Source organism: Meles meles, chromosome 3 (genome assembly GCF_922984935.1).
Source record: "Meles meles chromosome 3, mMelMel3.1 paternal haplotype, whole genome shotgun sequence".
In the NCBI taxonomy this organism is placed as follows: Eukaryota; Metazoa; Chordata; class Mammalia; order Carnivora; family Mustelidae; genus Meles; species Meles meles.
This window is the reverse complement of record NC_060068.1, coordinates 176,962,477-177,539,192: the sequence shown is the minus strand read 5'-3', so window position 1 is coordinate 177,539,192 and position 576,716 is coordinate 176,962,477. Positions and strand designations below refer to the sequence as shown.

At 45.1% G+C, this 576,716-nt stretch overlaps 1 protein-coding gene, 1 long non-coding RNA gene and 1 other non-coding gene across 12 annotated transcripts; 2 read left to right on the top strand and 1 right to left on the bottom strand.

Annotated features, from left to right (window-relative positions):
* Nucleotides 1-95,351: 95,351 nt before the first annotated feature.
* Nucleotides 95,352-561,029, bottom strand: SEMA5A (semaphorin 5A). 10 transcript variants are annotated; one of them, XM_045998962.1, is made up of 25 exons: nucleotides 560,563-561,029; nucleotides 544,957-545,077; nucleotides 502,509-502,591; nucleotides 456,337-456,406; nucleotides 400,986-401,183; nucleotides 357,638-357,737; nucleotides 341,027-341,072; nucleotides 265,927-265,989; nucleotides 255,146-255,244; nucleotides 253,352-253,565; nucleotides 237,563-237,848; nucleotides 234,387-234,522; nucleotides 227,825-228,029; nucleotides 199,444-199,651; nucleotides 183,893-184,010; nucleotides 174,751-174,932; nucleotides 168,455-168,598; nucleotides 159,093-159,240; nucleotides 122,497-122,722; nucleotides 119,232-119,450; nucleotides 111,245-111,415; nucleotides 109,319-109,474; nucleotides 107,953-108,000; nucleotides 103,051-103,262; nucleotides 95,352-99,753 (listed from the first exon to the last, which is right to left on the bottom strand). In XM_045998962.1, exons 5-25 carry the CDS (start codon nucleotides 401,104-401,106, stop codon nucleotides 99,634-99,636), a joined length of 3,222 nt encoding a protein of 1,073 aa, XP_045854918.1. In that variant the 5' UTR covers nucleotides 401,107-401,183; nucleotides 456,337-456,406; nucleotides 502,509-502,591; nucleotides 544,957-545,077; nucleotides 560,563-561,029; the 3' UTR covers nucleotides 95,352-99,633. The 10 variants fall into 10 exon arrangements, 9 of the variants coding, with proteins under 9 accessions (XP_045854918.1, XP_045854919.1, XP_045854922.1 ...); XM_045998963.1 differs by lacking the exon at nucleotides 544,957-545,077 and adding an exon at nucleotides 517,149-517,184; XM_045998966.1 differs by lacking the exon at nucleotides 544,957-545,077 and adding an exon at nucleotides 100,634-100,667.
* A 164-nt stretch (nucleotides 561,030-561,193) lies between these two features.
* LOC123938621 lies at nucleotides 561,194-564,268 on the top strand. Its single transcript, XR_006817751.1, has 3 exons — nucleotides 561,194-561,511; nucleotides 562,397-562,518; nucleotides 563,908-564,268. It is a non-coding gene; the product is annotated as an uncharacterized LOC123938621 (long non-coding RNA).
* LOC123939559 lies at nucleotides 563,739-563,809 on the top strand. Its single transcript, XR_006817924.1, has one exon. It is a non-coding gene; the product is annotated as a small nucleolar RNA SNORD123 (small nucleolar RNA).
* Nucleotides 564,269-576,716: the final 12,448 nt, after the last annotated feature.

The window sequence follows — 576,716 nt, the reverse complement described above, 5'->3', positions numbered from 1 at the left end:
ATACCCACTTGCAATTAAAAAAAAAAAAAACCTCTGAAAAGTACAATTAGAGGTGAACTATCTCACCTTAAGGAAGATCACTTACAAAAAACAGAGAGCAAACAAACAAAAAAACCCCACCTTATGCCTTACATAATACAGAATTATGGAAGTATAAATACTTCCTCTCTAAGTTTGTCAATAAGTCAGGCAGGGCTGCTCTCGCTGGCTTTATTAGACATTATATTGAAGAGCTCATTCATCGAAATAATGCAGGGAAAAGACATTTTTAAAATATAGATTGCAAAGGAGGAAATAAAATTGTCCTGATTCAGAGCTGACATGAACTCATCACCTAGAATAGCTAAAGAATTTGCATAAAAGCCAGCAGAACTAGTACACCATGTTAGCACAGTTGCAGGATCCAAAGTCAACGCACAAAATAAATACGTTGTATACAAACATACATTATATAGAGAGATAAACAAGTAAACACTAGGGAAAAAATTAAAACATTCAGAACTACATGCAAAACATGAAACAAGGACAAATATAATGAAAATATTAAGGACCTATATGATGAACACTATAAATAATTGGTGAGAGAAATTAAAGACCTATATAAATGAAAAGATAATATTTTGTCACTGAATTGCAAAGCCCAATATTGTCAAAATGTCGATCCCCCACGAAGTGATCTATGGACTCGAGGTAATTCCAAATCAAATTCTGGCAGGTTGCTAAGGAGACTGCATATTTGATAAACTATTCCTATTATCTATGTGGAGATGCATATAAATTACAATTGACCAAACAGTTTTTAGAAAGGAGTACCAAACTGGGCAACTGACACTACTTTGTTTCAAGACTTCTGAAGGAAGATGTGGTATATAAATGCATGCGGTGGAATGTTCCTCGGCTGTCAGAAAGAAAGCTGACCGTTTGCACTGACGTGGATGGAACGGGAGGGGCTTATGCTGAGCGAACTAAGCCAAGCAGAGAAAGACAGTTATCATATGGTGTCACTCATATGTGGAACATAAGAAAGAGTGCAGAGGGTTTTAGGGGAAGGGAGGGAAAAACTGAATGGGAAGAAGTCAGAGAGGGAGACAGACCATGAGAGACTCTTTTTTTTTTTTTTTTTTGGATTTTTTTAAAATTTCTTTTCAGCATAACAGTGTTCATTGTTTTTGCACCACACCCAGTGCTCCATGCAATACGTGCCCTCACTAATACCCACCACATTGTTCCCCCAACCTCCCACCCCCCGCCCCTTCTAGACCCTCAATTCTATGGTCAAGTAATCTTCAACAAAACAGGAAAAAATATACAGTGGAAAAAAGACAGTCTCTTCAATAAATGGTGCTGGGAAAACTGGACAGCTATATGTAGAAAAATGAAACTTGACCATTTTCTTACACCGTACACAAAGATAAACTCAAAATGGATAAAAGACCCCAATGTGAGGCAGGAATCTATCAGAATCCTAGAGGAGAACATAGGCAGTAACCTCTTCGATATCAGCCACAGCAACTTCTTTCAAGATACGTCTCCAAAGGCCAAGGAAACAAAAGCAAAAATGAACTTTTGGGACTTCATCAAGATCAAAAGCTTCTGCACAGCAAAGGAAACAGTAAACAAAACAAAAAGGCAGCCCACGGAATGGGAGAAGATATTTGTAAATGACAGTACAGATAAAAGGCTGATATCCAGGATCTATAAAGAACTTCTCAAACTCAACACACACAAAACAGATAATCATATCAAAAAATGGGCCGAAGATATGAACAGACACTTTTCCAATGAAGACATACAAATGGCTATCAGACACATGAAAAAATGTTCATCATCACTAGCCATCAGATGAAAAAATGTTTATCATCACTAGCCATCAGGGAGATTCAAATTAAAACCACATTGAGATACCACCTCACACCAGTTAGAATGGCCAAAATTAGCAAGACAGGAAACAACATGTGTTGGAGAGGATGTGGAGAAAGGGGAACCCTCTTACCTTGTTGGTGGGAATGCAAGTTGGTGCAGCCACTTTGGAGAACAGTGTGGAGATTCCTCAAGAAATTAAAAATGGAGCTTCCCTATGACCCTGCAATTGCACTACTGGGTATTTACCCCAAAGATACAGATGTAGTGAAAAGAAGAGCCATCTGTACCCCAATGTTTATTGCAGCAATGGCCACGATCGCCAAACTGTGGAAAGAACCAAGATGCCCTTCAATGGATGAATGGATAAGGAAGATGTGGTCCATATACACGATGGAGTATTATGCCTCCATCAGAAAGGATGAATACCCAACTTTTTTTATCACCATGAGAGACTCTTAACCCTAGGAAACAAACTGAGGGCTGCTGGAGGGGAGGTGGGGGGATGGGTTAACAGGGTGATGGGCATTACGGAGGGCATGTGATGTGATGAACACTGGGTGTTCTATGCAACTGATGACTTACGGAGCTCTACCCCTGAAACTAACAATGTTCTATATGTTGGCTAATTGCATTTAAGTTTAAAAAAAGACTTATGATAGAGTTGTGGTTTTTTGTTTGGTTTGGTTTGGTTTTGGTTTTGTTTTGTTTTGTTTGTTTTTTTAAGGCATTGACTAGTGATTGGAAGTAAAGAGCATGAACCACATGAAGCTGCATTTTAGCCATAAGACTGCAGAAATGATGATCTTTTGAACTCGAGATTCCAGAAATGAGGATTCAGCCAGTGCCACACTGGAACCATCAGAGATTGCCACTATGACTGTGGCTCACCTGTGCTCCTGGCTGCAACCAGATGGTGGGGGCAGGGCTGGAGGCACATCCCCTGCAGAGGTCCAGGAAGCCTGAACCCCCCTGTGGTTCCAAAGAGCTAAACCTCCCCTAGCCTCACTTTGCTGATCTCTTCTACCTGCCCTTGGGAGACTTTTCAAAATTTTCTGAATTCAAAATAGTTTCCTTTAAAAATTGCAGAGGCATGTTTTATGCATAGAAAACAAAACAAAAAAAAACACACACACATAAAGGAAGAGAGTAGGATTTGGTGACTGCATAATAAGAACAAACTCAATAATATTTTTCTAAAGCCATGAGTGGAGATACAGGCAAATGCGAGAGGAATGCTCCATGAATATTTAGAGACCGGTTTGGACTGAATCTGTAGGGATGGAAGTCGAAATAGAAGTTGCCTTCGAGCTGCTGAGCAGGAAAGGGCACTGGGGAGGCTTCGCATTCTCAGGTTACAAATCCGAGTAAAGATGTCGAGTGAATTGAGCCCCATTAGTTCACTTCATTCAATGCCTACTTTCCCCGATAAAAGAGCAAAAGAAAAAGTCTGGGAGCATTTCTCTAGCCAGATATGCTGGGTGAGAGAAAACACAAAATTAAATTTGGAAATATTTTCTTTTCCTGTAAGAATCTTTCTTCTTTCAAATAGATCTGAAACATGCTAAGGAGGAGGCAGGCTTTGCTTCCTCACACAGTTCAGTGGTCTTGTGCGATCCAGTTCAATGAGAAGAGATATCAAGTTATTCCTCATCAATGAAAGGCCCCGCAGCCCAGGCCTGGAGCTCTGCGGAAAGGTGTAGGGAACACCTGTGAGTCCACAGGCCATGTGCCCAGGAACTTGCAGGGCCCGTCTTTATTGATCACAGCTACACACTCTCAGATGGCGGAAGACACAGGCATCCCACTTGCAGGTGTACGTGCTGGCCAATTTTTAATCACCAGGATTGCTGTGGATCATGGAACCCTTTGGACGCCAGTTCTGTCTCTGACAATCAGTCTTTCACCTTTAACCAATGCTGCATTCAAAAGAAATATTCAAAGCGGCAGCAAATTAAGGAAGACCAAAATCTAAACGATTGTGAAGCTATTCTCTACACAGATAGGTCTGTTTTTTCACCTTGCAAAGCAAATCAATATAGGACTTCTCATGAATTGGACAGATCGGAAATTTACGGCAGATTACTCAGGGAGAGACCACCCAGCTGGCTAGTGTAGAGGATGGAGATCCTGGGCTCTGGGAACCAATGTTCCTGCAAGGAGATGTGGTTGGATATCCCCAGTGAGCAATTCCTAACTCATTCCAGACAAGCAAAATATTTAGAGGAAGCACAGATGAAACTGACCTCGCAGTGACTCGGCATAATAGACAGTTCTTTCTTGCTCCCGGAAAGTACAATGGATGCATTCATCTTCATGCTGTCATTCAGACGTCCCTGCCATGGCCAGCTCAGCCATGTGCAATCATCCCAGGTCGCTGTATTGGCGACTCCCTGGCTTATGGAGAAAGAGAAAGAGTGGACAGTCTATCTAAACGCTCTTAAGAGTCAAGACCAGAAGAAGCATAAATTACATCTGCCCACATTCAGTTTGCTATAAGTCAGTGGCCCCACTGAAATTTTAAAAAAGGTCCAGCCAAAATAGCTACATTATGGAAGAGGTGACTGAGTCTTTGGTGGCCAGTGAGCAGTCTCAACCTTAGACTTTTTGAAATTATGTTCAAGACTATTAAAGCAGTTAAGGTCCAAACCAGGAAATGCTTGCCTTCAACATCAAAATATCAAGAATTATTAGATTGGATTATAGAAAATAATATTCTACAAAGACTTGTTTTGAGGATAAAATAATTTCCACTTTAAGGGAAGAGCAATAAACAAAATTTAATCGGATGTGAATCAAGAGAGCAAAAAGGGAACAGATGCCAGTATTTCCTAATTAGGGAGAGTTCTTAATTAGGATGTGAGTAACTAATTTCTTTATTAAGACATTTGAGCAGAATTGTTTAAATAGGTACAAAGTTTATTGTCAAGTGACTGTTTTATTGAACTGTAATACAAAACCTGTACAAATCATAAGTGTGCACCTCAGTGAATTTTCGTAAGATGAATCTCCTATGAAATCAACACCCAGGTCAAGATAAAGAACAGGACCAGTGGCCCCCTCCCCAGCCCACGCCTTCTCTGCCTCACAAAAATCACAGTGCCAGGTAAAGTTAATGGCTCCCTAGGCTCTATCCCAGCCTGCTCTGCAATTAGGTGTCATCATATACCTGGGTATCAGCCAATGGTATGTGTGTCTAACATCTGAGACATAGAAATGGCCCATAGGAACCACTCTCATTTGATTCTTCATGTTCTTTCCCCCCATCACCCAATATATGGACCTTGGGAATCACATATTCGAGATAACAGAAGCACAAGAAGGAAGGAGGCTAGGCTCCTGAACCACCTGTTGAAAGAGAAGAGCCTTCTGTCGATCATGAGTACCAGTTATGGGATTTAGATGAGTGAGAACTAGCTTATTAATTCATGCTTCAGGGGCACCTGGGTGGTACAATCTGTTAAGTGTCTGACTCTTGGTTTCAGCTCAAGGTCATGGTCTCAGGGTCACGAGATCAAGCCCTGTGTTGGGCTCCACGCTCAGCGCGGAGTCTGCTTAACACTCTCCCTTCCTCTCCCTCTGGTCTCTCCTCAAATAAATAAATAAATCTTGAAAAAATTAATTCAGGTTTGAGCTCTGTTTGTGTTTGTTTGCAAGAACAGCTAGAGTCACCTTAACTAGTTAGTGCACCTGCTGCGGGCACACACAGCCAGCTGCCCGTGGCCATCTCCTCTATAGGTTCAAAGGCTCCTCAGGCTAGGCTGACCCAGAATTAAACCTGTTCCTTCTTCCCCATCTCAATCTATTTCAGTTTCTTCATCTGTATACAATCCACTCGCACACCCAAACGTTGGCCTGGAACCATGAGACACCCAGAGTAACACCACTCCCTGTTTTTGTGGACTCTTCGCCCCAAGTATCTCTCGTGCCCACCACCTTCTCTCATTCCTCATCATTGCCTACTTTGGGTCCTTAGCATCTCTCACCAGAACATTCTTAGTATTTCTGCTTTCTGATTGCTCACTGTATGTCATCAGGGTTCTCCAGAGAAACACGACCAACCGTGTATATAGATACATAAGAGGGTATTTATTATGAGAATTGGCTTATGTGATTATGAAAATATGTGCAAATATGCCTCCTGCAAGCTGGAGAATCGGGAAAGCCAGTGACATTAATTTAATCTGAGATTGAAGGCAAGGGGAGGGGGTCGCTGGTGTAAGATGCAGAGCCAAAGGCCTAAGATCCAGGATCCCTGATTCTGAGGGCAGGGGGAAAAGATGTCCCAGCTCTAGAGGGTGTTTGCTCTTTTCAGCCATTTTATTCTATTCATGCTCACAACAGATTGGATGAGACCCACCCACAATGGTGAGGGCGGATCTTCCTTACTCAGTCTACAGATTCAAAGGCTCATCTCTTCCTGAAACACACGCACAGTCACACCCACAAATAAAGTTCCACCAGCTCTCTGCCCAGTCATTGGACGTATAAAATTAACCATCACCCATGCATCTATTCCTGCTATAACATAAATCACAAAAATCATTATAAACTTCAAAGTCCTTCAGTGGTCTTTAATTTTAAAAAAAGTCAAATATATAAGGCTTTTATGATCAATCATAACTCTCCAAGCTCATCTCTTGACACTTCTCACCCACCTTCCCCCACACCTAACCACCAAACCCATCCTATGACTCGCCAGTGCCAAAGGGCTTGCTCTGCCGCCTCAGGGTGTGTATTGCCTGGAGGCCTTCCTCACTCTGTGTTCTCTGCCTGGCACACGGGGCACCATTTCATGAACTTCTGGGTAATCTACTCAGAATTACCCATTACCATGATCTCCTTTCCTTAAAAGGGAGAGAAGTTTATTAAAATGATCTGCTTCTTATTTTAAAAGCATCTGTCTCCCTCTCTCCTTCCCTCTCTGTCTTTCTTTCTCTCTGTCTCTCTCCATACACTTTTCCTGGCCATACCCATTTTTCCAGGCATTTCTGATCCTGGAGTCCCATTCCGCTTCAACTCCCTTTGGATTCACACCAACACTAGGGAAACCACCATTCCAAATGTGAAGTTCCACATTCCTTAACAATTCAGTTCGTAACAACCTGGCTTCCATGTCTCTTTCATGCTCAAATATTTCCTTTGATTTCATGACGTAATTTTTTTAAATGCCTGTAGTCTTCACCATACCTCATCTCCTTCATCCATGTCATGGAATACTTGAATTCTACCTTGAGCTCAATCCCTGCTGCATTGACAGGGCCCTTTCTGTGTGTCTGGGACTCTTGCTACAGCTTCACTTCTGTGACTGGCCCCCAACAAAGGCTTTCTTGCAAGCCCTGCCCTGATTGTCTAGGTGTCTGGTCAGCGCCCTTTGCCTGGATGTCCACATGCAACTCCCCATGGCATCACACAACACCCCGGTCATCAAGACCTCGCAGCTCTTCTCTGGAAACCAGCAACCATCTGCATGTGCTCAGGGGCCTAAACTCATCATATCCACACAAACCCACTTTGTCTACCTGCTGATGTCCTTCTTCACCTTCCACTCAGCTTTTGAAGTCTTGGGTCCCTCTTCCTCCCCTCCCCCAAATTCCTCTACCCCTAAATCTCTCTTTTATCCCTCTGCCTCTGTCTCTATTCCTCACCACACGATTTTCTGTCCAGATCACCTGTCTTCCAGCCTATTACCGTTGCTTCCTTTCAACTCCCAAATGGTTGCCAGAAACATCTTTGTGATACGTAGCTGGGGACGTCACCATTCTGCTTATAATGCTCTGGTGGCTCTCTGTTGAATGGAGAGTAAATATGGGCAATCTTACAGTGGTTCCTGGGTATATAACTGAGTAATAATACCAGTATTTGAGCTGTATTTGAATGCTTCCCTACTCTGCTTACCCCATGTGTCTTATCCCAGGGGCCCTCACAGTATTTGACCTTCATCTGAGCACACCATGCACATCTTCACATATCATTCTCTCTAAAAAACCAAAAAATCTCTCTGGTGCTCCTTTGAAATCTCAAGCTATTTTGAAAGACACGACTCAGATATCATCTGTGATGCCTTTTCATGCATCATTTCTTTGTAGAACTGCTCCACTTTATTACTGAATGTAATGACATATATGCATGTCTGTCCTACCTTCTAAAATACGACCTCTTCCAAACTAAGGACACCATGTTGTCCCCAGTGCTTACAACAGCACCCGGAAGTTCTTTGTAGATGTTTGAGTTAGCTCCTGTTAGGCACTTAATCCAATTTTGCCTTACACTTCTCTGTTGGAATTGAAGATACTTCTAAAGCAAAGCCAAGAAAACTTGCAAGATGTCATTATTGACTTGGAGAAAATGTTCTTTATTTGCATTACTATTTTTTTCAGGGTCTCCTTTCCTCATGAAGGCTGTAAGGTAACATTCAGCACAGGATGCCCGGCTACCTGAACTCTGAGCTAATGGTTTCTGAATGAGATTTTAGTCTATTAAAGTACTTTCTACCCCGAAACAAGATGATTGACATATCAACAGAACACATACTGCATTTGAAGTTGAAAATTCAAGCCAAGCGAATTGCTTGAAATAAGCAGTGGCTTAATCTGTAGATAAACAATGGCATGCGTAATGGCAGTCCTAAATATAATTTTGTGCACTTTAAATTAAGTTCTTAGATATCAACTTCATGAAGATAGGGGAAACCCATGACAAATACAAAAAAATCCAGTGAAGATAAAATGGCAATAAAAAAGAACAAAAACACTGATGGTCAATTAAATCAGGTTCATGTGAAAACCAGCTGGTATTCTTGCCTAGAACAAAGGAGATAATGTAATGTATACAAGGAACACTCAGTAGTTGGGTGCACCCCAGGCAATCTACAAAACCAGAGACTTAACCATAGGAGAATATCGATGCAGTTTCTATATCAACCAGAGGGAGAGCAAGAACACCAGAATGCATCACAAGTCCTTGAAAAAGTATTCAAGGAGGATGTGACTGTTCCTTGCATGGAAACCATCAGAACACTTAACATGAGAATTTTGCCAAGAATTCAAGTCTTGAATTGGATATACCAAACTTTCAGCCTCTGGGTAGCCTGTATTATGAAGGACGAGAGCTTGATCATATCACCTTGGTTGTTTAACAAAAATATACTACTCTGAAAAGAAGAGAACAATTCTTCATACTGAGCAACTGTAACTTTTCTTTTGTCTCCCTGTATATTGTTTTTTTCCACTACCATTTCAACTAAATCACATTTTCTTCCTAATTCAGTGCTTGGATATGGTTATCTATTGGGATAAATATTATTCTGTTGTTAGTGTTGTTCCTCTTGATTCTCTAATTTAGATCAACCATTCAGATGAACCATTTCCACTTCCTGTGACCTGATGCTAAAGGGCATAGCCTGCTCCAGAAATCTATGAAATGACACCATGATTATATCTTTCCTCTGTAATAGTCCTTTGCTTCTTCTTGAAGAAGAATTAGCCCTTTCTCCAAATGTTCCCCATTCACAGTGTTGACAGGACCAGAGGCACAGCACAGAAGGAAAGAACGAGATCTGCATAACAGAAAAGGTGTGTATTTCTTTTCTTCCATAAAGAAGTCTGATATTTTTCATCTTGGTAATTGAGTTTTTTTGGGTAATTAGCTTTCAAAGAGAAGAGCTGGTTTTGTATAGGCTATCTTAATTCACTTTTTCATTTTTTCATTGACATGAAGATTCTTCATTTGTTCCTTTTTAAGATAGCAGAGTAATTAATCTGCATCATTTTCATCAATGAACTCCTGTGATTTTCCGTAACAAATTTTTACAGTAGTTCTGTCTTGTGAGCAGATGGCTCAGAATATTTCATTACTGACTCTGTTGACTTGCTTTCTTTCTCTCAATTCATTCCTACAGCTTCTTGGGGAATTCCTTATGACCAGTTGACTGATAGTGTGAAGACTCAAATCTCGTTTACAAGGGAACCTGCACAGTATTGTAACTAGTAACACCGGAAAATCACACCTGCAGTAGTATTATAGTCCCACTTGGAGAATTTCCTTTTACCGCTGCCCTTAAAGATCACCTCTAAGTGTTGTTGAGGTGAAGAGGCCCTCTACCCTCACCTGTGCCCAACACAACCTACCTAGACATCCAAGAGCTCTGAGACCTGCTGTGTCTCTCCATGAAGCAGGGGAGCAAGAGAATCCTCATGGGGCTTTGCATGCAGGGCTCCATCAAGTGGAAGCTTCCCCAGAGAGAAAGACAAAGGGGCAGCCTTGTTCCTTTGTTGGGACACACAGGACATCCCTTAAGAACTTCCAAAAATAACCGGGGGATATTTAGGAGGAAGGACTGCTGTTCCATCACTAACACAGAAGGAATTTATTAGGGTTACGGCTAGTCACCATGTCATTATTTCACACAGTCGGTCACTGTTCCACGAGTGTTCCTGTGATGACAGCTGAGCTGGTTTGCTCCATTCATACAGACGGGCTTCACTGTCTCTTCCTTTGGAAAAAGGGTGGAAATATAAACTGTGATAACCTTTCCAAAGAGCAATTTAACAATCAAATAAAAAGCCTCAAATATTGCCTAGGTTTGACCCCATAACCGCATTTACAGGAAATGTCTGAAGACATATTCGCAGAGCTATTAATCTCAACCTTGTTTGTAGTAATGACACTTGGAAACCACCTAACTTCCCATAAGCAAGGATTTCACATTCTTGACATGGAAACCATGAAGCTACTTGACATGAAGGAAGAACGCCTAACAACTTGTTGCATGAAACATTTTTTCTTTTCTCTTCTTTTCTTTTTAAGATTTTATTTATTTATTTATTTATTGCAGAGGGGGAGAGGAAGAGGGAGGAAGAAAGAATCTCAAGCAGATGCTCCACTTAGTGCAGAGCCTGACATGGTGCTTGATCCCATGACCCTGTGATCAGGACCTGAGCCAAAATCAAGAGTCAGACACTCAACTGACTGAGCCACCAGGCTTCCTGAAACATTTTCATGTATGATGTTAAGAGCTGAAGAACAGGTTAAAGAGCTCCATATTTATAAAAATATGTATATATATCCAGTAATATACATATTCCTTACTGGAACAGACACATTCTGAATATGGATTTGCCTTGTCAACACCACCATGCAGAGACTCACAGAATCCTAATCTATCATGACAGTGTTCTGCACCATGACATATCTGAACAGGACCTCACTTCCCTGCAGTAAGTACAGCAATGGGCCATGTCCATGGAATGAATTGATCTCACATATAACCTACCACTGGAAGCAGGTAGACTAATTGGATGGCACAAAGGTTAACTGGGGCTTCTGTTCTGGCAGCTCTTTGAACACATTACCCTAAGATAACTATGTTTGCCTTATATGATGCAGTATTTTCTTTGAATAAGAGATCACTGTATGGTACTTTCTCCCCCATAATTGGAACACACGAGTCTGGGAAGCAAGGAGTGGATGTAGGTCTGTCTCCTGCTGATGTGATTCCTAATAACCAACTCACAAAAGTTTTACTCTCTGTCCCAGAGACATCGAGTTCTTCTAGTTTTGATGTCTTATTTCCCAAAGGGTAATGGTGACACCAGGAGGAACGACAATGTTCATTGAATTGGAAAATGAGCCTGCCATCTGGACATTTTGGTCTTTGTATGCCATCGAACCAACAGAGATAAAAGGAGATACTCTACCAGGTGAAATAATTGATTCCATTATCAAGGGGGAAATTTGATTGCTGCTACACAATGGCAGGCAGGGAAGACTGTGTCTGGAGCCCACAGGTATTCTCTGGACTAATGCTTCATACCATCATGCCCTACAGTAAAACTGAATGGAAAGTGACAGTTATCACCATAGTAGAGCTTTTCAGTATTGATACTACCTATACAGGGATGAAAGTTTGGGCCACTCCATAGACGGGGAACCCTGATCAGCTTATGTTGTAACTGAGGGCAATATCAATGGAAGAAAAGAGCCAGAGATATCAACTACAGCCTTGTGATCAATTTTAAAATGAGGATTATCATATATCTGCATAGCTCCTTGTATTATATATATATATGTATATATATATATACACATATATATTTATATTATTTCGATATGTTAAATATTTTCTCTTTCTCTCCTCTTTCCATTTTTATTCTTATAGAGCAGTTGTTGGGGGTAATTTTACTGTCTTCAGTTGTCATTTTGAGGGAGGAATAAATGGGCCACAGATACACTCTTCAAAGTTCGAGTCTCAGTGCTGGGGGTTGGGCGCCCGAGTTCTTCCACATTACCTCTTACTTAGGTTATTTCCCACAGCCCTAGAGTTCATGTTTGCAATTTACATCTCTCATTCTTATATGCCTTAAAGTTCTCTTTACCCCTTTGGGATGTTAATCCAATTTCACCATTCCTTGTGGGTGGATACGAAAGCACAGCATGTCAAAGATATGGAGGCATAAAAGCAGTGTGAGGGTTATGTCAGCAAAAATGCCAGAGTAAGGACTTCCAAAAGTTTGCCTCTCCATCAAAGCAATGAAAAACTTGGCAAAAATTGTCAAAATCAACTTTTTTAAAACTCTGCAATTAAACTAATAGCTTGCAGCAATCCAGTGAACATTTACCCCAGAAAAACAGCTAAATCTCAGGAAGAATAATGAACTTCGTGACATTTCAACTTATCATTCCCATCCATCCACTGCTGTCCAGCTCCATGACAGCCTGGGAAGATAATGGCCCAACCTCCCAGTACCAGAAGGAGCAGAGCAGGACTGGAAATCTCCCATTTGAGAATTTCCATTTGAATTTGGGCATCATTATCTGATCTGAGTGGTGTTTTATTGGAAAAACCAGAGGTTCCAGGCAATTATGGAAATACCTCTACAGTCCTTAGCAGAGCACTGAGCTAATGGAAGGAAGACTTGAAGAAAGATAGACTTTACAGAGATAGATTTGAAAGTCAATAAACAAACAAGACCACAACAAACGACGACCACAAACCTTGAAAGGAGTGAGAAACTGATTTCCAGAATTGCCAGATTGTATTATCTGAAACATCCTAGTTTAAACAAAAATGGCATGGACAAAAATAAGAGAATACTGCCTGCATACAGGAAGAACAGCAGCCCAGAGAAACCACCCCTGAGCAAGACCAGACCCTATCTTACTCAACAAATACCTAAAGCAGCCATCGTCCATATTCCTAAAGGACTTAAGAAACTGTGTCTAAAGAAATGAAGGAGGGGTGCCTTGGTGTTGGTATGTTAGACCAAGAATAAAACTGATCCCATGTGCCTTCTGCCTTGCAAACAAAGAATGACAGAAAAAGTCACATTTCTCTGTTTCACGTAAGTGAAATCTGCTCGGCCCTTCATCTGCTGGTTATTGGAAAGTCACCATGTCACTTATAGTGACTATGAGTGTTCTTTGCCTCAATCCCTACCTGTATGGGTTCTACAGAATCCCTGGTTTGTGTTGCCATAAGTCAGGCTTGCTGACAGATCATAAGTCCACGATGCCTTCTAGAAGATACGGACACAGAGTCTGTTTGCTCCATTACAATCAATGGCTTCACTCTGCACCAAGCATGGGCTTTCCTCACAGCCCTCAGAGTGCAGGTTCTGAGTGTGTGAACTCCTCCCACACATCACAGCACCTGTCACCTCAGTACATCTCAGCATGCTCAGTTCATGACCCAAGTTTAGGATGGCCACCTTTCCCTTCCTGAGCCAAGGTTACTTCTGCTGCCTCAAAGCTAAGTATGCCTCTTACTGCTAGAAAAACCCAGGATTGTGACCTTTAATGGACCAGAAGAACTGAAGCTATTCCCCCACTGCCTACCCTCCAAACCTCAGACCTTAAGAACCCAAAGGGAAGCCTTTAAACCATAACATAGGAGTCAGGGAAGGTTCTGCTTTTTTATTCCCTGGTGAAGCCCCAGCTCCCCCAATACCAACACCACTGGAGAATAAATAAATAACACTAGTAAGTGTTCTATTTGATAACTCTGCACATAGAGATAACTATGCACATAGAGACAGGTACATGTAAATGCATTTAATGTACTTTACACCCGGTGTTTATTTCTTCAGTTAGTCCTCTTTACAAGAACTTTAATTTTTTTCAGGCAGTCATTATATTCAGGTGATTTATCAGAAGCTTATTCTAGCCATCAACCATTGATTCATCATTCAGTCATTTAACAAATTCTTCCATAGTCCTTAGGTTATTCCAGATTTAAAAAAAAAAAAAAAAACATTAGTTCCGAGTCAGGGGACCAAGATACCCTTCAACGGATGAATGGATAAGGAAGATGTGGTACATATACACAATGGAGTATTATGCCTACATCAGAAAGGATGAATTCCCAACTTTTGTAGCAACATGGATGGTACTGGAAGAGATTATGCTGAGCGAAATAAGTCAAGCAGAGAGAGTCAAGTATCATATGGTCTCAGTTATTTGTGGAGCATAACAAAGAACATGGTGGACATGGGGAGATGGAGAGGAGAGGGAGTTAAGGGAAACTGGAAGGGGAGATGAACCATGAGAGACTATGGACTCTGAAAAACAACCAGAGTGTTTTGAAGGGACGGGGGTGGGTGGGTGTGGGAGGTTGAGGAACCAGGTGGTGGGTAATAGGGAGGGCACATACTGCATGGAGCACTGGGGGTGGTGCAAAAACAATGAACACTGTTACACTGAAAATAAACAAAAATAAATAAATAAACAAAAATAAAATAAAAGGCACAGGTTTGGAGGATACAGCTTGATAAGTTTTGACATATTTGTATGCCTGTGAAACCATCACTACAATCAAGAAAGTAAATATATCCATTATCCACACACACAAAAAAATAGTTCCATAACTCATCCCCCTTTGCAGAACTGCCCCCTGACCAATCCAAGCCAATCAGGTTCAGCCTATTCCCATTGCCACCATTGGGATCTGGAGTGGAAACGTGGCACCCCTGGACCTGTGAAGTATAGGGACTGGTTTGCTGCTGGCTTCAGAGGCAGTTCCTGTGGCTCTTTTAGGGAATGCCCAGGGCAGCCCTTTCCATCTGCAGGTGTGAAAGAGGATCATGGGAGCTTCAGGTTCTAGTGATTCCACCCTTGGGAACTGACCCTGGCAGGAGCAGGATGTGGTCCAGGAACTGGAGAGACAGAAGGACTGGGTGCCCTGCAACTCTCTGAGCCACGGGCCCATCAGCACCAAGGCCAGCAGCTCTTTGCCCTCCCTAGGAGTGAGCCTGGGGGCTTCCTGAACTCCTTGCTAAGCAGTTAGTGGTGGCTTTAGCTCTCTAAGGGCTGGCACACCCCCACATGTTTCACAGGCCCACCAAGCTGAGGGAATCAGCTTGTTCTAATTAAACGGACAATATACATTGATAAACAGAAGGGCCCAATGGACCGAGTCTGGGAAGTTTGTTTTGAATAGGAGACCAGCTCCCAGAGACAGGCTTGACTTTTCATTACAGGCAAATTCATTATTTCCCCTGTCTGTGCTTTGATCCTTCCTCAGTGTTAACATTCATAGGTAAGAAAAATTCCATGGGACTTGGTGAACATGCAAATGAATGTCAATACTCACACAAAGTCAATTATAATTAAATTTATCATGCTTGGTCTGATTCATTATGGAAAGTAAGTTTTCACACAACTTTGAATTAATTCTAGAATAGAATTTTGGTTTCCAGTTCCCGCCCTTAAACCACTATTAACTGTCAGCCAGTGGCTGTGATTAAAATACATTCCATTTGGAATCCAGCTAGAGGAGTTCCCCAATAGAAGTAAGAGGAAATGAAATAACTTGGCATTTTCATAGGCCTCTTTCACATCGTATATCAGCAAAATTACTTTTTAAAAATGTGTTTAAACCTCAGCTTCCCAATCAGTCCGTCCTTGTCTGGTCATGTTTCTAACAAACATATTGAACCAACACACATCTTCCCAATTTCATGAATGAAACCTCACAACTTCCAGCAGATGAAAAAAAGTCAGGTAACAATGCAGCTCAAAAGACACGGCTCTTCCTAGTTGGCAAGAACCAAGGCTAAGCTAATGATTATCGTTTAGCCCTAGTTACTTTTTTTATATAATGGGGGGAAATTTATCATTTGCAAGATTTATGGGAGTTAAATAAGATCATAGTTATAATAACGGTACCATGGGTGTCTCACGGTAGGTGTGTAATTGCTACTTGTGTTCACCTTCTTTTCTGCTCACAAACTTCCAAAACTAATAGCCATTCACTCCTGTAGTCAAGTTTGGTCCTCAACTTCACTCCAGTTTAACCTTCAGCTTTGCCTTCAACTCCTCTCCTACTAAGTCCTCCGCTCTCTCCAGAACCATCTCTGGATTCCATTTTCCATACACTGCAAGTTAGCACCTCCGGCCATGCTTCTGCTCTCACCGCTCTCCCTCTTGGACAGTCTCTCCCTCTTGTCTGGCTCAGGCACTCTGACAACCCAGTTTCCAGCCTGCTCCCTCTGGAAATCTTTCCCATCTTCAGCAGCTGTCCCTTGGGTCTGCTTGCAAAGCTGAGCCTTGTCTGTGAGTTCTGCCCTTCCTCCTTGTCTGTCTGGGCTCACTCATTTGGTTCCACACTGTGCTCAACTTCAAGGGTCTGTTTTCTCGATGATTACACACTAGGTTTCTTGAGAGCAGGAAGAACAATATAATATTCTCTCTCATACTGTTTCCACAGGAACTTAGGGTGTATCTAGTCATTAATGTTTTCATTCCTCGCCTATTCCCAGAGACGAGATAAATTAATTCATTCTCTCTCTCTTTCACTCTTTTTCTTTGTCTCTTTTCTCTCTGCTTTGGTAATTGAGCACGACGTTCTTTATTAAACATGACAGAATTGAAGAAGACAATACTTGATTTGGACCTCTGTATTTTATGAACCACAAAATGAAATTCTAAGATCAAAATTGATCACTGGCTTCAGAACATATTCAGAAGCTATTTTCAAAATGATGAAGAGAAACTGAATTTTTGGTGACTCCTGGCGTTTCGTGGGTGTCATCATTTTCTTGTGGCAGCAAGGCTAGATAGCACCAGGGTAAGTGGGATCTAAAGTGTCTGGTTTAAAACTAAGCTCTTACTAATTGAGTGACTTGGGCAAGTTCTTTAATTAATGTTGATGAGTGTCATACCCCTATCTTTAAAATGTGGTGATTATTATATTATGTACCTTGTAGGTTTGTTGTGGCCAAGAATCAAATAAGAGAACCCACCTGAAATACTTAGAACCCAGCCCAGCAGGTGGCAGGTGCTCACTGCTATCACTGCCCTGTGCTGTGCAATGACATGAATCCTCCACTGGGGGCAGGGCAGGTAACAGATGACCTACCCCAAGGCTGTCAAACAGGGAAACAGAATGGAAAGATCTGGAAGCGGCCACCTCCTGGTATAAGCAAAATACCACAGCTGTCCACCATTGACGGCAAACAGGTTTCTGAAACAATGGAGACTGAAGATAATGCATTGCATTTTCTGTACTCCATGTGATATGACTTGATTTCATTCTGTTTATGTTTTACTTCATTTAGTTTATTTCATTTTTTGGTTGACATATAGGTGACATACGATGTCACATTACTTTCAGGTGGACAGCATAGTGACTGGACAACTCTGTACATCACGCTCTGTCCACTACAAGTGCAGCGACCTTCTGTCACCATACAATTATCACATAATACTATTGACTAAATGGCTTATGCCATACCTGTCACCCACATGACTTACTCTTCTCCTAACTGGAAGCCTGTACCTCCCTCTCCCCTCCCCCCATTTGCCCATTGCCCCCTGCAACCATCAGTTTGTTCACTGTATTTATGAGTCTGTTTCCATTTTCTGTTTGTTCTGTTTGCAACATGGATAGACTGAGAGGGTAAGTGAAAAAGTCACGGAAAGACAAATAGCATAAGGTTTCACTTCCATGCGGAATCTAGAAAAATCAGCTTTTATTTTTAATTAGCAACATTATTCCTCCAGAACACTCAGAAACTTATAATTAATTAAAAAGTAAGCTGCCTACTTTCACTGTTAATTACATTACCTGGTCTATACAACATAGTTTAGTAGGAAAATATTAACCTGGACTCTAAATCCTGCTGGAAAAATGACTGGCCTCGTGACCTTAAAAAAGTAATTTTCCTTCAGGAGACTCATTCTCTTTATTGAACACCACACAAATTAAACAGCTGACCTCACTACCTCACACATTTATTGAGAGTTTGGACTGAAATAATTTACATGAAAGATGTGTGAGAACTTTGAACTACAATAGAAGCACAAAGGTCTATCAGGAAGTTGAATTTACAGCAATGTGTTTAAATTAAAATGTTCCTGGTGACAGATTTTCACTGGGTCAACCACTCAAAGTTTAAACAGAGCAAAGGGTTATGACTTTAGTCTGATGCTGGCTTTTTGGAATTCACATTTAAATCAAACCAGATACTAGGATGAAAAGTGGCTTTTTCTTTTCAAATCTCTGTAAGCTAAATATTAATGAATCACTTTTGATTTGTGCTTTTTGTGTAGGAATAAGACACACAGCCATATATGTACGTATCACCACTATTTGGAAAATCCATGGGGAAAAAAAAGACATATGTTTCTGCTAGAAAACAGTAATCCAGCCATTATTTAAGTGGAAAGAGAATGTACATGATTCTGGATCTTCAGCTCTTCTCACTGTTTCCAGTTTCCTATTCCCAGAAGGATTTCCCTTCATGGCACAGCAGAAAAGCAAGTGTTGTGGCTGTGTGGTTCAGTCCTCTGTACCTGCTGTGGAGGCAGGAGATGACAAGAACCCACAGAGAAGCAATGTTGTTTTACTCTGTGCTGCTCCCATGCTGTCCGTGTTGGCAGAAGCAGAGGGGAGTCACTGTTTAGGATCCTGACCCCTGCTGCTTCCTCTATGACATGAGCACGATGGGGCCACCCTTCACAGCACTGCCATAAAGATGAAATGAGAAGTCACAGCGTCCTGGAAATCCGGTGTGTGGATTCTCTTTCCTCAGTGCCTCCCTGGATGGTCACTGCCGACTGCAGGCACCTGGACTAGACAGGATGAGGGCATCCTAATAGGACAGGAGGTTCCAGAGGGCACGTCTGTCATGAAAAAAATGTGCTGTCTGTATCTGTGTTTTCCATGAGGGCTTCTGTCTTTTAAGTATCACAAAGCATACAGAGCAGCAGGCAGAAGTGCCTTCTTGGGGTTTATCCAGAGTGAAACAGACTGGGGAACAGTTCCATCTTCCCCCACAAGGGGAGGTAGAGAGTGCGAGAGGGATGTAGGAGGGTAAAGGAAAGAATTGTAAACCTCAGACACTTCCTTCTCCCATGAAACCTCCCCAACAGCCAGTCTTAGTGGCTCTGGAAAGAAGAAATTGAGAGACAGAAGAGATTTTCCCCATCATACAAAGAGTGTACATGCTCCTGGTTGGCTGGGTTCAGACTAGATTTTTGGAAGAACCTGGCAAAAGAGGGGACCAGCCCACCTGCAGGCACCCAGTCACCTGGGTGAGAGGAAGGCAGGCGGGGGGGTGGGAGGGGATAGTTACTGTGCAGAGCCACAAAGCGTAGAAGTAGGGAGAGCATCTTCTTCATTGGGAAAGGCAAAAGATATCTTCCTTTCTTCTTGTCAAGGTCTTTATCATTCTTCTCCTCAGTAGGCTGGAGCTAACAAAAGGATGCCCAGCCCCTGCAGCTCAGAATGAATTGACAGGTGGCCCATCCGAGGAAAGGGTTTTGATGAAATGCTTCTCAGTCAAACCACTCACCTGGTAAAATGCCTCCTTCTTCACTATATGTCAGATCTTAGTCTCTGCCAGAGCATTTCTTGGCCAGCACAAGCGCACGCCTTTACATGAGAGATTCTCATTGTTGGATAGGAATGAAAGAAATATTCGTTTAGTGAATTTGAAACTACAGAAAATGGGACAGAAAATTGGCCAATTTAATAAAATCTACTTCAACACTTATCATAGAACAACTAAATTTATTCTGGATGTTGCGAGAGGACACTATTAGAAGAAAATTTATTTTCTAGTTGAAATTACCTTTCAACTAGAATACATTTGTTGGCAGCAATGAAAGTCTTTCAAACCAAGAATATAATGATTTGTAACTTAGCCAAATTCAGAAGTCCTGGTTTCGTGAGATGCAATCAAAGTCTCGATGTGGTTAGAAACTCTGCCTCAGAATGGTTTACAAATCAAACTGACAAGCAATTGTCTCATCCATATATTATTACTATTAAACATTTATAATTGAATTCTTGATTTAAATACCTTTCCGTTGCATGCTTTGAAGAACACTTCACATAAATAGAGAAAAACACTAGACAATTTGAATATTATGGCATAAATGTTTTAATAGATTTTTGGAACACTGTGATTTTGCAGACGTGACATTTATAGCTTAATATAAATTCTGAATACAATAAAGTAAGATGTATGGCATTGGGGTTTATATACTTAAATATTAATCTAAGTTGCCTGACACCGGGTATGGTAGACCAGCTACACGCATGTCCAGGGCTGCAAAGCTAGAACACACAAAGCAGAAGTCTCCTGCAGAAGTCACAGAGAAGCTGTGCTGACTCCATAGAGAACTGAGAGCTGCAATCTTTATATCCTCACCAAAAAGAGGCATAAAAAATCGCACGCTAGCATACACCAGGCACAGCACTAAGGACTGGGCATGGATGTCGTACTTCATCTTCAGGATTCCTCAATGAAACAAAAGCAGGAGTCAGTAACAGGAGGAGTAGGGGACCTGAGACTTGGCTTAATGAGGTGGTATCAGAAATGACTCCGTGCCATCCAGGAAGCAAAGTGAGAGTTTCTCAGTGGACCGTATTTTATATACATATATGTATGCCCCAAAGAGTTTCAGTTCTTCTGAGCAACCTGCGTATTAGTGTGGCATAATGATTAAGCAGCAAAGGCACTCAGGAGGAGAGAGAATTGAATAAAACGAGATCATAAAACTAAGTTTTATGAGGCCTCCCTCCACGGCCCCCCAGCAAATGTCAGGTTTAGATCAAACACGTGATTCCATCTTGGCCCGGCAGCATTCCATGTTCAGTTGGGCCCATGATTCACTGAAGCAGAAGCTGAAGGGTTTAGGTCATGGGACTTTTCCGTGCATAGCACATGGGGGTTGTCTGGGGAGACAGTTAAACTCAATATAGTTCTTCACATGTGCCTAAGGAAACTCGAAGGAAACTCTCTACCGCCGGATTCTCTACTACGCAAATTCTCAACGTGAAACTTACATGGTGCTAAGATATTCGAAGTATTCAATGACGTTTTTAATCTCATTGGTTATCTCAGAAAAAAAAAAAATGTGTTGGGATTTTCCCTGAGGCTGTAGAGGCGCCCACCTATAAGAGCAGGGAGGGACACCTGGATAACGGATAGTGTATTTCTTCCCGCCACGTGTTCCCACTGAAAGTAGAAGGTTATACCCAAGAATGTCCTAAATGAAGAAGTCAAAATTATTACTATTACCAAACCTTAACCCTTTAGTATATATCCTCTTAAAAAAATTTTTGGATGTTCTAATGATATCAGAAATGTAATAGTTATCTCAAGAAAAATCACTTGTGCTATTATTTGAATTACAAACTAAGTTAATTAGTAGCTATTTTTTCCACAGAACACCTTTTCTATTTGAAGAAGTAACTGATAGACCAACTATGGTTATTCAAACATAGATATTTGGCAGATACCTTCTTTAAAAATGAGTAAAATGAGATATTTGCTCCAAAAGAAACAGCTGACGATATTTGTTTCCAAGATAGAATGTGAACTTTCAAGTGAAAATTAGAATTTTGGAAAACTTTGTGTCTGCCATCGTGAGCTTGATCAATTCCCAATGTTTAAAAAATGTTCTTAGGAGATTGATAGTCATATTCACAAATGTAATTATTTGTGCTACATTCATAACCTGGCGACTGGCAGTAGATATCACGCTCACTAACAAAAGCTGATTGAGAGGATTTGTTAACTTTTGGGGAGTATGATGTGGTCTTGAAATCCAAACACTGGAAAATTCGGGTAATATACTCTCACAGGGAAACACAGAGGACCCGTGGAAACCAACCCCCAGTCAGACCACCAGAATAGAGAAAATTTCTTAATTCAGTTTGGCTAAGGGTTCTCACCAGCGCCATAATCAGGAGGGGCTAGAAACCATAGCATAACCAACTTTCTTTTTTTATATGGAGCCATTTTAACATGGATACGATTGACCCCATGCTGTGTAAACATTGCCTGAGGGAAACTGGTTCTCACCAAGTGATGCGGGCTCAGTCCGACTGAGAGAACCACACTGACTAGGGACATGGGTGTCCTGGCAGATGAAAGCATGAATGTTGGGAAAAGAGGTACTTACACAGGAGTCCTGGCTCTGACAATAACTCTTCGATGACTTAGACAAGTTGTACCAACTGCCATTTTTCTTCTTTCATATCAGGATAATATATATCGTTACTTAATTCACAGGGGTGTGGGACGATGAAATGCAACGTTCTGACAAGAGCACCTGGAACAGGGAGAAAGGCAATCCACGCTCTCTGTCAGCAGCATTTTTGTGGCCGGAGTGGACCAAGCAGAAGCCATCTTCCTTACAGTTGTGGCTCTCAAACTTGAATGTTCTAGCACCCTCCACAGGACACTCTGGGCTCGCCGTAACCTGGTGCCCCACTCTTTTCCAGCCTTAGCTCCCCCCACCCCATGTCTGAACAGACTTGGTGAATCCTCTGCATGATTGTTGCCTCTCCACAGCTCATGCCCTTTCCCTCTCCAGATAAAATAGAGCAGCTGTGTTCCTTCATCGGGAGCCTCACGGACAGCTAGAATGAGTGCCCCATCATTGCCCTCTGTGATTCCTTTGCTACAGAATTGTTCTAACGTGCGCCTTTGTTATAAATGAACATGCCCAGCTGGTCCTTGACACACAGAACTCTTCCTGCACTGAAGTGAGAACATTTTCTCAATAAAGTGGTGTATTATCTGATGGTCTCCTGATAGCCGTGTCTTTGATATATAAAGGGGTCATATCAAGTGATAAGACATTGCAGCAAACAATATTGTTTTCTTCATTAATATGGGAAAAAATTGGAGTAAAGAGTCATTTCACTCTTTTGATGCAAGTTCAATATAATGACAGAAGAAACCAATAACAAATATACTCTTAAAACATTCAATAAGCAATCATATTTATGTTTATATAGATTTTCAGGAACCATTTTCTGAATTTTGTTAACTTACCAAATTATTCCATATGTCCAGTCCCTGTAAGATCAGTAGTACTTTGAAGGCCAGATTTTGCATGTATAAAAAGATAAAAACAAGTCAACTGAAGATGTGATCTGATTGCCTTATTCAAGCTGGTTTTACTTCACATCAAAACCGATCATTCTCTCTCAAGTAGATTGTAAGTTATCTCCATTAATATGTAGACAAACCAGTAAGCGCTGCTTGAAAATCTAGGGGCATAGCTAGGAGACATGTGGAAATCAAGTGTTTTATGTGATCATTCTTTGATTCAGTGTAAATGCATTTGGTTCAACTGAGTGATTTACATGCATGAACGCTTATTATCATACGCCTGACATCATGCGACTTATAACAATTTGGAAGTTTGTATGAATTCTCTTGCACAATAGACCCACAGTGTCCTTTAAGGAAGTCACCACTTGAAATTTGAAATGTCCTAGTTCTAACGGAAATGGGCACGTAAGCATAAGATGCACATGAGATGTAAAAACCAAATGTGCAAAGAGTGTAAAACAGCTCATACAATTTTTTATACTGATTGCATGTTGAAATAATATTTTCAATGTATTAAATATAAATAATAAATAAACAAACAAGTAAATAAATAAAATACAGTTTGTTTGTTTTTAAGGAATGAGTATTGGCTTTGGACTAAGTCATGGACACCTGTCTTCCTATTCTAACCCTAACATGTATGGCTACAGGCAATTTCAATCATTTCTCTGACTTGGTTTTTGTCCTCTCTGAAGGAGGAGGAGATTGTTTGTCTTTGCATTGCTGAGGGAACTAAAGCTGATGCAGTATTCAGAGTGCCCAGCAGAAGCACTCATTCTTTTTCTTTCTTTTTTTTTTTTTTCTGTTCTTTAAATGTCATAGACATCTATGATCTCAGACATTGTAGAGGCTGCATGGGTGATCCCCCTTCCTCCTGTATTAGGGCATGGATAATATGGTATTGATGATGGAGGCAAAGAATGAATTAAACAATGAGCAGTATTTACTGGCTGGCAGATCATTGCTGTAAAGAAAATTACTGCACATGGACATAAAACCCTGCATTTGAGATGTCTGTGAAATGGGCATAATTGCCCACTTCCTTTCCCACAGGCACTTGTAAGATGCAATGAACAAAAGCACTTTTAAATGCACATGTGTATGCACATGAAAGATATTGATTTATTCTGAGAATCAAAGAGAAATTATAATGTAAGTGAAAGACAGGGAACGAACTGTAAAAATACTCTGACTTTTCACAATCTTCCAGGGGTTCCCTTGAGGACTCTGGAACATCACCATTGAGCCTCCACGCCATGCATCGTGTCAACCAACAATTTAACAGACTCTGCCCTGGGCTCGGCAGGTGACAAGCAGGATGGCCACCCATGAGCAAAATGCACATTCCTCTACCTTCAGGACCCCTCAGTCATTGACCAGACAAGAAAAGAAGCAAATTTTTAGCTATAAATGTCTTATAAATGGCAATGCTAGGAGTTACGAAAAGGAAGAGCAGGTGGAGGGCTCTGATTCAGACTGGGGTCAGGAAGTCTCTGCCAGAATGATGTTTACATGATGGGCAGGGTGGATGGAAGGGAAGCCAGTGCGGGCAGGCAGAGGCACTATAGGTAGGGGAACAGCAGAAGATGGAGTCTGGAGGGTTTGGGGGCATTGAGAGGGCTGAGTGGAGTCATACATGACCTTGACGGGCACATGAGGGATTATTTATTTTAGAACGCTGGCAGTGGGATTCCATGAAGAGCTCCCAATAGAGGAAAGGCAGGATCCAGTCACACAATGGCAAGGTCACTCTGGCTACTCTGCGCAGAGCACAAAGAAGCAGAGCAGGTGGGTGAAGCCAGATCGGTGAGGATGGCTTCCTGGTACGAGTGTGAGAGAGGGAGGACAGCTCTGCTGGGAGGGGAGGAAGGAGGACAACATTCTGGCCACAGAGATGTGAGGGGGGAAAAGAAAGAGGAAGGGAAGGAAGGAAGTGGAGTACAGATTTATTTTGAGGTAGAATGGCCAGGTCGGTTTGCTCAAATAACAGCAGGCAGCAGGGGTCACCTCCCTATATGGAGAGGAAAAAAAACAAAAACAAACAAACAAACAAAAAACAAAAACAAAATCAAAAAGGTGTAAGCAAGAGGAAATAACATGAGCCCTTGCAAAGAAAGATTCCACTGGACTAATACCTTTGGCAATGGTTTGCAAATATGTTTTGAAATGATTAGATAACTCTCCACTTTCCTCAAAGGAAAAAAAATAACAGAATACTGGCAATTTTTCAAAAACAAATACAAGCAAAATATTGGATGATGCAAAGAGAAGTTATTGGTAATTACTGCACTCAATAGTATCATTTCGTTATTCAAACATGAATTACTGTCATCATAACTCTATCAGAATAATTTTTAGTGTATAAGGTTTTGTGATTATACTTCAGCAGGATTATCATACATTTTCATTTGCCACTCTGCTTTTCTAGTTTTCCTACATTTATTTTGTGGAAGTAGTTATATGTTGTCTTCCAAAATGTTAAATATCCCGTAGGTATATTACCCACCCCTCTATTTGTATTTTTATCTTATTTTCTTTTGTTTATTATTTGCTTTTAGGGGAAAAACATTACAAGAAATGACAAGCTTTCATAACCATTTTAAAAATAGGGGTTTATAGGATGATACTTCTGTGTAATCTTGATACACTAATAATAGCATTATGACTAGTTTGCGAAGGAAGGGAGTGAGGAAAGAGAACTTTCCTCTATAAATGCGTAAATTATATGCATAAATCATGCAGGATTTTAAAGTCAATTGGCCAGCTAGCAGTGCCTGTGATAAATGTCTTCAGGTTTTAGTCATCACCACATTTAAGCTTGTTATCTCCTCTGCATTATTAACAGAAACCCAATTATCCCTCCTCCAGCTTTATCTGTGCTCATGGTACTCCCTTCTGGGGAGCTGGACAGGGTGGAAGGATGCGTATTTTCTTACACGAGGTGCTTAAGCCACCTATAATTCCTTGTCCTCTTGGTGATCTTCTCCCAATAAATGTTTCCATATACTCCTTCTTTTTCAACTTATCCTGTGATTGATTCTTTCAATAATGTACGTTTCATTCACCCAGACACACATAAAAATAACTTCTAGTTTGCTCTATGGCATCGATAATAGGATCACTGCTATGGCTACATGCTACCAGTAAGGATGCCTCCCACCAGCCATGAAATGCAGTGATACTAGCAGCAGACTGAGTCAAATTTCATAAGAGTTTCATCTGCCTTAAGATCTCGGATTGTGGTTGAAACAGCAAATGATTAAGAATCAATAAATTACATGGAGATTCATGGTTTTCCTCCTTACCAGGAATTTCATGAGCCTTCACTAAGGTACAAGGAATAAGGCTCCCAAATTCCCAAGACTGACTTTGTTGGGACCCTTAGCCCACCCTGAGAGGCACGCTTGAGAAAAGAACCAGAGAATGAATTATCTCAGCTTCTCTTACATGTTTTCAGATTGGTCAGAACCAAGCAAACCTTAAGCCACTCTGATTAGGATCAAGATGTCAAATGTAATCGAGTCAAGATGGCGGGGAAGTAGGAGGAGGCACCATTTCAACCTGTACCCTAAAGTGAGCTGATTACCTACCAAAGAACTCCGACCACCCATGAAATCAGCCTGAGATCAGAATTATACACGTCTGGATCTCTACAGGAGCAGAAGACGCCAGTGGCAGGTAAAGCAGACTGGGAACGTCCGACTGATATTGGAAGATAAACAAAAGGGGGAGGGAGCCACCAGAGGTGACCGATCGGAAAGTAACACCCCAAAATGAGAGTGCTCTGTGTCTGGGGACCAGCATTAACTTGGAATCTGGTTGAAAGCACTCAAAAAACAAACAGCAAAGGATCGCGGGGGTAATAGTGGGAACCTGGGCGGTTAGGGTCAGGGACCTAAGTCCCCGGACCCAGGACAGCCTCCCCTGGCGCGGAGCCAGAGAGTGCGGCGGAGAAATCAGGTCTCCGTCCCTGAGCCACCAGTGCGCCTGAACGCCAGCGCACCCGAAAACGAGTGGGGTCTGGCTCCTGTGAGGGGCTGGGAGCCTGGCCAGACGGCAATCCTGAAACGCACGCGTCCCACACCCTCCCTTGGGATAGGTGCTCATAGGTGCTAGCCTGGAGCTCTGGCAGCCGGAAAAACCAGACATTCCCAGCCCGGGCAGCGGGAAAATCTCAGTGTGCGATCTCTGCTTGGAACCTCTCTGGCGGTCTGGAGCTGCCCAGAAAGCCACCGCTGCCCTGGTTTTGGGTACAACGAGGAGCTCCTGCATCCCCAGGGACAGTGACTCAGAACCGACTCTGCCAGAAGCTTTTGCAAAACAGTCTGAGGCTTCTCTCTGAGAGGGAGGTTGGGGTGCTGTTTGCTCTCCTCTAAACCTCCAAAAACCATCAAAAGCTGTCAAGGCGAGAGAAAGCAGATGAAAGAACATAAAAATCCCCAGAGAACAAAAGGCTGAAAAAAACAGTTTCCTGAAAAAAAAAAGAGCTCACCCCCTTGAGGGGAGCGGGAGGACCTAACTCAGGGAACATCATTGTCTGAAAACCCACGTGGCAGGCCCCTCCCCCAGAAAACCAACCAGGAAGGAAGAAAAAAAAAAAAAAAGACTACAAGAGAACAATCACCACTACTTCATAAATACAACTTTTATTTTTAACTCTTTACCAATATTCTGGTTCTTTTTTTTATACATACAGATAATTTTTTAACCTATTTACCATCACACTGAGATGTCCAGTACATCAAATTCTTTAATAACCTTCTAACCTGAACTTTTTGATTCATACACCCGCGTTTTTCTTTTGTTTTTCTATTTTTTTAATTCTTTTTTAATTTTAACTTAGTTTAGTCTAGTTTATTCTTTTTAATTTTTATTTTCTACTATACATATAGAGTTAAACTTCAAGGTAATCCCCTTTCCCCAATCAATGCTACCCCTATAGGCAAACCAGTTTCTAATCCCCCTGTAACTTAGGAAACTTGAGTCCCTTAACAAAAACATCAAGATACCTTCAGGAAGAATCAAAATAACCTTCCTCACCCACACTGAGAATCTATAACCATTCTCCCAGTTTTTCCTTCTGTCAGTGTTTCTGTGAATTTGTGTTTGTCCTGATAATATATAAACCTTATACTTGGGGTTCTTTCTGATGAGGTTCTTCCCTTTTTTTTTTTTTTTTTTTTTGCTTATATATACATATTTTTTTTCTCTTGTCATATACTTTTATCACTCTTTTTGTCTGTCTGTTTTTGTTTGTATATTCCACAAATCTTACCTTGTGGCCCATTTGGGCTGAGCCTTCTCTTTTATCTTCCCTTTTTTTCCTATCTCTCTCTCTCTTTTTTTTTCCTTTTTTCTTTCCCCTTTTTTTTCTTTCTTCTTCTCTATTTCTTTTTCTTTTCTTTTTTCTCTCATTTGGGTGGGGAATCCTGATTGCACAGAAGCGTTCCAGGGTGCACATTGACTGCACCACAATCGATAAGTCCAGCTGCATCTGTTTAGTCATCTCTTACCAAAATGACTAGGAGGAGGAATACCCAACAGAAGAAAAATACAGAGGATGGGCATTCTGCAACAGAGCTAATGGCTATCGACATAGACAATATGTCAGAAAAGGAATTCAGACTAACAATTATACAGGCAATAGCTAGGTTGGAGAAAGCCATGGATGACCAAACAGAATTGATTAGGGCAGAACTGAAAGCCACCAGGGATGATGTTCACAATGTTAGGGCAGAACAGAAAGCCACCAGGGATGATGTTCAAAATGCTCTCAATGAGTTCCAATCCAATCTAAATTCTCTAAAAGCTAGGGTAACTGAGACAGAAGATAGAATTAGTGATCTGGAGGACAAACAGATAGAGAGAAAGGATCAGGAGGAAGCCTGGAACAAACAGCTCAGAAGCCACGAAAACAGAATCAGGGAAATAAACGATGCCATGAAACGTTCCAACGTCAGAATTATTGGAATCCCTGAAGGCGAGGAAAAAGAAAGAAGTCTAGAAGATATAGTGGAAGAAGTTTTCTATGAAAATTTTCCCAATCTCACGAATGGAAACAACGTTCATGTACTAGAGGCAGAAAGATTTCCTCCCAAGATTTTAGATTCTCGAAAGTCCTCACGGCACCTTATCGTTAGAATGGGGAATTATGTTTCAAGAGAGACCCTCTTAAAAGCAGCTAGGACAAAGAAGCTTCTTACATACAGAGGAAAGCCCATTAGAATAACGTCAGACCTTTCCACAGAGACCTGGAAAGCCAGGAAGGGCTGGCAAAATATATTCAGAGTACTAAATGAGAAGAACATGCAACCAAGAATACTCTATCCAGCAAGACTGACATTTAAAATGGATGGAGAGATAAAGAGTTTCCAAGACCGGCAAGGCTTAAAAGACTATGCAACCACCAAGCCGACACTGCAGGAAATATTAAGGGGGGTCCTATAAAAGAGAAAAAATCCTAAGAATATCATTGAACAGAAATATAGAAACAATCTATAGACAGAAAGACTTCAAAGGCAACACGATGTCAATAAAAACCTATCTCTCAATAATCACTCTCAATGTGAATGGCCTAAATGCGCCCATAAAACGACACAGGGTTGCAGATTGGATAAAACGACAGGACCCATCCATATGTTGTCTACAAGAGACCCATTTTGAACCTAAGGATACACCCAGACTGAAAGTGAAGGGATGGAGAAGCATCTTTCATGCCAATGGGCCTCAAAAGAAGGCCAGAGTAGCGATTCTCATATCAGATAAATTAGATTTTAAACTAAAGACTGTAGTCAGAGATACAGAAGGACACTACATAATTCTTAAGGGACTATCCGACAAGACGATCTAACAATTGTGAATATCTATGCCCCCAATATGGGAGCACCCAATTACATAAGAAAACTATTAATCAAGATAAAGAGTCATATTGATATGAATACAATAATAGTGGGAGATCTTAATACGCCTCTCTCAGAAATAGACAGATCATCGAAGCAGAAAATTAATAAAGAAATAAGAGCATTGAATGAAACATTGGACCAGATGGACCTCATAGACTTATACAGAACATTCCACCCTAAAACAACAGAATACTCATTCTTCTCAAGTGCACATGGAACCTTCTCCAGAATAGACCACATACTGGGTCACAAAGCAGGACTCAACCGATACCAAAAGACTGACATTATTCCCTGCATATTCTCAGATCACAATGCTTTGAAACTGGAGTTCAATCACAAGGAAAAGTTCAGAAGGAACTCAAACACCTGGAAGCTAAAGACCACCTTGCTTAAGAATGCTTGGATCAACCAGGAGATCAAAGACGAACTTAAACAATTCATGGAAACCAGTAAGAATGAAGACACCTTGGTCCAAAACCTATGGGATACAGCAAAGGCGGTTCTAAGGGGGAAATACATAGCCATCCAAGCCTCCCTCAAAAACATTGAAAAATCCAGAATACACCAGCTGTCTCTACACCTTAAAGAACTGGAGAATCAACAACAAGTCAAACCAACTCCACATGCAAGAAGGGAAATAATCAAGATTAGAGCAGAGATCAATGAGGTAGAAACGAGAGATACAGTAGAACGTATCAATGAAACTAGAAGCTGGTTTTTTGAAAGAATCAATAAGATCGATAAACCATTGGCCACACTAATCCAAAAGAAAAGAGAGAAAGCCCAAATTAATAAAATTATGAATGAAAAGGGAGAGATCACAACTAACACCAAAGAAATAGAAACAATCATCAGAAATTATTACCAACAGTTATATGCCAATAAGCTAAGCAACCTAGATGAAATGGATGCATTCCTGGAAAGCTACAAACTCCCAAAATTGAACCAGGAAGAAATTAACAACCTGAATAGACCGATATCTAGTAATGAGATTGAAGCAGTGATCAAAAACCTCCCAAAAAACAAGAGCCCAGGACCTGATGGATTCCCTGGGGAATTCTACCAAACTTTCAAAGAAGAAATAACACCAATTCTCCTGAAGCTGTTCCAAAAAATTGAAGCAGAAGGAAAACTTCCAGACTCTTTTTATGAAGCCAGCATTACCCTGATCCCCAAACCAGGCAAAGACCCTACCAAAAAGGAGAATTTCAGACCAATATCACTGATGAATATGGATGCAAAGATTCTCAACAAGATCCTAGCAAACAGGATCCAGCAGCACATTAAAAAGATTATCCACCATGACCAGGTGGGATTCATCCCTGGGTTGCAAGGTTGGTTCAACATTCGCAAATCAATCAGTGTGATAGAACACATCAATAAGAGAAGAGAGAAGAACCACATGGTCCTCTCAATTGATGCAGAAAAAGCATTTGACAAAATCCAGCATCCGTTCCTGATGAAAACGCTTCAAAGTATAGGGGTAGAGGGAACATTCCTGAACTTCATAAAATCTATCTATGAAAGACCCACAGCAAATATCATCTTCAATGGGAAAAAGCTTGCAGCCTTCCCGTTGAGATCAGGAACACGACAAGGATGCCCACTCTCACCACTCTTGTTCAACATAGTATTAGAAGTTCTAGCAACGGCAATCAGACAACAAAGAGAAATAAAAGGTATCCAAATTGGCAAGGAAGAAGTCAAACTCTCTCTCTTCACAGATGACATGATTCTTTATATGGAAAACCCCAAAGACTCCACCCCCAAACTACTAGAACTCATACAACAATTCAGTAACGTGGCAGGATACAAAGTCAATGTACAGAAATCAGTGGCTTTCTTATACACCAACAATGAAAATACAGAAAGGGAAATTAGAGAATCGATTCCATTTACTATAGCACCAAGAACCATAAGATACCTGGGCATAAACCTAACCAAAGAAGTAAAGGACCTATACTCAAGGAACTACAGAACACTCATGAAAGAAATTGAAGAAGACACAAAAAGATGGAAGACTGTTCCATGCTCTTGGATTGGAAGAATAAACATTGTTAAAATGTCTATATTGCCTAGAGCAATCTATAGTTTTAATGCCATTCCGATCAAAATTCCACCGATATTTTTCAAAGAGCAGGAGCAAATAATCCTAAACTTTATATGGAGCCAGAAGAGACCCCGAATTGCTAAGGAAATGTTGAAAAACAAAAACAAAACTGGTGGCATCACGTTACCCGATTTCAAGCTTTACTACAAAGCTGTGATCACCAAGACAGCGTGGTACTGGCATAAAAACAGACACATAGACCAGTGGAACAGAGTGGAGAGCCCAGATATGGACCCTCAACTCTATGGTCAAATAATCTTCGACAAAACAGGAAAAAATATTCAATGGAAAAAAGACAGTCTCTTCAATAAATGGTGCTGGGAAAACTGGACAGCGATATGTAGAAGAATGAAATTCGACCATTCTCTTACACCGTACACAAAGATAAACTCAAAATGGATAAAAGACCTCAACGTGAGACAGGAATCTATCAGAATCCTAGAGGAGAACATAGGCAGTAACCTCTTCGATATCAGCCACAGAAACTTCTTTCAAGATATGTCTCCAAAGGCCAAGGAAACAAAAGCAAAAATGAACTTTTGGGACTTCATCAAGATCAAAAGCTTCTGCACAGCAAAGGAAACAGTCAACAAAACAAAGAGGCAACCCACGGAATGGGAGAAGATATTTGCAAATGACAGTACAGACAAAAGGTTGATATCCAGGATCTATAAAGAACTTCTCAAACTCAACACACACAAAACAGATAATCATATCAAAAAATGGGCAGAAGATATGAACAGACACTTCTCCAACGAAGACATACAAATGGCTATCAGACACATGAAAAAATGTTCATCATCACTAGCCATCAGGGAGATTCAAATTAAAACCACATTGAGGGGGCGCCTGGGTGGCTCAGTGGATTAAAACCACATTGAGATACCACCTAACACCAGTTAGAATGGCCAAAATTAGCAAGACAGGAAACAACGTGTGTTGGAGAGGATGTGGAGAAAGGGGAACCCTCTTACACTGTTGGTGGGAATGCAGTTAGTGCAGCCACTTTGGAGAACAGTGTGGAGATTCCTGAAGAAATTAAAAATAGAGCTTCCGTATGACCTTGCAATTGCACTGCTGGGTATTTACCCCAAAGATACAGATGTAGTGAAAAGAAGGGCCATTTGTACCCCAATGTTTATTGCAGCAATGGCCATGGTCGCCAAACTGTGGAAAGAACCAAGATGCCCTTCAACGGATGAATGGATAAGGAAGATGTGGTCCATATACACAATGGAGTATTATGCCTCCATCAGAAAGGACGAATACCCAACTTTTGTAGCGACATGGACGGGACTGGAAGAAATTATGCTGAGCGAAATAAGTCAAGCAGAGAGAGTCAAGTATCATATGGTCTCACTTATTTGTGGAGCATAACAAATAACATGGAGGACATGGGGAGATGGAGAGGAGAGGGAGTTGAGGGAAACTGGAAGGGGAGATGAACCATGAGAGACTATGGACTCTGAAAAACAACCAGAGGGTTATGAAGGGGCGGCGGGGGGGTGGGGGGGGGTGGGAGGTTGAGGAACCAGGTGGTGGGTAATAGGGAGGGCACGTACTGCATGGAGCACTGGGTGTGATGCCAAAACAATGAACACTGTTATGCTGTAAATAAACAAATAAAAATAAATAAATGGGAAAAAAAATGTCAAATGTAGTCATCTTCCCTCTGGATGCTTTAAATTTGGATAATTTTAACTCCTGGGGATAAAACACAGCGTGTTGAAAATCTTTTTCTCTATAGACAATGGGAAATTGCCCACCCCCAATAAATCTGATTTTGTTTCTTCTCATGGTTTTATTCTCTGTGTTGAGCAGCATAATTATAAGGACATACTGTATGTAGTTTATTTTCTACTAAAGGCACAAATTAAAATTACCCATAGTAACATAACATAATAAAATAAAATAAAAATAAATAAAATTACCCACCCATAGTTCTAGAAAGGTGGTATAACCCTCATCAATCTCTCGTTTTTACTTTATCCACCCAGCAACACTGTGAAGGAGGTAGAGTAGTATTGGCTCTGGTTCACAGATGAGAAAGAGACAGAAAAGTTGTGTGTCTCCTCAAGGTCTTAGAAGCTTGGGAGAGGTGGAGACAGATTCAAGCCTAGATGTCTGACTCCCACTTCTGCTCTCTTTCCCCAGTAACATGAGCCTCTTCACCACCCCTTGGTCCCTGCCGGCTGACAGTACTTTGGGGCAGAGGATTTGTTGGATTAAGGGGTAAAAGTACATGACAATCACAAATTTATTTAAATGATATTAGCGCCTATTTCTATTCTATTACTTTGTGTTGATGTGGCTACATTTCCAACAGTCATCAGTGGATTTTAACTCTTCTGATAATTGTAGATCAGACTGTTGCCATCCAACCCTCCCACCAAGGACAACTAGAAACAAAGACAAAAGGTAGGGAAACGCCTCTTTGAAGGCTTTGCCGAACGACCAAGACAATATAAGCGGAGATCCCAGAGACAAAGTACGGAGAATTAAATTCACCATGAAGCACTATTGTCCCCGTCAGTCATTTGTGAATTAGAAGCTGAGTTTACACTGGTTATGAAGCCCGTCAGGTAAATGACGGTGAGAGGTGAAGAAGCTGAGCAGTTTCCAGAAGTCTCATTGCATCAGGAGACTAAGAATGGAGTTCGGGTCCCAGCATAAAAGAGAAAGCCAGGAAATTAACCCAGGTATTCAGTGGAAATCCTGAAGGGCTTCATACATGAATTAGGAACAAGCAGAAATGGACCAAATATCAGATAATAAAGCCCAACCTCTGATCAGCCAATCCCTGGTCAGATTTAATTTATCTTTAGCTTCTGAGCCACCGGGTCCAAACTTTAATTCACAAATGCATCTAGGGGAAATTGGTGCTTCATGATGAGTCTTCCTATCAGAAATAGAAATAGAGGTGCCTGGGTGTCTCAGTCAGTTAAGCATCTGCCTTAAGCTCAGGTCATGATCCCAGGGTCCTGGGATCAAATTCCACATCAGGCTTCCCGATCAGCACGGAGTCTGCTTCTCCCTCTCCCTCTCCCTGCCACTCCTCCCTGCTTGTGCTCTCTCTATCTGTCAAATAAAGAAAACCTTTAAAAAAAAGAAAAGAAATAAAAATAGATCCTTTCCAAGGATGATAGCAAATAATCTTTATAATGTTTTAAAATATGTCTGGCATTAAATTAAAAATTACTTAGCATACCAGGAGATAAGACCAAATGACAGGGAAAAAAAGGAGAGAAAAAAAAACAACAGAGACTCAAGTTAAATCCAAATACTGATATTAAGGTAAGTTTTCAGGGGTGCCTGGGTGGCTCAGTTGGTTAAAGCCTCTGCCTTCAGTTCAGGTCATGATCCCAGGGGATCGAGCTTAGATCAAGCCCCACATCGGGCTCTCTGCTTGGCAAGGAGCCTGCTTCCCTTCCTCTCTCTCTGCCTACCTCTCTGCCTACTTGTGATCTCTGTCAAATAAATAAATAAAATCTTTAAAAAAAATAAAGTGTCAGACACAAACTTTAAATTACATACATACACATACTAATATGATCAAGAAATTGAATGACAAAATGGAGATTATCAACAGAGACACTGAAACCATTAAAATGAATCAAATGGAAAATTGAAAATGAAAAGTACTATAAATATAATTAAGAACATAATAGATTGATTTGACAACAGGATATTTAGGGCTGAAAAGAGTTACTAAGTTGTAAGACAGGTCAAAAATAATTTTTAAAATGAGGCAAACAATGTTAAGAGTATAAGAGATATATATTACCTTATTAAAAAAAAATCCTGGAGCACCTGGGTGGCTCAGTTGCTTAAGAGTCTGCCTTTGGCTCAGATCATGATCCTGCGGTCCTGGGATCGAGTCCCACATCCAACTCCTTACTAAGTGGGGAGTATGCTTCTCCCTCTGCCTCCTGCTCTCCCTGCTTGTGCGCGCCCTCTCTCTCTCTCTCTCTCAATGTGTGTTATAATAAATAAATAAGTAAATAAATAAAATCTTAATATAAATAAATAAAAAAAATTTAAAACCCCAACACACATTTAATTGGAGTCTGAGAAAGTAACAAAGAAAGATAACGGGGGGAAAGCAATAACAGAAAGATGGAAATAACAAGAAATTTCAAAATCTGATGTGCGACATCAGTCCACAGTTTCACAAAATAAAATACATACGAAGAAAACAATTGTAGAGAGAAACATACACACCAGCATGAAAGATTTTTAAACTTAAGACAAATGGAAAATTGTAAGAGCTGCCAGTGGAAAAAAATACATAAAACCTTCAATGAGGACAAAAGTTTTCACAGAAGGTTTCTCAACTGAAACAATGCAAACCAGACTGGATAAAACCTTCCACCTGCTGAAATGAAATGAATGCCAAACTAGAATTCTGTATCCGTCTAAAGGATGGATATTCATTAGTTTTTTCTCTCTAGTTTCTTTCTATATTTGCTAGCTTTTAAAAGGCAAAGTAATTTTTAGACAAAGAAAAACTGATAGAATTTGAAGCCACATACTAAATAAAATTATCCTGAAGATCTGTAGATCACAAAGATACCAGTAGGAATAGAGCAACAGAAAAAATAAACACGTGGGGAAGATTCTAAATCAATATTAATTTTCTAAAACCATAGTAATGTTTTATTGAGTTTTATATATCTAGAATTTTGAAATATGTAGCAACAATAGCACGAAATAGAAACAGAAAGGAAATGGAAGGACATGTTCTAAGTTCCTTGATGTAGTAAAAGTTGAAATCACAGATTCATGTTGTCAACTCTAGACCAGTACTTCTAAGCCAGGGATGATTTTTTCCCCCAAAATAGAAATTTCTGTAGACTTCTATGGTTGACACTGTTGGAAGGAGGGTGGTTGCTTCTGGTATCTACTGGGTACAGTCCAGGGATTCTGCTACCCGTTTTACATTGCAAGTAACAGTCCCTGAAAACATTTAAGCCCAAAATGTTAACCATGCTGAGGCTGAGAAGCCTGCTTTCTCTAGGGTATCCACTAAAGAGTGATTCAAGAAAACCTAATGATAAGCATGTACCATCACCTGGCAAATTTACAACTTAGATTTATACCCAGAAGTCATGTGGACATAGGTGCTCCAAGAGATGTATATAAGACTGTTTCAGCAGCATTATTGGTGGAAGGAAGGAAAAAACTGAAAACAACCCATGTGGTCATCAACAGTAGAATGTCCAAACAAAGTATCATTTATTTCAATCATAGGGTTGGAAAACTACACAGCAATGAAAATGGATACAAAGCAATATGAATAAGTCTCATTAACACATAAGCACTGCAGAACACATCCTTCTCTACTTTCCTTATAAAAATTCCAAAAATCATCAAAGCTTAGCTACAGTACAGGAAGTGAAAGTAGTGTTTTCCAAGTCCAGGAAGAGAAAAGGTTTAGTGCTAAGGAGGGCAGAGGGCGATGTTCTCTTTCTGGATATGGGTGATGTTTACACTGCTGTGTTCAATTTAGGACAATTGATTAAACTGAATACATATAATTTCTTCACTTTTATGCATATATGGTATACTCCAGTTTAAAAAAAAAGATGTCTTTGAAAATGAGCAAGTAATGAAAATTTGAGGCCCCCTGTTCCCAGAGCAATACCTGGTACGCTTTTCCAAAATCCACAGTATTTGTACCAATCTAGAAACCCTTCTGCACTCAAATCTCTGCTTTTGCTAAACTCCAGCTGGCCAGTTTGCTTGGTTTCCCCATAGTGATATTTTATCTTTCCCATGGTGCTGGGGGAAGAAGGGAAAGTGTGAATGGGGGGAAAAACCACCTGCATAGCATTGTCTTGAGTAGTGAGCCATAGAGTGGAGACCTCCCACGTGATCGGCGTAGCACTTGACTCAGGCAGTCAAGTTAGACTATTTTGGTATATGCTAAGCAAAATGCTTCAGAATTCAATTTTTATTTTAAAATAGTGTGACTCATATTTATAACAATAGTGGCATCATTCACTTATAAATTTACTTCCCTGGGAACAATAGCCACAGTATAAGACTCAGGTGAAATGAGTTTCCAACTCATTAGCAACTGAATTAAAAGATCAGAAATCAACCATTGAGACTATTTCTAGTAAGATGTAAAATAGAGAACACATACTCCTATAAGTATGAGTAATGCTTTTATAAAGCTAGCTTTTTCCTTATTCTTTTAAACATCCTTCTCTCCGCCTTATAAATATGGAATGATGTGAAATAGAAATGACTGAAAGCTTTTCCTCCAAATCAAAAGTAGAGATTGAGTTATATCATCACAAATTTGTTCCTTTGCTCGTTTTTTACTATTAAAAAACTTATGTGTTTGTCTTATGAAACCCCTGAGCTTTATAAGTCAGGATATAAATCTAACTCTACTAGATTCTTACAAGAACAGTATGTGGTAGATACAGAGGTAAGTTTTATTCCAAGGACAGTTTCTTTCTATATTCATTATAAAAATCATTGCTAAAATTGTGAATTTAAATAAATGGTGTATTTTACAATAAAGAAGGCAAATATTTAGGAGAAGATATCTTTAGATTAAAATAAACATCAAGGGTGCCTGGGTGGCTCAGTGGGTTAAGCCTCTGCCTTCGGCTCAGGTCATGATCCCAGAGTCCTGGGATGGAGTCCTGTATTGGGATCTCTGCTCAGCAGGGAGCCTGCTTCCTCCTCTCTCTCTGCCTGTCTCTCTGCCTACTTGTGATCTCTCTCGCTCTGTAAAATAAATAAATAAAATCTTTAAATAAATAAATAAATAAAATAAACATCAAAAACTAATGATGTTCTACTATATATTGGCTAACTGAACATAATAAAAAACAAATACTAAAAACCAAAAAATAGATAAATAAATAAATAATAAACATTGGGGCACCTGGGTGATTAGCATCTGACTCTTGATTTCAGCTCATGATCTCAGGGTCATCAGATCAAGACCCACATCAGGCTCTACACTAGGTGTGGAGCCCACTTAAGATTCTCTCTCCCTTTCCCTCTGCTCTTCCCCCCTCTCTAAATAAGTAAAATAAAATAAGTATTCCAGAATAAAATGAAATTTTATTCCCTCCCAGGACATTTGAGTCTCTGTCCTATAACAAACTCACTTTTCCATTCTCTGGATTGTTTTTACTGTTTTCCCTTCTCCTAAAACTCTACCTCTATCTCTGCAGAAGCTTTTCTTTCTATAGTCACTGGGCATTTAACCATTATTGGATCTATGTCAGATATCACCCATTCAATACAGAGTTGCTTTCATTTTATTCACCATTTCTGTCTATTGCCCTGCCCATTGGGAGCAGGTGCTCCTGGCTCCAGCTAAGCTCCTGCCCAGGTATCCATCCCAAAGACTCGTCTATACCACCTCTTCTGTCCTCAGCAGCCCTGATCCAGCAAGTATTTCTTTCTGCTCTAGACTCAAGCTCACCTTCTTTGTCTATTCATCAGCATGTAAAATGTCAAGAGTCTCTTATCCTTAAAAAAATGCCCTTGGCTTTATGTATTCCTCCCATTACTTCTTCCATTTCCCACCAAAAACTTGCCCACGTTTGTTCCTTCTGTTTCTTCACCACTACTCCCCAAATCACTTATATTTCTCTTTTCTTCCAACACACCATGCACTACCTACCCCATGTGAGACCCCGCTGAGTCAATGTAGCTGTACCCACTGAGTGTGTCACTTCGCCTCCCACCCCGCACTCGATCCTTCTTCCCAGCGGCACCATGCTCTTCGCAGCTATTCGAGCCAGAAACTAGCAAGGAGCGCCACTGAGATGGGAGTCAGTATCAGCTTCCTGTTCCACTGTCTACTCCTCTCGGAATTCCGCTGTGCTTCAGGGATGGGGTAAACGCCAAGCACATTTTTAAGGCTTTTAAAATAGTTTGCCAATTATCTCTGACAATGTTGTAATCGTTTATAATTCTACAAGAGTACAAAAGGGCTAAAGCTGGTGTCAGGATATTTTCAGTCTCTTTTGTCTTGACCAACATGGTGTGTGAGAAATGGTCTTTTTTTTTTTCTTTTCTTTTCTTTCTTTCTTTTTTTTTTTTTTTTTTTTTTTTGAATCCCTGTAAGACTCGATTCTTTTTCCACATAGCTATTGACCCCTCCTATATCTGGGTGTTTGCATTGTCACACTTCATTCATTTTCTTATTATTATGTCAACTTATTGTTTTGTAAACACTCTAAAGATGGATATGAAGCTTTTGAATTTTTTTTACCAGTGAAATATACACTGTTTTAAGTCAATATATGTATGTATAAGATAAATAAAGTTAGTTCAGTGTATAGTAAAAAAAATCACAGTATTGTCACTAAAAAAATATCAGCATCATTATAGCCGCCAGCTGTTGGACTAGGCAGAGAGTAGCAGGGCCATGAATCATAGTCTAACTCAGATGAAATGTGTTGCTGGTCCATTCCAGCACAGACGTTCTATTGCTTCTCAGTGAAGTGAGTTACTGATTTTTGTCCGTCCTCAAGTCAAGGAGGCTGTAGTCTTACTTTACAGTGACCTGTGAGGTGCTTCCAGTCTCTCCGATATGGGTGGTCCGGTCATGTTGACGAGTGTCCATGTGTCCCTCCTGTGGGTCTCAGGTGAGGACATTATTGGATAGTGGGGGACAGGGAGCAGAAATGAACAACAGGGCTGTCCCATCAACCCCCAATGCCCATGACCACCTAAAAGTTACTCTTTCTTTACAATTATGTAATCTAAATGATAAAAAGCAATGATATGCAGAAATCTGGACTAAACAAGGAATTGTTTTCAGCTCCTGTCAGACACCTGCCCTCACCCCAGCTCCCTACATCCCTGCCTGGAAGATGTGGCTGACCTCCCAGCCTTCCTGCCTCCATGCTCCCTCCCAGTCTTTTACAAAGTCATCTTGGAAGTCTTCCTAAACCCTGACTTTGGAGCTATCACTCGACATACCATAAAGAATAAGAAGGGTAGATTCAGGCTGTGGTTATTCCACAAAGAAAGTATTAGCTCCTTTTCCAAGCTTATGAAGATCGTAATACCATGAACCCTCTCTTTTACATAGGAGGCTGAAGCATCTTAGCACCGCCTTCAAAGACCTTCCATCTCCAGACATATCTTTGCCTTCCTTTCACAGACATGAGTCCCTATCCCCACCACCAACTACCCCTAAAGTGCTGAACTCAGCTCTGCCTTCAGCATTTCCCAGTGTCCTGGCTCCTCACTAGGACTCCATGTCCCACGCTGTGAGAACCCTGTGTGTTCTTCTTCCCATGCCCTAACTCTGTTTGTCCTCCAGCCCCACTGTCCCTGAGGAACTCGCATGCCCAGAGTAGCTGTGACCCCAGACCCTGGATCAAAATCTCACAATGTCCACTCTCTACGTATGACTAGACACGTGTTGTCTGTGTTTTATTAACTAGTTGCCAGAAGGGCAGCTCTCAGCAGGACACCTCCTTTCCTTTGTTCCTGGGCATTCCAGGTCTGGACAATGGTCACAGATCCAAAACTAGGTCCCTAAACCTATCCCTCAGCCTCACAGACAACAGGTTTCATGGTTGCCTCCTTTTCCCACCTGGAGCTGTGGCTGACCACCTCCCACCTGGATTCCCTCACATCCCTTCTGGGTCCCTATGTTCCATCTTCCCATACAGTCTGTGGCTCAGTCCCTACTTAGCCATATATGGCCATGACCTAACCAAGAGCCCACCCTGGGTGTCACAGCTCTCCAGGTGATGACTAAATGCAGACTTTATCCTGATCACCCCCTGAGCCAGGGGCCCCACCCTCGGGATTTCTGAGACTTGTAGAGAGGAAGGGGTTTGGTGGGCTCACCTGCCTTCACTGAGCACCTCCTGTGTGTGGAAGAAGGCAGTAGCCTGAAGAAGCAGAAGTCATGGGAGCTTCTTTTCTCTGAGATGCCTTCCTCCACCTGACAATACAATGCAATACAATTAGAAAACATGACTGGGAAATCCAAGCTTTTATTTTGAATTTTGATCCACTTAAGATGGCTTGTTTCAGTGAGATCAGTACTGCCTGCCTTCCTGAAGAAGGGTGTGCAAAAGCAAGCTGTCACTGCTATTAGTTCCAAATACCCCTAAGACTGGTGTGAACACAGTAGGGTTTACTTTCCTCAAATGATAGGAAGTCCAGAATTGTAGTCCATTTGCTCAGGGACCCAGGGTCCTTCTGACATCCCATTCCAGCATGTGGCTTCCCGCCTCAGGTGACAGGACAGAAGCCAGTTCACATTCTGGGCAAGGAAAAACACAAAGGGATAGTTTTCTTCCGATGAGCATTGGTGCATGGGGTATGCTGCCTAACTGTCCGGATGTGTGTTTCCGGCTCACACAGGAAGGGTGCATGAGTGTTTTAGCTGGGAACATGTCATCCCTCCCTCCAGATAACAGACTCTAGTTAATAAGAAAGAAGGGAGTAATGAATGCCGGGTAGGCAAAGCAGGGATTGTCTCCATGGGCTTACTTTCCACACCCAAGTTAACAAAAATGGAACTCATGCTGTCATAAAATTGTATATTGTCTGTGACACCATATGACAAACAGGACTACCGTTGCATTGTTTGTTTTCTTTGTGTCAGCATCAGATAATTAGGCCAAGCTCCAACTTCATATTAATCAGCTGGAACCATAAGGGATGATACTATTTTTAGACACTTCACAAAGGCAGCATTTCTGGAATAAGACCCGACACGTTTCATTTTTGCTGTTCATTAACCGTTCATCTTCGTCAGCTCTGGAGGTTCTTGCGGTGCATGTATTTCTCATGAACACGTGTGAGTTTGGGATCCCAAGACAAAAAGGAGAGAAACAAAATCCCTACTTTGCTGCTCTGTATCCTCCCTCCTCAGCCCACATACAAAATTCTTACAGAAGAGGAGGCACATATGAGAAAAAAACAAAAGGCCAGATGGCAAGAAGTTCTCTGACGTCTGATTCACATTGGTTTGAGAATGGAAAAAATGTCTTACCTCATTCGAGTACAGAAGCTCCTCTGATTAGTTCTTATGTGATTCTAACACATAAGACACTGATAAAATATTTGGTTTATGAGTTAAGATATTAAGCATTTATAACAGTTTACTCATTCAGATCAATTCACACTGACTTCTTACGAAGTCTGATTATCTAGATCAAATTGAGAAAGAAATTTTGTAATCATGCAGTTACTGTCAGGGATGTAATTTGCCAAAATGGATAATGCAGGTAAAAATGGCTTCCATTTCATGCCTCAATTACCAATGTTCACTGATCTCTACAATTTGTGTTAAGAAGATGAGACAGAAAATTATGCAGTCCAGTCATGTAACAATAATGATAACCGCTGAGAATTCTCGTTTCTTCTGATTTGGGCATGTCATTTCTTCTTTGATTTTTCTAAAAGAGAATGGGGTAAAGGCTTACTGTTTTCTTCTAACATTTTTTCACCAAACTTGTAATTATAGTGACCAGTGAAATAAGTTGAGACTATTGTATCAATAGAAAATAAGAAGAATATCAGAGCAGCGGGTGTTATACTGAACTGATGAATCACTGAACATTATATCAAAAACCAAGGATGTACTATACCTTGGCTAATTTAATTTTTAAAAATTTAAAAAGATAAATGTGTGTGTGTGTGAAATACAAAAGGTTAAAAGTAATCAGGGTGAGTTTAAAGAAAAATTGATAGTGATTACCTTACATCCATCTAGCTCTGTAGTTCCTTCTTGATTTATCTTCTAAGAAGCACCTGTGTATATATTTGGCTGCTGTCTTTCATGATAATTAAGATGTCTGGAATTCCACTTTTACTCAGATTATTTTGTATATTGTATCAGAGTTTTCTTCAGCTGCAGGTAATACAAATTGAATGAAGTGATTCAACCAAGTACATTTTCTCCACAGGCCATACCAAGGGAAGAGGTATACATCCTGGATGAGAAGAGTATCACCAAAGTGAACTAGGGAAACATGTTCCTTCTACCTTTCTGATCTGTGATCCTTAATGGATGGCCTTCATTCTCATGCTCATGGAATGGCTGCAGTGCCTCTAAGCCTCATCCATATTCCAGGCAGCAAGAAGGAAAGGGAGAAAGAGCCAAAAGAGTGTGCCAGCTAAGCCTGACCCTTCTTATCAGAGAAAATAGTGGCTTTCCCAGAAGTCCCCTCCACCCCTCCCCCAAAAAAGTCTGATTACTTCTTATTGGACAGAACTATGTCATAAGGTCACCACTAGGTGGAAGGGAGTCTGGAAAATTGAGATTGTTAGCTGAACACATGTCTGTTCAAGTAATATAGAAGATTCCTTAGAACTGGAAGAAGAGGGGTAATAAATATTGGGTAAACCAATCATAGTATCTTTCAGTTTCCTTTGTGGTTAGAATATACTTATATATTCATTTTTACTTAATAATTGACACTGACATGAATTTAAAATTCATAAATAACTAATTAACTTCGTAGTTATAGCTAAGATTGGTAATACTTATGGTATTGAGTAGAGGGATCTGTGAACTGGAAGTCCTCAAAGGGAGGCTGACTAGGGTGTGGAAATGCTCACAGGGTCAGTGGTACACCCTGGTAAAGATCTCCATCCTCTCTGTTCACTGGGTACCGTGGTGCAAGAGTACGTGGTGGGGTGGGCAGGAAGATGCAGTAGTGAACTGACAAAGAAGAGGCTTGCAAATTGCAATGTGGAGGAAAGAGATGTATAGAATACATGTGTATATATCCACCCAGAAAGCAGGGAAGGGAGAGATGGGGAGACAGAGGTACCCAATGACAGTGTCAGAACCCCTGATTTAGTGATGCCTGATGCTATTTCTGCTCTCAGAGGCATTAAACTCTAATTTTATAGTAAGCTAGTTAAACTCTGTTTAACAGGTACTTCTTCTTTCCCAATTGCCAAATGGATAACCAGCTGTCCACATTTCCCTTTGAGGGATCTTTCTTTCAGCCTACATGGGTCATCCCCAGTTTAGGGGGGGAAAGAACAGTCCAAGTGCAACTATTACAAAAAATAAAATGCGCATAAATTCACTAACACGCAATTCTCAGCCATCAGAGGACTGTTCCTGCAGAGGTCTGCATAGTTCATCTTGAAGTCATGCTTTGGAGAATGGATTTATACTCTTTTTATCTGGAAAATTTGCTCGCTTTCCCCTTGTTGTATCTGTTTATCTTGGTGTTTTTTGCCAATGTAAAACAAATTCAGATTCTTAGAAGAGTTGATATTTTCAGATCACATTAACTCATCTTGCACCAGGAAGATAAGCTGGGCTTCAATCTGGGATCACACACGGGATCTTTCTTTCATATGGCAGTCCTAATATGATCAGGTCACATGGCTGTTGTAGTCTAACCCACCACAACGGTGGAAATGACATCTTAAAGAAACACTTCTCTCCCACTTGGCTCACTCTTTTCTGGGTCACCGTGCGCATGAACTCAGCTTTCTCACTATGGCTTTGCACCTTAAAATACAACCAATTTATTCTATGTTTAAAACATCCTTTTTAAAAAACTTTTATGATCTTTGGAATTCATTGGCCATGTTTCACGATGACAAGAAAAGCGCCTCATTATATGACGTATATATATATTCCATATTCTGTACACAAATTGCCAAAAAGTAATTTAGCAGCATAAATTGAGGACAAGCAAATTTACACATCTTGAAATAAATGTTGAGTTCTTTTACTCCTTGAATAATTTTTCCAAAATTATTTTCCTTCTGTCCTAGGACTTTAAATCTGAGAAAATCAGCCTCCTCTGCCCTCCTTCCACACACCTGTATTTAGCAGGGCAAGCTTAAATTTCTGTTCATCGTTTCAAATGTACCACCACCTCTTAGAACATTTATTTATGACCAGGTCAGTATCCAGACCCCCCTCTCTGCTGGCGTTTGGCATCCCTCAAATCCAAAAGTAACAGCTAATTTGCAGGCCATATGGTTTCCACTTCTAACTAGTTCTGCACCAGATTTTAAGAACCACTTAACTAAATTACTGTTGAAAACTATCAACCTTAAATTGACACTATTAGAGCCAAGTATTAAAGCCACATTCAATGACTTGACTTGTTTTCATTGGGGCTTCACGAGGTAGAAAAGGTTTGTGTGTGAGATTAAATGATAATCAAATTATTCTTTGATCTTCTTTCCCATGGTGTGGACATCATATGGCTAGTCAGAGGTCATGCAGGTTGTTCCTGAGCTGGGACATTATTTTGATCTAGGTGAAACCAGTCATATGTAGAGTAGAAAAGTTCCCTCTTGAGAAATCATCTGGAATGCATGTATTAAAGTTTCATTTGCATGACACTTGAGAAATCTGTGAGCCCCTAGCGAACTTTTATTCATGAGTCTGCCAAGAATGTGGCTTTAAAGACATAGTTGTGGGGTCTCCAGCAATTATCTTTGGAAAAGCATGTAGGAAAAAGATACAGTTTTATGAAACAAACAAAAAAAATGGCTGAAAGAAAAATCTTCAAAAAGTCTATGCATAAATAGACAAATTCACACATTAAAAACACTAGAATGAATTGTCAAAGAATCAATTTGAATGTACTTTCATTATCAAAGAGGACTCAGGTCAGAAATCCATGGAGCTTTGTGAGGAATGTATCCAAGAAGCCCAAACCAACCTACTCTGGCACACTGGACACATCTGGGAAAGACTGTCCTGGGGAAACAGCAGATAGGACCCAGGCTCTAAGGGAAGTCATGGCTCCCTCCTATGGCTCCCTGTCCAACAGAAGTTAGGAAGTTTGACCCTCAAGAACTTAGAAAGGAAACACAAACCTACTGTAAATTTAACAAGGACTTCAAGCCAGTAAGTTGGGAGTGTAAACCCGGTATAATTCCCATCAACTGTTTACTAGGAAAATCAACATTTGTTGAAATAAGACTAATTTAAGAAGAGTTTCTTGATAATGTCTGCAATGAAATCAACCAAAGTAAAAACACATAAATTGTGTTAACATAACATAACAATAACATAACTCTGTGGAGACATCTTCTGAGTCTTAATGACTTAGTTATCTTCATTCATCTTGCATCTTAGTCAATTCAGTAACTTTGTTATTTTTATTATTACCAATAATATTGAAGGAATGTTGCTATCCATCATTTCACACACAGCTTAGTCACAGTGATGAGGTTGTCACAATTTCTGATTTTACAGATGAAGGATCCAAGACTTCATTAGTTCTTGTAAAGTGTCCAAAATATACATGGTAGATGATGGCAAAGATTTGAGTCAGGTGTCTGAGCCCCGATCTAAGCTTTGTGCACCAATATGTCCCTGCCTCTCAAATTTCCACTGCTTATTACCTAGGATTCAAACATTGAGAAGCATCTTGAAAGTAAGTTTTTAATTCTACCTCTTTGGGGTATTGGACTTGTATAAGTGTAGAAAATCTTTGCTCTGGGTGTTTTTCTCTTAAGGTGTTTAAATCAACTTTCATAGCATGGGTTTAAAGTAAATGTCCATAAGACCAGGCAGGTAACCTGCAGGTGCGAGTTCCCTGAACATAAGGAGATACAAGAATGAGGATACACACACACACACACACACACACACACAGGCCAAGCATTCAAATACACTATGATAACACACTATACTGGTCAAAGAAAAGCTTTCTGCCACCCAGGTTGCTCTTGTGGGCAAAGGGCTTGTGACCCTAGATCTGATGTCTGTAGTAAAATCAATTGGTAAAACTGCTCAGGGAAAATTTTGCTCCAAGCGCAGATACTGAAGAAGATTCAGACTTTGAGGTGCATTTGAATGTTCTAAATAGGTACAATGTACATAGATAATCTTTCACAAGATTGAAAAGGAAAACTCTTGGAATGGAAGAATAAAACCAAGCCGTAATACAGATGGGTAGGCATATTCTAATTAGATGCATTTGTTAATGGTGTTACTGCTCCAGAATTCTAAGTTTCCAGAGGTTAAAGTCCTTTATTCTTTATCCTTTATCCTAATGAGAATGACCTTCAATTGTTAAAAATGAAAACTAGTAATGCCAAAATGGGACACCCAATTCATGCAAACTTTCTGAGCATTTGACTCTATTCTGTGGCATGTTTACCAAGGAAAATAAGATTTCTCACTTCTACAGTTCATCTCTGTTTAAATTGTATAATATCCTGGTGATGTGTCAAAAATGACCAGGGATTATATTTACCACCGTTGGGCAATACTAAGGTGTTGACCCAACCAGCAGTTGGGTCTAATCATGACCATCATGATCATTCACAATGTAACTAGGTCTTGAGAATCACTGTTTTGGAAGGAAAAACGTTTTAAATTTGGACTTCAGCTGTTTTCTGTGTTGTCTGTACCTTTTATCAGCAAAACATACTGACTGCATGAATTCATATCAATTTTCTACTGTAGATGGAAAAATGAGACTTAAAAAGTGGTACAATTGCACCAGAGGTTGTCTAGTGTGGACAGAGCCAGAGGAGAAGGCTATGTTCACATGGAGGGTTAGAGTGACATATTTACATACTGAGGAATGCCTACAATTGCCAGGAAACCACCCACAGCTAGGAAGGAGCAAAGGAGGATTCCTTCCAATTTTCAAAGGGTTTATGGTTCTGTCAACACCATGATTTCAGAGTTCTACCCTCCAGAACTGTGAGACAACACATGTCAGCTGTGGGGCACTTTGCAACAGCCCTGGAAAATGAATGCAGTGGAGAACTACAAACGAACCTCATCAATGCTATTGCCCGAGACATTGCCATTTGGCTTTGGCTATCTTGGTATAGTTTTTAATAACATTCCTTAGATCTCAAAAGTGCCCTGTATGGATGAAAGTATTATGCTTTGTATCTAGCCAACTTCCATAATCTTTATTTCCAAACATCCCCCTTCTTAAGGGGGTGTGAGGGAGGGGTAGGGAGAGTGAAGAGAGAAAGTGAACAGCAACTCATATGAAGGGGTAAGTTGTTTTAAATCTCTGAGATAGAAAAATATAGACGATGCATACTTAGTTGAAGTGTAGGAAAGCTGGTTGCTTCCATTCTTAGCTTTCATCTGCTTGTGAGTGTCTGAGCTCTCTAAACACCCAGTACCAGTAAGTGGAAATTCAGGTAAAAGGAAGGGGACTGGTTGTGGGTTGAGCTCCCACTTCTGACCTCTTGCAGGTGAGGGCCGACTTTAGTCAGGGCCATGCTAGGTGTCTTAAACTCTGAGAGAAACACAAGGTCTTATGAGATTGAGAATCAAGAGGACAGACTCCAAAGTGAACATGGCAGTTGGAAAGAGAGGAAGGAACTGCTGAGAAAACACAGTGGAAGAGTGGCAAATTCTGTGCATCGACTCTGCCCACAGCCCTGGCTGTTTGCCCCACTCCTCCCCCACCTACTCCCATGGAGCCCTGCATGTAGACTGAGCTCAGCTCAGCTGAGGCTCAAAGAACAGAACAGAGATTTCAGCTGCTGCCTACTTCTAGGGAGATGGGGTAAGGAATTTGAATTGAGTCCAAACATAAAACTAAATGAACACTTTTGAGAGAAATAGACAGGAATTCATAGTTGTTATGATGTCTCAGTCATAATATCTAGGATACAATCCAAAATTAGCAGATGTACAGAGAAACTCGTGCTAGAGCAAAGGCAACCCACAAAGACCTCATTCCCTGCAGATTTCAACAAAGAAAGTGAAAGGAAGCAAAGCCTCAGCTAAAATCCTGGGGATTGCTAGCAGGTACAAGCTAGTCAGGGCCCTCTGCCTCCCAAGTGCCCACGACATTTTGCTTTCTTTTTCAGAGGGCCACTGTTCCAAGGCCTTTACTTGGACCCTCATCAATGCACACATCATGCTTTGTATGCGGAGTGAAGGACAAGGATAGCCTAAGTGGGGAGAGGGGGGAGGATGATGGAAAGCAGCCTCTTCTAGGTAGTAAGTTTGTCTTTCCTTTCCTTGTAAGTTTGTCTTTCCTTGAGGACACAAGACCTGTGTGCGAGCTGCTGGAGGTCAGCTTCTGAGCTATGGTGACTCTGTGGTTCATTTACTGAACCTCTGTGGGACGGAGCAGTGGAGGCTACTGTGTGCCTGTCAAAGACAGAGCATAGCTCCATCTACCTCTGTGCCATATTTTTTAGTTGCCTCATTAACTTCACTTTGTGAGAGCTAAAGGGCTCTGGAGATCATCTAATCTATCCTCATCTTGTAAGAATTAGTCCCAGAAGGTTCAATATATTCACAAGGTTAGACAGCCAGATAGTGTCAGCACTGGGTGTGGAACACCACGTCTCGATTACCAGCACTGTGTTCTTTGGGCTTAGTCACCTCCCACGGATCGATCACTTGATTAATATATTGAATGTAATGTGTATCACATGCCTCCTAGGGGCCACGAATTGTCCTGGGGGATGGAGGTGCATTTGTGATGGTGACAGAGGAGGTCCCTGTCCTGAATCTGTACTTGCCCTTCTGTCTTGGAAGTTATCTGTCTCCTGACTTGGAAGCTGGTTGTCTCATTGATTCAATGGATAAATACATTATTATAATTTTCACTTCCCATAGAGGAATTCCATTTGTTGGTTTTCCTAATGTTTTATCCCTCTGCCTCTGTTAATCTTAAAGAAGTTAAATAAAACTAGATGTTGCAAAAAAAAAAAAAAAAGATACCTATGTAACCTTTGCTGTAAGTAGGCTTGCTTCTAGGCATTACTCCTTTCATTTTTGCTGAGTCTGTAATCATTTATTCATGTGACACCTGACCCATTGAAGGCAATTTGAGTGTCATCCTCAGAAGACTCTAGCCGTTGGGTCTTCCATACGAGGACCTGGATATTGTGCAGCAGAGACCAGTTGTCCCTGATGTCCATCGTTATTTAAATTCCAGACGCACAGACTCTATCATCATAATAAATGTTTGTTTTACACGGCTGAATCTTAGAATATTTGCTACACAATTTTAGTAACGATTCACTATTTATCCCTTTATAATTTACCTAATGTTGATTATTTTGCCCTCCACAGCTCAGGACAAGAATATGATTTACGACTCTTCTCCCAACATGTTCATTAGCGAATAATGTAAGCAGATAAATACATATTTGCTATTTAAATTTACATAAATAAACTGTAGGTGTTTTTCTATATCCAGGGTCTTCAGAACATTTCTCCATTAAGATTTATTGTATCTATTAGGTGCAGGTGAGATGGGGAAAATGTTTTTCTCACACCTGCTCTCAAATCCTGCCCCCCTCCCAAGTCTGAGGTTTAACTGGGCTCTGGTGCCTGTGTGAGCACTTGGCGGTAGGCCCTCAGCACACTGCTGCTGCTCTGCCTCCCTCCACACAGAAGATCTCGTCTTCAAAAGACACAGAGTTCTAAGACCGAGTCTAAGTAATTTCCATATCAACCAGAAATCAGAAGGTATGTGGAAAGTGAATTCAAGTCTGAATATATAATCTTTTTTTAAATTTACTTAAAAGTAGGCTTTTATATAAATTCTAGAGTCAAATAAAGACATCGCAGGCTGTCCTTTGGATCGCCTTATTTCTACGGACAAATTCATATTTTTGGAGTCATTCAGCATTTTTATCATAATGCCCTTTATTCCGAAGCCAATGTCGTCACCTAAGTGGCAGTCCAAACTGCGTGACTCTGGTTATTTGTCAACTGTTATTCATGGCTGTATCTTTTTCATATTTTCATTAGCCTCAGATTTCTCTCTAATTCCCTGACTTGGCATAACATGTCAGTTTGATTTCCTCACCTGAGTTGTCAAGGACGCATTTCTGCAGATGATAACACGAGACACAGATTCTTCCAGAGTCGACTTCAGGGGGTAAATTTTAGTGCTGTGCTGAAATTATGGTTCTTATGGGCTCTGCTGAGGCCAATTTAATTTCACTGGTATCCTAATTTATAAGAAACAGTGATATAAAATAGGAGCTGGTAGACACCTGGGGTGTCTAATCAGGGTGATGAAGATGAAGTGAGTCAACTTGCCCTTGGTGTTAACGAAGCCTGGACACCTAATTCCCCAGTTGGAGAGAGAAACATTTTTCTGGGATGCCTGATAGTATCTCTCCTGTTGTGACTGGTTATCTCGTTGTCTTCAGTGAGGGAAAATCCTGTATTCTTCCTCTGCAAGTGACCCACATCATTGCTGGGTCACTCTTGAAAAGAGAGCTGAACTTCTCTCCAAACTTCTCTATTTGCATACCTAATTTCTGCTGCCATTTACTTCTTTTTTTAGTTAAAAAAAATCTGGAGACTTCAAATATCATGACTCTATGCCATCTTCTTTACAAAAAGGCAGGACATCTATCCGTGGTGTCACTGGCTTCTCAGGGACGCCCATCTGCAGTGAGCAGAGTTGGAGCTGTTGTAGCCAGCGATCTGCCTGCGTGTTGAGTGCAGCTGAAGTTGTGTGTGATCAGGGAGTATTATAATCTGATCTCAGTGCATTGAATGGACCATTATTAAAAGTGGAAACCATGAATATTCTATTAATTTATTTATTCACTTCTTTGTTTTATATTTAATCTGGCTTTCTGAGAAGACCTGCTTTGTCTTATATGAGGCACATTAGATGTGAAGCAAATAAAAATGGGATAAGATCTTTTCATAAAAAGAGTCTAAAAAAGCAAAAAGTAGATATGAACTAGCGAGAAAATAATCCTCACACTTAAGCTGCCTTACATCATCTCCCCTCTTCAGATGGCTGTTTCATTTGCCCAAATTTTGTAGTAGTGTTGGTCTTGCATCTCATGTGATGGGCCATCTGTAGTGGAAATGGGACCAAGGTCATCATCACAGGAGCTTGGGGAGAGGATTATCATTGAAGATGAAAGAAGCCAAAACAAAGGCATTGTTTTAAAATCCAGCTTAAAATGTAAAGCCTTAAAATTAAAAAAAATCCTAGGGTGCTGGGTGGCTCTGTCGGTTAAGCATCTGACTTCAGTTCAGGTCATGATCTCAGGGTCCTGGTGTTGAGCCCTGCATCAGGCTCTGCACTAGGTGAGGAGTCTGCTTGTCCCTCTCCTTCTCCCTCTGTCCCTCCCCCAACTTGTGCTCCCTCTTTCTCTCTCAAATAAATAAATAAAAGCTTAAAAATATATTTTTAAATCTCTTAAATCTATTCAAATATACTGCCTAATTTTAAGGATTCAATGTTTATTTCACTCAAAGTATTCTAATTCATAGTCTCTTACAAGATGCCCATTGAGACCACCATTTTCAGGTGAGGAGTGAGTATTTAAGTGAAGAAATGACTTTGTAGAACTGTGATGGGCCTTGGTGTTTGGCACTGGGATACTCAGGTGGAATTCTCTTCCTTATTTGAGTCTCAGGAAAAGTCATGGTGTGATAAAAATTTGTTGAAATCAGAAGATGTGAAGAAAGGGTCTCCTTTCTTTCCTTCTATATGACCCAGTGGAAAGCTAGCTGCCCCTCTCTGTATTAAGCCATCACTTTTTACCATTCTCTTGGAAATTAACAATTTCTCTCTTGCATTCTTATATAAACACATAATGAATTATGGCTCCTCGAGAGCAGTGTCTATGATCATCTCGGATCCCAAACAACCCCCCTAACAATGCTTCGCCCGCAGTTGACTCCCCACAGTGGTTTCTTGAATGTGAAAGGATAAGTTCCAGGATGCTCACAGAAGCTTTTAATCCCCATCTCTATCCTCACCAGGGCAATAGCAGCCTATGAACAGTTCCCTTGTATTTAATAAAATTTTTCCAGAACATGAAAAAAATGTTTTATTTGTCATAATACACAATTGTGTTGTAAAGATCTGCTCTCTGCTTTGTTGATAAAACATACTTTGCCCAGACTACTGGCTTTTATTGATGGCATGCTCTTTATTTCAGCACTCCTGGTTCTCTAGAATACTCCAAGCCCACATCAGGTGCAGCAGAGTCCCATGAACTAGTGATGACCCCAAGGAGACAGGTGTATTGATACATCTCCTTAACCTAACCAGAAGATTAGCCTTGTCTATGGGCAACAAGGATGAAAATAAAGACAGTGCAGACCACAGGTCATGAGTATCTGTGGCTTCATGTGGCTTGGGACACTTCATGCCCTCTGCCTGACTGAACAGAGAGGGGATCTTCTTTGGACCTGGGTGACAATGGGAGGAGACAGCTCACATGGATCCTCACACACAGGCTGTTCCATGTGCTTGAACAAATACACGCTCGGGAGACCCCATCCCAGGAAACTGAGTGTGAGAAGATGGGGGTCTCAGCCCTGACTCTGCACATGTGGGATCTGTAACCTGGAAAGTCACTTTGCCACCCCTGCCTCAGTTTCCTCAAGGGTTTAATGAGAAAAATTACCAGGTGGAAGAAATCAAAAAAGCATTATCAATATATATTTATTGTGTGTTTTTTCATTCTAAAGCATAGACACTCTTCACATTGGTTTTGCAGTAGAAGTCACCCTTCCCAAAGATTATGGAAATTTTGTAGCCTATATTGTGGAACTCAGTTTCCTTTAAACATACTCATCTCTAATACATATCATGTGTAAGATATAATTATACAATGTAGGTACTTTTTGTAATATTCTTATGATTCAATTACTGATATAGTAGATTGTTACAAGATGCTTACATGTCTAAGACACTGCTGTATGGGATGGTTTGAGGATACTTGCTACCTCAGTCTTTCTTCTGAGTTATTACAGTCTGTGGGAGACATTGCACATACAACTAACCATAAAACAATGCACTGAGAGATGAATACATATAATGGTGCTTCTTGGTCTACATTGTTCATTCTTAAACATTAAATTTATGAGTCCTCTCTAAAAATCTGTAGAAGACAAAAGCGTGGATGATATTGTTCCAAATTTACCAATGAAGATATAAACTCGTGTGGTGATGCCGCATTTGATAAATATTGTCAATGTTAATCTTATTTCCCTACTGCTTGCTTCATTTTCACTTTTTGTTCCTCTATCTATACCAAGTCTTGTATTGTGTGTTTCCATTTTGTTCTATATTATGTCCGTTGAGCATATGAGGGAATGATCCACATGAATAGATGGCAGTGTAGCCAGATAAACCTCCATTCGAGGGAATTCCATGGACTGACAGTTGGAGGTCTACAAGAGGGGCAACCAACCTGTGCGAAGGTCAGTGATGTCTGGGTCTCCTTTGTCCCCATTCCCACCACCAACCAAACATACATGAGGACGTTCCTTATCTTATTAAATCATGAAAGTCAACTTTGCTAACTACATATTCCAAAGTCAGTTTTCCACCCTGGATAGCTTGTACATCACATGACTTCTTCCTAACTTGTATTCTTCAAAGACCTAAGATAGCATTCATCAGACTTTTGACAGAGCATAACCCAATGGTGTTTGTCATGAATTTGTCTATATCAAACCCGCAAGAGAACACCTGTTTCCTGTATGACCTCACCAAGTAATCCTTGTGATCACCCTGATAACTGACAAGAGCTCACTGAGGAAGACTTAGAATCCTCACGGGTTTGTTCTGATACAAAAAGGATACATTAAGGGGAACTCTAGAAAAAAGACAAAATGTGAAACATAGAATGGTCAGTGTTCTCTGATTGGGTGCTGAAGCCTCAACAAAAATGAAGATTCCAGGAGAGCCTCCTTCAAAGATTCTACAGGAAAAAGATAAGAGGAAATGTCCACTGCCACTCAAGGCCTCTGAAAGTATTGTCCCTACATCCCTCCATATCCTGCTAGGTCTTCCCCACCCGCTCACACCACTTTCATTCCCCCGGCTCCTCCTCCTGACCGTCTTCCAGGCTACATTTCCTTCAGAATTCTCTGTGTGTTTTTACTTGGAAGCAGGAAAAAAGTCATACTGAATATTTCCCCTTAAAATTTCTACATCTATAGAGGGTAAACTCAAACCCTAGTCAAGGGAGGAGTTGAGGGTTTTAAAAGTATTTTCTTGACTTTAGAAAGTATTTCTGCCTATTTCAGGAAGACAGACAACTCAGTGACAACTCAGGATTTTGTCAGATCACTGTTGTCCCAGATGGCTATTTCTGCACCAACTAGCTCCGTTCATCTTAGGCCCTGAAAAAGACAAGATGGTTAGAAGTAGCACAGTGGGAAATGCCAGGAGAGGATTTAATCTAGCTGCACGTAAAACAAAAAATGACATTTAAAAAAGAAACATATTACATAAGGTCAATTCTGAAGTCTTTCCCTTAGGTTCAGATTGGACAAAGATACAAAATTATAAACAAAATAAAGATCAGTAACTTTTTAAGATGGACTTCAGAAATATCTCAAACAATATTCTGGGACATAGAAAGAGCTGAAGTCAAAACAGATGTGTTCCTTTTAAAATGTGTTCATATATTAATGAGCCTTGAAAATGGAATTTGAGATTGCCCGTTTAGAAGATTTTGAACAGTTGGATAATATTTTTCTAAAAGCCTTAGAAATTATTTGCAAATCATTATCTGATAATGCATTGGTTTTCAGAATATATAAGAACTCCTAAAACTCAACTATGATATGACAAAAAAAACCCAAGTCAAAAATGGACAAAGAACTTGAATGGACACTTCTCCAAAGAAGACATACACATAGCCAACAAACACATGGAAGGATATTCAGCATCACTAACCATGAGGGAAATAGAAATCAGTACTGCAGGGAGATGTCACTTCAGACCTATTAGGATAGCCATTATCCAAAATATAGGAAATATACGTTGGTGTGCATATGGGGAAATTGGAACCCTGCTGGAGTGATGGTAGGAATATAAAATTGTGCCGCCATTGTGGAAGACAGTATGGCAGTTCCACAAAAAAATTAAACAGAATTATCATGTGATCCGGCAATTCCTCTTTTACTAGTATGTCCTGAAGAATTGAAATCAGGGGCTCAAACAGAATTGTACACCAGTGCTCACCAGCATCATTTGCAATAACTAAAAGATAGAAACATCCAAATGTCCATTAAGATGTGAATGGATATGCAAAACACCCATCCGTACAACAGAATATTATTCAATCTCAGAAAGGAATGAAGTGAGGATACATGCTGAGAAATGGATAAAGCTTGAAAACATCATGAGAAGCAGAATAAGCCAGACACAAAAGGATAATATTATATGACTTGACTTAATTATGTATATAGAAAGGTGACATGTGTAGAAAGTAGAATAGTGACCACTGATGTGGGGTCGTCAAGTGTGATGGTCAAGAAAGAATTCTAGGGGCACCTGGGTGGCTCAGTCATTAAGCATCTGCCTTCAGCTCAGGTCATGATCCTGGGGTCCTGGGATCCAGCCCCGCATCGGGCTCCCTGCTCCATGGGGAGCCTGCTTCCTCTTCCACTACCTCGGCTGTGTTCCCTCTCAATAAATAAAATATTTTTATTTTATAATAAAATAAATAAATAAATAAATAATTTATGAATAAATAAAATATTTTATTTTATTTATAAATAAATAAATAAATAAATAAATAAAATATTTTTAAAAAGAAGAATTCTGGAGATGGTATATGGTGCAAAAAGGTGCTTTTGTTATAGTGTGGGGACAGGACCCGTGGGCAGGAAGAGCTGCACTGCAGTTGTGAGGAGTGACTAATTATACAGGCTTGCTATCCTACGGAGGTGAAAGTGACACTAGAACTCCAGGACCTTGAACCTATAGGTTCCTGGAGGTCTGGCTGTTACAAACATTGTGTTCTTCTTGTAAATCATGAAGATGGTTACAAACTGTAGTGGAGTTTCATGTCCTGCATGACTGCTCTTTACCAGCTGACCATTGGCTTCTCCCCTGCCTTTGTTCTTAGAATCCTGTGAAGGTGCTTATTAACACGGAATTGTGTCACATAGCCTTTATGTCATGTGTATTTTTCCACAAGTTTTTAAAGGTAAGAAAAAGGGGGTGCCTGGGTGGCTCAGTTGGTTAAGCATCTGACTTCAGCTCAAGTCATGACCTTGGGTTGTTAGGAGGAAGCCCCACTTCTTGTTCAGTGGGGAATCTGCTGCTCCCTCCCACTCATACTCTCTCTCTCTCTCCTGCTTTCTCTCAAATTAATGAATAAAGACTTTTTTTAAAGATTTTATTTATTTATTTGACAGACAGAAATCACAAGTAGGCAGAGAGGCAGGCAGAAAGAGAGAGAGAGAGAGGGAAGCAGGCTCCCTGCCGAACAGAGAGCCCAATGTGGGACTCGATTCCAGGACCCTGAGATCATGACCTGAGCCAAAGGCAGCAGCTTAACCCACTGAGCCACCCAGGCACCCCAAATAAAGACTTTTTAAAAGATAAAACAAAGATATAAAAAGGACCTAGACAGTAAGCAGGCAGGGAAACAAATGTATAGCCTCCTACATATATTAGAAAAAAAAAAAAAAAAAACCTGGATTCCAAAATAAAAACAGAAGGCCCTCTACTCTTTAAGAATTTGGAGGCTATGCATAAGGACACTTGTAGACATAATGAGTAGAAGGATTACTGGGAGGACTCATGTTCCACACGTCTAAGAAACAAAGGACAACTTTCCAAAATCTTTCCAAACATTTTAAGCTAAAGAAAACATCAGCACCCCCAGATTCCATGCCTATATTCCCAAAACATCATGTTGAATCATATAAGCATAAGTGTAAGATAACATGACTTTCGTTGGCATGAGTGTGTCTATATCTACCATCTATGTGGATCAAGGATGACTTAGAACATTTCTGATTTGTGCTCAGTTCTTAATTTATAAAAATGACTTAATGACAACATGTAAAGGTCAATGCCATTGAGTGAAAAGTTTAATGCTACAGCTCCCGTAGAAGTGTGTAGCATGCCTGTCATGCAGGGTCAATGGGGGAAGCACCAGGGGCAATCAGGAGGAAGAGGGGAGAGAGGGGAAGGCCAAGACCAGAACCTTTACTGGAGTCTCCATGGGAAGGGCAAGGCAGAGAAGAGTAACAGTTCAGGATTTGCTGATTTTAATAATTCCAGCTGACTTGGGGACATAGGAGTGATGTTTAGTTGTATAAATAAATATATGAATATATATAAATATAAAATATAATAAAATATATTTTAAATATTTTAATAAATAATTATTAATTATTAATAATAATTAATAATAAATAAATAATAAAATATAAAATATGATTAAAATATATATAAATATATATATTTTATATACATATATATGTATATATATTGCCGATTTTAATAATTCCAGCTGGCTTGGGGACATAGGAGTGATGTTTAGTTATATAAATAAATATATAAATATATATATTTTTTATATACATATATATATAATTATATATATATAAATATATAAAAAAATAATTCTGGCTTGGTGTGTGAGTCAAAGGAGGTGGTTGGGGGTATGGACTTGGAACTGGGGGTCCACATATGAAGGTCAGGCTACTGACAAGTTGTTTACTATCTCTGGGAATTGGCTAACCCTTGGAAGGGCAGCATCTCTCTAGCCAGAAAGACCTCAGAAACATCAAAGCATCATAATATGGAAAATTAAACACGTATTAGTATAATCAGATCCCTCGGAATTCCAAAATCACTCAAGTAGTGGACGCTTGTAACAGTTCTGTCTTGACAGAAGCTATAACTGCTATCATTATACACATTATATACATCATTAGCACAAGGGTGCCTGAAGTACCACCTCTATAAAATGGAATGAGTAGAGATCTACCATGCAAAGGGAACAACCGATAACATGTGTGGCGGATGGACCAATTTTCGAAGTGTTCAACAGTTCTACACCTGGTCAAATTATAATTGATCTAGTTATCAATACAACAACACTATTTATGTAAGATTCAAAATATAAACAAAGAAGAAGCTGTATTTCCAGAAGCTCTATAAGCAAAAGACTCCCCAGACCTAGGCAGAATAATTTTGAAAAGTCCTTAGGACACCTGGGGCGTCTGGCTGGTTCAGTCAGTTGAGTTTGTGACTCTTGATCTCTGGATTGTGGGTTCGAGCCCTGCATTGGTTATAGAGACAAAAACAAAACAAAACAAAACAACAAAACAAAAAACAAAAAGGAGGGAGACAAACCATAAATGACTCTTAATCTCACAAAACAAACTGGGGGTTGCTGGGGGGAGGTGGGATGGGGAGAGGGGGAGCGGGCTATGGACATTGGGGAGGGGAGGCGAACCATAAGAGACTATGTACTCTGAAAAACAACCTGAGGGTTTTGAAGGGTCAGGGGTGGGAGGTTGGGGCAACCTGAGGGTTTTGAAGGGTCAGGGGTGGGAGGTTGGGGGAACAGGTGGTGGGTAATGGGGAGGGCACGTTTTGCATGGAGCACTGGGTGTTGTGCAAAAAGAATGAATACTGTTACACTGAAAAAAATAAATAAAATGAAAATAAAATATACAAAATGAAAAAAAAAAAAACAACCCAAACTTGAAGGGAAAAAAAGTCTTTAGAACCCAAGACTGATTTTTTCCAAAATAATCATGACCATTCTCAATGTACAGCCTATGAAAGATTACAGTCTGCCCTAAGGTGTGAACTGGACAACACAGCAATCTCATGGTGTTGTGATGATGGTTTTAGAATCTGAAGTGCCCACTCCCCTAACAGATACATCAGATATTTCCATACAAAATTCTAACTTAATATTGTTTATATGTCATTTTCAGATGAAAAGTAGCAGGCTTATTCTGCAATAATACACCTGCTTCCCTTCTGAAATTCATCCTTTAACTGATTGCAAATCATCTCAAATGATTGAACCTATGGCCTTCACTGGGGCATGTTAAGTCATTCAAAATAAAAACGGCAGATGTGCACACTCATGGTCTCTATGCTTTGGGAATACTTCATGGCTTCAGAATGCTGTGGAAACAGGGTTCTTAACAGTCATTAGCACCCCTGTGAAAATGGCCAACAAATATAGGAATTCACTGATGTTTGATAATAGCCTCCAAACATGCCATCCTAAAGGTAGAGGTCCATAAGAGGGGGAAAAAAGAGAGAGAGAGAGAGGGAGAGAAGGAAATAATTTAGCAGCCCTTCACACTAAACATGCTCTTCTGACTAAAGGACTTTTTATAGAACAGAAAAAGACATTGGTGGAAAAACTGAAAGGAATCACAGTTTAAGGGATCTTTTTAACAAATGATTCCAAATAGATTTGACTTTCCTCCCTCTATGGGCTGTGGATATAGACTAGTCATATTTATTTTCTTAGATTGAAACAATCCCGTTAAAAAAAAAAAAAAAGTCTTGGGACGCCTGGGTGACTCAGTCAGTTGAATGTCCAACTCTTGATTTTGGCTCAGGTTGTGATCTCTGAGTGGTGGGATTGAGCCCCAATCAGGCTCTGTGCTGAGCTCAGAGTTGGCTTGGGATTCTCTCTCTCCCGCTCCCTTTCCCCCCCACCCCCTATTCACTCTCTCTCTCTCCCCCAAAATAAATAAATCTTAAAAAAAAAAACACCTTAGTACTCATAGTGGTTTAAAAATGATAATACACTGTGTCCTCAGTTAGGGAGTTGCAATTTACATTATCGCAGTAGAGTGATAGAGGGAAGCAGTTTCTGGGAAACTCATTGGTGATTTAGTAAAAGCTTCCTCCGTTTATCAGAAAATCCCCGGTCCTTATAACCCGAGTGTCTCCAAAGTGCAATCAGCAAATAGATTCTTGAAACTAAAATTATTTAAACTCTCAGACTCCCTTGAAATCTCATGGCCTAAAATACTACCCTTAGCTTTCATGGCCCTAATGTTTCTCCCCCTCCAAAATTTATATACTGAACTGGTCATTGACAGGCCCGTGTCTGAAAAATTCCTCCACGGATCCTCAGCTCCTATATGTCACAGTTGATGTAGCAGAGTACTGCGAAGGAATGCTGGTATGCCTAGTCCTCTCAGGGACTCACACGTGGTGTTTTCCTTCACCAATCACATACTTATGCCCCTAAATATCTAAAAGTAGATGAGTTGACGTTCTGACCTGTCTGGTAAGCATCATACCTTGTACTCACACCTAGTCTAATAGTGATTAAATTGCAAGGAGTTCATTTTTAAAGGCGTGTTTCCCAATTGAAACAACATCACCCCTTCTCAAATGACGAAAGTGGGAAAATTAAAGATCTTAAACTGAGGTGCTCCGAAGAGTTCTAGAGGCAGACGGCCCATGGAAGTATAATGACGACATGGGATATTCCGAGGAAAATCAACAGCTTCTGCCGGAGACTAGCAGAACAGATTCTTTCGCATTCCGAGGGCCACCGACTGTGACTATCTCCTCTGCATACTTCCTCTGGACTTATGCTTGAGTTTATGGTACACATTTTTTACTTAAATAATAGCAACTTACCTAAGTCTGTGTTTTCCTACCATCACTACCCTAATTCTGAAATTCAATTTTCACAAGTTATTGCTAATATAAACACTCTGAAGAATTATCAGGCATGTTATTCTTTGCCAATTCTTAGGAAAATTCAAATAATGGTTATAATTTCAGGTAAGGTTGTTAAAGTACATTTTGATCAAGGATATTCAAATTGCTAATTATTCTTTTTTTAAAAAGATTTTATTTATTTATTTGACAGACAGAGGTCACAAGTAGGCAGAGAGGTAGGCAGAGAGAGAGGAGGAAGCAGGCTCCCTGCTGAGCAGAGAGCCCGATGCGGGGCTCGATCCCAGGACCCTGAGATCATGACCCGAGTGGAAGGCAGAGGCTTTAACTCACTGAGCCAACCAGGTGTCCCCAAACTGCTAATTATTCTTAACAAATGGTAGCCTGATTAACATTCAGGACAGGGCAGCTATAATCTTACTTGTATAAAAACCATAACTCAACCTGATCCCGCAATTTTATCTGTTCCTTACCATCCTTTGATGGTTATTCGTGGTGTTTCTTTTGTGATAATATTACAAACCAAAACCCCAAAAGACTCAAACATTTGCAACCACATCTTTGGCTATAAAATGACAGAAATATAAAAAGGTGTTCAGGCCTATAGAAAACTAGAGAAGGATGTAAAAATATGTTTATCCAGTCATGAGTCAAAGGCAAACACAGGAGGAAATGTCAGCCCACGAACTCTCAATCACACTTCTGTAAGTGAAGCCTTAACATTGGGGACCCTCAGCACAGCTTTGGACAGGAGGGAACCAAAAAGGGAGATTCCGATTAAGCGTTCTCTTACCCTCTGGAAAGTGTGGAGAATCCTGAAATAACTCTGATGACAAGGGGCCACTGGAACCAGTGTTCTGTACACTTTCCAGAACAATGGCAACCCAGCCTCATGACATCACTTTTTAAAGCCAGTGACAGGGTCCGTTTCTGGAAATCCACCAGTTGGCAGCATAGACACGTCAGGAGTCACCCTTGTGAAAGCCAGCTTGTCAGCACCCGGATAATAAAACCAACGAAATGTCTTTAGGCTCTGCCTTTCGAAGTCCACCAATCTCTTCCCTTACACAATTCTCAGACTCCTACAGGGGATCAAATCCCTGCTCTGCTGGGAGAGATTTTTCCCACAAGCCTCTTCTCTGACTTAGGATGTCAAAGTTCAACTTCGTTGAGTATTGGCCTCTTTCTTTGTCAATCTCAAGAAAAGATCTCATTGATTAGTTTTTACAGTGAAGATGCTGTGTTTTTGGTTTCTTCTAAATATGTAGACAATGCAAGACAAAGGAAGGTAGAGAACAGGTTTACAAACTGGTGGTTAGATCCATCAAATGTTTCCAATTTCATCACGGAAAAACCTTTGTCTACTTAGGAGGGGAGCAATAAAAAGATAACAATTTCATTAGAGAACGTTCAGAAGCACTTTCCTGGGTTTCTTTTAAGAGAAACAAGAAAGCAGACATTTCTCAGAATAGTCCTACCTTCAGGGGATTTCTGGTTAACATGCTGTTGACCATTAGTACCTTTTGAGGTCTTGTCTTACTCTGCTTTCTATACCTGTATAAACTTTGTGAGCTCAGAGTTTATCTATCTTCCTTTATAGCTTTGCCTGAGTTTATATGAGAGAAAAGCAAATGCAAAACTTTAACATGAAAGATGGTTGTATATAATATAATATATACAGTATAATATATATTATTATGTAATATATATTTCATATGACTATATATTATGTGGTATCATATGTCCCAGATATTTTTTTCCAGAATAACTACTTCCTTTTAGATCTGATGAAAACACACAACATCCTGCCTTCCCCTCCATTCTCCCAACACACAAATCATAGATGGGTAACAGATTCAAACTCTTGTGGAACAGAAAAATACTGGCATTTAGCCTTCTTTTAAAGGAAAGGCATCAAGGAGTCAATAGATCATCCAATAAATTGCTTTAAATACTCTTAGACCTTAATTCATTTGTTATTTACAGACTCATACCTGCTTCTCTAAAATTTGAAAAAGCAAAAGCAAAAGAAGAGATGATCTCGTAATAGAAAGTATGTAACACTTAATTCCTCCCATTGTGGGGATAAGACTTGAGATTCATTCATATGATGCATGAACTAAGATCCATTAATACACTATTTCTTGCAAGTAAAAGTAATGTAGTCATAGATAGAAAATATTTCCTGAAATGTTATTCAAATGTAACTTAAACTTTAATAATGGCTTAAACTTTAAATGATTCATAATCACTAATTACGTGATACAGGGACTGAGCTGGTTTTCTATACTGGCATAATTTAAGAGATAGTAAATACACTTAATAATTTCAAACGTTTCTTTAATATCCTGGTTAACATTCTTGTTTTTAAATTGCATTACTGCTTAGAGAATATGGTTAAATATATTTTCCCTTCAAACTCTATCATAACAGTTTGCACAGTTATAAAAAGAGCAAAATTTCCCCCAAAACTATAGGCAGAGTAGGAAATATGCAGTTTGAATAGAAATAAAAGATACAATACATATTCCAAGTATACTACAGGTTCACCTCCTTTGAGACCTCAAGTCATGGTTGGCGTGGAGTACAAGACTACATGTAATAGACCCTTTGAGACTGATGTAATCAGAGGACACACCTTTCTGAGAAAATCAACCAATTACCACTACGTGTAAGTTGTACATTTCAGAGACACGGACATTTGCAGTATCAATTGGCATCCCAAGAGGAATCAGATATCACATGGAGATGGGATATGTAAAACGATGTGTGTAAGGTTAAGCTAAAGCCAAAGGGGGTGTGTTAGTACCCTGAGCTTTGCAACTGCAAGGACCTATGACCATATATAGGCATATGACATGGGGAGAGAGCTGCTTCCAGAACTCAAAGAGTTGAGAACACCCGAAAGGAACAGTGAACTTGAGTGAAGGATCACGGTCACTGTCACCACACCGACCAGCAGGCAGGGAACTGTAGGAGTAAATACTCAAATGTTTTCTTCCAGATGATGATCTGCTCCATCGCACAAGTTCAGTCGGAAGCTGGAGGACAAGGAAGACTTTGAAACAATCCATAAATGTCAGCCCAAGAAAGCACAGCAGAGTGGAGAAGGACAAAACCAGGTCTGGGGATACATATGGAGGGTATCCAGCACACTAGCTCAGCTGCCCTTCACTCACAGGGGAGCTCCTCTTCAGCTGGCAGCAAGAATGTCACCTCTCCACTGGGGCCATCCTCTCTGAGAGGCTACCTGCTCTTGCAGCCCCTGATAGTGACCACACGGTGTTCTTTCCCTCCTGGAGAGTTGCTCAGTGTGACGTGGCCATGAACAGAGACGCTATCCCGTTCATCACTGTCTCCCCAGCACCTGGCATAAAGTGTGTACAGTGAATGTTTGATTGAACAAACATATAATCTATTGGTATAATCATAATTTTTAATATGAATGTTATAAAAAGATTTCTCTTTAAGTGGAGAAGAATACTTATAGTAGACCTTTGTTCTTCTAAATACACCACTAGCGCTGTGTTTACTTCAGGTGACAATCTCTGTTTTTTCCTAAGATCCATTTCACAGGGCTTTCGGAATTTTGCATTTCCCTGCCATCCATTATTACTACATGTCCTCAATCAGAGACAATATCCTAATGAAGCTTATCTGTGATGAGGAAACTCCAAGATTCCTGTTTCCTCCTAAATCCTGTCCACGACCCTGTTTATCCTTTGTTCCTGGTCTGGTGATGTGCCCTCCCCCGCCCCCCGACACGGAGTAAACCCTTTCACTGGTCACCGAATTCGTTTTTGACCAATCTCTTCAAATTAAACTAAAATTAAGATCATTTTCAAGTAGGGATGCCTGGGTGGCTCAGTCATTAAGCAGCTGCCTTCTGCTCAGGTCATGATCCCTGGGTCCTGGGATCGAGTCCCACATCAGGGTCCCTGCTTGCTGGGAAACCTGCTTCTCCCTCTCCCACTCTCCCTGCTTGTGTTCCCTCGCTTGCTGTCACTCTCTCTGTGTCAAACAAATAAATAAAAACTTCTTTAAAAAAGATAATTTTCAAGTAAATTCCTTAGATGAATGATTTAAGGATCCAGTTCTATTGCCAACACACTTAGCTCTAGCAGTTTCCCCAGCGAAGCTGGGCTCTAGTATTCCTTGGTCTCAGGGCTGTTCTGTCTCCTCTGTTCCCTTCCTGGGTGTTTCCCAGATAATTCCAAATCCCTCTGTCCTTTATTCTCCTACACAAGCATGTTTCCAGAGTGCCACTCACTACCTGAAGTGACTTTTTTCAATCAAAATATTTCTTCCAAACAGACTTAGCATGAAACTCAGTCCATTGTAATTATCAATGGCTATTAATTTGCAGATGAAATAAGAGCTAATATTTATTTAGAGCCAGCTTTTCTTTTTAAATTAACTCATTTAATCCTCATTAGAAACCCTATTCAATAGCTGCAATTATTAATCCCATTCTGTAGATGAGAAATCCAATATAATCAATTAATTCCATTGCAGTAGTGTACATTGGCTTGGCGCAGCCTGAATCAATACCCAGCAAGAAGAATGAATGGATGACCATCAATTTGGTTCTAATGAAGACACACCAGCTGGCTGGTTGGGAAACCAGCTCTGTACTGGGTAGCAGGGGAACATAATTAATTCTGAGGAATAAACACAAACATCTCATTTTCAAGGATTGGAACACCGTGGCTAGGAGCACTGACTGTGGGGCAGACATGCTTGGGTGGTGATCCTGGCCCCCTTGGTTATTAACCATGTGACTTCAGGAAAGCTATTTAACATTTTGGAGCTTCAATTTTCTCATCTGCTAGTGAGGATAATAAAGGGACATACTTCAGTAAGCTCCTTGGAAGAATTAAATTAGCATATGTGGGTAAATATTGAGGAACAGGGGCTCCTGGGTGGCTCAGTTGGTTAAGCATCGACTCTTGATTTTTGCACAGGTCCTGATATCAAGGTTATGGGACAGAGTCCCGCACTGGGCAACTTGCTCAGCGGAGTGTCTGCTTGATTCTCTCTTCTTCTCCTCCTTGCCTCCACCCGCTAGCTTGCACACATGCGTGCTCTTTCTCTCCCTCAAAAATAAATAAATAACTCTCCAATATTGAGAAACAACTTATAGCATAGTAGTCTGCAATTCCCAATTCAATTTTATTTACCAAACACATATATAACATTTATTGCCTCCATTTGTTAAATGCTAAAGTAGGGATATAGCTTCAGGCTAGTAATAAAGTTTCTCAAACTTTCATATTTTAGGAGTCTATATTTCTCACGGAAAGGAAAAAAAATTTAAAATAAAGGTCTTTTTTTAAAAGATTTTATTTATTTATTTGACAGACAGAAATCACAAGTAGGCAGAGAGGCAGGCAGAGAGAGAGAGGAGGAAGCAGGCTCCCCCCAAGCAGAGATCCCGATGTGGGGCTTGATCCCAGGACTGGATCATGACCTGAGCTGAAGGCAGAGGCTTTAACCTGCTGAGCCATCCAGGCACCCCTGAAAATAAGGGTCTTTTTCAGCCTAGTAGAAGACAAATCAGGAAGGTACATTTTAATGCTATGAATGAGCTTGTAAGTTTTTAGCAAAAATTCTACTGAAACATATATCTGTTCAGAGGTTTGTGAGACTGATTTGTCTTGGAGGTATCTAATCAACCACCTGGTGCTCTTAGAACAAATGCTACAAAGATGAAATAATCATCACCTTAAACATAGTACTCTAATATTTTAATTAAGGAAATTCAAAATCTCTTCCCAATGGGTTTGATTTAACATTATATTTGATAGTTTGTATTATCCAGAACTGGTAGGCAGAATAATTACGCTCCCCCAAATATGTACACATACCAACCCCTAATACTTATGAATAGGTTATGTTTATGGTGAAATGGAGTTAAGGTGGCAGATGGGGTTAATGTTTGTTGATGAGGACTTTGAGAGATTATATTGAGGTATCCAGATATGCCCAATATAACCACAAGGGTCCTCAAAAGTGGGAGGAAGAAGGAAATAGGAGTCAGAGAGAGTATGTGATGTGAGACTCAACCATCTGTTTCTTGCTTTGAAGATGACGTAAGAGGCCATAAACCAAGGAATGTGAGTAGCCTCTAGAAGCTAGAAAAGGCCTGGAAATGGATTCTCCCCTACAACTTCCAAAAAAGGAATGCAGCCCTGCTGACAGCTTGATTTTAGCCCGATGGAGGCCATTTTGGATTCTTGATCTTCACAACTGTAAGATTGTGTGGTTTAAGATATGATCCTTTTAGTTATTTGTTACAGCTGCAAAAGGAAACTTAGTATACACGATGTTCCTCCATCTAATTCTTTATTTAATAGTTGAGGTTTCTAATCCTTTGAAACTATCAGTTTTCTTATCTTAAAAACTGGAATAATTTCTATCTCCTGGTTTGTAAGAGTATGAAGCATATATATAATGTTAAATCAAACCCATTGTGAAGAAATTTTGGTAGACAAATCACTCTCACAGACCTCTGAACTGTGGAATAAAAAAAAAAAAACTTACAGAAGGCCACCCCTTTGGCTCAGTCAGTGGAGCATGTAACTCTTGATCTTGGGATTGTGGGTTCAAGCCTGCATGTTGGGAGCAGAGATTACCTAAAAAGAAAAAAAAAAGAAAGAAAGAACCAACAGAACATGTCATTCTCATACTTCTTGAGCTGTCATTCTGCCTATATCTTGAGAAAAAATAATAAGTATATCACCTCAGCCTTCAAACCCTGATAGCATTACATTTTTTATATGTTCCAGAAGACATTAGATTACAGGACAGAGAAGTGGATCCAACTGGGCCAAAGACTGAAAAATTGGTGGCTCATCAGCCATTTCAACCCTGAAGATGCATAGAGATGTTGACCTTTCTTACGTGATTTTTTTATCCTTTTTTTTTTTCAAATTTCTAAATCAGTTCATATTGAAAAATCAGGAATCTCAAGGTTTTGTTTTTGTTTTTGTTTGCAAATAAACATCATGTGATAGTTGTTTGGCAATACTGGCCTATTTTTCTGCAAGCTGACAACATGCAGAAGGTGAAGAGCAGCCATCCAGTTGATGGGAGAATGCTTCTCAGCTTTGGTTCTGCTCCTTTTATACCCAGCCCATTTAACTGCCAAGACCTGATAGATGTTTGCACCTGGGCCCCTTATTCTGGGCTAATATCCCGGAACATACCAAGGAGAGTGGCTCCATCCACAACCTCTGTAGAAGGAAGGTAGTACATGGAAGGAGGGGAGAAAGCCTGTATGCAGCTTGTGGGCAACTATCGAAAAGACAAAATGGAGACTGTCCACTTGGGTTTTGAAGGACAGAGAGACCTTATGAGTTTAGAAACCTAGAGTGAGAAGGTGTGAGGCATGGAGAGAAGGGAGTGAGGCCCAGGAGAGAAGGGAGCTAGAAAACTTAGGGTTTACTGATTTTTTTTAGTAGAAAATCAGCTAAAAATAAGAACATCTACTAGTAACTGAGCATTTCTAGGTGTTGAACTGTGCGTGGACATTTATAGGGGAGTCTTCCAGAAAGAGCTTAGGGGGCAGTGAGGGTTTGCTCAGACAGGAGGACAAAGGGAGAGGCTCATTTATTTGTGGGGACCCATGGAAGTCCTCGAAGAACTTATGGAAGTTATGGGGATGGGACTTCGGAGCAAAGGAGTGATGGCCATCATTGATACACCCAGGACTCTGCAATCCAACAGCTGTCAACTATATAAAGAATTCATCACTTACACTGCCCTGCCTATGATTTTGTAATTGAGGTGGTTTATACCAGCCATACAAATGGGCTGAAGCTTCTCCCAATTGAGTATCTTTTTATTTTATCAGCTTCTTTTTAGCATGCCTCAAAATTTTCAAAAAGTTATACAAAGAGTTTGGTTTTTTTTGTTTTTGTTTTTCAAAAAAATGATTCCTCCTTCCCAGCACCAGTGAAGGTCCTTGGAAACAGGAGAGAAATATAAATCAGAATAACCTTTCTAAAGGGCAATGTAGCAATCAAGTCAAAAGCCTCCTATACGTGCCTAACTCTGACCCAGTAACTTCATATCCTTCATTCTTAATATCCTAAGACATGCTTACAAAGCTACTCATCACAAACTTGTTTCTAATGACACTTGGAAACCACCTAAGTTCCCCCAAACAGTATACAGTCCGGGCAGGGGAATTACGCAGCCAATTAACATGACAGAAAAGCAAAGAGTTTTCTGCCTGGAATATATCCATGCCTGATGTTAAGAGAGGAAAAAAAATGGTTTAAGCGGTATTTAAATCCGTGTTTATAAAAATATTTGCTCACTCCTAATAAAATGAACATAGATGTTAGCAGTCATCTCTGGATGACAGGTGTGTATGGCAGGCTCTGCTTTTTATCTGCATATTCCTGATTCTGCCCTTCTTCCCAAAAGAATCTTTCCTTTCTTTGGAATCACAATGGCAAAGAACATTTTCCAAAATCTCTTGTACCTAGAGGTTTGACCAAAGGAGAGGGTTCAGCAGGCTGCCAGTGGCTTTCCTGGAGGACCAGTCACTCCCTCTCAACCCCCCACCTTCTTCCTGTCTGGGGTAGAGGCAGCCGTTGGAGTTGCAGAAGGGTAAAGACCACTTGCTAAGAAGAGTAGAAAACTCTCACATGCAGGTGCCATACACATTTGTGCACAGGTACTTGTGTGAACATATACTTTCATTTCTCTGGGAGAGCAGTCTTTGGGTTGTATGGAAAACACATACATAATTGATAAGAAAGTGAGAAATCATTTTCCCTGGAGGCTGTACCATTCTGCATTCCTATACCATAATAGTAGATGATGGACTGGAGCTAGATCTGCTGACTGCTAGTCCAAAGATCTTTCTTCAAAATTACCCTCTCCTAAATTTACTTTTCAATATGTTCTTAGGTATACTAACCCAACATTTTCATATAACTGTACTGAATGAAGGCCATCAAATGACTGACATTTGTTATCATTTTATTATATTCCCACATCTAGGTGTCAGCTCCTTCTCATCTCCTAGATCTGTGACTCAACATCATTTCTACTTTATCCAAGTTGGAGAAACACAGTGAGATGTACAAAAGGATGTCATGGAGGTTTCCCAGCCAGCAGCAAGCAAAAATGTGGCAAGATGTGGAAGTCTCTGGGAGAGCTGGTGATGGATGTTGCTAAAATCTCAAATGATGGCTTCAATCTTCAGAAGATTTCTTGAAAGGACTTAAAATATCTTCTTAGTAGATGTTGAAAACTCCTGTACTCCATTTCTCATCAATGCATCCTTCCCATGAGCCCAACAGTGATTTTTCACAGACATTTGACATTCTAGATACCGGAATTCTTTATAGTTTCTGTGACTTTGAGAATTTCAAAACTGTAATATAGAATCTCCATCCCTTCCAGAAAGTAACATATTTTTGTCTACTTTATTAGATATCTATTTTGATTATTTTGGGCAGACATTTGGAGGAACATATGAGGCAGAAGTTCAAGATCTTATGAATAAGAGCCATTTTTCACCTCATTTATCCCTGTTGAAACAGTGGAGGGAACTTACTAAACAAACAACAGTCTTGAAAAATACTACAGTTATCTTCCAAAAAGTTCAAAGAGGTAAATTCCCCATACAAAAATCATGTTTCTGTGGAACTATAGAAATGCATAAACAATGAATTCCGTAACACTTTAAAGAAATTTAAAAAATAAGTAAATAAAAATTAAAAAACAAAAAGAAGAAGAAGAAGAAACGACACTTTTTTTAAGAGAGAGAGAGGGAGAGAGAGAATCTTGAACAGACTCCACACTGAGCACAGAGCCTGAGACAGGGCTCCTTCCCATGACCCTGAGATCATGACCTGAGCTAAAATCAAGAGTCTGACTCTTAACCAACTGAGCCACCCAGGGGCCCCTAGAAACACTGTAAGTGATATTTTGGTCACATTTAAGGTAAGCTAATTTAACAAATAGACCTCAAATTGCATGATGTTTCAAGCACCAGGGAAGTTTGGTGTGCGAATGTACCCTTCCAGGTCCATGAGGGGGTAGGGCTGGGGGTGGGGTGAGAAAGGAATGGTTGATACATCAGCAACACAGATGAATCTTAGACTGATCATGCTGAGTCTTAAGGTCTCCGGTCCAATCCCTGAGTTGACACAAAGCACCTCCAACCAGCACATGAGAGAGACTTGGAAACACTCACACAAGGAGTGGTACATACCATTTTCCACTGCTCACATTCCATTGGCTTGTTCCCTGGTCCCCCTTAAAGGCACCAGGATAGGGAAATAAAGTCCTTCCCAGAGTAGCAACTGCCTGGACACAACTCCAACCTATGGATGGGGCAATAGCAGTCTTGGATGGATAGTGAGCTCTGTTTCACAATTTACTGGTCAAAGAATTTGTCATTTGTTCAATTGATTTCTAGAATATCCTAGGACATTAAGACAAGTCTTGGATTTTTTTCCCTCTAGATCTTTTCTTCTCTATTTTTTCCAACTGCCTAATGCTTTCATTTTTATCAACAGCATTCAGTCTAGGCAAGAGATGATAAAAGCCGGTATCTGACAGTGTTTTTAGATTGTGCTTCTTACTCTGTCTCTCTCTATTCCCATCTTCAGCCTTAGGTGTACATTAAATCTTCACAGTCCTTATGTCATGATTCCTAACTCCCATTGTGTATTTCACCTCTGTGGTTCTTTTTGCCTTGAATCCTCAGTTCTATCCTCTAATTACTGACTTCCTGTCACTAACATCTAATTTGCCCTTTACCCTTTGAGATATTTTCCACATCTTTTTTTAATTTTCATGATTCCTCTGAATTTCCCTCTTCTTTGTGTACCAACCCCTACTCTTGACTTACAGAGTCTATTCTATTAACTTTTCAAACATATTAATTATACTTATTTTTAAATCCTTACTGCAGATTTGAAATAGCTGCAAACTAGAAATAACCCAAATGTTCACCAACTGATGACTGTATCCCTCCTAGAAGGATGTTCTCTGTGTGCTTACGTTCTTTCTTTACCTTACAGCACTTTGGGGGTGGGGCTGTTTTGGGGAGACATACTTTGCCTCCGTTGTGAGATTTTGCAGTGAGAGAGTTTTATAATTTATCTGTCTCTGCCTGGTCCACAATATTTTATCAGTTACAGACTAAATTTTTGTCCATCAGCATTACTGAAGCATATAAATAATACGAAATGAATTTTAAGGTAAACTTTGATAATCTTTGACAAATAAATGCAATAATGTAACCATAAAAGTAATTTCTATTACCCCAGAAATTTTCCTTGGAAACAGTGCATTCTCTACCTTAATCACTAGCCCCAGGCGACCACATATCTATTTTCTGTAACTACTATTTTGCCTTCTCTAGAACTTCGTGTAAATGGAATAGTAGATCATGTAATGTCCCTTGTGTGTGCTTGCCTTGTTGCACTTAGTCCGATGCTCTTGAAGTTCATTTACGTTGTCATAAGTATCCATAGTTTCTTTTTATTACCGAGCCCTATTTCGTTACATAGGTATACTGCAATTTGTTTATCATTTGCTAGTTGATTGCTGGATGTTGGGCTATTTTCACTGATTTGCTACGACAAATCAGATGGGAATTTTGCATACAAGTCTATGCACAGACGTACGTTCTCATTTCTCTTTGAGTAACTAGGATGGATTTCTGGATTTTGTAATAAACATATGTTTAGCTGTATAAAAAAGATTTCCGAACTATTTTCCAATATGACTATTCCATTTTGTATTTTCACCATCTACGAAACTGTTCTCTTTACTCCACATTCTCACCAATACATATCGTCAGTGTTTTTAATTTTAGACACTGCAGTCGGTGTGTAGTGGTATGTCACTGTGGTTTAAAATTGCGTGTCCCTAGTGACAAGGATGTCAACTGTTTGTTCATGTGTCTCCGCATCCACATCTCTTTGGTGAAGTGCAGGTTCAAATTTTGTGACTTATTTGTTGAGGTTATTGACTTCTAAAATTTTTTTAGTATTCTGGATACAGGTTACTTCCCAGATTTTTTTAGCAGATATTTTCTTCTAAAGTATGGCTTACCTCTTTTATTTCACTAACAGTGTCTTTCAAATAGTGAGTTGTTTCGTTTGTTTTGTTTTAAAGATTGTATTTATTTATTTATTTAATAGACAGAGAGAGAGAAAGAGAGACAGTGAAAGAGGGAACATAAGCAGGAGAGCGGGAGAAGGAGAAGCAGGCTCCCCGCTGAGCAGAGAGCCCAATGCTGGGCTCAGTCCCAGGACCCAGAGATGATGACCTGAGCTGAAGGCAGAGGCTTTAACCCACTGAGCCACCCAGGTGTCCCAAATAGTGAGTTTTTAATTTTGAAAAAGTATAATTTATTGTAGTTTTCCTTCACAGGTTTTGCTTTTTGTGTCCTAGAAATCTTTGCGTGACTCAAGTTCACAAAATACTTTAGTCCAGAAATTCTATTGTTGTAATTTTTGCCCTTAGAGCTGATACATTTTGAATTTTCTGTATAAAGTATAGTTAATTATTGTGAATTATTTTTCTGTATGTATAAATCCAATTGTCCCTGAAGAATTTTTGGAAAGAACTATACGATTTGTTTCATAAAAGGCCTTAACTAGGGGTCTATTTCTGGATCTAAGGAATATACTTACATGTCCCATCCTCCCTTCCACCATGCTGCTGCCCATGACTATATACTATTACTACACATGTAATACATATACAGTACACTGTTTCTACTTTATCTTTAAACAGCCATTTATTTATCTTTTAGGGAGATGAACTTTAAAAGTGCCTTTTCTGTTACCTATACATTTATCATTCCCAGCACTGAATATCCTTGGAACCATTTTCCCTATCTGGTGACATCTTTTCTTCTTTTTGAAGAACTTTCTTGAATGTTCCCTGTGGTTAAGGTTTGTTGACAATGGATTTTCTTTCATTTGCATGAAAAAAAGTGGGTGTTTTTGTCTTTGCTTTTAAAACCTATTTTCCTAAAAATAGACAGGATTTCTTACCAGTGGTTCAACCATGTCATTCCATTTCCTCCCTTAGCATAGTTTCTGTCAACAAGTCCGATGCTCTCTTAGTTTTTTCCCTCTATATAATGTCGTATTTTCTCTAGGAGCTTTCAAGACGTTGTCTTTATCAATGGCTTTCAGAAGGTTGGTTATGATGTTCCTTGCCATTTTCTTCAGGTTTCTACTACAAAAAGTTTGTTGATCTTCTTGACTATGTGGGTTTATAATTTCCCTCAAAGGTACTACATTTTTGGACATTATTTCTTCAAATATTTTTCTGCCCCTTCTTGTCTTCTATTCTTTTCAGACAACAATTACATAAGTGTGAGACTATTTGATATGATGCACAAGCCACTGATACTTTGCTTATTTTTCTAGTCTTTTTTCTCCCTTTTCCTCATTCTGGATATTGGCTATGGCTATGTCTTTAAATTCATTAACCTTCTCTTCTGAAGTGTATTTTTTATTCCAGGTGGAACTTTCATTTCTATCTTTTTCATATAATATGACTATATATTATATGACTTTCCTCATCATGTACATGTTCTCCTTTTTACTTTTGAGCATTAAAAGCTTATTTATATTCACCGTTTTACTTTTCTTATCTGTTAATTTTATTATCTATCTTTATAATTTCCAAGCTTAGTTTTAATCAATTGGTTATTCTCCTGGCTAGAAGTCATGTTTTCTTGCTTCATTGCATGCTTGATATTTTATTTGTGTTGCTTAATGTTGAATTTTATTTTATTACTGTATAGAGTATTGGGACCTCTCCTGGTCTTAGATTGGCTTAATCACTTCAGGATTTGCTTTTAAATTTTGTTAGGGAGGGTACAGAGAAGATTTTGTCATTATAGACTAGCTTTCAGCATTTATTTCTGTATTAGATTTTTCCACATCACATAGCTATAGGTTCTTCTTTCCCATGGACTAGTTTTCCAACCATAGGGCGGAACCAGTTCCCACATAGGCCTGCGGTTCCTATGTTGTGAGAACAGGTTTTTTCTCTTTATGTCATGGATAAGACTGTCATCCAAGTTCCTGACCCCATGCAAGAGGCTCAGTTTCAGTTCCTTCCAACACAATAATTCAGTCCTCTCAGAAGCATTACCTAGTTCCAACTGTACCCACCTCCTTCTCTGCAAAGATATCTACCACCGCAGTTATAACCTGCATGATCTTCGGTTTTAATAGAATATTTAGTTTAAGGGATATTAGACACTTTAGTAGAACTTTCTGGATGGTAAAGTCTTAAGGATGACAACTTTTCTGTAAATGGATTGTACTTCTTTAGAAATAGTTTTTGAGTATGCCCAGAGTGGACAGCATGAGAATAGGGGATTTAGGATACACTGGTCACATTACTTTTCAGGTATTATGACAGCCGCGCAGAGCAGCTTTTCCAATGCAATGTAAGAAACATGATAATTATCTTTTTAAGAAAACCCGAATATTGGCTGTATTCTCTGTAATGAGCCCATTTGTGAGTTTCCTGTGTTAATTCGCTTCAGTCTGTCAAAATTTTGTGAATAACAATGCCCAGTTATGGCAGTATGGATGTAGGAGTGAGACTTGCCTGGATTTTCCCCCTAAATCCCTTCCTCTCCATTGTTTCCAACATCGAATCCTTTTCTGTTCATTACCCATGTCCAACTTGGCAAGGTGGTGAGTTGTCACCCCTCAGGGTACTACAAACACATTCAAAGGACATTGATCTTTGTGTCAAAAAGGATGACCTTCACAAGCCCCCCAAATTTTTATACAACCCAACAATAAAAATTATTACCTAGGTCCCAATTTAATTTTATTACACTGTTGAAACTTGCTTTCTGAAAAGCTTCCAGAAAATACACAGACTGCATTGGAAAGTGAACAGTGATGGGTTTGAAGATACACAAGACAGTTGGCCATTTTCTAAGCCCTGAGCTCACCCTGCCTCCTGCTCTCCAGGTGGTCGTGGGGACAGCTGCTGACTGCCAACCACCAATGCAAGCATCAGCCCTGCCCAGGGCCCTCCACTCGCTCCTGACCCCTGCTCTCTCCTTCTTCCTCTCTCCCTGGAATTGCAAATCCTTTTCCACTGGGAGCCTCCGGCTCTGTGGGTGCACATCCCGTCCCAGCAGCGTCCTCCCGCAGCAGCAAGCTGACCTGGAGGGATAGACGGAACCAGCGCCCTTGGCCCCGGTCACAGCTCAGCAAAAGCAGGTCTCCCCGTGCCTCGGCCATCCCTGCCCCCTTCCGTGTCCTGCACATCCGTGGTTCATATGATTGTTTTACCTAAAAAAAGAAGAGGTCCCCACAACTGACAACTACAAGAGATCAAAGTCACTTGTCCTCAGGTTGAGAGTTGCTTTTGTGTTTTGACAAAGGCACAGGAAGTCCACCCACCCCCTGCTGTGGCCTCCTCCTGACCTGACTCCCTTAGCCTCCTCGCCCCGCCCCCCACGCATGCTGCTCCCTCAGACTCCCCTGCCCCAGCCTCCCTGCACCACCCTCCAGCACCCTCACGGCCTCTCCCGGACCAGCCTCCTGCTTTGCCAAAAATGCCCCACTACTGTTTCATCCCTGCCTTTCATCTGCTCCGTTCCTGCCTTTTCCAGTAAGTGACCTCCATCGCAGCGACCTCCCTGTTCCCTGACCCACTCAGCAGCTCCCCACAGAGCCGAGGCCTGGCCCTGGCCCAGGCCGTGGTCCCAGAGCTGGTCCCCGCAGCCTCCTCAGCCGGTCCCGCAGCTGAGCACACTCAGCCCGTGGTGCTGCCAACGAGTAACCGTCCCCAAGCAACAAGGAATTCCAACCTCACCAAGTCTCCTTTCTACAGAATTTTACATAAGGATTTGAACTTTCAGAAAGGCTACCCAACCATAGATTTGTATTTGCACGTGGCTGCTGGGAAAAGTTTGGATCCTGCTGAATTATGTTTATCCAAGTCCGTGCCAGTCCCTCCTCCGTGATGAGGGAGTTGGATGAAGTCCATTGGCCTGATTTACTGAGCGGCCTCCGTTCCGGGAAGCTGCCCGGATGGACTGTGGACGGAGAAGGGAACAGCCCTTCCCTCAGGTGTCCTTGACGCATGAGGACCCCTTCTCCAGGGGCAAGTGCGAAACTCACGGACAGGTCTGTTGTGCCTGCCTCGTGCACCTGTCACTTCCCACCTGCGCCAGACTTTCCTGGAGGGGCTTCCTGGCCCCCTCCCCACACGCGCAGTGATGGTGTCGTTCCGCTTAGGGACAGACCCACCCACGGTCCCCCACAACCGCAGACAGCGAAACGAAGGTGTCCGGTGAGTGCGGAGTTCACTCACCCACCGTCACACTCACCTCTAGCCCCGGGGAGGACGTTCTCTGACCCGGTTCCTTGGAGATCCAGGGGGCAGCAGGGGGGACGGAGCAGGTGTGCTCACGGGGCAGACGGACACCCGCAGCTCCCGTCACACCCCACCCACTGCGAAGGTGCGCGTAGGTGCTCCACAGTCCTCGGGGCCACACAGGTGCTCCGGGGGTTCCCCCACAGGTGCTGCCCAGCACCTGCCCAGACGCTCCACACATCTCCAGCCCGACCGCCCTGTGCCACCCGGAGCATCAGAAGCCCCAGGGCTGTGTTCATGGGCTGGAGCCCCTGTTCTCCTCACCTGAGTCTACTTCCCTCCCTAAATTCAGTAACTTCTGCCCCCACGTCTGCTTGGAGTCGCACCACGCCACACACCCGTCTGGGAAAGCCGGTGGTGTCACGAAGGTGCGGCCTTTGCTCCCCAGTCCCCAGGTCTTAGAAGACAGAAAGCAAGGGGTTCCCCACAGAAGTGGAGAGAGCTTTCCCCCCAACTCATGTCATTCCTCACCGCGATAGCAAACCTGGGTTTAACTTGCCGAGACTCACAGGTCTCTCGCGGAGAAGAGCTCCCTCAAGGGCCTGCCTGCTTGGCCCCAGCAGACAGGGCCTCCGTTGTAGGACTGGGGGAAAGGCAGACCGCCACTTTGTCTGGCCTCCCTGCTTCCTGCCCTCTCCTGCCAACACCCGCGTCTGGCCCACCGCCCACACAGCCAAGACTCCAAAGCATACTTATTCCTTCCTTAAAACACTTAAAAATGTCTAACCCCACACAAAACATTTACACAGAAGGCCCTCTGTTGATCTGGGGTCAAGGTCTCTGACCCTGTGGAGACCGACACGATTCAAGGTCAATGTACCATTCTCCACGTCACCTGCCCTACCTGCAGCCCTCCTCACCCACGTGGCCTCTCGGACCCTCTATCTTTGCTCATCCTGTCCCACCTTGGGGCCACCTGGTTTCTCACCATGGCAGGCCCAGAGCCCTCGGCCGCCACCCCTTCCTACAGCAGGAAAGAGCGTGGGGACCTCTGTCGTCCTGGACATAGGGAAGACCTGGCCTCTTCTGGCCTCTTGCTGCTTGCACAGGACTGGGGTCATGGGACTCACAGCTGTGTCTACGTTCAAAGGGCATAGACGACGAGTAAAGAAAGAAAGAAAGAAAGAAAAGGGCGGCGGGGGTGGGGAAGCACAACAGGGTAACCAGGAAAAAAAAAAAAGCAAACTAAGTAGTTTCTGAAGTGTTATCCCTATTCCATGTTCCTCTCAGAGAAATCACTGAGCGCCTTCCAGACACAGGACCAGGGGCTTTGCCGACATTCCTATACTCCATCCCACAACCCGAGCAGTGGATACACTCATCCTCCTTCTAAAAAGAAACCTCATCTCCCAGGCTCTGGCCGATTGTCAAAGACTCTACCCCCTGGATCCCACGGCTGATGGGCACCCAGCCTTGCTGCCCGAAGCTGCTGCTGCTGCCTGTCACCTAGCTGCTTCTGGACCCGGCTCTGTCCCCAGTGGGGGGAGTGGGGGGTGGGGGAGTAGGTTGGGGGTTGGGGTTGGGGGAGGGGGAGGGCATCAGTGCACGGAGCCCCCACCTGCTTCAGTCTTGGCGCATCACAGATTCCCAGACTTTGGGTTCTTTTGTTGGCGGCTTCCTTAGGAACTGAATCACAAAGAAAAATGCATGTTTATGTTTACTTTGGTTTTCTAAGAAATTTTCTTTTTCGACTGCTCTCAAACACCAGAATTTGGCAAAGGTGACTTGGTAAACTGTTAGGGTGTGCAAGGAAAACCCCACCAAATGGTTTCAGTCCGGCTGGAGGTGAAACGTGCGCCTTTTCCCACCGTGCCTCTTCCTGTGGGCCCCTCCATGCCTGCAAGACCCTGCTGTAAATTCCAGGATCCGTGATGTTTGAACTTGGGTAGCTTTGACCAATTTTCCCAATCCTGATGTCCAGGAAAGCTTTTGAAAATAGGAAACAGTGAAAAATCAAACTGAAAGATCAAATGGGGATTCGTACAGCCGGACCATAAAATAATGCTTTCATCGGCGGATGTTCCTGTCATCTTCTCCAGAAGCTAGGTGGGATGATGACAACCTTGGTCCCCATTTTCTGAAGGGAAGTTTGAAGGCTAGATTTTAGGCTTTTTTTTTTTTTTAACCTAACCTCAGGGCTTTCCATCGTCATCTCTCTTGAAAATACAAAAGGAGATTAGAAACAAGAGCAGGCAAACCACCTATCTTTTAAAAAGCCTCTTCTTTCTCCCGTTATGTCAAGAGCACAGCCCATGGCGATCAGCAAATTTACCTCCTGACCCTGGCCACAGAAACCCTATCTTTTCTGTAACTCTTGAACAAGTTAAAGCATCACACACTCTTTGTTTCAATAATACATACTAAAGGAGAATATTACCTTAGATATACAGAAAACCTTCCTCCCTAAGAGTTGTAAGAATAGTATGTGTTTGAACAAGTCTTGCTGTCATGATGCGAGGACAGAGAGCAGCTCTGTTCTAACAGCTTATTCTGTAATCCACGGAACATTCAAGACTCTAAACATTTCCCTTCCCACGGGCACCTGTACAACGGATAATCATGACTTATTTATGTGTTGTGGAACTCTAAACCGCCCCCAAATATGCCTCCAATCCAACTGGTCCACTCCTTCCCCATGATGGACACATGTCTGTTCTGATATTCAGACCCTTAGTCTGAAAGCACATTTCCCCTCTTCCAATGCCGTGGGATTTTTCTTTCTTCTTCTTCTCCTTCTTCTTTTTTTTTTTTTTTAACTGTACAACATCCCAGTTGCCACAGAGTGTTTAGTAAAATTCTTTATATATTATTCACATTATCTTCCCATTTGTAATAAAAGCAATAATAGCGACGACATATTGGTTGAACAATTTGTATGTGTCCGGGCCTTTTGCTACATGCTTTTCCTGTATTATTTCAATGAATCACCCAAATAACCCTATGTTATAGATGTATTATACCTGTTTACAGATGAGAAATGAGGTCCAAAGACGTGAACAGCCCCAAGGTCACCCACCAGCAGGGGACAGAGGGGATGTGGGAACTCAGCTCAACACCACACCCTGCCATCAGGGGTCCTGGTCCTTTGGAAGGGAGCGACATGTACAGTTGTCTTCCCCGACGACTCTGCCTTCTCCGGATCCAGCCAGCAGCGGTGAGGAGCAGGTGGAGGCTCAGTGCATCAGTGTACATGCGCAGCAGGGGCCTCACTGGCATTGGCCGTGTCATCTTCTCAAATGTGGCCAGATCAGTCATTCCACTGCAGCCGAGACTCCTTTCTCTTTCCATTCTGATTCCCACTCTCTCCATCACATTTCCACTTCTCTCAGGTGGTGCTGGAGTGGCTGTGGGCATTGCTGGGCGGGGGGGTCCTATGGGGAGACTGAGCTGGGGATCCGTGTCGTCTGGGCTTGGGGAAAATGTATGTGGTTGGCAGTCACCACCCTCTGCCATGTCCTCCACGTGCAGACAGAGGGGTGAGGCTGGAGGGCCGTCCTGCTGGGCAAAGCCCCTGAGGTCCGACAGTGAGATTTGATTTCTGTGAGTAATCGTCTAGTTATCTCAGCTCGCCCATAAATGAAGGCTGTTAGAGACGTTCCAAAATTTGGACACTTCAGTAATCTTAGAAATAATTTAAAGATGTTGAAATTTTACATGTGATTCCATGTACCGAGGTGACATTGATAATAGATTGACCTCGACTAACAATTGTTTTCTATTCTCAACATGGGGAAAGATATTGTGAAAGTGTTACATGGTGAGTCAAACGGTGCCAACCAGACGTGTGGGGAACTATCCCAGATGTGTCTGAGGCAGTTGAGTAACACAAGTGCATTGTTGTTTCTCTTGACTTGATTAGATATGTAGATTCTATCCGATTTTTTTACATTGGAAGTTTGTAGGGATTTCTAAATCTAAATAAGTATTTTCATTCTCGATTTTGTACCAGGAATTTTATATTCCTTTTCTTTCAAAAGGCCCCCTGAGTTACAGATACTTCAGATGCTTTAAAAACGGGATCTGGGGGCGCCTGGGTGGCTCAGTGGATTAAGCCGCTGCCTTCGGCTCAGGTCATGATCTCAGGGTCCTGGGATCGAGCCCCGCATCGGGCTCTCTGCTCCGCAGGGAGCCTGCTTCCTCCTCTCTCTCTGCCTGCCTCTCTGCCTACTTGTGATCTCTCTCTGTCAAATAAATAAATAAAATCTTTAAAAAAAAAAAAAAACGGGATCTGTCCCTAGGCAGGTGCTGTAAAAATGTGTATTTCACCCTGAGTTAAGTGAAAATGACTACAAATCCACGAAAGATGTTTCTCCAGATTCAGAAAGGAGTCCTTCTAGCTGCCATGCTTACATGAGTGTGTGTCCCCTTGTCTTTCTGTTTGCTAACAGAAGCAATTTCTAGATTCAGAACAGAGACTGGCCAGTTGTGTTTACTTGTGAGTGTGTGTTCACACCCATGTGAGCCTTCTCTCCTCATCGTGTCCCCCCCGCAGCCACCCACTCCCAGCACACACCTCCTGAACACCTTCTAGTGCTGGCGTGCAGTGGGCCACCGGGTGGAAATGAGAGAAAGGCAGGGGCGTCCCTACTCTTCGGGGGCTGCCGGTGGAGGGGACACAGAGTCTCAGGGTCACACGGAGAAAGCTAAGGCAGCCTTGAGGGTCCTGAAGGGAGGAGCCTGCTGGGAAGAAGACCTGCCCCTTCCGCTCTGTTCCTGTCCATTCGCATACTGCCTTTCTCTCTTTCTCTGGAGGAAGTTTATCATTCCTGGAGCCCAAACTGTCTGATTCTCCATCTGTCGGTCTGTCTGACCCTCTCATTCTCTGTCTCTCTGTACTCTTCCTTCTGCCTCCCTCCATGTCTTCCCATTTTCTCCCTCTCAGGCTGACATTTCAAAGCACTTCTACATAATTTTAAATACCAGGATTGTATAGGGTTCAGGTGCTCAGACATTTGTAGGAAAGCTTTGATCTACCCATAGGCCACCTTGACTTTGTTTCACTCATAAAGGGAACAATCACACCTCCTTCCATGAGCCAGCAGGCTACTCTGAGGATTCCACTCCTTAAGAGATAAGCATGCACTTTGGTTTAAAAATCTATCTATCATCCATCCATCTACCCATCCACCCATCTACATATCATGTATCTATAATTATTGTATTTAGTGCTATTAAAGACATGCAATTTTTTTTCATTTTTTTCTTCTGAAATAAATTAAATAAAGAATTTAAATAAAGAATGGCAAACTAAATATTTGGAGGAAATGAATATGTAGTACAAAATTTTGGGGGAAAAATACCTCAGAACATGTGCTCTCAATAATCTAAACTATTAAAACGGGAAATATTTCAAAGACCTGAACTCATGTCAAGGAACAAACTATTTAGGGAGTTACCATGGGCTTCGGGTGACCCCATCACTCCTGAACTGAGTTTCCCTGGTGGTACGATGTTAGCCATGTTGTGTTATATTTAATGCGTGGAGCCCCTCTCTGGCTGCATTGTGAACCTCTGAGGGCAGAGAATAGAATCAATCCCTCTTTGTTTCACCACTGTTACTCCTGAATTAAGAAATTTGCATCTTTGGATGGACTCGGTTTGCTACTCCTTGCTTGACACACCTTAAGCACGGAGTTTTCCAGCATTTTCCAGTGTAGCCAATTATCTTGCTGGGGCTGCCATAACGCAATACCATAGATGGGTGACTTTAATGACAGACATTCATTTTCTCACGGTTTGGAGACCAGACGTCCAACATCAAGGCAACAGCAAGTTTGGTTTTGGTCAGGACTCTTCCTGGTGCCTGGCTTCCTTCCCACTGTGTCTTCTCATGGTCTCCTCAGTGAATGTGCAGAGAGAGAGAGAGCAGGAGAGCTCTTTGGCATCTCTTCTAATAAGGACACTTATTATACGGGTCAGAGCCCCACACTTATGACCTCATCAATTATTTCCTTCCAGGATCCTTCTCCTAATACAACCTCACTGGAGGTCAGAGCTTCAATAAATGGATTTGGGCAGAAGGAGTAGAAAGTATTCAGTCCATAACAGCTTAGTGAGCAGAACCAGACACAAAGTCCTATTTTCACATCAAACTGGGACTTGCATGTGTGTCCTCATTCCCACTGCTCCCAGCACTTTGCTGACACAAGCTGGATTTCCAATTCCCCCAGCTTCATTCAGGTCAAAAAACCACTCAGCTGCAGAGCCAGACATGGACATGATGGGCGTGGTCTCACTCTGAGTATTTGACTTTTTTCTACATTATTTTTTTCTCAGTACAGTCCTAGTCCTCTTCTCATCTCCAAACACAGACACACATTCCAAGGTGCTGCAGTACGCCACGCTCAGGGAGGCTGAAGCCCCCAGCTTCTACCGGGAGGCTGAACTGATGGAGAGCACCACAGCCTGGCACCCAGCTTACAGAACGCTTTCCAGGAGGATTAATGGCCAAATGGCTATTCTACGAGCGCCTGTCAGTTCCCTGGATTATGATCTACCGTGTTTCAGGGAGACTTTCTGTTCTTCCCCTCAGTCCCTTCAGGCCTAATCACCTTTGTGCCCTCAGCAGGTTGGATCACCTGAAACGTGTCCCCTGTCCCAGCTTCTCAGAGAATGTAATGACACCACTTGTCACGCAACCCCAGTGACCTCTCACTGTTAATTTCCTGCTCTAGCAACTGGCCGTCCAGTCAGACACTGCTTCTCCCTCAGACACCTTTTTGAAAGGTGTGGGATAAGGACGATAGAATATAATTCCTCAGGGCGTTGTCCATTTCTGGAATCCATAATGGATTCTACATTATGCCAGCAAAGCCAGAGAAGACCTAGGACTGTACATATAGCATGCTGGACTGCTCTAGAAGGAGCTGTTGCCCACACCGCCTGACGTGACAGCACTTGGACACAGGGCTCACAAGTTCTAAGGGTATAGGTGAATCCTCAGTGAGGCCTGCTCCTCCCATCTTCCCAGGTTGTGTTTCTGGTTCTAAACTTAATGAGAAAAGCATCAGCACCAGGAGTGCCCTTCATGATGGTCCCAGCTTAGGGCAGACCAGGAGAACACATCAAGTAAGGACAGAAGGAAGTTGGTCTGCTTGGAAGGTTTCTGAGAGGGGACAATTCAGAGAGGACCAGGTTTAATTTAGACTGTATCTCATGACCCTGACAGTCAGAAGAACCTTCTGGAGGAGATGATGCCCCCTCACTTTCATCCCAGATTTGATGACCATAACATAGCTCCCTGACTGAAGTGACCTACTGAAAACACATTTGTTGATTTCAACATGGGAAATGCAGGGGTGAGGAGGCAGGGCAAGGAAAGGAAGCCAGAGGAGAGGAGGGCAAGGATGAAGGGAAAGAGTGGGAAGGACTGGGGCGCCTGGGTGGCTCAGTGGGTTGAGCCTCCGCCTTCAGCTCAGGTCATGATCCCAGGATCCTGGGATCGAGCCCTGCATCAGGCTCTCTGCTCAGCGGGGAGCCTGCTTCCTCCTCTCTCTCTGCCTGCCTCTTTGCCTTCTCATGATCTCTCTCCTTTCTCTGTTAAATAAATGAATAAAATCTTAAAAAAAAAAAAAGAGTGGGAAGACTGTGAGGTTTAAGGCATAGATAGTCCTTAAATAGTCACTGGGGAATCCTGAGGAGTGGAATACAGTGTTATCTGGAAACTTCAGTTCCGGGCATTCATCCAATGTTTCTTTTATTCCCATCAGCTTCTGCCTATTGCTAGCTCCTTCCCTATGCAGTTCAGATATTCTGGTGCATCCCTCTCGCTAACTACCTACCAGGATCAGCACCATCCTGCTTCAGTGTCCTTCTCTCCCATCCAGCCAAAACTCAAAGGGACAGCAAGCCTTCTTAAATTCTAAAGATCCTTAATCCTTAATAGAAAAGAAAAGTAGAAGGTGTATAAATAATTTAGAACAACTGTTTATATAATGAGAAAAAGTTAACATCTATTTTCTCATCTTTCTGGAACTGACAGACTAAACTTCTTTAGCAATTTTCTACCAGAAGTTGATGGTGTTTGAAATGTTAGACAAAAATAGTGAACTGTGTTTTCCATATTTTGACTCAATTACTGAAGTGGATGAAGTGGAAATCAAAATGACAGATATTTAAATTCTGAAATATGGGTTTGGTTCTTTGGACTTATCTAATCAATTAGTGCTAAATGTCTAGCATCATATAATTTTTGAATTCTAATTTTTTAAATAAGCATGAAAATCAGCAGAGTTTATATTATCTTTATGATTCAGGAGATTTGTGCTAAAAGTCTTCAAACACAATAACCTCTTTTAGGAGCAAAACAACTACAGACCCTACAGAAATGCATCATGCCACCCTGGACTGGGTACTACTTTATCTTGTTTTCAGCCCTCTGTGTATTTTGAGGAAAACAGACCTAAATAATCTCAACCTCAATTTTCTCATTAAAATATAATAACTGGGGCTCCTGGGTGGCTCAGTTAAGCTTCTGACTCTTGATTTCAGCTCAAGTCATGATCTCTGAGTCATAAGATCAGGCCCTGCATTGGGCTCTTCACTCAGCCAGGAGTCAGCTTGGGATTATCTCTATCCCTCTCCCTATACTCCTTCCCCCACTTGTATGCTCTCTCTCTAAAATAAATTTTCTTAAAGAGGTATAATAACACTTTAAAACCTTTGAAAAATTAATAGAATGATGTAGAATTCTTGCTTTGGGAATGCAGATACAATATCCATCTCTCATTTCCACGTTTGGTTTGACAACTGAGCAAGTTCTTTGTACCTTCGACATAAATTATAAAAACAAAATGATTTATTGTTTTTTTGAAAAGACTCAGAATCAGGTATTGCATTTTTCATAAAGAAAAACGGAGTAACTACAAGTCTGTATGCACTGGATGAGATAAATAATCCTTAGCTAGTTTCAGTCCTTTGTTTCCCACCTGCCTCCCTTGCCATGAAGAATAAAGGAAACCTGCCTCAGTTAGAATCTTTACATCTACTTTTGCTAATTCTCACATCTATCCAGGCCACTTCTTTCCCAAGTATACCAGTTGTTCTAGCAAAGTATTTGCAATTTATCATAATTATTCAATATTTATGAGTGCTGGATATAATGAACGTTTCCAAAGAATTATGTCTTAATTAGTTTCAGGTATGAGCAACAGCACAGCTTTCAGGAAGAGGAGAATGACGACCCCAAATTGTGTAACTTTTACACAAATCTTGTTAGTTACTCAGTACAGTAATGTTCAGTTATAATGGGATTGTTCCCCATCAACAGGCTAAATGTTGCTAAAAATAGGCTTTCTTCAAGCAGAATGAACCTTTTCCCTGTTTATGGGATTAATTGGCTTAAAATACCAGTTTGCATTTATTCAAACTTAGAAGACATGGAACGTAGGATGCCTGGGTGGCTCAGTTTGTTAAGGATTTGAACCTTGATCTCATCTCATGTCTGGATCTCAGCACTCTTCATCACAGGGTCATGAGTCCAAGCCTCACATTGGGCTCTACTTAAAAAGAGAGAGAGAGAGAGAGAGAGAGAGAACTTGTTTCAATTAATTGTTGAATTATAGCTGCCAAGATTTGTGAAAGGATGCCCTCTTTTCTTTTGAGAAAGGCCCACCAAACCTGGATCTCATAATGTATTCTGGTCTCAGGAAAGAGAAGAACCGGAAACATTGTTTTCTCCTTGGAGGAGAGTTGAAGATCTACAAAGCTCGGTGGGGGAGAAGCAAGATGGGAAGTGAAGCCTATAAGTGCCTTTCCCGTTTTCTCCATTTTCTAACCAAATGTAGGGCCATCAGATGATCTTTAACACAAGGTGATGATGATCTCTTTGGGACTGTGTAGGTGCCATGCCCTCTTCAATCTCATGCATTTACTCCCTTCAACTTCTTTCTCCACAGAAGACCCAGAGCACTTGAGAGAACAGATCTTGGCATGAACCACACCACCCATCCTTTCATCCCCACCTTTGGGTACCATAGTAGAATGTTGTGGGATTCCCAAATGTGTGTGACCATGCAAATACCTTGTTTTGGCTCATTTATTTTTAGGTTATCTCTAGATTCTAGAATAAGAGTTGGAAAACCTCCTAAATACAGAATCAGGACAGTATTTGAGCAAAGGGAGTTGGATAAATGCATTATCATGAAATGTTTTCTAAGGAGCTCATAGACATTAAAGTGATTAATGATGACTGATACTCTCAGCACGAGTTTGAAGATTTCTGCTTTTCCTCCAGGTGAAGGGAAGCTTGCAGACCCTGAGGCTGAAGAGAAGAGAACTCTCAATGGGGGTGTGCTGAGCCGAGTTTGAACCTGCCTCTGTGCCATACCTCCTGGGGTCTTCAAGGGCCCTTCCCTCTCTATAAATTTAGAGGACTTCACCACTGTCTCTCAAACTTAACTTCACACTAGGAAATTCCACTCTTTCAACAAAACAGATTCTTGGCACTTCCAGCAGGGAAGGAAACAGAAAGGATAAAAATATGGAGAAAGTCACAAAGGAGAATGGTGTTTGGAGGTGTTAGGTGAAGAGGGCCCTGTGAGCTGTGGCATTGCCTTGCATCCACTCTCTGAGGGCTGTTTGGCCACCTGCTGCCCAATGACAGGATTTTCCTGGTTCCTTGATATGGCTACCACCCTCCTTCTCTGAGGGAAGGAGGGTATGTAGCCACCAGGGGGTGCCTGACCCTGGAGGGCACTAGGACCTTGTAAGAAACCAGGAATGATAGCCAGTCTGCGGTGGGGAAGGAGGAAATTAGAGAGGAAAACTGTAGTTGGGCTTTTTTTTTTTTTTTTTATTTGTTTATTTACAGCATAACAGTGTTCATTGTAGTTGGGCTTTTGGCTGGAATGTTACCCTCCTCCTGACTTTCTGAGGAAGGACAGCTTCTGAACCCACTCTTGGGGTGCGCAGTTGACTCTCTTTGGCCATCCGAAATCAAGCCCACACCCGTGACCATCAGAAAGTCATAATTCAGCAAAGTTTTCTCCGTACTCTCTGGTGAGACTCATTTTCAAAATATTAGCAGAAGCTTTTCAAACTAGAGATGAACACTTACAATTCTGTGTACTGTATGAGGAATAATTTTACGAGGGTTCCTCTTGGACTTTATTTCTTCTGTTACACTTTTGGTATCTAGGCTCAAGCGCTTGGCATCACCAAGAACACACACACATTTATCAAATGCTGTCTTGCTTCAGCCCTGGCTCTGACTGGGATTATAGGGGTGAGAGCTTCAGACTCTTTCAAAGAAAATGTATGCCAAGCTGATTAATGAGAGAATAGCCTGTCAACATCGTTTTCTGTTTTGTTGTGTAAACCAAATCAGATCTCATTTAAAGATAAACCAAGTGCAATTCCAGAAAAATAATACTATTTCAGCTATTATTTTAAAGACATTTTAACGACAATTTCCTTTTACACTAAATAGCTACATTTGTGCAGTCAGACACTCAGTCATTTCTGCTCCCTTCACAAGCTAGGTGCCAGGAGACACTTCAAATGGAAATTTACATTATATATTTCAAATAGGTCGGAAAAAGTACTTTAAATGGTATTTCCATTTTATTTTTTAAAGAATGAAGTAGACTCTAAAAAGAGGAGTTGGTTACATATGCATTGTGTGAGAATGTCTAAGGAGCAGAATTGGATCTTTGTAAATACAAAGATTCTGAGAAACAATCCCAAGAAAGAAAATTGTGGTATAACACTTAGGTCACACGCTTTCTAAACAGCCAACTGTAGGTTCTTCATGGAGTCCTTTCAAATTCTAATATTTCATAAACTAGAGATACTCAGAACCCAAACTGAATTGGTCAAGGATGGGATCTTGGTGATATTTAAAAACAAAACAAAACAAAAAACTCTCAGATAATGTGGAACCTTAGCTAATAACCTGTGTTCAGCAGGGACAGAAGAGCCTTTCCCAAGAAGCTTAAAGAAATTATTCTTCTGGGACACTTTCAGCACTAAAGGATATCCAACCTTCTAACCTTCTAATAGGAGAGGGGTCTTCAAACCGTGTAGTCAGCCTGTGTGATCTGGGCAAAATACAGATTTTTAAAAATTAAAGATTAATATTTCATTTCTTGGGGTTAAGAATAGTTTAATTGTCATTAACATGCTTCACTATACATTTTTACTTTATTATATTAATTTTGGCCTCCATATTAAATGGGCTCTTTCAGCTTTTTAGCCAATTAAAAATTTTATATACACATGAAATTACACACATTTTTATATATAATATGTGAATACACACACACACACACACACACAGAGTTGGTCCTTGAACACAGGTTTAAGTTGTGCAGTCCATTTATGTGTGAATTTTTATTTTTTATTAGTACAGGACTGTAAATTTTCTCTTCTTTTTGATCTTTTTAATAACATTTGCTTTTCTCTGGCTTACTTTATTATAAGAAAAGGTACATAACACATACTGCGTAAAAAATAGAAGTACTGATCAACTGTTTCTGTGACTGGTAAGGCTTCTGGTCAACAGTAAGCACTAAATAAAGTTTTTTTTTTTTTTCTCCTGGGGGCGTCAAAAGTTCTATGGGGGTTTTTCAACTGCAGGTGCCAGCTCCTCTAACCGCCACATTGGTCAGCTGCACATTGAACAGTCAAGAAAGAGAGAAAGAGGCCAGGGCATCGTAGACACTGCCTTATGAATGTGACTCCCACTCAAGAGAGGTTTTCCTGGGTCAGGATTCTTCTATGTTCACGCTGATAGTCAGCAGTTAATTTGAGAAAAACCTTCTTTTGGCAAGAAATAATGGAATATGGTGTGCTGGAGAGAAGATGAGTAGAACTTAAGGAAGGAATCATCAACAGTACCTGATGCCAACTCCTAGCGAATTAAAACCCTAGCTGGTTTTCCTGGTCATGTATCTCCTGTTGCCCACAGGAACATTTCTAACACTTCTCGGTTGCATTGCAAAACCATCATGAACTTAGTAGGGCCGATCTTGGCCACCACAAAAGAGGTCTTGGGGTCAGAAGAGCAAACAGGCGTTGGATGGGGGGTTGCCCAGAGGGCTGTCCAGTCTCAATCTGATGAAACCCTCTTCAAGGAGCTGTCACGCCTTAACACCTCTGGAGGCAGAGGGACGTTGAGGCAAAGAACAATCCCACTAAATTGTTTCCTAAATGGTAGGATTTATTTCAATGCTCACATACAATTGAATGAGACAAACTATTTACATAAAACATAAGTACAAAAAATATAATACAATTTATACTGTACATAATCAGGATTCTCTTGTGTTGTCTGAAAGATGTTGGCAGATAGAGATGGTGCGGACGGGGTGCTATGGAGGGAAGACTGCACTCTTAGTGGCACTCACGATCATTCTTCATGAATTTTTTGTTTAAAAAACTGTTTAAATTGGTTTGGATTACAGAAACTGGCAATTACAAGAGCAGTGAGTGAGCACGGCATTTCCCCTTCTTAATAACAGATCATTTTATCTCATGTTTGCTTTCTGGAAAGTTGGGACCTACAGTAGGTGTGGGTTGGTTTCTGCTGATTGGCAGGTAACCCCGCCCCCTACCCCCAGCCAAGCCTCTTCTCAAAATTTCCATAACTGATCCAATGGAGTAGCACATGAGCTCCCTGCCTGGGATGTTCACAAGTGGTATCACAAACTGATTTTTGAAAGCAATGTATCTGTCAGGAGTCATTAAACAACTTTCTTGGATATAGACTTGGACAGCTCTCGAGTGAGGATTTAAGACCAACGAACTGATGAACAGAACACATAAAAGTGAAGACTACTGGAAATGTGTATTACACATTTCTAACAACAAGGTTTTTGTTCCAATGAAACCTTGAAAACCGAATGTAAGGACAGGGGGAAAAAGTGCACCCAACAGCCCTATGAAGAAAGTTCTGGCACTTCACAAAATTTCCAACAGGGCAACTGAAACTCCGGTTCCTCATTTAAAGGAAGAGAAAGGCCATGTTGCCTCATCTAACGAGTCCCATTCTGATTACTAATACATATTGTCTTTTAAAAATTAATTTTTAGGTCAAGAACTTTCTGCAAGTTTCCCAAGGGCTGAGCTTGGCTTTGGAGAAGGTTCAGTGAAAAAATGAAACAATTCCAAATAAGTTTATTTTGCATCACAAAACAGCAAAAGCAACCTAACACAGAAGGAGGCATTTAATTTCATACCGTCTTCATAAATCACGTCAAGGGGCATAACACACAAGCTTTGTTACCCACTTTTGAAGAATGCTACAATGAACCACGTTTGTGTGTTTTCTTTGCAGATGACGTAGAGCTTCAGTGGTGGATGGAGGTGTTGGGGTTGAAGGCTCAAACTGTGCTTTCCTTCAAATGGCAGAAGTTCAAGTTCAATGTTGGCCAACAGTCACAGTATAAGAAAAAACACTTTTAGCCGAGAAAACACCATTAACTTTCCTACTCCAAATTAAGGTTGACAACTTTGTGTACTTGTAAGCAATGTTGACATTGACTTAAAACACACACACACACACAGTTTTAGGTGGTTCTCATTCCACTCAGTGTATCCATGTCAGCTGTCACCAGCCTGATTTTCGTCTGTGGACCTGCCTGAAGGGGGACAGTAACAAAGCTTCTGACTTCCATTGGCAGCTCAACGGCAACCCTATCATTGGTCCAAGGTGTTTTGTGGAAGATGTATAATTAAAGTGATGAACACACCTCTGCCCTGGTTCTGGTGCCACCTGCCCTGCCAGTGGGGCAGACGTCACATCTAGGATGTGCTCCTTGGGTCATTTTCCATTCCTGAGATCAAAGAGATATAAAAGAATGATTTTCTTCAAGGTGAGCCAATCAATCCTCTGCTTTGAACTAGAACCAGTAATGTCCAGATGCGATGATAAATCACCATCTCAAACAAGGCACTGGCAACTTTTTATGGCAAATTAAACCATCTGTGCTTACGGAGGATGGCTAACGATGCTTTCTTCTCAACGACAGGAGAGGAGGACAGTTTGGGATTTTCCAGAATCCCGATTTTCCTCCCAGCTCATGTTTATCGAGCACTTGAACCCGTCTGAACCACCATTTGAACTACCATTCACCTCACGTTTGGACTGTGTGGCATTAAGCTGTCACAAAGCTGAAAAAGAAAAGGTCATGTTGCCACCACTGGCCTCGGATTTCTTCCTAAATGGGAAGAGATGGAATGGATGGCACTACCTGTCCAAAATGTTGGTTTAAGAAATGCTGCAGAGCGGTTTCCTCTCTCTACTTTGTTCCTTTCAGGATTTAAAATATCCTTGGCTGGTTACCCTCATCACATCAATACAGCAAAACCTGTTTGTTTGAACAAAAATTGATCCTGACTCCAGTCATGGGTAAGAAGCTTGACTGCTCCGGATGGCAGAACGAATACGATCTTTTGCAAATACTGTGCGGCAGCGTACACCAGGAACTGTACACTTGGTATCAGGCTCTGAAGTTGGTTTTGATGATGTTTTAAGTCCCTGTGCACTGTAAGCTACATTTTCAAGAGAAAACAATCTCCATTCCTGATGCTTTTGTAACATCTACCAAATTTTTGATAATGTGATGTATGATAGATGAAAAAACCTTGATCCATCAGGTCCCCAAAATACATATAACACATCTTTAATCTAAGTCCATTAAAAAGGGGGTACAGAATAGTCATTCTAGAAATCCCTGCCAATAGTCCAACATTGCATCTAGTTCACTACTTTTCAATTTCCAAAAGGAAAAGCAAGGATTCTAGCAATTTATTTCCCTGTATTTTATCAGGTTATCAAAACAGAAAATAGGAATACCTTGAGTCAGTGTTTGTAGAGTTACAAAGCATCTTTCAGTTATTATTAATGACCTCAACTGGGGAGAATATCAGAAATAAATTCCAAATCTTTGATCTTCCATGGTAATGCACTGAGCAGTAATTGGCATTCCCTTTTTTTTTAATTTTTGAAGATTTTATTTATTGAGAAAGAGAGAGAGAATAAGACATAGAGAGAACAGGAGAGGGGAGAGGTCAGAGGGAGAAGCAGACTCCCTGCTGAGCAGGCAGCCTGATGTGGGACTCCAGGATCATGACCTGAGCCGAAGGCAGTTGCTAACCAACTGAGCCACCCAGGGACCCCTGGCATTCCTTTTTGCGCATTCTTCTGGTTAAAGTGACTGCTACTTTCCGTCCTCCCATATCACGCCCATTGTCCAGGGAAGCACGGCGCTCAGCATGGCTTTGTTTTCTGATAACAAATCATCATCGGTCATCAAACCTGCAGTGCTGTGTCCTCCTATTCTCACGAGGTGACAAGAATGGCCAGGACATAACGGAGACATGAGAAGGGGTGAATGTATTGGGCATGCCAACACAATCGAGAACTCCTCTTTGCCTCCTCTTAAAAGTACCTCAGAGTTTGCGTAGGAGTTACGGTTCTCATTGTAATTCTCACCTTCAGGAACACTGATTATTGGAGGTCTATGCTTAGGGAAAGTCCGGCTCTGTGGAGAATGGCTGCTTCGAGGCAGAAGCCATTCACTGTATCCCCCACTGGTACCTGTTGTCCCTGACTTTCAAGATGAAAATGCTGAATTCAATGGAGAGTGCCCATTAAATGCCAGACACCAGAAAACCCCAGTGGAGAGTAAAAGACCTCCTGAAGGTGTTTTAACACTGTAGGGGACATGCCCACGAGTTATTCTGAAAGCAAGGAAAATGCCATAAAGAAGCATCAGGATATTCGTGACCTCAGATGCTACCAAGACTACACCTTCAGTGTGCCTGATGGCAGTGCTTATGCCGAATGATGAGCTGAGTGCAGACTTGATATCTATTTAACATAAAATCTCCTCCATCTTCCAGCAGACCCCTGTGTATCCTGGGGACACGGTATTGCCCCGCTGAGACCTTGTCCCTACCTGGGAAGGCGGTCTGACCCATGGATTCTACCAGAGCCTCCAGTGGAAACCCTCACCATCCTGGGCTTTGAGTCCCACGGCCCTCACTCCTGTGCAGATAAATAAGGAAATAAGGCCACCCTGGGCTGAAACTCCCGCCCTCAGGGAAGAGTCCAGCGCCGGACTCACAGAACTGTGCACGCATCCCGGCTCCCCACCTGGGACCGGCCCTCACACTCAGCTCGGGAGCCACTGGGTCCCCATTTTCACCTTTTCTCACTTTTGCTTCTCTTCCCTGTGGCATCACTCCGTGAGTCCGTGGGACCAGACCCTGGTCCACCCCGAGCACGGGGGCGGACCTTTGCCAGGGACAGGGGCAACTCCAGGGCAGGGACGCATGTCCCCCACTGTCCATTCCTCAGCAGGCCCTGAGGCACCCCCGCCCGCCCCGGCGCACACACAGGGAAGGGCCACTCGCTTTCAGGACACACCTGAGTGGGCTTGCTGGACGTCCCCGCGGGAGTGGGGCGCAGAGACCTCCCGAAGCATCACGGACATGGGCCTCCAGCGAGCCGGGCAACCGAGCGCGGAAGCACGGGGTCTGCTGGCGGAGGGGCTTCCGTGGGGCAGAGCTGCTCCCAAGTTGCAGTCCCATCGCTCAGGGGTGACGAACCTACGTTCATGCCAGCCACTGGTCCACTGTGCTCCTGGGGAAAGCTGTGCTGTGGTCTCCCTCTGTAGGACGGGGGCCTCCACAGGCTGCGCATTCAGGGCGGGTATGGCTCCGGCTGGAGAAAGGACCCTGAGCAGCCCCGCCTCTGGGAATCACTTCCAAAGATTTTAATGTGAGACGAAAGCCACGTTCCTAATGAAAACAGGCAAACTTGAGCCCTACCCAGAAATAATCCTAGAGATTAAACTGAGATCAGTGTCATTGGATGTTGGGTTCAAAGCGGGGTGTGGCTTAAAAATATTAATCCCTATCTGTGCTGCTTGTACTGGGAAGGAAGGAAGGAAGGAGAAAGAAGTAAGGAAAACAAGGGGAACGAAGGAAGGAAAAGAAAGATAAAGACAGGGAAAAAAAGTCATTCAGACACTTACAATGTGACCCACAGGGAAGGCAAAGGTGGCCGCCTCCAGGAGAGCGACTTCAGGGAGGACACCCGGGCGCACGTGGGGGGCTCCCCTGTGAAAGCCAGCCTGGGGCTCAGGCACTAGCCGGGGGCACGGCGGGGAGACACACAGCTGTGAGCAAAAGACACAGAAGCATGGAAAACCCGAAGTTACTCCATAGCTGCTTAAAATACTTAGAATATAGTTAAAATTATTCTTAACCAATTGAAATTCTGTGAAATGAGAATGAGAGGGAGAGAGAGAGAGCGAAGCCAGAGTCATCTTCCTTTGAGTAGAGTTTCAGAGGATGAAAACGAGAGCATTTTTTTGCAGTGACAAGTTCCAGGACGTATAATCCGCAACACAAAAACTCAGTGTGGAGAGAGGGCGCCACCCCCGTCACTGCAGGAACCCGACTGGAGCCCAGCGTGGACTTAGAAAGCATTTCCAGTCAGGTCCAGCGATATTTTCTCAAAATATTAGTATTCCCTTTCCCAGGGCAGAGAAAATGACCTTTTAAGCTTAGAAAACACTGGAGGGAGGGATTCAAAAGCAGCTACAATGTGCTTCGCAGGGAGGACATTTTTCTTAAAGGAAAGTGACGCCCAAGTTCAAGCATCTGGTCCAAATCTAGCTGAGGAACAACGGGGAAACCATCGGGCGGAATTTCACCTCCTCGGTATGGACTTCGGCTCTCCGTGTCCAAGCAGAGCGGTCCCACACAGCGGAGAAGCCGCACAGGACAGACAACACGGACGCCTTGTTGGAAAGATCCAGAACACCACTCCGGTGTCTCTCCAACCTCCGGAGACCCCCAACGTTTAAGTTGGAATTTTAGTAGAATAGCTTGTGAACATCTGGCTGTAGGAGAGTATTTCCAATACAATAATACTCATGACTAAATGTGGGATTTTCCCCAACATGCTCCAAAATTGTGTCTTTAAATTGGCTAGGATAAAAACATAGGTGCTAAAAAGCCTGTGCTCCTCATTGGCCGTACTGTGGTGTCCACGGACCAGAAGGTTCACTGTGCAGTAAGAACCTGATTGACTGTCCACATCGGTCGTCATCGCCGCGCCTGGGGGGTGTGGGGGTGTCAGATGAACAGTTCCAGTCTTTCGGAAATTGTTCAACCAGCTGTATCCGTTGTTTATGAGTAAATTCTCCTGCGTTGTTTTCCTTTGCAAGGACTTCTTTGAGTAGTATTATAACACTCTGAAATGCTTAGCGGGGATCAATGCTCAGAGCCGCAGGGATCACTGAAAACCTTACTTCTCTGCTCTCTCAAGGTACATCTTGAAATGCGGTTGCCTCAGTGCAGGGAGAAGTGGGAGGGGGCGGAGGAGAGGGCAGCACTGAGAGAAATAGAAACACAAGGCACCAGAACTAAATGTGTCCTCCTCACCTGACCCGGAGGCAGCAAATGACAGCCGGGTACTTGGGGCTTACGTCAATAGGTACACCGATGGGCTGCAGAAAGCCAGCTTCACTCCTCAGTCATGCGCCGGGAAGGGGCTGATGGCCACGCACTAGTTCCGTCAGCACACAGGACATACGAAGTTGCTCCTCCTTAAAGGTCAGTTCTTCTGATCCTTTCTATAACATGGAAAATTTTTTTTAAAAAGCTGGTTTCAATTATATTTCAAAGTGTTTTTTAATACCTTCCCTCATTGGTGTCATGGATGTTCGTGATCTTTCCTTGCAGGGACAGAGAGGACGAGGAGGCGATCCAAATGGTGAGCGAGTGGTGGTTTTCCAGATGCCTCTCCAGGACTGGACAGGTGGGCTTCCGGGCCAACCGCGTGACAAGCGGCTCCTGGGAATGCCAGGAAACCCAGAAGCGAGAATATGGCAGCGAGCCTTCAGCATCATGAGTAAGGCTGGACCCTTCATCATGTCTGAGCCTCTGGCCTTTACGCTCAGCTCCGCCAGGGCTGACACGGGAACAGCATCAAGGCTAAGGGAGGGATGAGCGCGTCGCACCTCATACCATCATCACCTCTGCAGACACAAGCCAGGGTGAGTCCCTGCCCTTGCCCAGGTGAGAACCATTCCAAGTCCAAATGCACAAGTTGCTTCCGAGGATTCCACAGAATTATCCAGGTTGGGAAGATGGGACATCCGTGGTGAGTAACCATACAGCCACATTCCTAGCCCTCATTTTACCAAATACTACAGACCTAACACTCTTTGTGGCAGGAGGGGGACCCTCGTCGGAAGTGTCTATTTTCTTGAATAAAAACATCATGAAGATTTATGCTCAAGAACAGGAAGACATTCCTATTTCTAAAGACTCCGTCCTATGTGGGTGGTACATTTATTAAAAAGCGCAAGAAAACCACAGACTTGTTAGAAAAATGGACCAAACGGCAATAAAAAACAAAACAAAACAAAACAAAACTATAAACAAAACTTCACGCCATGGCTCATTCGACAATGATCAAGCAGTTAGACCAGATTTTCACAACATCATATCTAGATTTTTTGTTGCTTTTCAGGATGTCTGCTTTGGGCAGCAATGGGACACTCGTGGCTTGAAATGCACTTGAAATGTATCCAAACTTCATCTCTGAAGTCTTGGAAACATGGGCAGTCATGGAGCACAGGCCTTGAGGAACGGGGGATTACGAGAAGCCAAAAAGAGAACAGCTATCAGTACTCATCGTAGTTATTGAGATCTGTAAAGTAGGCATTAGAATAGGTCTTCCCGGTGAGATGCGGGTTGAAGTACTTGTTTCTTTCCTCTAGGATCAAGTTGTTTTTATTAAATGCCTATAAAAAGTAAAATAATAAAAGAGAGAGAGAGAAAGAGAGAGAGAGAGAGAGATTTAAGAACATTCTACAAGCAGTATTTCAGAAAGAGAACATAACAAGGGGATGATTACGTTGAATTTGAACTCCCTTCTGAGGCTCCGTTGTTCGAGACATGATTTCCCACTTACTTGCTTCCTCACTTCATTTGACTTCCCGAGGACCCGCCTCATGACCAGAATGAGGTTGGCAGGTTTTGACAAATAGATCTTGAGAAATGGAAACCTTCAACAAACCTAAAACTCCTGTGATTTCGAATCAACAGACACTCTGAATGTTATGGGGCAGAGTACAATTTAAGCTGCTTTCTGATGATCACAGACAGGTACATTAATAAGAGATTTCAAAGGAGCTTATTTAAGTAAATGCATGAAATTTCAAATGCCCTGATTTCTCTCCATTGTCTACAGATGTCAGCAGGTGAGCATGTGATGAGAAAGCAGCCCCCCCCCGCCCTCCAGGCGGCCACCAGGGGGCTCTGCAGCCTGACAGGGGGCAGCGTCTGCACTTCTACCCAAGGACCCTGCTTAGTGGTTTCACCGTAAGTGCCTGTTTTGCTTTTCCTGGGGCACCTTTTTTTTTTTTTTTAATTTATATTTTTAATTTAAATTCAGTTAGCCAACATACAGTACATTATTCATTTCAGGGGTTGAGCTCAGTGATTCATCTGATGCCTGTAACGCCCAGGGCTCATCACATCACACGCTCTCCTCACTGCCTGTCCCCCAGTTACCCATCCCCCACCCACCGCCCCTCCCGCCACCAGTCAGCACGGCCAAAATCAACGAGACAGGAGACAAGAAGGGTTGGCGAGGACGAGGAGAAAGGGGAACACTCTTACACGATCGGTGGGAATGCCAGTGGGTGCAGCCGCTCTGGAAAACAGGACGGAGGTTCCTCAGGATGTTAAGAATAGCTGTCCTGGGACCCCTTTTAAAACAAACACTTAGAGGGCCATTTGCGTGGCTCGCTCACTTTAATGTCCAACTTTTGATTTTGGTTCAGGTCATGATCTCAGGGTTGTGAGCCGGACTAGTGGGGAGTCTGCTTGAGATTCTCGCCCTCTCCCTCTGCCTCTCCCTGGCTCATGCACCCCTTAATTAATTAATTAAGAAAATAAAAATAAAATAGCCACTTAAGCGTTGAGCCTTATAGCCACCTTATAAGCAACAGGTGCCTGTCTCCTGCTCACTGCTGACCAGGGATGGAGTACTGCCCTTCCCTGGGCTCACTGGGATGGGTAAGTCATAATCCCTGGGACCTGACTTCCTTTGAGTGAGTGCAGGGACACTGTGCCTCCAGCCAAAACAAGCCTGGGGTTTCCCCTTCCCCAAAGGGGGAGCTGGGGTGCTGAGGGGGCCGCCTGCTGATCCCTGTGTGTCCTGTACTTTCTCATTCATCAGGCCATAATATGCATGTTATTGCGGGGCTCAGCTATGGGCCCCCCGACACAGGCTACTGTAGCCACTTCCGACATGGATGCCCTTCCTTATGAAGTCATTTAAAGCCACCTACACTTTCAAAATGCAAACTCTGCCAGATTGAGGGTGACTATTAAATAAAGGACTGACAGAGAGATGTAGGTTAGTCAGCAGAGGCCAACTGTCCAAGACTGGTCTGGGCAAGGTATAGGAAGGAAGTTCCAGAAGGATCATTAGAGACTAGACAGCCATCAGTGCCCTCAGAGCAGAGAAATTTCTTAGTATCTAGGTGGCTCCTGGTTCTCAAGTGAGATCGAAGACCAGCTCAATTATCTTGAGACACTTGAAGTAACACACAAGTTCATAGGTTGGCATCACATCTCGAGGAGCCCCACTCTTGGATGCTGAAGGCTTGTTTGAAAGGTTCTTGCTCATAAAAGGAGCTTGTGTTCCTCCTCATATTCCGGGAGCTCAGTGCTGAGAGGGTGTGGGGGCATGTTATTGGTGTCCTCCTTCAGTCCCTGGCCCGAGCACAGGATTAGCATCAGGTACTGATGGGCTCTGGATCCTCGTGTAAGCAAGGCCTGGGGTTGGCCCTGTCGCTGTCCCAGTGTCGGGGAAGGGGCCTCATGATAGGAGGGAAACAAGAGGACGCTCTGGCCCCCAGCACGTAACTTTCCAAGCACGTGAAGTCGTAAGGGCTGAAGACGTTCCATATTCCCACGTGGGAAGGAAATCGAATTTCAAAGGAAACCATCATAGCAGAGAGAGCAGGAAAATGCTCCCTGAGAAGGTTTAGGGGGTCCCACCAATTTAAGAGGAATATCAAAATGGGAACTTCCTTCATTCACGTGGGTAGTAGGACACATGCGGCAAAGTGGACAAGAGCCCGATGTCCTTCCCGCTACACCCCCAACTCCTGCATCTTATCCCCCTTTAAGTCTCACAACAGAGATCTGACAGTCATATTGCTATACCCATTAGATGAAGATACTGAGGTTCAAAGAATTAACTAACCTGCATTCTACACCCTGACGTACAATGCCTCCGACAAAAGCCACACTGACTTTGCCAGGCACTATTCAAGGCACTTAGTGTAACTATTTCATCTGCTTCTCATGATCTCCAATTTATGAGGAGAAAACAGAGGCTCAGTGAGTGTCAGTAAGTGGCTTCATGTTTACCCTGGTGGTGGCTCCTGGACTCAGGTCTGCCTGCTCCAGAGCTGATGCCCTTTCCGCTCCTTCTTCCTCAGAATAAGGAGACTGGCCACCGACTCTGTTTCTGGGGTGAATGCTGAATTCATCACCCAATGGGAAAATTTAACAGAAAACTTCGTCCCACACTAGTCACAAAGCGTGCGAAGCTGAAGAAGCTTCATTAGGTGTAAAACTCATTTGAAGATAGTTTTTCTAATAATGTAACAATTTTTCTCAGGATGCCATCCCGGCGATTCCTGCCACGAACCTGGATATCGGACTACCCCACCCTGGTTCTCGTTACCGCCGCCGTGTGTGTACAGGTCCTCAGCCTGGCGCTCTTCCCTTCGGCAAGAGCCCTCTTTGGACATGGAAAACACAGGAGAGGCAGAGCTGGACATCGGCTAATGACCCAGTATCTTCCAGAATTTCATCTGCTGTTGTTTCCAAGTCCTACTTTTAATCCACTTCCCCACAGGAGGCGCCATCTTCTTTGCAGGCGAAGCAAAGCTAAGATGGCGGCTCGTCATGAGGGGCGCCTGTCATCTTGCTCCCCAGGCTTTCACCTAAGCCGCCACCCCCCAGCTTGGTCAACCCCTCAGGCCCCTTCCTTGTGCCTCTGTCTGCCGCTCCCTTACCTTGATGGCTTCCACCGAGTCGTACTTGTCCAGTTTGTTGATGTGGTTGGTTATGCTGGTGTTGAGAGGGGCGGGAGCGACAGGGTGGATGACGGTGGCGTCGTGGGACTGCTGCTGGTACCGCTGGCAGTAGGTGTAGATGAGCAGTGTGAGGAGGCAGCCCAGGATGGAGCTGCTCAGCCCCACGGCGATCATGTGGAACATGTTGAACTCTGGGAAGACAGCACCAAACGTGATGCACTTTGGAAAAGAACACGCCCCTCGACAGTGCACTTGGATGAAAAGAGCGAGACAAAATAAAAGGCCCACGACCTTCCTTTGAAATGTCATGGCCACCCACACACTCCCCCACGGGGAGCACAGCATATTTTAAGTGAAGGCTCTTATGAACTACAACCAGTCCCTTGGAGATCACCTTCGTACCCTGGCAGAAGCATCTTTTTTCTTTAAAGGATTGTATAATCCTGCTCATCTGTTTCAAGTGCAGCACGATCTCTGGTCTAGGGGGTTCCTAGAGAACATTTTTTCCATACTCTTTAGCAGGCGGAACATCCCTGCCTGCAGTCTACGGGAACAAGGTGAGAACGCATCGACGGCTTCCAAGTACTGTTCACAATTACTGCGTTTTGGAGACTTTATAAAAAAATGGTTTATGCCAAAGAAATAAATGACTTGTGCCAAAGGAATAAAATATGATATTTTAATGGTTATGAAACAATCCTCTTTTACATATTTTTTTCTACTCAATAGGATCTTTGGGTTATTTTCCTTGAGTTATGAATACAAGACGTTGAAAAAAATGAGCAGACATGGATTTATGTCTCTAATATGGGACTGGCTTGAGGGACGCCAAGGTCACATAACAAAGACCTTGCCATGTCTGCATCACAACCACATAGAAAAGTAAACGTTCATCATGTGTGATAGAACGCCATACAAGGACGGTGTTAAGCCTTTCTTTCATGGGATAAAGACAACGTCTGGGCAATGGTCATGAAGCTGGGCCTAGTGAAAATCAGGTGAAGCAGAACATAACCTTACTTTGTCTACTCTGTTGGCGCCAGGTGGCTAACCTGTCACCTATGCGTTACTGGCCTTGTCCCTGCACAGGGCACATCCCAAGGACGGGCTTTCCTCCCCCACGCTGTCCCCCCCACACATACCACCAGGGGGCGCAGTGTCACCCATGCTCTTCCCTGATCTGTCTGTCCATCCTGCACCCAAACAGAACTATTGGAAATGCCTGCGAGGCACACTGTGGACACCAGGCAAATCACACAGAGTCACACAGAGGTCCCCAGGCCCTCAGGGGAAGAAGGCCTGCAAGTTTGTCCCTTGATCCAGGCCTTAGGGTGTTTGTCCCACAACTACCCTGGCGCCTGCCTGAATCTGCAGCAGAGGCAGGGTGCCCTCACTGTCCCCACACCTTCACACCTCTAGGCCGTGTCCCTTTGCTACTCCCGGATGCCGCGTTCCTGGGACCCCTGAGAGACAGAGCTGCCTCCCCAGGGGAGCGGCCAGCACGCACGGAGGCGGGGCTCACTGGAAGCTGCAGCCCCCCCACCCCCCCCCCCACCCCCGCCTCCATTCCTGACGCAGGTGTCCAAGCCGGCAGCTCCAGGCCCGGATCATCCAGCTGGACGTTACTAGAATATTCCACAAGCATCACCTCCCCCACCTCCACCTGGTTCTCACTCTTGATTCTCTGGTCCCTGATCTAACAAAATGGAAGCAATTCACGAATCTCTGACCTTCCCGGATTTTGTCGGAAGCCTCCAGAGCTGGACAGCCACCCTCCCCTGGACGGGTTGGACCAAGCACCCGGCGGGCAGCCCACCAGCCACCCCCAGAGGTGTCCACTAGAACACGAAACTGTGCTCAAGGCACGCGAGAGCCGATGTCACACGCGCTGTCATCGTTTGATACTCCAGCCACTCTGAGTCCCCAGGGTCAGCGCCCCCTACGGAGAAGAGGGCTTTCTGCGGCACAGACAGCGTCCGATTATAACGTGCGGAACGTATGGTGCTCGCCGTGTGCGGACACTTTGTCATCCGCCCACGAATCATGGGTGCGGGTGCCCGGGGAGGCTGGGGCCAACCGACATCTTTGTGAGGATTATGTAGACTCGGTGTCTCGTGAAACTAAAAATAGCTACACTGAAAAATTTCAGTAGGCCTAGATTTTTCTGCATAGGGAAAAACAGTGTCTATTATATCTCTTTTGAATTTGCTTACTGTGGCTCTATGCTTTGAACATGCTTTTTTTCCCTATTGTTTTGGTCAGGAAAGCTGGACGAGAAACCAGCTACCCACTTGGCTCCACTGGATGATTTCCTTTACAAAATCTGGTTGATTTCTCTTCATATGGAAACAAAAAAAGACATCTGTGTTGTCTTCCTAAACATCCCAAAACATTTTGCCAGGTGACTCTTCTTACCCATCAGACCTACAGTCAGATCTTGCTTAACCTGACACGTCAATGTTAGCGGCTGGAGATCTAAGAACATCAGTTGTGAATACTACAGAATGAGGAATGTCCCTATGATTTAATCATGTCAAGGCATGACTTGGGGTTGGGTAGCCAATCAGCCCATCTGACTCAGACACACAGAAGCAGCATTTTAGGATGGGAATGGACTTTGCACCATGTTCTCCCAGATGCTCAAGGCCCTTGAAGGTCTCCTGTATCCTAACCCAGAGGGGGTTGGATGGGGAAAGTGGTTTTTCAGTCTCTGGCGGGCATGGGGGACCCGTCAACTCTGCAGGGATATCAGCAGACCAAGTTCTGTCTTGACCTCATGTAGGACAGGGGCGTCCCTTAAAAACTCTGCTTCCCTTTGGACATACACAGCTTCCGAGGGCAGCAGGCCTCCCTGGACCCTGGGTGATGTCCAAAACTGTCTCCGGACCGGGCTGCTGTGGCACCAGCCCTCCAGCCACAATCCTTCCAGATACCCACTGCCAGGGTCCTTCTCAGTGGTGCTCTGGCCTTAAAGCGCCACTCAGATCCCACTGCCTGGATCCCGAGTCTGGATCCACTGCCGACAACATGTGCTGACTCCGGCCAGCGGCTTCCTCGGACTCTTCTTGACCTTAATGCAGATGACAGCGCAGGGCTGCGATTTCCAAAACCAAAATCTCTGGAACGGATTTTTCATCACTCGCCTGGCAGCAAAGCATGACCCGACCCGACCCTCTTGCTGCAGAACTAACTAGAAGCAGGAGAAGCATTAGCAGCTTTACTTGGCCCACACATCATGAGGCGTCATGAAAGAGACTCGTTACAGAGTGTGGACCTGGGCACTGCCGAGTGTTACCTAACAGACATCACACGCCCCCAGGACCCATCTGAAATCTGAAAACCGCTGAATTCTAAAACCCTTCTGTGTTTCCAAAGGTTTTATGTTAAAGAACTGTGGTTTGTGGAACCTACATGAACATCCTTTGTGAGGATCAAATAGGACACTTCTTGCCATTTGATACAGTGGTGTGGAGTGACTGATCTAAAAATATTAAGGGACCCTTATGGCTATGATTATTTTTTATGGGAACTAGAGTCTATTCTTCTTCTCTAGCTGGATCCCAAGTCAGTGACTGCCAGTCTGTGAGCTCACTGAACCGATGTAGGTCAGACACCAGACACAGCACGTCTCAGGCACTGGGGTCTTTTACGACACAAATGCTGGTTCCAGAAGGGTTAGGGCTATTTGTGACCCCATGGTCATCTCAGTGCCCCTCGCAGAGCTCACAGAGTGGGTACACCACAAAGATTAGTTAGTTAGATTAACAACTAACTAAACAGACAGAATGCAACAGACAGCGCGTAATTCATGTAGTTAACAGCAGTAAGTACCTTCCTCAAACACACTCACAGAGCTCCGGATTCCATTTGAACATGCAGACCAGAGCTTCTGCGACTCCCCCCGTGGACTGGATGATGGTAGGAGTGGTATTTACAGGTCAGCGGCCACATGGAAGATTCTGTGGTCTTGGGTGGATATTGGCTCTGACTACCAGAGGCGGACAGAGGATGGGCATAGACCAGCGGACAGTCAGCCCCTCCCGCCCAGGCAAGGTAAACACAGATAGTCAAGTCCACATTTAGCAAGAGCTGGAACCAGAGAATGTGAGTTTTGTCATTCAAGTTTGCAGAAAGTTTAAAAACTGCCTCTAGAGATGTCGTTCTTTTTTTTTTTTTTTTAAATAATTTATTTATTTGACAGACAGATCACAAGTAGGCAGAGAGGCAGGCAGAGAGAGAGAGGAGGAAGCAGCCTGTCTGCAGAGCAGAGAGCCCGATGCGGGGCTCGATCCCAGAACCCCGGGATCATGACCTGAGCCGAAGGCAGAGGCTTTAACCCACTGAGCCACCCAGGCGCCCCTAGAGATGTCGTTCTTAACCATACGCCTCATCATCGTGTTGTCACTCCAGCAGTCCAAAGGCTTTATCAAGGCTGGATGCCACATATTTGAACTATAAATATGCAGAAAATGCTTGAATTGAGTTTTACTCGTGAGAAATTTAACTACAGCTAATATCAAGATCATTGGTTCGTAAAGCTTATTAGCTTCCACCGAAATCACCTGAAGAGCTTAGGAAGCCACGGAGACCTAGGCCCCATTCAGAGAGGTTCTGATCCTGCAGGTGGAGACAGGCCCGAGAATGTGCATTCCTGCAGCCCACCACGGTGCTGCTGCTGCTGCTGGGGGATACCACAGCTGGGAAGCACCGATTCAGACGTCAAACACCGACTACTCGCAATCATACTACAAAGCATCACGTGTCTGTATCAAGGGCTTCTCCCCTCCATTCTTCTTGGGCCAAACATCATATGAAACATGTGGGAAGAGAAATGATTTTTAAAATTAAATCAATTAAAATTAGTTAAAAACAGTAGCTTACCCCCACATCGTTTCTCTTCTACGCTACTGGATCTCGCCACAGATACCTCTGGAAAAAAAAAGAATTAATCACAATGTGTAAAGGGTGTTGGGAAGAAAGAGCACATCACTGATTCATTTACAGATTGTCTAACGATTTCAAGTTTTATGTGAGTCAAAGTTCCAAAAGCCTGATTACTTGTTTTAAAAAAAGGTCCTATGTTTCTTTGTTTTAAGCAACCTGAGCTGTATTTGGTCAAGGTCGTCTGGATTGGGAAGGAGCGAGATTCATTATCATGGAAAGAAAAGGTTACAGTCCTTTGGGTTGACACCAGGGCACTAGTTTCAAAATAAAGGCCAGAGCATGTGCCGATTTTCTGAGGGGACCAACCCACCAGAGCTCCAAGGAAATTGCCAGAATAAATCAATCTCCCATTCAGCACCCACTCACGCTTTTTGCCCTAACACACATTAAATACCCAAGTAAAATGCCAACGAGAGAACAGATCCTGGAACCGGTTTAGCCCATAAGGATCAAACACCATTTCGGGGAACCTGAGATGTTATTCTCTCCTGTACTGATTTTTTTTGGTGGGTAACAAGAAGTAGCAATATGTCTACGGTCCAAAAAGAAAACAACACAGTAAATACTTGTAGTTCTATACCATACATGATGGGGGTGGCTTATAAGACTAAAGCTAATAATTCTCTCTAAAATATGGTGACCCTTTCCGTAAGTGGAAGAAAACAAGGTGATTACCTATTATTACCTTTTAGGATGTTGGTCTCTGCTTCGGTCTACATCACCGCCCTAACGTCCACTGCGGACGTACACAAAATGCCTTGGAAGTGTCAAATACCATATGCTTGCACATGACAGATGACTGGCGATCATCAGTAAATGAACACTGATTTCGCATGGAAAAGTCCACAGCCCAAGGGCCGGCCAGTCTCCTCTCCAAGACGAGACCCACGGGAGGTTTCCGTCTTCCCAAGTAAACGAAAGTTGCATAAAGAATTGCCCTTTTTATTCTGTACAGACACACGCACACAGCACTGCAAAGGCATTTAACCTAATGTCAAAATAACAAGATAATCTATTTTGATATTTTGAGCAAAATCGTCTCACTGTGTTATAGTCAGTAAACTGTAGGAGATACTGTGTTAGAAAAAAAGCTGTTAACGCTCATGGCCCAAATGCAAGCCCAAACCCACAGTTCTCTGTAAATCTACGGTCTAATTACCTTGAAACCACAAGAGTTAAGAGAATCATCTCTGTTTCACCAAACAAGACCTCCAAGGACAGATAAAACTCCCACTGAGGACTCATTTCCTCTCTAAATGACAGAAATTATTTGGTCCACACTGACAAACCTCTCTGCCCGTACCTGGGATGTAGTTGGAATCAAAGCCACATGGCCGGCTCTCGGTGGTGTTTCCAGAACACTGGCTGCCCACAGGGAACAGAAGGATGCACTGGCGGGCACGGACCTGGACCCCAGACGCGTCGCACTCAGACCAGTCTGACCACTCCGACCAGCTCTCTGCAATGACCGGAAGAGGGGACATGAGACAACGATGCCCCGAGATCAACCCACCTGAAAGCACCATAGGTCGCACACATGACTCTAATTGTCACATTACATTGTAATGGGTCCGTGTATAAGTAAGACGGACACATACCCTCTGAGCACTCCAGTAAATCAATTCCACATAGGCATGAATAAAAGAACTTGGAGACCTTTGATCAAAAATAATGTGCTTTTCTAAAGTCCATGTTATTTTAGTGTTTTAAGGCCATTGTAATTGGACACCCGACACGCTAATCCATGAGGTCCAGCTGTGCAGAGACGGTCAGTGGTCACGGAAGGGAAATCTTCGGTGCGGACCCCGTTTCCCACAGGGCAATGCTCGTCTGTGAAGAGCAGCCCTCAAATGCTCTCCTGCCAAAATCTTACAGGCCACAGAGCTCAGGCAAGAGAAATGATGCTGCATCAATGCAAGAGCCCTGGTTGCTGGGAGGAGTTTCGAGTTCCTTCTGTCGCAAAAAATAGTTCTGCAGTCGATACAGCAATGTCAGGCTGTACATGAGGCAGGACTTCTTCTACCCCAGGTGTGTTGCTGCCTCTGTGCCCGAGATCAGCGCAGGAGTCTGAGGTGAAGGCCCAAAGCGAAGTGATCTAAGGCCACTTCACTCTCAAGTGGAAAATTCGCTCTGATTCATGAAATTCAACCTGGCTTACAGATGTTCGAAAAGAAAACAACATTCATATTTTAAGTAAGGAGGTCAAAAAAAATGTGCTCTCAATATGATTTGGAAATACTGAACAAATTAAAACGATTTTTTTAATGCTGTTCGCTTTTTTGTTTTTCTCAAATTTCTGTACCGTCTTCGTGTTAGAGGGAAAATCTGGAAATCAAACATGTGCCTGGGTCCATTGAAGAAGTGACATTTTTCCTTAAAAATGTGTAAAGTACCAGGTTTGGGGATGACCGTGAGAATCTGGTTTCTAGGCATTTTTCAATATAAATGGAACCTTCCAGAAAGACCCGCAGGAGCAAGTTAAAAAATGAAAAGTGGATGTTTCCATGTCAAAGTTAGACTCAGAAGAGGGGGTCTCATTTCCACTCTAAGCAGCCCCCCCACGTCAGAACAAAGCAGATTACTGGACGAGGACACCGCTGCAGTGTCCCCACTGGGCACCTGTGTCAGCCAGCTTCTGAACTTGGGTTCCCCACCTCCCTCCCTGGAGCCCCTGGACCGGAGGCCAAGTCCTCCACAAGGGCTCTCCTTGCTCTTCAACCTGATTTTCAGATCCCATTACCAGGTTAAACCATTTAAAAGTGCACTGGGAAGGAAAAAATGAAACATGATGGGGTCGGGAGGGAGACAAACTGTAAGAGCCTCTTAATCTCACCAAACCACCTAAGAATTTCGGGGGGTGGGTGGGGAAGGGAGAGGGTGGTGGGGTGACGGACACTGGGGAGGGTATGTGCTATGGTGAGTGCTGTGAAGTGTGTAAGCCTGACGATGCACAGACCTGTACCCCTGGGGCAAGTAATATGTGATATGTTAATAAAAATAGTTAATTAAAAAATGCATTGGGATGACCCGCGTCTGTTCCTAGCTGTGACACCACGGTGAGAACTATTTATTCTCTGGTCGAACAAGGTGGTATGGCATCACTTCAAGGATAATAGTGCGGGATTGGGGGGTTCCCTTCTTTCAGTTTGTGCTCCTGTAGGGTCTCATCAGTTTCATCACTTGTAAATCAAGGAGGGGAAGGGGCGGGCTAAGCCGCTTCGGCACTTACCCGGGCAGGGCTGCGTGTTGCACAGCGCCTCCTCCGTGTGCAGCCCCAGGCAGATGTCCCCTCCGTAGGCTGGGGCCGGGTTTGTGCACGAGCGCGTCCTCATGTAGTGCCCACCGCCACACGTCGCCGAGCACTTTGACCAGGGAGACCAGCAAGACCAGACGCCGTCCACTGGGAAGGGACACAAAGTCACAGCACTTGTGACATCTTGAGCTGACCCACTGGATGCGGCCGCGCACGGAACGTGCCTTGCAGGACAGCTCGGGGCGCACCGCGCACGGGGGTGAGCCCTGGTGTCTGGGCTCTCCTGGTGAGGAAACCAGCTTGGCTGATTTCTCCCTGCGCTCTGCGTCCTCAGTTCCTCCTACCTGTTCTTCTGGGCAACAGATCTAAACCCATAACAGGCAAGCATGAAGACAGCCGAGGAGAGCTAGGGATGTAATATAAAGTCCCAGTTTCCGGGGAAGGACCACAAGCCACGTCTGTGGTCATTCACGGGAAGGCCAGCTAGCTTGCTCTCACCTTTGATAATCGCACCATCCACCCAGAGCCAAGGATAAGCAGCTGCAGTCATGGGCTTCCTTCCTACCTGGATTACAATGGGCTCCACGACCCGGGGCATCTAACCGGTTCTGGGAGGAACGAGGATGGGTGCTCTGGAGACGCAGGCGCCAAACTACCAAACGGAGCGCGAACCGTGGTGACTCGGCAGTGCGCCTCTGGGAGGGACCAAAGCCACGAATCCCAACATCCACAGCCAGACGTGGGGATGAGTAGGGAGGCAAGTTTTACAATGTGGACACGAGGCATGACTGGTTCCATGACTGCTAGTAACCCGGGGCAGGTGTCCCGTTTGCCCCAGCCTGGGCCCCTGACACCCACACACGGGCGAGCTGAGCACGGGCACCTGCATCCCGTCTGCACATGGGACCTCGATGCCCGTCCTGTGCTAGCTGATGCTGCTGACCTGGCCCCCCGCGCTGCCCACGGTCTCTGGTGCTGTCATATCCCACCCGCTCTTTATCAAAGTCCTGAAGGATGCCTCCTCTTCTAGCCACCCCCATTTTTTTCCAGAGTCCCAGGAGAGAGCTGTAGGACTCGGTCAGCTCAACAAGAGACTCATCAGTAGGCAAAAAGAGTCATCACCACAGCGAACGACAACAAAACCCAATGAGAGGCTCACCGTTACCATATGTACATAATTTCATAGTTTGTTTTCTCCATATCCTACATAAAAAGAAAACAGAATGGGGCGCCCAGGTGACTCACGTGTTAAGGCCCTGCCTTCCGCTCAAGTCATGATCTCAGGGTCCTGGGATGAGCCCTGCTCCCAGTAGGGAGTCTGCCTCTCCCTCTGCCCCTCCCCGTTTGTGCTCTCTGACTCTCCTTCTCACAAATAAATAAATAAAATCTTAAAACAAACAAACAAACAAACAAACAACCAGAAGCCATCGTGAGAAGCAATGCCAAAGTCATTCAAGGTTGTTTTGGCTAGAATCACATCATTGGTATTTAATACACGCAGCATGATTTAATGCATCTCTGTGGAGTAATATTTTCCTTTAGATACAGGCATGGGTGAAAACGCGAGCAGGAATTTCATTTTTATGATATTTTTATCTGCCAAAAAAGTAAAAGACAAAACAGAAATGAAACATTTGAACCCAATTTTAAAGTGAGTTTTGACCTAGCTGGGAACTTTGTGATTCAGAAGTTTCTACGTTTTCCCTGGTAGGCGATAAGGTGGATGGGGAAGTTAAGAGGGAATCAGTCGGTTATCGGCCACTGGCTGTGGTACCAGTAAAAGGAGGCAGAATTGTAAAAGGTTCAAAAAATCCCTTCCACATCTATTTTCACTGGGGGGGCGCCTGCCGCCAGCTTCTCTGTCGGTAACTTGGGCTGAAGCTTGGCCTCTGGCGCACATGCTTGTACACCCCAAAGGGCGCCCATACATCACAGTGCCTTAGAGGAACAGGTGTCAAAGAGTGTGGGTGTCTGAATGTGCACAAGACCGTCTGAAGCTCAGAAGGCTCTAGAGCCTCATCTAGAACCGGACTTGGAACCAACCACGGGATCTGAGGGTTCTTCACTTTTGCATCTCATGATAGACGTGCTGACCAGTGTCCAACGGGTATGTTTAACGATGCTCAGTATCACTAACTATCCATATCCATGCAGTGCAGGTCAGAACCACAGGAAGACATCACCTCACACCTGCCAGGATGGAGATTACAAAAAGAAAAACAACAGATCATAATGTGGGTGAGGATTTGGAGAAATCGGATCCCTTCTCTGCTGGTGCAAATGCACACCAACGTGGCCGTTAGGGTCAGCACAACTGCGGTCCCTCAGAAAATTGACAACAGAATTACTGTACGATCCAGCAACACCACTTCTGGGTGCAAACATCCAAAAGAATTGAAATCAAGACCTTAAAAAAGATCTGCAGTCCCATGTCTGTTGCAGCGTTGTTCACAAAAGCCCACATCCGCGCTGTTCGATACCATGTCCACAGAGAACAGTCCCGTCTTGTGCACTTAAGGATTTGTGAACAGGGGCCCTTGCGTGGCTCGGTCTGTCGAGCACACCCGATTCTTGGTTTTTCTCAGGTAATGATCTCGGGGTCATGAGATCCAGCTCCTTGCTGGGCTCTGCGCTCAGCATGGAGTCTGCTTGGGATTCTCTCTCTCCCTCTCCCTCTGCCCCTCCCCTTGCTCTCTCTCTCTCTCACGTAAATAAATAAATTAAAAAAATATATATTTTTAACAGGATGGTGCCCATGTTCAATACTCTTACAATAAAAAACTTAAAAACAAACCAAAGATTGAATTTTTCATTCATAATCATTTTTTTAAAATTTTTCGTTATTACTTTTTAAAGATTTTATTTATTTATTTGACAGAGACACAGCGAGAGGGAGGGGAGTAGGAGAGAGAGAAGCAGTCTTCCTGCTGAGCAGGGAGCCCGATACGGGGCTTAATCCCACGACAGTGGGATCACGATCTGAGCCAAAGGCAGATGCTTAACAGCTGAGCCGCACAGGTGCCCCTCATTCATAATCATTCTATAATCAAGCAGCAGTAATAGTCACATACTAGGAAGCCAGTAAGCTGATGTCTAGAACCTACCTTGTGATATTTCAGATAGTATTCACTCCTATCCACATTTCAACTAATATTCCAAATATTACCTCATCTAGTCTGATCAATGCCACTCACCCATACATACCACTGTTGCCTTGGTATCGGGAAAAATTCCCCTGGCACAGTCCTGTTAATTGGTTATCAGAGTGCAGTCCTTGTTCGAAGTGCGAACAGTTTGAGGGCACATGTGTAACAGAACCCAGTTGCTAGAACACTCCCACCTGCCAGTTTAAACCATTAAGATCGCATCTACCGGTATCAATTTCAACTGCCACTTCGTTGTCCTAAGGGATATTTTCAGAACTGGGGGAAGAGATGCTTCCAGTACAAAGGGAAATCAGAGGAGAATTCCGGCCACTTTACTCCCTCAGGTAGTGGCGCTGTTCTGCAATCGCCCGACGTCCCCAGACCAGCTCGACCCCACTCCTCCCCTCCTGCCCCCAGACCAGCTTGACCCCACTCCTCCTCTCATGCCCCCCGAACGCTGTGCTCCCATCACAGACCACCGCCTCCTCTTGGAGCACAGACGGACTCTGGATGCAAGGGGGACGGTGCTTTGTACGGGATGAAAAATGATCCTGAATACTGAAGAAGGAAGGCTGAAGTATTTCCCAAATAGAAAGTGCGGAGTAGGAGAAGCTCACAATATTGCCTCCACTGCCAGGGAGCCTGCAGAGCGCGGGAGGGAAACGGGAACTTGGAAGCCAAGGAAAGAAAACGAGCCAGCCACCATGCGAGGCACCGAAGCCTCCTAGCCCGCCGCGTGAACGATGCGGGACTAACACGATAGCCGCACTGGTGGAAATAACAGCTCACACATCTCACCACCACCACGGGGGGTTCCAGAAATATGGGACTGAAGCACAGAGGCGTGAGGACGCAGAGGCAATGCGTGGGGGGCGGGACCAGCAGGCTGAGCCCAGGACCCGGCACTGTTTAGGGTTTTGCCTAACTCTGATCACCCCGTCATTACAAGTCCAACGGGAATCTCCTCCTGGCCCAGAAAGACCAGTTCAGGGAAAGATCAGACACATGCATCAAACTCAGATCCATGTTTCCTGCAAGGATCAAGGCAATTAATTAAAGGGGATTATTACTGATCAAGTGAAATTCACAGATTAGGTCACTTGATAGAGGAGGATGAGAACTCCTGCTCTGGCTGACTGCTCCACCCACCACAGCAAAACAAGAATGACGGCCCCAGAAAGTACGATTACTAGCAATCTGAAGAGCAGAGCAGAATGAAATGATTAATGTCTGAATGTCAGGCATCCTGGGGGCTGGCAGAGACATGAAGTCTTGCCTTCCCAGTGCTCCGGGACGTCAGTGTACGTGACACTGTTTCCTCAGAGTCCCAAGGCCTGGCCACACAGGTCTCCACTGTAGGACAGCCGTGCTCTGGACTCAGAAATTTCCTGCACCAGCTGCCCTCTCCCCACCAAGCAGCCTTGGCGCTCCTTCTGGACAGAACCTAAGTCTTAGGATCCTTTTATGGCACTTACAGTTTACAAAACAGAGCATAAACTTGAGGACTTCATGAAGAGAAAGGCACGGAGCCTTCTCGACTCATCACGGATGTCTAACACGTTCTCTACAGAACACACAGCTGCCCCGACTCATCCTTTTCATTCAGAGTCTGCGCCTCCATTAGACTGTCACTCATTCTGCCTCCTCCCTCATACTTACGACTCCCATATATACATATAATTTTACTTGAACTTGAATATTGCTCAGGAACAGAGAACTACCTTTGTCTCCACTTTGTAGGCCAAGGTCTAGAATCCTTAGTTATGAGACAAACATGGATTGAAAAAAAGGAGTGAAGAAAGACCAAGCTATTTCTCAATGTTGGAGGAAAATTATGTAGGTGAAGTTACGAGCAGATCAACCCACGTAAGGGGAAAAAGAATCATTTCAACAGGATCTCTACTTCAAACCCTTATGGCAGCTCACTATATAAATTGGGATTGGAGATCAAATTTTTCATTGATTGATTTTATGTTCACCTAGCCTCAGATTTATTTTCAAATCCAGTCATAAGGAGAAAACTAGTTTTTAAATAAGATGCAGTGCCCATTTGTAACTGTTCTTTATGGACCTAATAGAACTGAGTCAATTCGCAGGGAGGAGAAGGTCCTAAATGAGGTAAAAATAGCCCTATTACTGGCAGAGCAGCTTAGCACCCACATCCCTGAACGGTTCCAACCCCTCCTTGCCAAGTTACATCCTATCATGCATTTAGGAATTTTCTAGAAGGTGGGAGAGAAGATAGAATTCATCCAACTCAGTTCCCTGAACTGGCCCATTCCCGAGAGGAAAGTGACAGGGGCCACTCTAAATATTTCCACAACCCTCTATGGAATCTTGGCTTTCAGAAAGAAAATGAGGATGGAGCTATTTCAAGACATGAAGGTTACATATACACGATATTGGCTTGACCATGAAATCAACTCAAATAGAAACAGCCACCAGGTCACGTGTGTCTCTGAGGCCGGTCTGAGTCTTGCACTCAAGACCCGAAGCGGCCTCCACGCATGGAGGAGTCTGCATGTTCTGCTGACAGTGATGAGGTCACATGTCTGGAGCCTGGGGACGCGGGGGTGGATGGAGGGATCCTGACATTCCCTTGTCACTCTCCCCGTTAGGTTTATAACACGGATCCTGATCTAATGATGTCACCACCAAACTCTCTCCCAGTGCCAGGGAGGAATGCTACTCTCCGTGCTGGGGCTGTGGGAAAGAGCTGGTTCTGTGACCTTTCCCAGCCCCTCCACATCACTTGGCTGGGAGAGTCAAGCGTCGGAGGGAAGAGTCTCCTGAGGCTGGAGAAATTCAGGCAGAGTCGGCCTAGGGGAAGCGTAGCAGTCATGGGAGCAGGGGCATTATTGGGCTCCTTGCCGCAAAGCTGAGAACTATGTATTTTCAGTTTAATGTACATTAATTCATCCATCCATCCAACGATCTATCCACCCACCAATTCACCCACCACCCACCCATCCGTCATCCATCCACCCATCCACCATCCATTATCCACACATCTTCTAGTCATCCTCCCACCCATTCATCCATCACCCATCCATCTTTCACCTGTCTGCCCATTCACCTATATTCACCCACTAAGTCATTCACCACCATCCATCCATCATCCATGCACCCGTCCATCCATCCACCAATCCAACCATCACCACTCAGCTACCTGCCCAACCATCCATCCATCATCCATGCACCCATCCATCCATCCACCAATCCAACCATCACCACTCATCTGCCTGCCCATCCTTCATCTACCCGTCTTTCCACCTATCTAGCCACCCACCAGTTCACTCACCATCCATCTGCCCGTACACCTACCACCCACCCATCCACCCGTCACCCATCCATCCATCTACTCATCCATTCACCCATCCAACAAATACTCACTGGGTACTGCCGCAAGCCAGTTCCTTGCTTAAGGAGCTCCAAAACTTATTTGTACCTACTGAAAAAGATGCTATGCTCACAGGTTTCTGGACCTTTAAAAACACTGGACCTGGTGTTTGGAATGACACACCGCCCCCGGTATTCTTATTCCCCTTGTCTATTTGGCCAACTCCTGTCTGGCCCTCAGAACCCAGCTCAGGGGCAGCCTGATCAGGGTAGCTGCCATGGCTCCGGCTCAGTGGGTCCTTGGCTGGTGTAGCCACTATGCCTGGTCAGCAGCCCAACAGCCAGTGACCATCCAGGGTCGACATTATTCACAGGATGTCTCCTCACGAACTCTCGGTTCCTTTCTGCCCTGGACCATATCGCTGCGTCCACACACACCCTGGTGCCCGTGGGCGAGCCAAAATTGTTTGCTGACAAAGTTGAACAAAGGAAGGAAGGAAGACCGAGTAACCCAGTGCTTGTTCTCTTGTCCTTCCGTGAACGATCGCTGATGGCTGTCCCATGCGTGCCAGCCTGTGCAGGGAGCTGGGGGCACTACCGTGAGTGGGACCGTCATGGAGGTCCCTGATATTCTGGAACCGTGATGAGGCAGAGTCCGAGGCAACGTGCAGAGCCCTAGACAGTGCTCGGGTGGCCGTGAGGCATGGATGAGGGAGCCTCTCGTTATGGGAAGATCAGGTGTTGCTGAGTCAGGTGCCGGGGCTGCTCCCAGGGCTCAGCAGGAGGAGCACAGAGAGGGCCAGCGCGCTGACGACGACAGCCAGCCTCAGGACTGTGTGTGCACGCAGCGTCCTGTCCAGGAAGACGGACGCTCTTTAAGCTGATTTCCTAGCTCTGTGCTCATTTCAGAACCCCTGGAATGAAATGTCTCCGGAGGAAGACCCAGGCAACACAGCCTCTGGCCACCTCCAAGAGAAAAGAGCGTGTGTTTAGAGAGCAGAACTCAGGACAAAATGGAGCCCTGCTGACTGAGCACACGAGGGCCACCAGTGGGTCACTCTTGATACCTGTCACTCTGGAGGAGGACACAGTGGTATGAAGGGAGGGCAGTCCTGGAGGGCTGGGCCCATCAGTTTGGGAGGAGGCCAGCCTCCAGCTTCGAGGACACAACCCGTCTCTCCGCTGCACCGCTGGGCCCACTGCTCCATCAGGCAGGATGCCAAGGGCCGGGGAGCCCCCCAGGGGCTCACGAGAATGTGTTAGTTTCTTTAAAATCAGCAAAAATAAATGAATATAGCCCAGCCTAGGTTATAGATGTCTCTTTACCAAGGCAGGCAGAAAATACAATCTGTGACTTTACACTAAAATGTTTAAGCTCAAGCACAAAGCCCGGGAAGTCGAGCAAACCTCCCCAAATTAGAAGGTCATCCAGGGCCCTTGAATTTCCAGATGTTTCCCAGATTGCTCAATCCACTCACCTGGGCAGGGCAAAATGTTGCACTCCTGGTATTCCAGGGATGGGCCCAGGCACGGCATGCCCCCGTACTTGGGCTCGGGGTTGTTGCAAACACGCTTCCGGCTCCGAATGCCCCTGCTGCAGTCACGGCTACACTGTGACCACGACGTCCAGGCTGACCAGGCCCCGTTGACGGTGTGGGCGGAGAACCTCCCAGCGCGCAGTAAATCCCCAGAAAGACCTGCCAACGAGACGGCCGAGTGCGGCTCTGTTAGCAGTTCTGAGAGTACCCGGAGCCCCCCAGCCTTCCCTCTCTCTCAGCTGCCTGCTTCGTTCTGCACCTACACTCCCCAGATCGGCTGCATATTTTTCCTACTTCGGAAGAAAGGAACTGCAGGTGAATGATGATCTGTGACTCAAGCTCCCTTGTCCGCGGCTGCTTTTACATAGCGGGATGCAACCAAGAACTTGACTGGTGAATGTGGTCACATCCTCACGCAAGTAATAGGTCTTGGGTTGGTAGGTCACTCGTTTTAATGAGAAACTTCTTACAAAGGAAACACAACTTCCTCACTTCCCTCGGGAGTTCTAGAGCATTCTAGAACAAGACAGGAGGTGAGGCTCACCGTGGGGGACATGCAGCTGCAGAGAGGAAAGTGTGGCTCGAACAGTTTCCTCAACCCGTCCCTCGCCCTGTGAGCCTTTCCACAGGGAATTCGGCTGGTGAAAGACGCAGAGCTCACCCCTTCCCGATCAGGCCCCGGAGACGGGGTCCATCAGGAACCCCGCAGGGGGCAGAGTCCATGACCCGGAAATGAAGACGTCCCTGAATGACTGTGCCAAGGGGTTTGGGCCCCCGTGAAGTGTGGGGCCCGGTTACTCGCAGCTGGGTTGCCCCAGGTGCCCGCATGGCTGCAGAAGCAGTAGCCACAGTCGGGAGCTGTCTTGGAAGGAACCGGCTCCAGTCCTTCCCGTGTGTCTGATCTGTTCTGAGCTCTCCACGCTCACTAAGACGTTTCATGAGCCACAGCCAAAATGCCTGTTGGCTGTGATGAAAATGGCTACTCACTGGCAATATTAGCAAACACTCTTGAACCGTGGCAATGTGACGCGGGTTTAACAGGAAACTTTTGAGACGCCCGGGTGGCTCAGTCGTTCCAGCATCTGCCTTTGGCTCAGGCCATGATCCCAGGGTTGTGGAATTGAGTCCTGTATCTGCCTCCTTGCCTTGTCAGGGAGTCTACAGCTCCCTCTGTTTGTGCACACACTTTCTCTCTCTCTCTCTCTCTCCTCCCAAATAAATAAATAAACAACTTTATTTATTAAAAAAAAAAAAAAAACAGCTCTCAAAGTATGCCACGAAGTTCTGGGGAAGCGACTATCATTGAAAACAAACATCAGCTTTGGTTTTGTGTGTCTCTGAGAATAAAAGGGTAAAAAAATGTATGTTCAGAAAAGACAATGACAGTCCTGTGTGGAGAAACATTGACACTCATTGTCTCTTCTTCACTTTGGTGTGGTAAGAAATAAGACAGTTCACTACCTGCTCTGAAATGAGAAAGTTAAGTGCATGAATTGGAGACAGGGTTACCAGGACTTGGAAATAAAATAGAGGGAGCCCAGTTAAATCTGAATTTCAGATGAACAACGAGGAATGTTTCAGGGTAAGTATGTCCCAAATATTGCATGGGGCATACTTATCCTAGAACAGATTCATGGGGCATACTTATACTAAAAAAAAAAAAATCTGAGAAATATCTGAAATTCATCTTTAACTGGGAATTTTGTATCTTATGGCACAATCCCAATGTGAGATGAAAAGACTGTCCCTTGCAGAACGTAGATCTTTACGATGGGCCCTCAGTATCCTCTTGGTATTCCAGCATATGTCTTTTCTTCTTACCGAAGCAGTATTTGACAACATGAGTAGGAATGAAGATCATGTTGCTTGACTTTCTGCACGTATAGGTGTTTGCTTTGTTGGAACTGTAGACGTAGTCCCACAAAACTTTTCCCTAAGCAGAATTTTTTTTTTTCAAAAAGTGATGAATAAGCTTGTATACAGTTGCTGAACTACAGTGATCAGAATGGTCTGAGGTCCGGAGATGGTCATGGTCAGGACCTACAACTAGGAGTGGCTCTTGGTGGCAATGGCCAGGCCTCCAAGCTCGCAGGCTGGCAGACCCCTGCTGCCCCTGCTGCCCAGCAGCTCCCCAGAGGAGGCAGGGAGATCGGAGACAGGAGTGCCGCTGCTCCACACAAGAGCTCCCCTCCGGCAAGGCAGGAGGACGCTGATCACACCCCCGTGAATTTATCCTACCCACGGCAGCCCGACGTGGTAGCTCGCTACCTCTGTGCTCAATAAGGCCACCCACTCTGGGGCCAAGGAGCCGTCTCTAAAAGTGACACAGATGGTGACTGTACTTTCCATGTCACATTCATGTCGGGAGAATAAGACAGAATCAGAAATACAAAGGCGCCGAGAAATGTTCCCGGTGGTCTAGTGCACGATGGTACTCTCACTGTTCTCAACACATCGTGCGCCGAGAACCACCTGTGAACACCTATCTTCTTTTTAGAATTGGAAAGCTCCTGTTAAAGTGGGTGAGAGGGACAGAAGAGATGAAGAAGAAAGAAGAAGTGGAGATTTGGGTGAATGACAAGGCTCACCCTCTTTCCTGCAGTACAGAAGCTGAGCTCCAGGGGGAGCAAGTGAGTTATGGAGGAGAGATGCCAGTTAAGTCACAGGACCAGATAGGGTGCGTCTCCTAGTCTACCTTAGAGTTGTCCCTTCCTCATCCACATGGTACTGCAGGGATGAAAAGGACAGAGGAATCTCAAAGACTATGAAAGGATTCTCACATGGTGAACTTTTGAGCAGAAAGATCCCTCTACAGACAGACGCTCTTTGTCTTGGTCCAGCTCAGGGAGAATTAAAGCAAAAGCTTATTTGCAGCTTACATGTTGGGGGGCCAGAAGATTTATGGAAGACCACTGAGCCTTCCTCAAGATATTTCCTGATCTTAAATCTCCCACCAACTATCCTGGATTGCTAATGGATAGAGTGTTACTGTGAGGGCTGAATTCACAGGACCACCTCGGTACAGATGTCTTTCTCATCAACTGGCTCTCAAGCCGGTTCTGAACGAGTGGGGGTCATTGTCAGAAAGATGGCGCCAGAAACAGTCAGAAGGAGAACATCCCCTCCCCTCTCCCTCCTCGGACCTTAGAGTTGGGATCAAACACCCCTCTGCGGGAAGGGGGTAGGTCCTGGGGGGGCCGCTCACCGTCCGTGGAACAGCCGCTGGTTCCGTCGCTGGAGCAGTAGCGCATCTCGATTCTCTGCCTCCCCACTTCCAGCAGGTTTGGGTCAGGCAGGCGGGCTTTGCAGGTATAGCGGAACCGTTGCTCGTAGTGGCCCCCGTTGTCCGAGATGTTGACGGGCGTCCAGGGCGTCCAGGGCGTGGTCTTCTTCAGCTCGGGGCACGGGTTGGTGTTGCAAGGCTGGTACTCCTGGGCGAGAAGATGGCATGTGCTTATGGTGCAAGCATCAGCGGAGACCCGCACCCACGCCTCCTCCCTTTCCTGGAAGACGGGGCTCTCTGAACCTCATGTCCCGACACCCATCTGTTACTCTACAGTCAAAGACACAGTGCTGTTTAGCTGGGGCTTTAAGAGCCTGCTCAGCGTTCAGGTCGACTGCAGGAGGAACCTGCAGTTTCTCCTGCGTCAACAAGGAGAATGAAACAATACATGTAACCAGATGCAAAGAAGAATGGTGAGTCCATAAAGAGCCCCTTCCTCTGCGTTTGTGAGTAACCCAAACTGCTGACTGCTCGATGTGAAGCTTAAGTGTTTTTTAAAAAAGGCTAAAAGTTATGGAGCCAAACATTTTATCTTGGACAACATAATACTCAGTTTAAATTCAATGAGTATTTTAAGCTCTGGGATGGCAGACTGTAAGTGTTAAGAGTAGGAGAGTCTCCAAATAACACAGAGAGTACAGAGTAACTTCTAGTGTGTAACTTTTCACAACATTCCCTGGTTAGTCCCTGGACAGCATTTCTCAGTTTCTCGTCCTTTCCCTCGCCACAGATTCCTCCCCGGCAAGCACAGGTGGGGGCGTCCCGGTTACTGAGCAGCATACGTTTGAAGGTCTGGCAAATGGGGCATGTGTGAGGTGGGGGTGTGTGTGTATGGAACTGATTAAGGTTCTTAAACATTTATTTGTCAAGAATTCTAAACATGGCATCTCCATAAAAAAGCACCACGTATGAAGGGTACAAGGTTTGACCTTGGACATAGCACCGTTCATTCTTCCATTGGACAATAAATTTGTTTCGTTAGAGGGAAACCCACAACATATGATGCACCCATTATGACCATACTTAAAAATGATTTTTATTGATGTTAAACATATATACCAAGTAAGTGTTAAGTAGCCCTCTAAGCTTTTTTATGGAAAAGAGAAACATTCTTTCTTTCTCCGTATCTTGTAGTTAAATATTTGCATATTTAGTCCCTAGTTCTAACAACCAGAATTTTCCAGGATCAGGCATTATCCATTGACTGTGCCTATGGAAGGAGAGGGTTTGGCCCTTTACTCTCTCCATCCCTGTGTCTGCAACACTGATGAGGACTTCCCGTCTCCCACCATCTTAATGCAATTACATTGTCCCCTACGTTACATCAAAATCCTGTGTTTGCACTCATAACTAGGGGCACAACATCCACAGCTGGGGGATGTGATAAACCGATGGGCTCACTAGTCTTACCCAGGTCCCTCGCACACCAAGGTTCCTGGGGGTGGTCGTTCAGATTCTGTGAATCCATCACCAATTCATCTCCCCTCCCATCGGGGATGTAGGCACAGTAAGAACTGTCCTTGTGGGTTTTTGCTTTGAAGGAATACTCCTTTACTATGACAGTCGTGTGTTTCCAGTAGGAGAGAGAGTGGCCATGTGTCCACACCGCCAGCCCTATCTGGAAGCCTATTAACATAGTATTTTGTCAGTAATCCAGTTACTATAGCTATTTTTCTCTACTAGTAGTCCAATTAAAAAGAAATTCCTAAGTAACAAAACCTAGGAGAGTTCCTCCTGGTGGTGACATCACAAGCTTTCAGCAGGAATTATGGAAAGTGGTCACAACTGCTTCTCTGATTTCATATCTTCTCACCATTCCTTCCCCATCCACATCGGTCTGCCTTCTCTCCACCCCAACACATACCAGGAAGATTGATGACTCCATTCCCCTTTGTTTACAGCATCTTTTATTATGATATTATTTGGATGCTGCCTCCCAAATGGAAAATAAAATAGTCCCAATGAATGCCATAAACCCAATCGTGTGAAAAACCAGGCAGAACACGCATGAGCCCTCTCATCTTCTCTTGAAACGGAGGCCACACGATAGGAATGAAATAAACCTATGTCTGGGGTCTTTCAGGTTTATACCGTGATGGCACCGCCATCCCCGGGTTGAAAATGCCAGATGCCACCATCCTCCCCTTCATCATCTCAGCCTGGCAGGACACGTGGCCAGGGCTCGTGGCTGAAACTGACTTGGAACACACGTGGTTTACGGACCCCTGCTTAAAAATGGCAGGTGTTTGAGCACTGACAAGCCCGTCAGTGAGATCCCCCGTCTTAAGAAACAAACGTAGAAGATGCTCCCAGTGACTCTCCGCTTCCGTACACGAGAAATGCCACCTTTTCTATGGAGGTGAAATTTCATTTTTTGAAATACATGAACAGCAAATATATTTTAAAGCTGGCTCAAGGGGCTGAGTTGGTCTCTGTGGGCTGGTGACATGTCCCGTGAGGCAGAGATGGGCACGGCTCAAGGATACAGATCGATTTGGGCTTATTAGCCCTAGCCTCTGGTAACAAAGTTTTTCTTCCGTGTATTGTCTTTTCATCATTATGAAGCCTACCTCAAGACTCAGAACTTCCCTTTCATCTGCTTCTTGAGGTTTGATTGTGATGCATTCATTTAAAATATCAAATTACAGGGACCACTGGGTAGGCTCAGTGGGTTAAGCATCTGCCTTAGACTTGGGTTGTGATCCCAAGGTCCTGGGATTGAGCCCTGCATCAGGTTCCCTGCTCAGCAGGGAGTCTGCTTCTCCCTCTTCCACTCTCCCTGCTTGTGTTCCCTCCCTTGCTGTGTCTGCATCAAATAAATAAATAAAATCTAAAATAAATAAATAAAATATCAAGTAACGAAATGCTGAGAAATGGTATGACCAATCAGTTTGCTATCAGTGACCCAAATTATGAAGTGATTTGATTCAGTGGTAAGTCGTTCTACGGCTCAGCCGAATCTGGACGCGACAATATCCTGATGACCCACCGGAGTCACTACCCGACTTTGGATCATTATAGTTAATGCTAAAGATAGAAATTATTTTCAAAGAAATTTCAGGGACTAGTAACTATTACTTGTCACATAAGATTCCTAATATTCAGGTGGAAAATATTAGGTGACAATGGTTACTAATACCAGTTCCACTTCTGGGTATACAGCTGAGGAATCTGAAATCAGGACCCTGGAGTGGTATCTACACTCCCCTGTTCATCGCAGCATTACTCACAGCAGCCAAAGAATGGCGGCAAAGCAGGTGTCCGTCAACAGATGAATGGATAAGCAAGATGCAGTATGTGTGCAAACATAATACATAATATACATACAGTGGATAATAATAATATACAATATATACTATATACTATATATATATATACTATATACTATACTATATATACTATATATATATACTATAATATATACCACTCAACCATACTGTATATATATATACCACTATATATTATAATATATACCACTCATATATATATATATATATACTATATATATATATATATATATATACTATATATATATACTATAATATATACCACTCAACCATAAAAAGGAAGAAAATCTTCCCATGGATCCAGGCTTTTATGCTCAGGTTACATTATTTGGGTCTTATGGGGACCTCTAGGCTAACTGCCAGTGATAAAAGTTATTTTCCTCTGGATACATTTCATTCTAGAACATTCTCTGGCTTTCCTGAAGAACGAAGGAGGAGCACAGTTACCAGGTTGTCGGTCATCCTATATTTAAATTCCGTTTCCCTACAGGCACACACGGGCAGTGTCATGATACTCCACGCAACCTGCGAAGGAACACAGCACCCAAGCTTGGAGGTCGTCCCCGCTTCTTCCCAGGACAAATGATTCCTATATTCATCACAGGGTGGTTATGAAGGTCAAATGAAATTATTAATAGACAAACACTTTGTAAACCATGAGAAGCTCTAGGAATGTAAGTCATTGTTATTACTCTATGAGGAGGCCAAAGTCTAATGGGATATTCTGTCCCATTTCACTTCTCTTGATACCAAGTCACTGAGAAAATGCTGAAGCAAAGAACTGATCCCAAATCCCAAGTACTATTTTCAATTTATTTCGGCAGATTGGTCCAACATTACCACTTAGAATGAAAATCTCTTGTTTGGTCCCTGAAAAATCCCTGCAATAAGTGGAAAGAGTAAATGATATTTTCTGTATAAAGAAAAGAAAGAGGGGCACATGGGTGGCTCAGTGGGTTAAGCCTCTGGCTTTGGCTCGTCAAGATCTCAGGGTCCTGGGATCGAGTCCCGCATCAGGCTCTCTGCTCAGTGGGGAGCCTGCTTCCCCCTCTCTCTCTGCCTGCCTCTCTGCCTACTTGTGATCTCTCTGCTAAATAAATAAATAAATACTATTTAAAAAAAAAAAAAAAGAAAGAAAGAAAGAGCAGATGGGAAGTCCAGAGGGATTCTCTCACCACTGCTTAGCTTAGGCCCTCGGCAAATATCTGTTGAAATACCCACTTCACCCACCATCAGCTCGTGTTCCAGTGACATCATAAACGTGAAGGGCGGTCGGGGCAGCAAGCTCTCATCTAAGAAGAGCCAAGTATGCTCGTGGAGAAGGCTGTTCTACCCAGCAGCTGGAGATCGGCACCTCTGGCAGGAGAAGCCAGAGAGAGCAAGCTGGACCCCAGAACGTGGAACACGGAGGCAGGCACACCATTGTCCCCGACTGCCATTGCCAAAATGGAGACGGTTCATGAAAGACAGCAAATGGGCCCCAAATGCTGGCTGGGTGTGAAGGAATCAAGGATTTTCTGAAGCCTCTTGGGTGAGGAAACAGAGCATAAAAGCCTTGTCTGGAGTAAAAACTCACGTGTGAAAATGACCTTCTTTTAAAAAAACAATTCACCAGGAGGCACCTGTGTGGCTCAGTGCGTTAAACATCTGCCTTCAGCTCAGGTCATGACTCCAGGCTCTTGGGATCCAGCCCCCCATGGAGCCCTGCATAGGGCTCCCTGATCGGCAGGGAGCCTGCTTCTCTATCTCCCTCTGCCTGACGCTCTCTCTGCTTGTCTCTCTCTCTCACTCTGTCAAATAAATAAATACAATCTTTAAATTAAATTTTAAAAAAATCTACCATTTGCAACAACTTGGATGGACCTTGAGGACATTATGCTAAGTAAAACGAATCTAGGCGAGAAAGACAAATTCTGCTGCGATCACTTCTACATCCAATCTGAAAAGGAGACTCAGAGAAACATAGAGTGTGGTTGTTACCAGGGGTTGGGGCAGGGGTAGGAACAGTGGTGAGGTAATGGCCAAAGGGTACAAACTTCCAGTCATGAGGGTAACAAATTTGGGGATCTAATGGATGACATAGCGATTATAGCTAATAATATTGTAGCATGTAACTGAAGATGCCTAAGAAAGATGTTAGATGTTTTCACCTCAAAACAGAAATGGTAACAATGTGATGGGACGGAGCTGGTAGTTAATACTAGCGGTGATGATTTTGCAATATATAAATGGATCAAATCAACATGAGATACATTTTAAACTCACAGAAAGTGATGTATCAATTATTTCTGGAAAAAAATGAAGCTGGAAAATATAAGATATAAATAATAAAAAATTTTAAAAATTTTTAATAAATTAAAATATATAAAAATAAATAAAGGAAACCATCAGTGCAAGGAGACAATATAAGCAGAAGGTCGAGAACAACAAAAAACCCTGAAACTTATTAAAGCAATTTTGCACAATTCTCCAAATAGGTTCCCCATGTATTCTCTGTCCCGGTCAACAGTAAGAGAACCATCCATTTCAAGTTTAACCCAGGGGCGCCTGGGTGGCTCAGTCCGCTGTGTGTCTGTCTTTTGCTTTCAGCTCGGGTCATGATCTCAGGTCCCGAGATGGAGCCCCACATCGGGTTCTGTGCTGAGCGTGGAGTCTGTTTTGAGATTCTCTCTCCCTCTGCCCGCCCCCCGAAATAAAAAAAGAAATAAATCTTAACAAAATAATAATAATAACGTTTAACCTTGGAGCTGGGAAGTACCTGTAGAAATAGACTCTGGGGTCCATTCCCTCCTCCCGTCTATATTGGTCCTTTCCTAATTCAGGGCACTGTCACCTCAGGCCTGGTTCATAGAATCAAAGCATGAATTTCACTGAAATTTGTCTATCTGTAAGCCTGCTTTCACCCACAGACTGCAAGTTTGTCAAGGGCCAGAATTTTGTCACATTTAATTTACATTACCAATCTTAAGTATAGTATTTTTTTTTTTTTTTGGTGAATGTATAAATCATACTGATCAATTCACAAATAAGTGCATTCCGAGGGGATGTGCATAAACTTGGGGAACAAATTCAGGTGGTTAAGATGGACTCTGTGTTTTGCTGCTTATTTTTCCTTTGAACAATACTGAAATACCTACGTTCCGCAGGTTGAACGTAAAACAGATGGTGACAAGTCAAGCAAAATTTTGACAGTGTGTGCGCAGCACAAACTATGAACACGACCCTTACGCTCACGTCATCAATAGCTGAATACAGGAACTCAATTTTCTCTCACAGGGAATACTTATGGTTTTTGCATGCATCTATCAAGTTCTCTTTCTGCATCAAAGGTTGTCCTGTTGAGACAGAAAGCCATTCTGCACAAGACGAATAAGGAAGAAATGCCGTTGTGTTTGCAATGGGCCAGAGTGCTCCATCAAGGGCACAGAAGCAGGCCTGTGGCCCCTGACAACTGGGGCAAACAGCAAAAATTGACACGAAGTCCTGGAAACGAGCTTCGTGGTACCCAGTAAGGAAGAGAAGTGAAAGAGATGTGATGGGTGCAGATCGCTAAGTCACAGAATGACTTCTGCTTCCGACCAAGATGGAGTAACAGAAACAGCATTAGCCCTCTCCCCCAAAATAACTTTAAAAAACGTATGGAACAACAGTTCTTAAAACATCGGACGCTGGGCAATGATCGCCAAGGGAGGGGAAACATGAGGCGAGCCCCCCAAGTGACCCAGCCTACAACCTTGATGAGGGTTCCAGGCCCTGGTCGGGGAAGGAGGAACCAGGCTTGTAGACTAGAGACTGAGGAGACAGAGCTGAGAAGGGGAGGAAACCAAAGGGGTTGGGGTTCTCAGACGGAGAGAGATGCGCAGAGGGAACGCCAGGGTTACGCAGACATCCCATCTCAACTATTCAGTTGGGAGCAAATCTGTGATATGCAGGAAAACCACAAGAGTAGGGAAAAGACCCACCTGCAAAGATCAAAGGGAACAGTGCACATCCCTCACACAGGCCAGGCGCAGTGCTCACTCCTAAGAGCCAGAGTGAACAACCTCACAATTCACCGAGCATTAGTTAAGGACCAAGAAGGGTCTTGCTTCTGCAGTGGGAAAAATCATCCCAAACTCTGTTCCAGTCTCAATTAACAATGCCTAAAGCAAAAGCCGGAATGTTCATTCTGGTTTCACACAACTTGATCATGCTCTGAAGGAAAGCTCTCACTTAATTTCAGGAACACAAAAGTGTGTCCAAGACACCCCAAAGGAAAAAAATCACATTGTCTTGAACGTAATTTAGAATGACCAGATATGCAAAGAAGCTGCTGAAAAACACGAGGTCTTATGAGGCGAAAAAGCAGTTCAACTGAAATTGGCCCACAAATGACAAAGATGACAGAATTTGTAGTCAAGAAAATTAACGTGGTTGTGCTAACTGCGTTCCATGTGTTCGAGCAGCTAGAAGACGGAACACGGACGTAGAGGCAGGGAGGACCCAAGGAGGAAGTAAAATCGACCGCACACAACATTTCCAGAGAAGTGAAAGGAGAGATCACATCTCAGGTCATTCTATGAGGCCCGCTCTAATCCGGAATCAGAGCCAGACAAAGACATTACAAAAAAGAAAACTGCATGTGACTATGTACCATGGACGTAGACACAAAAATTCTTGACACTATTTTAATAAGCAAAGCTCCAAACTGTAGAAAAAGTTTAATAACTGTAGAAAGGGATTAAGTGGGGATTCTGTTGGGGACGCTCAGTTGCACTAACCTTTGAAATTTGATCAGTGTAATTCACCATTTATTAACAGTCTAGAAAGTAAACCTGTATGATCAGTTCAATAGATGAAAAATGTCATTTGATAAGATTCAAAATTCCTTAGAGAAACTTTTCATCAACTATGAAAATAAAAAAAATTCTCCAGATCTGATGGACATGTATTAAAAATATATAAGCAACATCTTACTTAATGGCTAAAGCCTGCATGCTTTCATCCCAAGATCAGAAACAAGACGAGCATATCTGCCCCTTCTGCTTATAGTCAATACTCTACTGACAGTTCTCTCTCACACAGCTGGGAAAGAAACAGAATTAAAAGTCATTTATAATGACAAAGAAAAAGTAATTATCTTTTTATTCACAAACATTGTGATTGTATATGTAGAAAATACTATGGGATCTATCAGAAAGATGCTAGAAGTAATGTTAGTTTATCAAGACTTCAGAATACAAGATCAATAGAACACATTAATTTCACTCCTACATACTAGCAAAGAACAATCAGATATTGAAAGAATGGCATTGACAGTAGCATCAAAAATATGAAACACTTAGCAATACCTCTCACAAAATGTATTCTTGACTTTATACTAAAAGAACACCAAATCCCTTCAATGATCTATAGAATCAATGCAATCTGAATCACAATTCGAGAAGACTTTTTTGGGAGAAAATATTGACAAGCTGGTTCTAAAATTCATGCAGAAATTAAAAAAAATATCTAGAATATCCAGAACATTTTGGAAAGGAAGAACAGAGCTGGAGGACATCCACAACCTGACTTTAAGACTCATTCTAGAACTACAATAGCATTCTGTGGTGTCAGCATCAAGATAGAAAGACTGAGCAACGGAATTCTGGACTGGAAAGTCCAGAAATAGACCCACACATATATGGTTTACTCAGTTTTGATGAGGGAGCAAAGGCAATGCAGCAGAGAAAGTAGAGACTTTTCCGCAAATGGAGCCGTAGCCATTGGATAGCCGTCTGTGCAAAGAAGACTTTTGAAAGATAACTTACTCCCTGCTTGGTAACAGACTCAGATGGATCATAGACCAACTATCTAAAGCCCATAAAACCTCTAGAAGAAAACCTAGAAGAATCTCTCCATGAGCTTCAGTCAAGCAAAGATTTCCTAGCTACAATGCTAAAAACATTACTCAGATAAGAGAAACAAAGACAATTGGAATTATTCAAAATGGGGAACTTCTGTTCTTTGAGAGGAACCCTGCAGAGAGAGAGGCAAGCCACACCCTGAGAAAGAATATTTGCAAATCAGATAAAAGACTCATGTCCTTTATATGTTTTAAAAATTAAAATTCAACAATAAAAAAACTTAATAGAAAAACTGTCAAGGATAGCAATAGACACGTCACAGGAGAAGACAGATGAAAAAAAAGCGTATATAAAGATTCTCAACATTATTCGTTAGAAAAAAGAAAATCAAAACCATAGGGAAAATACCACATACCTAACAGAATGGCTAAAGTAAACAGAAAACCCAAACCTGACACCACGAAATGTTGGTGACCTTGCGAGGACCAGGAACCCCTCTCCTACTCTGCTGGTAGATATGAAGCATGGCACAATCCCTTTGAAACTATTTGACACTTTCTTAATAAATGAAACACACACTTACCACATGACCTTGCCATCTTCTTCCTAGATATTTACTCCCCAAAAAGAGAAAGTAAATGTCCACCCATATACTGGTACATGGACATTCTTAAGTTTTACTGGTAATAGCCCAAAATAGAACCACCCATATGCCTATCTATCAGCAGGTGATTAACTAAACGAGTCATCTTATATCCATAGAAGGGGATCCTAGTCAGCAGTAAAAAGAAATGAATTGTTGATATGTACGACATAAAAGAATCTGAAAATAATGCCCAGTGAAAGAAGCTGGCTGAATGAATGACTCCATTCACATAAAATGATGGAAACGGAAACTAACGTAGAACCAGAAAGATCAGTGGTTGCCTGGGCCCGGGCAGGTGTAGGAGGGAGGGGTTAAAAAAGGTACAAGGAAACTCCAGGGTTGATAGACGTGTTCATTAACTTGATGGTGACATGGTTTCATGGATGAACACAGTTGTCAAAATGAGTCAAATTTTATATTTAAATGGGCAGTTTATTGTATGCAGACCATACCTCACTAAAACTATTAAAGGTGATATGTCCACAGGAAAACCAGTCTTTCTCATAAGCGGTGGTTACCTAGCTGACTTGAAGCGAGCCTCAAAACAACGGTGTGTGCACCCACGTGCACACATTAAAACCACAGTTCTGTTTCCATAGCATTCACGCTGGAGTACTGGCAACTGAACGGACGTGACCAGTGAGAATTTGTAGACGAATGCTTTATGAATGCAAAACGGGCACCATGGAGCCCAACGGCACCTGCCGCCATACACATCTCCAAAATGCAACTTTCTATCCACAACCAGTGTAGCAACTCCTCTCACAGCACCCATACACACATGCGTCTCAACCGCAAGCTTTTATGATCTTATTTCTCTTACCACGAGTTTCTTTAGCTGTGGTGCATTTTCAATGCGCACGAGTTAAAATCATCTTCCATGGTATTTGGGTAAGTTGTGGAGTCACCGGAGGGCTTGGTGAAAGAGCCTGGCCCCAAGGCCAGCTTCTTACTCTCTAACCAAGGTCAGATGGTACGTGTATCTTACTGATAACAAATCTGTCGCCACCTGGGAAGTGTGCTAGTCCATTGGGGCTGCTACAGGGAAACACCACAGATGAGGATGCACTCCCCTCAGCTCTGGAGCCTAGGAGCCTGACATCAGGGGGTTAGCATCATTGGGTGAGGGCCTCCTTCTGGGTTACAGACTTCTCTTGCGTCCTTGCATGGCGGAAAGGGTAAGCTACGTGTGTCTGGGACCTCTTTTGTAAGGACGCTAATCCCATCCATAAGGGTGCCACCATCCTGACCTAATCACCTCCCAAAGGTCTCACCTTCTAACACCATCCCGTTAGGCATTAGGTTTTCAACACATGAGTTCTGGGAGGGGACACCGACATTGAGCCTACAGAACGTCTGCCAAAAAATGGCAAATCACGGGTTACACAAGGTGATCACAAGACACTGTACACATTTCGGACTCCGCAGCTGGGTTTTGGGTTAGTCCCTTGGCCTCCAATAATCGTGTGTACACTTGAATCGGTTTCAGAGAAGGTGGAAAATTTGACCCCAAGGCTAACTGACAGTCTGCACCAGCTTCCGTTCAGAGAGGCTGATGATTTAGGGGTTTTTATGAATATTCCTCATTTCTTCGATTACTATTCCCAGTTATCAAAAGCTCAGTGAAATAAAAATGGCATGTTTTAAATTTTTTTTAAAGGTTTTTTTTTAATTTATTTGACAGAGAGAGATCACAAGTAGATAGAGAGGCAGGCAGAGAAAGAGAGAGAAGCAGGCTCCCTGCTGAGCAGAGAGCCCGATGCGGGACTCGATCCCAGGAGAGATCATGACCTGAGCTGAAGGCAGTGACTTAACCCACTGAGCCACCCAGGCGCCCCAAAAATGGCATGTTTTAAAACGTGAGAGAAACACTGGGACACGAAGTATATTTTAAAGTAGGAAATTGCATCGTTCCAGGCAGAAGCTGCTTGCATTTCAGCGAGTTTCCTGAATGTAGCTACAGCTCTCTCAGAAACCTTTAGAGTCCCAATTGTTCGCCTGGGGTCTCCCAGCCTGCGAGTTTCTCCAGGGTAGAGCCTGGGGTTGATGTGACTTTCTTCCGCACTGGGGGACTGGCATTATCTCTGGCTCTGAGGAAGAAGAGGGCTGGGCTGCCCAAGCTGGGCTTTCGAATGTGTGCATTCACTTTCAATAAGCCCTCATTCTGCATGTTTTTTTGTTTGTTTGGTTGGTTTTGTTTTAAGTGCAGAAAAGCAAGCAAATATTCCTGTGCTGTCTTACTAAAAAAGATATGTGTTTGTGCATGCACCAGATTGTGTGTGTGTGTGTGTGTGTGTGTGTGTAAATGGAGCTGGCTTTCCTCCTTACACATTATTTTAGGCATTCTTTTTTATAACACTGTAGAAAGCCCAAGAGAATAAGAAAATCAGCAGTGTCGTTGGGAATCGTTATTACAGAGGCTGTGATTTGTGGGCAGGCTATAAACTTACAACTCAAATGAGAAGATCCATTTACTTATTTTATTCTCTCACTGTAATGCCTTTAAATTCGTCGTCTCTGAGAGCGAACATCAAGAATTCAGACAGCTTTTTTTTTTGGCAAATACAGTGCAATGAGAGGAAAAACTACTTTTAGCTAGAAGTGAAAACCTATCATTGGGAAGAGATCTCCTTCCCAAATCAACAACTGAAAGGGGTGACCTGGAGCAAAGGCGTCCGTCCTTCCCCTGCACCCCTTCATTGTTGTTGTAACGCCTGCTCTCTGCTTATTCAAGTGGCAAAATTTGTAAAGCTACCTCACAAAGACCCAGAGTACTCAGCTCTCTCGTGCACTTCATCAGGCATAGGGATTGTGTGTTCAGGTCCCAAGAGTAGGGTCGTCCTCCTTGGAGCCTTGGGAATTGCCTGGTCCATTTTTCCATGAGTCACCTGCACTCTGATACGTCAATCACAGCACAGTTACAGTCTGAAGAGCACTGTGACGGTAGGCACCCAACATTCCCATCACCTGATGTCATGCCCTGTGTATCCCCTCCTCGTGAGTGTGGACAGGCTTCGTGAAGCTGATGGGATAGCGACTCTCCTGATAAGATCTCTCTCTCTCTTTTTTAAAGATTTTATTTATTTGACAGACAGAGATCACAAGTAGGCAGAGCGGCAGGCAGAGAGAGAGGGAAGCAGGTTCCCTGCTGAGCAGAGAGTCCGATGCGGAGCTCGATCCCAGGACCCTGGGATCATGACCTGAGCTGAAGGCAGAGCCTTTAACCCACTGAGCCACCCAGGGGCCCCGATGAGTTCTCTCTTAACCAAGACAGTCTTGTAGTGGACAAAAGAGAGATTTGCCTGCCGTTCTTCAACAACTGGAGAACTTGAAGGAGGACCCCGCCTCGGAAAGGTTGGCAGTTGCAGCCAACACCTTGATTTCAGCCTAAAACTCTGAGAGGAGGAGTCAGTTAAACCGGGCCTGGACACCCAGGCCACGGAACTGTGAAATCATTAATCGTGTTATATTAAGCCACTAAATTTGCGTTCATTTGTTACACAGCAACAGAAAACCCATACACACGTATGTAAGCATGCATTTATTTGGTATTTGTACACGAGAAGGAATCTATTCCATGACCCTGCTTTTCCCCCCTAATTCTCCAAGGATTCAGTTTAATACAGGATTCAAATGAAGTTGAGTTTTCTTAATCTGATCTCTGATCTCCCAGGGCAAGAAATTGGAAGGATTAGATTCCTTCATGGAAAACTCATTATCTTCCTGCTATGATATTCTTCTAATTTTTTTCTTATAGAAAGTTTTGGCTCAAAGTTTTTTAAAAAAGTGACCATTGTTTCTTATTAATAATACCTAGGAAAGTCAAGATGTGAATAAGGGACCTGCAGGCTATGTACTGAGTTGAGGTTGGTTGTTACAACTCATGTTTTATTAAAGATGCCTGATACCATCCAGAGTTAATTTTCAGTCTGCTTTATAGAATTGCGACAGAATATTCCTGTGTTGACAATCAGATTGTACTTCAATTTCACCAATTCCATTAAAGCTGTAGAGTCAGTGAAAATCCACTATGCTTGAGAGAAATATATTGGGTTAATGCCTTTTGCGTTAAGGGCATAAACAGAATTTAAAAGGGTGTTCTACGCATTCTGCAAATGAGCTTTTCCCCAAGTGTGTCTCTGTAGGACGCAGATGGGTGCCACAGAGAAAACCGTGTGCTGTCAAGCAAGAGAGAGGCCATGGGTTCAACAAAGTTAAATGAGTTTCTTCAAGGCAGGAGTGATGAGAGCTCATTTTGGGAAGCAGAACTAAGGGGAGCACACATTACCAAACACAGCTGGGGGAGAAGCTACCTGTAATCAAAGAAGTTCTCAAAGTTAAGAGCAATTTCATCATTTATGATTGATTCTGCAATTGACTTCATTGATTCAAAACTGAAACTAGGGAAGTCGCCCCTCTGCCAAACTTAACTAGGATTTTAAAGACCGGGGATGCAGTCTTGTGTTCATAAAATCTTAAGCCCATTTGCCTCTATGCTCTAAAAAGTCATCTAAAATATCCCCTTCCCTCAAGACCTTTGGCAGGTGGCTCTCCAGTAAGTGTATCATGATAGAGGGAGCTGGCCTGTCATTAGTTACACTCCTCAAGCAACTTCTTCTCTGAGTTCATTTATACGTGGGCTGGTCAGGTTTTATTGTGAAATCCTCTTCACTTCCAAGTTCATGTCTCTATGTGATAATCAGGACCACCAGGTCCGTCCAGGGGGTCTACTCCTTTCAATCCCTGAATCTAGTACCTTAGCACTCTCATCTGTAAAGTGGGCATATAAAGACACATCGTGATGATTGGGGAATGTTAATGAGATAATACATTTACAGAGCTTAGCAGGGAGCCTGGATTGTGAGGCATCTTTGGCACAAAGGCCCGGCACTGAAAATGGGTTGCAGAACATGAAAATAGTAGGAGTTCTTCAAAGCTGGTCAGGATAAAGAACATGAAAATATTAGAGGCTCTCCAAAGTTGGTCATTAGCAATTAAGAAATCATCCTCTCTCAGTGTGGATGGTCTCAGTAACTCATAATTATCCTAGCAGGTCATACTCAGGGGAATGGATTTATCTAACTAGTAAAACAAGTTTAGGTTTAACTTCCATCCAAGTTTCCATGTATATACATCATTTCACTCCCTCTGTCATGTGATCATCTAGTGGAAAATTGTCTTCAAAATTTGTTCCTATCTGAGTCTCCATAAAGTTGGCTTTTTATCAGTTCATGTTCCTTAAATAATCAGCTAAGATGTCATCCCCTAAAAAGTAGAACATAAAGTAAGAACATTCATCTAATCTAAAATCATTACATCATGAGTGATACATTCGAAACATTCACTGCTAGGGCCAAAGTCCTTCCGTCATTTCATCTCACCAGTATGGAAATTGAACACTTGGGTGTTGTTGGGGCTCTCCAAGCTGGGAGATTATTAATGGGCCTGGGAAATGGAAAACATGTCCTATCAGCATCTTTGGCTAATAATTTAAATCACAAGGGACTGTATTATCATTACCATTATTATTGTTTTACTCTTCTTTTGGCCAATTTACTGTGGGAAAGTAATTAGTTCCTCAAATAAAGATCCTTAAATGACTTTCTGTTTATAATTCAGATTGTTTAATTAGAGTTCTATTATCTGCTGAATATTTCCTGCGAAAACTTATGGTTAATGACCTACATATCTTAATTACAACATTTATATTTTTGAAATTAAGAGTCACAGTAATACTGTCCAAATGACCTTTTCCATTAACAGGGTAGTTATGAAAATAGAAGTATCATGTTATCCATTCACCCATCCTCTGGCTCATCCATTCATCCATCTTTCCATAATCCCTGTTGGGGCAGTTATGCCGTGTACAAAGATGCTAGGTTACAGCTTTGAGATTTTAGATGTTGCTGGTGAAACAAACAGGGGACGTCCAAGGGAAACACCCATAAGAAGTTAAGCCCACACCAACTACGTGTTATGGGAATTAAGATGCAGAGGGAAATAATCGGAAATAACAAGAGCGTCTAGTAACCAACTGCATTACGGCCAATCCCACCGGCCACTCAGCCTGGGATTCTGTGTATGACTGACCCATTCCATGGCAAGGGGTGCTGGCCTCACAATCACAGTACCAGAGCAGGGACACAGTCAACACTTCAGATGCCTTGAGTAACCAATTCTGGCTAAATTATCCATGCCCTAATAGTAGAATGTCACTGCTAATGCAAAACAAAATGAAAAACCAAATACAATCTTGGCTGCCTTAAGAAAAGTTTAATGTCTTGATCACAGAAAATAAAAAGACTCACTAGTTAAAATATAAGTTGTCCAAACATCGGGTTTTTATCCTTATTTTTTTCTTAATGCAATTTAAAGTTTTTGTGCCTCAGTTTTATAAATGTTTAAAATATATGCACAGGTCCCTGCAATAATTCTAATGGAAAGAGTAAAGTACAAGGAGGGTGTGCCAAGGACATGTGGTCACAGGTTATGGTCACTTTCATTCCAAGATCCAAGGCCTGGGTGGGCTTCCTGTCCTCCGTCATCATTCTATTGCCTTTCCTCCCCAAACTGGGAGCAACTGTCACAAGAAACCCCCCAGTCTCCCAGTAAAAGAGATGCCTTTCCCATCTGAGGATAAAGGCTTTGTCCTTTCCTGCTAGAATCACCATTCTAGCACAGTAACACAAACATACAGTGGCTTTAATAGGATCCTTCCCAACTAAATTGTCACAAAAGGGAATATTCCATCTAAATGAAGTGACATCATAAAACAATAATTTGTCTAAGACCACTACTGACAGAGTTATTTCTAAGATTTATACCTTTGTCTTTCAGATCTTAATTTAATGGCTTCGTGATTTCTTGGGGTTATAATTAGATTTACTCATTACTGACATACTTTTGATGTAGTAGACTATATACATATATTTTACCATAGCCTGAAAACATTTCTCACATCTGCTTATATTTTGTTTATTTTTCTTACCTGTGACCAAGTTTTAGGCCACAATTCTGCTACGTTCTATGCCCCACTTCTCAAGGGCCTCTCTCTACTTCTGTCTCTGTGACAGATGGAGACCTGATGGCCTGGCTTACCTGAGCACGTACCAAGAGAACTGTAAGACCTTGTGAAGACAATGGAGTCTCTGCCACAAGCCTGGACAGCCAAATGCCTCCAACTCACCTTCTTCCTAAACCGGGCCTGGCTCCCGGCCACGTGCTTCAACGTGGCTGCTCGGCCACGAAGGACGACTGCGGAGGCATTAAACATTCACGATGTTGAAACCAAACTTACAAGTTAAACACTTCTAGACTCGAATATACTTAACATATGGTGATGACATGGAACAGCTGATTAATCTGGAAGTGTCCCATAAAAAATAATCGTCCAAATCAATGTTTAAAGACTAGGCAACACTGTGGGTTTTCATCTGCCTAAATATGATTAGGAAATCATTCTGCTGGAAATTCCTAAAATATAAAATGGTGATTACGTCAGGAAGTAAGTAGATTTCTCCCAACTCCATATTTTAAACTGCAGGTATGCATTTCTCCGGAATCATGCTGCACACCCATTCCTTAGCTTTTAGCCACTCAAACCCTCCCCCCTTATTGGTGCTAGAAACACACTTATATAGGAAAATATAAAAACTCATGATGGAGGTCACTTACGTGGAAGTTACTTGAAAGTTATCGGAGCCACCAAATGCAGATGCAATGCTATCATTCTAGAAGGTTGCTTCTTTAATAAGGAAGGGGTGTTTCTTATTCAAAGCCATCATCCAGGCCCAGGGAGAATGCCCCAGTTAAAATAGTTAGAATTCTGTACCGCGGATGATTTTAAAATTCATTTTCTTATTCTAGGAAATATCGCAAAATTAAAGCAAGAGTATTGCCTGCTTTCTGCTTCCATTTCTATTCATTTAGGCAAGAAAATTCTACAGCTTGGCAGAATAAAAATGTCTGTCCTCCAGAATATGACTAACACATCTCTAAATTGTTGGACTTTCTTACAAATAGAAGTATACAGAATAAAAAAAAAATAAGTGATACGTTGGGGTGAATGTAGACATCTACGTTTTCTCTTACACTGTGACAGGAATAATTTTAGTTTTCTTCTTTTAGAATGTTAAAGGTTTGTTAGCTTTATTGCGCCACAAAATGTCCCAATTCATGCTCAGACAGAACATTTCCAGCAGAGGAGGGAGATGTCAGGTTGGTTCACCCACGTGGGCAGGCAAGAGTGACAGCGGCAGCTGGAAACCTAAATATCTCTTTATTATCTCTAATATATACTTACATATAAAATATATATAATTCCACAAAATGGCAATCAAATTAGTATGCAAGGGGGCTCTAGAGTAAGAGATCCGGAGGGCGGGCCGAGGGGCCCAGCTGAACAACACGGAGCTGATCAGTGTTGATTGCATTTCCGTGGCTCCATGTTAGTCGGGGGTAAAGCCAGAGTCCTCAGTTTTCCAGATACTCAAAAACTCAGGCCAATTGTGTTGTCCCAAACCCCCGCCCCATGCCCTGTATCCCAGCCCCGCGGCACCATCTTGAAGACCCACAAACATAACGCCATGGTTGCAGGCCTCTATGCCTTTCTTCTAAAGCTTGTTTTCCTCAATTTACCCCCAAATCCCGCTCCCTCCTTGCTGCTACCCTTCTACCCAATCCTGGGACAGAAAGGACCAAGGACAGAGAACCACAAGGACCCATCTGTCTGCATGGGACAGTGAGACTGGTGCAGAGGGCCGCTACCAATTTCTCGTTTTCCCGTTCCTCGCCCAGACTGGACACCTGCCATTCGTCACTCAGCAGGTGCTCAGCCGGGGTCTGACCTGCCAGCACTTCCTCAGGCAAACACGGCACAAAGGGGCTCCACATGGGACCATACCGGGATCATTTTCAGTAACTTTAGCTCGCTGGTGTCCAAAATCTCTAGAAATACTCAGTAACTTCTCGATCAATAAATAATATACAAACATGGAACAATCAAGCGGCTAGGGTTTGGTGCGGCCGGGGCTAGGAGCCCCTCCAGCAAGCACCCCCCCCCCCCCGCCATCTGCAAGGGCTCAGCGTGATGCTATTCGCCAAGCCCAGCAAAGAGTGAATGTCACCCTCCATGTGATGACCAGCCATTAACTAATCGTGTCTGATCTTGGAGACGCAGCTAAAAGAGATGGCAGGACTCCTCGGGCTTCATTCGTCCTACCCTTGACCTCACAACTCCTCTTGTTTTTTGCCTTGGTGTACTGAATTGGCTGTGATCTCCAGCACAATACTGAACCTTAGAAGGGCTGGAAGGAATCCTTAACTTTTCCTTGACTTTAATGGAATAGCTTCTAATCTCTCACCACTTGGCAGGATGACGTTTGCTATAGTGTTTTAAGAGGCATCCTTCGGGTTACAGCTATTCTTGAAGGTTAGAGAAGCTCTCATCCACGCCGTGGTGACTTTTATTTTAACTGTTATGAATGCATGCTGCATTTTATCAAACATTTATTCTGCATCCATAGAAATGGCTTTAACATTCTTTCTCTGTTAATCTCATTAACATAAAATGTCTCATCCACTACCTTCTCCACTTGATCACTGTCCTGTCGGATCATGAGTATGAACCTATGAATACAAGTGAAATGTAAATACTTATATGAGTATAATTTATACTTATACTTAAAGCCTGATGAGTGGACATTGTACAAGATGGCACAATATGCCGATGGCACAAAGGAAGATTCTGGCTGGGGGGCGCGGGCGATCAGAGGGCTGAAATTCAGCCTGCATCTTTTCCTGAGCCATGAGCCTTGGCATGGGGCTGTCTGCACTTCAAGGAAGAGGCGCCATTCTTTCTATAGAAACATGCAGTCTGCTGGCTCAAACCCAAGCCTGTGGCGCTGAGACCCCTGGGAGGGGAAACTTGTTCAAATTCACACAAAGGAATTGAGGGCCCCTGGGTGGCCCAGTTGGTTAAGCTCAGATCATGATCTCAGGTCCTTGGATCGAGTCCCGCATCAGGCTCCATGCTCAGTGGGGAGTCTGCTTCTCCCTCTCCCTCTGCCTGCTGCTCCCCCCTGTGCTCTGTCTCCCACCCTCCCTTTCTCTCTGACAAATAGGTACAAAAATCTTAAAGTACGCGCACACACACGCAGACACACACACACAACAAATTCACAAAAAGGCACTTTACAGGTGACTAGGACTCTCCGCTCTCAACCTTTTTTTTTTTCAATTAACATATAATGTATTGGGGCGCCTGGGTGGCTCAGTGGGTTAAAGCCTCTGCCTTCGGCTCAGGTCATGATCCCAGGGTCCTGGGATCGAGCCCCACAGTGGGCTCTCTGCAGAGCGGGGAGCCTGCTTCCTCCTCTCTCTCTGCCTGCCTCTCTGCCTGCTTGTGATCTCTGTCTGTCAAATAAATGAATAAATCTTAAAAAAAAAAAAAAAAACTATAATGTATTATTTACCCCAGGGGTACAGGTCTGTGAATTATTTCTAATCCTCACAGACAACACCATTTACCAAGCCACTCAACCACTAGACATGTTATCCCGAGAGAACTCGCTCTATTGGCCCTTGCTTTGAAATAGCCATGCCTCTCTGTCTGTGCCCGGAAGCCCTACTGTCCATGAGCTATAGCTCTGCAGCGTCAAATGCCTTTCCTCTATTCAGACACATGACCATGAGAAACAGCGCCCTTCTGTTGAACCGAGGGTGAGAGGCACAAATCAAACACACATCGTTGAAGAACGGACTCTTCTCCGTGCCTTCCATCAAATACAACGGCCTTCTTGAGATACCGTTTCATCTCTACTAACCGGTCCAAAAATGGAAGAGTTCTCCCTTGATCTGAAGGCTGCCAGTGCATTTCACAGAATTCATTGAGCAGCTACTTTGTGCTGGGCACAGAGAAGGCTAAAGGTGCCGTGGAAAGCCACGGAGACAGGGTGTCTGCAACTGGGGGCTTGGAATCTTGCAGTATTCTCCACAAGGGAGCCCCATGTCATGTGGTGGGGAGACCGAGGCAAACAAGCCTCACTCCGCTTTCTCCACCCTCAGCCTCACCGATGATTTCATCCTGAAATGCTTCCTAGACATGATTCACAAGGAAAAACCAGGCCAGGCAAATATCTATCTTCCGCTGAAATGTAAATAAAATGCCTTCAAAGTGCCAGAACTGTAAAACTTTTTTCTTATAATACCATTCCTGCTGTAAATATTTCTGTGGGAAGGCTGTCTTTTTTAATGTGAGTACTTATGCTGAAGATTAATTCAGATTCCTTTCAAACGGAGGAGGCAAACCCAGTAAGTTTATAGTAAACTCACATCCGCACAGGGGCCTCCCTATGCAAATAACAGCCTAAAAGCAACAACAACAACAAAAAGCCTAAAAGGGGTTACAAATTCTGCTAAGGAACAAAAAGTAATTATCTGCTGGGGGAAAAAATTATCCATTAGTTACATTTTTTTTCAAAGACTCAGGTAAAAGGTACAAATAAGATGGCAGAATTTTTAAATCAACAGTTCATATCAGGATGAAATTAGCGTTTCCCTTGGTCAGACTCCTCTCATCATGCTGTGATTTGTGGTGCCCATCTAAGAACAATGTGACCCATGAGTGCCAAGGATGACAAGATGACGTGAGGGTGTGAGAAGCCCTGAGATGATGATATAAAATGTGGGCACCCAAGTAAAAGCCTGTCAAACCCCTTCATGAAGGCACACACATGGAATCACACCTCACAAACACCCTAATGACTTCTTAAAATGGTGACATGGCAGCTTTTCCAGAGAAAGCCATCCCATGTACACGAGGCTTACTGGCTCCTTCCATTCCCCAGACAGGTACCTGTACCCTGGATTCAACTGTGGGACTTTCTAACCTGAAGCCACTGCTGTCCGGCTTAGTATTTTTCTCCTCCCAGCTCTTGAGGACAGCAACCTACCCAGAGTCTCACTCCACCCGGCCCACATCCCAAGTGCTGGCTTGAACTCACAGTTACTCAAGACTTGTTTGTTATGGGGACAGATCTGGACAAGACGTGGGTTGGTGTGTATGGAGTGCACCGAGGGAAATAAGACAACGTTTGATTAGCCGGCAAGTTGATGGTCTAAAAAGGGCTCGGGATCCCTAGTACATGGAATTCTTATTTACAGAAGGGAGCTCAAATATTGGAATCTGCGCCACTTTAAAATAGTAAATTCAGATTTTCTTTTCTAACGAGGTGCTCCGCATTAGTTATACATACTCATGTCTGGCCTGTGGGGATCTGATAAGGTCTTGGAAGGTCACTGCCAAGTATAATCTAATATCAAGACCAATTTTAATGAACTTCATACACAATTACTGCAGGCGAACTGTTTTTCAGTGCTAAGCTCGCCTCGTCTGGAGCAACCTTGTAAGGCTAATTAGAAAGAATTTGAAATAACTTAAGAACATGAACAAGAAATAAAATGTTCATAAGCAAACATCATGGGAAGAAAAATTAAATGTGAAGTAAAGGCAACTGCACTGGGCTGCGGGGAATCCCTGCGGACGAGAAGACCCGCCACAAAGTACGTTCGTCGTACAAGACCGAGGAGAAACACAGAGCCGACAAGGGCCACAGAATCCATGAGAACAATCACTTCATTGGAAAAGATGCTGACTATTTCCCCAAACTGCCACCATCTTTAAAAAAATTAACACATGAATTTAATAACTAGGTTTATTTACCCCTTTATCCTACGTTCTGCTAGATGTTGAGGACACAATCATGAATAAAATAGATATTGTTCCTGACTTGAAAATCTTAAAATACATTTTTGTTGTTGTTAGTTAGTTAGTTTAAAAACAAATTAGTTCATCCCATCATTGGTGATGGGACTTTCCTCTCCAAAATAGGGCTAAACCCAAGTTTATATGACATATTTGTGGATGCTGACCTTAGATTTAAGCTTTTTAGGTTGGGGAGCAAGCGCCTGCTAAGGTTGAACCAATACTGTGGGAAAGCAGCGTATTTCAGAATAAGGACCGCACACATATGGACCCTCACGTATCTGCATCCACGACACGCATATATTTCAGATTAGATAGTGTTTATCTTTTTAGTAAAACCAATACTTTTTTTTTTCACTGCCAAGGAAAAACAATGAAAACCTGATGTAGCTTAAATGTTTGAAGTCAGTAGTGGAGTTGTACTGTGTACAACTATGTATTAACCCCACAAAGTCAAGCCTATCTACGATCTTGGAACTGCAATAGCAAGTCAACGAGAGCCGAGTAACCAGCACCTTCAGCCTGGAATTGACAACCCTGTGGGAACGAATCAACTTGCTTTCCAAATCAGTGTCTTCCTTTCAGGTCCTGGTGAATTCCCTACATCCTCCAATCCACAACCTTCACGCACGCTCCCTTCACAGAGAAGCTTCCATTCCATCTCACCTGGGCCAGGTCCTGGCCACATCTTGCGGGGCTGTTGGCCCATCCGGCCAGAGGGTAACCTCTCTCTGCACTCTTTGGTTCCTCTTCCTTGTTCCACTGGCATTCCTGACTTGTTCCTTACATTCCAGCCATGTGATCTGTACTTTCTTCCTAGGCTGGGGACTCAGCTCTTTGAGGTTAGGAATTTTATTGTATGTATCTGCACACCTTCCCTAGCACCTAATACACTTCTTTACACACAGTAGATTCCCAACATTTTTGGCCTATCGGGTCTACAGATGCAAAGCTCTGAAAATTCTACACGGGATGGGATGACCAACATGAGTCAGGGACTGAAGCCACTGAGGGTTTGCTTTCTTTCCACGTGTAAAACTATTCAGAAATTAACAATATCGTAGGAGATTACACCATTAGAGAAATTAATTATCAAGGACGACACATGTAACCGGCACAGATGGCGAGGTCTTATCACTAAAAGCTATTAGGAGTTGTGAAGACAAGGGAAAGAAATCAATTAAATAAGTTTCCTAACAAAATCTGCCTGGCGAACATCAGAGGCCCCTCTTGATGTCTGGATCCCATCTGTTGGCTCTACTATTTTTGTCTCGCCCTGTTTCGAGAGGCTACAGTTCACGTGCTCCTGGTTCCACAGGCGCAGAGCCGGGAGAGTTTCATCAGGTGGATCCCTCAGCTTCCTTCTCTCCGCTGGCACCATTCCCTCCTCCCACGCGATGACCCTCGAGTTCCTCTGAGGACTGCTCTCACACTGGGGCCATTTCATGGGACCAGGATAGACCAGAACAGATGTGGGAAATGTTTCACATCATGACAGAAGCAAGATGCCAAATGGTCGTGTGTGGGATGTGACTTTCTCACGCAGCATGGCTTTATAAAATCATGCAAGAATGTGGCCTGGTATGAGCCAATTCTATCTTTAAGGGTCTTTACTGCAACTTTCCCTTCAATCCAGAGTCTCCTGAGATACTGTAAGTCAAACAGATCTTGAGAAACCATGCCATGGAGAGAAACGGGGACACTACTGTTCGAAGAATGTTCTTGCGGCATACCAGGAGACCACAGAGCAGAACAATTATGCTTTTCTTTTTTTTCTGAGAACTTTCAAAGGCTTCCACACATCACCTTGTATTTCTGCTTCGAACTATTAAAGGGAAAAAAATCTAAATGTAGCAGGAGCCTCGTATGGTTTTCCTTGTATTTCATAAAAGGTTCCAAACAGGGCTCTAGCTCTTACACTTCAGGACTGGGAGCATTTGGGGAAGAAGAAACCACGGCATCTGCGAAAAACAGTCAACGTTTGAAAACCATTTTTTCCAGTTCCAACATCTGTTGCTTCCCTTCCTTACTTAATTACAAGTTGCTGTGAAAATTATTATGTATGTGAATTGTTTTAACAACCAAAATTATACACGTTTAATAATTCCACGGAGGGCACTCGGATGAAATAATAAAAAAGTGGGAAATGCAAATCTTCAGCAAAACACAAATTAAACCATATTGTTGATATAATTAAACATGTATGTTACTTCTCTAAGAGGAAGATCTGCCTGCCGTGAGCCAAACCAAATGACAAGGATAGCGGGATCAGACTCATTGGAAAATCCTCCGCCTGCATCTGTATACGTGGGAACTATCTATACAGCAGGTCCCATCCTTGCGAGTGAACACAGGTATGGACAGAACCCACCACCAACAATGAGACAATGAACGAACTGGTGTAGGAACCACCTGGGGGGTAATCTTCACAACGGAAGCCTGATTCTGAAGCCTCGAGCAGGGATCCTGGGTCCCTAATCCCCCCTGCTGTCCCCACAGCCCATCACAGGGTAGGAGCTGAAGTCATTCAGTCATGTTGGAAAGAAAACGAGGGGGGGGCGATGGATAAAAAAATCGAGATGCTCAGAGTCTCGTCACATCAGCGTGCGTTCAGGCAAATCCCCATTAAGACCGTGACGTACGCAGGGCTCTGCCAAACTGAGTCAACCAGACGAGGATCACACAACAAGAAGTTCGATCAATTCAGGAAGCGACAAAAGTCTTCGATCGAAGGCATTTCTCTCCCTGTTTTCGTTTGCTTGTTTGTTTACTGGATTCTGGAGTGTTTCAGAAAGGCGTCCGCTGAGGCACTCTGTCCACCATTGTCATGGCGACCCCACCCTTCCCCAGCTCCTCCATCCCTCCTTGCATCGACCCGGGGCCTCAGAGCGGGAGGGTGGGGTGTGAGGAATGTTCTTCTCACGCATTCCTCTCCCAGCCCCAGCCGCACAGGGAGGTCTTCCCTGAAATACACATTGTTAGAAGAGGAGGGTAGCCGGAAGGACCCAAAGAAGCCAGTGAACGTGACAGCCCGTCCCTGACGCTAACAGCGCATCAGGCCCGGAGGTCCTCGTCTCCAAATGAGACAGTGTCACAGCATCTGAAGGCCAGTCTGGGTGGACAATGCAGTTGCTTTTTAACTGCAAGAGAACATTCTCCTTCGCTGCAGGGCGAGTGCCTGATGCGCCCGGAAACAGACAAGGCGAGCTACGGAAACTGACCACACGTAAGGACACCACACTACGGGACTCCAAGAGCCTTCTCTCCGGATAATCCACGATGAGCCCGAAAGTGTCAGCGGGGCTGCCGTCAGAGACTGAAGCCGTGTCTGGAAAAGAACACTCGCTGATTGTGTCCGAGGAACTTGTGCTGAGGCGCACGTTTAGAAAGTCACGTTTAATTACACGTTTTGCGCACGTTTAGAAAGTCACGTTTAATACACGTTTTGCTGCAGTTAAAGATCTGCATTTGCAAGAGACCTGAGTTTTCCACGGGCTGAGATCTGTTACGCCTTCCAAGTCAGTTTCTTGTGTGCGAATTCACGCAGGCCTAGACAGATTTTCAGACTCAGGGCCATTTCATAGAAATTCTTATGACTGTGAACACTTACTCAGTGACTGTGTTTTCATAAGTAAATTGTAGATGTTCTCGTGTCAGGTATTGGAAAGTCTGTATCATGGAATTTATTGGTTTATAAACTGCAAAGGAAAAAAAAAATCTGCGTGGGTCTCACCTAAGGCACTTCCACAGCAGAAAACCGCTCTTCAGAAAGCTTCTCCTTTCACTTCACTTTGCAATCACTGCATCTGAATTCTTACAGGCAGGAAGAGGCCTGATTTTTTAATAAAGTCGAAGAAATCTGTGCAACTGACTCGTCTAACACTATAAATAAAACATTTTTGTGAAATCCTCCAGATCTCCAGACCAACTGCCATTTCCAGAGATTGTAGATGATAATTCATGCGTCCTAGAGGCAGACTTGTGATGGATTAATTCCTATCATCCATCATTTTCTTTTCTCCCCATTGGTGTCATGCCCCATTCCTAAACTTCATCCCTGAGCGCTCAAGGCTACATTTCAGCAAACTTTCACTTCGGCGCCCGGCCTGGCACGCCGGTTGATTTTGTGTACTGATACTACCTTCTTCAAAATGCTCATGTCTCTCTGAACAAAATAAGGTATTTTTACTCTGACCCTCATTCACATTTGCAAGCCCTTCCCTGAGATAGCTCCTAACAAAAGAAAGCAATTTTTTTGCATTCCCATGCTAACGAAGATATAATAGCAAGTTTCAGCCAGGGAGATCAACCGCTTCTCTGTGGAAGACTATCTGGAAGTACAAGTGAATGCGCTTTACAAGCAAGGTGCAATAGAAGGGTTCACGCTGTGACCTTCTTCATGAAGGTCAAGATCATTTGTGGAGGGGTGCCTGGGTGGCTGAGTGGGTTAAGGCCTCTGCCTTCGGCTCAGGTCATGATCCCAGGGTCCCAGGATCGAGCCCTCCGTCGGGCTCTCTGCTCAATGGGGAGCCTGCTTCCTCCTCTCTCTCTCTCTCTGCCTGCCTCTGATCTCTCTCTGTGTGTCAAATAAATAAATAAAATCTTTAAAAAGAAAAAAAAGATCATTTGTGGATCTTTTGCGGAGCTCATGGGAATCACAGGAAAATTCTAGACCACCTGCAACAAATACACCAATCAAGAAAGAGCACGCCTTTTAATATCCATTGTGAAGTGGTTTTAAGAGGCAGCATCCAGAGACTGGACAGGAGTAAGAAAGCTTGGGGGGTTGCGGGGGGTGCCCACCCCCCTTCCATCCTTGAGGATCTGGGATTCCATGGGCTTCTGGGGGGGGAGGGGCAGGAGCAGGTACAGCAGTTAGGATGGTCTTGACTCAAACCAGCTAAAGTGATGGGGAACGTGGGCCTCACGTGGTGGGCAGTCCCTAGCAAGGGGGAGCCCCAGCTCTGCCTCTCTGCTGTGCTAGTTCCTTCCCTCAGCCCCAACCTGATGCTCACCCCCACAGGCTGTCAGCAACGGGGAGCAGCCTTCCAGCTTCACCTGCGGGGACCTCCCTTCCCGCACCTCTTATTGACGGAGAACAGAGACCTTTCCCAGGACCCCCTAACAGCTCTTCCCAAGGGAAGAACTGGTCCACTGGAGGAGAACCACTGAGCTACATGAAAATGCTGGATGGAAAACAAAGCGCGATCTGCCCAGGAACAAGCATCGCCGGCCACCTGATGATGGCTGGCAAGTTCAAGAGTCCGCAGGAGTTCAGGAAGCAGGGCTGAGCTCCAGTTACGGAATGGCAGCTTCGGAATTCCTGGGCTCACTAGCCCGTTGGAGCACGCTCAGGTCTGGGATTCAGAGCCCGGTGTATCAAGGGCTTTTGGGGCCCCCCACACGGCAGCCTCTACCCCATGATCCCAGCTGTGGGCATGGTGTGGGCAACTGTGTGCCAGCCACGTCTCCCAGGGGCACAGGTCTCACTCCCATTAGGGTCTCCTCTGAGCCCCCCAGGGACTAGGCAGCCAGGAGCTTCCCTCAGTGAAGGGGAGCCCATGAGGCCCGGCGCTTATGACAGCCGTTCCACAGGCTTCTCAGCCATCCTGGAGGGTAACTGCCCTGCTGTTCACAGCAGTAGCCTTGGAAACAAACCCTAATACGGGCTTTTGCTTCCTCCCTGCCTTGTTCCCTCATCCCCTGAATCATGTAGATTCAGCTCCAGGGTAAAATATGTGATCAAGCTCTGTTTTAGCTCAAGTTAAGACATGAGGCTTGCCCGTCTCAGCACCTCTATGAACCCGAATGCAGTCCAAAATGGCAGGGGGAAATTGCCCCATATATTGCTGAGGCTTTGAAGAACGACTGTTTTCATGTGCTGCGGTCAGGGCTAAGGTGGCCCTGCAGTCACGCATACTGCATGCAGGCTGTGCACTGTCCTTCTGCAGGGGTCCTACTCACATTTAGATGACCTTCAACACCCCTTAGATTTATGCAGTACACAACCCACACAACTGTATATAGTGGCTTTGGAGGATAGTGACTGGTGGGTGCCCCACCCAGAAGCATCTGGATATCCAGGCCTCCCCCAGGTATCCTCTAGCCTCTCTGACTCTTCAATTACACTCTCAGAAGCCACCAAGGGTCATCTGCTGTTCTCGGTAAGTGATAACTGATCGCTTCTCTTCAGCTTTTAGTGAATGATTCACTTTTAAAGTGAATGATTCACTTTATCAAATCTGTTGTGGACCATAGTTAGGCAAAACAGATTTCCATAAGCACATTTGTGTTTATGGTAACATCAGGAAAAGAGCAGCCTTTTAAACTCTGCCCTTTTAAATTATTTTTCAAATATCAGACAAGGCTACTGAATTTAGCTGGACATACACAGGCCATCAGTATGGATGCCTGGGCTTGAGTTTGGCCGCCCCTCGCATGAGCTGGGCCCTCACGTCTCTTTGTGTCATGCTCCCAAACCTGAAAAATTGTTATTCTAATAATAATACCACATCTGTGGTTCACTGGCAGGGATACATAATAAAATCCCTAAGAAGTTCCTCAAATAATTCCTGGCCTGCAGAAATTACAATGCTGGTGCTGAAAAATACTACTTTTCCTATAGAAGTTCTATATGCTTTCAGCTGAGTTAGAATCCAGTACTTGATTTTATCTAATTTCACCTATTACATTTTGTTTAAGAAAACTGGGGCATTTTAGAAGTATGACATGGTATTTTCATAAACAATGCACAAAACTAGTTGTACCTACACTAGTCGTATCCAAACTAGTTGTATCTCAACTAGTTGTACCTTGTAGAAGGCCAACTGGCTCGTGAGAGTAAGTAAAGCGCCCAGACTCGCCCATAAGCAGGCTGCTCCAGGAACCCAGGTGAGGAGGCAGCGCCTGTGATGGGCCCTCAGGAGGGACACAGCTGGCGCCAGCAACCAAACGCGCGGAAATGGATCTTGGCCCAAAGGGAAGTCACCCTTTTACCTGCAGCCTAGCGGGGCATACACGGCACGCATGGAACAAAGGAGACAAAAATAAAAGAACAAAGGGAAAACCCCTCAATGCACCTTCTCATAGAAGGGTCCCTGTCCCCCACAGCAGAACTGCGAATCTCGGGGTAACCGGTGTTCAAGCCGCCCGTGAGCACAAAGGAAACGAACAACCACAGAGAACAAGAAGAACCCGAAACTACCGTGTGTGCTCACTTTCGTGCCCCCGACTCCACGTTTCTTCTGGCCCGCGGCTCAGCTGGAGAGAAGCAGGTGCCCTTGCGAGGAGGCCGAGCTGCTCCTGCGGATGGTGTGGTACTGAGAAATAAATGGGGTGCCAGCGATCCCCGTACTGATCTAGGAGGGAAGGAAACGAGCCTTTCTGCTAAGTGCCTTTGAATATATCCACTTTTGTGGGTGGGGGGAGGTTAGCTTCTGCCGGTTAATCTCACAGCGCTTGCCTCAGTATTTTCTGAGGAGGCTGCAGCACCTGGACCTTTCTAGCATCTCGGTGCTGAGCAGCCCCAGGGCGGGTGCTAGCTCAGCCAGCAGCAGGGCTCTGGCTGCCAAAACTCCTCTTGGGACGCTGGTTTTCCCGTTTGGAAAATCAGGAATGCGTGAGATGACATTTTGCAAAATTTTGCAAACTCCAATGTGTTCCACAAACCTGGAGTATTTTGTGACAGTGCTATTATTTTCATCTGTAACAATCTATTTAAACTTCCTGGGGGCCTGGGTGGCTCAGTCGGTTAAGCATCTGCTTCAACTCAGGTCGTGATCCCAGGGTCCCGGGATCGAGTCCCGCATCCAGCTCCTTGTTCAACCGGGAGCCTGCTTCTCCCTCTACTTCTCCCCTCTGCTCATGATTTCTCTCTCTCTCTCAATATAAGTAAATAAAATCTTTTAAAAAAATAAACAAACTTCCAATTGCCAGGTTTTGCTTGCTCCTAAATGTATCTATAGTTCCATTATTTAACCCAAACAATTTTCACTATGTGCTGTCAACTCTGGTTAACCTTTACAGAATCCCTCTGACGGGGTGTATCGATCTTAATGTCTTTCTTCGTGACCTTTCAGGGTCTTCTGTAGGCTGCCTCTTTTGTTTCTAAGAAACAGACCCTCTCGTATGCTTCCTGCTGAGAGCATAAATCAGCGTTTGGTCAACTTTTACACTTTGTGCGACATTTCCGTAATAAATACAGCGCTAGCGGTACGATGTCTGTTCTGTCTGAGTTATCCTTGTTGTGTCTGACCCTGCTTTAGCTCTACTCTCTCACCCATCGGCTGAAACCTCCGAGGAACTCTGAGTTACAATAATTTGGGAAGCAAGTCCATTTATAGACCATAACATTGTGATGTCCTTCCTTTCATGGATTGTAATTTTCAGCCAAAACATAGAAGACTTGCGTTCTGCACTCATCTTCAGTTACTTTCCATGGCCGTGAGAATCTCTACAGTCTTTTGAAAATCAAGGACGCTAATGGACAGGGAAAGCTCCTCTTTCTTCTAAGATCCACTTTGTACTCAATAAAAGGAAACGAAAAATAAAGTCCTCTCATTTATTAACGAACATCCAGCAAAGGAATTAGGCAAACGGAGTTACGTCATTTAGTTCAATGTGTGCGGTGAGCCAGTTCTCAAAATGCTGGCCCAGTCTCCCACCAGCCATTTGCTACTGGACAGGTTCATTAATCTTTCTCAAGTTGAGTTTTCTATCTCTAAGTGAGGCACTAATGAAATCTGCCTTGCTGGAATACAGGGAGAATAAACATAACAGCTTTTAATTGCTTAGCATAGTTTACAATATACAGTTGATACTCACTCAAAGTTCCATCTTCTATTACATAACACAGAATGCCGACCTCTCACAACATGCCTAAATAACAACTCCAGTGTGCTTTGTTATAATTTCATTTCAGTATTTCGTCAGATGCTATGTGCTCAGCTAGGATTTATAGGGACTTGGTTTAACAATTATCACGATGGTTGCTAGGTATCACCCAGAAAAGGTTAAAAATGAAACAAAAATAGGCCAAAGATCATGAACCCCAAAATGGCTATTCTGAAGTGACCTAGCTATTTTAAATTAAATAATTATCCCTTTGACTTGTCAGGGCACTGATGGGACGTAGGCTCAAAGCCGGGTGGCAAAACTCCCACAGACTCTGTTGCCCCTCAGCTGATTGCTCACAGTGGGGAGGGGGCTGGGGGCTGGAGAAGAGACTCTAATGGTGGCAACTTCTCCCAGAGGTACTGCTGCTCTGCAGACAGGCTCCGTGCCCTCTGACAGGTTACCTACCTGGGCTGTCTATTTTCCTCCTCCAAAAGCATTGGTAAAATCACATTCCCAGAGCTGCTGTCACTGAACCAAAGACAAATGGAAAGTACCCAGCTCTTGGCGGCTATGCGTTCAGTATCTTCATTTCTCCTGATTTCTCTCCTCGACCATCCAGGGTTACTGGGAGCGTTTTATCAGGTAACACGAGACTTTAGTCTATCATAGCATGACTAAAGAGTAACTCCAGTATGTTTAACTATAATTTTGCTTTAATAATTCATCTGACGTTACCCCGTAAGGATCTGTAAGACGTGACATAATTAGCATGACGGTTACTAGATCGTATCAAAACAGGTTAGAAATGAAGACGACCGTGGGCGTTCATGCCTCAATATTTCAGTCGGGGACGTGGGTGGGAAAGGTGGAACAGCATCTGCGGTGTCCTGGTGACTCTCCCTACCCTGCCATGCTCCCTCTCTGCTCTGTGAGGTCACATGCGTGTAGGCACGTCATGGAGGAGTAGTGAGGTACAGAGAAGCTCACACAGCTGTTTGGTTCTAGAGATGCTTACTTGGAAGTGGACAGGAAATGTCTGTCCCTTAAATGTCCTTGTGTGTCATCAAGAGTCTCAGTATAAACTTGGCTGAGGACTCAGGCCCTAGGGAGGGACAGGTGCTGGAAGCGGTCACTGAGTCACCTGCATACATGTGCCCCCAAGGTCCAGAGAAGAGATAGCAGGATCAGAGAATCGGCAGCATCAGGGCCCCGGGAGCTTGGACACTCACTGGTTTGCCTCAAACTTGCACTGAGGAAGATAGACATTAGGACCGTGGTGGGCCCCAGGTTCACACCACTTCTGGCTACACAAGATCCAGGCCTCCACTCTGTCAATCAGCTCTCCAAACAGCCTCAGCCTCTTCAAGCCACCAACCCTTCAACTTTCAGAACTTTAACCCCTCAACTTTATTTTTTTATTATTTCATTCTATCTTATTTTGCTGCAGTAAGAACATTTAACATTAAGTCTACCCCCAAAACTGTGTAGACACTGAAGGTACAATGTCGTATAAGCGGACCTCTAGAACTTGCTCCTTTCGCTCCCCCGAAACTGCGCTCATTGATCAGAAACTCCGTTTCCCTCCCCATGCCCCTGCGGGGCTCCTTGATTCCACCACCTTTCCCCTTTTTGAGTCTATGAATGTGATTATTGTGGATACCTCATGTAAGTGTCACCGTGCAGTGTTTGCCTTTCTGTGTCTGCCAAGTTCCCGTAGCATGATGTCCTCAAGGTTCATCTGTGTTTCGCACACCTTGCAATCTCCTCCTTGTAAATGCTGAATTGTATTTGATCATTTGTACACATATTTTCTTTATCCACTCATCTGTCAATGGACATTTAGACTTGCCACACTTGGCTCTTATGAATAGTGCTGCACCGAACACAGGAGAGCAGATACCCCTCTAAGATCATGCTTTTGGTTCTTCTGGATGTGGAGGGATTGGAACCCTGGTACCTTATTGGGGGGATGCAAAACAGTGCAGCTGCTTGGGAAAACAGTATCGCAATTTCTCAAAAAGTTAAAAATGGAACTACCTTATACTGAAATCAACATCTTGAAGAAATGTCAACATTTGGAATTTTAAGAGTAGGGTTTCGAGGAAAAAGATAATAGCTTTAAAGGGAGCCCTTCACTTGTCTGAACTCAACTTCTTATTGAGATTTATTTGAAGGCTTGGAGATTTATTTGAAGACAAGAACATATGAATTTCACAGATGACACTTGGAAAATCTTTTCATAGTATTTCCATTTTAACATGGTGGAGCAAAAGATTCTCATCTTTTATATCTTGTTCATACTTGAACTTAAAATCAACTCTTTTTCTATAACTGCTGTAGTCCTCAGGAATTCAAGTTCTTATCGTTTCCACAGGTGTGTCTTTTACTGTGTCAAAAACATGGTGTTGGCTTACTGTCATTTTCGGTAAGCTTGACTTGGTGAAGCAGCTGGAGTCCAGGAGTAACAAACAGAAACAAGGGTAAGAAGGAAAGGCCAGAGTCTCTCAGGCATCACCACCTTTGATACTCATAGTTGTCCTGTGGGGGAAGGGACTCTTGTCCCCTTCTTGGAGGAAAAGACTGATTTAGAAATGCCACATGAGTCATCAGCCATATAGACATTGGCAAGTGGGTAATCAACTTCATGACTCAAAAATCAAAATGTTACTACATACACGTAACAGCTATTACCTTCTAGAAGACCTCCATAAAAAAAGGAACCCGCTTCGGGGCTCAAGGTTTATAAACTATAGCAAGAATCTGACAATCAGCATATTACTTTAAGTGACTATCATTTTAAAATAAACTTAGGGATTGAACTGATGGGATCCATTTTCTCAGCCACCCAACAAAGCCAGGCCCCTCTGTCCTCCTGCTTCTGTCGCTCACCTGGCATTAGTGTCTTCAAAGAGACAGGAACTGCAGTAAGTGGGAAAAGCCGCAGGAGAAGAAAAATAAATGCTGCGTTTCTATCATAAAAGAGCAGAATGCTCAAGCGCCTGGGTGGCTGTCGGTTAAGCGTCTGTCTTTGGCTCAGGTCATGACACCAGAGTCCTGAGATGGAGTCCCACGTCCGGCTCTGTGTTCCATGGGGAATCTGCTTCTCCCTCTCCCTCTGTGTTCTCTCTCTCTTTCAAATAAATAGATAAAGTCTTAAAAAATAAAGGAAAAAAAAAAAAAAAGCAGAGCGCTCCATTGTGTCTCAGTGATACTTTCTTGGAAGTACATGACCGAGAAGAAAAAACAAACAACTCCCCCCGCCCCAAACTAACACACCGAAGAACTGACATGAGGCTCATCGGAGACACGCATGACATTTGTCTGGATTTGAAAACTGATGTTACATTTGTTGCATAAACTATATTCTGCAAATTTGGACACAAAGCAATAAACACATTAACACTTCAGGAAGACATTCAGTTTTTACATTTACAATCAGACGTATCACACACACACACACACACACACACACACACACACACTCCAGTGACTAATAGATCTCCTATACTCTCCTTCACACAGTTCTTTCTTTCACTGAACTGTTAATAAATGTAAGCATTGAAGTCAATTTATAATAAGAAAACAAATGACCTGAAATGTTTTCTCTAAGTTCTTTGTACTAGAAAGTTTTAGAAACTAAAGTGCAAAGTCGACTCAGGTCATCCAGCCCTTTAGAATCCCAGCTGATGAGACGAACCTTGACATATGAGTGGGGATCTCCATCTCTGGCGGTGAGGCACCAGAAGAAAGAAATGATGTATTTCAGCAAAGAATAAAGTTACTCCATTTGAACTGCTTTCCTAGAGCAACTGAGTGTTCATAGATTTACTCTGCACATTTCAATGAATAATTTTCAGTTTCAGCATCTGAAATAGTGATACCTTTATCATCCCAAACTGGCACTGAAAGTCTTCATTTATCATTCCAAACTGACCACTCTTCATGGCCAGAATTAAGGCCAGGCCAACCCAGAAAGAAGTGCTTCTAGAACCAATACGAGCTTCTATTAAAGCGACGGCAACAGAAGGGGAAGGAATCTAACTGCGAATCCCAATAACAGAAATCTCCTCGGGTTGGGCATATCTGCCAAAAATGCCCCTACCCTCTCCCTCTGTCTGAGTTCTGCAGGGCTCTCTGGAAGGTGTAACCATGCTTTACCGCAGCACGACAACATCGCTCTGCCTCAGGGACAAGGTTATGAATGCAATGCAAAGGACAACTGGAAAGATCAGTGAGGAAGGAGGCCAAGCCAGACCTTCTGGTGCAGAACGTCTGCCCCAGCACGCGCCCACCCACCGCGGGCTCTCGGGGGGCCGGCGCACGGGAAGCTGAACGAGGTGGAAGCCAGCGGCCTTCAGCACTCAGTCATTCTTGCAGGAGGCGCAGGAACAGGAACAATGGGCCTTTGGAAAAGTGCTTGCACAAGGGGAATTTTATTTCAGGGTTTAGAGTGTGAAAAGAAATACGACCTGCTATGGCAGAAGAAAAACAAAACTGTAAGTTGTCTTCGATTCCCTCCGAATTGGCCCCAGTGTGTTCTGACAACAGCTCCATGAAGTTTCTCAAGCCTCAGAGCATCTCAGTTCTACACCTTAGCATGGTTCAGCGTGGAGACCTTATATGCCATTTTCCCAAACTGAGTGTCGTGAGCAGAGGTAAGCAGACTGAAGCTCTGTCATAGCTCAGAAATCAGAACTGAAGAACTCTGGGGGCCGTTTTTCCCAGAAGTAAATATTTTATTCAAAAAGCCTCCAAGCTACTATGAACTTCCGCTGTTTCCTCCAAATATTCTCATCAACCGGAGAAACTTACATGATTTACAGCACATAGTGCATGCAGAGTACCTTGTGCCTGGGGATGTCATGTTTACAGAGCATTTCATGTTTGTAGAGCATCTAGTGCCTGTTGAAAACCCAGTGTTCACAGAATATCTGAAGCGTGAGAGCATGTTGTATCTGTAAAGCATCTACTGTGTATAGAGCATCCAGCTTACAAAGCATGTAGTGTTTGCAGAACACCTAATGCTTGCAGTATATCAAGCATATCCAGAGTACCCCCGTGTTTGCAGAACACCTAATGCTTGTCATATATCAAATGTATGCAGAGCACCCAGTGTGTGCTGGCTCGGGACATGGGCTGGGAACAACGAGGTCCGTACTCACCACATTACAGCCTGCGCAGTCAGGTCCATTCTCGCAGGTCCTGCGGCGAGCTTGAATGCCGCCCCCACACTGGGCTGTGCACCGTTCCCAGGGACCCCAGCCTGTCCAGAACATGTGCGGGGGGCACAGCAAGTGTTCGTTGCAGTATCTGTGATGGGAAAACCAAGAGGAAAAGGAAGCCGTTCAGGGCAACATGAAGCCACAGACCTTTCCATGGTCTGTCCCTGCACGGATGTTGAACACATGGGCATGCTCCGCGTGGAGGGCTCTGCATGTGCGGAGTGGTGGCACGGTAGAGGGGGCAGATGTGGTGCTGGCCATGCTGTGAGGGCACAGACAACGGGATGCACGGGACACAACGAAGAAAATGCTAAACTCACAATGCAGGATGGAGCTTCCTGTGCAGCCAATTAGAGGAGAAACAAACAAAACAAAACCCTTCAAATAGGCACCCAAAAATGGGAACACATAGAGAACATCTAGGCAGGGCGTTTATCTTCTAAACACAGACACTGAAAGATAAAGTAGGTTACGGACATAAAGTCAGCAAAACTGTATTTAGAACTCATTTCTCATTCTTGAATAGAATAAGGTGCACAATCCTATTAATACAAATTAAAGTTAAAGCCTGATTTTAGCAGGAAGCCTCATGCCATATACTTCTTAGGTTATTGTATTTTTAAATTTACCTGCAGACTCTCAAAATGACGTCAAACAACCTTAATTTAAAAGACCACCAGTTATTCCAGGAAAGTTGAATAACTATTTACAAACAATGGTCCTAGTTCTATACTCTGTACTTCTAAGTATACATTCATATTGTAAATTACTAGCCAACTACACAAGGCCTTCGTTAGCCTTAGATGAGTCAAATTTCTCCTCGGCCTGAACACTACAAGTGAAATGAAGCCAAATGAGAGAAACGAATGAACAAACAAACAAGCAAAAACACCAAGAAGGAAACAACCTGGCATTCTTTAGGTTATAGCCTCTAGGGAGAAGGAGATTGCTCTGCCCATAAGCAAACTTAGCAAGACATACGTGGCCTTTCGAAGGACTATTTAAATTTAGTTATCCACCTTCCAAACAGAAATTTAGCTTCTAGAGGACAGCAGCATGCAAGACCCTGTCTGACATGTCTCTCCCCATCTGGATTCCGACATGAGGCAGAGAGACTCTCATCTGCGAGGCTATGTCCATCACCTGCAATGTCATGGTTCTTAATAAATGCTGAATCCTGTAGGGCATCACGCAAGGGGTGTTACCAAGCACGTTTCCATACGACAGGTGTTTACCACCCAAGATGAATATGGGGAAATGGACCCAAGCCCAGAACAGAAAATACTCTCTTAATGAGTAGAAAGTAAGGACAAATGGTAGCTGGTTTCCAGAAACCAGGAGAAGTCATTTGGAGAGTGCAGTTTCTAGATGGCAAATGCTGATAAGACTCAAGTGTTTTTCTACCAAACCGGAAAACTCTGGAGGGAATGTGAATGCTTCAGAGCCAGGCCAAGCTGAGGGGAGTCCACAGGATGAGGCAAAGTGAGCAAAGGCCGCCACTGTGGAAAAGAACAGAATACAGAAATGGGAAGAGTGACGGGAGAAAGGTGACCTGGAGAAGAGAACAGAAGATGGTGATGGGAAGTAGCATCCCTACCTTTACGACAAGGGAGGAAACACTTGAAATTCAAAAGTCCCACAGAGCTCAAGAGACAAAGTAGCACCGTCTGAGTTCGAGAGTAGAGACTGGGCTCCTGGGGTTTCTGCTTCATCCGACCGGTGGCCTGGAGCTCCCTGAGATCTCCAGAGCTCTTCATGCGTAAGTGTGGGGTCTGGTCTTCAAAGAGCCCACCAGCAGGAAGAGCGGAGGGGGCAAATGCCAACCAGGAGAGAATGGACTGCAACAATGCCAGGAAGAGGTATGTCCAAGTCCAAGCTGGATGGACATGATGGTGGCGGAAAGAGGAGGGAAAGGGACACCCTTGGGTTCGGCAGAGTGGAGCAAAGGTGTGGCAACCGTGAGTGCCGAGAAAGACCAAGAGGCGAACAACAGAGCCACATGTCAGCCTCCCCTGTGTGGGAACGTGGGAGACACATGTCCTTCTGGGGACAGAGAGCTGACAGGCCATGGCCGAGAAGCCTCCAAAGGCCAGAACCACTAAGGCACATGGTTTCGTTTCTCTAAACAGTCACATGGAAGACGAGTCAGTGGGACTGAACAGTCCTTTCTCTTTCATCTTCTCAATTTTTAAGAAAGAGAAGCATTTGGTTTCCCTCTTCCAGTCAGTCATACATACACAGCCTCCCAGGGCTCTGACTCTCAGAGGAGAAAGGGAAGGACTTTTCTAATTACGACAGAGGGACCTCTAGGTAGGAGAGCCCAAACAAAACTGAGGGGACAACAGATAAAAAGAGCTAGAGGTCGGGAAGCATGGGCAAACACGCAGAGTTGCAAGAAGGAAATATCCTTGACTGCCCAGGGACTATGAACACATGTGCCGAGGCACGGAGCGTCCCAAGAGGAAGGTGCCCTTCAAGGACATGTTTGAGAGAAAAGAAAACTCAGACCATCAGAGCTCAGAGCATTTGTTTCAAAATATCCATGGCTGCCTTGTCGCACTGTGGATAGACTGAGACGTAGAAGGCCACCTCCCGTTTCCACGCCAATACACCCACATTTAAACGGTATAAACGACCAGGACTTCTTCCCCTCATTGTACTTTACAGGAACAAAAACAAGCCATAAAAGAATACGGAGGGCAAAGGAAAATCTTGCTAAATATGCTTATAAAATACTTGGTTTCAATAAAAAACACAGCAAGGGAGCTACCATTTTCCGATAGTGAAATACATCACGGTGCACAAATACTTTCTCGGATTTGCCTACGCAGGCCAGCTCTGAAAACACCCAGCACATTAGAACAGCTGACTCTGCAGCAGGAGAGCCTGAAAACCACGTGTAGCATAGAACTGGCAAGCAGTGTCAATAAATGATACAGTTGGCTGCATTTTAAAGTTGTCTACCACTTGCCTTCCATTTCTCTCTCTTCTCTTTTCACAGAGGTCCTGGGAAAACAGCGACACCAAGATGTGTGACTAAGTCACCCTGTGCAAGGTAGGTCGGGAGGGCAGCAGAAACTGTAGGCTAGCCAGCGCAGCCCCTTCACGTCTGGGCTTTCACTCACAAATCCCCCCAGGAGAGTCTGGTCAGAGGCAAAGCCCCAACCCTGGGTTTCCCGCAGTTTCATGTTAGCAGGGTCCCTCTGACCCCCTTGCTCTGCCCCCCTAACCAACACACGTTCCCAACAGAGGGTCTCTTGCGAAACTACCATTGACTCTTCAGCGTCTTTCTTGGTTACAGACAACAAGGGGGATCGGAAGTTAGTAACCTTGGCGACTCCGCGTGTTGAAGGATTTTTACTAATTTATGAATCAAATATCTACACAATGGACTGGCCAATGGCTCTTCATGTCTCTAGTCCTCCGCACACAGCCAGATTTGCCACGTAACACTGGACACTGCTGACACTTTATTGGCTCTCCTGGATCTCTATACCTTAAATCACTGCAAGTCAGATGTATTTCATGATGCATTAAAAATTAAGATTTTAATTTTGCCCATGACTGCTCATTCTCATTTTGCATTTAAAACTGAATTAATAACCCAGCAATATTTCTCTGTAAATTATCAATTTTTCCATAAAGCTTGTCTCTGTGAAGAGAATTGCCTTTCATAACCCCATGTGGACTAGATTCTCGCCACTGTATCCTTTCTGGTCTTATTCTTCATGCTGCCAGATGCGTTCTGCTCTGGTTTGGTCTGTGCTAATTTCTCACTGCAGCCCCTGCCAGTTCTGAACCAGTCAGGACCCCGTCAGAGCCATCTTCTCCTGGCTCGGCTCAAGTGACCGTCCCTTTCCTGGGACATACTGGAATAATCAAGTCTCTGTGGTACTGGAGAAACTATGCATACACCGAGTTCCCCCTACTATTAACTTTTACTCCAGGAGAGAGCTAAGAGAACCCACTAAGGGAGAGGAATGACTTATAAGGGAGCAGTATGTTGCCTTGTTAAGCAAACACACCCCATGGAGACAGAGGAAAATATAATTTTAAAAAATGATAAAAAATAATCAAATAATAAAAACCATATAATAAGCCCCCATTGGTTCCCAGGACTCTTAACTTTGATAATACAATGGGGGCAGACTCTGATGTGGTCCCCATGCTCCCACCTCCTAAAGTCACACCTTGTGTGATCCCCTCCCATTCAGTGTGTGTGGCTGGGCATGGGGGGTGGGGAGGACCTGTGACTTTCTCCTAACCAACAGAACATAGTAAAACGACAGCATATCACTTCCATGATTGAACCTACATAAGACTGCAATACCCCTTATTTTCAGGAAGGCTCTCCTCCTTCCCCAGTTCCACCGCTATGAGGAATAAAGCAGTCAGACCTGAATGATGTAGGTGGCGAGGGACGGAGGGAGCTCTGGCCCACAGACTCAGTCTCATAGCATCCGAGGAACTGAATGCTGCCGACAACCATAGGATTTGGGAAGCACACCCTCTCCGGTTAAGCCTCAGATGAGACCACAACCATGGTCCACAGCCTGCCGCAGCCTCATAAAATCCTGCAGCAAAGGACCCAGGGCTACAGTGTCCAGGCTACAAACCCACAGGCCCCTGTCCGGCCCTGAGTCGGTGGTAACATTGTTACGTAATGCCTTCTGAAACAGATTTTGGTGCCCTGACATGCAGTGTTCCTGGAGAAAATACTCAGAAATGTGAACATGGCTTTGGGACGGGGGAATGGGTAGATGCAAGGAGAATTTTGTAGATCAGGCAGAGAGACTTTGAGGATGCTGCCTGTGAGGCTTTAGAGGGAAACAGGATAAGAACTAAAACTCAGCAACAAAACCAACCCAATTAGCAAACAGGCAAAGGACGCAAGGAGACATTTCCAAAAAAGTAGACAAATGGCCAATAAGCACAGGAGAAGATACTCAACATCAACAGCCCTTCGGGAGATGCCGATCAGAGCCACAGTGAGATAACTGCTTCATCCCTCTGAGAAGGAAGGGAGGGAGGGAGGGGTAAGGGAGGGAGAGAGGGGGGAAGGAAAGAAGGAAGAAAGGAAGGAAGGAAGGGTGGGTGGGTTGGCAAGGGTTTGGCGACACCAGAAGGTTCCCGCACTGGTTCAGGAACGTACAATGGTGAAGCCACTGTACAGAATGCTTTGGCGACTCCTCAAAAAATGAAACACAGAATTACCATAAGACCCAGGAGGTCCACTTTTAGGTTTATACACAAAAGAACTGAAACAGGGACTTGAACTTACACTCATATGCTGATGTTTACTGCAGCATTTTTCACAGTAGCTCCAAGGTAGAAATGACCCACCTGCTGACTGGTGGGTAAAGAGGTAAATACAATATGAGATGACCATCCAGTTGAGTATTATTCAGCCGGAAAGGAGGAAGGGAGCTCTGACACATGGTCCGGCGGGGGGTGGGGGGGGGACCCTTGAAAACATTATGCTATGTGAAATCAGCCAGACACAAAGGTGCAAACGGCATATGGTTCTATTTATATGGAATATCTCAACTAGGCAAATTCATACAGAAAGAACATAGGTTAGAGGTTACCAGGGTCTGGGAGGAGGGGAAAATGGGGAGTCACTGCTTACTGTTCACAGGATGGGAGTGATGACACGTTGGAAATAGATCGTGTCGTAGTTCTATGACACAATAAGTGTTATTATTGCCACTGAGCCGAACGCCTAAATTCAAAGAGAAAAATTCACAGCAAAATGGAATGCCAAAATCCAAAAGAGGAGCCCAGGATTGGAAACTAGGGGAAGGAAGAGCCTTGCGACACGAGGCCGAAAGCTTGGAGGCTGTGACTGCGGTTCTGTGGAAAGCGGGACACGGCAGTGTGACGTGCCAATGCCAAGGACATTTCCAGCAAAGAGTTGGAGCTGCTGCCCAGTGTCTTCTTGCTGCGTCTGGTAAAATGTGTGAGGGAAAGAAAAGAAAAACTGCAGGAAGGAGTAACAAACAGGAGGGACCAGGATGGACTAATTTTGGAAGTTCTGAGTCTCTCCTGATGGCAAATACACCACAATTAATAAACAGCTTCCAAGCACTGTGAGGAATGGTTGGCAGAGAGAACAAAAGCCGGAGATAGGAGGACACAACCTTGTGTTAAAACCTCAGGAAGACCAAAGGATCAAGAGTAATTTCAGTTTCACAAAGGGTGCTCCCAGGTCAGGAGCGAGGGTGTGCCTCACAGATGGTCTCCAGCCACAGGGTGCGGTCCCTCAGCCGGCAGGAGGCTCCCCCGCTGGAGAAGGGCTATCTCAAAAAAGATCTGTGGGTGTGGATCTGTTTACTAGCGTAAACCTCCAGGGAATCCACAGCCGACCCATAAAGTTAATTTCAGCCAAAATACCAGCTTGCGCTGAAACATACGGAAAAAGTACAAATGGAATGAGGCTTCTAGAATCCAGATTTCTCCTGGCAGGAAACAGGTTGATACAACTATCCAGTCGCAAGCACATGCTAACTTTCACGAAGAAGACAAAATGATTCGGGAAGCAGAAATGAGAGCCCAGAAGGCAGAGCCAAGAACCGTGCAGAATTACACACAGACCTTAAAACTTAATCCGGCAACTCCCAACACGTGTCTGGCTATATTTCAGAATTTCTATGGAGCAGGGATTCCTCTATACTTTCCATCCTCCCCCCGCCCCAGAACAGAAACGTCTGTAGCTTTATCCTTGCCTCTCCGGCCACCATATGTTGGGTGTATTGGTGGCAGATACCTCGACTGGTTTTAGGAGCTGACAGACTAAGAGGAACGACCCCCAGAAAGCCTCATTCATATCTGAGCCTGATTTAAACAATAAGGTTTGGAACCTGGGGAGATGATTTAATGCTATGAAACTTCTGAGGACCTTGGGAATAGGTGAAATATATTTTGCATACGGAAGGGACATGAATGACCGAAGGACATACAATAGACTGTGGGAGATACTCCAAGGTGACCCCAACGATCCCGGTATTCATGCCCCACATAATGTCCCCCTCTTGAGTGTAGGCAAGGTCTGTGACTTCTAACCAACAGAATACAGCAAGGTGACGGCATGTCCCATTGCAATTGTGCCATATAAAACCATAGTGCCCATCCTGGGAGGACACTTTTCTCCTTGCTAGATTTGAGGAAGAAAGTGACCATATTGGGAGAGCTTGTTTGGCAAGAAATGAAGTTCTCAATTTGACAGTCCACAAGGGACTGAATGCTGACAACCACCGCGTGATCTTAGAAGCTGCTCTTTCCCCAGTCGAAGCCCAGATGAGACCACAGCTCTGGCTGAGCAGAGAACCCTGAGACGTCACACTGACGCTCCTCATCCATGAAGACTGAAATAATAAATGGGTGTTGTTTTACGCCATGAAGTTTTCGGAACGATGTTTACACAGGAAGAGAAAATGAAGGACAGGGAGGCCAGAGTCTCCTCGAATCTTGAGTCTAGTGCTCAAATATATTTAAGGGACAGTGTTCCCTCACATTACGTGGGTGGAGACACCTCCCACATAACACAACAAAGAAATCTTGGAACGGTTTGCTTATGAAGACCAAGAAACAGATATCACGTTCTGGTTTTTCTAGATTTCATGAACCTCTTGATAGCCTGCTAACCCTCTAGAAAAGCCGTTCAATGGGGAAGCTTCAGTTTTATAAATTCTTACAAAATTCCTATCCTTACCAACCACCCGTGTGTTATGGACATTCAAATATTCCTCCATGTACAAAATGTTTATCTTGTCCAAATGAGAGTGTTCCTTTTTTTTTCTGTAAAAAGGGAACATTTTAAGTCCCCCAAGCATGCTAGCCATCCTGATTTTTCCCCGTACACGCAGCCTTACAAAGAACCATACGTGCACACAGAATGTACGTATCTGTTAGCTGCAGACTGAAAAAGGATGTTCCTGTGTGTTCAGCCCAGGAAAGCCGCTAACAGGCGTCAGATCTGCAGAGGCGTTGGCTCTGCAGGGCAGGCTCACACCGATGAAGGTGACTTTGCCCGAATGGGCTATATTATGCGACGATGTAGAAAATTTTAAAACTTCCAACCAGTTTTAAATCTTGCAAAGTTAAGAAATAGCAGGGAGACAATTCGCCCATAAACGACTTTCCCACTTATCAACTGGTGTTGGATCGGAAAAGACAGACTTGCAGAAGACTGTCTCAGGGGACTGCTTCAAAAACGACCAACCTTGCTTTGCAAAAATCATCTTTCATTTTCCTCTGAGACAAAAGGAATGAAATCTTAATTGGCAGTTTAGGAACACAGTGAAGAAAGAAAGGAATGATTCTCCCAGGTTGTTCTGAGGTCACAATCAATACCCAGCAGGGAACTATCTGTACTGTAAACCTACTGGTTTTGTCTCTATAAATATTGATTACAAAGCAAATAACCGCATACGGTATTTTTATAAGAGGCTCTCACCGAACCCATATGACCAGATATAATCCTTACTACATTTTAATTAAAAGGCCTCAAAAGCCATTTTGTTTCACACGGATCAATACAGTACGTTTCTATTAGTATGGCGGAATAAAAATCCAGAGCAATGTGAGATTCGCCTGCTTGGATTTTCTCCCAACAATCATAAACTAGAATGTACTTTACATATGCAAGAAAGAGTCAACCATCACGACTGTAGATTTTATGGTGCCAAAGCCTAATGTCTGAGTCGATGGAAAGCAACAAGCTGTGTGACTCCAGACTAGACAGAACCTTCCCCCGCTTACAGTAACAGGCGGAATGGGATCTGGGTTCTCCTGGGTCCTACCGCAGCTTCCCTGAGGAGTTAATAGAGGAGTGTGTGGTTATCATACAGTCAGACCAGGACTATGTTCTCACCTTGTTCCAGCTGCTTGATTTAGTTCTGATGGAAAACTCTACTTCATCTGACTGCTACTGTGGGGATCCAAGGCTGCCTTAGGTCCTACTTGGAACTGCAGCTTTTGAGACCGGGTCTAGTTGAAATCTAATGAGTCCCCAGGGAGGCCAGCCCAGAGGTGTCCACTGTCCCTGCATCTCTGCTCCCTGGGGAAGGGCTCAGCTGGCCAGTCTTGCGGGCACTGCTGCCTCGGCGCTGGGATGCGGTTAACACGAGGCTTCAATCAAAATTAAAGGATGTCGGGAAAAGAACAGGGCGATGTGGCTCAACAGAAAGGGATGCCACAGAGAAGCTAAGCGACATCCCAGACTAAGCCCGCAGGGAACCCGGGCCACACTGGAATGGCAGGAAGGGACAGGACCGCGGTGTCGGGGCCAGAGCTGCGCCTACCTTTCCTCGCGATTCTGTCCCACACACACCCGGCCCCCGTGCCGGGGAGTGGGGTTGCTGCAGGACCGCTGGCGCACCTGGAAGCCGATCCCACAGGTGGTGCTGCAGGGAGACCAGGAGGTCCAGGGCGTCCAGCCTCCATTCCTGGAGAGAGGAAGCAGCGGGGTCACAAAGTCAGGTTCACAGGACGATCCCCGCGTGCACCCGCCTCCAGTGACCTTCTCCTGTCCCGCGTGCAGACTGCGGGACTGTGGGCTGGGAAGGGACAGGGAACCGGAGCCACAGGACAGGATTGGACATGCTGTGTCACAGGATTCTGGGCTCTGGGGAGATCCTGCTCCTGGCTGTCTGATTTTAGAGCTCAGGGCGGACCTTGGGCAGTAAGCTTACTGTGCACTAAAAATAAGGTACCACATTAATTTGTTCTATATCAAGCTATCCACAATAATTTGAATATATAATTCCTATCATAACTTCAATAATTGGAATACATAATTTTTATAATAATTTCGGAAAATTTCTCTGAGGAAATTCTGTATTAGAAACTATTAAAAATTTTTAGTTATGAAAATGTTTAACTAATGAAAAATAAGTCTATTTCCTTGAAAAGCAATTAGAGATAAATCCCTGAACCTCTAGAGTCTATGCTTTGACTTGTAACATATCATTTAGAATCTGTAAAAAGTGCACATCTGAACAAAATAACATCTAAAACTACCTATAATGCTCACTTTTAAAATCTATTAATATCAAAGAAAATCAGTAATTCTCTTGATAGAATTCATAATGTCCAACGAGCGTTGTAACGGCCAACGCTTTAAAACAAACTTTATTAAAAATGAAGGGAGGGTACCTTAAATTCAGATTCTTGGCTATTTTCTCACAGTTTGACAAAGATACAGAATGTACACAAGCAGTGCAAATTGCACATAACTGTATTTATGTTGTTATAATATGACAGGCATACAAAACATAAAATTAAAATAAAATAAACAGCCTGTTTAAAAGTGGTTTATAACATGAACCACCACTGACCGCTAGAGGAGGACTTTTTTTTTTAATATTGTACTTTTCCCTTGAAATGCCTGTATTCAGAATGTTTATAATTTAAATATTTCCCTTAGTAGTTAGTCCCTGCCATTAAAAAACAAATTGTTAGCATCTTTAAAGATTTTACTGTCAAAATGTCTGTTAAATCGGGATTCCAGACTCCCATGTGAGCAGCCCACGGCAGCTGGGATCTGTTTACACCTTACTGATCACACACGCATTTCTATACTATGTTATCCGCAGAGGATTTTCTTTTCCACGGGAAAAAAATCAACTGACATTAATTCTTATTTTCATTTTATACGTTCCTTTAAAAATATGCAGGTCCACAACTGTGCCATTGAAGCTCGAGGTATAAGCAATATTGTGAACATGTAATTTCTATAATAATTTCAAATGAACACTCCTCTGAGAAAATTCTTAGTATATTTCATATTTCTCTATTTTCTGAAACTTCATGATATAAATAAAATATGTAGCAATGCTTTGATGTATTATATGATCATAAAGCTGCTTTATGATCATTTAACCAAGTAATCACAAAGTAAGACAAATCCAAGTTTCTCGTGAAGTTAATTACCTAATATCTTATACCCTGTTACCTATGCAATTTAAAAAATTACCCAAGTAATTCACTTCATTTTCTAAAAAATAGTCATTTCAACACACATGAAATGACCTTTTTACTTTCAAAGTTTCTTTAGAAGTTGGCAAAAATGGCTCGATGGTGCAGGAGGCTCTCCTTCCAAAATCGTGTAATTTTTAGCTTTGTTTAATTCTTAATTTCTTAAACCTTTTAACAAACATGACATCTTGTGATATTCTATTTACAAGACAGGGAACCTTTTGTAGACAGAGAAGTGGGCCAATGGAGGTATTTATAAATAAGAGAAAAACAGTAAGTGAAGAACTCCCTGAGTGCAACTGTCTGTGTGTGTGTCTGCTGTATGGCCCTGGGTTTGCAGTCTTGCAAATGCTGCTTAGAAGCAGACATTGGGGGCACCTGGGTGGCTCAGTGGGTTAAAGCCTCTGCCTTCTGCTCAGGTCATGATCTCAGGGTCCTGGGATCGAGTCCCGCATCGGGCTCTCTGCTCAGCAGGGAGCCTGCTTCCCCCTCTCTCTCTGCCTGCCTCTCTGCCTGCTTGTGATCTCTGTCTGTCGAATAAATAAATAAAATCTTTTTAAAAAAAGCAGCAGCAGCAGACATCGTAGCAGCCATGAAGCAGCACCAAGAGGCGGACCGATCATTTCAAGGATTCAATCAGTCCACAACAACCCACTTCTGCCTTTAAAGCATCACTAACAGGGGTTCACTTATTCAATTACTAATCTTAAAATAACCACCAATGGTACTGCAGGTCTGCTCGGAGGAGGACATTTCAACTATAACCGAAGCCAGTCACTCAATAAACGAGCTGCACTCGTGCACTTGATTGTCCTTTTTTCCGCGAACAGTATCACAGGGAACATTCCTCACTGACCACTGCCTACAAACTCAACAGTTCTCTAACTTCTGTAAAGTGTCTCCCATGCCTGGATGGCAGCCGTCTCAGCCTTATAGAAGGAACCCTACGCATAATGCAATGTTGATACGGCTGTTTTCTGAAATCGCATAAAAATCTAATGTGTGTAGTTCATTCAACCAGGTGAAGTGACCTGGGCTGGCCTGAGGAGGAGAGCAGAGGGCACAAGCAGGTCCTGGCACTGCGCGGTTCCTCATCCGACCGGCCTCTCCTCCTGGGTAGGAAGCACCCTGGCTCTCTGGGCTCCTTACAGTGTGATAACCCAGTCTGATCTGCGGCGTGAGGGACTGCCCAGAAGCTTTTGCATTCTACACGGCCTCATGGAAACAAGATAATGATTTTTAAAAATACGGTAAATTAACAAACAAGTGAGGAGAGTGCCTGAAGACTAATTCCAGCAGCTATCCTGGTGCTTGTTTCAAGCTAGAAGCTGCTGTGCCGTCCTGGCACACGGGGGCAGGGGAGAAGGTGCACCCTGAGTGCAGTTAAACAATGAAGCAACCACAGGACAAGCAGCAGGAAACAGGAAATCAACTCAGTGCATCCCTGTTGGAACCGTTCTCCTGGTTCCTCAGTTCCAGAACAACTGGGGTGCTCTGGGCTTAGATAACGCTGCAGAGCAGAGCTTTGTTAGGGACTGGGCTGCTTCTAGCCCCAGCTGTGGAAGCAGGGAGTGCTGGATGCCACGCCCCCCGGCGGGATGCCACGCCCCCGGCGGGATGCCACGCCCCCCCGGCGGGATGCCACGCCCCCAGCTGGACAGAGACTCTCATTTCTCCAGGGCCCTGGGCTAGGACCTGTGGCTCAGACGATGGAACCACAGTCAAGGGCTGCCCCATGTAGAGGGCTCCCTGTGCAATCAGCTGAGTCCTCTTCAGGCCGACTGCACTGCTCAGTCCTCCCTTCCCTTGACCTCCTCCCTTCCCATGTGGCTATATTTCTCTCTGTCCTATCTCTCCCAATGTCTCCCTTCCTCCTCCCCTACAAACTAGAATTCAAAAGTGACATGATGTCATGCGGATGCACTTTCAAATAGTCATTTCAATTATAAAATAAAGCCAGATTTTTCTGATCGACAGTAAGTCTGACTTGGCCCGGTTTGGAAAGTCTGGCTAAGCGAATTACTTTATATTGTGGATTTCATTTCATACATTGAATGACTTCAATCTGCTGCTCCAGGATATTGAGAAAATATATTTAAATGATGTGATGTGATGTGATAAAGTCATTTAACCAAAAATATATTTATGGGGCGCCTGAGTGTCTCAGTCGGTGGGGCGTCCGACGCTTGATTTTGGCTCAGGTCATGATCTCAGGATCTAAAGGGCTCTGTGCTCAGCGGGGAGTCTGCTTTCCACCCTCTCCCTCTATCTCTCCCCCCATGCAAATAAATAAATAATCCTAAAAAAAAATTCAAAGACATATTTACAAAATGTATTGCATTAGCACCATTTGGAAATTCTCAACACTTTCTGAGTATATTGGGTAGGACGAAGTGTCTATACACACTGAGTAACAGGTTTAATTTGGAATCCTCTGATCCGCCTTCTGAAAGGCTCTCTGATGTGCGGCTCCGCTCGCACTGAGGGAGTACCTGTCAGTACCGAATGAGGGAAAAAGTTGGCTTGCAGGTTAGGTGGGTTGCGATTTTTTGCTTCCAATAAAATTGAACGCCAACATCAACAGGTTATCAACTGATACGGGGCAATAAAGACAATCTCTGGTGTTAGATGACCAGGGCTTTGACAGAGGACTTCAAAAGAATTCAGAGAAGTGAGGGAAAATGCTGTCATCTTACGTTTCCATCAATGTATGGAAGCCATACCTGTCAGTGCTTGTAACTAGAAGAATAAAAACCTCAGAATGGAATTGATGCTAAGCCCTCCCTGAATCAGAGAAGAGGTTACATTCATGCCTGAATAGGAAATGTGGCTGGGAATTAAAAACAATTTCCCAAAGAAATGGATTTCCAATAAAACCTCACTTTCTATTGTTAAAAGATTGTCAAAACATGTAATATTCATGATTTTTAGATTTCTTGTATGCTAATTTTCAAAACATATATTTAAAATGTAAAGCCTAGGGGTGCCAGGGTGGTTCAGACGGTTAAGCATCTGCCTTCAGCTCAGGTCATAATCCCAGGGTCCTGGGATGGAGCCCTGTGTTGAACTCCCTGCTCAGCTGGGAGTCTGCTTCCCTCGCTGCCTGCCACTCCCCCTGCGTGTGCTCTCTTTCTCTGACAAATAAATAAATAAAATCTTAAAAAAAAAATAAAATGTAAAGCATGCGGTTATAAAATAAAAATTTTGTTTTCAAATTTTATTCATATAATTTGTTTTCATGGTAGTTGCAGGGTGGTAGGATATAGTGACCAATATAAGACTTCCACCTATAAATGTAATATATGAGGATATGATTCTACAAGGGAAAGAGAATAGAAATAGGGAATTAAGGAAAAACATAAATTTTTTAAATGTTAAAGTAGAGCCTGCTCATCGATTTTTTAAATGGGCAGGTAGGTATGAAATCACTAAGACACCAAGATTCCATTATACATTTAAATAGTTATGTAACAAGTTATATCTTTGCAACTATTAAAATTTTTGACAAAAAAAAATTATATGCCAATGTGCAAGTATTTGAGGGGTATCTAGGTCGGCAATATTCTTTTGGGGGCAGAAGAGCACGCTGCTGTGAGGAGATGGCCCCAGGGCACTTGTACCATCTATGTACAAACATGGCCAATGCACCACATGCATGCGTGGACACGTGAGCTCCAGCCGCTACCCCAGATCTGTCCTTTACAGCTCTGGGAACACAGACTCCATCGGTAGCTTCTGAGACTATCAAAACTACATGACTTTGCTGCTCACACTCCAGAGGCAGAGTGCATCCTGCTTCCCAAATCTGCAGGAGGGGCTGCTTACGAGTACATGGGCTGTCGGAATAATTTTCCTCTGATGCATTAAGTGACACTAGGCTTGGGTGGCTGATACGCTATGCGTGTGTCTTTGTGCAGGGCTTGGGTACAAGGCTGGGGGCTTTCACTCATGAAGGGTCTGCCTAAATAGCAGAGGCTCCCTTTCCCGGGTCTGACTAGAAGGTTGGCTAATGTGCCGCCAGAAGCGTCACATCTGCTTTCCATAAACCTCCACGTGCGTTCATGTCAGCACGCCTCAGGGACGGGGAGCTGGGACTCCGTCACTCGCCAGAACTGGCTGTGTCATCTACCAGGTGTGGCCAAATCTGATTTCCGACTTGCTTTCGTTCTCAGGAACCCCCTCATGGCGAGGTCACAGGCGAGGGTCGAAACATTCATGGGCTTCTGGACACTAATGTGGGCAAAGGGAAAGGCCCGTGAAGAGCCCCCTCTGACCCGCTGGCCAGTTCACCACAAACGCATGTGTCCTCCCAGGAGGGACCTAAAGTAGCCTGAACGTCCCAGAAGAGGATTTTGATTGACATGGACATTTCCCTCCAACAAGCCAAGAACACCGTGCACATTAAAAATATGTTTCCTGATCCAGGGATGAACATAGTACCCAGGTTTCGATTTGTAATCTAATTTATAATTTACAATCTCCTTCCGTAGATCACGTAATTTTACGTGGCGAGCGGCTGTCCTTCGCCACCTCTCTTGAAAAAGGAAGGTCCCCAAGAGGACTTCCCGCCCGTGCGCAGTCTGCGTGCACATGTGGGCGCGCAGCGGTGTCGGGGACGCACCTGGAGCAGTTGGCGATCTCCACGCGGGGGCCCTCGCACTGCCAGCCGCCGCACTGGGGGGCCGGGCTGTCGCAGGAGCGGGTGCGGCACAGGCAGGACCCCACGGCGCTGCCGTCCGTGTGCGTGCAGGGCGTCCACGGAGACCATGCGCCGAAGTGCCCGTCCACCGTGAGATTCCTCGTCTAGGAAGAGGATACAAGCGAGGAGGTCAGCCAGGGTCAAGGCTGTAAACAGGCCAACTGCAAGGTTATATGTCAGAACACATGTGGAATACTTTAATGTTGCCATGAAAGAGGTATCTCGTAAGAACACAGCAGAGGTCACTGGTGGAGACAGTGCTGGAGGGATTGCGGGGGGAGGGGTGGGGGAGGGGAGGGGCGACTGCTAATGGCTGGGCAATGAGGTTCACACCAGATTTGTCCACTAACGTGAGAAACCCAAAGAACAAGCAGAACTAAAGTGAAAAATCACAGATGTGCGATTCTGCTGCATTTTTACATCCCTTAAAAAAAAAAAAGGCAGAAAGTTCAAACAGTTCCATTTCAGACCTGGCCTAGCTCAAATGTCACTGCAAATGGTCAACGTTCAATTTATAGCGGATTAAAGCAACCGGGCTGTAGGAGTCCGTAGGCACATCCCAGGCGGACGGGTCTGTAACACCTCCGGCCCCGCAAGGGCTTGCTGGCGGGCAAGGAAGGGCTGGGTGTGGAGCTGACCCGGCGCTGGTGTAAGGCCCAGGGACTGAGTTCTAAGCGGGGCAAGGTGGTAAGGAGGTGCGGCTGCCCAGCAAGCTCCGGACTGGGATGGGGATTTAGGAAAGCACTTTTTTTTAAATTTTCTTATTTTCTTTCTTTCTTTCTTTTTAAAGGTTTTACTTATTTATTTGACAGAAAGGGAGAAACAGTGAGAGAGGGAATACAAGCAGAGGGAGTGGGAAGGAGAGAAGCAGGGAGCCTGATGCCGGGCTCGATCCCAGGACCCTGAGATCATAAGCTGAGCCGGAGGCAGACGCTTAAGGGACTGAGCCACCCAGGCGCCCCTGGGAGGGCACTTTTACAGCCCCGCCATGCTCACGGAAGAGGACTCCATGGACAAAGTGATTCATTCTTTGGAGGCTACAAATGTACCTGTCCTTTCCCATTTCAGAGACGTGCCAACACCCCGTGAAACGTGGGTGAGCTTTACTTTCGTCCCATCATTTCTCCAAACACAGCAGACAAAAGTCTCCAGGAACCGCGTTCCTTTGCTGTGACGCGGCTGGTGGGTCATCTCCAGCCGCAGCAGTATGACCCTCTCCCTCTTCCCTCCCTGTCCGTACCGTAACCCTTCACATCCACCGAGGTGCATGAACATCCAGAAGCCCCGCCATGCCTGGCGCTCTCCGAAAGAAGCAAAGAGGAGGGTTTGGAGCTGGACTCGAGGGGACTCACCGGGCCCGACCCAGAATGGGAGCGAACACACAAAGGCAGATTTTTCCCAAGAGGAAAATATCCCCGTTTCCAAGGTCCCTAGAGCCCCGTGCAGTCAGGATAAAAACGCAGCTCCTACTCGGACCGTACGTTGCCCTGGAGCCTTCAGGGTTTCCTTGGAGAACAGAGCCGCTGGGGACAGAGTCAAGCCACTAATTCCTCACACAAAACTGTCCTTCAAGCAGCAAAGGCCTTGTCACTGGGGGGTTCCCACATCCATCCTGCACTCACTCTCGTCTCTGGTCCAAACGGCTCCTGTGCGGGGACAACCAGCCACTGCCTTCGCTGAGACGGAACAGAACTCAGGCCAACGAAGCCCCACGTGGAACCGAAGGCCTCTCAGAGACAGAGACCAGGTAACGGAGGCCGAGTGAGGGGCAGCGCCTGGGGAAGGGCGGCCTGACAGGGCTGTCACAGGGACAGGAACCCCAACCAGAGCTACAGCCTAAGCTGGAGGAGGGAAAGGAAGAAAGACCCCAGTTTCTCTGCTCCTGCCCATGTCCCCTGTTGTCTAACCCCCAAGACAGCAGGGAAGCCTGGCTGGGGTGGGGGACAGGCCGGCAGTAGGGCAGGTTGGGCCTCGGGGCAGGGAGTGGATGGGGAGGGGTGAAGACCGCCCAGTATGGTGAGGGAGGGAGGGGGCGCTACTGGGATCTTTGAAGGCTTACAAACCCCCAGCAGAAGCTTTAGAAAGGGCAGACGGAAGACAGATCAGAGGAGTGGGGCAAGAAAGACTCTCTCAAACCCCCCTGGCATCCGTTCTTCCCTCTAACACAGCAAGGAAATGGGCATGGAGACTGTTAGGATCTCTTTAGCTACGGGAGGTTCTGAGGAAATCTGAAACCCCAGGCAGCACAGAATGTGGAGAAACTGAAGATTTGTGAGGCCGGGCGACACACCACGATGATGACGCATGAATGAGGATGGAACAGAATCATCCAGATTGTTGCAAGGGGACGGTTTACGACGGAAACACATTCAGACTGCACGGTCGTGAAGCCAAACTCACAGTCAGCTAAACGTCGTGAAGGGTGGTTAACAAAGACGACGTCAGTGTAGGACAGATACAAGTAGAAACACTGAGAGAGAGAGAAGCAGGCAAGTGGACAGACAGACACGGGGGTGGGGAGGAACCGGAGGACGGGGGTCAGTCTGCAGGTCGGTAAGTCCTGGGGAGGTCAGGTACAACACGATGGCTAGAGTTCACTCACACTGCTGGCTGGACATCGGAAGATTGCTAAGAGGGGAGGTCGTCTGCGGAAAGACCTCTGGGTGGGGGGTATCTGTATGAGATGATGGGTGTTACCAGAACTTACTGGGGAGATCATTTCACAGTCAGGTAAGTGACGTAACTATGCTGCACGCCTTCATCTCGTGCCGTGCGGTCAATGACATCTCAGGAAAATGCCCAGGCAAAGAAAGAACCCTCTGCACTAGACATCCTTCCCCCCAACCTCTGGGCACTGGCAGGAGAGAATAGTCTCTAGGCCAAGAGATATTATGCATGTTCTCTGTCTGACTGTCTGGATGAGCAAAAGATGGGCCAATAAAGACAGAGAAAAAGAGAAAGAACCTGAAGTAACTGGCGATAAATGAAAGAATGTTGTGGAATGAGGTAGAAAAACATAGAAAAGGGGCACGTGGGTGGCTTAGTCAGTAAAACCTCTGCCTTCAGCTCAGGTCATGATCCCGGAGTCCCAGGATCGACCCTGCATCAGGCTCCCTGCTCAGTGGGGAGTCTGCTTCTCCCTCTGACCCTCTGCTCTCTTCTTCTCTGGAAAATAAATAAATAAAACCTTAAAAAAAGAAAAAAGAAAAAGAAAAGGATGGAACAGTTATTACAATAAAAACACTGGAAAGAGAAAGAACTGTTCCGGGCACTTGTCAGTAAGAGTATATCATGATTGCCATTTGCAGGGTAAGGGGGCGCTTTCTGTTTTGGCCAGAGGTGAGGTAGCACATGGGTGGTCAGACTCTCATCGCTCTTAACCCCCCCGCTTTTTGATGCTGAGTATCTTAGTTTGAGAATCTTCCTAGGGAACAGATCTGTGAATAATGGGGTAGGTTCTGCTACTCCCCTTTCCTGCATGAGTAAGTATTTTTATATTTTGTTAGTTTTCCTTAGAAATCAGAAATAAAACTATCTAGAATATTTTATCCTTGGTTGTGCTATCTCCAGATTTCTGTCAAGTGACTTTGTATTTGAGGTATGTGCTTCATCTTACTAAGTATTATATAGTAAGACGTATATAGTGGTAGTGTAGGCCAGGCACTGTGGTGAGTGATTTCCACGTCTTAACTCTGCAGTGCCCACAATGCCCCTGGTACCTCCATCCATTTCACAGAGAGGCACACTGAGGTTCAGACAAGGCTCAGTTCATTCAGTCTCACTGGTTGTGAAAGACCCAAGAATCGGGCTAAACACGCTAATCCAGAGACTGTGATCTCCACCGCTTCATTCTGTAATGTGATTCATTGATCCTTCCCTGGGGAGAGTGTCATGGAAACCAGCACCGTACACTCTTATCCCTAACTGTATAATAGCAAAGTTCCTCCCACCTGGGAAGTAATGGATTCCCAAGTGCTAGCCAAGGAAGATTCAATTCCTATTAACAAGCGTAATCCATAATCCTGCGTTTGAGTCACTCATGCTCATTAATTCCCAACTAATCAAGGGCGTAGATGCATCCGTCGGGTGCCGAGGTCCCTGGAGTGTATTGTGAAGGTGTTCTGCACTCCACCGCTTATCCTCATGCTTAAATCAAAGTCTTCTATCTTCCACTAGTATGTTTTCTCAGGCGTCAAAAGATCTTCATTTATTTTCAAAGTTTCATGTCGTTTTGGTCAGTGATTGTAATACAACAGGATATTGGATGTGCTCTGGGGAAAGGACTGGCTCATGTTGTAATGCCAATGGCATTCCTAAATGTCTCTCCATGAGCGAACTACACGAGGGAGAGCGAGCACCTTCGAAGAGGAGTGAGCGGGAGTGCTCTGGGCTACGAGAGGTTGGGCGGATGGGGCAGTCTTTAGAATGGAAGCACTGATGCCTAGCTGCAGCGTGATCCTGACATTAAATGAGATAATCCATTGAAATGGCCTAACAGAGCACATGGTGTAGACACACAGTTAACCTCAGCTCCGTCTTCCTTCCTTTACCGTAGATTTAAGTACAAAGTTTGAAATAACTGAGAATAATGTGCAAGGTGACCACAGGGTCACCTATGGGTGGGTATACATGTCTGTCCCTGCTCTGGGGAGACGCTGGCAGCTGGAAATGTCACTGTCTCGTAGAATGGGCCGAATGTCAGAAGCACTGGATTCACGTCCTGATTTCTTTCCCAGTGCAATTTTAGAACCTTCTATAAACCCCTTAGATGTGCTCCACGGTGTGGCCCTCTCAGTGGAGGCTCTGGGCTCAGTCCTTGCTAAATATCTTTTCACTGCAAAGGTGTTGCTTGCACCCTGTCCTGGGGAGGAGCCGGTCACTGACGACATCGAGGTGCTCGCGCAGTATACGGCCGATGCGTTCTGGAACAGGGAGAGTTCCAACGCACGGGACAGTACGCTGGTGGCCGTGTCCGCACAAAAGATGTGGGAGGCATTCGGGCATCACTAAAGCCCGGGGACATTCTTCAGACAATGCTCTCTTTGCTAAGCAGCACGGCGAGTTGCGCAGGACATAAACAAGACCCGAGTCACTCTAGATGTGTAAATTCAGATCCTGCTGGGGCACTTCAAATCTCTGCACCTGAGAATGTTTTCGATTACAAGTACATAAGCCGATACGGTCCTGTCTCCTGGACAATAGAAATCCATGAGCATTTTTAAATGGGGATCTTGTGGAAAGTAGACCTTTTCCAGCGCCAAGTCCCCAGGAGGGCTTCCGGGGGCCCATCTCCAGACACCGGAGGATTGCCTGGGTTCTGAGCACACCACTGACTTTGGGGGACTCCCTTGTGCCAAGTTCCTGGTCTGAAGTTCATGAACGTTTACTTGGTGAGATCCCCCAGACTCTTCTCGACCCTCATCGTACTCCATGTTCGCCTAAATCCCACTGCGCTCCGTCCACATGGCGGAACCCCCGCTTTCGTTATTCAGCTTGTGCTTTTAGGCTGGATGTGAGACGCTCTGGTCTCATTCAAAAATCCCTCCGCTTGACTCCTGGCCTCCCTCTAGTTGTCGCCTTGCATCCCCGCGTACGTGCACCTGATCTCTGCTGGTCCACCGAAACCCCCTGAGCGCCAACCCTATGCCCCCACACGGTCCCATTTCCACTCCAACAAGATGAAAGAAACGATCACGAACCGGGAGAAACTCGCCAAAGGGCAAGCACGAGTGCGCACGGGAGGGCAAGGAACTTCTCGCCCAAAGAAGGGGGTTTCTAGAACGTTTACCGCAGACGACAAAACACTTCAGTTCTCCTTAAAGAAGTTAGGGGTAAGCAATATCTCTGGTATTGAAAAAGTGAATATATTCACAAACCAAGGAACAGTGATCCACTTTAACAACCCCGAGGTTTGGGCATACCTGGGAGTGAACACTGTCACCGTTGCTGGGAGGTGTTATTTTATACTATACTGCTTTTTATTTTATTTTATTATTTTTTTAATAATTTTTTAAAATTTCTTTTCAGTGTAACAGGATTCATTATTTATGCACCACACCCAGTGCTTTTTAAAATTTTGTTATACACAAACAATGAATCATGGAACATTACATCAAAAACTAATGATGTACTGTGTGGTGAAAAACATAATAAAAAATAAAAATAAAATTTTGTTCATGGATCTCATAAAATCTAGATCGCTAATATTTTTAAGGCCAAGCCCCTTGGACACTGCGGCTCTTTTCAGTTTTTGCTTATACACAATTCATTCTTTGCAGCTAATTAAGTTGAAGAAGTCTGGGAATAAAGTTTGAAATAAGGTTAAAAAGTTCTTTGCATAGGGAAAAAAAAAATCCCTCAGCTTATAAAGCTTAATTTCCTTTGGATAAAGATATGTAGGTAAAGAAAATCATTTAACTGATTATTAGATTTTTTAATATACATATGTATGTGTATTTATACTTATAAATAGTAAACATCTCTGAAATGAGTTTCCATCTTGCAATCCATGCCAGCATATTGTTTCCTTATAAAACAACAGTGGCATATTAGAAATGATGAAGTACAGTAGATTTGGCCAATAAACTCAAACCTTTCTTCTATTTTAGTCAAAATAAAAAAGTAACACAGAAGCAAAATTATATTTAATAGCTTTCAAAAATACCTAAATAAGACTGATCTGTAATAATGCTAATAATTTTCATCTAGCTCATTTCTTCCTAAGAGAGGTTTTTAGAAAGAGATATATAATTAATATAGTTACTAAAAAAAGAGCCAAAAAAACCCCAAAACACCCAACCCTACAAGGGCGCCGGGGTGGCTTAGCTGGTAAGTGTCTGACTCTGGGTTTTGGCCCAGGTCATGATCTTATGAGATGTGAGATCCAGGGGCATCATCAGGCTCGGAGCTCTGTGGGGAGTCAGCTTGATGATTCTCTTCTGCCCCTTTCCCCACTCATGCATGTGCTCTCCGTCTCTCTCTCTCTCTCTCAAACAAATAAATCTTAAAGAAACAAACAAAAAAACCCTACAGACCCAAAATGGAGTTTCTTATGCTAGGCCCCATGACACCAAACTGAGACTTAATTACAGTTTTGGTCCTTCTAGAAAAGGAATCTTAAACGAATCAGGAAATGTCTGATTAACACTAGTTAGGTTATCTGCCTGGTGGACCCGTCATCCACTAAGGAAAGTAACTTTGCAATAACCAACCTGACTTTTTGCCTAGTATAATAACTTCCTTACTCCTGCCTATGAAAGTCTTTGATTTTGTACAGCTCCTCAGAGCTCCTTTCCATCTGCTAGACTGGATGCTACCTAATTGGAATTGATTTTGTTCAAATAAGCCCTTAAAACTGTTTTTATCGTGTCATGTTAGTCACCATACAGTACATCATTAGTTTTTGATGTAGTGTTCCAAGATTCATTGTTTGCATTTAACACACAGTGCTCCCTGCAATCTGTGACCTCCTTAATACCCATCACTAGGCTTACCCATCCCCTCAACCCCCTCCCTTCTAAAACCCTCAGTTTGTTTCCTGGAGTCCATAGTCTCTCATGGTTCTTCTCCCACTCTGGTTTCTCCCCCTTCATTTTTCCCTTCTCCTAAGGTAAACTCTTAAAATTTTTAATATGCCTCAGTGTATCTTCTTAGAAACTATCTTTACAAGTAGATGTCTCAGATAGCCACAAAATCCCAGGTCATACACAGATGGCCTTACTGCTTAAGAAGAACTGTGATTATATTCTTCTACTCTTTTTGCCATTAAAAATGCAAGGTCAACCATCTATGAGAAAACGGCTCTGATTCTTCAAAAGTAAGGTGCCCATGATGTAGAGCCGTGTTTATGTTTTCTCTAGCTGCAGAGATTTAAGGTGAACATCTTTGTGCTTTTAAAGAATTTTCAGAAATGAGAAAGAACTTGGCACAAACACTGGCATATTTCTAATCAATTTAAGAATCACTGAAAAAAAGCTACATAACCCAGCGGACCAGCAGCAAACCCCATCGCAAAGTTCAGCTCAGAGCCCGGAAGCAGTGATCTCACACCTTTGCAGTAAAAGCCTTCGATCTCGTGCCCACCCTTGGGAGATGAGGCTGTTTTTACTAATCCTGGCCTTCCTCATATCACGTTGCCTGATGTTCCCCCTCACAAACTGAAGGAAAGCCTTTTTAGGTTTAGGTAAGGAAAAGAGCGGGTGACCACCCAGATGCCAGAGGCAGTTCTACTGGGAGCAGCAGGGCAGATCTCAAGGAAAGGAATGTGCTGCTGCTTCTTCCCAGCTCTCCCCTGCAGAGGTGAGCCAGCTCTGACAGTCACAGGGACCAGCAGCTCTGCGACAGCACAGTGACTCAATCGGTTTCCAAACGCGTGGAGGTTAATAGCTATTGGTCATATGGTCTGAGGCCAGAAAAAGAGTTTGAGATTATTGCACGAAGAGTTCTAAAGACAAAGGAAAACAAACAAGCTGGCTCCTACATGTGGGCCTCAAGCAAAAAAACTGGCAAAGGAAACTGTTTTTCCTAGATTTCGAGAACTGGCTCTAAACAGAAGTGAGGCTCTTCATTCTGGGGGCTCACAGTCGGAAGGGCCGTCACGCTCTTTCTCCCAGGCCTTCCTGTGACCCTGAGACTGTCCCACATGGGGCCCAACGGTTAAGGCCTTTATTTCATTGTTTTAAAAGCTCTACTTATCTCAGTTTCTAGAATTATAGCTTCCATGGGAAATTGGTGGGTGTGGAAGTCACTATTTTATTAATGCTAAAAAGGGCAAAAGAGTCCACATCCATCTCGAGAGAAAACCCAAGAATGAAACAGAGATATGACACCCCCCGTGCAAAGCAGCAGTGTTTTCTCTTACGATATGTCTCTCCAAAGCAGACAAAAAGCATATGGCAGCATCCTGTGTGGCTCTAACGAAAGCTCAGAGGGGAACCAGTTGAGAGAGCCCAGACCAGGTTTGCAAGGAAGGTTCCAGATGCATGGACGGGACATGGATTAGGATTCAGGGCAGCTGGGTTCCCACGGACGGTGCTTTCTGCGGCTGGAGAACGCGCACACTTACAGGACAGATGGAGGTGCTCTGCTCCCACTGCGTCATGCTCAGGCTCTCCTCCAGGCTCGTGCATTTCTTCATCACCATGTCCCAGCCACAGTAAGGGTCCTGGGCCCCAATGCAGGCGCTGCAAACACACACCCAAAGGTCAACAGAGAGCAGCCTTACCCACGCAGTATCAGACGCGAGCTCAGGTGAGTCTTGCCCTGATGAACTGACTTGGGAACTAGTTAGGAGAAACCAAGTTTCAGCCTGCACACTAGAGAACAATGTATGCATATGCCCATAAGTGTCTACTTAAATCAATTAACTTTGGTTGAAATACCTCTGTTTTTCCTACGGTACAGGGCAGACGACTGAGGGACCGTGTGTACCAACATGAGCCTTTTGGCGTCATGAATAAAGCTAGTCCAAATTTTCCAGTGCTTAAAAAGGCCAGATGTTGTCTTCACCACCACCATCAGCAGCATCAGCTGCATCCCCTTAGCAGCAGGCAGTCTTTGCTGAAAACCTGTTATATCTTTCAGACACAGCTTTTATAAGATGCATTATTTCCACTTTATCATCATCACCGTTATCACCATGACCCCCATCACCCTCAGAACCACCAACACCTCCATCATCACCACCATCATCTCCAACATCATCACCACCACCACCACCACCAATATCAGCATCACCACCATCACATCTACCACCATAACATCCCCACCACCACCATCATCATCACCACCATCACCATCATCATCATCACCGTCATCATCACCGTCGTCACTATCATCACCATCATCACCATCATCATCACCACCATCACCACCACCACCAACAACATCATCACATCTACCACCATCACTATCATCACCATCCTCAACCATCATCACTACCACCATCGCCATCACCATCAACACCATCATCACCATCATCACAACCATAACATCCCCCCCACCACCACCATCATCACCTCCACCATCACCATCACCACCACCATCACATCTACCACCATCACTATCATCACCATCATCACCATCACCACCATTACCCCCACCATCACCATCACCATCACCATCATCACCACCATCATCACCACCATCATCTCCAACAACATCATCACCATCACCACCACCATTACGTCCACCACCATCACCACGACCGCCACCATCACCATCATCACTTCTTCCACCACCATGGTCATCATCATCACCTTAGTAACAGATGTTATTTGTTGAAACCTACGATAACGTATCAATGTATTATATCATTTAGACACTTCACTCTAATGAGGGAGGTAGTATTTTGACTTCCTTGATAAGAGAACTGAGGCACAGAAGATTTAAGAAATTGGCCCAAGGACAAACAAATAGACCCCAAACCCTTCAACATGGTCAGTCTGAATTTAGTAAAATAGGAAACTCTTCCTTTTGGGTACCATCGCTTAAAAATAAATTAAAAATTTCAATTTAATAGTAACTGACTGTAGCTCCAACTGCAATATTCAATACGTTATTTCAGAAGTATGGCAGATGGTGGGTAATTTATTTTGGCTTCTTTGGCGAAAGAGTTCATGCAGCACATGGGCATTGCTAGATGAAGAATTTGGCCCTATGTTGTCAGACCAGAGAAGGTGTTCGAGGGTGGGGGAAGCAGACAGCGTGACAGTGACTGAGCCAGAATTATACAAACGATGACCCCACAGGCAAGCAGGGCATTGAAGACCTGAGAATTCACTCTCTGAAGGGGCCAAGAGGTCAGATGTGCAGGAAATGAGAGAGAGGAAAGGCAGGCTAGTGCAGCACGAAAAGTGCTAATGTCCTCTTAGAGGGAAGGGGCCCTTCGGGCTGGGAGAATCTGTTAGCGGATTACCAGTGAACCAAGAGCAGGTCTAGAAATCACAGCCAAACTATCAAACATGGACCAAGGAGGTAGTATAAGTAATATTAAATTGTTAATATTAATGATACAAAATAATCGATTAACATATCAAATATGAGCATCACAAATCAAGTACCGTTCTAAGAACCTGGTCTCGTTAGCTCATTCCACGCTCACAGAACCTTACAAATATAATCTGTCGATTAGCTCCTGCCTGCCTTTATTTTAAGTGAAATAAATGTAGTCTTTAAAATGCAGAAACCCGTGCTCGCTTCGGCAGCACATATACTAAAATGCAGAAACCCAAGCAGAGAAAGACGAAGTTGAAGTCCCACAGCAGTGGAAGATAGCGCAAAAGACAATAAATCAAGCAATAATGGTAAAAACTATTATTTATTGTTACTATGGAATTATTATTAATTTACCACCCGAAGAAGATCAAACAGAGATGGTTACTACTGGCTCTTCTCCCAGCAGGACTAGGTTGGGTGGAGAGGGGCGGGGGACAGTTGCCTGTCACCACAGCCTCATTGGAACTTGATGGTGAGTGAAAGGTAAACTGAGGCACATTAAAATTTTGAATTTGGTAGCCCAGATCAAAAGTGCTTAGGAGGCTCCCCTAACAGGAGGTAGGGGAGAGAATTTTATGGAGAAGATTTGGAAGCAACCCAAGGAAATTATTGGATTGGCTATAACTTAAATGGTGGCCTTATTGGGGAATGCCTGGTTGACTGGGATTGGTCATTCCAAAGTTTCACTTTCCCAGATTCGAGTGTGGAGACTGATATTGGTTTCAGTCTGCTCAGGTCAGCTACCAACGCTCTGGGGCCACCCCAGTCTAAGGGCCTCTTGTTGAATTACCTTACCAGGCATACAGTAGATGCACATGAAAAACACAGACAAAACAATTACTACCAAGTACATGCTTTCTAGGCACTATTCACACTTTTATTCATTTGGGGGATATTTTCTCTGCACAAATAGTATTCATGCATGGATACGTCTCTATATACATATATATTTTTATTTTTTTAATGAGTAGAGTTAGATATAACACACACAAAGGGACTGTTCCCATAGCCTTCGGTGTTGTTTTTTTACACATAAAATTATGTTGTCACATTTTTTTCTTGCCAGTATATACAGCTCTACCTGATTCCTTATGCGGCTGTACAGTATTCTGTTACCTAGAAGAATCAACACTTATTTAAATCCTTTAAAAGCAAGGTTGTAATGTACACTTTTGTATGTTTTTTCTACATGATAAATTTCTGTACATGGCATTGAAGAGATAGAAGTTATAGGTATTAATGATTTTGTACCAATCAACAGTTCAGAGGGGAACTCTTACTCCTCTCCCTATTCCATGCTAGACGTTGCCTTTTTTTTTTTTTTAACTTAGCCCTTTCTGATTGATAAAAACACTCTTCTAGCTCTCTGATCTATTTGTTCAGTTGTGAGATTAAAATTTAGTGTGTGTGCGCGCATTAACGGATTACCTGTATTTCCTTTCTTGTAAATTTCCTATTTGTAACCAATTCCTGCTTTTTGTTTCTTTTGGATTGAGTAACTGGCTTCACTCTTTTTATGTAGCCATTGCAAGTGAAAATATCCATATTAGAAAATTAACCCCTCTATCAGTAATGTTTCAAATACTTTCCCTACTTGTTATTAAATATTTTTTCTTGAGCTACAAATGTATCAAAATTTTATGGTGTGAAGTTTATGAATCTTTTCCTTCACAGCATCTGAAATTTGTGCCATATTTTGAAAGAGCTTCCACACTTAAAAAATCATAAAAGCATTTATGCAGGATTCCTTCTGATCCTTTTATAGTATCATTTCATTAGCCTCCTTGTCTGTGATCCACGTGAAATGCATTTCTAGCAACTCTCTTTTCCTCCCTCCGTTTGTTGAATTAAAACAAATAAGCAAACAAACAAACAAACAAAAAACTATATATTTTTTTTAACCTAAACTTCCCAATCCTCACACCCACACAAGCAGACCTGGGACTTAAAAGTAACAAGGAAGCTGTGTACGGTTTCTTTTTCCTTTTTCTGCCAAATTCAGACAACATCTTTTTTAAAAACAACTTTACAACACAGAGGGTGAGCATCAGCTTCTGAAATTCTCTAGTTCTTGAGGTTTGGGAATATGACTTTTAATAACTTATTTTTAAATAAAAGTTCACTGCAATGATCAGTTCCCCAGAGGAGAATTTGACCTGTGTTCCTGTATTGATAGTACGTAAAGTGTATCTCACATTTCTCAGTTTAAAGAACTCATTATTTTTAAGACATACAGTTGATTTATTATTTTTTTTAAGGAATAAGAGAGAGGAAAATAAACCAGTGAATGTATAAGACAGGGAGGTGTGCGTTTTCGTATCTACAAAATAAGATCTTTCACATACTGTCACTAAGCTCAGGGTCAGCAAATTGTCCCTGTGCAGATGTTATTCTGTGGGAAGTTATCAGAAATCTGAAGACCCCTCCACTGTGAGACAGATCCAGGCACAGTGAGAACCAAGAATGCTTCTGCATCCTGCTGTGACTCCCTTGGTGGCACAGTGAGATGTAACCCACAGTGCCCAGGTCTTACTGAGCCCACCCACCATACTGACTCCACAGTGGGTATCACACATGGGAACGCTCTCTGCACATGATCCCATCTTCACACTGGTGAGCAAGCAGACAAAGCTACACTTACAGAATGATTCAAAAGGCCTGAATTCCTGTTAATGTTTCTTATTGAAGCAACATGAACATTAGACAAAAACTAAAATTCCCCAAACAGGAAAATTCCACCAACCCCCTCACTTTGCCCCTGGCCTCTCTTTGTAAATCTGCCTGCAGGACCTAAACAATGCCACAGGGTTACACAGGATGTTTAAGCTGTTTTCAATGAAAAGCTGCTTGTAAAAACATCTCTTTCTTCCCATAATGTTGAGGGCTTTGCACATTCTTAACATTCCACTTATCCCTTCAACTACTAAAACTCCTCTCCAGGCATAAATACCCATTCATTAAAAATTCCATTTATAGATAAGTATGTTTTCCTCAGTCACAATATTTCAGGCCATAGCAAAATTCAAATGAGCCCTACCTTTACTCCAAAGTATACTTTAAGAAAAACATATGATCATAACTCATTGCTCTGGGAAGGCGGGTCTTTTAAAGAGACGGCGTGGAAAATCACAGATGTCTTATTAATATGGCCATCGTGAAAGAAGCTTTTCTTCATTGCACTTTGAAAATGTTTTTCTATGATGAATCTTTTTAATAAAAAACTTTCCACATTTTGTTAATAACCTTAGATTATTCTCACTTGATATATTGCTTTGGTATTTGAAAGTACCTGAATTCAGAAAATACGTTGCTCAGAATCTGAAATTTTAATTTAAAAACATATTTATTGAGAATATGTTTTAGAGCTAAAGGTCTATTTAGACACAGGCCTTAATTCTAGAAGAAGGATAAACCACTTTCCCTTTTCCGGGACAGTGATATTAAATGTTTAACTAAACACTTCCTTTAAATTTTAAAGTTTACAGTTATGCTATTTGCTAATTTGGGTGATAGGAAAAAGAGGTGTATTCATGAAAATCTTCTACTGTATTTCTAGGCAGCTGGAGACAATTCCTGAATACAATCCTCTCGCATGTTAGATTATCTAAGTGTCAATGTCTTTATTTGACTTGTTTCTGTTACGCTAATTTTCATTAAGTCAGCTTATTCTTGATCTTAAGAATTTTTGCTATATTAAGAAAATGCATTCATTAAACATGAGATTTTAAGTGTTTCCTGCATTCATTCATTTGGGGCATACTTACGAGCACCTGCCATGAGCCAATCTGAAAACAGTGGGGGCACCATGGACAGCAAAGCAGACACAGAATTTACCCTTTGTTTTCGAAAAGGAAATAAACTCTGAAAAATAGCAACAACCATTTCCAAAGGAATAACCCAAAGAGGGAAACGCTGTTTGGATGGATGGGTCTGGGGTCAGGAAATACCCAGGGAGTGGCATTTAAACTGGCATCAGTGAGATGAAGAGGAATGATCCATTTGCCATGGCTTAGGAAAAACAGAATAGTCAGCAGCAAGACAGACATGGGGAAGGCCCTGAGGTGGGAGGGAACTTGGGGAGTTTAAAGAGCGAGATAAATGGAGGCCAGACTTCGGTTGAACCTTGAGGAGAGGAATGGGCAGAGAGCCCCGGAGGTCCAGTCAAGATTTAGGGTTTCCTGGTAAGTGCTGTAAATTTTAAAACACTGTGCAAAAACTGCGTGTCTATTTACTTAACATATCTCTACTGTCCTCGTGATGGTAGTGGGATAGACAGATTTCTGTTCATGAACGATCTTTGCCCTAATTCCTAACACGATCTGAGTTGTCTTATTCCTAATGACCAAAGTCACTCTATACTTCTGAATCTGCTTTTATTTTAAGATTTGCATTAAAAACACTGTCTTACTAGAAATAAGACTGAAACATTCTAATGAGACAGGACACTGTTTGAGGAACGCACTGGAAGAGACCACACGTCTTCCAGTTGGTGAACCCACCCGAAACATATACTTTCTTCCGTTTCTGCTCCCACAAAACTGGACTGATAATAATCACCTCATAGGACTGCTTTGAGGATTAAGTTATATCATGTAGCAAATCAGAAAAAGTCATTTTGGGGGATGGGATACATATAGTTATTCTAATTAATCTCTAAACATAATTGTGTATTCTGAATTGTGTATTAAGAATTCTGGGGTGTTTGAAAACATTCTAGGCCAAAAATACTAAATCTGAAAATGCCACGAGCTCTTTATTTGAGCAGGCAATGTGACACGCCACACTGCTTTCTATTAAGTGGTGTAAAATATTTTAACTGCACATTTGGATATATTCACAGTGGTATTTTTGACTACCTGGCAGGATGCCATGTGTTGAAGACACCAAGACCAGGAGTGAACTTTCAGTCTCGTGAGGAAGGCAAAGGACGTTCATGAATGTTGCCTGACAACATGAGGAGGGCTAACCACCAAGTGAGAAGCTCAGACAATGGTGTGACAGGACGCAGAGGACTGAGAGGTAGACCAGAAGGATCCCGGGAAGATGGCGTGTGCAGGCTGGCTTCTGAATGGAGTTGGATGGAGTTCAGCTGAGTGAGAGGAGAATCCCTGTCATGACAGCCCCAGGAAATGAGAGAGTCATGTGTCTCTGGCATGATCAGGATCATGAGCAGAGCAGCATGACTGGGCTGAGGTTTCCTTAAGATTCCTTGGAAGCATACTGATGTGAATAAAATGTTGGTGTTTTGCTTAGGCAAGAAAAATTTGGCAGGGGTGGATAGCATGTATCAGGTTGTGAAATCTACGAGAAGATTAATTTGTAATTCCTAAGAAGAACTGAGATACAGCTACAATGTAATAGCATTTAAAAATTTCGGACACATGCCAAGTAAACAAATATATAATTACTGGTAAAAATACCTGTTTATACTCATTATGCATCACTTGCTAAAGACATTTAATAGTAATTCATGTTATATATTATGATTTGCAGATGAAATTAATGGTCTAGAATTTCAATTAGTCACTAACTTTAATATATTAAAAACTATTCACTATTGGCTTATCATTACAAGATATTGATTAAATACAATGATTTTTTTACATTTAAATTTGCTTTCAATATGTAATAAGAATATTTGATATGTATTGCCAGTAATGCTAAGTGAGTGGTTTTCATTAAAATCTTAGTAGGTGGATATAGCACTCAAATTTTCCTGAAAAATCTGTTTTAAAACTGAACAAGACTGATACACATATTATGAAGCATTTCGGGAAAATCAAGACTGAAAAAGAAATAGTTAAAAGAGTAAAGAGTATTTGAAATAAGCAAAACAGGAGTGCTCCTGGGAGTCTAGCAACTGTCATCAACTTGGGCCATCAGCTTCAGTTTCTGACATGACACAGACAATCCCACTTCCCCCACTTGTCATATACGGCACCTGAGTTGTTTCTCTTACCCTCCCGGTAGATCTCAATTGTCATGAAATTTGTCTTTTCGCAAACATAATGTCTTTCTGCAGAGGCCAAGTGTGCCCCCAGGATGAAGCTGTCCAGGGAAGGCAGGCTCAGCTGTGATCAGGTCTGTGCTCAGGACCAAAACCAGGACAAAGAGGACACACGGAGTACTGATGACCCAACATGAGCCCTTCGCAGCTCAGGGATGTTGAAGTCACTGGGGGGAACAAGGACCAGAAAACACTGTGTCCAACTGCCCAAGAGGGAAAGAAAAGTATCTGTGGTCACTTCATTCAGGGAAAAGCCTGCCCTTTTGGTATTCTGTGTTCTCTCCTCTACAAAACAGAGGTACTGAAAGGGCCACAGTGTCCTTGCCTCCCCTGCCAATCAGAGAAAAATGAAGACATGATTACTCTTTGCCCATCTCATGTTTCTTTGAGAGAAGCCCTGCTGTGGCTGAGTAGATGAGGGTTTCATGGGCAGAATCAGAAGACACCGGAGACTATGAAGAGTTGTCAATTATACTTGAAGGATGCCCAAGGGGTCAAGGAATACACCTGAACTCTTACACAAACCTTAGGACAGTAAGTCCAGAGAAAATATTTATATTACACTGACTCCTTATAATTCACCCAACTTAACAGTTTGCCCATGAATGAGTCATGAGGCTTAAATGCCAATGTCAGAGAATCCCCCCGTAAGAACACAGCTAAGCCCAAGGGAAGAACTTCTCTCTGTGTCAGCAGAGCACTTCTGGAAAGGGTGGCATCTACTCTGGGTTCCCCCGTGCCCTCCCCAACCTGGTGACAGCAGCAAGGAGCGTAAGCACTTGGCTCTCCTTACACCTGGCCCTGTCCAACCTCCCTCCATCAGTTGCCTGAATCTTAGCCTCTCTGAGTAGATAGATATACGACACAATGAGGGACTTGGGACAAGGAATTACTGAATATCCCCGACAGAGGCTCCTACCAACTGCATGGAGCCATGCTGACAGAAGGTAAGTCAGGGTAGAGTCCTTCAAACTGCCAGAAAATGTATTTGCCAGACAGACCAAAGCCAAGGACATAATGTAGTACCAGGAGCAGAGTCTGGCCTGACTAGCCTTGTACTTCTCTAAGTGAAGTGGTTTAAAGGCAGAAAGCAAATTCTTGACAGGTTCAGGTGATATTAGCCAGAGGTAATGGGTAGTACACCTCGACAAAGAAGGCAAAGCACATATACAAGAGCTATTTGACTTTTCCCCCTTTTCTCTCCTCTCTTCCCCCTTCTCTCTCCCTTTCTCCATTTCTTCCTTTTCTTTCCTTCCCTCCCTCCCTTCCTTCCTGCCTCTCTCTTTTTCCTTCCTTCTTTCCTTCCTCCCTTTCCTTCTTTTTCTTCCCTTCTTTCCTTCCTTCCTTTTCTTCCCTTCCTTCCTTCTTTCCTTCCCTCCTTCCTTCCTCCATTCCTTCTTTTCTTAGATTTGATTTTTAGTTCTATTTAGGACAGAGAGAAAAGTTTAAACTAACCCTTTAACAGAGTATGAAAGGCGTGAAGAAATACCATTCACTAGCAATGCCAACTCAGCAGGACCTCCATGAGCAGGCTGGACTAGGGAAGCAGGAAGGGACAGGAACCATCATCTACTGAATTCTTTCCCCGTCCCAGACCCATTATGTGCTCTTTGTCTTTGTGCTCCCAGGACCATATTGAGTGGTTTGCTTATAATCACACACCATGTAAAAGCTTATCTAGGATCCACCTGAATCTGAAGCTCATGATCTTTCCATACACAAGCACTTTAGCAGGCACATGGGGGGGGGGGGGTTATTTCCATAAGAATCATTAATTCATTGGATTATGCTGCAAATAAAAAGCTTAAGGGAAGCTTGGTGTGTAAAAGCCAAGGTGCTGCGGGCCAGGATAACTCAGGTGCAAGGATCTGGAGTTGAGAACACCGCTGCAGCCCAAGCTTACCCACAGAGCTCTCTACCCAGCTTTAAGTCGGGGAGTGCAAAAGCAGGAAGCTGGGCAGTGGACATCTACTTATTGTGAACTCTCTGGCCGTGTTTCTCAAGCTCAGCCGAGGTACAAAACGTTGGTAATGACACCAATTATCTGACTTTATACAAGTGACTAGAACACACATTGCCATTTAGGAAACCAGAAACATGCTCTGTGAGGAAACTGAACAGAAAGCTGAATCCCAAACTGCTGGCTGGCTAACGCATCACCAAGGAAAGCGGAGAGCCTATCCTAGTAGATTTGACCTATGGAATATTTTAGTGCTCTTGCTTGTTCTTAGAAACTGTGTTCTCCATGGCTACAATAATATGATTACATTAAAGTATGTGACCAAAAGGGGCACCTGAGTGACTCAGTCAGTTAAGTGTTCGACTCTTGGTTTCGGCTCAGGTCAGGATCTCAGGGTGGTGGGATCGAGCCCTGCGTCAGGCTCCGCGCTTGGCAGGGAGTCTGCCTGAAGATTGTCTCCCACTGTCCCTCTTGCTTTCTCTCTTGCTCTCTCTCTCAAATAAATACATCTCTAAAAAAGATTTGATCAAGAAAAAGAAAAAAAAAGATACTCATAACCCCATGGTTGTAGAAGCAGCTCATGATATCGCTACAAGATGGTGTTCACAAACGTTCTTTGCTTTTATTGTGAAGCTGAATCAAAATATGTGTTTATATCATTGCCAAAGATGGATCTGCCATGAAGCTAAGGAAGCTTAACCTTCTTTACTTCACAAGATTCGTTAAGGAGCTAAGACTGGTCTTTGACATTTTGTGTCCATAATTGTGATATTCTTTTCCTTAGCAAGACCCCCTCCCAAACCGTATAAACTTCAGACTTCACAAAATCTGTGTCTCTCCCTATTACAGAAAAAACAGTAATATGACTTATGCTTCATAAATCACTAGTTAAGTTTATGTATGCTCATCTCTATCTATCACATTTTAACTGTTCATTTTCTGACCTACCGAGGACCTGGAGGTATTAACTTGTGATTCCACTAAAAAAATAGCATTTCAGCCAAGCCCCTCTTACAGTGTGTTAACTAGATGTTGGTGAATGTACTTTGTCTTTTCCTCCTATTTTTTAAAGTTATAATGATGGCATATACATACTACTGTTTTGCTTTTTGCTTTTTCCAGTTATTATCACATAATATGTATGTCTTCATAGTCATCATATTTTGGCTTCAGAAAAATCCACAGAGTGAATACTCCATTCAATAAAGTATATGATAACTGGTGATTAATTCTCTTACTATTAGAAATTTAAGATTGGAACACTGGCTGTGATTCAAATATAGCTTAAAAAATAATTGAACAGGATGTCAGGCCTGAAGATTAGGTCCTGGTTCAGTATAGGATCAGATTTTAATGATAAATTGATTTTGGGATAAGGTCTAAGGTAATTCTAAGGTCCTTTGGCTCAAAGCCACAATAGATATTCAGGAGATTTTATTTATGCCAGAATTACTCATTAGACTCTGAGCCCCATGGAGACAGGGTCAGGGGTGCCTCATTCGTCACCCTACACTCAGGGGCTCGCTTGGTGCTTGGCACATATTAAGATCAATAAATATATTATGAATGAATTAACAAAGGAAAATCACAGTCTTTAGAAGCTAATCCAAAGTCAATGCAAACAAAAACTCAAGACATTGAGACTTGGAAAATATCAAATTCATTTTGAAGGGAGAATATTTACTTTGTAAATTGAGTATATGTCAAAATTCCTTCTGAATGTTTATGTGATTCATAACTGAATGGCTAAAGTTGTCTTGCTGGAAGCTGGAAGACCTTAGGGGATCCTGCGATTTCTCTCTATACATTGCATTTCTCCCGCAAGACAGACGCTGTCTGTAGACGATACTTAAGTAATAAAGGTACTGACATGTAACTCCACATTTTCAAACTTTGCTCTTTCAAGCAATACGTGTTCTGCAGCAACCTAACTGCCTAACCTAACTGCACTAAGCTAACTACTAATCTTCTTAATGAGTGTTAATTTCTTTAACTAAATGACATTATTACACGCTAAATGAATTAAGAATGGCTAGACATCCATTCACGAATGGAGCCAATCTCTTTCTTAATCGTTCCATATTTCCCTCCAGTGTTATAAAGCAAAACTTCTCTTCTAGACTAGGACGCTCCCAGACTCCAGCTTTCTTCTCTCCTCAATTAGTTCTTCTTAGTTTATTTATTTATTTATTCATTTGACAGACAGAGATCACAAGCAGGCAGAGAGGCAGGCAGAGAGAGAGGAGGAAGCAGGCTCCCTGCTGAGCAGAGAGTCAGATGTGGGGCTTGATCCCAGGACCCTGGGATCATGACCTGAGCTGAAGGCAGAGGCTTTAACACACTGAGCCACCCAGGTGCCTCTCTCCTCAATTTGTTCTTAAAATTAAGCAAAAATGAAATAACAAATACCTAAAGGCCAGGGGCATTTGCTCCTTTAGCTAATGTTTGATATCACTACACTTTTCTATAAAGGGAGTTTAACTGTTTCGTGAGAATTTAGGTTTACTTTATAGATTATGAAGTGAAATAGCAGAGAGGGGAAAGGTACCGTCCATTTGTAAATCTGATAAATGTTTACTGACCCTCTCTTGGGCGGGGCACCATGCTGGAGGTCACACACACTGGGAAAGACAAAGCCCCAATTTTGGCTCATGGTCTGATGGGCTGAATGAAACGTGGCCTGGCATGCAGTGCTCAGAATTCTAGTTTCTGTTCTAGGCCTGTCTAGCAGCTAGTCTCTGCTGACACCTGACCACTAGACTGATGTCCTCATTGTCCCAGGGGCAAGCACAGTGAACTATAAGACAAAGTCTGGACCTTGGGGTCAGAGCTCCAGCCTGAACCTGGGTTTCATATTGAATGAGGTATGTGACCCTGGGCAGGATGCAGGCATCTAAGCCCCCATCTCCTCATCTAAAAATGGAGATGACAGGTGACTTGACCCTCAGGGTATAGTGGTGACAGGAAATGATGGAAAGAGCTAGCACAGAGCCAGATATGTAACAGAAACTCACAGGACTCTATCAGTTGTTATCATTTACAAACATCTTAAGAGACATCAAATTGTGCATGGCCTTTCAAAAATGAACACTAAAATTTTTTTTTTCTAAAATGTGAATACGATTTGGAAGGAGATAGGTTCTTTAGTTAAGCTCAGTTTTTCTTGTTAAGCATTACAAAACTCATTTATAAAACTGATTTTTCTAATAAGGAATGAAATTAGTTATATTCTACTATGGAATATATATTTAACAAAGAAATTATTGCTCAGTTGTTAATTGCTATCCTGTTGCTACTCAGTATACTTCGTTAGTCGTATTTTTAGAAAATTAAAATTGCTTTTTTTAAAAGATTTTTTATTTATTTGAGAGACAGAGATCACAACTAGCCACAGAGGCAGGCAGAGAGAGAGGAGGAAGCAGGCTCCCTGCTGAGCAGAGAGCCCAATGTAGGGCTCGATCCCAGGATCCTGAGATCATGACCCGAGTCGAAGGCAGAGGCTTTAACCCACTGAGCCACCCAGGCGCCCCTAAAATTGCTTTTGTAAAAAAAAAGAAAAAAATCTTTTCCCATAATGCATCAAAAAAATCTGGTCATATAGATATTAGTTTCTGAAAAATGGATACTTTTCTGCAGCTAGTGTTAATGGGGGATGTTCTCTTGTCTTTCTACTGGAAAAGCATGGCAAAGAAACATAATGGAAAGAATCCACAGAAGTGCTTGGGTTTGAGTCTTCACATTTTTCTTTTCTCAAATGGAATACTTGAGGGTCAAACACAATCTAGCCCTGAGTGTGGGGACACAGAACTCCACAGTCTCTCCGTTTACAATAAAGTTCTAATTTCTCAAGGCTCTTCTCCGAGCGGGTAGACAAGAAAACAGCAGGGAGATTCAGCTCTGGATATAACTGTTAATCATCTCCTCCCCAAAACATGAGGAAGACAGGCAAGTGGCCTTATTCTCCTTGCAGGAGAAAGGGGAACTTGAACGGCATCCGGGCTGCTGTGCCTGGTGGCGGCCGGCTCCTGTGGTCTCCCGACTGGGCTCCACGTGCGGCGGTGCAGGAGCTGAGGTGGGCGCCGTGACAGCTCGGTTCCCAGACCTGACGCAGGAGTTAGCTTCTCAGGTGGCGGTCACAAGGACCTGGGCTATTGTAATCCTGACTCAGCGAGGCAAAGTACCATGGAAAGGATAAGCTGCCTTATCGTGCAAGCCACAAACTCTCACTCTGGCCCCAGACACACCATACATACAGCACAGGCCTATGTCTTCCTGCGTGTTATCTGGAGTCACACCCCGTCCCCCCAAAGTCCGTGACAAGTCAGAGCTCGCTGAGCTGTGGTTGGAAGACTGGGCCCCTTCCCCAAGGGGCATTCCAACTTTCGACAAGCTTGCTGGCAACATCCCAAGCCTCCTGGTCACCCACTGACCATCAGCAACTGGGCAGAATCATTCCTGCACCAGGTCAGTAGGGAACCCAAACCAGAAAAAATTTCAAGCACCCATCAGTTAACTTTAGGAAACAGGTGTTATATAAAAGATAATTGCTAAAAAAAAAAAAGATAATTGCTAATACGTATCACTGTTATCGTTCAACGGCATTATCGCTAACCATCATCGTTAGGGAGATAGTCCCTTACAATATCCCTCAACACCCTGATACCAAAGGAGGTCCCATATATTTCATTGTCTAGAACCATCTAGAAAGGAATATTGTAATGGTTTTTATTATACACAAAAACCTCCCTTCTACAAGAGAACGCCCACTTTGCAGAGTGCTCTAAATTTTAGACCATATGCACTATGCCATTTGATTCTATAGCAATTTTCACATTACATGAAAAAGTGGGATCTAAAATACTTTACAACCAGGTCAAGAAACAGCATGTGCAGTCTGTCATGTGACTGCCAGTCTATGAGTCCCAACGCCCAGGCCATGGGGCACCTTGTTTGAGAAAGTATGACCTGTGTGAGTGGTATCTGTGAGTGATATACCCGAACAGTCCATTTCCATACCTATTCTGCCCTTACAGACTGCACTGGGGGGTGGAGTTACCGAGATCGTTGACCCCTGAGAACACATGAGATGATTATTTCCCCAACGGCAATCTTTTTTCGGGGGTCAGAGCCCTTATGCAATATTCCAACATTCAAGTGCTGGTCAGGTGTATCGTGTACTTAGTACTTGTCATTTCCGGACCACCTGGGCCTGCGCTTACCCAAACTGGGCTTCAAAGACCACTGTGGTCCACAGTGGACATCCCATGGCCAATGAGAATTGAGTAGGGGTGAGGGAAGGTGCCTCAGGAGAGAGGCAGTGTCCCAAGAGAGCTGGTGCTAAGGACAGTACCATGAGAACTGCCCCAGGGAGGGATGCTGCATATATTACATAAATTCCTATAAAAATAAACTCATACAGATTAATGCAGGAACACCAAGTATAAGCATTACTGCTGAGTGTCATCATGCACAGAAGAGCTTATTTTAACCCTGACAACCGTTTACAGATGTCGTAATGGCCCCTCTGTTGCAGATACTGGCGGGTTATCCCCAGCCCAGTAAATGAGTTTGCACTGACATTTCTGCACCCTGGGATGCAGGGCTCACAAGAATGTTCACGTTCTGAGGCCATAAACCGCCAGGGTTGCCCTACCTGCGCGTGCGGTAGAACGGGCATCTCTTCAGTGGGACCTTGGCCACGTGCTCCTGCAGGCCCACGAACAGGGCGCTCTGGCTGTGGAGGATCTGCAGGCTCCGGATGGGCTGTCCCCGCCGTTCGGGAAAGAGCTCGATCTCTTCCAGCAAACAGCTGCTGGCAGCCGGGGCCAGGGGCGCCCGCACTTTTTTAATGGTGCCGTAATCTGGGAGGGCAACAGGGAAGGAAAAAAGCAAAACAAGGTGAGCAGGTCTCGCAAGTCACTCCTCCCCCAAGCAGCCGTGCTTCTCTAGCCTGGCTGCACACAGGATCATCTGAGGGGCTTTTACAAATGCCAACACCTGTATCCCACCCCAGGCTGTTCAGTGGTCAGTGCTGGAGGTGGGGCAGGTGCCAGCAGCTGGTACAGGGCTAGCATACAGCTGGTGACAAGAACCTCTCAGCCACCGTGTGCTTCACCCAGTTCCAAGTCCAGACACCTGGAGCTCAGGAAAGCTTCCTGAGGCTCCAAGTAGCCAGCTTGGCTCCATCCCATTAGAGGACTTTGCAGGAGACTATCCTGGATTCCTAGCATCAGAGAGAGGTGCTGACCTTGCCACCCAGCCAGGACAGACACCACACGATGGGCAGCCGCAGGTACATGGGGCAGCAAGGAACACACCTTCTCTTTCCTGCCTTGCAAGTCCATTCTGGGCTGTCTCTCTTCCTCCTCTGTCTAGAACACTTCCTTCTCTTTCTCTCGAATGCGTGCTTTAGGATGCCCTTCACTGTCTCAAAGTCCCAAATTCTTCTCTCTTGTACAAGGGAACATCTGTTCCCGGGCTGGTCTCTTCCCTGCCCCAGGTTTTCTGTTCACCATGTGTTCGTGCTCACCTACTCACAAAAGCATGGCTCTGAGTACGGCCTCTGAACCAGGCATCTCCCCAGACTGGCTGTGAAGAGTGCAGAGAAATGTCCTTTCAGCCAAGGAGAGGCACAGCATGGCCGATGCCATGTGTCAGGGACACAGACCCAAAACACACACTAATGTCGCCGGTGCACTAGGGTGAGGCCCTTGGTGTCAGCCTACAAGCCCAGGGCAAGACACCAACCCACTAGGAGCACCTCCTGAAGCCATCATCAGGCTCCTCTAATCAACCCAGCAGAATCCTGATTTTTCAAACCATTACAATTCTCACCCCATACACAGAGAGAATGAGGCCAATGAGTTATTCCAAAACCAGAATTAAATCGAGAACCTTTGGCTTTGAGGCTTCCTATCAATCCATACATCTCAAGAAGACTTTGGACAGGAACATGTTTCAGTTTTCCGTGCCTAATGGAAGTCCTCAGAGACTTAGAATGCTTCATTTCAAGAGAAAAATACATGTGCAGACGTATATTGTCCTGAATTTATTTTACAAAGTATACTAAAAGCACATATCCAGGGAATCCTTATTGATTATGAATCAACTTCATCATAATGTGTGCAGTATTAGTAAAGCATTGCCTAATTTTGTCTCCAGCTGCCCGGGTAACTGTCTTCGTTTTGAGATAGTTCAGGCATAAACAGAGTGACGCTATATGCTGGGAAGACAAGAAATGTAGGGGCTGTCTTGGAGGAAAGTGTGTGTGTGTGTGTGTGAGAGAGAGAGAGAGAGAGAGAAACAGACAGACAGAGAGGCAGCCTATCCAACAGGCAGCAGACATTCTAACAAATGAACATCTCGTAGATTGAAGTGTGCGAGGGAATGTGTATGTCTTCACTACAAAAGTCAACTGAATTTGGACTTGATGACCACAGCTCCTAACTGGTGGGAAATTCAACCTCAGTGATGCGGGGGTCCCCCCACCCTGCAGACAGCCAAGCATCCATAAATGGGCATAACACCAAGACATGACGGGGACAAGATGGGAGCTTCAGGGAAGGTGACTTCAGGGCGGATGTCACAACCACAACACCCTGAGAGAAGGTCCCCCCCAGCGGACGGAAGCGCCAGCACAGTGCGCTTGGCCACCCTTAGGGAGGTCCTTCACAGATGTCTCTGTGACAACAGAAGACATTGTCGAAGCCAGGGGATAGGTCGGCGAACCAGGGGCTGCCATCACCCTGTGGGCAGCGAGGTTCGTAGGAGCCCTTAAGTGAGAGACCCTTGCAATGAAACAAGGACATTTTAGAGCGATGCCAGGGTGAGTGTGGGGACAGGACGGGGACAGGGCAGATGGAGTCCAGCAGGAAAATCGTCATCTTTGGACTACTGACACACGACAGTCACGGGAAATGTGGGTTACGGAACAAAATGCTCTTCAACAGTTGAACAAAGACCTTGAAGTTTATGATTTATATTGTTTATCGATGTTTGTTATTTATACTGCTGATGGACTGCTAGTCTGAGAAATCTACCAAATGAATAATAGTTCCACTGTCGACATGCTTACAAGCACGTCAAATTATTACACAACTGCAGGGAAAAACAAATTTTAAGAGATGTTTAAGGACTTGATTTAAAGGAATAGCCATCGTTGGTCAAAACATTTCCTTTTTTTTTTTTTAAGATTTCATTTACCTTTTTGACAGAGGGAGAGAGCAGAAGCAGGGGGAGCGGCAGGCAGAGGATGCGGGAGAAACAGACTCCCTGGTGAGCAGGGAACCTGACACGGGGCTTGATCTCAGAACCCTGGGATCATGACCTAAGCTGAAGGTAGAGGTTTAACCCACTGAGCCACCCAGGAGCCCATGGTCAAAACATTTCAATGCCTACTTCTGCACGTTGTGTATCGCTTTCCAGCAGATGGGATCGAACCCAACGGTGGGGCTGGGCTCTTCGGAAAACAGAACTTGGTGTGGGCTCATGTGCTTGTCCACCATCTGTGCCTCTGCAGGGACTCCTCCACTCTCTCCGGAGTCCGGGTAAACAAGGAGCTTCTAGAAGCGCCTCCTGCCTTTGGCACCGGGACGAGCCCATGTGGACCCGAGGTGACCTTGTAGGAGGCTCTGTTTCAGTGAAGCTTTTCCTTCCCCGGCCCCTGCCTGGCTCTCATTCTGAGTTCATACCTTGCTGCCTTGGTGGAGGACACCGTCCTCAGCTGGATGCTTCCAGAAGACTCGCTCTACTCCCCTGTGTCTGAAGTAAGCGTCAGGACCTGCACGTGACCACGCAATAGACCTTGTACATGAGATGCCACCGTGGTCCCAGGTCTCCGGAGGGCTCCCTCGCACCTCCATGTCTCCGTGTGCTGGGCACAAGGGCACCTGTAGCTCCACGAGCCCAGGAGGCCCCAACCTTGCACATACAGGCTCTCTGCCCAAAGGGGCCGCCCGCCACCTTCCTCAGACTGCTCTCCTTGTGTCCTTGCTCTGACAGCTATGGGGGGCTTCCCTGTGCCCCTCTGCACACCCACAGGCAGAAGCTTCCTCCCAGGGTGTCTGTGATGCCCAGGTCAGGGCGTTCTTTCACTGTTTGTCTCTCACTCCTGCTCTCTGCCCTCTCTTGGGGGCACAATTAGGTCTTGTCCTTTTCATCTCCAGGGCCACTTACTTTTCTTTACATTAAAAAAAATTTTTTGGGGGGCGCCTGGGTGGCTCAGTGGGTTAAAGCCTCTGCCTTCAGCTCAGGTCACGATCCCGGGGTCTCGGGATCGAGCCCCACATCGGGATCTCTGCTCCGCGGGGAGCCTGCTTCCTCCTCTCTCTCTGCCTGCCTCTCTGCCTACTTGTGATCTCTGTCAAATAAATAAAATCTTAAAAAAAAATTTTTTTAAGATTTTATTTATTTTCTGAGAGAGAGAGAAAGCATGTGAGAGCATAAGCAGGGAGTGGGGAGGGGCAGAGGGAGAGGGAGAGGGAGAAGCAGGCTCCCCACCGAGCGGGGAGCCCAGCGTGGGGCTCGATCCCAGGACTCTGAGATCATGACCTGAGCCAGCCAGGCTTCTTTTCACTTTTTAAATGAGTGACTGAGTATCACGCTGTAGTCCAAAAACATTTTTGTAATTGAGGCACGGAACACTGCCAGCTTAAGGCCCCCGCACGCTGCTCTGCCGCATTTATCGGCTGCGGTAGGATCAGCCCGCAGCACACGGCCAGCTGACACCTCTACCTGTCACAAACAGATACATGCTGAACTGCAGACTACCCCTGGAATTCTGAGGGATCTATTTCTCCTTGGAGTACATCAAAACAAAGAAAAAGCAAGCTTGGGTCATCCTGCGTTTCAGGAAAGAGAAGGCACGGGTTGAAGGAGCCACGTTCCCGAGTGCCACGACGCTAACGTGACACCAGTGTTTGAAGCATTTGAAGCAGAGACTCTAGAATCCCCACAGCTGCCACTGGCCTGGTGGGTGGCCACCCGACCTTTCATGCTCCTCAAGTTCCCGTGGAATAGTCGCTCCTCGTTACTTGATATACAGTGGAAGCTCTTGCTCTGGAACAAGGATCTGGAAGAGACCGTTGTCTCTTTCTGTGACAGAAAGGCAGAGGCTGGCCCATAAAAGAGATGATGTTCAAAATGCAGTGGCTCCCTGGTCGGTCCCAGAGAGCACTTAATTTCTTATTGCTGTTTCCGCCCTGTAACATTTATCAGAGTTTGATTATTCCTCATTTACTTGTTTTGTGGCTCCTGTGCTTGACCAAAGCACCCCGGGGGCAGACACTGCGTCACTCCTGTGCTCCGATGTAGGCGGAGTGGCCGCCGCTACGGCCTGTACAGAGTGATCAACACGCTAGGGGAGAAACTCACCGACAAGTAGGGACAAAAGTGTGGAAAGAGGGAATGGGAACGTCACTATTATCTGCGCGTTTGCTGGAAAAAGTCCCGGTGAATATTCGGTCAGTGTGAAGGCAAAACAAGAAACATTATTTCCCCACGGCGCACATGTCAGTGGAAGTGCCATCAGCGAACCAGAACAGAGAAAATCATTTCAATTGGTTTCATCTGGTAAAATATTAACTCTGAAAATCTGCCATTAAAAATAAAAGCGTATGTACCTCCCATACACCGAAAATTCAATACTCTACTCAAAGTGACTTGTGGGGGGAGATTAAAAAACAAACAAACATACGCCAGTATCAAAAGTTCAGAAGTAACAGAAGGAAAAGCAATGACTCATCGAGGTAGCAATGCGTACATGTTTACTGTGCACGCGCCGAAGGACAGCATGAGACCGGAGCCCTCGGACCATTACTGCGAAGGCGGCTCAGGGCGTACTGTTTTACAAAGCCAGAGACTTTATTCTTCACGGAGACCGGTTATAATACTAGAATTTTCTTAAATAATAGGCAATTGGTTAGGGGTTGCCTCGTATCAACCTTGGCACACAGCTCAAGTTTTTCTTATGATTTTCAGAGGCATAAGCAAGAAACGACCCAGGTCAAGTCAGCCTCACAGAAGAAGCAGGTTACGTTTTGTTTGTATGCCGAACCCAGCTTTGTCCGCTCAGGGACTTTTTAAGATTAGTTTCCCTTTGTTTTGGGGGTTTTTTGGTTTGTTTTGTTTATTGCTTTGTTTTGTTTTTAACACAAGAAGTACTTAGAACTTTCTCAACCGTTCTTTAAAATTCTGATGATTCGCAAGAAAAGAAGAACTTGGCACTTCCGGTCACCTGTGGCTCAAGTCCCCGAGGAGCTAACACAGACACAGGAATGGCCCTGCTTTGGTGCAAACTCTCGTAACAGTTGCTTTTTTTTTTTTCAAAGTGTCAACTACGAAGTCTGTCGTGGACACAAATTTGAGTCATTTTGGTAGCTTGTCTCCCTGATTGAAAACCAAGTGCTACCAAGGGAGAGACAGAGCTACTGTGAGATCTCTAAGACCAATCAGAGCTGATGGTGTGGCTGTTATTTGAAAGACATGAATAGCCATAATCACGTGGAAATTCCATTCTCTATTGTACTGAGTAACTTACACCAGCCTCGCTTCAGCGGGACGAACCGTATGTTTATATCAAAGGAGGTTACCATATTGAATAAAGGCTGCCCACTTAAATTTAAATTTTAGATAAACCATGAATCATTATTTTGGTAGTCGTATGTCCTACTCAGGAGTATTTGTATTTATCGGAAATGGAAATTTAATTGGATATCCTGTGTTTTATTTGTTAAATCTGGCAACCCTGTTACACCCACACTTCATCTGGTCATCTCAGCCAGCTAGTTAAGATGTAGCGAACACAGCTCACCCTTAATGAGTGCGGGTTTGAACTGAGCAGGTTCACTTACATGTGGATTTTTTTAATAACCACAGTACGATAATGTAAATGTATTTTCTCTTCCTTATGGCTTTCATCTTTTAAAGATTTTATTTATTTAGTTGACAGAAGGAGGAAGGCAGAGCACAAGCAGGGGGAGCAGCAGAAGAGGAGGGAGAGACAGGCTCCCTGCTACGTAGGGAGCCTGATGCGGGGCTTGATCCCAGGACCCTGAGATCATTACCTGAGCCAAAGGCAGACGCTTAACCAACTGAGCCACAGAGGCTCTTATCATTTTCTTAATAATGTTTTCTTTCCTCTGCCTCACTTTATTGTAAGAATACAATATATCTTACATCTAACATAGAGTATGTGGTAATGACTGTCGTCATTGGCAAGACTTCCGGTCCATGGTAGGCTCTAAGTAGTGAGGTTTGTGGGAAGTCAAGAGTCATGCAGGTTGTCAAGTGCACAGGGTGTGGGTGCCCTTAGCTCCCTGTTACCCAAGGGTCAAGTGTCCGTGCATGATTATTCTTACTTCATAGATGAGAAAATTGAGTTTCAGAGAGTAGAAATGATAAGAATTTTTTTTAAAGATTTTATTTATTTATTTGACAGAGATCACAAGTAGGCAGAGAGGCAGGCAGAGAGAGAGGGGGAAGCAGGCTCCCTGCTGAGCAGAGAGCCTCATGCGGGGCTTGATCCAAGGACCCTGAGATCATGACCTGAGCTGAAGGCAGAGGCTTTAACCCACTGAGCCACCCAGGCGCCCTGAGAACTGGTAAGTCTTTCTGATAAGGTGCACTTTCTTGTAAGGGATCCAGACATGAAATAAGTTTTCACTTCAATGCTAATGAACGGGGATCAAAGATTGTAACCAGGAATTTCAAAGTAAATGTTAATTCAAAGCTATTGTTGAGAAAGCAGTGTCGTGCATAGGAAGAGGTAAGCTTTAAGGAAATTGTGGCATTCTCTTTTTATTCCATGAACTCAGCTAGAAGTCATAAAACTTAACCAGTTGGGGGTAACATTCTGATCCAATGGGAGTTGCCATCGGATGCCCACAGGAAGGACACGCACAGGGGGCACCTGCTCCGGGGGCACCTGCTTCAGGAGGCATGCATTCCCCTGGTCACTGGGACCACACTACCTTCTCTTATGGGCCACGCGGTTGCAGGCACAGTAGGGCAAACACAATGACTGACGTCCCTGCGCCTGTATGCCATCTGTCTAGCGAGGCATGCAGGCCAAATTCAAATACGTGCCTGAAGATGAAAAGAAGCGCCACAGACACTCAGAAGGTGGTATTTCTGGGAATCAGATCGACAACTACCCCATGAAACGAGGACCATGCAAGCACTGTCACCAGACCTGACCCCACACAAGTACAGGGCTTCACTAACGCGCTTGCCAGGAGTAAGAGAACCCTCTAGGGCCTCAGTCAGCAGAATGCACATCCAAACAGTTCTGGATATTGATTTCTGTGGGTGACTGATGATATCACTGAAGACCAGAAGTGACTCTGATGGCAGGTAGAAAACACAAGACGTAAAACTGGATGATTGTTATCACGGAGATAACTCATTTCAACCTCAATACTCTGACCAAAGGAAAAAGCGAAGGTTGTAAAGAAAATGGTTTCAAATTTGGGACATCTTCACGTAAAGGAGTCATCAGTTCAATTCTAAAATGAATGAGGGGCTGCTGGGGGAAAATAGTTATGAAAAACTTATCAAAAGACTGGAGTGTTACTTGAAAAGGACATAAGGAAATTCCCCCAGAGAATTATAGGCACAAGAAATAATCCATGAAACCCCAAATCTTGCCCGCCCCCCACAAACCTCTACCCTACAGGAAAATGTTCTACAGCAGATGGGGTATTGAGCACTCCATGGGAAGAGTAAGTGAAATGAGAACAAAAATGAACAAAGATAAATGTGGTTTTTAGTAGGAAAAAAAGCAAGTATTTTGGCTTCAGTGAAAAAAATATTCTTAGAATACAGTGTAGTGGTAATAAGAGCTTCCAGGACAAATTCCTACCACGTTTCCTGGGACCAAGATGACTTGCTCATGGCCCCTGCGGAAGCAGCAACAGTGATTAAAATCCACAAAACCCTCGAGAGCACATATGCCTACAGGTGGGAACTGAGAGAGTTTGTCTGGACCAATACCATCCATGAGAAATGTATTACAATCCACATAATTTTAAATTTTCTAGTGTCTACATTTAAAAAGGAAAAACAAACAGGGAAACAGGTGAATTAATTTTTATTATCAATTTTTATTTCACCCAATGTATCCAAAATATTATAAGATGTAAAATTATCGTATGTAATTAATACAATACGGAGATGTTTTGCCTCATTTTAGACTAAGTCTTGAAAATCCAGTTTCATTTCAGACCAGCCACATATGAGGTGTGCAGGAGGCCCCCGAGGCTACAGCTGTGGTACTGGACAGGCTGGAGATGCACAGAGCTGTCCTTGGTGCTGCCCAAGGCAGCCAGATGGACACCTGTGCCCCCAAACAGGCGTTAAGCTCATCCTCATGAGCTTCATGAACTGTCCGCTTCAGCCTTAGCATGACAAGCTTCACCGGATGGCCTTACACATTTGAAACCTGCCATATGATTTCCCTTGAATAAAGGATTCCCCTCCATACCACACCCGTGTACTAGTCTAACTGCTTCCTGTTGCAGTAAGATAACCCAGGTATCTAAAGGTTAATAGCTCATGATTATCTAGCTAGGAAAGAAAGCCCTGGGACTAAACCTGGCCCCACAGTCCTCATCTCCCCACCTGGCTTCACCTGCTGACAGTCTGTCCACGAGCAAGTGACAGATGTCCTGTGAGAGAGAATTCAATCACTGTCAGATCATTGCAGATACTTATGGGTTGCCACAAGGCAACCATAACCATTAGAGAAGGTTCCTTCCTGTTCTTTCCTCTATAGAGTTTTCATTCTAACTAGGGCTCAAGCTAGTCCCCACTCTTGGGTGGAATGTAGTTTCTGAGAAAAGTATCACTTTTCTGAGAAAACATATGATCCTGGGGTCCTCCCAGACAGAAAAGGTGTGGCTGACATGACTGATCCTTTACCATCCAATCAACATGTCACAGCTAACACGAACAACAACAACAACAAAGTAACCACAATTAAGCTAACAAGGAAAGAGAAGTACAGGTGTGCAGCCTGATGTACAAATAGGAAAATACCGACCACCTTCACTTTCCTAATTCAGTTCGTTTTCTGAAACTAACAAGACAAATCCATAGGGAAAATATGAGAGACCCCATTGGAAGGGCCACTTGTAACTGCAAATGGTCTATCATCATTATTTTTTTTTTTAAGATTTTATTTATTTGAGAGAGAGAGCAAATGATATGGGAGAGGGTCAGAGGGAGAAGCCGATTCCTCACTGAGCAGGGAGCCAATCTTGAGACTCTGTGATCATGACCTGAGCTGAAGGCAGTCGCTTAATCAGCTGAGCCACCCAGGCACCTGTATTACCATGTTCTCTGAATTAAAATTCTAAATGATCCCAGGATATTAGAGAAGGAGGGGACATACAACATTATTTTGAATTTTTCGGTGAGGAAAGCAAAGCCCAGAAAGGTTAGTAAGTGCCAAAGTTCACATTCTTGGGCCAGAATTTAGATCCTCTTCTTCCCAATCAAGTGCTGGTTATTTCTGTTTTAAAAGTATGGAACGGGCAGGGCACCTGGGTGGCTCAGTGGGTTAAAGCCTCTGCCTTTGGCTCAGGTCACAATCTCAGGGTCCTGGAATCGAGCCCCACATCAGGCTCTCTGCTCAGCGGGGAGCCTGCTTCCTTCCCTCTCTCTGCCTGCCTCTCTGCCTACTTGCGATCTCTGTCTGTCAAATAAATAAATAAAATCTTAAAAAAAAAAAAAAAAGTATGGACGGGGTAAGATGCAATCCCCATAAGCGTGCATCGGTATCACTACAGCTCATGAGTTCTGGAAAGGTCAGGGGGACTGATAAGGGGTGTATGAAGTGACAGTTGTTAATCAAGACAAAGATGAAGCTATGATTTAGGGACATGTGCTTACCATAGAGTTCACTAGACAGATAACTAATGTGTAAGTGGTGTCAGACCCAGAATTGATCTGACTTCTCTATTAAGCTGGGGGCTCTCACTTCCAAGAGCTCAGGAAGCAAACAAGAGAATAATCTGATAACAAAAATGCCTCCTATTTCAGTGCTATCTTTAAAACAAGAGGACTTAGATTTATTTTTTAATTAATTAATTAATTAATTAATTAATGTTTTGGTAGGCTCCAAGCCCAATGTGGAGCCTAACATAGGGTCTGAACTCACAACCCTGAGATCAAGGCCTGAGCTGAGAAGCTGAGATCAAGAGTTGGATGCTTAACCCACTGAGTCACCCAGGTACCCCAAAAGATATTTAAGCAATAAAGCTTACAAGCAGAAATAAGACCCTTAAACCACTATTGGCTGTATGTAATGTTAGCTCTACGTAATGTGAGCTCTGTTGTTCATCATTCAGTTATTACTGGCTGAAAATTAGCCATATTTTTAAATTTGGGGACAAATAGCTAATATTTTTCTAATTTTCAGTTTTTACTTTGCTTACTAATATGGACTGAATCATTTTAAGGAGATTCAATTTTGCATCTTGATAGAGGTGGTCAAGTACAACAATCAGCCATTTGTTATGAAAATAAGCCTTCTAATAAGATAGGGAGTACTACGGGTTAAAATATGTCCCCTCAAAATTCATGTTGATGTCCTAATTCCTAACACCTCAGAATGTGAGTATATTTGGAGATAGGGTCCTTAAGTAATTGACACAAAATAAGGTCCTACGGGTGGTCCCTTACCCATATGACTGGTGTCCTGTGGGCACCAAGAGGAGGAAATTAGGACACAGACAGGTGCACCCCCATGTGGGGACCCATCAGGAAAACGGCCATCTGCATACCAAAGGGAGGGGCACCAGAAAAAAACGACCTCGCTAACACCTTGACCTCGGACTTCAACCTCCAGAAATAAGTGGGAAATAAGTTTCTGTTGTTTAACCCTGCCAATCTGCGGGACTTGTGATCTTTGTCACGTAGCTCTAGCAGGCGGGTACAGGGACTCCAAGCCAAGAACCGGAAATACAAAAAAACGATTTTGTCAGCCAGATAATTTGCTCAAAGCAATTTCAAAATGACACCATGAATTATTGTCCCGTGTCTCCTTAAGATATCATGACTCAAATTCAAATGCAAAGACACTATAAATTATAGATTTGACTCATTTTTTTACCTTGTATGATCACAGTGTAAGATTCATATTAGTAACAGCCTAATATTTTCAAATACTGTCATTTATTCCACTTAATCCCCTATATCTATGCTCCTGAGCTAGTAAAGCAGCTGGAGATGATACATGACATGTACCGTTGTGAAAAATGGATGCATTTTGATAAGCATTATAAAATAATTCATATAGATGGGGCTGTTGCTCACGACCTTTATGCTAATGGCTCTGCTGCTCTTTGGGGGAACATCAGAGAAAACCCAATGAGCACTCAGGAATGAACTTTCCAGGATCTGAGGAAAAGGTCACTGATGAGAATGGATTTCTTTTTGGAGGGATTCTGGAATTTTAGTCCCACCGAAATTTCTGAAGTTTATGAAAACAGATCTCTCTCTCTCTCTCTCTCTCTCTTTTTTTTTTTGGAAAGAAGGCAGGAAGGAAGAAGGGAGGGAGAGAGGGAAGGAAAAAAGAAACATGGTCAGCTCGATGTAACAGTTACTACTGCTGTGATTAAAAATGATACTTTTTGAATTTTCATACTTGTATATGAGCAGACAGCCTTCTGCCATTCACTAAAGCCTGGACAATGAAACAATTAAGCTTAGACAATACTTAAAGTAAAATTCCTTATGCTCCATGTGTGAAATGGCTTTAATTCGATGAACTTGAGAACCCTGAACTATGAAAAAAGACCCAGAGAAATGGATTCTTCTTAAGAACAGGAGCTGTAGGGGCGCCTGGGTGGCTCAATGGGTTAAAGTCTCTGCCTTTGGCTCAGGTCATGATCCCAGTTCTGAGATTGAGCCCTGCATCAGGCTCTCTGCTCAGCAGGAAGTCTGCTTTCCTCTCTCTCTGCCTGCCTCTCAACCTACTTGTGATCTCTGTCAAATAAATAAATAAAATCTTAAAAAAAAAAAAAAAAAGAAGGCAGTCTGTCTCTTAAAAAAAGAACAGGAGCTGTAAGCACTTCCAAAGCACACAACAAATATGTATTTCCTCTAAGGTGCAATAAAAAACTCAAGAGGCTAGAATTGTAACTGATCACATATCATACACACACACACACACACACAATTCTGTGTCTTGTGAAAAAAAAACAGTCATAAGAAGCAACGAAAGGGCTGGTTCAGGAAAATGTGGGATAAAGATGCAGAGATTATTGCAAAGCATTAGACGTTTAAACATAATCTTGACTTCATTCTCCTCTTGTTATGTCTCGATGTTTCATTTCATTTTAGGAGTGTTTATTATTGAGTTTACTCTGTGCTGAATCCCATACAGAAATTAGACCCCTGAAACAGACACATGGCAATTCTGACAATGATTTCCTGTGACCGCCTGGAGACCCACTCTGGACACCAAGACCACTAACCGGGAAGACTAAATTATTTTCTTTCCAATTGTGCATTTGACTCTCTTTGATTCTCGGCCGCTGTATCCAAGAAGCATTTTTAGTGTTTTGTCTCATCGACCCAGAGTTACTGCAGATAAAAGGAAACGTTTTGTGTGTTTGCATCCGTTACTGTTCCAGGCATTATCAGTGAGGTAATGATGAAATGCCTTCTTCCACTCCCTGGGCAGCATGTTGCCATAGCAACAGATCATTATATAAAGTTCATCAATTCAGCTGGTCATTATCCCAAAGTAGCAGACAGCTAATATGTATGGAAGTTCTTTCTTTTAACTCCTAATTGGGTAAATGAATTAAACTGGCTTTGGCACTGGGAGTTCAGCATTGCACTTACATAAATAAGAGGGAATTAAAAGGGGAAAACAGGTCTTCAATGGTTACTATATGCTCAAAATGGAGATTTTAATCAATTCAGTTTATCAGGTCCAACTAATGGCTCCCCCCCTCAAAAAAAAAAAAAAAAAGAATATGTTATTCTGCTTAAGTGTCTTAGTCATAAATTACATGCAACATCATTTGATCCCAAAGTATTATTTTAAACTATATGATCCCATCCTTGCCCTTGGTATAGAAGTTCCAGGGAGGCAGATCTTGGGGCAGGTAACGTGGCTTGTTCACCGGATCTCACTGGCACCTGGAATGGTGTCTGGTATACAGCAGGTGCTCAAGCTGAGCACAGGGTTCAGAGTGTGGACTCTGGGGCCCAATGGCCCAGCTTAGACTCCCAGTTCCCACACTTATAGGCTACGTGGCCAAGAGCAGGCTGGTCACATCTCTGTCTCCATCACCCAGGGGTCTAGCTCCCAGGTTAGTGGACACACAGTGAGCTCCTCTATGCAGAGGGCTTGGCCAGTGCCTGGCACAGAGGGTACCTCATAAGGACCCATAGCTACTATTTTCTTGCTACTTCTAGCTTATGGACTATAAGCCCTATTCCAGGTCTGCCTAAAATGAGCAGCCTGCTGCCTCTGTCTGCTCTCGCCCACCCGAAGCCGGAGGGGAGATGCTACCTTTGTCCCCAACACCCTCTACTGCCTTACAAAAAACCATACCAAAACCAAACACTCCTTTAAGCATGCAAAATCAGAAGCTAATGATTCTAGGAAGTTTATCACTGGAGTTTCCTGTGAATAAAAACAGGAATTACAATTAAATTGAGAGCGATCAATCGCGTCCTCTGGGTGTCCTTTTGAAGCTCTCATCTGACCACACCACTTGCATCTGACTTTCATCGTTCTGCTAAGGAGGCAATTCAAGTTTCTAGAAGGAGATTACTTGCCTTGGATTTATTGTATCTAAATTGCAAAACAGCCACCCACTTGGCAGAGTGTGCAGCCCTTCCCTGATAGTCACCAGGCGGGAACAGAGTCTAAATCAGCCTCACACCCCAGGGGTGAAATTTACACTGCGTCCGGTCCCATTAGTGTGAGTTGGGACTGTTGAGAAAAATCCTTGCTAAGCACTTTTATACTTTTGCAATGTTAATTTAAAAGAAAAAAAAAAGAGCTCTCTCCTCAATGGAATAAGAAAATGATTTTCTTGGGGCACCTGGGTGGCTCAGTGGGTTAAAGCCTCTGCCTTCGGCTCAGGTCATGATCTCAGGGTCCTGGGATCGAGCCCAGCATCGGGCTCTCTGCTCAGCAGGGAGCCTGCTTCCTCCTCTCTCTCTCTGCCTGCCTCTCTGCCTACTTGAAATCTCTGTCTGTCAAATAAATAAATAAAATATTAAAAAAAAAGAAAGAAAATGATTTTGTCGTTCTTCTGAACTGCTACATTTTAATTATGGATAAGTGGCGCGTGCTCCAAGCTATTGTAGCTGCGATATTCACGTGCTTCCCCCGGGCAGGACCTTACCCATTCCTACGACTTCAAAGCTGAGCCGAGATCTCTACTCCTGACTCAAATGTTTCTCTTCAGCTTCAAAAAACGATTTCCAACTACCAAAGTGTCCACACGCAACAGGAATACAGCATATTCGAAATTGGGCTTTGTCTGCTCCCCTTTGACTCAAATCTGTCCATGCATCTGAAATCCTGAATTCATTTGTTAGGATAAAATTGTCAATGTGATACATCCTACCTTTTGGCTTCATTGTTCCTGTCTCTCCACCCACAACTCCAGAGAATTTAAATTTCTCACCTCTCAAACACCCCCTGTCTTTCTAAGTCTTCCATATTCTGTGCCTTTTAGGAAGATCTGTCCGTCCTTTCCCACCAGGCAACCATCTCCCCATCTTCCAAGATACGCTGACAGCGCGTGAGCAACACACTGAGCACAGACAGGACTCTGTGAGCCCAAGACCAGGCACTTCTTCACAGAAGTTATGGGGAAAACTGTGGATGTCCGAAGGCATGACAGTGGGATCTGAAATAAGGAACCAAAGGTCTGAGGGGCAGGAGAGCCCCAGCTGGACCCACTGCACAATGTCCCTGTGCAGGGAAACAGGCTCGCATTGGAACACTTCTGAGACGACGGGCCCCACAGCAACGGGCAGCTTCCTGATCCCTGCAGCAAGCTGGCTTCCACGCTGACTTTTCAGTGTGGCTCCCCAAACCATCCATGGGTTTAGTTTGTGATCATTGGGGCATCCCAGCCAATTCTTACTCACTCAGAAGGCAAATTATGAGTCTTAACAAAATTCACTGTTCTTCCATAACTAGGATGTGAACATCTGAGGGACAGCCCAAACCTGACGCCAGTGATACATCGTCCAGCCACGAAGGCCATGGTGAGGGTCTCAATCACACAGCACGAGACAGAAAACCGGGAGTGGGGAGCAACAGGTCGGTGTCTGGCGACAGAGCAGGACCAACCACAGGGCAAGCGAGCAGTCTCCTGATTCCTGGGAGGAGAATGTGTCAGAGGAAACAGTTTTAACACAGACACCAGAGAAAAGACAGGAACCGCACTCAGGAGAGATGTCAAAGTCTCTGTCACCAAAACTAGGCGAGAGGGCAGAGTCCAGCCAGGGTGTGCTGAGCTGGCAAGAAGCCTGTGTCCTCCTGCTCCCGGCATGCTCTGTGCCCAAGGCCAGGACGGAATCAGAGGAAGCCACAGGTGCAGGTTAAGAACCTGCCTTTGAAAGTTAGAGATTCCTGAAGATAAGCTCCCTGGAGAATGATCACAGGTCAGCAATTCAATAAAGACCAAGACAACCGGCTTTTTATCCAGGCCATTCAGAAATAATTAATGCTGCCCACAAGTATTTTTTTAAAATGCCACCACTGTATAATCAAAAAAATTTTTAAATGAAAGAAAAAAATTGTTTAACTCAAAAAGCAGCAACTCATTATGAAGATTCCCTTTAAAGACACAATTTATCAAAGACAAGTCAAGGCCACATTTTCACATTGAACCATTGTTCTTTTGCTAAAGACAAGGTCAGATTTTAAAAATTAATTAAGTGATCATAACACGAGGACCAAAATGAAGCTTCTACTCTGATAATTAATCTTAGAGATCACTTTCAATGCTAAGGGTAGACTTTTTTATTATTTCAAAATCCCATAAATGTATTTGACTATTTAGACAATTAATTATTGGATTTTTTTTATTATTGGCACACATATATGAAAATGGAGTCCTCTAACCCCTTTTCTCTGTTCTAAGAGTGTGAAAACCATCTTCTACTCAGGGTTATTCTTTTTTTTTTTTTTTTTTTTAAGATGTACTTTTTTATTTGAGTGAGAGAGAGCAAGACAGTGCTCCAGCAGGAGGGGCAGCGGGAGAGGGAGAGAAACGCAAGCAGACTCTATGCTAAGCATGGAGCCCGACTCGGGGCTCGATCTCACAACCCTGAGATCGTGACCTGAGCCAAAACTAAGTTGGTCACTTAACAGTCTTAATAGTCACTTAGTAGTCACTTAATCGTGCCACCTAGGTGCCTCCATTCAGGGCCATTTGAAGGGACTTCCGCTGACCGCTAACAACTCTCAGTGTTTCAGCCTCACGTGGCCACAAAGCTGCACACATGTTTTCTAGCTAAAGAAACACATTTTCCTGGAGCAAATTCTCCCTTCCTTTCTTTCAACTCAAGTCTAATCCCTCAAACATCAAATCACATATGCCATCAGTATTTTTATAGCCAGCTGGAACACAAGACTTAGATTAAAACAGATTACAAGAGCCACTCTCTTGGACCGTGTTTTAATCCCAAAATGCTTTAAAATATTCAAACTGAGTTAAGTTTCTGCAGTCTTCAGAAACCCAAAATGTGAAGATAATTATCCCCTTGGTCAGAAAATTAACTAATTTGCATTGAAGGCTCCTAAAGGGTGAGATAGAACCAAAAGCTCAGAGTTTTTTCCTTTCATATTTGGGGTTAAAATAATGACAGTGGGCTTGGCTGATGAGGAGAATAGCTGGACAGACAGAGGGACACAAGCTTTCCTACTTTCCATCTGCCTGTAAATTCAGCAATCACTCAGCATACCGTAAAGTCAGCCAATGCAAAACAAGGGAAGGAACTTTTACTTCACATTGATTTTTCTTTGGTCTACATGCGTAAGCACCTACAGAATTTTAATTTCAGGTATTCTTGATTTAGGGGTTGGTTAGGTGCAGGCTGTCTCAATCCTTCACAGAAGGTCTCATCAGTAAAAGTCATGTCCTCAACTTCTCCAAGCAGATACTTATTTACGTCAGATTTGAATCAGGTCAGGGTGGCATCTGCCACAGAGGACATTAGCTTGGAAACTCATCCCACTCTTAACACCATGAGAATTGTATACGTCCTGCCGAAGAACCCCTGCCACATCTTTTGTATGGGCAATTCTATGGAAAGACCATAAAACACCCTACTTAAGGAACATCAATGTGGCTATCTCTGTTTCAAAAGGAAAGAGGGGTGGAAATTTTAGAAGTCAACCAGTAATTCAACATTCTTTATCTTTTTTTAAGATTTTACTTATTTATTTGACAGACGGAGATCACAATTTGGCAGAAAGGCAGGCAGAGAGAGAGAAGGGGAAACAGGCTCCCTGCTGAGCAGAGAGCCTGATGCGGGGCTCCATCCCAGGACCCTGGGCTCATGACCTGAGCCGAAGGCAGAGGCTTTAACCCACTGAGCCACCCAGGCACCCCGATTCAACAGTCTTTTAATCTGGCTGTGAAACCAGGTTATTTTTTTAAAAGACAAAACGAAAAGAAATTCTTACACTGACATCTCTGCACACGACAAACACCGTTTCCCTCCGCCCAGAACAGGTCTGTTTGGAGCCAGGCACGCTGTCAGTATTTGCATCACCGCACTGAGCGGTTTACCCAAATCTCAGTGTGCTGCGGGCGTCCTGGAGGAAGGAAGTGTGGGGGGCTAATTTGCCACAGCGGTCTGGGGCAAGCCTACTTCCTATAATGCGTTCCAGGTGGGAACTACAGTATCAGTAGATACGCCCCACTCCCCAAGCTTGGCACTCTCTTCCCCCCAGGTCTGTCAAATCCCTTTTACACTAAGGATTTTGCTATCCACATTTCCCCTCCAGAAGGCTTATTTGCAAAGAAACAATGGGGTGTGTTTTCTTCCTGTTACTCTACAGTGTAACCACTTCTGGATGAAAGCCAATATATGATGTCACTGTGAATGACCTTCTATCTAGCCGTGGAGATTGTACTTATTCCTTCCTGCTCCTTCTGAATGCCTGCCGTCTGCTTTAGAACTGGATTACCCGGAGGCCAAGGCTTAACTCTGCTCAGCAGTGGCCCGTGCCACTCCTCCAAGTTAGCGAGGAGGTGCTGAGGTCAAGAACGAAGAAGGCGGACATCCAAAACCAAGGTGGAAACACCCCGAGGAGTGATCTGGCTGCCTGGTCGGATGGGGCTCTGCTGCGGCCCGAGCAACCCGTCCCCGCTCCAAGCCCCAGTTGCTGTAGCCGACATCATGGTAGAGGAAATCATCACAGAGAGATTTACTCTGAAGACAACGTTCCTTTCCAGGGCCGGGAGACCACAGCACTGTGGCCAACTGAGTGGAACCTGAGTTTTCCTAGCACATAGATTTCATTTGTTAGCATAAAAGAATCAAATTATTCCCGATTTTATGGTGCTAAGAACTATTTACTTTTCTGACGTCACAGCGCAGGCAATGGCTGAGTTGGGCCCGTTGAAGGCAAGTCCACCAATTACTCGAATGCCCGCCTGCAAGGGGCATGTGTGGCCGAGATCTAGAATTCTGTTCCCCGCATCCTCGAAAGAATCATGAAGCCTCATCCCGGTCCTCTGCCTTCACAGAGGACCACACCAATCCCGAAGCTGTGGACAGTCCCTTCCCGAGGGACTCCTGAATGCTGCCCAGTGATCCTGGGACCACAGAATGTCGGAGAGGTGGCGCCCCCTGGGGGAGAGACATGCCCACCTCACCGCCTGCAGGGTGACAGGCGGGTTCTCCAGCCAGGGTGTGTCTTCGTGTCCCTCAAGTCAGGAAAAGAACATGCATTGTGGTCACAGTACAAAGAAAGGACAGGAGACAGAGAGAAGGGGATGCGCACTGTTGACATCACCACTTTGCAGTTTCCACAGAGAAAGGCTTCCTCTGCAGAAGTGGAGATCTGGGGCATTGGGTGGACGTGACTAAAATCTCTTTGGAGCTATGACATCACAGCCCACAGAAACGATGACATCCTCCCCGGCCTGCTGTATAAACAGGAGGAAGCAGGTCTGGGAACAGGAGACTATTGTACTTAAACTCTAGTAATCGCCATGAAATCTTCTCGAGATACGTGAGCCATGGGCATCAGCCGGGATTTAGATGAAAAGACGTGGTAAAGAGACATGGTTTGTGTTTTTCTGTCCACAGACAGTCCACAGACTGTCCACAGTGCTTTACTACCTGGGGCAACTTTCGGTCAGTATCGACCGTGTGAATGAGCAGGAGGAAGGCGGGAAGACTCAGCACAGTCTCAGGCACGAGAAGGCCGAGAATTAGAGAGCGGGCAAACGGGCCACCCCAGAGTCACGGGGCCTCCTGCCCCACATTCAGAGAAAACTGGGACATCCACTCATTTGTAGCACAGAACTCCCTCTTATTTCGTGGTTGGGGAGCTAGGTGTGAGTTCCTCAAATTATTCCGAAAACGTGTTTAAAAACAAAACGCATTCCAACACAAGCATGAATGTTCCTGTGTTTAGTAAAACCAACCGATCGCTTGTTCTTACGCCATTAGAAGCAGCCTGGCCTGTATTAAACTGTTTTCAACAGTACACTTTTCATTTTAATTGGGCCTGACATAAACTAATAGGAAAATACCAATTTTGTCCATTGAGTTCTAGTCACTGAGGAATGTGAAGGGAACAGGAGAAAGCCAGGCTACGCTTGGAATTTGGTTGTGAGACCACATGCAAAGTGGCGAAGTAGCCTCGGGGGATTAGCGTCCTGGGGCCACAGTAACAGAAGACTACATTCTGGATCACTTAAAGCAACAGAAACGATCTGTCTTGCAGGGCCAGTGGGTGGAGGCTGGAAATCAAGGTATCATCAGCAGGGCTGTTCTCCCTTGAGATTCTGGGCAGAACCCTTCCTTGCCTCTTCCCAGCTTCTGGTGGTGGCTGTCCACCACTGGTCTTCCCAGGCTTCCGGGGGCACGTTCTGGCCTCTACCCAGATTGTCACATGTCCTTGTGTGTGTGTGTGTGTATGCCCTCCTCTTAAAGGGACACCAGGCCTATTGGATTAAGGGTCTACCCTACTCCAGCGTGACTTAACCTTAACTACTTCCGTCTGCAAAGACCCTAGTTCCAAATAAGCTCACATTCTGGGCTACTGGTGGGTTGGGACTTTAACATGTCTTCAGGGTGGACATAATCTAATCCCTAGAGCCACATCACTGGGATTTCCCACACTGCTATTATTCTCTATGATGATTTTATCATTAGGCACAACATTTATTACATTGTATCTAATGAACTACGTCATGCTTCCGTCTAGCCTCCAGGAGGAACCCTTTACACACCGAGCAATTCTGGTGAGGTTTGCATTTTCAGTGTCCAGTGAGATGGACGGAATTAGGAGTGACTGCTGAAAAACTTTCCAACATACGATCCGCACAATATTATGTTTGCTCATTCCGCCTAAGTAGTTGCAACTCGATTATAAATATTAAGGGAGACAGCTTTTAACAATGGTAACCCAAGGGGCGCCTGGGTGGCTCAGTGGGTTAAAGCCTCTGCCTTCGGCTGAGGTCATGATCCCAGGGTCCTAGGTTCGAGCCCCGCATCAGGCTCTCTGCTCGGCAGGGAGCCTGCTTCCTCCTTTCTCTCTCTGCCTGCCTCTCTGCCTAATTGCGATCTCTCTCTGTCTGTCAAATAAATAAATGAATAAAATCTTTAAAAAAAAAAAAAGACAAAAAAACAATGGTAACCCAAGTGTATCAGTGTTTGGCGGCCACCGGGATCTCCCCAGAGTCTCTCAAGTTTTGTGTATTTCAGTCCAAGGGACTATTGGGGCCCGCCCTGCAGTCAAGGGCCTCACCTTCCTCTCCGCATATCCCCTTCTGCGGGGCTAGAGAAGGAACTGGAAGAAACTAAACACAGAGGGAGAAAGTCAGGAGTGGGATTTCAGCAGGCCCTCAGCCAGTTGCCAACTGTTACTCTTTTTTTTTTTAAGATTTTATTTACTTATTTAACAGAGACAGGGAGAGAGAGAGATCACAAGTAGGCAGAGAGGCAGGCAGAGAGAGAAGTGGGGGAAGCAGGTTCCCTGCTGAGCAGAGAGCCCAATGCGGGGCTTGATCCCAGCACCCTGAGATCATGACCTGAGCCGAAGGCAGAGGCTTAACCTACTGAGCCACCCAGGCGCCCCACCAACTGTTAATCTTAAAGGAGAAATTCTAGAGTGTAAAGAAAATTGTTTCTTTCTGAGTTTTTCTACTAGCTCATTTGGGAAGCATTACTGATATCTGAATTTTAATAATGGCTGGTAGCAAGTGACAATAAATATGCCATGTTCTAGATTAAAACTGTATTTGGGGGGTGCCTGGGGGGCTCAGTCAGTTAAGCGTCCGACTCTTGATCCTGACTGGGGTCATGATCTCAGGGTCACGAGGTTGAGCCCCACATTGGGCTCCACACTGAGCCCAAAATCCACCAGAGATTTTCTCTTTCTTCCCCCTCAGTCTCTCCCCCCAACTCCCATCTCCCATGCCCTTTCTCTCTCTCTCCCTAAAAATAAATAAATAAAATCTTTAAAATATATATGTATTTGGAAGAAAAGAAAGGGACGGTAGGATAAGGCCATTGGCTCTATTTTCTCCACGGCACTCCCGGAAAAGCCACGGGAAGGCATGAGTGCTGGAGTCCCATCTGCACGGACGTGACTCCTTTCTGCTCCGTGGGGTGAGGGAACCCCAACTTCTGGTAGGCTTCGGAACGTCACCCACTCAGTGACCCCTTCTCCTGCCCAGCGGTCCTTCTCAGTGAGATGATTCCATCAGAAAGGAAATGGATTAGCTTGTTTCCTCCCACGCCCTGCATCTCCCTAGTTGAAGCTCACCTCCCAGGGATTTAGGCCGCCTGCGTTTCTGGGTTGCATCTCCCCGTCCCTTTTGCACCCGCACAAGAAGCCAGATCCCAGACTGATGGTGGCACGTCTCATCCCAGTCTGGAGGTGGCAGGAGGCCCTTGGCCACCAGCTGGGAGGCATCAGTTGGAAGAATCCTGCAGTCCTGCCAGGAATCCATCAGCCAACTGGGGCCTGAGACACAGCAAATGGCTGAGGGCCTGGGATGAGAGAAGCGGAGGACTTACTTGGAGATCTGTTCGATGCGCAGGCCGTCTCTGAGTTCTCCAAACACGCTACGCTTCACCAACTCTCAGAGCCCTTGCTACCCGTCATTTCCTGCAGGATGCCTTCCTTTCACTTCGTTGGAAATTAAAATGGATTCTCCTCCCAACACCCATCCTCTTTCCATGACTTCTTCCCGAGGCTTTTGTTCTGTTTTTTTTCCCTTTGACTAGAAATTAAGGCTTTCTGGTTTTTTGTTTGTTTGTTTAAGATTTTATTTATCTGACAGAGAGAGACAGAGCGAGAGAGGGAACACAAGCAGGGGGAGTGAGAGAGGGAGAAGCAGGCTTCCCGCCCAGCAGAGAGCCTGATGTGGGGCTCGATCCCAGGACTGAGCCACCCAGGCACCCCAAGGTTTTCTGTTCTTAAGGTAAGAATCAGAGATGTCGCATCCCTGAATTCTCCCTGCACCTTTCTTTCTGAAGGGAGGATTAGCCTAGAATAAAACCCTTGAGTCACGCTTCATTTTCCTCCAATTATTATATATGTTGTTTTGCTAGAAATCTGGTATTGAGATGTCCACTGCTGTATTTTGCTTTGTTTTGTTTTCCTTTCTTTCTCAAAGCTTCTCCGTCATTTGTTTGGCAGAATTGAGGCAGGAATTTGTCTTGTAAAAGACACCCCTGGTGTTCTGATGCCTGAGATCTTCTCATCTGGGGGAGTGTCTGCCTGTTTCCTTTAATACTGGTTGAGCATAATTTTCATGACTCACATTTCTTTTTCTCAGAATATTTTAGACCATGTTTCAGAGATTTATGCAGCTGGATTGTATTCTGGGGCTCCTAACTTGTTTCCTTCTCCTGAATGCCAATGATTTATTGATCCTTGGAATTTAAAACGTAACCTGGCTACATGCCATGTTCATTTACTCTGAATCAATATTGCTCAAACATGGTGGGGTCTTGAAATTTTCAGACTCAATCTTCCTTTATTTTGGAGAAATCATTCCTAGTAACTTTGCCTGCCCCATCAAGACATTCAAGTCCTATTAGAGATCATTTCTGATTTTTTTCTGCCATATTGCATGTGTTTGTGAGTATGTGTGTGTGTGTGTGTGTGTGTTTAGAGAGAAAGACAGCGCACACCCTCAAGCAGGGTGCGGGGTGGGGCAGAAAGGGAGGAAGAGAGAAAATCCCAAGCAGGCTCCATGCTCAGCACCGAGCCCAGTGAAAGGCTCGATCTCATGACCCGGAGATCATGACCTGAGTCCAAAATCAAGAGTCAGACGCCCAACTGACTGAGCCACCCAGGCGCCCCATTACGTGATCTATTTTAATCATTTTGCACTAGCTTGCTGCATCTTAAACATTTTCCCCCAAATCAAGTCCCAGGTGTTTTGTGAACTCGTTAGCAAATCATACCAGCAGCTACTGAAACAAACAGTAAACATATTGATTAGGCTCAGGCTGGATAACAGATTTCATATCAGCATCAAACAGTCAGGAACCAATCCCAACGCTGTCGGTTTCTCACCACAGAGAAAGGTAAGGTCCATCTGTTATAGAGAGAGTCTAGGTCAAGAAAACTATTATTTCATCCAGAACAGCACGACGTGAATATGGTCCAGAAATGCCCAGCATCAAGTTCACCTGGGGACCAGTTAGAAATCCCAGCCTTCTGCATAATGGAGAAACCTGTCAAATCCCATGTTGTACACCTGAAACTAATGTAACACTGTATATCAACCATGCTTCAGTAAAAAAAAATAAAATAGAATTTAAAAACTAAAATAAAGTTTGTCATTTGTTATTAGTTCATCTCTTGTTCTGAACACATATTCCTGTGTGTGTGTGTGTGTGTGTGTGTGTGTGCACGCGTGTGTTTGTGTGTGTAAAATCCCAGCTCTCTGTACTATATCGGAATCCAGGCTTTACCTATTCTCGAGCTGAACAAACACTGGCTTAAAATACTCCCGTAGAATAGTCACAGTTGGGAATGAGGGAATAAATAGTTACAGAAAAATAAAATGGACGGTTAGTGGCGGCGGCAGAGGGTTCGAATCTCTGGGACCTGCTTCCTCAACAAGCACAAGGGAGAACAAGGGAGCAGAAGCAGACTTATGCGGTAAAGACACACATTCAGTTAGAGACACACCGGAATGGAGACGAAGTAAAAAGACAGTAGTACACTTCATCCTGGAAGGGATTGCGGAAACCCAGAAACTAAATGGTATTTCCAGGGAGGCGGCATGAAATAGAACCACCAAGACTATGGGCAGAGCCTGAGTCACGGCCCCCTGCAGGAGGCAGGCAGGAAGGATGGAGCCAGCCAAGGAGCAGCACGGACGCAGAGTGCCAGGGAGCTGCTGTTCGCCAATCAGGCGAGGAGGAGAATTAGAGAACACACGAGCGGTCCACACGATTCTAATTTTGTCTTTGCAGGGGGAGCTGAGCAGCTGTACCGATGTGAGACTCAGTCACTTACAAAGTCTAAGTGTGCATATATATGTCTTTTATTTGTTATTATTATTAATTTTATTTTAGAGTGAGAGAGAGCGCATTCACGAGCAGGGGTGGGGGATGGTGAACAGAGGGAGAGGGACAAGCCAGCTCCGTGCTGAGCACAGAGCCTGACACAGGGCTGGTTGCCAGGACCCTGAGATCACGACCTGAGATCAGCAGAAATCAAGAGTCAGACACTGAACTGACTGAGCCACCCAGGCGCCCGCAGGCACAAGTACTCTAAAGGTGTTACCATTTGCCATTTTGCCTCTTGCTCTGAGAAGACCTTCAGAAAAATAGCTCCTCAAACAGCAGCACGGTCGTGGCCCAGATAATGAGCCTAGCCCTGGCTGGATTCCCAATAAGAGAGAAAAGGGAACAGACCAACGACATGCCTGGGAAAAGCCCACTGACTCGGTGGGGTGGCGGCCAGCAGGGAAAAGCCATTCGAGCTGCAAGAAACACCAGGAACTGCACTATTAACAGGGTCTATTTCACTTCGATTTTTAGATAATACTGACAAATAAAATAAACCAACTTCCAAATGGCCGTTGGCAGGTTTTCTCCAGGTCCTGTTAATTCAAGTAAAATCAAGGGGTGAGTGAATAAACTTATTGCCAGACCTGAATTCCCAAGCCCAAGACAGCAAATTGATTTCGTTAGCGAGTGAGGAAGCACTCTGCCTCACGTTCGCTCGCACGGAATGATACACTCACGCTGCAGCAGCGAATGCTCACAAATTCCTGCATGAGGTCTGGCCGGAGCTGCGGTGGGACTGGAGGGACCCCAGCCATGTGTGCTGAGGATCAGCTTTACCGCCAAAGGGGAGGGCTGTTCCTGGCTTGTCTGGATGGAAGTCTTCTGGGAAGATGTAAATAAAGGACCGCATGGGCGTAAGCCTTCAGAGTTTTAAGTCAGAATCTCTAACCCTTGTCATCCCTGCTTGTCGGGAAGTTGTTCAGCTCCTTGCAGGGTTAGTGAAAAGAGACTGGCATTTCAGACTATTCTTTCCAATATTCCATTCCACATCTCAATTCCTGGGAAATAAAGAGGAAACCCCTAGGCTGGACCATTAAAAATAATACCCTTTAAAAATGAATTTTATTCTAAATAAAAACTTAGGAAGAAAGGTATTTCCTTCAAAATGTTAATTAATCAGTGATGTAAGAGATACATGAAGGGGCTCCTGGGTGGCTTAGTCAGTTGGGCTCGAGTGTCCACCTTCGGCTCAAGTCATGGTCTTGGGGTCCTGGGATCAAGTCCCGAGTCAGGCTCCCTGCGCAGCAAGGAGTCTGCTTGAGAACTCTCTCGCTTCCTCTCCCTCTGCCCCTCCCTCAATTCATGTTCTCACTCTAAAATGAAAAAATAAACCTTAAAAAAAATAAAAGAGACAGAGATGATCTGTTTCCAGCACGTGAGGACACAGCGAAGAGACGGCCTCTGTGAATGAGGAAGGACTCTCACGGGGAAACAAGCTGGTGGCTCCCTGACCTTAACGTGCAGCGGTCACAATGGTGAGTAACAGATTTGTAACGCACCCCCCCCCCCCCCGGTCTGCGGTGTTTTGTTCCAGCAGCTGAACTGCCTGAGACACGGTCAAAGCTGAAGTACGGGACTGTGCCGTTGCCATCAGAGATCCCCAGAAGCTCCTACGAATCCTTATAAACCCAAGGAAGCAAACATTGCCTTCTTACAGCCTTGGCCGTGGAAGACGTCAGAATTCTCAGGCTGAGGCCTCAGGCTGCCCTGCCCGCACCCCCCAAGGCCTGCTCAGGACCACCTCATCTCCCCTTCACCATCCCCCTCCGGGTACTGATAAGAGAGACTCAACAGCCTCCTGGAATCCCAAGGAGACTCTGTTCTCTGTGGCTCCAACCTTCAGAACACTTATGAAGAAAAACTAGGGAAACTTCTGGAAAGATCCAGTTTGCTCATTCTTCTATCTACCACACACCAGGCACCCTGCGGGCACTGAGCATAAAAACGGCAGAAAATGAGCCACGCTGCCTTCCTACATAGTAGTGAACAAAACGCATGCCGCAGCAGTAATTCTCCGCTTCTCTGGCAACACACAGCAAACTTCACCTCCCCGTCCCGCAGGCCACATCCGTCCTCTTCGAAGCCTCGTCATGGATGCGCCCCCTCACTTCCTCCCCGCCCCTCCATCACACGGACCCTTGTGGGCACCAGTGGCCCCCTTGGGTGATCTCAAGGTCACATCTTTGTCCTTACCTTACCTGAAAACACGGTGTCCCTGCCCAACGCTGATCACTTCCGTACTTTTGATGCTCCCCTCTTTCTTCAAGGCCAAGTGTTCCTCCTTAGTGAGCTCTCAGCTTCCACGTCACCTCCTAGGAGAGGCCCCCCCCTCACCAGCCAAGGACAGGAGCCACCCTGGCTCCCGCTAGCCACGGTATAGGCCTGTCACACCGCCCTGTCGTTTCCTGCCACGGCAGAGGAGGACGTTCCAGTCTGCTCCCCTCTGACCCATCACGGCTCACATGAACCACGAAATAGTCAACGTTCAATAAATCTTGGTGTCTTTATGAATAGAACCAACCCACTGATGGGTATAAAATATTATACCAAGGGGAGTTGTGAGGACAGAGGGTGCAGGCGTGGGGGCGGGCTCCATGTGGGGGGCTTGTGCAGGAGGAGCTGAAGACAGGGATTAGCTGGACAGGTGTGGGAACCGAGACACCGTCCCGGGGCTGGCCTCGGGCCCCTGCACTCTGTGACGTAAACCAAGACGGGACCTGCCTCCCGCTGGTGACACCGGAAAGCACACACGTTCAGATGCGCTCGGTGATTTGTTCAACAGTGCAGCCTGTGTCTTTTCTGAAACAACGTGTTGTCTGCCCCCCGGACACATTCCTCCAATGCTTCTATCTACATCTCGCAACAGGAATGTCCTGGGAGCACTGCTTTGAACCACACAGAAATCCTGGCGACAATCCCAGGATAATATCACAACCAACAAACGTCCTCTAACAAATTCCATCGTCTTAAATTATCCCAATGAAAATGGTCTTGCCAAGAAAAAACTTATCCTGTGAGTAGTTAAGAAATAATAGCGAAGAAATCAGGCATAGTCATTGCGAGGAAAACTAGGACCGATGTAATGCAAAAAAGACAGTAATAAGACGGAGTTTCCCATGAGGTGCACGGAGGGTGACGAGGACAAGGTTATTCTGTGGGTCTTTCTAGGGGAGGACAGACTCACGGCTTGACACTGAACGTGCACCTTTCGGATGTAAAACACGGAAGCGAGAGAGGGTCGAAAACTCGGGAGACGTGCCCACTCCTACCTGTGGCCAGATAGATGATGTGCACCAGCATGTCCCTGCCCTGTACCACGTCCACGGCCATGTGGGAAAAGCGGCTGTTGTCCTCCATGAAGGTGGGCACCGAGGTCACCGGCTGCACCACCTCGTGCATCAGAATGAACTTCTGAGCATCCTGCAGGTTCCTCTCCGTCAGGTTCACGTACAGGCCTTGGTCCACCGTGCCACACTGCAAGGGAAATCAGGTCATTACGGGACACCCATGGCTGGTCCTGCCACCTGGCTGGAGGGGACACGGAGGCTGAGTCGCTGCCTTGTGCAAACACAGGCGTTTCTCCATTGCCCTCGAACTCCCTGGCCTTGGGTCCCTCCCCTTCCACATTTGAACTCATCGCACTTGGGGAGTCTTTATAAACTCCATCCTAAATGGATGATCGGATGTTAAAAAATAAAGCAGAAGTCAGTACTGGCTTTAACTTGAACACAGGTGCACTCCCCATCACCTGTCTGGCCAGGTGCCCATGATCCTGTCTGTCCGATAAACCAGGTCCTCAAACAGAAGACCCAGCAGTCAGAACATCCGACAGATGCAGCACCTCCCCTACTGGAAGGGTGAGTCTATAAGCAAGATACGGATTCCGCGGAGATAGAACTGGGCCATTTTTACCCATAAATGCTGTAATCTGATTCCAGTCTTTTCCACCTGGGTGCAAGACACTGTTGCTTTGTGCTCCTGCTCCAAACAGGGTGAGGGAGGATGGGAGATGGCGAAAGGGGAGGGTAAAAGAAGGAGGGAAGGAGAGAGACGTTCAGATGGAGGCACTGTGGTGAAGAGGAGTCTGGGAGACGGGGTGTGTGGGGGGTGAGGGGTGGGGGTCAGGATGGGGGATGGAGAGCTGGCCTGGCGATTGCTGAGAAGTGAATTCAGAGCTGTGGTGTGCAGAGGCGAGCAGCCCGTGCATAGGATGGATTTTGGCGAGGACGAGCAGTCAGAGGGGTGGGGAACAGAGAAAAAAAGCTCTTCTGGGGCAGAGCACACCATCAGAAAATCTTCCCCAAACTTTCTCCTTTCTTTTCTAAGCTTAAATCCTGGTGCCCACAAAGGCAGATTGTCGGCAGAACTTCCCATAAGCAAGGTCGATGGAAACGGCCCTCTCTGCCGGAACCAGCCGAGCCTACCGTTCATCCCACGGCCTCTCTAATGCTTGGTTTCATAACAAGGGAGAGGTGCAGAACTGTAGGATGGAAACGGCCTTTTCAAAAGAATGATCTTTTGGGAGCCCCTGATGCAAAGTTCTTTCCCTACTGTAAAACGATAAGCCGGTTGTGAAATTAGAGATGAGCAGAGAGACACGGATCCCAAAGCTGGTCCAGAGCATCGTCCATGTCACACTCCTGCAGGGGCAGCCTGTCTGCCCAGTGACAGGACCCCATGAAGTCGGGGGAGAGGTCAGCTCTGCGCCCCCGAGAGCCACACAGTCACAGGCAAGGCACTGCCTCTCGGCCTGTCTCCAGCTCCAAAACACTTGCTTGGCTCCCTCCACCGGGCAGGGGTGAGGCCGAGGGAGATCATCCCTGGAAGGCATCTGTAAATTAACTGGAAATGCCAAGGAACAAAGTGGTGTGCCTGGCACAGAGAAGCGATTCAGCCAGTGGCAAACCCGCCTTGTCACAGGACAGCAATTCTACGGTCCACTGAGCCGCCGCGGCCGGGGGAAACACATGAGTGAGTAAAGGACAGAACCAGCGGGGGAAATACACAAGCAGCTGCTAGTGGGGCAGGGGCTGAGCTGGGACATCCCCGTCCATCCTATTTAACTGTAGCACTTACGGGACAGGGACACTGCCTGCCCGCAGAAGTGTGACACGATGAAAATTCTCTCCCAGACTTGGTCTGAGGCCTACCCCGGTGAGCTCTTGTTCCGAGAGGGACTCTGGCAGTTTTCTCTCCCTGAAATCAACAGCAATGTTGAAACCCAGGTGGCCCTTCTCTGTCTACCTGCCGGGAGAAGTTTTACACCCAGGCTTTGTGTCCTGTGCACAGTATTTTTTTAAAAAAACTGGCATCACAAAAACCGGGCGTCCTAGCACAAAACGGAGGACCTCGCGCTGCTCTTCAGGAATCCGGAGGTCTGCGAGACCTGAGAGGCCTTGGTGAGCTAGAGCTGGGTAGTAGCAGACCAAGGATCTGCCTCTGTCCTTTGTACCTTGGTCCCCTTATCTGAAGTCATCAACCAGAACCGCCACTATAATATTGTGATTTGTACGAAATATGGATTTGGTCTCCGTCCTCTTTCTGACACAGAGCTCCTTCAACTAAAGGGTGGAAATTTTCTAAGTGCAGAGATTGGTCAAGGTGCCTTTTGTCATGTTAATGAGGTGATGCTCAGGCCACGCCCCCAGGTAAGCCCCAACCAAAGGATGGAAGCCGGGTTGACAGGAGAACCAGTCCTGTGATTAGAGGGTGGGAACTTTCAGTCCACCCCTGATCTCCAGGCAGGGGAGAGCAGCTGGAGGTTCAGTTCAATCACCAACGGCCAATGATTTAATAGACCGCACCTGTGTAATGAAGTCTCCGTAAGACTCCCCAAAAGGACAGGGTTCAGGTGGTTTCTAGGCTGGAAAACACGTGCAGATCAGGAAGGAGCGGTGCTACGTCCTGGGTGCCTTTCCCCAGACCTCGCCCTGTGCTTCTCTTCCAGCCAGTGGGTCCAGAGTTAGGTCCTTTTATAAAAAACTGGTCATCGAGTACGTAAAATGTTTCTCTGAGTTCTGCGAGCCCCACTGGTAAATTAATTGAACCCAGACGGGAGGTCATGGAAACTCTCCACTGATAAGCCATGGGTCAGAAGCACGGGTAACGACCTGGCCTTAATTAAGATCAGCCCCTGAAGTGGTGAGGGGCTAGGTAGGAGCCCCGTGGGGCTGATCCCTGCCCCTGTGAGAGCTGATGCGACGTCCAGGTAAACAGTGCCAGAACTGAGCTGAATTGTGTAACGTCTTGGTTTACTTTGCCAGCCTGTAATAAATAGCTCACCCAAGGATTCTTTTTCAACTATTCTGAAAGCTATTTAGATTTATAGTATGTATTTATTGGCTCGTAAGTAACCCACCTAGCTCTCTAATGGGCTGCAAATTCTCTAGCTGTGCCTTGTGCACTGGATTCCCGCGGTATCTGCGTGACACCTTGGGGATTCGGTGCAAGAGGGAAACGATACAAAGAATCATCGTCCTCAAGTGTGTTACAAACCACAATGGTTGTCTTGTAAATGCTTCCAAAATTAATAAGGGTCATCATTCTCCTAATTTCTTTAATGCCATAATATTTGCATTTTTGTTTGTCTCCAAGACAATAGACCCGGCTTACGCAGCAAGTCCACGGTCACCCAGCCTCATGCTCAGGTGCCGGATCTGAACGGTACTCTTCCTCCCGTCCTTGCTGCAAACCTGGTCCGTGTATGAGAAGGTCCTGAGGACGCAGCCGACCCCTTCATTTGCTCTAGCAATGGCCTCCTTATCTGCCTGGCCACTCTTAAGGGTCTGTTTTCCATTTTGGCTCCATCATTTTTGATTGGTGGTTATCAAAACTGCACAGAAAATTCTGGAGTCTGTCCACTGGATCTGGATGGTGTTTCCTGTTACTGACCAAAGCTCTTCCTTGGGAAACTCAGGGCCAGGAGGACTTCGGGGACTGGCACTGCCCACGGTGGTTTCTAGGTGGCAACTGATACAAATATTAAATATTTTTCACTCTTCTATTGTTTTCAACAGTGAGATTTCTGTATTAAATCTAGGAAAATGATGCACTGTCCCTCCTAACCCAGTCTTCCTCCTGAACCTGAAGCCTACTTCTGCTCCTCTAACTAATTTCCTGGTTCTAGTTACAAGTGTGGCATAAAATTCCAAATGTCAGTAGGCAAACAAGAATCAAAAAAATCAAACCACTTCTCACTGCTGGTTACTGCAGACAGAAGGCTGTTTATATGTGACTAGGGGAGGGATCCCTGGCTCAAAGTGTATTCCCACCTTGTGCCTGCTAGGTGGTCTCATGAGTGTCCGTCAGGATGCCTGCGCTAACATGTTATCAAATGTGGTAAACCGAAAGAAAATCCTTGGGACTTAATTGTACCAGAAATTACGTAAGGAATCATCATCATCTGAAACTTTCGTTCCCTGGAAATCTTAAATTCTACCCAAACAGAGTTCAGCCCAGCTAAGCAAGCTTCCTGCCTGGAATGCGGACCACATCTCTACAAGCTTCATCTGGTTGAAGGCACCTACTCCCATCTCATAAACGTGAGTGAGCCCTCCGTGCGACCAGACGTCCGTGGCCTTTGGAAAGAAGGGATTTCGCTGTGTGCTACACATACATCCAGACAAAGGGCCTAAAAGTTATCCACTGCCTGGAGGGGGAAAGGCATCACGGGCTTATTAAGTCACCATTCATTGTGAAGACTTTTGCAACAGAAGCATCAAGGCATTAAAAGTAACCTGTAAATAGAGTGAGCGTCTTTGCTAATTTTTTTTTAACCGTCGGGATTTTACCAAGAACTTTCTTAAACAGAATGATCAATTTCACCTTCAGGATTTTACGAAGGGACTTCATGAACGTTGCCCCCCAGCATCTGGGACAGGGCGGAATCTGGGTGCAGACATTCAGCAGAGGGGCAAACGGTCCGCCTTGAGTTCATACTGACATTATTAAGGGCTAGGGCTACCTTAGCTTCCGTTCCTGCTGAACTGTTGGCTCCCCTGACCCGTAGTAGGAATCTGTCTAGTACCGGACTTTCTCGGTAGCGGGACCGGGAAAATACGCACATGCCTCAGTTTCCCGACTTCTACCGTATGGATGACACTGCCCTCCTCACAGGGCTGGGGAGAAGCATATGACCAACATCTAACACAATGTGTGCCGCCCAGAAGGCACCCAATAAATGGGCCCTAAGAGTCATCCTCTCCGGACACCTTCTACAGTCAGCAAGGCACCTTATCAGGATCATCAACCTCTGTCCCTAAAATATTCCTGTGCCTGGGTATCCCACCTTTCTCGTCCGATGGGTGAGAATGAGAGAAGGAAGATCCCAAGGGAATGCTCAAGGAAACAGGAAAGAGCAGGTAAAAACCATCGGTCCACCTCAAACCCCATGCTCTTAAAGAAAAATTAAAGTTTAGAAACACCCTTTTGCAAAACGATTAGAGCTGAATGGTTCCTGCCAAGGCCCAAGGAAAGTGTAAAATCACGGAGCCTTTCCACGATCTCAGTTTTCTCAAAAGCCAGCGTGTTGCACTGATCAACCAACCTGAACTTGGGGGCCTGCGCCCAGAGGGCGGTTCTAACACTCACGCGTTGGGGTAACCGAGGCTTCCTTAGGCATAAGAGGCTGGGGTTTCGCATCTGAGGCCCGAGTTTGGGATCTCGGCTCAGCGGAGCAGCCAGACTCCTCGGCCTAATTATCCGCCCTGGGGCTCGGCACCCCTCTCTGTCTGTGGGAGAGTCGGTTACCGATCCCGGCACCGTTGCTACCGTACAGGACCACCGCAGAGTCAGAACGCGGTGCCACTAAAAAGTACACCCCGAGCGGGAGGACGGTGATGCCAGGCGCCTTCTCGTCAGAAGGGAGGCTGCGTAGACCGAATGATCGTGTCTCCCCCCAGTGTGCAGCTTGAAGGCCCAACCCGGGTGTGCCTGTCCTAGCGGAGATGCGGCCTCCACGGAAGTAATGAAGGTTAAACGGGGTCGCCAGGGTGGGGCCCTGACCCCCCAGGATTAGCATCTCTCCCCTTCACTGAGGAACGGCCACGTGAGGACACGGTGAGGAGGTGGCCATGTGCAAGCTGGGAACAGAGCACGCACCAGACACTGAACCGGCCAGAACCTTGACCTCGGACTCGCAGCCCCCGGGACTGCGACACAACACAGGTGTGTCAGTCACGCAGCCCCGTGGGTGGCATGTTGTCTGGGCGCCCATACCGACCGGACTGAGCTAACCTGAGAAAATCACGTGATGTCTTCGGGCCTCAGCTGCCCCTGAAATCGGGGAGGAGAGTCAACGACGTACAGGGCGCTCCGAGCTCACACACCCCGTGATCCTGGGACCCACACACTAACGTGCTGCCCCGCCCCGGCTGCACGACGGCCTTGCGCACCACGACAGGAAACCTCGCCACGGCCACAGCGAGCACGCTCGTTCTGTTTGCGCCTCTCCCCTGCCCTGTGCCCAGGCCCCGTCCACGGCGGTGGCGTGCGTTCGGGAGCACGTCTTGTGGGGACACAAAGCCCACTGTCCCGTCATCACCACTCACTGAAGCTGGATGCCCAGCCTGCTGCTCCAGGCTGTCCTTTCGCAGTTCAGCCTCGGGCATCCCAGCCAGCAAAAGACCCCTTTTCAGCCTGGGCATGTCTGTTGACAAGGCCTCGCCCCTTCCGTGAGCCAAGCCGAGGCGGGGGGTGTGTGTAGGTGAGGGCTGGGGGTGAGGGTCCCCAGTCGTGCTGGGCAGGTACCCAGCTTTCAGCTGTGCAAGGCCTGTCTACACAGGGTGCTGCTTTCTAGGGGAGCGAGTGCCCCACCGGCCCCCTTAAAATTACCTGGAAGTTGGGGTTGGGGTTGGGATACGGCAGCCAGGCGGAGCGTGAGTTCTCCTGGTACTTGAAGGGCCCGTTGAAGGCCTGGGAGATGGCGCTCAGGTTGAAGACGCACACAGCCGAGGCGGCGATGCTGTTCCTGGGGGGCCGGGGAAGAGAGAGGGGGGCAGGTCAGACAGCCCTGGAGGACGCTGCGCGGAGCAGGCTCCTTCCGATGACCTCAAGATCACCATCTCCCAACACCCCAAGGGCGAAGTTGAGACAGAGATGGGAGTGCCTCTGCGGTTCCTTTGTGGAAGCCCCAGCATTTCGGGGTGGAAGCAAGACTGTTTAGCAATTATGACACTTCTAATCCTGCCGGACGGACGCGTTCGCTGAGCCGCAGCTAGAGGGACAGAGGACTGTGAAGTCGGGCACGGGAGGCCTTTTCAGGGGCCAGAGCCTGTCCCCAGTCCAGAGTGGCTCTCGACCCAACCATTACTCTGGTTCCTCTAGACGGTACTGGGGCACGCTGCCGTTGTTGCTGTTGCCTGTTTTTTAATCCCCAGGGAGTGGGGCACCTGGGGGGCTCAGCAGTTAAGCCTCTGCCTTCAGCTCAGGTCATGATCCCGGGGTCCTGGGATCGAGCCCTGCATCGGGCTCCCTGCTCGGTGGGAAGCTGCTTCTCCCTCTCCCATTCCCCCTGCTTGTGTTCCCTCTCGCTGTCTCCCTCTCTCTCTGTCAAGTAAATACATTCAATCTTTAAAAATAAAATAAAAAAATAAAGTCCCCAGATAGTTGTGTTTGTAAGCCTTCAAAAAATAACTAAAAGCATTTTGCAAAAAGTACCTGTCAGAGACCCTTCCTCTCTCTCTCTCTCTCTCTCTCTTTTTTAATTTAAAAAGAATTTTCAATTCAAAGGGTCAGGGGAAGAATGTGACATAGGAAATCTTGAAACCTCAAATCCAAGTTCAGGCTCCGCAAAGGGGGCTGTAAGGGGAGATTCTCAGGAGCGCAGTGCCCTCTTATGAAGTGTGGCGACAGCAAAATCTTGTCTGGTTAAGTAAATCTGTACTTTCCAGCACAGCTCTGGTTTCTGCGCTCTGGGAGCCGCCGTTTTTAGACAGCCAGGACCGAGAGAGCAGAACCTTCTGAGAGCCCACAGTGCAGTAGGACTGTCCTTCCTCCCGCGCGACGCATGGCCAAGGGGCTGAGACAACCACACAGTCGTGGGGCAGAAGGAGCTACACCAGTGAGCTTTGTCCCCACTCCCGAGGGCTCTGAGACCATGACGGGCCCACAGAGGCAAACCAGAAGCATGAGCAGAAGCACTCGAGTGCTTAGCCAGTCTGACAGCCGCCGACAGAGAGCCGGGGCACAGAGCCGGGCCGTAACTGCCCGTGATCATCACTTTCTCTCAGTTCAGAGCAAATCTTGTTAGGAACGGGGTCATCTGTCCAGAGGGTAAGCTCAAGGCTGAAACACAAGAAGGAGGAGAGGCAGTGTCCACTGTGGGACTAGAAACGGAGTAGCAGAAAGCTGTTCCCAAGACCTGGGGATAAGAAGTATTCCAGCTAGAAAGGGATGATCTAGTCATTCTCTGCTAGTGTAAACGTTACGTACTGGGGAATTTCCACCACAATGGGCATCTCTGACATGACACATTCATCTAGAACAGTCTAAAACTTATTTTCGTGAGTATCTAAATTGGCCATTCACCATTGGAATGGCCGAGACACATGACTTTTAAAATTGTTCGTTTTTGCCCAGAGCCGGGGAAATGGAGAGCTAAGTAAGCCAGGCGCCCACTGTGCGTGAAACGGATGTCAGTTCAGCAACCGGTCATCCGTCTTGGGCAGCCAACACTGTTCCTTAAACCAGGTTTTGGAAAGCAAATCTACTTCAGAAACTGTAAATTGATTTTTTAAAAGAAACTTTGCAAGGAAGGAAAATAACCGCCAGAGTTGAAAACTGGGCTTACAACACGATGGTCACGGTGGGGTACGGGTGAGTGGGGAGCTTCCGTTTCTGTCTCTTCTTCTAACCTCACGTCAGAAAGAAGACTCTTCGTGCAGCGAATGGTACAGCCAAGCGGCTGTTAGCATTAAACTCAGCGGGGCAATGAGGGAAAGAGCAACAGGGAAAGATGATCAGATGAAGTGAGGCTCCAGCAACTGCCACAGTCTCCCTGGACTCTCCCAGGACTGTGAGGTCTCCCAGGACGTGGAGCCGCCCTCCATGCTGAATCCAGGACAATCCCAGACACGCCAGGATGGCCACTCACCCCGTCCCCCTTACCAGCAGTTGCAACCCACCCTGATTCAGGTGTTCTGCACACTGTTCAGTCACCAGATTAAAGATCAAAGATGGTCCAAAGTAGAGCTCACACTAAGGACCACGGGCAAAAGGGAACCCAGAGTCTGAGTATAAAAAGGTCAGCTCTCACCCCTAGGTGTGGGCTGTGATCCTTTCAGGGCACAGCAGCTAAGGAAAGGAAATAAGTGTGGGTCATGCCACTCTTCTAGACGAGGAGTGAAAGAAAGACCAGGAGACTTCCCATGCTTTCTTTCCCTCATCCAAATTTTGCCAATTCTGGAGCTAAGCCTATCTCCCCTCAAGAAAAAAAAGTCGTTATAAGTTCTTCAAGAATACTTTTAAAGTATCGTCATCATTTTAGAAATGCCTGCCCAAGTTAGCCATCTCTGGGAACAATGGTTTAAAACGTAGCCCCAGGAAAGACAGAATGTGCATTTCACATATGAGCAGAGAGCCAGGCCTGAGTAACATTATCTCAGAGATCAGACTCTTTTGAGACAACCCCGCCTTCATTATGCAGAAATGCATGACTTGTGCGTAGAAAAGAAAATGCCTCTGATCATTTAGCAGCATTTCAGAAAGTGTCCAGAACACACTGGCAAATCAGGAATGAGAAATTAATAGTCAAATTAATTTGATGTGACAATTACCTAAGGAGAGATTGAAACTTTTTTGCTTCACCTTATTTTCCTAATACCAGTCTCAGAAATCACAGTATCGTTGCATAATATTTAATTCATATTCAAACATTTGTTTGGCCATCAGCCCAGTAAAACAAGAAAGATTTCTTTTAAAGCAACTTCCAACCTCAAAGGTCAAAGCACAGTAGACTCATGCACCATGAACAGAGGAGCAGGGACAGAAATTTCTTCCCAGTCACTTACACATTGGTGGTGAAGATGCCGTAGATCAGATCCAGCTCAGGCAGGAAGAACGTGCTCTGCAGCTCATTGTAGTAAAAGGGGACTTCCCCGGGCCGGGAGCAGTTCAGGCGAGCCTTCATGAACGTGGTCCAGGTGTCCTCCAGCAGGAACCGCCCCCCGATGTCGTTCTTGCAGAGCCGCGCAGCCCTGGAGAACACGGTTTTCCCACAGTCATGCTCCACGGCGTTTTCTCGGAAAAAGAAGTAGGTGAAATTTCCGATGTCATAAGACGACACGAAGTTTGGTTCTGGAGGCCAGAGGAAAGAAGGAAAGTGTAAACGTTCATCAGTGTTTTCTTTGTGTCTCGCCTCCTTGGTATTTTGTCCAAGGTGATGTGGGCTTGTGCAGACAACACCAGGTTCTGAGGGAAGAATGGGGACCCCGTGAGCAGCTTAGTGATCTATGCCAAGGGCAGAACTTAGGACACAAGTTCCAAGCGAGGAAAAACTGCCTGCACGATTCCACACGTAAGCATCCTGAGTGAACGCAGCACTCAAGTCAGAGAACATTAACGGTGTCAAAAGTCTGCAACACGCTTGAAAGCAACATACACTAGTCATTTACACATTCTCACATGCCCCTCAGAAAGCGCGGGAAAAAACGAGATTAAACATGCAATGCGATTCAGAATATAAGGGTCTGGTATCGTGTTTGTATGTGTAGAAGACGACAGAATTCTTACATCGTACTTGTATGCAGGAATATGACTGACAGAATTTATGTGCTTTCAGTGAGAGCTTGAAGATGGTTTTCATCTGTGAAAACTGAAATAAACATTGAAACTATCAGGTTAGTGCCCTGAATTCGCTATAGCGATTCCAGTTACTATGGTGACCATGGAACTGTGAGGACCAGCTCTTATTTTCTTATTTTGGTGTGGCTGGGGAACCCACACAGAAAGAGGGGAGGGTATGGGGATGGGGTCATTGCCCTCCAGCTTCCTCATCTCAGAATTAGCTAAAAAACAGGGATTCCAAAATGACAAAATGATGGCAAAATATGTACTTAATCACCAAGCTCTTCAGGTGTTTGGAAATTTAGAGTTTGTCAACTGATTTTCACATATACCATTCAAAGTGTTATCTTCGTAGCTTCCAACTTGAGTCCACTGATGATCGAAAGGATAGCTCTTCAGACACGGAGAAGCCTTGTCATTTATCTTTAAGAATTCTAATCACCAGGTTTGATTCTCACTCTTTTCTCTACTGCTAGGGGCCTTCTATTCAATTAGCAAGTGTCTGAATTTTACGGCGCCATTACGATAATATGGCAATAACCTTTCGTGTTCAAAATTAATGGAAAGATACACACAACCACTATATCCACAAGGACGCATTTCAGGGACAATTAGCTTTGGGGGGAAATCAATTGGCCTTGTACTTGGCCAGATCTGATCAACATATCCAAACAGACATGCTACTGGCAGGACAACTAAGTCTGGCTACAAGACAACGCTTTAACATGAAAAGTTAGACAGACAACAAGCTCACCTCAGATCTGAATGTAGACACAGAGGTGGTATTGACTACTATTCTTCTTTTTTTTTTAAGATTATTTATTTTATTTATTTGATAGACAGAGATCATAAGTAGGCAGAGAAGCAGAGCGGGTGGGGGGGAAGCAGGCTTCCCGCTGAGCAGAGAGCCTGACACAGGGCTCCATCCCAGGACCCTGAGATCATGACCTGAGCCAAAGGCAGAGGCTTAACCCACTGAGCCACCCAGCACCCTGACTACTACTCTTCTATCCAAAAAACCATTTGCCAATTTTCAATTAATAGGTATATTAGGCATCGCCACAAAATGTCTCATTTTAATTCAACTTTACATTGCAAAGGTGTAAGAACGCCTCTAGGTCGTGTATGTTGTACATGCAACGTCTTCTTCTCAGTCCATGATATTGTTCCTAAGTCATTTAATTACATCAAGTAACAGACTTCAATAAGGACCGTTTTTCATTTATAAACTGTCAAACATCCTGTTAGATCACTGTTGCGTAGGCCTGGAACGGGTATAAAGGAAAGCTGATTGCATTAAAACGTATAAGATGGAAGTTGGACGTATTTTCTCTACAGTATGCTTTCATATCAGAGAGATGCTCACAGACACAGGAGGTGACTTGTGTTTGGGGGGAACGTACAGCAAAATGATGGGGAAATTTCTGAACCCGTGTTCAATGAGCCTTGAAAAAAGAAATGACTCATTGAAGAAGACCTCCAAAGCAAAGATAGGGAAAAATTACAAAACTATATTTGGCTTCTAAAGCAAATACTGGCTTCTATGTCTAATTCTAAAGGGAAGACTAAATCATTTCAGAATACGGCCTGTACCCAGGCTCCACAACCAGACTGTAGTTTGATCATTATACTAAACATAAACAACAAAAATTATCACGACCATCATGACAACAGCAACCACAGATCTGATCTAAGATGGAGAAAACAAAGAAAGCAGGTATAGGACTGGATGTGACCAGCCTGGGGTCATGGTGACCAGCACACATGGGTGAGACACAGGCCCAATCCACAGTTTATCAAACACCCTCACAAAGACCGATTCCTGCTACTACTTTGAGGACACAACCGCCTGGAGACCACAGTGTGTGTCTCTAAGCAAGCCTAGAGCAAGAAAACAAGAAGCTGCGAAGACAAACGGGTCTGTCGTGGTTTCTTCTGGTCAAAGCAGAGTCCATAATTTATTAAAAATATCTGCAGAGGGCTAATGCTACTGTGTCAGGCCCTACACTCAAAGCTTCGCTTTCGTAGGCTTGTTAAACCCACACAAATCATAGAGGTAGGTGCTGTGTTATTAGGTATTAGTCAACCATTCACGTTTGTACAACTAGCCACGGGGGGCATGGGGGTGGGGGCTTAGGACCTGAATCCAGACAGTGCGACCACAGAGCCTAGGCTCTGACCATTACACTATGATGGAAAAAAACAAAAACCAAAAAGCAGTGGCTGCAAGAGAATAATTGACTATATTAATAACATCCAAGAATCACACTTCATATTGTGGACAATGCTTTAAAAATCAAAGCGGGGAGCAGGACGACAGGAAGACAAATACCCAGATGAAATTTACCCTGCAGCCACGAGGGCCATCAGGAATGACACCAAGAAGAAAAAGCAGGAGGAAGGAGCCCACAGTCCAAGGGTTTATTAGACGAGAGCACGCCGGCAAGCATCTGCCCAGCTTGAGAGATGACGTTGCGGATGGTGCCACCACGCCCCAGAGAGCCAGCGAGCGACTGCTAGCACGTTTACTGTCTGTTCCATCGACCAGCCTCCCCGGACGCCTCCTAGAAGGGGGGTACTGGCTAATACCATGCGGAGCGGCCCATAGCTTCCTCTCTCCACCGAGAACCTCTAATAGCTCTCCAACCCCCCCCCCCCACACACAATTCTATGATAGGGCGACAAAGCACATTTTAGACAGAAACACTCACATTTTCTCCAACTGAGAACACGGGGGAGAATTTGTGCTTGGCGTGTAGTAGATGCTGTTCTCGAATACACCACACAGCGAAGGGCCACTTAGTCAGGGAGCTAACGGACCCTTGAAAACCCATCGTGCTGTCCTGCAATGGCCCTTCAGGATGATGACTGGTCCCCAATGGCAGGACCTGCCGTAAAACCAGGAAGCTCCGTTTCCTGGAAAGCAGAGCCTCCTGAAACTCTGCCAGCATCCTGTTCCTTTTCCAAAGACAATAAAAAAAGCCGGAATAATTGCTAGACAGACAGCCAAATATCTCCCACATTTGTAGATACAAATCTGGAGGCAGGGGACGTTTGAATCATGCAGGCAGTGTAACAAGAAGCGTACTGTTTCCCTTCCATTATCAAAGCGCTGTCTCTTGTTAAAATGCAATTCACCACAAACTAGTAATCTGTCACTCCTGAGTGAACGGAACAAGTCATAAATCAGGCGCTGCCTTCTTGTCTACAATGAACATGAGTGTGTGAAAGAGAGACCTGAGTGGTCTTTTCTTTATGGTCATTAGAGCTACACACGACGAGAAGGTGTGCTGCCAATTCAGGAAAACAAAACACAACGAAAGACGTGAATATATGTCAGCTCGTTATAAACATATGGACGGAGAAGCTGTTTTTTCTCATGATTGGAAAACGTGAAAAGTCATGCATTACACAGCATCTTACAAAATGAGTCCTGCCATAAGAGGAAATAATTTTTCATGATATAGGAACTTTTATTTTATACATTTACTTATTAGCGACCATGCAGACAGGAGTAAGAGAAGAGATCCATGAGATAATAAACATGAGTATGAGAAGAAAAGCGTCAACATTTTGGAGAAGATTTTGACCAGGTAAAACCAGATGGAGAATATCCAAATGGAAACTTCTGTTCTGCCTTCTTTCTACTGTAACATCTCCTGCAGCCGTTTGGAGGTACCTTGTGCGTGGTGGTTCAGTCTGATGACTGACGCATCATCGACAATTTCCTGACACAGAAATATTTGTCCAAATTAATGCCAATGGGTATTGAAGACAGAAAGGAATCCCATTTACCAACTCTACAAAAGTCTTACTAGAATCAGAATCTATCATAAATCCTTTTTTCAATCAAAAGCCACCTTGGAATATACTGGCCAAAGTCTGAGTAGATGTCTGGGCATGGAGCCCATGTGGGCTGTGGCTCTGCCCATCCCAGCTCGAAACCCTGGGCTGGAGCATGGACATCTGGAGCGTGCTTTTATCCTGTATGACGTTTTGGGGGCACAAAAGACTTACTTTGTCGTAAGGATTAAAGAGACCGGTATACAGTACGATTCTAATAAATGGTGCCTATAATTATTATTTTGTAACTTACTCTTGATTTCCCTCCTATTTTTTAAATATTTTATTTATTTATATGAGAGAGAGAGAGCATGAGAGGGGAGAGGTCAGAGCGAGAAGCAGACTCCCTGCTGAGCACGGAGCCCTATGTGGGACTCGATCTCGGGACTCCAGGATCATGACCTGAGCCGAAGACATTTGCTTAACCAACCGAGCCACCCAGGTGCCCTTCTTGATTTCCCTCTTAATTAATTTATATCTAGTAGGACTCTACATAATGACCGTGAATAATCAAACATGCAAATGTTAAGCTTAAGGGTGACCAAAATTTGAGAAAGATACTTAAAGCCATGCTGATTGCAAGCTACTCCACAAACAGGAAAGAAGTGAATGGAAACAATCTTTCCACAGGACACAGTGAAACAAATTCCTTAACTTGTTGATGTCAGTCACTACCAAAACCATCTCCGTTTATATTTCTGGATTTCATACCCTCTCTCTCCATGCACATTCTTTCCCTCATTACCCCTACATGAAAATCTGCTGCAGAGTGTTCCAAAGTAAACTAATTTCATCTAGGTATTTAGTAAGCATGGATAATTACACTAAAATTAAATTAGATTAAGTACAATGTGGTTTTAAAGCCACTGATGTACCAAAGCTTTCCCCAAGATTTCCAGTAAAATACAGACAGACAGATGGGTAGATAACCCATGCCTGTATGTGTGTATGTGTATATGCGTGTCTGTGCGTGTCACATACGTACACACCGTATGGAGGCGTGTGTATGTATATATGGCTCAACACTGCCACCTACTGGCTGTGTGAACTCCGTTAAGTTCTTTCCCAGCCCACATTCTGAGTCCTGTTGGAGTGGTTAACACCACGCAGCATGTATCACGGGGGAATCAGAAGCAAAGAGTGACAAGTGCCTAGCACTTAATTGCTAATCATCAAAATATAGTCACCATTTATTTACATATGCGAGTTAAAATATAAATAAGTCTATGTGCATATACAAAATATGTAGATTAATATAAACACACATATCGGTAAACCTATCAGTATTTATTTAACAAGCTAAATCATAAACGTTGCATTCGGTATACTAAATTAGGGTCTTGGTTGCTCTTGGCAGATTGTGGCACCAAACATGGGGGCGGTGCGGTAGCCAGAGCCCCGAAAGCCCCGGAGCCCTCCTCCGTCATCAGCTCCTCGCCCACCACCCACGGCGGGGGCCAGCGGTGCTGGGCACTGGGTGTGCCGGCAACTGACAGAGCGCATGCCCTCCGGACAGTGAGGAAAACAAACCCGAGAGACCCAACAGACCAACAAGCCATCACCAGGAGGACAAGAACACTGAAGACCACCAGCGGCGAGGTGTATTTAAGAACTGGAGAAGGAAAGGATCAGAGAAAAGGCAGCTGGAAGGTTGGGGAGGGACCACCGGTTCAAGAGCAGGAGAGACCACAGCTACGAGGACACCCCAAGAGAGGCCAGGAATGGAACAAAGGTCATGTCGGAATGAAGGAGAAGCCAGGACAGCAGCCCACACAGGAGCTGGGATGTTGGCTGCCCCTGGAGGGTCACTTAAGAGTCTGAAAGAGAAGTGGACGAGCCACGTTCCTGTGGGTATCGTGACGGCAGTGGCTAGGGAAAAGGGGGATGGGGCATCAAGTGTGTCCTGGGTGGTCACTGCTGACACTCAGATCCCCAAGTCTTCACTCACGGAGCCCCCAGCAGAAAGAAAGCCATTGCATCAAACCAGAAAAGTGGTACCAGCCAACTCGATTCCTTCTTGCTCCCACAGGAATTTGACCCATGAAAATGTGGTGTTTACGGGTGCCTGGGTGGCTCAGTCATTAAGCGTCTGCCTTTGGCTCAGGTCATGATCCCGGGGTCCTGGGATCGAGCCCTGCATCAGCCTCCGTGCTAGACGGGAAGCCTGCTTCTCCCTCTCCCACTCCCCCTGCTTGTGTTCCCTCTCTTGCTGTGTCTCTCTGTGTCAAATAAATAAAATCTTTAAAAAAAAGAAAGAAAGAAAGAAAGAAAGAAAGAAAATGTGGTGTTTGCATAGACTTGCTGATTCTAGCTGGAGCAGGCAGTACCAAGGGGACCTGTGCCGTCTCTCCCTAAATGACATCGGCCATCCCATGTGAGGTCTCACCCTGCAAGCCCGAGGCTCTCCTCGGAACTCTCCCTCCAGGTCTCAGGGAACTTCACTAACTGGCTGTCGTCCACATGCTCTCACTCAAAGTGTCAAACACACCCTTGTCTGTTCTCCCTCGCTCTGTTCCAAGCACAAAGCTTCCCCAGCCTTTCCCTTCTCCAGGGAGCATCTACCATATCATGCGCTCCTAGGCTCAATTTGTTCAAACTAATTTCACAAAAATGTATTTTTGAACATTTTCAAAACAGAAAGTTTCCATTTACCACGTTCATTATTTCCCTGGTTATATTTTCAGCGCAGCAGTTCACTTCTTTTAAGGATGAATCATCGAGCCTCCAGAATCGTGAATCAAAAGCCGGGCGTTCTTTTTTTTTAATTGGCATATTAACTTGAATTCAAATATTTTAATGTTGATAAAATAGTTCTGAGGAGGAAGGGAACAAGAAGTGAGAGCTCGCTGGAAAAGGTATCGGGGCTGTGGGAGTACGTGCTTAGAACACGTCAACCTGAATAACGGCGTGGTCTTTGTCGCCTGAGCTGACCTGGGCCAGGGCAAGACAGAAGCCCAAAGAAGAGAGTCAGCGATCTAATACGCAGCAGTGCATGCCAAACGCGAGAGGCCACTGAGGGGATAGAAAGAGCTTAACAGAACAATATGGAGACAAATTTACTGGAACACATACACCTGGGGATCTTATAAGCAGGATGACAATATGATTTATGAGCCAAAGGGGAGTGCTCTGGGGACAGACAGGGAGCAATGTTATAATCCTGCCAGGGTGGCAGGAGGGACCTCGGGCTGTCACAGGGCAATGGCTCATGATCTCTAGACAATGCCCTGAACCATTTTCCTTCCCGGTGATGAAAGTACTAGAAAATTTCTATACGATCTGTTATATTGTCTCTAATGGGATGTAACTTCTCCATGTGGATTTCTGTTTGGTTGGATGCACGTCGCTCTATGACTTAGTGTATCAAGTTGGTGCCTTTGGCCACATAATACCTTGGTCGGGGAAATAACGGCTCACTCATCCATTCTCTTCGGAAATGTGCAAATTGAAAGTCCAAATGACTGGCGAGTACAGAGCTGTCACCACAAGACGGAAGGGACTCTGCGCTCCACCACGTTCAGGCGCTCAGCACAGAGACCCACCAGAGCACGACACTGCTTGCAAAGACTACGACAAGAACCGATTCCTTCCTGTCACTTAACCAACTTCTGGGCCCGCGAAGGACTCTTTTCAATTATGCCACAGGCTCTTCTACTTTGACGCCAGTAATCCCCGTCCCTGTCATCGCTTTTTGCAAGTTTTGAGCAATAAGGAAACCCTCCTCACCTTCTCCAGGGTCCCTGCTGCCCCTGTTCTGGGGTAGCTCGAGCATAAAAACGTGGAGCTCGGGAAGAGGGAGGCAGATTATGATGCTGCTATTTCCTAAGATGTGGATGAAAGGAGGGGGAGGAGGGAGCACGTGGGGGCGTGGACCACTAGCTCTGGAGTGGGTGTGTTTGCAAATCCTGGCTCACATACACATCAGCCTCGTGGCTGTGGTTCAGGGGGCTAGACCCTCTGACGGCAGCTTGCACACCTGTAACAGAGGGACGGTGCCATCTCCCTTGGGGGATTTTGTGGAGGATTACAGATGGCATGTGTATGGAGTCTCCCATCGACCTGGCAAGTTCCAAAGAGCCCCTGCGATCCCATGAAGACGCTCAGATTGGGTTTACAGCACAATTTCCAACAGACCTGCATCCCACACAAGATGGCCAATCTGCCTGATGTCCCACCAGTTAGAAAAGGTTGTTCTCCGTGCTCGGTCCCATGTCCCCCAACTGCTCGCAGGCTCTAAGCCCACGACTCACCACCCTAGCGAGCGGAGACCTCACACGTTAAGAGGTCAGACTGAGCCTTGCAGCTGCGGTCCCCAAGAGAGCTCACTGTTCACAGTGACACCCCTCTTAAGCATCTCCTCAGATGCCCATTTAATAAAATATAAAACTAGGGGCACCTGGGTGGCTCAGTGGGTTAAGCCTCCACCTTCGGCTCAAGTCATGATCTCAGGGTCCTGGGATTGAGCCCTGCATCAGGCTCTTTGCTCAGCAGGGAGCCTGCTTCCCCCCTTCTCTCTCTCTGCCTGCCTCTCTGCCTACTTGTGATCTCTCTCTGTGTCAAATAAATAAATAAAAATCTTAAAAAAAAAAAAAGACAAAAACTAGGCTACTAACTAGGCAATCGTTGTTTTTTAAATTCCAGTTTCCTGAGCTTTTCCTTGATAAGGAACTACACAACACTTCACTCCTAGGCGCCGCTTGTCTGTACTTGGCCTGTTTTGTGAGGGCTGCCTCTGATCCATGAATTTCCTGCTCTAGCAAATGTCCATCCAGGGAGCCCCTAGAGCAGAGAAGCCCAGTAGGGAATGTGCTGTGTAGACTCTGCCAAGTGTGAACGAACTCACTGTCCCCAGGACGAGCCCAAAAGCGTGACTCTGGCCATGCCTGCGGCTCTGGGAGGAGGCATCCGCTCTCAGGGAGAAGCACTGAGCTCTCCACCAGGCACCTGTCTCCACGACGAGGAGAAACAATTTCTCCTTGGGTTAAGCAAAGAGGGGATTTTCTCCCTCCAAGTAAATTATCTTTAATCACGAGGAGGTTACTTGTATTTTAAAGACCTCAAAGAGTCTATTTAAGGCACCGGGAACATCATCGAAGTATTTCGAACCAGGAGAAGTTGAGATGGTTACGAAAAGAGTTCTCCTGGCTAGAACCATAATAGCTCATATGAAATAATATTGTTAAAAAGAGAAGGCCGTTGATGTCAGGTCTGTCTGCTTCCACATGAGGTCCTGGTTGGAACCCGCGGAAACAGAAGGAGCTGGGGACCTCATCAGGACAACTCCGTGGACGGGCAAACCCTTCCCTGCAGAGAAGGAAAACCAGCAGTTCAACGAGGGTTAACAAGACGATGTCCATGTAGAATGCCATGCCGACTTCTTAAGACTCATTGATGAATTAGTTTTTCCAAGTTCCCAGAGAGGTTTTTTTTTCCCCCTCTGTGAAAGTATGTAGTTCCCTCATAACCAACAAACTGAATTTGCATACTATAAATTTGGAAATGTCATTTTTCCCTTTATCATGGGTTTATTGTTTCCCCAATTTGATTGCCAATTTCTGGAAGGTGAGTTTTACAGCTTCTCTTTTTTAAGCATTGGCCATTAAACATTTATTATCCTGCCTTACAGTAATCATTTAATAAAGGTTATTAACGATGAGTATTTTAATGCATTAAAGTTGTTAAGGTATTTCTCTAAACACATAAATTTGTTTTCCGAGAGATTTTGGCACAGGAGGATAAATCTGATGTTGAAACTTGCATTCATTGCGGAGCACATAACTCAGAGTTCCAAATTCCTCCAGAACAGTATCTAATCGATTGCACTGCATTTGATAACGGGATAAATAATGGTTGGGAAGGAGTCACAGGAGTGACGTGTCTCAGTGAGATGACGAAGGAAGCTTTTTTCAGATGTTTGGACCTGAATCGGTTTCAAACACTCAAATCTCTTTCTTTCTTTCTTTCTTTCTTTCTTTTAATTCTGGCTTACAATTCCTATGACACGTTCCCTTCGTTTAACAGCACCATTCATATTTCTACGGTTTACATCTCCTACTCATTCAACAAACGGTGACAGAGCTTCGACTGTGTTTCAGACACCGGATGAGACGCATGAGGATGGCTCACATATAATCCCTACCCTCAAGGAATTCGTACACTTATGGGGCAAGCAAAGAAGCAATTCCTCCTCTAGCAACTGCTTTATTCAGAAAATACTGAAGCGAGCTTACTGCGTGCCCAGCACTGATGCAGGACACCTCGGTGGACAGAACACGTTAGTTCGCCGTCGGGGAGCCTCCATTCTAGGGGAGGAAGGAGACAAGCACTGAAGGGCATAGGAGTTAAGGATAAAAGCTGAGCACGGGAAGAGGGACCAGGAGGGCTTCGATGGCGTCCCTTCACATAAGGCGGTCGGGGAACGTCTCATTGCGAAGCCCATCTGAGCAAAGACGGGAAGGAGCTAAACCAGTTGGCCGAGTGGATTTCAGGTGGGGGGAGCTTTTCAGGTAGAACAGGGGCCAGCAAACAACAGCCTGCGGCTAATCCCACCCGCTAGCCGTAAATGATGCTGCAGGAACACACAGCCGCCGGGAGTGAGGCCGCTATGAGGGAGGAACTGAAAAGCTTCGATGGGGACACCATGGACCACAAAGCTTAAGCAACCGACTCTCTGGCCTTTGCTGATCCCTGGGAGACAGCCAAGAGCCAGTGGCCCTGTGCAACATTTAAGAGGCCAAAGCAGAGGGAGCAAGGGGTGGGAAGAAGGAGTGAGGACACAGGAGTAACGGGAGGCCGTGGGTAGGGCCTTGGCTCTCTCTGCAGGTGGAACCGGGACTCTGTGGGTTCCCAGCGCAATCGTGGCCAAGAGCGCCAGTGTCTGAGCACACTCCCGTGTAATGCAGAGAAGGGATGAGCGATCCAGCCGAGTCCCAGAAGCTGAACCTCTAACTGGAGCCAAGGGAGGCGGGAGCGGGATGTGGGAGGAGGCAAAATCCAAGGGAGGTGAGGACATGAAGCCCACGTGCACAGAAACACGGTGGGGAAGGCGTGGCGCTGCGCCTCCCCCATGGCGCACATGGGGAACGTCACAGGAGTCGGGGCAGAGCGGGCAAGCGAGCTGAGCAGTGGGCGAGGACTGACCCACACACAGCCCAGAAAGAAGAGCGGGGTCGTCACCAGAAATGAGGGGCCGTGGTGGGACGTGGCAACATCTGAGCATTTCGTGATCAGTCCCGCGTCGTGGATCCCGCCATCCCCCCAACATAACATAGACTTAACCCCCCAGGACCTGCAAATGAGACCTTGTTGGAAACGGGGTCATGGCAGACTGAATTAAGTTAAGAGGAGTACGGCGGGCCCCTAATGCAGGATGACCAGTGTCCTGACATGAAGATGGCCACGTGAGGACGCAGACAAGCAGAGACGAGGCCACGTGCACGAGGAGACAAAGACTGTAGGGATTGGCTACAAGCCAGGAGTATCTGGGGCTACCAGAGCTTCAAGAGCGAGGAAGGGGCCTCTCGTATAAGCTTCAGAGGCTACTGCGTTTGTCCTGTATGAGGTGACTAGTTGAACTATGGAAAGGGCCACTGTGTGTATAGACAAATCACCGCACGCACAAACTCACCACAAGCACCACACTGAAGACAAAAACGTGCCAACCACAGTCGGAAGGCCCCATCCTCCAGACCTCTCTCCTGAGGAGGCAACTCTCTTTCAGCAAACAAAATTGTTGGCAAAACCCGAAAAATGGCCAAAGCAAAGCAGTGAGCTCTGGTCACCATCACAGGTGCGCAGGTTACGATCACTGACAGCCTGGGATGAGTAAGTGATGAACCCTGGGCGTTCACGTCTGTGACCAAGTGTCATGAAACCACACCTTCCTCGATCAGCAGGCCCCGGGCTTTCCACCTCCCCAGAGTGGGAGCTCACGTGCCCAGGAGGGCCCCGCCTGCCGACCCCATGGGGGTGGCCCGTGTTTCCTCCTCATTCGGCAGGTCAGAGCCTGCGCGTTCTTAACTGGACACCCCAGCTCCGGGTTTTCAGCACCCGCTCAGCTCTACCAAGAGTAAATCCGAACCTCGGCTCTCCGCTTGCTCACTCCATGCCCTGATTCTCAACCAGCTGAACACTCTGTGAAGATTCTAAACGCCTCCGTGAATGGGTCCCTAAAATCTCAACAGGAAGTAGGACCCTTTTTTGGATACTGCAGAACTAACTTCATTTTCAGCTTGTTTGGGTGTCTTTATTGTTTTTGTCTCATTGAAGGGGAAAGACATCTGCATGTTTTTATAAAAAAAAATGGCAGTTGTCGCTAGAGAGGAAGAAATCTGAGGCTAGAGGAAAAAAAAAAGGGGAACGAATAACAAATACAGGAATAATTTCAAGTCAAGGAAGAAAATGACTCCAGAGCACAGTGGGGATGGAGACCAGGGCATCTGGTCACGAAGCAGATGGGATGCAAAGTAGGGATTCCAGGGAGGTCACGAAGAACACAGGCCCCTGCTTCCTGGCTCAGCAGGTGGGTGAGAAGCAGAACTAAGTGGGGTCAGAGGCCAGAATCTGTCCTGGATGGTCCATCAGAGACAAAACCAGGGCTAACCAGTTCAGTAGAAGGCACTGCCCCAACAAGGCACAGGAGAGGGAAGAAACGCTCAACATCGAGCACTCGGTGCTCTCTGCCCTGGGAGCGAGGGCCTTCCTTCGTAGGCCGGTGGGGGTGGGCAGGGCTGAGGGCAACAGGGCGAGTTGGTGTCACGGAATCGAAGATGACAAGTGGTTGAGTGCTGACTTTCCCGCGGTGACTGTGGACTCATGCGCAATGGCTGCACTTGTAAGATTCTACATATATAAACAGCAGCACAGTCTAGGAAGCTAAAACGTGCTTCATCATGTTGAACAAATAATGACGGCATGCGACAGAGACTATGGTAAGCAGGGTTAGCTCTCCCACGGCCCTTCCCCCATCCCCTGACTCAGAGAGAAAGGGGTCCACCCAGAGGTTAATGGAATCAGACCATCTGATCAGCCAGTGGGTATCAGAGTCACATGCAAAGAAACAGTCAGTGTTTTTAACTCATGCTATAACCTGAATTATCAAGGGGCCACTTCTGGGGGGAAAAAAGAGAGAGAGAGAGAGATTGTATTCCTAATTAGTTTTTACTTTGCTTTGGACAAACTCTAATTACAATGCCTTTGGTTGGGGGGCAGGTAATTTTGATTTTTAACTGGAAACTTTGCATGGTCAGTAAAAATCAACAAATGAACAGAAAGAACTTGAAGCTAAACAGAGGGAAGCTTCAGGGCCCAAAGGGGTCTGAAACCAGTTCAACAGAAATAATGTTCATGAAGAAAAGCTAGTTGGAACTTCAGTTTAGGAAAACAATTCATCGTGCCCTTTGGAGGGTGTAGAGTCATTTAATTACTGGAGAAAGTTGATGAGGATCTTGTCTTCTCCACAAGGAGTCTTTCAAAGGCAACCTGTGGCTGATCTGACTATATTATTTGGAAAAATGTTTGTGTCGTGTTTATATACACATACACGAATTAATGTACGTAAATACTGAGCCTAAACGAGTCGTTCTCAACCAGAGGCATCTTCTTCCCCAGGAGACATGTGGAAATTTCTGGAAATTTTTTTATTGTCCCAACTGGGTACAGGGGGACGCTATTGCATCTGGTGAGTACAGACCGACTAGAGATGCTGCTAACCATCCTACGATAACCAACCGTCGTGCACCACCCACACATCGAAGAATTATCTTTTCCAAAACATCAGTACTACTGAGGTTGAGAAATTCTCATCTACATAATTAGCTTGTACTTGACAGAAGGTCAGTAAATCTTTGTAGAACTTGAAAGCTCAAAATAATAAATAGGATAGGGCAATTGCAAGATTTCATCTTTGTGCAGGCTATCAAACAAAGGGATGACATGTGACGCACGTATCTATCTGGGACATCATGCGTGTGATGTGTGTGTGTGGGCGTATAAGCGTGTGATGTGTGTGTGTGTGGGCGTATAAGCGTGTGATGTGTGTGTGGGCGTATAAGCGTGTGATGTGTGTGTGGGCGTATAAGCGTGTGATGTGTGTGTGGGCGTGTAAGCGTGTGATGTGGGCGTATAAGCATGTGATGCGTGTGTGTGGGCGTATAAGCGTGTGATGTGTGGGTGTGGGCATATAAGCGTGTGTGTTTGTGGGCGTATAAGCATGCGTGTGATGTGTGTGGGCGTATAAGCATGTGTGTGTGCGTATAAGCGTGTGTGGGGGGCGTATAAGCGTGTGTGTACGCACGTGGGTGTGTGTGCAGGCACATTCACGTAGGCACATACACACACACGGAGGGCTCGAGTCCAGCTGGCACACCTCCCTCAGGACATTGTACGAAGCCAGCCTCTATTCTGACTGCTTAGTGAGCACATGACCAATTTCCAGTCCAAGACTGAAAGGACATCTTCTGGGGGTTTCTGTTTTCTTTAAAAAAAAAGAAAAAAAAGACACAAGAATCTGGCTTCTGCTGCTGGATATCGTCACACCTGGGTGCGGTGCCTGAAACCGCATGAGAGATTCGGCACCCCCAGCGGGGTCAGTCCGAGGACCACACTGCCAGAACGTGGACGGCAGAGTGACCAGGGACGCTCATGCCATCGAAGGAAGTAACTCCAAGTAACGTGCACCCCAATGCCCTGGGGATGTGATTTGAGACTTTTTTAAAACTGATCAAGCTCTTTGGAGCTACCCGTGTGGCCCAACACAGTCTGTTACCGAGTGTCTGACAGTTTCATGAAATGCTAGCCGTTTTCCTGCTTTTAGATACATAATGAGAAGTTAAGGAAGAATGCACACCCGTCCACAGATAGCTGCGATAAGACATCACAGTTCCTGAACTTCGGACAACAGTGTAAAAACCAGCTTAAGTTCGATGCATGGCCATGTCAACGTTAGCCCTGTTGTTGCAGTCGCCAGCGTTGACAACGTCTCTTCCCTTCTACCCCGAAAGAGCTCCCCACCGACGCCCGTCCACACCGATGTACAAAACAAGTGACATTCTGATTTTTTGAGAAATGAAGAAATTGTTTCTCTTTGGAAGTGGCGACAGCTTGCTTTTCAGTACAAGTCACCAGGGTTACAGACAAACGAAGGGGGGACTGCCCGTGACCGGCAGACTCACCGTTGAGCCATTTGGAGTTATACTGCGCCGTGCGGAGTGGAGGCAAGATCCCCAGGCTCCGGTAAATGGCGGGATCCCGTCCTGGAAAGTCCATGGCTGTAGCGGCGTACAGCTCCCCGCCGGCCGTCAGAAGAGCCGTGGAATTGTGCTGGGGACTGTAGGGGCAGCGGGCCATGCCACTGATCTGGTCGTGGATCTCGGTCAGGTTATTCAACTGCGGGGGAGGACAGGAGAGACGAAACTGATTATCCCCCATGAAAGTCCTAGATCAGCTTGGCCCGACCCGCAAATGACACACGTGCGATGACCTCTCTGGGGCTCAGGACAAGCCACGACAGAGGTGTGCACTCTGACTTTGACGGAACACCCTGCGGTGGACTTGGCAGGAGGGGCCACCCATCAATCACCCCCCCACCCTCCCTTTGAGCTGCCGGACCTCACACCATGACACCCCCCCAGAAACCGAAATAAGATGATTGCACGTGGGTCGCACTGGTAATGCATGGGCACTGCTGACTTTCCACATCAATAAAGAAAACTTCAATATCGAGAGAAACACAAACCGCAATTAGATTACATGCAATTTTATCACTGTAAGGGAATAAAAATGCTCTAAAGAGCCCCAAACTATGCTCCCAGATAAGGACGTGTGCTACTTCGGACTGCATAGCTCAAATTTCCAAGACGTTATTTTATCAGTTTTCAGACACAGCCCACGCGGGGCCCTGCAGGCATCTGGTGTGAACCCAGCTTCTCAGATGCTGGATTCTCAACAGATCCTTGAACAGGAAGAGTTCCATGGGCTTCTTCGTTCTGACCTGGGAGGTAGAAGAGCACAGAGGCCACACAGCCCCCCCACCCCGCCACAGCTCGCTCTGCCCTCAGTCAGCTCCAGGCCAGCCACTTCAATTCTTTATACCTCAAACTCTTGTTGAAAACAACAGGGACCCAAAGGGTAAGTACCACATGGGGTAGAGAACCACCAGCCAAGTCGGTATGAAGCATTGGGAACAGGGCGTGACACCGAGGGCTCTCTGTGGGCAACACTTCCCTCCTCCTCCTCGTCCTCCCTGTATTTCCAACAATCACCAACTCAGTTATTGGAAAATACTGCAGATGATCGAGTCAAGCTTTGAGAGAAGTGATGTCACCGGGAAATCGACATAACACTATTTCTTCATCATGCTCCCCGCGGAACATCTAACCCCTATCTCGAGTCAGGAAGATGCACGAGTGTTCTGAGGACCCCACGATCTACGGGTGTAAGACACAGGTGCCAGGAAGTCCCCTGCCCAAAAGGCAGGTGAAAAGAAAGGAAAGAGGACAGGGTGGAACTTAGCTCTGCCCAGGGTTCGGGCTTCATGTGTTGGCTTCGTTTCATTTTTCTGACATTGCTCTTACCCAACTGGTCAAGTGCATTTTCATCATTTGGACTATGATTTTAAGGCCATTTACTACTTGTCAGTATGTCTACAGTAAGCCAGGCTAAAGGAAGAGTATGTTGGGGATTACTCTTCAGGATCACTGGTGGGGAAAAGTTGGCAGAAACAGTTTAGAAACACACTGAAATTGAATGAAACAAGCCAGAGTTCCTTCCAGCTCTTTGTAGCCTAGTCAGGGTGATTAGTAATAAATCAATACCTCAAATATTTATTCCATTTAAAAAAAAAAAAGACGTTTTCTTTGATTGAAAAAACAACTCCTTAGCGGAAATGCATGTAAAACTACAGCTTTCACAGAATGTTTGGATTTTCCTGGTATTAACTTCTGTCGAGGTTCCAGATGAAGACCTACCGAACGGTTGGTGCAGACAGGCGTGAAGGCGTTGGTCCCGCAGGTAAATAACCGGTCACCACCCACCAAAAGCACCCGGATGTAGTTCTGACATTCCTCCTGGGGGGAAGGGGGATATCACACGAAACATGTTAACCAGCCTGAACACAAGAGGAATGAAAGGTGAATGTGAATCAATTTTGACTGGCTGATAAATTATATGGTAACTGACCACTAAAAACAAAAACGAAAAGCCTTAGATATTGAACCCCCCCAACAATAAAACTGTTAAATAATCTGACCTTCTCTATCTGCACACTTGTTCAGTAGAAGGTATTTATGAAGATAAACATACACATTCAATGAAATCCTCAAAGCGTGTATCTTTTATTGGTGAGTGTGCTTTCATTTTTAACTGTACCTTTTAACGGTGCAAGCCCGAAATCACCTTCGATATGTGTTAGGAAAGTGAATAAAAGGAAACTACTGGATGCCCCTCATGAAAACCTGTCTTAGAAAACTTTCCAGGACTTGGAAAAAAAATGTTACAAATGCTTCTCCAAATGTAAGGATCACATGTGAAACTCTGTAAACAATTTGGAACAAGTTTGAGACAAACTTTTCAAAGTGCTTTCCCATACATAGTGAGAATCTATAAACATTTTTAAATTTTTTGATGGAGAAACAAAAGTGTAACTACTAAGGAAAGGATGTCCAGAACATGTGGGAGAAACCCCAGGCTGAGTGATGACCCAGAGTTGAATGTGTTTTGTGCTTGCAAAGCACGCATAGCAAATTTGGGCACTGTCATCATCGTGTGTGGACTTCTGAGCCAGAAAGCTCCTCATTCATTCAGTAACCATTTACTGATTAACTATTCTTTGGTCGACGTGCTAGAAGTCACAATCTCGGCACTCAGCAGAAAATGAAAATACCGGGCCACAACCACTACTACGGAGTTGTGCAGAGAAGACTATTACTACCCCCAGAGGGAAGGGGAAGGGAAGAGATGGAGGAAGGCTTCCCAGGAGGTGACATCTAATGTAGGTTTTAAAGGAAAGATAGAGGATGCCTGGGTGGCTCAGTTGGTTAAGCCTCTGCCTCTGGCTCAGGTTATGGTCGCAGTGTCCTGGAATCGAGTCCCACATCCCTGCTCAGCAGGAAGTCTGTTTCTCCCTCTCCCTGTGCTGCTCCCTCTCTCTCTGTCAAATAAATAAATAAAATTTTAGAAAAAAAATAAAGGAAGGATAGAATTTAGTGAGGCTCCCGGAGGAAGTGCCCTCTGACACTTAAAGGATTTAACGACCTAAAAGGGAAAAACGCATCCCAGGTGGGGGGAGTGGACTGTCCATGGCACCAGGCTTGGGAATGAGGTACTTCCGTCGTACATGGAGGAGGTCACACATACCCTGCGCAGACAGGGGCCCCCTGTGCCCAGTGAATTTGAACTTTACTCTGAATGTGAAGGGACTCGCTATTTGTTTCCCTGCATGAAGTCTGACCTGACCCAATGTTGAAGGCTGCTCAGTATAGAAGCTAAACTTGAGATAGGGAGATTTCAGTTCAGGAGCCAGACAAGGGAACCACTTCCTTCACTGGGTCTCTTGTCCTTTAGTGCCCAGACTGGGCGAGGGGTGCGGGAGGGCACGGCGAGAACAGAGTGAACCAACAGAACGTGGTGAGGAGCCAACCAAGTGGACAGAGCCGATGTCATACGACCCACAATGGTCCCCGTCACTCACTGCCCTGTGTAAGGAGCTCTGCCTTTGACGCATGACAATGCTCTCTTCCATCAGATGGAGCCCTGATCTCCACGCCATGCTGATTTGCTCTAATTCAGTCTGCTTGGTGGCCTGGCCGTGAGGATGACGAAAAGAGCTAAGTTTGGGGATTTGTTTTTTAAACAGGAAGTCAGATGTCAAGGACAGTAATTCTCCCAATACCATAGCCAGCAAGGATAGTTAACAAATTACTCCTGGCTGCCAATCTGAACACACAAGGAGGAGAACAAGAAAAGGAACAAGAGCTCTAAGCACGGTATCAGGAGAATGGAGAAACGAAGGTCAACAGAGGCAGTGCCTGGGTAGCTGAGAAAGGTACACCGGGGGAGGAGGCTTGTTTTCTTCTCTTCCATTTTGTTTTTATGACTACGGAAAGGGCAGAGAGTTTGAAGGAGAAAGAAAAAAACAAGACTTCAAAGAGACACATGGTTATGTCCCTTTCCCTGCTCGAGGAGGACAGAGAGGAAGGGTGGGTGGGCCGGCCATGTCGGGGAACACGGGGGCACAGGGGTCTGCAAACACAGGATAAAGGCCTAAGGCCTCAGCATGTCTGAGGGAGACTCCAAGGAGACATCTCGGAGCACAGAAGGAGCTGAGAGGTCTTGGTGCCTTAAACGTAAAACAGATGCAGAAATGATGCTAAAATCATTAACAGTTGGGGAGAGAGGGGATTTTGTGGGCAGGGGATTTTGTTTATTTTCTATTGTGCTTTTAGAACTCTTGCAAGAAGGAGTCTAAGATGTAAAAGAACTTTTTTTTTTTGTCGTGTTAAAACAAAAGATTGACACAATGCGCTGGAAGCAAGCCTCTATCCATGAACATAGTCAAGGGTAAGGTAGTCCAAGATCCCGACCGAAAGATGGTGTCTACAGACCTGGGGAAAGAAAGCAAGTGCCTCTCATCAGTTCTGCGAAGGGAAACAATTGAGGTAACAAAATGATGTTTATCTTTATTTTCCAAAAGAAGACAAAGGGAAGATAGGACTGGAGGTCATTAACATTCATGAAGACCCATCACAAACTTGATGAAGAACGGGAAGGGCGGTTAGGGACGGTGGGCACCGAGAAGCAGAACTGTACCAGACAGGCAGGACAAATCCAACTTGAACATATTTTTTTAATCTTTGAAAAAAGTAAATAAAGGAGGGCACGATGTTATTTCAATTGGAACAGAGAACCAGAACAAGCCTGTTCCAGTCCTCAGGACCAGGAGAGAACACACGCAGCAGCTCTGTTGTCTGAGAAGGGTCATGTGCCCATGGACCACCCACGGGCTTCCCCAGCTCAGTGAGTCTGCAGGGCAGGGTGGGGAAAGAGGAGGGACCAGGATGATCGGACAAGGAGGCCTATGCCATCTTTTTCTCAAGGACTGAGGGCAGACCCAGCCCTGTGGACCCGAGTTGCTTGTGACATATGGGACCTGACCAGAGGCGTGCTTTAGATGAGTCCAGCATGCAGTATCCAGTACGCAGGCTGAGATGCACTGGGGCGGAGGGGAGGCGGAGAGGAAGAGGTTGGCGTTATCACCAACGAGGCTAGGACAAGGCATGCTCGCTCCTCCTGTCCTGTAAGAGGAACCTTTGGAGGTGGGTATACTTGTGTGTTTCTTGTTTACAAGAGGTGAACTCCTTTGCCCAAAGTCTGGCTCAGATCAGCTCAGAGCTTTCCTGTTCTCACTCCCTTCAAAGTCCCCTCATGTTTAATTCACAGACTGCTCCAACGGATTCTAGAAGCAGTCTGGGAGTGAATCCTAAACAAATAAATGCATCTAAAATAATGTTTTTTAAGAGAAACTGGGGTAAGTTCATACAAAACAGAATGTAGACCACATTGGAATGGAAGAAAGTAGAGGTACTTAGCTTTTGAACAGCAGATAAATCTGGGCATCAGAGTCAAAATTAAGAATGAAAGGATGTGTTGGGGCATCTGGGTGGCTCAGTGGGTTAAAGTCTCTGCTTTTGGCTCAGGTCATGAGCTCAGGGTCCTGGGATGGAGCCCTGCATTGGGCTCTCTGCTCAGCCTGCTTCCTCCTCTCTCTCTCTCTCTCTGTCTCTGTCTCTGTCTCTCTCTCTCTCTGCCTGTCTCTCTCCCTACTTGTGATCTATGTCTGTCAAATAAATAAATAAAATCTTAAAAAAAAAAAAGAGAGAGAGAGAATGAAAGGATGTGGCCTAACAGCCAGGCTCTGTAATCATGTCTCCTGCTGGTGACGAGCCTACGACCCAAATTCTCCTGCGGAAAATCTGGTGGATCCTGTTGTCGATCACCACTACAAATGTGGTGGTCCCCGGGTTATCTAAACGTGCAGAAGGACTGGCTGGGACGGCTTCTTTGAAAGTACAGGCATGATGCCCACGTCCCTTTAGCAGATCCTGGTATAGGTTTGTCCTATAAACCAACTTAGCTAAGTGTCTTCGAGTTTCCTTTTCTCATCTAAGAATTTTCTTTTATCACATTTCTGCATCTTGAAAACGGTTTAAGGGAATTTAATGAATTCTGGTTTTCAAGAAGTCACCGTGCTCATTTCCAAGGCCGCCAGCAGCCGCCACCACATGGCTTCTGTTGTTGATAATGACAGTCATCTATCCACATTTTGATAATACCGCTTGAACGTTAAAACGACCCATGTGTGCCTGCGATCCCACAGGCGGGTCAACCTGTCCTTGACTTGGAAGCACTTCTTATTTGAATTGATAGCTGGGATGAGGAGCTGCTGACTCACTACCAGAGCTTCGAGACAGAGGCAGGCCAAGGCCCACGTGGTCTCAAGGACACATGGCCCTGAGTCCGGATGGAGAACGCATGCCTTAAAGACCTTTCTCTTAATGAATTCACCGTTTTTTTTTTTTCCTTATAGCGCTTCATCCTTTTTTTTCCCCTCCAACAGGTATGTTCTGCTTGAAGAAAGGCTGTCACTGTGTAGAAAGATGATCTGGAATTGGGGTCGATGTTTCAGCAACGTCATTCCTTCTCCGTTAGAGGTGGGGGAGGAGGGCTGGCAGCCAGACGGCGCCTGCGCCCAGCACAGCGCTCCCACTGAAAGCAGCATCTCCCTTGGTCATGCGTCTCCTCGGCGAGCACCCAGAGCACCCAGAGCAATGCAGGGTGACTGCACGTGCCTCTCGTGCTGAGTGTGGACTCACAGAAGTCGCGGTCACCAGGCGATCTCGGGAAACGGTGTCGCCCCGTCAGACGCAAATGTATACACGTGAGACATATGTTCATACGAGCCTTATAGGTAAGAGACGCATGTATTCCGTATGTATGTATGTATGTGCGCACAGAGGACAGAAGTTTATTTTTTCAAGAGTTTATTTGAGAGAGAGAGAGTGCATGAGCATGTGCAGGGGGAGAAACAGAGGCAGAGGAAGGGAGAGAATCTCAAGCAGACTCCGTGCCCAGCTTGGAGCCACACTCGGGACTCGCTCCCCCGACCCGAGATCATGACCTGAACCTAAATCGAGAGTCAGATGCTTAACTGACTGAGCCACCCAGGTGCCCCCAGACTACATAAGTTTAAATAAATATATAGGCATGTTGTTATAGTCCTATTTATATCTTAGATATATATTTATATGTCTGGATATATATTTATATCTTAAATATATGTAGATAGTAGATATATCTAAGTATATCGATGTACATATGTAGAAATGCGTAGCTGTAAGTACACACGTATGTACATCAATTTGATCGTACACTATAAGATGCACAAGGTATGGATAACACGTATTTATTATGCATCTACTTACATAATGTGACTATTTTCAACTGAACTCCGTGGGAAACTTGTTGGGGACACCTCAATTTAAGAAAAAAAAAATGGACCTTCTTGCACAGAATCTCCACCAGTTGTTAGTGTCCCATCTGAAGAATCCTCCCCGTTTACAGTAATTACGTCAAATAAATTCAGGTCTGCGGGCGCTGCATGCACTGACTCAAGAATTCCAAACACGGGCACTTCTGGTGAGTATGTCCAGCTGTGTGTACCTCCGCACGCCCCACAGGCCACCAGGTTCCCGGGCAGGACGGAGTCATGGTGGCTTCCCCCCGACGTCTGGAGCTTGCCGCGCTCCTTGCAGAGCTGGACAACATGGCAAGCAGAACCCAGGAGAACCACAGGCAGAACAATACACGGCGCCCTGGATTCCGATCAAAACTGTCCCGCGAGAGAGCAAAATAATTCTAGGAACTTGGTGTCAAAGTACTGAAATGAGATGATCAAGAAAGGTCCCAGGAAGACGCAAAAGCTCCAACAGGCACAGAAAGTGGCTCCTCACCACCCCCAACCCCACACCCCCAGAGCTGGCGTCTTTCCCAAAGGGCAGTGCGGGCAGGGCGGCGGCTCAGCCACAATGACCCCAGACAGACAAGGGACTGTTGTTCGCATGCAGGAGAATCGACCATTTATGTTTAAAATAACATTTGTTTACAAGACATTTAAATAATTCTTGAAGTGGGTTTCTGTAAGGGTATTTCGAAAAGAGCTCAATATGACAGATTTTACTATAAAAAGTTTTCGAATACCCAAAAACGGGCAGTTCTTCCCCCCTTTAACGCAGGAAATGTTTGAGGGCTTCGTAGGCAGAGTCACCCTCTTTCCCTGAAATGATCCGAAAATTTTATAAATAAAACCGAACTCCAAGCTCACAGAGAACTGGCAGTCTCCGCACCTCCTTTCCCCTCTAAATGCGCCCAAATCAAAGATGTGGTGACGTTTTCTTGACCTGAGTCCCTGAACTGTCCGTTTCATGGACTACACGTGAAATGGTGCCTGTGTGGGTCCCAGCACACCAGGGAAACAAGAGCAAATGTGTCATCCTTCTCCTCCCCTCCTCTGTAGCCGGCCGGCCCAGGAATGTTCCCTGCAGGGCGGCGAGTGGGCCCGGGGCGCCCCAGTCCGCAGGCTCAGCCCCCGCGCCATGCCCCGCATTCCGGGCTCGGCATGTGCGGCAGCCCAGACCGCTGTCTGCGCAGAGGGAAAAACACGAGCTCCGCCAAAATGGCTGGCATTTTTCTCATGTTTGAGATGTCACATTTTGTATCGTTCTTTTGATTTCAGGGAGAAGGGAAACTTTGTAATTCTGTGTCGGCTGTCCTAAGACTACTGCACAAACAAAAAAATAGGAAATTGCTGAATTCTCATGTCTAAACTTGTGGCTGGTAAGAAAAGCCTGAATTGCACTCCCCAAACAAAGCTTAGAGCCGCCCCCCTCTACCTGGGAGGACTTTCCAAGATCCCCAGGGGATGCCTGAACTACATCTCGGATAGTACCAAGCCTTATATACGCTATGATTTTTCCTATTCATACCAGACCTATGATAACGTTTAATTTGTAAAGGAGGCACAGTGAGATTGCAACAACAAACAATTAAATATTAACCTCCCCTGGGACTGTGGCTGACCGCGTGTAGTGGAAACTTCCAGAAGCAAGACCACGGATAAGGGGACTGCTCTAGCTAGGCTGGCTCTATGCAAATGTTTTCTGATTTGGGCCCTTGAACTATCAGAACAGAGAAATTTGGGTTGTCTGAATTGGGACTGGCCCTGGGGCAGGTGGTGTTTGGCCTGGCTGCTCCTTTTCACAGGAGTGGCCTGGTTTCCTTCTCTTCCGTGTGCCAGGGGCTGGGCTCAGGCCTCTCACCTGATGGCTACTGTGTCAGATGCCACTTGGGGGAACGTTCCTCTCTCCTTACAGCGCTGCTGCTGGAACCCGTCTCCATCTGCGTCAATCTACTCTTCCGGAAAAATTCCCTCTACGAATGCAGTTTCAATCAATCTATAACGACTGAGACTTGCCATAGTTTTTAACCCATTAAAACCAGAAACTCCTTGAACATGAAGGTCTGATTTTATTTGCTTGTGTTTGTTTCATTCACTTTCCTTCTGTGTCTCAGAACACTCAGCGGAGGGCAGTTTCTGTCAATTGAGTGTCCGTCACCCAGTGGAATGAATAGCAAAGATGCTCTTTGCTATTTGTTTCTGATGTTCACTGTCACAAATGGTCACAGCTTCAGGCAAAACATGGGTCAGCTTTGATCCAGCAGAAACAACTCCTCACTCCGGGCAGTGACGACTTCCGAGTAAAACACTACCACTCTGGTTCTATGAAGTTACTGACTCGGAGACCATCAGCAGGAGAAATGTACTATGATTACATAAATAACCAGATGTTATCCTAAAAGATATAAAGAACACGGGAGCCTGATGTCCAGAGAGGGGAGGGAAATAGTTATTTTTGGAAAAAGTCTGTGCAAAGAGTGAATGTGATCTAGAGGAAACACGAGAACCACGTGAAATGGACCATGTAAGAGTTGCGTTCGGAGAAATACAGTAGGGTCTTCACCACGTCGGGATCTGGCCATGTCTGGAAACATTTTTGGTTATTTTTGGCTGTCATGACTGGGAGAGAGGGATTGCAAGCATCTCCCGGGGACCTGGGGATGCGGCTACACATCCCCAGTGAACAGGACAAAGACCCCACAACTAAGAGAGATCAGATCCCAAACGTCAAGAGTGAGGAGGCTGAGAAACCCTGAATTAGTGATGTTCGCCACCCTGCTGTGGGGCTCATGTGTCTGGTCACTCATCAGGAGAGTGGGGTTACCCTTCCCACTTGGGCTGTGTCTGGGGCTCAACAGGAAATAACCAGGCCCAGCTCCCAGCACAGGTGAATGGGGTTGCGTAAAGAAAATGCAGCAGGACAGGGGAAATACGGAAGGCTATTGGTAACTGTGCAATGTGGGGGTGTAGCAGGCCCAGGAACCCCTGCAGAGAAAGACACAAGTCTTGGGTGATAACTGGGGGAGGTGGGGGAAACGTGGGCAACGTGGAAGCAGGGGGGACGCTTGAGAAGGGGCCCTTGAAAGTAGGGTAGGAAGGTAGGAAGGCATGGCCACCCCACAGGGCCGAGTTATACCCATGGACAGAGATGGGCGCTGAGATTGGCATCCAGAAAGTCTGTTGCTGGGTCGCCCAAAACCCAGTTGTGCTTATGGCTTGTGCACAGATCCAGAAGGAAGAAGAGAGGGAAGAGCCAAAATACCAGAAATAAAAGAAAAGAGAAAGACAAAAAGAAAAAGGAGAGGAAAAGCCGAGAGGGAAAAGGAGGCACGCCCACCGGCGCAGGCACCCTGGAAGGCACCAAGGTCATCAGGCAACGGGACGACCAGCGACCAGGGCTTTAGAAGCGTGGGAAGAAAGGTCAATGCTTTCTGCCGGCAGAAGGAAAAACAGTCTTTCCCCTCACTGCCCCAGGTGATTCTGCCCCTCCACACTGCAACAAGGTGGTCTTGTCTGAAGAACTCCCTGGGCTCTGCTGAGCGGGGAACAAGGCCTCTGGTACCTCACGACATGCGAACATTCCAGGGAGGAGAAGGCAAACCACAGAGAAAGCCCCTTCTCAGGGTTTTACACACAATTTATCCCAACTCTGTAAGAAGAACTCATTAGTTACTGATCCTTTATTTTGTGGGGCGTTTTCAGAGACAGTATTTCGATTTTTCGTAACTTGGTGCTGTCTTTACATCATCTCGTGTCTCTGACGATTTATCTCAGAAGCTGTTTCTGAGGTTAAAGATCTCTCAGTAAATTGTCTTCATCAATTTCTGCCTTCTTCTTTCTTTCTTTGTCTCCAAGTGTCTCCCTGGCTAAGTCTGTGTTTTCTTTTTTCCCCTCCCCTCTTTCCCAATTCTTTATTCACTTTTGGAAAACCCACAGGCTGAGTTTGCCGAGACCAGCCTCCATGTCTGACTCTCAAAACGGTTTAGTTAACAGGGAAAGGGGCAGCGAACCTGGGTAAGATGAAGTACACATCATCTTTTACCCACACGGATGGTGTGAAGCTCTTTGACCAGTGTCCACTTCCTGCACTTAGCAGATCTTCCCCAAGCTCTCGGCTCTGGACTCCCATTTGCACAGGGAGCCCTACTTGGGGTCCTTTGTGCATCTGCTTTCTTCTGTGACCCAAAGTGGGATTCACACTGGAAAGGCCCATGCTTATAGAGTAAGGCCATCGCTCTCAGAACAAGACAGAATGATCCTCTGCCCCAGCTGCAAAAAAATGTCCTCAAGATGGTCCAGTATAACTTTCTCAGAGCCAGATTTCCCTGGATGGAGGAATTCTGCTCTCCTTGAGCCCTCCACCCTCTGGAAGCAAGTCGACATGGGGCACAGTCGCTCAGGAAACGCATTGCCAGCCTTAATTAGAAACTTTGCTTTCCTTAGGAACTTGGGGATGTAGATTTTCACATGGAAAGAGCGGGGGTGGGTGGAGGAGAGAGAGAGGGAGAGTTTATAGATATGCTGAGATGAATTAGAAAGAAACATCATTTTTGATATAACGATTTTATTTATCATATATAGTCACTTTATGGAACTAGCTCTAAGATATACTTGGGGGAAATTAAAATGTTATTTTTAAAATTCAGGCTCATATTTTTCCAAACGCTATCACAGCCTAATGATTCGGTATCTTAGCCTAGTGATTAATGGTGCAAATCAGATCTGCTCCTCTATTCTGAATGCTTTTTGGAAACTGTGGTTAATCTTAATTTAATGTTAAAACCTTGAGAATTTACTCAACATATATTTTTGTCTGTTTCTTTAAAGATTTTATTTATTTGAGAGAGCGTTAAAGAGCATGAGAGAGAGAGACAGAGGGAGGGAGAGACTACTGGCGGGCGACAGGGATAGAGGAAGAAGCAGACTCCCTACCGAGCAGGGAGTCTAATGTGGGACTCGAACCCAGCACCCAGAGATCATGACCTGAGCCAAACGCAGATGCTTAACCAACTGAACCACCTAGGCACCCGATATATATTTTGTATCCTGCATTTTTTTCCCTGAATTACAAGGTACCATCAGGAACAGCCTTCGTATTTTTTTTCAATGCCACATGTGACTTTTATTTTAATTTCTTTTTAATGTTCCAGAATTCATTGTTTATGCACCACACCCATATTAAAATGCTTCACGTATAGTCCTTTTAAACGGTGGTGACCATGCATTTCTGCTCCTTACCTTGGACTTGCCCTTACTGTAACAGGCCTTCTTGGTGGCTTCATCACACTCCCACTCCACAGCCTGTAGGAAACACCAAAATGACAGTGACTGTTACAGTTCTGACTGAATCAAAGGGGACAACTAATAAGGCTCTGGTAATCAGATTAGGAGGTGTGGCCACCCCATGGAACCGATGTTTTCATACAAACATAGAATTGACACTCAATTCATGAAATTCACTCATAGGGGCTTCTAATTTTCTTCAAAATCGACTTGCTCCCAAGTATCTGTATTTAAGCAGAAGCAGTGTGATATTTAGACGCCTGTAAGAAAGGCCCATGCAGGGAGTTGATGGCTGTTGTTCTAAGTACTGAAAGCATCCCTTCGGTCACACCGCAGGACAGATCCACAGCGTGCTAAAAAGACAAGCCCTGGACCAAAAACGACGCGAGCACTCAGTGAGACACGTGCATCTTCTGCTTACTGTATGTCGTTCATCAATAGTCAAAGATAATGGAGCGAGGATGAATTTGCACCACCTGACTCCCAACATCTATATGCAAATGGTAAGAAAGAGCTCATGCAAAGAGCACATCTACTACTGTACGCAAGACCGTAATTTTCACACTCGCAGGAGCTCTGACTCAAGAGTGAGGCCACAGCTCGTGAATATGGTTTCCCAAACATTCCAAACCTAACTCGTGGTGACCAAGTTCATGTGCATCCCCTCACATCTGCTGCTGTCTCGCACAGGGCATCTGTGATTGGCTGACATAGTACACAGCGCTGACTTCATGGGAAGAAATGATGCCTACAAATACCAACGATCTGTGACTGTGAATCCCTTCTTGGAACGAATTTAAGAATCTGAACTGTTTATCTTTTGTATTATTGTATGGAATGTGGATTTGTGTTTTAGCTTCCTATTAGAGCTGGAATTCCAAAGACTAGGATTTCTGAAGGACCAGTTAAATCATTTTATCAGAAAAAAAAATTGTTTTTAATTTGTATTTTTTTGAGAGAGGGGGGAAGAGAGAGAGAGAGAAGATGAGCAGGGTGAGGGCTGGGAGGGGCAGAGAGAGAATCTTACGCAGGTTCCAAGCTCAGTGCAGGGCCCAATATGGACATGATCCCACAACCCTAAGATTCTGACCAGAGCCGAAGTCAAGAGATGGACACTGGGGTGCACTGGGGACACCGGGTCGCTCAGTCGGTTAAGCATCTGCCTTCGGCTCAGGTCATGATCCCAGAGTCCTGGGATCGAGCCCCACATTGGGGTCCCTGCTCAGCAGTGGGTCTGCTTCTCCCTCTCCCACTCCCCCTGCTTCTGTGTGTGTGCACTTTCTCTCTGTCAAATAAATAAATAAATCTTAAAAAAAAAAAAAAAAGAGTTGGACACTTAACCGACTGAGCCACACAGGTGCCCCATTATCAGAAAAAACAATTTAAGCAAGGGACAAGTCTTTGCTAATTTGAACGAATGCTAAATAATAAACTAAACTAAGCCAATGATAAGCCACTGTCAAATATTATTAAGGAAAATAATGGCTTCACTCTCACTTCTAGGAAGAAGATATTTTTTAATTCTCCTAAACCTAGGAGAGTAACAAAGTAATCGTGCACCAGAATCTCGTATGACTGTCCTCCGAAGAACGTTACATAATAGACTAAAACACAAAACTCTGCCTCTGTATCTTCCTTGCCAAATATGAGCCCCAAAGAAAGTGTTCTATAGAGAGCCACTGCAGCTTCTTTCAAACAGAAACGATATCCTAACGGCTTTCCCTCGTGTCGACTTAGCGATTTTTGTCAGTATCGACATTTGATGAGAGAATGTGTTAATTCTTTCTGTGATGCCTTCCTGTTCATAATGCTCAATGGCAACAATAAAATCCCAGCTAGTCAACATGTGATGCGAACAAATGACTTGAATTCTGTGCTATGATGACAAATACTTACACGACAAGGGATGACACTTCCCAGGAAGACATAAGGGCTTCACGTGTCGTGGCAGATCTGCGTGTCCCCATAGGACTCACATTAAATAAGCGCATTACTATCGTTCCAGACGGACCTTTCCTTTCCTAGATCTGTTTATAAAACGGACTGTGTTTGTCCGTTTGTACATAAACAGAGATATCCCTATTTCTGCCTTCACTTAAACTCAAAACAGAAATGACACACTACAATACATTCTTTTACAAAGTCAAGGCTATTGCAACTTTGACTTGCTGTCCCCAGGAGGGTTGGATATATAATTACTAGGACAACTACAAAGTAAAAAGCTTTAGATAAAGAGGCATTCATAGGGGCCCTTGGTAATCCAGTAATTTTGTTAAAAGTTAAATATTAATTCTCTCCTCAGTAAATGTAAGACCTGTGAGGAGCATGGTTAGTTCCAGGGTTGCAAGAAAACTTACCAGACATCATCAGAATTGTTCAAATCCTTCTGCCGAAATCACAAACAAATAGCTTCCCCAGTCTGCCTAATGCCCAAGTAGACTGTGTGTTTTCAAGATAATTGAAGGCCAAGGATTGGATAGGAAAGTAATAGAAAAAAGGAGAGTTTTCAAGAATATTTCATTACTTTATCCAGTCTAGCAAGAAAAAGCACCGGCACACACAAGTTTATTAGGCCAAAAGAAAATAGGACAGATCTTACAGATTTTTCTGAAGACAGTTATTAAAAAGAAACAAAGTTACTTCTGAGGCATTTTTATTACAGTATAACCGGCTTTCCAATAATATTCAAATCCAGAATTAATTGAAGACCACGAATGTTCGGCTTTTCTGCTGATTCACTTCCTACTTGAATAGAGGACAGGAGAGACAAGACTTACACCGGGAACGGCAGTCCGTTCCCGCCTATTGTACGGCTGCACAAGTATTACTAGATGTCACGGAATTTATCAAAGAGTGCGGTGGGAAGACAGGTCTTTGGCAGATTGGGCCAAAATAGGGTGTTGATTCCATAGTGTCATTCTGTTCTCACAATCAACTGAACTCGTCCCATTTGACCATTTCCCAACGATGGAGGAACAACACCCTTCTATTAGAGAGAACTCAGAGTATCAGTAGAATCCTTGTGTACCAGAGTTCATTTCTCAAAGTTACTCATCCCACTTGAAATTATATTATGTACTAACCTGGTCATAACTTTCTTTATTCCACAAGAATTGTTCTAATAAATTAAACTTCTCTTAACCCAGTCGTCTCACTGTCTTCTCACAGGAGAGTCTTGTTACTCTTTCATGCATCATAATTCTGGAACAAATCCCACTACTGATTTGTGAAGCCATCTTTCCAGTTGACTTTGTTTTAAGACACTTTTCCATCTACACAAACCTGTCTTTATGACAGTTGAAACACATGCAACGGCATGCACGCGCTACAACCCGGATCTCAGGACAACACGCGTGATCTTATTTCCTGAATCTCTGTGGGTTTTTTTTTTTTTATCATCTCTTGTCTTTCTCTATTGCACAATAGCACCTCAGAGAAGAAAAAAAAAACTGAATTCCCTATTCCATTCTGCATTTAATCTTCATTGTGTTTTTGGCAGCAGACACGCAGCAGTGAGAGTGCAGTTATCTGGATATCTAGGCTATACACAGTAGACGAGGAGTATGGAGCATCTACATCTTAAAAGACAAGAAGATTTCTGTTTGCAGAATCTTTTTTGTTTGTTTGTTTGGTCTGTAAATATATGCCAATAACATCTGTGCTCTTCAACGACCTACAGAAGCTTTGATTTATGCATTTGCATTCATTCTCTCTCTCATGTCATACGTGGTTACAAAGCAGCCACGTACCAAGTGCAAGGCAGTGTGTGTTAGGTAATTCTGATGGAGGAGAAACAGACATGGGCGATATTTGCATACATCAGACATTAGTAAGTGTCTTCCATCAGTCTGGACGACACCTTGCTAACTCTGAGAACTTCACCATGGTCATTTCCATTGTTCCAATAGCCATGCTCATTTCAGATCCGGAGATAACCTGGAACTTACGACATCATCAACTTTCCAGAAGCCACAGTGCTACAGACAGACGAAAAAGGAAATGGAGTACGTCTACAGAATATCATCTGATCCCCACAGGAGCTCTGGGATGGAAGGAAACACGACACAGTTCATCCCTCCCCATCACACACACACACACATATGCTCAAGTTACGATAAACGGAGCTCCGATCTCGGGAGTAAATCAAAAGTTGGAAAGAAAAAAGACTGGCTCTTTCTATGTACGTGTTACATACATAAAAATCCACAGTTCTCCGAAGTGTATAAACAAAGCTGTGTATTATCACATTCCGCAGTGAGAGAAGTTAATTAGACAGGGACCAGCAAAGGCAGATACTTTTCATAAAAATGAAGAGAACAACATTCTAGGCAGATGGGCCACTACTCTTTCAGCAGATGGCTTTGCTAATTAGATACTGGCAAAAGATAACATTAAAAAAAACTAGTTTAATTACACAGTGCCAAAAATTAACAACCACCTGAGGGCTTTTTTTTATATACATTGCATTCATATTCTCATGTCATGTATTTCTGTGAAATGCCGGAGAATATTAAATCGTGACAGCAACCGTAAACACATTGCCAGGCAATGTGAGACCATATCCTTGTTCAAAACAGAGGCAAAACACAAATAAGTTGGAACTTGAAATAACTTGATCTTTATGCAACTTTAACAGGTGCTAATCCAGTTACCCTTATGTAGAGACATGTCTGAGAAGTACCATTAGTGGCCACACATGACAGGTTCACAACACAGCGAATCTGAGACGGAATGGTGTCCGTTGAAAGACACAAAGGGATGGAGAGTTTAGTCATTTGGGAAGGATTCGTTCCACATTCCTCTGCCTTTACTCCCTAGCGTCTACTGGAAATTTGCTTTCAACATCAATTTGCGGCACATTTGTTTTTGTGTCCACAGCAAATACATAAGTCCTCTCCGCTCTTACGGGTGGCCTCCGAATCAGAGAACTGTAAGGGGGCAGCAGTCCTATTACTCAACGACTAGTTTTTGATTCTCGTGACACTAACATCATCCAAAATTACAGATACAGCTTACTTTGGAAACACCATAAAAAATGTGTTACTGCCATTTTTAAAATCCTTATATGAAAGCCCAAGATCTTGTTCCAAATCAGGTTTATTTTCGATAGCTGCACAGTGGAGTTCCCAACCTGTTAAATGCTTACTGGGCCTGTTGTTTTTCGGTGGGTCTTTTTAAGATTTTATTTATTTCAGAGACAGAGCACGAGCAGGGGGGATGAGCAGAGGGAGAGGGACAAGCAGACTCGGCACTGAGCACAGAGCCCAACATGGGGCCCAATCCCACAACCCTGAGATCAAGACACCAACAGTCGAACATTTACCTGACTGAGCCATCCAGGAGCTCTCGCTGGATCTTGTTAAATTGAGGGTTGTTCTTTAATTGAGTAGACAGTATATTAGCTTCCTAGGGCTGTCATGACAAAGTAGCATAGACTAGGGGCTTTAAACAATAGAAACTTATTCCCTTGCAGTTTCCAAGGCTAGAAGTCTGCAATCGAAGTGCCAGCAGGGTTGGTCCTTCTGGAGTCCCAGAAGAGAGTCTGCTCCCTGCCCGTCTTCCAGCCTCTGGTAGAGGCTAGCAGCCCTGCTGTTGGTTGCAGGATTTCCGGAAGCCTCACTCCAGCCTCTGCCTCTTTGTCCAAATGTTGTCTTCTTACAAAAACACTGGTCTTTGATTAAGGTCCACCCCACTCTAAGAAAATTTCCTGCAGCTCATTACATATGCAAACCCCCTACCTCTAGATACGGTCACCTTCTGAGGATCTGGGAGGACATGAACTTTGGAAGGACACCATTCACCCCAGTCCAAGACAGTGTGACATAAAAGTGACATAAAAGTCTGAGATTGACAACTGCTAGTACATAAATGAGGGTCCTTGCTTTGCTAGAAATCAGCCGCCAAATCTCAGGCAAAATACTGATAACAATTTACGAAACTCTCATTGTGCAGACCACAGAGCTGGTTGCTTTGTATACATTTTCTAAGTTCGGTCTCTCTATAATTTTACATGGGAGATAAATCACCATAATATTCTGGAAGGGAATATCGGCTAAATAATGTACCATAAAGCCCCAAAAAGAGTAAGTGGGACATCAGTATCTGAATTTGGATTGAAGCCTTTGCTCTAAACCACTGTCTTCTGACCCACAGAAATCACATGGTTTTCGTCTTTCTCTGGCGTATTTTTCTTAGCGTAATACATTCTAGTTCTAGCCACATCATTGCGAATGGCAAGATTTCATTCCTTTTGATGGCTGCGTAGTTATATATATATACATATATATATATATATAGAGAGAGAGAGAGAGAGATAGATATTCTTTACCCATTCATCAGTCAGTGAACATTTGTGCAATCCCCACACTTTGGCCGTTGTTGAAAATGCCACTACCCACTTTGAATCTGTGTGTTTTTTCTGTTTGGGTAAATACCTAGTAGTTCAACTGCCTGGCTGTAGCGTAGTTCTGGTTTTAGTGTTGTGAGGAATCTCCATGCTCTTTTCCAGAGCCAGCTGCACAGTTTACACCAGCAGCAATTCAAGAGGGTTCCCCTTTCTCCACATCCTCACCAGCATCTGCTGTCCCTTGTGTTGTTAATTTTAGCCATTCGGACTGGTGTGAGGTGGCATTTCACGGTGGGTTTGAGTCACATCTCCCTGATGATGAGTAGATGCTGAGCATCTGTTCATGGGGGGTCTGTTGGCCAGCTAGAGGTCTTCTTTGGAAAAGTGTCTGCTCATGTCTTCTGTGCATTTCTTACCTGGGTTGTTTTTTTGGGTGTTGGGTCTGATAAGTTCTAAAATCTAAAATAGATTTTAGACACCAACCCTTTATCAGATGTGACCGTGGCAAATATCCTCTCCCATTCCATAGGCTGCCTTTTGGTTTTGCGGACTGCTCTCCTCACTGTGTAGAAGCTTTTGATCTTGATGGAGTTCCAACAGTTCATTTTTGGTTTTGTTTCCCTTGCCTCTGTCTAGTAAGAGTTGCTAAGATCGAGCTCATGTCTCTAATTCCTCCGCACAACCTCATAGGAAAGAAAGTAAAAGTGGCCTTTACCAAAGTCATGCTTTATAAATGCGAGATTATAGCAGTAAATCATTAGTAAAATGTAAGAACAAATGACCACTGAATCATAGCACTCAGTATCTAATTACTTCTGTATTTTGTTTTGGTTGTCTACTTTTGAAATAATAGTGATTTATACGAATTAGTCAGTAAAAAATAAGGCCACCTTGGAAGCCCAGTTAATGTGGAGTATATTCTGAATAAAAGCAGTCACTTTATTCTATGTTCTACAATAAACCAAGTAATCCAGGTAATGTTATAATAAAAGTTAATTTACTGAGGGTTTTCAGTGCTTAAACATTTTGCATATTATATATATTAATGCAATGATTTTTAAACAGTAGACTGAAAAAATATGTAATGTAGAAAACCCCTAAGCACCTCTGGAACCCTGGGGTTCCAGGAGGCGTATTTAACGTATTTGGTTTAAAGGTCCCAGGCACCTCTGATACCCAATTTAAATGCTTAGAATGGCCCTGAGGAGGCAGAAAAACAAAGTCATGGAGGACAAGTTCTAATAAGCCAACTCCTGAACACGGATGAGCCCCACTGGGATGAACTGGGGAAAAAAGTACCTTAGGAATAAGCCTAATGTCCAAAGATGCTATAAAATATGGTATAGTATTTTAAATTATGATAGACCCTGAGGCAGCAAACAATTGTTAACTTCAAAAATGGTGTTATTACTGGGTGTGGTGCATAAACAATGAATTCTGGAACACTGAGAAGAAATAAAATAAAATGAAAAAAAAAATGGTACTATTAACTAAAATGGGACTGGAAGGTACACCTAGTACCAAAAGCTGCTTTGGGTTTCAAAAAAATTATTTTGATAAATCCAAGTGGGACTGATTTAAAAAAATGGCATCCTGTACAATTTGTCAGCCTAACCATAGTGGGAAAAAAATCCAATTACTAAAGAACTATTTTTATACTGAAATTTCCTGAGGTATTAGTACATAAGAAACTCAATTCAAAGTCAATCAAGCATGGGATAAAGGTTGCCATTAGAGTGAACTGACTTCTCAAGGACTTGCATTTTTTAAGTTTCCAGTTTTGGTGGGAAAACTGTTGCTTCTAACATATTTTCTCTCTGTATGTTTTTCGAAAACATACATCATAGAGATGATGCCATTCAAATACCAAAATATCTGTAGTGCTCAACAGAAATTGTAACGCTTGCTAGACATTAAATAGATACAGCACAATCAAATTAAAATTAGACATTTATTCCATACATGGAGAGAGGTGCCCCAAAGGGAACGAGCTGATTATAGAAAGTCATGAAAACCGTCAGACCCTCCTGAACTTCGTAACACCATTTGAAGACTTATTTGACAACGACGTGAGGCCTTGCAAAATATAAATTAAAAAAAAAAAAGAAAAAGCATGAGCAAGACATTGACATGGGATGATTTGTAAGACACAGACCAGCTCTAGGGACAACTTGGTATAATGAAGGCTGTCCTGGAAATGTCTTTGCAAGGATAACTTTGTAGCATGGCTTGGACCAACGCATTCCTACACAGAGCACTTGACAACTGGCCATCATTCTCGAGCCTTTGGGAAAAGTGGAGAGACAATTGTGGCCTAAATATAAGAATGAGCGCCCCAGCTCTAGAATGAGATTTCACTTGGAAATAGAGTCAAGGTTCAAAGGGCACTTATCACACAAGCAATATGAAGGACCAAGGTCTCTATTCTGAGACAACATGAAACAGATGGAGAAGAAGATTCCAGCAACCGAAGCATGAATGTGAATGAAAACACAGAGACACGATAATTTTTATACACCTTGCCTACCACTTGTGACTTTTTGTGTGTCTGGGTTCACTTGCTGGAACTCTAAGTTCACCTACGTTGGTCATCGGTTTGGGTCTCATTATTGTATACTTGGCTGAATCCTAATGAAGACGTTCTACATAAACTGTCAGCTTAAGAGGCAATACAGATTTAACTCGATGAGTATTTGTTTTTAGTTTTATCCAGCGATATTTTCTGTTTTTTTCTGAAACTGGCTTCATGAAAACAAACAACACCTCCTACCTGATTACTTTTTTCTGCAGTTCGGAGTTAAGATGTGTGCACTGATTCACTGGGGTGCATAGAAAGGCCAGATTATAGACGCTTACTGAGGAATTATTTTATCACCACTGCGCCAAGCACTCAGAATTTATTTATTATTCACATTATAAATGCTTGTTTCCTGAGATGCATGCTACCACCATCAAGAAGGTCCTTACTCCCAGATTCCGAACATATTGATCCATTTGCCAAATCTCAGGATATATTGAAAACCCTTTTTATGAGCCTTATTCAGCAGCATTTCCATAAATTTTCGTTTGGAGCTGAGATAAATGAACATGAAAATGTGTTTCCTGGTGTACATCTGGGAAGTTACACTTCCTTCTTCTTTTAAATAAACTGTGAAACAGGATGATACACTTCTGTCCAAGAAACATTATTTATAATGTGATCACAACGTCAAATGAGAACTTAATGAACATTACTGATATATTCATTTCCTAGTTAATATTTTAACATTCTCATAATTTTACAAATATCTGCTAGAACTTATTAAATCAAATAATTTAGCAGTAAGCTGTACTTTGTGAGTATGCCATTTATTTCCTCAAACATTTGTCTCTCTTCTGTAGTATAATCAGTTCACTAATGAGAGGAAAGTCCTAAAATATTACACAACTATTACTAAAACCTTAGATGAGAAAGAGTTCTATCCAGGAAAGAAGTCCAGAAGTGTTTCAAGTTTGAGAATAAGACATAGATTTTTTTTTTCAAGATTTTATTTATTTCTTTGAGACCGAGAGAGTGTGCGTATGTGCGGTGCAAGAGGCAGAGGAAGAGAGAGAGAACCTTCAGCAGATTCTACACCGAGCACAGAGCCTGATGCTGGACTCGGTCTCACGATCCTAAGATCATGACCGGCACCAAAATCAAGAATCCGGTGCTTAACTGCCTAAGCCACCCAGGTACCAAAAGCAGGTGGTTTTTTGATATATGTAATGTCTAGGATATTTTGTTTGAAAATGGAAATTTTTTGGTGTAATTTTACAACAAACTCCGGTGAACATCACTCACCTTGCCCCCTCCCCTTTTCGTCCATTCTCAGTAGCATCTTTGCTATCTGACCAGTGGGAGTTGTCAATTCATTGCCAAACGCTGTAATTTCGCCCAACTTCCTATGCAGGAACTGAGCCGTATGGCTCTGGCGGGGCCCAGAGACACATCGTGTCAGAGTGAGACACTGTGGTCAATGGAATAAGGGTCCCCCCAAAGTTAGCCGCACGCATCCCATTTCCTGGAACCTGCGAATATTCCCTTGCATGGGAAAGAAGGCAGGGACTGGAGAGGGAAAGTTCTTGCCGGGCTGGCACGCAGCTCAGGACAGGACGAACCAGGCCCCTGAGTCCAGAGCCTCTCGTGAGCCAAGAAAAGCCATGAGGCAGATGGTAAGCAAGACGCCAGCACACGGAGGTGAGTAAGTGAGAAAGACTTCTGGGGTGTGCTAGCGCCCGGGATGGAGGGCGGCGGGCCAACAAGAGACTGGTGCGAGGCGGAGTGGCAGGCCACCAGCAGGCAGACGTGGGAGGCTGAGAGAAGCAAGGACAACAGGATGACCGCGGAGGGAAGGGGGAACCCACTCTTCAGTGGGAAGAGCACCAGGTGCTGAAAATGTAGATATTGAGGTGTGGGGAATGCCACACGCCCGACCTGACCAATGGGTGGACATCAGTAGCCCAAGTCTTTCTCATCTGTACTGGGAAACACATTCCCACCCACTCCTTTGGTTGGACCGGGCGCCAGGCACGATTCCGGACTGCTTTCTTTCCAGCCCTCTAAGTAACTTTACTCCTAGAAAAATAAGACTACCTTTACCATGCTGGTTGAAGAAAAATATAACAGGATAATAAATCTATTTCCCAAATAGCAAAGTCGTTGACCAAAAAGAAAAAAAAAAAACAAAACCCACACAGATTCATAGGCTATCTGGATCACTACACTTTTGATCAAATACACTTTCAGTTCATTGGTCATAAATTCTGGTTTTTCAAAACTAACTGCAAAAAACAAAAACAAAAACATAAGCAAAAACAAGGAAGCAAACCATATCAATCACATGAAAGGTATGGCTAACATTAGGAAAATTCATGCTAGTTTAGCTCAGGAACTTCACCTTTATTTTATTTTTTTATTTTATTTTATTTTATTTATATTTTTTATTTGTTTATTTTCAGCATAACAGTATTCATTGTTTTTTGCACCACACCCAGTGCTCCGTGCAGTAGGTGCCCTCCCTATTGCCCACCACCTGGTTCCTCAACCTCCCACCCCGACCACCCCCCCCGCCCCTTCAAAACCCTCTGGTTGTTTTTCAGAGTCCATAGTCTCTCATGGTTCATCTCCCCTTCCAGTTTCCCTCAACTCCCTCTCCTCTCCATCTCCCCATGTCCACCCTGTTCTTTGTTATGCTCCACAAATAAGTGAGACCATATGATACTTGGCTCTCTCTGCTTGACTTATTTCGCTCAGCATAATCTCTTCCAGTCCCGTCCATGTTGCTACAAAAGTTGGGTATTCATCCTTTCTGATGGAGGCATAATACTCCATTGTGTATATGGACCACATCTTCCTTATCCATTCATCCGTTGAAGGGCATCTTGGTTCTTTCCACAGTTTGGCGACCTTGGCCATTGCTGCAATAAACATTGGGGTACAGATGACTCTTCTTTTCACTACAACTGTATCTTTGGGGTAAATACCCAGCAGTGCAATTGCAGGGTCATAGGGAAGCTCTATTCTTAATTTCTTCAGGAATCTCCACACTGTTCTCCAAAGTGGCTGCACTAACTTGCATTCCCACCAACAGTGTAAGAGGGTTCCCCTTTCTCCACATCCTCTCCAACACACGTTGTTTCCTATCTTGCTAATTTTGGCCATTCTAACTGGTGTCAGGTGGTATCTCAATGTGGTTTTAATTTGTATCTCCCTGATGGCTAGTGATGATGAACATTTTTTCATGTGTCTGATAGCCATTTGTATGTCTTCATTGGAAAAGTGTCTGTTCATGTCTTCTGCCCATTTTTTGATATGATTATCTGTTTTGTGTGTGTTGAGTTTGAGGAGTTCTTTATAGATCCTGGATATCAACCTTTTGTCTGTACTGTCATTTGCAAGTATCTTCTCCCATTCCGTGGGTTGCCTCTTTGTTTTGTTGACTGTTTCCTTTGCTGTGCAGAAGCTTTTGATCTTGATGAAGTCCCAAAAGTTCATTTTCGCTTTTGTTTCCTTTGCCTTTGGAGACATATCTTGAAAGAATTTGCTGTGGCTGATATCGAAGAGGTTACTGCCTATGTTCTCCTCTAATATTCTGATGGATTCCTGTCTCACGTTGAGGTCTTTTATCCATTTCGAGTTTATCTTTGTGTACGGTGTAAGAGAATGGTCGAGTTTCATTCTTCTACATATCGCTGTCCAGTTTTCCCAGCACCATTTATTGAAGAGACTGTCTTTTTTCCATTGTATGTTTTTTCCTGTTTTGTCAAAGATTATTTCACCATAGAGTTGAGGGTCCATATCTGGGCTCTCCACTCTGAGGAACTTCACCTTTAAAGTCAAATGATCATGACTTACTGGCTTGAATTCCCTGTCCTGAGTCAAGCCCATGTGATTAAGTAAAGAAAAGAAATGCAAAATTAGGGAAAACATAACCTTTGACATACAGGACATTTAGTAAAGCTAAAGAAGTCGAAATTTATAAGTGGAAGAAAACAAGAAAAATGAAAAGAAGAAAAATTAAGTTTTTTCGCATCTGTTAGGCTTACATTTCTCTTCGATTTTTCACACATGTGGAAAATTCAGAAAGAGGTATGCTAATAAAAAGCTAATATTTATTCTGCTTTCAGACTAGCCAAATTCAGGCTTAATGCTAAAGTTTCAGGTAGACTTGGGTCTCATAATTCTCAGTATCAACAGAGGAAATTTCATGCTATTTTTCAGGACCACTTTGGGTCCATGATTTTTCAAGTGTTGACTGAGTTCCAGGAGACCCAACAGATAAGCCTATGCTGTAGACAGTTCTGGCTCAATCCGGAGCTGACACGATGTTTCATGCATAACAGGTACACAGAAGAGCAAGGCAACAGCAGAAACCAGAAATCAGACAATGCAGGACTGTAAAATATCCTGCAGGAGCACCAGCCAGTTACGTCTGGGAAAGTATCCCAGAGCTCCTGATGGGGATGCTGTCTACTAACTTCTGCCCAGCACTACACACGTTCTCCTCCCAAAAGCCGTGAGAAACAGGCACTACAATCAGATTCACCCACACAGCGGGTGGCAGGGGAGAGACTGACCCAATGTCCCCAAGCTATTAAGTGATGGCGCAGGATTTGAACTCAGGTCATCTGGCTTCAGCATCCGTTGTGTTAGCCATGTGTTTTGGCCCCATCTATCAGTGAGCAGGGCGCCAGGACCTCCCAGACTCCTAATTCCTTCCTGCCTCACCAGGGTCCTTTTGAAAGACTGACTTGGCTTGCTTTGAACTTGTCAGAGGAAATAAAAATATGTTGCTAATGGGAAAAGACCTTGGAGGGAAAAGAGAAATAAAATGGTTTGTTTGAACAGATGATGCCTCTTCACCTTGTGATTACAGAGATTTCTGACAAGACCCTTAACGTCTTCAATGTTGATTCCATATGATCTCATTTCGGCCGGCAAGCCCTCCCACCCTGCGTTCTGAAAGGGCCCTCAAAACACAAAAACAAATTTAACGGACAGTAGCCTATCACTCTGCAATTCTGTGGAATTATCCAAACCCACAGGGAACACTATGGAAGGCAAGACAAAGAGCAGAGATGAGCCATCAGGGTGTAACAATCCCATCTGGGGTAAAGATACTGAACCACATACAGATAATTCACACTGGGTTATATTCCCAAAGTCGGTTTATGTACTAGATTTGGGAGAATAAAGGAACACTATCCCAGAGGAAACCGTGCGAGTTGAGGAGCACCACAGTCAACAGAGCCCAGTGTCCTGGATACGGCATGAAGGACCCACACATCATGAAGGCATGGCCAAGGGAACACACTTGAACTTCCAGTCCGAGAGTCTAAGGTTCCATGTCCCTCCCATCCCAGTGAAAGGAGGGTCCTTACCCCACACACATGTAACATGGAGGTCAACCCTTTTATCTCACAGCACAGAGCAGGGGACCTCTGAGGAAGTGTGACCACTGGCACCACCAGACCCCGGAAAGACGAGAACAAGGAGCAGTGTGGGACCTGATGTACTCCTGGCTTCTTAGCCTCGGTGGGAACTAGCCTACCTTTTCCCCAGTCTCTGTTCCGTGACCCTGAACAGTCTCACAATCCCCACTGCTGTCCTCTTACTGGAGGACACAGCCTTTTGGAATCTCCCTAAATAGTCCCAAGGCTGCCAATAGGACCGTTATTAAAGAGGGAAGCCAAAGCCATCACACAGGCTGTGGAGAAGCACTGTGCTTCCCGTGCAGTGTTTTCTAGAACAGCCATACCTAAGAGCGCTGTTATCTCTGAGACAACTCATGCTGAGTTCTCCTCACTTCCTAATGCCTATAGTTCTGATGAGGCTGATATCAAGAGAAGTAGATTTTTCTTCTTTGTGTGTCCAAATAAGATAACGTTTCCCCCTACACATCCATATATGTGCTCCCAAGGGCAACTGGTTTAATGGATTACGGTGATGGATAATTAGGTCTCAATTATTTTCTCAGGATTATTGCAGTGGTGAAAATCAAACCACATACACGTACATCCAAATAACAAATATAAAATATTTAATTGCTTTTTAATTGAGAAATGATTCCTCGTTTTAAGCACGATCTCTGTCCCAGTGTGTTCATATTCAAAGACCTTCTCAGTCTATTTATAACTATTTTGATTGGTTTACCTTCTATGGCATTTTGACAAATGTCATTCGTAATTAGTTAGATTTGTGTTCATACTAACACATAATCTGGGTGATTCGGCTGACACATAATGTTTAATTACCCAATTTTAATTCAATCTATTTTTTAAAAAATGGATGCAGCAAGTCCACAAGTGACCTACAGAATCTCAGAATCTCACCTTTTGTAGGCATCAGACTCTGAGCGTTTCCAAAAGATTTCATCCCTAAGGCTTCTCTGCCAATATTTGCTTTTCCTTTGAATGATGATGAGTCCCAGGAAAAAGAAACTCATAGCTTAGGGAATAGCTTCTACATTCCCTTCACATCAATGACAAACAAAAATACAACTGCATAATAATCCTAAGGCAACAGTAAACTTTTTCCTCCAATGTGTAAAAACACAAAGGAGGGTCATCAAGGTTTGTCTGAGTTTAATATTAGTAAACTCACCATATGTGACATATGGACAGAAACTCTATGCCACACTTATGTAATCATTTTTTTAAAGGTCTATTTATTTTTTTTTTAAGTTTTTACTTATTTATTTGAGAGAGAGTGAGAGAGCTCACGAGCAGGGGCAGAGGGAAAGGGAGAAGCAGACTTCTCCGCAGAGCAGGGAGCCTGACGCTGGTCTCGACCATGACCTGAACTGAAGGCAGGTGCTTAACCAACTGAGTCACCCAGGTACCCCTAAAGATTTATTTATTTATCTGAGAGAGAGAGAGAGAAAGAGAGAGAGAAAACATGCAAGCAAACGGTGAAGAGGGGCAGAGGGAATTTTCAGGCAGACTCCTCACAAGACCCGAGCCAAAACCAGAAGTCAGATGTTTAACTGATTGAGCCATTCGGGTGCCCCATCATCATTTTAATTGGTTCTATGCCAAGGAGACACTCCAAAACAGGGGATGCTAATGATCCAGTATATTTCTATGTCATCTGCCTTAACTTGTAAACATATTCAACTAATATTTACTGAGCACCTATTACGTAAATGAATGTGGGTTACACGATTCTTCCTAAAGCCTCCCACACTTTAGAAATTCTCAGCATAACAGAGATGAGAGAAAAGGAAGGAAGTAATTATAATACCATTCGGGATATAAAAGCATGTAGCATGAGAACATCAAGAAGCGAACACCCTGGGTAGCAAAGACGGAAAGCCACGCGGACACTCAGCCGGGCTTCCATGTGAACCAGGATGGAGGAGAAACCAGAGCTCCTCTGGGCAGATGAAAGGGGCACATGCCTGCTGGACACGGTAGCCACACGTGTAAGGTCTGTGAGGAGGGAAAAGGCATCCCACGTTCAGGGACCTGTAGGAGACGTGTCTGCTGAAGCCCACAAGGAAGGGCGGGGATTAGCGGACTTTGGAGCTGAAAAGGGAGAGGAGGACATCGCCTCCTAGGTGATGGGGTTTGAAAACGGGACTTTTTACATTTAGCATTTTAAGCCTTGAGGTAACATGGCAGTTTAGCTACATTAATACATTAACCATAGTTATTGGCGGGGGAAACTGAGGCACGGGCATGATAAACAACTGCTCAAGGTCAGACAGCATGTGAAGGATCTAAGATTGAACCACGAACACATACGCAGCTTAAAAAAGAGGAAAAAAATGCCTGAGGGGAAAGGATTAAACGAAGGAGAAAATAAACAGTTCATGAAAGAAGGAGACCTAGCTGAAGCCCAGTGAGGAGAAAGCAAGGACACCAAATTCCAGCAGCCCGGATCTGGCAGAACCAGTGGCAGAAACGAGCAGGAAGCACAGGTGCAGGGACAGGCTGGGACAGACTCTCCCGAAGGCTGCACGCGCTCTGGGCAGAAGGTCTCAAGTTTGTTTTCTGAAGTCAGTTGGAGACGCTCCACTCCAACGGTGCTGGTGGTGTGAGAAAGTATTCTCTCACCCCGGGGAGAAGCTGGCTTGGAGGAAAACACAAAGCCTGGTTTCTCTTGACCCTTAGAGTCATCTCTGTCTGGAAACAAAGGGCACGTGGTGACATGAGTGGGGCTCACGGGGTGTAGGTTGGCTTCGTCGTGCTCTTTTTGGGGAAGGCAATGGAACACGAGGTCACAACAGCTCAGCCATCAGCCTGCCTTACCGAGAGCTGGCTGACCTTCAGGGTTGGAGCCCAGGGGCTGGCTGTGTGATGGGTATGATGAAGGGTACCCCAAGACCCTTACATGAAATGCTGTTGTGTAGAGGGATGATTTGCTCTAACACACAGACACGTGGCTTGAGCACCGTGCCACTGAGGTCAAGAACATTCTGTAGCTGTTTCTCTGGGACAACAGAGTGCAATGTCTATCACACCACTAGACTTATCCAAGCATTTTGTCCTCAAAAGTACTAGAGAGTTGACTTCTTCTTCCCTCTAGAACCACTTTCTTCCCAATGTCGGAAGCCTACAATGGCCAGGTTTTCTTTTTCACTCACTAGCTGCTCCTTCTCAGTCTCCTTACCAGTCTCCCTCTGCTAGGTCTTCCCCAAAGGTGGCATCCCTCTGGCATCTGCCTGAGACTCCCGTGATTCTTCTCAATCCTTCCTCCTTGGGGAGTATCACCTGGTCCTGTCAGGGTAAAAACCACCCATATATGTTGTACCTCCATTCCTGTTCATTGCCAACAATTCGTCCTTCTCTCTTCTGGACACATCCCTCAGGCATCTCATGGTACCCAGATCACCACAGACGATGCCTCTCAGCATGCTCCAGCCTGCCTTTCCCCCACATTCTGGTCCTATCATCACTCACTCAGGCAAGAAATAGGCAAGCTATCCTCGATTCCCCTCATTTACTCACTGTCAACAAGCAATCCACCAGCAAACTCTCTTGACGGTAACAAACCACAAAAATCCCAAATCCATCCATTTCTCTACCAGTATCTCCTGACTGAACTACTGCAACCATCTCCGAATCGGTGTTCTTGGAGTCTTCCTCCATCACAACCATTTCTCTACACCTCAACCAACGTACCTTTCCAACACGAATATTAGATCGCATCTCGCGTCTTCCACAGGCTTGGCATTGCGCTTAAAATCTAGGGTCCTCAGCCTTGCTCATAAAGGTCATGAGATCTTGTCCCCAATTCTCAGACCATGTGTAATCTCATCCCTTTGCCCCTTGACGACTATGATCCAGCAACTCTAAACTTCTTTATATTCTTTTAGCCTGCCAAGGTCATTCCATCTTCCGGACATTTGGATTTCCCGGTCTCCCTCTCCAGAAGTCTCTTCCTCTCATCTCCACCCCATGTCTCATTGCTCATATGTTAATTCACCCTTTTCACCCTAAAGGTGGGCTGGTGGTGCCCACCTAACATACAGGCGCTCTAATGATACAGTCCACTAGATTATTGCATTTGTATTCTTGGCAGCAGACCGATCATATTCTAACCCTCTCATTAACTATTAATTGACTACATGTTCGTTTCCAACTATAATCAAACTTCTAAGAGGAGAAAGTTCCTCTGGTCACCAGTTTACGTCCTGCCCTTGGAAGTTGACCGCCACAAAGGACATTCTAATTAAATATGTGTTGAAAGAAGTCATGATCTAGAAGTTCAGAAAGGCACAACGACTTTGCTTTAGGAACTTTCTGAGCAGACGGCAACAGTTTCAAGGTGAAGGAAAACTTCACCACAGTTTTTAAGACCATGGGGTCCAAGAGGAGTGAAATTTAGGAGAACCACTTTGCATTTCTGAAACTGAATCTTTGCATCCATACAATGGGAAAAATAATCCTTGTGCTTTGTTTCCTAAAACTGTTGTGAGATACAGAAAGATAGATGTGGAAACTCTCTGTAAATTCTAGGGCAAAATAAGCCAGTAGGAAGAGTTGGGCTTGGAGACTTCGGTCTTCCTCAGGAACCGGAAAGCTCATTTCTTACCATTGATGGACTTGCTGACCCAGTAGGTGTGTGAGGAATAAGCTGGGTGGTAAAGTCAACACCTGGCCCCAAGAGTTTTGCATCTGGCAGCAATCCAGAGAATGACTCCTCCACCGGGTAAGAAACACAGAGAAAACTCCTTCCTCACCATCTCAGCACAGGAGCCTACACTGAAGACCTTCAGGCTGCCCCGTGGATGAAAATCAGGTCACCCTTTACTTCCATAGGACACATGGCTCATGTACTGTCACACCGGAGAGAAGGCCACAAAACTATTCGGAGGGGGGAAAGTAAAGCTTAGCACACCTGGCAAACAAACTTCATATTTCATATGCATGTTTCATACATACATGTGTAATTTCATACACACACAATCTTTTTTCATACCAAATTAAATTTCACTTCAAGTCAGTCAAATGAAATCACAGCTTCTGTATTATACCTGGAAACGGCCATCAAAACGCCCAGCTCCATCACAAAACATGTGGTTGGTATTATGGATGGAGACTGCAGGGCCCTAAAAAATTAATTATCATCTCTCCCTGCAGCAGATGAGGCCAGCGAACACTGTTCAGAATAAATGAAGCCCCCTAGCCTCTCCTTCTCACCACTTGACTCCTAAGGCATCTCTCGTGATTCTGAACCCAAGCCAGGTCAGCCTGGCATCTCGGTGCTGGTCATGACTTCGAGATGTTCCCCAGGGGCAAGGTCAAGGGGCACAAATGGGATGGGTCAGCAAGGTTCATGCATGGGTTACATAAAAAGAGTGAGCAGAGAGGGGCTGGCCTCTGGACAGCTCTGCACACAGACTCCGAGGACCGCAGGAAGCAGGAAGAAGTGCGGTCAAAGGTCAGGGTGGTCACGGTGATATGACTGAGCCCGAAGACCAGCGGCCTGCACCCAGAGCAAAACCCAGAGGTCTGCACCTGCTGGATGCTCATTTAGACTGAATACTGGAAAATGGCTGAGGAGGAGCCCTGGGGAGACGAGCTGTCAGATGTCATGATGAAAAAACAAAATAGAAATATTCATGCTGATTTGGAAAGAATCTCCAGAGAAGTTCCAAGTCTAACCTCTTCCCTTCAACTGCCTTCTCAAATGCTAGTCTGAGGCATAATTCTACAGATTCATTTGAGTTCTTCAATTAGAAGCCTCAGTGAAGTAAAATTCTCCTGTGCAATGAAAACCCTGACTATTGGGTCAAAAATGTATTGATCAAACCTGCTCAGTCTCGGGCACGCTGTTCGGTGACCTAATGAAAATAGAGAGTCGAGCTGGCAGGCCGCTGATCCAGAAGGGGACATGGTGGTCTGGCTATCAGTCTGTCTTCTCCACTTGGAGACTTAAAGGCAAAGTCACAGGTCCCTCTCTCCTCCTTTGTAAAACCATGAAAGTCCTGTTCTCCAGCCATCCTTGGGTTTATCTAGGGGCAGGGAGAGCTGGGCTGAATCCTGGCTACTACATGATTTAGACGAATCTTTGTCTTTCTCTCATTCTCATCATTCCTCATTGCTTAATAGATATATAATAAATACCAAGAGCCTCGAAGGGCCATGGCGAATATGAAGGAGAATTTTGAAATGGCCTTGAATATACATCCTGCACACAGTAAGCCTGCAAACTGTTAACTGTTTAATGATTTCAATTATTTCTTAAAAATCCTTTCTTGTGCCATCCTAATCCTCCAAGTATCGGCATGTAGCTTGGAAACACAGCCACAGTGGAGGGGAGAAATACACACAGCTAGTGGCTGCAAGTGTGCCAGTCAACCTACTTTAAGGTTCAGAGTAACAAATATTTCCATGTGTGTTGACGAGATTTTTTTTTTCTTTTGGCTCAGGCGGAGATTTGAAAATTAAATTTCATGTAAATATCTGAGGAATTCCAAATGTTCAGAAAAGCTTCATCATCAGTCGGGAAAAAAAAAAAGAGAGAGAGAGAGTATCTGCCAAAAAAGCAAAAAAAAAAAAAAACAAAAACAAAAACAAAACCCACAAAATCTGTTCAGAATGTTAATAGATTATTGCAATATTTGGAGAAAGCTGGTACAAACAGTTCTCTGTGTTAAGGAATTACTGAAAATTTATTATCAATATGTGACACCAGGAGGAACATATCCTTGGTCTTTGTCCCCTTACCCTCCTAGTTCCCAACACAGAGCTTTTGAAAACTCTTGGAATTCAGGAGTCCTAAGAACACACTCCTGAGAAGAATATTTGTTGTTATTCATAACAAGGACCTTTCAACAACTCCTGAGTTTATGCTAATTACCTGACTCTTGGTGGGCCCATGGAGGGCATCAAGATGGCGGCTGGCTCTCAAGAGAAGCAACCACTCCAGGAGAGGGTTGGAATTTACAGCCCCTCCCATAGGCTTCCAGAAGGAGGAAAGGGCTGAAAATTAAGTTCACTCGTCAATAACCATGATTTAATTAATCATGCTGATGTAATGAAGCCTCCATAATTATAGAACATGATGAGTTTCAAATAGCTTCTTGGTGGGTGAACACACTAAGGTGTTGAGAAGGTGAGGGTTGTGGGCCCACCATGTATCACCACCCCCATTACTTTGTCTTATACAACTCTCCCATTTGGTTGTCCCTGAACTGTATGTTTTATAATAAACTGGCAAACTTAAGTAAAGTGTTTTCCTGAGTTATATGAGCCATTTCTAGCAAATTATTGAACATGAGGAGCGGGTAGAGAGAAGCCCGATTTTGAGTAAGCTGGTCAGAAGTCTAGGTGACCATTAGGACTTGTGACTGGCATCTGACAGAGAGACTGCTCTTCTGGGACTGAGTCTTTACTCTGTGGGGTCTGAGGAATTCCAGGAAGCTAGTGTCAGAATCAAACTGAATTTCAGGACACCCAGTTTGTGTCCAAGGAGTTGTTGAATTGGTTGGTGTGGGGGAAAACACTCACTAATGTCAGAAATGTTGTAAGTAGAAGCAGATCCAACGATGAAAGGAATAAAACCACCCCCTGCTCTTCTACTCTGTCCACCAGAGCCACCAAAGCTATTGGGATGATGAGAGAAACAAAGGCAGAAGAAAAATTATTAAATTTCCTTACTACTTACAGCCCATTGAAAGTCCCTTGAAACAGACAGAGTGACATTCCCCTAGGGATGCAAGTTCCTGGAGGTTGACACTTTGCTAAGGGCACAAAGCAATCTTAGCCTGACCTTCAGGATCCCGTAAGCCTACTTTAACATACAAAAATCCCTTTGGAGGGTATCTGGGTGGCTCAGTCGGTTCAGTGTCTGCCTTCAGCTCAGGTCATGATCCCAGGGTCATGGGATCAAGTCCCATATTGGGCTCCCTGCTCAGCAGAGAGCCTGCTTCTCCCTCTCCCTCTGCCTGCCACACTGCATACTTGTGCTCTATCTCTCTGTCAAATAAATAAATAAATAAAATCTTTAATAAATAAATAAATTAAATTTATTAAATAGATTAATAAAATCTTTTTTAAAAATCCCTTTGGAAACTTCCACTATCCCCCCCCATTCCCACCCCAGAATACATGTTGGCAATCATCCCCCAAGTATATGACCACCAATATTTATCTCAAGGTTCTTACTGAGTAAGGGACAGGAAAGGCTAGGTAGGGAGACATAGGTAGGGGGTTATGGGATCAGGTTCATACAAATCTCCAAAACAGAGAGGTTTAAGGAATCCAGAGATTAGGGAACAAACCATACCACCTTGCCCTATGTGTCAGAAGTGGGATCTTATTTTAATAGTCACTTGTGACCAACAAAGAATTATAGACCCTAAAAAGGAAGTAAGCCACTAAAGGTATTATCACTAGTCCTTCCACAAGGTGCTATCAGTAGAGACAGTTACAAGGATTTAAGTTCCCTGGTTAGCCTTCAATAAAAGACCAACCCTAAAAGCCCTGTCGGGACCCCTGAAAGATTTTTCTTCCTGTATTCTTGTTTAATAAAACTATATGGTTTTACTCACTCACCTTTGTCCTTGAGATTCATTCTTTAAGTCCCTGAGACAAGAACCTCATTCAACAACACTCGCATACTCCCATTAACCTTTTTCTATAACTTGAATTTAGGTTCTTGCAAAACAAAAGAAAACATGGTCCTTAATGGTTATGACCTGTACTCCTCCCTCATCCTGGTAAAAATCCAGTTATTCTCATGGATTACGCCTGGATGGTTAACCACACAAGCTGCTCTTAAAGACATCTGTCCAGACCCACATTTCCCCTCTTTCACTTGGGTGTTTCTCAATATGCCTCCTTGCAGAAACCAAGCACAAGGGCTATGATGATTCATCTTTCCTCAAACACTGCTTGCCTCATCTCCTGCTATCTCCCCTGCAAAGACTGATAAGAAGAATTTAGCTTGTAAATCTACTTTTGTTGTTGTCTTTAAACTAATTGGAGGATTAGAAACTCTCAAATGGTGGCTTTGTGCCGAGTTTCTTTTCAAGAAAAAAAAAAAAAAGAGACTCCTTGGACTCCTTGTGAAAGATGTAAACAACCTCAAATTCAAGTCTATTTGGGGGAATTATGTTTTAAGAATGGACAGAAACAACAATGAAAAAAAGCCATACCATTAAAATAGATCACTTTGGTTTGAGTTTATGCCTATTATTTCCTCTTGAAGAGCACTTGTTACTGCCCAACACATGTCTATAAGCCCAGAGGGATGGGACTGTGCAAAGGGAGGACAAAGGCCAGACAAACAGGAGCGGTGAAGCAGGGAAGGAAGAGGGGGAACGAAGGCCAGGAAGGAGAGGGGAGATGGGTATATTGAAGGAAGGAGGGGGGGCAGGGATGAAAAGAAAGTTGGAAAGCTTCAACCACCCAGCATCCAAGGAAAGGATGTGCTGTATTCCAATAACATTCCAAGCAAATCCCAGAGCAGTGCACCAAGCACTGGAAATTAAAACATGGCCACACATTCAGGGAAGCATTCTATAAGAAAATGAATTTAAGTGGATATCAAATGAATCGGTGCAGTAGAGCCTAGGCTCTGATTCTCGGCTTTGAGAGTCTAGGCTGGTCAGGAGGGAGACACCCTCAGTCTCATACTCCCTCTGAGTTCGCCTGTAGTAATAGGGGTAGTAATGTCCAATTGTTTCCTCAGTGGACCCAAGAGACCAAGGTTTTAAGAACCTGAATTCAAGGAAATGCATCTTTAGTTTTATCATTTTGTATATCTTACTGGAGGACAAAGAAATAATGAGGCTAGCTTTTGAATGACAATGACAGCAAAGAGCTTTCACATCGGGATGTGACATGTGACCTATTAGGTGCCCAGAGGTGGAGGAAGGAAGGATGCCCTGTGGTCAAGAACCAAGTATATTTACCTACTCAGTAACTTATCCCTTATTTTGAGCCCCCTAACAGGTAAATAAAGGTTGTCTTTGATCTGAAATTCTTTCTATCTTACTGTTGGGATTTTTTACTGTCGTGTAATGCACGTTAGTATTTAGGACTAGAAAGGCTGGGGGAAGGGGCACCTGGATGGCTCAGTTGGTTAAGTGTCCGACTCTCTATTCTGGCTCAGGTCATGACCTCAGGGTTGTGAGATCGAGCCCCACATTGGGCTCTCTGCTGAGTGTGGAGCCTGCTTAAGATTTTCTCTCTCCCTCTCCCTCTGACAACCCCTTACCCTTGTACGTGCTCTCTCTGAAAAGAAAGGAGAGGAGAGGAGAAGAAAAGAGAAGAAGAAAAGAAAAAGGAAAGGAAAGTATTAATGTGACCTGAGTGACTGAAATAATGAGCAAGTGGCCCACTGGGGTTACAAATGAGTGCATTTTTTCTTCTCCTTTTTTTTTTCCAGTCATGACGGGGTAAGATTTAATTAAAATTAAAGCCTACTACTTTGTTTGCTTCCATACCTGGGGGAACTGGGAGGGTCTCACATGGCCACTTCCCCTCCCGGCTGTGTCACCATGGATATGGTCCCCTCAGCCAAGAGACCCTCCTTGTCATGGGACCAGGCATTGTTCCTGCTCACCCTCAAGCCACCTCCTGCAATTCTTCCAGCAAGCCCAGTTCTTCCTGCTGTGGGAACCAGGGGCACCCCAACCTCCTGACACCAGAAAACCTTCCCCACAGCCCGGATCCTTCACTTGGCTCCTCATGTGGTCCTGGCTTTGTGTCATCCTATCTGCTGTCATCCTAGCTGTCATCCTATCTGCCCAGGGCCGGGTCTCCTGTGTCCCCATAGCCCCGAGGCAGAGGACTTCCTCTCTCACCACGCAGGTGAGCAGAAGACAATTAAAACAGTCATCACCTTCCAGGTGATGTTAAACCAAGTTCAAGGCAGCCACCCCCTCGCTTCCTTTCAGGCCATACCAGGACGGCTTTCTACCCACACGAAGGGTCTGGGCTCCAGACTCCGGAGCAGCAAGCACTGGCCCGCTCCATACCCACGCTCGCGGGGAATGTCAGGCACTTGGCTGGCCCGCCGTGTTTTCAGGCATCTGAAAAATGCTGTCAGGAGAAAGGCAGTGTTTTACAGAGGAAGACCAAAGAGGCATTGCTAAGTTTTAGCATTCCTTGCCCCACAGCACCCTCTCCTTCCAAGCCTCTCCCACATTTTCTCCCACCACCACAAAAAAATCCATTTATCTCACATTTCCCAAGGACCTATTCGCGAACAAAGAGCGTCAGTGCTCAGATCCGCACTGCATGCCCTCCTAAGGCTGCTGGCTCTGTGTCTGCCCTCGGGGCATTTTAGGATCACAGGGATGGCCCAAGTCTCTGAATACAGGTTGATGTTTCTGAGGAGAGAACAGTTTTGTTCATGGTTCTGTGTTTCATTTTGATGTTTTAGATACCATGACGTGTCAGTTAGCAAGGGCACATTTCAAAGCAGGGAAATGTTTCTGTACTTTCTAGGTAGCCCCTACATGGAATCCATGGGCAAACCTCCCCTTATAGATACTATTAATAAAGAGGAGGAACAGAAACATGATTTGGGGGGCATCCTGTTATCTGTGGCAACCTCTAGAAGACTATGGCCCCATAAAGGACTACTGCAGATTTACAAAGTCTCTACCAATATAACGATGTGATGCTTGGTTAAATAAGCTGTTAGTGTTTCGTGTAATTTTGGCTACAATGAAAACTTTTTTCAGGTCCCTTAAGACAGTATCAGGAAAAAACAGGTTATCTTCAAACCAACTCCTTTCTACCCCTGTGAGGAAGAATGTGGGACGATTATAGAAATGGAATGATTGCGACCATTCCCCTTTGATGGGAGGAAGCAAGCATGGTTCAATTAATAATATTGTTATTTCTCTAGAGTCAGGAAAAGAACTTGACCTTGCCCAGAAGGCCCACCAGATTCTAACCTCCTTCTGGAAAGATCAGGGCATCTCCTCATTGTACTCCCAGCTAGACTGCTGAACAAACTAATACAAACTCCATCAACACATTCTTAACGTGGAAGTTTGGGAGGCTCTGGACATTTGAACAGTAAAGTCAAACACTTAATATCAAGCACCTGAGTACAGATAAAAGGAAACAGAATTAAATCATGGGCCCTTATGTAATTCTCAAAAAAACTCCTTAAAATCCCATTTCACAGCTGCAGAGCCTCAGCTCCACACTGGAAGTAAATACCTCATTGAGTTCTGCCCAGCTAGAAAGTGGCTGAATCCACGTGGATCCCCAGGTTGTTGGCTCAGAACACTAGGCTCTGTCCATGGCCCTACATGTCCACACTACAGATGAGTGAAGCTCATGTCTGGCTTTCACACTCAGAAAAGATCAGATTGTTATTTCCTATAAACCAAGGGAAGGGTGAGCTGAGAATCCAACCACAGCTCCTGGGGCTCTTTGGAGAGAACCACATGATATCAAATCTCCTCAAACCCCCTCTCAGTGCCAGAGCTGTGGCTCCGTCTGCTTGATAAACTCAACTGGCTGAGAACACCAGCTTCTCATGACCATCCATTGAGTCTGTGACCCACTTGACTTTAGGAAGCTCTTTCTTAAACTGAGCTGGTGTCGATCACTCCGCAGCTTTTACCCATTAGTTCTGGTTCTAAGCCTCAGAGACATCAAGATAAATTCTTTGTCTTCTTCCACGTTATTGCTCCTTTCTTGTTTATGAACCCCTAAATTGTCCTCCTGGGTCTTCTCCTCTGTAGACCAGTACACTCAAGTTCCTTTTCCCATTTCTCAGATAATATGGCATCTGATTCCTCTGACAATGACAGCCCTTCTCCTCTCTCTTCTTTATGATTGCCGATAACTCAAAAATACAGATTTCAACTTACATCCTGAAAGACAATATATGACCTGTTTTCTGGGATTCGCTTCATGATCATATGGGGCTGGGGTGGCCATAGGGGGAGTGGGTAAGGGAATAGAAACAAGATTTGCAAAATCTTGATATATTTTAACTGACTGCTGAATACAGAGTTTCATAGAATTTTCTTTACCCTTGTCTAGATCTGAAATTTTACATAATAAAATTTTTTAGAAGCATAGCTTCTAAAAACATGACTAATACTTCAGACATGACAAGATTAGTTAGAAAAAACTAAGGCATCACATTCTGAAGCATAATACTGTACAGTGATTAATGAAAAATGATTACTTTTTTTAGAGCCACTGAAATCTGGTTTTTTTTTGTTTTCTGAAATGACTCAGCTATCTCTCATTCTTAACATAGCTGGCTCTTGCTACTTTTATTGGTGATGGATTTAGCTCCAAATGGAGAGCTTGTTATTTTGCCTCTGAAGATATTATATTGGTAGATTTCATCTCCAAAGAAGCAACAGATATGGGACGCCTGGGTGACTCATTTGGTTAAGCCACTGCCTTTGGCTCAGGTCCTGATCCCAGGGTCCTGGGACTGAGTCCCACATCAGGCTCCTTCTCAGTGGGGAGCCTGCTTCTCTCTCTACCTGCCTCTCTGCCTACTTGTGTTCTCTCTCTCTAACAAATACATAAATAAATAAAATCTTAAAAAAAAAAAAAGAAGCAACAGATACTAAAACTGCTGATCAACTATTCACTTGGGACTATGCACAAATACTTCTAGCATAGACATTAAATCCTAATATGAATCACTGACAAAAAAATTACTGAGATAGGCTGAGGTTCAAAGTCTAGAGAATGAACTTGCAAAGCATTTCCTGTGTGTGGAGGATGTTCATGTTTAGCATTTCCGTCCGGAAGGTTGACCAGACAAACAGTGATAAGACCATCCGTTCATTGAGGAAAAAAAAAACAAAAAATGAGGTGTGGAGCTCTCAAGGAAGGAAAATCAAAGCTTACTTTTGTTCCTTTTTTTGTAATCAAGTTTGGAATCTGTTGGTAATGGGATGACATTGATCTGAACGTGAAAACCATGAGTGATGATGGCATTAAAAATGCCATATTAATAAATATCATTGTCCCCGAGCAGTAAGAGATGATGTAGAGGTAGGACATATTGAATCCAGAAGTGAGAGAAAGAGATAATTGGATGTTAATAAAGAATTTATTTTCCTTCCACCGTGACAAATCTCATTTACATCACACTTTATAAATAATCACCTTCAACACTTCAACAGATTGCCGCAATTTATCATGAATTTTTTAAAACGTTACCTTGCATATAGATAATTAATCAGCACCAACTGTTTGATTTGTAATTGCTTAATAATTTGGAGATAAATTATATTTATCTCTGTTTTAAACACACTAATTTATTTTTGAAATCAGTATATTTCCATGAGTTCTAGAGATAATGACAATTTTGTGAAAAATAAGGCTTTAAGGAGTACACCATTTACATCAGACAGTTATCTTCGGAGACTAAACAGAAATACATTTCTTTTTCCCCTTTAAGTTATAAGATCAGATCTTCAGACTAAAGGGACTACCAGAAGCGCATCCCTTGGAATCATCACAGAAAGCCATAAAGGGAGGAGACAACACTGAAGGAGTAAGTGTTGGTTGGAAAGCTGAGAGCCTTTTGCCTCCAATTTGTCCCCGCACGGAGCCGCCCCAAAGTCCCCACCTGCCACAAGTTCCCTAGACTAGAATCCCCACCCTCAATCTGAGACAGCATGATGGCAGATGGAGGAGAAGGGGTCGTCAGGTAGACAACGCATGAGGGAGAGTTTCATACGCTCTGTTCGGGGCACGGAAGCAATAAAAGCAGGTACCAAGTCTAGTCACCACCTCCTGTTACTGGAGCTGTGACTCTTACCATCCCAGTAACAAGACCCTAGAGATGGCTGCAAAATTCGTGAAGGAAAGCAAGCACACTATTCGGGTTCTGGCTTGGTTTTTATTAGCTATGCAACCTGAGCCAATCACCTGAGTTGGTTTGCTCGTCTGGCAATATAGAAAAAAATAAATGCCCTAATTACCAAAAAAATGATGATACAGAGTTCCAAAGAGATAACATCCATGAAAATGCTCTTGTTAACACTAAAATAGAATAGACATGTTTCCGTTACAATTATTTGTGGAATGGTAGCAAAAAAAGGGGCATAAAATATAAAATGCAAGATGTTGTATGACAAAGGGTGATCTTAAGGTTTCTGCAAATGTGTAGAGGGTATCTCCAATTACACCCCTGACTTCGACTTACACAGTACTGAAATATAATGGGTTAAAAGATAAGGACTCATTCTAGCGGTCTCTTCTGACCCAGAAAACCAGTGCTATTGAACCCCATCTAACAACGAGCCTCCTTGAACGAGTGCACAGAAGACAGTCCACACAGCACAGGCCGAGACTGACCCTAGAAGGTCCTGCTTACAAAGCTGGCCTTTAGCTGGCACCTGGGAGCCTGGATCTCACACTGGTTTCCACCCTGCTCCGTTAAGAACAGCTTATGGGACCTAAGCCCGGACGTAACAAGGCGTTTCATGCTGAAACTTGCTTTGCTTCACAGACTCTGGAATTTCAGCGTGTTCCAGGCAGGGGGCACCTATGTGACCAACCCTCAGTAAAATCTACAGGCACCGAGCCCAGTGAGGCTCCCCGGCGGACAGCACGGCTGACGCGTCATCACAGTGTGCTGCAGGAGGAACTAAGCTCATCCTCTGTGACTTGGAAATCTGTGCCTGTTGCCTCTGGATCTCCCCCCATGTGCCTTCTCCTTCTGGTGGTTTGCTTTCACATGCTTCACCCAAAGAAACCACAGCCATGAAGGGCGCCTGGGTGGCTCAGTCCATTAAGCGTCTTATTCTTGATTTCCGCTCAGGTCACAATCTCAGGGTCCTGGGATGGAGCCCAGCTGGCTCAGCGCTCAGCAGGGAGTCTGCTTGAGGATTCTCCCTCCCTCCCCCTCTGCCTCTCACCCTGCTTGTGCTCGCAAGCACGTTCTGTCTCTCTGTCAAAATAAATAAATAAATCTTTAAAAATCAAAGAGAGAAACCACAGCCATGAACACAACCATTTGTGAGGGTTATGAATCCTTCTGGAGAACTATGGAGCCCGGGAGGTCGTGAAGACCTCCTCCCTGCCCCAACTCCGACACAGTCATTTTACAAATGTATATGGAAGTGAAAGTTTTCAGAAATCAATGGCCAGAAACCTGTGTCAGGTTTCACAAATTAGCCTGAAGCCATCACCTCTCGACACTCTGGCCGGGAAAGAGAGAGTGACAGGAAGTAATGACAAGGAGGACACGGTGGCTGGCCAGATGCATAGTCCGTCCTTCAGGTCTACCTGCTCAAGTTGGCCCCAGGGTTGCCTGGCTGGGCTCTCAGTGAACATCTGGAGAACATGTGGGTGGACTCCTCCTAATCTGATAGAAAAGAGATTTCTCTAAACCAAGGTGAGGCTACATTGTTTTACCCAGAACTTTCGGTTGCAAAGAAGATACTAGGAAATGCAAAGTTGTTGTTAAACAGATAAAGAAATAAGCATGTGTGTCTCTGTTTATCTCATTTAAATAATCCCTTCATCAACCAAGGGAGTTCTTTGTTGATACTACTAGCAAGCTTGAACCTAGAGTGTCTAGGCATGGCCAAAGCTGCTTTGTAGGTCTCCTATGATCCTCCTAACGACCCTGTGAGTTACGTGTGTTATCATCCCCATTTCATAGACGAGGAAACTCAACACACTAATGCTGCTGAAGTAAGCTGGATTCTCAAAAATTTAACTTCTAATAACCGGTAAGATTAACAAAACTCAAAGAAATCAGTAATTACTAGACCTTGATAATGCACATTTACTTCTTTGTTCAAAAGATTTGTTTTTTTAAGTCAGCTCTGCCCTCAACATGGGGCTCAAACTCATGACCCTGGGACGAAGAGTTGCAAGCTCCTCCAACCGAGAAAGCTAGGGGTCCCATGGCACAAGAACTCCTGTAAGAATAAAATTTCCATCTTCTCTCCAGCACAGAATTTTTCTCTACCAGAATTAAAATAGTCTTCACCTCATTCAAACATCGGATTCAATTCAACCCTGGCCCCTATTCAAAAAATATTTCCCTACTATTCTCAGATATGTTTACAGTAGTGGCCCCAACTGGGGATGAATGTCCCCCTCCAGGGGACATTTGGCAATGCCCACAGACGATTTTTTGTTTTCACACTGCAAAGGGGTGAGGGGGAGCTGCTGGCATCTGGTGCTTGGAGGCCAGCGACGCTGCCCAGCATCCTAGAACAAATGCGGAGACCAGTCCGCCCATGAAGAATTATCCAGCCCAAATGTCTACTGTACCGAACTTGAAAAATCCTACTTTATATGAAAAGTAAGCCCAATACCATAGTGTTTTATTGATTTCCCCCTGTTGATATACTAACTGACAGAGTTACAGAGGGATACTGAGAAGTATCTTACAGACTTCCAAATCACCAAACAGTCAGAGTAAAGAGAACCATTGAAACTGGACAGAAAGAGGACAAGAAATACTACAAGAAATACTACTGTCCCCGACAGACAAGAAACAGTATCGGGCCACCACGCATCTCGGGAACACAGGGTCTCTTGAGCAAAGGGAGGGATGGTTTGCTCAGATCCCATTCTGAGCATCATCAGAATCCAGTCAAACAAGGTCCACTCTCTGGAGCGAACAGTAATGTCGGACATATCTTTAAGCAAATAATGACTATAAATAAGACTATGAAGACCGGACAAATAGAGGAAAGAGAAAGGGAAAGAAAAGGGAAGGGAAAACGAAGCAAAGAGGAAGTAAAGGCTGGAAAAACAAGGAGCCAGAACTGATAATAGCAGTGGGAATTGTGAGTGAGCTGTCCATCGACCTAAAACTTGTCTCGGATGTGGGGTGCCTGGGTGGCTCAGTGGGTTAAAGCCTCTGCCTTCGGCTCAGTTCATGATACCAGGGTCCTGGGATCGAGCCCCGCATCGGGCTCTCTGCTTCACGGGAAGCCTGCTTTCTCCTCTCTCTCTGCCTGCTTGTGATCTCTGTCTGTCAAATAAATAAAATCTTTAAAAAAAAAACAAAAAACTTGTCTCGGATTTTTTCAATAATGCAGGGGAAGAAGACCTGTGACCCCCCCCCCCAAAGATAGGAGCCAGATAAGCAGGAACTTCAGTGTTCCCACAACTCTTAATCACAGTAATACACATGCACAAAATGACACACTTCCCCTCCCTGTGAGATGGATACTAAGGGAAATGAACAAGATACAACACCATTTACAGTGAAATCCACTTAATCCATTTAATTTCAGTTCTAGAATATAAGAAAAGGAACAGCAGAATCTCAAGTTCCTGCGTCCACTGAGGCATCACCTGCTTCCTGGAAGACATATCTGACCAGAGGGAGAAGGGGATTTCCACCTGGGCCCACGCCATGCCATCAGAATGGTCCTTCTGAAACACATGTCCCATCATGTCACACGTGCGCCTCCCCACTCCAAAACCTAAAGCCTGAGTTCCTAGTGGTAGGCAGAATAGAGGCATCCCTGTCCTAACCATGGACCAGATAACCACATTATCTCATGCCAGAGGGAATCTAAACGACAGATAGAATTAAGGCCGCTCTTCAGTTGACCTTCACACAAGGAGATTATCCTGGGATACCCAGTGAGTCCAATGTCATCACAAGGGTCCTCATAAGTGAAAGAGGAAATCAGGAGAGTAATAAGGAGTGCAGAGGTCAGAGTGATGACTGATGGCATTGTTATCTTTGAAGATGGAAGGGGGTCGGGAGCCATGCCAAGTAGTTGTTCTCTGGAAGCGAAAATGACAAGGAGATACCTTGTCCCCTAGAACCTCCAAAAGGGGCACAGCCCTGCCAATACCTTCATTTTATCCCTGTGAGACGCATTTTGAATGTCTGATATCCGGAAGGTTAAGGTAATAAATTTACATTGTTTGAAGCCAGTAAAAGCACACAGTAATTTGTTACAGCAGCGGTAGGAAACTAATGCGTTCCCATTTTGGTTTTCTATCGCATTCAAACAAGTCACTGTAAACGCAGAGGCTCACAGCAATACCTGTCATCAGCTCATACTTCTCTTGGGTCACGAGCCCAGGCATGTCTTAGCTGGGTCCTCTCTTTAAGATCTCACCAGTCTGAAGTCAAGGTGTTGGCCAAGATAGAGATCTCTTTTGAGGCTCAGAATCCTCTTCCAAGCTCACCGGTTGTGTCAAAATTCAGTTCCTGGTGGTTTTAGGGTGGAGGTCCTCTGCTCCTAAGGGTTGCTTATCAATCCTTGCCACACAGCCCTCTCTTCACAGCTTGGGAATTTGCCTCTTCAAAGTCAACAGCAAAGCATCCGTTTCTGCTCAAGTCTCTTCCAAGGACTCACATGATTGGGTCAAGTTCGCTAGGATAATCTCCTTTTTGACTGCTTATGCTCAGTTCGCTAATGTTCTTCATTACATCTGCAAACCCCTTTACTCTTCCCATGCAAGGCCACCCTGTCATGGAAGGGAAGCCCGTCTTACCACCAGCTCTGCCCACACTCGACAAGAGAGGATGAGCTAGGACAAGTCCACCAGGAGGCAGAATCCTGGGGACCACGTTAGAATTCTGTCTCCCGGACTCCTTGGTTGGGAAAACTGAGTACTTTGTCAGCCTGCTCCGGCCAACCTATCTCGAACCAAATCCCCAGCAAAGGCCAGTTAGCGCTGCCCTGAATATGCTCATTGTTACATAGAACACGTGTAGCTTCAGACATGTCCCTCTCTGTCCCTGATAGCCTCCAAGTGGTTCTCCCAGCTCCTTCTTCTTTGTCTCAAAGAATGCCCAAATGTCACTTCATCTTCACGATTGTGTACCTAACACAGAACACGGGCTGCATGGAATTAATTACTATGCATCTCAATGCACATGATCCATGGTTTTACTAAAAATCCGTATATAATGAATTTGTCTGTATCAACCCTGTTTTCCTGATTGAATGTTCCAATTCCAAATGAAAGCACATTGTAATGAATATCCAGGAATGCAATAATTTTCAGAGGACTATAACACAGTAGCTAATATAGCATTCGGAAAGAAACGAATAGTGACAAGGGGAAAGCAAAAGACCTTCATTTTCATAATGTAAACTCCAACCTAGATTTGCTTGCCTGAGAAGTATCAACATAGACACATCCTGAATGAATTATGAAGGGAAATCGGCCATGGGGGAGTTAACAATGAGCCAGCGAATAAGGAAAGACGAGAATATAATTACTTCCATTCCGTTTTTATGACAGATTGGGCTGATTCAAATTCAACACTATTTATCAATTATTTTTAACAATCACCGGTGATGGGATTTTTTTTCAAAATCCCAACTCAGGAACTCTTCCACAGGGTAAGAATTTCGAGAAAATCGCAAATGGAAATCACAAGCTAGTGTGTACCTCGGGTGCTTTTGCGTAAAGAGAGAACAGCCCTCTTATTTGCTCTTACAGGACGGAGCTGGAAGACACCCACCAGGACGAAACGGAGGCACTTTAATAGCTATCCTTGTGCCAAGGCGCCATACTTTGCTTCACTGAAGGTTCTACCCCCCAGCCGTGCAGGAGGGAAGGGGCTGTCCTCACAGCCAGGTCCCAGCCCCAGGAAAAGTGATGAGAGCCCAGGGAGGAGGGCACCCCCTTGGCCAGCTGGAGAAACCCTGCCAGTCTGGGGCAGCGGGCCCAGGAGGACACTCGTGAAGGCTTCTATTCTAATAATAACACCAAAGGAGAGGAAGTGAGGCAGAAGCCTCTGGGCTGTGTGCAAAATTCCTCACGCCTCCAACACGGTTCAGGTCCCCTCCCTCCAACCAGAAGCATCTGTACATCACTGCGGGGGCTTTTTCCATCCATCCACTGTCCAGGATACCTTCTAGCCTCATAATTGGCACATTTCTTGCTCGAAAGCGCTCCTGCCCACGAAATGCTTGCATTTCCGGAAACTGACCTAACTCAACGGTGCAGTGTGTCATTCTGCAAACCGGCCTGTGAGGAATTCTGAGCATCAGTCTCTGCTGTGGGAGGCAGCCAAGACCGTGCCTCTGTGAGTCAGCCAGAATGGCCAAAAATACCAAGAGCGCTTCCTCCCCCAGAACAGCACCGGATTAACAAGGAACTCTTGACTTAGTCTCTCATCGTAGTAACATTCAAATTAAATACATCCTTGGATTCAAACTGGAGTTGCCCAGGTCGAGCTATGAGTCATGAGACCCAAAAGCAGCCAAACGTGGTCCTTCTTCTTCTCTAAGTGAAACTTCGACAGTAGCTCACACGTTTCCATAAGAGCTGTATCCGGACGTCCGACCAGAGTCTCGGCCACACAGCCTTTCCCGAGCATGCAGGAGGACACACTCCCGGGGAGGTCACATGAATCTGGACCCCAGTGCTCTGCTGGTGCTGCTTCATGCGGAATCGAAAAATACTGCCCAAAAGTATGGATGTTTCCAGGGTGCCTCAGTTGATTAAGCATCTGTCTTCGGCTCAGGTCAAGATTCTGGACCCAGGATAGAGCCCCGCATCAGGCTCCTTGCTCAGCAGGAGCCTGCTTCTCCCTCTCCCTCTGCTTCTCCTCCCTTCCCCGTGCTCGCTCACACACCCTCTCACAAATAAATAAAATCTTTTTTTAAAAATGTATGGATGTCTGGGGCACCCGGGTGGCTCCGTCATTAAGCCTCTGCCTGCAGCTCAGGTCATGATCCCAGGGTCCTGGGATCGAGCCCCACAGCAGGCTCCCCGCTCAGTGGGGAGCCTGCTTCTCCTTCTCCCATTCTCCTTGCTTGTATTCCTTCTCTTGCTGTGTCTCTTTCTGACAAATAAGTAAATAAACCTTTTAAAAAATCAAAATAAATTAATTAATTAAAAAGTATGGATGCTTCCAGAAAAACTGAGCGAGAAGCATGAGCTCTGAGGCAAATCCTCCATAGAGCTGCATGAGAAACAAGGATCCCTTTGTACAAAGCTTCTAGGAACACTAGGGTTTTGTTCTACCACCTTGACCAAATACAGATGGAAAATTAAGGTGTTACAACCCCATCTGTAATATTACAATAAAAAGAAATGACAAAGAGATTTCTTCTGAGGCTGTGTTTGAAGATGTGCCTGTGTGTTACATGTAGGTGGGTCACCGTCCCCCAACTACACCAACAAAAACTCAAATTTTCACCTTGTTTCAATGCTTAAGGCACGGATTTAAAAGCACAAGCATTATACAAACTGGGTCTTCCTATCATTTTTTGATAGCTATATTTCTCATAGAACCTGGTGTTCACCCCCCTTTCTGTCTCCCAGTCCAATATATGAATAAGTATATTCATGATCTTTCTCTGCTGTCTGACTCTAAATTCTCACCTCCCGCCTTGGGCAACACAGCAGACCTGTGTGAACCTCTCCTCACTCACCGCGCTCACTTCCTGAGAAGGACCCCCTCAAGGAGCAGTCCCAGAAGACAGTCTTATGCTGGTCTGCCTCCTGGTCATGGCCAGGTGGACCGGGACGGAAACCTAACCCATTCCAGTCCAAATGAGATATTCCTTATGATATTCCTTATGCCTTGTTTTCATACTTTTTTTTTTTTTTTAAATAAAGGATCCTCCATTCTTACTTTTTAAGATTTTTTTTTAGGTAAGCTCTGCACCCAGCTGGGGATGCGAACTCACTACCCCGAGACCAAGAGTCATGCGCTCCACCGACGGAGACAGCCAGGCGCCCCATATAGCCACTTAACTTAATATTCATGTTTCATCCCTTCCTCTGTTCTACAGGCGTCTCCTCGGGTCTGTCTCCGGCTTGTCTCTCTCTCTCCCGCCTCCTGGAACCCACTGACACCGCACACCCCCCGCACTGGACACGTTCTCCTTTTTCAGTTGCATTCAAAACAGCCATGGCCGGTTTCAGCCCTCTGCTTGTGCTCTCCACGCACCCCGTGCAAGGAGGGGACAGTACACACCCAGGTCCAGGAGGCAGTACGACGACCTAGAACTCGTGGAGGGACTGACCCATTATCCTGTTCCCTCGCCCATCTCCACTTCACATGAAGACGAGCAAACACGGACACACGCTCAAACATGCATGCACACGTGTATAAAACACACAAAGGTGTTCGTTCTTATTTTAACTTAGCCATCAGCACGATCTGGAAACTACCGCCTCTTTGAACCGTTGTTAGGGTCAATCAAATATCTGTTACATGGTTTTAATGTCAGAAAAAGTATCAAACATACTAAATGTCACACAATATACTAAATATTAGTCAATTCAATAAGACGAGATGCTTAATTCTCTCATACATATGTGATTCTTAAAGGCAAGTATTTCATTGTACACTGTAACTACTTTTAGATGACTGTAAGTAGACGTTTTCTCACTAGGTGTTCTATGCAGCTAATGAATCACTGAGAACTCATCAAAAACTAATGAGGTACTACATGCCGGCTAACTAAACACAGTAAAAAAATTAAAAATAAAGAGAATGTAAATAATGAATTAAATGTCAAAGATTTTGTAATTTCATCCATTGTAAAGATTTATAATCTACCTCTAAAATTGCCTCACTTTTAAAAGAAATTGTATTAATCTTCTTACACTGTGTTAGTCTTCTACACAACCATCAGGCCCATCTGGCTTACCACCTATTATTATAAATAAAGTTTTATTGAAACACAGCCACGTCTATTCATTTATATATTGTTTGTGGCCGGTTTTGCATCCCAAATGGCAAAGCTGATCATTGGCACCAAAAATCACACGTCTGCCAAGCTTCAAAAGTTACAATCCAGTCCTTTATAGAATACAAATTTGCTAACACTTGCCCTAGTCAAATACAGCAAAGCAGTTTAAAAATTCCTTTCCTCAAACTCTGACTTAAAAACTTAAAATGCAGGGCACCTGCGTGGCTCGGTTGGTTTTGGCTCAGGTCTGACTCTTGATTTTGGCTCAGGTCATGATCTCAGAATCAGATCAGGCTCCCCGGCAGGCTCCATGCCCAGCATGGAGCCTGCTTAAGATTCTCTCTCCTCCTGCCCTTCTATGTGCCTTCTCCATTGGCGCCAGCCAAATGGGTTCTTAAAGGTACAGGAGGACAGACACAGCGCCTGCAGCTGCGCCCACTGGAGAAGGGGAAAGCCCAGGAGGAGACGGCAGCGCGGGTGCCCGGCTCAGGACCACGTGCTCTCAAGGGGGAGGGAACAGGAGCACAAAAATGTGAAAACCATTCTCAATAGCATCTATATTTCCAGCAAGTACCGTCTCATGAATGAAATTCATTTTCTAGGAATCAAGGTTAAGACTGACTTTTTCTCCAACATTAAAGTAAAAAAAAAAAACTTTACTAAGAACTGGCTGCATGATGAAGTTGTTAGACTCAAAAAGCCGTCTCAATCAGAGAACAGTCCAACAGGCAGGCAGTACCTAAATGTGCAAATTTTAAAGCTACATCTAACTCTTTTTTTTTTAAGATTATTTATTTATTTCACAGAGAGAGAGAGAGAGAGAGAAATAGCCAGAGAGGGAACACAAGCACGGGGAATGAGAGAGGGAAAAGCAGCATCCCACCGAGCAAGGATCCTATGCCTGGCTCAATCCCAGGATCCTGGGATCATGATCTGAGCTGAAGGCAGACGCTTAACCACCGAGCCACCCAGGCGCCCCATAAGCTACACCTAATTCTTATCATGCAATATTGAGAAGAGTAGACAGGACAAATAAAATGAGCGAAAAGCAGTAAAACATTTAATCATGTTCTCTGAACAAAGGCTTCGTTCTCCAAAAACTATGTTTAAATCAAATGCCTTATCTTGCTAGAAAGAATCTTAGCCCCGGTAACAGTTCATTCAATTGTTCAAGCTGACTGGAAACCAGGACTGTGGTATTCACAAGACGTCTTTAATAGGACTCCTCTAGTATCTCTCAGAAGACTCCTCTAGTATCTCTCAGAAAGCTTTGCGTGCATTTACTTATCAGTACGACTCAGCATTGACTCCCTATCGATGTGTACTTCCTCATCTATGGGTACTGTTATCTACACACAGAGCTGTGCATGGATAAATGGATATTTTAATTACATTTTAAAAGAATGGCATAAAGACAAAATGAAGGATACTGCAGAATAAATGTCTTATATTCTAATTGAAAAAAATGTGTTTTTTTTAAAATTCTGGTAGACAAATTTATAATATAATGATACAGTGATTTAAAACTGTTTAGGGAGTCTGTTTTAACACTCAGTTTATTTTGATTTCTTGTTTAGAAGTGTGTCAACTAAATTAGGACATCAAAAACATAGACATAAATCCAACTGCCTCTCTGACTGTTCTTACTAAATTTTGATCTGCTATTTGCTTTCAAACCTATCTTCCAATTAGATGGTTTTTGTTGTTGTTGTTGAAATTTGCCTAGTACATTTCACCCTGACCGGTGTCAAAATCTCATGCCTGAAAACTCATAAAAGTTTTAAAATGAACACAAAACACACGGAAACCTTCCAGTTGGATGTTTTATCACCAAGAGAGAAGTGTATGTTAAAGTATTTTTTAGAACTTGTGGAGCATAAGGAATAACACAGAGGACATGAGGAGATGGAGAAGAGAAGTGAATTGGGGGAAATGGGAGGGGGAGACGAACCATCAGAGACTGTGGACTCTGAGGAACTAACTGAGGGTTTTGGAGGGGTCGGGGGTGGGGAGTTGGGTGAGCCTGGTGGTGGGTATTAAGGAGGACGCGGATTGCATGGAGCACGCGGTGTGGTGCATAAACAATGAAACTTGGAACAGTGAAAGAATTTAAAAAAAGAAAGAAATTTTCTAAGGTCTCAAACCTAGAGTATAAGTTATGCATCATTATAGTGGCACCTGTATCATTTCTAGCAGCACATTCGAGTAAGGATGGAAATATTTTGAAGTGTCTGATTAAAGAATAACTTCTATTACATAATGTTTTTGAAACATGGCTTCTGTTTTACTCATTCTTGCAATGAAAACGTTATTTTTTTTTAAAGATTTTATTTATTTATTTTACAGACAGAGACATGGAGAGAAAGGGAACACAAGCAGGGGGAGTGGGAGAGGGAGGAGCAGGAAGCCCAATGTGGGGCTCGATCCCAGGACCCTGGGATCATGACCTGAGCCTAAGGCAGATGCTTAACAACTGAGCCACCCAGGTGCCCCTGAAAAGGTTATTTTTTTCTAAAAGTACCTACTATTTATTGTACTTCTAAAAACAAGAGAAAGTTCAGCAAATTTGGATCACCTCTCTCTCTCTCTTTTTTAAAGATTTTATTTATTTGACAGAGAGAGACACAGGAGAGAGGGAACACAAACAGGGAGAGTAGGAGAGGGAGAAACAGACTTCCTGCTGAGCCAGGATGTTGGCATCTTCCCAGGACTCTGGGATTATGACCTGAGCTGAAGGCAGATGCCTAATGACTGAGCCGCCCAGGCGCCTCTGGATCACCTCTCTTAAAAGAAGAGACTCTTTATTTTTTTAAAGATTTTATTTATTATTTGACAGACAGAGATCACAAGTAGGCAGAGGCAGGCGGGGGGGGGGGGGGGGCAGGCTCTGTACTGAGCAGAGAGCCGGATGTGGGGCTCGATCCCAGGACCCTGAGATCATGACCTGAGCCGAAGACAGAGGCTTAACCCACTGAGTCATCCAGGTGCCCCAAAAGAAGAAACGCTTTAATGTTAAATGAATATGATGATTTTTAAACTGTTGCCACTGGGTACCTAGAGAACTTCTCTATGGAACATAAAGTAACAGTCCCTTCCCACTTCATTACAAAACACTATGAAGATCCCGCTGGATTAAATAATGTAATGACGTAATGCCGGGATGTGTGAGTGGCACAGTTGGTTGAGCCTCTGCCTTCAGCTCAGGTCATGATCCCAGGCACTGGGGATCGAGCCCCGCATCAGGCTCTCTGCTCCATGAGGAGTCTGCTTCTCCTTCTCCCTCTGCCCCTCCCCCTGCGTGTGTTCTCTCTCTCTCTGACAAATAAATAAAGTCTTTAAAAACACAAAGAACATAATGCAAAATTCCACTGTAGTGGCACTTATAAAGCAAAACCCGTCCCCATCTGCCCATGACTCCCAGAACATAGCCGTGCGGCAGGAGCATGGCATATGGAGAAGCCGAGGGCACCAGCATCGTGTGCATATTAATATTAGCAAATTGTGTACCAACTTTGATATAAAAATCATGGAAACAGACATTCTAGTATTTTCTCCCCATCCATTTTTGAAACCACTGTTTCTGACTCCAGATTTCCTGCATCAGACGCACACCTGGGTGCTTGTTAAAAACGAAGATTCTTGGTCAAGGAGGTCAGAATCATTGGGAGGTGGGGTCACAGAACATAGGGCTTCAGCAAGGTCAGGGACATGGCCTGCTCTGCTGCTCGGAGGGCCCCCACTTCATCTGCCCTCCTCCAGTACGGTGGCGTGCCTGTCCCCGGTCTAGGACGGAGTCTAGTTCACTGCACCCTTGCAGGCTTGTGACCATCGTGACCAATGGATATGACGGAAGAGACCCTGTCCCTGCTAGGTCTGGGCTCAGCCCTAACTGGCCTATCCGCTCAGCCTCCTGCCTTTTGAAGTACAACTCTCCTGACGAGCAGGAGAGGCCCTGGAGGATAAAATACCAAGTGGAGGGTCAAGGAGTTACACAGGAAGGAGGGAGAGAGAGAGAGAGAGATCTGTGAAGTTCACAACGATAGACATAAAACAATAATAACATTCATCCAGTGCTTAACAATACATCAGGCTATATCCACCAAGTGCGACCTGCGTGAACTCATTTACTCATCACGAAAACCTGAAGGGAGACGTTAAGATTATTCCCAGGAGGAAAGTGCGGCACAGCGAGTTTGAGTAACTTGCCAAAGGTCACACACATGGAAAACTGAGGCAGTGGGAACCAGAGAGCATCTTCCAAAACTCCTCTTCCCCGCCTCCAGTCACTAACATGGAAGCTGCGGACACAACGCCGGACTACTCGGCTTTGCTGCGTTTAAAGGAACAGAAACTTTTCTAGGATTCCTGGCAAGTTTAAAACAATCAGTATTCCCAGTGCTTTATTAGACAAAAACTAGCATGGCATAGAATATTGCTTTGAAATCCTTAAATAATACAACAGGTACTCGACTATGTGTAGCGTATGAGTAATTCAAAACGCTAAGCAGCTGCTGCTGGTGTAGACCAGTGGCTGCAGCCAGGGGCCATCCAGCCGCCTCCTTCCAAGGAGCACGTGGAAATATGCAGGGACATCTTTGTTGTCCTAACTGCGGGGCGAGGACATTGGCATCTAGTGGGAAGAAGCCAAGGATGATACTAAAAGTTCTACAATGCACAAAGAGCACCCATCAAAAACAAAACCAACCAACCAAACAAACAAACAAACAAAAATACCCCAAAATAAAGAAAAAACAAAAAAGGTGATCTGTCCCAAACCACGAACAGTGTGAGATCCCTGGCGTCGCAGGTGGTCAGAGCCGTGCTCTGTCTCCTCTGACGGTCCCTGGACATGACGAACACCTCCCCTGCGGCTCTGAGCTCCCTCGGTGCTGGTTTATGCCGCACACCAGCCATTAATCACAGAGCGCCTGGGACAGCACTCCACTATCACGATTAATTTTTCAGGAGCATAAATCTTATCGTGTCAACTAGCACGTAAGCTTCTGGTGAGTCCTCAGTCCCTTTCTTTCCCGGCAGAATGCAAATGCCCATGGTACCTGATATCCATTTGTCAATATGATTTACCATAGAACTGGCCATTTCTTGAAAATATGAAATGAAAGACTCAGAGCAATCCAGGAAATTGCTTCCTTCTGATACAACATGTTCCTTCAATGTCTTTTTTTACTTCTTAAAGGTTTAAACACTGTCCTTGCTCCTTCCAGAGGAAGGTCTTATGCCTTCCAGAGGCATAAGAAAAACAAACTTCCTCTCATTTTAAATGGCAAGAGAAAGTTATCACAAGAGAAACACAAACTCCAATTGTCGAACACTCAGTGCCAGTCCCAGCTGCTTTATACTCACTGCGTGGACCATCGACCATCGGTAATTGCAACTTTGTTTTGGATAATAATAGGAAATCTAAAGCATGTCATTAAATTCTACACTGTTTTATCTTAGTTTGTCACAGTATGCATTTTTTTAAGATTTTATTTATTAATTTGTCAGAGAGACAGAGAATGAGCACAAGGAGGGGGAGCGGCAGAGGCAGAGGGAGAAAGAAGCAGGCTCCTCGCTGAGCGGAGAGCCCGATGCGGGGCTCGATCCCAGGACCCTGAGATCATGACCTGAGCCGGAGGCAGAGGCATGGAGCCACTGAGCCAGCCAGGCGCCCTGTCCCAATACGCATTTATAGAACTTTTCTCTGTCTGCCCCTCCTGTACTAGTTGCTCATCTAATTTCTCACTTTTCTCCTCCTCCTCTAAAACTTGTTTCTGTCTATCAATTAGCGATGCCATATGCCTAGGTTAGCCCTAGGAGCCCCAGTATTAGGAGTTGAGAAACTGTTCGCCCAAATCAATAACTGATACCCAGATGCAGGTGGAGGGATACTGGTACTTTTCTGCAAAAAAATCAGTGAAGAAGGAAATACAAAGACTGATGTCGCTGGCCTCTTACGTTAGCTCTGTACTGACTCTGTCAGCTCTACCCTGTTCTCTAAAGAGAAAAGAAACAAGGAGCCATTTGTTCCCTCATTTGCAATATCACAACTACGGTCTACATGTTCCCACCTCCTGTCTCATCACCGGCAGGACCCTGGCCAGCAGAAGTATCCACGGTTGGAAGACACATTGGCTTTTAATTAATCATATAACTGAAGGCAGAGGCAAGACAAGCAAATGAAATGCACAACAGAAGCTCAGATCATGGACAACAGTGGATAATCCCCAAATCTTGTCTATTTGTCTTTGAATTGTGGCCAGACAGCACCTGGGCTTCCCGCCACACGCTGGCAATGCAGGTGCCCTCTGGCACAGCATCTCCGCCCAGCTCCCCTCGCAGCAGTGGCCGGGGCTGGAGAGTGACAAGCATCACAGCTCTTCAGAGGCTCATGGCCTGGGGGCCGCAGAGCGATGCTTCCTGCCTCCCTGTGGAAAGCTGCACCTGCCTCCCTCCGGAAAGCTGCATGTTCCCAGAAGACCCTCTCCCTGGACATCGGCACATCTGCCCAACACTGGGGCAACAGGCCCTCGCCTTGGGCTCAAAAGCCAAAGTTCCACCAGACCCAGCAGGTGGATGCAAACTCGGTTCCTCCCATTCCTTCCTGGATTCCTCCTGCGTTCCTGGCAAGAGAGTTGACGGCACACCTCGGTCACATGGTACCTGTTTCAGCGCGGAACTCCCTGCTGGGACTCTCTGAACGCCTGGTGCTCTCCACATACCCTGACCAAAAGTGCTCTCCGGATCCCCGGCCAGACCACCTGCTTCACCTCTCCGAACCCCGAACTCGCACCTGACATCTGCTTCATCCGAGAACCTTGGACTCTAAACACTTCCCCACAGGGCAGACGACCCGCTCTTCCTTGACATTGAGAGGCCGAAATGCAGGAGTGGCTTCCTGATGAACCAGCAGTCCGGCCCTGTTCCCATATTCACTCGTGCCTCCATCCAGTCATTCATTCATTCTCTCCATCACCCAATCACTATTGCTTCCTCGGTTTGCCTCCTTCCCGTCTCTCCTCCTCTTCTAACCCCACCAAGGCGTTAAACTGCCTTTTCAAATACCCCCTGGAGAGCAAACTGAATACCTCACCATCCCTCGAGGTCACCAGGGTCAGAGCAGAACTTCCTGTCTTCTATCCCCTCCACCCACCTAAACTCAAAACCCCCTTCTCCCCGGGGCCCTCGGTGGGTCTGTGATTAGACACACCGTTTTCACAGTCCAGGTCCGGATCTGTCCCCACAGAGCAGGAGGCGTGCTCTCATTTCCCAGGGCTGGTGTTCAGAGCAGAGATCCCCTTACTCAGTAGAGACAGAAGGGATTTGGGGATTTCCATTTCTAAAAGTCTATTCAAGCAAACCTGATGATCTGTCAGATTCTAGAACGACTGTGCTAAAAAGTCAGTAAGCCTCTTGTCCTGGTTCCCATTGGTAATATTCTTCCTCCTGGAAAAGGCAGTACAGAGAAATAACTTCTCCTTTGTTCGTGAAGGATATCTGGTATTTTTTTTAATAATGTTTTTCTTATATTTTTTAAGATCCTATTTATTTATTTGAGAGAGAGAGCGCGCTTGCCCATGAGCAGGAAGAGGCAGGGAGGGAGAGGGAGAAGCAGACTCCCCGCTGAGCAGGGAGCCTGATGGGAGACTCAGTCCCAAGACCCTGGGATCATGACCTGAGCCAAAGGCAGACTCTTAACCGACTGAGCCACCCAGATGCTCCAAGGATATCTGGCTCTCAGAACTAAATGAACATAGAAATAAGAGACTAGATAATTCATGGTGGATATTTGGACATAATAATAAGTTTTATGATCATTCAGAAGGTAAGTTGAAGCTCCAAGGGAGAGAGATGAGTGATAGGGAAGAAGAAAGACTTGCTGTGCCCCCAAACTCTCTTCAGTGTTTACAGTAGAAGGTCATCAGCAGGGGTGCGGCGGCTACGATGGCTGAGGTCCATTCTGGAATCTGCCACAGTTAGAGCCGTGTGAGCCCGACAAGCTCTCCTCATGTGCAAAGTCAGGATAAAGACGGTGCCTATCAGCTAGGAGCTCTGATAAGAGCAGATGCATGCCCTGTATGCTATAGGCATACAGATGGATACAGATGCATACAGTGTCACAATATTGACTAAGATCACTGTTACATCTAAGATTCAGGAAAACTTAACCTCTTTCTATGGTTAAGTATCTTCAGAGAATGATACTGCACGTATTTGAAAGATCTGGCTGGAAAGCAATGTACTCATTCAAATATCACTCAAAGCTTCCTTTGATTCTAGGTAGAATGAGCAGAAAATATAATTGCTGTTTGCCAAATACCAACTCTGATCGACCAGTGCAGCAAAGAGATGACTACTTATCAACTAGAGGGTATTTTAATGTGAGTAAGGATAATTAAGGTCTTTAAACCTCAAATGCTACCATGTTTATTTAAAAAGGGGTATGTAACTGGGGCAAGAAAAGAGAGATCTGAGCCCCACGTGCAGAAAGGAATACTGTCGAAAAACACCAGTTATTTGAGAAGGTCAAGGAAAAGGAGGTTATTAGTGTAGAACACGTAGAGTTAATATACTATCTGTACATCCATTTACAGGCTTTTTATGCCTTCAAGATTGATCTATGAATCTCCACATATATTAGCTCTATTTAAAGAGCAATGACAAAGCGAAATTTGACAAAAACTGGTAAAATCATTTCCTTTTTTAAAAATCTAATCGTGGTACACTTACACAGAGCTCTCCCAGCACCAGGGGGCACGTCCATAATGTGACACAACCCAAAACTACAAAATACGCATTTTGCATGAAAACAGAAAAGTCTCTGTGTTCTATTTGTCAAACTGTACTTTCCACAAATGTACTTCTTAAAAATTAATGTGCCTTTCCTGCCAAAATGCACTCCTACTTTGAATGTTATGGAAACAAGCTAAAAATGTGGGTCCGGAATTTGACTTTGGACCTAATAAAAAAGAGTAAAAACAATTTAACTAAACTTTATGGGAAAATAACAACGTGACAGTAAAATATTAAATAATTTCACCCAGAATTCACTTACTGCCTACATGCCCTGGATGCTAGAGGTTTTGTTCACACTGAATCACCTTCCCCTCCTTTCTAATTAGCTTCAAGAACGTACTATCTCTTCAAGTTTACTGTTTCAGTTCACTCATCTTTTGATATGAACCCTTCCTGTGTCCCTGACCATGAGCAATGAGTTTGAGATTATATATGTATTTGCTTTAATCATGCCTCAAAATGATAAGCCCATTTTAATTATGAATTACTTGGGGGGGTAATCACCTATTATTAGAACTATACTTTCATCTGTATGTGGAAATCTAATTTTAAAAAAAAGCCATCAATGTAAAATATCTATTTATCCAGGTAAATAAATTATCAATTTCTTTTTGACTCAGGGAACACATTCACATTTACAGTTACGTGTACCTTCCATTTTATACTTGGCTGCCAAAAGGCATCGTATTACGTGCTTGGTCAGTTCTTTATAATGCCTATTTTTTATTTATATTTTAGAACTTTTATGCTCAAGGTTAATTTAGCTACTTGTTTTTCCCTAATTACAAAAGGAAATCTGCGTTTCAGAAAGTCCTGGGCCACATATAAACGCATAACCTCACACAGAAAGTGACCTTGGGATTTTGATTTTTCAACTCAAGGATCAGCTCATGAAATAGCATTTTCTGTAACACTCGATAATGTTTAAATTTCAGGATTGTTATGGACAGTGACAACAGTAACAACGACATGGACCGTAAGAACAACAATATGGGCAGGAAGAGAGTTATGGGGAGGGAAAGACAGTATTTTCTATGTGTAAGACATTCTCCAAACTGCATGGGCTCAAAAAATACATAAAAGCACTCTCCTCTCCTGGGGGAGCATTAATTGAGTTGTGGCAGAAGCTTTGGGACCTCCCTCCGGAAGACAAGATGCTCCAAGTGACCCATGACGGGAAAGAACAAAGTGCAGCTCAAGCCCAGAGAAGACAACCAGCATTACTGAAGCTCCGTGTTGGGAAATAGAGAGCACAGAAGAAAACGCGGAAGAATACGGTGTGGTATGGGGGTCCCCCGAGAAAATCTAACAATGGGGTGCCTGGGGGGAGTCAGTTGGTTAAGCACCCTACTTTGGATTTTGGCTCTGGTCATGATCTCAGGGTCAAGAGTTCGAGCCCTGTGTTAGGCTCTGAGCTAGGTCTGGCACCTGTTGAGGATTCTCTCTCTCCTTCAACTTCTGCCCCTCCGCACCCTCTCTCTCCTCAATAAATGAGTCTTAAAAACGAAAAAGAAAATCTAACAGCTGAATATTGAAAAGTGAAGAATTCAACCAAAAAAGAACACAACACATACTTTGTTCTAAATGTTCTTCAAAGAGAGGAATTACATTTACTTAAATGATGAATATATATTTGCGAACGTGGGTGACCAAAATGTCACCAATGATGAAAAATAGTATCAATGGTGTTAGACGCTCACCTGTGTCCCCCCCAAAAAAAGATCTGTTGACACCCCTAGACCCCAGCACTGAGTTAAAATGAAGTCCTTAATATGGGCTGTCAGCACCAGAGGACAGGTGTCCCTATACAAAAGGAAATTTTGGAAACTGAGACAGATGAGCACAGAGGGAAGCTGGTGTGAGGACACACAGAGAGAAGACAGCCAGGTGACAAGAGTGACATCATCGCTGAGGGAACATCAAGGACTGCTTGGAACACCTGAAGCTGGAAGAGAGGCGATGGACCCTCTTCGCGCCTTCCGTGACAGCGCGGCGCTGGGACACCCTAATTTCAGATTTCTGGCCTCCAGACCTGGGAGTTCATCAATTTATGTTGCCAGAAAGCCACTCTGTTGTGGTTACTCTGTCAGAGCAGACTGGTTAGATGAAAAATATCACACCCCCAGCTTTTTCCTGAAGAGTTGTTGAGCAGTCCTTCCTAAATAAACATGAACATATAAATAATAAAAATGTTTCCGTAGTTTAATTTGCTAGCACTGCCCTGATTCCATTTTTTTAAAAAAACACATTAAATAGGAGATCTGTTCTCTGGAACAGAATGTTGAACAAGGGATTTGAAGGAAAATACCCATCATTGAGGTGACTTTTCGAAACCAGGAGAAGAGCTGACGTTTTGGAAGTTTCAAATACATGGAGTGACGTCGTTCGTAAAGAAGGATGGTGATACTCAGACACGCGAAAATGGCCGCATTGTTGTCTGATCTCCAAACGATTACCAGAGCCCTGCAGTGATGCGCTCTGCCAGCCTCCTGCGCTGCCCACTGCGGAGCGGAGGCCGTCGGCCTGAGTAAGTACTTCTCTTACGGAGCTGTCGGGAGCGCGGGATCAACCAGTAGGTGACGGGGACAGGCCTGACAAGCCAAGCCCACAGTCACCCGGCCCCTGAAGACCCGGAGTGGGCGAGATTCGCTGCCCTCTCAATATTCATTAAATACTGAGAACGAGCCCAACTGTTCAGAAGAAGGGACTCCCTAGCCACTGGCCCTGCAAACCTCAGCTTCGTCCCGCTCTCAGAGGGTCCTCGGGGGGCATCGGTCCATCCAGCAAGGTACGAAGAGCGGCAGGAGAGTGTGGAAGAAACAGTGTGGCGTGACAGGGGCGAGTTCAAACACAAGTGCCAGCATCTGACGTGGGGGAGAGCAGAGACGGGCAGGGAGGGATGAGAGCGGGAGGAAGAGCCAGGGAGGCACGGGTGGGAGGTCTGGGTTGGACCACGGGAGCACGAGCACATAGGGGAATGACAAATTAATGGTCGTCATATCCTGGGGACTCTCTCGGAGCTGGCCTTGTGTCTGCGTCAGCTTCCTGTCCCCGGTCGGGAGTGGTGGCGGAGCGAGGACGGAGGACAGGAAGCAGGGAGCCCAGGCAGAGGCGTGCCAGCGGTGACCCCCGTCGCCTTGGCAGGTGTGCTCAGAGGCCAAGTTTAACCACCCTTTAAACAGCCTTCAGCAGAACTCCACCACCTGTAAGCACCCATCCAACAGGTTTGGGGAAGGAAGCCATAAACACGTAACACCATTCTCCACTCTCCTATCGGAAACTATGAAGAGCCAAAGAATATTCACAGGAAGAACCTGGCAGTGACGATTATGAACGGGCAAGAGCTACACTTCCCATTTCCTTTCTCCCCACAAGGGGCAGGGCCGGGATGTCCTCGCAGCGCGGACGTCCAACAGACGAGGACTCTGGGAGCCCTTCTCCGGGGGCCGAGCTCACCTCGGGACGTTGCTATGACCCCGAAATGACATCCATAAAGTGAACAGAAAGAAAACTGCAACCCCACCTGCTCGCCTCCCCCCTGGCAAAGGATGACGTGCTCACCGGCCTCAGGCACTTGAGGACACCGTGTAGCACCTACTGGCACAAAAGGGCAGACCGAGCCACGAGCACCTTATGTGGCGCCCCCCGGTGGGGGTGCGCTCCAGGAGAGCGCAGAGATGGCATTAGGACAAAGGCGCTCTCCGACATCATCGGCCCCCTCATAAGGTCACGTGCACTCAAGAAAGGGGCCAGTGGGCAGAGGGCAGGTCCTTCCACACACCGGCATCCATTTGCTTTGCTAAAGAAAACCTGTTCCTCCCCCTGGGGGGAGGCAGTGCTGATGTTTGTCTCTGTTTTCTCTGACCCACTTCATGTATCTCTTTGCCTTTTTGTCAGAAAGCATTCATCGCCGTCATTGTGTGACATGGGGATGGAGCCACGCTTCTCCCCTTCTGGTGATTTTGCCGCCCAAAGGGCATTGGGCAACATCTGTAGACACTCGCGGTGTCCTAAGTAGGGGGCAAGGTACTGTTGGCACCTGGTGAACAGAGGTCAGGGCTGCTGTCTCTGTCCCACATCCTATAATGCACAGGACAGCCCCCTAGAAAAAGAATTATCTGACCTATGTGTCCATAGTGTTACGGTCAAGAAACCCAATGGTAGTAGAAAAGAGAAACAGTCGTTTTTTAAAATGTTGCAGTCATAACACAAGGAGAAGCCTCGTGACACCACAATAGGGAGAACCTCTTCAAAACCACGATGCATACACCAGAGGAGATGTTCTTCTGAAGACTCCCCACGTCCACCTGCGCTGGGCTGAACGGGAGCCTTCCAAAAGACACAGCCACCTGGGACCTGGGAACGTGACCTTTGGAGAAGGGATCTTTGCAAATCTAATCAAGTATCTCAAGATCTCAAGATCCTCCTAGATGATCCAGTGGGTCCTCAAGCCAACGACACGTGTTCTTATAAGAAAAAGGCAAAGGATATTTTGACACAGAGAAAGCCACAGGAAGATGGAGCAGAGACTGGACCAACGAGCCAACGACTCTTGGAACCACCAGAAGCTGGAAGAGGCAAAGAAGGACTCTTCCCTAGAAACCTTGGCAAGAGTGAGGTCCTGCTAGACCTTCAATTTCAGGCCACTGGCCACCAGACTATAAGAGAATAAAGTTTTATTTTTTGAGCCACTGAATTTGTAAGAATTGTCACAGCAACCCTAGGAAACTAAGATACTACTAAAAGAATATTATGCCAGACTTAACTTGTCTTCTTTCTAATGGACTGAGATACCTGGTTTAAATGTGACTTTCCAGTGAATTTGGGGAGATCTGTATTTATACGCTAAGCATGTGTCTCATGAGTTAAGGGACTCCCTCAACCAATGATAACATTTACTTTAAACCGAAGAAAATCACACTTGACATATGCATCAGACCCAACACTCTAAAGACAGCCTCTTCTTCCAAAGGACAGACAAATTTCAGGCAGCGAGTTCAGAAGCATCAGGAGTCTCAGTGTAAGTGTAAATGGGCATGCAAGTCGGTCTTGAGAAGGTTTAATGCCAGCAGCAGACAGAAGTAAAATCATTTTAACCAAACTCTTAGGAATGTCTTTGTAACAAGGGATAAAAACATAAGGAACTTTTATCAAACAATAAAATAAAACAGATATCTATAATACAAACCAATACACAATGAGAGTTATACACAAAATAAATAAAAATGTTTATGTAAATTCCAAAACAAAACAAAACTCAACTCCAATCAGTTTAGAGCTACAATTTTCAAATATTTTGTAACTGCAAAGTGTTAGATATGAAAACCAGAATCAGACTGGCCCAAAGATTCAGAGCATGCTATAAGAATTCAAGGGAGTCACAAACAAAAGAACAAGAGACAGTACCGAAGGCTAGGGACCTAATCAACACAGACATTGGTAATATGTCAGATCAAGAGTTCAGAATGACGATTCTGAACATTCTAGCCAGGCTCGTAAAAGGCAGGGAAGATATTAGAGAAGCCCTTTCTAGAGAAATTAAAGAACTAAAATCTAACCAAGTTGAAATCAAAAAAGCTATTAATGAAGTGCAATCAAAAATGGAGGCTCTCACTGCTAGGATAAATGAGGCAGAAGAAGAAGAAATATCTATTTGATATAGAAGACCAAATGACAGAGAATAAGGAAGCCGAGCAAAAGAGGGACAAACAGCTACTGGCCCATGAGGGGAGAATTCGAGAGATAAGTGACACCATAAGACGAAACAACATTAGAATAATTGGGATTCCAGAAGAAGAAGAAACAGAGAGGGGAACAGAAGGTCTATTGGAGAGAATCATTGGAGAGAATTTCCCTAATATGGTAAAGGGAACAAGCATCAAAATCCAAGAGATGCAGAGAACCCCCCTCAAAGTCAACAAGAATAGGTCCACACCCCGTCACCTAATAGTAAAATTTACAAGTCTTAGTGAGTTGATAATGAAAACACAACAGTTCAAAATCTGTGGGACACAGCAAAGGCAGTCCTGAGAGGAAAATATATAGCGGTACAAGCCTTTCTCAAGAAACAAGAAAGGTCTCAAGTACACAACCTAATCCTACGCGTAAAGGAGCTGGAGAAAGAACAAGAAAGAAACCCTAAACCCAGCAGGAGAAGAGAAATCATAAAGATCAGAGCAGAAATCAATGAAATAGAAACCAAAAAAACAATAGAAAAAATCAATGAAACTAGGAGCTGGTTCTTTGAAAGAATCAATAGGATTGATAAACCCCTGGCCAGACTCATCAAAAAGAAAAGAGAAAGGACCCAAATAAATAAAATCATGAATGAAAGAGGAGAGATCACAACTAACACCAAAGAAATACAGACAATTATAAGAACATACTATGAGCAACTCTACGCCAACAAATTGGACAATCTGGAAGAAATGGATGCATTCCTAGAGACATATAAACTACCACAACTGAACCAGGAAGAAATAGAAAACCTGAACAGGCCCATAACCAGTAAGGAAATTGAAACAGTCATCAAAAATCTCCAAACAAACAAAAGCCCAGGGCCAGATGGTTTCCCAGGGGAATTCTACCAAACATTTAAAGAAGAACTCATTCCTATTCTCCTGAAACTGTTCCAAAAAATAGAAATGGAAGGAAAACTTCCAAACTCATTTTATGAGGCCAGCATCACCTTGATCCCAAAACCAGACAAGGATCCCACCAAAAAAGAGAACTACAGACCAATATCCTTGATGAACACAGACGCAAAAATTCTCGCCAAAATACTAGCCAATAGGATTCAACAGTACATTAAAAGGATTATTCACCACGATCAAGTGGGATTTATTCTAGGGCTGCAGGGTTGGTTCAACATCCGCAAATCAATCAATGTGATAGAACACATTAATAAAATAAAGAACAAGAACCATATGATATTCTCAATAGATGCTGAAAAACCATTTGACAAAGTACAGCATCCCTTCCTGATCAAAACTCTTCAAAGTGTGGGGATAAAGGGCACATACCTCAATATTATCAAAGCCATCTATGAAAAACCCACCGCAAATATCATTCTCAATGGAGAAAAACTGAAAGCTTTTCCGTTAAGGTCAGGAACACGGCAGGGATGTCCATTATCACCACCGCTATTCAACATAGTACTAGAAGTCCTAGCCTCAGCAATCAGACAACAAAAAGAAATTAAAGGCATCCAAATTGGCAAAGAAGAAGTCAAACTATCACTCTTCGCAGATGACATGATACTATATGTGGAAAACCCAAAAGACTCCACTCCAAAACTGCTAGAACTTGTCCAGGAATTCAGTAAAGTGTCAGGATATAAAATCAATGCACAGAAATCAGTTGCATTTCTGTACACCAACAACAAGACTGAAGAAAGAGAAATTAAGGAGTCAATCCCATTTACAATTGCACCCAAAACTATAAGATACCTAGGAATAAACCTAACCAAAGAGACTAAGAATCTATACACAGAAAATTATAAAGTACTCATGAAAGAAATTGAGGAAGACACAAAAAAATGGAAAAATATTCCATGCTCCTGGATTGGAAGAATAAATATTGTGAAAATGTCCATGCTACCTAAAGCAATCTACACATTTAATGCAATCCCTATCAAAATACCATCCATTTTTTTCAAAGAAATGGAACAAATAATCCTAAAATTTATATGGAACCAGAAAAGACCTCGAATAGCCAAAGGAATATTGAAAAAGAAAGCCAAAGTTGGTGGCATCACAATTCCGGACTTCAAGCTCTATTACAAAGCTGTCATCATCAAGACAGCATGGTACTGGCACAAAAACAGACACATAGATCAGTGGAACAGAATAGAGAGCCCAGAAATCGACCCTCAACTCTATGGTCAACTAATCTTCGACAAAGCAGGAAAGAATGTCCAATGGAAAAAAGACAGCCTCTTCAATAAATGGTGCTGGGAAAATTGGACAGCCACATGCAGAAAAATGAAATTGGACCACTTCCTTACACCACACACGAAAATAGACTCCAAATGGATGAAGGACCTCAATGTGAGAAAGGAATCCATCAAAATCCTTGAGGAGAATGCAGGCAGCAACCTCTTCGACCTCAGCCGTAGCAACATCTTCCTAGGAACAACGGCAAAGGCAAGGGAAGCAAGGGCAAAAATGAACTATCGGGATTTCATCAAGATCAAAAGCTTTTGCACAGCAAAGGAAACAGTTCACAAAACCAAAAGACAACTGACAGAATGGGAGAAGATATTTGCAAACGACATATCAGATAAAAGGCTAGTATCCAAAATCTATAAGGAACTTAGCAAACTCAACACCCAAAGAACAAACAATCCAATCAAGAAATGGGCAGAGGACATGAACAGACATTTCTGCAAAGAAGACATCCAGATGGCCAACAGACACATGAAAAAGTGCTCCATGTCACTCGGCATCAGAGAAATACAAATCAAAACCACAATGAGATATCACCTCACACCAGTCAGAATGGCTAAAATTAACAAGTCAGGAAATGACAGATGCTGGAGAGGATGTGAAGAAAGGGGAACCCTCCTCCACTGTTGGTGGGAATGCAAGCTGGTGCAACCACTCTGGAAAACAGCATGGAGGTTCCTCAAAATGTTGAAAATAGAACTACCCTATGACCCAGCAATTGCACTACTGCGTATTTACCCTAAAGATACAAACGTACTGATCTGAAGGGGCACGTGTACCCGAATGTTTATAGCAGCAATGTCTACAATAGCCAAACTATGGAAAGAACCTAGATGTCCATCAACAGATGAATGGATAAAGAAGAGGTGGTATATATACACAATGGAATACTATGCAGCCATCAAGAGAAATGAAATCTTGCCATTTGCGACGACGTGGATGGAACTAGAGCGTATCATGCTTAGTGAAATAAGTCAATCGGAGAAAGACAACTATCATATGATCTCCCTTATATGAGGACATGGAGAAGCAACATGGGGGGTAGGGGGATAGGAGAAGAATAAATGAAACAAGATGGGACTGGGAGGGAGACAAACCATAAATGACTCTTAATCTCACAAAACAAACTGGGGGTTGCTGGGGGGAGGTGGGATTGGGAGAGGGGGAGGGGGCTATGGACATTGGGGAGGGTAAGTGCTATCGTGAGTGCTGTGAAGTGTGTAAACCTGGCGATTCACAGACCTGTACCCCTGGGGATAAAAATACATTATATGTTTATTAAAAAAAAAAAATTGGAAGGGGAGGTGAACCATAAGAGACTATGGACTCTGAAAAACAACCTGAGGGTTTTGAAGGGTCAGGGGTGGGAGGTTGGGGGAACAGGTGGTGGGTAATGGGGAGGGCACGTTTTGCATGGAGCACTGGGTGTTGTGCAAAAAGAATGAATACTGTTACGCTGAAAAAATAAATAAAATGGAAAAAAAAAAAAAGAATTCAAGGGTGTCAGTTCCCAGTTGGGAAGGGCTCTGTTGGGTCTTAATCTTGGTGGCTACCCCACAGCGACAAGATGGTTGGAAGTAGCCTCCAGTGGACATAATCCTTCCAGGATAATCCTCTTTTCTTTCAGGACATATTCCCAAGTCTTGAAAGGCCACTAATTACTGCACTTGAGTCATTTTCAGAACCCTGGAGCATGGACATGGGATACAGTTCCTAGGTTTCCCTGGTCAGCAGCCCATGCGGGAGACACAGGAATGAGAAGCCCTGTACATTAGTCCCCCGAGGCTGCTTTAATGAATGACCATAAACCTGGTAGCTTTAGTCAACAGAACTTTAGTCTCTCACTATTTTAGGGGTCAGAAGTCAGAAATCTGTACCCTTGGAACAAAATCGAGGTATCAGCAGAACCACACTCCCTGCAGAGGCTCCGGGGGGAGAAACTTCCCTGTCTTTCCCAGCTTCTGGTGGCTGCTGCAAGCCTTGGCTACTGACCACATCACTCCCGCCTTCGAGTCTCTCTCTGCTCCATGTTCACCGGGATTTCTTCTCTGTAGGCAGGTGCCAAATATCCCTCCACCCCCTCCTCACGGAACATTCGCAAATACTGTCAGGATGTGCTCGGGCCATCCAAGATGACTTCCCCATCCTGAGATTAACTACAGTTTTACCACCTATGGTAACGTTCACAGGTTTCCGGGATTAGAACAGGCACATCCCTTGGGGAGCCAATTTTTAACCCACCACACTGTGCCACCAGCAAGACCGCCCCAATCACAGTCCTAGAAGGAAAAGGCAGCCGTGAGCAGCGACAGATGCCCCTTGCCGGCTAGAGCGTGGGTTTGCTCCATGAACCCTGCTGGGGAGCCTCCGGGCAGAGTGACGTCATCACACGTTCGAACCGCCACAGAAGCCAGACTGACCTCATCCGCGCTGCGCTGTCTCAGTAGGCTGCGGGGCAGACGGGGCTGAAAACGCTATGCTTCATTTCATGCTCGTGAACCTGACTCATTCAGGGCTGTTCTCAGAGGAGACGAGCAACAATCACCGAGGCATGATCCCAGGCACCGAAGAGGCGTTAAAGGTTCCATGATACGAATGTGAGCCGATATAGAGAAACCCAGGGCTTTAAAAACGGAGACGGCACGGGCTGCTGTCAAGGGCAGAATCTGTCGTGCAGGGGCTGGGACAGCAGGGAACGGCGGGGGTGGAAAAGAAGGGGCAGCCCACGCCTTCCGCATGTCTTCCCAGACCCACACGGGGCCAAGCCAAGAGAACAGAATGGGAACCCGTAACGAACACTGATTACAATATGGAAAGAACTTTTGAAACTAGGTTTAAATTAGGTTTTTTGTTTTGTTTTGTTTTGGAGGGTTTTGTTTTCTTTTTTTACTTTTTGCTTTCTTCATGATTCTATTTAAATTGATTAGCTTTGGGCCACACTAAAGAAAAATGGCTATGTCCAACACACAGTCTGGAAAGTTATGATAAAGTATAAAAAGGAAAATCCAAACCACCTACCACATGAAGATCACCACTGCCAATTTACTTATCTCAAAAAATAAATTTAATTTCTATATTAAGAAGAATAAGAAATTGAAATCAAACTGAAGGAATGCCCAAACATCCTATTTTTTTTTTTTACAAACTTACAAACCCAAAACATTACTAAAATGTACTATTAAAAAAAAGTTGTAAACATGTAGAAGATGAGGTCAGCAAAATAGATTAAAGAGGAGGTCCGGGGGCGCCTGGGTGGCTCAGTGGGTTAAAGTCTCTGCCTTCGGCTCTGGTCATGATCCCAGGGTCCTGGGATCGAGCCCCACATCCGGCTCTCTGCTCAGCAGGGAACCTGCTTCCCCTTCTCTCTCTGCCTGCCTCTCTGCCTACTTGTGATCTGTCTGTCAAATAAATAAATAAAATCTTTAAAAATAAATAAAGAGGAGGTCTATATACACAATGGAATACTACTCAGCCTTCAAAAAGAACGAAATCTCACCATTTGCAACAATGTGGATGGACTAGAGGGCATTAAGGTAAGCAAAATAAGTCAGTCAGAGAAGGACAAATAGCAGAGAATTTCACTCCTGTGGAATTTAAGAAACAAAACATGAACATAAGGGCAGGGAAGGAAAAATAAAATAAGATGAAAACAGAGGGAGGGAAACCATAACAGGCTCTTAACTGGAGAAAACAAACTGAGGGTTTCTGGAGGGAGTGGGTGGGGGATGGGGTAGCTGGGGGATGGGCACTGGGTGTTACACGCAACTGATACATCACTAAATTCTACCTCTGAAACTAATAATATGTTATATGTTAATTAAACTGAATTTAAATTAAAAATTGTTTAAAAATGAAAATAAAGAGCACATTCAAGCCTGCATATAGTAAAACTTAGTTCAGCTATTTAAAAAGAATCAGAAGAAACAAATGAAAAACAATCCTTTCAATGTGTCTTATTGGCCATCTGTATATTCTCTTTGAAAAAAATGTCTATTCATGTCTTCTGCCCATTTTTTAAAAAGATTTTATTTATTTATTTCACAGACAGAGATCACAAGTAGGCAGAGAGGCAGGCAGAGAGATAGGAGGAAGCAGGCTCCCTGCTAAGCAGAGAGCCCGATGCAGAACTCAATCCCAGGACCCCAGGATCATGACCTGAGCCAAAGGCAGAAGCTTTAACCCACTGAGCCACCCAGGCGCCCCCTGCCCATTTTTTAATTGGATTATTCATTTTCTGAGTGTTGCGTTTGGGAAGTTCTTTATAGATGGTGGATACGAAGCCTTCATCAGATATGTCATTTGTAAATATCTTCTCCCATTCTGTAGGCTGCCTTTTAGTTTTGCAGACTGTTTTCTTTGTTGTGCAGAAGTTTTTTATCTTGATGAGGTCCCAACAGTTTATTTTTGCTTCTGTTTCCTTTGCCTCAGGAGATCGATCTAGAAAAAAATTGCTACAGCCCATGTCAAAGAGGTTACTGCCTGTGTTCTCTTCTAGGGTTTTGATGGTTTCAGGCCTCACAGGAGAGGTGAGTTGGGGGAAATAGGTGATGGGGATGAAGGAGGAAGGAGGGCACGTGTCACGATAAGAACTGGGGATGTATGGGGGCGCCTGGGTGGCTCAGTGGGTTAAAGCCTCTGCCTTCAGCTCAAGTCATGGGCCCAGGGTCCTGGGATCGAGCCCCACATCAGGCTCTCTGCTCAGCAGCGAGCCTGCTTCCCACCCCACCCCCCCGCCTGCCTCTCTGCCTATTTTTGATCTCTCTCTATCAAATAAATAAATAAAATCTTTAAAAAAAAAGAACTAGGGATGTATGGAAGTGTTTGATCACTATACTGTACACCCGAAACCAATATTACATTGTATGTTAACTAACGGGAGCTTAGATAAAAACTTATAAAAAAAAATCCTGACAATTACAATGTTTAACAAGGCTTATATAAAATATTTGAAAAGGAACAAATTTTGAAACTAAGCTTGTTTTTACCATGATACTCAAAAAACAAACCAGAAGGGAGAAGATGAACATTAATCCAGCAAAATATCCCATTCATGAGACAAATAACTTGTTAGGGAAAAATAAAATAAGCATCACTGAAAATTGATTGTATTGTGAATTATAACTAAATCCTCATAAATCACACACAAATAAAACTGTGGCCCTTACGTTCCACCCACATTGATTGCTTTTGCGTTTTTATACTCAAAATCATCCCAAGTTTGTTTTCTATTTGGAGCAACATTTACTTGTATACTTATTATTTATCTTGGTTTCCCCACAGAATTTCCAATTGCATTTCTAGTTTTCCTTTTGATAAAAATAATCTTCATATAATTAGCCACTTTGTAGTTGTTAACCTTGTCATCTGAATTAAAACTCTCTACTTCATTCTTAAAGGCATTTTTATGGAACCCTCTAATTTCATTTTGCATAATTTCTGATGAGTCATATATGTGAGACCTCATACTTTTATTTCTGTGAATTATTTCTCGACCTCTGTTGTTTTCTTTTCCATGGAAGCCTTCTCCTGCCTTATGAATATAATATCATACAGACATAATTTTTTAACTGAACAAACATGCACTTAATTTATAAAGAAATCTGCAAGAGCGAAAATAAAAGACTCAAATAAGCCCTCTATGTTGGGTCCCATACACTGCTCAAAGTAAGAAAGTACAACTCTTTTATGGTCTGTTTTGACACTGATTGCCACATCTCTAAATAATAAAATTTTACTGTGGCTTCCTAATATTTTTTTCAACTGAAAATATCACTATCTGCCTCCTTTTCCAACCTATCCTATCAATACCTCCCTTAATACATATACCTCTTCCTGTCCCTATTTTCTCAACACTGTTTTATTGTAATTCCGCTTGGATATTCAGCATTTACATATTTATGACTTGTCAATACTATTCACAGATGTGCTATAAAGGAAGAAATGTTTCTTCAAACCGTTTTGTTTTTCTTGGAATTAATAATGGTCTTGTCTTAGATTGTTCAGGCTGCTATAACAAAATACCATAAACTGGGTAGTTGATAACACACAGAAACTTATTTCTCACTCCTTCTGGAAGCCGGAAAGTTCAAGATCAAGGTGCTGGCAGATGTGGGGTCTAGTGGGGGTCTACCTCCTGGCTCCTTGGTAGTGCTTTTCTCTGTAACCTCATACAAGGGAAGAAAGGTCTCTGGGTCTGTTTTAAAAGGATACTAATCTCATTGGTGAGGGCTCTCCCTTCATGACCTACTTACCTCCCAAAGACCTCATGTTCAAACCCTATCCCACTAGGGTTAAGTTCTAATATATGAATTTGGAGGGTGGGGGGACATAAATATTCAGTCTATACCAGGACTCTAGTTTCTTTTTCTATGTACTTATAACTACTTTATGCCCCAATGCCCAACTTTAAGTTTGCATTTTCCCCAAATATAATCTTCTTCTTCTTTTTAAAGTAGGCTTCATGCCCAATTTGGAGCTTGAACTCAAAACCCTGAGATCAAGAGTTGTTTGCTCTACCAGCTGAGACACCCAGGTGCCCCTTCTCCAGATACATTCTAACAGTTCAGAGATTCCAATATGGTTATCTTCCTGGAAGGATACCTTCAGACACTGTTCCACATGCTCCAACCTCTCCTCCGGCCCGCAGCACGACCATCCCATATACTACCTCTCTTTGGCCTCATCATATTTGTCTCCCTCTCTCTCCTATGGGTAGTGTAGTGATCATACACTGATCACATCTCTCAGTGTCTGTCCAACTTTCTGGGAGACTTGACCAAATTTGTTTTCTCATTGACTGCTGACATCCTTTTACCAATCATATTTTAAACATAATCCATAGACTACATATTTTATTTTCCTTGTTTCATGGATGCAGTACCTTCTTTGATTTCAGGAAACACTAATGGTAACTTCTTATCTCTATTTCCTCTGAGTTTCTCATTCAGTTGGTTTTATCACCCATTTTTCATAACGTGAACTTAAAAAAAAAATAGAGCTGGGTACATGAATTGTTTTGTAGGCCAGGAGTTACCAGTGCTGATTATGCTGGCGGTGACTAGGTTGGAATGACTACTAATATCAATATCCCTATGGTTCAACTTGTAGCCTATTAAACACAGACAAATGTGTATTCTAAACATCCATGTAAAGTGTATGTCAGCATGAACACCACACACAGGGGAGAGGAGCTGGGATGGCACAGACTTACATTTAATTTCCATTTTTTAAATGGTAAAGCTAAGCTCTTTCTGGGTACCCCAGTACAGCATTCCTCCAGGTTGGTCATGTTCTAAACCCAAGACTCTATCTTCTTTCAGGGCAATATAGGAGGTCCTGTGGCGCTGTATAAAGTGAGGGAAGGTCTGGATAGCTAACTGCTCCTTCCATTGTCTCCTGCTTTCTCCGGTTTCTATTGAAGAATCAGCTGTCGATCTTATTTCTCCTCCACTGAGGGTTATGGGTCTTTTTGTCCCCACTCGGGTTCTTTTAAAGATGTTTCTCCTTGCCAATGGCTTTTAGCAGTTTGACCATAACGTCTCTAGATGCGATCTTACATTTTTTATCATTCTTGGTGTTTGCAGAACGTCTAAACCTGGTGAATGATGTCTTTAATCATTTGTGAAAAGTCCCAGCAATAATTGCTGAAAATATAACTACTGCTTTGTTTTCTCTCTTCTCCTTTTTAAGCTCAAATTATATGTGAGATAAGATTTTGAATGTACCATATGTGTCTTACCTTTAACATTTCTCCCCTAATTCTTCTCTGTTCCTCAGGCTAGGTATTTTCTAGCAACTTACCTCCCACTTTATTGTGCTAAATGAATCATCTGTGGGTTTAATTCTACTGCTTATTTTTACCTAATTTATCTGTCATAAAGTCTTGCCTTTTCACACATCTAGACTATTTTACTGCAAGGCAACTGCAGAGACTCTGAATTATGCTACTATCACCAAAGAATCTTCCTTCAGGGAGAATTGCTTTGTTTTTCTGTTATGCAGATGAGGGGAATGGGAGGTACAGGCAGACACTGAGCTGAGTCAGGGCTGAGGTGCGGTTGGGGGAGATTCAACAGACTTCTGCTTCTTCTTTGTTTCTAGAGTGTTGTTTTCTGAGTTTTCAGTCAGGAACTTGCTGGGTATTTAGCTCCTTGGTCCTTTAACATGAGGGGAAATTCCTTCTACTCTGTCTTAACTTAGATCTTTGGCCATAGGACCATCACATTTTGGCAATGGCCTTCAGAGGGGGAAGACTGGCCATGCATTTGAGGCCCACTGAGTCTTTAATTTGTGGCAACAACTCTGTGCGAGAGCCAAACATCTACTGGTTTCTCTCATTCTGAGCAGCAACTACTGGAGGCTTGATCTTTAGATGAACCCAAAATGGATTAATCTTCTTTCCCATATTACTTGTTCTTATGAACTTGTAACATTTAAATATGATCTCTGTCTTCAAAATGGTGTGTCAGGAAAGAGCTGAGGTAATCATGAGTATTCAATCTTCCATAATTACTGAATAACTATTATATTTTCTTGAATCTCACGAAATGTAATATTTGGATTTTTTTTTTTAAGATTTATTTATTTGACAGATAGAGATCACAAGCAGGCAGAGAGGCAGGCAGAGAGAGAGGAAGAAGCAGGCTCCCAGCTAAGCAGAGAGCCCGATGCGGGGCTCGATCCCAGCACCCCGGGACCATGACCTGAGCCGAAGGCAGAGGCTTTAACCCGCTGAGCCACCCAGGTGCCCCAATATTTGGATTTTTTAATGTCATATTATGTTCCTTGGACTATGACTATTTCATGCGAAGTAACTAACTGTAGTTGTCATCTGGCTTTTACTACCAAGTTCTGGGTTGTGTTATTCTCTGTTCTTGGATATATCTAAATTTTCAAATGAAGGGTGCCTTCAAAAAATATCCTCAAATCACTTGGGGGATACATATAAGATTCCATTCCTAGAGTTCATAGAGTCTTTCCTTTTACATATCTTTATTGTCATTTAAGTGTCATGTTTTTCTGCGTGGAAGAGTAGCACGTGGGTGTCTCCACCTTCCTGAACCAGAATCTAATGTCTATACTTTGAAGACTACTTTTGACTTCAATGATCCTTTACCCAAATGATGATTAAAAATTTCCAGAAAAGAACTTTACGAGGTCTTTGGACTTCAAGTCATACACACTTGTACCTCTTTTGTTTTTAAGTAGACTCCTAATAGTGAATATCTAGGTGGGCACCTTGCCTCTGTGCCTTCCAGAAAACATGTAAACAATAATTGAGTAGCCCCCAAAATTGAAAACAGGGTTGACCTTCAAGAATCAAACCGTACAATCAACCCATATAAGGTCACAGCAGAGATTGTATCCTATCATTTGAAAGAGGCAAGCCCCGAGGTCCATAAGAACCGATGCACACAGATTAAACATTGTGACTTAATGAGAAAGTAACATGTCAACTCTAAAAGGTTAGCTGTTAGAGAACAGCCAAAGGAGTGTCTGATACACATACGTTAAACAAAGGCAGTGCCCTTCACAGCTCTACGCACACTTACTCTATCCAAGCCCATCACAGTCACTGAATAAATTCAGGACGACAAATGGCCCCTATGCCAAAGAACCACCACATCACAAGGTTCGGTCTCGTCACTGTCGAGAATGGTAGCCCCATGTGACTCATGTGGTTTTCATTTAATTTCTCTCTTGCCATTCATTTTCACTCGGCCCCTAGGTCACTGAATACCTAACTTCTTACCCAAATGAGAAATCCTTTACTTATCTCGGAAACAAAGGGTGCTTCTGGTGTGTTGGCTTATCTATTTGTGTCAGCATCTGGGGAGAGGCACAGAAATATGGAAACGGAAAGTGCGGCAGAGAATTGAAGCAGGGCCATCATTCAGCAGCTCTTTCAGGGGCTGGGGCCGCTTCCACAATATAGCAGTAGAAATGCATTTTAGATAAATGAAATGGACCCCTCCGTTTATCTACCAGCCTGCGATTGTCAGACAGTATTTGCTGATGGCTCACAGAAACTTCCGACTTTATTTCAGGAAACCAAAGGAAACACACAACTAAGAAAAATATTCGTGCATCTTCAATTCAGTTTCTGGGGCGTAAAATCAGAAATGGATAGGGAAGATCATTAAAGACAAAGGCATGCATGACACAAGAGAATGCATTTGGTAATCAAGTATGTATTACTTTCTTGTCTCAAAGACATTCAAATATTTCACCTCTTTGGTGGCAGGGGCTGCTGCCTATGCAAGCAAGGTCTAGAGGATCAGGACAAGCCTAAGGAAAATATGCAAACCTACTGAGTTAGTACAGACCATAGTGGGTGTTCTTGGTTCCTTTCCCAGCTCTCCTGATAGAACAGTGGCCCTTCCACTGGCTGCTGGGAGCACTGGCCCGCACTGGCTCACAGTTGCCCCCATCTCTGAAAATTGCTCTTGGCCAATGAGAACCACCTCATTAGGAAACACCTCCCCCAAACACGAAAATCAGTAGATAATGATTGAAAGACAAGTGGGAGTTGAGTATAAATCATCATCCCCCTGGCCTCAAAGGAGACCAACTGAGATTCTATCCAGGCTCCAGCATCCCCCTTGGGATCAAGCTGATGCTAGACTCCAGCTTGGGGAAAATCCTTGCCTACTTCCACTCTCTGCTATATTGCTCATGTCCACCTGCTCAGAACATGCCCTCGGTAAAGCCCAAGCATACGGAATCCCTGTCTCTGGCTTCTAGGAAACCTCACCTAAAATCAAGATAAAACTCATCATTATCAACTAACCACCACATTCGCTGTAAGCCAGCTGTCGACCACAGACGGTACGGCGGTCCGTACCAATGAGTACAGGAAAGTAGCATATTGGTTAGTGACAAAGAGACTGTCCTCTGGAGCCCAACGTACCCAGATCCAAATCTTAGCTTGGTCACATGCCAGCTGGGGGGTGTTAGTTAAATCACATAAATTCTCCAAACATCAAGTCCTCCACTCTCAAATATTAGAAATAACGTAACTTCCACCTTAGTGACGTTGAGAGGGTAGAAGTGAAACAGACGATGCACGTGAAGAGCCGAGAACGGAGTGAGGGTACAGCGAGTGCCACGTCTACCGCGACTCTCGTTGCCATCACGACTCTATGGCAACGGGGTCACTGTAGTTGCCTCAAATAAGCATAACGCCACGTTTCCAATCGCGGGAAAACTTTTCCTTGAGGAAGAGGAATCCAGGAGTCATCTGAGCAATGACAGAAGAAAGAGAAAGCAGAAGGATGGTGGACACTGCGATGTTCATGCTCAAAGGGATGGCAGGGATGCTCCACTCCTCGTCCTGGCTCTTCTCTCCAAAGTGCACCATGGAGAAGACTGAGGGCCAAACAGCCTAAGTGGTTTATTCAAAATATCTCCACTTTGTTGCTCGTAGACATGCTGGGAGCATGAATAAGTCCATTTGTGTGTCGTAGAAAATGAGAATGGCAATGGTGGAGGGGGGCATGGAGAGCAGGGAGCAGTAAGGGCATCTCTAGGGGCTAGTCTTGTTTTTCCTAACACTGTCTGGGAGAACAGTCTAGTGCCTTCCCCCATGCTAATGCCCCAGTTTTCTGCTTCCTTCTGGTTTTGAAGACTATACTTCCCGCCCGCCTTGCAGTTGATGGAGGCCATGTGACTGAGTGGTGGCCACTGGAATTTGGGCAGAAGGGAGATGTGTCACTTCCGGGCATGGCCCATATGATCTCCATTGCATGGTTTTCCATTCTGCCTTCCCCGCTTCCCCTACCAAGGTGGGTTGAAGATGGGGGCCCATGACGCAGAACATGCTGGGCTCTTGGACGGCAGCAGAGTACGGGGCCCCAGCAGCCTCTGTGCTGGACTGTCACGCACGTGAGTAAGGGCTTTGCGTGTGTGTGTGCGTTCAGCCACGGAGAGAAGAGGACGGTCTGCTGACATAGTTAGCTCACCTCCGCCGAGACTCTGACACTGGTAAACTCCTAGTCGTCATTATAAAATACACATAAACAACCGTAAATCCTTCAGCAAGTTACCAGGAAAGGAAAGGAAAGGAAAGGAAAGGAAAGGAAAGGAAAGATGTTTGAATACATGGGCAGCTAAACAGCACTTGACAGGGAATGTCCACCAAAGGTCCAGAAGATGAGGATGAAGGTCACGTGGGACCACAAAGGCATTGTGCACGGACTCAAAATAAACACAGCAGCCCAACAGTGTCTGAAAAGCTAAAACAAACAGAGCAAAACAGAACAAATTATGCTGCCTCATACTCTGTTCACTCATTCACTCAGGAAGCCCTCACAGAGAATTGCTATGTACCAGATACATAACAAACCTTTTCTGAAAGGGTCACGTATTAAATAGTTTATACTTTGTAGACAGGCAGTCTCTGGGACAACTGGTCACCCCTGCTCTGCAGCAAAAGTAGACACTCTATGAGACACACGGGGGTGTCTGTGCTCAAAGAAACATCCCAAACTATAATCCCAGGCAGGCAGTAGGCAAACGAACAGGCACGGCCATGTTCCAAAGAACTTTTACTATGAGCCACAAGCCCTGGTTTGGAGACCCCTAAAAGGTATTTGTTTGTTTTTTTGTTTTTAAGATTTTATTTATGTATTTGACACAGAGAAAGAGATCACAAGTAGGCAAGCAGCAGGCAGAGAGAGAGGGGGAAGCAGGCTCCCTGCTGAGCAGAGAGCCCAATGTGGGGCTCGATCTCAGGACTCTGAGTTCATAACCTGGGCCAAAGGCAGAGGCTTAACCCACTGAGCCACCCAGACACCCTCCACCACCCGAAAGGTTTTAATAACAATGATCTCTATGATGCCTTCCATTTCTACAATATCATGATCTTAGGAACATGTTTGATAAAGGCAAAAATAAACTTTAGGATTATGATTTCTGAGGACGACAGTAGACTGGTATCTCCTTATTCAATAAAAATATAAAACTGATTTAAAAATTAGTCCATATGAATAACCCATTTCAACAGTTATTCTAAATGATTAAGTAACAGATCATTCTTTCAATCATACAAATGAACTCCATCAGAGGGTAGTTATGTCATACTGTTTTGGGCCATCGGAGAGGTCCTGGCATTATAAATTGACTGAATTTATTTTTTAATTTAACTGCATATTGACAAAAGGAAGCCGTCTAAACTCAAGAATTCCGGCAGCTTCTTTAGAAATGGCCACTAAGGTTTCAGACATGTGTTTACTTAAATACATGAAGAAATCGAAAGAGAAAAGTTCCTTATGCACATCACAGATCTCATAGATTCCGTCAAGTAACCTTAACATCCCAGACTAGAGAAGCAGCTTCTTCAAAGCACACAGGAGTCAGGCAACAATGATCTAATGTGGGGTTTCAACCTTGGGGCTATTTCCACCGTGAGCCAGGAGAGTCTTTGTGGAATGGGGAGAGGCTGCCCCGTGCACTGTAGGATGTGGTGAAGAGAGATTCCCACCAGGTTAAACAGCCCCTAGTTAAGGAATACTGGTTTAGAAACTGTCTCAAGTTGAAACTCAATTCCCCAGACCTAACGATTCAGGAAACAGAGTCAACATCTACCAAGAGAAACCTCTAGCATCCAAGAGAAACTCTAGCAGTATGGGGCAGGTTGTCAGAGACTTAACAGTTTTTAACTCAGAAATCATGGAGAGGCAGGTGGCAAATTGGAGCACAGATTTCAATTTTTATCTGTTTATTCCGAGCAGTCGTAAGTGAGAAAGAGACTGTGAATTCCTTTCCCACGGTAAAACAATATAAAAATGGATTTGAGCAATTTCCCAAAACAATATTAGCAAGACAGGGAGGCTAAATGAGCCTCAGCCCCTCTGTGTTCTTAGGATCCTGTTCAAGGAGCGTCTACCTCAGGCCATCCGAGGCACGATCCCAGAGGGGCAAATGTTGTCCGTTAGTCTCGAGGCCAGCTGCATTTCTATTTTTCAAAAAGCTTCTTTGTTCTTGCAAAATAACTGCCACGATCAAGGCAAGAAGAAAAGTGAAGTTGAAGAGCTGACTCTGTTTTCAGGACAAGAAGCCCGGAGACGCGTAACGGTGAGCGCCTCGTCTTCCATCGCCACGCCTGATGGGTTTTCAAGACGCCACGGCTACAGTTCAGCACTCGGGGGCCACGAGGAAACACATCACAGCCTCTGAGTGGCAAGATGACTGAGAAAGGATATCACATGGACACTCTGATTCTCCAGACACTGATGAAAAACAGGTTTTATTTCCTTAAATTAAGGCAACTAACTCCCGATCTCGCTCTAATACAAAGGGCATGCCTGCTTAACAAATATTCTGTGAACAGGCATTTTACCTCGCAGTATATTTAGATGTGCCGATTTTTGGGGTGATGCCACGAGATGTTCCTCCAACGGATCGTGTTCACTCAGGGTTCAACAGAGGAATTCTGCCCCAGCCCAATGCCGGCCCACATCTGTACTGCGTTAGAGACCCCCCAGTGATGGCTTACCCTTACGAGACAGGCCCAGGGACAAAGAACTCTGATTCGGGGTTTCTGTTGACTCCGGTCCCAGAATGCTTCCGGCATCAGGCTTGTCAGGCCGTCTGAGTGTCCCCGTTCTAAGGCCACCTCACCAAAGTTCGTTTTTGTCACCTGTGGGTTCTGGCTCCCACTTGTCACAAGGGGGCTCTGACTCCCACTTGTAATGCCGAACCTTGCATCCCGTCCTCCTTCACTGCTCTGGGGGGACTAACACTTGGCCCCTCCCCTTCTCTCAGCAAACAACATAAACTGGGGTCACCAGGTTGGGACCTGAGGAAGGGCAGAGGGACAGGATCCACTGGGAGGTGTTCATTGTGCTCCTGGTCCGGCCAAGAGCTGTGCCCGCGACCCTAGGTAAAGCAGCATGCTGAATTTGGGGGACCCCGACGGGGGACAGTCTCTAGAATTCTACGACTACCAGTCAGTACGAGGACAAAAAGGAATATTAATCAGCAACTTCCTTCTCGTTTCTGATCCTAAACACTTTCAAGGCAGGAGACGAATCTGGGGCAGAGGAAGTGTAGAACAGGACAAAGCAGATGACTGGCGCATCAGAAAGGAATGAATCAGAGCCAGCAGCTGGCCCTTTCGTCCCGGAACCGTCCTTTGTGGTGAGAGGGTATATGCACCTGTTCCTGGACGCCTCTCCCGGCAAACACTGCTCATTGCACTAGTCTCTCGGTTGTGTTCCTTTCCTCAAATTTAGGGACAGAATAGGAAGCTTACCTACGCCCCGCCAATGTGAAGCCTAGAAATTTAAAGAGCAAACGTATTATTCGAAATCAACAGACACTCGTCTTGAGTCCACCACTCGCCGGGTAACCTAATGATCCGCTGCGACCAGAAACCAGCTAACACGAAAGAGAAGGCTCCTGGGGATTGGGGTGGATTTCCGTGTGAGCCAGCGATGGCTCATCCCAAGTAGAGGCTGAGGCGGGGAAACGCACCAGAGGTCACCGGCCCACGCGGACTCGGGACAAGTTGCAAAGAGAGGCTAACTTGGGATTGGTCACCTTTGGGGATTTGCAGGACTCGGGATCAGTAGTGTTTCCTGAGATTAAGAAGAGGGTGGGGTGAAAGCGTTCACCCGACAGGACCGGGAGAGTACATGTCTGCTGTTGGGGCAGAGGCTCCGGGCTAAGAAGCTCTAAGCTGTCTGACGACCGGCCAGGTGGAGGGGCCCCTGCGTGATGGGGAGAGACGCAAACAGCACTCACGGCCACAGGGCAGCGGACCCGGCTGTCACGCACAGGAGGGCCAAGAGCCAATGAAGCCTTGCCGGCAGGAACAAGGGCTATCGAAGGTTCTCCACTGATTCTCTCCACTCTGTTGCAAGCTGTTTTTTTCTCAGCTCAACATCCTTACTTTCTCATATTTAAACAATCCTTTTTTATCTTTCATGAGAGAAGGAAGGAGACAACTGTTAGCCTGAGATACTCAAATGAATCCAGCTGACCCTCGCAGAAAATAACATTTCTATGACCTAACTGAATGCACCCAAGTCACGAAGGCTTCTGCACCCGTTCTCTAGAACGGCATGTTCAACCAGGGAGCCCTCACCATGCTGAGCTCCTGGACGGGGGTTACTCTGAACCCCAATGTACTTTCTGTGTACAATCCACACGAGACTTTATAGATTTAATGCAAAGAAAAAATAAAGGGGGGAGGGCGCCTGGGTGGCTCATTGGGTTAAAGCCTCTGCCTTCGGCTCAGGTCATGATCCCATGGTCCTGGGATCAAGCCCCACATCCGGCTCTCTGCTCAGCAGGGAGCCTGCTTCCTCCTCTCTCTCTGCCTGCCTCTCTGCCTACTTGTGATCTCTCTCTCTCTCTCTTTCAAATAAATAACTAAAATCTTTAAGAAAAAAAAGAACATAACATCTCATTAGTTTCTTATAATGATTTCATATTGAAATGAACTTTTCAGTATAATGAGTGAAGACCAATATATTTTTAAAAATAATTCCCATTTCTCTGCACTTAGTTCAATGTGACCACAGGTTTCAATCAACTAGCCATGAGGCTCGAGTGATGTTTCTAGCAGACAGCCATTCACGACACCAGCACAACCTTCTCCTTATCAGTGCAGCTCTCTTTCTGGTCACCCGTGGAAATCGCCATTTAAATTAAAATGAAGTATTCCTAGAAATCAATCAGACCACGTTACCGAAGACATGCAGGAAGGCACAGTGTGTCGGGAAGAAATGACAGTTTTATCTCTCTCCACGCTGAGTAAACAGTAGGCTTCCGAGCATCACACACACCACAAAATGTGCAAAAGGAGAACTGTACTGTTTTGGACCAAAGGCATGGTCATGTCTGACAGCTATCCCAAGGGCACTGTTGTCCAAGCCCCCGTTCAGAAAGTCACGGTCCTCTTGCTGGGTCCTCAGTCAGCAGGCCGTGCTCTCTTTCTTACCAGGTGGTGCTGATGGGGTCCACCAACATCCTCAGCTCCATCAATGACCTAACCTTGATTTCCACCAAAAGGCAATCACAACAGTGGGAAGCAATTATGGGAGGAACGACTGGGTTTCCCTGTGGCCACAGCAATAACATGCACACGTCCATGGCAAAAGCATGGCCCGATTCTTTGCATCTCTTTATTTCGCAATAACTTATGGAAAAGTCGAAAGAAAAACACAATGGACTCTCATAAGCCCTTCACCTAAATTCTCCAATTTCCCCCTTTATTATTTAATCACATTTGCTGTACCATTCTTTCTCTGTGGGTACATGCATTTTTTAAATGATTTCAGAATATATTAGAAAAACCATACCCTTTACCCATACTTATCTCAGTAGGTTTGTCCAAAGAACAAGATGAGTTTCCTACATAATCAAATCATAGCTATCAAAATCAGAAAATAAATACATTTCTATTACTTCATCTACAGACATTAAAAATTTTTTTTAAGACTTTATTTATTCATTTGCCAGAGAGAGAGCATAAGACGGGGAATCAGTAGGCAGAGGGAGAAGCAGACTCCCTACTGAGCAAGGAGCCCGATGTGGGACTCGATCCCAGGACCCTAGGATCATGACCTGAGTCAAAGGTTGATGCTCAACTGACTGAGCCACCCAGGAGCACCCAGACATTAAAATTTTGCCAGTTGTCAAAATAGTGTCCATGATAACTGAGAAACTTTTTTTTTTTTTTCTGTTCCAAGATCTGAGTTGGAACAGTGTTTCATTTGGTTGCCATGCCATTTTGTCTCCTTGATGAGGGACTCGCTCTTCTTCCTTTTCACGCCTTTCATGGCCTGGTGATTTGTGTAGAGTAGAGGCCAATTTTCAGAATGCCCCTCAGTTTGGGTCTGTATGATAGTTCCTCCTGATGAAACTGGTTATGATCAATGGTTCACATATCAAGGAAATCTTGCTGTGCCCTTCCCTGTACCGTCAATCAGGGCATGTCTGCTGGCTCATTTTCCCATCACGGGTGAAGGGACCTTTGATTCCTTGGTTATGGTGAGACTGGCTGTGTTTCTTTACCATCAAAAGACATTTTCCTTTTATAAAGAGTAAGTATGTTATAGGTAAATTGAGACCACATAAATATCTCGGTCATCGTCAAAGTCTCACCCCTACATTTTCACAGCCATTGATCATTTGTGCCTGAATCAATTTTTAGTATCAAGGTTACCAAGCAACAATTTTGTAATTAAATCATCCCTTGAGTATTTGTCATGTGGCATTTCACAGAAGGAAGAACGGTCCCTTCTGCCTCATCCATGTGCTCATTCAGTTAGTTTGATGTTAGTATATCCTCACGGATTCCAAGTTTATTCAACATGTTTATTCAACAAGTTTATTCAACATCTGAGACTATCATGATTTAACAATCCAATTATCCCAGATTTCTTCACTGAACCCACTTCCAGCTACACCTAGGACCTCCTGACCTGCCGTCATCATGCTTTGAATATGTCCTTAATTCCTGAAACAAAAATATATCCCAGGTTTCTCTAGGACTTTCACTACCCAGGCCCTGGAACCACCTACTTCTCCAAGGAACGTTGGTTCCTTTTAGTGGAGAATTAAATTTAGAAACGAAGAACTGTAGGGGCATCTGGGTGGCTCAGTCAGTTAAGCGTCTACCTTCCTCTTGGGTCATGACCCCAGGGTCCTGGGATCAAGGACATGTAGGGCTCACTGCTCAATGAGGAATATGCTTCTCCCTCTCCCTCTGCCTCTCCCCCTATTTGTGCTCGCTCTCTCCCAAACAAATAAAATCTTAAGAAAAAAAAAAAAAAAAAGAAACCAAAAACTGTATAATAAAAAAAGAAACCAAAATCATTGTTACTAGGATGTCAGTGCTTCCAGACCCTCTCAGCCAGGACAACTAGGAGACAAGATATGAGTAAATACATGTAAACAAATGTTTGCACACGTCTACACGCTCCACATTCTCCCACACACACTGTAGCAGATAATCCAGTATACTGCAAGCACCAAAATGAGCGTAATATATAGTTCCCATCTATTGAAAGCTCTATATCCTTTATAAAAGATTACTGAAAATCAGAGTTTTAAAACAGCATTTTGGTTAAACAGCAGATCATTTGGATTTCTTATTAATACCGTCATGATTTTACCAACAAACCATACTGTCATGATTTTACCAACAAACCGACTCATTTAAAGACATATACTAAATTACAGTGGCAAGGCAATTAATTCGCTGCCTGGTGGGATGAAATGATCACAATAGTAAGTCATTATTTATCACCATCACTTTTAAGAACAAAAGCAGTTAAGACTTGTTGAGAAATTCCTGAGCCTTCTCCCTTTCGCACACCTTCTTTTATTTAATTTGAGCAGTGACAGTGTGAGGATCATAGTCCCTTGTGGCCATTTCACAGATGAGGAAACACACGGTTGCAGGGACACGTGAAGCTATATCCCAAACCCATGTTTATAGACGTTCGGAGCCCTTGCTTTTTACCAAAATTAGCTTTGGCTTATTTCGAGGCCCTGGTGAATCAAAGATGGGTCTAGTATTAAATCCTCGCCAGATCTGGAGATTCCTGGATGCTCACACATACCAGCGTGACAGAGAGAAGACACTGGTCTCAACTTCTCTCCACTAATTCTTAGACCCGAGGCTGATACTAAATGGCTGAAGAACTTTTCCCCAAGTTGCACCAATTCCAGGAGTTCTGGCACATTCCGTGGGGCGTTCCAGATGCTCGACCAGGGAGGTAGTCATGTCCTAACTCTCCCCTTGTCCAAGGACACCCTGGTTACCAGACACTTCCAAAAGCCAGGAGGGCAGAAGGGGGCCCTGGTGATTCACATCTGGCACAAAAACACATCCTCTATTCAGACAGAAGGACCTCGGGCTCCTTCCTCACACTTTGACACCAGAAGCAGGCAAATGGCCTCTCTATCTATCAACACTTACTCTTTGCTCTCTGTGGTTTTCAATCCCTCTGATCATATTGATCTCATTACAGGTGATAAAGAGGAAACAAAGATGTTTTCCCCGGAAAACTGACTTCTACAACAATCTGATGGCTAAAGGCAGCAACCTAAGTAACCAGCGACTCCCTGGGGGGAACGGCGCTCCCAGGCGCTGTGGAGGTGTCCTTCGAATTGTCTACCATTTGACAAAGGATAAGTCGGGATGATGCCCTGAGAGGAAGGGAGGCTGCACGGTAGGAGAAAAGGGCTAATGGGGAGCGAAAGAGCAGGGGACGAGTCACATCAAAGAGGGCAGCCAGGAGTCCTGCAGCCTGGCCCTCTGGGGAAACATGTCCCCGCTCTGCCCAGATCAGTCCCTTTACAGACACTGTCTCCCTCCCCTCCAGCGGTGAGCTAATGGGGTGGAAACTGGGAGCTTGAGAAACGTAAATCGCACCTACCTGAATCAGAGACAAATCCTCAAGCTGTAACCTGAAGAGGTAGTTTCTACAAAATACAAAAAGAGAGCAGTTTTATTTTTAATGGATGCAAAGTATTGTAGGTCATAAAAATCACGAGAACAAGGGACAACAAAGCAATGAGTTTTGGCTTCCTAAGGCTTCTCCTACTACAAAAGTGTTTAGCACAATTCTCCTCGCGCCTCGGAGTTCACAGGGACATTCTATGTGTTAACAGGTGCCCGTTTGGGACTGGCTAGAAGTTTAAGGAATAAGGTGTGTGTGTGTGTGTGTGTCTGCGCGTGCGAGAGACAGAGAGAGACAAAGGTAAGTCTCAATTATTAACTGACTCTCTTGATTATGGAATGGACCGAAGTAAATGGGCAACGGATTCTGAAACTGAGCTTAAGTTAAGTAAGACAGTCACAAACACACTCTTCACAGGTCTTCATTCTTAAAGATCATGGACATTCACCACCATATACAAGTACACCACGTCCAGCTTTCGAATTCAACCATAGTCGGAGCAATACAGTGTCCTCTCTCGCTTGGATTCGGTGTGCGTACGTTTAGAAGCCTACACTCGTCGGTCTGCCATCAAGGCTTTGAATGTTCCCTCCGGCTGCCCGGTGTGAAGCAAGAAAGCAGAGAAAAGGAAACTATCTGTTCTCAACAAGGAAGCGGAAGAACAATGACATAGAGAGTCGAGATCAGCATCGCAGAATCAGCATCGCAGATGGGAAAACACAAGTATAGGGACCCGGGAGGCCCTGGGCTTTATTGCTGTAGCTTCTAGAAACAAACTGGCCTCGCTCGTGGGGGATGCTCTGGCCTGACTCAAACCCTGCCTGCCCCCTTCACCTCATGCTGATGAGGAGCTGATGTGGCTGAAGCCACATTCCGGGGACCGTGGAGGAGAAAGTCAGCCCAGGCACAAACAGTAAGTGCCGGAGAAGCGGCACCAAACAGAAACCAGCCGCGACGAATGCGTGAGCGTGGGAAGGGTCTCCAAGAAGCTCTGTTTCACGTGAGGGGTTGCCCGGGACGATGTCCACGGCACTAGCAGAGAGAGGAAAGCGTCCCGACAGCAGCCAGATATGGATGCAGATTATTTTCATTATTCGGGGAGGCGGGTAGATGTCAGAAGTAGCCGCTCTGTCCTGGGGGCACGACAAGTGACAGCCAAGGCAGACCAAGGGCATGACCTTGGGGAGACTGAGAAACAGCCTTATCGAGTGGGCGGCAATGGCGACTCAAAGCCAAGAGGGAAGCCGGCGTCCAGCAGCACGTGTGTGTGCACTGTTTGGAGGAAGAAGGGGACAAGCTCACTCTCAGAGGGACCTTCCCCTGGGGCACTCTGCTTTCTCCTGGTTTGTCCCCGAGCATGGGGACACTGCCTTCCAGCACTCAGTGAGCCCAGCCTCCCCGAAGCCTTCCAGCAGCCTCTTCACCACACTCTTTCCGAACCTCCAATTGTAGCTCTGAAATAACGCCGGGGAAGCTCCCAGAAGCATGGCTTGGCACTCGGCACCTCCGCCACAAAGCCATGTGGGGGAAAACATCCCCGGTCTCTTAGGACAGGCAGCCCGCAGCCCTCTCTGCATACCCAGATCAAGGATGCCTCCGACGAGGGAACGGGACTCACAGTCTGTTTTCATTATGTCCAGCACCACGCAGAGGCAAGGTTTCCAACAGAAACCTCCTCCTGCAGGGGAAGGAACGTGAACTTGGCGCACATGGAAGGGCATTGTTGAGCTGCCGAGGGAGGCGGCACGGGAGGCCGGCGAGCGTCTGGGGATGTGCCAAGCCTTCATCTGCTGTGAACCAGAGGCCCAGGAGTCCTCCAAGAGAGACTGGGAATTGGGACACCCATACAGATCAACCTTCCCGGGGACAGGCTTATGAGTGGCACCGTGGCGATGACGGGTCAGAGCACACACAGTGCCGTTATGAGCACCGTGGCTCCCCACCCTCCGGGGGTCCCGTGACTGGCTTCCTGCCTGCAGGACGCTGCCAGCGGTCACCGGGCTGTGACACCAGGAGGGGGGCTCACCTCATGGTGAAAAATGTTTGCGCAAAACCAAAGCCGTGCCACGTACACAAGCTCAGGAAGGAAGTGTAAGCCCTCCGTGCCTCAGTCTCCTCATCTGTAAAATGGGGCTAACAGTCCTACCGACGCCCTGCAGCTGTTGGGAGGGTTACATCCAAGGACAGCGTGGACAGTGGTGTCTGGCCAGAGCAAGCACTCCATCAATCGTAGCCCCTTCTAGAGGGCTTACGGAAAATACTGAAATTCCCAGACACACTGAAATTCTCGGGATGTTCTCCATCATACGGAGAAGGAGAGAGAAGGTCTGCTCTCCAGGCACTTCAGGTTTTAGGCATAAGGCAGCGTGACTCTCCGCGTTCAGGAGCGGGCTGCTGTCGGAAGCCGTGGTGCGACACCATCGGCTTCCTCGACCAGAAGACGGCGCCGCTTATCTTGTCCCGATTCCAGAACAGTCTTCACACTCTTAACTCACTAGCTCTTTTAAGAAAGACTTTTTCTGTAAATACTTTCAGTAAAAGACATTACTCATATTTTTAGCCAATTAATGGCTATGACGAGGTGATAAGGCCACCCCCCCGTCTCTCTCTCCTTTCTTCTCTCTTCTCTTCTCTCTCCTTTTCTCTCTCTTCCCGTCATACACTCCCCCCGACCACGTACACACACACACACACACACACATCTACATCTGGGAACTTTCTAGAAAGGCACTTCTCATACACAAACTAAGAGCTGGAGTTTCCCTCACACCACTGAGGAAAGAGGACAGTAGTGTCCCCTGTGCTCTGTAGAGCTCTGGGCGGGACAACTGAGGGCAACGTTCCAAGCCCTCTCTCTACCTGGGGAGAGGGTGAGAGGAGGTAGAGAAATCACTCTCTGAAAACCCTGGGTCCAGTTTTCAGGTACCGTCTATGCGGGAAGGGCTATGGTGTGAATGTCTGCGTCTCCCCCAAAGTTCGTACATTGAAATCCTAACCCCCAAAGGTGATGGTGATAGGAGGCGGGACCTCTGGGAGGTGATGAGGTCATGACGGCAGAGCCTTCAACAGTGGGATTAACGGCCTGATGAGGCTCCGGAGACTTTTCACCTTTCTACATGTGAGCACACAGCAAGGTGTCTGCCATCTGGAACCCGATGAGGGCCCTCCCCACAACCCAGCCGTGCTCCCTGATCTTGGACTCGTGGCCTCCAGAACTGTGAGAAATAAATTTCCATTGTTTATAAGCCACCCAAGTCTGTCAAGTTTTGTTCTAGCAGCCCCAAGAGACCAAGACAGGAAGATGCTGATTTATGATAAGAAACATGCCACATTCTCGGTCCACATGTCCCCACACAAAACTCACTCTGCTGACCGTCAGGTGATAGTCTGTAAGAAGCCCTCCCCGCCCCCACCATTGCTGGGGAATTTCGGTCATTTACTCTTACCGCCTGAACACCTCACAGCTGTGGTCCCCTCCCCGCCACCGGCCAGCAATACATCGATATGGCAGAGACACGCAAGAGGTGAACAGAAGGGAAGGGGACAGAGAAGGAGCCACGGTAATTAGGAGATGCCACTGCGGCCGCCATGCCCAGTGTCCCCATGGAGAGAAGCACGAACAAAGACTGGGACGTCCCCTTTGGTATTCTCTGGGCTACAGGATGCAAACCGGTCATGATTTTTAAACTATTCTCGGTTTTTTGTTGTTGTTTTTCTTTTAATCTAAAAACAAAACAAAACAAAGACAGAGAATTCAAGAACTCCGAAGCCGAGTCGTCATTGGAAGGTATATACCGTCAATCTGCTGATGAGGAAAAGTCTGCAAATTAAGAGGCGCGATGGGATTGATTCAAGATTATTAGGATCAGATAAAATCTCAGCTTTAGTATCAAGACCTCTCACGCTGTGCTGTCCCTCGGCACACCGTGCCACTCAGTGTCACCAGCCAGTCCTCCCATGACCCCTTTCTAATTTCACCAGCACCCGCACTCGTAGCCACAGCCACACACAACCACACAGTGACAGTCGGTACCGCACAATCAAGTCCTGCCTTCGTTTCAATTCACAGGTGCATTTGCATACCGTTTCGAGATGATCCAAGTCTCAACACTGCTTAACGGCAAGCTTTTGATTCTACGTAATTGATTCTCACCCCTGGGACTGAGATCTGACTGTGACATATGTCTCCCCATTAAGCGAACATGTTAATCCTACTGGTCTGGCTGATTAAATGGGGCCTCCTTTCTCTCTCTTGATTTCCCACAAATTCTTCCTGAAACCGCCTGCCCGTACTTTAAGAATGCCCACGTTCTTCACTGATGGCTTGAGAGAGCTGCGCTCTACCATCTCTCAGGGTCTTTAAGTCACACAAATTCCTACAAGACTCTGACCCTTCTTAGGTAGAAAATGGGCAAGAGAGTAGCATGAATACGTGACCAACGGATGAAAGCCCTGTTATCCTGAGTGTTTTTGTTTTCTGGAGCTCAGTACCAAGTTTCAAAATAATTTTAAATGAAATTTCAGCATGTAAGAGAGGAAGGATAATTCTTTTTTTTTTCTTGCTTCCTTCTTTTTTCAGAGTGGGAGAGGTGGGCAGGGGGGCAGAGGGAGGGGGAGAGAGAGCGTCTCAAGCAGGCTCCACACTCAGCACGGAGCCCAACACAGCGCTAGATCTCACTATCCTTAGACCATGACCTGAGCCGGAATAGTCGGCTGCTTAACCGACTGAGCCAACCAGGTGCTCTGGAAGGATAATTATTTATTAACAAAAACTCATTAAGCAAGTATTTACACATAATATTTGTTAATTATAGTCAATGAATTAAGCTAACTTAAAAATTTTGAGACTAAAATTACTCAAAACAGGTTACCTCTAACTGTACACTGCCTCAACATCTATTGAAGGTTGATCTTTGTGTCACTTGGTTACATTTTTGCTGCTATTTCTTGTTTGATTTGGGACACCAAGAGTTGGTAAGAGCTTTCTAAAATTTGTTTAATGCGTGACTATAGTCTACACAAAATCCAAGCCAGCAGTTTAATACCTCCTTGGACCTTTCAATAGTAGAAATAAGTAATATGGCATCTTTCACTATTCACTTTATCTATCATGATTTCCAGCGACTTAAAAGCTATTTTTTTAAAAAATGAAATAGAAACGAAACATGTGTGGAATTCCCTCGTCACCTCCCTGGAACTTAAGAACCTGACAAAACACAGAACAGATCCTACCACACTCAAACAAACGCCTCTCCTCAAACTACTTGGTTCCAAGCACAACTCTGAGTCCATTTCTGCCACTGGAAACATTCCAATCCAGCGAGCAATGTGAGGGACCTAAAATCTCCCAAGACAGCTTGATCCATCACAGCTGAGGTCAATGACCTACGAAGCTGAAGATTACAAAAAGAAAGAAAATCTTCTAAAGGGAATAAAAAATGGCTATCCCCAGAGGTTGGGCCACTCACACGCTAAAGTGAGATCTACGGTCCCTTGGAAGTGGCTGTTCTCCAGGGCATTAGAGAAGGGCCAACTACTTTATCTTGTAGTCGTGAGCACACCGGGGAGGGAAAACAACGTCTGTGAGGTTTACAAAGGCTACCAACCTTTCCAACGGGATGGAGTAATGGTTCTGGCTCTCTGCCAACAGGGAATACTAACCCAATGTTTCCTATAGGGTCAGTTTCTCTCGTAGGGCAATGCTTTGAGCAACCCAAAGCGTTTAAGTGGTCTCATTCATCTTCCTAACACCCTGAGATGGAAATAGGTAGTAATAAGGAATATTGCCGTTCTTCAGGGACAAAGGCAGTGTTGCAAGAGGTTAAGAGATTAGAGGTTTTAGAATGTATTAGTTGTACAGTTGAAGGGGAACTGTTCTGCATTTCCATTCGCCCCTCCTCGTTACAGAAGTACAAAGCAAGAGTTTACCACGTGGTAAGGGTTCAGTTTTACGACAACAGTAAATAAAAGCAGGAGTGTTTCTTCCCTTGGTATGGATCTCCTTTTTTTCACATGTCTTGGAATAAAATTTGACATTGTGCATTCAAATGTAATAACTGTATTACTTTTAGGAGTCATAATATATGAGGGATACAAAGATCCAACAGACTGAATAATTCAAATCACAAAGCCATTAAATTTGGCAGACACAAACTGACAGTTTCCCCACTAGACATCTGAGTGCGCTTTCTCCCCCCCTCACTGGAGTTTATTTCTTATCGATTGCAGGATTGCATAACTCATTCCTGCGTGCCATCCAGTCCCCCAGCGGCCTATTAGCAACAAATCACTAAGCACAACAATAAATTCTCGGAGGGAGCAGTGCGGCCTTAATAGACGAAGTTCATTTGCGTCTTCATGTAACGTAATAAAATTCAGCCGACATTAAAGAAAAGGTTGAGCCATCAGGAGCATATTAACTAAATGACTCATTTTATCTAGAGACAGTATAAAACTTAACTCTGACCTCCATTAATTATGAAAGACACAGGTGTTTTAAAATGACATTCTCTTAGAATAACTCAATTGGTCTCTGATGAATATAGCTATAAAATCAAAGAAGAAAACTCCAGGTTCTTTTTTTTTTTTTTTTTTAAAGATTTTGTTTATTTATTTGACAGAGAGAGAGACCAGAAGTAGGCAGAGAGGCAGGCAGAGAGAAAGGAGGAAGCAGGCTCCCTGCCGAGCAGAGAGTCCGATGCCGGGCTCGATCCCAGGACCCTGAGATCATGACCTGAGCCGAAGGCAGCGGCTTAATCCACTGAAACTCCAGGTTCTTATTGAACATGTAGGTTCAAGGCTTGCTCATACCCGAGGAACGGGAGACCGAGTAATTAAGACAGACAGATACGCATTTTGCACGAAGAAAAGACAGAGACAGAACAGGAAGTAAATCTATCAAATATGTTTTAAACAACGATGACAGTGACTTCTCTTTCCACTCAATAGATGCTTAGACCATGGTCGATCGTGAAACGGTCTGAAGGCAGAACACATGCTGCAGAGAAATCATCACCACTGGGGGAAATCTGAGAGGGGACATCAGCTGGGAGGCTGGCCTCTCGTGCACCCCCGCCAGCCTCGTCCTCCCTGACTCCTCTTCATGGCGGGATTCCATACCCCCTGCCGTCAGCACATGACTGCACAGAACTTGAAATCATGACGTTGTCCAAGACACCCGAACTTTAAACTGCACTGATAGGCTTGAATATTAAAATGTAAGTTCATGATTTATAAGCTCAGGAAAATAACTCCTTTTAAGCAAAACCAAATGTCTTTTATAAAAATTATTTTATTACCTAAGTGTAAATAAATAATACAGCAATCATCTCAATAACCTTGAAGAAGCTGAAGATTTCATCTCATCCTGTAACGAACTCAGGCAGCTCACCACCCTAGCTATAATGTTGTTCCAGAGAGTTCATTATACTGGATGACGCCAGACCAGTTCCAGGAGACTTTATTTTCCCTGGCATTATAACCATTCCAAAAATATCTCTTTCGGGGCGCCTGGGTGGCTCAGTGGGTTAAACTTCTGCCTTCGGCTCAGGTCATGATCTCAGGGTCCTGGGATCGAGGCCCGCACTGGGATCTCTGCTCAGCGGGGAGCCTGCTTCCCCCTCTCTCTGCCTGCCTCTCCGCCTACTTGTGGTCTCTCTTTGTCAAATAAATAATTAAAATCTTTAATATATATGTATATATCTCTTTCATGAGCTTTTCCCACAGATTTTGGGGGACTTAATTCATTTTTTTAACTATTTGGCTGGATCACATTTAGATCCCAGTTTAGGAGTAACAAGCTCCTGGCATGAGCTACCTCCTCGGTCAAAATTGTTCCTACCCTCCTCAAAAACAGTAGGCTATGAGGGGCGTCTGGGTGGCTCAGTGGGTTAAGCCTCTGCCTTCGGCTGAGGTCATGATCTCAGGGTCCTGGGATCGAGCCCCGCATCGGGCTCTCTGCTCAGTGGGGAGCCTGTTTCTCCCTCTCTCTCTGCCTGCCTCTCTGCCTCCTTGTGACCTCTCTGTCTGTCAAATAAATAAATAAAATAAAAATTAAAAAAAAAACAGTAGACTATGAAAATTTTTAAATAATTCTGATTTTATTACTGTTCCGTGACCATATATGTCATGACATGCCCCGAAATTGCATGGGATGTTTTCATTCTTTATCCCCCAAAGGGGGACTTTAAAAGTCTTGGTTATTAGGACGTTTCACAGAATACATCAAAACCAAAACAAATCATTTTAACGGCACTCTTGTGTGTTTAAACACCAAGATTAAAAGGCACAGAAGTAGATGGAGAGCTTCTTGTTACTAGCAAGCAAAATGAAGGAACAAAGACAAACTCCGAGAGACAAGCAACAATTAAGACCAATACTGTTAACAAACTGCAGAGACATAAAATCAGAAAAACCTTTTCCCATAAGCATATTTAGGGTCAAAGTTACTAATCAATATTGTTAATAATCACACTGATAATTTAAATTTTATTATGCTCTAAATCTGACTTGTAAATCCCTCCGTGCTTTAAGGATTACAGATGATGACTTATTGCCCCAAACTGAACTCACAATTTCTGCTTTTGTGGGTCCACTGGGTATCTGATTCATTCCTTCCCATTTTTCAGTTAATAGAGATCATATTTCATTGGAAAAAATACCAACTGAACCATCTTACGGTTCCCTTAACCTCTGCTTTCTTAGGAATGTTCACTCCTCAAGAGATTTCCATATATAATTCTTTTTCTGGGTTATCTTTAGAGTTAGCAAAAGGTGGAAATTTTTTTCACGTATTTTCAAATAATCAAAGAATTGCAGTTAACTCCCCACATGCACAGGGCTAGCTAATGCCATCCCAATAAGCCACACTCCCAAACCTTGCTCCAAATCTCACCTTCCAACCTTGCCCTCCGCCACCCCGTGTCAGTCACCATCCATCTCTGTGAAACCCAGCTCTGAAGTATGGCTCAAATCGGAATCTCCCTCATTTCCATCATCACTGCCTGAGTATAAGTTCGTTCTGATCCACAGCCCAAGCTCAAACGCTAGAACACTCTGCACACAAGATGGGAGAAGTACCTTCCTAATGCACGTCTGAGCGTGTAAATACGTAGGCTGAGAAATCCCCTTAACTCCTAATGCCGCTAGCAGAGATTCTCAAATCTGCCAGGCCAGTAGACCCTCAGAAACTTAATGAAACCAAAGATTCCAACATCACTTCCAGAACGTCTAACTGCAATGGTCTGAAGAGAGGCTTGGGTATCTGCATTTTTGTAAGGCCTCTCATGACTACCAAAATTGGAATCACTGGTCTGGAGGTTTAAGTCCAAGCTCGTCTGTAATCTGACCCCTCCTAGAGCTCCTGCCTCCCCAGGAACAATGTCCACTCTGTCACCAACTGGTCCAATCAAGCTGAGTTCTTCTCAACCTCATCAGGATCTCCGATGTTCCCCAAGGTACAGTCCTTCCCGCAAGAAGGCTCTTCTATCTGCCAGACCCCTACTGCATTTCCAAGGCCCACCTGAAAGAGCACCTTCTTGGTGCTCCCTTTTCAGCCCAAAAGACCATAATGTTTCTCTGTTCTTGGGATTTCCAGGGCCCTTGACTCAGGCCTTCCTGGGAAACTCTCATTGCCTGTGTTCCCCCCAGAGCCAATGGCCAAGAGTCAGCAAACGTTTTCTTTAAGAGCCAGATAGCAAATGCTTTGCCTTTACGGATGGCCTCAGTTGCAATCACTCATCTCTGCAGGCAAAACTCAAAAGCAGCCACAGGAAATATGCAAGTGAATGGGTGTGACAGCGTGCCAATAAAACTTTATTTACAAAGACAGAAGGCCAACTCTGGAGCCTCGGCTTGCCAACCTTGCACTAGGTTTGCACTAGGCTATGAAGCCTTCAAAGAGAGAGACTACCCTTCATCTTTGTTTCCCCAAGCCTTAGAGCCTTGCTGGCATAACGGAGGTTCAATGAATATGTGACGAATGAACAGTCATGGAAAAGTAACTAAGTGAACTGATATTCTCTGACGGACCCTCCGTGGGACTGGCTGGGAGCAAAGCCCTCAACACCCAAACACTAGCGGACACACATGCTCAAAGGAAAGAGGCTGATGAACTCTCACTGCACTGCTTTGTTGGCTCATTCATGCATTCTGGAAAAAAAGGACTTTATAACAAAATAAATAATTTGCTGCCAGACTTATCTGCTTCCCAGTTCCAGGAGGGAAGAAAGTGCAGAGATTATTCTCTCTCTCTTCTTTTTTTTACAACAGCAAATGGAACACAATGTGCAGAAATCTTTCCCACAAGAGGGTCTGCAGACCACCTGTTTCTCGAAAGCTCGCGCTCCTGGACCCTGTCCATCCCACCGAGTCAGCAGAGCTGGAAGCGAGGGACCGAGGAAACCTCACTTTGAACAGTGGTGATGCTTAGGTACCCTGATGTCTGGCAAATATTGGACAAAACGTAACGAAGCCAGCAGACAAGGAGTGGGACTTTTTAACCCAGATCAGGTTAATTCATCATGTAGGCTTCCTGGAAGAAAGGAGACTAATAGGTATGAGGAGGAGGAAAACGAGTAAAGAGAATCTGAAGAGAAGCACACATCTATACTCTAATGCCAACACTGAGAAGGGAAATGATGGAGAAGAGGAAATATTCAAAGAATAAACTAAAGGAAAAAAACAAATATCCAGGGGGGCACCGGGGTGGCTCAGTCGGTTAAGCATCAGACTCTTGATTTCTGCTCAGGTCATGATCTCAGGGTCCTGGGATTGAGCCCCACATCGGGCTCCCTGCTCAGCAAGGAGTCTGCTTGAGAGTCTCTTTCTCCCCCTCCTGCTGTCCACCCCCTTTCTCTGTCTCTCTCAAATAAAAATAAATAAATAAATAAATCTTTTAAAAAAAAGAATTCCAGGCGAAGAGCAGGAATGAAAAGGCATCCTTTTTTTTTTTCCAATCACCAGGTGTTTTTCCTAAATCATAATTAATATAAATACAAGGTAAACATCATCACCACCCTGCATTTCTGTGCACGATGGGGGTCTCAGGCTTTCTGGATTCACTCCTAATCGCTGACTTTATTCCACTCCGCAGGAGATACCTTTAATTGTGTGAACTTGACTGAAATGTCTCCTCTGAAAACAGAAAGACCTCACGGTTACTGGAAGCAGAATTGCTGATCTTATTTTTAAAAATCTACATCCCTCCTTTTAATCATATGCTGCTTGCCACAGATTAATTCTAAGGTATGCTTTTAAAATAAAAACAGCAATTAAAAATAAGCATCACCAAAAAAAAAAATTTTAAAGACTGAATTACATTGGTCAATTAAAAAAAATGACTAATGCTTCTAAAATTCAGTTCCTTGTTTTGATCCAGTGGCAAAATCATTCTGAAAGGAGGAGCTTAGGCTAATTAAATAGACGCCTGCCCATTCATTCAATGGGATCTTATGGGAAGGGATGCTTTGAATACTTAAAGCAAATTCAACACCAGCATAGCAAAAGCAAGTTAATCTTTTCTTTTTTATTTTCATCTTTGCAGATTCCAACCAAGGGCAGAACAATGCTTGAAAATAAAACACTACAATTTTTCAAGTCTGGTTGTTGTGATTATAAGGACGATGGAGCCCTGTTTTGAACGCACTGAGGTTTTCGTTTGATTTTTGTCATAACATGCTGACTCGAACTTGAAACTATTTGTTGTATAGACTTATGAACAAAAATATCTTCCCACCCCTGGGCAGAGTTCATTCGCTGTGTGGGCAAGCGAAGGGCTCCAGGCAAGGGACAAAGCTCGGGGCTGGTCCGCATGTCAGGTCAGCTGTACAAGGGGACTCACGCATCCCCCTTCGTTCTTTCTCTTGATAGCTCCATAATGTTCCCCTTTAATAAAATTAAATTTTAATAGAATTAAAATTTGAAATTTCCAAGGTCATAAATTGTTCTATTTATCATCAATTATGCTACCTGACCCAAGTACTGAGTCTATGGGCTTCAATCACGTTAATCTCCTGCAGATCGTTGTGCCTCCTGGACTCAGATATCCTTGTGCAAAAGCTCGTGGGTGAGTGAGTTCTCTTATTAAATGTCGTAGGTTGTGAGACCATGCCCTTCCATATCTATACCTCTGTTCCTACTGAGCAGAGTAAGATAATCACAGATCGACTGACAGGTGCCTCGGTGACACAGTCAGTTAAGTGCCTGCCTCTAGGTTTTGGCTCAGGTGTGATCTTAGGGTTGTGAGCTCGAGAGCTGCATTGGGCTCTGTGCTCAGCCCGGAGTCTGCTTGAGATTCTCTCTCTCCCTTCCCCTCTGTCCCTCCCTCTGTGCGTGCTCACTTGCATCCACTCACTCACTCTCTCTCTCTCTCTCTCTCCCATTCTCTAAAATAAATAAACAGGGACACCTCGGTGGCCTGGTTGTTTTAAGCGTCTGCCTTTGGATCAGGTAATGATCCCAGAATCCTGGGATCGAGTCCCGCCATCAGGCTCCTTGTTCAGCAGGAAGCCTGCCTCTCCCCCTGCTTGTCCTCTCTGTCTGTCTCTCTCTCTTGACAATAAATAAATAAAATCCTTGGAAAAAATAAATAAAATAGATAAATAAATCTTAGAAAGAAAGAAAGAAAGAAAGAAAGAAAGAAAGAAAGAAATCAACTGAAAGACCAAGAAACAAGCCACAAAAGGAATGGAAGGAAACTCACGTTCTTTTCATTACTACTTTATGGCTTTATGCTTTATAAAAATATGGCCCATCGGTAAATGCCCCGATTACTATTCGGTTATAATCAAAAACACTGCTCTATGTAAAACCAAGTTAGTTGCCCCTTGGAATAACATTTGAATTTAGCCCAGAATCACTTGTCATCCTTACAGTGAACCGAACACTACAGACAGACAGATTCGCTGGAGAATAAAACTAGAATCCCCTTCTTACATCCAGCTTCACAGTCCTATGTGCAGCGAAGTTTGCAAGTACATCAACGTCCCGAACTAGTGTTAGAGTCAATACTTGGATAGTGATCGCTACCAAACCTCTACACCATAACATATTTCTTCACTTTGGAATTTTTCTTCCTATATATAAATGTCATGAAAAAAAATAAATAAAATAAAATGAAATAGAAACTGTTTTTAGTAGGTTTTTTGACAAAGACATATATGTCATTCATAAAATATCATCCCACAATCATGTAACAAAAAGAAATCAAGTAATACAGGGAAATAATTGAAAAGGTTAACTGTGATTGAAATTGTGTTTTTATTCCTAGTGCTTTAACTGTATTCTCCACATTTTCTTAAATGCAAATGCCTTCGTCTCACCAATGAAAACACAAACGTTATTTTAATTTTTAAAGAACCCTTCGGTGAAACAAAATATGAATGTCAATGCCTTTAAAATGATATAAACGATAATGTGCACCTTGGAAGTAGTAAACTTAGGGATCTTTCCAGAAGTTCCACGAATTCAAAAACGCAGGTTCCTTCTGGCCCTGTCTAACCACAAATCGCTTCAAGACAGCAGCACAAAACACCCTTCGCAGCACCATGAACTTCTTTTTGCGAAGCGTGCACAGAATCTTTAACTGAATGCAATTTCAAGAACATAAAATATCACCGGCATAAAGTAAAACCAGCCAACAAATGGCTTTCCAATGCCGAGTGCTGCCTCTAAGAAAACAGAAAGCCCATCATCGTGCTTTCCCAGCGCTCACACTGAAACCCTCCCAGGTGTTTTCAGTACGCAACTGCTACCTGAACTATTTGCTAGGTCAAGCCCTCCCAAACAAGAAGCTGGGGCTGGGTTATTTTTAAAGTTTTATAACTGGTTCACACTCCCTCTCAAACCCTCTGAGCCTAATCCCACCAAGTTTCCTAGTGAGATTCCCATTCTCCTCGCTCACTGATGACCACCCTGTGCACACGGATGCCATAACCCAGAACTCTCCGCAGAGCTGCCCTACCGCTGCTGGCTCGCCGCAGGCCTGCTACTGCGACAATCACTTTTCATGGATTATTTTATTAAATCCTCCCAATAGCTGACAGGGGTAGAAATAATTACAGAGAAAATTAGACTCCAAAACAGGCTCAAGGTCACGCAGCTGAGCTGGTTCAGTCCACCTCTCTCTTCCTCTCCCTTGTTTCTCCCACCAGGACAGGACCGTGAGATTTCTCTTCCAAGTGATAATTTGCTCAGTGGCTTTCCACATCCATTAAGAGAATCGATGTCATTCACCAAAATCTAAACCCCTGTGGTGTGTTTGCGCATGCGTGGCGATGTCCTAGACATGGGGCACCACGGTCTTCCAGAAACAGTGAGGAGTCTTTCTTTCTTTCTTTCTTTTTAAGATTTTATTTATTTATTTGACAGACAGAGATCACAAGTAGGCAGAGCAGCAGGCACAGAGAGAGGGAGAAGCAGGCTCCCCGCTGAGCAGAGAGCCTGATGTGGGGCTCGATCCCAGGACCCTGAGATCATGACCTGAGCCGAAGGCAGAGGCCTAAACCCAATGAGCCACCCAGGTGCCCTGTGGGGAGTCTTTCAACTCAAGCTCACAGGCAAACCTTTTCCAACGTCCTTCAGGGTTGAATGAAGTGTAGAAGAGGCAGCTCTAGCAACCGAGGTCGTGTCTGTACCTTCTACCTTGGCAGGTGGCTCCTTCCCCTTTGGCTAAGGGTGAGAGCTCATCTTCCCTAGGGGTTAGCTTTGGGGTAGAGACTTCCACTTCCCTGGTGTCCTTGCCCAAACATGGGAATTTGCAATATATCTGTTACAAAACCCAACCCTGTCTTCCCCCGAGGGCCCCCCCAGATGCAGACAGGCGCCTGTACGAATCAAATCCTTGAAGTACGTACACTGAATCAACAGGTATCTCTGAGCTTCTGTGAGGAGAGAAACTGTGCTACCTTCTAGAGAAGCCGAGAAAAGACAGGCACAACGTCCACCATCTGGCAAGTCACTATCTGATAATGTGGGGAGGGGTGTTGTGGGTGACACCCGCCAAAAAATCACGAAGTAATGCGGTAAGGAAGGTACATGACAGGCATGTTAACAGGACCAAGCAGAGCAGCAGAAGGAGGAGCTCAGGCCCAGGGGAGGACTCCTGAGCTGGATCTCTACTCTGAGTGAGATCACCAAGTAAAGAACTTCGGGGAGGGGCTACCTAATGCTCCAGAGAAGCAAAGAAGTTACCAAATCCCAGAGGCAAGAAAGAGAACGTGTGACAGTGTGGTCTAGAGAAGCAAGTCCACGGGCATTTTATAAAGAAGGTGTTGGCCCCAGTACACAGGAGGACAAAATCTGGAGGCCAGAGGACCAACTAAAAGCCCCTGAAACATCAGGTCCAGCCTCCCGGTGATGAAATGTGATGGAAGTCAGCATCCGACGCCCGCCGTGTACTCCCCATGGGCTATAGTAAATAAAAATACACAAATTCAGCCCAACCCATCCATACTCCCTGTCTGCTTAAAAATACCAAAGGAGATTCAGGGGACGAGATCAGTGCTAGGAACTAAGTCAACTTCTGTCCATTCACTTAACGTTGGCCCAGGCACCTCAATGCCTTCAAGAGTTGGGTGCATACCCAAGGACTCCTTGAGGTCTGAGAACCAAAGTGATGATTCTAGAAACCATTCAGTGATTATCTAGAGTGCCCAGTGGATAAGCCACGCTTAGCTTCACACAGCTCTATATGGAAACTGCATATCCTCTCTTGCTAAGAAACGTATGTTTTATGATCTCGTAAATGTGATCAAAAGAGATATAAGCACTCGGCACCCGACGCGGTTTCCCTGCACGCCGGAAGAGGCCAAATGGGCTCCTTCTTCAAAATTAGTATTTTTCCTTAGAGATGGGTATGACGTGTTTTTTATACATCATCCTCAAATTGCACTGGCAGGAGGGGTGATCTGAATGCAAGGGTTATGCCTGTTTTCCCCCAAAGAAGGGATGATAAATAGGAGGGAAACAACTCAAGATCGATTCTGACTGTGTGTAGTCGCCTCACTGTCAAACGGAAGGTCAGGCGTTGACCTGGACACCAGAGCATGGGCACCCTGAGAGGGGTAAGCAGTAACAATTTCCTTGAATTCTCAGTCGACTGGTAAATGACGTAATCAAGGTCACGGAGAACAGAACAGTGGGCATTGGAACAGACATCCAAACCTCTTGACTCCAGAATTTCACTGAAGAGTATACTGAGAAGTTGAGAACATGGTTTCTGGAGTCAAAATGCCTGGGTCTGAAGCCTAAGCCCAGATTCTCCTGGACTTCAGACTGTGTCCTGCCTCCGTGTCCTCACCTCTACCGCAGGGATGCTGACAATACCCGCCTCTCAGCTTTCATGGAAGAAAATGAATTCGTTCTCGTGAGAACGGTTCCTGGCACCTAGGAACCCCCACGAACACTTGCTATAAAGAGCAGGCATCATCTAATCTTAGGAGGCGACGTTTCGGGCCACCTTAAACCATATTCCATGTTCAGAAGTATGAATTAGCACTTGTAACTACGGCAGAGAAGCTCACGTGCAGCGGCAGAGACGTCAAGTAAAATCCAAAATTATCTGCAGGGGTGAAACATAAGATCTCTCACCTTGCTCCTACAATAAGTTCTTTCTGTCCTGGGTCAAATGTTAACTGCGAGAAATCCACAGCATTCTTCGCTCTGAACTCCCGCAACCAGGGGCCAATTTCTAAACAGGAAAAATAAATAAACGAAAAGATAAAAATGAATGATTTTTTTTTCCCTTCGAGGGACCACACAAAGTGCACAACAGGTAGCAAACATGACATTTCAGAGAGGACCCGGAGGTCCCCTGACATTTGGGGGCCACGGGAGGTTTCCGGCACAGTGTCGCAGGACCCACACTGAGGACGTGTTAAAACCTACAGGGCGGCCACCAAGGATGAGTGAGGGAGGCATCCGTGCTCCGGTGAGATTTCCAAGGCAGATGTGCATTTCCCTCTGGGCTCTGGGCCGGACAGAGAACCACGCAGCATTCACAGGCTTCACCGAGGGAATACGGAGCGCAAACAGGACCTTTTCCTGCATGCGCTGCGTGGCCAGAGCTGAAGGCTGGAGAAGCACAAAGCCTCGGGATCCGGGATAGACACCGGAGCACCCATCGCCCTCCTGCAGAGTGGACACCCTCCGTCTGTCCTCTGGGTTTCGATTCTATTCTATCAGGTGTGTTGAACACATACAGCGCTTTCTAGATGAGAAACCCAGTTCCTTCTAGGCCTTCTTGGCATTTTTTTCTCTTAAGGGGAACGAGGAAATAGCCACTTGTCAGAGGCAGGCTGTTCACGAGCCTGTGGCCTCCCGTCCGTTGACAGCAACATGGCAGGATTGGAGAGGGACAGGAGGTGGCTTCATGAGCCGCTTCTGCGACGTGTATTAGTACATTTCTGACCCCACGAAAATCCTCTGAGAGTCACCTGCCCGTTGTGGCTCGCTTTATCGTTATTTCTGACAGTTAGCCGTGGTACCTGACTTGTCATTATTTTTCTCGGATTTACTATTTTGAGTGATATCACACCGATTAAAGAGGCACGTGAAAGATGTCGCATCAACAAAACCACTGCTAGAGCAAAGAAATCATGCCTTTCCATGGAAACAGATGCCCAAACCAGATTTTATATGGAAATAGGCCCACGTCCCGTAACATGTCCCACACAAACACCTTTGCTGATATGATCGAGACAGGTGATTTTCCAGGAATGGTTCTGTATAAGAAGTAGGGCATTTCTCTACTACTGGTTAAAAAGGTCATGAACGGAAAGTTCTACTCCGTGTAAAGGAAACCAGGGTTGAACTCTATAGAGACCTGCATTTGGGCTTGGAAATTTTAATGTGCGCCTTGATTCTTTTTAGAAATTTATATAAATTTATTCATTTCAGAGCCAAGTTTAAAAGAAAACACTTAATTATAGTAAAGTGGTACAAGGCCCTGGAGCTACGGAAAGTTGTTACTCAATGGCATGTTCCAGAAGTTCATAATTCAGTTAGGGAACAAGAGCCAGTACCTTCTTTCAGCACAGGGTCCGTGAATAAGATCTCTACAGGCATCTGTAACGCTAGAGGAAGCACTCTCACACAGATGGGAGAGATGACGGGGTCCCAGGTAAGAAGAAAGGAAAGATCTACCCGCATATTTACGGTGCAGATGCGTTCCAGAAGCCCAGAGCAACTCGGGGCGGCACAGTGCCTGGGGGCCACCCGTAATTGGTGTTTCTCCCCTTCTTGCCCATCGGGCGCCACCAGTTCTCTGCTTCTGAAGCTGGAACCGAAGGCTCCAATGCCCAGAAAGCTCGCTGGGGTGCTTACAGTCCACAGCACCACGGCCCGCCCGCGGGAAGCAAGCACGGAAGATGCGGTACCGGGAGCGCAACAACCGGCAGGTGGATGGAGCGGGGGGAGCAGATGCAGAATGAGCAGCAAGAGGGAAACCGGAGAAGAGCAACGGCAACTCGAGAAAGCCCCGGGACGGATCACTGCCAGGCGTGTTGAAACAGAACCATGAACACACTCGCTCCCAGGCTCACACGTCATGATTTAGCTTCAACCGTGACAAAGTGGCTTAGAAATTTCCCAGGCAGGGACCTGAACCCACGAAAGCAGCGATCTTAGGAATGAGCACGGGCCACTGGCGGGCAGGATGAGAGCAGGAAGGTTAGATGTTAGAAAGCGTCACCCCACATGAGATGTAGGTGGGGGCTTCGCAAATGCAGAAGGAGGAGGCGGTGGGGGGTCCCATGGGCCTGATAACTAACTACGGTGGGGGGGTGCTGATGGAACAGCTGGAGGAGAACAAAATCGGCCTGAGACTAAATGAGGAGGAAAACAATGATGACGAGTCACGGGCATCAGGAGGTGAAGGGTGGTCCGAGAGAGAGAAGACAGGTCAGGTGCAACAGCGGAGAAGGTCACGTGGGGAGAATGGCCCCAGAGCCACTGCTGAGCATGGCTAAAACCTAGATGCTCCTGGAGAGCTGTTTTAATACAAGACCTTTGTCACACAGACAGAACACGCAGGACCAGGGAGCCCTGCCAGGCCTGGAGTCCCCGGCTCCTGTTCACCCAAACCCACAGCTCCCACAGCCAGCCACGCATGTCGTATTCAAGGTGGTGAGAGCAAGGAGGTTGCGGAAGGTGAGAACAGAGGGTCACAGGCTGGACTCTGTGTTGGAGGAGGGGACAAGTGAGCCACGTCAGGGGAGAGAAGGCTGCGAAAGACATCAGAAGAAAATCAGTGAACTTGCCTCTCATGCATGAATCTCTCTTTTCCACCAGACAAACAGGAAGAGAGTGACCAACAGTGACGAGAAGGAGGAGACGTCCTTCCAGTTTTGGTTCCTGTACTGAGCAATGAGAACTGCCATACTGTTTCCCAAGATGCCCACAGACAGGGAAACACAAGCGAACAGCCTATCGTTCCATCACTTTTGCTCCCTTTGCCTTATTTAAATTTCCCAAAAGCTGCCCCATGAAAACAGTGTATTTGTACGGTTAACACTCCATCAGAGCTGGTAATCTGCCCATTCTCTTCTTTTTTTGATTTTCCTGCACATTCCTCCAGGTCTGATTATCTCAACTGCGTATCTCACTCCCTCTCTCTGACCGAACCCCATGAGGGCTTGGGGAGAAGGGTCCTGCACAACCCATCGCTCCCCGAGAAGGTTCCTGTCCTGACACCACTCCCCCCCACTTTCCCTGCAAGACTGGGGGCTGGTGTTCTCTCCGCTGTGCCAAGACCAGCCCTCCCCCTCTGCTCAGCCCACCTCCCCCTCCTCTTCCGTCCCTTCTCTAAATCACCTCTTTTCTCCTTTAGTATCTCCCGTGTTACCAGGCCCTTTCCCTCTGTCTGGAAGTATACACATATCCCCTCATTTAAAAACAAAACAAAACACCTTTTAAAATGCATGTTCCTTATGCTCTTGTTATGACAGTGTTAAATGCCCAAGACAAAACGTGTGGTAAACTCCCAAGTACAGTTTGTCAAAGAAGGCCGTAGGCTCACCTTCATATGGACGTTTCAACAACCCCTCAAGGAACACGTACTCCCAACTTTCTACAGCTTACTTCACAGACTAACAAAGAGGTAAAGCTTCCTAATGCAGTTCTGAGGTGACTGTGTTCCTGATGATTTTGCTAGGAAGGCTGCACAGAGACATCACGAGAAAGGAAAATCATTGACTAACCTCATTTATGAACACAGCTAGAAACATTGCTAAGGAAGGACGTGTATTAGCAAATCACACACACACACATGCACGTGCACACACACACACACACACACACACACCATTTCATATGGAATAAGGTTTATTCCAGAAACACAAGAAGGATCAACAAGCTTAATGTCAGAAGTTCTATCTGTAGAATTTGCTACCACAATAACAGATTTCCATAATTGCATGAAGAAATTACCAGCACTGCTTTGGAAAGCATTATAAAAATGATCCATTATGAACACAGAAAGCTAGAAGAATACAGTGTCAAGTAAGGCCAGTGAGGACAGAGTCTGAACACAGGGCAGATGGTGCGAACAGGCTCAGGAGACGCCAAAGAAAGGTCAGGGCGAGTGAACAGAGTGGGGTAAGGCAGGTTGAGAGAGACGATTTCCAGTAACATTAACTTTCTTAATACATGCTCACTCCTCCCAAATAATGGGTTTATATTTTTCCTTCTTCTCTCTCTTCTGATCTTTCTAGGAAAAAAAATAAAACCCATTTGATGAAATGGAACTTAAATATGGCAGCTGATACAACCTTGTTTGGAAGTTAGGTAGTCATACAAAATTGGTAGCTTCAAATTGAATACTTTATAGATAATTTGTAATATTTGAGAGTAATCATTCTAGCTCATCCATTCATTACACAAATATGGCTTTTTAAACATGGCCTCTGGCAATGACTGTTTATTGCAAAATCAACTGCAAAGATAACTCGTGTGCCCTCTCCTACCACTGCAGAAGCACCCCTGCTATTGTCCTGTAAATACTGGAATGAAAAGTATGCTGGTCTGATCTTTAAAAGAACCCAGCGTTACCGTTTCAAGAAATAACTTTTAGGAACATATGTTGGTATTAATAAATTTGGTCAAAATGATGGTATATGGTATATACAAACCAGGACTTGAGCTTACAGATTCAAGTCAGTCATCCCCCACCCACCCCAACCCAGAAGACAGAATTTTTTTTTTAAAGACTATACATGACTATTGAATAAAAAATCAAACACTGTAAAGATACTGAAGGCAGTCATGGTTGCAAGCCAAGAAAACCTTTTAGAGCCTGATAAGTAAGAATCACAGGGAAAGACCGGCACCGGTCCCCCAACCTGGCAGTCACTCAGAAAACCAGACTGATGGCTCGGCGGAGTGCAGAGACCACGCTGACTGGGGGGCAAAACCTGAGCAGCGAGACCTCCCAGCTCAAACAGGAGTGGCTGTGGGGAGCCTGTTCCATTCTTCAGTCCAAACGTCAGTCAGGGAAGGAGTCCAGCAAACAGGACTGAGGAACTTCTTTGGGGGACTTGAAACCCCTACTGGAACAACCTAACAGGTAGCTTCCCAAGTAACACATTACACAACACATTCATAAGGTAACAAGAAAGAAAAATCAACATCCACTTCAGCTTGAAAGTGAATCGATTCCCACTGATGTATACTGTTAAATAAAAACAACCACCTACTCAGTTTAATAAATTATGCATTGATTGTTTCTGGTGTTGTGATTATGAATAACAATGATCTACATGTCAGTGAAGACCTACAGGAAAGAGCATTCCCACTGTCACTAGTTAGATTTTATGCTCCGAGGGTCTCGGTGTAATGAAGGAAGGAGAAAATGTCAATAACCCACACTGATCCGCTTTATCAGAGCAAAGAACATTCTAGAAGGAGAAGGCAGAGATGATACAAGCAGAGTGGAATGGCCCAATGTCTCCACAATCTAGGCCACTCACCTCTGATGTGTACGGACAGGACATTGAAATTACAAGGGCTGGGTCCTCACTTTCCCAGAAGGCCACTCCAGCCAGCGAGGCACCTCGGGCCAGGAGGAGAGGTACAGAGCGTACTCTCCGCCAAGCATCCCAGAAGCTCTCCTCACCTCACCCTTCCTGGAATTGTGAGAGAATCCATCCTACGTCAAAGATACATGATCGTCTTTAAAGGCGGCATGCATCTCCCTTCCATGGGCATCATTTTCAGCTTCGGTGCGTTACATAACCATTCTAGCAAGGCAATCTGAGCTAAAACATGACTGGAAAACAGAGGAGAGGCGTTTTTAAGAAGCCATACAGAGAGGACTAGGATGCCAGCCAATGCCCGTTTCCTGCACTGCCACTGGACCGCTAGTACTTTCCTTCCTTTTTCCTTTCCCATCTGCTTTTCCAGGCATGTCCCTCCAGAGCCAATCACTCAGAGCCAGGCAAGCGCACTTCCGACAGCAATCCCAGCACCCCATGCCATGCTTCTCCCCCAAAATAAGATATATCCAGGCCTGGGCACCTGGGTGGCTCAGTTGGTTGAACAACTGCCTTCAGCTTAGGTCGTGATGCTGGAGTCCTGGGATCGAGTCCCGCATCAGGCTCCCAGCTCCACGGGGAGTCTGCTTCTCCCTCTGACCTCCCCCCAACTATGCTCTCTCTCACTGTCCCTCTCCCAAGTAAATAAATAAAAAGCTTAAAAAAATTTTTTAAAAAGATATATCCAGGCTTTCAGCTATAGGAGTCCTGCCTGAAATTCTTCAAGGTGTTAAAAAAGATTTCAGTTCCAAAATTCCATGTGCTTGTCCAGTGGCAGATTGAGGCAAACACTTCCTCAGGGAGGCAACATGCAAGTCCACAAACATTTACACTTGTGAAAAAAACGTATAATCAGAACCACCACTGTCTCTTATTAACACTTTTTTTTTATTACTGTCTGTATTATCAGTGGTTACTTAGTTTCAGGAACTATGTTAAATACTTTTACATGTTAACAATGTCTTATTCCATTTAATGTTCATAATCCTGTGAAGCTAGAGCTGTAATCTTTCTTAAAGAAATAAAAATTTTCAAAATTAAAAACCCTGAGTTTCTGACAAGTTAAACATCTTGCCAAATACAACCTAAGTGGTAAGGGGCTAAGCTGGAATTTAAACCCAGGATAAGACTAAGGCCCTATTTCCATAAGGTCCAAATTAAAAATCAATTTTCCCAGGAATGTATAAAGTACATTAATCCCTAGCACCTAGTAATAAATCAGCATGGATTAAACCTATCGGAAACGGTAGCTGCCACCCACCAAAAGAGAGCAAAATTAGACAGAAAGGAAGAGGTGGTAATTTTCAGATCGGGGACAGGAATGTTCCAGCCCAAGCCGCCCATTAGGCAGGGCAAAGCTGGAAGAAGGAAGGTCCCAGAAAGAAGCAGAAAGAAACCAGGTGCCCCAAAGGCAAGAGGGCACCCGGAGGAAGAAGGTCCCAACAGTGGAAAAATTATCTCCATCATTTCTTTCCCTGACAGGTCCTGCTTACATCAGCTAATGCAGAAATATGCCAGTACTCTATTGCCTTACTTTAGGTTTCTAGAAAGACTGAAAATACCAGGCCAATTTTCTTTCTCCAAATGCAAGGACGTCAGTTACTTTCACTGTACCTGCTACCCGGGACTTCATAGAACCAAAGTAGGTCCAGTAGGACATAACAATGGCTATCTTGCAACCCTTCCCACTGACTTTATAAAACTAAGGGCAAAGAAGTTGCATGACTGCCCGAAGTTACATGTTGATGATGTCCAGTGGAAGACCCCAAACCCTGCGATTCCCTCGCCAATCTATCTCCATCACGGCACTAGTAGAATAGCCATGCAAGTGGAATACCATCGTGTGGTCTCTGAGCACCCAAAACTTTCTAAATTACAGCATTTTAAGGGATCAAAATGCCCAGATCTTGATTTAGATCTCAATATATTCATCCACAAATATGGTACGTATATATGTATATGCGTATGTGTGTATACTTGCGTATATATACATACATACACAGGTTTATAAATATGTATATTAATTATATTTACATACCTTATCCCTGGATACAGATACATATACATACACAGTTACACATATTTATATCTAAAGGCATCAATATGTTCATTGATATATATACATTTGTGTATGTGTACTTAAGTATATAGACAGGTATTCAAGTACATTTGCATAAATGTACCGAAGAGATACAAATATCTATACATAGAAGTATATGTATATACATATATATGAGACACTAAATTAGGTGGAAAAAAATCTCAAAATCTTGCTATAGGAAATGATCAAAATATTCAATTGATGTGACTTTTTAAAAATAAAGCAAAAATGTCCAATAATAACCAATTAGGGAAAGTAAAACTCTTTTTTTTTTGGTAAAACATTTCTATACCATTAAAAGTAGAAAGGATCCAGTACACCAAGAAGGTGTTAAAACATCATTTTTATTTGTAAACATGACCCATAAAACACAGTACTTTAAAATGCTAACAGTGCTCCTTCCCATTCTTTCTATGTTCAGTCTCGCACCCACTCAACAGGGGTCGGGAGCGCATGTTTCCATCGCAGTGACATTTTCTTTTTTTTTTTTTTTAATTATTATTATTATTTTTTAAGATTTTATTTATTTATCTGACAGAAAGAGATCACAAGTAGGCAGAGAGGCAGGCAGAGAGAGAGAGAGGAGGAAGCAGGCTCCCTGCTGAGCAGAGAGCCTGATGTGGGTCTCCATCCCAGGACACTAGGATCATGACCTGAGCTGAAGGCAGAGGCTTTAACCCACTGAGCCACCCAGGCTCCCCCGCAGTGACATTTTCAACACTTAATCCTTTTTTCACAGGTTCACCATTAGAAAACTCCACTAACTGTAAGTTTCACAAAATATCTATGCTCTGGAATTGGGTTCTTGTACAGTTCACTCCTCTACTCCAGACAGCGTAGCTGGTAGATTTTCTTAAGAATCAGATGATCTGTGATCATGTACTTTCTACTCACAACGTTCCCTGATTTGGGTCCGCTTCACGCAAACACGACTGGAAAGCCACAAATGTAAGCTCCAAATCCCCAGTATAATATTGACTTACGATGTGAGCAAGCATTAAATAATAGCATGAATCTGTTAAAATTATAGGCAGTAGCAACACACACACTGTTCCAATAAGGGCAGGAGCGGACAGACTGAAGACTGGCCCGGGACAGGCTAAAGGCATGTTTCACCCCTCCAAGAGATTCCTGTTGTGATTTTCGGATATATCGTTTCTACAAGTTAGATTACAAGGAGGATAATATAGGACATATCTATCTATCTACCTATATATATATTTGTTTGTCTGTTTGTTTTTTACTGAGTATGTATTTTAAGAGAACTCTTAGGAGACAAAATTTCATCACAACCAACCACCATCTTCATAACCAACTGAAACGGACGCCCTTTCTGAATCAAGGGTGGGATTCGTGATTTCTACTGTTTCCCCCAATTCATTTGTTTGCATGATTTTCTGGCCCTACCAGGAAAAGCCATTCGATCTCAGAATCCAAACGTCAGTGGGAGACCCCAAGAAATTCTGAGTCCTCCGAGGGTTAACGGAGACACACCTGGCAAGGTGTAAAGAGAAGTTTTTGGAATGTTGTCAAGAAACTGTTTTAAAAATCTCCCTGGCAGGCTGGCGTTGCCTTCCCTTTTGTTTGTAACTTCTAAGATCGCAGAAACCTCCTAGTTCATTAAACCATCTGGAGCAATTATTCCTGGGGGGATGCGGATCAGAACCAAGCTGATAAGAAGCAGGTTTTTATTGCTGGATAACTCGCACAAGAAGCAATTTCTATTCATCCATCCATCAAGACAGAATTTTTTTAATTTAAAAGATTATGCAAATGCAAATGTAAACTAGGCCAGACCTTCCAACCCCTGGACTGTGACCAGCTTCGGCCTCCAGGCTGCGAAGTGTGTCCCAGAGCTGCCCCGCCCCTCAACCCTGTGCGGCTTTCCGACGGGAAACTTTGCTGGTGCAGAAGGGTCTTAATTTTGCCTTGTGACCTGCAGCATATGACTAGAGGCTATAAAATCTAATTGCAAAATCTTAATGTTGTGCCAGAGGACATTAAAAAGTAATTTCCTTCAGATTTATAACTTGAGAATTACAAATGATGTCAATGTGACTAAAAGTATAAAAATGGACTGTTTCTAGTCAACGGCCACCGAGATGACTCCAGGAGTGGCCATGGGCTTGCTGTGTAAGCGGGGATGACCAGAAGTCCGAAAGGGCAAAAATGAAGCCATTTGTGCAAGGAAGTGTCCTTGCTCGAAGACATTCTATATGTCCCAAGACGGTCTCTCTGCCAGACTCCTGATGCTGCCCATCACCAGAGCTGGAACGCGTTCCAAGACGGACCCAGACTCTTTCAGAGACTCCAGGGTTAAGCATCCGGGTGACAAGCATCTAGAATGGACACAGTTATTCATGTACATGGTCAATGACTACTTCTTGAGTCCCTGCTATTGGAAGGACCCACTTGAGGACTGGCGAGGATACAGAGTATGGAAGATGGATCTCTGCCTTCAAGACATTCATCATTTAGCTGAAAAGGTGAGACATACACACAACAGAGGGAAACTGAGGACGAGAAACACCAGCTGCTACCAGAACGGTGCGATGGTCAGTGGTCCACGGCAGTGCTGGCCAGTGGATGTAATGTGACCGACACACTTAACGCTGAACTTTCCAGTAGCTACATTAAAAAATGCTAAGAAGCAGGGCGCCTGGGGGCTCAGTCAGCATGTGCCTTGGGCTCAGGTCATGATATCGGAGTCCTGGGATCAAGACCTGCATCGGGCTCCCTGCTCAGCGGGGAGTCTGCTTCTCCTTTTCCCTCTGTTCCTCCCCCCTACTCATGCACATGCCTGCTCTCTCTCGCTCTCTCAAATAAACAAAATATTGAAAAAAATGCAAAATGCCAAGAAGCAGGAAAAATTAATTTTCAACAATATAGTTTATTTAATAAAGTATATCCAGGATATTATTTCCATGTTTGCAAAATAAAAACTGTTGAGATATTTTTGATTTCATGTGTATGTTCTACGCCTTTGAATCCCAGTGTCCATTTTTACACTGATGCCGGTCTCCATCTGAACCAGCCACATCTGAGCGCCCAGCAGCCAGACATGGCTGGCGGCTCCTCTCCCGGACAGCGCGCTGCTAAGAAATTAAGAACGGGGCTTCCTTGCTGACACAGAGTCCTGTTCCATTACGTTATTGAAAAACAAATTAACGCAGGGTCTTCTCAGAACTGAAGGTCATTAAGTCAGCAACTGAGTCAGGGGCGGATTCCAACGAAACCGCCCTCAGTTCACCCAACTGCTGACGCAAGTGACATGGGCTTGGGAGTGAGGCTGACTTGGGTTTTGCGTCTCAGACTCCGAGCTTTCATCGGTGGGACTGCGGGGCCGAAAGCAGTTGCCTCATCGTTTCTTCACAAACTATACTAACAGAGGGAGCATATGAACATATGACTTTGCGTGGAGAGGAATGTGTAGACCAATTCCCGTGAAGCGCCTGGCAGAGACCCTAAGACACGGGAGGGTCTCCAGAACCAGGGGTCCCCCCACACCACCACTGCAGGCAGTAATGCGTGATTTTCACCTACTCCCCGAGTTCACCGGGAGGACGGTCCTGCTGCCTCTTGTGACAATATCCTGAGTACCAGGCAGACTATCTGCCATGAATTCCAGTCTATCTGTGATGGCGGGAAGGCTCTGGAATGTTTAGGAAGGCCACAAACAACTAACTGTTCAAACCCGCTGACCAGGCTACACTAGCAGAACTCCGTTCACCAAGTGAGAGACTGTTCCACAACCGGTAGATTCAGCAGGTTCGAACCCCACCCATTCCAAAGAAAAGTCGGACCCTGGACTGACTCCCGGAGATAATCTCTCAGACCTTGGAATATCCCTGCTGATAAGAGTGCCAGTGTCTGCCCGGGGGCCTGGGGCCACCCCGCAGAGTCTATGCGGGCACTGTGATTGATGGGGGGACCTTCGACCAGAGGCAGTCAGTCAGGTGATACACTTGCACAAAGGTTTTCTCTGTCTTCCAGTTTCCATGGCCACAGCAAACTGCCTTTGCCTGGCCGTTGGCCCCTCTCAGACCTCCCTGCTCTTTGCTTCTGCTTTTCCCCAACACAGACGCCCCAACTGCGCTCAACCAGCTCTTTGCCAAACTCATTCTCACGTCCCCCATTTGCTAACACGTCTCCACTCCTTCAAAATGATCCCGCCTGCTCTCTAACAACTACGAACAGGCTGGGAGCCACTCAAGGGAGGGGCGCAAGTTCACACATATCTGTGTTCTACTATGGATACTCTGATGAACTTGGGCTGGCCGTAACATTGAACATTCCAAGGCACAACATGGTCCGGAAGCTACCTGAACCTTCCTTAATTACTGTAGCTGCTCCCCAGCCCTCCGGCCCACCAGACACTGCCTGGATGATATAGCCTGCTTGCTGATTATACTTAAGTCACAGTCATGAATGATATTCCACCATTTCTCTCGTTGTTTTACAGGTGAACGAGTTTACACCCAAAGAAGGCAGTGACTTTATTAAAGAAAGATAACTTGAATATTTATACAGGATAACTGTCAGCGTGTAGGCTCTGGAACAGGGATTGGCCAATGGTGGCCTCTGGACCAAATCAGGTCCATGGCATTTTTGTCTGTAAATAAATTTTCGTAGAGCACAGCCTCGCCAAGGTGCTTACCTACAGTCTGGGGCTGCTTTTCACCACCCTGGGAGAGCTGAAAACAGACCACCTGACCTCCAACACCTAAATTATTACTATCTTCCCTACCCCTGCTCTAGAGGCTAGTGTGGGAGCTCAACAAGTATTACAGGTAATTAAACGTACTACGTGTAATTCTTCAGTAACAGAAAAAAACATCAGTACAGAATCTCACAGTGAGCAGAAACCTCAGGACCCCGTACTCAGATGCCTCATGTCAACAAAGAGAAGTCAGGAGTCCGGACAAGCGAAAGACCTGCTGAAATTCACTCCACCACACATCAGTACAGATTAATCTAGAAAGGTGCCCTGGCCACTCAGCCCAAATGATTCACCCTGTATCCCACAGGATCAACAAGTACTAGCATTTCTGAGACATTTTATTCCATTAGTTTCATACGGCCTTTAATGCCTTCCAACGGAGATGAAAAAGGCCTACAGAAAATCATTAGCCGACTCATAGAAAAGAGTTGCGTCTTCCACGCACAGTCACACAAAATCATTTTGAAACCCCAGCTAATTAATCTACTTCCATCTCCTCCCAGAGAAAAAGCAAACCTTCTGGAAATCCTAGCAGGGCCTATCCCTATGAGCTTGTGTTACTGACGGTTCCAGAAAACGTCAGCCCTCACCCGCAGGCTGACTTAGGTCCCAACAGCCTCGAGTCACTCAAGATGTTAGACTGAAAGAAAAAAAAAGCTTGTGTTAAATATGAAATCAAAGCTGACATTTATGGCCGAAGGTTTCTATTTCTAGGGGAAGTGCATTTCCGCCTCAGCCCAGCCTTCGCAAGAGAGCTCTGCCCTCCACACCTCTGAGTCACCGACCTCCACGAGGACGTGTTCACAAGGGGCAGACAGAGGAGATAGGGCGACAGTGGCCAGCTTTCCTTTAGTTTTGCCCACGTGGGTGGACTGCGGGGAAACCAAGGTCGTCCTCGCTTCCAGGGACTCACCTGACCCCAACAGTGACCGGGCTGTCTAACAGCCATGCTGGTTTCCAGCCTGTAGCAAAGCCCTTGTGCAGACAAGCTAAGAGCCATATTTATAAATTCCTTGGAGAAGTGAATTCAGGGTCACAGTCACGTGCCTAACCTTGTTTTCGATTTTTCTTGACACGTTCATACCCTCATTTCCTGACATGTCCCACGCGACCTCAGAGACACTTCCCGATCCGAGCCCAATTTCCATGGCCAACGCCAAGCCCCTGCTTGACCCCATGGCATCTTCTCCCTGGGCCACCCGCCACCAGGCACCGGACAGCCTTCACCGCACAGACACTTATCGACTCTGTGTCCAACCCTGTTCTCCGAACTAAAGACACAGCAGGAAAATACACAGAGAAAGTTCCTCCCTCCTCGAGGTACATTCCCGTGAGGGCGATAGGTTCAATAAAATAAGTCATCAAAGGAGCAAGTGATCGCCACGAGGTAAATAAAACAGGATGACTCTGGAGAGCGTGGCTCGCAGCGATGTTCTAGAGTTTCCGGGGAAGACCGCTCTGCTGAGGGGGCACTGACATGGAGACCTGAGTGACAACAAAAAGCCACCCAGAGATGCGGGGGAAGCACATGCTAGGGGAGAGCCCTGATCGGGGGATGAAGCAGGGTTTTTGAGCAACAGAAGCGAGGCAGGTGTGCGGTGAGAGACCAGGGGAGGGAAGAGCCAAGAGGGAGGCAGGAGCGTTTCAGTTCCAGTGTTGCAGGTGCAGGTGAAAAAACACAGATTCTATTCCATGGAAGCCAGTGGAAAGCTCTTGCTGCAAAGGGCCAGACAGTATTTTAGGCTTTGCGGGCCATATGGTCCCTGTCACAACTGCTCAGCTCGGGCGCTGTTGCTATAGGACAAATATAAACGTGTGGGTGTGGCTGGGTTCCAGAACCTGGAGGTTGGCCAGACTGGCCGTTCTCTGGCACTAAGAAGCTGCGGTGGGTGTGGGGAAGGAGGATGGGGGGAACATAAGCTACTTTGCATGTTTCAAACCCTCTAGGGCTACTGGGCAGAGGATGGACCAGAGGATGTGAAATGCAGGAAGTGAATACGCCTCAGCAGTCCAAAAACACTGAGCGGCAAGTGTAGTTAAGTGTTTGCAACTACGTGGGGCCCTGAACAAATGTGAGAAATTAAGAACGACACCCAGGTTTTCCACCAGAGCTACTCACTCCACGGGGCCATTTCTGAGAGAGGAGAGACTGGAGAATTAGGCATGGCATGTGGAGAACATTCCAATAGTTCTTTGATGAATGCCTAAGCGGAGATCCCCAACGGAAATCCCGGGGGAGTTAGGAGTAGGCAGCGGCAGTTCTGGGGTTGAACTCAAGATGAAAATTTGATGGACATCCACACATTGATTGTATTTCCAACAAGTCTAACCGGGAGATTAAAGGCAGCAGGTTAGAACAAGAAGAAAATGGTCCTCACACGGAAGTCAGCAAAAAGACTGGAGAAGGTTGAGCAAAGGAACAAATAAACACATGCAATAATAAAGAAGCAAATCCCATTTTCTGCATTCCCGTGTACCTCCTACAGCTCACTGCAGGAGTCGGAGCTGACCGTCAGGACGGTGCTCATCTCAGTATGATGACGACTTGGCCCCATCCCCGAGACCGAGAAGCCATTTATCTGCATATGCGCTTTTAAGAGTCTCCCAACTGGATACTATTTCCAGTCCCATAAATATAAATTCTAAGCTGCCTCTTTGCCCCAATTCTTTCTCTGGAAGAGACGGCTTCTGGCCCTAGTTAAGTCCCAGCCTCACAGAATATTCACTTCCTCTCCGTGGGCTCCCAGGGAAGTCCGAGGCTCTGTTGGTGGTCATTAAATGGGTGACTCACACCCTGTGCTAACTGGATCGGAGGCATGGTCCTGACCTGCTGCTGCCTCCCAGTCAACCCACTTCAGGGACAGAAGCAGGAGAAGAGGTGAATGTACCTGCGTGCAGAAAGTTCAGCTTCTCCTTGTCTCTGCCTCCGGCTAGGGAACGTAACTGACGCGATAGGAACACAAAGGTATGCTCGAGGAGACAATGAAGGAGGCGGACTGGGCTGACTCTTTGGATTCCAAATCAGACCCGAAAGAAAAAATTTAAAAAGGGACTTTGCAGACAGTACAAGGAAGCGCACACAGGAAAGAACCCCCACGGAGTTCAAAGGGACCTGTGTTTAATCAGACAAAAACAATTTTTGCAGCCTTAGGAAGCCATTTGACGCAGGAGGAAGTGGTACAGTTGGATGGCATTGGGCTCCGAGGCCAGCGTCCGTGTGTGCTCTTCTCTCTTTGCAGCTATAGTGTCCAAAGAAACGAGCCATGCAAAACAGAGAGTGGAGGGGATGAGACGCATGAATTAGCCCCGTCGTGAGAAGCAACTTCCCGGGACAAGCAAGGAAACAAGTGTCCTATCAAACACAGGAGTCACGGTACAGCAGCTGTCAAAACACCTTCCACGGTTCCATGTTGTGGCTCTCCTTGTCTCTTCCAACGAAGCTCTCCTACACCGGATATGCCCAAGCTGCCTCCTTGAACACACCAATGAGCTTGACTTCAAGAAGTCCTCAAGAGGAGGCAGTGGTAGCTGGCAGGAACCTGTTCTTCCGAAAAATCATCTTCCTTCCCGGGCCCACGGACAAGGGGCTCTGTCGGTTTCCTACCTGAAGGTCACACGCGTGGCCAGATCCCCATCTCATTAATTATAACTGTTGGCAAGCCATTAAAAATCTCATTTCATTTTACCATTCACCCTCCTTTTAACTGACTTTTCATAATTATAATTCTATTTTTGATATACTAGACCTATTAAATTTAATGCCAGACAGAGATTTTAGAACTCCTCAAGAAAAGACTGACGCTGGACCGCGTCCAGGAAAGGATGTACAGCCCTTGCTCGGGATACGGAAGGGAAAATGGCAGTGCACTCTATTTTCATACATAGAGAAAGAAAAGCCAAGTTAATTGCATATGGTCAGTGTAATAATGTGTCCTTCTGGAAGGGCTACAATTAGCGAGAACTGTTTTCACAAACAGGACAACCAAGCTGATGACTCCAGCTTGAGTTCATTCTTTTTCTGCCCCACCAGTTATAAACATTTCTATTTTTGTTCTTCCCAAAACATAAACATTACTATATTAGATACCCCAGGAGAGGAAGAGGAGAGCCTGGCTGTGTCTTTATAAACACTTAGAACAAACAGAAAACTCCTTTCAAAGATAGAGTCTGTTCACAGGACTGGGAGGACAAGGGAGGGTAGAAGGAACTAGAACCCAAGAAGCCCACATTTAGTTGGTGACGTCAAGAGAAAAAGCCTTGGAAGAAACATCTCTTTTGACCCTCTGTAGCTGATACTGAAGGGACACGCGCAGAGGAATAATCTGATCCCATGTAAAGATGAGGGGACCATTTGGAACTTCCATGTCTTAAAATATATAAAGATATAAAGCAAAAATTATTTATCTCCACATCATATAGGATAACGTGGATGGATATTTATGGCTAAATATCTAACCTCACTTCTTTACTGACGTTGTGTAACTAACATTATTTGGACAGGAATTGTGAGATGGCATTTTCCCGAATTGAAATTCAACCACAAAAGAAGGGATTATCAGGTTTTAATCACACAGGATTGAAGACAGCGGATCATCGCAGAACAGAAAGCAGTGATAACCCCACACACACGCACACATCCACTCGCAGCATCCTCTGGGTACTACTTCTCTAATGTGCCTCCTTCTGTCCCCTGTGCCATGACCTTGGTTTGGGCCACCACGATCTCTCCTCTGCATCACGGGCCACCGGGCTGAGCCAACGGTCTCTCCCACAGTGCCTCAGCTGGACAGTGTCCCCTGCGTACGACTCCACATCAGCATCCTTGGAAGACCCACAGCCAAACCATACATATCAGGTATCTCCAATCCTCATCTCCAACCCCATCACTCTCTCTGCCATCCAACATACACACGCTTTGGGCTCTGACTTTATCAGGGACTTTGAGCCAGGGATTACCCAGAACTCCCCATACCTCCTCCCTTTCCCCACCTAGGGCTCGGTCGCCTGCCCTTCACTGGCCAGCTGTGACAGCCCCTCCAGAAAGCCTCCCTGAGTCTCCACAGACAAGATGAAAGACCCCGGCCACGAGCACCCACCGCCCAAGATCAGAACCTATGGCGCCATGTCCAGTTTGCCTAATGGCACATCACTCTTTCCCATATTCCCAGTGCGTAACACAAAGCAGGTACAGCCTTAACAAAAATGTATTTAAGGAAAGAATGAACCCTGGTTGGGTGGATCACTGAAGCAGTAAACACTGAACACAAAGATGGACGAATGGCCATCTGGCCATCGGTCTCAGGCACCAGTTCTATAATGAACAAAATGAACGAGAATGTAAGACAGAGCTACGGATGTTAGAGTTCTCTCAACGAAACCTGGGGTGCTCTGCTCCTCTGTCGTATAATAAACACACCTGGAACCTAGAAAGGGAACCTCTTATTTGGGGCACTGAAGTACACCATAAGACATCGTTGCCTTCAACTTTGGGATTCAAGGGGCAAAGCAATGGTTCAGAGCCTTCTTATCAATATGCCAGCAGAGCTGTGGGAAGCTTACGTTAACCTAAGGTCGGGGGGGAGGATAGTATAAATGGGTTGACTAGGAGAGAGCACGCCTCCCTTCTCACTCAGGCCCCAGATCCTCAGTTCACTCTACTCAGGCATGTGCACACACATACACACACTAAGACATGCCCGCGAGGTAGGAGGGGCAAGGTGTAAGCTCCTCCCATCACCGCTCAGGGTTGTAAAACCTTAGAGCCTGGTCTTTGCAGCCTGACCTGGCAGAATTCTACCCCCTGTTCTGCAACACACACGTCAACGGGCTCACGGACAAGTTACTTCCCTCCTCTTCGTCTATTTCCTGGGCTACAGAAAAAGGTAGAGACATAGCCACTTTATAGACCTTTTATAAAGATGAAAAAACATAGTGCTTGGGAAGCATGGTTGGAATTCAAGACTGCTTTTAAATTTTGCTTTTCTCGTACCCTATCATGGTGATCAGCATCATTTTCCTCCAGTAGATTCCCTTGGAAACACAGTGGCCAGAGCAGGGGCTTCCCAAAAGGCTCAGATGGAAGTTGAATTGATGACAAGTTGACATCCACAGGATCTAAAATGATTCCCGCCGCTCGTGGAGGACGTGCTGTAGCTTTTATGCCGACAAGAATCATTCTCTGTGCCCAGTTTCATCCCTTTCTTTGAAAAATTCAAAATTTCCTCCATTCCGACTTGGCTCTTTGTATCTGTCACCCCATCTCGTCGGCTTATTCAGCAGTGAAGTACCCACGTTAGCAAAACTCAACCATTTTCTTGAGGGCAAGGGAAGAAAAGCAAACAAGAAAACCATGGAAAAAGTTACCAGTGAGGGCGAAATGCCCACGCAGTTTCATAAGAACCACTGGGGCAGGGGAGGCAGAATGATCCAGAATCCAAGACTGTAATAATCTAAAAATGACACCATTGACCACATTTCCTGGGTGAGTCTCCTGAGGTCAAGATAAAAGATTTTAGGTTTTTGTGGTCTTCATTGTATAGAAGGATAATGAAGGAGATCAGTTTTGTTCCCCTTTTAAATTCAAGATAAACAAGAATGTCAATGGTGACATTATCTTCTCACAAAGGCCTCTGAGCCTTTTGGGCAGGTCAAGGAATTAGTCACCAAGTGAACCACCATTCACCTTTGTCATGGGTCATCGTATTCTATCTGTAGTTTGGACATTAATGGGAAGTTAGCATCCCATCTGGGCACACATGCTTGGAGATAGTGTATCGGATACTATCCACTGGGTGGGATTTTGATTCTGGTCCCAACCCTCGCTGAAAGAGCCCAGCAAGCCGGATCTTAAGCAGCTTGCCAGATTGGATATATTTCAAGAGAGACAACATTTTAATAGCCTAAAAATCACTAAAGATGTTTTTCCAAATACATCTATTACTAAGATAAAGGCAACTGTAAAGAGAGGGTAGATTAGGAGACCCAAAAAAGAGCCCTCAGTAGTATTCCCCCAAACAAACAAATGTTTATGATGCCCCATACTATGCTTTCTATAATAAGACCAGAGCTTCCAAAGAAATGAAGCTGTAACACACACTCTTGAGGAATTTTATTTCAGGCAATGGAGCGTCTAATAAAACAGCAATGAAAAGGATAAAATAACGATGCTAGGTACTGACGGGACAGAAATCTAAGGACTGAAATGAGCACCACGGTAGTTATTCTACACATACACTCCTGAATCCTTAAGAAAGCCCCAAAGGGAGATATTTTTATCCATATGACTCATCCAGGAAAACTAGAACTCTAACAGCCAAAAGAGAGAAAAAACCACATATGATGAATACTCTTTATTTTAAAATTCTCTCTATTAATCTATAATTTATCATTTGAACATTTCATTTTCTGTGTTTTTCATTCTTATTGAAGAGAGTAAGCTCTTTGAAAGTTGGGAATTAAATACGAAGACATTGTCTCCACCAACATCTATAAAGCTCAGGTTTGGGGTACAACAATGAAAAAAACCAGAAAGCCTACCCTCTAAACACACAAGCCCATGCGGGATCATATACTTTAATCCTTGAAAAATAAAGGAAGTACACGTGGCTCTTTTAAGAGAGAAAGGAGGGAAAATGATCAACATCAGACCACTGTAACCTCTATTTTTTCTGTGATACAGGATGAGCCAACTCTTTCTTACTTATTATAAGTTCTAGAAAAATACTTAAATGAATTTACTCTGAATCCAAATATGGATTAATCTCTTTCTCTCTTTGCACTACATTCACACAGATTCTCAGGATTTTTTTTTCCAACTCAGACTATTCTTTCTTACTCTGTCTATTCTCTGTCTCATCCATTCCGTGCCCTCGTGCTCTGGCCATATGGATTCCACTTGTATCTCTTACACACTTTAAAATCTGTTGGGGTCAGGCCGTTATATGGGTCTGGGGCTTCAATTTTGCATTGATCAGGTCTGCGGACTCGTAGAACCGCCCGTCATCTTGCTGCTGTGTATTCTGACTCTTAGCTCATCTCCAGCAAGAGTAACTCCCACAAGAACCCATGACCCGGGGACTATGGCAGCAGCACAAGACAGGAGAACAGAGAGGGCCCCTCTGCAAGTCTGTGGTTTGCTGTTTACAAGTTGATTGTCGATTTCTTTGCTTGGAGCTTCTCCCTTCCAAGAATGGTAACTGTTTAGATCTCCTGTGGGAGCCCCCAGAGCAGGCTTGGTGTTTCTCTTTCAAGAGTCTGACCCCCCTATCCCATGGCCAGCCGCCTTCCCTCTTCCTAGGGGGCTGAAGCGTACTTCTTTTGGATTCCCACGTCACAAGTAGGACAGCTCAGTGTCCCCTGCAGCATTAAAAAGGTCATTGAGCTTCTGCTTTCCTCGCTGATCAGCACCCTGAACCCACTTCTCCCAGCCACCAGTGTTTCTTGAACATAGAGTTCCTATGGCATTTCAACTTGGATTCCAGACCGGACTCCTCTTTTTGATACCTGTCCCTTGGGACTTTCCCTCTCTTGCTTTTAGGGCAGCTCTGTAGTTTTTATGATAGCAAGAGATTTCTCCCACCCACTCAGTGTTTTGCTGAAAATCTTTGGTAAGAAATAACTTCTTTGTCAAAAATTATTTGACCCTAGAGTTGCGGGTCCATATCTGGGCTGTTCCACTGGTCTATGTGTCTGTTTTTATGCCAGTACCACGCTGTCTTGGTGATCACAGCTTTGTAGTAAACCTTGAAATCAGGCAATGTGATGTGATGTTCTCAGTTTTTTCTTTTTCAACATTTCCTTAGCAATTTGGGGTCTCTTCTGGTTCCATGTAAATTTTAGTATTGTTTGTTCCAGCACTTTGAAAAAATGCCAGTGTAATTTTGATCAGGATGGCATTGAAAGTATAGATTGTTCTGGACAGTATAGACATTTTAGCAATGTTTATTCTTCTGATCCATAAGCATGGAATGCTTTTCCATCTTTTTGTGTCTTCTTCAATTTCTTTCATGAGTATTCTGAGTTCCCCCAGTACAGATCCTCTATCTTAAGAAATTAAAAATAGAGCTACCCTAGGACCCTACAATTGCACTACTGGGTATTTACCCCAAAGATACAGATGTAGTGAAAAGAAGGGCCATCTGTACCCCAATGTTTATAGCAGCAATGGCCACAATCGCCAAGCTGTGGGAAGAGCCAAGATGCCCTCCAACAGACGAATGGATAAGGAAGATGTGGTCCATATACACGATGGAGTATTATGCCTCCATCAGAAAGGATGAATACCCAATTTTTGTAGCAACATGGACGGGACTGGAAGAGATTATGCTGAGCGAAATAAGTCAAGCAGAGAGAGTCAGTTATCATATGGTTTCACTTACTTGTGGAGCAAAGGATTAACACATTAGGAGAAGGAAAGGAAAAGTGAATTGGGGGAAATGGGAGGGGGAGACAAACCATGAGAGACTGTGGACTTTGAGAAACAAACTGAGGGTTTGGAGAGGGGGAGGAGGTTGGGGGTGAGCCTGGTGGTGGGTATTCGGGAGGGCACGTATTGCATGGAGCACTGGGTGTGGTGCATAAATAATGAATCTTGAAACATTGAAAAAAATAAAATAAAAAATCTTTTAAAAAAGGAGAAAGAATTGTCTTCTTTACGTTTTCACATCACTTTCTCGGTAACTAGGACTAATACCCCCAATGAGCCCAGCGAGATAATTACTTTGAATGCCATCCTAACATTTTCATGTTGATAAATAGTAACATTTTATATCTTCAGGGAAGAGGCATGTAATTTTAAATCCTACTTTCTGTTTAACCTCTGACATTTTACAACAGAATTTAAATGACTAAGGTAAATCACATTTAATCTCTCCAAAAAGAAAGAACATAAAAACCCAAGTGAACACAAGGTTAGCCTACATGCCCCAGAGTCTGGGGATCCAGCCCACATGCAACCTAATCTCTTCCCTAAGCCTCCAAGCTAGGGGAATCCCAAAAGTGAGGCCATCTCGGTGGTTCAGAGCTGAAGTTAAAGCAGAATCTCTTCAGCTCGGATCTTCATTTTTATGTGCAAAGGCATCTGGGAGTGCTTAGAGGACAGATGATGAGCCATCCAGAAATGGGTCCTCGCCTCACCTGGCCCCTGGGGCGAGCTCGGCAGGCTTCCTCAGTGACTGCCCCGTCATCCAGGCATGGTATTTGGGAACACGGCTCGGTTTTTATTTTGCACTTCTATTTATTTTACCATGGCTAGAAAAGCCCACCAGTTAAAGATTCCAGGACTCGCCAGTACATTTCATGACAGCAGGATGTTTTCCTGAGATCTTATAATCGCATGAGGTTCTTCCGACGTCGTCGAGTTGGTGCGGTTATGCGGCCAAAGGCGTTTGGTCTCAGACTATAAAACGCCTAAGTCCTTCTAACCTACTCATGAGCAAATAGACCGCACAGGAAATCATCGCAATGTGCTGATATCATCTTTTCTGCTTCACCCCGACGCAAGGCGGTTGCCGACCCGTCCGCACACACGGGTCCGTTAATGCACTACAGATGATAAAAGCAAGCGGAGAAGTCAGGCAGCTGTGGTCGGGTGCTGCCTCTACACTTAAAAACAGGCCTCTTACCCTCACCTACCGCAGACGAGGGAGGTCACAATTACATGGTAGGGCAGGAAAGGTCAAAAGCAAATGGCTGGGATGAGAGAAGTTCTAGAAGGTCATGTGGTTGGATCGGCTGGGAAGTAACTTTAGCACTAGCTAATATTTTTGCTTGGCTTGAAGTCGCAGAAAGAGCTAAGGCTGCATAATAGAATTACACATCCTCTGGGAGATAGCCTTCTCTACTCGGAGTGTGAAATCCTCGGCAACAGCAACTGAAGCTTCACATAGGTAGGGAGGCCGAGGAAACCCAGAGTATTCGAGAAGTCGAAAACATGCGGTAGATGGAATCTTACCCAACCATCTGACCCCCACTTCCCACGCGCATGCCAAGCAGGGGTTCCGTGGTTCTGGCCAAGATATGCAGACCGGCAAAGGGTCATTGCTCAGTTGCAAAAGAAACAGTTTTTCATTTATGCAATGGGACGGCTGAATCAAAAAATAACACAGACTCAAAAGGCATCTCAAGTGGTCGGAAAAAATGGAATATGGAAGTAGTCAGGACGCGAGGCAGGACGTGAGTAGGAGAAACAGTATTTCACTGGTTGCTTTAAAAAAAAAAAAAAAAAAGGTTGCTTAAAAAACTGGGGTGCTCCGGTTTGGCTCAGGGGGAAAGGGGAAGTCTTAAATAAGAACAGTAATGATAAACACATGCAAAGTTCACTACAACCTTCCCACTTTTTCTATCACGGCTGTGCACGTTAAACCTTTCTCTTAGCAGGCATCTTTAACAACCAACTATGTAAATTTATTATTTCCATATGTTCTTCCCTTTTTATCCCCTAAATTCCAAACATTGCTCTCAAGAGCGTTCAAAAGCTGAATTAAATCAGACAAGACATTGAACAATTCTGCACAGACACTTTTGAGATTGAAGAATTTATATCTTATAAATGGTGTGAATAATATATTTGGCCCTTAATACAGACTTATTTTATAGCCTTGTATGAAATTCCTACTACATATAGATATCAGTCAGGCTTCACAGGTCTAGGTGAATTTTTTTCATTAGAGATTTTCACTGCAGGAGGACTACTTGTATTTTCAAGGAACAGCCTAATAGAATTTTAAAGCTTTCCCAGTGAGAGATGGCTCGTTTTTATAATGCCCCTTAGGAAAAAGGGCGCAAGAGGTTTCAAGTAAACGGCTGATCAACATCAACTCATAGTTAATCAGACCAAATATAGAGCAGAATTAAAATTACAGGAAGGATGACTGCTTTTGTACAGCTTTCATGTGACAGGATGTTAATTTCCACAATTTTATGACATGAGTTCCCTGAAAACATACTTCGTCATTCTCAGAGTCCAGTTCCCAACTTCCATTTCAGGAGACACAAAGAAGCACCAAGAGATCTTTCTATCTTCTCAGCCTTCCGTGAATCGTTTTAAAATTTCAAGTTATCCAACAATATTTCTTTTCAAATATGAGAAAACACCAAGATAGGAAATTCTTGCTGTTCCTCATGGTATCTCAGATATGTTCGGGGACAGTCTGCTTGGGATAAATTTTCTGTTTCTTATCAGTACAGTGTCTGGTTAGTTATTCAATCAAAAAGCTACTGACTCTTCATTATTCAGAAAGAGCCCTTGTGTGAAGCATGAGATAGAGAATCTACTGTTTATCAAAACAGGGTTTTAAAATATAAAAAGAGACATAGTCCATGAAGCATATAGAAGAACAAACTTTTTTTTAATATTCATGGGACAGACACACCGGAACCAACGACACCACTGTGTAGACAAGGGGAAGGTGCCCAGCAGTCCTTGCTTGCTCACAGAACCCAAACTGGGTTCAACAGCAGGGGCCGGGCACAAGAGTAAGAGAAGCGAGGTCTCCTATAGGGTGCAAAATGTGAGAGGGTAGCTAAAAACCTCAGCATAAACAATGAATCTTGGAACACTAAAAAAATAAAATAAAATTTTAAAAAAATTTTTAAAAACTAAAGAAAAATAAATAAAAGAACCCCCCAAAAAATCCTTAGTGATTTAATATTTTAGGGCAATATTCTTTATATTCTACATTAATGCCAAAAGAAACCCCATGAGGAACAAACTAGCAACATTGTAAATGAAGACAAAGGAGCTCCAATAGGGATCCTGAGGAGATACAGTAATCCTGTCTTCATTTATTTTTTTTTTTTTAAGATTTTTATTTATTTATTTGACAGCGAGAGAGAGAGATCACAGGTAGGCAGAGAGGCAGGCAGAGAGAGAGGGAAGCAGGCTCCCCGCCGAGCAGAGAGCCCGATGCGGGACTCGACCCCAGGACCCCGAGACCACGACGCGAGCCGAAGGCAGCGGCCCAACCCACTGAGCCACTCAGGCACCCCTCTTGTCTTCATTTAAAATCTGAATAGTGTGTTTATCATGGGTTCTTTTGTCATTAATATTGATCTTTTTAAATATCGCATTATATAAATGTACACGCACACACAGAGCACGGTATTCATCTTGACTACTGAGTTGTTTTTTTTTTTTACTACTGAGTTTTTTTTTTAACCTCTTAAATTTGCATCCAAGATGAGTTCCTCACTTCCCCTGTTACCAGACCTGGTGGACTCGGGGGTTAAACCATGATTTTTTTTCCCACTGTCATTTGCCAGACACTTCCTTTCCCCTTGTACCTAGAGGCAGGCCTAAGACCCAGCTCTGGCCACTTACACGTAAACAATTCTGAACACTGGTTTCCATGAGCGATCTTGTTTTCAATGCTGATTCCTGATATGAAACACATGAGTAAAGCAGTTGGTTATCCTGCCTTCTCCCCTCCTTCCCTGAGTTTGAATGCTGCCAGCTGCCATCCAAACAGGAAACATAAACAAAAGCGAAAGCCAGTCGCAGCAGGTCAACTAAGCAAAATGATGGAGCCGGGTCTTTGCTAACACTGCCCAGCCCCTGAACCAGCCTCGACTAGCCATTCCAGGCTAGTCGTAGTACAGCCTAGCCCTGTACTTCTAGCTGGGGACCAATGAACAGCGTTAAAACACAAGGCACCATTAAGTTATCTATTCCTCGCAAGAAAAGATATTTCTAACAGATGCCATGGACTTAACAGCGAGCTTTCAGAGTAAGAGTTTCTAAACTTCCCTGCACGAATGACAAAAATGTGTACTAACCTTTCATCTCCGAACTGTTTGCTTCTAGGTATCAAGAAAACCTGCTAAATCCAGAGAACATGAATCTAACCTTTTTAGATGGTAATTAATTGTGAAAATGAAAGGTCAAACCATTTGTCACATAAAATATATTAACATTCCCTGCTACACGTTTGTGATAAAAATGTTATCAACATCAACAGCGTCACCAGAAATCTCCATTTCTGTTTAGCTCTTGCAATACAGAATGTTACTGTGTTCTGGTTTCAGGATTAAGAGGGAGTTCTCTTGAAGAGAGAAAGAATGTCCCAAATGTCCCTATTATCCTAGTTTAAAGGGCAACAAGATCACCGGTGTGGTAAAGTCTTGGCAGAAGGCCCAACACAGTCATTTTCCACGTAAAGATATGGAGACGACAACAAAAGACCGTAAGAGGTTCCTTTTACATCAGAATTAGTTAAGAGCAGAAGGATAACAATTACACCGTTCTCCTCTTCTCAGCCCCATCTTCTTAAACTATGAACCATGAGGCTTTCCAAAAAATTGACTGAGAGGGGACGCCAGGACAGAAGAGCCTCTGATTAGACATGGGAACAACCGCCTGCATCAGCAGACGCTGTACACCGTGAAGGTCAAAGGTCCATCCATGCACGGTCCACCATGGCACACACCAACAGGTGGTTCTTTATATTTCAACTTTAGCCAATTAAAATTAAGCAAAATTAAACATTCATTACTTCAGTTACACTAGGAAATTTCAGTTCTCAAAAGTTACACCTGGCTAATGGCTGCCCTATTTGCCAGCATGGAACAGAAGTATCTTCCTCATCACAGAAAGTTCTATTCACAGAGCTCCCTTATACTCATCGGTCCTCTTATGCCCCATTTTTTATTGTAGGTGGGGAAAAGGAAGCGACCACGTGTAGGAAATCAACCCTGAAAAGGAAAAAGAAGAGTGGTACGCCTGTATTTCAACCACAAGTGCTAACTGTATGCTTCTCTGCTTTCTTCTCCATGGTTTTAGTAGCGGCTCATTCCAAGAAGGGTTTTATCTCTTAAGTTAAAAAGTTACCTACAAATCAGCAATCTTCAGATGTGGGGACATCTTTTCAAAGTACACGTGAGTCAAAAATATATTTCTCCAGGGGTGCCTGGTTGGCTCAGTGGGTTAAAGCCTCTGCCTTCAGTTCAGGTCACGATCCCAGGGTCCTGGGATCGAGCCCCACATCAGGCTCTCTGCTCAGCCAGAGGCCTGCTTCCCTTCCTCTCTCTCTCTCTGCCTGCCTCTCTGCCTACTTGTGATCTCTGTCAAATAAATAAATAAATCTTTAGGAAAAAAAAATATATATATATTCCTCCAAATATTACCATGGAGTGGAATAGTCTTCGAAAGAGAAGCTTGCTATATAAGTTAATTCTCTTACATCTAAGTTAATCTGAACTATAAGGTTCTAATCTCTTAACTTTGGACTAAACTTTACTGATTAAACAGTTTATGTGTCAGGTTTTTCATTAAAGACATGAATATCTTAGATTTTAAGTAGGCCTGCTGATGCGCGCGCACACACACACACACACACACACACACACACACTTTATTAAGTATTATGACACATGACACATTATTCATAATTATCTTTCTCATGGTAAAGTTCTCACATAATGCTTGGTTTTAGCGCCAAAGAAATGTAGCAGTGTTTTGAAAAACTCGGACTGCTTCTTAGGCAATTTGATTCCTAGATCCCACATTCTCGACAAGTCCATGCTTTTCCCTCAGAGTTGGAACTTGCGTATTTTTTTTTTAAATAAGCATCACTAACGTATACCTGAGACACAATAAATTAATTCATTTAAATTCAACAACTTTCAACAAATGCAGAAACACTGTCCAAACCATCTTAACTGTGATATGAAATAACTTGCACCAACCCACCAGATTTCTCGTGAACCTCCGCAGTGAATTCCTCGCCTTGCCTGTGCCCAGGCAACCATTCATGAATACTCTGTGACTTTAGTTTTATCTTCTGTAGAATGTCACATACTGAGATAACACAGAATACATAGTCTTTGGTATCTGGAATCCTTCACTTGGGATCATACTCCTGAGACTCATCCATTGTGTCTCTCGATATTGTGTTTCTTTTTCTTGCCTGCGAGAATCTAGTTCACGTAACCAATTCGTCCATCCCCGTTGATGGACTTCCCAGTTGTTTCCAGGTCTTGGCCAGGAAGAATGAAGCTGTTATGAACCTTTGCATGTAAATCCTTCTGTAGACATTATTCAACATTCCATTACCTTTGGCAAACACCTACGAGCAGCTTTGCTGGGATTTATGGTAAGTGTATGTTTAACTTTTGCAGCAACCGTGCGTCTTCCAAGGTGGCTGCGCCATCTTGCGTTATCAGCAGCACACCGGGAAAGGTCTAGTCCCACCACATCCTCGCCAACGTGTAGTACTCTCGGTCCTGGAAGTTGCTCTGTTGTGCGTGTAGACGTGGGACACGGTGGCTGCCATCAGTAGTTTTCCAAATTGCCTGAAGCCCTAGGCCATTTCTTAAAATCTGGATGATTTTCTTATTACATTGGAGGCATTTCCTTATATATGCTGGACACAAACCTTTGGTAGATACACATTTTGGTAACTATTTCTCGCTTGCTCTTCCTTATTCTCAATGATATCATTGAAGAGCAAATATTTTTAAACTTGATGTGGTCTAGTTTATACAAAAATATGTATGTGCTTTTTGGGATTTTCTAAATCCTAATAAATCCTTGCCTAATCCAAGGTCTCAAAATTTTTTTCATAGGTTTCCTTCTAGTAGTTTTATAATTTTAGCTCTGAACTACAGGCCGATGATCCATTTCAGTCCATCTTCGCACATGAGTTATCCAATTTTTTCCAGCACCATTTGTTAAAGGACTATCCTTTCCTCATTAAATGACCGTGGCTACTTTGTTGAAAATTAAATGACAATATATGTGTGCATCTGTTTCTGGTCTCTGCTTTCTGTTACACTGATGTACACATGTTCATCCTCGTGCAAACATCACATAGTCTCGAATTTCAGTGTTGTCCGCCTTCCAACATCGTAATCTTGTCTCAAAACTATTTCAGCTTTTCTAAATCCTTTGCCTTTGCAAAGAAATTTTAAAACCCGCTTTTTGATTTACACAATAAAAGCACAATAAGATTCTGATTCAATTTGCATGACCCTATAGACTGCAATACATATGCTACAGCTGAATTGATATCTTAACACTGAATTTCTGATTTATGAATATTTATCCCCATTTGTTTAGGTCTTTTTAATTTTCTCACTAATGCTTTTGTAGCTTTCAGTGTTTGGCTCCTGCACTTATTTAGCTAAATGTATTCTTAGTTCATATTTAAGATGCCACTATAAATGATAAAATTTAATTTCAATTTCTAATTTAGTTAATATATCACAATGCAATTGAATATTTTTATAATCACTTTGTATCTTAAAATCAGGAGCTCACTTATCTGTTCTAATAGTTCTTTTTAAAACGTTAATTAGTATGTTCCTTATAATCTTCTTTGCAAAAAAGAGAAAGAGAAAAAGAAGGCGACTTTAACTCTTCTAATTTGTATGTCATTTGTTCATTATATTACTTCCATTATAATATTTATCTGTTAGTACCCTTCACGGTGGTTAGTGCAGTGGTTAACTAAATGTTAGACTAGAAGCGGAAAGAGTGAACATCCTTGTGGGGAAAGCATTCAGCCTTTCAACCTTAAGTATTATGATAGATTTCAATTGTTTTTAAGCTGCCTTTAGTCAGGTCATAGATAAATTTTACTCCTAGTTTTTTGTTTTTATCATGAAATTTATCAAACGGTTTTTCTATATCTATGGAGGTAATTCTTTAAAGGATTTTATTTACTTATTTATTGAGAGAGAGTGCACACATGAGCGCAGGACGGGCAGGAGGAGAGGAAGAGGGTAAGAATACCCGGTAGACAATGCCCTGAGCATGGACCCTCACATGGGGCTCAATGTCATGACACTGAGATCATGACCTGAGCCAAAACCAACAGTCAGATACTTAACTGATTGAGCCACCCAGGCCCCCTGAGATGAAATATTTTTTAAAAGATTTGTCAGTTAATACATTGATTTACACTGATTGATTTTCAAGTGTTAAACTTTAGAAATCCCATATAATCTTGCATTTATGGGATAAAACCCAGTTGGCCATGATACATTATCCTTCTTAGAAATTACCAGATTCAACTGCCAAGATGTTATTAAGGATTTTTGTGCCTATGTCCATGAGAGATAATGGTCTATAGTTTTGTATTTTGGAATATCTTCTCTGGTTGTGGTAAGAGAGTAATGATGACTTCTCTCAAAAGCTGAAAAGTGTTTCAGCATGTTCTACTCTGGAAGAGTTCCAACCTCAAGTAGAATGTGTGTCTTTTTTTTAGTCCTTCCTTAAATATTTATCAAATTCACTCCTGAAGCCATCTGGTTTGAAGTTGGGTTTGAAGATTTTTAACTATAAATTGAATTCCTTTAATGGATATTAAATTACCCAGATTATGTGTCTCTTAAGTGAACTTCGATATACTGAATCTTCAAAGAATTTGCCCATTTCACCTAAATTGTCACATTTATTGGATAAACTTGCTCAGTGTTTTCTATTATTAGCCTCTTTATTTCTATAGGCTCTGTAGAGATGTCTCCTATACTGACAAATATGTCTTCTCTCCTGATCCTAACCAATCTGGTTAGAGACTTACTGATTTTGTTGATCTTGTTTGTGTTCCTACTACTGACAAATATGTCTTCTCTCCTGAACGTAACCAATCTGGTTAGAGACTTACTAATTTTGTTGATCTTGTTAAAATGTTAGCTTTTAGTTTAATTGATCTTCATTATAATTTCCCCTTAACTGACTTACGTTCTTATCTTTATTCTCCTCTCTTTCCTATTTACCACGGATTTAATTTGCTTTTTTCATACTTCCCTAAGATCCCAAAATCATTGATAACAGATATTCTTCTATCTCTAATATAAGGAAATAACATACAAATTCCTCCCTAAGTTCTGCTCTAACTGCATCCCACAAATTTAGATAATTTGTGCTTTTATTGCTACTCAGATCAAAATATTTTAAAATTTCCCTCCTGATTTGTTCTTTGAACTATGAGTTACTTAGAATTATATTGCTTAAAGTCCAACATAATTTTCCATATATCATTCTGTTATTGATTTTTAGTTTGATTCTTATGTGCTCATAGATCACACGGGCATGACTTCAACACTTATGGACTGAGGCTTGATTTCTGCCGATCTTGGTTTGGATTCCCCATCACTGTAGTCTGTCTTGGAAACTACTTCCAGGGACCTATGGCTATCACAGGACTCATTTATTTCCTTTGTCTAACTAATTACAATCCTGCTCTACTCTCCACCTCTGATCCACTGTCAGAAAATGTAGTTCCTAATATTTTTCTGGTTTTCTTGTTTGAAGCAAGAGGGTAAATCAAATCCCATAATTCCATCATGCCTAGTTGGTAAAGTCCAATATATCATTTTCCATCTTAAAAATAAAAGTAATCTGTTTACCAAATTGTGGTCAAACAATAGATATATATAACAGAAGGAGAGAAGCTCTCTGAGAGTCTGTATACAATTTCTAAAATTAGTTATTAGACATGATGGGTAAAGACTCTATAACATGAAAGAGGGAGCCACACATTCTTACATTTTGCTCTGATTTGCATTTTTTAGTCCCCAAACTAATTAATTTGGATCTCAGATTTATACCTTGATCCATGAATCTATCACGTGAGCTTTTATTTCCCCACTGTGAAATGGAGGATTTATGATTTACAGGCTGGGGCTTTATTTTTACAGATATGCTTCTTAAAAGTAAGCTTGACCCTTTGGAACTAAGAAATAGAAGCATGCAAATGAGTTTTAAATTTTGCTAAATTGCACTTACTAGATTCAGAAAATGTTTAAATCTGACCTGAACCATTCGTGTAATGATTTGAAATTTTCCCGTTAACTCCCAGATGAGAAGTTCTCAATATACCTTGGTATTATCCAGTGATTAACATTATAAACCAGACAAAAGTCACGGAGACCAAATATTCAGATTTCTTGCTCAGTTCATCACTGCTAGTTCCTCAAATGACTGTGCTTCGGAATTTTAAAAACTTGCTAATAGTCAGGGGTGCTACAGGAGTGCTACGTGTAAGCGTAAAGGCAGCTACCATTAATGTTAGCTATAATGACAGTCGGCACTGTAGGTCTCTGTACTTCTCCATCCACAAACACACACAAACTCTCACTTCCCCTACTCAGTCTTGAAAAGGGGGCACTATCATCTGCATACTTTTAAGTGCTAATGGAGGCACAGAATTATTAACTTGCCCAAGTTCACACACTGACTAAGTTACAGGATACAAACCCAGAATCTTGTCTCCTGGCCGTACTGCTCTTTTATTTTTTTTTTAAGATTTTATTTATTTATTTGACAGACAGAGATCACAAGTAGGCAGAGAGAAGGAGGAAGCAGGCTCCCCGCTGAGCAGAGAACCTGATGCAGGACTTGATCCCAGGACCCTGAGATCATGACCTGAGCAGAAGGCAGAGGCTTAACCCACTGAGCCACTCAGGTGCCCCCATACTGCTCTCTATACTCCACAGCTGCTAGTAATGATCTCAATTAAGGGGGAGCGGGGGTAAGACCAACTTCTGAGATTTCTCCTTTTATACAGAGAGGCCTCACGCAGTAGGATTCCTTACAAGTCACTGGGGCAATTCTTTTTTTTTTTTTTTTTTTTAATATTTTATTTATTTGACAGAGAGAAATCACAACTAGGCAGAGAGGCAGGCAGAGAGAGAGAGAGGAGGAAGCAGGCTCCCCCAGAGCAGAGAGTCTGATGTGGGGCTCGATCCTAGGACCCTGGGATCATGACCTGAGCTGAAGGCAGAGCACTGGGACAATTCTTTCTTGGGCCATTGTTCAAGGGATATTCATATTCAAATTATGTGGCTAGTTCCAGAGTCCTCTGAAGTATCTGACTGTTCATCTATGAATAATTCACTGCTTGCTGGTTTATGGACTAGGCTTAATCTCTAGGCTTAGAGATTCTGAGGCCCTTTGGCACATGCATGTTCCTCTCCTGCTAATATTAATGTTGGCCTCCTGTCTTTCTGATGTTCAAGGCCAAATCTCTAGGTTTTGGGCCTGTTAGACCACCCTGGAAAGAACTTTTTCTTGACTTGGCTCCTAGGACATCTCTGAATATCCCTTCTCCATCTTACCTGCTGTCTCATCTCTCTAAACTCTATGTAGTCAATTACTCCAGGACTCACTCATTACGCGTCCTCTCCTTTCTATGTACACTCTTTCCCCTAGAGAGCTCAGCCAGACGACAGATTCAAATGCTATCTGTATGTCAGTAACTCCCAAATGTCTACCTCGGGCCAAGACCGCTCCCCAGACCTCCAGACTTGTGTATGCAACTATTTGACATTTCCACCCAGATGCCAAAGAAGCATCTCCAGCTTCACATTCCCAAGACTGAGGCTCCAATACTCTTTCCAAATGCGACTGTCCTACAGCCTTCCTCATCATCCACTCTTCCAGCTGCTCAAATCAAAACCCACAGAGTCCTCCTTGCCCTTCTCTTGCTCTCAGCACGTACATAATCTGAAAGGAAATACTTTGGACTTGACTTCCAAAGTAAGCTGTATCAGAACACAACCACTGTTCCCTGCGTCTGCTGTTAACACTGTCATCCAAGACACTACCACCTCTGGTCTCGATTACTCACCAGCCCCCAAACTGGTCCCCCAATCCTGCTTCCCACCCAGCACCTACAATTCGTTCCATCCTCAGCACAGCAGCCAGCATGATCCTTCTAAGTCACATTAGATCACAACACTCCTCTACCACAAACTTCCCATCTCACTCAAAACAAAAACCAAAATACTTGAAGGCCCTACAGAATCTGGTCCCTGTTATCCTTCTCACCTCATCTCCATTACTCTCCCCCAAGTTCACTCCACTGTGGTCATTCTAGCCTCTCTGCTGTTACTCAAACCTACCAAGCATGATCCCACCCCAGGGCCTTTGCACCTGCCCTTCCCTCTACCTGGAATACTGTTTCCTCAGTTATCTCCACAGCTTGCCCGTCACCAACTTTAAGTCTAGACTCAATGTCTCCTGCTGTATGCATCATAATCATTCAGGAAAACAGAAACCACCCTACATAGGCTGAACAGAGAAAACTCAACATATACAATTCACTGCAAAGATAATGTGAAAACTAAAAAAGCAAAAGGGTGAAGGATTGCGCCTGAGAAAGCCAAAAGGAAAAATGCATGACCCATAGAGACGAGTAGCTCTAACAAGCTGGACCGGAGCCCGTAAGCCTCTATGGGTTCCTGAGCTCTTGTCCAGCAGCTCGGACCCAAGTGGAAATTGCCAGAAAGCACCACCTCACTCTTCGGCCGCGCTCAGCTACTGGAGGCATCGACGCGACCTTCTGTATTCCACTCCAGCTCCTGCTGCCTCTTCCCATTCACACGTTCCCAACAGGAGTGCCGCTGGCAAGGGAGCCTGGCAAATCTTTCAGACTCCCTGGCCGGCCACACAGAGCCCCCAAAGGGTCGACTGTGTACCTGAGTGTCAGACCGTTCCCGTACCCAATAAACTCACTCCCTGCTTTTCCGCTTCTCCTCAGCCTTTATGTAACCCACTCTGTCTCCCACCATCTTACTCTTGCCTATTCCCCCTCATTGAATGTAAACTCAGGGTACACCAAGATCGCCACCTGTTTTGCTTTTTGGGGTAAACCCGGTGACTGGAACCAGCCCACCCTAGGTGCTCCAAAAATACCAATTAAGTTATTAGCGAGCTGGACCCTACTTTTATCCTCAAACAGAGCAGAAGCTAAAACACTCTGTGGCCCAAAGCCAAGGAATCGAGAGGCACAAAAAATCAAAACACACAGGAGAACAACAATCGTTAATCATTCATCTGGGAGCTACCACGAGCATTCTGCTAGCCTGGCATCAAGGTCCCGCGTTATTGATTTTATTTAATAGGGTTTGTGGTCTCTCTAACAGGCAGCCCAGAGGTGCTCTCAAGGTGGGAATGACCCAACAGCTTTACCACAACCTTGTCGCACGGCGGGCTGGAGGAATGTAACCGACCCGACACCGCACATGACGTCGTTCAACACGTGTGATGAGGCTCTCTGAGGTCAGCCCCGAGTCCCCTGGGGGAAATGGGAAAGCAAAGGGGAAATTAAGGAGTAGCCCTTCCTATAAGGCTAAAGTCACCTTCTGGACCTTCCTCACTCCACACAAAGCAAGCTTCAGGAAATAAAGGGTTAGTGTGATGATTAAATTAGTAAACAAACTAAATTTAGAAACTTTGATGGACTCAGTTCTGCGTCACCAATGTTCTAGATCATCAGTAACAGAGAAATGTGAGCCCCGCTGTCGGCTGGAGCTGGCATCGTGCTTCGTCTCTCCAGTGTACCTGTGGCTACTGTCCTGCCTGATATTACAGTAAGACAAGAGAAGCAAAAACCAAGAAGAATACCGTCTGAATAAAACTCCCTCGCTCTAGGGGGGCTTGGGTGGCTCAGTTGGTTAAGCATCTGCCTTCGGCTCAGGTCATGATCCCAGGGTCCTGGGTTCTAGCCCCGCATCGGGCTCCCTGCTCTGCCAGAAGCCTGTTTCTCCCTCTCCCACTCCCCCTGCTTGTGTTCCTTCTCTGGCTCTCTCTCAATCTGTCACATAAATAAAATCTTAAAAAAAATTCATTCATCCTAAATTTACTCTTCATTTCTTACTTCATATATAAAATAAGGATAAGATTTTTTTTCTGCCTTCAGCATGAGAACAGATGAAGGGCCAACGTAATGCTTAGAGAGACTAGAACACGCACACAGATAAATAAAATACAGTGACAGACCATCTGAGGACAAGTGAAATGACTGCTTTAAATCGGAATCCTGACGATAATGTAACAAACTCTTATTCCCCAGTCTTCATGCAATCCCATCACATACTTCACTTATAAGGCCTTAAGATGATAGAAACTATTTCCCCACCTAGACAAATCAATCAAATAAATTGAAATTTTTATCTCAATATACAATATAGATGTTCAATCTTATACATAATTTCATTAGTGGCCTTAAAACACAAAAAATAATATAGAAGTCATTAATAATTCTCAAAACCCAATACACCATTTTCATCAGAACCCAACTGTTATTTGTTTAAAAAAAAAAAAACAATAAGAGACAATAAGGACTGTCTCAGCTCTCAACAGTCAAAGATGAATAATGACCGTAAAGTTCAATGTCGCGGGTCTCGTGGGTGGCTCAGTGGGTTAAGCATCTGCCTCAGCTCAGGTCATGATCCTGGGGTCCTAGGATCGAGCATCAGGCTCACTCCTCAGGGGAGACTCCGCTTCTCCCTCTGCCTCTTCCCTGTTCATGCTCTCTCTTTCTCAAATAAATAAAATCTTAAAAAACAAAACAAAACAAAACAAAAAAACCCACAATGGTTCGGTGCAGGTATTAGAACCAAATCGCCCCATGCATAACACACGGTGCTTTTACTCTGCATTTCTTCTAACACTTACGTGTACTCATGAATGATCATGATATGCCTACATTACAGAGTTGAAAAGTGGTATATTTTTTATTTTTGAAAGATTTTATTTATTTATTTGACAGAGAGAGAGAGATCACAAGTACAGCAGCCAGCAGAGAGAGAGAGGAGAAAGCAGGATCCCTGCTGAACAGAGAGCCCAATTCAGGGCTCAATCCCAGGACCCTGAGATCATGACCTGAGCTGAAAGCAGAGGCTTAACTCACTGAGCCACCCTGGCACCCTGAAAAGTGGTATATTTTTTAAATATTCCATTTTTCAGAGAGCACACTAGCAACAGATGTGAAAATAAAAAAATGTATTCCCAAATGCAGTTTTTAATGTACAAAACAGGCAGCGTTCCTATGCCGCCGTGGCTTCGCCTACAAATAGGTTGGAATATTTTGCCCGTGTGATTTTGACAGCATGTTATATGAACCATTCAGTCATGTGCATGATAACAAAAGTCAAATTATTTATGGAACCAAGAACTTGTAAGGCTCCATAACAATACTCTTCCTCCCCAGATGAACTCCCAGGAGGGCAACTCATATCCTGTTATGATACCAAAACTAATCACACTTGGTTTATGCAGGTTTTACATTCTACAAAGAAGAACCTTGCCTTCAAGAGAGCTCTCCACAGTCAGCAGAGTCTCGCTATACCTACGCGCTAATCGGTGTCATATGAAAACATTCGAACTAAGCACGAAAATGAATTTCCCACCATCTATTTTGAATTAAAACAACTTTCCTAATCCTCCCCGGAGGAAGGAAGCTGCTGTCACACAGTCACACGCATGGATGATTGTGAAGGTCCCACGGCCGATCTGAGACTAGATGAATGGGGAGAATCAAGCCAAGTCATTTCAGTTCAGCCTCAGGCATCCAAAGGCCGTGAAGTTTCTAAAATCTTCTGGGAAACAGAAATCATCTCCGGCAGCCCTTCCTGCAGGGATGAGGGTCCGGGTCCTCGTCCTTAGAGAAGGGGGGCAACCCAGCCAAGGTCGACATCACAGGACCGACTGGGGCACCGGCAACCAGCACACCACATCCCAGAGGAGCCATGGAGCACCACGGGAGACCACAGAACTGTGGGACACCTGTGAGGCCGGGGGACACGTGGACCCAGGGGACATGTAGAGCCGTGGCACAGAAACGAGGCCTTTGGTCCCCTTCTGCCATCCCTATCCTTGGGCGCTGGGAGGTAACTGAGGCCGCCCAGGCTACGCCTTATTGGGCCCCACGGGAAGCATGTGGTACAGCAAGGAAGGCTGTGGTCCCAGGGACGGTGAGGCAGCCACGGAAGGAGCATGACTGTTGGGACAGTGGCAGGAATGGTGGCCAGTGGGGCGGTATTGTGTACACAGGGACACGTGCACACGGCCACCTTACGGACTGGAAGGAAGACCGTCTCTCTCAGAGGTGGGAAGAGGCTGCGGGTCCCAGTAAGTGACCCAAAGTACGTCAGAGATGTCAGAAAACAAAGTACATCAGAGACGTCAGAAGACAAAGTACGTCAGAGACGTCAGAAGACAAAGTACGTCAGAGATCGCCGCTGCCGACATTGAACAAACCAGTGATTCCAGCACACACACACGCAAATACAATGGAATATAATTACAGGATTCAAATGAAAGAGCAGGATTTGCGAAAAATATACATACCGTGGTATGAGAATAGAAACCAAGTCCAAAACCCTATGTTGCACACTCTGCACCATGACTCCTTCAATGCCCTAAGTAAGACTACCGTGGGGATTAAAGACAGCCATTGACACACAAGGGCCACGCCACCCCCAGTCCTGCCCCTGTGGTTCCAGCTTGGGCTACAACACCCGTTTTGAACCCCTCAGATGCCCCTCCCGAGATGTGGGCCAAATGCCACTAATCCCCCGTGGAGCATTCATACAACGCTGTCCCGAGTTCCAAAACAAGTCCCTGACCTGTCGGGGAGTCCCCAAACAGGAAGACCGTCCACGGGAACACCAAGGAGTCAGAGGTCAAGATCTCAGGGACCCTAGCGTGGAATGAATAGCTCCCTGGCCAGTTCTGCAGGCAGGAGTAAACTTAGTAATCATTAATAGTAAGCGCTGCCAGAGAAGGCACCGAAGAAAGGCTTCCAGATCCATCGTGATATTCAGGCTCCGAGGCAAAGAAAGCCTAAGTGTGGCTTGACTTACCCCACTGGTGGCCCTCCTCCGTGCCTGCTGCGAAAGTGTCCCTGTAAACCAACTCCTCGAAGCGGAGAGCACTCCAATAACAAGCCTGCTGGGTGAACTTTAATCAATAAGCAAACAAAGGCAGAATATGGCACATCGCCTTAAGTGGACATTAAACATTTAAAACTCATTTCAGAGATGGTTATGAGACTCGGTAAGCATGCTGAGAAACAGGCTGTCTTGAAGGGTCACTATTTTTTCCCGCTTTATTGGAGCAGACATTTCAGCAAACGACAAGGACAGACGTGTACACGGCGTGTCTGTGACGGGTCAGGCTGTTTCAGCAGCCACTCCACGGTCAAGGACAAATGTTCCAGAACACGCAGTCAAGGGGCTAACCCTGTAAACACAGCAAGCTCTTAGAGCGTGTCCAGCAAGGAAGTCTGCTACACACGAGAAGCCCACGGGGGCCAATATTTTATCTAGGATGGGGGGGGGGTGGATCCTGCCAGCCTCTTCCTCACACCCCCCACCCCGGGGCATCAAAGCAAGACTTCCACGGAGCGTGCTTCGCTGTCCACAGACGTGACTGCAGCGGCTGGTCCACGTTGGGCAGAATGCCTCCAAGGCAGAAGTAAATCATGACGGTTTACATGTACGCAGAAATCAGGATTTTACAAGTCAAGACTATCCAGTCCTGCCTTTATTTCTCCGGCGTTCCGTCCGGCCTTCTCCACCGTTCTCGTACTGTCGCTCTCTCCACAGAAGCGTTCGTGCAGGACACCAGGGACCGCCCGCTTGGGAGTAACCTGGGCCTTTTGAAGGACGAACTTGGGTGCTAACATCCCCCAGGGAGTCTCTGGTGTATATTGTGACGAACATCTTCACCCCGTCCTCAGAGAAGCCCATTCGGGGCTCAGGTCTGCTGTTTTTGCCTCGTCCCAGAAGCCTGTAACGACTCCCCTAAAACCCAGGCTCTCGGGTCCAGATGCCCCTCTCCTGGGCTCCCGTAGCACCCAGGTAACACACCTGCTGGGATCCTTAACAGGATGTAATGCAATCTTCCTTTTGTTTACAGTCCCAGAGAGATTCTAACCCCCTACACGGGGGCTGTGTTTTGTTCTGCCTCCTCAATACTGAGAACAAACCATGGTACGGAACAGGAGCCTATGAAATGTTTGCTCAACATTTGCTCCAACTTAAACACACGCAAGTTAAAATTATGCTGGAAGGTCCTCGATGAGCTATGGGATTCGTCCAAACCCCAGAGAGTGACAGTCGGCTCCACCGGGAAGGCTGGTGGGAAGGAGATCCTCATAGCCAGGGCGCAGGAGAACCCGAAACGGCACCGCCTTCAGGAAGGGACCTGGGCGGTATCCAGCAGTGCCACAGACGCGTTTCCCCTTGACCCAACAGTCCCGGTGCAGGAATCTCTGCCGGCCGCACCCTTGCAGAGGATTAAGCGATGTCTCAGGTAGGCATCACTCATCGTAACGGTACCCATGACCACAAGGGCAGAACACACCCTCAGTGTCTCCCCGTTGGGAGCTGCTGGGAACCACTTTGGTTCACCACACGGTGAGGAGCTCTGTGCTCTGGAAAGGAGTGGCAGGGAGCCGGCCGCTGGGGTGTGGACTCCACGTCAAGAAAATGCTAGACGGCGAAGAGAAGCAGGGACCATAGAACAGAAGTAAAGCAGCTGAGTACAGCTCGGGTGAGGGCAGTGTCTCTGAACAGTCCCTGTTTTCCTTAACCAAACTCTGCAACACGACAAAAGAAGGTAAATTCCTTTTTTAATTTCTAAAAATCAAAAGGGAAATCAAACAAATGAAACGCACCCGGGTGTCGAGTTGGTAGCATAACCGCGCAGAAGGAAACGACTTCAAGTGAAGTAATCGCTTCCGTTTCCCAAGGCCCTGCGTAGCCGGAGGACTGAAAGAAGAGAAGCGGACCACCTCACAGGGCTTTCCGTCGTCAAAACGACTAGAGTTGCTGGACGCTCGCCCTGAAACGACGCAGGGTCTGCTGCAGAGAAAGGCAAAGGAACGTTCTGGTGGCTGCAGAGACCCAGGATTCTGTGCCCAGGACAAGAGGACACAGACAGACGGTAGAAAGAAGAGGCTGAGAGAAGCCCGAGCGTCCTGGAGGTGAGCTGGAAGCATCCAGAGGATTATGGTGCAATTTTAAGACTTTTTCCTGAGCTCTGTGCTCTGAAAAGACCTAACACTGGGGACACCTGTGCTGAAATCAGCCCAAAACGGCTGATGCTCAGGTCGACGGGAGGAAGTGATGGAGGGAGGGGTCAGGAACATCTTGCTGTCCCAGAGAGTAAGCAGCTGGCAAAGGAAACCTGGGTTATGTCAGAAGAGCTCAGGAGCCCACTTGAAGAGGCTTCCACGGGCTTCAAATGAGATGATTTCACCCCCGTAAGAATCAAAACTGCAATTGCTTGAAATATTTCAAATGTTAACATCCATAAGTAACAACGATTCTAATAACCAAAATGAGAAAACAAGACAAAACAAAAAGTAAACATAACACCTTACTTGCTTCCTTCGCATAATGTTAGAAAACCAACCAGTCATTTAAAAAAAAAAACTAGGAAAGGAGAAAAAAGCATTAATTCTGACTTTTCTAAGCCTCAGGATATTCAAATAGTTGATAAGATAACTTACTTTATACAGAAGTATTCTTGCTATTCAATGAAGAAAGAATAGTAAAGTTAGGAAATCCCAGCTTTACAGCATTGGATGAATCTGTAGGTTTCGGCCGGGACCATCACTGACGGCTAATTTCACACCTAGACAGAACCCGCCTCCCCACGGAGGACGCAGCAGCAGCCGTGCCACAGGGAAGACAGAAAGACGTGAGCCCGAATCAAAGACGCGAGCCCGAATCAAAGCCGCCTCCTGATACCACTATGAGTTTACACAAATACCCAGGACCGAAGAACATTTGAACACCAAGGGGACACACTTGGCAAAATCCAGACTGTGGGAAACTCTAAAGGACAAAGAGCTCGGCTTTCTCCTGTAATTAATTTGCACAGGGAGCAACAATCACAACACAACAGCAGAAGACCAGCAGTTGCCATCCAGGAGCTCCACCTAGATCCTGAGTCAACCCAACGGTACCGAAAAACCGCATTCGCATTCATGAGACAGACCATCAGGGATCTCACGATACTCACTGGATGTCAAATGATTTTATGGAATTAGGTTGGGCTTTTTGGGTGGATTTAAGGGGTTTTTTGTTTTGTTTTGCATTTTTGGTCTGATGCAATAATGGTGCTGGGAATTCCCTTTCTTTCATAGTCATGAACTAAAATAATATAGATGCAATTGTATGATTTTTTGAATTTGCTTTTAAGTAATCTGGTGGGGGTGGGGTGGAGCATGGGGAGGGGATTTAAAAGAAACAGCCGGACCACGAATGAATGAGTGTTGGGTTGGGCGTTCCGTAGATAATTCTTTCTCTATTGGCAGATATTTGAAATCTTTCATGGTATGAAGTTTAAAACATAACAAAACATAAAGCTACTTATCGGATGCATTATTAAAATACAATGTCTGATTAGTTATATAGTCAGCTTGATAATATAACTTTAAGTACCTTGAGGATAGGAACCAAGACTAATTTACTTTTCATCCTGAAAGCTTAGAGTACTCACGGTATAGAGAGCCCTAAGTGAATTCTGATAAATAAAAGAAAAAAATGACCAGATATATATACTAAGCAATTAATCCCACAGATCCAAGACAGTCTTAAGACAGTCAATCAATTCTGTCTGCTATGCCGTGTCAGACAGAGACCAAGACATTAGGTTTGGTGTTAAGACTAAGGCCTTGCTGGAAACGCCGAAGGGAATTTTTTGTTACTTGGGGTTGTTGTTATTTCTGTGGGTCACATTTTCAGGCCCTGGTTCGAATGCCGAGGAGGCTCGCAGCACCTTTAAATAAAGGCGCCCTCAACAACGGGATTTTCTACCTGCAATGACTCCGACTTTGAATCCTTCTCAAGATCGTAGTAATCACTTTCCGGACAGGAAATTCTTGCAGTGCGGGATTTTGTATTTTTGCTTTTCTATCTGCGATGACTCCGATTTTGAATCGTTCTCAAGATCGTAGTAATTGGGGCGCCTGGGTGGCTCAGTGGGTTAAGCCGCTGCCTTCGGCTCAGGTCATGATCTTGGGGTTCTGGGATCGAGTCCCACATGGGGCTCTCTGCTCAGCAGGGAGCCTGCTTCCCTCTCTCTCCCTGCCTGCCTATCTACTTGTGATCTCTCTCTGTCAAATAAATAAATAAAAATCTTTAAAAAAAAAAAAAAAAAAGATCGTAGTCATCACTTTCCAGACAGGAAATTCTTGCAGTGCGAGATTTTTTATTTTTGCTCGTATTTTAAACAATGTCTAAAGCGAGAGTCCCAGAATGACAGGGCAATAACCAGCGCTAGTCTCTACCCCTGAACATGGAAAGTGCCCGTAAGTGGTACCCTTGTGTCCGGGGGTGCCTGCCGCTCACCTTTATAGGAAATGACCGGGTGCTCCGCTCTCTGGCACTGAGATGCGTCTGATTCGGGCTGGGCGAGTCTCCACCACCCCACGATGGAGAGCAGCCATGCAATGACGCAGGTCCCCTTCATGGTGGGCAGACGGCCTTGGACTCCGGGCACGTGTCTTCTAACCAGAAGCTCGCCTTCCTGTCATGTGGGGCAAGTGCCTAAAACGCACAAAAGAGAACAATGAGATGACCATGAGTACAGGTCTTCTGGTGGGCAGTCTTTTACTTAGACCTCATCACTATCTCTTAAAAAATGAGAGCTTTCGGGTGCTTGCACAAACCTACCTTTTTCTAGGTGGCATTTCAAATATGTGCGTCCTGGGACAGACCTCTCTTCCTGCCCATAATTTTAGGAAATAACCCATTTATTACACAAGAAGGAGAAATGTTAAAGTTTAAGCCATACGGTGTCATCGCTCCTGAAAAAACAGCTTAAGACTTGTGACCGCTGATGACTTTACCCTTAGAATATCTTCCTCGCCCCCTTCATGCTAGCGTGGAAATCCTGAGGATCCCTGCCTTTCCCTTCCTGACATCCAAAGTCCCCGTTTAACAATGCCACGACCACTGTCTTCTCTCGATAACCTGATATTATGTGACCCAACTCTTAAATTAAAACTGCCCATATTTGGTGAATTTTTCCTTTAAAATTTATAGACGACCTGCCTGCAAAGTTCCTGGCTGGAAATCAGGCATGAGTCTCCCCCACAAAAAAAAAAAAAAATCCATAGTAAGCACCTACTCAGTGACATGAAATTGCTAGGCTGGTGGCTGGAGGCTTAAAGATTACGAATAATTGAGAAGATTAAGAAGCTTTAAAATAAGGTGAGCTTGTAAAAATAACTACAAGCTAAGCCATTAGAAAAGTGTGTATAGGGGCTGGAGTGTTTTAGGACTTCGGAGAGCTCCACCGCCATTTAGAGGAACCCATGGTAGGTCCCATGAGGAACTCACATTTGGGATCCATACTGAAGCATAAAGAGGATTTCAACCGATGGAAGGTTCTAGAAGTGCATTTCATGCCAAGGGAAGAGGATGAAAACAAGCTCCTGAGGAAGGAGGCGGTAATAACAATTTGGGGAATGGTTTACTGTACTTGAGACAGACCCCCAAGTGATGTAAAGGAGAGTTAGTGAGAAGCAACTTAGACGGGGGTTGGGTTAAGCTCTGGAAGGGGCTGTACACCAAGGTCTGAAGTCTTCATTTCTATTCAGCAAGTACCATGGTATAGTAACTGCAGAAGCAACATAAAGGGTTGGTCTCAGAATACCGAATGCGGGAAACTGGACAGAGAAGAACATAAAGATAGAGAAGTTAATTTGAACCTACAGCGACTATTCAGAGGAGAAATAAATGAAGCTGGGACTTCAGGTGTTACCCATGTGAATGGAAATTCAGGCAAGACACCGAACACTCAGTGTGATGGGTAAAGGGAATCTGGCAAATTAAACTTGGCCGCAGCTTCTTCAACACAGGTTCGACCCGGGTTCATGCCCATTCTCTGGAATCTGGATTGGCTTGGTAACTGCTTTATTCACTCGAGTTTCACTAAAGTGATGGCATGCTAGTTTCCAAGCCCAGATCCTAAAAGCCTGGCAATTTCCACCTCCTGTCTCTCAGAACATTCTCTGGGGGGCTAAGAAACCAGATCAGAAGTCCAACTACCCTGAGACAGTCATGTTACCGAAACCAAATGGAGGGACTCCCGGGGACCTTTCCCACTGAGCCCGGCTTCCCAGCCATCCCCACCAAAGCACCTGACTGATATGTGAGTAAAGCCAAAAGCCACCAAGAAACTTCAATATCACAAAAGCAAAAGAATCACCCAGTTGAGCTCTGGCCCAAATCCTACCCTCCAAAGTATGAAATATAACAAAACAGGGGTTTTTCGAATCTGCTACATTTGGGGGAAAAGAAAGCCAAGAGCCACAGACAGATTCAAGCCAGAGAGTATCAGTGACCACAAGAGCAGCAGCGCTCCTCACTCAGATGTCAGAATCCATAGAAGAACTTGGTCTAGATGAGAGCGTGAGCCTTCAGTTTCACCCGTGTGCAGCTGAAGAGGCTGAGAGAACATTTAAGGGAAGGCAGCAGGCTGCTCAAAACCCAGGTTGGGTGCTCAGAAAAACAGGAATTCGGAGACAGCACTTGAGGTCTGGAAGATGGACATTCTGGGTGAGGTTTAGCTTCAGCAGAGGAAAGCATGGAAGCAAAAGAAAGGGTTAAAGAGAACCTCCCACTGGGAAACTGCAATTTCACAAGTGACCCCACAAAGAGAAGGAAAACAGAGATGGAGCGCCAAAGGCACAGGGCAACCCAGAAATCAAGGGAGACTGGAGCACAGACATTACACATTTTATTTTAATTTTTTAAGGATTGATGTATTTATTTTAGAGAGGGAGCAAGAGAGCACGTGTGAATGGGGCAGAAGGAGAGAATCTTCATCACAGTAAGGAGACTGGGACCACGGGCACCAGTCCAACCCCAAGACCCAACTCAACCAGGAGGTAAGAGCAAATTCTTCCCCTGCACACACTTGTTAAATGTGTGAGACCCAAGCCAACACACAATGCCTTCCGTTAACTGTGAACCAAGTCAGACGGACCCACTGCCCGTGGACATGCCCCATGCTGACAGCAGCCCTCACTCCCATCTCCAGCCTGACACCACCACTTCCGGAAGGAAAGAGAGAAAAATCACACAAGTGCCTGGAACGTGCTTCCCTGTCACTTTCAGAAAGTGACAATTACGGAAGCAGGACATGCGCTGTCAGGCCAGTGGAAAAGCAGTTAAAACGGGACACGGAGTTCGATGGCGAGGAGAAAAAATTACACACTGCCCTTGTTAACCTAAGGAAAGCACGTTTCATGGAAACAGGTGGTTTTTAGAAGTTTGTAATTTTCAGGCTGTAACGGGTAACCTTTTTTCTCAAAATAAAGACCCTCTAAATAAAGACCCGTCCTGGTCGGGTGCCAGGGAAGGGCATTCAGTCTTTGCTGAGAGGGGGCTTTTCTAGAGGCCACCCAGCGAGCTGATTCCTTGAATCGTCTTTCCGTCCGCATAGCTTAGATCTCGGGCTCTAAGGTCCCTCCATCCGGGACTTGGCAACTCCAGCTTCCCCTGAATACAATAAAGCCCTCATCTCTTGCGGGTACATATTTATATGAGGGATTTTAGTGCCCATCTCAGCACTATTGACAATTAGAGCCAGATAATTATTTTCTCTGGCAGTTACTCTGTGAACCTAGAGGCATCCCTGGTCTCCGCCCACTCAACACCAGCATCTGCCCCCGCCCCACGCGTGCCAATGAAGATCACCTCGATTGCCAAATCGTCCCTGGTTGAGAACCTCTGATTCCAAAGGATCATCTTCCCTCCCCTCTTTAGAAATCAGACAAGCTATGATCACTTCAACGTTTCTTTTAAAATACATGAATCACCCAACTGATTTTGTACGGACTCATTTCAGCAAAATTCCTATAGAAATGGAAGTCTCGTTAATTACAACTACTTGCTAAGCTGGGGAGATGCACTAGGAAGGAACTTTCAAAGGATCAATTTCAACAAAAGTCATTCTGGGTTCATCCTAGCACCTCTGGAATTATTCAAAATGTATTAGGTGATTTAATGCTAAACAAGAGATTTTGCCAATAGGCAGATGCAGCACAACAGGCTGGTTTGGGCACAAATAAAACATTTTTGCTGCATCTGCTTCAAAATCCCTGAAGCCTTCCTTTCCATTTCCTGATGTGCGAGGCACCCTCTATAAGCACCATCTCCATAAGCAGAACTCTGTATGTGAGTGTTTGTGCAATAAATAACATTTCCCATTCACACCCACGCTGCAAATGAATAGGCTTGGGCAAACAAAAAAATGACTGTTCCTTTTAGTTAAAAAAAAAAAAAGTGTTGTCAGATAAAAAAAGAAATCCAAAGAATGAAAGCTTACACAAGAAGTTTTGCTTAGGGAACAAAGTCTAACCAGTTATTAATAAAAAGAGACCTACAATGAGCTTAACGTACTGCTGGGCAGACGCGGCTGTTTCTTCTGAACTCCAGACCTACTGTGTGTTTGGAAACGGCCAGACCCACTGGTGCAGTTCAGAATCCACAGAAACCCTCCAGCCCGGCTCCTACCTGCTGGCTTGACGGGCTGTCATGGGAGACAAGATGCCAGATCGGGCAGAGAACGGAGCCTCTGAGCTGGTGGATAGGACTCAGGTAGCCGGATCCCACACCTGCCTGCCCGCCTGCCTGCCCGCCTGCCTTCGGAGCAGCCGTCCTTGTATCAAAGGGCTGAGGCACACGGGGCCTCTTCACTGTGACAAGTCAGTCCATGGAAACATCAGAAACACAAGAGGCAGGACAAGTAGGAGGGGATGGACAGACGGCTCCTCCTGCAAGGTTGACATGTCACGATCTTTCCACCTCCTGGCCCTATTCCAAGGCATCAGATGAATGGCTCATCCAGAGGCTAAAGTCCCAGCCCAAACTGAAAGCAACATTCCTCTACTGGGCACCCCTGTCCCCCCAGTCCCCCCTGCACCCCCCACCCCCTGGCAAGGCCAAATACAGGTCCATTGCACAATCATCAGCTCCGGCCAGGTAAACAGCCCCGCCCTATTCAAAACCCTCGGGATTCCTTCGAGGCTTTTCCAAAGAAGGTAGCCTGCCCTTTCACCAACAGCCCATCCACTAAGTCTGCGTCCATGCCTCCCACGGCAAAGGCTTCCCATCAGCCTCTTCGGCCTCACCAGGGTCCGCAGAGCAAGCCTTGCACCCACATCAGTACGTCTGCTGGGGCCACGGGCTGACCCCGAGTCTTTTTGCATCCCTGAGGCTCAGGCCGGGTGCCCCTCCAGCCCACGTGGCGGCTCCTTTGTGGGGACCATGGGCCACCAGTGACCGTACCTGCCTCCCCATCACGGGCAGCACGGACGCTCACACGATGCCCTGTTTCACAGCTGGACTCATTTCATCACGGACTGAACACCCCGTATGGTGGCAAGTCGATGCATTCCAACACGCTCACCGCCGTCTGCATGAATCCGGACTCGCGCGGCCACCCCTCGACTGAGCATTTGGAATTCACCCATCCCTTGCCCTGAGCAAACACCGCTGGGAGGTGGTTGTGCCGTCCCCTGGCACACAAGACAGGAAATGAGTCACCAGCCCACGGAATGTGGGGTGAAGGAGAGGTGAGATCACTTTGTAGCGGAGAAGTCGGAGGCTCAGGCGGGGTCAAGGATCCTGCAGGTGAGTGAAGGCAGGACCAGGTGAGGGCGTGGGGGGCCTCTCGCCAGCCGCACCGGAGGGGGTGCCCGAGGAAGAGCCCTCCAGCACGGCGGGGCAGAGATGCAGAGACCACAGTCCAGCCAACACCGACCAGTCAAGCGAGCGAACGCCTACCTCTTGATAACTGTCAGCCAGCAGTCAGAGCAAAGTCTCAGGAAACACGGGAGAAAGGAGACAGAAGCTGTTGCTTCTGAACAGGTTCCCGTTCCAGTGCTCAGAAAAGAAGAACGAGCGGCTGACCCAGGAGGACCACAGCACCGGCTGCCTTCAGGGCTAGAAGGCACATATCTTGAATGAATCTAGGGTCCTTCTTCACGACAGTATCAGGTATTCTAGGCGCTCAACAGGAAATGGGATTAAATGAAGAATCAATAAAACACTAAGCTCACGTTAATGCACAGTGCTCAAGGAAATGGATTCTTCTAACCTTTTTCAAAACCAATAACTGCACATTTTATTCTTTGGGAAATAAAGTGAAATTAAAGCTTTGTTGTTATGGCGTGGAGTCTCCAAGGAAAGTCAGAGTGTTCCCTAAACATACTGCATCTTTGATCGTTAACATACGTTTTTTGGTAAAAACTCAGTCCTTTCTATATTATTTTAACCCATGTACCTTGATTTCCAAGTTTCAGCCAAAAAGATTTAACATCAATGAATTAGAGAGTTTTAGGAACATGTTCCCGGAAACACGGACGGACGTGACAGACGGACACCACTGGCTGCCACCTTCGGGTAACTGGTTCAGAAGCTGGCTCTGTTACTCACAGATTGTTATCCCACCTGAACGGAGATAAGATGGAATTCTATGACTATATAGAATGACCTCATGATATAAATTGGGAAAAACCAAACATTAAATGATTTTGTACATTTCAATAACGGTTCAGCTCCAGTGACCTTGGTTTATATCTCTCTACAAAGGGAACTGTTATTACCGTTTTGCCTTTTTCCCCTTGTTTAGCTCCAGATTGCCTGGAGGAACCATAAAAGTAAATGAAGTCCATTAGATAAAATTATTATTTACACAAAGGCAATATTAATTTTATCTGTCAGCAGGTTTTAAAACTAAGTGAAAGTTCACTCAGTCCATTTCTGTGCTAGCTGAAGCAACCAGAGGCCCGAAAGGAAGGAAGGAAGGAAGGACGGATGGACAGACGGAAGGAAGGAAGGAAGGGAGGGAGAGGGAGAGAGAGAGGGGACAGGGGAGAGGGGAGGGAAGGGGAGGAGAGAAGGAAAGGAAGGGAGAAAAGAAGGAGGAAGCGGGGAGTGAGGAAGGCAAGGAAAGAAAGGAAGGGAGGGAGGGAAGGGAAGGAAGGAAGAAAGAAAGAGGGAGGGAAGGAGGGAGGGAGGAAAAGGAAAGAAAAAGAAAAGAAAAATAATGGGTTCTTCAAGGCAACACAACTATAACAACGATTTCTAGAAGATTTATCCAGAGACATTCCCCCAAGGCAGGAAATTCATATGGACACAATCAGAAATCAAATGATAAGTGACTCATGGTGGATAAATTACTATTCAGAGCTCCCATTGGTTTGTTTTGTTTTGTTTTTTAAGATTTTATTTATTTACTTGACAGGTAGAGGAAGCACCAACAGGGGTAGGGTAGACACAGAGAGAGAGAAGGAAAAGCAGACTCCCCGCCCAGTAGGGAGCCCGAGCCCCCCAGGCGCCCCTCCCATTGGTGTTTAGTTCAGCCGAGCAGGACCTGGAGCGCCACTTGTTTCCTTGGCAAGCAGAAGATGCATCATCTAGGCCGACATGCACCAGCACACGATGGCAGCAGGAGAGAGGGATGCTCCCTTGTGTCTCTGGGACTGACCAGCGTCACCCATCACCTCGTCACTGCCATCAGCGAGCTCCCGCAGCTGGCTATCTCCACGGCAGCTGTGCTCGCTGACTACCCCCTTAGATATCTCCCAACCCCCCTTTCCCTGGGGTCCTAACACCCCAACTTTCCTATGTGCTTGTACATCCAGAACTCTCACTTCTCAGTCTTCCCCTCAAAGGAAGGTGCACCCCAAGCCCTCCTGAACATTCATTTCTTCTCAATGTGCACACGCTCCGTGGCCTGTGTCTTCAAACTCACGCGACTTTACATACTTTCTAAAACCCGGTGCCTTTCAAATCTAGAACTCTCTTCAAGACCTCTGCCAACAACCCAGATACATAAATCAAAATATACGTCTTCACACAAAAAGGCAGAGGTTCGTCATCCACAGGTGATGCCATTACCTGCCTTCACCGACTGTGTCCTTTGCGCCTACTTCCTCTCACAGCTGGCCACACCATTGTCTCAGATCCAGGCCCACGGTCTGAGGACTCGCCTTCATCTTCTGCCTCCTTCATCTTCCCAACCCACCCGCCCCTGGCATGTTGTCGCTACACCCCAATGACTCTCCCCTCCCATATCCACAGGCGTGCCCTCTGCCCCAACCCAACCACCCAGCCTCTCTTTCCGGCCTGCACGAGGTCAGATGTTTCTTGACGGGCCTCCCTGCCACTCACCTGGCCCCACAGAACAGCAACTCCCATCTCTGCTACAGCCTTAACCACCGGAAACCGCCATTTACGGGTGTTTCCACCTCGCTCTAAAGCAGGCTGTGGGAAACCTCAACCTCCGGACGCCACGGGGCATAGGACAGATGAACAACCACCACCGAGGAAACGAATTCCTGCAGAGAAAATAATGCAAACCCAACACACCTCTCTACCTTCCTCACAAAGCTTAGGCTCCCATCGATACGCCGTCCACGTCCTCTTGTCGTCTGTGACTCTGCTCCTCGTTGTCACAGATGTTTTATTCCTCCATTAACATTCTCTTAACATCTGGTCCAAATACAAAGATTCCCATGGTTTTGAAAAATGTCCTTTCTAAATGTCATAATTTTCCAATTAATGGTCAAAGGGATGAAGGGATTATTATAGGCAGACGGCTGAGAAGAGGAAGTCTCCTGGGCCTCAAAACACGAAAGCACATGGAAGACATAACCGAAGTGTGTGAACCCTGAGGGGCTCGCCTAAGCTATTCCGGGACACCATAACTCCTTGGAACCACTTGAAAAGTCAGAGGACAGAAAAAGGAGGATATTATAATTTATAGGAGAAATACATTTATCAAGTTCATTATCCTAGGGTGAAAACACAAATACCTTGAAATATTATAAGATCTATTTACGGAAAATGGGCTGCTTGTACACTTGGGAAAAAAATGAGCATTATTTAATGAAAAGGCTCCCGGTTTATTGTTTTCAGATTTCAGTTGGGAACGACCTTTGTGCCCGATATCTAATAATATCTACTCACAAGGGATCAGATATGTCACAGTTGATACATCTGAGTTTATTCAAATCTGTCACATTCAGTCTTAAAAAAATAAAAAATAAAACAGGAGGCCTCAAGAAAACTACCGTCATCCTCCCGTATCTGTCCGTGGCTCTGCTATCCGCCGTCCCAGCCACCCTTAGTCAACCACAGCACAGTGGCAGCCAAGCCTGCTTCTGACATGGGGCCCGAAGGTCAGTCATAGTGTCACAGGGCGTCACAGCACCTAAGTCACTCACTGCATTTCCCTTCATCACACAGGCATTCCATTACCTCACACCGGCACGAGAAGAAGGATGAATACAGGACGATAAGGTACCTAACTTTGATTATAGTATGTTCTTAGAATTCCTCTCTTATGATTAGCTGTCGTTGTCAATCTCTTACCACACCTGATTGATAAACTGAACTTTGTCATCGATAAGCATTATTAAAAAACGTAGGCTATAGAGAGTTTGGTACGATTTGTGGTTTCAGACATCCGCTGAGGGTCTTTGAACATATCCCCAGGAAATAGGGGGAAATAAGGGGGGCCCTACTGTATTTGTAATTTGGGGGTCAGTTTATTAAACACAAGAATAAGTGGGGTGCCTGGGTGACTCCGTCAGTTAAGCATCCCACTCTTGATTTCGGTTCAGGTCATGATCTCTGGGCCATGAGACTGAGCCCCACATCAGGCTCCGTGCTGGGTGTGGAGGCTGCTTAAGATTCTCTCTCTGCCTCTCTCTCTGCCCCTCCTCCTCTGATCACTCTCGCTTGCTTGCTCTCTTTCTCTCCCTCTCTTAAAAATATAAAATAAAAACAAGAATAAGAAATCATCACTGAAATTAAAAAACACTAAGACCTATCACACCAAAATCAAAGATTCCACCAGAGAATAGTAAAATGTAAGAAACTGCAGAGAGGGCCCTATGCTTCTGCACAGTATATGACTGTATCTCTCTCCTTTTTTGCTGAGATAAACCTGTAAAACAAGATTTAGCATTCTTGCCTATTTCACAGATATGGGGACTCAAGGAGGCCTCCTAAGTAGATGAAAGAAGTAAAACTTTTCCCACATAAGTCCCTGGATTCATTTTTTTCTTTTCTTTTTTTTTTAATTTTATTTTATTTTTTCTGTGTCCAAAAAGCCCCAGTTCACCCCCACTGTTCTGCAGATACTGTCCCTGACCAAACTAACCGCTGATTCTCCCCTTCCCCAAATCTGCTTCCTGCCTCAATTCCCCATCACAGCTAGAAACATGTTGTCCTCCTAATTTCCCAGCAGGACACTGGAAAGCCATCAGTGAGCCGTGCCAATGGCATCACACCCCTGTCCTCTCCTCTCGTCTCCGCAGCTGCTGTCCCAGATTAAGCCACTTCATCTCTGACCTGGGCTCAGTGGGAGCCCCCACTAATCAGTCTTGGGGCTTTTCACTCTCGCCGCCTCAACAGTCCATTGTCTACGTTGTAACCGGGGTCATCTTTGCGTGGAGCCCAAAAAAGTCTACCTCAGAGAAGCAGAGAGTAAAATGGTAGCTGCCAGGGGCTGGGGTGGTGGGAGAAACGGGGAGATGCTGGTGAGGGGGGGACAAAGTTTCAGCGGGGAAGGATGAGTCAGCTGTGCAGGTCGCATGTAGAGCATGGTGACTAGGGTTAATGATGCTGTACTGTAAATTACAATTTGCGAGAAGAGTAGATCTTAACGTCCTCACCACACACACACACACACACACACACACACACACACACACACACGTGCTGGGACCTCGTCTCTGGTCCTTTTACTCACCAAAGTCTTCACCTTTCAGACAGCACCTGTAGGCATGTGGGTCCCAAAGTCTTTTCTCATGGTTCTCATGGTCCTCGCAAACTGCCTCCTTTCTCGTTTCACTCAGATGTCACCTACTCAAAGGCGTCCCCAGCCAGGCCAGCTAGAGCACCGTGTCTCACCCTCCGCTAGATTCTGTGATTTTTCTCTTCATGTCACTTAAAACTACTAGAAATCACTCCACTGACAGATTTGTTTATGGCCTGTTTAACCTACTCAGACGGAAGCCTTGAACTAGCCTTAGTTCTGTTCATTTGCTAGTCCCCCGGGGCCCAGAAGAACGTAGGACATATAATAAATATTATTGACCGAGGACTAGGTCTTAGAGGGCCTAGAAACCAAGATAGTCTTTGTCCAAGTGATGGAAAACATCCCTGTGCCGACCCACACACTTTCTGCCAGCGCCACTGAGTAAGGCTTATGGCAAGTTTCGGGAGAATTTTGATGGAAAACGACAAGCTCCCTGGCAAGAAATCAGCCTATTCAGTGAGATTTCCCAAGACAAAAGTCAGTAAAGACCCTGGATTCACTACCACAAAAGCATCGAATGATTAGCACATAGCGCGATGCTGTGAACATGGGAGATTTTATTCTTCAGTTCATTAGCCAGAGGTGTGGAAAGGTCCTGCAGGACCTCACAAGAAAGGCCTCCATGGTTGGAACATGCTCCCTAAGTGTTCTAAATCACGTATTTCAAAATATGAAAAGCCAGGAGATGGTGGGTATGTTCGTGTAAGCACAAAAGGAACAATTCCTAAGTGTAAGTCCAGACAAATGACTGTGAGCTTGCTTCCATTTGGCAAGTCGTCCCCAGCAGTGAAGGGGATCTAACACAGCTGCAGGAGGTCTGACTCCTGCTTCTGTCTTGCAAAAGGTGAAGAACTGCCTACAATGTCCCAGGGACCTGCCCCGCCCCCCAACAGGTGCAGGAGAGGAGCCCTGTGGCGGGGCGGGGGGGTACATGGAGGGCGGAGGGTGCAACCAGCACAGAATTGGGACCCAGAGCACCTGGGGCCCCACCAGCTCCAACACGAGCCTCGTGTCTCAGGCTCCATCATCTGTAACATAGAGTTCGAAACCATGGCTCAAAATTGGAGGAGCTCATTTGATATGACGCGGAGTGGTCCCTAGCAATTACGAAGCACCAGAACAGTTTTAATAAATAGGAACAAGAACGATTTACAAAAAGAAAAATGTGTTTGAAATCTTATAGAAATAAAAATCTCTAAAAATCAAATGAAAGCCTTCCTCTCGGGCAGGGGATGACAAAAGCAGGACAGCGTTTCAGAAGCGCTGTAACAGCGGCCTGCCCCAGCCACAGCAGAATTCCACACCTGTCCAGGAGACAGGTCAGCGCTGTTCACACCAGCAAAACCCTGAAAGCAACACAGGTGTCCACCGACAGAATGCAGATTTGCGTGGTATATGAGATCACAAGGAACACGAACGGACACCAGCCACACACAGCATAAATGAATATACAGAATGCCAGGAGAAAAAAAAAAGTCGAGGATAATATAGAACAGAGTAAAGCCATATTTACTGCAAATTTTAAAAAAGCAAATTAATATTTGGAATTTGTTTCAACTATATGGGAAAGCCCGGAAATGCCCACAGAAAGCTCACAGCGGGGCTACTGTGAAAATGGATGGATGCTGAACAGGCAGGTGGGTGTGCTCCTCGCTGACCTCCCCTATCAAGCCACCCAGATCAAAGTCGGACACTTACTAACTCTGCTTACGCCCCACGCCTCCCACATCCACCTTTTGCCTTGAACACATCCCTCCTGGTCTAGTATGAGAACCCCAAGTCCTTCCAAGTTCCAATTCAAACCCCAGTGCTTCTATCCAATATGACCATTTCTTTTTTTTTTTTTTTTTAAGATTTTATTTATTTATTTGCAGACAGAGATCACAAGCAGGCAAAGAGGCAGGCAGAGAGAGAGGGGGAAGCAGGCTCCCCGCTAAGCAGAGAGCCCAATGCAGGGCTCGATCCCAGAACCCTGAGATCATGATCTAAGCCGAAGGCAGAGGCTTTAACCCACGGAGCCACCCAGGCGCCCCCGCATGGCCATTTCCCTGTTGAGAAAACAAGGGCAGCTCATCCAAGCCTCCTTAGGATGCAATATCCACGGCCCTCAGGTCACTCAGCCAGAGTCTGGCTCCTTCCTGCCTTGTGACATGGCATCCCTGTATGCAAGGACAGAGCCTGCCCCCCCCCATCACTATGGTCCCTCAAAGACATCACAGTTCTCCGCACATAGAGAGCATCAAACATTCGTTGAGCGAATGCGGATAAAGAAGGAGGTTGGGCATCAGATGAGTTCTGGAATCACAGGAATCATGTGAATGTCCTGGAAGTAAAAAGATCACACTTTTCTTTTCTTTTCTTTTTTATTTTTTTTTTATTTTTTTTTAATTTTTTTTAAGATTTTTTTTTTAATCTATTTGACAGAGAGAGAGATCATAAGTAGGCCAAGAGGCAGGCAGAGAGAGAGGAGGAAGCAGGCTCCCCGCCAAGCAGAGAGCCCAATGCGGGGCTCGATCCCAGGACCCCGAGATCACGACCTGAGCCGAAGGCAGAGACTTAACCCGCAGAGCCACTCAGGTGCCCCAAGATCACACTTTTCACAGAGAAATGGAACCATGTCTCAGGGTAGAATTTACTGAGAAGGGGGGTAAGACAGCAAATGCATTTACCTGTTTGAAATGCAAAGACCAAAGTTTTTGTAATGAGATCAGCTAAATTACGGTCCATCCATACTATTAACTGTGACGCAGCTTGTAAACCCGATGTACTGAAACTCGACACGCTGGCACAAAATTGTCCGTCACAGACTGACTTACAGCAGCCGAGCTATGGGAGCAACCAAGGTGTCCACAGGCAGACGATGGAGAAAGAAGATCTGACGCAGAGAGAAAACGCGTCCCGCCATGCAAAGAACAGAATCTTGCCATTTGCCACAGCACAGATGGACCTAGAGGGTGTTATGCCCAGTGAAATAGGTCAGATGGAGAAAGACACGTAACATATGATTTCACTTGTATGTGGAATCTTAAAAACAAAACAAATGAATAAACAAAACAAAAACAGAAACAGACTCATGGATACAGCAAACTGACTAGTGGTCACCAGAGCAGGAAGGGGGTGGGGAAGGGTAAAACAGGTAAAGATTAAGAGATACAAATTTTTAGTTATAAGAAGTCATGGGGCTGGCAGGTACAGCACAGGGAACGCAGTCAGTAGCACTGGGATGACTTTGTATGGTGACGGGGCACACGGGCGGCTCAGTCGGTTAAGCGTCTGACTTCTGCTCAGGTCATGATCTCAGGGTCCTGGGATCGAGCCCTGCATCAGGCTCTGCACTCAGGGGGCAGTCTGCTTGTCCCTCTCTCCCTGCCTCTTCCCTCACTCGTACTCTCTTTCAAATAAATAAAAAAAAAAAAAAAAAAAAAAAAACCTTTGGAGGTTCCTCAAAAAGTCAAAAGTAGAGCTACCCTACCACAACCCAGAAGTTGAACTACGAGGTGTTTATGCAAAGGATACAAACATACCGATCTGAAGCGGCACCTGCACCCCAATGTTCATGGCAGCAATGTCCACAATAGCCAAACTATGGAAAGAGCCCAGATGTCCACTGACTATGAATGGAGAAAGAAGATGTGGTGTACACACACACACACACACACACACACACACACACACACACACAGGAGTATTACTCAGCCACCAAAAAATGAAATCTTGATATTTGCAACAACATGGATGGAACAAGAGGGTATTACACTAAGCAAAATAAGTCAATCGGAGAAAGACAATTATCATATGATCTCACTGATATGTGTAATTTAAGAAACAAAACAGAGGATCATAGGGGAAGAGAGAGGAAAAAATAAAACAAGATGAAATTAGAGAGGGAAACAGACCATTAGAGACTCTTAATCATAGCAAACAAAATGAGGGTTGCTGGAGGGGAGGGGAGTGGGGGATAGAGTAACTGGGGGATGGGCATTCAGGAGGGCACATGACGTAATGAGCACTGGGTGTTCTATGCAACTGATGAATCACTAAATTCTACCTCTGAAACTAATAATACACGCCATGTTAATTAAATGAATTTAAATAAAATAATTTAAAAAAATAACTTTGTACGGAGACAGAGGGTGACCAGCCTTATCATGGGGACCGTTTCATCATGTACAAAAATCCAGAATCACTACGATGTCTGCCTCCAACTAATAGCATGTCTTCTGTTCACCATACTTCAATTTTTTGAAAACTAATGATGTTGGCTGAAAAACATAACTAAGTATGCACAAGTATTTCTCTATGTGAAGACAAATAAGAGAGAAAGGACAAACTTTCGACTAAAATAAACCAAATTATTTTTGTTGATATGTTTGCAGATTCAAAGAAGCCTGCATTACTCCTGAAGTAGAGGTGTTTCACCTGCTTCCAGGAACTCGAATTTTCAACAAGCACTTATTTTTTCTGAGATAATTCAAAGTGAGCAAAAATATTCAGGTTTAAAATAAATGAGTGAGGTGAGCTTAGCTTTACGGATTAACTCATGAGACAGGAGCCCTAATACAAGTACTAGATTCAGTTCAGGCTGACTCGCGGGGTGTAGGGGGGAGGACGTGGTGGAGAGAGTGGCTGCAGGTGTGAAGCCACAGATGGTGAGAGCAGGGATGAACTTCCCCTACGTGTTCTCCACAACCACAGGAAGTTCCTATTCTCAAGTCCAGGGAGAAAGAGTTAGGCACGCAGGCGTGAACTGGGAGTCAGGGACAGACACTTTGGTAACTGGGACCTCCCACTCCTTTACTTTCTGGATTCCTTTTCCCCGGGGTGGGGGGGACACTTCACTCTTGCCAGAGGAAATTGGCTTTACCAGCCTTGACCGATAAACCGTATTATGCAAAGCTCTCTGCTTACACTGAAGAGAGAAGGGCTCGAGAACACAGGCACTGAGAAACGTTTTCTGATCCTGATGCCCCCATCCAGGGTTTCAGTGCTCTAACCCCCTCACTAGCTCGATCAATAACACATCCCTGGGAATTCATTACAGGAAAGCGAACACACACGTGTGTTTCGTTGAGAAGCTCTAGATCGTGTTTCTGGTTGAGCATAGAGGACAAAGTGATGGACTCTGTCTAACGTCACATGTGAGAAGCAGACACTATGCTTAAGCTCACTGTTCTGGAAAATTCCTACAGTTCTCTCTGGTTACAACCACAACCACAGAGATGAGCCTGGAGGGAATGGGGCTGGGCTTTAATGCACAAACACTCATTCTGGAAAAATCGGAGGTTCCAGGCACAGAACTCGCTGGCTGCGGATACCTCCTCCCAGAGAAGCGCAGACAGATTTACCCCGTTCAGTAACTCATCCCAGATCACAGGGAACTGGCAAGTCATGGAACAAAGCTGCTTTGCCTGCAAAGTATGAAAAAGAGTCTGTCTCTACCTGCTCGAATCCAGGACTGCTCTGATGGCCATTTTTAAAACACCACCATAAGGCAGTTGGTGTTTATCGCTATTTAACTAAACGTGCTTTCCTGATCTGACCCACCAACACACACCCATATAGACCCTAAAAAACCCGAAGGGCCTTAAACGTAGTCATACACTACACTTTGCTGAACATTCTCTAAAGGCATTCATCTTTTACACCAGCAAAGGCTTTTAGGGAAATATGGTCCTCCTAGTCCGAGCGTTACGCATTACAAACATGATTTGGAAGCTTCTAGCTGGAGAGAAGAAAATGGTTTTTTACAATTAACTCCATCAGGAATTTATTTTTCACTACATCAGAAGACAGGAGATTATTTTTAAAAGAAATGATAAGTGGGGTTCCTGGGTGGCTCAGTTGGTTGAGCAACTGCCTTCAGCTCAGGTCATGATCCTGGAGTCCCGGGATCGAGTCCCACATCAGGCTCTCTGTTCGCCAGGGGGACTGCTTCTCCCCCGATCTCTTTCCTCTCATGCCTCTCTCTCTCTCTCAAATAAATTAATAAAATCTTAAAAAAAAAAAAAAGAAAAAAGAAATGATAAGGCCATGAGAAGTAATAGTAATAAGTGTCCTGGCAGAAAATAAACTGTGTGTGGCACGCACACGCGCGCACACACACACACACACACGGAGGAAGGACACACCCACCACAGTGCACGGCCACGTGCTTGCACGCACACACATTCTCACAGTGAACACCAGAAGCCTGGTCTCCACGTCTGACTGTAAATTAGAGGCAAATCCCAGCTCTGCCTCTGGGTGGTTGTGGGCCCTCTATTTCCATCTTCAGGTTGGAAAAACCTCCGTGTGTCTCTCACACGGTTTGTGACGATTTACTGTTCTCACCAACGCGGGACACTTAAAACAATGCCAGGCCCATTCTAAGTGTGCAATAATTGTTACACAGGACAATGCGGATGTTCACTGTTCCAATGAACATCTGGAGGAAAACACAACCGGTCGTTAGCATGTTCTGGGGTATGGGGGTGTGCGTCACTGTTCCATACTTCAGTGGGGGGGATAGTTTTTGCAAGTTTCCTGTACATGGGAATGTGTGGTTATTATCATGAGAAAAAAAATTACAGGTATGATTTGCTAAGAAAGTGCTACAGAGAAGAATCAAGATGAACAGATTTAAGTCCCCTCGCTGAGTCATTTCCATCCCCCCAGGACAGAAGAAGCTCTAGCTTCTGAGTCCAGCCTGGACACATTCGGTACACGTGGTCATGCCTGAAAGCACCAACAAGGATTGGGGGGATGGTGTCAAAGACAACCTTCAATTCTTTTTTTTTTTTTTAATATTTTTTTATTTATTTGACAGAGAGAAATCACAAGTAGGCAGAGAGGCAGGCAGAGAGAGAGGAGGAAGCAGGCTCCCCGCAGAGCAGAGAGCCCGATGCGGGGCTCGATCCCAGGACCCTGGGATCATGACCTGAGCCGAAGGCAGAGACCTTAACCCACTGAGCCACCCAGGCGCCCCGACCTTCAATTCTTTTTAAAAGGACCAGAATTCTTTCATCTGATCAGGGCTAGAGGGCCGTCATGCTCAGGTCCACTGCAGCATTATGGATGGCCCTGTTCTAAGGGGACAGCTGATCAGAGCCATAATCCCAGAGAAAAATCAAACAGAACAAGTTACTGTGCCCAGCTTCTCTACAGGAATCCCACACAGCCAAGGATTTTACGCACGGCAGGAATAGAGAATTTAAATTCGATGTCTTACCTAAACTCCACACTGACCGAAGACCTACTGACTCAAGTGAGCACAGAACAAAAATCCAGAAAAACAATATGATGTTCTGCAGCCTAAAAAAAAAAAATGACAACGGTGTGGCATCAAATGCCAGATCAAATGACAGGCGCTGATAGGGGGTCAACTTCGACTTTCTAAGCGGAACTCAGAGCTAAAGTGTTCAAAAGCACCCTCGCCAGAGTCTTCATTAATTTTGTACGTTTCCTCCGCATGCCATCATAGAGACAGAACACAATGAGCTCGCAACCTTCAAAAGCTTAGTTTATAGCTCACCATCTTTCTCTAATGGTTAATGGTGATTCTCACAGATTAGAACAGGAGATGTTTCAGGAAGAGGCAAGAGTCCAGAGACATCAGGTGCCTGGGTGCCTCAGGAGGTTAAACATCTGCCTTTGGCTCAGGTCATGATCCCAGGGTCCTGGGACCGAGCCCCAAATTGAGCTCCTGTTCAGCAGGGAGTCTGCTTCTCCCTCTCCCTCTGCCCTTCCTCCTGCTTATGCTCTCTCTCATTCTCTCATTCTCTCTCAATAAAAAAAATTTAAAAGAACTCTTTTTTATTAAGTTGAATACAGACATATTGAAAAAACAATTTCCTAACAGATGAGAGTCACAGTCGAGAAGAATTCAGCATGGCAGGAATACTGAAGAACTCCAACTCAGGTGTGCCGTGAACCAACCCCTTAGCCTCTACGAGAAAAGTCTCCCCCGTTTACCAATTTTATCCACAAAAATGTTTACCATTTTCTGCATGCAACAACATGAAAACCTTTTGAAAAAAAAAAAAAAAAAAAAAAAAAAAAAACCATGACAGCTTGAGAATCACAGGCCTGGGTTTAATCCAGACAAGAAACTATGATTCAAAGAACTCAACCTTCCCGTCCAAGGTTACCGTCAGTCAAGAAAGCAATGCCAGAACTTGAATTCACTTGGGTTTGACTCAAAAGCCGCGGTGCAATCTTGTGTCCCAGTACTTCAGGTTGCTGACAATTCTGCAACCCCGGCTTGCCAACACCAACAGAGAAAGCACCACGTTTTTTAAGCTCTGTAAAGTGAGCGTTATACCTCAAATGTGAGCTGCTACTGAAGTCTTTGTCTCTGTAAAAATTCCAATGACGCAGCAATTTCACCCCAGGTATATACCTAAGAAAAACAAAAATACATGTCCACCCAAAAACTTGTACATGAATGGTCCGACAAAGGAGACATCGTCCAAATGCCCATCAACGAATGAACAGTGAATGGACAGAGAAATGGATTCTTTCTACAGCGTAATATCACTCAGCTCGAAAAAGGAATGAAGTGCAGACATACGCCTCACCACCGATGACCCATGAAAACACTGTGTGAGGGGGCAGAAACCAGTCACAAAAGGCCACATTCGGTTGGCGGCCATTTGTATGAAATGTCAGACAGAGGCAAATCCACAGGGATGGAATAGAGATGAGTGATTGCCAGGGGTTAGGGGAGGTGGGTAGGGGACTTTTCACTCATAGCTACAGGTTTTCTTTCTGGGATGAAGAAAATATTCCAAAATTAAACAGTGGCGAAGAACATGAGAAACGTGCAGTAACCTTAAAAGGGTGAAATTTATTGTATGTGAATTATATATCAAGCTGTTAGAAGTCACTTCCAAACTCCAACTCAGGCTACCAGGTTCTTGGGATGATAGCTCCAGCAACAGAGCAAAAGGCCTCCCGGACCATAGGAGGATGGCTCATTCCGAGGCGGGGGTGGGGTGGGGGTGGGGTGGCTTTGGTGGATCTTTCCGGTTTGGGGAACAGTGGCCTCGGGGGTGGCATCGGGTGACAGTGGTGGCTGGGGAGCCAGTCAGGAGAGGGCTCTGCATCTACCCAGCTCTTCTCCGGCCAAGTTCCCATTAGCCTGACATGGACTGGGACCGGGGGCGGGCGAGCTACTGGTCTGCGGGAAAGTAGGAGAGCTACAGAAAAACCAGCGTGAAATCGACACTGGCTTTGGAGCCCAAAGCAAATTTATCATTAAGTCTTTATTTTAATTCTGGTGTAGTTAAGAGACTGATATTACTTTCAGGTGCACAAGGATTCAACACTTGCATCATGTGCTGCTCCTTACAGCAAGCGCGCTCCTTCACCCCCACCACTCGCGGCATCCGTCCCCCACCCGCCTCCCCTCCCGTAACCGTCAGTTTGTTCTCTTCAGTGAAGAGTCTGGGGTACCTGGGGGCTCTGTCAGTTAAGCGTCCAACTCTTGGTTTCGGCTAAAGTCATCTCGGGATCCTGGGATCCACGGGGCTCTGTGCTCAGCCGGGAGTCTGCTGGAGGATTCTCTCTTTTCTCCCTCTGCCCCTCCCCCAACTTGTGTGCTCCTGCGCTCGCTCTCTCTCCCCCTCTCAAATAAAAAAATCTTTAAAATAGAAAGAGTCTGTTTCTCGGCTTGCCTCTCTCTCTTTTTTACATTGCTCATTTGTTTTGTTTCTTAAATTCCACATATGAGTGAAATCATACGGTGTTTGTCTTCCCCTGACTCACGGATTTTGCGCAGCATTACGTCCTCCAGCTCCAACCATGTGGTTGCAAGCGGCAAGATTCCATTCTTTTTTTTTTTTAATTTTTTTATGAGATTCCATTCTTTTTATGGCTGAATGATATTCCACGGCGTGTGCAGGTACACTACATCTTCCTTCCTTATCCATTCGCCATGATCAAGTGAGATTTCTTCCCGCACTGTAAGGGGAGTTCAGTATTTGCCCATCGATCGATGTGACACATCACGTCAACAAGGGAAAGGATAAAAACTATATGACCGTGTCAGTAGATGCAGAAAAACCATTTGTCAAAGTACAACACCCATCATGACAAAATCCCTCAACAAAGGGCGCCTGGGTGGCTCAGTCGATTAAGTGTCTGCCTCTGGTTCAGGTCATGATCCCAGGGACCTGGGATGGAGCCCCACATCAGGATCCCTGCTCAGGGGAAGACTGATTGTCCATCTCCCACTCTCCCTGCTTGTGTTCCCTCTCTCTCTGTCTCTCTCTGTCAAAGAATAAATAAAATCTTAAAAAAAAAAATCCCTCAACAAAGGAGGTTTAGAGAGAATATAACTGAACATAATAGAGATGTTATGTGAAAAACCCACCACCAAACATCATCCTCAATGGGAAAAAAAATGAGAGTTTACACCTAAGGTCAGGAACGAGACAAGGATGTCCACTCTCACCATTTTTATTCAACGGCTATAGCGCTTGGACAACAAAAAGAAATAAAAGGCATCCAAGTAGGTCAACAAGAAGCAAAACTTTCACTATTTACAGATGACATGATAATATACACAGAGAACCCAAAAGACACCATGAAAACTACTAGAATTGACAAAAAAAAAATCAGAAAAGTCTCAGGATACAAAATCAACGTACAGTAATCTGTTGCATTTCTATACACAAATAACGCAGCAGTAGAAAGTGTAATTAAGAAAAAAAATCCCATTAAACAATTATATGAAAAATAATAAAGTACCTAGTTATAAATGTAACCGAAAAGTTGAAAGACCTGTACTTTGAAAACAAGAAAACACTGATGAAAGAAAGTGAAGAGAAGACAGAGATTTGGAAAGACGTTCCATGCTCAGGGACTGGAAGAACAAACATTCTTAAAATGTCCGTCCTACCCAAAGCCATCTACACACTGAGTGTCGTCCCTATCGAAATACCAACAGCATTTTTCACAGAAGTAGAACAAACCACCCTAAAATGTGGTTGGAACCAAGAAAGACCCTGAATAGGCTGAGCAACTGTGAAAACAAAAAGCCAAGTTGGAGGTATCAGAGTTCCAGACTTCAAGTTCTATTACAAAGTTGTAGCGGTCCAAACAGTATGGTACGGACACAAAATTATACCCATGGATCAAGAGAATAGAATAGAAAACCCAGAAATGAGCCCAAGGCAGTTTTAGGCTGAAATGGACCCATTACCCAGAGAGCTTGCTGCCACACACATACCCATGAAGCCTCTGACTCCAAAATAACTTTAGATATCTTACCCTATTTATAATTATTAATTGTTATGCAAGTTATATGATTTATCAGCATCAATTACCTCATCGTTTAAAGTGCTTACATTTTACTTAACACTTTAAAATAATTTTATAGCTCATACTTACCTAAGAATTGTAGGGGTGGAGGTCTCTCCAAGCCCCCAAGTTCACTGCCCCCTCTAACATTCAGTCCATGCACACCCTTCAACAACCCCTACAGCCTCTGCACACACTTCTTCAGCTAAACACATCTGATAGAAATTTCCATTCCGCTGGTGTTTTTCCAGTGTTAAGGCAATTAAATCAGATAGCCAAAGGAAAGTTTTCCCAGTGTTGGTCATTCTCCAAAAGAAGAGCAAAATGGAAGAACCAGTGGGCATGAAGGTGAAGGGACAGTACCCAGAGAAGCTGCCTGTACCCGAGCTCTTGGACACGTGACATCAAATATGTATAAAAACCACAAATGCTCTGATACTTTTTGGCTCAGAGCAGGAAGTTCCATTGAAGACTCGGGACCTAGCGCCATTTGTCAGCCAAAGGAATGTTTCCCACCATATCCACCCTCCGTTATTAAACACGCTTTTCTGAAACCTCAGAACTATCCTGGGGATCGCAGGGTCCCCCTCTTCGGGAAGCCTCTGTTGCACGACACCTGTGTAATGACCCCGAGTCATCAGTCCCCCATGGTCCTCTTCTCAGCTCCTGAAGCCTCAGAATTACCCCTCCCTACGCGGTCCCCACAGCGAGAGGTCAAACGAAGTGCGCCGTGAGCTGCCACAGTAGCATTTCACGTCATGAAATAGTTATGTTTCCCCCAAATCACAGTCCCACAAATCTTTAGCAAGCATAACTTCGAAACTTAATTCCTTGACCACAGAACAAGATTCTCACCCTGTGGAGATTCTCTGGGCAAGATTCTCATCCCATGGGAGTTGTACTAAAAAACATCAAGGATGAGAACTGGCCCGGGGTGCTAGCTAAGGGCAATACAGAGTCATAACAAAGAGCTGCCTCTTCTCCCGACTGTCACCATTGCCTGCACACCAGTGTCCTCCAGCAGGCCAGAGCCCCGTCTCCAGCAGCCTCTGATTAGTCAAACATCAGCCCGTTGCAGTCCAAGCGGACCCCGCATATGAATCTTTAGACCATGGCGTGTACTGGTCTAGAGCCTGGAGAACTATGTCCTTATTTGTTATCAGCACGTGCTTAAAACAATTACAGATGCGTCCACTGCACACACGCCGGGCTCGAATGTCTAAACACTACTCTCTTAGTCCACTCTTTTCCCTTAACCCTAACTCATAAAGAAGGATGAGCAAAGCGCCCACAGATTCATCCAATTCATAAAGAAGGTGATTTTGCTCATGGTCAAGGACTCATGAATTCCACTGTAGATCTCGAACCACAGAGCTAAGAAGGACGCTGACAGCCGGTCTACACTGTCAACACTCCTCTCCAGGCTTTCCAGAACCTCATCTGCAACTGCAGAAGAGATGTTGTGGCTTCGTCTCCAATTGCACCATGCAGAAAGGGTTTGTTCCATACGTTCTTGGAGAGATTTCTGGAATCAGGCAGATGTGGGTTTGAATTCTGTCCTCCCTTCTAGCTTGGTGACTCTGGAAAAGTATACTAACCTTTGCCCACTCTTTCTCCTCACCTAAAATACCAATACCCTCTACCTGTCTTTCTACTGTCCCCAACACAGGCATGTATTAAGTGGCTACAAAAATGGCACCCATTGAATGGCCTTCTCTCCTGCCCAGACCAGTGTCCGAGGTGGACATTCCTGGCTGTCTTCTATTTTCTTCGACATGGCTTAAATGCCTCCGCCTGGACCCTCTGGCCTGGATCCTGTGGACAGTCCCAGAGCATGGCCCAAAAGATGCCACCCAATCTCATCACAAACCCCCGCCTCATCTTCCAGTACGCACCGGGCATGATTCAGCATTTTGTGACACCACCGTTTGGGTGTCAATACTCTTTAGATCTTTATCCTCACCATGCCTTCTGCAAACTACAACTTCCCATCGAACCCTCCTGTCCTGTGAAAGGTCACCTCGATGCACCTGCCAACCCTTTGTTATTTACCCATTCTCATCATGAGAACGAACTCTTCCTTCAACCCTGTACTCAAAACCTGTCGCGTACTCTCTCTGTCATTCACTTACAAAGGAATATACTTATTAATGAACTGAATTCCCTCGATACAACACAAGCCCATGGACAGAGACACTCTCGCTACCATACCTCTCCTTCACAACAGAGAGCTTAGATCGTCACCGTTATGAAGTGTGAATTTTATAATACTGAATTCTTTGCATGCGTCACCTCTCTGCCTGGTGCGCAATGATTAACACGTACCTGCTGTCACATTGTAATGGAACTTGGAACGCCCCATTTTAAGCCATCTCACACTCTGTTGAAAACCGGGCCAATCTGCTTTGCTGTGTACTCCTCGTCAGTGCTCAAAGGCTGCAGCCTTAGAAACAAACAACTTAATAAAATTTTTAAAAGGCAGTGAAAGAAAAGAGAAACATAAACTGCACACACACAGCTCCCCTGCCGCTGGGGCTGGTCAGAAACGCAACAAAGGCATGGTCATAAAACTACATGGAGTTTGTATCCCAGCTCCAAGGCAGGCTCCGCAGGCTGCCGGGAATCGTTTTTAGAAGACATACATGGACTCCTATGTTAATTTCACAGTCTGTGAAATCCAGGACTCATATTTCCCCAAACAATGGTGACCCATGCTTTTTATTAGCTGCCTGCCATGAGAACAGATGAATGATTTGTTTCTAATCAAAGTGATAGACTTGAGTCGTTTCAACATACACTATCCACTATGGTGTGTGTGTGTGTGTGTGTGTGTGTGTGTGTGTAGGAGAAAAACAAAACTCAAATTGCTACTTGTGTGCCATAACTATCTAATATCAGCAATAAATCTTTTAAGCCAAGGCTAAACCATTTAGAAGCCTTGATAATAAGCTCAAAGTCTCTAACGCTATTTCACTATATTCCTTATTTAATCAAATTATTTTGAAATGTATTTGCAATGAGAGGTGATTAGAAGTCTCCTCTTACAAAGGATTATTCCAGTGGCCCACTGGTACATGATCTGATGACAAAAAATGTCCCCTTTTCGGGGGAAAAATCGTCACTGGACCAACCTCTGACAGCGAGTCCTTGGGGTCAGAGGAAGGAAGCAGCCCCAGACGAATCAACAAACACAAAGACCTTCCAGGTGGACTGTCTCAGATGACCTCCAAAGGTCGAGTCACACAAGGTGGCCGCTAGAATCACGACCACAAGCCACCAAGCCCTGAACTGCTTCGCTGTCTCTTTCTTCTCAAACAGATACTCGATTCCAAAACGGATTATCCCGCTGCCCAAAGAGAGGATGACTCTGAGGTAACCGGCTCTCTGAGCGTGTTCTCTCACCCACTTTAGTGAAAAACGATGCGGTTTGGAAGCAACTTCCAGAGTTACCGAATGTTAAGCAAGATATTCATTATTCTATCCCACCGTGAAACAACAGGCCCAAACAGCCAACTCCGGGAAGGTCCTCCGAGACTCTGTTTGTACATGTCAGGAAGCAAAACAAGGTGTTCAAAATACACTGCTTGTTCGAGTACTTCTGTCCCTTCTGAGAATCTGAGTAACACAGAAAGAAACCGCTTCACGGAAAACCAGACCCAATCCACCCAACCGCCCTGGAGATCCAAAATTCCCAGGAACCCCACGACGGGGGCTGTCCTACATGATCTCATCAAAATTCTCCCTGTATGTGGTGCCTGGTGGCAGGGGGTGCTCAGTTGGTTAAGCATCTGCCTTCGGCTCAGGTCATGATCTTGGGGTCCTGGGATGGGGCTGCTTGTTGGGCTCCCTGCTCAGCAGGGAGTCTGCTTCTCCCTCTGCTCCTCCCCCCAATCCTACTCACTCTCTCTCTCAAATAAATAAAAAAATTTTTTTTTTAATTTAAAAAGCAAGAGAGGACCCCTACTCAGCCACGTAAGCACAGCGCCTGCACCTCGTGCACCCGCACGGGAGGTGAGCCAGCCAGATGACCGAAAATGAGGAACGGCTGTGCCTTGCCCTCACCTCCCAGGAAGAGAAGATCTCTGGGTTTCTAATTCCCCATAACGATGCTAATACACGTCTCTTGCCTTATCTAGCAAGAGAAATGAACACAGAAGAACCCGATAGAAATCAAGCAAATAGAACACGGTGAAAATGACACCACCAAATTCGCTGTCTCAAAGGCCCCTACATGCCCCACGGCAGGGTTTGTCCAAATGGAAACATTTCCCTAATGGCAGAGGCTTACTCACCATTAAGTTTTGCAAAGTCATAAATATCTATGTATAATATTATTAAAAAAAGAGCGCATAACACAGGCTTTGGAAACACTGGCCAGTGAGAACAGCATCATAAAGACTCTACCCCAGATTTATTAACAAATAAATACAATAAGTGAAGCTGAGACAAGGAGCAAGCTAGGAGTACTTTCTCAGATGTGAAACAAACTACTCTGACATCTATATTCAAGTCCAATGAGATCTAAGTATGGGTCTGCTTTGGGAAAATAAAAGAAGAAACATGGTTTTCTTTTTGTCTCTTCAGTGGAAGGAATTATGGCTATCAAAAAAATAGTATTTTGATTTACACAGACGCATCAAATATCAAATTGAAACATGAAATATTTACCAGATATGCAAAGCATGGATAGCACAAAGCTACATTTTCCACATAACTCAAAGAAATTTCACACGGTATTAAGGAGCTTAAAACCACATTTAGGCAGAAGAAACATACACAGAAGTTGCCTTGTAAGAAGTGATAAAAAGCCATGTTGAGAAACCCTGGGTTTCTGCAGGGATAAACTGCATGTGTTTGCATCAAGAGAATGTACAGAAAGACACAAAAAGAAATCGGCCGGATGTCAAGTCAGTGTCTCCTAGCGTGTGGATTTCAAACAGGTCTTTAAGTAAATGTGAGATGGCTTTGCCATGGTCTGTGAGAACTGGAAAGGAAGAGATTCGAGAATGAGGAATGTGTATTCTACACAACTTCTCATGGAATGTACGCCGTGCCCCAGAGTTCCTTACTCTGAGCAATCCGAGCATTTGCGTGGGATAATTTGCTGTTGCGGGGGTGGCACGGGCATCTGGCAGGGCTGAGCGACACTGTTTACGTCTACCTTCAAGAGGCCAGGAACCCAAGAGAACATGCTAGACAATCAAAATGTCTCCAGATATTGACAAATGTCCAGTAGGGCGGGGGCCAGGGGGTGCGAATCACCCTCCCTCACCTTGAGAATCACGACGCGATACAGTTAAATCTCAAAGAAATGCTGAGCTACGGCATAAGAGAAGGACCGCGTGTAAAAAGGGAACATGCGATCATTCTCCGTACTTTGAGTCTCTCGTTTCCTTACCATGTCAGGATGATCCTGTAGCTAGAGCGCTACAGGTACGAATCAAAACTGTATCCCAAATCGCTACAACACACAATTTCACCACAAGGAAACGTGAGTTTTACAAATCACTTCTATAATGGAAACCAGATTAAGTATGTTTCCGTTACCACAGTAACGAGGACAGCGCAGTTTGGAAAACGACATGAATGCTGCCAACATTTGTAAGCAAAACCGTCAAAAACCTGAACAAGAACCCCAAATGCCCCAGTGGAGCGCGCTTTGATCCCTCAGCTATCCGGCTGCTCTTGTTTCGCTTTGAGACGGTAACGGAATGACAAACCAAGGGTGCACCTGTGGAAGAGGCTCTCGGACCTTCGCAGGAGACGGTCATGGAGAAGGAGCGAAAGAAGGGTTCTTCAGTATCTCTTCTCACCTTGCCGCTAAGGGGCTTCCTGCTCTTCAACTCCAAGAGTTATCGGAGCCACTCCTTACCAAGCAGCAAGCAGTCTGCCGGAGGCCTTTGAGCTCTGGGTAGGGACTCTCCAGCACAGAACTCAACTAGGATAAAGGGAAGAGTCTCCCGGCCTGCCTCACCACCATCGTGGCCACATCCAACGTCGCTGCCACCTCCGCCAACACCTCCGTCGTCATCGCTTCCTCCTCCACATCCACCGTCGTCACCTCCAACTCTACCACCACCGCCGCCCCACATCCACCGTCACCACCGCCGCCCCCTCCACCATCACTTCCACCATCACCATCATCACCATCACCAGCACCACCATCACCTCAAACATCATCATCTCCACCATCACCATCTTGACCTCCACTTCCACCATCACCTCCACCAGCATCACCTTGACCATCATTATCTCCACCATCACCTCCACCATCACCATCATCACCACCATCACCTCCACCATCATCACCCTGACCATCATTATCGCCACCATCTTCACCTCAACCATCATCATCTCCACCATCACCACCATGACCTCCACCTCCACCCTCACCTCCACCATCATCACCTCAACCATTATCATCTCCACCATCATCACCTCAACTATCATCATCTCCACCATCACCACCTTGACCATCATTATCTCCACCATCACCTCCACCATCATCACCTCAACCAACATTATCTTCACCATCACCTCAGCCATCATCATCTCCACCATCACCACCATGACCTTCACCTCCACCATGACCTCCACCATCATCACTTTGACTGTCATTATCTCCACATCATCACCTCAACTCTACGACCACCACCACCCCACATCCACCATCAGCACCATCATCTCCACCATCAGCACCATCTTCCCCTCCAGCAGCATCCCCTCCAGCTCTCCCACCACCTCCACCATCACCACCACCACTTCCGCCATCATCGTCACCACCCTTAGCTAGAAGTCTCACACTACAGCAAGGAATTTTCCCCAGCCCTGCGTTGGGCTCCAGCATACTCTAACCCCTCCTTGGACAACTTCTTGGCACACAATTCTTACATACACTAGACGTTTCTACTTCCGGAACGTCTACATTTCCAGAACTTGCTCAGTTGTTCTCTTGGCCTGAAATATCCACCGTATACACAAGAGATGGGTTAGGCATCTTATTAAGTCAAGCTGGAAACACGCTGGACATGAAGAAAACACTGAAATTGCTCACACACTGCAGAAATTGCTTCATGTTGCAAAACAAGTTTTCCAATGAATAAGCATCCACTTAATATTTAACTCTTACATGACAATAGGCACCAAGGATGTGTTCTAAATATTTTATAACTATTAACTATCTTGCCCTTAGGACAACCCAGTGAAAGTTATTATTATTGTCCTTTTTTTATTGATAGACTTTATTTTTCAGAGCAGCTTCATGCTTACAGCAAAATTGAGGGAAAGACAAAGATTTCCTACAATACCATCTGCCCCCACACAAATGCAGCCCAGCCATGATCAACTTCCCTCCCAGAGTGGTGTATTTGCTACAGTCAATGGACCTACATGGACACACTATTGTTACCCATGTTATTATCCTCTTTTCATGGATGCTGACACTGAGGCACAGGGAGGTTCAGAAAACTGCCCAAATACACAGCCTGGCGTAAGTGGCAGACCTGAGGTTCGAACCCAGGCGGCGTCTCTCCAGGGTCTCTGAACCCTCCACTCTGCAGCCACTCTAAACTGGAAACAGTTCCAAGGCAAACTTTATGTTCAAGTTACTTTTTAAAAAAATAATAATAAATGTCAGCGTCAAAGAGAGCTCCAGGAACATCTGGTTGCAGATTTTCAACCTTTCTCTAATAACAGACCATGACTTTCAAAAGCCCTGACTCCAGCCCCCCTTTCCTCTCAGACCACTTCGGGGAAAATCTGGAGCCATTTCAAACACAGTTTAAAAACCACCAGTTTTACACAGTTTAAAAACCACCAGTTTGACTTCCGCCGCCTCCTGTCACAGATTTAGAAGCGCAGGCCCCAGGAGGAAAAGTTGTCCGCACCAGAGCCACTAAGAGCAGAGCCGCCCCCAGGACCCAGGGGTCTTGATACCCAACCCGCCACTCTTCAGTTAGACCCTGGCACCCCAACGAATCCCCACACCAGTGTTCTAGATAAAAGTATGGTTGAATATCTCTCCATTTAGAAACGTGGCTGAAAACACATGAAAATAATTCCCCAGGAAAGCCAAATGAGAATCACTCACTGAAACGTTCCTTTCTCTACACCCGCGTCCTTAGTGCAGAATCTGGGATTGGGCTGCATCTCTCCTCTGGGGCGTTCACAGGTCTTCTTCCAGCAAAGCTGGGCAGGCAAGTCACTAGTGATCTGAGTTCACGGCCAGGCAGGACCGAAAACGCACATCCTTCAGTCCATCTGTCCATCTGTGGCCAGTGCAGGCACCCAGCCCTGGGCTCTCCCTCCCCAGCCCGTGCCATTACCTGCACGTGGAGACACTGCAGCTCTGAAAGTGATTTATGGGTTGACCTGAGACCTTCGCATCTTAAACCTTTCCATGACTAAGTTTCTCCCTGTGGAAAAGCGCACTTCCCTCCCCATAGAGGTGTTGAGAACTTACTAAAAGCACCTGGGCTCGCCGTGTGGCAAAGGTGTCTCACAGGGGAGCCAAGAGAGAGGGTCATTACCAGGCTGTGTCATTACCAAGACGGCTTCTGCTGACCACTCCTGCAGCTTCTTGAACCAAAGTCCCCACGGAGGGAAAAACTCCAGGAAAAACTGTTTTTCACAAACAAGTAAGACCCCAACCACTCCCTGGTTTCATCTTGAGATTAAGTATGATGCTGTAGCTTTTACACAGGCCTTTTTATTTTCCTTTCCTACACCCAGGCATCACGTAACCTAATAAAAAACATTTACGTATCTTCCTATGAACACAATAATTTGATAGGAAAAAACTCCTTCACCTTTCACTTCACCATGAGAATTTTTTTAGCAACCATTAATTAATAAAAGTTAATGCCGGCAGTTTTATCTACCAGTATCTCTCATTTGCTTTTATTAAACTAAAAAGGGTGTAAATAACGGATACGCACGTACATTTACAATAGGACAAAAGAAATCATATGATGTTGTAGGTTGACCAATTAAGAAAGTAAAAATTAATAATAATCATAAGGAACTCCAGGGAGATACTAGTATCTTATTTGAAATATTGTGTGTACAACTAATAAACTTTCTTTGAAATTACATACACTCTAAAGAGGCAGGACCTTTCTTTGTTTTGTTTTGTGTTTTTATTTTATTTATTAGACAGAGAGAGACAGTGAGAGAGGGAACACAAGCAGGGGGAGTGGGAGAGGAATAAACAGGCTTCCTGAAGACCAGGGAGCCCGATGTAGGGCTTGATCCCAGGACCCTGAAGTCATGACCTGAGCCAAAGGCAGACACTTAACGACTGAGCCACCCAAGCAACCCAGGATTTTTCTTCATTCATGTTTCTAGAGCATTTGTTCCATTTTCCTAGGCTTGTTTTCATGTCTGATTTCCCTGAAATGTCAGCCACCTATCTCCCCAGGATTGGGATTTCCATTTCATTGGTCTTTAATTTTGCAAAGCATCCAGACTATTCTTTTCAAAGATTATAAATAAGTAAATAAAACAGTCTACAAGGAGGGAAGAAAGACATACAAGCCGCCTACATTTCCACAACAGAGTGTTCTGTATGTACTCAGTCTATTTATTCTTGAGTTACAGCAAATGACCACTTCCATCTGGACTTCTCTTTTTCATAAAGGCATTTCTCATTTCATCCTGTGACAATCTGAAAAACTGTACACTGTGTAACCATAAATAAAAGAGCACCACCCCAGAAATTATTCTCAACCTTCCCGCATGCTAAGCTTCTTGTTCTAGCCCAGGCCGGAGAAATCGGGTCGGACAGCTGGATAGCGCAAAGGAAGAAATAACGTGGCTTGTCTCCGGCATGATCTCTGTTATGCTGCTGATTATCTTGTGGGGCTCCAGAGTTTAATAAATCTTCTTAATTGGACACTTAGCTTAGCCTTAGGCTAGAGCAGACACATAGAAGCCGGGTCTCTGTGCTGGATGTGTACTTTGTGCCTGATCTATTCCGTGAGTGTCCTCCAAATTCAGCCGCATCAGGGGTCCTGCATCTCCAGCCCATATCCAAGCAACAGTGCGTCCCCAGCTGCCACACGGTTAAAGGCACACCTGAGTCCCATGCACACCATCTCCAAACAGAATAAGCCTGGAGCACGTCCCTTATGTCACTCATGGGCTAAGAGTCAAGTCCCATCATTACCACATCCAACCCACGCTGGAAGGACAGCTCATCCCCAGCCCAAAGAATTAAACGGTGTGGACGAATGACCCATAAGGAAGGGATGAAGAAAGAAAAGAAATAAAATTAATCTTGTGCCCACCCCATAGGAAACCTTGACACTACATACGTGATCATGGTTAGGAAATATCACAAGTTACAACTTCTAGGAGGACCAACAGAGGCTCAGGAAGGCCAGATACTACTGTGATGTTCAGTATTAGAGCTTTCTTTGAGAAACAGATAGAGGATCTTAGCTAAACTCATGCAAGGTGTTGTCGGAAATGAAAGACTCTGTCCCCTTCAAGGAGGCGGTGTCCTTTCCCAGCAAACGATGGGCAGAAAATCAGTCCTATCGTAGATTCCCGGGGCTCTTCCCTTCACTCATCCCTTCTTCTGCTGGTTCTAATTAAGCCCTAGACAATTATTTCTTTGGAAAGAAAGTAGAGTCTACCATTCTCTAGATTGGTCTATACTCACATGACTTCTCTTTGGCAGAGCTATCTTAATTGACTAATAATATGCTTTAGACTTTCAGATCAAGAATGTCATATAAAACAAAGAACTGTGAACTGCTTTTACTATAATTCCTCTACCACATTGCTACTGTTTTCTACACTGAAAAGTTCCCATTGTTAGTATTTACTTGTATTGGGGCGCCTGGGTGGCTCAGTGGGTTAAAGCCTCTACCTTCGGCTCTGGTCATGATCCCAGGGTCCTGGGATCGAGCCCCATGTCCGGCTCTCTGCTCAGCCGGGGAGCCTGCTTCCTCCTCTCTCTCTGCCTGCCTCTCTGCCTACTTGTGATCTCTGTCTGTCAAATAAATAAATAAAATCTTTAAAAAATTTTTTTAAAATTAAAAAATAAATAAAACAAAAAACAAAAAACTTCATGACCAACTCACAGCATGTATCTATATACCCACCCATCAGCAATCTCTGGTGTTCCATCAACCCTGTCCACCATCCCACACAGCCCACCATGTAAACTGGACGTACAATGACTGCTGGCAGGAGGTACAACAGAATCTGCAGCTCCAGCCAGTTGTCACAAGGGCAGGCAGGCAGGTATCGGACTCCTAGGAGTCAGAGCGAAGGAGTGATGGGCATGTCCCCATGATAATGGAGAAACAAATATCCAGAGACAGCAGAGCGCACAAAACGTTTCCCAAACCATCAGGGGAGTGCCTTGGAGAAAGAGAAAGGATATTACTCAAACACATATCATCTACGCACTCGTGTAAAAGTATATGCGACATACAGATGGAACTAGACATAAGGAAGCTATGAGAAGGGAAAGAAGGAGCTCAACCAGCTTCCAAAGCCTTGGACAGGATCTGGGAAGTTTAGGGAAAGAATATCCAAGATTTAAATGGCAAGCCCATGGGACTGAGCCGAGTGGAACTAGGGCTCATATAAAATGGTCTGGTATATGTTGATATACTGGGGTAAAACTTTCCAGTACATTCATTGGGACTTCATAATAAAGGAAGCATACTCCTTCAGGTAGTATGAATTGGAAAGAATGATAAGGCATGTTGACCTGTGTGGCTAAAGGAGACAGAAAAAGGGAAGTTAGACCAGAAGGGGCGCCTGGGTAGCACAGTCAGTTAAGCCTCCAACTCGTGATTTTGGCTCAGGTCATGATCTCAGGGTCCTGGGATTGCGCCCTGCCTCAGGCTCTGCACTCGGCTTGGAGATAGCTAGAGATTCTCTCTCTCCTCCCTCTACCCCTCTCCCTTCTCTTGCTGGCTCGCTCTCAAATAAAAAAAAAATAAATGTTTAAAAAAAGAAATGAATGAATGCTTTAAATGACTACAGAAATTGGAGAAACTATATCGCTCCATATTTTCTCCCCGATCGGTTTACACAGTGACCTGGGAAGGCAAATGATGGCAGATGTTTACTCCTTCGCATCTTTGTTATACATGGACCACAAAAGCTCCACAAACTGAATAAAAGTCAAATTACACAGTCACAATAGCTCAGATGTTCCCAAAACATTCCTATACTCTGAGTCTCCCCAACAGCCTAGGATTTACAAAGTTTATGGATCCTCCTTTAAATGAATTTCCTTGTGCTCACTTCGACAGCGCATATACTATACAAATGAATTTCCTTCCATGCAAACAGGGTATACACCAAAGTAGGTAGGTAAAAATCTCTAAAGGAAGCAAAACTCATCTGAAAAACTTAGGAGAGAATGTTTGCTGACCATTTTTTTTCTAGCTAGTAAGATATGATTCAAAATTATCATCTACTATCTTTCTTTTTTAACTAGATGAGAGGTGAAAAGATACCCAACTCTCCTGTCACAGTGAAATGAAAATTTATTATGCAATTATTTTTGGAAAACACATATTACATGTATAAATAGACATAATTATAATCATCAGATTTCGCTATAATAATATTTGAGAGTTTAAAGGATACCATCAAATAAAATTAATTTTATTTACAATAAATGAAGCCTAAGATATGGAAAACATTATAGTCAGCTGCAATCAAGGTCTAGCAACTCACAACGAGTTAAAAAAATGACTTTCATCTAAGACGATAGTTTTTCTCTCTTTTGCTGATGCCCATCCAATATATTCTCTCTAAATGGGCATATAAGTAAAAAATGTCCCTCTGAGTAGATTACATAAAACAGATTTCATTCAGTGCTCAAAATATCATGGATCCCACATAAATACTAAGACAAAAATATGTCCATTTTCCAATGTTTATAAGTCATTGGCTTGATAAATACTTTTAGCGTCTACTAACTGTAACATAGAAACATTGGTAATTCTTTACTAGAAATCTTCACACAGAGGCAACGAGAAACTCATCCGAAAACCTCAGCAAAACCAATGATCCACTCATTAGGAAAACATATCAACCACAGGTATCACTGACAACCAAGAGAAGAATGTTTCCCAGAGTCTAGGCGTGGGGTTTTGAATTAGCAGATCCTGGAATGCATCCCAGCCTCACGATTCTACTTTGGGAAAGTTACATGACTTCCAAGTCTCAGTTTTCTGTATTAAATAGGAATAAAACCTTGCAGATTTCCATCATGACTGACCTCACATTCGAGAACAACCAAGTACAGTGCCTGACGCAAGGCAAGACCGTTATAAATAGAACACCATCTCATAGACGGCGGTTGGGCAAATAGTTCACCATTTCACAGGTGGGCCTCAGTGTTGCGTGGTTCTTTACCACACAAAGCTCAGTCCACTTGATACAAACAGGAGATGTGGTCACCCTGAGACAGGATGGATCTTTCAGCAGATAGACACAGGACCCAATGACTCCTGACTCGTAGTTTTCAGATGACAAATCCACCAACACTCGATTTATACAACGAGGCCTTCCTGTAAGAGATTACTTTGAAGAAGCGGCTTTTAGAAAACCGCTTTATTTGAACAGAATTTCATCACAGAATGAAAACAAAACCAAACCTTCAACCATGACAGAGTGAGCTTTCCCAACCATCAGATCTTGACTGCTAAGTGTCCAGGGCTCCTCCACTTTCAGACGAGAGTTCAGCATGTTCAAGTGGTAACGATCACTGAACACAAACACACAGAAGAATCGCCGGGCCTCAGAGATGTGGAATGATGGAAGGAAAGGAATCCACACACTTTGTGACAACTCGCAGAGGACAGTCACCAGAGAAAACCTAGAGGAACTTAATTTCACATAATGCATGTGTTGGAAGATGAAAAATAAGCATTTTCTTTAACATGAACTACATTAAATTCAGAATTTTTATAGTATTTTTGTCCTCTATCTTTTTTCTTTCCAGTTGGCAAGGTGTCAAAAGACAACAGAAAGTACTTCCAGATGGTTGGCCTAAGCAAATTGGGTGGAATTTCCCTTTCAATAAAATGGGGAAAATATGCAATCGGGCCATGCAGAACACCTATCCAATCAAAGTGACTACTGTCTGCATCGTGAGAATTCACTCACTGGCTTATGGCCTCACCCGACTTCAAGGAGTTTCTCAAATTCATATAATGATCTGCAGAGCTAGCGATGGCGCCAGATCTCCAATTGAGCTCGGAGATACCGACCGTGAAATCTTCCATTGTTTGAACACTTTCTTCTTTGGATCACAGCTGAGAAAGGGGAGCAGCAAAACAATAATACATTTTTAATTGCATCCTTTCAAGGGCAACTCTAACCTGCACTCACTCAGCTCAATAAACAATGTGGGTTTCAGGGATAACAGCAAAAAGATGTTCACTGTCATTCCGCGTATATCTTTTTCTCTAATCCTTGTGTTGTTTCGGAGAGTTGTCAGGAAAAATAAGGAAGACAAATGCAACGATGGTCGAGGGTCATCATACCATACATTAATTCTCAAAGTTCTTCTCTTGCCTTCGGTCAAGGGGATTGGATTGGATCTGTTCCCATGTTTCGCTAAGCACATAAACGAGGGGGAAAAGCTTGAATTGGAAATGCGGGAGGTCAGGAAAGATGGAGGCTCCCCGGGAACAGCGTCTGTCCACTCGAACCCACTTCTGATTACTGGTAACTATGGGATAAACCCCTCCGTCATCCAAGGCAGGCCCCATGCTTTGCAGCAATGAGATCTAGGTAGAGCCTCCAGGAAAGAGAGAGCAAACATTGTGACTGCCAGGTCCCACAAGCCAGCTGCCAGCCAGGGCTATCTCCTGGATGGAAGCTATTGGCCTGAGGTCAGGAATACCATCAAAGACAACATGCAAATAGCAAGTCCAAGGCCCGGCCTTCACAGATACGCCGTTACCCAAGTACGCACAATGTCTTCGAGACTCGCATTGTCCTATTTCTGATGTCGTAGAGTGTATCGAGACCACTAGTTCAAAACCACGGGCGAATTTACTCCCTCTGCCTGGGAACACTGGCAATTCCCAATGGCTGTCACAACTGGGGCATGCTACTGACATCTTGTGAACAGAGGTTGGGGTGCTGATAAATATCCTGTAAAGCACAGGGAAGCCCCCCACCCCCAAAAGAAAGTTTCCAACCCAAAAGGTCAATAGTGCTGAGGCTGAAAAACTCTGCTTTAGAATGAAATTTAAAAAAAAAAAAAAAAAGATGGAATTGAGTAGCATGAAAGCCCTGTAATGAGGAAAGGAATCCATAAGACCCACTAACAGATGCAATCATCGGCGCCACCCCCCCCCCCAGCCCCGTGATTCAGATCCAAGTCTAGCCTCGTACTAGGAATTCCTGCAAGGCAATAGGAAATGTCCTTCATTGTCCACATGTGACATCTGCTCTCCATAGACCACAAACCCTGAGGACACCCTGAGCGGGAAGCTCCGTACCACTGAAACGTGCCTCAGCTCCCCAAACAGGAAGCCTGGCAGTCACTGGACGGCTTTCTAGTTACCTTTTATATATCATACAGATTCACTCTCTGTTCTGCCGTGTGCAAAATAAGAGAGGCAATTTATAGCAAGCGTTTCGACTCTCCGCTCAATTATTTTAAGATGCTGCTGCTTTTACATTTTATCCATAAGAAGCTGCACTAGAATAAATAAAAACAGTTGGACACAATTCACAGACAAGTTTTTCAAAGAGCACATTCTTAACATCATAAGCTGTGACTTCTAATTAAATATGCTAGCCTATGGATTGTATGGGCAGAGTACAGTTCCCATTTCCACTCATGTACAGCATCTGCTCTCCTGCAGCACTTTTTCAACTTCCTCACATGCGTCCGTGTTTCTTTAAGCCTTAGGGGGATCCAGCTCGTGCGTCTCCCCACCGATGCCAGCCACTCCCCAGCACGGCCTGTAATTTGCAGAGTGGAAACTGGCTCCCACCGCTTGTCGTTTTCAAACATAAGGGGAGTGAGAATGATCATGAAGGCTGAATTCTCCTGATTCCGTAACTGCGTCCTGTCTTGAGACATCTTCCTCCACTTCTAGACCATCTCTTAATCACCACTGATCCTGGGACCTGCACAGCCCCTGCCTACTGGCCATTCTGATTGTTAACTTCATTTCAAAATGTATTACATTTCTCCTGTCTTAGCTTTGGTACTAAATCACCACAGATGGCGTGGGGGGGATGGGGGAGGCTTAAACGACAAGCATTTATTGTCCCAGTTCTGCACACTGGCAAGTGCAAGTCCAAGACCAAGGTGTGAGCACATCGGTGTCTGGTGAGAGCCTGCTCTCTTCACTCTGTGTCGCCACACGGCAAACGGGGAGAGAAGTAGCAAAGGAGAAAGCCGTCCCTCTCGTATCTTTTCCTTTTTTGTGGTTTTTTGTTCTTTTTTTTTGTTTTTGGCATCCCTGGATGGGCTCGAAACTCTTGTCTTTTCTTTAAGGGCATGAATGCCATTCATCAGGCCTCGATCATCACCCCCCAAAGGGGTCTCCTCCCAACACCATCCCATTGGGGGTTAGAAATTCAATGGAGGAACTTTAGAGGGAGGGACACAAACATTCAGTCCATAAGGCCTCTTCTATGCCAGGCGGAGCTAAAACAAGGGCACGCCTTCCCCTGCCATGTTCTTTGCCTCCAAAGGAATAGTACTTGGTTTCGGGGTGCAAGACAGAGAACAAACGAGCAACAAACACAACTCCTGATGCTGACGAGAACAAGTAACGGGGTAGAACGTCCCAGAGACGAGGGCTACTAAGAGGGATTCAGACAGGTAACAAGCATCTTCCCCATTCAGGACAAAGTAAAGGACAAAGAAGATGTCTGGCCAGACTCTGCGCCTCACTCGGGAAGTCGGGACAGAGGCCGAGAAAGGATGGTACCAAACCCTCCCCACACTCCCACAAAGGCAGGAGAGAATGCACCTGAGTGCGGACCCGAGGGACCAAGGCGATGATGGCATTCAGATGCCGGCCACCTAGCTGCCCCATCTTCCTAAGCACAACGGTGCAGCCTCACCTGTCACGGTGCAAACCCCAGGGGTCACGCACCGCCCACAGACCAGCCTGCTCATGCAATGACAGCGGGGACAAAACGGGAGGCGCCATCCTCCTCCCCGGGGCCTGCAGGCACGTGCGCTTGTGCACGGGAGATTTACAAGTCTCGAAATGACACCCAAATGACTTCTGTTTACTCATCTAGGGAGCATTTCATTTCCTCAAGAATCAGTGTCTGACAAGATACGGAAAAGCGCAACTAGATCTACGCGGCGCCAGCAAAAACACATCAAGCTCTCCGAAGAGAAAATTAGGAACAACTTTTGCTCATCTGGAGCGGCACAGCAGGAAAAGCGACGACGAGCACAGACCCTTTTTGATGTGCATCCCAAAAGCCGCAGGAGTCCATGTGCAGCCAAACGGCTGGCCTCGGGATGCGCCCCTCCGGGCCCCGGCGGCCACCTGGAATCCAGATGCGGGTCGAATAAAGGAAGAGGGCTCGTTCCAAGACCAACACCACGGCCTGTTGCCCTGGTGCCACTGGCTGGTACGCGTGCACACGCGCATTCCATCACGGACCACGTGCAAAGCATGGGAGCGCTTCCAACGGGACCAGACCCGCCGCAGAAACTCCGGAAACCTCAGGCGCGCCACCAGCTCGTGCGCATGTGTGCGCGCAAGTGACTTCTGCTCCCTCCAGCCCCCACGGGCCTTCCTCCTGCTAAGGAAGAGCGGAGGGCGCCCCCCAGAGGAGTGCTGAGGGACCACGAGCTATTCAGTCCCTCTGTTTATATGACACCTTGCGAAGGAAAAGACAGGCGTTCACCATTATCATTGACCCTAATTATAATTCTCGCCATTACCCATAACACACAGGGCAATTAGGGGATTTGCACACAGAGAAACACAGGAAAAGGAGACCCAAGAAGCTTTTTTTTTTTACTTGTCCAAGGTTAGGTGTGCTGGAGAGAAGGGGAAATACTAAGTATCTTCTATCAAATAGCTAAGGGCAGGCTAAGAGGGTGTCTCATTGGCTGCTGGTGCATGTTGATCTCCTAAGAAGACAAAGCTGAAAAGGAGGGTGAATGTTATCAGAAGACTGTCAGAAAGGATTCTGCATGTCAGGAAGTAATGGTTGGGGTGGGGAAGAGTCCACATGGTTTGCAGGAGTTACTTTAAGCCCTTGAAAGAAATGAAAAGGCTCTATGAAGATCTTACTTCTATCCAAACCTCAGCTAAGTCCAGAACAATAGGGTTGGAATTCCTGGTCCCCAAATTCCCACACCTTCCTACTTTCACAAGTTCAATGCCAGCTGCTGGGCCTTTGCTTAGAGGCTGCTTCTCCTCCCCCCGCCCCCGCCCCCACAGACAGAACCACTGTTAACAGTCTCGCAGACACCCTTCCAAGATCTTTTTCATGTTCACGTAATCACATGCAAACTCATGGATACAGACTTGGAAGATAAGGGTCTTCCTGCTGAAAAATAAGGTCTACTTTGCTCACTTAATATTACAAAAATCTAAGTTAACCAGGTGTGATTTTAACTCCCCTTAAAACGGAAGCAGGCTGAAGCATTCTTATGATCTGATACATAACCTACAATTCTTGACACATCCTCAACATGCAAGGTACTTTTCGGGGGGCTTTGCGGGCGGGGGCAGGCCCTGAGAACGATGCAAGTAAAAACACCAGATACACAAACTCTTCTCCGTGTGTGTTTGTGTTTTTATTTTTGTAATGTGTATTCCCAAAAGGGGTACTACTGTGTCCGAGAGTTTGTATATTTTTAGTAGGAACTGCCAGAGTGCTTTTCCAAAAACGTAAACAATTCCCATTTCCCTCAGGACAGGGTGTGAGTCCCCTTCATCAGCATCTTTACCAGCGGGGTTCCGCTTTTGTTTTGGCAGTCAGAAGAAAGGAATTTCCGCTGCGGACTGACCATCATTGCATCTACTAAGGGAACATCAGAATTCCCTCAATATGTGAACTGCTGATTCCTGTCTTCGCCCATTCCCTTGTGAGTTACTTGAATCTTTCTTTCCAATTGATTCCTCTTTGTAGATTAGAGATGTGAACCTTACATCTATCACGTGAATTGTAAAAACTGTCTCTATGTAATATCTGACTTGTTAGATTGTCCATCATCTTTTAGCATAAAGTTTTCGTAATGACAACCAAATCACATTCGAGCTCTTACGTTGCCAAAAAAGAGGAGGAAATAAGCAGAAAATTCCTGATCTACAACTGCTAATATGAAGACTAAAAATCCTCTGAAATATAAACTTGAACAGAATCCAGTATAAACAAAACTACATGTCCAAAAATGCATTCCTTGCCATTGGCACAAAGGTCGTCTCTACCCTTCCTGGGCTGACAAGAACTTAATCGCACAGAAAGTCAGTAACGTGGCGGGTCCAACGCCTTGTGGTGGATGCCACTAATGGGCCACTCAACCATTCTGAAATCCAGGCAAGGCCCTGGTCTGGGGAACTCCCAGCTGCAAATCCTAGTCTGCGCCAACCTGAGCAGAACCCACAGGGACCCTATATGCTTTGCCCACAACCATCTCCGGAATGGGGAGAATCGGGCACCCTGAGGGGGACCGTGTGAGACACGGTGAATCTGGAGGAAGGGCTGACTCTCTGTTTTGTTAAAAATGGTGCGTCTTTTTCTCCACTTTACAGATAAACAAGAGCGCTAACAACAAGATGCGTCCACCAGAGAATCGGTTTCTCTCATTGTCGTTACGAGTTTTTGTTTCCCAGCTGTCACCTTCCAGAATTTTCCCAGTAATAATGTCATAGGCTTTCCTGTTAGGTGACAAAGAGGGAAAGAAATTTATTGCTCCTTCCACCTGACCCTCCCAGGCATTTTTCTGTGTCGTTGCCTTTTTACATCCTGTTGGATTTTTGTCAGATTGTCATTGCTATCAACAATAAGGAAGATGCTGAATGGTGTTTCTAATCCCCAAAATGGTGGAATAACATTAGTCTTAAAAAGGACAACAGAGGGGCGCCGGGGTGGCCCGTCATTAAGTGTCTGCCTTTGGCTCAGGTCATAATCCTGAGGTCCTGGGATCCAGCCCCACATCCAGCTCTGTGCTCTGTGGGGGGCCTGCTTTTCCCTCTCCCACTTGTGTTCTGTCTCTCTCTTCCTATCTCTCTCTCTGTGACATTTAAATAAATAAATAAAATCTTAAAAAAAAAAAAAAAGGAAAACAGAACCCCCTTTCACCTCACCAACCCCATCTGAAAGACTGGGCCAACCATAAAATCATTATAACCGCAGGTGTCACTCTCTGCCCTCACAGACAGCGGGCCGGCAAGCATTCAAGCCTGATCCGTTGAGGCAAATCCCACTTTTACATTTCCCGACCCTCCTGAGCTTCGCTTTACATCTGAGAACAGACCCCAGGCCAGCTGCACCCCTTGAGTTCTGAGCGCCATGGTGCCGCAGAGAACTGAAATCGGATCCATTAAAATTCAGGCTGACCCTGAGTTCAGGGGCCTCAAGCTTCCTTCCGACCCCCAACTGAGCTGTTCCAAAAGGCATCCTTGGGAAGTGATTCTCAATCTCTAAAAAATAACACAGATTTTTAAAACGGATCTATTATACACAATAGTGGCTATAGCCGAGATAATAATACTTAATTGTGCTGAGAAGGTTGATCTTAGTTTAAATAATCTTAAAATACTCTTTAAAATACTCTTAAATATTCTTTAAAAAAAAAAAAAAAAAACAATAACTTGGGACCCCTGGGTGGACCCGGTGGTTAAGTGGTTAAGTGTCTGCTTTCAGCTCAGGTCATGACTGAGTCCCTGGAGGGCTCCCTGCTCAGCAGGGAGCCTGCTTCTCCCTCTGCCTGCCTCTTCCTTTCCTGTGTTCACATACACACACTCTCTCTCTCTCCTCCTAACAAATAAATAAATAAAATCTTTTTAAAAAATAAAAATTAAATTTAAAAAAAAGCAATAATTTGAGGAGGTCATGGGTTATGTTTAAGATCCTGATACTTGGGGCGCCTGGGTGGCTCAGTGGTTTAGGCCACTGCCTTCGGCTCGGGTCGTGATCTCAGGGTCCTGGGATCGAGTCCCGCATCAGGCTCTCTGCTCGGCGGGGAGCCTGCTTCCCTCTCACTCTCTCTGCCAAATAAATAAATAAAACCTTTAAAAAAAAAAAAAAAAGATCCTGATGCTTGCAATGGTTCACAAACTCATCAATATATGTAAATACACATTTAAAGAGACTCTTTTTTTTTTTTTTGAAGATTTTATTTATTTATCTGACAGACAGAGAGATCATAAGTAGGCAGAGAGGCAGGCAGAGAGAGAGGAGGAAGCAGGCTCCCCGAGGAGCAGAGAGCCCGATGCCGGGCTCGATCCCAGGACCCCGAGATCATGACCTGAGCCGAAGGCAGCAGCTTAATCCACTGAGCCACCCAGGCGCCCCTAAAGAGACTCTTTTTATTGGCTTTTTTTTAAGACTTTATTTATTTATTTGGCAGAGAGAGATCACAAGCAGGCAGAGAGGTAGGCAGAGAGAGAAGGGAAACAGACTCTCCGCTGAACAGAGAGTTCCATGAGGGTCTCGATCCCAGGACCCTGGGATCATGACCTGAGCCGAAGGCAGAGGCTTTAACCCACTGAGCCACCCAGGTGCCCCTTTTTATTGGCTTTTATAAGTCAGTCATTTATCTCAACAAAGTGGCTTTTTTAAAAAATAAGATCTTTTAGACTATTTATATACGGTGGTATTTTTCCCATGGAACGATCCCCCAGAAAAAAGTAACTTACTCTTCAGTTCAGCTTATCTGTTTAACCACGGCTGGATCCCTCTGCCTTACAAGTTACCCGTGTTCTTTTCACAAAGGTCTCTGTGCGAATGCTGGACGCCCAAACCATTCCTTCTCCATGTACAGGCCTACATCCTGGTTTGCTAGAGAACACAGCTGCCCTGGGGAATCTTAATGGCCAACGTCAAATCTTATTTCCACTAACCATGAGAAAGGTGAGCTTTCACCTTTGCATGAATAAGCCAAATGCATTTCTCTCTGATGGAAAATCAAAGTTCTAAGCCACTGACAAACCTCTGGGGACACCCTAAGTTTCATCACTCTGATCCTCTAATAAAAGGTGTTAACAATGCTAGCGGGGTTAACTCAAGTCATTGCAAGAAATCAACCACGGAGCGGCTCTCTGGCCGGCATCGCTCTCCGCTGCATTATTCTCAACACCGTATCACAGTCTCCTGCCCAGCACATCGCTAGTACTCATGGAGACTGATTTAGTCAACAAGTATGCTGCCTGCCGCCAGCTCAAGGTCCCTAGAAAAAAAGTACAGTAATTTAAAAAGCAGAATGCAAAAACAGTAGGGCAGATCCGTATGTCAGACAGCAGCATTTTGGGAACAAGGAGAATGGGATAGATCGTTACAACCTGTGTCCTGCCTTATCTCACACCTCCCAGGCCTCAACTGGGGAGAGCCCGCATTTATGGAAAACAGCCTGAACTGCTACCTGGAAGAAGAAAAGCAAAATAAATGCAGACAGGGACTCCCACTGCAGACTTCACCGTGAAACTCTGACCTTATTTCCTAGAACCAGGATGGCATTTAATGTTACAGCTGTGGAGAATTTTTTGGCTAAGATGCTGAATGAAATCTCTCTCGAGGGGAGAATTACCCTTGGGACTTCTTGTCATTTTTAAGATCACTTCCGAAGTATCAAAGCACTACAATGCCACGGGAATTATCATGAAGAGCTCTCCAGCAGATGCTAGGACCCTCCCCAAACGCTGCAGCGCCCATGGTTCTGTCTACAGCACCATTTTCCTCCCTCCGGTGTATCTGAGCAGAGAGTCCTGGACTGTAATTACTGTGGCTATGTTCACAGCTCCCCAATCTACCTCTTGTCCCGATAATTTCCAGACCGTCCACTGCCTATTCTCACCACTATTCTCTCCACTGGATGAGAAAGGAAAGCTGTCAACCCAAAATTAACACGGTCCTTGAAAAATTCTGATTTTCCCCTCCAAATCCTGTGCCTCCCCCAAACCCAGGACTTCTGTCTCCGTAAATGGTCCATCACCCACTGACGTTCTCAAGTCCAATAACCAACAATTCCTTCTTAATTCTTCTTCCTCTCTTCACCAATGCCCGAGCCAGAGTACCACTGACTCTCCTTCTAAAAACACACCAAACCCACCCAGTTTTCTCCATCTTGACCAACCATGCCCCACGCGGTGGCCCTTGACCACCATCACGCCCTACCCGGTCACCTGCGCTGGGCTTCTAACTGGGCTTCCGGCTTCCCCTCTTGCTAATCCACCACCCATTTTCCCAACGGCAACTGACAATTTTGAACAACGGGTGCAAAATGCAACAAATCCAGTGCCTCTGCAGTCTCTACCGAGGCTTCGCAACGTCCCTAATGAACGATCCATATTTGGTGTCCCGCCCTGCCAAGCCCTACCCGCCCTAATGCTCACCCGTCTCGGTGGTCAATTCATACCACTCTCCCCTCCCTCATTACATACAGGACAATCCAAAGTTGCCAGCTCGGCGCTCTCTACCACACGACCAGTCCGGGTTCTCCGCACTGCACTGATTGCTACGCCATACTCTTCCTATCTGTTGTGATATAATTATATATTTATATATATGATATATATACTATATAATATAATTATTGGTTATGGTCGGACTCTCCCACCTAAAACACATGCTCCGTGATAACTCAGAGCCTCTCTTGTGTACCAGTGGATTTCCAACCCCCGAAACGGCCCTATCCACTGCATGTGCTCAGTAATGTCTGCTTGGAGATGGGGAGATGGGATGCACTCAGATTTTTTCACCTTGCCAGTTTCCTTACAACTGTCAAGGAAAGGGGTTAGTGTTTTCCATCAGTAATAGAAACAAGGGGCACCTGGGTGGCTCAGTGGGTTAAGCCTCTGCCTTCGGCTTGGGTCGTAGTTTCGGGGTCCTGGGATCGAGTCCTCTCTGCTCAGCGGGCAGCCTGCTTCCCCCTCTCTCTCTGCCTGCCTCTCTGCCTACTTATGATCTCTCTCTCTCTCTGTCAAATAAATAAATAAAATCTTTTAAAAAATATTAATAGAAACATAATTTCCAATCAGACATATGCGATGCCTGCTACTCCTCGAGGACCCCCGCATACAGGAAGGGATACAGAAGGTCACCATTTGTTTATACAGATTTACCCGTGAGAGACCTTTGTTTGAGATTCACCACCAGTCATGGGTTTTCTGCAAGAAAATTACACAGGGAGAGTGGGTTCTAACCCTCAAAATATCTGCCAGCTCCGGGAAATGAAACCAAGACACTATCTGCAGAGACCTAGAGCTCTTCAGTGTGCCACATTTATAGTAGGCAGGTTCTGCTGCTGTACAATGCTTGTCTATAATATTCTGCTGCGGGAGCTCTGCCCGTGACCTGTACAAAATAAAGGGGACGACACGTACACTGGATTAAGAAGGTACAAGTTATCCACTGGGCTCGGCCATCCAGACCACCTTTGCATGACCTTGGTGAGGTTCTCAACTTCTCCGAGCCTAGTCTTCTCACCTCTCGACTGGGGATAATACCAGCCCCGGTTCTGTATGCTTGTCAAGAAGATGAAAGAACATAAGTAAAGCAGTTCTAACGGTGTCTGGGACACGGCGAGCACCCACGTAACGTTAGCCGTGATAGGAATTACTGCCAGGTCATTACCAGTGGCTTCTGTACGGTTTCATACTATGAAACACTGGAGAATCTGTATTAAATGTGTACTGTCCTCACGACACTGGGGAGGACTGTTGAGTGACATCCACTGGGCCAAGACGTCCTTCAGACCCAAACAAGGTGAGCTCTGCAGGTAGCCAGAGGCGAACTAGGAATATTTGTCCTGGGGAACCGGCCTGAGCTCAGGCAAAGGAGAAAAAGCTACTCCAAACCAATCAGATCTCCACAAACCAGGCATCTGTGGGTAGAAAGGTTCGTTGTAGGTGTATCTGACCATTTAGGATTTCCTCAAAAAAAAAAAAAAAACCAAAAATTACTTTGTAAATGGTTTGCCGTAGAGACAGACTGAGAACAGGAGAACAAGAGTCAGTAGAACGCCTGGGGGATCAGGCAGTTAAAGGGTCCAACTCTTGATTTCAGCTCAGGTCATGATCTCAAGGTTCTGAGGTTGAACCCCACCTTGGGCTCCATGCTGGGTGTGGATCCTGCTTGGGATTCTCTCTCTCCCTCTGCCCCACTTCCCCAATCATGCACACGCACACACTCTCTCAAAAAAAAGGTAAGAAAAAGAAAGAAAATGAGAGTCAAAGCTGGTATACAAGTCACTGAACATTACAATCACAAAACAAAGCTGCCGCATAATTCATAATTACTGTGACATCCCAGAAGAAATTTCTAAGACCTTTGCACAGACCTTTTTTACACCTAGATTATGAAATAATCTTAGGCAAGCGTAACATTGTACATAAAATAGAAAGTTATGAAAAGACAGATAATCAGCTCCTAGGAAATACAGCCACAGAATGAGAAAGCTAGCATATAACTACGTATCAAATTAAGAAGGAGAGCACTCCAAGCAAATAGAGCAAAGTCATAGTTACCTGGGAAAAAAGAGCTAGACCTGTCAACAAAGATGCTTGGTTCAATGGCAACATTTTATAATAAGCACTAATAAAAGGAAGCGTGTGGTCAGTCACGTGCCTCACTGTTGCCGTCCCTTCCTGTTTGGCGCCTCCTGTGTGCACGCCCGTGGATGCCTCCTACCTGACGCTCCCACCTGGGCACACAGTGGCAACACACCACAGTTCCCAGCCCTGGGATGGCTGATAAGAAAGGGGGGCGACCGTCCATACTGTCTGATGAAAAACGTGTGTGTATGCATGCGCACACACGAGTGCGCACACGTGTGTGTACACATCCACACACTCTCTTGTGTTCACAGCAAAAGGCTCGTGAAAAGATCATTTATTTAAAATAGCTGTGGTTTTCCTCCAATGGGTGGATACTGTAGCAGCCCACGATCACTTTACCAAAAATTCAAAGTGAAGACCCAACTCTGGGCTTCAGCACGCTGTTTGTAGACATTTATTTCATTGATTGCAATCCTGACCTAGTGGCCTTCCTGAGTCTTAATAACATGATCTCTGTCTACATTTGTATCTGCGACTCTATATACCTACATATCTACATGTGTATCTCCATGTAACTTTCTGCATCTGTATGTCCAGGTCTGTATCTTTCTCTACACTCATCTGTAGCTATACTTCTATGTCTATCTACCCACATTTACCTATATTTATGGCTTTATCTGCATTAACCCAACTATAACTATATGTACACATTCAACTGACACGGATTCGTGCCCCCAGCACGGCAGGGACTCCATAGGGACACCTCACTGTGGTTTTGTACATTTCAATATGTACATTTCATGTATATTTCATTACAAATTGACGTTTCATTTCAATAACATGTACATTTCAATACAAATTGACGGGACATCGGCCTTCAGGGTTCCGAGCTTGCCTGAGCTCCATGACCAGACAGCCACGCTGTGTTGTGCTATTTTTATGCTTAATAATATCCACTCCTTGAAGATGATGCTGATGAAATTCTCTGTGACACTGACAGGAGGTCCAAATCCTGAATTTAGGAAATGTAAAAGCCAGGAAGGAACTGACACATCGGATCCTACCGTGCAGAGGAGGGACCACTGGTCTCTGTCCCCATGCTATTAACCCCTGTCACCCTCCTTTTCAGCCATCTTCCCATCTCACAGACAACCACCAGGGAAGAAGCGACTTCAGAGGGACTGCATACCCTCTCCTCTGCAGGACACACTATGAAGAATGTTCCCTTATACTGGGAGATGGCAAAGACTACGCAGAAGGCAGGAGACTGGATTATTCAGGCCCCAGCTGGACAATCTGGGGACCAGCTATAATGGCTTCAGCAAATCTAATTATTTAATTATTGTAAAATCATGAAATAAACATCCTAAATGCAGCACAATCAGAAGGCTAGAGAGGCACATTTTTACCGCACTCTTAAGGACCGTTAGAGTAAGTTATGTTTTACAAAATTTCAGTCTAAATCACTTCATTAAATAACACAAATGTAATGAGTGCTTACTGTGTGCCAGAATGTTAAGTACTGGGGAGAGAAATGCAATCAAGCCACGGGCTTCACAGTCTGAACAGAGAAGTCTGCATGGATCCAACTTTAAATTGCCACTGTGGGGACGTGCACAGGAGTGCGGGGACACAGAGGAAGGGCAACCTCATTCGTCTGGTCACGGAGCGGGAAGAGCGAGGTCCAGAGAGGTGACATGGAGGCTGAGAAAAGAGGAACTAGCAAATATGCACCCGCCGCACATCATGGGAAGAATTATACCAAACACGCCAAGTGCAGTTGGAAGTAAAAGGAGAATAATCTCATTCCTTCCTCACGCAGCAAGCTCACAGACCACCAGGCCTGTGCCCAAATTAGAAATCGGGTTTTTCTCGCCTAGTTGGTTAAATCCCAAAAGATCTATCCATCCTTCCACCCATCCTTCCACCCATCCACACCTCTATAAATCCATCCATTCAACAAATAATTATTGATGGCTTTTTATTTCTTGGGCTCTTCTCTATGCCTGGAGATGGACTAGTGATCAAAACAGGCAAAAATCTCTGCCCTCATGGAGTTTACACTGGGTGGGGGGAGGGCAGAGATGATGCAAATGGTGGGGATGGTGGGCAAAGTGGCAAGGTCAAGGCACTGAACGCCCAGGGACTCCAGTGGGCAAGAGAATGAGCAGTTGAGCTTAAGAGGAAGTGGTCAAGAATGTTTTGGAATTGCACCATGGCAACATGCCCTGAAACCAGATGAAGAAACTGCTTCAGAGAAGAGGAAGGGATGAGCATAGGAATGCTGACGACTGACTGACCGGCCGTCACATGCGATGCTGACGCAGCCTTGACCCCTCGGGTCAGCAACATGACGTTAACCAGTGACCGGAAGAGGCGGTACTGATGGAGACTGGCGGTCAAAGTGAGCTCAAGAGGAAATGCACACACAGGAACTAGAGACAAGAAATATAAGCAAGTGCTTTTAAGGAGTTTTTCCATTTAAAAAAGGGGGAAAAAAGGAGAGGTGTGTGTTGTAGCCAGAGGGGAAATGAAAATCAACAGGTCATTTTTTTAAGATGGTAGATATTTGCATTCCTATTGGAAAGATCCAGAAAATAAAAACTGAGGCTGGAAAGAGGGAGGAACAATTTAAGTACTATCTTTGACTAGGAGAGAAGGAACAGGGTCTCGGTGCCCAAGCTGGAAGCATGGCCTCAACTAGTCTTAGTCTGGGTGCCCACTAGGTGGGATTCATGATTGGCCAGCAGAGAAAGTGCCTTCCTTACCTTTCAACCATCCCTGTGGCAGGGAGGTGGCTTGCTGTGGGAGCAGGAGGCATAGTTCTCACCTGGGTGGCTCAGTGGGTTAAGCATCTGCCTTCGGCTCAGGTCATGATCCCAGCGTCCTGGGATCGAGCCCCGCATATGTCTCTCTGCTCAGCAGGGAGACTGCTTCCCTTCCTCTCTCTCTGCCTACTTGTGATCTCTATCTGTCAAATAGATAAATAAAATCTTTAAAAAAAAAAAAAAGGCATATGGCCTCTGAGCTCTGAGCAAGACCCGTGACCCCTTACCCACCCGAAAAAATAATCTGAGCTTGGTAAAAAACTTAGACATACCCACCATATTTCTGAATGCTGGAAACCTAAAATCTGTTCACTATTCTTAGATACCCTTATATGAAAATATGGTGGTATTTACTTCCCAGAATCTCCTGACCATCTTCTCAACCTTTGCTTTTTCTGCTTCGGTTTAACCAATAATGGTTACTGTCCAAAGCCGTAAGCAAAAGCAAATGAAGCAAGATGACTCTGATCCCTTTGTGGCCTGGAAGGCTAAAAGAGATACAAACACACATGAAAACCACATGAAAAGCTCCAGTGGATAAAACATGAGCTGATTAGGTTTGCAGCCCTGAAGCACTAGGATCCTCTCCAAGGCTTCTAGAGGCCACAACACAGGAAAGCCCCCAAGTCCCATGAAATTCCAAAATCCAAACACAGGGTCATTTTTTATGCCCTTAGGAAAGTTTGGCCAAAAAAGATCTTATGCACAGTTTGATCAAGGGGGCAAATCCTTACAAGCACATGTAACCTTCAAACCCAGCAATTAACCTCACACACACGTCCGCCCCTGGAACGGGCGCGTGAAAATGAACAGCACACGGACGCCATCCCCAGCCTGACCCAAACACAAAGCAAAGGAAAGAAATGGATTCTAAACTTGACCACACATCTGTGATTCAGAAATATTTAAAGCGGTCATAAAGCCAGAACAAAACATACTTGGCAGACACTCACCTAAACAAATGAGGAAAAGGGCCAAAATCCCATATAGAAGAGACAGCAAGGTTTCCCCAGCTCCGTAATGGGAATTCCCATGCATTCTAACGGGGCTAGCAGAGACAGACAATTGTCCTGTCAGGGAACTTGGGAAATGAGGAGTAAAGTGCATGTGACCAGGCAAATCAGACCCGCACGAGCCTCCCCAGATCTTCTCCTGGAGATTTTCCATCAGGCTGACGAGGAAACAGAACAGGAATAATGAGTGGAGTCCACAGCTTTAGTATTTCTGACATTATTAAGAATGACAGGCTGAAGCTTCAATCCAAAATACAGACACTCAGCATGTTTGAGCAAGTGATGCTCCTGGGTCAGTGATATACACAGAAATGCACCAAGAATGTCACGGAACAAAATGCCAATCAGCACAGCGACACCCACTAAAACACTGAGCGCAACTCGGCGAGCACATTTGTTTTTCTACTTAGTCTCTGTCTCAGCAAACCCAATCACACCTCTCACTGCCTCTTGCCACTCTCAGCTGATCTTTCACTCTCCTGATTTTACAGCCAAGACATCTAGAAAACCAAGTAAAGTAAAGCTAGAGATCAGAGTTGTGGTTGGATCTGTCCAAACCTAGGTTGATCTCCATCTCAAAAAAGAGAAATCCGGTCAGTGGTCTCTCTTCTGGAATGTGTAAGTTAGAAACCATTGTCGCAGACACATGATAATTCATAATTAAGTTAATATTTTAGGGGAGTGCTCTAAACTCAACAGGTAAGGACATCAACCGATACATGCGGATTCCACCAGCTCGGTCTCGATCTCGCGGCCACGCCGCATAACACCGACTTCGAACACCAGAAGTTAGGTACAAACATGAGATAATGATTGACTCCTATCCAGCACAACGGGCTAAGTTCTATTATATAAAAAGTACTGAAACACAGTTGTTAAAACGTAGGCAAAAGCTGTAGAACATCTCAAAATGCGAAACCTAACCTTTCCCTAACCAAGGGGATTAATGAAAGAATGAAACAATTTCAGGTGTCTGGCCATAAGCTAGATTTCTGTTTGTAGGAAGAAGCAACGTGCAGCTGAGATCCCTCATTCATACAAATATCCTAACTGTCTGAACATCCTCATTAGAGTAAACGTGGGGATAAATTTTTGTCAGTGAGGAAAAAGAAAGGAGGGCTATGAGACAAATTACAAAGAACAGGATCTATTTTTAAATAACTGAAGTGGGGGGGGGGCGGGTGGCTCAGTGGGTTAAAGCCTCTGCCTTCAGCTCACGTCGTGATCCCGGAGTCCTGGGATCGAGCCCCACATCGGGCTCTCTGCTCAGCAGGGAGACTGCTTCCTCCTCTCTCTCTGTCTGCCTCTCTGCCTACTTGTGATCTCTCTCTCTGTCAAATAAAGAAATAAAATCTTTAAAAATAAAAATATAAATAACTGAAGTGCTCTCTGAATTAGAAATGAGAATTTGTAATAGTATCAAAAGAGGGTAGAGGAAAATATTAAATTCCTAAGCACTGATTTCATTATGAAAAGACAAAATATCTGGCAACACTGTAATAAATTTCTCCAAATTTAAAAGGATAAAGTCAACAAGCACATGAAATGGGGAAGTATTAACAGAGTTAATGCTGTTAAACACAAATTCTGGAACCAGGTGGTTCCAGGGAGGGCAGGTATTGCATGGAGCACTGGGTGTGGTGCAAAACAATGAATCAGTTACGCTGTTATGCTGAAAAGAAATTAAAACAAACAAACAAACAAAAACCCCAAATTCTGTTAAAATCTATAAAGGAAGTGCTGAATCTCAATAACTAAATAAGCATAAAATAAAGACAAACAATTCTCTTACACATGTATGTTCCCTCTCTTCTTTTTCAAAGTAACGGTTAATTATCACATAATTAAGGGGCACCTGGGTGGCTCAGTCAGTTGAGCACCTGCTTCTTGATTTCAGCTCAGGTCATGATCTCGCGGTCTTGAGTTGGCGCCCCAACTTGGACTCCCTGCTAAACATGGAGCCTGCTTAAGATTTTCTCCCTCTGGGGTGCCTCTGCCTGCCTCTCTGCCTACTTGTGATCTCTGTCTGTCAAATAAATAAATAAATCTTTAAAAAAATATATATATTTTCTCCCTCTCCCTCCACTCCTCTCCCCATGCTCACTTGTGTTCTCTTCCTCTTAAAACACACACACACACACAGTTAGAAAAAAATTAATCAAATAAGATCATGAATAAATAATGGAACATATCAACATGAAGGAATAGACAAAAAAAATTAATGATGCTCCATGGTACTGAGATTTTACTAAAAGAGACCCTCTAACATATTATTAGTGAAGCATAAATATCTACAACACTTTTCTGAAGGCAACTGGCAATCTTACTGAAAATGCTTGGTTTTGAAATAGTAAGTCAACTGAAGTTATTCTGATGTAATGAACGAACCTCCAATTAAAAGAAAGCTTGATAATAGTGGTTGTTATTGTTCACGAAACATACACTTTATGCACCAAATATCTCCTCTTCACAATATAGGCCGTAGTGTGAGCTACAAGAAGCTGGAAAGCAGGATTAAAGTCTAGGTATGTGAATGTAAGCTGGGCATCCCTTGGCAAGAGAGCGGGGGAAGAGAGAAAGAGAGAGAGAGAGAGAGAATCCTAAGCAAGCTTCACACTGGGCTTAATCTCACAACTACAAGCAAGAACATGACCTGAGCCAAAACCAAGAGACACTTAACTGACTGAGCCACCCAGAAGGGCCCCCTTCACCCATCTTTTTAGATGACAATCAGTACCGTAGTCAGATGGGCCTTCAGATGCCAGAAGTATCTTTTCATAAGAAAAAGTTAAGTACAAAAAACACAGAACCACCTCATTTGACCTATGTGGCAAAGGACATCACCATGTTATCCCATGATTTACGTACATCAACCTTCTCCAAACTGGACTCTTACAAACTTCTGGTTTTGCTCATAATAAAAGAGGAAGACTTGATACCAGAACGCTTTTGAGCAACACAATTATCAGACGGCCCAAAATAATTGCATGTTTGCCCCAATAAGTATAAGCAGTAGTATGTTTAAGTTATGTTTAAGGGTGTACAATAAAAACGTCACATTTAGAAACTCTACAGAGACCAAAAGAAGAAATGCCATCTGAACTTACGTCATAAAAGAGCTATACTTTCTAGACTAACAAAAGACACTAAGGGAACAATGGGTATCAAGTCTACGTTGAGCAAAGCTGCTGCTGTCTAGGTACCTGCCTCACGCTAATACACTGGGGGCCTAGAGACTTCTGTCAAGCATTGGATACAGGACACACTCAACTGGAAAGAGTAGGTTTTCGCAATTCTCGTAGTCTTCGTTAAAAGTCACTTATGATTAAATTCTGAGCATCCAAGGCAAATGCTGTGGAAGGACTCATACCTACTGGCCACTAAAACATGCTCATTCTGTAAGATCTCACTCTATGAGATCTTTGAGCGCTCTAAGTATGTAGATCAGGGCTCAGTCAACTATAGAGCCTGTGGGCCAAATCCAGCTCACCTTCCACTGGTCTTGGGAAATAAAGATTCGCTAGAACACAGCCCCATTTGCTCATTTACCTACTGTCTGTGGCTGCTTCAGTGCTACGGCACAGAGCTGAGTTGTTGCAACAGAGATTACAAGGCCAGCAAATCCCAAAATACTACCTCACCCTTTCCAGAAAATGCTCGAGCCGTCCCCCGAGTTAGATTGCTGTTTGAAAAACTAATTTCTGAATATTCATTGTGAGCTTCCCTTTAAGGGGATCTTTATCAGATAGGGAAGAAAGTAAAAAGTGTGTCTGCCTTATCCTCAGCCAGCATTCCTCGTGCTAGGAGGAGGATTATGTTAGGGTTAAGAACACCGGTTCAAATCCCAGCACTGCCTCTGCCTACTGGGACGTTGTGAGCAGATTACCTCACCTCCCTGTGGCGCCATTCCTTTCTGAAAGCTTGTTCATTCACTGCCATTTTTAACAGCAGAGATGAGTGTTACTCATAAGCGATCAGGGTCACAATCCACAAATCTGTCGGTTTCTTCATTTCCCATTGAGAGGTCTGACTTACCAAGGAGGGAAAGGGGGGGGGCGCTTCCTGGGTCATGTATCACACTAAGAATCCGCAGCACCTGGGCACACTTGAAAAAAGAAAAGAAAAAAAACAAATCCCGTTAATCCATTTTAAAGGAGGCTGTGGTCATTGCTTATCAAGTCTAGAAACTCCCATGAAGGCCCAGCACAACCGGCAAGCTGTTTTAGCAGTGTGAGTCCTGGAGCAAAGTGACCCAGGACAGCTTGGAAATGACAACAACATAGCCCACCCGCTGATGGGTTTTCTTCTTCAGAAAAAGAAAAAGAAAAATTTAAATGCTGCTAACATATGCAAACAAATCTCGTGAGACAACCAAAAGGACCATCATCTCGAAGCCATATGAATTACTTTAAGTATTTTGAGCATCAGTGCTCGCTTCGGCAGCACATATACTAAAAAAAGTATTTTGAGCATCAAATTCAGGTTGGTTGTGTGAAATTACCCATTTTATGATGGCCCTTTCATCCTCTTTTTTTTTTTTTTTTTAAAGATTTTATTTATTTATTTGACAGACAGAGATCACAAGTAGGCAGAGGCAGGCAGAGAGAGAGAGGGGGGAAAGCAGGCTCCCTGCTGAGCAGAGAGCCCCATGTGGGGCTCGATCCCAGGACCCTGGGATCATGACCTGAGCTGAAGGCAGAGGCCTTAACCCACTGAGCCACCCAGGCGCCCCCCCTTTCATCCTCTTTTGGGAGGTATATTGTACCTTAAGTAATGCATATGAAAAATAAGAAGTAAAGGCAGAAGGTATAGAATAAACGATACCAAAGAATTTCTTTGTATTTTTATTTACACATTAATTTATTTGGTGCACAATGTTGAGACTTTATTAGGAAAAGAACCATAAACCATAAAAGTAGTCACTTCCCTAAAATCCAGTAATCTCATTCCACCAGCTAACTGCCCCCCAATCTCCTCAATTTAAGATAAAAATCCTGAAAACCTGATACTCTAATGTGACAGAAAGACTACCGCAAGACCCCATGTTTACCAGAAACTGAAGAAATGGGTCACGTTTCCTTTCTGATTCACAAAGAAACGTGTCCATTAGTAGTGAGGGATGCGTATTATTTCAAATCCTGCCTTGTAGGGCTCATGCGTGTTCTGCTGTCTTAGTTCACACAGCTTCTTTCTACTCCCCACGCTCTGCAGCTTCTGGCTCCCAATAAGCCTGGAACACGCTGACATTGCCTATCCTGACATATACACTTGGGTAGCAGCTAGAATGATGATGAGAAAAAGGGAAGAAGAACTTCCCGGAACATTCTGGAACATTCTGGCTATTCCTCTCTGCAATGATTCCCACACTGTCCACGTCAGTCATTATCTAAGGGCCATCTGCCTGCAGAAAATAAACTGAATTACAGCATCTGGAAGTTTGTACAATTTCAGATCTGCCGAAATCAGCCAGTTGGAAGTCCTGAGGTTCAGAGGTCAGAGGCCCGCAAGTGGCTAAGCGACGCTGTCTCTCCATCATGATCCCTGCTTCCACAAGGTGCTTTTTGTTAGTTCATGGGAAGCAAGGGGGCAATCCAAAGCAACACATTCAGAACTGCCCAGCAAGGCTCACACAACCCAGGTGCGCACACACACTAAAGCATCGCCAAGCCCCGTGTGGTCCCAGCTGAGTCTTCGAAAGCCCATGACATCATCCTTTGGACAGGAGGAGGTGCAGATGCGAATCCTTGAGGCCAAAAGAGGAGTGAGGGAGCTCTCCCCAATGTAAGAAGGCATACTCAGCCCAGAAAAAATGCCTAGGAGCGGCCAAATCCTTTCTCACACCACCAGTAATATCTCCTTTGGGTGTGGCAGCCAACATGCTAGTGGGAACTTCTTTCTAGAACAGCAGGTTTGAATGCACCAGCATCCTCTCGGGTCCTAAAATCTGTTTTAAAATCAGCACTAAAATTCCTTTGTACTGACTTACTTCGTAGTTAAAATTCAAGTGACAAAGTGGCATCGTTTGCTGCCAGGATTACCTGGCAATTTCCACAGCCTTGCATGTGTCAGAATTAAATGGGAAACAGGGTTGATAATTAGGCCTGGAGGCTGAGCGCTCCCATCCTCCCTCAGTGCAGTCATAAGTTAGCGGATATGGTCTCCCCGCTAGGACATCCAAGAGTCAGCAGAGGATGGCCCCCTTCTTAAACGCAAAAAGACCCAGAGGCTCAAAAGGACACTGTTGTTCAGAATTCAGAATCATTGACTCAAGCAGATAACTAGTCTAGAAAGAGGACATCCCAGCGCGGTCCAGGACAGGACAGCCTACAGCACGGAGGGGCTGCTCCAGATCCAACTTTCTGACTTCGAAATCGAGCCCCTTCCTTGTGGGAAGGCAACACTCCAATGGCAGAATGTCCAATACAGGATCCACGTGACTTGGAGGACAACAGGACTCCCTTCGGACGCCAAAGCTTAAACTGGAAACTGCTTCCCAAAGCAGGATTGTGGGAAAGACACCCCGAAATGTGCTTACTCTCTCTGTGATTACATCAATGGTGAAAAAGACATTTTACCACCTTGGTGCCTGGTGGCCAAGCAACAGCATTGGGACCTTCTACTCCTCAAGGTCAACCATCTGAAACGATGGCGTTCCACCCTCTAACTGAATACGCCACCCTCCGCCCGACGCCCACATGTGCCAAGCAGCACAGGCTCGGGAGAAGCCACAGCAACAAGGCAGTGACCTCGTATAAGAGCTCAGTGCAAGTCACGGGCAAAGCCTCCTCCGGGTCTACAAGCTGAGCGCTCCCCTCCCCCCACAGTGAGGTCACAGATTACCTGGTGCGGAAACCATAAATCACCGACATATTCTAGAAAACAGAGAAGACAGTCAAAAGGTGAAGAAACTACAAAGCCCCAGAGGGTTGCCTCGGGCTGGGGGTCGGATTATTTTAAAATGAATATTTAACTACCCATTGAATAAGAAACAGTTTAGGTTTTATTAAAACAAAAATGTCCCCAATTGACTCAATTCCATATTATCCTTATCCTTCTCTTTTTAGCTCAGGAGCCACTTTAGCAGAAATAACATCCGAGGTCCCTGCATCAGAATTCGCAGGGAGAGCCTCACTCCAGAAAACACTGCACACGCGTGTGGCCAGCTGTCCCTGCAGCAGCCCTTCGTGATTCACAAGCGATAAACCTTTCCTAGAAGCTGCACCCCATAGCCACCTTCACGGGCTCTTAAAACTGTCTCTTCACTGAAATGCATTAATAAAGTTTAAACATCAATTATAAGTTACTAAGTGCCCATCAGCACAAGGGTTTCGGTTAAAATATGCAACCTTCCCAGCCCGACCTACTCAGAATGAGGAAAAATGGAGATTTAAACATTCTTCTAGAAACCAAAGGTCGGCGGAGCGGTGGCCTTTCTCCTACAGATACAGGAGAGAAATTAAAATTTCAGGTCAGTCTTAAAAGCTCAATTTAGAAACTGAACCAGAGTAAAATCACAAGAATACAATGAAAATAGATGAGACCCACCTGGCATCATAAAGATGTTTAATGGAGTCACGGAAAGAACCCCCCACCCCACCCCAGGTACAGGCTCAGAGAACCTATAAACTGTTAGACCAGGGTTTCCCAACTCGCAAGAATTGTACCAGTGGTCACGGGGCTCAACTAAGCGACATCTTGTACGCAGTCAGTCAGTCACCTGTCACATGGCCCTATGGCCATGCTCGGGAGGTGGCCAGACGACAAAGCAGGAACCACTCCGGAGCTCATCCAAGACAGTCTACAACCGCTCGATGCCCTTCTGTGCACTGTGGAGGAGAGGGACGTTGCCTCCAGGCAGAGGACTCAAGGAGAGCTTCCCAGAAGAAGTGAAATGCGATCCGGGGTTTCGGGGAGAGGTAGAATGTCGGAGAAGATGGTGAAGTGTGTGAGTGGGGTGTATCACAGGGGAAGCGAGCGGTAGATGAGGCAGGAACAGCCAAGAACCCTAGACGCAACAAAGAGCCATTTGGTCAGAGCCGTGCTGGGTTGGAGCATGAGTGTCTGGTACCCCCTGGGGCAGGGTGAACTGAGGAAGCCCAAGTGTGGGGCCAGCAGACAGGAGACTAAAGGTCATCTAAAGGGAACAGAGAACGTCACCTAAGGTGGACAAGTGCGACTGGAGGGGCTGTGAGGGCCAACACGGAGAGCCGGAGAGCCGGCCTCTCCTCAGACTTGTGGGGTAAGATAAGAAAGCAATCGGGAGATCGGATTCCAGGTGGGATCCCCAGGCAGGGGAGCAGGCAGGGACAGCATCGGGGCAGGCCACGCAGGGGCAAGGCTCAAAGGAGCCACTCCACGGACCTCCCGGGCCGGAAGAGCAGCCGATGAGGGAATGCTATCCTGAGAAAAAGACGAGATTTCATCCCGAGGAGGGGGTCACTGAAGGCTCGTGAAGCACCAGAACGAGAGTGGGATTGAGGACGATCAGGACAACACGGCAGCTCTGCAGCAGGACAGACGAGACGGGGAGAAAACCAGAGGCCAGAAGCAGGGACCACTGAGAACTCAGGATTTGAAAATACTAAGAAAAAGCAAAAGCACACCAAAAAAACAAAACCAAACCACCCCCACAACGATAAATCACAGCCCATTTTTCCAGACCGCTACGTGTGCAGAAAGCATCTAGAAACTGGGCAAGGACTCGATGAGCAAATGTCCCTGGATTTAAGACAATAATGCAACTACCGAGAATGCGAACTTTCTCGCTGTGAGCTGACGTAGGGATTAAGGGAGGGATACTAAGGCCACTGCTTTGGCGGGGAAGACCCATCTGGAGAGTCTAGAGGCAGACGCGGTCCGGGTTGCAGAGGATCAGCCGACTCTGCACGCGCAGCCCCTTTCCGAGACCGTCTCTAGCTCCGCTCTTCCTGCATGACGTCACCTTGGACAATCTCCGTCCCTCACTTCACATACACGTGCCCACTGGATCCTGCTCGGAGAAATCAACAGTGCGCATTTACGGTAAAGAAAGATGCTGCCCCAAGGGCAGGGAGGCAGCTGTGGGCTGGGAGTTGGGGTATGCAAGTGCTGGAAAACGCCAGCCATTCAGAGAAGGAAAGGAGTGGGGGCCCTGGGTGTCTCAGTCAGTGAAGCGTGTCGTCTGCCTTCAGCTCAGGTCATGATCCCGGGTGCTGGGATTGAGTCCTCGTTGGGCTCCCTGCTCAGCGGAGGAGTCTGCTTCTCCCTCTCCCTCTGCCTCTCTCCCCACTTCTGCTTGCTCTCTCTCTCTCAAATGAATAAATATTTATTAATAAATATTTATTAATATGCATTATGAATAATTATAATAATATAAAGATTTATTAATATTTAATAATAAAAATAAATAAAATATTTTTTAAAGGAGGTGCCGTTGCAAGAACAGAGAAAAAGGAATTGAGGAGGCAAACGTGGCAGAGGAGAGTGGGGCAGGAAGAGGGGGAAGGGGGCACCTGGGAAAAGGAGGAGGGGAGGGACAAGCATCCAAGAAGCAGCAGGCAGAGACTTGGGTGCCCTGACAAGGTGCAGGCTTTTTTTTTTTTTCTCAGCGTAACAGAATTCATTGTTTTTGCACCACACCCAGTGCTCCATGCAATACATGCCCTCCCTATTACCCACCACCTGGTTCCCCCAACCTCCCACCCCCGCCCTTTCAAAACCCTCAGGTTGTTTTTCAGAGTCCATAGTCTCTCATGGTTCATCTCCCCTTCCAATTTCCCTCAACTCCCTTCTCCTCTCCATCTCCCCTTGCCCTCCATGTTATTCGTTATGCTCCACAAATAAGTGAGACCATATGATACTTGACTCTCTCTGCTTGACTTATTTCGCTCAACATAATCTCTTCCAGTCCCGTCCATGTTGCTACAAAAGTTGGGTATTCATCCTTTCTGATGGAGGCATAATACGTGTATATGGACCACATCTTCCTTATCCATTCATCCGTTGAAGGGCATCTTGGTTTCTTCCACAGTTTGGCGACCGTGGCCATTGCTGCTATAAACATTGGGGTACAATGGCTCTTCTTTTCACTACATCTGTATCTTTGGGGTAAATACCCAGCAGTGCAATTGCAGGGTCATAGGGAAAGTCTATTTTTAATTTGAGGAATCTCCACACTGTTCTCCAAAGTGGCTGCACCAACTTGCATTCCCACCAAACAGTGTAAGAGGGTTCCCCTTTCTCCACATCCTCTCCAACACATGTTGTTTCCTGTCTTGCTAATTTTGGCCCTTCTAACTGGTGTGAGGTGGTATCTCAATGTGGTTTTAATTTGAATCTCCCTGATGGCTAGTGATGATGAACATTTTTCATGTGTCTGATAGCCATTTGTATGTCTTCATTGGAGAAGTGTCTGTTCATATCTTCTGCCCATTTTTTGATATGATTATCTGTTTTGTATGAGTTTGAGGAGTTCTTTATAGATCCTGGATATCAACCTTTTGTCTGTACCGTCATTTGCAAATATCTTCTCCCAGGCTTTTAAGGACAGAAACGTGGCAGGCAGCCTGGGGCTCTGGCAAGAGGGAGGAGGGCAGGACCTAGGCTCCCAGCCACACCCACATTCCTAAGCAAAACTTCCAACCTTCAGGAAAACCGCATGAAGCTCGAAAGCAAATCCACAGAAAGCACAAGATGACGAAGGTCTATGGTGACAGTGGTGGCCGGTCCAGCGCCATCCCAGGTGTGTCTGCAGAGCGGATCTGCCCATTGGCTCCAGGCTGTGCCGCTGGTGCCAGGGGATGGCTGGGGGAGCAGCCTTGCCCTGATCTTCCCAAATACAAGACTGCTGACTGCTTTCATTCAAGACAGGCTCAGGACTCAAACATTAAATTCGGGGGTATTTTCTCTCTCTTTTTTTTTAAAAAAAGTAGGTCTGCTGATCGGTTCCGTATCGCCCCCTCAACTATGAACATTGCCGGATGTGGCTATTTGAAAATGCTGAGAGCAGCATGAAAAAGTGTCCCAACTCCCGATTTTTTTCTTTTTTGAAAGAGGTTCCATCGCCCGTAGGTACCTGTGCTGCTCCGCGGCTGAATTCTGCAGCGGCAGACAGCCCGAAGTCAGTAGTGTTTCTTTAAGCAGGCATCAGGGCAAACAGCAAGGGCTTTCGAAAGCTAGAGATCTCACACGGACGTGCGTGACACGACACGTGTACGGCGAGGAAAGGAAACCACTTACATCGGGGCTTGAGAGTTGTTAACTATACGGTAACACTGCACCCAAAAAGCAAACGGCTTGCCTTCTTTTCCTCTTCAGTACACGTGGCCAATCAGACATTCTCCTGCTCGCACTTAAGCTCAGGATGTGTGGAAGAATGACAAGCACAAAGCCAGTGCCCCGGGGAAGGGCTCTGGGCTCTCGGAATTCACCCTTGGGGAGAGCTTTCCCCAAATCAGACACGATCTCTTTAGTCACCAGCTAATTGTTTTCTGTACAAATAATGACACGTACGGATCCATACCGGTTAATAAAGAATCCGAGAGTCGTCTCGGGTGCACATTCAAAAGCCAAGTGCAGGATATTACAATTTCCCTTCCTTAAATGCCTGTCTGTCTTGGGGCCAAAGCAGGAACACCTGGAGACCAGCCCCAGGGACAGCTGGGGCTTTGTGGACAGCGTGTCCTCGCATGGGGACACAGGGCTCACATTTGGGTCACTTAATGATGCAATCAGCCGGCCCTGAGACCAGCAGAGGCAAATCCTACCTCCCTGAACAGAGTAACAGGCACTTCCGAAAGTTGAATCTAAAGACAAAGAGAAACGCACTTGGACTTGGAGCTTTCACACCCAGATCCGCTATGACCGCCCCCTCCTTCGGACAGGTGGCGGTCACTGTGCAACCTGCTGGTTTGGCAGTATGAAACACTGCGGAAGCCTGCAGAAAAGGAAAGGTGGAAAGTGGGATTTCATTTCTCTAAGCACTGACTGGTCCTAATGACATCTGGGAAGAAAGCAACCCAGCTGTTCCCCATTTAGTCTCCATGCAGAGTCACCCCATGCAGAACGCTGGAAGCTGGTAGGAGCTGCTGACCCTGGAAGGGGACACGGTCTGAGCAACGGGAACAGAGCTGGAGGGAAACACCTCCCACCTCCTAACTCCCAGACCGGACGGTGAGATGTGGTCTGAGCCGCTGAGACACATGGGAACAGAGGGAGGAAAAAGAGACGAGCAAAAGGCAACTGCGCAGCTGCTTAAAACACAAGTCATTTCTGCAATGAGCTCTCTACGGACGTCGCTATCTCTGAAGAGTGACTACTTTATTTCTGCCACGATGGGCCAAATTTTCAAAGAACAGCCTTGCTTTCCACTAGGCGGTTCCGAAGGGCTTGCTCAATTGGTTGATTTGCATGGGCACTGGGCCCCTCAGCTCTCATTCTGACGGCCACATTCACCCGTCCTCTGTAGACTAAGAATCTCACCACTCAGAAAGAGAAGCGCACCTGAGGCTTGTGGAAAAACGGGGCCTCCCCATGCCTATTCACTCAGAACAATGCATCCATAAGACCGACCCTGGAAGCAGAGGTTTGCCCACACAACAGAAGGCCAGGATTCAATTCTAAATCTCACTTCAAGATGTAATTCTTAGATCATAGAGTTGAGGGTCCATATCTGGGCTCTCCACTCTGTTCCACTGGTTTTTGTGTCTGTTTTTATGCCAGTACCACGCTGTCTTGGTGATCACAGCTTTGTAGTAAAGCTTGAAATCGGGTAACGTGATGCCGCCAGTTTTGTTTTTGTTTTTCAACATTTCCTTAGCAATTCGGGGTCTCTTCTGATTCCATACAAATTTTAGGATTATTTGCTCCAGCTCTTTGAAAAATATCGGTGGAATTTTGATCGGAATGGCATTAAAAGTATAGATTGCTCTAGGCAGTATAGACATTTTAACAATGTTTATTCTTCCAATCCAAGAGCATGGAACAGTCTTCCATCTTTTTGTGTCTTCTTCAATTTCTTTCATGAGTGTTCTGTAGTTCCTCGAGTACAGGTCCTTTACTTCTTTGGTTAGGTTTATGCCCAGGTGTCTTATGGTTCTTGGTGCTATAGTAAATGGAATCGATTCTCTAATTTCCCTTTCTGTATTTTCATTGTTGGTGTATAAGAAAGCCACTGATTTCTGTACATTGACTTTGTATCCTGCCACGTTACTGAATTGCTGTATGAGTTCTAGTAGTTTGGGGGTGGAGTCTTTGGGGTTTTCCATATAAACAATCATGTCATCTGCGAAGAGAGAGAGTTTGACTTCTTCCTTGCCAATTTGGATACCTTTTATTTCTCTTTGTTGTCTGATTGCCGTTGCTAGAACTTCTAATACTATGTTGAACAAGAGTGGTGAGAGTGGGCATCCTTGTCGTGTTCCTGATCTCAACGGGAAGGCTGCAAGCTTTTTCCCATTGAAGATGATATTTGCTGTAGGTCTTTCATAGATAGATTTTATGAAGTTCAGGAATGTTCCCTCTATCCCTATACTTTGAAGCGTTTTCATCAGGAACGGATGCTGGATTTTGTCAAATGCTTTTTCTGCATCAATTGAGAGGACCATGTGGTTCTTCTCTCTTCTCTTATTGATGTGTTCTATCACACTGATTGATTTGCGACCAAAATTTAACTTTAAAAGAATTATTGAATTACAGAATTTAACTTAAAAAAAATTACTGAATTACTTGTGTTACTTAACGCCAAGAAAATAGACAGGAAGGGCTTGCGTTCTTAGATCAGTCCTTCAGTTATTTCCTAGGAAGAGTGAAAGGTCTGCCATAGACCAAATGCACTAGCTGAACTGAGCAAAGGGGCGTGCGCGAGCTTGGAGAAAGAAGATCCCTTATCCCGGCCAAGAGGGCTGACCATAGGATTCACAAAGAACTCTTAGCAAAACGGAAGTGGAGTCAATCACTCACAAAAATATTTTCTTTAAAAAAAAAAAAGAAAGAAAGAAAAGAACAGATAACAGGTTTTAGAAGTTGCTAGTCACAAAGGAGGCTCTCTCTCCAACTCCGGAGAAAGAAATGAAAAGATACTCTCCTTCAATTCAGTCAGAGTGACAGATCAGTACGGACGCAGGCTAGCCAACCCAACACGCACGCTGGTCAATGTCAGTTCCGGGTCTTCTGTGACTGGATGTAGTTTACGCACCTCGAGCCCAAGACTGCTGTTTTACATGCGATAGGGTGCCCTGGGCCCGGCAAATTGTGTTTTGACTTGGAAAGCAAACTATGGTGTTGTTTTCTGGTTTAAACCCAGCAAGGACTCCCAAGTCATTTCAAAACTGCCATCTCCCCGAAGACCAAGTGAAATGAGTCCCAACTACCTGTTGGGTCTTCCAGGTCAAAGGTGGGCACCCAGGGCTGCCCAAGGAAGCAGCAGCTCATCTTAACGTCGGTCAGGATGCTGAAAGATGGGATTCATCCCTCCTAAGGGCCTCTTTCATGTTTTTAAGACAAACAGAAGGCTTAACACTGGAAGAATCCTTGGGTGTGTTGTATAACCAAAAATCTAATTCTGTTCTATTTGTCATCCTCTCAGTATAAATTAGGGATAAAAATAAGAACTAGGCTACTACGCAGGGAACCAGATGGTGTCTTACCTTCCTATAAACACGGCTGTGTTTAGAGTGTTTACACGTGCGGGGGAGGAAAAAAGATTTTCTTTTTTTGCATTTGGCCATGAGTCACGTTGTCCATTTCAGGAGCAACAGGACTGAAACTTCCTCCCCACGAAAAACCAGCGCAGCTTCCCTAATGTTTAAAAACACAGTGTCAGCTGCCTTAGATTAGTCACGAAGCCCTCTTCCCCATCCTGCAGCTCCATGAAGGACACCATATGATCAGAGTGGACTCAGTAAATGCCACCAACAGGCCAGGAGTGTCCGGTTGCAAGCCGACTGCATCTTTGTAGGAGTCCAGAGGCTTCTTGCACTTTTCTGTGCTACTAGGTACTTAAATTGTTAGGGCAGGAGGCTGACTGAACAGTCCCCCATTTGCCCGCGTCGCTGCCCCCATCCTTGCTGAGCGACATGCTCAGGGATCGAACCTGGGAGAGGGCTGGGCTGAGCCATCTAGGGACGTTTCTGAGCTTACCGATTATAAGAGGAGCCCCAGTAACCGCCACCCCGTTCAATAAAAGCCCATTGCCCCGAAGCGAGGGAGCGTAAACAGAACCAGTTGAAAACGGCAGCCCACATTTTACAAAATGGTATTTCACTGTCCACTGGCGAGCCCTGCCTGCAAGGGTGTCAGCACAGGTGACGCTGGAAGGACTATGCCTGGGAGTGTTCGCCCCGCCCCAGCAGCGGCCTTGGCTTTGTGCCTCCTCTTCATAAAGCATCGGGAAAACGAATCCCTCCCCGTTGAGCAAAAAGCATGAAACGGACGCCTGGTGTTGATTTGTTTTGTTGGCTCCTACAAGCTGCTGGGATGGTTACCTGCCCTCCTTGTGATTCCCGTGAAAGTGATCTGAATCCAGAACTTCCCGCCCTTATATTGGATCGGTCCGCTGCCAGCGGCCTAGCCAGAGTGGTCCGCGCCTTCCTGCTTGCTCTCAGAAACCTGCATGTGTCCTCGGTGTCCCCATGTGATGGGGCTTCCTCTTCTCTGTGAACAGGACACTCAGCCCTCCTCAGGCTACCTCGTATCACCCTCTGCTGTCATCTATGGGCCTCCCCATGTCAAGGACAGTCATCATGCCCCATGCCCCTTTGAATCCCTGTGGCGAGGCCTCTGTAATGAGCATGTTTCAGAAAGACGTCTGAGGAGGTCTCCTTCTCTTTACGTCAAGGGCATGTGTAAACACTAACAGACCAGGCACCGGACCACAAGTCAGCTTCCAGAGACATCCTTTCTATGTGACATCACTCCTCCATCAGCACCACCCAAGCAGCTACCCCGGTTGGAACCCAGACACCGCCTGCTCCTCATCCAGGTCTAGAGCACGCAGGGCACCCAGCAGGGGTCCGGGGATCTTTCTACGGGCCCGTCCCCCCCCAGGACCTCTCTGCGCACTCAGAGATGTCCCCACGGACAGAAGGCAGCGCCCGTGAACAGTCAAGACAGGAGATTCCTCTGTAATACGATCCTCATCTTTGCAAATCTCAGGAGTCTACTGACAATTCTCTTAACCCATCTTTCATAGATATCAGGAGAATTACTAAGGAAAAGTGATTGTGAATTTATGATGTTTGGTTGAACAAGCCCCAGTTCTGCAGGCGCGGATGGAAAGGAGATCGGCAGTTCTGTCTCCTGGACTTCCGTTCCCGCAGGCTTTCGGGCACCTTCGCACAGGTGGGGTCCTGAAAACACCTGGGGCTCGGCTGGCGGCCTGTCCACCTTGCCCCTGCCTGCTCACTCCTGGGCCCCTGCTCCCCCAGACAGCGGCAGAGAAATGATGAGATTCAAGGAGCTTCCTCCTCCACTGTCCAGCTTCCAACTTCACACGTGGCCCGAAAAAACACTGTAGTGCTCTGGCCGACAGGAACATGCAATGATGATGCAACTGACGAAACCAAAAACTTAAAAGCACTGTAGGTAACGAAGCACCGGGAAACCACTAGTTCTTGGGGGCATTTTATGCTTGACTTCAAAATACGCACCTTAATCTCAACGTTAGGTTTTTTGACTCAGTTACTTTATGATTCTGATGATCCCTTTTCAGGCCTCTGGAAGCGATGCTACTCCGTGAGGACAGTAAGTCTAACAACGAATCCAGAGCTTTAAGTAAAGACTACAGATCTCTAGCCTAGAAGACGAGACAATGACGCTGAATAAAGTGCAGGGACAGCGGCACATGGACCTGCCCTGGCTCTGGGTTTTTTGTTCAAACTATAGAGACTCAAGTGTTGGACAGCAGGTTAGACATTTTGTCAGGTTAGGCTTCTCACCCACATCCACGCTCCTGGACCGCAGACCGCCGGCATCTCAGCCAAGTTCCTCATCTCCCACCAGAGACGTTTTCACCCACTGCCTGGCGGTACCCAGTCATGGCCAACACCAGGGAAATGAAGCCAGGAACAAAACCCCTCATTTGAATGGAAAGCTGACGGGATTAGGGGGGAGGAGGAAGGCACTAAGACTTGTTACTGTACAAGGAACGAAACGTCTTGGCCATTTACTCTTTGCATGCTTCAGCTTGCGCTGGGAGAAAGGGCACGGCGAGTCACTATTGACAGGCCGTGCCCCATTTCCAAAGATTGCAAAAGAGCTATAAATCAGAAAAATGGCATGAGATTTCGGTGACAGCTGCTTTTCTCAGAGACTCCTACGATAGAACAGCAAAGCACAACTCGATGCGAGGGCCTGGTGTTCCTACCATTCGCGACAGAGACCCACTCCTCACCCCTTCAAATCAGGTCTCTTCTATTCTACTACTCAGGGGTGCACAGGGATCTCTCAACAGAAGCTAGAGAGACACAGGTCCGTTATAACCATCCTAGGACGAGGCGGGGGGATCAGGAAGTTCCCAGGCTGACTGACTTCCCTCCGTTGTGAACCTTGGGAGATGCCAAATTCCCCAATATTTTTCTTGGCTTGGCCAAGGATGGCAGACAGGAATTCACCTTCGCAGACAAGGTTATTGCACCTGAGCAGCAAGGAATGACCATGGTTCTACTGACCCATTCCGTAAAAGGGAAGAAAAGAATAAGCATACTAGAAATCTGAATAATTGACTGGTGTTAGCACTATACCTAATCCCTCCGGCTTCAAATGATAACCCGTCAACAGAAATCTTCCTCTCACCTCCTCTCTGCACCTCTCCCCTGAGCTCCTTTCCATGTCAGCCCGACAAGTGGGCACGGGCTCCTTCTGCTATGACAAACCCATGGACAGAGGAAGGGCAAAGAAGTGTCAAGGACGTGAGCTTTCCTCCCTGGTGGACAGTCACTCTGGAAATGGCTCAGAAGATGTCTTCAGTGTGGCTGAAATCCCCAGAGGGAGCCCCCTTCTCCTCAATGCCAATTTGCTTTGTCAGACCCACCGCTGTCTGTCAAGAAGCCACGGGCTTCCCTGAGCGAGATGTTCCGTGGAAATTCCTGAGCCAGCCCTGGCTTGTCGACAGAAGTCGACAGCTTGGGGAGAAGCAGCTGTAGAACCCCAGCCAGCGGGGCCCGGCCCTCGGCAAAACACCGCCTCGCAAGAACACACCGCACCCCCGATCAGTCCACCCCCGCGCCCCAGAGCGCCCAGGGCACGGAGACTGGCACTGTGTCTCAGAAGGACTCACGACCATGTCAAAGGAGAAGTCGAATCAGGCCACATTCCCTAAATGCAGACCAAACGGAACTTTCCTTCGGCTGGTTCCAGCACACTCTCCTAAAGCAAACTTAGAAAGAGAACTGGAAGCTAACCATCTTGGTGCCTCACCCAGCGGTAATGTAAGGTGAGATTTATTACGAAAGTTTCCAAGTCACTCTTCCCTTCCAGTTTGATGCCGAAGCTCTGGGTCCAGATAGGAGGATGCCAAGAGCAGGGCAGGCAGGAGAGCTTCCGAAGGGGCTTCATTCATCCCCAGGCAGAAGGAACATCCTAAGAGCAGCCTCAGAGTCCGTGACGTCTTCTAGCAGTTGCACCGCCATCATCGAACACAGGGCAGCAGAAAATCCTGCTTCATCACCAGAAGCCCAAATATCTCCTCTAAACCCGTGAGACTCCGAGTACAAAAGAAGTCCGATAACTCTAGACATTACTTCCCTCTTAGGGTAACTGATATTCACAAAAGGAAAGGAAAAAAAAAGAGTCAATCCTCATGATTTAGATTCCATTTTTGTGAATTCACCCATCTGCTAAAATTGATTTTTATAGCCCAAAATGTGTACATCATCTTTGAGTTCAAAGCTAATGAATGAACTATATATTACATACGCTGTCTTTAAACGGAAACACGTGAAACCGGGTTCTTTATTGATGGGTTGAGGACGCCGTTGTGACCAGAAGCTTACAGGACCCTAACTGTGGATGGCCCCTAGGAGAGGCGGTTTGGTATGAACGGAACCTTGTTCACGATGAACAGCCAGAGCAGGGCACCCGAGTAAGGAGCACGGACTGTAAATGCAGGACGTGAACGGAAACACCCTAACAGAGTCCCCAGCTCCACCCAGGAATGTCAGCACTGGCTGGCATGCAGGCACGCAGGTGGCCTGTGGGATCTGTGTGCGCGCAGTGTGCAGCGTATCACTTGGTGGACGGAGATTGGGACCAGGCAACGGAAACTTGAAAGCGATCTGATCGTTCCCGCAAAGCATCATGTTGGCCCTCCGGCCTCCGCGGAGCACAGAGCTCACCGCACGAGCTGTAAGCTGCGGAGCGCTGGTGCCTGCATGCGTGCCATTGACCACTGTGGGCAGAGACCTCTCTGAAGTCATGGCAGGGGAAAATGAGACCCCTCAGAAACAGAAAGCTGGACAATTACCGGCCATCGGGGATGACAAGCCGGTGGCCCAAGTCATCAACCGAGTGAAGGCTCCGGGCAAGGCTCCCAGGACTCGTTAGAGCTCCCACTCTATAATGCGAACCAGATCCCCATCCTCTACATCAGAGAATGACCCTTGCCCCAGAGACTGAAGGGATGATTACAGTCTACAGAATTGCGTCTCATTACACTTGCGATAATATATTCCTGACAACTGAGGCTATTCACTTGAACTTCCAAATGCCAGCACACGTCACACGTGGCCCCCTCTGACATCTTCCCATCTGTCATGTGTCCAGTAGGGAAGTGTGTCCTCACTACACAGCATAGAAAGGAGGAAAAGCAGAACCGGTTCAGAACGGTGCAAGGCTTCATTGAACGGCGTCATCTTGAGTACACTGAAATCTTTAATATTAAAAATGAAACAGGCGATACAATCCATAAATGCCAGAGAATAAAAAGATCCAAAGGCCTTCCTTTCTGGCTTCCTGATGGCCTCAGAGTTCTTCGCTAGCGACTTCTCCCCTTTCATTATAATCTTAGGAACTGTAACTACCACCTTCTGGAGTGGAATTGTTTCCTTTTAAACCGCTCACCTTCTTTTATAATGGAATACAAAAAAACAAAAATAAAAACCGAGCACCTCTCTCCACTTCGGCCTGGACATGGTCGGTCATCACAAGAAAGTGAGTAAAAAATCACAGAAAAGGTTCGCATGTGTCTTCAGACTAAGCAAAGATACTGATCGAACAGACTGTTTTCTAAGTTTAAGAAGAGGAGTTTCTCCCATGATCCAAAAAGATAAGTTGGCAGGCTCCACAAATATATTCATCAAGAAAGACAGAAGAGTCTGTAGAGCGATAAACCAAACCCACAAGTTGGAGATATGAGTCAGGCACCAAAATTTCTATCCCGCCAGCATCAGTCAGGGCTTTCTCTTGCGTACGCCCCGAGGCTGGGAATGTGGCAACCTAACCACACGTCTCCAGGAGTTTCCTGGTTGGTTTGCGCACTGTTGGCTGATTTCTAGAGGAAGCACCAAGACGGGCCGGCCGCGTGCCAACAGGAACGGACCAGAACAGGAAGAGGGGTTTCAAACTGGGATCAAGCAATCCTGTAGTAAGAAATTGTGAGAATTTTTTTAAAGAAATGACTATTCCATCTGGGTTTTCCGCCAGATCTGGCTCTAAAAATTCCCTGATCTCTCAGAATACGAGACGCTAAAATAAGGACACGTGCATCTCTAAGTTAACTGGGAGCTTTAAAGAGATCCGGTGGCAACTTGAAAACAGGGTTTAGCGCCACTAAAATCTTGAACCGAAAAGCAGAGAAATGGTTGGTATTTGACTAAACTTACAGCAGACCCTCCTGGGAAGGGAGAGAGGTCAGCAGGGGACACGTTATCTGGAAAGCCTGAAATGCGGAAAGCACTTAAGAAAGGACAAGATCAAAGGTGCCCGGTGAAGGCGGAGAAAGTGCTCACAGAGAAGGAGCCTCTGTCTGCCAATTAGGGTGGGAGCCGGCTCTTTGTTTCCCAGAAGCCAACAGTTACAGGACTTACACTGGGGCATAAATTCTAATTAACGTACATCTTTCTGGGTTCCCTGCAGAATTCCCGCTCACCAACTTCATCCTTCAGCAGGGCTTGAGTGCTTGGCTCCCCAGCTTGACAAAGGGCTGGTCTGTCCCCAGCCCAGCCGGGGAGGGAAGTCTGTGTTCCAGGCTGCCCTCCTGCCTTTCTGGAAGGTTAATCTCTCTTCTGCAACTGGCTGCAAATAATTGCTTCTGTTGAGGCAAGCGTCGGGCTCCGGGTGCAGGTGAGAAGCGGGATTTGGCTGGGCGAGAGGGAGGGGTAATTGGAAGCAGACAACAAAACATTAACGAAGGGAGAAAATGAAAAACCCTAACTTTCAAGGGAATTCAAGGAGAACAGCGAGGAGTGAGCGGACAAGGGGGGAGAGAGCAACATTGCTGGCGAGCAGGCCGGGAACACCTGCGACTTTTGGAGCTCACAAAAAGCGTGTGCGTCCGAGATCCTGGCCCCTGTCCTTCCAGCCTGATCCTAAAGCGGCTGGACACTACCCCAAACCACAGAAGGACCGGGGAGAGACGGAAGGTCTAAGCCGATCCAGCTGCAATAACAAATCCAGAAGGGCCCAACCATGAACACTTTGAAAAAAAAAACATGATTCAAAGCAAGGGAAAACCCAGCGCCACAGCCAGGGGTGGGGGGGGGGGACTTCAAGAAGCACAGGACCTCACCAGACAGCATTCTCAAAGCCATTTGGAAACCGCCTTTCGATGTGGTGTTTCAATGACAACAGAGGCCCGACTGCTCGAAGAGAATGGGATCAAACAGAGAAACCCTCAGAAGGACCCGGCTCCTTGAACAGAGACTTGGCTGGACTTTTATCTCCCCAGGAAGACCTCCTCAGTCCCCAGCCGGCCTCTACGCCCCCAGGCCACTGAAAGCTTCAAGAGTCTTCTTCCCGCTCCCCCTAAATTTTCTAAATTGATCCCAGCAAATTACCCGTCTGGGTACCTATTCTAGAGCTTTTGGAAAATAAACAGTCTCCCTTTTGTGCTAAAACCTGCAGCTACAGAATGTAACTCCCACCAGAACAAACTCTGGCCCAGAACTTCCCAAGTCACTGAAAAGACCCAGAACTTGTCATCTACCTGGGACAGCTAGGTGTGAGTAAATTGACAACTCACACTCTCTTTTTCATGACAACTTCTAAGAAAGGCTCCCCAGGAGAAGAAATGGCCCTATGACCCGAGTTCAAAACCTGTCACTGCTTTCTCTGTGTAGCCTGGACTTTTTTTTATTTCTTTAACTCTCCCAAGTTTTCTTCTGCTGGAAAAGCAAGATAATCACAGCAACCAGGTTACAAGAAAGCTGAGTTTTCAAAACTATGTGTGTCAAGTTCCCGGCCCCCAGCCGGGCCTCAATCTGATTATCGCCATGACAAATGGAACTCGGTCCTCCACCAAAGGGGTCCCGATGGCCAAGGGTACTGGAGGTCATCGATCCTGAGCCTGCCATGACAACTTCCTTTTGGGCCGTGTGGCTTAATTTATAAAATAAATTTAGCACGTCAAGTATTTTCTTGAATGCTTATTTCAGCTGTAGAAAATCTCAGGGCCCCTGGGTAGCTCGGTTGGTTAAGCGTCCAACTCTTGGTTTTGGCTCAGGTCCTGATCTCAGGATTGTGAGATCAAGCCCCACATTGGGCTGTGTCCTCAGCGTGGAGTCTGCTTCAGAGTCTCTCTCCCTCTCCCTCCGCCCCCCCTGCTCACGTTCCCTCTCTCTAAAATAAATAAATTACATCTTTAATAAAAGAAAAGAAAAGAAAATTGAATTATCTGGGAATTTGGTTTCTTCTATACCTCACAACTGCAAAGGCTCATTCTATGCCTCTCCTGACATTTCTTTTCCTCCTAGAAACTTTTCCAGAAAAACAAACAAACAAACAACAACAACAACAAAACACTAAAAAAACATCAATGTGATGCCCCCTGTAACATGTTTTTAAAGAGCCACAGGACAAGTTCTTGATAGAAAGCACAAAACGAAACGAAAACGTTCTCTTTAAAAATCAGCATGTCTCCTTTTATTTGAGAATGTTTTGTTCAGTGTAAAGCTCCAAAGAGCTGTTAACAGATGGGTCCCATTTTTATTTTCCCTAGAGATGGTAGTTTTGTTCTAAATCTTCAAGTTGGCTACGTCTTAAAAATGGACTTGACCGCGATGGGGATTTTTCTCAAAATCTCAGAATAACAGAGAAAGTATGAGCCTGAAGTAACTGCCTCAAACTAAATGAGCAATTGCCACTGGGGCACGTTTCTCAACTTTTACGCTGGAAAGACGTCAGGCATAAACCTGTTAACGAGATCTGGAGGCCAGGCACGTCCCCGTGCGGTGAGCATGCCAATTCCAGCGGCTTGCGCTCGGGCTGCCCGTCAAACCACGGGTCTGGGCCTGCGTTACAAGTCCATAAGCTGAAGCTCCGGCCGGGTGAGGGAAAGTCTCAGAACAGGGCCTGGGGCTCCACGTTGAAAGCCAAGTTTGCTGCGAACCACATCAGAGGAAGCCCTGAACCGCGCAGAGGGCAGGGCCAAGTACACGCAACCCATGAGCACCAGTGTCTGGGGGACCCAATGACAGCTCACGGGCAGGTAGAAGAGGCTGCGAAGCTGGGGCAGGGAGTTCCAGTGACGTACACGTTTTACCGTCAAAGGTGTGTGAGTAGGGACATCCTTTAAAGCCTCACAGCCTCCTTTCCCCTTCATTTAGGAGAAGATAAGCTACGTTGGATGAAAACTAGTTCGGGCAGCCTGTGAAGGCTCAGCCCTTGCTCTGATCTATTTTCACAAGACAAAATGTGGACCAGGAAGCTTTTTATCAATGCGAGTGGCAACAAATCGTGCTTATTATATTCTAAAGACAGAGCATAAGATTAATATCTAAAATCCAATCTTGGGGCACCTGGGTGGCTCAGTGGGTTAAGCCTCTGCCTTGGGCTCAGGTCATGGTCTCAGGGTCCTGGGATCGAGCCCCGCATCAGGCTCTCTGCTCAGCGGGGAGCCTGTTTCCCCCTTTCTCTGCCTGCCTCTCTGCCTACTTGTGATCTCTCTCTCTGTCAAATAAATAAAATCTTTAAAAAAATAATAAAAAAAATAAAATCCAATCTTATTTTTTAATTTGCCCATAATTACATCGTTTAAATTACATCTTTAAAAAAAAATTTAGAAACCTCCCAGAAAGCTACTAATGGACGCTGTTTGAGAAAGAATTTAAGGTCATCCCCAGGAAACCTGCCTCCACATGTTCATGTCCTTGCAAGATCCCTGAGAGTAAGTGGGACGTGTGACTTGCTTCTACCAATAGAACACAGCAAACGTGACAAGATATGAGTGACTGCATGATTGTATTATACAAGATTTCAATACCCGCCTTCTGGAATTCTTTCTCCCTGGCTGGCTTTGAGAAAGCCAACAGCCACGCTGGAGGAGTCCACATGAGAAGGAGCTGTGGGAAGCCTCTAGCAGGAAAATGAAGCCCTCAGTCCTGCATCCACAAGAAAAAATGAATTCTGCCAAGGGAATCTAGAACCATGCACCTCCCCAGTCAAGCCTTCAGATGAAACCCCAACTCCAGTCAATTGCCCTTGACTGCAGCGTTTTGGAAAATCCAGCTAAGTCACGTCCAGACTCCAGACCCACAACAACAGTGACATCATAAATGTTGTGTTCTTTAAAGTCACTAAGTTGGTTAATACATTAACAGATAAGTCATGGAGTGCTTGGGTGACTCAGTTGGCTAAGTATGTGCCTTCAGCTCAGGTCATGATCTCGGGGTCCTAGGATCGAGCCTCGGCATTAGGGTCTCTGCTGAACAGGAAGCCTGCTTCTCACTCTCCCTCTGACCCCCCCCCCCCCACCCCGCTTGTGCGCTCGCTCTCTGTTTTTCTGTCTCAAATAAATAAATAAAATCTTGAAAAAAAATAGTTAAATCATACAGATCATTAAAACTCAAGCTGTTTATATAGAGTGACTCAACCAATTTAAGATAAGTTTATATAATCATTTATTCAATTGAACTTGTCTATCATAAACTATAATTATATATTTTAAATACCCAATTTTAATAAGACTGTGTTTAACTACAACACAAATCAAGCATTGCAGAGAGCTCATTTGCATTTTCCGTTCACTACTCTGGGGTTCTCCAGATAGTGAAGCTTTAATCAGGTAAGAGAAAGAAGGTCACACAGGATCAAAACTTCATTTGATCATTAGTTACGAACCACAGATAGTTCAGCCTTTAAGTGACCTATAATTATTATGAAGTGTCCCATTAAATACTGTCTAATCTTATTTTCAAAATTCTGATAGATTATATAAATCATCCCAAGAGCATTCTGATTTTGACACCAGCAACAGAATAAATGAAACACCTGGGAGTTTGTGGTTGCTCTTGTTTTGAGAGAGAGAGAAAGATAGCAGGGAGAGGCAGAGGGAGAGGGAGAAAGGGAACCCCAAGCAGGCTCGACTCTGGGCTCAATCTCACCACCCTGAGATCGTGACCAGGGCCAAAATCAAAATCAAGATTCGGATGCTTAACTGACGGAACCACCCAACCACCCCAAGCATGCGGATTTTGGAACCGGCATGAGCAACATATTGCTAAATTGCATTACGTCAGCAGCTCATGGATGAGAATAACTGTCCACAAACTCAAACGCATGCAGGTTAATAAAACCATGAATGCAGACATGTGTAATTTACATAGAACAAAGCTGTTTACATGTAAGCAAACATCTCACTATGCCAGCATATCCTGCAGATTAAATACACTCCAGACCATGAGACAGTAGGTAAATGTACTAGTCAATTAGCACCCGCATAACAAAGCACCAAGGACTGGGGAGCTTAAAGAACAGGAATTTATTTTCTCACAATTCTGGGGGTTAGAAATCCAAGATCAAAGGGTCAGCTGATTAAGCCCCTGGTGAGAGAGCTCTTCCTGACATACAGAGGGCCACCTTCTTGCTGAGTCCCCACATGATGGCGGGAGAAAAGCAAGCTCTCTGGGGTCTCTTCTGATAAAGCCACTAGCCCATCAGGAGGGGATCTAGCCCTAATCACCCAGAGGCCCCATCTCCAAACATCACCACATCGCGAGGTAGTACTTCATCGTATAAATTTTGGGAAGACACAATCCATAGCAACACATATCAAAGTATTCCTTAAAGGCATAATTATGAGTTAATTTAAACATGATTGATATGCTTAAATAAATGACCGTCGTCAGTTAAAAGTGCGTGTAATGAAACACACTATGCTAAACACCGAAGGAGGAAAATTATACTACGTATACAGAGCAGAATGTTTTCAATCACGTCTTCATTTTGGGGGGAAGGGGAGGAAAATGTTTTCCTCATCTTGACATGTTTATCAATTTGAAACAGAACCAAATGTTCCCAGTTCATATTTTCTAGCACCTAGAAAGGATAGAATTCTTTGTTTCCTACAATTCATTCTTCTGTTGTCACTGAATATAAGCAAATGAAAATAAATACAGCTAAGCCTTGAACAACACGGGGGTTGGGGTGCTGATCCCACTCCAATCCCAAAAGCACCCCTGAAAATCCATGAATAATTTTTGATCCCCGAACACTTAACTAATACCCTACGACTGACAGAAAGCCTGATCAATAACATGAACAGTCAACACATTTGGTGTGGTGTACGCATTACATACCATAGTCTCAACATAAAGTAAGCTAGAGAAAAGAAAACGTCCCTGGGAAAACCACAAGGAAGAGAAAATACATTTACAGTACTATTCTGCAAAAAAAAAAAAAAAAAAAAAAAAAAAATCTGCATGTACGTCAGCCCTCATAGCTCAAACCCATACGGTTCAAGGGCCAACTGCACTACAGTCAAGCCTTCTGTTCCCCTACTGAGAAGACACTGACAAGGCTCTGTAATTGTGTTTAGAAACATTTTAGCTTATTGATTGCTTTAAGACTTAAATATGGTAGTTTTTTACTATTTTGCCATTCTCATAAAGAGTAGTAGCTACCAATGATTCCTTCTATTGGCTGTCTTAGATTCCTGTGAACCCCGCTGAAGAAGCAGCACATGGCTTCTCTTTGGACGTAAGCCCAAAGATGGCTAAGAAACCTGAATAGACAGTCTCGCTGTAATTTACACCATTCACGGAAATGCTTATTTCTTTCGTCATGGGTTTCTCTCATCGATACCATGCACTTAGCATAGAAAGTTCCTAGCCCAGAAATGATATTGAAGGATTATGGAACTACTTGGACAAAGCGGTAAGATCTCAACTACTGATGGGAAGGCTGAACCTAGAAGCTGTTTCAAACTATCATTGTCCTTCAGGGTCACGTAGAGAAAGCTCGCTAGATCTTCCGGAGTGTCCCAGAGGCGTGGGAGAAACAAAGGTATCACTTAGGGCAAAGCAAATGTAAGGACCAAGCCCCGGCTTAGCTGCCACTGGGAACATCTAGAACAGTAGCCACGTGGAAACCTCAGCTTTAGCCCTGGTGCTACTAATGGCCCTGGTGCTACTTAATTGGAAACTGAAAATGTAATTCTTGGAGCGCCTGGGTGGCTCAGTCGGTGAAGCATCTGCCTTCAGCTCAGGTCACAATCTTGGGGTCGTGGGATCGAACCCCACATCGGGCTCCCTGCTCAACAGGGAGTCTTCTCTCTCTCTCCCTGTGCCTCCCCCTCCCCCACTGGTGTGTTCTCTCTCTGCTTTTTCTCTCTCTCAAATAAATAAATAAATAATCTTTTAAAAATTTTAAAAAGTGCTTCTTTGCTGCCAAGTAATGGTGGACCCCATGGTACAAAGGCATGGAGAAGGCCAGCTTGCCCAGCAAACCTCCGCAGTCATCTGCTTTCTGCAGAAATGCCCAGAAATGGCATCACAATATCATCCTATCATGCCAGGCTGCCTCCCTGCCCTGAAAAATACACCTCCAGGAAGCCGGATAGTTACAGACCCCTCAGTGCATGACTGTCCACAGGCACACTGGGTAGTGTAGGCCTCACAGGCCGCCAAGCAGAAGGCAGGCAACACAATGGTTTTTTTATAATCTACAAAAAAAAATAAGTGTAGTCTAAATAATCTGGTGTGTTTACACACACACACACACACACACACGCTCGCGCACATATAGTACCCAATGTTTGCCATTTGCCACTCTGTGTGGCTAGAAAATGACTTCCCCTCCAGCCTATAATCTCCAAATTAGACTTTCTAACCAGGAAACCAAAGGCCAAAAACACACTGGGACTGTGACACCATAAAAATTAAACACACACACACAAATGTTTTTATCCTTCCTTTACATATTCTATTGCTAGGATGATTCCGTTGCTACAGACCATCCAGGCTTACAGAGTAAGGGCTGCGGAGACCAACTTCACCTTCCTCCCCCCTCCCTCCCTTCCCCTGCTCCAGTGCTGGAAGCATCTGTATCCCAGGCCTCACCACTAAGGGATGGTCAACCGTCCGAGAAGTAAGGATGCCCCTTACCTCTGAGCTCCCACAAAGGCTCAGACTGTGGGGAACTCCCTTAATTTACTCTAAACAAGACAGTCTTATGTGGGAAAGACATGGCCTGGAAAAAAATAAAAAACAAGAGAAAGGATCTCAAAGATGAAACAAGGTTTCTGATAAAACCAACACTCAAAACTCCTTGAAACAATCAAGGAGAAAGAGGGAGAGCTGGTGATAAACTGCTTTTGAAAGACATCCTTTATTTACATACAGAAGGCAAGCAAAGCCCACAGAAACTTAGGGCATTGCCCAAATAGTAAATGTTGTCAACAGCCCACTGGAAGAACGGCTGGGGTCAGCTGTATTTTCAGCACCAAAGCACGATTTTCCTAGCAAGTCAGTCTGTTTGCATTTTCTAAATTTAGTCCATTGCGATTGTTCTAGAAAGAACCTGAGCCGCTACAAAAATAAAGCATCCAGAAGGCAGACCATAAAAAAAATTAAATTAAAAAAATAAATAAATAAAAACCCTGGGGCTAAAAACGGATACTCTCATTTGCAAAATTATATGTTCAGCAGGTGCCCGGAGCTGCCAAGGCCTCAGCTGCCAACGCGGCCTTCCTCTGTCCCAAAGCCGCTCGCTCTCCTCCACCGGAGCTGGGCCTTAGGAAACGGCGAGGCACATTCAATATTCAGGTAGTGGGCGCTGAGCCCACCAAGGCTGCTCCAGACCCCCGTTGGTGAAACAGCCAAAGCCACAGGGCGTGCCCCTCATGGCTCTCTTTGGGAAAAGGGAGCCCCTCCTCCCCGCGGGAGTTCTCCCTGCGTTTATTCTGCAACTTTGTTTTATGCGGTTGTTACTGGTGGATAAGCTGTACTCTGGAGGGAAAATCCATCCGGCATTTTAAAATCAGGGATGCTACAGCAGGTTTTACCAGCACTGGAAGCAGCGGCATCGGGGCCAGCTAATCCTCGGCTGGGGGAGCTGCTTCAGCTGCGGCCGCGGCTCAGCGGCCCCGTCCCTCGTCTGCAAGCCAGGGACAGCCCGCGCGGCCCCCCAACGTGTGAAAACAAAAGTAAATTTAGAGATTGCCAGATGTCCCCTGGGGAGCAAAAGTGCCCCTGGTTGAGGGTCCCTGTCCTAGGTCCGCACAATAGGGTCACGTTCGAAACGCAGGCGTTGAAAAGGACAGAGCAGGTCTACGTGAGGCCCTGGGCGCCCTCGGAGATGAAGAGTCCAGGAAAAGCAGCAGGGGCCAGAACGCCTAAGCCCCATTTCTTATAGAGTCTGTGGACCCGTGCACGTCCCCAACCACCTAGAGAAAGCTCTGGAAGGAAACCCAAGACACTGACTGGATCGTGCCGGCCTCCCAAGAGCGATTTTGTATTTTACTGTTTTGCCCTGCTTGCTGCACTTGGGGATTCGTCAACCGTTTTCAAAATCATTTTGGTAACTTCTCGTATTTTTAGAAGGCTACCATTCAATGGGTTTCCAAAAAAGGAAGAAGAAGAAGGAGGAGGAGGAGGAGGAGAAGAAGAAGAAAACAAGGGTTCTTTTCTTTGTTTTATTCTGCAGTCACTTTGGAGTTCCGGTGGGACTCTCCAATCCACAGGAACGCAAAGCCTCAGGTGGGGGAACCGGATGCAAGGACTCGGGCTGTTGGGCTGACAGCAGCGTCGGTCGGGCCTGGCGTGAAGCCTGGTCCTGGCTACACTGGGTGGAACTCGGGAGAAAGTGTGTGTCGGGGGATGGGGGGTGCCGTCAGTGCCCGGGAATGACTGCCTGCCGTGGGGTCATCTTAGCCCTGAAACAAGAGCGTTAGCACAACGGAGTCAGGCCTAGTTCCAAACGGATGGTGACAGCAAGTGCTAACGGTGGTTCCGTGCTCCTCCGTGACCAGAGTTTGCTGGACGGTGTCTGTGAGCGGGGGGCCGGGGGCCACACTGCACGTGTCTCCCGCAGTCTCCAGACACCTGTCATTGCACTGTTAATCTCAGGATCGCCAGACCCATCACCCGGCCGCGCTCTGAAGCTCCGTGACATGAGGTCATTGGGTTCTGGGTTCTGGCTCCCCGCCAGAATCGCTAAGGAAACATCAAAAAGCGGGGTCGCAGGCTCGCCCCTGAATCGCTGAATCAGAATCCATAGGCTGGGCCTCAGAGTCTCGGCTTTCACAAGTTACCAGTTTCTTATGAAACTCTCAGCTTATTTGTGAATTTCTTTGATTTGGGGGTCAGAATCTTACGTAAAATACAAGAGCTAAAATCTAAGGATTTTCCCAGAGGTCTCCATGGCTCAATCTCAAAACAGCTGGGACACATTTACTTGTCACAAAAGGGGTCTTTCGGTCACCCACTATGTGCCAAGATACACTTCATGTACAGCGTCACAGACCGGGGCTGCTGCCGTGTATGTATTTAGTTACGTTACACCACGTGGGGGCACTCATCATTGCCTAGAGTGCCAAGGTGAACAGGTTCTAGAAGCATCAAGAAGAGTGTGTGACTACTGGGTATTTACCCTAAAGATACAAATGTAGATGTGAAGGGGCACGTGCACCCCAGTGTTCATAGCAGCAATGTCCACAATAGCCAAACTGTGGAAAGAGCCCAGATGTCCATCAACAGATGAATGGATAAAGAAGATATGGTATATATATACAATGGAATACTATGCAGCCATCAAAAAACGAAATCTTGCCATTTGCAACGATGTGGATGGAACTAGACGGTCTTATGCTGAGCGAAATAAGTCAATTGGAGAAAGACAATTATCATATGATCTCCCTGATATGAGGAATTTGAGAAACAAGAGAGAGGATCATAAGGGAAGGGAGGGAAAAATCAAACAAGATAAACCAGAGAAGGAGACAAACCATAAGACACTCTTAATCTCAGGAAACAACTGAGGGTTGCTGGGGGGTGGGGGGGTTAGGGATGGGGTGACCAGGTGATGGACATTGGGGAGGGTATGTGCTATGGTGAGTGCTTTGAAATGTGTAAGACTGATGAATCACAGACCTGTACCCTGAAACAAACAACACATTATATATTAAAAAATAAAATAAAAATTTAAAGAAAGAAGAAGGGTGTGCAAGACAGTGGAATGGGAAGGCAAGCAGAAGACAGCTTCAGAGAGAAGCTTGGTGTGGCTTCAATGCAGGGGGCCCTCAAGGGGAATTCAGGGAGGAAATGACAGGACAAAGGGACACCAGACTATTGATCAAGAAGCCCTTACATCTCCCCAATTCTTGGCTAAACTGTAGACCCACTTCTTCCAGATCTAGGCCCTTTACTTAGAGCATTTACTCTAGAAAATCTTACCATTGTAAATTCCTTCCTTGCCCCTTCAAGATGTAAACCTTTTCCCAGCCTCTTGCCAGTTTTAAAACCCAGGACTGGTTTTCTCAAGGACCTGGGAGCCATGCCTATGAACTCAGTCATTAAGGAAGAAGGGGCAGCTGTCTCCCAGTCTCTGTGGAAGCGAGCAGCCTACCTTGGATAAGCGCTAATTCACAAACACAGCTGGCCCAATCCCACTGACCAACCTCCCCACAACATCCTTCACTACCTTCCCACTAGCTCACCCCAGAGCTTCAAAGCACTTCCACTTTTTGTCTGGGTGGAATGGAGTTCAGTCTCCCTCTTGACCCCTACGGCAACAGTCCTGACCCCTACAGTCTTACTTAACTCTTGAACTTCCCCAGGGCTGTTTTCCCTTGACATTCTCGAAAGCACTTGCATATAAGGAAAGTCTGTTACTTTCTCTCGAGGGCGATGGGAAACCAGTGAGGTCTGAGAGCTTGGGATCTGAGTGGCTGGGTACAGACTAAATTTAACCTGGTTACCAGGTTACCAGGTTTGGAGACAGAGATATTAACCCAGTAGGAGTGAGAGCAGCCTCGAGGACAGTGAAGGAACTTTGCCTCAGGCTTATCAATGTGGTTAAAGAGCATGAAAAAGAAGGCCCTGAATATCTGGGAGCTGGGGTATTTACAAGAGAATTTGGCAGCCAACTATCAGAGAAGGGGAGTGAAAGAACGGGTGGCATTTAGAGCAATTCTGAGGCTTCTAGTTCAGGAAAGTAGGTAAACGTATTTGTAGAGAAAGATAAGGAAATCCAATTACCAAAGAGTCATTAAATGAATACAATCTGCTCTTACGTTAGGACAAAGTGCTTATTTTCAATGTTTATCATAAATATTTCAGAGTTAACGATCTGGGATTGGTCTCACCTGGGTAGTTGGCTGATTCTTCTCATTCCTCCTCTTCCCACTCAGCATTAAATAATTGGCATCCACCCCCAACAAGCATTTCTAAAATACTCCTCAAAGTCACTGCCAAGAGGGAGACCGTGTTTTCAGATCAGTGTGTCTCGGATTTATCACACAAGTGGGCAGATGCGAGGGGAAAGGAGAAGGAGGTTTGGCAGACACTGCCAGCGATAGTTTCATTATCCTTAGGGAGCACCAAAGAGAAGAAAGCGGGCAAAGGCATCCTCATCGGCCACAGCCCCTATCCCGGCCACAGTCCCTATCCCTCTCGTCTGCAGATGCAAAGCTCCAGACCCTGCATCTCCTGAGGCACATATCCAAGAGGCCCCAGAGGCCAGAACAGGGAAGTGAGCGGCAAGAACTGTTCTGAGACCCTGTGAGCATTTACCTGTTCCCAGATGCTGACTCTGGGTACTTTCCACTTCCACGGGTGGGAGCTTTAGGGCCCCACCTGAGCAATGCCCCCAGCTCTTTGCTTGGCCATGCAATTTCTGCACAATTCACAGCTAGCAAAGTGGGCACATGGGGGAAACGTTTGTTTCCTGGTGCAGAATGGAGGGCTGGGAGCATGGGTGGCTTTCCCCCTTGACAGAATTTGGTAAACAAGCGCCAGAAGCCTCTAAGCCAGAGTCAAGCCACGGCAGGTAAGCGGCGGCTCTGTGCCTGGAGGTGGCAGCCGAGGTGGGCGGTGCACTCCGGGCAGGCCCGAGCCTGATCGCCTCAGCGTGGGTCTGGCTTCAGGCCCGCGGGGGGCTGGTTCCTCGCGCGGAATTACTAAATGCTACAAATAGGAGAACAGTGCCGAGGAAGGTTTTACACGTTTGTTAGTAATAACACCATTTGGGACACTCAAACTTCAAAGCCTTTTTGCTAACAAATTCCAACTAATCCTAAAAACACCCTGGTAAGCAAAGAAGCATCATGAGACCGGTTTGATGGACAGCAGCGAGGTAAGACGTTTTGCTCGGGGCTATGGGAAGCTCAGGGTTACTCATGTCTCTGGAACCACCTAGCCCAGATTGGGAGCAGCAGGCGGCGCCTCGCCCCGCGGACTCATGCTGTTACTAAAACCGTAGGGAGGGTCCGTAAGGAGTCTTTCATTACTCAGAATGAAACTTGTGATTAGATTTTATTTAAAATAGAGGAGTGGACATTGTTTTCTGCTGTCGCTTTAATGACAGTAAATGACAGTAATTCTGTCAAATTAGAACCGTCTGACTTGAGATGCTGGCTGACCTTTCCACTCTCGAAACCAAGACTATGATTTGGAAAAAAACTCATCCAGAGTTGGGGCAACTTCCTCAGGCCTCCTATCTTCCATTCTACTCATTTCCATGGCAACCTAGAAAGTTCAGCTATGGGTACCAAACATTCATTTGGATTCCTTAAATCTTCCTTTAAATAAGGGCGCCTGGGTGGCTCAGTGGGTTAAGCCTCTGCCTTCGGCTCAGGTCATGATCCCAGGGTCCTGAGATCAAGCTCCACATCAGGCTCTCTGCTCAGCGGGGAGCCTGCTTCCTCCTCTCTCTCTCTGCCTGCCTCTCTGCCTGCTTGTGATCTCTGTCAAATAAATAAATAAAATATTAAAAAAAAACTTCCTTTAAATAAATTACAGTATTTTTCAGAAGATGTATTTACTGTAACACATTTTGGGAAATACAAAAAAGTACGAAGAAGATGACAAGAGTGATCTCTCCATGGTGGATAGGAGTGCTTTCTGGGAGCATCTGGACGTATGTTTGACCCATGAATTTTTATGCACGCAAATATGTTTCTATTATGTCAATTTGGGGTCACTCTACCTAGTTTTACCCAATTACACCAAATCCACAGTTCACACCCCTAAATCCATAGGAAGGGTGATGTGGGTGCTTGCGGACAGACCAGTGATGGGGTCTGAAAGCAGCTAAGCTGATTTCTTGATTCCTACAAGACCGCATGTGTGGGGCTTCCCACGGCACTGCCCATCTGGGCAGGGGGGGAGCTGGCCAAGGGGAAGCCGCACAGAGATGGGACACATTTCCCCCCCTCCGCGTGAGACAGCTACCTCCCAAGTCTCTGCACCACCCAGTGAATAAGGGAGGGAGGGGGAGAACAATGTGCCCCCTACCCAAGTCCATAACCCCCAGAAAGCCTGGCAATGCTTCAGTCCCGAAGTAAGAACAGGAACGCTTGAGAACTAGCTGTGACTTTGCGAAATTCCAAAAGATGGTTGACAAAGTAACAGGTCTTTGGGTCAATGAGAATAATAAGCAAGAGAGAGATTTTTGTAAATGTCTAGAACACAAACCATAACTCAATTTTATTAGTAATTGTGTAATATTGAATAACTGTTGCTATTAACCATTTTCTCAGTTAGTCTGATCTATTGCTTTGGCAAAAAGTCATTAAATACTTACCTGAAGGATATAGTTACAAGCAACTCAGTCACTCAAAATTAAATGCTCTGTGATACATTTTTACATCCAGTTTTGCTTGAAGGAAGAAGGCAGAAAAGCAGGAAAAAAGTAACAATGTGCTACTCTTAGTAAAATGATGAGAAGCCCTTGATCTATAAGACCCATATTGAAATTAATTAAAAACAGAGCTGTCCATGTTTAATTAAAAAAATAAAAAAGCTATCAACTCATTGCTTTTTTTCTGTCCAAGTACATACAGCCCATCATATGCTTTCTAAAGGCATCTGTCCCTTGGGAAATCTTCCTCCTGCTTTTTCTCTAAAAGCTTGGCAGTGTTCAGTTGTGTTTTTTGCTTTTTGTTTTTCTTCTATCTGCCTCTTGACACTTTTAAGCATAGAAAAGATAACCTGTAGTGCTTCAGAAGAGGCTTGTTTTCATTCTTGTTCTCCTACGGCACCCCCAGATAGCACTATGTGGCTTTGGAAATCAATTCTGCGCTGTGCAAAGAAGGCATGAAATGAAAAGTTCCTGCCCTGCGTTCAGGGAAGAAGGTGAGATCTACCACAGCTGTACTGCATTTTTCCCTGTATTGTTGGAGAGGCCCAGAAATCATGGCTAGCACAGTCTGGGGCAACAGCCAAAGGAACTGACTAAAACAGCAGATCCCCAAAGGAGGAGGAGAGGCTTGAGGGTGGGATAGGGGAAAGCAGCAAAACAAGCAAATAAATGAATAAAGATAATGATATACACAATAATCCACAAGAATTTTTGGTCACTTACATGAATGTGCTTAATGTTTTCACAGGTCTTTTTACCTTCACTGGGCAATCTGCACACACTCATTGCAGAAAACGTATAAAAATAAAAAAAAAAAACAAAAAAAATCATTCATAATCTGATCACCAAGAGATGATCACCATTATCACTTTCACCATTTCTTTCTGGCATATATATATTATATATCATATATTATATGTTACATATATAATATATAATACACAAACTTCTATACAACTGATTTTTACTGGATAAGACACATGTCCATACACACAGTGAAATCTGGGAAACACAAGATTTTTTGACAACTGCATAATACTCATGTTATTTAGACAGCATCGTTCATTCGTGTCCTTTCTGCTGATCTGCTGTTCACTTCTTTAAGTTTCTTTCTATTTCCATAATTAACAAGTAGATAAAAGTCAACAGGGAAAGAACTGCCAGGTCACCTAGTCGTGAATGATTTAAAATAACAATAAACTGAACCTAAAAAAAAAAAAAAAAAACTATTTGTATGTAACAGTTTTGCCCTTGAATTACACAGCTTTCATTAATACAACCTATTGGCTGAATGTGGAAATCAGAATGAGAACTACTAAAGGACCAGTAGACCCAGTGAGAACCAGTAAAACATGAGAGGGCCATGTCCTGGGTTCTGACTCTCCAAGGACAGACTCTGGTGGACCAGACTGCCCAAGATCAAGTAGTTGGTCAAGAAAGGGAGCAGGCAGGGCATCAAAATTTGATCCTGAAATTTTGGCCAAACCCACGGTGCAGTACATGAACTAGGGAGAACATAGAAGAAGACAGAAGATGGGAGAAGAAGGCAGGAGAGGTGTGGGGAGAGCATGAGAGAGCGGACAACGCCAGCCAGGGAGATGGTGTGCATGGCATATATGGGCCGGCTCCGGGCACCCACAGAAAGCCCTGCCTGGCCAGCCAGCATGGAGTGAGGTCATGAACATCCGCACACTAGTCCCGGGGACTCAAAAGCCAGGGAGTGGAGAAGCGATACGTTCTCATGGCCTGAGAGCAGGAGGTCAGACATAGAGGGCAGGAGTCCAGATGCTGGAAGCTAGACCAGCAGAGTCAGGGATCCATGATCAAAAGACAGAGTGACAAGCCCATCAATGACACCAGAGAGTCCAAAGGAACTGGTGAAAAGCACATTCATCACCCTCCTTCCACGTGAAACGGCGACTGTTAAGTACGCAACACGCACGACATAGCCATAGACAACTGCCCTCCAAGAAATAATAATATGCCAAAACATTTAAATACTGGAAAAATCATGAGAGATAAAGCAGGTGTGAATAAAAAGCTGTGGTGGTTGAGAGAAGGAAGCGCTGTTCAGGGAAAAGTCCGGCCCCTGGAGGTTGAATCCCAGAAGATTAGACGCTGTGAACAGAGCTGACTTTGTACGAAGTCAGAGATTCTGGATTTAGGCCGCTCCGGCCCATCAGGCTGAGGCCAAGCTAGAAGGTGATGCATACAGCAGGGCTGAGGCCACCGGCAAGGTTAAACCAAAATGTCCTCCCGTAAAGAAGTTCAGGAGCCAGACCCACGGGGTCACCGGCTGTGGCAAACATGAGTCAAAGGCAAGGACAGACCTGCCCACCAGGAAACAGGAGTCAGATGAGGGAGTATTAGCCAAGTCCGAGAAGCACATTAACTTTTTTTTTTTTAAGGACATTCTGGTATTTCATCTGAAAGCGTCTGTGTTTAAAAGAATTCTCCACTTACTAAGTAATCAGGAAAGGAATACCCACCATGTGCAAGACGCTTTGGAACGACTCATCTGCTACCTCCAAGTTCCCGGGGATCGACCTTCTAAGTCAGAGCCGTTTGTATCCTCAGGGTACAAGGGCCTGCCCTCCTTCCTGCTCCATTCTGGCCGGCTCTCCCAGGGCCACTGAATTCGGAATCATGGCCAGGCTTTCCCTGCTCAGGGCTCTCACATACTGGAACATTCCCTCCTTCTTGTGTGGTTCGTGCTTTCTCATTCTTCACGGTTACTTGAAACATCACCTCCTCAGAGGGGACCTTGGGGAGAGCCCCATCACCATCTTCCCCGCACACATGGGCTCCACAGCCCTTATCTCAAGATTAATGATATATTCAAGCTTCATTCCCTTATTTGTTTCCCGTTTCCCCAATTACGCTTTAAAAAAGAAAGGGACACACACATCTCGCTCACCAAGATATCCCCAGTGTCTGTCTCATAGCAGACTCCCTGTGAACCTGTCCTCCAGGAAAACATCTCACACCATGACACACACACACACACAATGCATTATGATGAAAAACGCAGCTTTCAAAATAACATTTCTTTGAAAAAAGTAAAATAAACCACATTTTTCTATTTCATGATTCTCAAAAATTGTTTTAGAAATATGCAAGAAATAATTCACCTGCACAGTAGCAAACGATTTTATTCAGATTCTAACCTGTCCTGAGCAACAAAGTGACTAAGAACAAAAAATAGAAAATGGGGTTAATCTGACAATTACTGGATTGTTTTATTTTGTTTTTAGTTTGTCTGGAAGCTACTCCATAGCAGGAAAAAATGTCTCATTGATATTTATGTCATCGGAGCCCTGCAAAGCGCCTGGCAATTAAGAGGACCTCACTTAACATATTTTCAATTAGAAGTGTTGTGTTTTTTTTAATTTTAAAGTAATACATGGTAGCTGTGATTAAAAGTATAGGATTATAGGAAGTGAAAAAAACTTTCCTTCCATCCCCTAATACGATTCATTTTACAGAGGTAGCCGATGAGGACAGGTTGATATATATTCTTTGATTTTTTTCTATGCATTTTTGACCAAAAATGCACACACCAAAGGACTACAGATGCTGCTTCATAACTCACTCTATGCACCCAATATACTGTAGATATGTTCACATGTTTGCAAACGTAGATATACTCCCTTATTTTTAAGATTTTTTAAAATTTTATTTATTTGACAGACAGAGATCACAAATAGGCACAGAGGCAGGCAGAGAGAGGGGGAAGCAGGCTCCCGGCTGAGCAGAGAGCCCGATGCGGGGCGCGATCCCAAGATCCTGAGATCATGACCTGAGCCGAAACCAGAGGCTTAACCCACTGAGCCACCCAGGCACCCCTGCTCCCTTATTTGTAAAGGCCATGTGCTACTCCACATTTTATTTAACCACATCCCTTCCTGTGGACACTTAGATTTTTTCCACTGTTAAAAATAAGAAAGCAATGGGGGCTCCTGGGTGGTTCAGTGGGTTAAAGCCTCTGCCTTCCGCTCAGGTCATGATCCCAGGGTCCTGGGATCGAGCCCCGCATGGGGCTCTCTGCTCCGCGGGGATCCTGCTTCCTCCTCTCTCTCTGCCTGCCTCTCTGCCTACTTGTGATTTCTCTCTGTCAAATAAATAAAATATTTTAAAAAAGAAAGAAAGAAAGCAATGGACATCATCTACCATTGCCCAATTAGGTAGGCATAAACACAGGGTCGATTCCTAGAAGAAGAGTCACCAGGTTAAGTGATTAACTTAAGCCATCCAATGGCTGTTACATTCAGATAAACCCTTGCACACACTGGGGATATCTATTTTTTAAAACATCTTTGCCAATGTGACAGGTGAAAATCAGTTTAAATTGCGTTAACGATGGGGGTACCTGGGCGGCATAGTCCTTAAGCGTCGGACTCATGGATTTGGCTCAGATCCTGATGCTGCAGATCGTGAGATTGGGCCCCGTGTGGGGCTCTGCGCTCGGCGTGGAGTCGGCCTGCGATTCTCTCTCCCTCTGCCCCTCCCGCTCATGATCGCGCAGTCTCTCTCTCTCTCTCAAATAAATAAATCAATCTTCAAAAAAGTTACCTTCAGGGGCGCCTGGGTGGCTCAGTGGGTTAAGCCACTGCCTTCGGCTCAGGTCATGATCTCGGGGTCCTGAGATCGAGTCCCGCATCAGGCTCTCTGCTCGGCAGGGAGCCTGCTTCCCTCTCTCTCTCTCTCTCTGCCTGCCTCTCTGTCTGCTTGTAATCTCTGTCTGTCAAATAAATAAATAAAATCTTTAAAAAAAAAAAAGTTACCTTAATCGTGAGTGAGGCTAAACTCATGATATTCATATTGTTTTTCATATCATTAGCTGCCTTCTGCTTTTCTAAGTCAGGAAGACCTTCGGACGCATCTGTGCCAAGCAGGACGCTGAGTACCCGAGCGGGATGCCGGGAGGGGCCCAGCCCGGTCCGTGGAGTCGGTGTCCAGGCCACACACAGCCCAAACCACCCAGAGCTCCGCCTCTTCGGCTGAACCGGCCGAGCTCATCCCCAACCCTCGACCCAGGCTGCACAATATGCTGTACTGGTCTGTAATGCGTGTTTACCATTTCAGCGGCCATCACCCTCCACTGTTCTTCCCCGTAACCTTTAATAAGACCAAATAAAAATGCCCAGCATCATTATAAAACACACTTCTCCTCCCAGCGGGGCAAGGGGCGGGGCGGGGGCACAGAGCAGAGGCAGCGGGGCAGGCTCAAGGGGTAGTGGACGCCTCTGCTGCCGGGGCGCGGGGCGGGCAGGACACGGGGCCCCCCATTCCTGAGCCTCCAGCTGCATCACCTGTAACGGCGCCGGCCCCGCAGCGATGCGGCACGGATCCGGGGATCCGGAGCACCAGGCTCCGCACCTTCGCGCCCACGCGGCGCAGGTGCAAGTGCTTACTCCCGGCAATAGGAAGCCATAACACGGGAAGCCACAAAATCCCTCTTCAAGCCTTATTTCTCACTTCACACCAGAACACGGAACGAAAGGAGTATCTGCTCTCTGACCCCACTGGGAAGCGCGACTATAATCTATTCATCTCGAGGGGCACCCCCCGGGGCGTCACCCTGGGCAGGGCCAGGGCGCTAGAAGATGGCGCCGCCAACGCAACGCAATGCGCATGCGCCTCACTCCCGCCCCGCCCACCCCGCCGGGGGCCAACATGGCGCTGCCGGAGCGCTGGGCTCCCAGAGTACCTCTGGAGTGAAGGAATGCCTGAACTGGCCACCAGGAAGCTCTCAAGAATTGATCTTTTTTTCTTCTCTCTTTTAGAATCTGTTTCAACCAAGGGCTCCCCACCATAGCGCTACACACATCTGGAGTTTGAGAATTCTCTGTGTCAGGGCGGCCGTCCCGTGCATTACACGCAGTTCGGCAGCGCCTTTGTCCTCTAACCGCTGGACACCACGAGCACACGCCGTCCCGGCAAGCTGCGACAACTACAGCTGTATCCGACGTTACAAAAGGAGTCACACCCCCCCCCCCCCCCCGTTCAGAACCCCGGGTGTGGACTATGGGAAAACAACCAGATATATTTGCTTATTAAAAAAAAAAAATACAATGCTGAATATTGCTTAATTTTTACTATGATCCCTATTCTTTTTTTTTCTTTCTTTTTTCTTTTTTTTTTTTTACTTATGCTCCCTATTCTAAAGCTCTTTTTGAAAGCTGAGCCACTGATATAAGCTAGAAGTTCGCAAAATAAGTCATCAGAGCTATTTACAAGGGCTTGGAGAATATTAACTGCCTGGGCAAATCCGTCATTAGCTGCTGCTGATCTGGAGGGGGACCCAGCATTAATAATTCAATAAAGGAAAGGCTGCAGGCAATAAAATCTTAGGGTTATTTATTTAGCCAATTAGATTTGGTTTTGGTGGCAACCCCGCTTCTGTGAGTATGAATAAGCCATGTGTATTCTTCAATTAATCAGGGAAATTGTACATCGCAAATCTGTTCCTATTGCTTTGAGTTGCAAGGTGTGAGGCTCAAGTGGTCCTCCAGCCTTCGGAGGAGGGGAAACCAGCTCACAAGCAGGGCACAGCGATACCTTAACGACCCCCTCCCATGAAACAGAAAGTCCAGTGGCAAGGGTGTCTGGTGCGTCAGCCCTCCGCTCCTTCCTAGCCTTCCATCCTCAATCCAGAGCAAGACAGAAAAAATAGCACCGGGTAAAATTTAGACCCGCTGACCCGGGCGCAGGCACAGTTCATTACTGTGTGGAGATGAACCATCCTAACCACTGAGAGGCTGAAAAATGCCATATGAGATATACATCTGGTATAATACATGCCAGATGATTTCTGTGTACGCTTTGCACACAGATTTCTGCTCAAACTGTTAGAGACTTTCTTTTTTTTTTTTAAGTCAGTTACAACCAGAGTATTTCCATGTGTAGTGTATATTTCACTTCTTCTTCCCTTTCTCTCTCTCCCTGACCTTTCTTTTGGTTCCACTCATTTGTTTAGAGACCAGATTGAATCATAACAGAGGTGCCTGCAGGCTCTGAGTTTCCAGAAGGCCGGATGTCCACAGAGATCAGGGTCTGGCTCACCGAAAGGCCACAGACAAGGCTCCAATGAGGAGGTGACTTTTTCTACTGACTCGTCCTCCCATCTAAACAAAGAGCACAGCCCTGCACAGCCCCCACTGCCCCACACCCGAGTCAGGATCCTAATGCATAGACAACATCTATTTTTCAGCCTCCCTGGGGACGAGGGTCAATCAAATGGCCCTGTTGAAGGCACAAAATGGAAATCACATCTCCAAACCATTCTGTTTCACCGAAATTGAACCGATGGTTCTGTAAACAAAACAGTCTCTGCTCCTCATGAAATTTCACTGACCCCCAAAATTTCCTTTGTCCACCCAAACGTGTTTTTCTCTGATCCTTGAATGTGCTATGGTTGTGATCGCCAAGGCCAGCGGCACACACATGCAGGTAGAGAGGTCAAGGCCTGTGACCTGAGGCTGAACACAGCTTCACATTCCCCCCACCATGATCATGGACAGACCCCAGACTCCAGAAGGTCCAGACCATCTTGCCATCTTTTCACATGTGGCACCTGGGAAGAATATCCTTCTAATATCCTAGAGTAAGGCAGACAAACGGCTCACAAGAACAGAACTCAGAGCAAGTAAACTGTGATTGAGGAAAGGAAGAGCAGTCAAAAGCACAAGACACGACCTGAAGTGGGCATCCCCAGAGGGGGGCATTCTGGATGAGAGGGAGGTGAGAGGAAAAACGGCCCGTCGTGGGCATCCATTGACAAGCGACATGGATATGGGCCACTGGAAGCACACGGGGTGTCCAGTGTGTGCTGGTCCATGTCTCATAACCGGATTTCCGGAGAGCCTAATTCCGTGCTACCAGAAGATGTCCCTGAACGGAGGTGGGAAGAGGTGCACGACACTGGCGGGGCCCTGAGGCCCATTGCCCTTGTTTGGGGTTTTGCTCTGCAAGGGGCTTCATCTGGGCTTCAGCACGGGGGTCTCTAGTAATCATTTATTCTAGGAAATTCAAGGGAGCCTCTTTCCTTTATCTATCTCCATCTGCCTTTATAAAATACTTAGGAATTGAAAAGTTCATGTAGAGCACATATTAACTTAAATCCCAACTTCAAAGGACCGTTTGTCATTTTTCCTGTTGTGACCCTATTGTGGTTAAATATTGCATGAAATTATTATGCCACTATCTGGGAGTCAGAAGCACTTCAGATAATGGCCTTTATTGACAAAGGCAGTACACCTTCTCCTTCGAGACTCCTCGGCCTCCCTCCACCTCTGCCTCCACCCTCCCTTTCTCTCTCCTGTCCTTCTCCCCAATTCTGGTCTCCCTCCTGGCTCCCCCCTTCTTGTCCTCCCCACTCCATATCTCTCACACTCTTCTCTCAACTTCTCAGGAAGGCAAAGGTCCCGACTCTTATCTTCATAACTACCTGGAAACCCAGGCCCTGGTTTCCAGACATGTTCAAAGGAGTGACTTGCCCAATGACAGAGCCAACAGGAAGAAATAAATGAATGAAATCACCGCCAAATACCATCCATAACAAAAGACTGAACAAAGCCCTGAATACCAAAGTATAGAGTATCCTTACAGACGTAATAGTATGTATCAAAAACAAGTCCCCCAGGACAAAAAGGGTATGATAATTTACACAGGTGAGTAAATTAGTAACCACTCACATAAAGGTAGCCGGAATTGCTGCAGTAAGAATTGCAGCGTCATTTCTCTTTACGTCCTGGTGTCCCCTTACCCTGGCGTGCACTAACCACGCCCTTAAATTACATTCTTCTGTATCAAAAGGTTCAGAAGAGAAAAGCAAAGCAGACCCAATGACTACAAAGCTTCAGTTACAAAATGAGTGCAGTTAAAAAAATAAATAAATATTCAAAGACTTGGGAGAGGGAAAAAAGCAGCTGTGGAGCAATCAGACCAAGAATAAAAACCTATTAAAGATACAGATAATGTCAAGGGCAATTATGGCTTTCTGTTGACACAGACCGCACTGCCAGCATGAGCAGGAACAGATAGGAAGTAACAGGACTCGACACGTGACAGCCCCTGGGCGCCGATTCATTTATTCACAAAATCATTCTCTGCGAGGCGGGGGGGCCGGGAAGGACCGAACCCAAATTCTGGCACCTGAGAATCATAAGGAAAGGAGAGAAAGAACCGGTTCCACTGAACAACTGAAAATGGGAAGCGGTGGCTATTCACAGTTTTGTGGAAGGAAAAAGAAACAGATTTGCAACTTGAAACCATCAAATGCAGGCAATTTTGTAAGCAACTTTCTCCCAAAGATTAAGGCAAAGCATGTGCTCCACGCTCCTCTGCTCAATAAAACGGAAAGCCATGTTTGTGGTTTTTATAATTACTTGGCAAATATGTCAACAATAATTATCCCTTAATATCATTTCACTGGCCTCCCACAGTCAGGAAAATATAAAAAATTCTTTACGTGATCTCGGTGTTAATAACACACTGCTTCTAAGCGTAGCATCAGGAGGTTGTAAGCAAATGGTCGGCTGACACAGTCAACATCCACTGTCTTTGAAGTTAATGATACTAAACCAAACCACTGGAAGAACTGTCATTAAAGGGCACGCTTTAATAATACCGCGGGAGAATTATTTTACATCTCAAGCAAAGGACTAGAAACACATCAGTAGACTTTATGGCATCCCTTTTGAAATGATCACACTGATTTTTATATATTGGTATATTTCTTGCTAGAAGTTCATTTATTCACAGTTATGTATTCTTTGGATCATTCATATACTTAATTATTGCTCTGGTCTAAATGTTTGTGTCCTCTCCTCATCAGATTCATTTTTTGGAGCCTAAACCCCAGCATGATGGTGTTGAGAGGTAGGGCCTTTGGACAGGAGCACCCTCAGGAGTGGGATTAGGCCATACAGAAAAGGTTCTTATGTGATTGCTCAGCCTCTCTCTGCCATTTGTGGGAACTGCACCGTTCTGTCTGGTTCCATAACTAGGCTTTTCCCGGACACCAAATCTGCCAGCACCTTAATCCTGGACTTCCCAGGCTCTAGAACTGTGAGCAATTTCTGTTGTTTATAAGCCAGTGAGCATGGTATGGTGTTTTGTTACAGCAGCCTGAAAGAACGAGGACAATTAGGAAGTTGGCATGAAGAAAGCACCTGATGGATACCACGGAATGTTGATTTCAGTTCAACTACCATTTCACTGGACCCAGCTCCCGAGGTGGCTAATTACCTAATGCACTGGCAGTATTGGGGCTCTGGGGAGCCCATGCTGCAGGGTCCCTAGAGCGCAGGTCTTCCTCTCCTCTGCCCCCCACCCTCCATCACGCATGCATCTCCTGAGGCAGTATGGTTTCTGTCCACCAGACACCAGGGGTAGGGTTGCCAGATTTAGCAAAGAAAAACACAGGATGTGCAACTGAATTTGAATTGCAGATAAACAGCACAGAGCTTTTAAGGTTAAATGTAAATTTCAGATAAACAGTGGATACTTCTGGCAAACAGGGTAAGTACAGGACAGATTCATACTGACACAATTATGCACTGTTTATCTGAAGTTCAAATTCAAATGGGCCCTGTGTATTTTATCTGGCAACTCTACCCTGAGGAAGCTGTGTGAACCCTTGTATGATCCAGGGTCCTGATCCAGGGTGGGGCCACGATGCCGTCTGGGCACATGAACCTGGCTCCTCTTCCCATCTGTGGACGCTGATATGACAAAGGATGGTTGCATTTAAAAGAAAGCGATGGGGCATCTGGATGGCTCAGCTGGTGAAGCATCTGCCTCGGGGGCTCAAGTCATGATCCCAAGGGCTCCCTACTGGGCAGGGACCCTGCTTCTCCCTCTCCCTCTGCCCCTCCCTCTGCTCCTGCACTTGAGCTAACTCTCTCTTATTGTTATTTACTTATAAATAAATAACATCTTTAAAAAAAAATAAAAGAAAGTGTTCAGGGAAGTCCTGGAAGACACTGGGAAATTTCCACGTGGACCAGAAATCCTGAGGAATCCTTGAAAGACAGGAAGGAAATCTGCTCATCTACACAGCTTGATATACAAACGAAAAAGATTGCGGGGAAACATCGCAGTGCCTTTAGAGCTGCTCCAAGTTCAGAAGCAACAATGCAATGAGAAAGAAAAGTAAAATCCATGGGGATTACCTGGGGAGCCCTGTCCAGAACCACTAAACAAGGGTGCCTGCTGCCCCCATCCTGGGTCAAGCAGCCCGGAGCACCTTCCCCCAGAGGGCACCACCAGCGTAAGCACGGGGGCAGAAAAAGCCAGAGGGGGCCCTGAAGGACTGCTAACACCCAGGAGGCACCTGAAGAGGCCCCGCCGTGCGCCCACTCCACCTGCTTCAGTCACTGAACTCCAGCCACGAAAAAGCCAGAGTACAGGCACAGGTAAGCGGCTACAGTTCTGAGGCGCCTGGACGCCTGGGGGGCTCTGTGGGTTAAGTGTCTGCCTTCGGCTCAGGTCATGATCCCAGGGTCCTGGGATCGAGTCCCTCGTGGGGGGAGAGGGAGAGAGAGAGAGAGGGCAACCTCTCTAAGGCCATCTAAGGACCAAGAACCCCAGGTAAACCAACAGCAAGATGCAGACGCAGCACAGAGCTACGCGGCTCCTACATTAAGCTTCGATGTTTGTATTCTTGCTGCATCAGGAACAGAATCGTTACACTGCACATACCAACCAGTTTTTGCTGGTAAACAGAGAACTGTTGACTCTTACATACTGATTGTGTAACGTGACAACCTGACGAAATTCTTATTTCTTCTGATACTTGGAACTGATTAACTTGTGTTTAGGGGCCAAAAACATGGATAGATGTTGTATTTTCTTTTTTTTTTAAGATTTTATTTATTTATTTGGCAGACAGAGATCACAAAGAGGCACAGAGGCAGGCAGAGAGAGAGGGAGGAAGCAGGCTCCCCGCTGAGCAGAGAGCCTGACATGAGGCTCGATCCCAGGACCCCGAGATCATTGACCTGAGCCTAAGGCATTGGCTTAACCCACTGAGCCACCCAGGTGCCCCTGATTTTGTATTTTCGTATTTTATCTTCTTCTTCATCCAACTGCACAGCATAACACGTCCAGTCCGTCTTTGGGACAGATACCACTGGGACATCACTGGGACAGACAGCCTCCTTTTCTTTTTCCCATATTCAGGGCGAGGAAACGGGCTACCTCCCACGTTTCGCTCACGGGGTAATTCGGAAATACTCCACCAAACGCTCGCCTGCGAGGCTGGTTAAGCCCCACCGTGGCTTGAATCACCTGCTCCCCTGTGCTCCCTTGGACAGACAAGTCCTGTCGCCATGGGTGTCTCCTTCTGCACGAGGACTGAGGTGAAATTGGAACAACCACACTCACAGATGGCGGGAATTTTGTATCTTGCATGCTATGTAAATGACATTTATACAATGACTCAGATGCAAAACACACTGCCTTTCCTGGGTGACTTTGTTGTGAAAGCCCATTTTGGCCTATCGTACTGTACTATGACTGCATTCTGCTCTTTGTCTGCAACATTATTCATCACCGCCCTCGGGTCAGGAAAATCAGTGACTCATCTCAACCCTGCGTCTGTGAATGCCATCATCCATGTGGGGCAGATGTACACACCTGCGTTTGATGTCAAGTCAGATCAGTTCCTAAAGTGCCCTGGTCTATGCTCTCTATCATGGTGCTTGTCTCCTGATCACAAGTGTTTATTTACAATATTTACTTGTTATGTCCTGGAATAAAATTTGCCCATTTGGGGGACTTTTCTGCAAACAAAAAGATATTTAGGTCTATTTGAAATCCACCATCTGTTTAAAAAAATGTGCAAAAGAATGGGCGCCTGTGTAGCTCAGTGGGTAAAAGCCTCTGTCTTCGGCTCGGGTCATGGTCCCAGGATTCTGGGATCGAGCCCGCGTTGGGCTCTCTGCTCAGCAGGGAGCCTGCTTCCTCCTCTCTCTCTGCCCGCCTCTCTGCCTACGTGTGATCTCTGTCTGTCAAATGAATAAAAAAATCTTTTACAAAAATTGTGCAAAAGATAACTGTTAGAAATCTGTGGCATTCCTTCCCAATTGGACAAATTTTATTTATTTTTTTTTAAAGATTTATTTATTTATTTATTTATTTATTTGACAGAGAGAGAGAGAGAGAGATCACAGAAAGAGAGGCAGGCAGAGAGAGAGAGGAGGAAGCAGGCTCCCTGCGGAGCAGAGAGCCCGATGCGGGGCTCGATCCCAGGACCCTGAGATCATGACCTGAGCCGAAGGCAGCGGCTTAATCCACTGAGCCACCCAGGCGCCCCCAATTGGACAAATTTTAGTATGAACTATCCTCTTGTGCTCTTTTGCATTTTAACTTGTTTGCAAATTACACAGACTTGTTTGCAAAAGGCATCTTTAGAAATGTTCACTGGTTGGTGTTTTGGTTGTTATTTGTTTTTCATTTAGCTCCAGAGAGAAACCACTTAACGCCTTCATGGTGATCAGCCCACTCTGAACAACCTGAAATCTCAGCCAGGGCTTACACACCATCTTCCCGCGGGCTTTCCTGAGGCCCAGACAGGCAGGTGACACATACAGACATGAATCCACAGACTTGTCTGTCCTTCAGCAGCTTCGCCCCAACTAGAAAACACCAGATTTGCATGCACAATTAAGCGAACAACAATGGGTTTGCAGTGTAAGCCCTGACAGTGAGATCTGAGCGCCCAGGTATCCACCTCTAAGAGAACAATCTCGAACAAAGACACTACCAGCCACACAAGTGGACCAAGACTCAGGCCACCTCCCCCCACAGAGGGTCCTTTGTTTCAGAGATCTGGGTGGATTTCGATCACAATTCGGGCCACTCTTCATTTCCCTTCGCCCATTTTTAATTCCTGCCCTTAAACTTCAAAGCCACCAATAAAAAGGGAGCCCCTGTGACCTTAGGCATCCACCCTCAACCCCAGTAAAAGCGGGACCCCCAGGCCCACATGCTCTTTGTCTACCCATGACCTTGCCACATGACCCCGGGGTGTTGTGTAATTTCCCCTTGTGAGAAATCAACCTTTATTTTTTTTTCGAAGTTTCCTGGTGGTTGTTGCTGAAGGGCAGTTTGCAACCATGATCAGAGCCACAAGGGCCAGTCCGGTCTTGGTCTGGAAAGGGGACATGTCTGTAGGAAGCTCAGGGGGCCCAGGTGGGCGCCGCCAGGCATTTCTAGCTGATAGCGTTGCAGCATGACCATCGAAAGGCGGGACCTGCACAAAACAGGCTTCCCGTAGTTCAAAGGGATATGGTTGGGAAAAAACCCCAAATGTTCGTTTTTTCCATAAAACTTGTCCAGAGATCTTATAAAATGGCAGGTGCTAGGCTCAGCTCAGGATACAAGTGTTTCTTTAACTGTAACTAAAACTGTGCACAAAGGAACACAACCCCCAGCCTTTCACAAAACGTATGTCTGCGCTGGCCCTCGTAGGTCTCGAGACAGGCCGTATGTCAGGTGAGATGGTAGGGAGTGGAGAAGCCGCCACGGGGAAGACAGCCAGGGGCTGCAGGCGCTGAGCTGAATGCATTTTGCCCCCACTGGATGGAACGTGCCGGATTCTGGAGATTACACTGCGAGTATGTCTGATCCACCACCTAATTGGAGTATCAGAAATTTTGAGGAAAACCACTCTTCAGATAATATGTTGAAAACAATTCAAACAGAACAGAAAAGTGAAGTCGGTATTGAACACTTAAGAACAGAAAGGGCCCTTGAAGGAAAAGCCTGGAGGAGGGCAGGAGCAGCTCCCGATGGGAAGGGCTGTTCCAATCCCGTCCCTCGGATGGATGCAGACGTCATTTCTAACATTATCACCCATTACGATTCAAAGCACAAATGTCTATCTAATAGGCTACCCGAGCGATTATTTGCTTTAAGTCCAGTGCCTTTAAGCACCACTCCAGACGTCCAATTTTTAGCTCGGTCATGGTGAACGTCGGCTGACACCCCCTTACCTTCCCGGGGTGTCACTGGCACTCTCCTTCTCGCTCCGTGATCGCGGACGAGCTACACAAGGAAGCCATTCAGCACAGTCTCTCTGAAAGAGAAAGATGAGGAATTTATCATTAAAGAAGGGAATGGTTCTCATTTGCTCTCCAAACAAACTGAGCACCTCGGTGAGATTGGATCCATAGAATCATCCAACATATGTAAAACGTGTGCGCACATGTCTTCCAAACAAAGGTCCTTAACAGATAGGATTGTCAAATGTCTTCTGCTCACTTGCTAAAAAAAAGGACATCCAGAAAGGCCCAGTTTGAATTCCTTCAAGGTCCCCCAGAGCAGAGAAGAGAAACCAGACAAGCAGAACACAGCTTACTTAAACTAACACAGGATTTGTCTGGCACGACACCATCCTTAACAGCGCAGCTCTTGGACACTATACCTCAAATTTTTAGCAACGAGTCAGATAGGAAAGCAGACACTTTTCTTCTTTCATGGGATCCATCATTAATTTCTGAATTGGGCGGGGGGGATATGCCGCTAAAATAATTTTACAGTAAAATCAGGCCTTGAGTCTCAGTAGCTTATCTCGAAAGCCCGCACTCAGACAGACGGCTAATGCGTCAGAAACTGCGTGCCTGATTCAGCCTGTGCTCACACGGGCTGGCGTAGAGCCTAACACGGGGCTCCCAAAATAACCCGCGCGCGGGGACCGATGCTGACACCCGACCCCACCACTGCCCCCCCCCCAGGGCCTGCGGCTCCCCAGGGAGGACCTGCACACACTGCACAGGACTGCGGGGGCCACCCGGGGGACAGCGTCCTTGACGATCACCTCCCATGTCACCCAAGGCTTCACTCGGACGTTTTCCAGCTTCTTTCTCAGAACCGGTGAGAAGCGGCCATCAGTCTGTCCCCGAAGCTCCTGCTGCCCTTTCTGCCTGTCTGTCCCTCTGTCCCCTTCCAGATAAACACAGAGAGTGCAGCAGAAGCTCCATCCCCTCCTTTGAGGCCCTTGGAGCAGCCTGGACTCAGCGCTGTCAGATCCCAGGGGCAGGTCAACCAGAGAGAAACTTGGGAGTCTTCTGTCCCAAACGAGCGACAAGTGACAGGCTGTCCTCCTTAGGGGTGACCAGCACTTGGCTCGTAACACACTCCCGTTCGGCTTCGGTCAGAAGGGGCTGTGCCTGTATCACGCACCCCTTTGCCTCAGTTTCCCCCACCTGAGAAGCCCATCACAGCGCTCCGAAACGAGCAGTCACTTCACCTACAATAGGGCCTTTGAAGTTCTTTTATTATATTTATCTACCTAGACTGTACGTAAATTCAAAGTTGTGAACAGATGCAAATGCAGGTAACTATTTAAAAAAAAGTAAAAATTTATGAACAGACAATAAGCATTGTCAAATTCTCTGATTAAAGTCAGGCTCGGGTCTCTTTTTTTTTTAGAAGGAGAAGGAAGGAGGGAGGGGAGAGGCAAAAATAGAGGGATGGAGAGAATCTCGAGCAGACTCCTCACTCAGCGAGGAGCCCAGTGGAGGACTCAAGCTCATGATCCTGAGATCACGACCTGAGCTGACACCAAGATTCGGACACTTGAGGACTGAGTCACCCCATGCACCCCCAGATTCAGATTTCTACCATCGATTTTAATGTTTTATTTTAATCAGATCACCTTTAAATTGCCACTCCAGGGCACCTGGGTGGCTCAGTGGGTTAAAGCCTCTGCCTTTGGCTCGGATCGTGATCCCAGAGTCCTGGGATCAAGCCCCGCATAGGACTCTCTGCTCAGCAGGGAGCCTGCTTCCCTTCCTGTCTCTCTGCCTGCCTCTCTGCCTGCTCCTGGTCTCTGTCTGTCAAATAAATAAATAAAATCTTTTTAAAAAATAAAATAAAAATAAATAAATAAATTGCCACTACAAAAATAATGTTAAAATACTAAAAAGATAAACAAAAAAATAATAAAAAAAAGAGAAAAAAAATTTATTCCCACAGCCATTTCACGCATCAGAAAAGGGCACCGTGCCCTGATTTCTTATGGGTAAATTTGACAGCACTACACTCATGAGTAGAGATCCTAATTCCATGCATTTATTGAGAGAAGGAACCCCAGTAAAATTAATTGATTTGCTAATAGTGGTCCTTGACTCATGGAAAAACATCACTGGCTAATATGCTTTTCATTGGCAAATCTGTGGCCAGTGTTCTTGGAACACAGAAAGAGGGCACACACAGCTTCTATGAAGTCGAACATTTCATTTGGAAAGTTCGTCCATTCATTCAACAGCTTTTTATTAAGTGTATCACACACTTTTTAAGACACTGAAGACCCATCAGTAATAAGTCAGATAAATATATCTTCTCACATGGAGCTCATATATTTGTAAGGGGAAAAAATGAACAAGATAATAAGTAAATGTCATAATAAATTGGAAAGTAACAAGTCCAACGGAGAAAAGTAATCGCCTGCTGACCACTTTTTCTATGCAAAGCTTTGTGTGCCCATTACCAGTAAAGACTTACGGACACCTTTTCTAGAAGAGAAAGTTGAGGCTCAGGATGGTTAAGAAATATGCTTAACTTCACACAAATGGTAAACGCTGACACAGGGATTCAAAAGCACATCTGCATAACATCAGAGGGTCTGTCTAATCACGACTCTGCTGGACTCTCGGGCGATCCTGAAGGAGACCTCGTTAACTGCGTGAATGGGGAGACTGGGCTTCAAGCTGGGGAAGAAGCTAACACATGGAAACAACAACGGATCGCCCAATGCCCATGACCGCCCCAACATTCAAGCTCTTCTCACCGTCTCCTTGGTGTCTGCAACAACCTAATCCCACTTGGTTTTCGTTTTTAGAGAAATCTTTATTTAGAATAGAGAACAGCGTAAGAGAGACATCCTCTAAAGGCATTATGTCGGGGCGCCTGGGTGGCTCAGTGGGTTAAGCTGCTGCCTTCGGCTCAGGTCATGATCTCAGGGTCCTGGAATCGAGTCCCGCATCGGGCTCTCTGCTCAGCAGCGAGCCTGCTTCCCTCTCTCTCTCTCTCTCTCTCTGCCTGCCTGTCTACTTGTGATCTCTCTCTGTCAAATAAATAAATAAAATCTTTAAAAAAAAAAAAAAAGAGATTGGGAGCAGGGGACAACAGTCAAAAAGACTGGGCCACGAGCAACTCCACAGTCTCACTTAAAGGCATTATGTCATTCATATCCAAAACATCGGGGTAACAAGGATGTCCCCCAGCAGGTGAATGGGTAAATAAACTGTGATCCAACCAGACAAAATGAAAACGAGCTGTCAAGCCCCAGAGACTCAAAGGAAACCTAAACGCATGTTACTTAATACAAGAACCCAATCTTCAAAGGCTGCATACGGCATGATTCCAACTACAGTAGATGACAAATGGAAATGACGCAACTATGGAGATGATAAGAAGATTAGTGCTTGCCACGGATAAGGGCGTAGGGAAGAACAAATAGGATTTTGTCGGGCAGGGAAATAATTCTGTATGATGCTACAATGACAAGACACATCATTATACATTTGTCAAAACCTAGACAATGTACAATACCGACAGTGAGCCATAATGTACACTATGGACTTTTCGGACTTTCGGTGTTAATGATACATCAAAGGAGGTTCATCGGTTGTACTGAATGTATCCCTCCCGTGTGGGATGTTGACGGCAGGGGAGCCTGTGGGTACACAGGAGGGGGCCAAAGGGCATATCAAAACCCTGGACTTTGTGCACAATTTGGCCGTGAACCTAAAAAATAAAGTCTATAGGGGCGCCTGGGTGGCTCAGTCAGTTAAGTGTCTGCCTTCGTTTCAGGTCATGATCCCAGGGTCCTGGGATCGAGCCCCACAATGGGCTCGCTGCTCAGCAGGGAGCTTGCTTCTCCCTCTCCCTCTACTGCTCCCGCTGCTTATGCTCTCTGTGTCAAATAAATAAATAAATAAATTTTTAAAAATAAAAGTCTATCATCTAATAAATATGTATAAACAAACATTAAAAAGCATACCATCATGACCACTGTGAATGTCTATTCAGAAAGGTACAGAATCTTACACATCTTTTTTATTTTTTTCCCCAAAATGGCTTCCTAGCCAAGCATGCCTCGTTTGACTGCTGCGACTCCTGAAGAATGACGCCCCTGGTAGCATTAATAATTAATTATTAACTTCTTTATTTCTATGGGGAGAATGTCAGTACAGTCTTTCTATTTATAAAAGAGAGCTAACTAACAGCCATGGGACAAGGGAACAAGGAGAGAAAACTCTCAGTAGGGGCGGACAGCTCTTGATAATGGGATTAAGGTTATATTTCACCCCACTACAAATAAGCAAAGTCGGTATTGTTGTGTTTTCTCCTCTTGGAAATGTGTGTCGAGTCTTTGAGAGGAACTTGCCCCATGCTACGCAGTCCCTGTCTCCCAGAACGCAAGTACACAATGTGCTAACGGGGATGGGAGCTTTGACACGACGTCGGCACGACACCAGCACCTCGTGAGGGGACACGCTCGCCAGGAGCGGCTCAGAATGGACCTTTACAGAAATGAAACTGTTTGAGAGAATGTTTTCTAGCAGTGAGCCAACAAAGCATCCCTTTGATCTTCTCTCTCGGTGCGCCCGGGGTTCGACGCCACGGATGTAGGGTTATTATGCCTTTAGCGAGTACTATCTACTGCCAGTACGTGCTGAACATCGTGCCCATTTAAGTTAAATTTTTCTAAAAAATACATTTTTGAAAAATGAGTGGGCCATGTTATCCAGATCTGTATGTCCAAATGTTCCCCATGAAGACTGAGCTTAATTATCCCCTTTTAATAGAACCAAATTAAGTGAGCAACTATCCACAGAGCCCTTTCCTTTGCATAATTAGCCAGGTGTTATAGTAATAATAATAAATGAAAGAATTCAAGATACAGACCCTGATCTCAAGGTGCATTCGTATGGGGGCAGAGGAAAAGACAAAGGCATACATAGAAGTTCATCTTTTAATTCTCAAACTCGAGACAATCAGAAATAGAACTTAAAGGCAAAACAATATTCATTCTAAAACTGACCCAGTAGAAAATGAAAGTAGTAAAATCCACTCCTTCTAAATATAATCTTTATGCTTTCCTAGTGAGTTTCCAAAGACTGGACACTCGATGAGGACAGAATCTATGCAGGAGACACACAGACAGGCTAAGGCGGCGGTTCCTCAACTCAGTGGCTACCCTGGGCTGATGAGCCACGGAGATTCCTGAGAGGCTCTCTGATCCACTCAGCTCCCGGTCTCCCGGGAATAATAAAGGGAGCCTGACTCCCTTTATTAGGTCTTCAAGGAGTCCGTTTCCACCAGTGTCTGCTTCTCCCATGACCCCACTGACCTCATTCATGCATAGAACTTCTGAGTCTGCAAAATTTCCTTGATCTTTCTAACATTTCATCTTGTGTGAGATCATTATTGCCATCTTTTTAGAAAAGAAAATGCAGGTTATAGGATGTGTTCCTGTTTGCAGCCAGTAAATACTAGATATTATTACTTTGGACATTATGCAAAGATATGTTTCCAAGGTTTTGTCCTACAGATCAGCACATATTGGGGCATCGAGGCGAAAACTAAAAGTTATCCTTTCAAAGTATCTGGTTAGAATGTTTAAGTTTATATGAAATAATAGATGCACCTTTGGGCGTTTTTTACTTTAGAAATTCTGGTGAACTGACTACATATAAGAAAATCCTCTTCCTGGTTCAAAACTAGGAACTGCAGAAAAAGAAGGTATTTGTTCTTACGTGTGCGGGGATCCACCTCAAAACCAACGTTAGCTGTAGGTTGTATCAAAGTGCTTCAAATCTTTATACCCATTGCGGCTGCCAGTATTTTAGGTAAAGCAGAGATCTGTGTTCCTTCTCCACCGTGGGGCTGCCATACCTTTCGTTATACCTGAAATACACCAGAGTCCCTCCTAGATGATTAATTACCCAGAGTCAGGGATTAAATGGCTATCTCCAGGCATCAGTAGGTAGGCATGGTCAAGGACAGGGATCTCTAGTAACAACAGCACAAAAGAGCAAATCCAAGAGCTACAGGGAAAGCCTTCTCGCAGGACAGCAAATAAATGAGCCGAAACTGGGAATGTTCTGGGTCAGAGAAGCTGGCTCTTACAGGAGGCTCCATCGCCTGTAACATCGTGCTCTCCCGAAGCAAGAAGACTCAGGCTTTCATTTGCAGTAAGGACCATGCATAGATACAGAATCGGTGTGTTCCACAATTAAATATGAATTTGTTGCCTCCCTACATGTCTGGGCCTATAGCAAAGGCTGGGAATAAGACTGAGCCCACAGTGTGGGTATGAACATGGTTGAGTAACCAGAGATCCACGTTCCTTCCACAAGACGATCTACACCAAAGAGAATGTGTCCTCAAGAGGGTGAGGAGAGAACCAGTGGGACCAGTGCAAGCCAGGAGAGTCAAAGGATAGTCATACATTTGTAAAGTGGACAAAGCAAACTAATATTTTTTACATTTAAAAATGGTCAGTAATAGGTAAGTAATAAATCAATCTATTTGATTGATTAGCAATTTGCACTTCTTACCCAAACTGTACTTAACAAGAACTAGGAAATAAATTCTGAATGTAATTTTCTTAGTCGGTATTTCTGAATCTCTCTCTGTTCTTCAGCTAATGTGTAGGAGATACGTGACATATTATTTGATCATTAAAATATAATAAATACTTCTTGGGATGCCTGGGTGGCTCAATCGGTTGAGCATCCGCCTTTGACTCGGGTCATGATCCTGGGATCCTGGGATCCAGTTCTGTGTCGGGCTCACTACTCCTCGGGGAGTCTGCTTCTCCCTCTCCCCCTCCTCCTGCCCGTGGTCTCTCTCTCTCTCTCTCTCTCTCTCTCTCACTCACTCTTGCTCTCTCTCACGTGCTCTCTCTCTTTCAAATAATAATCTAAATATATATATGTACATATATATATAATAACTTCTTACTACAAATTTCCACTAGGCCAATTCAAAAGCTACAGTATAAATACAAATTGCAAAGATCCTTCTGACCATTTACTTATGGTTTTTGCTGAGAATTTATTCCCAGAGTAAAAGTAAGAAATGCACATCAAGTGTAAAGTGCAGTCTGCCTTCAGCTCAGGTCATGATCTCAGGGTCCTGGAAGGCAGGACCCTGTATCCAGCTTCCCACTCAGTGGACAGTCTGCTTCCCCCTCTCCGCCTGCCCCTTCCCCTAACTCATGCTATCTCTCTCACTCTCAAATGAATAAATAAATTTTAAAAATCATTAAAAAAAGTTAACTCTTAAAGTTCGGAATAATCAGTTACAAGGGTGCAAAAAATGGGGTTTGGGGGCAGCAACAGAAGTCACTGCAAACACAAGGTTCATGCTGTTTGCTGGGCCACTAGGGCTGAAGTCCTCTGTCTCTGAACCCGGAGTCTCCTGGCTTCGGCCAGCCTCCACGGAAATGCGGCAGGATAACCATTAGCTTACAATTGGGTTCAAACCCCTTCACGGTTTTTGACAGGAAGGCAGCGACTGCCTTCCACATCCACTAATTTCTGTTCACAGAAACTAGGCCAAGGACTAACACTGAGGCCTCATATCCACACGGGAGGCCCAACTGGTGAGAGTTTTAGCCTCTAACCCAAATCAGTTCTCCACCCACCAGACTCTCTGATGGATTTGAGACACGCAGTGTTCGCTACGCTGTCTCTGCCTGCTGGGGTTCCTATAACAAAATACCATAGACCAGGTGGCTTAGGAGCAACAGGAGTATTTTTCTGACTGTTCTGGAAGCTGGAAGCCCCAAATCGGGGTGTGGCGCAGTAGGATGAGAACCGTCTAGGTTGCCGACTTCTCCCTGGATCCTTACACAGTGGAAGAGTCCAGGGAACTTTCTGGGATCCCTTTTATGAAAGAACTAATCCCATTGCGGGGGGCGGGGGGGCAGCAGGCTCCATCCTCATGGCCTGATCATAGCCCGACAGCCCTCGCCTACTGTCATCACCCTTAGGGGACAGGATTTCGACATGGGAATTCTGGGGGACCACGAACATTCAGACCGTGGCATAAGGGATGTAAGATTATTTAAAAGAGAGAAGGAACTGAGGATGAAAATAATACGCCTTTCTTCTGGGCACAGCAATACCTTACCGAGGAAATAAGGCCGACCAAATGCGAGCGTGCTGGGCAAAAATGCCGGTCTCCCTCTGGACACTGCTCCCTTGGAACTCAACACATTCCCACTGATCCTTAGAAACGATGTGGGTGTCACAGAACATTCCTGGTTTGACACCAAAATGCCAGAGCTGCCCATCTAGTTTTAAATGTATTCCCTTTCTTCCTTTCTTTTAAGATTTTTGTTTTAAAATAATCTCCACAGCCAACATGGGGATCGACCTCACAGCCCCAAGACCAAGGGTCGCGTGTCCCACCGCCTGAGCCAGCCAAGCGCCCCCAAGTGTATTTTCTACACAAGTGCCGTATAGTCTTTCTATAAAAGCATCATTTTTTTAACACCCAAAGAAGCTGTCCAGTTGGGAGGTCGTCGCGCGTGTGAAAATCCAAGAGGGTATTCAACAGACTTGCTTCGTATGAACGTCTTCATGAGCAGCTGGGACTTTCTTCCTTCCTTCCTTTTTTTTTACGAGTGTATTTATTTGACAGACAGAGATCACAAGTAGGCAGAGAGAGAGGCAGGCAGAGAGAGAGAGAGGGAAGCAGGCTCCCTGCTGAGCAGAGAGCCCGATGCGGGGCTCGATCCCACGACCTTAAGATCATGATCTGAGCCAAAGGCAGAGGCTTAACCCAATGAGCCACCCAGGCGCCCCATGCTGGGTCTTTCTGCGAGATTCTAGTGGCTAAGTGGTTTCAGCAGACAGCACTACAAGGGGGCGTCCTCGGGCTTTGACAGTAGTCTTTCCTTTCCTGGCGAAAATCGGGCTGATCCATGTGGTTTCTCTAAGTCCTGCCTGTAGGAGTGTCTTCACAAGCAAGACGAGGGAAGAGCGGGTGCTCTGTTCCTGCCCCGCACAGGCTCCCCCCAGACCACTCAGGGCACCGTGGTTCTGGGGACAGAGATGAGCGGGCCCACAGTGCGACCCCAAGTGGGAGGGGCCAGCCTGAGCCAAAGTCAAATGCATCACTTCTCACATCTTCTTACTCACATCTGGTCAAAATTGACATTTTCCCAAACCGTAAACCGTCCCAAATTTGGAAGAGGGAAATCTGGGGGAGAAAAATGTAAATAAGACTTCTAAGATTATTCCCAAGAGAGCTTTGCCTAATGAGAACAAATCGATGGTTGTGTCAGAAGAAAACGATGTGGGGAGATCACACCAGCAACGCTGTCGTGTCCTTCAGCAATTTTAACGGCCAAAGAATGACTTTTGCCCCCAGACTAGCTTAGCAGTCCCCGGTGCTTGCCCTGATAAAACCCCCAGAGGTTATACATCGAATGTGGTTACTCTGAACTACACAACGCCAATCCTCTCTTCCACCAAAAGTATCACCAGTTCCTTCCACTAAAGCATCCATGTCTTTTCCCTCTCGGTGAGAGGACAGTCAGGAAGAGGGTTTTCCCAGATAGCTTCGGTGCTAAAAGGAGAGGAGAGAATTAAGAAGGCTTACCTCCTCCTTAACTGTTCTTCACAGAATTTGTTTTCTCTTGATATGCTGAATATCTGTTTACTCATTGATGACGGGCTCTCCCTCCCTCACACACACACACACACACACACACACTGGAATGGAAGCCATCGGAGGAAGGTCAGTGGTTATATCCCTAGCATGCCCTTACACAGGGGGCACCAAATATTTCTTGAATGAACTTTTGAGCCAAAAGTAAAGTCCATTAATGAAGAATGTGTAACTGCATGCTTTGATGAAACGCGTTTTAGAGGAAGCTTAAAGATACTATAACTATGGCGGTTTATCCCATCAGGAAGCTCTAGAAACTTCCACCTAGACTGTCCACAAAAGGCCATGACTGTTTCGAAGCAGCTCCCTCTAACAGAGAAGCTGCAGTGAAAACAGCCAAGAGAAATATTATTATATGACTTTTTCACATCAGAAAAAGGTCCAATTTAGCCCAGCTAGTAAGTGACAGGGTCAAATTTGAAATGCAGAGTCGTTAGAATGTGAAGCCTATGGTCTGTCCGCTCGACACGCCTGCCTGCCTGCTGGTAATCGGGCTGAAACTATCGTCCGCCCGGAGTATTCTATTTGGTAAAGTGACCCGAGGCAGGCCGGGCCTGCAGAACTTTCATTCTTCACTTGTTACCGATGGGCGTACATTTCCCTGATTTACAGGTTAGTCCACGAGGGTGTTTTCCAAGCCCATAAAACCACACACACCCTGTAACCCACTACCAGGAAGGACACTATTCTGAGCAGCCTATTTGAGATAATCAATGCTCATTTGTGTTTTAATATGCATGAATAAAAAGGCCTTAAAATAGCCTTGCATACGAATCCAATATTTGTCTTTTAAATGACCAGTTAATCTGGTATGGTCTTCTAAACGCACTGGCTTATTAAAGAGAGTATCACAGGGAGCCACTTTTCTTTCCTCCTTTAGCTCGGTGTATCAGAGACTTACAGGGACAGGATATTTCTCTCCGAAACACTTGGAGCCAGTGAAGCCAAAATGTTACCGAGACGCAGTCAGCCTCCGCGCCCCACGGAGAATGATGAGGTCCTAATGGTAACCGGCCCGGAGACAGTTAACAGCAGTGGTTTCTCAAGAAAATCATCACCACTGTTTGCAATGCCTCAAAAACCATTATGCTCACGTACGTTTTTATTTAAAATAAAATACAACAATAATAATAACAAAGGCTTGCATATCTTGAGGCTTGCTGCCTCCCCTGGTGTTTTCCAGGACAAGCCCGACCCTGCTGGGACACACTTCGCTCCGGGACGGAGTCCGCTGGAGCAGCAATGGTGGAGGAAGGAGCCAGAGCTCAGCGTCTCCGTCACTAGGCGTACCGCACCGTGTCTGTGACTTGGGCTTGAGTGTCACGGCGTCCTCTGCTAGAGCTGAAGGAGGGTCGCGGTAAAAGCTGTGTCCGCGAACGTCTACCTGCCGCTTCAGGATACCAAGCATCTAAGCATGTTACCGGTGGGGACGATCCATCTTCAGAAGAGCCCAAAAGGAGGTGCTGTTCTTGTCCTTGTTTTACAGAGGACGGGCTTGAGCCAGAGCAGTCAGTATCTTGCAGGGCATCACACAGCAAATCAGTGATGAGCAGTGATTGGGCCATGAGCGTCTCTCCTGGAAGCCGCCGCCGCTCGTCCCTCCTGGGCTGCTTCGCCTTCCTTAGTTTCTCCCTAAAACTGTCTGTGTTAGACACCGTTCCTCTTTCCTCAACGTGTAATGGCCTGCTTGACTCTTGGCTAGCGCTCAAAGGCAGACGCACTCTCTTGTATTCTAACTTGATAAACTGGATGTTAATTATTGGGGATACCCAGGGCAGGCAAAGCTGGAGACAGGACCGAACACAGAGAGGCCACCCGAAGTTAAGTGCACGGAGGCCGAGGGACAACATGCCTAGGACAGTCTGGTTGACCTCGGAAGGACTTAAGTTCCTTGGACTCCAATGGGAGGCATCAGGAATGTTCACTGAACTGGCCCTTTAGTCACCTCGAAGGAAAATAACAACTGATTTTTAAATTATTGAATAATTCTGTGCCTTTGATGTTTCTATTGCCTACAAACATTTTTCTATTGATATTATGAAAAACCTAATGTAAGGTGCATAGCTAGAGAGAACCACTTCCCACCACTCTCCTGTCCCTGCAGGTTCACGATGGCCCTGCACGTGCACTGGCTGTCAGGGGTCCTGCGGGCCCACCTCCTCGCTGGGGAAGGGGCAGAGACTGGATGAAGTTGAGGGAGGCTGGCTCAGTCGCTCCCGACCATCCCAGCTCTGCCCAGCCGTCTAGGGCTTCCTCATCCGTCAGGGAGTGCTCAAGTTCAAGGGTGTTTGGAAGAGATACGTTCCAGGAAATAGATGCCCCACGGTGCCCTAGGAGAGTGTGTCTTTTCCATTAAGTCAGAGTAAAGAATGGTGAAGGAGGAACAGGGGCAAGAGTCCACGGGGTAAGGGGTGGGCTCACAGGCCCTCTCACCCCCTCTCTGGAACCAAGAGGAGCCGCAGGCAGCCTGCCTGGATTCACACAGCGCGAGAAGTCACGTGTCAGCACTTAGCCAGGAAGTCCTGAGCCCTGGGGAGCTGCTGGCCTGTCCTCGGCGTGCCATTTGCTTCTTTTATGTAGGCTGGGAGGATCTTTTTCCTTGGTTGGCCTTTCCTCCACAGCGAAGGGGTCAGGACAAGATTCAGACTGAGGTCTGCAGGGAAATGGGGAAAGAAGCAAGCTTGGCCTGCTTTGGGATCTAGTCCCTGACCCAGCAACACGCGTCTGCGTTTGCTTCAGATGAAGGGGAGGGGTGGAGGGAAGGGAAGCAGAGGGGAATGGGGGCTGGCGGAGAGAGGCTAAGTTGGGACTGGGGCAAAGGCCCAGTAAAGTGTTCCTGTACCTGGCCTTGGCCTTGGGCTCTGTATTGTTACTTCCTTCCAGATCCTGGCAGATGGTAAATGCTCAGAAATAGGAGTCAAGTGTTCCTAAGCTTCCTGCTCTCAACCGACACAGCTTACGATGCTTAATACAAAATTAACCCTGATGAAGTATCTCATCCATTCATCCAGAATCGAGAAACCATTTCCTGAAACTGGATGCAATTATTGCCCACAGAGCACCAATTCTGGGCCCACGCTCAAAAGATGTATTTGTTACCTATACACCAAAGAGTTTCTAGAATAACAACACAATCACAGTGCATTTCAGAGCATCATTATCATAAACAAACATGAAGACAAAAATATGGCAAGGCCGCCCTAAAGGAATAGGACTTTCATCACCCACAATCCACCCATCTCTTTTAAGAAAATAACAACAAATCTTGCCATATTTTATTTCAGCTCAGAAATAAATGTTTGAAACCTTAGTACCAATTTCTAAAAGTTAAGACATTTTTAAAAAAATTTTTAAGGCATTTTTTTTTTTAAAGACAGAGTTGTTGGGCTTCAGCTCTCTCGGACTCTGGTGGGGGTCCTCAGGAGGCACAGCCACTGTGCAGATGTGGGGTTCACGAGCTCTACTGCTCGGCCCACAATATGGCAGCGGGGAGCAAAACAGCGTGGAACAGTACATGAGCCTCATATCACAAAGCTGTCAGCATACATAGCCGCTCACTTCCCCTGGGTGTGTCATACAAGTACCGTAGTAACAACTCTGACCCAGTAAACGGGTCAGACCTGGGCCCATGAAGACCCAAGACCGGATGTTGGAGTGGACTTGAACTGTGAACATCAAAGGCAATGTTCTGACCGTGGCTTGGGCTGGGTTGGGTTCACAGCGTCAGCATGTGGTTTGGTTCTGAATTTTGTGTATCTGCTCTGTGTATATGATTAACAATTACAGACTCGCTCTATCAACAGATGTATTAGTGACTGCAAGCTAAAAGGAACCTAGTGAAAATGTGTGCCGGCTGCCATGATGATAATGGCACAATCAAAGGAGTAAACGCAAATCCGTGGGCGTGAACGGAAGCACAGAAAGGTCCCAGCTCTTCCCTGGGGAGGGAAGGATGCCTGCGTTTTGCTGGTGCCACCTGGTGGGGAGCAAGGGAGAAGGGACGCCAGCTGGCCCCAAACGTGAGGACCGCCCCACCACCACCACCAGGAGACTTCGCAAGAATCCAACGTGTTACTACTCTTAAAATGCCCAACCCTGATGACGGGTGGAAGAACAATTATTTTCAGGGAGAACATCCAGTATTTTAGTGTTGGTTCTATATTCTCTTTCTGTCCCCACCTGAGTCAACCCACTACTGAAAGAAGTCATCAAATGCGAAATTAAAAGAAAAAGCAAAAAATATAGAAATGACGTATAGAAATGACGGATGTATCTGGCATTGAATGCACTACAAAATCACAGAAATCGTCCTATTAATAGTGGCACGAAGCAGCATTGCTCCGTACAGAACGTGACAAATGCCTCACTGATCTAGTTGTCTAGATATGTTTTCTCCCCCACCCCCATTAAACTGCAAGCTATTCGAAATCAGAGAAACACCTCTTATATCTCTAAATATCAGTCAATGCCTGTGCATTGGCCCTACAAATAAGCTCACGTCGGAACATGAAGTTTGACGACCGATCTCTCATCTCATGGTCCAGAACGGACACTTGAAACTGTAGCCACAGCAGATCAATAACAAAAAACAAAAAACAAGAAACAAAGAAATCATCACTACACAAATATTGCCATTATCTTAAATGGGTTTGCCTTAGAAGTCAACCTAGTTGTGTACCATCAACTTCCACCCACCCAGGACAAAAACCAAACTCCAAACGGACCCCAGAGCGCAAAACGCTTCTATCACACAGTAAGGGAATGAGGAGAAACGGAGATAAGAGACTGTAGGCAAAGTGAGTAAAAAGCCCAAAGCTAGTGGTGTCTAGAAGAAGGAAAGGGGTGCTTTACAGAGATAGGTATATAAATGAATGGAAAACACGAATGAGAAAAGAGATGGGATGGGAACCTCCCTTAGCAAGCACCCATCTGTTACTCACATTTTAATATCTTCTGTATCACCTACAGCACGCCATCTGCAATTAGGAAGAAATTGCAAGTTTTTTAAGACGTTACTGTCAACAGGCCAACCACAGAGCCCGGTGCAAATCACTAAGTCAATTCAGCTCTGTTTTATAAAGTTTTGATTAATCGTCAATTCCGTCTGTGTTATGATAATACATTACTAAACACAACACATGGCTCAGTCTCCATCATTTACAGATTGGCCGCGTACTGATCATGACAAGGGGGCGGAGGCCAGCCCCACGGGGCCTCTGAAGCCACATTCCTTCCAAATGATAGGGAAGCTTCTGCTCAGAAGACACGTGGGAAGAGCTCTCTGGCCAAACACCAAACCTTCCAAAGGTTTCAGCCTGGTAGGACTCGATGTGTACATTTCTCACCAGTGTGCACCTTGTTATATAACCAAGAAGATTCATTTTTCTCTCGACTGATCCAGACATCACCATTCCACTGGCAGGGACCACACGGAGCCAATCCAGGCTGGCCAGGGACAATGGCCCAAACAGAGGTGCCCTGGGTAGCCAGAGCCACATAAAATCCAAGATCCCCAGTTAAATTTGCTTATCAGATAACCAATGAACAACGTCAGTGAACAACCGTATCACCTGCAATGTCTGGGCCATACTTAGCCTACAGTGTTTACTCTCTCCGGCAACCCTATCCACACAGCTGCTTCAGGCTGTGGTCTGCGCCTGGCCCTGCCCACCCTGTTACTTATTTCAGGAGAGAAACACCTTTGCAGCCAAGGGTCAAGCACACTTGCTCCCTCATGGGTCTCTCTACCTTTCTGGCTCTGGCCCACGCATCCCTTCTAAGCTGGATCCTTACTCCGTGAGAATCTTTCATCAATATCTTCAGAAGCTAAACTGCTCATCAAACATCAAACCAAATCCCTAGCAAAAAAATTAGCCATCCTTGTCTTCATGCAAAAACCCAGACACTGATGTAACGGCCACTGTGTGAGGCTAGAATTTCTTACACTGATTTTTTGATATTTCTGATTATATAATACAAAGACTAGGGGAAAAAATTAATTAGCAACCTTCTAAGTAAGACTGGTTTTCTCCAACTAAAACCCATTTGATTCACAAAATATATCATCAGTTTCACAGAACAGTGTTGAAAGGTCTACGAACACAACTTAAGCTCTAACCTGTCAATAAAATTTTAATACACCATAGAAAAATAAAATCCATGCTTATTTACATTTTCAAATGTAGGAGGCTGAGATAAGAGAACTTAAAATGCTAATAAATTATCTTTTACTCTAAAGACGGATATCAGAACATATGTATGTGTGTCTGAGGGAGAAAGTGTGTGTATAAAATATTCTATTATAGGGACTCCTGGGTGGCTCAGTGGGTTAAGCCTCTGCCTTCAGTTCAGGTCATGATCTCAGGGTCCTGGGATCGAGTCCCACATTGGGCTCTCTGCTCAGCAGGGAGCCTGCTTCCTCCTCTCCCTGCCTTCCTCTCTGCCTACTTGTGATCTCTGTCAAATAAATAAATAAAATATTTTCTAAAATTCTATTATAAATTATATACACACAACCACACGCTCTTCTGGGTGCTTCTCTATGTGCAGAATAAAAAAGGGAATAGTTACATAAACAATGAATTTTGGAACACTGAAAAATAAAATTTAATTTTAAAAAAGGGAATAGTGAGGCACCTGGGTGGCTCAGTGGGTTAAAGCCTCTGCCTCCAGCTCAGGTCATGATCTCAGGGTCCTGGGATCGAGCCACACACCAGGCTCTCTGCTCCGTGGGAAGCCTGCTTCCTCCTCTCTCTCTGCCTGCCTCTCTGCCTACTTGTGATCTCTGTCTGTAAATAAATAAATAAAATCTTTAAAAAAAAAAAAAAAGGGAATAGTAAGCCGGCAAAGGAAAGCATCTAGAAGCCTCATGAGGAACCGGAAGTTTGCAAACAGGAACAAACACTGAGGCTGACCCCGGAACCCCTTCCCACCTCCCCTACACAATCATAGCCCTAGCCTCGTGCACTAGGGAAGCTGGTGGCCATCTCCCGGTCCCTTGCTTCAGGTCATCCGCCATGGTTTCTGGCCAGTGGGAGGTGAACAGCAGGCACCAGGGGAAGTTGGGGAATTTCTTCCAGAGGAGGAACTGGAGGGCCCGCCCCTCACACCACCCTCCCCTCCCTCTTCCTGCTGGGATACAGGCTGTCAGCTGCAGGAGAGGGGGCAGCCTTCTTGTACCCTACATGTGCCAAGCAGGAGTAGAGACAAAAGCCACACATCAGGGATGGCAGAGGGAAGGACAGAAGAAGCCCGGGAGCCAACAAGTCCCCCCAAGAGTGCCCCGCCATCCCTGGGCACACAGATTGCTACACAACGATGACATGGGTCTTACTTGGCTGCTCAGCCATAAATTGAGTCTTCGGGTAGAGGCAACTGAACATTTTCCTGACAGTTTTACAAAAGGAAGACTTAAAACTTCCTGTTTATCTGCCTACAGGAAATGGAACTTGTTCAATTTCTGGATCATTCCACTGGAACTACTTAAACATGTCATGGAATTCAGGTACCTACATTTTTTTTCCAGGCATAGGGACAGGATTTAAAATGATCAAAGCCACCACAGAACCAAAGGAGACAAGCATCTCATCAGGAGCATTCTGAGTAAACTCTCACTCTCGGCTCCCAAATACCATTTTTTTTTTAAATTTTTAACCTAAAAGGACAATACTGTGGAAACACATGCAGGGTCCGCGCTGAGGGAAAAAGAGAAGTAACAGCTCCCTGCACCCAACGTGGGTAATATTTCCTGGGGGCAGAGTTTATTGATCCGTGGCCGTGAAGATGCGGGAGAGGAAACATGTCCAGGCACACACGGAAATTTACACAGAAGCAGAAACAGTCACCGCTCCGTAACACAGACCCGGTTGTCCTCGCGTGTGGGATATCATCCCCCTTGGAACAGGCACCCGCAGAGGCATCGCGTGGCCCAAGATAAGGGGATGGGCACCGCGCTTGTTCCTGGGCACGTCGCTTGTCCCCTGGCACCATCCCAGCGAAACCAGCCAGCACAGTCCCAGTGGGAGGCCCCTGGCTTGCGGTCCCCAATTCCAAGGAAAGGCACGCGGCACGTCTGGGAAATCCACCAGAGACATGCTGCCCGAGGACACAGAGGCCACTCCGTCCTGAAATACCCTTCCCGGAGGGTTCCATCGGGGGCAGACAGCAGGAGGAAGGAGAGATGGGAGGGGGAAGGAAAGGTGAGTGTCAGGGATGAGCAGATCTCCTTCGGGTCTTAGATTCCTGGAATGTTTTCCCAAAGGGACACCAGAACTCTAAACCCCGATTAAAACCAGGGGTACCGAGTTTTCCTCCAGAGAAGTCATTTCCTGGGTCATTTTGCACTATGCTTTGCATACGGTACGTTCCCCGATGGGGAGACTATGGGAGATCCCGGAGTCGCTGGGGCAGCACTGGCCATGAGAGGGACCAGCACCTCTGGCCTCTCCAGGATTTAAACAAAGAAGGGGAGCAAGAGTGAGAGAATTCAAAGCGGTTTGAATGCTCTCGCCCATCTGCGGCACTCAGCAGCCGCAAGGGGGGCACTCCAGGCATCCCCGCCCCACAGGAGGCTTCCCCAGCACGGCACCTGGTGCCACCTGCGGGAGAGCCACCCTCCTCCATGGGAACATGGGGAGAGACTGAAGGCAGGAGGAGGGCTGCGGCAGAGGAGGGAACAGAAAAGCAGCCCTGGGATCCAGACTCGGGTGATTTCTTGGACACACAGCCGGCCAATGCGTGAAGCCTGGGCTGCCTGGAGAGCTGGTGTCCTCGGGGACTGTGTGCCCAGGCAAAGCTCCCGCCAGCGGTCTGCAGGGCCAACACGGGGGACAGGCATCACAATGCTTGGTCCCATTACCAAACGTCACGGAGCAGACTCGCGCCCACATCCTTGGGCTAACCTTGAGTGCTTTGACATTTGTGTGAGGCCAGCCCCACGGATGTTAAATAACATGGTAAAGTTGTGTACGTTCCACGTTTATAAACGAACACTCGCGACACTAGATGCCTTGTCGTGGAGGAAAGTCAGCACAGCCGCCCCACTCCTAAAATGACGTCATTCTGGACTAAGGATAGCGAACTCGGAAGCCCAGGCACCTGGGGTTAGTATAAAACTGCTTATTGTCGTGAGACAAAGATGAACTTCAAGCCACAGATGTTTTCAAAACCCGACACTTGGTATCACTGAAGCCAGGAAGGGTCCAGAGTTCTGCGGGGCACAGAGAACGTGCTCAAGAAGAGGCAGCCGATGCGGACTCTCACGGGATATGAAGGGGTCACGGATTATGAATCGCAATCTTCCCCATGTTAATGTGATTAAACCGAAGAAGCACAGATGTTTATTTCTCACCAATTCAGTTTCCACAAAAGATGTTCGTTCTACAAACACAGCACTCATTTCAGACACGCTGGAGCCCCTGTCGTTTCCCAGAAACTTCCGCCAGCCCCAGGGACTCAGTGGGAGCAGGACACGGTCCTCATGCTCATGGGGATGGCTGCAGCGGAGGGAACAGAGAAGAAACCCATGAATGCAGACATGGAATGTAACAGCAGGTGAACGTCAGCGTGAAGAAGAACAGAGGACAGCGAGGGGACAGAGCGATGACATTCCTGAGCGGGTGATGCCGGAGCAGATTCCTTCCTGAAGGGAAGGAAAACCCGTGGGCGTCGCTCAGCAGCTGAGGGAAGAGCATGTTGGCGAGTACGTCTGGAGGAGAAAGTGGTGAATGGAGATCAACGAGCCCGAGGGCCAGGCCATGTGAAGCTTGGTCACTGGTGGGGCCTGAGTGGAGACGCCATATTGCTACTGAGGCCACCAGTGGAATAAGTCATGGTGCCAAGTGAACGGTATTTTGTTGGGTTTCCTTTTCATCCCATCTTCATTTTTCAACCTATGACCTCATCCCATGGCTTAGACTTTCCTCTCTGTTTTCCTAATCCCCTGTACTTGGTTTAACGGCCTGATGATGCCCAACCATCTTCAGCATTCCCATAACTGCATTTTTGACAGCAATCAAAATTCATCACCTCGTAATTTCTCCTGAACAAAAACTGCAACAAAGTTCATAGCTAAAGAATTAAAAGTCTGAGTTGCCTTCGCTGTTCATCTTCTATCTAGGCAGAAAAATGCAACAACTTGTAGGAGGAAACATCTTCTGGAAACATCTAACATCACCACAACGATTAAGCAGTTTCACACGGCACTTTCCTCCTCCTCTCCTGGATCTTGCACTCATTTTATTAGTTCCCAAAAGACCAAAGGATCTCGCTTTCTACAGAGAGCTCTCTGAGTGTGGTTCACCCAATGAAGAAATCCATTTAGCACAACTTTTTTAATTGCCTTTCACGTATCTGTGACACAAACTTCCAAATTATAACCTCACTCCGTCAGCTGTTTCACTAACCACGGGGGGAAGGACTTGAAGCCAGCCTTACTGTTTGGGGGAAGAGGACATAGTCCGCCAGGTCAATCACAGCCTCGTACTGGGGGGAAGCACACAGACCAGAACCCTTTCTGAGGACACAATGGAGGCTGTTAAACCTCCTCTAGTCCCCCGACTTCCCTGAAGCCCTTGGAGGAGAGTTACTTGATCCCCCTCCTCAGGAAAACAGAGCAGTAGGAGGGCCAGTGCCCACACACACAGAGCCCCGACCCTTGAGCCCAGAGGACCCCAGAGAGGGAGCACATGGGCCAAAATGCCTCTTACGGCAGATCATCCCAGCAGGAAAACCAGATCTAAAGCTAGGAAGGTGGTCTCTTCTCTAATCGCTGCAAGAAGGTGCTCCTGGCTGGGTAGCGTGGTTTTCTTCCTTGTCTTTGACTTCCCAGTTCAAGATTTCAGTGATCGATAATAAGAAAGGCCTCAAAATGAGCAACTGGAGATTTCTCCCAGCAGATTAACTGCCACGCTAGCAGCTCGTCTCCACATTCATCAAGGACAGAGCCAGGCGAAGCATGCCAAAAACAAAACCAAAAAGTGTAAGGAGCTATCAAGAGGCCTGGCACTGCAGATGAGGGAAGGGGTTCCCGACCTCGTGCGAAAATTTCTAGTATAATTAAATTAACCCATCTGACCAGAATAATTTACATGAAGGCAACAGCCAGAGGAAAGAATAGAAGGGACCAGATAATTCAGGCTTTCTTTTAGGATCATTTGACGATGGGACTAGCATTAGCCGGAGGCCAATTCGTTGTGAAAGTTTAATTTTATATTAGCTGTAAAGAGGACACTCTTTTAGAAGACGACACCTATTGTTTTAACTTCAAACCCCTGGTTAGAAGGGGCCAAAATTTCCTGACTCCTTAGTTTGTCCATATCTACATTTAACTGCTATAAAATGTATTAATACATACTTAAAATTCTAGCAAGTTTTTTTTAAATAAAACAGTAATAGAAAGGGTCTCTTTTTGAAAACTTTGTTTCGGGCTTACAAACAACTATCATCAGACAATCTTACATAGCTCAGTTTTTAGAGCGACAACTGTTGGGCAACCCATTTAAGCAGGAGGCTGAGTCTAATGTACAACAAAGTGCACCCCATCGGGCAGGGTTGAAAGGAAAGGCCCTTCATCTCTTGCAGCTTCAAAATAAGGGATTGGAGACTACCGGGGCGGGAAATCTCTGCATGTGTTTGTTGTGGCCTTACTAAGTGTGGGCAAATATGGCAAGCAGCCATGTGGAGATGATAAATTCCATCAAAACCACGTCTTTCCAGCCGAAGCCACGGGCGAGCTTCCAAAACAGCAGATCCCAGCTCTGAGGTCCTGGAACACAATCAGCCTCCATCTCTATGAGTGTCCTGCCATGCTGACATCATGCCCCCCTTGCTGACGTCATGCTCCCAACTCTGCGTGCCCTCCCAGGATCACCATGGTTCCTACAGAAAACCCTTCTCTGTAACTCCTCTGAAGCATGGGCTTGTGCCTAAATAACCTTTAATATTAAGTAATTACTGAGTATTTATTAAGAGCTGATCTTATTGTTAAGTTCACTACAACTGATAATGAAATGGGTGTCAATTTCCATAGCATGATCAGTGTCTATGCCTGGTGGAGTTGGGATGAAAGGAGTAACGTAGCATGGGTGTTATTTTATGAGAAACAAAATAGTTTTAACAAGTTAGGTGGGTGCGTTCCACCCAACTGGATCTAAGTATGCTTTAACACTACAGTAAGAGAGCACGTGTTGGACTAGGGAACAAGGGACATTCGCCACTGCCCTAGAGTCTCCATTATCTTCGAGTCACTGTCACATCAGAACCACCCCAGAATACCTGGTGAAGATTTGACCAGTTCCTCAAAGAGAGGAGACGTCCGCAGTCTTAGGAAGCAATGCCATCTGGCGCAGTATGACATCCCGTTCACATGCCTACAACGTGCCTCCGTCACCTGCTTCAGGAACACATTGTCTGTCAGACGTGTTTTCCACGCCTTCTACACAATATGGCGACAGATGCTTATCACTTCTCCAGGATAAGCTCCTGAGCTCTTTCCTCATTCCTTGGTTTCCATATTTAATGCAACACCTGTAAAGACTCTGTCCTAAGTTCTCCGTCAGCCTACGAAGGAAGGCAACAGGCCCTGCAACTGCCACAGGGTGACCCAGGCAGGACTCGGGTTCCATCCCAGAAGTGTCTACATGGAAAGCTGTTCTTCTAGCACAAAGGGAAACGTGAGAAAGGCAGTGTGGGGAACACTTCTGGAATAGGATTAGGCCAGGGTAGCAAATGGGGAAAGAGGAGTCACTATGAGTGGGTCCTCTTAAAATCCAAAGATTTGAATTCCTGCCCCCACCCCAACGCCAGCAACAAGGAACACGCCGTCTCCAGTGTCTCACTGGGGCTGGGGCCTGGCTTCCTCCAAAGACAAAGCAGAAACCAGGGTCACCACCCTTTTCACCACGAAGCTCCCTCCGCTTACCACACCCAGCTCTCGCTGTGTCCTGTACACCGAGCCTCCTAAATTCCCGTTAACCGCACCCCTTTCCCTCTCACCATTGCCTCTAATAACAGCCGCCATCATATCTAGCTTGGGCTACTTAAAAGGCTCCCAAACTGGTCTCTCTGCCTCCAATCTCGCCCTCCCCCAACCCATTCTCTGAGCTGCGAAAACGGTGGTTTGTAAAACTCCTATGGAGGCACACCACTGGCAGAGGGGGCAATCCTGGCTGGACAGGGAGCGTCTGTTCTTCACTGCTCCAACTTGTCTCACACCCTGGCCCTCCAACACATAGCTCCCCTGCCTGCCCAACCTCTCCCGCTGGCCCACCTCACCTTCCCTGGTGTCCCCATAACAGCTTCCTCGGTAAAGCCTTTCCTGAACTCCCCCAACAACCACCTCCCCGAGCTATACGCTCTACTACCTTCTGGACTCGCCAGAGCCTCCTCCCACATCACTGCAGTTACTTTTATGACCTCCCATCTTCGTTGACATGATGGATGCGCAGTGAGATTCCACAGCCCCACCCGTCCCATCCAGCACCATGTTCTTGGTACATATTACAGAGTAAAAGTGCAATGATATGTAGCAAATGGAAAGTGAATTATAATGAAGAACCAGGGTTTAGAAGTGGCAACTAAACCAATGCCTTTACGAGAAGAGGGAAGCCAATTCATCTTGCAACCATGTACCAAACCCGGCCAAGCACAGGGTATCAGGTAGGTGTAAGCAGAACCCCACGACCACTCCCCAGAGCTGCAAAAGCAGGGACCATGGCAACTGATGACAGGCGAAACTGGATGGGACCTGAGAAGTCCACTTGCAGATTTCTTCCATGATCCACTACTATCCAGGGCTTAGTGCTTAGTAGGCATTCAACAGACGATTGTCGAATGAATGAATATTGGTTCTAGAGCCCCAGGATCCCTGCAGCACTATGCGGACAGTCTACTCACATGGGCCCAAGGCCGTAACAATCTAGTATCCTCAATTCTGTAAAAAGTCAGAACTTCACCTTAACACATAGTTTCTGGGTATGCCTTTAGGCAAATCAGCAGATCTCACTAGACTTCTTTTCAAACGATCCATTTACTCATCCACCAAAGAAATGAATACACTGTTGAGTAAGACAAAGTGCTTCCATCACGGACCTCACCGGAGTAGACAGAAACAAACAAGATATATACTAGAAAGCGTATTATTTCAAATACGATAAGAGGGAAGAGGAAACTAAGGGCAGAGGGAGAAGCAGCAGATTTCTCATGGGCATGGCAATGGGGTCTTTCCGATAGGGCATCCAGGAACGGACCCTCTGGGAAGGCAACATCCAAGAGACCAGGATGATTAAAAAGAAAATTAATTCCAGGGACTCTGCAAAGAACTTTAAAAGGAACTTAGAAGGAGCCTGAAGAGGGGCAGCTGGCTGGCTCAGTTGGTGGAGCTTGCAACACTTGGTCTTGGGGTTGTGAGTTCGAGCCCCATATTCATTGTGGGGATTACTTAAAAATAAAATTAAAAAATTAAAAATAAATAAATAATAAAATTAAATTAAAAAAAAAAAAAGAAGCCATATCATTTTACCCTCCATAACCTCCAACACGATGCCCGGCTCAGCTCATTCACTCATTCAATCTTCTGTTCACTTACTGTTTCACTGATTCCTTCAACAAAGGGCCACTGAGGATTTACAGGACACCACATGCTGTGGCAGATGATAATAAAGTAACTACTGGTTGTTGCTTAATTTGGAAGTTATGTGAATCTGAACACATAAATTCTCCAACACTGGACAAATTTTGACCAACACAATGGCAATTTCATATGATTCATACGTGATGTTTTCACTGTGGATTGGTAAGCCCAAACTACTGGGAGGTAAAGAGCATGTTTTAGAAACTTGCTTTTTCAAGTCCTTTGTAACTGCTCATTTACACAGCCTTACAAGATTCTCGTAGTTTCAGTTGCAAAGGAGTCGTATCTCTGAGCTGTGGGGTATTTTGAAGGAATCTTTGTTAGCCTTATTCCATTTATAGCTAATGATTAGAGTAAACGAAAGTGCATGTTCTTAAATTTATACTTCAGAACCTCCTTGCAACTTAATGCAAAGTTTATAGTATTTTCTGTGTACTGGTATACATGAGAATCCCTTCCACCTACTTCCCAACTAGAATTTCAACCTAGGTCTATCTTTCCAACCCCTCAGGAGAGAAATGCTGTAAAATATAATTTCAGGTACCAATACAAGAAACCCAGCTAAACAAATTTGAAGCATATTTTCGATGACAACCATCAGACACAAACACACAAAACTGCCAAATAAACTGAATCATAATCCATTCAGTCTACCATGCCAATTCCAACAGACCCATTGTCGGAAGCTGCTGTTGTCTTAACCCATCCAAATGTCACTCCACATTCCATGGCCACGAGTATCGAATACTGCCCGTCCTCCTATCAATATTAAAAGCTGGAAATAGTCTGAGTTCTCTCAGTTGCCATTGATGGCTCTTTCATTCATGAACTCATCTAAACCCTTACAGAATTCACATACAGTAAATAATTGTAATACAGTCCTTAACTCTTGGGGTGATGATGCACATTGCAGTTGGGTTTCCTACTGTGAAACATACTCCTGCAGACAGAAGCATATCACATTCAAGACACTTCTGATGTGGCAACCATGATTAATTACGCTCATTTCCGTTACTCATTATGATACAAAATTGGAGCAGATCTTATTCTCAGTTTACACTAAATCAAGGAGACACGTTCTTTTGACAACAGAACTAACTTTTTTGTCTGGCTGATTCAGGAGCCAATGTCAAGGGTGAAAACTCTCTGACATTTCAATGACCTACGCAATATCATTGTTCACTATTCGGAATCCAAAGGAGAAATCTCTCTGATGTACTGGAGACAAAGAGCCTGTTGAGAGAGTACGAGAACACCCAGCCCTGTGTCCTGAAAATATTCTCGTCCAGTACCTGTGCCCCAGTCCCGCTAACAACCAGGAATCCAACGGTTTGAGGGGCAATTCTGACAAATCACAGTACACAGCACAAATGCAAACAATACTATCTTCCATCAAAGTGTGGTTTCTCAGGGCGCCTGAGTGGCTCAGTAAGTTGGGTGTCCAACTCTTGGCTTCAGCTCATGGTCTCAGGGTCCTGGGATCAAGACCCGCATCAGAGCTCCACGCTCAGCACTGAGTCTGCTTGAGATTCTCCCTCTCCATGGCCCCTCCCCCTGCTCGTGCTGTTGCTCTCTCATAAATAAATAAATAAATAAATAAATAAATAATTTTTTAAATAGTGGTTTCTCTTCCCATTTGTTCTTCTTTGCACAGACACCTTATTCTCTCTTAGGCAGGAATTTAAGTTGGAAGAATCTGGAAACTTTCTTCATCGTATAGAGATGGATGAAGACTAAGGGGTTTGCATTAGTCTTAGGTTCCAGGCATCAGAGTTAGAGGAAGTCAGAGCCATGGTTCCTGGAACAAACAGGACCTGACAGAGCCTCCCCTCCCTCCATCTCCCTTGTTAACAGCTTAAGAGCAGAACTGATTCTTCTCCATGCTACCCAAAAAATAAGCAAGTATGCAAAAAGTTTACTTTAGCAGAATCAAAACACCTCCATAATGAAGCATTTCTTTGTATATAAAATTATACTTTAGGAACTGTTTCCACATCCCCAATCTTTCAGTCCTCCAAAGAATCCTGAGTGGAAGCAAGGCAAATAGTCCTACTGTGTCAATAAAGATCTGGAAACTCAGGGCACTGAAGGGACTTGTCTAGACTCACATGGGCAGGAAGTGATGAATCCTGATGAAGCCACAAGGCAGAAATCCTGGTCTTCCAATTCATAATCCCATTGCTTTTCTTCTTTTTTCTCTCTCTTTCTTTCCTTCTTTCCTTCTTTTCTTTTTAATTAGGTGTCCATAATAACTGAGTGGTGTCAATGCACACAGAATGGATTTGAAAGGCGATGTTCATGTTCAGTTCTGTCGAACCATGCAGAGGGTTCTGGAAAAACCTCAAGAAGACCCTGGTCCTTCGCCAGCAGGAGCACTGTGATCCATCCTGCTTCTCCATTTAAGGCCTTTTAAATTAAAGGAAGCCTTAGACACTATCTCTTTCTGTTCCACTCACAATCAAGTCCTTTCAATGAAAGCACCAATTTGGTTTTGTCGCAGATTATTTTAATCTATTTTTCAAAGTCATATAAATGAAACCTGAACAAATATGTTCCCCTACATGTGCTTCCTGAATCTCAGTCAAAGTTTTTGGGTAATTAAGCATCTTTTCCTAGAGTGTTGTGAATCAAATAGTGTTCTGTGCCAAAGCAAGAAAAGCATTAATGAAAACAAAGAATAAAATGAAGCCAAGTTCAAGTAGTAAAAGCGGTCTGCCTTATTTCATTGAAATGAGATGCAAAAGAAAAATACGCAAGTGAGGATTAACGTAAGTCCAGGTTGTCAAGGTAACAATGTGACTTCTCCCGCTCAAATTTTTTAGGAAAATAAATCTCCCATCTTGAGAAAAAAGGAAGGAAGGAAGGAAGGATGGATGGATGGATGGAAAGAAAGAAGGAGAGAAGGAAGGAAGGAAAAAAAAATCAGTCTCCTGTGTTAAAGGTGTGTTTTAGGAAATTTAAGGACTTGAACAATTCACTCTTAGAACATTATTAAGCTGGAGAACCACACTATCTTTACAGTTAAAATAATAATAATAATAATAAACCAGAGAGAATTCTAACACTTTGTCAACCAAGATGGTGTCAAATCCTTGATATTCCATCAAATTTCTTTAAACATGAATCCCTTTTCTTTCTAGAATATCTTAATCAAATCAAATTAAAAATATGCACACCCTACAGAGCCGTCTTCCAGAAAACCTCAGTCACGGAGAACACCTATCTGCAATCTGGGAGGGGAGGGAGCAGAGGGGGGAAAGGCTGGGAAGGACTTCATGTCCTCAGCAAAATCTACAATCTTTGTAAAACATCATGGCAGGAGCAGCTCCTCGCCCAAAACAGATGGGACAGCACACAGCTGTGTCATAAAATGCCAAGAAAGTGAAGAATCACCAGTTCCATCAACTCCCACAGCTTTTCCAAACAATCGATACCCCAGAGTCAAAGTCTAAATTTTGTTTGCATTTTAACTTTTCCTTTCTTTGAATCACTAAAGCCACTACAGTTTCATACAGGTCTCTTATACTTGGGATATTAATTTTACTTTGAAAAACACAAGGCACTTAGGCCCAAAGCTTAGTAATTTGGTGGAGTGGCACGTCAGTTTCCTATGAAACCAATTACTACTGAAACCAATTACTATAAATTTGGTGGCTTAAAACAACTCAAATTTCTTCCCCTTGCACTTCCGGAGGTCAGAAATTTGAAAACGGTTTCTCTGCCATGACTCCAACACCTCCCTAGGGCCACGCTCCCTCTGAAGGTTCTAGAAGAGAATCCTCTTCCTTGCCTTTCCAGCTTCCAGAGCTGTGTTCTTGCAACCCTCCGCTGGGATCTGCTTCCAGGCCAGGAGATCAGCATCTTCACATCTCTCCACACCTCCTTCACTTCTCCTTCTCCTCTCTGACTGTAGCAACTTCTGCCATCTCGCTCTTCTAAAGTCTCTTGCTGGTAACATCCAGAACCCACGTGGACCATCCAGAATAACCTCCCATCTCAGGACGCTTAACTCATGCATGTCTGCCAAGTAACATGCACAGGTTTCAGGGACTGGGACACGACTGGGCGACCGTTCGTCTATAGAGCAGTCAGTGTTCACCGTGTGATCACTCCAAACTATTCCCAGATCACCTTGGCCAACAGATATGTGATTTCTAAGAATCCCTAATAACGACCAGCGTCTTGAAATCTTCGGCTGGTTTTTCTGGGGTTTTTTTGTTTGTTTTTAAAAGGTTTACTTCTTTATTTGAGAGAGAGAAAGAGCACAAGCATAGGGAAGGAGCAGGGGGAGAGGAAGAAGCCAAGCTCCCCACTAAGCAGGGAGCCCGACACAGGGCTCCATCCCAGGACCCAGAGATCACGACAGGAGTCGAAGGCAGCTGCTTAACCTACTGAGCCACCCAGGCGCCCCTGGCTAGTTTAAATTCCACTCGGACTTAAAACATTAGCCCGGTGCATTATGAAACTCTTGGAGAAAAATTACAGGATGGGATCCCGTGATCCTTTCATACTTTTAACAGAGATGCTGAAAGGTTTTAAATCAGCTTCCTCAAAATGTCTTCCTCCCGCACTCAAACCCTATTTTTCTAACAGCAGCCAAACTCTAACTCAAAATTGGTCTTATATCTCAAGTTTAAAAAACTAGAAGTTTGCTAAATTAACATCAGCCTGTGCGGTCAAATTGATTAACCCACTGCCCAAAGACATTATAGTCATGGAATATAAGAGGGAAAATAATCATCTGAATGGGATCATGGGTTATTTGGGGTACAAAACAAGGAATTAGACATTTGAGCTCAGACCCTTGGCTATCTTCAAGGTACTGCTGGGCTGTTTAACACATTTTTAATTAAAAGGTCAGCAAAAATAAAAATTTCCAGTTTTGATTTGAAGTTATTTCCGCAAAGGCCAAACAAAACAACTGATTTTGGTGTGACCCCCTTCCCAGCCCCCAGGTCATTCCTGCTTCTCCCTCTCCCTCTGCCCATCCTCCTGCTCATGAGCGCTCAAAATTATTAAGAATCTTATACAAAAGGGAGAAAAGGTTGACAGAGCAGCTTTCGTGATGGTACAAGTGCGTGCAAGCTTTCCTTGAGGTGCTTGACCTGAGTGTGAACGTGCGTGCCACAGCTAAGCAGACAGCAGCCCAGGAGTCCCGCTCCCTACCCGCTGCGGCTTTCCAGGTCCACCTCCTGCGCAACAGCTGATCGGACAGAAGGGAAAGGGCATGCGTGACCGGCAGTATAAAATCTGGAAATAAGGTGGGCACAGGAATTCCGTTTCTTCCCCTGCCCAGAAAGGACTCCAGGAGCGGTCAAGCTCCCTGCTCCCGCCGATGAGGTCCCCAGGGCCCCGCACAGGAACTGGGACGGGAATTCTCTTGTCCAGCCACTTGCCCCTTTCGGAGCGACAGTTATTTGAGATCCGTGAATTCGTTACAGAACAATCTCCTTCTGTCCCGTCAACGCGGCGCTCGTACATCCCACGGGCTTTAATCCAACAGACCCGCTCAGCTTCTCCCCTTAGCGAAACGCCGCGCAGGGCACCGCACAGCAGGCGCGGGGAGACGCGCCCTCAGCCCCACCTCCGAAGTGCGCAGGCGCGCTGCCGCTCACCCCCCCCCCCACACGCCCGCCCGACGCACGCGTGCCACACCCACTCCACACGCCCGTCCGACGCACGCGTGCCACACCCACACCACACGCCCGCCCGACGCACGCGTGCCACACCCACTCCACACGCCCGTCCGACGCACGCGTGCCACACCCACTCCACACGCCCGTCCGACGCACGCGTGCCACACCCACACCACACGCCCGCCCGACGCACGCGTGCCACACCCACTCCACACGCCCGTCCGACGCACGCGTGCCACACCCACTCCACACGCCCGTCCGTCGCACGCGTGCCACACCCACACCACACGCCCGTCCGACGCACACGTGCCACACCCACTCCACACACCCGCCGGAGGCACGCGTGCCACACCCACACCACACGCCCGTCGGACGCACGCATGCCATACCCACACCACACGCCCTCCGGATGTACGCGTGCCACACCCACACCTCATACACACATACACCACACTCACACCGCACAGGCACACCACTCGCATCAAACACCTATACACACACCCCTCATACACACCACACACCCCTCAGACACACCACATACCATTCATACACATCACACAAACACACCACATACATGTATCACACTCACACCACACACAAAACCACTCATATACATGACACACACATACACCACACACACCACTCATACACGGTATTCACTTAGGACATACACGCACAGTGTACCAAGCACCAACAGAAACACAAATTCTGTGACACCTGTTGATGACTGTCATGCGTTTCCCTAAACCAACAACAGTGAGATTCGGGTGCAATTTTGCCGGGCCGGCTTACTCAAATCTATGCAGGAGGGAAAAAGGATCTTCTCCAAGGTTTTTAAGGGCTCTGGAGTTCTGGGAAGCGTAATCTCGGCTACTCCAAGCAGGGCCCCCAGACCCCTGACATCAGCACCTCCTGGGAGCTCGTCAGAAATGCAGACTCTCGGGCCTTGCCCTGGTACCATGGATCACGGTCTGCATCTTTACAGAATCCTCAGACGGCCTGCACGTCCACACCTCCAGGTAGGAGAAGTAGTAGAATAAACACCAGGAGCTCTACCATGAGGAAAAGAGTCACTCGTACTCCACTTTTTCAAACTAGTGACTACAATTAATTTCTATAATTAATGAAGCTAGACCACCAATGACTGGGAATCCTTCGGCTAACAGAAGGGGCTTCATATAATCAATCTGTGAAATGGTCATTTTTAGTGCATCGGGAAGCCTATAAAGTTTACAAAGTCTACTTTCCCAGCCCATTATGAAGAAAATAATGTCACAGAAGAATCTAGGGGCTGCACCTTACCAACAAGCTGACTCCCTCCAATCGAGTTTCCTGTAACCATAGCAACTCAAATTTGCAGACCAAGAACACACACCAAAAAAAGCAAGCAAACTAACACAAAGGAGTTTTTTCCCTTCTGGTCGTGGTTTATGGTAGCAACAGGTGAGAAAGGTCAAGAAAAGCAATGATTTGCATCATCACATAAAAAGGAAACATAAGCAGTTACTATGGAAACCAGACAAAAACTTCAAAAATGACTTGCAATTTACAACAGGCAAAGCAACTCTATTTCAGTCACAAAAAATTAACTGTAGGCAAATTCCCAGAAACAGCTGAATTTGCAGAAGACGGTAACACAAACGTTTCATTCAAGCACCATCACCCATCACGTGGTTTGCTGTGAACTGTTAAATTACACGTTAAAACAACTGGGTTATTTACGTGTGACTCAATCGAGATTTTCATGCATTCTGAAGATATAATGGCCCCTCCCTTGAGTCAGCTAATTCCTCAGGTGAGCACAGCACATTCCCCCTCAACTCCTGAAGGTCAGTGGAGTGGCTTCTCACCAATTTTTAAGACATAAGAAATTCATGTAAACTCCTAAAATATCCAATTTACACCTTAGGAAGACAAATGATCTCAATGACCCGCCTATTGCATGTTTACTAAGCTGGTCCTCTGTAGATTTCCTATGTAATGATCAATATACATTTCCCCAGTATTTACAGAGAGAAAATAAAGCAGGAAAGCTTAAACCACTGATGTCAACCCACCCACTGCCTAGCAATGTTCGTCCAGCTTCACTGCGGTAAACAGTTCCCCCCGCCCCGTGGATTTCTGTGGATTTTTCAATGTATCTGTTGGACGCTGTCTGTCTCTTCTTTCTGATCAGATTTTACTTACTCTTTTTTTCAGACAGCTTATACACTGCCTGATGCTTAATGGATGCCCAAGAGGAGAAAATGACCAGTCTACTAACGGCAGCGAGAGAGATACTGAATCACCAGAGGAAGTAAAAAAGTTTTTAAAATATGAGTCTCAATGATATTTTTATAGCCCAGAATGACATGTTTATCTTTCACCTATTTTTTTTTTTCATTCCACACGAGAGTAGAAAATATTTTTTGAGCTTGATAAATGAGGGCTCATTTGGGGGCAGCTGCTACTTGAATTACTCCTCTCAGGGTTAAATTAATAACTATGGCATATTATAAACACATAAATATAAAGTTGAGTTCTGTTCTGCCAGCATATTTATGGGCGTTTTTGCCTCATTTTGTGTGTCTGTGTTGGGTTTCCCTCCTTTCTCTGTAAAACATGTTGCTGCTAATTATCACCGTGTTATTACGCACTGACAGGGTGTGCAAATAACAGCCCACATTGTTTGCACAGCCCCTCCTGGTCACGGCTTTTTTTTTTTTTTTTTAAGTAACTGTCCTACTTTCAACTGGAATGTAAAAAGAATTCCAAAACATTTCCAAATTAAACGTTTGCGTTCTACTTTGCACACAGCACATTGTTGACGGGTTAGCCACAGAGAAAGTTAAGTTTGATCCTGTTTTGCACAGTGTTAGAAAAGGACAATGCCCCTGAACTTCCCATTGTTCAACTCTGTTTGCAAAGTGAGAAAAAAAGCATTTGCTTCCCATCACTGAACTGCAGGAACAACCTGAACTAGGGTCTTTTGCATTTGGTGCTAATTCTCTAATTTGCTTTTATCTTCTCTAGCCACAAAATTAATGCTGAAAGAGGCCTTTTTGGGGTTTGCCACGCAACACTCCAGTCAAAGAAGAAGGAAAAAGTCTTTAGATATGTTTCCAATAGCCAGGCATGTACCAAAGCCAAAGACTAGCAATCCCGAACTACGAACCAGCACGAAATCCGCATAATCAAGTGCTGAAATAAGCAGGGGTTAAGACCCACACTAAGACCACACTGAAACCATATTAAGGCCATAGTGAGAGAGCTAAGACCACACTAAGACCATGCTAAGACTGCTGAGATCATGCTAAGACCGTGCTAATGTTGCAGGATTTTGTGTCCCCTTCATGCCCGGATTCTTGGTCACGCCTCTTGGAAGAATGAAGAGGTAGACCAGACGGAGCGCGGTGGGTAGCAAAGCAAAGTTGATTGAGCAGAGTATAACGCTCCTAGAGAGGGACAGGGGCTGGAGAGGGCTGCTCCTGGAGTTTCTAAGTTTAGGGGTTTTTTGTTTTTTTTTAAGATTTTATTTATTTATTTGACAGACAGAGATCACAAGTAGGCAGAAGCAGGCAGAGAGAGAGGATGAAGCAGGCACCCTACTGAGGAGAGAGCCCGATGCGGGGCTCGATCCCAGGACCCTGAGATCATGAGATCATGACCTGAGCCGAAGGCAGAGGCTTTACCCACTGAGCCACCCAGGCGCCCCAAGTTTAGGGGTTTTAATGAGGTCTTTTGCAGAACTTTCTGAAGCAGTCAGGGTGTGCTGAGTCGTGCCAGTCAGGGCTTTGGTCCCGTATCTGTCTACCTATTAGGTTCATGTCCACATGCTGATGGCCCTTTGTGACCGACGCCTGGGGCCTTAGGTCTTCACTGGCCCTTGCCCGTGATATTGACAAATGCTTATGTGGTTCACTTAGTTTAGGACGTTTTGCATTTCTGCAAAGGCTACAAACCAGAATGCCAGCGCCGTTCTATCTAAGCTACAAAGCAGGGCGTCGTGCTGTTTGATTTTCACCGTCCTGACTCCTTATCTTCTTGTTGGGGACCCCGGCCCCCGACTACCTGACCCACTCCTAACACTAAGGCCAAGCTAAGACAGCTGGGACAGCTGAGACCGTGCTAAGATCACACTCAGACCAAGCTAGAACGAGCATGGGCTGATTTTGTGGCCTGTAAATCCAACTGCAAATCCAACCGAATTTCAGAGCATTCTATCAGATCACTGTTGCATTTTAAGACACCGTTTATTACCTCAATTGCGAGACCCCCTTCCTTTCTGATGTACTCGGATGCATTTCCCTGCTTGAAACCCATCTGAGGGGCGCCTGAGTGGCTCAGTCGTCCAGTGTCTGCCTTCAGTCGTGATCTGTGTCCTGGGATCAAGACCCATTTCGGGCTCCCTGCTCAGTGGGAAGCCTGGTTCTCCCTCTCCCACTCCCCCCGCTTGTGTTCCCTCTCTCACTGTGTCTCCATCAAATAAATAAGTGAAATTTTTATTTTTAAAAAAAGAAAGAAACCCCTTTGAATGCTCACAATGTGCCACTGCGAATCCAGTCACACGTGTAGAAAGCACAGGCTCAGTCCTTTGTGAAGGAAAGTGCTAGGGGAAAGGGGGCGTCATCAAACCCCACAGCTCTCCAAGCAGAATCCTGTGAGAAAAGAGGGCAGAAAAGAGCCAAGCACCATGGGTGCCCCTGAAGGGCATCTAGGAAAGGCCCGTCACAATGGCCTGGCACCGGTCTTCCCTCACCCCAAAACCGTAACTTCCAATGGCATTTAGACCATGACCCCTCTTCCTACAAATCACTCATTCGTTTGTTTTTCATTCAGTGTTTTCTGAGCACCTACTACATGCCAGGCACCTTCGCAAGGGCTGAGCATTCAGTGCAGAGAGCGCACTCCCCGCCCTCGTGGGGCGTCCCCTCTAGGGAAGGGGACACCAAGCACACAGACAAAGCTACCGGATGCCCGTGTTGATGAGCCCAAGGGGAAAACAGAGCAGGACAAAGGGCAACCAGAGTGGGGTGGGGAGGAGGTAAGCGGGCAGGGGGATGATCTCTGGAAGGAAGGGGCTTCTGGAGCCAGCACAGGGGAAGCGGAGCCAGACGGGGAGGGAGGGGCCGGTACAGGGCAGGGCTCACGGAGGACCAAGAGCACCTCCCGTCTTGGGAGGACTTGTCACACCACATTTATACGACCTCAGTCAGGCGAATGAGGTCAGCATCCGCAGTGGGACGCTGACACCACCCACCCAGTGAGGTGCAGTGGGAATGCACGTCCCCTGTGGCCTCCTCAAACCCACCACCTGCAGCCTACTCGTGAGGAAGACATCAGAGGGACATTCTGCAAGTTACCTGGTCAGCACTCCTCAGAACGGTCAAGGTCGTCCCGGACAAGGACGAGACTGACAGAGTGAACAGCAGCACGAGGAACCTAGGCAAGACAACTAGGCATCATGTGGGAGCCTGATGGGATTCTGGAACAGAGAGAGGACGCGGAAAAGGGGACCCGAGGAAGTACATACGAAGTCCCTACTTGGGTTCATAACAACAGACCCCTCCTGGCTTCTCACTGTGGCCCACCGACCACCTGACCTAAGACCAGGGAAGGATCTGTGAGCGCAGCATATGGGAACTCTCCACAGTCGCTTGGCAACTTTTCTGTAAATCAAAAACAACCCTAATTTTTTTTTTCAATTTACTTTGTTTGAAATACACAAAGGTCCTCGGTCTAGAAATAATGACTCGGGAATACAAACGAAAACAAAAATAATGGTAAACACGCAGCAATGCTGGAGGCTCGTTATTCAGGATTTAATGCGTTTCTGAATATTCCTGCCAAGTGGTTTATCAATCCCATTGGAGGCCTCAAGGCCAGCCCACTGCATTTCTTTGTGACTCTACGTGATTAAGGTTTTTTCCCCTCGCTGATCCTTGTTCCCTGCTCTGGGGACCACAAGTGACAAAGAAAAAACCTCCCTCTGTTGTCAACAGTCCATCCACTCTTTGGTGAGAGAGATCTTCAACTCAAGTCCTTCCTTGCCTTCGCTGGGCTCTGAGTTTGGTGGTCCATGATGGTCACCCTCGCCAAGGAGGGCACCTGGCATCCTTCAGGGAGTAGGTGACAGGTTAGAGTGCCTGCTTGATGTCCCTGCAGGGTCACAGGTATCTGAGCAGATGCCCAGGTCCCTGGTACCGCACCTGTCCCAGGACTTCCTTCGCCTTCCCTAGGGGTCCAGAGCACGCTGAGCGATCCACTTGTTCCCTGAGGGCAAGACTGTCTGGGGCTCCAGAACACAGACTCGGGCAGCCTCTCATCCTAAGTGACCCCATCTGCAGGGAGGGGGAGGGAATCTTCCCAACAGACCTCATTTCCTCCCTCCTGCACCCCTTCCCGGTCTAACACAGCATCGACATGCTTGGTTACCCTGTAAATGGCGATGACAACTTCCGGGGGGAAAGCAAGATGGCGGCCACCATGAGAAACGATCTCGAGCCTCTGGAGCAGCCGGGTTACATGTACAAGAGAGAAAATGGGGCAAAGACCCCAAGCAGGGAGCAAAGAAAGGGAGGTGGGTCGTGAATGATGCCTCATTCTCCCAAATGGGTTTTCGTTCCTTGACTTCCCAAATGAACAGCTTTAACCTGGAAAGGTAAACCATGCTTGTGAGGTTCATCATTAACTGTGAAATTCATACTACTCAGCAAAACTAAAATCTAAATTTGGCCTCCGACAACTAGTCTTAATACAATTCAGCTTCTTCCTGTTACGTTTCTGTTGTAGAGTTTCTACCCAGTTCTTGATGGAGTTGGTCTTCAACTGAAATTGAATTTGCACAGCCTTCTGCGTAGTTTGGACGGACACAGCTCCTAACGCTATTGAAACAGCTTCTTGAAGGTAATTTTCTTTCCTCCAAACTACTGTGTACATGCATACTTTGAGCTTAAGTAAGATAAAGATATAAACAATTTTATAAGATAAAGCAATTAGTAAGCAATAAAGGTGATTTGATTTATATAGCTAATACGAGACTGTTTAAAAACTATTATAAGCTGAAAAAAATCTGTTCTTTATTTAGATAAAACGGGAATTAACTCTCCCACTCAAGAGGAAAATGAAATTGATAAAGGAGACATGCATAAGGGAGCCGTGTAATCGCCACACTGAGTCCCCACAAAGGACAATTATGATTTGAGTAGAAGAAGTAAATGAGACGCACCGGCTGTGGGCTTCCTATTTTAAACGTCGAAACGTTGCCTCTTTCTGCAGAGCCTTATCTTCTCAAAGTCCCCTTAGAGATGTAAGCTCCTGTACTATCACCTCTCTTAAAAGAAGGTGGTTTCCATTTCTAAAATGGCAAACGTTAATTATGCTCACGAATCCCATAAAAATGCGGGAATGGAAAGCATTTATAAAGTGAGAAATCTTCATGGTGTATTTTTCAAATCTCAGCTGTAACTGCCAGCATTCTGTACTACATAAAACTGTTTACAAAATCTCCTAAGTCAAAACTGTTAAACACAATCTATGTGAAGCATCTAAATTATTACACAAATGTAGAGAAAGTTAGAAGGGGGGACCAAAGACAAGGGGACAGTCACGGACCAGTCATCAAGGCCACACCAGAGCTCCTCCTGGGGCACTTTCTCGAGGGTCTGGAAGAAGCGGCCAGCAGGCACACTGAAATCAGCGCCTGTTTCCAGAGCACTCAAAAACCTAACTCTCCAGTCTAGGTCCGGAGCAAGGAAGTCGGAACCGCCTGTCAGGGCAGAAAAGGGCTCTGCGGACTGCCACTTCTGTCTGGATGCCACGAGAGCCATCCCCAGTGCCAGGCCCCCTGCATCACCCCTTTCCAGATGCTACACCTGGGCTGCAGAATGACATGGTGCCTCCCCCAAAACTCGCGTCTACCTGGAACCTCAGAACATTCTAGTATTTGGAAATAAGGTCTTTTTGCAGATGTCATTGGCTAAATTAAGATGAGATCATTCCAGAACAGAGTGGGCCCTAATCCAGCAACTCTGTCCGTCTAAGAAGGGACCCAGGGATAATGCCACAGGGCAACATTAGTGAAGTCCAGAGAGATATCTACAAAGCAAGAACCCAGGGACTGCAGGCCACCCCCAGAAACTGGGAAGAGGCAGGGAACAGATTCTGCCCCACGGCCTCCAGAAGGAAGCAACCTTGCCCACACCTTGATTTCAGACTCCTGGCCTTCAGGACAGTGACGGGGCAGATCTCACCTGCTCTAAGCCCCCAAGTGTGTGTTATGGTAGCCCTAGGAAACAGGTACAGATGGCAACAATCACCACCATTTTAATGAACATCCCCCTGGTCACAGGATAAGGACCCAGCAATTCTCAACTGCTATCCATGCAATTATCGATACAGACACGAACACGTTCTAGGGTAACCACAAGAGTAGTTAATAGACCCCAAGTTGTCTTTCAGGGAAGGGATTTTGAGTTTAGGGTTTTGCATTCCAAATCCTTACTAAACATGTGTTTACTGCATGACCAAAATATTTCAGGGTTTGACTTGGGCACCACAGAAGGATAAAAACAAGGATAAAAACAAAAACAAGGATAAAAACAATACCAAACACACAGAGAAGAAGAAGAAGAGAGATACGGATGTCTTTGGAGTAGAAATGAGGCACATGCTCAGATAATGAAGGAGATTCATAACAAGGTATGTATTATACTGAATCCCATGAAATTTCCAATAGTTGACTATTTTTGAACTACAAAAAGAGCTATGTCATATGCTTTAAGCCAAGGGTCAAGAACTATGGCCTGTGGGCCAAATCTGGCCCCCTCTCTATTTGTGTAAATAAAGTTTTATTGGAACATAGCCACACCCACTCCTTTGTATGCTCCAGTGGCTGTTTTCCTACTACAACACCACAACCAAGTAGTCAGACCATGTAGCCCTCAAACCTAAATACTTGCCATTCGACCCTTTTCAAGAAAACCTTGTCAACCCTCCGTGTAACCAAGTGTTTACATCCAGCGACCTGCAATGACAGCAGAGGACCAGGCTCTTAGGAGCAGGCCAGAGCAGCGCAGCGTGTTCCCTGGGAGGTCAGGCTGGAGGTGGGACTCGAGAAGGAGCTGGATTCTGAGCCGGAAGGTACCAGGATTCTTCAAGCGAGAAAAACAGATAATAATGGCTATGCTGGCCCTCGGTTCCCACATGCCAGGAGCACCCCCAGTCACTGAGACAACCCAAAATGCCCCCCCGGCCCCCCCCACCCCGCGCCTTGCTTCTAGGCACGGTCTCTGCTGAGACTCCTCAGGGGAAGTGGAACAAGAATGAGAAAAGTTTGGGAAGGTTTTCAGAGAGGCTGAAATTCCTTGCACAGCAGACTAAGAAACGGTATCTTTTTCCCATGAGCATGAGTCCATTGGGGTGGGACAACAGTATGACAGAGGCACCATTTCTCAAAGATCAAGTTCTAGAGATGTGAAGTAATTGAATCTGGGGGAAAAAGTGTACTGTTTGGAGTATCTGTCCTTGTGGCCCTTTATAAGGCCACATTATGGAAAAATAATCACTCTAAAGATTGTAATAATTATAATTTTAAAAATTATGAGGAGTTCTGGAGAATTGGGAACCCCTTTGAGGTTATTAATAACTAGGAAAGTCAAAAGGAGCATTTCTTTTCTCATTAGGAGTCACATATTTCATCCAAAATACAACCTGCTCTTAAACTTGTATTGTACGCTGAGTTGCAAAGTTCTTGGCACCAAATGCTTCCCAAGCTCATGTAAATACTGAATGGACGGGGAAATGCTTGCCTGAGCCGGGAGGGTCCTCCTCTTCCCCATGTACATCAATTAACTAAAAGCACACGAAAAACTAGGATAATAAACATTTAAGTTTGGGGTGAAGCTAGAAGGCCAAGTGGGATGTGGGTGTATAAACCAAGAGGTAAACAGATATTTTGGTGTGTTTATGTATCCGAGATTAAGTATATCTCAGACCCCATTTAGGAGGGCTGTCCCAGGATAATACAGTTTACTGACTTTCTCAAAACTGATTCCTAGCATACACAAGTGTCTTTAATTATGCAAACCAGCTGTCCATTACCCAGTAAAGACCTCAGCTTGCGCACGAGGAACCGTCTAGCCTAGAGACTCCTGATTTTCTAATAGAAATACTATCAGCCTTTGGTCAAGCTCCAGAAGCGATGTCTTCCCAGAGAGCCAACAGCGATGGAAGGTCTGGAAGCCCTGGGGCAGCCCGACTTTAAGCTGCAAGTTGTCACCCAGTCCCACCCCGTCCCTCCTCACTGGTAGTCAGCAACGCACAGCAATCCGATGGCCAGGATTCTGGTCCAATTTCAGCCCAAGATCAAGTTTCCAGTTACAGGGTCTGCTTCACCCCTCCTGAGCTGTATATGACTTAGGTGACCCCCAAAAAACGTACAACAACCGATCAGAGAAGGCCGTGACTTCAAAAGACAAGGCATGCATCTTGAAAGCTCTCTGCCAGCATTAGAAAACACAATGGAATTCTTTTTTTTTTTTTTTTTTATTTGACAGAGAGAGAGATCACAAGTAGGCAGAGAGGCAGGCAGAGAGAGAGGAGGAAGCAGGCTCCCTGCGGAGCAGAGAGCCCGACGTGGGGCTTGATCTCAGGACCCTGAGATCATGACCTGAGCCAAAGGCAGTGGCCCAATCCACTGAGCCACCCAGAGGGAGAGGGGCAGACCCACCCGCCCCGTTCACCTCCCTCCCTCCCTCCCTCCCAATGGACCTGCCTACTTACCCCTCTCCCTCATCTACCTACACTTTTCCCTCAGGTTTTTAAAGTGGAAATAAAATTCGCACTCCATAATTCAAAAAAAAAAAAAAAAAAACAATGGAGTTCTTAACGCCTCACACTGTCCCCTTGCTGGCAGGAGCAGCTGTCACAAAAGCAACTGAAAAAGGCTGTCAAGGCCGTCATTCCAGGGATGGGGTAGGCAGGGCTCTGAGGGACTCAGGCCACACTCTAGGTGGGTATGAGAACAATGAGAGGATTGATAATGGGGAGGGAAACAGAAGCCCTGAGTCCACTCAGCTACCAGCTCCAAGCCTCCTGGGCTGGGAGGAGGGAGCATTTTCCAGTTCTGAGAGCTGCGGGAGGCGGTGTAGAGAGCCCCCCCCCCCCCCCCGCAAGTACGGAGGCCGAGGTGGAAGGACACATGGGGCCAGCGATGCACACTCCTGGGCAAAGCGCTCCTTCAACCCCTTCAGGGCTCTCACAGGAGGAAGCCGTCCAGAAGCAGAAGGCCAGCAAGCCCAGGATGCCGCTCAGGCAGCTGAACCTCCCACGCCTGGAAAAAGCTCCAGAAAGGATCTATAGGGGAAAACAGAAGATACCCAGCGCAAACGGACAAGAAATGGACCAACCGTGGGTTTCTCTGTTTGTTTGTTTTACTTTTTCCTAACATCAAGAGAGATTTGCTTTTTTGCAAAGTCAAGCAATAATTCCCAGCCCTGTTTTTATTTTTGGCAAATTCCTTTTTCTTCCCACCTCCCTCCCACGGCTCTGTGGGCATTCCTATGCAGGTGGCCCAACAGCGGAGCTGATCCAAGTACATCCTGCAACATGCTTTTTGGGTAGAGGAAGATGTTAACCCACACCTGGGCTCGTCAAGAGAATTTCTATTCACAACACGGATACTTGCCAACACTACAGGACGCTCACGATGGAGCAAGAAATTCACACGCATTCAGGCCGGCGTCGTGTCAGGATGCCTACCAGGCAGGAACTGCTCTTTCCGACGTGAGGAGAGGGGGGCCCACAGAGACTGAGACGTTCCTCAAATTCTCGCAGAACTGAGCTCCAAATCCGGCCCCTCCAATCCCAAATCTACTCTGGTAACCAGTACATTCATGCTGCCTCCTAAGCACATTGAAAAGATCTACAGAACTTTGATATTTAAGGGTATCCTGCAACTAATCTTCATCATGGAGTTAAAAAAAAAAAATCCATTTGTAATGAAAAAAAGAGAGCAACCATGTAACTTACAGATGCATGGGTTTGAACGGATTTTTTGTTGATAACTACAGTACAGGACTATTTCTCTTCCTTACAACTTTCTTAGCAACATTTTCTTCCCCCTTAGCTTACTTCCTTGTAAGAATATGTCATAAATGCATACAACACACAAAATGTGTTAAACAGCTGTCCATGTTATTGGCAAAGCTTCTGGTCAACAGTAGGCCATTACCAGTCAAGTTTGGGAGACTCAGAAATGATATAGATTTCAGCTGTGGGATCCCTACCCCTGAAGACTTGTTCAAAGGCTTATTTACCTTTAAGAGAACAGTAAGGGTATGCAGGCCCTAGAAATAAGAACTACATTATTTGTCTATATTCCCAGGTACTAAAACAATCTAACCTGGAGGCCAGGCACTTACAGATTTCAGGATGACCCAGATCTAGAGGTCTAGAGATCTACGACTCTGTGCTCAGGCAGTTCTCACCACATGATGATTGTACCTGCAAGTCTTCGTTCTTCTGGAAATCCCGAGAAAGCAGCAGAAGGGCGGCCTTCCTGAGTTTTGAGCCTGTCGGAGCACAGTCTCCAGAAGGCTCTGGCTCATCCAAGTCTTCCCCAGTCCTAAAAGGGCAAACCAGCTGTCAGCTAATGAACCACCTAAGGACGGCAGCCAGGCCTTGGGTGAGAAGAGCGCCTGCCTCTGTGTGCCAGTCCTTCTCTCGCTGCTTCCACGTTACTCAAACGCAAGTGCCCACAGCCTTCTCGCTGGCAGCCCGGCCTGTCAGCACCTCTCTGAGAGGTCAGGATGCCACTTGGCGGCCCGGTGAGGCAGCCTGCCTCTGCCTGGCAGCTGAGAGCTCCCTCCCTCCCCGCTCCCCTGCCTGCTTCTCCCACCAGCTTCAGGATATAGGGCTGTGGCCTTCCTTTCATGCTAAGCTACTGAACCGAAATTACCACTCATAAACTTCAATTAAAACAAAATAAAACATGCAAGCTCTTTATGCCAGGAATATCTCAGACGGTGACCCGCAGGCCTCTGCCAACATCATTAAGCCATCTATTGAACCGGAGCCAGACTTATTTTTTTTTTTTAATTATAAACTAGTAACGTGCTTTTGAACACTGCCGGCCGCCTCCTATTTCAACCTTTATCAAATGCCATGGGTGTATTTGAAAGCAACTACGAAGTTAGCCTCCAATTATCATTCATTCGGTTTAAAGCTCTTCAGCAAGAAGGGGAGGTGGGGATGGAGAAAGAGGTCTTGCCCGCGGCTGGAGGCATTGCTAAGAGGTCCTTCTGCTCCTTCAGTCCCCAGATGCTCGCTGCTCTTGGTCCCCCTTGGCTCCTCTGGAACTGGGGGCCTCAGAGTAGTTTTCTGGAACTCAAGCACCGTGAGACCCAAAGAGTGTCAAGTTCAAACAGACTCAGAGTGTCAACGTGGCCAGCGGCCTTTGGAACCCCGAGAGGGACAGTAGCTGCAGCTCCTCCCAAGTCGGGGACACAGCCCGGAGGGCAGCGGGGCTGAAGCGCGGGGGGGGCCAGGAAGTGCGCATGCGCAGCAGGGAGTGGCTGGAGCGCGGATGTTCCGCAGGAGCCGCTGGGCCATAGCCTTGTTCCAGCGCCAACTCTCCTATCCACATTCCGGGCCTCTTCCATTTCAGGAAAGGCTGATATTTCTGCCTTGACTGCAAAGTACATTAAACACCGGGAAAGGCAGTCCTGCGGTGCGGGTGGATCGTGAGACTTTGTCCCGGAAACCATGGGGAAACGCCCCGCAGGTCTGCGGCCCTGTGAGAGGCTGAGCTGGTCGAAGAGGAGTCTCAGCATCCAGCTCCCCGACGATCCCAAGGGGGTGACTATAAACTTCTCGAAGATCCTGGAAACAAGTCCATGACACCTGGAGTCTTACTTAGCTCAAAGCTCCCAATTTTCTGCTGGTAGAGAAGGGCATCAGAAGCCCGCGCCCCACCGCCCACCCCGCATCCGCTGCCGGTGCTCCCACAGGGCAGCTGGGCGTCCTGGGCAGAGGGGGCCGACGGTGGGACCAGGGCGCCTGGGCATGCAGCTGCCAGACCCCCAGGCTCGCGGAGTCCCGGGAAGTGCGGAAGCGGAGCCAGGGCACGGGGACAAGAGCACTGCTCCAGTCGTGCCCGCGCCGGACTCCTGCACCTGCCATCTCGGCCGTCCTGGGGCAGGGCTCGAGACAATCCTCCGTGTCTGTTCAGTTCTTGAAGACGCGCACCAAGAGGGCAGAAATTCTGTCCTGTACACACCGTATTCCCAAGGCGGGGCCTGGGCTCTGACACAAAGGAAATTTCTGGTCAACACTTTTTAGTTGACCAAATGCTACCTTTCATGCTTGGGCTCCTCTGCACTAGAGTAAAAATAAATAGCCCACACTGTAATTAGGGGCCCCTGCCTACACCCTTCTCTAAGAAGGTAATAGGTCACCATCCCTCTATGAGGGTTTAGAAAAGGCCCTGCCTGGAGGCAAACCCTGGGTGCCTTCACTATCTTCCAAATTCTAGAATTCTATGGAATGGTTACATCAATTAGGAGGCCCTCAACCTTCAACAGACAGGATGTAATTCAACCAAATGCACTGATCTTCCTTCGAATCAAACCAACCTCCCGTCTCCCATGTCAATTTGAATTAAGGTCACAGGAAAGGGGGGATCTTGATTTAAGCTTGGAGCCTGCTTGAGATTCTCTATCCCTCTCTCTACCTCTCACCCACCCTTCCTCCCACTCTCCCCCCCAAACACCGACACTCTCCCTCTTAATTAAAAAAAAAAAAAATGACAACAGTAAAGGTTTGTCAGAATAAAACTATTAAAAATTGGCCCATCCTCTTGTAAACTACAGATTACAAGCAAACAACAATAAAAACAACAAAACCTTAAGGAAAAACAGTCATCAGCGATCACTGCCAAGGACAATTGTACATTGCATATATATTTAATAATGAAGTGTTTCTCTAGACATGGGAAATGGAAATATAATTCTTTCAAAACAAATTGGGCATTGGGCTCTTGCATGATTGGGGCCAACATGAGTTGGGAGATCTTTTCAGGAGGGTAACTGTCGCTCTCCTTTTTTCCATAGATGAAAGGCCATTGCAATAAGCAAGCATTTCCTGCCCTAGGGATTGTCCTTTGACCTTCCTTTCATGTAAACAAAACAGAAAGGGGGGGGGGGCATCTCAGCTGTTCACCTTTATGCCCCTACCAATAAAATCAAAATACCTCCATTAGGTTTTTAACTGTCCTCATCACCAAGAATCTGTCATCTTTCCAACAGCCTGAACTGTGGCCCATTTTATTCAGCACCCACTTCGCCCAGCTTCTGACCCCTCTGTTCACAGTGAGGGGTTATCCTTTTGTTTTCTCCAAAGAATGATGCATTGTTGGACCAAAGCGATCAATCCTACTGCCAGATTCAGGTTGACAATGCAAAGATGTTGAGCAGGCTGGTTGTCTGAGCCCTTGACACTATGCTGTCCAAGATCCCATGACTAATTTTGGATCATTGGAAATCAGCCACCACAGGATACATTTGAACTTGCTAAAAATAGCCCAGCTACCCCTCCAAACATTTCAACGTACTGTGGCAGCAACAGAAACGTGCTTCTAGTTTCAAAGCTGGCTGACTCTCCTGGAATGCAGTAACGGAATAGAATTTCAAGATATGAGATTTTTGAGATCATCCATAAGATATTTTAAATAGATTGTTCACTTTAGAACTTACAGTTAATTTAAAAAGAAAGATTATTAATACAGAACTGAATGTCTTTGCTCTAAGTATAAGCAAACAATGTCGTATATTGTAGATCAATAGAAAACAATTGATACTATTTTCAGAATACTCCCTGGGCCTCCACTCCACTTAAATGTGGAGCATTTAATTAAGTAAATCCAATTAATCATCTGGAAGCCAATGTGAGAAAAGGAAACAGTTAACAACCCCCCAACTGCTCAGAAAGCAAAGCATTTCAAACATGTTACTTTCACACAATCCCTGCATACTCTAATTATGTCTTTATATGAATTCCTTTAGCTTTCTCCCAATGCTTAAAAGTCTAATGCTGAACTCTCTGATAGAAATACACCTACAAAATCTTTTCTCCCCACACGTAGGAAGGACACACGACATGGACCTGGCTGGTACAGATGCCCCCTTCGCCGGGGGCTTTGTAAGTATCTGACACAAGCTGTAACACACGGGTGACACCCGTCTGCCCATAAACTGTAACATTATCTGGCAAGATGGCTAATAGGCAGAAACCAACATCAGCACCAAGAGCTAGGTTTAGAAAAGACACAGTAGCTCTTACCTAAAGAGGAGCAAAGTAAACAGAAGCATTCCTATACACTTTGAAACCAGCAGCCTTCCCAAAGCTGCTTTTGGTTTGTTTTCCTAAATTTACTCCTGCAGGCTTAACTGAACCAGGTGCTCAGTCAAAAGTGCAATTAAAGAAGGACCCCTAAAGACCGCTTGGCCCTGAGGGCCCCCTTATCTGTCCCCAGAGTGAGCCATCTACTATCTGCATCCTTTGTCCAGCCCTCCTGATAACCATGTGGCCAAGCCTCTAATCATGGTCCTATTCTTCCCGCTTATCACTCCTGCCCACAACCCTAAGGCTGGAAATCCGAGCTCGATGGCCAGTTCCTTGGGGGAAAGGACACTTTTCACTGAAAAACAAAAACTTAAGAACCCACTGAGAAGGACTTACTACTTAGTGGCCAAACCAAACCAGCATCCAGGTCCATGCACTACCACCAGTCACTAAAGACACTCTTGATCACACACCGTCCGGGGGCGAACTCGTAGCCATGACTTGGGGCTCCATCGGTGCTCACTCAAGGGGCAGCCTGGCCAGCGTTCCAGCCCGTGCGGGCCGTCGTGCTCCCATGCAAACTGTACCACCGTGCTCCAGGGCTATTCCGTGAATCACAAGTGCACCGACAACCAGAAGGGTCAGGGCTTTTGCAAATGATTGCTCTCTTGGACACAGGAGGAGGACAGAAAAGGCCAGTGTGGACTTTATTAAATGGAAGAAAGACTAAATGAAACCAACATTCTCTGGGGCTCAGGGGGTCAGGGGGGCGTCTCCATTATTCAGGGTGATAGTTTCCTTTCTCTGCCCCTCCTTCACGATGACCCCCAAACCAGCCCACCAATGGAGCTGGGCGCTCCAAAACAGGAAGGTGACACTATGTAGCATTATGAAACCCAGCGGGCACCATCCTGAGCTTCTCTAATCTACCATCCCAGGCTTTAGAAGTCTTAAGTCCCTTAAGAGAGAAAAAAGTAATTGGCCACCCCAAAAATAAATAAATAAATAAAACACATGGGATTTTCTAAAAGACCATCGAGAAACTCAAGATCACAAAGATCAAATGAAAAATGTTTATCTGAACTTCTCCATCCCAAACTCACCCTAAAGCTTGCACTAGTCCCCTCTAGCAACCAAAAGAAATACATAAAATACAATTCTAAATTGTGTTTGAGTCTGCAGGGTGTGATTTTTTTTTGTTATAATTTGCACTACAGGAAAAAAAAAGTCCCTTTAAGTACTATGTAGATACTGCGAAATAGACCACTTCTTCCCAATTAAAAATTCATAGCACATGACTCTGTAGCCCCTTCCCCATTCCTGTCAAGTCCCTCTGCTCTCTAGCCATGGTCCAAGTTCCAAGCATTGATTTCCTTGTGCCTACCTCAATAAACAATTAATTCATCAGTGGATACTCTTAAAAACTATCTTCAAGGTATTTTAACTGACAGGGTATCTGACTACTATGAAGACTGAGCTTCCCCTCTACGGTCCTGTGGCTTATATCTTTAGTGACTGAAGTCCAAGCATTTACATTGACTCCAAGCATTTCTGGAGACGTGAACTTAGTGCACAGACTCTCGAGTCAGGAATGAGCGAGGTGGGGGACATGGGGAAGGCCCTTTGGCTGGTATCACCCCTGGGGCATGTCCCATCAGATCCCCACTGTGAATCCTTCACAGGCTTTCCTAGACACCAAGATAAACCTCAAGAGATGGAAAGCCAGCAGGTGGGCCCGGAGAAATTGTTCAAAGTTAAATAACATTTGCGGGCATAAGCTTTCAAGTGAATGAATCTTTGCAATTCTTACTTGCCAGCTTGCAGTTTTCTGAATGATTTCTTTTCACAAGCTGGTGATAGGACCTAGGAATTCCATCACTGCTGGCAGACGGAGAGTAAATCTGGCTTCAGGCCTGACTTGGGAGTCTGCTTGGAAGGCGCAGACAGCCAAGAATCACTGCCTGGGCCTGCAGAGCTCTCGGCACAGGGCTCCCCTCCCCCAAAGGCCAGCCCCGCTGCCTGACCGCTGCACAATTTACATCAAAGGGGAGTATTTTTTACTTAGAGCAAGTTGGAGGAAAACACGAACTTAAGATGTGCATTGTTAAAAAAGAAAAAAAAAAATAGGGGTGGGTAGCGTAGGAAATACTTTAACTCAGAGTACCTGCCTTTGGGTATTCCCACCTGCTAGGCACCACCTTGGTCGTCTGACCAGTGGCCAAGGCAGTGGGAGGGATTCAAAGGTGGAGAGTGGGAGGGCCCGAGAGCGGAGCTCCAAGGCTTCTGATCCCTTCTATCCTGACTGTGACCCAGGGAGAGAGGAGTTCCTACTGTCTTCCAGCAAATGCTTCTCCCTCTCTACAGTTACCTGATAAGCAGAAGCAAGTTTTCCCCAGCTCGACAGCACCGTGAAATGTGGAGCAAATGTTGGGACGTACCTTAACAACCTTCCTGGGACACTCATAACGGACCTAGATGAGATCCGATGTCTGCGAGCCAACTCGGAACCCTGCAGGAACAAGATTCTGGGGGAGAGAACATGTCTGTCGTGGTCAGCTGACATCAACAGTAACTCTGAAACCCCTCAGCCAAGAGTCAGGTAGTGGAGATGCCTGACAGCACCAGGCCCAGGACAAAACCCGGCAAAGCGCTTTCGGGGGGGGGGGGGGGGGGGGGGGGGCAGGGTGCGCAGCGGCAGAAAAGGAAGGGAAGGGAAAGAGAGTGAGCTGAGTCCTGTTAGAAACGATAGGGTCAATCAGAGGGCATTATGAGCTCAGCTCAGCTCCAAACTTTCTGGGGAAGGAGAAACATAATAATTAAAAGGCTGCTGGATTAGCAGAGAAAGTGAAAAAGCCATAGAAGGACATTTGAGGAGCAGCTCTGTTGGAACCGAGAGGAAACCAGAGTCCAACACTCTCCTTCCCACACTGAGCATCTGGGCACTGGACCCTGCTCTGAAAACATGACCTTTCTTTTATACATACAGCCCAGAAATCTCAAACTTAAATAATGGAACTGCCTATCTTTGCCTCCTAGATCAGACTTTAAAGGCATTCTCCTTCGCTGACAGGTTAGCAAAGATCCCCCAGTTTGAAACCTCAGAGCATTGACAGGATGTGAGGTAAGGAGGAGGCAGCAGATAGGAGGGACGGATGGCAGAGCCCCAGGCTATAGAGTGAACATTCCAGGTTCTTCCCTGTGCTCCCAGCTGCCTGAGTAAAGCTAGGATCCTATAGATTTTAGTGTCCAAAATCAATATTTGGTGTTACCATTTGGATGCTTTCCAGAAAAAGAAATGGTTTCAGAAAAAAGGTAAAAAAGCCTCCAAAGTAAAGGTCTAACACACTTTCCTCACTGAGGACAATGTCCTCACGCCATTCTCTATGTAACACTTCGTGTTACTCTCATTATGACTCCCCCTCCCCCAGCTATCAGATCCAACACAAATCAACAGTTATTCTAAAGGAAGTCTTAAAACAGGAGAACGGCACATCGTTTCTTATCCCTCATGTTTCAAAACTAAATATCCTAGCAACATGGAAATTGCTCTAATCATGTACACAGGCAATCTGTTGAAGAGAATGCTTAACTAGTTGTCCTTGAAATCTGGAGAATATTAGCTCATTGAAAATGATAGAAAACAACTGCTAAAAAGTACCCATCTAAACAGTATGTTATTGACCAATGAAAACCATCAAAAGTGACATCAAAAATAAAAATGTCTAAAAATAAAATTAAAAATGTCACCCACCCCTTTGCCCTCCAACAAGCATTAGGAAACACTAAAGCAATTGCAAAAATTACCCCTTGTCACTCACCAAGGGTGAGTCATAAATTAGGACTGGTAATAGAAAAACATGGTCATTTTATAAATATTACTCTTAATTTGCGTCTAAGTTAGGCTGCCAGTTTGGGAGGAGACAGATTCAGAATACCCCAATCAGAAATTACATCGCTATGAGGTCAAGAAAGCTCTTGCACTAGGATCCAAACCTTTCATCAATTTCAGTTTCAGCATACAACTATAAGAACTGAAGAAATTAGATGTTGTTGGAAAATGCTTGCCCCCAAACATCACAGGGTTGGATAAAAATACTTCATTACTACACAGAGAGAGGCATACAAGCTCTGGAGGCTGGTGGCTCCCAGCCAGCTCCTGAAAGCCATACTGGGTCTATCTGGACCTCGGACACTCGGTGCCAAACTAAACACTCGCGCGGAAAGCCACCATGTGGACACCAACTGGTGTGCGGAGAGCAAGGTGCCCGAGAGAGAGCTGAGGACGCCCCACGGCGGGAGGCAGAGAGCATGTCGATGCACTCGGCAGATGGAAGTCAGAAAGAGTAAGAAGGGAGAGCTGAAGACACACTTCCACCCAGAGACAACACTCAAAGAGCAAGGAAATTACAGGCAATTCACATGGATCTCTACGCACAACCTAATTTCAGGTCCTGCTTTAAGTGCAGGACTCGTCAGAGCGGCACGGAAAGAGCTAGAAGTGATTCTATGACTCTTCTGCTAAAAGAGGGAAAAACAACAACCAACACACTCTCCTTTAAGTACACAGGCCCTCCCTGTGCATTTAAAAACCTGTGTTCTGCCACTGCATCTGGCTGTTGGACGTCACCCGCCTCACCCGCAGAAATAAATGCCCTACAAAGAAAATGTTCAAGGACACAGGAGCAGGCATCGTGAGACTTTCCCCGGTCACAAGAAAGCAGAGCTGTTTGACCAGCAGAGCAATACACTGGGAGTTCAGACCCTGCAGCTCCGATGAGACCGGGAGATTCTGTGTTTTGAAAGATCCCCCCACCCTACCCCACTGACCATCCAGAGCCTGCAACCTAACAAAACTGGCAGAAGGGAAGTCTCGCAGGTGCACCAAAAAGTGACCAGCGAGGCTGGCTGGTGAGTTTAATGGAGTGATTTCATTCAGTTCTGTGGTCTCATTTGCAAAACAACCTGGCTTTGCTCATTTTCATAAAAAAGAGATCTCAGTTCTGAGTTCAGCCCCCAGGAAGCGAACTTGAGCACCCTAAGGCCCCAGCACTCGCCTTTGTGAATATCATGGAAACCCAGAATATAATTTCCACTTCACGGCAGGATCTGTTTGGGTCGCTGGCCATGCACGGCGTTCTCACTGCAGAGATTATGTCCCAGATTCCTTTTCTTTTTTAAACAACTTTATTGAGGTGTAAGTTATATACCACAAAATTTACTCCTTGTAAGCATACAATCCAGTGATCTTTAGTAAAGGTACAGAATTGCAGGAGTGTCTCCACAATCCTGTTTGAGAACATTCCCATCATCCCAGAGAGACCTGCCCGTCCACGGTCCGTCCCTCCCAAATCCCCAGCCCCAGGCAACCACTAACCTGCATTCTGTCTTTACAGGCTTGCATTTTCTAGACTTTTCATACAAATGGAATCATTTGATAGGCAGTCTTCTGTGACCGGCTTCCTTCACTAAGCGTACTTCTGAAGTTCACACAGTCTGCAGCACAGATCAAGAATTCAGTTCTTTTCTTGCTGAACACTCGTCCGTTGTGGGACTCTATCACATTCCGCTCATCCACTCATCTGTTTCAGCTTATTAAATCTATAAATCCCACTAAATGACCAGGCTGATTGGCCTAATCTCAGAAATAAAATAAAAAAGGCTACCACAGTCTCCAAAATACTCTAGCATTTCTAAAATCTCGGTAAATGTGAGAAGCTCTGTCATGAGGATACAGCACGTTTCCTGGAATTTTTTTGTATGTGGTGCTATTTTGAGTAAACAACATCCTTGAATTCCCATGTTTTACATTTTAATATGTCTTAAAGCACATAAAGTGTTTGGGGCGCCTGGGTGGCTCCGTGAGTTAAGCATCTGACTCTCGGTTTCGGCTCAGGTCACGGATCTCAGGGTGGGGCTCCAAGCTTGACCCAGAATCCGCTTCTCATCCTCTCCCTCCGCCACTGCTTATGCACATGCTCTCTTTCTCTCTAATAAATCAATCTTAAGAAAAGAAAAAACACACATACATAAAGTGTTTTTATGCTAATTTCCAAGTCAAGCTGCCCAGCCCGGACTGCACATCTGCCCCCAGCTGGGACTGCCCAGTGCCCAGGGCAGCTCCCAGGCCCGGGGACCCATCCTGCACTTAGGCAGCCGCAATGGGACGAGCCCTGACCCCACACGCAGCAGGCAGCTAGCCCTGCTGTCTTAGTTCTAGCACTCCATGCAAATTTAAGGACTTGTCCCCTTGACCTGTCCTCTGGGCCCTAACTCAGTTCTAGAGATGTGCTTCGTGTCATCATTGCTGAGGCTCTAACACCTTAACACTCTTGCAGAAAACGCCCACCACACTTCCTGTCTCCTCCTCCTCTATCTTCTGGAGGATCTGTTTCTGTAAAGACCCAAAGACCCCACGCAGACGTGGGATTCGGACCCAGACCGAGCACCGAGGCTCAGCCAGCTCCAAGTCCATCTGTACGTCGCACCTGCAGACTTTGTACAGGGACCTCAACAGAACCTCTACCAACATCCTGATGAGGCAAGCAGCTCTATGAAACCACGGACTTCTGGTCATCATTCCAAACCCAGCTGCCCTCCAACCTTCTTAAAGTCAAGTCCATAGCTATGGCCCCCAGGAACTTCCATGACAGATGTCTCAGAAGCAAGCCCTTACTTAGTTCTTGCTGCAGGTCAGTGGATATTAACAAAGGCTTAACTCCAGTATCTGCTGGACAAAGGAAGTTTAATATCCAGAGGAATCGTTGTTGCTTTAGGCCACCAGTTACAATGTTGTCAGCTTTAATTCAGGAGAGTTGTACAGCAGATGGAAATCTCGGTCCTGGAACAGAAATCCTAGACCCCAGTGGTGATGCTAAAATCGACTGGGTTGTAGGATGGCCAACCGTCGGTGTCCCTGGCCTCCGAAGCCTTCCGTTGGCAGCATGCTAGGAGGACCAGGCAGCCGCATCCTTGGCAGCTGCGAATGGCTTTCAGGTGCCCTCTCCCAGATGAGCCCCATCCCCAGTTTTGCGACAGAAAGGGACATTCTTTGTGTGGAATTTTTTCTGGAGTCAGTTGGAACGCATTTCTTCCAGGAAGTTTAAGCCAAGTGCTGGCCGTACGATGATTTTGCAAACGACTCAACAGAAACCGCTTAGCAGAATTCTTACTACTTTTTTTGACTCCGCTTTTCTTTGCATAAGCCCATCATAAATCGTTGTCAAATGTTGGGTGAATCTGAACTGATGAAAGAGGCTCTATTTCCTGTGAACAATTTGTCCTTGCTCAGTCCTGATTGTCACTTGCCTAGAACTTATTTAATTTCACATTTCAGCAAATACAGCATTATTTCTCCAGTAGAGCTGGCTTCTGATACCATCACTCTCCGGCTATTTATCATACATATCTGTAATTGAATTACCTATTGCAGTAATACGATCTACTCACAAATGTACATAAAAATGCAACATAAAATAAAACTGTTCCAACATATACTTCCTCATCATCTTACATGAGCCGCAGGATGGCCAATCCCAGAGATACAGCGACAAATAAGGAATGAAAGATGGAAAGATAAGGGATTAGTGGGTTCATGGCCTTCCAGAAATAAAAGATATTCAGCCCCCAAAAAATGTATTCTCTTTCAGAATACAGTGTTTTTCAATATTCATCAGGAAACCAATTCAAACAAATGTAGGGGGAAAAAGAGCAAAGAATGGAATGATTTTGTTTTCTTCCAAAACAACAGTACTATGCCAGTATATTTCAAAACTCAGGAAAGGGAACTCAAGTATGTCCATCTTTGCTCTTGTCAGAAAACCATTCATCTTGGACAAGAAAAAAAAAAAAAAGGAGGAGGAGGAGGAGAAGGAAAAAGAAAAAGAAGAAGAAGAAGAAAAAGACAAAGAAAAAAAAAGCAATTCCTTTGAAAACATCTCTGTTTCTTGAGCCCACTGTTGGGTTAACCATAGTATAAATGTCATAATCCAAGTGAAATGTAACTTGCCTTTGATGTTGCCAGGCTTCCAAATACTCTGAAATTCAGAGGTAGATTTTCTTAGCTCTGCAACCTTTAGATGGCATAGATTGAACTGTTACTAATCCATTATAATAATTTGCTTATACACTATCTTCTCTTGGATCGAGTTTTCATTTTGATAGGCTCATTGAGAGTGAAAAGTTTATCTATGTACATTCCAGTCCACTCTAATTTTTTTCTTCCTGTCTTGCTGTTAGAAATTGATTTTATATATCCACCAACAAATTCATCAAAGAAATAAGCGATACATTTATCGAGCATACCAAAAGCTGCCTCTTCAAATTGCTTCCGAATGAGCTACTCGTCACGTGTTGAATTTATCTTATGATGCTACCCATTTGTGCAGGGATCAGAGACAGCAGATTGCCCCCTATCTACAGCAGATCACTTCTACAAGGCAGCGAGCAGAGGGATAAAAACCGGTAATTCTCAACAAAACTTCTGCATCTCAGTTTTAAAGGGTTGCCGGAAACATATGTGAAAATGGGTTGTCAACAACCGTACACAAAGACAGTACAAACCACTCCAAGCACTTACATATATTCATCTTCGTACGTAAGAAAATAGTTCGCGTTCTCTGTGCAAATCTGCCAACAGATGCAGGTGGACAGAAATGTACAAGGTTGACACCACCCACTTTGCACTTGGGTGTAACTCAATTTGTTAGACACTGTAATTAACATTTTAAAAATTATTTAACACTAAACATAAAAATTCGTCACCTTGGTGTTATAATTATACTGTAAGCAATTTGTCTGAGTAACTATAGCAACAATTTCAGGAGCATTTTTAAATACAATTTTGGTATAATTTTAGAATCAAGAATTATGGAGGGCTTGCGGCGGGATGTAGGACTACTCTTCTCAAGCACTGTACCTACACTGCTAAAGAAATGGAGGCCTTGACTTAGACATATTATATACTAATCAATTGTTCTATCTTACAAACTACGTGATTTGCAAGGCAATCCTTCTCGCTGGGATTAGCTTCTCATCTTAGCTATTTCCAGAGTTCATGATTACTTGTTTATAAAATGGAATGCCTTTATACCTTTGGCCATTTAGCAAAGTTCTCTTTCCCCCTCCCCCACCTTGCTGTCTTTTTATCAGAAGCAAAGCCTCCATTTCAGTGATTTTGTAGCCAACAAGAAAGACATTTGGAATCACTCAAAATAATGATCAAGTTAATAAAGACTGGGCAGTGGTTCAGTTAAGCAGCTCTCTCTAACATCAGCAGCATTCAACACAGTCCCAGGGAGCTGGCGTGCAACAAAGAAAAGTTTTGTGGTTTTAACATTTGTCCCTGAATTAAGAGTGTTAAGTGCCTCTCAAGCAAAATTTCTCACTGCAAAGCCATGCATCGGCCTTCAGAACGTTTGTGTACCGCCTAAAGCTTAAGCAAAAGCTTACATCAACGTGCACATATTTCTTATGGCCCCAGAGCCAACAACTTCTAACAGCCACTGCACTGATTCTGTTTCATTCCGTCCAGACATAGTGAAGAAATAATTGTAAAAGGAAGCGGCAGTGAAGAATGCAGGTTTATTTTTACCGGATTCTGCACATCTCAAAAACTTTTGGACAGAGACAAGCTTTACCACCCAGGAGACCAAAGTCTTTGCTCTCAGCAGGGCTCCTGCAGCTGTTCGCCATTAAAACAACCAAATAAGTGAGTGCAATTCGCAAAAGGCATAAACCGATTAGCATCATCCATCTTCTCCCTATTAAGGCAAGTATGCATAAGCTAAAAGCATGTAAAAACAGGTACCAGTTCCTCTCCCCTCAGGTCCAAGACTGGGCAAGTGACTAGGCGACCTTGCAACACAATAGATGAGCCGCGATTCTGTGGCAAAGTTTTTACAAGAAAGAAACTCAAGGGAAAAGAAAATCTGTATTTCAACTGGCCCAAACCATGACATCTTGGGCTGCCTTTTTTTTTTTCCCCAAACAAAACTAACAAATTCTAGAAACTAGAAAAGTAGAAAATGGTTGGGATCAGGGAAAAAAAAATCCATCTTTCCTTTGATATAAATACAGACATAGACAAGAAGAGAAGTTTAAGTGATAACACAATTTAAGGTGTTATCTTCTTGAACTAAAATTGTGAACTCGTCACTCCAAGTAGCGCATGATAAACATCACCCCTTCTTCACTAAAAAATACTGGCACGATCAGCAATTAACTTGGCAATCCTAATTAGGTGCTAAAAATCTTCCCTAAGTAAAGACTGTTCTTGTCTTTCTGTGTCTACTTAGGAAAGACTAACAGTAAAATTAATAACATATCTGCTGTTTCCACACTTGGCCATTATGACGGAGCTCTTCTGCATAAGCTGAGACCTATGATTGTTCTTCTTAAAAATGAGGTGCAAAAACCATTTGTAACTCCTCGCATTTTAACTAACGTGCTCCTGAGGAACAAAATCTTGTCAGTATTAATCCTAACTCACATTATTTTATTATTACTATTGCTGCTGTTGTTATTTATTTTCTAGTAAATACTCACAAGGAGGAAGACATAGGCATAGACAGGAAGAGTTTGCAGGGACACGTTTGTCTCTGTTAGGAACATTTATCTAGATGACCTGTGTTTGGCCACCATCTTTCCAGTCCCTCCTCTTAGCAAGGCTGAAAGCTCCCCGTGGTTAACGGATCAGCTCCCCCTCCCGTCCACCCCCTGTGAAATCATTGCCAGATCTGCCCGGTCCTGCTGTTTGCTGACTGGGACCCCCACCCACTCACCCAGGCCCTGGTAACTGCTCTCAGCATCCGCACTCCTGCTTCTAGCGCTCGCTCTCAGCGCCCCCTGCCGGCGATCCCCCGGGCCGCCGCAGGCGCAGGAAAGTTAAATCCCAACTCTGAGCCGCTGCACCCAGGTACAAAGCAAGAAAGGGCGAGGAGGTGGACGCGCTTCCCGCCAAAGCCCTAGGAACCCGGACCCCACTGCGGAGGCCCGGGCACCGGGCGCGGCGGGAAGCAAGCCCACTGCACTTCTCGGCGGCAGTTTCCCCGCACATCGCAGCAAGACCGGTTTCCCTCCGGGGCCCAAATGTACCTCCGGCCCCGAAACCCTGATCCAGGGGATGCGAAAGCGTGCAGCCGCGTTAGACGCCCGCGGAAAGCGACTCGCCGGGTTGCAACCCGTCAGGCGGCGCCGAGCCCCAGCATCCCCAGCCTCATCCCCCCTCATTAACCAAAGCGTTTGGCGGAGTTGAGCCCAAGTCCCACTGCCTCCCGGTTTCTCACGCGCACGGCCAAACCCCTGTCGCTCGAACAGGAAAACCTGCCCCAGACGGCGGGACTGCGAAGCCCAAGCCCTCCGGACCCCGTGCATCGCTCCCGACTGCGCTCCTGGACGCGCGCCGGGTGCGCGCACAAAGCCCCACTGCGCACCTTCCCAAGGTGTTGGGTGGGGGTCCCGCCTCGTCCACTACCAGGTCGCCCACCGCGTCGCTTCCGCTCCTTACCTCGGCACGCTGCGACCCCCGCAAAGACAGGGACACAAACTTCCAGCCCGTGCACTAGCTCAACTGTGGGTACCCCGCAAGGACGGCAGTCCTAATCCTGTACACGCAGCCACCGGCTGTCCCCCGCCCAGCGCCTGCGGATCGACCCTGCCTGCGATTGACACGACCCACCCGCCGACCACTGCCGCCCCCCGGGTCGCGGCCAGCAACGCGGCACGGTCCGGGCTGCGGCCACGGCCACGCGGGGACCGGGCGGGGTCTCTCACCAGGTGCGAGACGCGCTCCTCTTGCGCCCGGGAGCAGCTCTAAGGGTCCTCTTCAGTGCGCCGGCGAGGGAAGTCGGGGCAGCGGCCGCCAGAGCCACCCGCCACTCGCCGCGCTCCGGGCTGGGGACGTCGGTGTGAGCGCCAGCCGCACGGTTCCCGGGCGCGCAGCCGGGCCGGGGGTGAGCAGGTTCGCGCCCAGCGGGGGCGACGGACGAGGAAAGCCAAAGTTGGGTGCCCCAGCCAGCTCCAAAAGGGAGCCACGGGTAGGAGAGGGGAGCCCACGGGAAGAGCCACACGGGCCAGGCCGCCCACGGCCGAGGGCAGGCGGAGGGTGAGAACCGCCACCCGGCACGGACCGCGGCCGGCAGGGGGCTGCGGAGCCCACCCGCGGTGCGAGGACAGCGCGCGGGAGGCGGCGCAGCGAGAGCAGCCACCGCCGGAGCCGCCTTCCCGGCGAGTAGAGCTGCGCGGGGAGCGCGGGCGGGGAGCGCGAGGCGGGGAGCGTGGGGCCGCTTCGCCCCGCCCCTGCCCCCGCCCCTACCCCGCCCCTGCCCCGCCTCCGCCGCCGCGCCTCCTATTCCCCTCCCAGCCCGGGTGAAACCCGAGCGCCCCAGCCCGCGCCTGACCTCCCTGGGCCCCGCCCCCGACACTGCCCTTCCCGGGACGGGCCCCCCCCGCCTTGCCCCGGAGGCCCCTGTACCCCAGGACCCCCACTCCTTCTTTAGTGCGAGTGCGCCTGAGCGTTGGCTTTCGGGGATTCTCTATACCCCACCTCGTACAGACCTTTGTGGCTCCCCCGCCCCGCAATCCGGCAGCTCAGACGTGGCTGCTGGGTTGGGGGGGCGGGAGGCGGCGGCGGGTGGGGGGGAGGGCGCGGTATAAAGGGCCGGAGGCTGCGCGGGCTGAGACCCGAGACGTGGCGCGCCCACCCTGCTGGCCTCATCTCCAGGTACGTGCGTGTCCCCAGGCGGAACCCGGCCTTGTGGAGGGGGTGGGCAGGGGCCGCGGGGCCACCGGGACTCCGCGTTTGTGATTTTGTTCGTTTTGTGTGACATCTACATGAGTGTTCTGAGCTGGAAACTCTAAAAGACCGGGAGAGTTGCTTCGGGTTCTTGGAGAAGCTATTTTAGGGTGCACCTCCCAGCTAGTTCGGCCGGAATTCAGTGGAAAGAAGTTAGAGAAATGAACAAATCCGACCAAGCCAGGGAGCAAGTCAGGGGGTCCCCACGTAGCCACGCTGAGCGTTGAGAAAGGAACCCTTGGACGGACAAAGTCAACTTGTCCAATTCTGCACTAAATGTTACTTGTTGCACTTTCGCCGGATCTGACGGCCTTATGGAGCAAGTATTAAAGTGAAAAGTCATGATTGGAAAGCACAGTACCTTTCAAGACGCCTAGAATTTCACACTTTGTTGCAAAGCTTCCCTTTGGAACCCTGAAGGGCTGCGCATGACCCTTTCCCTCTGGATGGGGGTGGGGAACGCTATCCCGGGCCCTTTTTTTTTTTTTTTTTTTTCATCTCGGCCTCAGAGGGTGGCTTTCAAGTTTCCCTTGAATAAGGAAACGCATGAACACCCCCTCGGCCATCCTCTCTTACCGCAGTGACATAGGATCCCCCTATGGACCTCACTGACAAACCCGCTGCAGTGTCTGGTTCTTGGGATTTGTCACGCGGGGAAGGGTCCAGTGTGCCTTAACTGTGCCATTGAGCCCATCTATAAAACAAAAAGCGCGTTGCGCCTGGAAGGTGGCAGGGCTCGCACAGCAGCCACCCAGATCCAAGAGGTCAATAGAAATACAAAGTGATGTTGATTTGTCTTTACCGTCCTTACAGAATATTTCCAAATGAGGTAGTCTTATAATAAGAACTAAATAAAAGCAGTCCTGAAGGTTTGCATGGAAGGAAGCCCAGCCCCAAGCCTCCGGTGTCTCCCTCCCACCAGCGGCCAAGCTGCTGTGCGTACTCCTGCCCTCACTCGGATTTCCTGTAAGACATCCAGAGGAAATGTCAGTGTCCCAGGGCCTCTTTGCAGAAGCATTCTCCCCTGAGTTGTGCCAGGGGCCCTCAGCCTGATGCAGGACAGCTGTGGGGATCCTAGAGCCTTAATGAAAAGCTTAACTTCTTGCTTCTGTGCCCAGCGCGCCGGGACACTAGCTCCTTCCTGACTTTCCCATTGATTCTTCTGCCTACGTGGCACAACAGCCTAGGATTCCTCCCTGGGAGGAGGAGGCTGGCCAAGGTCTAGCCTGACTGCTCTGCTCCTGGGGAGCTGGGGGGGAGGGGAGGGGAAGGGAGGGCAGGACTCTGTCTTACACTTGACCTTGCAGCCCTTGAGTGAGTGGGCCGACCTGTGGACCCTCCAGCCACCAGGAAAAAGAGAGGCAGAAATTAGGACCCAAACATGTTTAGCTAATTCTTGTCATTGCCCCTCAACTTTATAGTTAAAAGGCATGTACACTTTAAAAAAAAAAAAAATTCTTGGCACGTTGAGACTTAAGCAGTGGGAAGAAAAAAGACTTCCACACCATAACCCAGGAAGGATCATAACATAATGTTTAATATGTAACTTTATGTTGGGGGGGGTCAGTTTTATAGGCAACTTACAAGCTATAAGGAAACATTGTTAAAATATGTGTATTTCCTGATAATGAATTACAAATTAATAACAAGAATGAGATGGGGGGAGGGAACCAAATAACAGAGAGTGCCTCCTTAGTTTAGAGTGAAATGGACCCAAACTGAGGGTGTGATTTCACCTCATGATCTGGGGAAAGCGCCTTTATTTTTCTGAGCTGAGCTTTTCACCTGGAGCTCGAACCAACCTGCTGGCAAGTGTGTCTTCACTTAGCATGAAGGAGATAGGAGGTAAGGTGAGACCCTTGTCAGGGCCCAGCACAGAAGGCCTTTTCCAAATAAAAGTGTTTTAAAGAATCCACAGATATTTCTTTTTCCTAAATGAAATTTCTGGGGTTTTTTCCCTCTAAAGTCGCCCCTCACTGAAGGACTTCCTCCTGCATGGGGCTGCTTTCATCACACTGTGAAACTAGAGGTGATAATTTCCAAACAAAACTATTGAGTTCTCTTCTTTTCAAGATAAAATTATAGCTCTCCCTGAACCGTTTCTGACGAGCCAGGCACATCATGTAAACAAAACGAGAAACCCAGCCAAACGCTCGGTGAAAATGATGAACCCTGGGGCGCTGATTCATGTGACTTGAAAAAACGCCATCCATTTCCTGATTCACCTTAATTTCTAGGTGGGGATAGGAGGGATCCCGTATGTCTCCGAGATAAGTAACCAGTTTGTCTCATCCTTCCCTCCCTCTCTTCCAACTGAATTCCAGCCACATCGCTCGTGACACTGCCTGCTCGGCGAAGCAAAGCCAGGAGGGGGCTGGACAGACCACCACAACCACCACCCGAAGAGATGCTGACAGCGCTGTGGGTCAGGGGTGCCCCAGGGAACCCTGGGTGTGTGTGATCTTTAACGACTGGACGAGATTGTATTAATATCATGAAAAATCTCAGTCCCGGAAATCATGGCCTCTGGGCGTTTACATCTTCACCGGATTTTCCTATAGATAAGTGGGGGGGGGGCACACCACAATCATCAACCACAGGTGTTCTTTTGCTCAGGTTTTCCTTCGTTTGGATCCATGGCCTTTAAGAATTAATAAAGAATTAATAAAATTGCCAGATCAACAACCCCATCCGGTTTTGTCTTTAGATGGCCAACATGGGTAAAAAGATGAGCCATTTTATGAAATCTGCCCGGGCTGCTTTTTGCTCCTGTATTTGAAGTATCTACAGATCCGTGAAGAGGGCTACAGACCATGCAAACCTAAGTTGGACTGATGAAGAATCACCAAGTGGGGACAGTTCAGGGAGCCTTCAGCCCAGACTCAAGTCCCTTGAGTTTTACCAGAAGCTCTTTTGGGTCCTTTTGCCCAAGAAAGGCTCACCACCCCCTTTAGCATAGCTCCCCCCACCCCGACACCCCCCACCCCAAGCAGGCCAGTGTTCTTCAAAAACAGCAGCCTGGAAACCAAGGCAGAAGAGACAGGAAACACTACCAGCACACCTGACAATGAACCCAGATGGGCGTGGTGCAAATTGCAGGTGCCTTCAAAGCAAGGATGAGGTTAATTGTCCGTGCGCCTGCACTCCAGCTCTCTGCCAGGTCGTGCCCTAGACGCTCCTCCTCTCCCCTTCTCGGAGTCTGACTTTCCACCCAGGTCCATCCAGAGCCTGCTTCCAGCTCCCCGTGTCTGGTCAAACAGACATGCTTTGCCACTGGCCCTTGTACACCAGAAGCTGACACAGAGCCGCATAGCCCACGCACAAGACAGGGAGCTCTGCTCACCCCTGAACTCTCTTGAATGAAATCCACAAGTGAAAACACCTCGTGGGGGTGCCTGGGTGGCTCAGCCAGTTAAGCATCTGCCTTGGGCTCAGGCCATGATCTCAGGGTCGTGGGATGGAGTCTCCTCCCCCGCTGCATTGGACTCCCTTTTTGGGGGGGTGGTCTGCTTCTCCCTTTGCTCCTCCCCCTCCCCCTGTTGCTTCTCTGTCTCTCTGGCTCATTGTCTCTCACTCACTCACTCTCTCTCAAATAAATAAAATCTTTTCAAAAATTTTTTAAAAAGAAAAGAGAAACATCTCATAGCCCCATTCAGGGGAGCCCCGACCAAAGCTGAAGCCCACAACAGCCGGGGCATGCCTTCAGCAAGAAGGGCTCACCTATTTTTTACTTAGAAAGGTTCAGTAATTCATCTCACTTCCAGTAAGGGCCTATTAACAAAAGACATTGCGTTTTACTTTAGCTATGTATCCCAAAGACCTACGTAGTCTGAAATTTGGAAATATTTTGCCTTTTCTTTGTGGTTAAATTTCTAGCAACCCCATTTCTGGGGGAAAAAAGTATATAAAAAGATCTCAAGTCATCTTTTTATAAGTATAGTATGGAGAGAGGAAAAATGCTAGGTTGAAAAGACTTTTGGAATACCTAGAGGAAATGTAGATGGTTTGTGGCATGGAAAGAAACATCCGTACAGTTTCCTAAGTGTCATTTTCTGACACTGGGCCTCATATATATCTTGAATGTCTATAAGCGAAGCTATACTTTCATCAATGTCCTCTGTATTCCTCTGTCTTTGGAAATAGAGCTTTTGGGGAAAATAAGTACCTTTGGAAATATAGTTTCAAAAATAGTGTTAGTCCAACTTAGATTTAGAAATAAAATACAAATTCATCTGCCTTTGTTTATTCCATCATTTACGAGGGAGATTAACTCATAATGACCTTGCGTTCAATGGAAAGAGTATCGACTAAGTGAAATTAAACCAATAGGCAAAGTGTCTCCTGAAGCAAATCAGAGGGAAGACGGGCTGTCAAGGGTCCTCTCCCCCATCTGTCAAATCTCATTTCAGACTCTTCTTTCATTCCTAATTCAGAATGTCAATTTCTCTCACCCCAAATCCTAGCTCCCGACATGGGTTTCCCTGCCACTCCCGGTCCATAGCATACACCGCGGTGTTCATCCCCAAACAGCAATCTGCTTTGTCCTTGATAACGCAGACCTCCTGATTCTATTTGAATTGCAATCTGCCTAGCTTAAAAAAAAAATTCTTAAAGCTAGGTGAGACCATGGAACCTCACTGTGACAAATACGTTGTAAGTCGGTGCAGTTCCAAGAAAGGCTTCATAGAAGAGCCCAACAACGAACAGTGTGATCTTTCTGGACCTTTCCTGTCACTTCCGGTTCCTGCCTGGAACTCAATTGTGGTGGTTGAAGTTCCAGCCACCATCTTGTAAGGTAACCGTGACAATTCAAGCCATGAGACAAAGTAGAGCTAAAACAATAGAGCCTAAATCCCCGGTGACCCTATGGAGCCCCCATCTCAGCCTGGGATTGCCTATCCCCAGACTTTACAAGATGAGAAAGAAAGAACTCTCCCTTTCGTTTACCCATCATTGTTTCTGTTCAGAATGTATCAGGAGAATGCAATTCCTGGCTGACGGAAGAGAGAAGGCTCTTCCAGATCCAGCATCCCTGCAGCTAAATCTCAAGGTCACCACCCCTGCGAACCTCCCTTCGACACTCCCTCATTCTTTGCTTCTCCTCCTTCTGCCAAGTTGGCTGCACAGTCCTTGCCTAGCATCTAGCTACACGTTAAGAATAGAATGGAGAGAAACAGAGAAGATGCCTGCCCTTGTAGGAGAGGCATCATTGAAAAGGTGCCATTTGAGCCCGCATTTAAAGGACACTAACAAGAAAATGGGAAGGCAGGTCCTTCAGGGAAAAGGAGTGAGATCCAAGGAAGAGTGGAAATATCAGCTTTAGAATTTAACTCAAACACACTTGTTAAAGTGCCAAGGATAGTAATAGTAATCACAAAAGAATAGCACTAGGTACAATCTGATTAAATAGTAGAGAGGAAAAAAGATGAAATAAAGACAATTTGATCAAGCCAGTAAAAGACTTGAAAGAGAAAGAAGAGAGCAACAGAAAGAAAAAAAATCACAGAGAAGAACTAGTAGAAATTAGTAACCATATAAAATTCATTGTAGCAGGAAGCAGAGTAAAACAATGGGAAAAAATACATTAAGCAAATATCAGTCAAAATAAAGACAGTTTACAAACATTAATGTCAGAAAAACATATTCTAAAATGAAAATCTCTTTCGGTAAAAATATTCACCACAGAAAAAGATTCAGTTCATTAGGAAATACAAACACGTATGCAACTAACAAAATAGTTTGAGAATATAAAAGGTAAAAATCTACAGGACAATTAGAAAAGTTAACAAATCCACAACCTTTGATGAAGCACATTCCTGTCCCTAATTGACAAATCTCTAAGAGGAAAAATAGTCAGAATTTAGATATCCTAAGAAAAGCAATTAGCAAGGTTATTCTAATGGAAATATTGAATGCCCAGACAAGATTTACAAAAATTAAGCAAGTCTGGGGCCACAAAGCAAGCCTCAGTGAATTTTGAATACTCAGCATCATGGGATTAGGTTATAAATTAATAATTTAAAAAATAATTTTGAAAACTTCACAGTTGTCCATCGTAAGCCACATGCCAGGTAACAGATGGAACAAAGAAATTGTAATGGAAACCAGGAAAATTCATATGTTATGTGAAAATGCAACATTTAAAACTTAGGTGATGTAGCTAAAGTAGTATTTACAGAGAAATTCAGCCTTGAGTACTCAGGAAAGAAGGACTGAAATCAAGCTAAATGCCCAACTCAAAAGTCAGGAGCAAAGCAAGGGTAATAATGTAGTAAATATCACATATTATGAAATTATCTATAAAGTTACAATAAAATCAACTGCTGAAAAAAATAAAGGATAAAGTAGACAAATGTCTAACAAGACACGTAATTCACTAGAAAAATTTAGCTTAGGGGCACCTAGATGGCTTAGGGGGTTAAAGCCTCTGCCTTCAACTTAGGTCATGATCCCAGGGTCCTGGGATCCAGCCCACGTCCGGCTCTCTGCTCAGCGGGAAGACTGCTTCCCGCTCTCTCTGCCTGCCTCTCTGCCTACTTGTGATCTCTCTCTCTGCTAAATAAATAAAATCTTAAAAAAAAAAAATTAGCTTCGGAAACTAAGAAATGAAAATCCAAACACATTTAAAACCATTAAAGATCGAATCAGTACATACTTAACAAGTGATCATTTTCCTGGAAGTCTTTACTAAATTTTCAAGGTACAATTAATCCCTATTTTATAATTTATTCTAGTGAATAAAAAAATTATAGGGCACAGCCCTCACACTTCAAGGATGTTTTATCATTAGAAAATATACTAATACAAATAACCTCATCAACAGAATTAGAAAGAAAAAACATGTGAACATTTCAATAGCTACTTAATATACTTTGATAAAATTAAACATGAGTTTATCATTTAAAAAAAAATCTTGGCCAGGGGCGCCTGGGTGGCTCAGTGGTTTAAGCCACTGCCTTTGGCTCAGGTCATGATCTCAGGGTCCTGGGATCGAGTCCCGCATCGGGCTCTCTGCTCAGCAAGGAGCCTGCTTCCCTCTCACTCTCTCTGCCTGCCTCTCTGCCTACTTATGATCTCTGTCTGTCAAATTAAAAAAAAAAAATCTTGGCCATTAGACTTAGAAAGGAATTTATCTAATTAGATAGACTATCTTCCAAAAACAAAAATCCACAAAAAACGTGACATTTAAGCCTAAAAATTTGGAGACATTCAGTTGAAAGAGTTCAAGACAAGCAAGCCCACAACTACCCTTCCATTAGACACTGAAACAGTGGTTGAAAAGGAAGAAACAAATGGAACTTCAAGAAATATTCATTGTCTCCTGTAAAGCCACTTAAGAACATTTCCAGATAGGGGCATCCGTATGGTACAATTGGTTAAGCATCTGACTCTTGGCTTGGGCTCAGATCTGGACCTCAGGGTCCTGTGCTCAACAAGGAGTCTGCTTGAGAATCTCTGCCTCTCCCTCTCTGCACTCCACCTCCCCCCATAAACACACGTACTCTCTCTCTCTCAAATAAAATCCTTAAAAAAAAAAAAAAGAACATCTACAGATAAATAATTAAAATACAGAGAAAGTTCTGGAAGTTTGCTACATAGAATCTCAGTATATAAATCAGTTCTGTTCCTATAAACCCTCAGGAAATACGAGATAATATAATTTAGAAAAAATAACATGGTAACAAAAAAATCAATAGGTTACCTAAGTAATTTTGTCAAAAGGTATGTTGGACCTCTGTGGAAAATTTATAAAACTAAATCAAGAGATCCTAAGGAATGTCCAAATAAATTGATGCTATCCCACATTTGTGTGTGGAATGATTTAGTGTATAATTTCCTGAATATGAAATACTCATTCAGAAATATCCACACTCCCCAAATTCATCCGTAAATACAACGGAGATCCCATCAAAATCTCAGCTGACTAAATGGAACTGAACTAGAGCCTAAAAGTGATAAACAAAGCAAGAGGAAATGTCTAAGGGCGATTAAGAAATTTCTGCAGAAAATGAGTAAGGTAGGTTGAAATCCTTATTGCTCATAAAGCTATAAGCACTGAGATGTCGGCCCAGGGACAAAATGAACAATGTAACAGAGGGCCCATAAGCAGCCCACACATATGCCATCTTTGATGTGTGATAAAGGGGTTCACTGGGGAGAGGTACAACTCAATAAATGAATGTAAGACAGTCGAGAACCTTGATGTAAAAATACTAACTTAGATACCTCCCTCAAGCCATATATAGAAATAACTCCAAAATAGATTAAAGCCAAAGTGAGAAACAAAACATTAAAATATTTAAGAAAACATATACGAAGCTATCTTTATGACCTCTGGGTAGGGAAGCAGCTCTCAAAATAAGATACAAAGACCAGCCATAAAGAAAAAGGGAAAAAAATCAATACAGTAAGCAACATTAAAGTTTAGACCTTCCGTATGATGAAATACAACTTAAGAAGCAAGCTGTAGCTGGCAGAAACTTCAGGGCATACAAATGACGAAAGATGGTAGACAGAATAGGTTTCAAACTCCTACCGATGCACCGGAGAAGGAGGAAACCAGAACACAGGACCCGGTGGCCGATAAAGAGAAGAATAGAATGCAAGCTCCCCGATATTGCAGAAACGTAATTAAAACAAAGTGGCACCACGTCATATCGCTCAGATTGGCAATAGTGAAAAAGTCTGCCAGGACCAACTGTTATCACATATTGGCAAGAGAAACTGTAGTGGTGCAAATTAGTACCATCCCTTGGGAAGGCATCCCGGGCACCCTTGTAAAGTCGAAAATCTACATTCCATACAGCCCCACTGGCAATGGAAAAAATAAAAAATATGAAGCAAATACGGAGAACTGTTAAGACTGGATAGAGCTGGTTTGGTGAGTGTCCGTCAGATTATTATCCTTTTCTGTACGCTCAAGAGATTTCATAATTCAGTAAAGAAGGCTGATGGGAAGCAAGGCAGGACAGACGGTGCGCAAAAGCAGCTCATTAGAGCAGTTTTGTCCTGAAGAGGAACAAAGAAACCGGGAGCAGCTGGAGGGACAGGAGCACAGAGGGCTATTTTTTAAAGTGGGTCATTTGAGGCATATTTATACATTGACAGAAATAACTTCATGGACGGAGAAATTGACCACGTACTAGAGAAACAAGATAATTGTAGGTACACAGGCCTTGGAGAGAGACAAGGCAGTAGAACTGGGGTTTGGAGAGAGCAGAAGTTGTCTTCGCATTGTCATGGAAGAGAGGACCAGGTGAGAAGAGAAGTTGTGTTGGTGCAGATGAAGGCCAGGCCCCTCGCACCTTTTGTTTTCCGATCAACATATGAGGTTGGGTTCGAAATGAGGGGAAGGGAGAGGGCGTTAACATTAGGGAAGAGAAGAGAAGCTGTGAAATCAATATTTTGGGAACCAAGAACATGAACTTCCTAGAATCTCCACGCTGCATCGAATGCCCAGCTGAGGCTTGTGGTTCTCATCTTAAAATGAACTCTACACAGGACATGGGATTTTCTCCAGCCAAGTTCAGCCGCTCAGGCCCCGGGGTCAGAGAAGGCGGATGATACTAGGTCCCACCGGGAGAGGTTCCCAGGCAACAGAAAAGGAAAGAACAAGGAAAGCTAAGGACGTTAGTTAGCAGGGCAGTTGACTTCAAGGGTGGTCATACGACGTAAGCTATTTAAGGGGACTTGGGAACAAAAGCAAAGATGTGTCAGTGGAGAGCAAGGTGAAGCCACAGGATCGTTGTGCTGGGAGCCTGGGGGAGGTGAACCAGGACAAGTTGGCATGGGGCAGGGTAGGTTAAGCAGGTGCAGTGGTCCAAGCTGTGCCCATGACAGTGGGACCTGACCTGGAGACGTTAATGGCTGTGGCCGGCAGGCAAGACAGATGGGTCATGGAAGAAAGCCAGACTCTTTGATGTGTGATGAGTGTTGATGGTGACGTCCCCAAGAGGAATCTTGAGTGAATGAAGCCATGTGACACAGAAAGGTAAGGAGCCAGCAGCCATTAAAAAAAAAAAAAAGAAAAGAAAAAAGGTCACTGTTTTGTTAATCTTACAGTTTGAAAATGTGGTCCGGGGAGAATGGACCTCTATGAAGCAACTCACAAAATAATAAGCCGAGAATCCAGAGGTATGGGATTCTAAACTCCGTACTCTCACCCGTATGGACGTCCCATACAAGTTTCAACACAGTAAACTTGAGTAACTGAACAATGGAATTTGATGCTAATCTTCCAGGACCTCCTCTGGACGGATCTGGTCATCGTGACCCTTAACCAATGTGACTTAATCAGGAATATCTGCGGTTTGGTGTGTTGTTTTTTTTTTTTAAGATACACAAGCCCAAGCTGACCCTACACCGAGTGATCAGTCTCTAGGGATGTGTGCAGGCCTGTGGTTTTTGTAAAAAGCTCCCAAGATGAGGCAGATACCCAGGTACTTAGCAAACATTAGCCTCAGCTTATTGTCAGTACAAAAGACTCACTGGTCTTCAAAGCATGAACGGTCCTGATAGTCCCAAGAAAGACCTTTCTTTCTTTTTCTAAGAAAACAAAGACTTAAGTGTCCAGTTGTGTTTTTCTGTCCATCTCTATGGTTCTTGATCTGAGCATACTATACTTGCAACTCATTCCAACTAAACCATAGGTCATGATCCCAGGGTCCTGGGATGGAGCCCCACATCGGGCTCTCTGCTTGGCGGGGGGCCTACTTCCCCCTCTCTCTCTCTCTGCCTGCCTCGCTGCCTACTTGTGATCTCTGTCTGTCAAATAAATAAATAAAATCTTAAAAACAAAAACAAAAACAAAAAACAAGTATGCTTTCTTGTTCAGAATCTTATGTTCTCACAGAACATTCCTTTTTTTCTTTTTTAGAACATTCTTAATATTTGCTTGCTTTGCTTAAGATTCACTAAAACATCAACTTTCATCAATGCATTTCTAAAAAATGCTTTGCTGATCTGTAATATCTTCTGTACAACGTTGTCAAGTTTATTACTTCAGAGACTGCTAGTCTTCTGGGATCTCTCTTCTGTCTGTCTATCTGTCTCTCTTTCATACACACACACACACACACACACACACACACACACACACGCAACTTTTCTCTTCTGCAAAGATCAGATTTCCCGGATTTGTGCATAAATGGAAGAGAAAGAAACTAAGAAAAGATTTTCCCCACTGCGCAGCACCAAAACCATTCTGACCACTGTTTACTTCCTTTCTACCCTAACTTCCCAGCTCAACCAGCACAGACACGATTATTTAATTATACCACTATGAGAGCTACAATATTTGTTTCACCTTTCCCTACCCCCAGGAGATGATGTCATGCCCACTCACCCCAGGAAAACATGTCGGGCTCTTGGGCAAGTAAGGAAATGGTATGTTCCTAAAAAATGGTACCACGCCTTCCAGCTTCCACCAAGTGAAGTAATGGTACACTGAGCGGGCTGGGCTGGCCTTTGTTTCACTCCCCAGAGCCTTGTGGCGCACACGGCCCATGATTCATCCAAATGTGGGAACTGCATCGGTGAAGTCACAAACCTCAGCGACTCAGGCCACCTCTTGAAGTGTCTCGCAACCTGTCATTCATGTCATGACAGAGGCATAGATGGGACGCAGAGGGCACCGCTGGGGGCATCAGAGGCCAGATCCCCCCCACCTCCACTAACGGACCAGGAACTGAGAACTCCGCCTGTTGAGGCCTGGTGGTAAATATTTAGGCTCTGTGTAAATATACGGTCTCTGTTGTCATTCAGATTCATAAGGTAATGGTGTTTCAATAACATCGTGTTTACAAAAGAGTGGAGGAACATTGCCCCCTACCTCCCGGGGGGGCGGTTGCTGGGATCTGCTGCAGTCCAGCGGTCACTTGAATTTGAGCTTGTCTCAAAATCATTGGGAGGCCTTGTTCAAATCAAGCTGGGGCCCAGGAACCTCCCAAGAATTGGATTCAGTAGGTCTTGGGCGAGGCCCAAGACTTGACAGCTTCAGACTGTCTCCAGGTGATGCTGATCCCGCCAGCTGGGGGACCACACTCTGAGAACCGCTGCCCAGAGGCATGTCAACACACACAGCCCACCCGTTACATTCTGAGAACAGATCAGAGTTAATGTTCGGTCTTGCCATTCCTACGACTCCGTCGCTGTCCTTTTCTTCTCCTTGCAGACTTTATTCAGGAATGTGGTTTTCTGGAAAGTTCGTTCCCCAGACCGGGACCGGTTTTTCTCTTGGTATTCGCAGTGCCTGGCAAAGTGGCTTATGTTCCCAGGTGCTCAAAATGTTTGCTTGCAGAATGAAAATAAAACGAATGACTGTGCTTCTGCGTTAGACGATTTCCAACAATTTTAAAATGTGATACTAAGGATTTGGGTAAATGGCTCTGACTCGGAGAATGACATTACCTAGGGTGGGAAAATCATTTGAACAAGAAGCTCGTGTTTTCCAGTTCACATATTTAGGGAAAATCTACATTTTGAAGACAGTCCTGAGTTTTCTCCAAGTCAGGTTAAACATAGCCGGCCCTGAGTTACGATTCTCCATAAGAAGAAACCCTTGCGTGATGAGACAGTGTTCCTTAGACATTGGGGACCAAGGGACACAGGCTCTAGGTCTCACAAAAGGCAGTGCCAACGTAGGCAATAAATGACCTTATAGTTAAAAGATTGGGATCAGGCTGACTGGACATGTCCAGAAATAACTTGAGCAAAGGATGTCTGCCCAGATTGATTCCCCCCTCGGGGTAAAGAGCCAGGTGTCAGGCAAGGACCGGGCGACTTAGGAATCTCAGGGCTCCGAATGAACCACAAAGCCCCGTAGTCCCCTTTTTTAGAAAAATGGGTGGGAAATTAAAATGTCCTCCAAACTATTTGATTGTGAAAAAAGAGAACCCCATTTAGTTTCAAAGCATGACTTTCTTTGCCCCCGCCCCGCCACCGCCCCCCCCCCCCGCCCCAAGCCACCGTGTGTAAAGACTTCTTGTTGTATGTGCTACGCAGGCATCAGGGCTCTCCTGCGTCCAAATGTTCATTTGAACTGACAAAACACTCTCGGCACTTTAATTTTATTTCATAACGAAAAGGCAAACTGAACTTCTAAGCATTTTTATTCTAAATTTAATGGCTCACACTCCCGAGGTCGGCAAGCAGATGGAGTTGAAGACGAGAATGTATAATTGCAGATTATGAAACGGCAAAATTAATATTACTTTGTTAATGTCAAGATGAGATTTGAGAGCCAGAAAGGATTTTCAAGATCATTGATCTTAAACCTCATCACACAGATGAAGACAGTGAGGCTGGGGTGATGATTGTCCTTCCCGACGTGCAAAGCCAGCGGGGGGGGGGGGGGGTGGTCAGAGCTGCAGTGATGCCCTCTCCTGGCCCGTGAGCCAGCCTCCCACTCCTGGGCTCCGCGCTCCGCGTTAATTCCTTTGCAAGAAAGGGGTTCAGGGGGACCAGGGTGGCTCAGTCGGTGAAGGGTCTGCCGCCCGCTCAGGTCATGATCCTGGGGTCCTGGGATGGAGCCCTTCGTCGGCCTCCCTGCTCAGCGGGCAGTCTGCTTCTCTCTCTGTCACTCCCCCTGCTTGTGTTCCCTCTCTCTCTGTCTCTCTCTCGTCAAATAAAGAAAATCTTAAAAAAAAAAGGCGGGGGGGAAGGGGCTTTAACTTGTCCTTCGCTGCTTCACCTTCCAGTGTGAACATATGTGGGGGAGAAGCGGGAGGGAGAGCGCGCACACGTCTGCGATGCTGCCCGGCTATCGTTTGCATTCAGTCCACCATTTTGAGATATTTCATAATTTACTTCGATCTGGGAACAAAACATCAAACAAAATCCCGAAGAGCATTAAATCGAGAATGCCTCAGCCTCACCATGTGGAGTGGGAGTGAGGACTGGGCTGTGTAGGACAAACACCCAAAACCATGGGGGCTGAAATGCTGGCGGCTTCCAGGTGACAGGGACAGCCACACAACACCCCACACGCACCTCGGGGGCCTGGTTCCTTTTCTCCTTGGCTCTGCCGTTCTTGGAGGGCTTCCCGCGTCTTCACGGTCCAGCATGGCTAATGATCACCCCAGAAATTCCAGCCAGGAGGGAAGGGAGGGGAGCGCACATTCTTTCCCGCGTGGCCATGCCTCGGATGCGGCACACAGGTTTCCTCAGAGCTGGGTCACATGGTCAGATGCCTTAGTTGGCCCCACGGGCTGTCTTCAGATGTAAAGAACATGTCCACCCACTGGAACCCGCGGCCGGCAATCCCTAAGCCTCACATCGTGAGTTCATGATGGCAGCCCGAGAGGCAGGGTTCTGCACGGGTCTGTTCTCCACAGGCTTGATCCCCTCAGACCAGCTGTAAGCTGAGAAGTAAGTTTTCTGCCCACCAGTCCCACCTAACATTCAATGGCGGAGCAGGGGCAGAAGACTTCAATGAAGAAATGTCTCCCAGCGGAGGAAAAATGGCAGTCACCAGTTCTTAACTGGCTTATAAATCCTTCAGAAGAGCCTCTGCCTAGGTCGGAGTCCGTTCCTTGGCTGCTCTATCTGGCAGCCCTGGTAGACATCCTCGTCCAGTGTCTTCCATGGCCCTCTGGTTTGTCTGCTAGGAGCGTCTTGCTGGTCCCTCAGCCTTTGGGTCCAGCTGGGGGACACACAAGTTTCAGCAGGGTGGCCATGGGTCACCAATCACACCCTGCTGCAGGCTTGCCCGTGGCTTCTTTGGCAACAGCTTCCTCAGAAACTTAGCAGTGACCGCCATTAAAGCCCTAAAACTCAGCATTTTTATGTCTCTACTTCCGGGCTCGGCCAAAATTCCTTTCAAGTTAATGGGGACTATCTTGAGCGTGCCGGGAACAATAGTCTTGATGGGAAGGAAATTTCCTTCTTCTGATGTCCCATTGTCTGACAAGAGAATTCTCCTCAGAGGTACGTGAGAGCAATTCCTGATTCTTTGGACCTTCCCCCTGCGGTCTCACTCTGCTGCCTCTTGTCACCATTTCAGTTTGGGGTCGAGTCTGGCTTTATCAGTCGTACAAAGTTGCAAGAGAACACTTACTCAACTCAGGCTACTCTCTGGAAGTGAGTCTGTTCCTCAAGAGAGCACGTCTCTTGCGAAGCTGTGTTCCTTCCATTT

Coding starts and splice junctions, on each gene's coding strand:
- SEMA5A (XM_045998962.1), bottom strand. CDS start 401,106: ATGAAGGGGACCTGCGTCATTGCATGGCTGCTCTCCATCGTGGGGTGG. Junction 174,933..183,892: donor AGAGCACCTCCATCTGTCCT/GTAAGTGTGCGC, acceptor TCCTCTTCCTAG/ACGAGGAATCTCACGGTGGA. Junction 119,451..122,496: donor CAGCGGCTGTTCCACGGACG/GTGAGCGGCCCC, acceptor TCTCGTTGGCAG/GTCTTTCTGGGGATTTACTG.